This window comes from Bos javanicus, chromosome 4, assembly GCF_032452875.1.
Source record: "Bos javanicus breed banteng chromosome 4, ARS-OSU_banteng_1.0, whole genome shotgun sequence".
Taxonomy (NCBI): Eukaryota; Metazoa; Chordata; class Mammalia; order Artiodactyla; family Bovidae; genus Bos; species Bos javanicus.
This window is the reverse complement of record NC_083871.1, coordinates 49770073-50342122: the sequence shown is the minus strand read 5'-3', so window position 1 is coordinate 50342122 and position 572050 is coordinate 49770073. Positions and strand designations below refer to the sequence as shown.

Here is a 572050-nt window from a genome sequence, read left to right as displayed (position 1 = left end):
TAAATTGAGTTGAGCTAGAATTTATTGGATTGCTATAATCATGATTTTTTTATATTAGACACAAAGATCTAAGCAATGCCTTTAATGTCAAGCTACCAGAATTACTGGGGTCCATCTAAAATCTTTGCCATGCTATTGTTTGCTTTAATATAATGTGAGTTATGGCAATAAGAACACACGTGGTTGCTGATCTGATTAAAACTGTTAAGTGAGAGAAATTTAACTAAAAAGACACGTCATGAAAGTGTTCACCTTTGTTGGGTTTGAAACACCACTTTACTCACTCCTGTGATGCTAATGTGCACCATAGGTCTTAAAATTTCCTAAAGTCTTGCAAGACAGATCAGTTTATGTTTTCACTTTTTTATCCCCAAGCCCTTGGAGCGACCAGAGCTACTAAGGAAAGGCCACTTAATACTTTAGAATCAAAATGTTTTGCAAAAGCAAAGGACCCTGATAATAAGATACTAAATCGCAACTGTTGATCATGCATGCCCATCAACTAATGTGATCACAGAATGTTTCAGAAATAACTTTTAGTCTTTTTCTCACCAAAAGTTTTCAATTTAGCTTTTATACAACTTTGTTTTTCCTGGAATTTAACTGTGTTAAATTTTGCAGTAGAATTTAATGGAAAACTTGACTTTGCTAAGGGTACTTATTCCATAAGATAGGGCAGCTGTACCATGATTCCACAACAAAGATACCACTTCTGCCACAAAAATGAAGCAAAATCAAGAGACCCTAAATAACTATTTTATATAACCCCCCCACCCTATCCCAAGACTATACTGTTAATCAAACAAGTTTGTGTATTTAGCTAACTTGGAATTTTCCAGTAGTTTAGATTGGTGCCTTCTGGTTGGGAAACTAATGCCAATGTTTTCTCAGCCTTTCTCCAGGGTGAGAAAACTAATTAACTAGGCTGAGAGGTTATTAAATAATATACTGTAGATTTGAAAAACCATTTCACAAGAAAACCTGTGACTTATTGTGGCTTTCTTTAGTTTTGTTTATTGATATTATAGAGCTCAAGTGAGGTTATAATGATAGCAGTCATATTTTAATAAGAAGAGTACTTGTTTTATCATCAAAAAGTACCCCAAGGAAGGAAAAGAACACTTAGCTATCCAATTTGAGCAAATGGTATGTTAAAATAAATATACAACATACCACTGGGAATGTTATAGCTGCAACTGAAGCGTAGCACACACAAACACATATACTCAGATTACCCAAATACCAAGAATGCTGTGTGTGTGCATTCAGTTGTGTCCAACTCTTTGTGACCCCATGGACTATAGCCCACCAGGCTCCTCTGTCCATGGGATTTTCCAGGCAAGAATATTGGAGCAGGTTGCCATTCCCTTCTCCAAGGGATCTTCCCAACCCAGGGACTGAACTCACATCTCCTGCATTGTAAGCAGATTCTTTACCATCTTAGCCACCAGGGAAGATGTATCCACTGCCAATTATATCCCACTGCTTGACTGTCGAAAATACATTACATGTCTCATCTTTAAATAGGAAATACGGCAACTATTAATATTTGCCCTAATGAAAGCAATATGAATTTAAGAATAGCGATATAAATGTGTCATTCTCCCTGAATAAAATATACCACAAATTATAGCCCATTGTTTTTTCTGTACATGTTCCTGAACTAATAATTCTGCTTTAAAACAAATAAAAGTTTCAGTTGTTATCATCCTAGCATAGTTCTCAAAAGATTACTGAGGTCATTCCCTGGCAGCCTAGTGGTTAGGACTTTGTGCTTTCACTGCTGCTGTGGCCTGAGTTCAATCCTAGATCAGGGAACTAAGATCCTGCAAACCACGCAGCAACACCACCCCCCCCCCCACCAAAAAAAAAGATTGTTGATACTAGAATATCCATGTATAATGTTAAAGTTAAGTTTATTTTTTTAGAGCTTTCCACTCACAAGGCCTTTAAATCTCACAAATTACTCACAAGACTTTGGCTGGGGAGGCTCATAATCTCCAACTGAAGTCATTTTTCATCAATAAGAAAGGCAAGGATGCCCTTCTTGCATCTAAGGTGCCTTCAGTAGATGGACAAAAACACAATCTACATACTTCAAAAAACTGAAAGATACAATCATGTGACACAGGTGTCTATACCAGCAAAGCGATTTAAAATAACTGAGGGAACATTGAGAGGGTGGAGTTAGTAAAGAAAATCCAGCAAGGAGTGAGTATTGAGTTTTCACATGGTGTGGAATTTAGCTTAATGGGTGTGGAATTTAGCTTAATGGGAAACTCAGTGTGTCACCGGAAATCTCCTCAGAGATCTAAACTTTATGCCCTTTTAAAATATTTAAATAATTTTATATTTTGAATACTGGGTCCCAGTCTTAGGAAATGCAGCATTATCTCAATTTGCAAAGCCTCTGGCAACAAAGTCACCCTGATAATCAGAGCACTTGGGGGCAGAAAGGCCAGGCCCCTTTGATTCCACACAAGCCAGTGGGAGAGGGAGGAATGGCTCTGTCCCCAAGCAGGGCCTTGAGAGTTGAAGGCCAAGGGTAGAGAAGACCCCTGAGCTTGCATGGATCCTGGCAGTTTGCCTTGGGAGGGGTGGAAAGAAGTTGCTGTGATACAATATAAAGGGTCATAGACACAAGGCAGAGGGTCCACAAAGTGAAACCCAACCCTGGGCCTGGTCCATGTCAGTACTGTCTGCAGATTAAGTGAGGCACCGGATGCTCCTCTCTGTTAATAGGAACCAGTCCCTTCCCTATTCGAGAGTCCTCTTATTTTTTTTACTATTTTGGCCACTGGAGAATTTTATACAAGACTGGTGACTGATAAAACCCTCTGCACCCAGAAGTAACCCAAGTTTCATTTCCCAGGCTCTTATGGCCATTTGAAAAGAGAGACCAGTGCCAAGAGCTGAGGCTGGAGAGGGAATCAGGGCCTGATCAAAAGGGCCTTGGACACCAGGCTATGGAGCCTCCACTTTTCCTGGAGGCAGTGGAGAACCACATAAGCAGGGCACCATCAGGTGTGTACTGAGGTCCCACTGGACACAGAATCCTTCTGCAAGGAAGATTTAGCTTAACTGGGAAATGGCTTAACTCCCAAAGTGGACAAACTGAAAAATGAAGGGTGCCAACTTCACATGTTCTGAATAAAATAAGAGGAGTTCCTTTCCTTTCTCGTTCGAGTGGTGGTATAGATTGAGGTGGGTGAATGCAATTTGCAGAGCTAAGGGAAATGGTGCAGCGTTATCTATCCTGTGGGTGGAGAGAAAAGAAGTAGGTCAAACACTGTCACTAAGGCTTTATCAATCTGGACCACCTCGAAGGCAGCTGTGAAAGTCTCCCCCATCTGTGCAGTCCAGAGACTGGCCTTGGTCACGGTGCATTCTTCTCTGTGACTCTAGGAACCAGCATAGGCAATGGAGATAGCAGGGATTCAGGATTGGCTTATGAATGAATGAATGAACAGAGGATGGTTTCTAGAACAAGGAAAAGGACAGAGGGTATAAAGATCTTGCAAAGATCAGCAATGCTAAGAGCTGGGATGTGCATGTGACTGGGGATGGACAAGAGGCTGTACCTTTAAGAACTATTTTGTTGAAACTCAGGACACTGAATGCTTATGAGGATTGAAGGAGAAAATATGGGTCAAGAATGACTCTGAGGCTTCCGACCCAGGAAACTGGGACTTTAAAGAGGAAAAGCAGGCTTTTGAGAAAAGATAATGAATTTGGTGTAGATCTTAGGAAGCACTTTATTCATTAGAGGAGTGTTTTGACTGCCTTATAGCCATATATAAGCCGTATAAGGCTCATGCCTTATAGCCATGAGCACTGAAGAATTGATGCTTTTGAACTGTGGTGTTGGAGAAGACTCTTGAGAGTCCCTTGGACTGCAAGGAGATCCAACCAGTCAATCCTAAAGGAAATCAGTCCTTAATATTCATTGGAAAGACTGATGCTGAAGCTGAAACTCCAATACTTTGGCTACCTGATGCAAAGAACTGACTCATTTGAAAAGATCCTGATGCTGGGAAACATTGAAGGTGGGAGGAGAAGGGGACATAGGATGAGATGGTTGGATAGCATGACTGACTCGATGGACATGAATTTGAGTAAGCTCCAAGAGTTGGTGATGGACCGGGAAGCCTGGTGTGCTGCAGTCCATGGGGTCACAAAGAGTCAGACACGACTGAGTGACTGAACTGAACTGAACTGATAGCCATATTTATTATAAGATAATACATATTTTGAACTGTGGTGTTGGAGAAGACCCTTGAGAGTCCCTTGGACTGCAAGGAGATCCAACCAGTCCATCCTAAAGGAAATCAATCCTGAATATTCATTGGAAGGACTGATACTGAAGCTGAAACTCCAATACTTTGGCCACTTGATGCAAAGAACTGACTCATTTAAAAAGACCCTAATTCTGGGAAAGATTGAAGGTGGAGGAGAAGGGGACGACAAAGGATGAGATGGTTGGATGGCATCACCGGCTCAATGGACATGAGTTTGAGTAAACTCTGGGAGTTGGTGATGGGCAGGGAAGCCTGGTGTGCTGCAGTCCATGGGATCGCAAAGAGTCGGACACGACTAAGTGACTGAACTGAACTGAATACATATTTATTACAAAAACAAATATATCAAAGAACACGGAGAAGTGCAATTACATTAGTTTATTGATACAGTATAGATAAACTGTGAGTACAGATTGTTTTCAGCATAACATAGGTGTCACACATTTCTCCTGGCAATAGATGATGGATAGATAGATAGCCAGATAAAACACAATATTAGAAAGAATCTAGAATGATAAATTTTTTTTCTATCTTTTTTTAAATTTTATTTTATTTTTAAACTTTACAATATTGTATTAGTTTTGCCAAAATGATAAATTTTATTACTAGATGTCTCCCTAGAGATCAGCAAACCCAATCCCATTTAGCAAATGAGGAAATAAGGACCAGAGAGGCTAGCATTCTCCATTCTACAAACTTTAGGGCACTGACCATGTGCCAGGCACTTAGTGCTGGGCATATAAAAGTAAACAGAACATGGTAACCATACTCATGGCACTCATAGTCAGGCTAGTGAGTCAGAGTGTCCAGGAAGCAGGAAATTTTGACACAGCCTAGTAAGCATTATCAGAATAACATGTTCAAGCTACAAGTTGCACCCAGTCCAGGCTTGGGAGCAGCCTCTGAAGGCCATGCATGAGCTGACCTGGGAAGGATGAGCAGTATGAAATGCTGCCCCAGGGATGTAAGAGGAAACATAGTCTATCTAGTGAATCAAAGGAGCTCCAGTACAAGGGAATTCTCATCCTGGATTTCAGAAACAACAGTCTGCTGAATCCCACTGTGCTATTTTTAGAATACTACCTGTCTCTTTTGGTCTCTTGACGAGTTGATTCAGCACACATATCAATACTCTTGCATAGAAAAAAGGAAGAATACATGGCTCATGCTTACACAGAAATAGACATTAAGATTTTCCAAACCCTCCTATGTAAAAATATATCTTTAGAGGAATCATTTCTTTTTACTATAGCCTTTTATTTCCTCCCCAAGTATTTACATCCATTGGGTCATGCCAAAAAGCTCTTAAGGCTAGAAGGGATTTTCAGAGATCATTGTGTCAGAGACCAAGGGAGCACAGGGTGGGGGAAAAGGAGGAGGTGCTGGGGGGATGGAGCAGTGGAAGCAATCCCTACCCTGGCACAGGCAATAAAGGGGCCAGTGTGTATAGAGAGCTTCAAAATTAATACTAACACTGACCACAGTCAATCTGCTCTTTTTATCACCACGTGCCAGCAATCCAGCAAGTCCCAGTAATGTCAGTAATAACACATTCGCCCCTGATGACCCTTCCCTCATCCTGTGTGTGCCGCCACACGACCTATACACCTGCATACACGGAAAGTGCAGGGTCCAGACAGGCTCTGGAAATACCTGAGGTCCCTGTGTTTGCCATCTCTTCATATATTACCACATATTCTCCATTCCATTCCTTTTTTTAAACCTAGCCCAAGTAGTCAAAAACCATACATTAAAGAAAACATATCAAAGAATTATGATATTTATCTCCAACGAAGACGCTCATTTCTCAAGTCTCAAATCTGACTAGAGCTGGGGCCACTGGTATCTGATGTCCAATGCTGTCCCTTCGGTGTTTGCAGGCTTACCAGGAGCATTCCTCGCTCATCCTCTCTGGTTGGGCTGTCTGGCATGTGCTTGGCGGGGTGAACACTGATGGGTCTTTAATGCCCAGCTGTATATCGAAAAACCGTGTGGACAATATCACACTGTAATTTTTGGTGACGGTTTCTTGGACAGGATAACAATCCTTGACGGTATAAATGCCAATCCAAGTTTCATCTATAAGAGGAAGGCAAGTTGAGTCTTTAATGTAGAAGACACGCAAAATACAGTATGTTTTAATGTGGTAAAATGTAGCATTTTAACCACTTTTAAGTACAGTTCTGTGGCACTAAATGCAGTCACATTGTTATGAAAGTATCACCATCATCCATCTTCAGAGATTTTCCATCTCCCCCAGCTCAAACTCTGTGCCCACTAAACACTAACTCCCCATTCCCCCCCTCCCTCAGCCCCTGGCAACCACCATTCTAGTTTCTGTTTCTCTGAGTCTGACTAGTCTACATACCTCATATAAGTGATATTATACAGTATTTGTCCTTTAGTGACTGGTTTATTTCACTTAGCATAATGTCCTCAAGGTTCATCCATGTTGTAGCATGTATCAGAATGTCCTTCCTTTTTAAGTTTCAATAATATTCCACTGTATGTATACACCACCTTTGTCTACTCATTTGTCTGCTGATGGAAACTTGGGTTGTTTCTACCTCTGGCTATTATGAGTAGTGCTGCTGTGGATATGGATGTACAAATATCTCTTTAAGTCCTTGCTTTCAGTTCTTTGGGGTATATGCCAAAAAGTAGAATTACTAAGTCATATGATAATTCTATGTTTAATTTCAGAGGGAGCCATCATACTATTTTCCACAGCAATAAAGGCCTGTGTTTATGAAACACTCTTGGGGGAGGTGTGTGGGCAGCATTGCAGAGAAGAGCTTCACATCTCTGTATAAAAGACACATAATGGCGGTCGATATGGTCACTACAACTTTAGTTAGTGTTTTGGGGGAATGAAAAGGAGGCGCCCAGTTCTAACCTGTGCCTTAGACAAACATGTCACAGACCTTGGGGGCATCCCTTAACAGTCAAAGTGGAAAAAGTTACAGGGGGGTCTTAGAAGGCTGAGGGGTTTCAGATGCGATGCTGAGATCCCTGCATTACACAGCTAATAGAGTACATATGGGCACTTCAATGGAGTTAAACAATTTGATTAAGCTTCTAAATTTCCTTAATGACTACCTTCCTTAATGAGCTTAAACGTTTGTTTCCCTTCCTGCCTCTTGAGATGCAATACTTGAATACTTTGTTGAACCCTTACATGATCTGGCTGACTTTCTGTCCGACCATTCCTGGACAGTGATCTGCTCCTGGGGCCCCCCTATGGAGTATTGGTCCTCAAAGGTGGAGTTCTGAGGAATGTCCAGAGGGTCCCAGGGCTCTGTCAGGGTGATCTTGGAGCACTGCTTGGTGGCTTGTTCGATCTGAAACATCACTCCATCCTTATAGAGCAAAATATATTCAAATAATCTGGAAGATAGATTAAGAGAGAACATTCAGGACTTTATGTTGCAATCACCATGTCTTTTATCAGCATTAAAGTCAAAGGCCTTTGATACAAATTACTGTTAAAATAGAAAAAAAATAGTTTTGCTTGTGAGGCAATTATTTACTTATTTATAAACACTAGGCACCCAAACAACTTGAATAGAAAATAAAGCTCAGAGGTCAAAACTGAATATTCCTGAGACAATTACCTATCAATTACCTATTAACTTATCAAGTACCTATTGTATGACAGACCCTCTGCTTGGGAGACAAACACAAGGAGGTGAGACCTGAAGTTAGCAGCTGGTTTGTGACATTTTAGCCTTAGAGACACAGGAGGATTTGACTCTTGGCCTTAGTTGAGTCCTTACAGCAATGAGTCAGGGACTCCAGGGATATGCTGTAGACAGGATGACAAGAGTTGAGGAGGTACCAGGCAACTGTGCCCCACTGTCTCAACTGTCATCATAGGAATGGGCTTCGGTGAGGTGCAGCTGCACTGGGAATGAGCTGAGACAGGCAAGGACAAAAGCTGAGGGACCCCAATCAAATGGCGTCGCTGGATTGAGTTTGTCTGCATGCTCTCAGCCTCTTCCCTCACGCCCAGTGCACACACTTTGTGCAGAGCAAGCTGGAAGTATCCCAGGCTGTGCTTGAGCTCACAGACTGCCCGCCATCACCTTGCATGCTGTGTGGTCATCAGCCTTGTATCTTTCTTAAAACTAAGCCATCTTGATGTTGGATGAAGCTTGCTGCGTTTCCATGCATTCAACTGTCAGTCTAAAACTCAGGGCACTGTTGCTGACCCAGTGGAGTGAGGTTGCAACCCTGACTTCAAAAGTGAAATTTGAAACATCTGAAGGCAGAAGAGCCCAGAGAAATAGCTTTCCATGAGCAAATAACAATAGTCAGTTGTTCATCTGTGGTACATAAGGCTCACTCCACCCCACAACCCCCCAGAGGATGCCTGTTTTCCATCTCAAGTCAGGGGTTGAAATTTATTTTCTTCAAAAAAATTTTGTAAATGATAAGTTTCTATATGGTCAAATAGTACCATATGAGCTAGGATAAAAATATGAATATAACCTCATTTTATGTATTTAGAAATATTGACTCTGCTTATTCCAGTAAATGTTTGACATGGCTTATGAGAGTAAAACCCAAGCACAGACTTTGAGAAGTGGGAGTGACTGGAGGAAGAAAAGGAAGTGTTCATTTTATGTGCTATTGCTCAAAACTGGAGCAAATCTCTCATATAGAAGCTGGGTTCACATCAAACTATAAGTCCTTTGGAGGAGTTTGGAGTTGGACTGTGGCACATCAGAGTCTAAACATTCATGGAAGGAATACAGAAATATTTGCATCAACTTTAGAGCACAGTCCAGTCATCATAGGGGATTCCTTGTTCATACACAAATCCTGCTCCGTGACCTTTCAGTGAGGGCAGCACCTATACTGTACGCCCCAAGGAGTGGTTGTCTCCATCGTCCTTCTCCTCACCACCAGCTTCATCTTATTGTGCTTCCCCAAGTTTAAGGTGTTTAGGCTACAGTCATTCCTAGCTTTGGCTGATACTCTAGTTGTATGCAACTGAAAGATATGCAGCCAGGTGCAGGAAAAAGGAGCTTCCTTCCTGAAACTCAGCCCGAGAATCCACGTGAGCACAGAAGTGGAAGCCTGGCAGCCATGTTTATGTATGTGAGCTGGTCACCCTCCACAGAGCTTCAGAGAGCACAGGGGGACATCTGACCTGGGGAGGGGTGGGGAGGTGGGGGAAACAACCAGATTGTCTCTCATTCAGACATGTGGAATTGATACCAAACGTCTACTAGTCAGTCACTTCTCGTGGCTGGTCGTGTCATATGTAAGCTCAGAAGTCATGGGAGGCTAATTTGCAATAGGTGAACTAAAAGTAAAGAAGGAACAGAGAAGCAGCAACAAGCTGGGATTCCAACAGCTATTCATTTTCTGAATGTATTTCCTCTCTCAGGCCCAGTGCCTACAGATCCACCTGCAGAATTATGATGTTTCCTTTGTTCTAATAAGTTTCCTTTTTCTGCTTGGAACTTTTTGTGTGACTCATAACCAGGACTCATTTCTAATACAGTTGAGGATTCCACTGTTCCATTGAGAGCCCTGGGAACAGCTGCCAGCACAGCTGTTCTGGGAGAGGCGCCACACAGACCACGGCAGAGCCAAGGGCATGGATGGACGCCTGTCAGTCACCTGTGGGGCAAGGGAGGAGGGCAGCAGAAAAGGAACTCTGCCAACTTCACTGTTTGCCTGAGGCCAGATCTGTCCATACACAGAAGTAAAATTTAATTTAAAAATGAGAATTCTGGACTTGAAACAATCACTGCAAAAGGTTAACATTTGTTAATTCTGGGTGGTCTGAACACAGGTGTTTGTTATGATGTTTTCTGTACTTTTCTAAGTTTTCAAAATATTTAATTTGAAAAAAAAAAGAGGGCATAGTCTGATACTGACATTATGTTGACAGTGCCTTAAGTAAAACAAAATATTAATTGAATGGGAAGCAAAATAGAACCGTATAATCATCTTTTCAAAATTCCATATGGATATTAATGCTAGTACTTCCCCATTCAAAGTTTTGGAAAAGAAGACGTTCATGGCTTGTATGTTTATATGAACATTTTCACAGTCAAGATGTGGGTTCTCTATCATAACCAGGATAAAGGGGCCTGGAGCCCAGTTAAGCCAGAAGGTCACAATGCAGAGATCAGCCAGGGTTGAAATGAATCATCTGTCTGGGATGCTGTGCGGGTAATAACCCATGGATCTGAAAGGGTAACAGACTTCAACAGAAACTGGATCCTGGGAGGTGAGATCAAAGCCTGGCTCTGAAGAGAAGGAAGTTGTGAGGACAGGAGTCACAAACCACACCCCTGGGTTACAGTCAAGCAAGGTGGGGGGCTAGAATGGGTGTGAAGGACGAGGCAGGCAGGCCAGCCCTGGGTCAAAAACAGACTGCAAACGCAGCCTCCTCACTGGCCAGACACCAAGCAAAGCACTGTTCCCAGGAGGGCCCCGACGCCGGGATCTCAAGCTCTCCAGGCCCAGCCAAGGGGTCGGCAGGCCAAGCTTTCCACAGCAACCCGATTGCAGAGGAGTGCCCAGTGCACCATTTGGCCTCCCACCTTGTGGGACAAAGGATTTTTGTGGCTTCTGATAAAATTCTCAGGCTGCATGGACAATTTCTGTTGTTTCCTGAAACATCCATTTTCCTAAAAACTGAAACTCTAATTTACAGAAAGAACAACTGTGTACATGTCAGAAATCTTCTGATTTCTCCATTTTAATTTTAATTGTAACATACACATAACACGAAATCTAACACCTTAACCATTTTTAAGTGTACAGTTCAGTGGTGGTAAGTATTTTCACATTGTTGTGCAACCAATCTCCATAACTCTTTCACCTGGCAAAACTGGAACGCCATACCCATTCAACAACATTTTTCTTCCTTCCTCAGCCCCTGGCAAGCACCATTCTATTTTCTGTCCCTATGAACTCGACTACTCTGAGTACCTCACGTAAGTGGAATCATACCTTTTTGTGACTGGGCTATTTCATTTCACACAATGTCCTTAAGATTCATGAGTAGCATGAGTCAGAATTTCCTTCCTTTATAAACCTAATATTCCACTGAATGTATAGATCACATATTTTTTATTAATTCATTCGAGGATGAACACTTGGGTTGTTTCCATCTTTTGGCATTGTAAATAGTGCTGCTATGAACATAAGTATGCAAATACATTAATTTTTAGTGTATGAACCACATTTTACAAAAATAATTATATATATTTTTTCTAACCTGTGTTTTAAGTTCAACAGTTTGTCCTTGGTAGTGGGCTTCCCTGGAGTCTCAGTGGTAAAGAATCTGCCTACCAATGCAGGTTCCATTCCTGGGTCGGGAAGATCCCCTGAAGAAGGAAATGGCAACCCACTCCAGTATTGTTGCCAGGGAAATCCCATGGACAGAGGAGTCTGGTGGGCTATATAGTCCATGGGGTCACAAAAGTGTTGGACACGACTTAGCAACTAAACAACAACAAAAGCAACATTCTTCCAAGTATTTCCAAAAAATACAGATGTCAAGTCATTTTCCCTAATTTACTATGAAATATTTTAAAAATGCAGGAATTGAAGAACGAGTACAATTGTCACCCTTATATCTGCCATTTTGAATTCAACAATTTTTACATTTCATCGTATTTGCTCTATTTTCCAAGTATCTCTTACAAATAAGACTCTGTACTTCATGTCCCATCACATCAGAAGACAGGTGATGTTTCCACTATTAATGCTACCAACGTTGATCACCAAGTCATGTGATTACTCCAAATGTCTCCATCATAAAGGCATTTCTTTTTGCAACTGCCAAAGTGCCTGCGTGCTCAGTTGCCAAGTTGTGTCTGTCTCTTTGTGACCCCCATGGACTATAGCCTGCCGGGCTCCTCTGTCTATAGAGGAGAATTCCAGGCAAGAATACTGAAGTGGGTTGCTATTTCCTCCTCCAGGGGATCTTCCCGACCCAGGGATATAACCCATGTCTCTTGTGTCTCCTACATTGGTAGGCAGATTCATTACCACTGAGCCTCCTGGGAAGCCCCAGCTGCCAAGTAATTGGTGGGTAATACCTTGTGATGCTGAAAATATCTGTCACCCAATCATTTTAGGTAAAACCATTTCCTGAATCAATTATTTCACTGGTGGCTGATACAATGTTACCAGTGGTGTAGCAAACAGCATCTATCCACCAATCTAGTATCACTTTGCACTCTTGGGTTTTTATTTAACATACAACAAATGATTAAACTCATTATTCCATTTGATGCTCAAATTATCCCAATTTTGTCAGTAGGAGCTCCTTCTATCTGATATTTGTGACTTATAACATGACTCCATTAGTCTTTGAGTGACTCATGGCCTTCTGTGACACAAGTGTCCCAGACTCATCTTAGACTTTTCTTGCACTAAATCTACAATCAGTCATTTCTCTAAGGATCCCTGAATCTAACTGGGAAATAACTTGGAAACCAACATCAGGGCCCTAGATGTGCTCATTGTCATTGGGATGTCTTTGTTTTGAGAATATTTTAGTGGTTGGAGCCTTGTACATTTAAAAAAAAATCGTGAGTTCATACAGATATTTCCAATCTAAACTTAATGTTATAGATTCTTCTCTATCATTTTTTAATGTTTGTATATATTTTCTCTTAAAATAATCTAAAAACATAGAAAATTTATTTGCTTAATCCTACAATAGCTTTGAAATACTTTCAAAAGTGTTATCAAAGAATAAAACTGCCCAGTGAAGTTTAAAATATCATTGTAATTCTTTTCATGCTTAGAATACAACTCAATACTGCAGTAAATATTCACTTGGATTAAGCCTGTTCCCTGAGTGGGTACATTTCCAGGTTGATATGTCATTAGGTTCATTTGTTTGTTGTCAATTCAAGGACTTCACACTTTTCCTCTTTGATTTAATTTTATTATTTAAATATGTAAAAATTGTCATGTTTCAGAACTCTGAAAAATATAAAAAACCACATTCAGAGAAGTCTCCCATCTCAACTCCTGCCCCATCCCTTGATCTCCCGATAAACAGCACTTTTCATTGGCTTCCCTGTTTTTTCCTTTATTTCCTTTCAAAGATATAAGCAAACACATGCATGTACTCTTACTGCTCTCTCTTCTTTATAAAAGGGGTAGAATACTACATACACTTTTGGCACCTTGCTTTTTCCAGTCTCTATTAATACACTGAGGTTATCATTATTCTTTTTTATGGTCATATCAATAGTTTATTGTTGTAAGTAGCATTGATTATTTAGTCAGTCTCCTACTGGTGAGCACTGGCTTGTTTCCATTCTTATGATATTGCCCCAAACACCACAGTGAATAATCTTGTGCCATTTTGGAGGTATACATTTTGAATAAATCACTGATATGAAACTACAAGGACAACAGAATTTTGTTAAATATTATCAAATTTCTTTTTACAGAGTTGTACAATTTTGCACTTCTATCAATAATAAATGAAAGCACCTGTTTCCTTTGTAGTCTTGCCAACAGATCATGCTGTCAAACTTGGATGTGTGCCAATCTGATAAGTAAGAAACGTCAGGATTTTAAAAAAAAAACAACACATTTTCCTTTTGGGGTTAGCATAATAAGCATACACTAGACTGCATAAATCTAAAGTGTAGAGCATGATAAAGTTTACAAACTGAAGAACTGGGATCCCCCATCCATATCCAGTTGTGGCACCTCTGAAGTCTTCTCTGGCCCCTCCCAGTCACTTTCCTTCCACAATGAATAGAAGAGTGCTCAGTTGCTCAGTCGTGTCCGACTCTCGGCAACCCTATGGACTGTAGCCCATCAGGCTCCTCTCTCCATGGGATTCTCCAGGCAAGAATACTGGAGTGGGTTGCCATTTCCTCCTGCAGGGGATCTTCCCGACCAAGGGATGGAATCCTTGTCTGTTCCATCTCCCACATTGGTAGGCAGATTCTTTACCACTGAGCTACCAGGGAAGCCCACTACCAAGGACAAATTGTTGAATTTAAAATAGTGTAGTTTTAATTTGTCTTCATTCATTATTTTCGGCTGAAATATCTTTTCATACGTTTAAGGACCATATGACTGTCTCGGTTTTCTGTAGCTAGTGACTTAGCCTTTTGTGTCTTAGTTGCAGATATTTTTTCTCTGCCATTTGTCTGTTCACATTATTTGCATTTTTTCCTACAATGCATATTTTTGAAGTCAGATTCCTTTTACTGCTTTCAGATTTTGTCAGCTTTAGAAAACCTTTCCCTTCTCCCAGGTTATAAAAGAATTCACCGATGATTTCTCTTATCCGTATATGGTTTTCTTTTGTTAACATTTAGATCTTTAATTCATTTGGTATTTATTCGTGTGTATGATGTGAGATATGGGTACAATGTTATCTTTTCCCAATTGTTCTAACTCTATTGATTTAAAAGTCCATCTTTGCCGCAGTGACTTGAGATGCTGCCGTCCTTATACACCAATTCCAGCTCTACACTGGTCTACCCCAGAACTCTATTCCACTGGGTTGTCTATCTATTCATGCACCTGTATCACACTGCTTTAATTACAGCAACTTACTAGAATGCCATTTCATAATCTCATAGAATTTACTAGACCTCCCATGGTGTCCTCCTTTTCCAGGGCTTTCCTAAATACTTGCTTTTTAAATTTTGTGATATGAAATTTAGAATTAACTTATTGGGCTTCAGAAAAAACCACCTTTTTTGGCATTTGGGAGGACTGAGTTAACTTTCAATATTAATGTAGGAAGATTGGATATGCTCAGTCCTGTCCAACTCTTTGCAATCCCATGAACTGTAGCCCTCCAGGCTCCTCTGTCCATGGAATTTTCCAGGAAGAATACTGGAGTGGGTTGCCATTTCCTACTCCAAGGAAGAATGGATACCTGTATGATTTTGTTATTCTATTTCCCCGCAAACAAAAAAAAAGTCCTTGTTGTTGTTCAGTTGCTAAGTTGTGTCTGACTCTGCAACCCCATGGACTGCAGCACACCCAGGCTCCTCTGTCTTCCACAATCTCCCAGTTTGCTCAAATTCATGTCCATTGAGTCAGTGATGCTATCTGACCATCTAATCATCTGCCACCCCCTTCACATCAGGTGGCATAAGTATTGGAGCTTCAGCTTCAGCAACAGTCCTTCCAATGAATATGCAGGGTTGATTTCTTTTAGGATTGACTGGTTTGATCTCCTTGCAGTCCAAGAGTTTTCTCTAGCACCACAATTCAAAAAATCTTCAGCACTCAGCCTTCTTTATGGTCCAACTCTCATATCCGTACATGACTACTGGAAAAACCATTGCTTTAACTATACAGACCTTTGGCATCAAAGTGATATCTCTGCTTTTTAATATGCTAATAGGTTTGTCACAGTTTTCCTTCCAAGGAGCAAGCATCTTTTAGTTACACAGCTGCAGTCACTGTCCACAGTAGTTCTGGAGCCCAAGAAAATAAAATCTGTCACTGTTTCCACTTTTTTCCCTTCTATTTGCCATGAAGTGATGGGACTGGATGCCATGATCTTAGTTTTTTGAATGTTGAGTTTCAAATCAGATTTTTCGCTTTTCTCTTTCACCCTCATGAGAGGCTCTTTAATTCCTCTTCACTTTCTCCCATTAGAGTGGTATCATCTGCATATCTGAGATTGTTGATATTTCTCCTGGCAATCTTGATTCCAGCTTGTGCTTCATCCAGTCTGGCATTTCACATGATATGCTCTGCATAGAAGTTAAACAGGGTAACAGTATACAACCTTGCCATACTCCCTTCCCAATTTTGAACCAGTGAGTTGTTCCATGTCCAGTTCTAACTGTTACTTCATGACCCACATACAGATTTCTCAGGAGACAGGTAAAATGCTCTGGTACTTTCATCTCTTTAAGAATTTTTCCAGTTTGTTGTGATCCACACAGTCAAAGACTTTAGTCAATAAAGCAGAAGTAGATGTTTTTCTGGAACTTGTAGCTCAATTGGTAAAGAATATACCTGCAATGCAGGAGACCCTGGTTCTCCTGGGCTGGGAAGATATGCTGGAGAAGGGATAGGCTCCCCACTCCAGTGTTCTTGTGCTTCCCTTGTGGCTCAGCTGGTAAAGAATCCACCTGCAATGAAGGAGACCTGAGTTTCATCCCTGCGTTGGGAAGATCAACTGGAGAAGGGAAAGGCAAGCCACTCCAGTATTCTGGCCTGGAGAATTCCATGGACTGTATAGTCCATGGGGTCACAAACAGTTGGACACAACTGAGCGATGTTCACTTTCACTTGCTTTCTCCATGAGCCAATAAATGTTGGCAATTTGGTCTCTGATTCCTCTGCCTCTTCAAAACTTAGCTTGTACACCTGGAAGTTCTCAGTTCTCGTACTGCTGAAACCTAGCTTGAAGGTTTCTGAGCATAACCTTGCTAGCATGTGAAATGAGTGAAGCTGTATGGTAGTTTGAACGCGCTTTGGCATTGCCTTTCTTTGGGACTGGAATGAAAATTGACATTTTCCAGTCTTGTGGCCACTGCTGATTTTCCAAATTTGCCAGCATATTGAGTGCAGCACTTTAACAGCATCATCTTTTAGGATTTGAAATAACTCAGCTGGAATTCCATAACCTCCACTAGCTTTGTTCATAGTAATACTTCCTGAGGCCCACTTAATACTCCAGGATGTCCAGCTATAGGTGAGTGACCACACCATCATGGTTATCTGGGTCATTAAGACCTTTCTTTTATAGTTCTATGTATTCTTACCACCTCTCCTTAATCTCTTCTGGTTCTGTTAGGCCCTTACCATTTCTGTACTTTCAACCTTGCATGTCTTTACATCTTTCAAATCTCGTTTTGTTATTTTGTATGTATCAGCAGTATTTGAAATTTTTCTTATACATATTTTTAACATTTTCTTTAAATTTATTCATAAGTAGTTAGTCTTTTGTTGTTTTTGATGTTGCCGTTTTAAATGAGACCTTCCATTGTTATTTGCTATTTCTAGATTATTGTTTGTATATATTAAGGCTATTGATTTTTCAGGCTAATTTTATATACAGTTACCTTACTGAATTATCTTACTGTTTGAATTAGTTTTATTCTTTAGGCCTTTTGTGTTTTCCAGTATACTACATCCATATCATTCACTCAGTTGGTTCAGTCGCTCAGTCATGTCCAGCTCTTTGCGACCCCATGAATTGCAGCACGCCAGGCCTCACTGTCCATCACCAACTCCTGGAGTTTACCCAAACTCATGTCCATCGAGTCGGTGATGCCATTCAGCCATCTCATCCTCTGTTGTCCCCTTCTCCTCCTGCCCCCAATCCCTCCCCCCAGCAGCAGGGTCTTTTCCAATGAGTCAACTCTTCGCATGAGGTGGCCAAAGTACTGGAGCTTCAGCTTTAGCATCAGTCCTTCCAATGAACACCCAGGACTGATCTCCTTTAGAATGGACTGGTTGGATCTCCTTGCAGTCCAAGGGACTCTCAAGAGTCTTCTCCAACACCACAGTTCAAAAGCATCAATTCTTCGTTGCTCAGCTTTCTTCACAGTCCAACTCTCACATCCGTACATGACCACTGGAAAAACCATAGCCTTGACTAGACGGACCTTTGTTGGCAAAGTAATGTCTCTGCTTTTGAATATGCTATCTAGGTTGGTCGTAACTTTCCTTCCAAGGAGTAAGCGTCTTTTAATTTCATGGCTGCAGTCACCATCTGCAGTGATTTTGGAGCCTCCCAAAATAAAGTCTGACACTGTTTCCACTGTTTCCCCATCTATTTCCCATGAAGTGATGGGACCATATAACATGATCTTCGTTTTCTGAATGTTGAGCTTTAAGCCAACTTTTTCAGTCTCTTCTTTAACTTTCATCAAGAGGCTTTTTAATTCCTCTTCACTTCTGCCATAAGGGTGGTGTCATCTGCATATCTGAGGTTATTGAGATTTCTCCCAGCAATCTTGATTCCAGCTTGTGCTTCCAGCCCAGCATTTCTCATGATGTACTCTGCATGTAAGTTAAATAAGCAGAGTGACAATATACAGTCTTGACGTACTCCTTTTCCTATTTGAACCAGTCTGTTGTTCCATGTCCAGTTCTAACTGTTGCTTCCTGACCTGCATATAGGTTTCCCAAGAGTCAGGTCAGGTGGTCTGGTATTCCCATCTCTTGAAGAATTTTCCACAGTTTATTGTGATCCACACAGTCAAAGACTTTGGCAGAGTCAATAAAGCAGAAATAGATGTTTTTCTGGAACTCTCTTGCTTTTTCCATGATCCAGCAAATATTGGCAATTTGATCTCTGGTTCCTCTGCCTTTTCTAAAACCAGCTTGAACATCTGGAATTTCACAGTTCATGGTTCATGGTTCACATCCATATCATTAGCAGAGATCATTTTTATCTCTTCTTTTCTAATTCTCATGTCTCTAAATATTCTATCTCTAATTACATTGGCCAGTGAATCAAACACAGTATTAAATAAATTGGAGCTAATGGACATTCTTGTTTTCTTCCTGAGTTTAGTGGGAAAGGTGCTATGGTTTCAACATTAAGCACATTAAAAATGATACAGATTTCATCATATTAAGGAAGCATCAATTTGTTCTTATTGAATGTTTTGTATCAAGATTGTTAATTGAGTTTTATCATCCACCTTTCATAGATGTTTATAGATTCCTTAAAACAGGATCATCCGTACATTCCTGGAATAAACCTCGATCATAATATATTCTTTTTTTCATGTGCTATGGGGTTCAGTCTCGGAGAAGGCAATGACACCCCAACTCCAGTACTCTTGCCTGGAAAATCCCATGGATGGAGGAGCCTGGTGGGCTGCAGTCCATGGGGTCGCTAAGAGTAGAACACGACTGAGCGACTTCACTTTCACTTTTCACTTTCATGCATTGGAGAAGGAAATGGCAACCCACTCCAGTGTTCTTGCCTGGAGAATCCCAGGGACGGGGGAGCCTGGTTGGCTCCCATCTATGGGGTCGCACAGAGTCGGACACAACTGAAGCAACTTAGCAGCAGCAGCATTGGGTTCAGTCTACTATTTAGTAATTTGTAATCAATGATTCCATCAATTTTCCTACATGACAATGCTTTACAATACTTATTAGATGCATATTTCTCTTTTATGTATGTATATATACACACACACCATAATTTGCTTCAGTAGTTCCCTACTCATGACCACTTACATTATTTTCACAGTTTGTTAGTATTAACAATACTAAATACAAATTGGAGATAAGCCCTTTTGCTTTCTGTTTTTATATTCCTATTTAACAACATCACTCATTATCAGTGAAATGCAAATCAGAACCACTATGAGGTACCATTTCAGGCCAGTCAGAATGGCTGCGATCCAAAAGTCTACAAGCAATAAATGCTGGAGAGGGTGTGGAGAAAAGGGAACCCTCTTACACTGTTGGTGGGAATGCAAACTAATACAGCCACTATGGAGAACAGTGTGGACATTCCTTAAAAAACTGGAAATAGAACTGCCTTATGACCCAGCAATCCCACTGCTGGGCATACACACTGAAGAAACCAGAATTGAAAGAGACACATATACCCCAATGTTCATCCCAGCTCTGTTCGTAATAGCCAGGACATGGAAGCAACCTAGATGTCCATCAGCAGATGAATAGATGGGAAAGCTGTGGTACATATACATAATGGAGTATTACTCAGCCATTAAAAAGAATACATTTGAATCAGTTCTAATGAAGTGGATGAAACTGGAGCCTATTATACAGAGTGAAGTAAGCCAGAAAGAAAAACACCAATACAGTATACTAACGCATATATATGGAATTTAGAAAGATGGTAACAATAACCCTGTATATGAGACAGCAAAAGAGACACTCATGTATAGACCAGTCTTTTGGACTCTGTGGCAGAGGGAGAGGGTGGGATGATTTGGGAGAATGGCATTGAAACATGTATAATATCATATATGAAATCAGTCGCCAGTCCAGGTTTGATGCACGATACTGGATGCTTGGGGCTGGTGCACTGGGACGACCCAGAGGGATGGTATGGGGAGGGAGGGGGAGGAGGGTTCAGGATGGGGAACACGTGTATATCTGTGGCGGATTCATTTTGATATATGGCAAAACCAATACAATATTGTAAAGTTAAAATTTAAAAAAAATAAATAAAATTTAAGAACTGGGATTGTTGGATCAAAAGGAAATTCCCATTTTATATTATATGAGTTACTCCTGCTGCTGCTGCTAAGTCACTTCAGTCGTGTCCGACTCTATGCGACCCCATAGACGGAAGCCCACCAGGCTCCCCGTCCCTGGGATTCTCCAGGCAAGAACACTGGAGTGGGTTGCCATTTCCTGCTCCAGTGCATGAAAGTGACAAGTGAAAGGGAAGTCGCTCAGTCGTGTCCAGCTCTTAGCGACCCCATGGACTGCAGCCTACCAGGCTCTTCTGTCCATGGGATTTTCCAGGCAAGAGTACTGGAGTGGATTGCCATTGCCTTCTCCGATATGAGGTACTACTATTTCCCAAAAAGGAACAGTGGAATTTTTAACTGGGTGTAGAGTATCATTAATTTCCTCCCATTAGAAAAGGTACTAAAAGTGTATGCTACTGTGAGAAAATGGGAGAAAACCTTTCTGTCTAATTTTTCTACCTCAGGATAATGTTTACAGACATTACAGTGTTAAAAGCACTGTAAAGAAGTTTTGGTCAAGGAATTAAGGATCCCAGTCTACCAATGGTGAACTATATCATCATAATTTTAAACTATATTTTCCATATGTAAAGAGAGATTAAAAATTTAAATCTCACAGCATTATTATGAAGACAATTTTAGATAATGAATGTGAAATTATTGCATAAATGCAAGGATTTATAGCTTTGTAGGAAAGTGTGATTACAGTTGGATTTGCCATAATCAGTTAATGTTTAACAAGTAAACTATTCATTTAACATGTACACATTAAGATGTGATCTACTATGTAGCAAAAGGTTAATTCATTCAGATGAAATGGAGAGATGAAGGAGACAACACTTCTGAGGCACAATGAGGCCTTTTGTGGAAGACACAGCAGGCATTCTCACCCATTCTTCCTGACCTGCCTCTCAATATAGAGGCTGAGAAAGTATACTTATATGCTTATTTTCTTAGTTTTCTTTGAAGCTAGGAGTGTTATCAGTTCTGGTCTTGGAGACCTAAAAATAAGTCTATGGGGAAAGGGAATCCTTTGGAAATTTCTTTGCTCTCAAAAAATAGAAGAGGAGAATCTCTGTTCCACTTCCTTCATTTTCTTTGAACATAGTTGAGTAAGAATATAAGGCTTGGAGTAAAGGCAGCCATCTTGAAGCCACAAGGCAACATGTCAGCGTACCCTCTTGCAACTATGAGTCAGCATACTGAGAGTGGCAAAGTGGATGGATGGAGAAGAACCAGGACCCCTGATGAAACTGCTGAGTCAAACCTACAAACACATATCACCAGAATTCTGAAGTAAACAAACATCTTTCAATTTAAGCCAATGACAGTCAAATTTTCTGCAGCCAAAAGGAGAAATAAGTAAAAACAAATACTTCATAGATATTACCTGTTGGATACCTTATAACAACAAGTCTATGAAAGCCTTCCATTCTAGAATGAGCAGCGTCCAAGGATTTGGTTAATCCTAGAACTCGAAATACCAGAGCCTGGCCTGGGCATAAATGAACTCAAAAGCTACTGCCTTCACAGCCAAAAAGCAACTGTTTTTCTGTCTTGAATTGGGGTAGTCAGAAAAAAAAAAAAAAAAACAATATAGGGCAGAAGTTACAAACCGGCAAATTCAGCTGGATGACATTATTAGCTTTTTTCATTAAAAAAAAAAATGGATGAGAAAATACGAGGCTCGGAGCATAATTTAGTAGTAAATAATGATGCCATGATCAAACCCAAGATGTGATCTCCAATCAGACTCGCTCTAATTCACTAATACCACACTCTTTGCCTCCTTCCACAGGGGAAAGGAACGATTTTTCCCATTCACGTAGAAGTACTTGGCCGTCCAAGATATACTAAATTACAGAAAAGGGAGTGGACAAATATTATATTGTGATTACAAAAGTACTTTGGCTTTTATGGAAGAAATTGGACAAATTTTGGATTTGTTTAATATGCAGTACAATAGATTAGTAATGCATGCCGGCTCTCTGACTCTCAGCAGGAAGAACTGAGCTGCGGCCACTTGACATTCTGGCGTATACCAAGATCGAGTTACACCCTACAGTAATCATGAGACATAAAAGAAAAACACTATTTCAAAATTGTCGTGTTAGACACCAACTCATCATGCAGGCTTATGCCAACCGCATATAACAAAAGGAAAATTCAATTACTTGAGAATGCAGCCCTAGGAAAAGTCAAGTCAAAGACTAATTATGTGTGCAATTTAAGAAGCTGTAAGGTGATGGGCCTCCACTACTTGGATTCTAGTTCAAAAGAAGAAAAGGATGCTCAAGAAACTAAAGAGATTTTTTCCCCCCCCAAAAAATGTATCTGGATGAATATTGGCAATGTGTAGGCATATATTCTTTCATCTGATGAAAGATAATAATAAAAAAATTTCTCATGAGGCAATAATTCAAGGAGGGTTTTTTTCTACCACCATTAAAAGAAAACGCCTCATTAGCACTGAGATACCCGTGTTGCCATGGTACGTGGTGATTTCTAAAACTTCATATCAGGGGTATTAAGGAGGTTGGGAGGATACAAGCATAGTCAGGGTCATATAGTCGGCACTCTGCTTTTCAGCAGAAAATAATAGTTCCCAGGTGGCGCTAGTGGTAAACAACCTGCCTGCCAATGCAGGAGACGTAAGAGAAACGGATTCAGTGTCTGGGTCTGGAAGATCCCCTGGAAGGGGGCAAGGCAACCCACTCCAGTATTCTTGCCTGGAGATCCCATCAACAGAGGAGCCTGGCAGGCTACAGTCCATGGGGTCGCAAACAGTTGAACATGACTGAAGCAACTTAGCACACAGCACACACTATGTTGAAATAAAAACACACACACACAGCCTTCCAGCTAACAGTTAACAAAACAAAAATACAAATCTTATTTTTCACTTTCACCAGGATTTGGGATTTTGCATTTAAGAAAAAAAGGAATAATGTATGACCACAAGAATAGCTTTCCACTGAAAAACATGATTATCAAGATAGAAAGTGCAGTGAAAGTAGTATGAAGCAGACTGGCTATGGGAACCAACAAAAACAAAAAGCAGAGCAGTGAGTTAAAAGGTGCTATTCCAGAACTCAAGTGAAAAAAACATAAAAAGTGATGAAAGGCTAATGAAAAGATAAAAAATGTTGGGGGGAGGCAGGTGTATGAGAATCAGTACATGATAAATAGAGAGATATTCTACAAGGAACAAATAGAGAAGACAAAATATCAAGCCTCCAGAAATTTCTCTAGAACTGCACATTAACCAAGAGATGTTAATAAAGTTCAAAGATTAACATATACATCCAACTATCTATAAAATAGACAAACACCAAGGACCTATTATGTAGCACAGGGAACTATATTCAATATGTTATAATAACTTATAATGGAAAAGAATCTGGAAAATAATATATATATTTATATATTATATATATATATAACTGAACCTCTTTTCTGTATACATAAACCGTTGTAAATCAACTATACTTCAATAAAAATTTTGTTAAAAGTTCAAGGTTAACAAAATACAGTGTACAAAGACTTGGGCAGAAAAAAATTGTTAAAACTAAACAAAAATTACTTTGGTATCAAACTTCTCTTCTAGAATTCTAAATGCCATAAAAAATTTAAGCAAAAATACTATTATTACCCAATGAATTATATGCACCCACAAATTATCATTATGTGAAAAAACAATAAGATATTCTCTGACATTCAAAATCTCTGAAATTACACCATCACAGCAATTCCATATCTGAAAAAAATTAATTGAATATATTCTCTAGCTGACCAAAACATGAATCAAATCTAGGAGTCAGGTGAATGTGAATATAAATATAAAAGAAACTGCATTGAATAATAAAAGTAGTAAAATAATTCATGTTTCTCGTTCAACAGAGGACATTGTGGCAAAGCTACTTAGCAGTTTATACAAACACACACTATAAAAATTCCTCTGTGTTTTAACAAGTGAAGAAGTTGACCTTTTAGAGGCTTGACTCAGTGTGGTGAAAGAAGGAAAGACAAGAAGCCATCCAAACACTTTAAATTCTTTTCCACATACCAAGTGGGACCTAAATAAATACTTGTCTTTTACAAAAGAAACTGTGTTCTGGCACCAGAAAAGCAGATCCCAAAGAAGACCAAGCCTTCAGGAGGGTGGCTCCTCAGGGGTAAGCCAGACAATAACCAACACTGGCTGCAGGGAGAATCACTGTCCAAAATAGAATCTGTTACAAAGAGCTCGACTGAAAGGGAGGACTCCCATATCCAGAGGAAACATGTAAACTATACCAGAACACAGCACGTAACTTGGCATCTCAGCGGGTATTAAATATGAGGTGGATTCTCTCCCCAGCATCCTGTGCTCCCAAGAGCACAGGCTGTAGAATTTCCACTGGTCCACTACCTGTTTCTCCTGAAATGAGAGTTTCTATCCCACTGGGCTTTCTCTGCCTTTACTGCCTCTGCCTCCCCACTTACACCAGGGCCTCTCTGCCAAGAGTGGTCCTGGAGATTCTGAAGCAGATGCTGTTTCCACTTGACTTCAGCCAACTCAGATAGCTCCATGGTGGTCGGGCATCTTCCTCAGAGGAATGTCTGTCTTTTCCAGCTTGGATCCTGGGTTATTGGCTTCTCAGTGAGACTCTGGGCAGCAGGCCTTATGATTCCAAAGGATATAAGAGGTGTCCCATTAAGGGACTTGGGGGCAATGTTTTAGTAGCTTTGGCATCAGTGCAGATGGTCCTGCTAACCACAGTCCTCCCTGCAAGTATTTTCAAGCAACCCTGAAGCCCTTGCATTCATTATGGCTGTTCCTGGATGCCACACCAACTAGTCTGGTGGTTCATGATGCCTCCTATAGTCCTCGTAAGTTATATCTCACCTATAGCTGACAAGATTACATCAGACCCAGGAACCTGTATGCCCCTTGGCCCTGTGCCACTATCTTCCCATTGGCTAGCATCTTCCTTGACAACTTCTGATATGCTCAAGAGCAGGTTCTCTGGGTCATATGACCTGAATTTTTTTCTTCCCCAAAGTTATGTTGAAAACCTAAAGCCCAAGATGAGTGTTTAGGAGTGAGGTCTTTGGAAGGTGATTTGGCCAAGAGCCTTCACAAATGGAATTATCCTCCAATTAAAAAAAAAAAAAAATTCACATAGTAGCACTCAGAAGCAGAGGAAGGCCCTGCTGGGGCTGGGTTCAGGGCCTGCCTGCCATGGATGTTGAATGTTTCCAAATGATCTTTCTATATTTCTTCAGATGACTGTATAACTTTTCTTGTTTATTCTATAAATATAATGAGTTATATTGACTGAATTTTTAATATTAAAACTTGCATAATCACTAGGTCAAGATCCATTTTATATACATATATATAAATATATATATAAATACAAATATATATTTATATATATGTATATAAAATTACATACTGTTGGATTTAAAGATTCCCAGGTGGCTCAGTGGATAAAGAATCTGCCTACAATGCAGAGGGCTTCCCTGGTGGCTCAGAGGGTAAAGCATCTGCCTGCAATGCGGGAGACGTGTGTTCAATCCCTGGGTGGGGAAGATTCCCTTGAAGAAGGAAATGGCAACCCACTCCAGTATTCTTGCCTGGAAAACCCCATGGATGGAGAAGCCTGGTGGGCTACAGTCCATGGAGTCGCAAAGAGTCGGACACAACTGAGCAACTTCACTTTCACTTACAATGCAGAAGATGTAGGAGATGCAGGTTCAATCCCTGGGTCGGAAGATTCCCTGGAAGAGGCATGATAATGAGCTCCACTATTCTTGCCTAGAGACTTCCATGGACAGAGGAGCCAGGCAGGCAATAGTCCACAGGGTCACAAAGAGTCGAATATGACTGAAGCAACTGAGCATGCACGAATACACTGTTGGATTTAATATGCTAATAGTTTATTAAGAATGTTTACATCTATACTCATGAAGAAATTTGTGATTTTCTTACAATGTATTGCTTGATTTTGTTATCAAATAATCCTGGTATGAAAAAATATTTGGAATAAGTTCTGGCCTTCCTTTCTCCCATTCTGTTGTTTTCCTCTATTTCTTTGCATTGATCGCTGAGGAAGGCTTTCTTATCTCTTGCTATTCTTTGGAACTCTGCATTCAGATGCTTATATCTTTCTTTTCTCCTTTGCTTTCCACTTCTCTTCTTTTCACATTCTTTTCACAGCTATTTGTAAGGCCTCCCCAGACAGCCATTTTGCTTTTTTGCATTTCTTTTCCATGGGGATGGTCTTGATCCCTGTCTCCTGTACAATGTCACGAATCTCCATCCATAGTTCATCAGGCACTCTATCAGATCTAGTCCCTTAAATCTATTTCTCACTTCCACTGTATAATCATAAGGGATTTGATTTAGGTCATACCTGAATGGTCTAGTGGTTTTCCCTACTTTCTTCAATTTAAGTCTGAATTTGGCAACAAGGAGCTCATGATCTGAGCCACAGTCAGCTCCCGGTCTTGTTTTTGCTGACTGTTTAGAGATCTAGAGATCTCTTCAAGAAAATTAGAGATACCAAGGGAACATTTCATGCAAAGGACAGAAATGGTATGGACCTAACAGAAGCATAAGATATTAAGAAGAGGTGCCAAGAATACACAGAACTGTACAAAAAAGATCTTCACGACCAAGATAATCACAATGGTATGATCACTGACCTAGAGCCAGACATCCTGGAATGTGAAGTCAAGTGGGCCTTAGAAAGCATCACTACGAACAAAGCTAGTGGAGGAGATGGAATTCCAGTTGAGCTATTTCAAATCCTAGAAGATGATGCTGTGAAAGTGCTGCACTCAATATGCCAGCACATTTGGAAAACTCAGCAGTGGCCACAGGACTAGAAAAGGTCAGTTTTCATACCAATCCCAAAGAAAGGCAATGCCAAAGAATGCTCAAACTACCACACAATTGCACTCATCTCACACGCTAGTAAAGTAATGCTCAAAATTCTCCAAGCCAGGCTTCAGCAATATGTGAACCGTGATCTTCCAGATATTCAAGCTGGTTTTAGAAAAGGCAGAGGAACCAGAGATCAACTTGCCAACATCTGCTGGATCATGGAAAAAGCAAGAGAGTTTCAGAAAAAACATCTATTTCTGCTTTATTGACTATACCAAAGACTTTGACAGTGTGGATCACAATAAACTGTGGAAAATTCTGAAAGAGATGGGAATACCAGACTACCTGACCTGCCTCTTGGGAAACCTATATGCAGGTCAGGAAGCAACAGTTAGAACTGGACATGGAACAACAGACTGATTCCAAATAGGAAAAGGAGTCCATCAAGGCTGTATATTGTCACCCTGCTTATTTAATTTATATGCAGAGTACATCATGAGAAATGCTGGGCTGGAAGAAGCACAAGCTGGAATCAAGATTGCCGGGAGAAATATCAATAACCTCAGATATGCAGATGACACCACCCTTATGGCAGAAAGTGAAGAAGAACTAAAAGCCTCTTGATGAAAGTGAAAGAGGAGAGAGAAAAAGTTGGCTTAAAGCTCAACATTCAGAAAACGAAGATCATGGCATCTGGTTCATGGGAAATAGATGGGGAAACGGTGGAAACAGTGTCAGACTTTATTTTTGGGGGCTCCAAAATCACTGCAGATAGTGACTGCAGCCATGAAATTAAAAGACGCTTACTCCTTAGAAGGAAAGTTGTGACCAACCTAGATAGCATATTCAAAAGCAGAGACATTACTTTGCCAACAAAGGTCTGTCTAGTCAAGGCTATGGTTTTTCCAGTGGTCATGTATGGATGTGAGAGTTGGACTGTGAAGAAATCTGAGTGCCGAAGAATTGATGCTTTTGAACTGTTGTGTTGGAGAAGACTCTTGAGAGTCCCTTGGACTGCAAGGAGATCCAACCAGTCCATTCTAAAGGAGATCAGCCTTGGGTGTTTTTTTGAAGGAATGATGCTAAAGCTGAAACTCCAGTACTTTGGCCACCTCATGCGAAGAGTTGACTCATTGGAAGAGACTCTGCTGCTGGGAGGGATTGGGGGCAGGAGGAGAAGGGGACAACAGAGGATGAGATGGCTGGATGGCATCGCTGACTCAATGGATGTGAGTTTGAGTGAACTCTGGGAGTTGGTGATGGACAGGGAGGCCTGGCGTGCTGCAATTCATGGGGTCACAAAGAGTCAGACGTGACTGAGCGACTGAACTGAACTGAACTGAACTGGCCTTCCTTTTTAATAATAACTTTGGTAGGATTGATATGTCTCCCTCAAATTTTATAACATTTATGAATGGATAAAAAAAAGAGAGAAATGCCAAAGAGCTAGCTGACCATGCCACCATGTGAAGATACAGTGAAAACTCAAACCCAGAAAAGGGTCCTCACTCATTGACAGAATTCACACTCTGTACCTTTCCCAGTAGACCTAACTTTAGCCAACAAAACAGCCTGGTATGAAAGGACAGGGGTCATCCAAGGAACTGCAGCCTTTTTGTCCAGGGGCAGCTACTGCTTCTGTTTGGGAGCCATCTGTCCCAAGAGTTCCTCTTTTCTTTGGAAGGTATGAGGGCAATGCAGTCATCCTGCTAGGGGTCTCATTCTTCAGAGGGCCTCTCGGTTTAAGAGGTACTGTTTCAGAAGGAAACCATTGGTGGTGGGGGAACTTCCTATGCCTATATTAGGAGGAATTCTCCAAACCAGAGGGTGAGGAGCAGGAGAAGCACTGTAAAGAGTGTTTGATGAAAGAAGAGCTGTGAGTAGCTCATGCATGAAAGGAGTCTGGGGGATGTACTGGTCATTGCATGCCCTTCTACCTGTAGTGGAGTGTATGCTCCACTATAACCCTGCTTCAAAACTTTTCAAAATATGGGTAGACACTGAAATTTAATTATTTAAATTATTCTTAAGAAAAAAGATATTGGATGTAAAATATAAATGAATAATAAACCATAAAACCATCACACAAATCCATTAGCTTATTGTTAAAATGTAATTTAGAGGGAAAAAAAGAAAATTTAAATATAGAATATTGGGAAGAAAAGGGGATATTGATAGATAAGGTGAAGTTTTTTTAAGAGTTAAGAGAATACCATGCAAACTTGTTATGATGATAAATACAATGTTTATTAAGTAAAAGATTTTCTAGGAAAATATAAACAACGAAAACTGACTCAGACTTAAGCAGAAAGGTAAGCTGGTCAACAACTAGAGGAAAAACCCTTATAATAGCTTAGTGAGATCTTAGATCTTTGATCTTAAAAAGAGATCAAAGAGTTACTTCTTCAAAAATAGTTGGGTCCACATGATTTCATGAATCATTTTTTTCCAACCTCAAGGCTATAGAGCATACAGAAATACAGAAAGATTGCCAATTCTTTTACAAAATTATGAAACTCTGACATTAAAATATAGAAAACACAAAAATATAAACTATAGATCAAATTAAATTATGGCTATGGATTAAAAACAAATATTAAATATTAGCAAATCAAGCATACTATTAAAAAATAATACATAATAATAGAATTTATTTCAGGAATGCAAAGATGGTTAAATGTTAGGCAATCTATTAGTATAAATCACTAGGCTGGGGAAGTTTAAGACTCATCCTGATTAGAATAAATTCTTTATACAATAGGTCAGAAAAATATTTACTGAACATGATAGTGTGTCTTTGTTAAACCAGCAGCCTGTAGGAGACTTAACTGTGGCAAATTAGAGGCATTCACTTTAGAGTGAGACTCATGACAAAGGAGTGTGACATCACTGCAGTATGTCATTCTGCTTTTCAGTTTCTTGCTTATCATATTTGAGATCGCTAAAAATTAATGAGGCTCCTTATAGGTGTGAGTGGGGTAAATAAGAACATTCATATTTTGCCAGTTGAAATATCAGCTGGAACAACCTTCCTGAAAAGCAAAGTGGTAAAAATTTTATAAATGTGTAATCCCTTTTCAACCATTTTCTTATCCAGGAATCTGTGTAAAATATTTTTAAAGTAAATTGCACACAAATACGAGGTTATACATGTAGTCATTTATAGTAGTGAAACATAAAGGAGAAAGAAATCTAACTGTCCCCTATTTAGAATTGCTTATAGAAACTGTGTTCCATCCATTAGCCAGAATACCATATAGTCATTAAAAATGATTCTGTTAAAGATTGCATAGTGGCATGAAAATATGGAATGTTTTGTTAAATTTTTAAAAATCACATAGCATGTTTCTAATTTAATTTTAGAATTGTATATACAGAAATAGAAATTGAAAAATCTAGAAGCACATATATAAGGGTTGTTAATTCTGGAAAACATGATTCTCTTTACTCTATTTTGCTGTTCTTGGTTACCTAGATTTTCCACCATGAACATGTATGATACTAGTAATCCAAAAGTCATAAAAATGGTATTTATTCATTCCGTAAACATTATTGAGATATACTATGTGCCAAGCACTTCTAGGTGTTGGAGTTTCGGTACTATACCAGACTGATCAATTTCTCCTCTCACTCCTGGGAAGAGAGACTCAAGACAATGTCACTCAGAGATGGTGTCCTGAGTAAAACAGAATGAGATGTGATGGATAGTGGGTAGTGGGGAGGGCTTTATTGGACAATCACATAAGGCCCCTCTGGGCTAAGACCTGAATGGGGAAAAGCCAGGAGTTCAAAGGTGATACAAGCAGACTAGTCAGTATGGATGAGCTTGCACAATATTGTTAAATGAAAAACAGCCTATTACCAAACAGTGTGTGCTACAGTATGTAAATTGTGCATCTAAGAGTACCTCATGAGAAACGCTGGACTGGAAGAAACACAAGCTGGAATCAAGATTGCCGGGAGAAATATCAATAACCTCAGATATGCAGATGACACCACCCTTATGGCAGAAAGTGAAGAGGAACTAAAAAGCCTCTTGATGAAAGTGAAAGAGGAGAGTGAAAAAATTGGCTTAAAGCTCAGCATTCAGAAAATGAAGATCATGGCATTTGGTCCCATCACTTCATGGGAAATAGATGGGGAAACTGGAAACAGTGTCAGACTTTATTTGGGGGGGCTCCAAAATCACTGCAGATGGTGACTGCAGCCATGAAATTAAAAGACGCTTACTCCTTGGAAGGAAAGTTATGACCAACCTAGATAGCATATTCAAAAGCAGAGACATTACTTTACCAACAAAGCCAACAAAGGCTATGGTTTTTCCAGTAGTCATGTATGGATGTGAGAGTTGGACTGTGAAGAAAGCTGAGAGCTGAAGAATTGATGCTTTTGAACTGTGGTGTTGGAGAAGACTCTTGAGAGTCCCTTGGACTGCAAAGAGATCCAACCAGTCCATTCTAAAGGAGATCAGCCTTGGGTGTTTTTTTGAAGGAATGATGCTAAAGCTGAAACTCCAGTACTTTGGCCACCTCATGTGAAGAGTTGACTCACTGGAAAAGACTCGGATGCTGGGAGGGATTGGGGGCAGGAGGAGAAGGGGACGACTGAGGATGAGATGGCTGGATGGCATCACTGACTCAATGGACGTGAGTCTGGGTGAACTCTGGGAGTTGGTGATGGACAGGGAGGCCTGGTGTGCTGCAATTCATGGGGTCGCAAAGAGTCGGACACGACTGAGCGACTGAACTGAACTGAAAAGTCTCCTAGGATATTTAGAAGATGTTACCAGTAGTCATATTGGCTTGGTAGTTATGGATAATTTTTACTCTTTGCATATCTATATTTTAGATATCCTTTTTCAATGAATATATGTTATCATTGTCATTCATTCTCTCATTCAAAAAAATTTAGTCAGGGCTATTCTGTGGTGCTGGAAATACAGCAACAACCAGGGGAAAAATCCTGGACCTAATGGAGCTTTACTTTGGGTGGCAGAGGAAATGAGGGAACAGACTTTAAAATTTAAATTAAATTAAACAGCATATTAATAAAATATTAAGATAGTATGTTAATAAAATATGAAATAGTAGGTAAATATCTTGAAGATAAAAGGTAGTGAGGTAGAGTATATGTCGTGGAGAGAAAGGACAGTCTAATTTGCAAGAGGGTCATACAGCTTTTCAAGGAAAAGGCTTTCCAGGCAGAGGAATCAACCACCTAAGTGCCAAAGGAGTGAGCATGCAGAGGCTGTGGGCTGAGTGAGTGAGCTGGTGATGAGGTGATAATGGATGGATGATAGAGTGAAGAGGTCAAGATAAAATGTGGAGGGGCTGGGGGAGCAGATCCCACAGGATGGTCAAATCCTTGTAAAACCTTTACTCTGAGACATAGAAACACACAGGAGGGTTTTGAGCAGACAAGCAACATGATACAACAATTTTAGCAAATCACTCAAGCTGCAAGGTTGAGAATAGACTAAAGGGAGAAAGGGCAGAAGTAGGGACCTATTAGGTGGCTGTTGCAAAAAACCCAGGCAAGAATGATGAAGGTTTGGACCAGCCTGACAGTAAAGATGTGTGACAGTAAAGAGAAAGAGAAGGTAAGAAAATGAGGTAAAAGGAGGGGAACTAGAAGAGCATGATGTCCTAAAAAGTACAGAAGAAAATACATCAAGATGGAGGAAATGACCAACAGTAAAATGAAAACAGATAAAAGATCACTTGATTAGTAATGTGGAGCATACTTTTGTTGACCAGAGCCATTGCAGTAGAGCTGTGATGGAGAAAGTTTGCTTGGAGAGAGTCCAAGAGAACATGGGAGGACAAAAATGGGAATCAGCATGAGATCTGCTTTAAATAGACGGAGAGAATGCAGTTTCAGTTAGTAAGAAGATCAAGAGAAGATGTTTTTTCTTGAAAGCTGGGTAAAATAAAATAAATTATAAAGGGGGAAAATAGAAGATTTTTACTGGAATTGGGGAAATATAAGCCTATCACATTTATTCCAGGAAAAACAAACCACTAATTGGTGGAATATTTTCAGATCTTTGGGCACTTTGCCCTTGACCACCATCTTTGAGGTCAGAATCAGGAAGAAACAGTTCAAGGTTAATGGAGAGAAATAAAGATATTTCCAAAGCAGTATGGCGACCACCTCTGGCTTCTATTTATAAATTAGCCTCCTATTCCACCAGTGCCTTTAATCTCCTGGGCTTATCTTCCTTGGAATTTATTTTTCCTCATCCCTGCATCCCATTTTTTCCACATCCCAGCATCAATCCTCTGAAATTCAGGGTCAATAGACCCACAGAATTAAGATTCTTAAAGCAAACTTTACATGCTTCCAAGAAAATCTCTTTCGTAAAGAAAAACTCAGTATTACAGATCCAGCATGGTTTATTTTTCGAGGATCAAAATGCCACAAGCAGTTAGACTTCCTGAGCTAATAAAAGAAAATACTGGCTCCAGCCTTCAGAGATCAAGGAAGAGGGAGTAAGGGCAAAAGAGTAATTCTCCTGAAATTCTGAAATGAGTTCCTCAAATGAAAGCCCAACCCGTGCAAAACAGGGTTCAGGATCAAATAAATTTGTTGAATATTTCATACTAATTTACTTCCCCCAGCACACAGACACATTCTGAGAATTTACAACGATGTTAGCCCCAAGAAATCCCAAAGAAAAACATACGAAAAAATGTAACCTGACCTTCCCTTCCCCTCATTAAATAGTTTAGTCTAGAGCCATTAAGCAGGGTCAAGCAAGGTAGGTCTCTGCATGGCCTGGCCTGGAGTGCAGAGCCCAACAGGAAGACATTCAAGTAGGGAGCGGGTAGCATAGTTATGCCTGATACCTACTGCAATTGAATAAAGGGAGCCAGTTTTCTCATGGTCTGAAAAGGGAGTTACAAAAAATGAACAGGAGGAATCTAGAATGATCCATGGTGGTGGATCAGAATTAGAGATACTGGTATAAATATCTCTGTGTATTAAAATCAGAAGCTTAGAAATAAATGTGGATGTAAATATGTGTATATATGTGCGAATGAGTGAGTGTGTGTGTGTATATGTATTCAAACCTATATCTTTTTGCTTTGTCTAGGGAGGGTGCCTGGAAAGTGCCACCCAATAACCATGAGCACAACTAGAGCAGGGACCTTGGCTTCCAAATATTATTCTCTAGTAAAAATAACCAGAGCTTCCTGAGAAATGACTTATTCCAATACTCCAGCAAGGAAAGTACAGATGATCTTGGAATATCTTGGCAGAAATTGAGGATATGTTCAAAGAAGAGAGACATGTCAAAAGAACATAGAAGCCAACTTGAAGGGCTTCCCACTGGCCAAATCTGAAACATCAAATAAATAGTGAAAGCAAATGGAATTCAATGAGCATCCTTACATTCATGCTGATAAAAATAAAAGAATAACTTGAAACTTTAGTGAAGAGCAGAATATGTACATGGTCTTAAAATATCTCCCTATAAAATACTCACAGATTATAAAATATAAAAGTATCATTTCACACTTAAGAAATATTGCAGACATCAGTCATCAAGTTATCAAAGTAAACATCCAGATGTGCTGTTTCTACCCTAGGTGAATAACTTGAATCTAATTATGAGGAAGTATCAGACAAACCCAAATCAAGGAACATTCTACTAAATAACTGGCATGTCATCTTCAAAAGTATTGAAGTACAAGAAAGTCTTAGGAACTGTTAGTGACAAAAGGAGACTAAAAAGACATAGCTAAACGCAATGCTTAAATATAAACTGGGTCCTTCCTGCTACAAGAACATCAAAAGCACAAGTGACAGAATTTGAGTGAGACCTGAATTTCAGATGGTAGCAAGGAACACATGCTAATTTCCTGGTTTCCATGGTTGCGTCCCAAGACAAGGTCCCTATTTGTAGGAAATACACACTGAAATACTGGGGGGCCATGGGGGCATCAAGCTGACAACTCACTCTCAAGAGACTCAGGGGAAAATGGCTACAGACTATAATTGTAACTTTTTCTGTAAGTGTAAAGTAATTTCAAAATAAAATTGTGCATTTGGAGAAAAAAACCCTTATCCTGATTCTCAAACACATATAATTGTCGAAGCTGCCCCATGTGATAACTTCCCCTGGAATGAATCTTCCACAGCAGATCCTTGGAGGGACACTCCTGTAAGCAGTCCCATTCAATCCCACAGTATACAAGGAGACTCCACGGAGAGGACAGCCTTCTGAGTTTGGAGCCAAAGCATAGAAAGGCAGCCCATCTCATCTCTACCCACGAACACAAGCTTTGGTGGAAAGGTGAAAGAAGAAAGAGATGTATCTGAATTTATCTACACAAAGGGACAAGTTGAAAAATAAATTTAGAATTTATGTCAAGTTCATTGCATCTTGCAAGAAAAAAGAATCAGCCTAATGTAATAAAAGTACAAGTAGTGTTCTCATGGTATCGTATAATTTTATTTGTACCTAGCTTTTAAGAAGCCCTAAGTGTTATTTAGTGTAAATACTGTAGATATCATTAAAATCAAATTAAAAGATGAAAAGCACTGATATTCCAAGAAGCAAAGGAACTTGTGGGGGTGAAGCCAGGATTAGAAGCCATGTTTGGCATCCCACGACTGTCTAAATGGATGTCCACATGCTCTCTATTATACTAGGTGGTTTTCTCTAAGAATAGAGAAGAGAAACGATATTCTGTTCTCCAAGAAGTAGAATGCTCTGGAAAAATCTGAGACAGAGATGGAACTAATCAGAATTTGTATAAGATAAAGTGGATACTTGTCATTCCATTTAAGACATACTTTTCTTTTCATCCTTTAGTGAAAAAAAAAAAGAAATCCTCAAACATGTGGGATTGGTAGTTTAATAGTCCTCTAAGATACATTTCTAACTTACCAGTGCATATCCTCTCAACACCACTCTGCTCCCTTTGCATCAATAGCTTCATTAATTCCCATTCCCAATCTACCATTTTGTAAACAGGAACAGTAAGGTACTGGTAGTCTTAACAAAATTCATTCAGTATCTAAACTGCTTCTCCCATGAAGTTCACTGTGTTACTGAAATACAAAATAATCTTGCCTTTCCTTCAGTCTTCCAAATGTAATACTTGTGAGTTTACCGGAAAAAACAGTTGGGAACAGAAAACAAAATAGTATCAATTACTAATATTTCCCATTCTCTGCTAAGGCATGTCTTATCTGAAGCTTGTAAAGTTATTTAATCTTTTCCATCATCTCAGGGAGAAGAAAGCCTGGAAAATCTAGTCATTCCACAGTAACTATCAGTGGGATTTTCCATAACTATCTGGATGCAAAATAAAAATCTTAAGAAGTTGATCCAATTCTAAAACTTACTTCTCAACTTACTAATAAATATGAAGAGACAACCCATCCATATTTTCTTCAAATCGTATCTGGTTTCTTGGCCAGACTGCTAGTACCTGAAAAAGTTTTAGAGTTTGTTCCAACAAATCTACATTTAAAAGCTTAAAAATGCATTTGTGCACTAACCATTCTTTTCTGCATCTGACTTAGGGCCAGAGATGGGACTGTAAGATAAAACCTTGGCAAGAAATTGGGAAAAAAAGGAGTAAAATTGCCTTCTAAAAGCTTAACTGTGAGATTAACACTTGACGGATCAGGGCAAGTGTGAAGAAGTGAGAAATCACCACATGGACACAGGGAACAAAAGTCAATATCTGGTAATAAACCATAATGGGAGAGAATGTGAAAAAGGACATGAACATATATGTAAAACTGAATCACCTTCCTGTACCCAGAAACCCACACATTGTAAATCAACTGTACTTCAATTTAAAAAGTAAAGAAAGAAAGAAATCACCACCTGGGGACAAAAAAGCTTCCAGGCCAGCAAGATTTGGCTGTGACCTCAGTGAGGCTATAATATACACATCTGAAGACTCTATTAATTGATCATGGAGTCACAGAAGAAGAAAGGTTTCTAAGACAACCTGAGCAATACCCACCCAGGCTTTATGCAGAGTGAAGGGGGTCTGGACCAGCAGTGTTGGGATAGCATAGGATCAGGGACTTCTATGCTTCTAACTTCTCTAGTGAAAATGATGCATGCTTAATCTTAGCCTGATTCTGCTGGGCTGGCCTCTTATGTATGATGGAAAGCTCAACGTTGAGCACACAGCCCAGCCTAAAGCAGGCAGTCATTAGACTCCATGAATTTGCTCCAACTCTTTGCTCATAGCCTCCTGATTAGAATTTGGCTCTCTACATAGTTCTGCCTACAGGGAGAGAATGACCTAGTCAGATTTGAGAATTCTGGCCCCCATGCCAGCTACAGCACTCACTGAGATATACAGTGCCACACTTGAGCTTGTTTATTTTCAGTCAGCTCCCAAAGAAAGGGTCCTGGAGGGTGCCACAAGGTCAAGTTTCTGAGCTCATGGGGCTGGCAGCGAGTCTCTGGGCTATGGTAAATTTACTGGGATGGCGAAGATGGTGGTGGCCAGAGGGACGATTGTGGCCACACCTTCTACATTGCACTGTGTGCTGTACATAGTTGAACTCATTTCATCCCCACAGCAAAGCAATACATTAGGCATTAGTAGCATTCCCATCTAGTAACCCAAAGACCTGCATTAGAAATTGGAATTCAGAGGCAGATTTATCTGACTCTAAAGCCTAATCCCTTAAATCATGAAAATCCTACCTCTGGGAGGTGGGGGGATGAACCCTATCCTCCTTTCCTTCTCCTGGCCTTACTCCACTATGTCAGCAGTGTGCTTTGGGCCATCCTGTTACTGATCAGGGTTCTTGGCCTCTTTAATCAATAGAAACTGATCAGAGGCCAGACAAGAAATGCAGGCAAGGCTTTATAGGAGCCGCTGCTGCAGTGGAGGGGGCGAGGGGAACAAGAACAAACAGATCCCCAAGGGGAGCAAGCTTGTTCCTTACACAGGATGAGGGTAGGGGTGTATCCAGGGGTCGGGCTGCAGGGGGATGGCTTAGGTGGTTTGCCCACCCCTTAATCAGTGGTGTTTTGTATAGGGGAATGCACATAGTAGGCTGCTTTTGCTCCAGGCTCTTTCAAATGTGGCGATTGGGTTTTGGCTCTCTTTGTATCCTTTATCCAGAATTCACCCTAATTGTGCATGCACACAGTTATCTTTAGTCCCATATAGTTTCTTTGTATTTTATTGCTGGAGGAGAAGCATGTCCATGTGTGAGCACTGCAGCATAGGGTCCCAGGTCCCAGGTCTGTCTCAATCCTAGTCCGTCTTTGACATGGACTCATCCGAAAGCCACCACTATACAAGGCTTCAGGACAACGCACACAAAGAGCAGTACTTGACCCTTCTTCAGAAGTGCAGAAGCCAAATCCCATCTCAGCAAACAGCATCACCATTTACTCAATGCCGTCAGTACCGTTAGCTTTCACAAGCCAGAACTGACTTCCCCCACCACCACCCTACAGCATACCATCTAATCCTCTGCACCTCCTTCAATAAGCCTCTTCAGTATCCTTAAAATTTCTCAAAAGTGTCCACTTCTCACCGTCACATTGCCACACCCCATCTTCCACCTGGATCTCTCTACAAACATCTCCTAGGTCATGTTTCGGCTTCTTCTTTTGTTCTTCTTTATTCTCAACCATTCATCCAGTGCTCTTTTAAAAACCCAGCCATGGCATTCCACTGTTTAAATATCCTTCCCTGGATCCCCAACCTCCCACCATACTCCATGCTTCAGTCTAACAGTGATTGGCCTGCAGTTATTGGAATATTCTCAGCCTTGCCTGTGGCAGGATGTCCCAAAATACACCTGGATGGATCATCCTGGATCAGTCTTCCCTCCACACCCGCTTCCCCTTAATGGTCAGCCCGTCCAGGGATTTTGGGACTCGCTCCTGTTCCACCTCCTCCAGGAAGCACCTCCAGGTTAGTTGCTTGTCTGGGGTGCTCTCAAGTCCAGCTCATCCCTTACCCCACTATATGGGAATTCTTCCTTATATGATTCCACCCCCACACCGTGACCTCCCTGAAACCCAGGACCCACTCTGATTATACAAAATGACTGGCACACAAAAAATGCAGATTGCATGAATAAGCAAAGGAACAAGAGCCCAGTATATCATGGATGTCAGAATCAACTCAGTTTCCTCCAGTCCTAGCTCTTGATCTGAGAAAGTTATCTAATCTCCCTTGACCCCAGATTTCTCTGCTTGTAAAATGGAGATCATAACACCTGCATTGTCCAGTGGTTGTGATTTTTAAACTAAATAATACGGTATGTGGAACATCTTCAGGACCATGCCTGGTACATACCAAGTACTCAAATGCTGGATTTTGCTATTATTATTACAAAGTTCTTCGAGACTTAACAGAAAACATTCATCTTCTTGAAAGAGAAAAGATACTCCCAATACCCCATGATGACTCAGCTATTCCAGGCCTCCTCAGCACTTGTGGTTTACAATCATGTACTATTTTGCATTCTCAAATATATTGCTTTGAACAATTCTTGCATTTGCATACTGTCTTCAAGATACCTAATACTTCAACACTTTTAGGTGAAATGATATCAAATTTTCTCCACATTTACTGCCCATTGGAGCCTTAAACTGTGGACATTCACATGGCACCTCCTAATTATGCCAACTCCATATGAGAGGCCAGCATAACCCTTGGAGGAACACACACAGAGAAACAGGAATGAGGCAGAAGAAACTGACAGGTGGCGATCCCAAAATAGAAATCAGGTTTTAATAGGGTCAGAACAAACTGCAGTCTCAGGAAAGAGGGTGTCCTTTGTCATAATAGATGCAGAAAGGTGACTAATCATACCAGTAGTTAAAAAGCATTGTAGCATAACCTCTCTGTGGAATATTGTGCAGCCATTAAAAATAGGTAGGGGGCAACTATTAAAATGACAAATAACAGGGAAGAGATCATGTTCTATAAAAAAAGATACAGACGTACAGGCTTATTGATCACCGAATGTAAAACTTGCTTAAAAGAAATTTTAAGGGAGTAGACGAAAATTTCAACGGTTGTGACAGTTCTTTTAACTGATCCCGCACACTTTTGGTTGAGTTGTCATATTCCTTTAAAAAGGAAAAAAAAAAAAAACACCTCGTATAAAATATGTATTCGGCGTGTCTCCTTCACAGATGGCTCCTGAAAGAGCTGAGATAGTGCAGAAGACACGCCCTAGGCTGAAGGGGGCACCAGGAGTCAGGAGGCTGACTCAGCAGCGTTTGAATGTGGGCGAACCAGGGCCTGGGGGCGCCGCCTTTCTTCACCGGCCACCGCCCTGCGAGGTCTCACTGAGTGCCCGCCAGCAGGCCGCCCCCAGTGGTCCAGCCCGACACCCAGCCCCCAACTCTGCTGTCCCCAAGAGATCCTCTCCGCGAAGTTTTTCTTTGATGGGAGGAAGGCGACGCGAGCTGCTGGAAACCCCGCGCTCCGGCGCAGCTCCCTCGACGTCGCCCTCCCCGGGCCGCCCTGGCCTCGCTCCCCCCGCCCCACGTACCTCTTGCAGGGGATCAGCGCCTTCCTCTCGTCCAGCACCCGCACGCGCTGGTTGAGCCCGTCGTAAGAGAGCAGGGCGCGACTGTAGCGCCCGGTGCTCTGCCGGTACAGCACCTGGCGTCCCTCCCATTGCTGCGGCGCCTGGCAAGGGCGCTGAGCCCCCAGGGAGCCCCCAGCCCCTGCCCCGGCCCCCGGCGCCGCCATCCCCACGCCGCAGAGGCAGCCCAGCGCGCAGACCCAGAGGCCGCCCAGCAGCCAAGCGTCCAGGGACCCTCGGGCCACGCGGAGGGGAGCGCGCCTAGGCATCGCCTTCTGCCGCGGCCGCAGCCCCCAGAGAGCCAGCCCGCGCCCAAGGGGGCGCTGAGCAGCCGAGGCACTCAGCGGGGCTTTTTCCAACTGTGCCCGAGGGCGGTCTTGGCCAAGTTGCTGCTGGTCACGGCGGCGGCCTTTCCAGCTGTTGGGATCAGAACGCGCAAGGCCTGGGAGCCGGGATCGGCCACGGGAAAGCTTCCCTGAATCGTGTGAGAGCTGTTTCTGCCTGGGCCGCTGCCCGCTGCCGCTACTGTTTTCACTTGCTCTCTGCTGCCAACAGGAAATGCAGTGGCAGTGGTGCCACTAGCATCCTGAAGGGTATCCGCGTTTTAAGGGGGATGGGGTGGTGGGGTGAGAAGGAAAGTGTTTTTCTGCTGAGTATTCAGCAGATAACCAACACTGGAGGACAAACTCAAACACAAGATCAAGAAAGCTGGATCACTGCACTTGCTGTACCCCACATAACCCTGTCCCTTTATCAAATTGTTTTTGTCGCTGTTCAGTCCCTTACCTCATGTCCAACTCTTTGTGACCCTGTGGACTGCAGCACATCAGGTTTCCCTGTCCTTCACTGGAGTTTGCTCAAATATATGTCCATTGAGTCAGTGATGCCATCCAACCATCTCATCGGAGCATTTAGGATGAGGAGAAGGAGTAGCCCCCTTCTCCTCTTGCCCTCAATCTTTCCCAGACAGGGTCTTTTCTAAAAATCCGGCTCTTCAAATCAGGTGCCCAAAGTATTGGAGCTTCAGCTTCACAGCATCAATTCTTCCAATGAATATTTAGAATTGATTTCCTTTAGGATGGACTGGTTTGATCTCCTTGCAGTCCGAGGGACTCTCAAGAGTCTTCTCCAACACCACAGTTTAAAAGCATCAATTTGTCAGTCCTCAGCTGTCTTTATGGTCTCTCATATCTCACAAACATGACTACTGGAAAAACCATAGCTTTGACTATATGGACCTTTGTTGGCAAAGTGATGTCTCTGCTTTTAAATATGCTAATAGGTCTGTCATAGCTTTTCTTCCAAGTAGCAAGCATCTTTTAATTATGTGGCTGCAGTCACTGTCTGCAGAGATTTTGGAGCCCAAGAAAACAAAATCTGTCACTATTTCCACTTTTTCCTCATCAATTTGCCATGAAGTGATGGGACCAGATGCCATGATCTTAGTTTTTTGAATGTTGAGTTTTAAGCCAGCTTTTTCACTCTCCTCTTTCACCTTCATCAAGAGACTCTTTAGTTCCTCATCTGCATATCTGAGGTTGTTGATATTTCTTCTAGCAATCTTGATTCCAGCTTGTGATTCATCCAGTCCAGCATTTCACAGGATGTACTCTACATATAAGTTAAATAAGCAGGGTGACAATATATAGCCTTGACATACTCCTTTCCCAATTTTGAACCAGTCCATTGTTCCATGTCCAATTCTAACTGTTGCTTCTTGATCTGCATACAGGCTTCTCAGGAGACAGGTACAGTGGTCTGATATTCCCATCTCTTTAAGAATTTTCCAGTTTGTTGTGATCCACACAGATACTTAGTTGTGGATGTGACTGGTGATAGAAGCAAGGTCTGATGCTGTAAAGAGCAATATTGCATAGGAACCTGGAATGTCAGGTCCATGAATCAAGGCAAATTGGAAGTGGTCAAACAAGAGATGGCCAAGAGTGAATGTCGATATTCTAGGAATCAGCGAACTGAAATGGACTGGAATGGGTGAATTTAACTCAGATGACCATTATATCTACTACTGCGGGCAGGAATCCCTCAGAAGAAATGGAGTAGCCATCATGGTCAACGAAAGACTCCAAAATGCAGTACTTGGTTGCAATCTCAAAAGCAACAGAATGATCTCTGTTCGTTTCCAAGGCAAAACATTCAATATCACAGTAATCCAAGTCTATGCCCCAACCAGTAATGCTGAAGAAGCTGAAGTTGAACGGTTCTATGAAGACCTACAAGACCTTTTAGAACTAACACCCAAAAAAGATGTCCTTTTCATGATAGGGGAGTGGAATGCAAAAGTAGGAAGTCAAGAAACACCTGCAGTAACAGGCAAATTTGGCCTTGGAATACAGAATGAAGCAGGGCAAAGACTAATAGAGTTCTGCCAAGAAAATGCACTGGTCATAGCAAACACCCTCTTCCAACAACACAAGAGAAGACTCTACACATGGACATCACCAGATAGTCAACACTGAAATCAGATAGATTATATTCTTTGCAGCCAAAGATGGAGAAGCTCTATACAATCAGCAAAAACAAGACTGGGAGCTGACTATGGCTCAGATCATGATCTCCTTATTGCCAAATTCAGACTGAAATTGAAGAAAGTAGCGAAAACCACTAGACCATTCAGGTATGACCTAAATCAAATCCCTTATGATTATACAGTGGAAGTGAGAAATAGATTTAAGGGACTAGATCTGATAGAGTGCCTGATGAACTATGGATGGAGATTCGTGACATTGTACAGGAGACAGGGATCAAGACCATCCCCATAGAAAACAAATGCAAAAAAGCAAAATGGCTGTCTGGGGAGGCCTTACAAATAGCTGTGAAAAGAAGAGAAGTGAAAAGCAAAGGAGAAAAGGAAAGATATAAACATCTGAATGCAGAGTTCCAAAGAATAGCAAGGAGAGATAAGAAAGCCTTCCTCAGCGATCAATGTAAAGAAATGGAGGAAAACAACAGAATGGGAAAGACTAGAGATCTCTTCAAGAAAATTAGAGATACCAAGGGAACATTTCATGCAAAGATGGGCTCAATAAAGGACAGAAATGGTATGAATATAACAGAAGCATAAGATATTAAGAAGAGGTGCCAAGAATACACAGAACTGTACAAAAAAGATCTTCATGACCAAGATAATCAAAATGGTGTGATCACTGGCCTAGAGCCAGACATCCTGGAATGTGAAGTCAAGTGGGCCTTAGAAAGCATCACTACGAACAAAGCTAGTGGAGGTGATGGAATTCCAGTTGAGCTATTCCAAATCCTGAAAGATGATGCTGTGAAAGTGCTGCACTCAATATGCCAGCACATTTGGAAAACTCAGCAGTGGCCACAAGACTGGAAAAGGTCAGTTTTCATTCCAATACCAAAGAAAGGCAATGCCAAAGAATGCTCAAACTACTGCACAATTGCACTCATCTCACACGCTAGTAAAGTAATGCTCAAAATTCTCCAAGCCAAGCTTCAGCAATACGTGAAACCGTGAACTTCCAGATATTCAAGCTGGTTTTAGAAAAGGCAGAGGAACCAGAGATCAACTTGCCAACATCCGCTGGATCATCAAAAAAGGAAGAGAGTTCCAGAAAAACATCTATTTCTGCTTTATTGACTCTGCCAAAGCCTTTGACTGTGTGGATCACAATAAACTGTGGACATTTCTGAAAGAGATGGGAATACCAGACCACCTGACGTGCCTCTTGAGAAATCTGTATGCAGGTCAGGAAGCAACAGTTAGAACTGGACATGGAACAGCAGACTGGTTCCAAATAGGAAAAGGAGTACGTCAAGGCTGTATATTGTCACCCTGCTTATTTAACTTCTATGCAGAGTACATCATGAGAAACACTGGGCTGGAAGAAGCACAAGCTGGAATCAAGATTGCCAGGAGAAATATCAATAACCTCAGATATGCAGATGACACCACCCTTATGGCAGAAAGTGAAGAGGAACTAAAAAGCCTCTTGATGAAAGTGAAAGAGGAGAGTGAAAAAGTTGGCTTAAAGCTCAACATTCAGAAAAGGAAGATCATGGCATTTGGTCCCATCACTTCATGGGAAATAGGGGAAACAGTGGAAACCGTGTCAGACTTTATTTTGGGGGGCTCCAAAATCACTACAGATGGTGACTGCAGCCATGAAATTAAAAGACGCTTACTCCTTGGAAGGAAAGTTATGACCAACCTAGATAACATATTCAAAAGCAGAGACATTACTTTGCCAGCAAAGGTCCATCTAGTCAAGGCTATGATTTTTCCAGTGGTCATGTATGGATGTGAGAGTTGGACTGTGAAGAAAGCTGAGTGCCGAAGAATTGATGCTTTTGAACTGTGGTGTTGGAGAAGACTCTTGAGAGTCCCTTGGACTGCAAGGAGATCCAACCAGTCCATTCTGAAGGAGATCAGCCCTGGGATTTCTTTGGAAGGAATGATGCTAAAGCTGAAACTCCAATACTTTGGCCACCTCATGCAAAGAGTTGACTCATTGGAAAGGACTCTGATGCTGGGAGGGATTGGGGGCAGGAGGAGAAGGGGATGACAGAGGATGAGATGGCTGGATGGCATCACTGACTCGATGGACATGAGTCTGAGTGAACTCTGGGAGTTGGTGATGGACAGGGAGGCCTGGCTTGCTGCGATTCATGGGGTTGCAAAGAGTCAGACACGACTGAGCAACTGAACTGAACTGAACACTGTCAAAGTTTTAGCATAGTCAATGAAGCAGAAGTAGATGTTTTTCTGGAGTTGTCTTGCTTTTTCTATGATACAGTTTGATCTCTGGTTCCTCTGTCTTTTCTAAATCTAGGATGTACATGTGGAAGTTCTGAGTTCACTTACTACTGAAGACTAGCTTGAAGGATTTTGAGCATAATCTTGCCAACATGTGAAATGAGTGCAATTGTATAGTAAGTAGTTTAAACATTCTTTGACATTACCTTTCTTTGGAATGGGAATGAAAACTGACCTTTTCCAGTCCTGTGGCCATGGCTGAGTTTATCAAAATTACCACCTGCTAACTCCAAATTAAAAGTAGAAAAAAGGGTCTCTTCCTGTAGAAATGACATCAGTCATTCATTATGGCCATTTGGCAGCCAGTAGAGAGCCTGTGGGACTAGACACTATGGGGACTAGTCTAGACCCTAGACACTGTGGGACTAGACACTATGCCTTTGCTCTTGGGCTGAGGACTCAGGAACACGCCGGTGGCCACATCTGCAGTGAGACCCATCTCCTCACCCATCACCTGACAATACCACAGACCTACACGTTGGTGTCTGGAAGTTTAGTGTCGTTAAGAACAACATTAACTGGGTTTATGGTTTATGTCTGTGTAAGGTTAGAATCTGTAGTATGGACTCGATAAAAAGCAACTGTTTAAAAAACAAAAGGTGAGGGTGGGATGATTTGAGAGAATAGCATTGAAACATGTATATTATCATACGTGAAACAGATGACCAGTCCAGGTTCGATGCATGAGACAGGCTGCTCAGGGCTGGTGCACCGGGGTGACCCTGAAGGATGGGATGGGGAGGGAGGTGGTGGGGGGCGTTCAGGATGGGGAACACATGTACACCCATGGCTGACTCATGTCAATGTATGGCAAAAAACCACTACAATATTGTAAAGTAATTAGCCTCCAATTAAACTAATAAATTAATTAAAAACAAAAACCAAAAAAACCACCTTGTTTTCAAAGTTTATATAGTCTTTTCACCTGATATGCTTTTCAAGGATGAAGAGTGAGGCAGGTGAACGTGGGAGAGAGCATTCCTGAATGAGAGACAGATGCGGGGCAAGAGGAAATGAGTACGATTTGGGGGATCAAGTATGAGGCAGATGGTAATCTGAGGCCAGATCACTCAGGGCCTTGAAAATCCTTTTAAGGATTTATTATTAATTCCAAAGTTTTGGAGCCAACCATAAATGTAAAGCTAGGGAGAGTGTCGTCAGGTAGAAGTCTTAGGAAGCTCCCCCAGGTCAGTGTGGAGAATGGCAGGGCAAGGCAGAGGGCAGGGGGAAGAGGAAGATGCTGTCACAATCTAGACAAGAGCTACTGTCTGAGTTAACACCTTGGTAGTAGCAATGCAGAGGATGGAAGAGTTGGGGACTAGACAAAAGGATAGACTTGGAGGAAGACCACTTCCTCTAAGTGGTTTGGATCACTGGAAGTTCAGTCCTGAGTGAGAGAAGATAAATTCAGTTTAGGATTGGCTGATTTTGTGATGACTATGGGATATACAGATGGAAATACCCAGGGGACAATTGGATAAACATTTCCAGAAACCAGCAAGCTTGCATGCGTGCCTGCTAAGTCACTTAAGGCATGTCTGTGTGACCCTATGGACTATAGCCTGCCAGGCTCCTCTGTCCATGGGATTCTCCAGGCAAGAATACTGCAGTGGGTTGCAATTTCCCACTTCAGAAGACCTTCCTGACCCAGGGATCAAACCCACATCTCTTATGTCTCCTTCAGGAAGGCAGGTTCTTTATTACTAGGGCCATCTGGGAAGCCCAGCAGGCCTAGGGGTCTGGATTTGGAAGCCATTGGCATTTAGTTGGTCACTGAACCCAGAAAGGACAGTAGAAGAGTGGTTTCCCACTCATGGTGGTTTTGTCTCCCAGGGGACAGTTGGCAATATCTAGAGACATTTTGACTATTACAATGGGATAGAGGGCAAGCTGGCCCTGGCATCTAGTGGGAGGAGACCAAAGACACTACTAAATTACCCACAGTGTGCAGGACAACCCTCCCCACCCCAGCTCCCATGGCTCACTCAAAAAAGAATTATCCAGCGCTTTTGACACTAGTGCTGCGATTGAGACAACCTGGAGCAGTGGGGAGTGTAGAGAGTGAGAAGAGGGCTGAAGATGGAGCCCTAGAGAACTCCCGACATTGGAAGGATGGGCAGGGAAGCAGGCCCTGGAGGAGACTGAAGAGGAGCCACCAGAGAGAAGCCACTGACCAGGGGAACTTCCCCAGTTACATGAGATTTTGGCAAATCAATGTCAAGTATGGGGTAATGGATTGAGTGCTAAAAGCCAGGCAAGAAGAGGGAGGCTGGTTGTCACACTCTCCAGATGAATTCCTCAATGCTGCCACCCTCTCCTAGGAACACTAAAGCCAAACTACCAACAGACCTAATCGGGTAAGCAAGGAGCTTTATGGAGAAGGGTTCTCAGCTTTTCCCCTCCCTTTCTTAATGGACATTCCATCTGAGAACATCAAGGAAATACCTGAAATGTCATGACTTGGTACTTGCAGAGCTAAACTAATGCAGCAGGTTCAAACTAGCTGTAGAAGTTTGAGTCCTCCCCAAGTTTGCCCTCCTCAGCTGATTCCTAGGAAAAGGCAGGGAGCCCAGTTCATTCTCAAAACTGTATCTTCTTCCCTGGTAGGAACTTGGGCTGAAACTCATTTTCACTAAACCAGAGTTTAGACCTACTAGAATCTAATACTGAAAACAGCTTGAGATCTCATCTGGGCTATCCTGTTTGCTTTCTATTTCACTAGCCTGCACTGGCGTTTGAAGCTTGGTTTTCTACAGAAAAAAAGATACCTCTCTAGATGGGCCCTGCTGTATTTGGTTACCCTGGGCTTCCCATAAATAAAACTGGACTCCTTGGGTGAATCCTGAAATGTGTTTGTCTCATTTACCTTTTCAACTAACCATGTTTGATTCATGTACCCAGAAAAAATAAATAAGGTAATGCATTTACACATCAAGTGCATTGTACATGCTCAGTAAACATCAGCTGTGCTTTTCCTTTATTGGGCTATTTTAATCTTCAGTCCCAATCAGAATCAAAACTAAACTAATTCTGTTATCTAAGCTTTGGAGAGAAAATCAATGTCTGCCTTAAGTTCAGATTTCCAACTAAACCATGAAGATTACCATTCAGATAACATGCTTTCATATTCTAATGCCCTAAGAAAATACCATATACCAGAAATCTTACTGCTTGCAAATCAGTGTATACTTGGAACAATAAAGCCTCCCTTTTCTGGGGATAGCTAAGCCAGCAGTGGATTCTACTACCTGTCCGAATAAAAAAATAAGATAAAAGAAAGAACAAAACATACATCATTGATCTCCATGGTACACAGCTTCTTACTTCATTAAATAACAGTTTCCAAGTAAATCAAGATGTTAGCTGCATTGGAAATCACTTGGCATAAAGGAGGAAAAAAATCTTTCAGATTGTGATATCAAAGTCGTCTTGGCTTTCTGCTTTCGTTCAAGTTGAAAAGAGGAACAAGGAGTAGGAGAAAGAGGGAGAAATGTTAGACGGAAGACATTTCTCAAACTGGAAGATGCTGTGACACCTTCGGTCAGTTCTTTTCCTGGAGCAGGTACAGCTCAAAGGCCATTCTGGAAAAAAAAAGCCTGAGCCCAAAGTAATGTCTACTAGCCACGACAGTAATCACAAAAACAAATTCCATACAACTCAGGGCCGGGAGGGGGCGGTTTGCTTATATAATGTGTCCATCCTGTTCCAATTGCACTCTCCTGGTCCCACACGTCTCACCGCTCGGCGCTTCTCATGCCCCCTACTGGAGAAAGCAAGTACGTTTAAGAGGTAAAGAGCAGCAGAAGTTCCCATTTCTCTCCAACTTCACAGTTGGGGAACCCAAAAGGCAGAGGGCGCAAAGTTCAGCTTTGATTCGAAAGACGGTCCTTCCCTCTCTTGAAATCGTATCTTGCACCTTCTTGGATCCGGTATCCAAAACGACTGCCAGAGGCTCTTTTTCTTGGTTTGAAGAAAAAGGACTGGCCAGACTAAAAAGGAGGGACTTTGGGGGAATGCAGGATTCAAGCCCTGGGTTGCGGCCCGGAGGAGATGATGTCACCGCTTCTGCAAGAGAGGGCTGGGGGGTGGGGCGGCCGACGGGGAGCCCGCGCCGAGCCTGCAGCTGCCAAGGGAGCGTTCCGAGCCCACGTCAGGGGAGGTGTCGGGATAAATAGGTCCGGCAATGGCCGGGGTTGGCTGCGCTCGGAGCTGCCGGGCCGGGGACTGGAATTGCCAGGGCGGGTTCGCGCCTGGGAGGCTGAGGGCTGGAACTACTGGTGCCGCGCGCGCCGGACTGCGGATACCCTCGGCCGGCCCCAGAGGCCGCGCACTGCTGCCCACGGGAGTTTGGGTAGAGCACATCCCCTGTGCCCTAAAGCACCTCTTCCTTCGTGAAGGGAGAGAGAAAGACTAGGGGGCCCATTCTGTCTACTGGGGTGGCGGCGCGGGAGGGCAGTACCATGCTCCTCTCCATCCTGACCGCGCTGTGCCTGTGGCTGCGCCTGGCGCTGGGCGTGCGCGGCGCGCCCTGCGAGGCGGTGCGCATCCCGATGTGCCGGCACATGCCCTGGAACATCACGCGGATGCCCAATCACCTGCACCACAGCACGCAGGAGAACGCCATCCTGGCCATCGAGCAGTACGAGGAGCTGGTGGACGTGAACTGCAGCGCGGTGCTACGCTTCTTCCTCTGTGCCATGTACGCGCCCATCTGCACCCTGGAGTTCCTGCACGACCCCATTAAGCCGTGCAAGTCGGTGTGCCAGCGCGCGCGTGATGACTGCGAGCCCCTCATGAAGATGTACAACCACAGCTGGCCTGAGAGCCTGGCCTGCGATGAGCTGCCTGTCTACGACCGGGGTGTGTGCATCTCGCCTGAGGCCATCGTCACTGACCTCCCTGACGGTGAGACTTGGGGAAGGACAAAGGTGGGGGGGGGGGGGCGGGGGCGGTTGAGGGGGCACTCTGGACTGTCACTGCCACATGAGAACCCGACAGCTGTCAGTGGGTGGTCGGGCAGCCCCCATTCTTCTTAGGTGAATTGGAGGAGGTGGGAAGGGCTGGTGACTTAACTTCTGGAAAAGTCTGCTTTCTCCACAGGAATTTCAGGAGCTAAAAAACACCATGTCCCCATAAAGAGGGATGGGCGATTTTTCTTAGATAGGTGACACTAGAGAATTTTTTCTTTGTAGTAATAAAATAGTAATAGCAGTGACAGTTGGGTCTGAACCCACTTTCAGCACTTTTTAAATATCATTTAATAAATAAAACACTCCTACCAGGATTCTCCACTTAACGTTAGTTCTTGAAAGCTCTTTCTGAAAAAGCAGTACTAGTCACTTCCCACCAGGAGTACAGTTTATAAATTTAGTTGCCCTGGAAAACTGTGATGTCTGTTTCATGGTCTTTGACCCAATGCCAGCGTCTGTGGCATCTTAGTTAACTCGAACTCAACCACCACTTCCTTCTTTTCTCTTTAGTCTTTTTGTTGCTTTTCTAGGAAGAAGAGGCAGGTTTAAATCCACTTCTTGAAATAAAACCTAAGAATATTTTTGCCTCCTTTTATCCCTGACTCAAGTTGCTACACATTTAAAGAAATTATGGTGTTGCTTTAGTGTCGTTTCTGAAGTTATATCTCAGAGCCTTGCCCAAAACGTGGAGGTGGAGAAGTGAAGTGAAGGGGGGGGAATTTAAGCTCCTCTCTAATTCAGTTTAAAAAAAAAATGTATTTCTTTAATTATAGAACTGATACAGGGTTATGCTTCTTTAGGGGGTAGCTCTGGATTGTTTCTGCAAAATGTGAGGTGGGAATTGAGGACTATTTTGGTTATTTTGATTAGTGTAAACTGTCAACTTGGAAAATCAACATTTTAAAATAGATTTAGGAGGGAATGACATAATTTATCCAGGTTGGATAAATGTTGGATAAATCCAGGTTGGCTGTATGTATCAACCAGTTTAAATGGATGTGCCTTCACTTTAGTTTGTTCTGGATAAACAGTCTCAGCCATAAGTCTTCTTTCCTAAGCCCAAAGAGTCTATATGGAAGAAGTAGTTGACAATCACATATAATTTTTGCTGTTTAGGATTTGTGTGTGTTTGTGTGTGCTGCCGTGTTAGTCAGTGTCTCCAGATGATTCCTTACTCCAGCTGGAATCACTGACCACACCCATGTGTCCCTGTGTGTTTTTCAGACGTTAAGTGGATAGACATCACTCCAGACATGATGGTACAGGAAAGGCCTCTTGACATTGACTGTAAACGCCTAAGCCCGGGTAAGTTCATTAGCCTCAAGGCTCCATCTCTTTCTTCTCTCCAGAGTGACTTCTGAACCTTTTTTCAACATTGCCTTTGTTTTGTCTTCTTTAGACCGGTGCAAGTGCAAAAAGGTGAAGCCAACCCTGGCAACGTATCTAAGCAAAAACTACAGTTACGGTAAATCATCTGCTGAATCCATTGGCTTGGGGACTTGGCACATGACACAGCCAGGTCTGCTAGTCATGAAGTGAAAAAGCGGGTTGGTGATTTCTCTCAGTCATGTGGGTCCTAGATGGCACAATAACAACTGTGAATATTTCTTGCTTTTCTGGGTAAATCAAGTAAAAACTAAGTAAAGTAACCTGGGTGAGGGCGGTGCTGTGAATCAGATTACAAGTGTGACATCCTGATCCTAACTGTCCTATTTGTCCAGAAGTTCTGTCAGCCAGGATATCACCTCATTTCTCTCATGGTTTCACCACAGGGCCTTAGGGCAGCGGTGGGAGGGGACGGAAAAAAAAGTTTCACTGCTGTGGAAAGGATGGGTAAGTGATCTGTGGATTTGACCTGAGGCCCAGAGACCAAAGAATTAAGATGTGCACACGTATCTTTTTACTTATAAAAACACTTTTTAAAAAACTGTGGGAATATGTTAATCACAAGACCTATGGCTGTAAGTATTAACATAGTTTAAATGTTCTCTTATTTGAAAGACCCAGTTGGCACTTTCTTCAGAGAATAAGTCAATCATGCTGTCTTGAATGTTTTCAGTGAATTCTAGTGTCATAATTTGAAAGTAAATTTAATTAAAAATGTGTTCCTTTAAAATACTTTTTTGGGCTATTTCATGGGGTTTTTTGTGTGTTTCTTAAATTATTTCTGTTGAAATAGTGGAAACTATTTGGGTAAAAATGTTTGTTTTATTTGGTAACTTAGTTTTCCATATTTCAAACTGAAATTTTATATCATAAGAACCTTTGTATTATACAACCCACATAAAAGCAGGAAGATCATGGCACTATAAAAGTCTGAAAAAATAACCTCTTATTTAGGTTGTCATATTTGAGAACCACACATAGCCAAAATGGGTAATTCAACCCCCCCAAAAAAAAACAAAACAAAGCAAAACACTGTCTTTTCTAGTAGCTTCTTGTTACTGTTTTTTAAACCTGTTATATGTAGATATCATCTTAATCTGATCCACGTAGCCCCTTGTCTGGCACCGTCCAGCCTTAGTTACTTAACTGTCCAGTCTGAGTTTCACTGTCATGCTGTTCTCTGAGGCATCATTGCTTCGTAACCACATTGATGATGAAACTATTTTCTATTTAAATTATTCAACTCCTTCATAAACCAGCTTGCTAGGATGGAATCCAAGACAGATCCATCCTAGGCTGATTACAACTCCATGGCAGGTGGTAATAGCAAGGGACCAAGGAGGTCAAGGAGCTTCCCTGGTGGCTCAGACGGTAAAGCGTCTGCCCGCAATGTGGGAGACCCGGGCTCGATTCCTGGGTCAGGAACATCCCCTGGAGAAGGAAATGGCAATCCACTCCAGCACTCTTGCCTGGAAAATCCCATGGACGGAGGAACCTGATAGGCTACAGTCCATGGGGTCGCAAAGAGTCGGACACGACTGAGCAACTTCACTTTCACTTTCACTTTCAAGGAGGTCAGAACTGCAAGCATGATAAGACGCAGTGACATTACCAGTCATCTGTAATAACAGTTCCACCTCTGCCCACCACAGACCCTGCTTTGGCAGTTTGGGAAATTAAAGAATTGAGAGCAGTCATCTTCAGAGACTCCTGCCTGCATTACAATGTTAGGACTGTAACAACTTTCTCTGGAACAGTTCAAGCAGCAGATGGGTAATTGAACCACACAAACTTTTAGGTGCCTTCTGAATCTGAGAATATATGATTCTCACTTCAAATCATTACAGGACAGAGTAGAAAGACAAAGTAGTATTATTTCTACAAAATTTAGTCAACCTTCTATGTAACTAAATTTCCTGATGTTCCCTTCTGCACCCTCCCAAAAAAAGCCCCTCATCATAGAATTATAGAATTTTAGGGCTGAGAAGAATCCATGGGATTCTGTATTGAAACTCTATCTGTAGCCCCATGTGGAGCAGTCACTGACCCAAAGACAGATCTCAGAGTAAGCCCGCTTGTGAATTTCCTTTTCTATCTTGCAGCATGATTCAGAACTTTTAAGACATTGTTGACAATATGGGAGGCCTTACATTTAGCATATGATTCTGTGGGCATTTTTGCCTGCATTCGGGCAGCTTGGACATGACCATAATTACAGGAGTGATTCTTTAAGAGAGGCTCAGAAGTTGGCAGGAATACACCATCCATATTTCTCTCCAAAGCTTCAGCAACACTTAAATCGATTTTTCAATTGCAGTCATTCATGCAAAAATAAAAGCCGTGCAGAGGAGTGGCTGTAATGAAGTAACAACAGTGGTGGATGTGAAAGAGATCTTCAAGTCCTCATCACCCATCCCTCGGACTCAAGTCCCTCTTATTACGAATTCTTCCTGCCAGTGTCCACACATCCTGCCTCATCAAGATGTTCTCATCATGTGTTACGAGTGGCGCTCACGGTAGGCACAGAGGGGCAGAAAAAAACTGCACACAGCTTAGGAAAACCATGAATCCCACTTAGAAGTCCTAGTTTGTGTGTGTGTGTGTTTTTTTTAAAGCACTAGCTTTTAAAAAAAATCAGTTTTAATAGATGGTTTGATTGGGATATCATATATCCTAAACATCGCTTAATTCTTAATAGAATTAAGGAAAAATGAACATATGAGCATTTCAGTGGACTCTTTAAAAATCAATTTCAGAATTTATTACCGGATTTCAGAAACTTATAAGCAAATAAATTGAGTAAAACCAGTTCTTTTCAAATCAATCTTATTGTAGCAAATATGAACTTTTAAGACCTTTTAAATAAATTGTGAATCAAGAAACGATGGCCATTTGAAACACAGTTCCACACTTAGTTTACATTTGTTTACTTGAGTATTATATAAACACATATATACACTCACACACATGTATTGTATGCATCTCTCCAGCTGGGAGTGTGTCTCCTCACTTATCTTTCCATAACATCTTTTTATATATATCTTTACAACATAAGAAGTCCTTAAAATATAAAAATCAAACACTTCAGCACAGGTTCCAGAAAGAGCCCCATAACTTGCTTCACTTCGTTTCTCCAGCAAAACTATTCATTTTTATTTAAAAAGTCTTCCTTTTGATTCTCTGCCATTAATAATGTTCCTATTCCTTCTGGATATACAGCTCAAGATTCTATTTCTCAAAAAAAAAACCACTTTTTGATACTGTCTTCACTTGAATACTTTCTTATTCTTCAGTCTATCAGTACTTAGTACCTTCTTCACACTTCTTGTGCTTTCGGCTTTAAAGCTGTTTTACTGCTTATATCTTGTCTTTCTAAAGACATTGAATGAATGAACTTTGAATGACTGTTTCTGGGCTCATTCCTCTATGATGCTTATATATGCTCCAGTACTAGAAGCATCTAGCACATCTGAGGATGTGCTGGATTGCTGAACAGGTGAATAGATAATACATGAGTTAAATAACAGCCTTTGTGTCATTTTCCCTGTTAGATTATAGACAGTGTAATTCTGATCAAAATCCTAGTAAACATCTTTTGGATGATTGAGATTTATGTCTTCACAAATAATGCTAATGATCATTTGGAAGAATAAAGTGCTAAGGACATGTAAAGGAGATTTTGAAAATCGAAGGATGAGTGAAAATATGCCTTATATCATAAGCAAAGTTAGTATAAAGCTACACTTGTTCAAGTCATGTGGTGCAACAGTAGACATGTGGATAAATAAAGCAGAGAAGAAAATCTTGCAACAGATTATAATTCATGCAAGAACTTCTACTATGAAAGAGATGTGGCAAATCAATAGAAATCAAACTGTTGTTTAGTAAATGTTGCAAATAGCTTTACTTGGGAAAATAGTATGTATTTTCACTTTGTACTCAATAAATTTTAAATGGGGTAAAAAAGTAAATATTTTAAAAACTTAATCAAAAAGGATAAAGTTCAGTAAATAAATATGTACTACCTGAAAAATAAAGTAGTCTGTAAACATAAAAGTAATGTAAGAAATTATGAGGAAAAATGTCAGTGCACATATCTGATGACAATATTGTGCATATTAAAATCAAAAATAAAAAGAGAAAGACATGGACTTCCCTAGAGGTCCAGTGGTTAAGACTCCAAACTTCCACTGCAGGGGGCATGGGTTCAATCCCTGGTCTGTAAACTAGGATCCTGTGTGTCAGGCAGCCAAAAAAATTTTTTTTAGAAAGAGAAAGACAAAAAAAAAAAAATTATTGCAATGGGTATAACAAAAGATAGTGATTTACTCTATAAAAAGTAAGTATAAATTTACATCTAAATCAATATTTAAAACATTGACTACAATATAGAAATGCATGTATGAAGTCTATACAAAGTTCTAAAAGAAGTACAAATAGTAAATAAACATTAAAATATTTACCTCCTTAATATTCCAACCCAAATAAAAGCAAGATTCCATTCTTACTTAGTCTTAATGTTGGTGAATTAAATGACAGTTCAACCATTTTGAAAATAATTTAGCACTATGCAGTGAAAACCTTAAGAAAAAAATACATACTCTTCTGCTTTCATAAATCTATCTTAAGGAAATAATTAGCCAGTGCACACTAGTGATATTCAGTGCAATGCTGATGATAATAGCTAAGCAAAAGGGAGGTTCAACTGTAGAGAAATAGTTAAATATATTATGGATATCCATAGTTATAATTTATATAGTTAGGAAAGTTATATTTTTTTAATTTTTCAGGTATATAAGAAAATGCATACAATGCTGAAAGGAAATATACAGTATGATCTAAATGTACAGTGTGATCTAATAAAATATGAAATATTAGTTAAATAAATACACCGAAAGAAAATATTAGTAAAATATAAATGGGGACTTGTGGGGCTAATGGTTATTGAAGAATTTTGGTTTTTACAATTTTTTGTATTTTATATTTTTGAACTTCTGTATTTTTGAAATTTTTACTTTCATAATTAGCATTGCTTATTAAGATAAATTACTTTTTTCAGGATGATGCTTCTTGAAAATTGTTTAGTTGAAAAATGGAGAGACCAACTCAGTAAAAGATCCATAGTAAGTATAATTAGGAATTCACAGATATGGATTGAAATGCACGTATTTGGGAATTCTTCACATTCTTTCATCTCTAGGCTATCATGTGCTGTGCTTAGTCACTCAGTCATGTCCAATTCTTTGTGACCCTGTGGACCGTAGCCCGCCAGGCTTCTCTGTTCGTGGGGATTCTCCAGGCAAGAATACTGGAGTGGGTTGCCATACCTAGCTCCAACTAGGCTATGATAGGAGCCAGCAACAGTAGCAGTATTTGTCTTTGAATAGGTAATTAAGAGAATAACTTTTCTCATTTGGAATTTTTATCATAAGTTTCTCTTCAGTTTCAAAGGTGATTTGGTTGCATTCAATATTGATCTACTGGTTTTCAACATTTCCAGATTAAATTTATTTATTGCTTTCTTTATTGTATTATATTTAATTTGTTTAGCAGTCAGTCAGATGCTTGAACAGAATTAATATACAGTGGTATTAATACAGATATATGTGGGTGTGAATATCTGCTTTTGAAATTCACACTGTCACTGTACAGAGAAGATTCTTTCCCTGTATTTAAGATAATTTCAAGACTTTTGTCAAAATAAGTCATATACAAAAAGTAATACTTTTGTGGTCAAATCCATAATTTAATGGTAACATCATAGAAAAATTGGTCACTCAGTTAGAGGAGTTAGAATAATTTTCTGCCCAGAGATGTGAAATCATTCCAGAACTAAAGAAATCAGGTTATTGGTTTGGATTTTAAAAGCATCCTTTTTCCTTAAAATATGTTTAGATGTATGCAGGAGAGTTTGTGTTACCCAGTTCAGAAAAGATACTGCAACTGCCTGTGTTTTCTTAGTTTGCAGGAATGAAAATTCTTGAGCAAGGGGAGAGTGTATATTAATACTGATTTATGGAGAAGGTGGGCTTCCCAGGTAGCTCAGTGGTAGAGAATCTGCCTGTCAGTGCAGGAGCTGCAGGAGACATGGGATCAATCCCTGGGTTGGGAAGATCCCCTGGAAGAGTAAATGGCAACCCACTCCAGTATTCTTGTCTGAAGAATCCCATAGACAGAGGAACCTGGCAGGCTACAGTCCATGGGGTCACGAAAGAGTTGGACATGACTGAGCAACTGAGCGTGCTTGCATGCATGGAGAAGGCAGTTTCAACACAACCTCTTCTACTGAGTCCTTTTCTAAATAACAGGCCCAAACACTGCTGCTGCATCTAAGCTAAACACTCATGAGCTTCTCAGGAGCACACTTTGTCTTACTGAACAGAAAATTCTAGCAGAGTTGCTTATTTGGTTTCCAAGACTACAGTAGCTTAGAAGAATCAATCTAGAAGGTAAGTCCACCTTGAAAACTGAGATTGTTGACAGGAAAGAAAGCTTTCAAGAATCATAACTGGGTCATTCACTTTGGCAGCAAATACTCCAATACAGTATTAAGAATATGAAAATATCACCGTGGTATAACAATGCACAGTAATAAGTTTATTATTTTAGGACTAGAGTTGTGCCCTAGGAGGGTGGGGACTGTATTTTTCATTTCATTGTATTTTTACTGCCTGACCTATGGTTGTGGTCTAATTTTTATACTCTAACATAAAGTAGGGACATATGTGTTATAATGAAAAGCAATGTCTATTCAAATAGACTCTTTTTCATTTTTTTTCTTAGACATTTTCATATTTAAAGAGTAAATTCTTTTTCTATCATGGAATCTTGACTGTCTAGAATGGCATTTCTCATCAGCTCTGGGTAGCTAACACATGAGTGGATTACTAAATGTGGGTGGGGCTTCCATCTTCTTTCAGATGTAAGAGAGTTAGGTGAACCTCTAAGTGTGGTAAGAAATCCCAGCTTCCTAGTGAGGCTGTATCCATTTCCGCTTTTAGCCTTGGCAAAGCCTTTTTGAATGATTGGCTGTATAGGAAAGTTGCATTACAGGGCCTATGGGAAAAATTGCATACATTAGGGCCTTCACAGGAGGAGAAGGGGATGACAGAGGATGAGATGGTTGGATGGTAACACCAACTCAATGGGCATGAGTTTGAGCAAACTCCAGAAAATAGTGAAGGACAGAGAAACCTGGCATGCTGTAGTCCATGGAGTCACAGAGTTGGACATGACTGAGCAACTGAACAACAGCAAAGGGCCTTAGGCTGTGGAGTCAGGCTGGTAAATTTGAATCCCAGCTCTGACTTTGTTGGCTCTGAAAATAACATCAGTATGCTTGTTTCCCGGTCATGACAATGGTGTCTACCTAGAAGGGCTGTTGTTTCAATGAAATAAATGTATGTCAAGACATTACCATATATATCCAGTGCTTTCCAAAGCACCTGTTACAGGATACATGCTCAACATCACGGGGTAGAGTAGCTATGGTAATCATGAGTCTCATGATGAGTATATTACAGTGAAAATACGCATTATTTTGGATATTAGTTTAATAGCATGAAGAGGTGAGACATATTTGATGGTCACATGTACACATTGCCTCCCAGCAGTGGGAAGAGAGGCTGCAGGAACAGCAGAGGACAGCCCAGGACAAGAAGCGAACAGCAGGGCGCACCAGTCGCAGTAACGCCCCGAAGCCCAAGGGGAAGCCACCTGCTCCCAAACCAGCCAGCCCCAAGAAGAACATCAAAGCTAGGAGTGCTCCAAAGAGCACAAACCCAAAACGAGCGTGAGCTAACTGCTTTCTGAAATGGGGACTTCCTCTCAGAGTGAGGCCAGGCATCACCCAGACAGCCTGTTAGAAGGCCGCACACCCCTCGCCTTAACAACCACAGTCCTCTTCATAGACACATCTTGCAGCATTTTTCTTAATGATATGCTTCAATTTTTCTTTTTAAGTCACTACAAACCATAGTGGTAGGTATGCCCTTTGGTATGCAAGGTATAAGAAAGCTGGTCAAATAAGCTTATCGTATTGAGAGTAAACTGTGTGCAGACTCTGTGAGAGCTCCACAAGGGCAAAGATGCTTTTGTTCTTACAATTTGACCTGATATGTGCATTGAAAAATAAATGCCATATTACAAACAAAACACCCAATTTTTTTTTTTTACAATATGTTTTATTTTATTTGGTGGTTAGGATGTGAGCAGTTTTTCAAAATGTGATTGAAAATATAATGCTTCTAAAGAGGAAAGCAAGAGGAGTGAATGTTTCAAAGATCTTTACTGTTTGCAGAAGAATTTTTGTGATCAAAGGGGATTTTTGAACAATCTAGAAAAGTAGGATGTGGAAAATCAGAATCAGTCTGGTTTTATGGTTTTTGTTTTTACAAAGAAGCCTTTCTGCTCTGTTTTCAGCTAGAAACCCTAAAACTAAAACAATAGTATTGCTAAATGAATAAAAGGGAAAGGCAGACAGACAAAGTCTGGACCCTTGTTTTCTGGTTACCATGCCACAGTGGAGATGCTCTGATTTCATATGCATGTTTCTTACAGCCCCTTTAAGCAGCACTGGAAACACTTTGTATCTTCTCTATGATTTGGGTACCAATTAGTCATCCCCAAGCATCTTACACCTGTGGGTGTGATGCTCACCTCACTTCCCAGGACATCCCAGGTATCTTGACGCCCAGCCTCTCTGCTGATTGCTGGTGCCCCCAAGGGTGCCTTGGGCCTGAGGTAGGAGGGTCAGGATCCAGAGCCCCTGGTCTTCAGCCTGCTATGGCACCCTTGCCACACACCAGCTCCGTACTTGGAAAAGACAGTGGCAGTCACTTGTCCATCCACTACTCAAGGATATAGAAGAACAAACTGCAAGCTTAAGAGTAAAATCTCCTTTAGATGTACCATTGTTGCTGCTTCTCAGAGTAGGGGTAAGTTACATGTTGCATTCACACACAATGATTAAACAGATAATTTAATTTCATCTCTGTAGGCTTTGGGACACAGAGGTGAGGTGTGTGGGTAAGCCAGGGCAGAGTGAAGAAACAGCGTTAATGAGAGTGCTGGCATGGGCACCCATCTCCTCCTGAAAGTGTAACTTCATCTGTATCCTGTTACCCCACAGCAATAGAGCTGAAGGAATCCAATATAAACACCCACACAGAGGTATCAATAAAATACTCCATGTGTGTTTCTGTCTAAAAAACAAACCACTCTGGCCCTTAAGGAAAACCAGACAGGTATTTAGGATAGCATCTAAAGAAATCTAGGAAAGTCCATGAAAAGCCATTGATACCCTAGATTACCTCCTTAGCATAGTAGGAATTTGGAGGGTGGGGAGGGGAGTTAGAACTCTCAACGGAAATGAAAAAACTCCCTGCAAAACTTTTTTTTAAGTGCAAAATGACGTAACGAGAGTTTGGAAATGGCTTGACAACTTTAAACACTGTTTCCTTTGAATATTTAACTGAAATCATATACTGCATATCACAACTTAATAAGGTACATTAATTACTTTAATTGATAATCACTGTTTGTTATAAAAAAGTTGAAAATGAACATCAGCCCACACTGAGAGTAATATAACAAGTGTGGAAGTGGGTTTTGTGTGAGAGCCACAAATTTTTCTCCCTTAAAATATTGTTTCCACCTAAATACTTATGAGAGGTAAATCGCTCACCTGGGGGGGATGGGGTTTGATTGTATAACGGTGCACCTTTCCTGCCTCTTGTTGGGTTTTTCTCTTTGGATGTAGAATATCATTTGGGGTAGGGTCCAGTCTTTGTTATTGATGATTGTCTGGTAGTTAGTTGCAGTCTGGGTGTGTTCATGAGAAGAGGCAAACCCAGGGTCCCTCGATTCCACCACCTTGTAGCTACTTCCTTCAGAAAACTTCCAATTCCTTCAGCATCCATCAGTTTGGTTACCAAATCCTTTTCCCTAGCTTCTGCAGGTTGCCAGCAGTCCTGAGCATTCCTTGGCTTGAGGCAGGATAACTCCTATCTGTGCTTTGGTAGTCACACACTGTTCCTATGGGTAGGTCTGTGTCCAAATTTCCACTTCCTGACAGTCACTCCTCTCGCAGTTTGCAGTCTCCCTCTGTGCATTTATATGATAAAAAACAAAACCTATTATACAGGTTATACTGTTTCATAACCTGCCTTCTTCACTCAGCCCTTTATTTGAATTAGCTCTCACATCACTAAAACCCAGGCCGGCTTATTTATAGTGGCCATGAGGTATTCAATGGTGAGCATCACTTAGACCTTCATGTTATTAGAGATTTAACTGTATGTACTGAATAACTCAAACAGCTTGATAGCTAATATCCGTGCACATCCTTAGTTAGTCCTGGAGGATAAGTTCATTTAAGGGACATTGCTGGACTGAGGAGGATGCCCAGCCAGGAAAGTTCTTGATCCTATTGTCAGTCATCCTGCAGAATGTTTGGCCCATAGGTGTATCAAAGTGATTTTCCAGCTCCTCACTAAGATTGTCTTCACCTTCTTATAACATAAATTTGAGCTGCAAACTTGATGTCTCTTTTCATCTATGAGCCCTCAACTGACAACATTCTCCACACTCCAGGCAGCTGGGCAATGAATGACTAGTTTATTTTGTCAATAACTTGTGAGAATGGACTTCTGAATGTGGTTCCCCAGGCATGAGGGGAGGACAGATTTTCATGTCACATATAATTTCCTACTGTTACTGAGTTCTCAGAACCAGGAAAAAAAAATGTGGCACAGAAGAGTACAAGCCATAAATGCTTCCTTGTACTCTGTCTAATGAACATGTGTTGCTTTTATAATTAGAAAATACTGTAAACATATTAGGCCTTCCCAGGTAGCACTAGTAATAAAGAACCTACCTGCCAATGCAGGAGACATACAAGATGCAGGTTTCATCCGTGTGTGGGAAGATCCCCTGGAGGAGAGCTTGGCAACCCCCTCTAGTAGTCTTGTCTGGAGAATCTCATGGACAGAGGAGACTGGGAGGCTACAGTCCATAGGGTCACACAGAGTTGGACATGACTCAAGTGACTTAGCATGCATGCACAAACATATTACCAGAGAGAGAAAGAGGGTGATGAAATATAGTATGGATTTAAGCCAGGTAGCAGGGAAGGCAATGCCAACCTACTCCACTACTCTTGCCTGGAAAATCCCATGGACAGAGAAGCCTGGTAGGCTGCAGTCCACGGGGTCGCTAAGAGTCGGACACGAGTAAGCGACTTCACTTTCACTTTTCACTTTCATGCATTGGAGAAGGAAATGGCAACCCACTTCAGTATCCTTGCCTGGAGAATCCCAGGGACAGCGGAGCCTGGTGGGCTGCCATCTATGGAGTAGCACAGAGTCGGACACAACTGAAGCGACTTAGCAACAGCAGTAGCAGCAAGCCAGGTAGACATGAAAACTTTTATTGATTACATGTGTGTTAGTCTGGGTACTCAGAGAGGCAGGCACCAAAATGGAATTCAATCAAATATGGATCCTTTTAGAGGAAACACCTGTGAAAAAGAGTAAGGAGGGAGTTGAATAAGGCTGGGAGAGCTGAGACAGAAGGAAGATGGACAGAAAGTTGGGGAAGAAACACTCCAGGCTGCTTCAATGTCTAAGGAAGGCTTGTCAAGACTACTGGGAACCTTGACCCAAGTCAGCCATCAGGGACTCCCTTGTCTCCCAGGGACAGTTCTGCCTTCATATCCTACATATCTTACATTATTTACTCTTCTATCTAAGAGAGGTCTGTTTCTACTAGCATGTAAGGAAACCTTTTTTGAAAGGACGTCAATGGCAGTAAGAATCTCTATGGTGTGTAATTTTGCCTTTACAACTTCAGGCAGTATAGGCATAAGTCTAATATATCTAGTTGCAATATTTGTATGAGAGTAGTTTTATAACTAGATAGTTCTAACATGCAGCTGTAATATCTAGATGAGAACCATTTTGTAATGGCAAATTTAAATCACATAAGTGATATATTTTAGAGGGAAAAGGAGCATACTTGATCAGCAACTACATTTAGATAAGAGAGAAGACTCATAGCCAGAGGGCCGATCCCAAATCTCACAAAATTGTAATAACATGAATAACAGTATGAGGTTCAGAACACTGAGGTTAAGCAAAACATGGTATTATGAATAAAGTTTCATCATGGTATCAAGGGATCTCTCAAATGTTGTTGTTGAATCAAACAGAAGGATTTTTAAAATTCATTAACCATTTAGTCATCTAATAATTTCAAGTATTTATTATGTCATTGAAATATTTTAGCAGCTGAAAATCACATAAACCATTGCTTAGTAAACTTTCTTCTTTCTTAAAAGCATTGAAAAAAGAACTGGCTTTGGAGGTCTCCCAGAGTAACTTCCAAGGGGTGAGCAAGTTCGAACACTGTACAGGCAAGCATCATTAGCAACAGATCAACTCTTGGTGTCTCAGGGCCAAGAGACTCCAAGGAGAGGGCCATAGAATAGAGCAGAGCACATTTTAGGGAACTGGTCCATTTTCTGCAAAGCATCTGCTTACAAGGAACAGGATCCAGGGAGGGTATCCTGGAAGGTAGTAGCCTCTAATCAACAATGCTTCAGGTCTCCTATGTTAGAAACAGGCTACAAGGGCTAAGTAGGGCAATGAAGGAAACTCTGGCTTCAAGGTCAAGGTGCATGACTGATCCAGTGCCAGAGGCTGGAGATTATTCTGTACTGCATAGTTCATGAAGATGAGACTCATCCCCGGCTCTGTCAGGTTAGAGGGCAATGAAGGAAACTCTGGCTTCAAGGTCAAGGTGCATGACTGATCCAGTACCAGAGGCTGGAGATTATTCTGTACTGTATAGTTCATGAAGATGAGACTCATCCCCGGCTCTGTCTGGCTGTCAGGTTAGAGGTGCTTCCTTCCCTCACAGACACACCATTGCCTGCCGAGCTAGTTTGGACCCATGGCCCCACCATCATGCGCTTCTCATCTTGTTTACATATCTCAGCCCACTGCTTCAAGGTATATGCACCGATTACCTCAGCCACAGTGGCCAATGACATGCATCTGCTGCCTAAAGTCCAGCTAAGATTCAAGATCCAGTGAGCTGGAGCCCTGACAATTTTCTAGTCTTTTCTAACCTTTCTTCCTCTGGGGAAGAATATACTCCCAGATACCACCAACCCCAGCCCCCAGATGCCTGCCTCATGCTGCTGCATACCACTTTACTAAGTTCAAACCCCTCAAGACCAACACCAACATAAACTAAAATTTAACTGAATATATCTCTTTGGACATTGATTATTATATTTCTGACTACTTAAACTTAATTCTACAACCTGAAAAAAATAGCCTGTCCCTATGTCTTGCTTTTAAAATCTTTGAACAACTATGTACAACTGAGTGAAGCATGCCATCTGCTGGTTATTAAGAGTTTGGCTTTAATGATACTAGAGTCCTGGACCAGTCCTGATAACAGTGTGTCATTTAGGTCTAATTGGACTATAGTATTGCTGAAGTCCTCCATTTCCTTGCTGATCTTCTGTCTTGTTCTATCCATTATTATTATGAAAGAGTTCCATTGAAGTCTCCAACTATTACTGTGGAACTTATTTCTCTCTTCTGTCAAAGTTTGCTTCATGTATTTTGGAATTCTTTTTTGTTATTGTGCATATGTTTATAATTGTAATTTATTGATAAATTGAATCTTTTTCAATATCTAATGTCCTTTACTGTCTTTTGCATAAACTTCTTTGATGTCAAATATAATTTTCTGATTATAATATAGGCACCGTAGCTTTATTTTAGTTACTATTAGCATGGAATATTCTATTCCATCTTCAAGCTTTTTGTGTTTTTGGATTGAAAGTGAGTCTCTTGAAGATAACATATTAATGGATCACATGCTTTAATCCATTCTGTTATTCTCCACGTTTAAATTGGAGAACTTACTCCATGTACATTTAAATTGGGAGAACTTACTCCATGCTTCCCTAGTGGGTCAGCTTGCAAAGAATCCACCCGCCATGCAGGAAACCTGGGTTTGATTCCTGTGTTGGGAAGATCCCCTGGAGAAGGGAAAGGCTACCCACTCCAGTGTTCTGGCCTGGAGAATTCCATGGACTGTATAGTCCATGGGGTCACAAAGAGTCAGACACGACTGAGTGACTTTCACTTTCATTTTACTTCCCTAGTGGCTCAAATGGTAAAGAATCTACTTGCAATGCAGGAGACCCATGTTCAATCCCTGGGTCAGGATGACCCCCTGGAGAAGGAATGGCAACCCAATCCAATATTCTTGCCTGGAGAATCCCATGGACAGAGGAGCCTGGCGGGCTACAGTCCGTGGGGTCACAAAGAGTCGGACACGACGAGCAAGTAATACTTTCACTTTCACCCATGTGCATTTAAGGTAGTTACTGATTAGGAAGGACTTATGTCTGCCATTTAATTATCTGTTTTCTGTATGTCCTGTGTGCTTTTCTTCCTCAGTTCTTCCTTTACTGTCTCTTTTTCAATTGGTTGACTTTTTATGTTTAGCACACCATTTTGCTTCCCTCTTTTTCCTAGTAGTTTATAAAACTTCTCAGTGGTTCCTCAGAAATTGCAATTAACATTCTAAAACTCCTAACAAAAGCAAAACAAAAAACAACTTATAACAACCTACTGTGAAGAATACCAATTTCAATAGTATATAATGGAATATACCACCAGTCTTTATTTTAATAATATATACTTTTCTCCTAAAGTTTTCTGTCTCTCCCCTTTTATATTATTGTTGGCACATACTGCATATTTGTACACTGTGTACCCATTAATATATATTTATAATCATTATTTTATCATCTTTTTTATATGTTGATACCATAGAGGGGCAAAAAGAGTTAGAAACCAAAAGTACAGTAATACTGGCTTTTACATTTTTACCAGTGTTCTTTATTTCTTCATGTGTGAGTCACTGTCTAGTGACCTTTCATTTCAGTTTGAAGTACCCTCTCTAGCATTTCTTGTGGAGCAGATTTAGTAGTAATAAATTCCTTGTTTGTTTTTTTTTTTTTTAACTAGGAATGTCTTAGAAGGATAGTTTTGCTAGGTATAGGCTTCTTGGTTGATTTTTTTTTTTTCTTTCAGTATTTTAAATGTGTTATCCTATTGCCTTCTGGCCTCCATGATTTCTGATGAGAATCAGCTATTATTGTGGATTCCATGTACATAACAAGTGCTTTTCTCTTATTGCTCTCTAATTTCAGTCTTTTTTTTTTTTTTTTGGCTTTTGACAATTCAACTGTAATGCGGTAGAACTATAGCCAGTTATCAAGTCTTGTGGGTACAATGCAGCTTTCTAAAAATTCTCTGATTATTTCACTTGTCACTAACTCACATTTCCACATAATTTTGTGTTGCTGTCAACTTCCACTTTGATTATTGCAGTGCCTTCTCTCTGGATAACTTCAATCTCTTTTTCCCTCTGTGTCACATATATGCATCTGCTCACTCTGTGCTTACCTCTAAGAATCCTAGAACACATATTAATTTTCCATCTCCAGCCTTTAGAGTCTTAAGCTCCTTTAGGACAAGCACTGTGTATATACAGCCCTGCAACAGTGTCCAACAAGAGCCAAACAAATGATTCTTGAATGTCTGAAACATACCCACAATACTAGCCCCCTGAGAGTTATGATATAGTGACAGCATAAGACAGAAACCAGCAAAATGTGAATATATGTGTGTAGTGGCAGTCGTGCTTTAGTCACTAAGCCATGTCCAACTCTTGTGAGTCTATGGACTGCAGCCTACCAGGCTCCTATGTCCATGGGATTTCCCAGGCAAGAATACCAGAGTGGGTTGCCATTTCCTTCTCCAGGGTATCTTCCCAACCCAGGGATTAAACCCAGTCTCCTGCATTGCAGGTGGATTCTTTACCAATTGAGCCACCAAGGAAGCCCGTGTATGTGTGTGTGTGTGTGTGTGTGTGTGTTTTTAAAACTCCTTTCTTGCTTCTTTACCTCTGATTTTGGAAATCCTACCCATTTTTCAAGATCTATTTGATCCATTACCTTCTCCAGTTCCTACCCATCAAACACACACCTATCAATTCAGCACTGAAATATACACTAATTAAAAATCCCCTATATTATTCATAATGTTTCCCTCATCACAAAAGGGGGGGAGGTATGTTGACATTAGATCTACACTATATTTCTAATAGACACTATAAACAGAATGTAATTCTACTCACCACCTGCTCCACAGGCACTCATCACTGACATGCTTAATAATGTATAGATAGTAGTTATAATCAGACATTGTTTCTGTGATTTTGCCTCCTCATCATATTTGTATTTCCCTGAAGGTAACCTTAATTATTATTTATTAACCAAGAACCCATAGTTTTGTATTAACTAAGAACCCACAGTTCAAGCAGATATACAATACCTATTTTTCCAACATAAGTGGTCAAGGGTTGTACCATCATGCTTTGGTCTATAACTGAGCTAGACTAATGAAATGAGCTGCACTATGCCAGAATTTACCTTTATTTCTATGCATAATCTATTAATAAAACATTCTTATATCTAGAGAAATCATAGCTTATCAATAATATTAGGAATCAATGTGCTTGCTCATCTCTCCCTGAGGAACTGGTTGGGTGTGAAGGAATTGCTCCATTTCACATTGCTGCTTCATTATGCTCTGGAGGCTGATTCTCAGTTTGGCTTGTCCAGGTGGGGACTGTACTCCACATTCAAGTCAGCAACCAGAGCCACATGGGTGTACATTTGTGAGCCTTCTCTTTGAAACTAAAGAAAGAAAGTAGGTTTTATGGGGGAAATTATCTGTCTTACACTCTTATCTCCCATATTGTCCAAGATGGAAAAGCTTTCAATCAGCAACTAAGCAAGACTCAATTCACATACATTTTATGTAACTGCCTCTCCCCAATAAGCACCTCTTTGCCAAAGAATAGAACTGATTGCCTTTTATTCTATACTTTCTAATATTCTATTCTATTCCATGGTCATATAGTACCCACAGGTAGTTAATAGGCTCCAAGTTTCCAGACACTTAAAGGATAGAGTTGAGGCTTCTGAATGAGACTTTGACCACTCAGAGTAAAGAAGTGGAGGGGAAGAAAGGAGAGAGACTGATGAGACTGAGTCATAGCAGATGGCACAGACACAGCTGGAGACCAGGGCTTGCTAACCCATAGGTTTAAAACCAAGGCTGGCAAATCCACAGATGTCTCACTTGCCCTACTGTCTCTCAGGTCCCTGGCATCTACAAGGCTTCCAGGCTGCTACAGACCTGCAGAGTGTGTCTGGCAGGAAATAAAGTTGATTCAGGAGTATGGGGAGAACTCTGGTCTCTATGGACCAGCCTTGTCCTAGGTCTAGCCACTGTAATAAGGAGATATAATAATAATTCAAGAGGTACTGTACTTTAGTTTTCCTCAAGGTTCTCAGGAACAAAGTCTTCAAACATTCTACTAATCGTCTCCATTGCCTCCTCCATATTAGATGCTCCATGGACAGCATTTTTCAAAATATTTTTTCCAAATTGGGCTCGAATAGAATCTGGGGACAGTAGTCTTGCTTCCTCTGGGTCTGTGGGACCCATCAATCGTCTCCAGTCTGAAACAGCATTCCACTTGGTCAGAATCATGACCAAAGATGTACCCCTGCAAATAAGAATGCTTTCAGAAGACTTGGACTATTGATAACTGTAGAGACTGAATACACAGCTAAAGACAGAACGCCACAGCTTCATCCAGAGAGCTCATCTTTATTCTTTGTCCTCATCAGTGTGATTTTTCTGCTTTTTTAAAAAAATTTTAACTTCTCCCTCACCCAATAGGTTTACTGGGATTTGTTTTTCTGTTTTTTTTTTTTTTGGCCATGTTGCATGGCTTGCTAGGTCTTTGTTATCTCACCAGGGATTGAACCCATGCCCTCTGCAGTGGAAGCACAGAGTCTTAATCACTGGACCACCAGGGAAGTCCCTTTCAACAGGATTTTTGTTCTAGAAGAATTTTTTTTTTTTTTAATTTTAGGGATACATGTTAGGCACTATTCCAGTTACTTTCAATGTATCAATTATTTAGCCTTCACAACAGTGCCAATGAGGTAGGTCCTATTAACATCCCCATTTTATGGATAAGGAAACTAAGGCAAAGATCAAACATGTTGGCAAAGCAGACATTTAAAAGTAGATAGCCTCTATATTTAATGTGAAGAACTAAAGAAACAAAGAAAGAGAAAACAGAGAAGAAAAAAAGGAATTAGAATAAACATGAACTCCAAATATTACCAGGGTGCTTTTCTCATGAATTAGATTGGATAAAATATTTTAATGAATTTTTTGTATTTTTCAAAGTTTCTATAACAAACAGTTACTATGTTTACAATGCAAAGAACTTTTATATATCAGAAACTTACTCAGCTAAAACATCCAAGACATCTTTATAAAACGCTTTTCTTTTTATTTTAAAATAAATTTTCTCTGCTTCCTCTTCAATTAGGAGTGTTTCTTTCATCTGTGTTATATCAAATCCAGTCTCTTTAATAATTTTCATGATATCCTCTAGGGAAAACAGATATTTGATAGTCTTGCATATTGCCTCCATTTTTGTTCTGTATTTAAGTAGATTGAATAACTGCTGCTGCTACTGCTAAGTCACTTCAGTCGTGTCCGACTCTGTGCGACCCCATAGACGGCAGCCCACCAGGCTCCCCGTCCCTGGGATTCTCCAGGCAAGGGCACTGGAATAGGTTGCCATTTCCTTCTCCAACGCATGAAAGTAAAAAGTGAAAATAAAGTCGCTCAGTTGTGTCTGACTCTTCGAGACCCCATGGACTGCAGCCCACCAGGCTCCTCTGCCCATGGGATTTTCCAGGCAAGAATATTGGAGTGGGGTGCCATTGCCTTCTCCGATTGAATAACTAAGGAAGGTCATAGTATCACTTGCATACAGTGGTTTCAAAAAACCAAAACTGTGCTAAACTAAACTGAAAAGGCACCAGAGGGACATTCAGAAGAACTTCAATATGTTAATGTAGATGTTCGGTTTCTGGGATCCATCTTTCCAGAAACCACCTGAAATGTCTAGTGGTCTATAAATGAGGAAATCTGTTTCTATGCCAAAAGTGAAGACATGTTTTCATCTCCACATTGCAAATGCCAAGGAACTTCTTGGATATAGAACTTCTAGATATAGATTGGAGGAGACAGCCAACCTGAACTCTTCTCACTGAACTGGCAGGGCACCATTAAGGTGATTAAATAAAGGAAGTCTGGTCAAAATCTCTCACAGCCTAAACTTGGAGCACTACCGCCTGATAATGAAGGTGCTCATTGCTTTATTCTTTCAACTTTACTTTGCAAAATTCCACAGAAGTTGAAGAAAAACGTATACATTGGTTCTATCTTTATATATTTACCTCTTTGTTCCTGTGTTACATGAGGTTTAATCAGTGCCACAGTGTGTTGAGGAGGAAAGAAATGTTGTATTTCCCTTTCAGCAGCTTCTAGTGAATCGCTTCCGTACAACTGGTTGATAGGCAAACCTTCTATTGCAAATTGTGCGCATAAACTTTGAAAAATAAGTCAAGTCAAAAACTGTTATAACATATAAAATAACATAACACAATGTAAAACTTCATATTTGCATTCTACAAAAGGAAGTAACTGCAGAATGGCTTGGGGCATGCTATTACCTTTAAGGAGGTAACAGTCATTAGGGAGAAAGGAGTTGAACATTTCAGTAATCATGATAATGGATATTGACAACTGTCAAAGATGGAATGAACACCCTGGTGCAGTGGAAAAGAACAGAATATAGAATTCTGGTGGTATCACTTGCTAGCTACATGATACTGATCAACTATTTTCCTTGTCTGTGCTTCAGTTGTCTCAAATATGAATATGATAATAAACCCTGTTTTGGAAGGAGTCTTTGAAGATGTAATCTGATGATGTGTTTGAAATTTATGGGACATATTAAGCTGTCAGTAAATTCCTTCTCCTTCTTTAATCACTAAATAATATCAAGCACTAGAGATGGCATTTGACCTATTCCAAAGATACCAGATTATAAACGCTGAATCCAGGAGACATGGCAGGGGAACCCTCCAGGGAAGGAAAGCATCAGTGAAAGAGAAGCATACCAAACGGCTTTGTGGAACAAGGCAGGAGTGACACTGATGTTAATGGACAAGCCCTGCCTGGGTAGTTTCTTCCAGTTCTGTTTTTGTATGATAGATGAATACATATCTCCAAAGTCAACCGTTATTCCTCAGTGTTTTCCAGTTGCACCCTTTTCTTTCTGTCCCTCTGCTTATCTATTTATATTTCAGTAGAAGTGATGTTCATTGCTCATTGATTTTCTGCCCTTTAAACATAGCCCTGAGCAAGCAACCCACAAAATCCAGCCACAGCAAATAATCTCCCTTCCTGTTAACAGACTGACATCACTGGAAACTTGGCTTTCTGTCCTAAGTTTTAAGACCCCTTTCTTATCTCTGAGTTTCCCTTGTGGCTCAGCTGGTAAAATCTCTCTAATTTTTTCAGTGACCATTTCAGATTTCCTTATCTAACGTGACCTTCCCATTCAGCCCTTGGCTGCTCTCACATCTCTGATTTTAAGATATTTGTAGACTAAGAGCCTGTGATTGTCAGGGAGATTTGTACAATGAATGATACATCACCAGAACTGAATCCATTCAATGCAGAGAACTACAAGCCTCTATTAGGCTGTTAGACATGGTATTTGGAAAAAGTGTCTGTGTGTGTGTGTGTATTTGCGTGTAAGGATAGCAGAGAAGGATTGCTATGTTTCTCTTGTATGCAAGTGGCCATATTTCAGATTAAGCAATGGAGAGTAAGGAGTCTGATGCCCAAGTTCAGGAGTTATTTCTAAGGCAATTTAGAAAAGGAGGCAATCAAAAATAATGGCTAAGAGTCATTGTGAACTTGTGGCAACATTAGGGATCATAAGGGCTTAGGATTTAAATTCTCACTATAATAATAGGGAGAAGAGGGGCAGTACTGAGTGCCTTCACCTGGAGAAAATGTCTCTGTGCTGGTATGTAGCCTCCACATTTGGAGCCAGAATTTCTAGAAGAGTGTGCCTACATGTATCAGATCAGATCAGATCAGTCGCTCAGTCGTGTCCGACTCTTTGCGACCCCATGAATCGCAGCACGCCAGGCCTCCCTGTCCATCACCAACTCCCAGAGTTCACTCAGACTCATGTCCATTGAGTCAGTGATGCCATCCAGCCATCTCATCCTCTGTCGTCCCCTTCTCCTCCTGCCCCCAATCCCTCCCAGCAGCAGAGTCTTTTCCAGTGAGTCAACTCTTCGCATGAGGTGGCCAAAGTACTGGAGTTTCAGCTTTAGCATTATTCCTTCCAAAGAAATCCCAGGGCTGATCTCCTTTAGAATGGACTGGTTGGATCACCTTGCAGTCCAAGGGACTCTCAAGAGTCTTCTCCAACACCACAGTTCAAAAGCATCAATTCTTCGGTGCTCAGCCTTCTTCACAGTCCAACTCTCACATTCATACATGACCACAGGAAAAACCATAGCCTAGACTAGATGAACCTTTGTTGGCAAAGTAATGTCTCTGCTTTGTATAGGCCAGGTATTGATAAGGATTCTTCTCTCTGATGCCATGTATTGCATTCTGCTACATTTCATTAAGAGGTTCTATGGCACCCTGCTCATACCACATAAAGAGTGTCCAAGCCATGTTATCCTTTACGGTAATTTCCTGGCACAGGAACAAAGACATAAGAAAGGAGGGTCAAAAGAGTATAAAATGCCTCCTTCAGGACAAGTCCAACTCAAGATCTTATACCCCAAAGAAAACACTTCAACTCTATATACATGATGTCTCATAAGTCCTGTTATTTATTGTGGTAGCATGGATGCAAACGTTTCCTGAGTTTGACAAAGCATCTTTATTCTTGCTCACTTGAAGGAGGGCTTTTCTTCCCCTGAATTCAATCCTACTCTGAAATTAGCACAAAGAATTTAGGTGAATTGCAAGTCAGTTTGTTTCCATCAGCTACATGCCAGGAACAGAGATGAATGAGATGCTATCTCCTTCCCTCGGCTGAGACCAAGCCCAGCAGCTAAGATCAAAAAATATTTTTTAAAGTGCCTCTAGGTAACAGGTACTAGACAGCATATTAAAAAGCAGAGACATTACTTTGTCAACAAAGGTCCGTCTAGTCTAGGCTATGGTTTTTCCAGTAGTCATGTATGGATGTGAGAGTTGGACTATAAAGAAAGCTGAGCACCAAAGAATTGATGCTTTTGAACTGTGGTGTTGGAGAAGACTCTTGAGAGTCCCTTGGACTGCAAGGAGATCCAACCAGTTCATCCTAAAGGAGATCAGTCCTGGATGTTCATTGGAAGGACTGATGTTGAAGCTCAAACTCCAATACTTGGCCACATGATGCAAAGAACTGACTCACTGGAAAAGACCCTGATACTGGGAAATATTGAGGGCAGGAGGAGAAGGGGATGACAGAGGATGAGATGGTTGGATGGCATCACCGACTCAATTGGCATGGGTTTGAGTGGACTCCGGGGGTTGTTGATGGACAGGGAGGCCTGGCGTGCTGCAGTTCATGGGATCGCAAAGAGTCAGACACGACTGAGCGACTGAACTGAACTAGGTAACAGGTAACATGCCAGGTTTTGAGCTGATTACAAAATTCTAAGACTCATCAGTAAATTACTTTGTAAATGTTCCCACCATATTGTAGACTATATATTAAGTTAGTCATCATTGTCTTAAAACTCCTATATCAATTAAATAACCTACAGGACTATCATGCCCTTCTCAAAAGAATTTCTCCTAAACAGTGCATGGGGCAGATATTTCTGCCAAGATACGGACTTCTGGCTGGGTAGCTTATTTTCAGCCCCAAATGAAGCAGCTTACAACCTTCTCTTGCAAAGCCTTGGCCATATTCAGGTTGGCACTGGGCTGGGCTTTCAGTCATAAATAGCCCACTCCTTACCCAGCAAAAGGAGCATTCCTGAGAACCTACTTTGGATGAGAGCTGTAGTTTCTGTACCCGATATTCAAAAGGAAATCAAAATGGCTCCCATGAAAAAATCTGAATCATACCACTCTGGAAAATATTCTTTGGCTTCTTCAACATTGCTTGGTCCAATTAACTGTTTCCAGTGTCCTAAGCCATTTTCTCTTACTAAAACAAGGGCTAGTGATGGACCACTGTTAGAAAAGAAAAAAAAAAAAGTTAATGAAACTATGGTTTGTAGCTAATTATAGACATAAATAATGCAAGTGAATTTGTTAGACGAAAATAGTAAAATAGCCCTTTTTACTAAGAGTATGAAATTAATTTCTGTTGGGTACTCTCAGGAGTATATTCATCAAAGAAAGGAAGCAGAGAAAGGAAGGGAAAAGAAGGGCCTTGGTTCTGACCGAGTGGTCTACGGACAATACAGGTATTGTCCCCATGCCCCTGCTGATTTATATTGTACACGCTTGCTGGCTTTCTGGTCTGGCTGCTGTTTCATTTATTCTGCTAGAAACCTGACAGGTTTCTAGCATCCCATTCATCTCCTCGGACTAGTGATCTTTAGGACTACCAAAACCCTTGAGAGTCAGTCATAGCTGTCTACTTGGACTTGATGATGCTGCACAAACTGGCTATTCAACTCAACTAGACTCCAGAGGCTTCACTGGGAACTTGCATTGCTCTGATAACATTCTGGGGGGACCACAGAAGACACACAGTTGAGCAGGCAATCAAAATAGAAGTAATATTGGCAAAGAAGTAGACTCAGCACATCTTTACAGAATTGAGAGGTTTGGCAACTTGAACAGAAAGCAGGGTTAAAAAAAGGCTAAATGATTCAAACATAAATCAACCTGTGCTTTCTCAACCTGAATTCTATTTTACCTGGTCATGTTTTCTATAACATTTCCAAAATAATCTTTATTTTCATATTCTTTGCACAGTGTTTTTGCTTCTTCTTCTGATAATACTATCTGTCTTTGCAGCAGTATTTTGAAGCCTTCATCTTGAATTTTATTCAAAACATCCTCTAAATAAAAAGTCACATAAGTTTTAAAGTGCTAGGTATTGATTATACACACAGTACAGACTATATTATCATAAGGACATAGAATGTATTTCATTCTCATATGAAATTTAAGTTTACAAAAATAGATTATTCGATTTTTAATTTAAGGTGAACAGTATTCTTAACATGTCAAATTTATGATGCCATTTCCAGTTCTTCAGTGAAACAAAATCTATAGATCTGAGAATGGGGGATTTATTTTTTAAAATGTGTACAGTCAGATAAGTTTTATTTCATACATAAAGGTGATATACTGACATTCTCAGATATGTTAGGGTTCTAGAGTTGGGTTTCCCTGATAGCTCAGTTGGTAAAAAAATCCGCCTGCAGAGCAGGAGACCCCAGTTTGATTCCTGAGTTGGGAAGATCCGCTGGAGAAGGGATAGGCTACCCACTCCAGTATTCTTGGGCTTCCCTTGTGGCTCAGCTGGTAAAGAATCCACCTGCAATGCAGGAGACCTGGGTTTGATCCCTGGGTTGGGAAGATCCCCTGGAGAAGAGAAAGGCTCCTCACTCCAGTATTCTGGCCTGGAGAATTCCAAGGACTGTAAAGTCCACGGGGTCACAAAGAGTCAGACATGACTGAGCGATTTTCACTTTCAGAAAACAAAATAACTAGGTACATATCTTTTTTTAATGTGCTTAAATATAGGCTCTAGATAACTGAAAGATGAAATATAGTTGAGTAAAAAGTGGGAAATTAATGGACCTAAGGACTGTGAAAAGCATGAAAACTAGTTTATATAAGAAAAATTCTAAATATATCCACTGTACACCTGTTTATAAACAAAATATAAATTTCAAAATATGCCATCAAAAGACATGTTATTGGATTACATTCAAAATCTTTTTGTGCCATGTGGCAGATAGAAATATTTTAGAGTATAGATATTTTTGCCTAAAAGCTAAAGCAAGCATCATAATTGAAATCACTGGAGGCATTAAAAGCAGTCAGGGGTAGAACAAAGACAAAATGTTATCATACTGGCCTTTAATTATTTAATAGTTATTCTGGAAGTACTAAGCCATACATAAAAATAACAAAATTGAACAAAATGGATAACAGTGTTTGCATATAAGCTGTTTGGAAAATTCAGGAGTATTTTTAAAAGGTTAATAGTATTAAATAACATAATTCAGTAAGGGAGTCAGTAAGTAAACATTTACAGAAGCCACTATCTTTCTTACATAGAAAATAAGTTTTGGGGGGAAGTGTCGTTCACTATGGGCTTAAAAACTAGGAATAATGCTGAAAAGAAAGAGCTGGCACTAAAACAACAACAATGAACAGCTTATCTTTTATTGAGTGAATACTTTAGAGCAAAGAACATTACATATATTCCCATATTTACTTGAAAAATAAGATAACAAGAACTATAATGAAGAAAACTATTATATCTCAATAAAAGATGTAATAGATGAGTTGAAAAGAGGTACATTGTATTTCTTGAAAATTCATAAGAATATGGTGAAGATGTCTGTTTTCTTCAAGTTAAATAATCCACACAAACTTTGCTTTAGAATTTCTTGAGATGACCCAGAACATTAAATATCAATAAAGGTCAACACTTATTTAAAGAGTGATGAATTACCATTTGCTACCAAATGGCAAACATAGTAAACACAAAATAATCAAAAACTGAGGCTAGAGTCAAGCAACAGGGAGAGGGATAGTGATAACAGACTAACAAACTTCAAATTTTGTTTTCCCCCCTTTTCAATTAACACCTTTATGCCATCCTTAAATGTCAGTATGGTTTGCATATCACAATAGCAATATGTTATGACATTAACAGCTATTACCAAAATTCTTTGTAGGAGAAAACTGTATTTGTTTGGGAAAAATTATTTCAACAAATTATTGAGTAGAAGGTGAGATCTTTGCAACTTGGTTGGAGGTAGATTTGCTTTGCTCAGAAAAACTGAAAAAATTGTATTTGTTTCCCAGGAACAAGAGTCAGGATTTTAGGGGCAATCCAAACCAGGTGACCAGTGTGGAAGCAGAAACTGCTAAATACTGCTAAGCACTATGAACAGAATGCAGGCCATTTGAAAGTCAGATTTGGCAATTTGGAGGTCATTGGTGAACTTGACTAGGGTACTTCTGACAGAAGCTCAATTGGAGGGGCTTCAGGAGTGGGTGAGGGTCAAGAAGGCGATTCACTGAGCACAGACAACTCCTTGAGAAGTGTCCATTGCAGAGAAGTAGAGAAATGGGGTGTCAGCTGAGGGGGCGGAGGATCCAAGGCGGTATTTCTGGGTTTGTTTTTATTTCATTGAATTTTGTTTATTATTATGTTGGACCATGTTTTTGAGCTAACAGGGAAAACTCGGTAACAAGGGAGAAAGTGATTTTTTGCCAGAAAATAAGGGACATTTTCGAGTGTGGAACACTCAGGAAAGCAGGTAGAAATGGCATACATAGATCAAGAAAAGGGCTGGCCTTTGATGGATCATGTCCACACCAGGGTTGCCTCTTCTCCTCTCAGCCAATAACATTGCTTCTTATTTACAGAGAAACCAAGTAACGGAAGACAAACCTCTCAACTTCCTGCCACAAACCTATAAACTGGGTCTGTGTCTATCCAGCCCTCTTTCTCTCTTGCTACATAGAAAAAAATCTCTTCTCAGCCCAATCCTATACATCTGCTACAGAAACTATTTCCTCCTGACTCTCAGTGACCTTGGCCTGTCCTAATCTTTTCTCTCTTTCTTGTAACTTCAACTGGTTGGTTCCTTCCCATGAGCATTAATCTACAGTCAGATTTTTCCAATCTCAAAATAACATTTACAAATCTGTCAAATATTACTTCTTTAATTCTGAGTTGTTCTGACTTCTCTGTATATAATCTCTCACCCCAGTTTTGAGACTGACTTTTGTGGCAAGCACTACACTGAAACTACTCAAGATTCTCCTTTTCCTGGCTAATTCAAACTTGACTTTTTAGTCTCTGCATAAACGGTGCTTCTTCCATAAGTATTATGCAACTGTCCCTGGTTAATTAAGCCATACTTATCTTTCCACTTAATTATGGGCTGCATATCCTATTTGATATCCAGTGAGGCATCTCTTATCATAGCGCTTTCCACACTCAGCTGTTATTATCAATTAGATGTATTTTGCTTCAGCAGTACATGTACAGGCTTCAACAGTACATGAACTGGGAACTTCTAGATGTTCAAGATGGATTTAGAAAAGGCAGAGGAACCAGAGATCAAGTTGCCAACATCTGCTGGATCATAGAAAAAGCAAGAGAATTTCAGAAAAACCTCTACTTCTGCTTTATTAATTATGCCAAAGCCTTTGACTGTGTATATCACAGCAAACTGTGGAAAATTCTTCAAGAGATGGGGATAACAGACCACCTTACCTGCCTCCTGAGAAACCTGTTTGCAGGTCAAGAAGCAACAATTAGAACCAGACATGGAACAATGGACTGGTTCCAAATTGGGAAAAGAGTGCATCAAGGCTGTATATTGTCACCTTGCTTATTCAACTTGTATGCAGAGTACATCATGCAAAATGCCGGGCTGGATGAAACACAATCTGGAATCAAGATTCCCAGGAGAAACATTAATAACCTCAGATACGAAGATTATACCATGCTTATGGCAGAAAGTGAAGAGGAACTAAAGAGCCTCTTGATGAAAGTGAAAGAGGAGAGTTAAAAAGTTGGCTTAAAACTCAACATTCAGAAAACTAAGATCATGGCATCCGGTCCCATCACTTCATGGCAAATAGATGGGGACACAATGGAAACAGTGAGAGAGTTTATTTTCTTGGGCTTCAAAATCACTGCACATGGTGACTGCAGCCATGAAATTAAAAGATGCTTGCTCCTAGGAAGAAAAGCTATGACCAACCTAGACAGCATATTAAAAAGCAGAGATATTACTTTACTAAAAAAGTCCAAAAAAGCTATGGTTTTTCCAGTAGTCATGTATGGATGTGAGAGTTGGACTATAAAGAAAGCTGAGTGCTGAAAAATTGATGCTTTTGAACTGTAGTGTTGGATAAGACTTTTAAGGGTCCCTTGGACTGCAAGGAGATGAAACCAGTCCATCGTAAAGGAAATCAATCCTGAATATTCATTGGAAAGACTGATGCTGAAGCTGAAACTCCAATATTTTGACCACCTGATGCGAAGAACTGACTTGCTGGAAAAGACCCTGATGCTGGGAAAGATTTAAGGCAGAAGGAGAAGAGGACAACAGAGGATGAGATGGTTGGACGGCATCACTGACTCAATGGTCATGAGTTTGAGCAAGCTCCGGGAGCTGGTGATGGACAGGGAAGCCTTGTGTGCTGCGGTCCTTGAGATCACAAAGCGTCAGACGTGACTGAGTGACTGAACTGAACTGAGATGCGTTTGGCAGCAGGTTGTTGTGCTGGTAGGATAAAGATTATATTGTGTAGAAAATTAAACCTAAAACCCTAGTGACTCAATACATCAGGGGTATCCTTATCACCAATGTTACATGCTCATAATAAAGCTGCCTATAGCAGCTTTACTCCTAATAGCCAAAAACTGAACGCAACGAAGATGTCCTCTAATAAGTAACTAGACATATGCTGGTATATTCATACAATATAATGTTACTCAGCTATAAAGAAGTAAGCTATTTAAGCCACAAAAAGACACAAAGGAAACTTAAGTGTATATAGTTATATAAGAGAAATTTATCACTATGATTTCAACTCTATGGCATTCTGGAACATGCAAAACTACAGAGACAGTAAAAAGGTCAGATTACAACAGGGGTTGGGAGGGGGAGATGGATAAATAGGAGAAGAACAGGGATTTTTAGGGCAGTGGTTCTACCATGTATGATACTGTACAAGGGACACATGACACTGAATTTATCACAACCCACAGAATGTGCAACACAAAGAGCAAACCTTAACATCAACTATGAAGTTTAGTTAATAACAGTGTGTTGATACTGGTTCACTAGTTATAAGAATGTATTACAATAAAATATTACTAGAAGAAACTATTATGGGGGTAGGCATATGGGAACACTGTACTATCTTTCTTAATTTTTCTGTAAATCAACAACTATTCTAAAATATAAAGTCTATTTATCTAAAAAACATATACATATTGTTCAAGGTTTAAAAAGCCAAATGAAACTTTCCAAAGATGAGAACTCTAGGCCCAGGGAGCTTCACTGGTAAATTCCAGTAAAGATTTTAAAAAGATGCAATATCAATTCTACACCATCTCTTCCATAAAACAGTGACTACCTTTCATCTCATTTTATGAAATCTGCATTTACCCATTACCCTAATACCAAAACCAGATAAAGACATTACAAGAAAGTCCCCAACAAAATATTGAAAATTCAAACCCAGCAATATGTTAAAAAGGACAGTAAAAGACAATAAACAACAACCAAGTATAGTTTATCTGGAGAATGCAAGGCTGGTTAAATATTTAAAAATCAAAATAATTGCCATATTGTTAAACTCAAGGAAAAAATATCAGTAGATACAGGAAAAATTTTTTGGGAAACTGTAACATCCATTCATGATTTAAAAAAAAATACCTCCCCAAACTAGGAGTAGGTGAGAATTTCCTTAATCTAAATAAAGGGCATACAAAGCTAACATGACACTTAATGGTAAAAGACTTAATGCTTTCACTGTAAGATCAGGAGCAAGGTAACTTGTGTACTCTCATCTCGCTTATTATTCAACATCATGCAGGAAGTTCCAGCCAGTCCAATAAGGCAAGCAAAAGAAATAAAAAGTGTACGTATTAAAAAGAAAGAGGCAAAACTGTCTCAATTTTTAGATATTATTGTCTACCTCAGTGGTTCTCAATCCTTCAAAGTGCATTTAACAATGTTTGGAGATGTGTTTTGATTTTCACAACTAGGAGTTGAGGGGATGCTACTGACATGAAATGAGCAAAGGCCAAAGATGTTGCTGAACAGTTTCCAATGCTCGTGACGCAGCACCGTCAACAATTACCTAGCCCAAAAGGTAAGTAGGTCTGATGTTCAGAAACCCTGTGCTGTGCTGTGCTAAGTCACTTCAGTCATGTCCTACTCTTTGTGACCTTATGAACTGTAGCCTGCCAGGCTCCTCTGTCCACGGGATTCTGCAGGCAAGAAGACTGGAGTGGGTTGCCTTGCCCTACTCCATGGGATCTTCCCGACGCTCCTCTCTTATGTGTCCTGCTTTGGCAGGCAGGTTCTTAACCACTCGTGCCACCTGAAAAGCCCTTAGAAACCCTAGTAACAGAAATTCTCAAGGAAATGATGTCAAAAAGCTCCTAGAACTAAGTAGTTTAGCAAGTCAGAGAATATGAGGTCAACATACAAGTATCAATTTATTTCCATACACTGGATATAAAAAAGAATTAACAGTGTTACTTTATAGTTTCTGTTCTGGCTCTGCCAATATTCTATTCACATAATACTCTATTATGTGAGGTTAAAAATAGCTAGCACGTTTTAAGTGTTAGGCACTTTATGTTTTCTCAGAAGAAAGATTTGGTAAAGTACATTTTTTCCAAATCACACTATTAATAAGAGGTTTACCTAAGTGTTGAACTTAGGCATTTCAGACATGAATACTTCTAATCTTTATTATAATAACTATAATAATAATTATATACAATAACAATTCTTGTATGTTAAATCTACCCTAACAAATTCCTAGGTTAGAAAGCACTTTCTGAACTTTTTAACTATAAAATTGTTTTATTCTTTTTATTGAGAAATTAGTAAATTAGTGTCAATTAAATTTCTTACTTCAAGTGTTTTTTCTTGAATGTTAAATTTTAAACTAATATATTTTAATATAATTATTCAAATCATATGCACAATGTAGTTAAACAATTTATACTTTATTTCTTACCTGTTCTTTCATTAGCGAGGGCTGGTCGAAGTAATGCCAATATCTTTTCAAATTTTATGCCTCTAATTTTTTTAAAATCAGGGATTAAGACATCAATAAACTTAGTATTAGTTATATTCTCTTCAACATCACAAAACTGAGATATTTGTTGTATTTCCAGATATTGTTGTAAACTGTTGAAATCCAAAACATAATTATAAACTGAAGTTTAATAATCATGCCTGAAAATTAAAACTGATAATATATCCTCACAAATAAAACAAATGAATATGGAACTTCACATAAAGATAAGTTACATCTCTATTACCTCAAAGAATATGCATTTAATTCCATTTTTATTGACCCAACACAAAATCAATTACATGAAATCACATATGTTTGATTTCATGAGTATATTAAAGACACCAAAATAATGTATGTTTAAAAAATTTTTTTTCTTTCCTCTATGTAAAGCAATCCAGATAGTTTCTAATTTTCCTTATAATCTTGTCTTTGAATCTAGGCTAATTTAGGAGCACATTTCATGTTTTCAAATAGGTAAGATGCTTTCTATTTGAAATTTATTAATTATTTATTTCCAACTTTATTGGATTATAATCAGGAAATGTATGTGGTAAGATTTTAATTTTTAAAAATGTGTTTAGGTTTTCTTTGTAAACAAAGCAAATTTACTTGTGGGATTTAAGGTTATACATGTTCATATTTCATATATTTTAGATCATTTATTATACACAATTATGGAATATATATTTGCCATTCCTATATATCCTTGCTCTTTTGTCTGCTTTGTATTGAGATCTATGACCATAATGTTACTTTTATCCAGTTCTCCTTATTATCTAATACTTATATTTTTATTATGTCATCTGTGTGGTTTCAGGAATAAATTTTTTAACCACTATATCTTCTTCACAAATGTTTTCTTTTACATCATGTCCTTCTTTATCAAGTTTAACACTTTTAATATTCAATTCTAATTATTTTTTCTGGCTATTTTGTTGCCATCTCTTAATTTTTTTATTTTTCTTTGTCTCTTCTAAGCAGAATATAGATTTAGATTACTGCGATACTGAATGGTTTGCCTTGGAAATGAACAGAGATCGTCCTGTCGTTTTTGAGATTGCACCCGACTACTGCATTTCAGGTTCTTTTGTTGATTATGAGGGCTACTCCATTTCTTCTAAGGGATTCTTGCCCACAGTTGTAGATATAACGGTCATTTGAATTAAATTCGCCCATTCCAGTCCATTTTAGTTCACTGATCCCTAAACTGTCAATGTTTACTCTTGCCATCTCCCATTTGACCACTTCCAATTTACCTTGATTCATGGACCTAACATTCCAAGTTCCTATGCAGTCTTGTTCTTTACAGCATCGGACTTTACTTTTATCACCAGACATATCCACAACTGGGCATTGTTTCCACTTTGGCTCAGCCTCTTCAGTCCTTCTGGAGCTATTTCTTCTCCCTTCTCCAGTAGAATATTGGGCACCTAACAACCTGCAGAGTTCATCTTTCAGTGTCATATCTTTCTGCCTTTTCATACTGTTCATGTGGTTCTCAGGCAAGAATGCTGAAATGGTTTGCCATTATGTTCTCCAGTGGACCACGTTTTGTCAGAACTCTCCACCATGATCCATCCATCTTCGGTGGCTCTACATGGCATGGCTCATAGTTTCATCGAGTTAGACAAGGCTGTGACCCATGTGATCAGAAAAACCAAATACACTCAGCAAAAACAAGACCAGGAGCTGACTGTGGCTCAGATCATGAACTCCTTATTGCAAAATTCACACTTAAATTGAAGAAAGTAGGGAAAACCACTAAGCCATTCAGATATGACCTAAATCAAATCCCTTATGATTATACAGTAGAAGTGACAAATATATTCAGGGGATTAGATCTGATAGAGTGCCTGAGGAACTAACGGCAGAGGTTCGTAAATATTGTATATGAGGCAGTGATCAAAACCATCCCCAAGAACAAAAAATGTAAAAAGGCAAAATGGTTGTCTGAGGTGGCCTTACAAATAGCTGAGAAAAAAAGAGAAGTGAAAGGGAAAGGAGAAAAGAAAGGATATACCCATCTGACTGCGGAATTCCAAAGAATAGCAAGGAGAGATAAGAAAGCCTCCTTCAGTGATCAATGCAAAGAAATAGAGGAAAACAATAGAATGGGAAAGACTAGAGATCTTGTGAAGAAAATTAGATACCAAGGGAACATTTTCATGCAAAGATGGGCACAATAAAGGACAGAAACGGTGTGGACCTAACAGAAGCAGAAGATATTAATAAGAGATGGCAAGAATACACACAAGAACTATAGAGAAAAGTTCTTAATGATGCGGATAACCATGATGGTGTGATCACTCACCTAGAGCCAAACATCCTGGAGTATAAAGTCAAGTGGGCCTTTGGAAGCAACACTACAAACAAAGCTAGTGGAGGTGATGGAATTCCAGCTGAGCCATTTCAAATCCTAAAAGAGGATGCTGTGAAAGTGCTGCACTCAATATACCAGCAAATTTGGAAAACTCAGCAGTGGCCACAAGACTGGAAAAGGTCAGTTTTCATTCCAATCCCAAAGAAAGGCAATGCCAAAGAACACTCAAACTACCACACAATTGCACTCATCTCACATGCCAGCAAAGCAATGCTCAAAATTCTCAAAGTCTTCAACAGTACGTGAACTGAGAACTTCCAGATGTTCAAGCGGATTTAGAAAAGGCAGAGGAACCAGAGATCAAATTGCCAGAATCTGTTGGATCATAGAAAAAGCAAGAGAATTCCAGAAGAACATCTACTTCTGCTTCATTGACTACATTAAAGCCTTTTGCTGTGTGGATCACCACAAACTGGAAAATTCTTAAAGAGATGGAAATACCAGACCACTGTACCTGCCTCCCGAGAAACCTGTACGCAGGTCAAGAAGCAACAATTAGAACTGGCCGTGGAACAACAGACTGGTTCAAAATTGGGAAAGGAGTGCATGAAGGCTATATATTGTCACCCTGCTTATTCAACTTATATACAGAGTACATCATGAGAAATGCACAAGCTGGAATCAAGATTCCCAGGAGAAACATCAATAACCTCAGATATGCAGATCACACCACCCTTATGGCAGAAAGCAAAGAGGAACTAAAGAGCCTCTTGATGAAAGTGAAAGAGGAGAGTGAAAAAGTTGGCTTAAAACTCAACATTTAAAAAACTAACATCATGACATCTGGTCCCATCACTTCATGGCAAATAGGTGGAGACACAATGGAAACAGTGAGAGAGTTTATTTTGGGGGGCTCCAAAATCACTGAAGATGGTAACTGCAGCCATGAAATTAAAAGATGCTTGCTCCTTGGAAGAAAAGCTGTGACCAAGCTAGACAGCATATTAAAAAGCAGAGACATTACTTTGCTGACAAAGGTCCATCTAGTCAAAGCTATAGTTTTTCCAGTAGTCATGTATGAATTTGAGAGTTGGACCATAAAGAAGGCTGAGTGCCAAAGAACTGATGCTTTTGAACTGTGGTGTTGGAGAAGACTCTTGAGAGTCCCTTGGACAGCAAGGAGATCAAATCAGTCAATCCTAAGGGAAATCAATCCTGAACATTCATTGGAAGGACTGATGCTGAAGGTGAAGCTCCAATACTTTGGCCACCTGATGCGAAGAGCTGACTCATTAGAAAAGACCCTGATGCTGGGAAAGATTGAAGGTAGAAGGAGAAAGGGATGACATAGGACAAGATGGTTGGGCGGCATCACCGACTCGATGGACATGAGTTTGAGCAAGCTCCTGGAGATGGTGAAGGACACACCCGAGTGACTGAACAACAGCAAAGAAGCAGAATATAAATGAGTACAGTTTTTAAAATTTTTTATTTTGAAAAAATGTATATTGACAGAAAAGTTTTAAGGCCAAGATACTGAACTTTAGATTCATCAACTGTCAACATTTTGTCACATTTGTTCTTTCTCTCTTATCCCTCCACCCCATTCAAGAGTGTGGTGTGTGTGTGTGTTTGTGTGTATTTTGATTTAACCATTTAAGAATTGGCTGCAGATATTTTCACCATTCACCCTCCTAAATACCCGAGGGAAGTTTACACTGTTATAAGAGTATTATCTTATGAACAATCCATATTCAAATTTCAGCAGTTTTATAATCTGTCCTGTCTATAGTGCATACATGCATGCTAAATTGCTTTAGTAATGTCTGACTCTTTGCAACGCCATGGACTATAGCCAGAGAGGCTCCTCTGTCCATGGCATTCTCCAGGCAAGAATGCTGGCTTGAGTTGCCTTGCCTTTCTCCAAGGGATCTCCCCAACCCAGGGATAGTACCTACATCTCCTGCGTTGCAGGCAGATTCTTTGAGCTCAGATTTGCTGAGCCACTGGGGAAACCACTATCTATAGTAATTTTTCCTAATTTTGGATCATATATTGCATGCAGTCGCCCTAAGCCCTAGTTTCCTTCAACCTCTAACAAATGCCTCAGCCCTTCTTGTCTTTCATGATACTGATATTTTGAACACTCCAAGCCAGTCCTCATTTTGGAAGGTTTCAAACTATGGAATGGCCCCCTAGTTTCCTATTACATTCTGGGTATGATACTCTATAGGAATATCACATCAGTGGTGCTGTATCCTTCTTGAAACATCACAGTAGGAGGTACACAATGTCAGTTTTTCCCATCACTGGGAAATTATAATAACATAGTCAAAGTGGAACCCCCAGTTTTCACCACTGAAAAGCAACAATTTTCACTTTGTAAATAATATCCTTATTATTTATTTATCCTTATTATTTGAAAGGGCACTATTGGAAAATCCATATATTATTCATACAATGGATTTAGCACTTCATTGATGATTCCTGTCTGCATTAATTATCATTAGGTAGTTTTTTAATTTTTTATCTTAATCTGGTAATCTCTGTATTTGATGGGATAGTTAACCTTTTCATATTTAGTATAGCAGTCATATACCCAGCTATAAAAATTTATATATACTGTTTATTCTACATGAGAGTTTGTGTCCTTGATCCTTTAGGTTTTGAATCTACTTTAAAAATGGCAGGTGGAAGTTCACAGCACCTGTTAGGCCATGTCTATAGAATAAGATCTGTAAAAACTGAATCCCAGAAAAATATGTTCCCTAACCCACAACTTCATGCTGCCTGCTTAGGTTGATGATCAGTATAAACACAGGCCAATATTAAAAAGAAAATGCTGCAAACTTTGCAAAACAACATTGACACACCTCACTCCACCCCTATCCTGCCAAGTGCTTAAATTATCTTATTATATGTGTATTGAACAACTGCTTCTGAAAGTTGGATGCAATAGACCCTGACCTGTACAACAGCACCAACAGACACTGACTCCTCCTGTGCCAGCTATGTTAATAGTGTTTCACACAACACTTTAAAAAATGGCTCAAAAATTCAGGTATGCAACCTGGTATCTTGAGCCCAGCATTTCCCACCCAAGCCTGCTCCCCAACCGCTAAGTATCATTTTCTCTTTAAACTCTCACAGTAACTCATACTGTTTACAAAGTCCTTTGTCAGCACTTGATTTATCCTACCAGTCCCTCTATCTCACTTAAAACTGGGAATTAATGGTATTAGGGTCTCCCTGCTACCTAAAAATTATGATATGGCTAGGAACCAGGGGATGGACCAACTAAAAAAAAACTGCTATAATTTATTAATAAGATAACAAGGAGAGTTCTGGAGATGCTCAACCAGAACACGCAGTGGAGATGGGCTGCCAGGCAGGAGGAGACACACATTAGGAAGCCTCAGGACCCAGCTACTCGGAACCTGCTCCTGCTTACCCACCTTTCTTTCAGACATGACCCTGACAACTCATGGACTAAACGCTGGATTTTCTGAGTCTTCATAGGAATAAAAGGCACAGATGGCAAGTGCATAAACCCAACATTCTGTAAGTGACTTACATTCACTTTTGAATATTTACAAACTGTTAACAAAAACTGTACAACTATTTAGTTCTTAGCAGTTTATCACTACTAACTGCCTTGAGTAAAAGGACAGAGGACATTTGCTGTCTCTAGGACAAGGGGAGGCAGAAGTGGAATGTAGAGAGACAGGAAAGGGGTCTGGTTTGGAAGGGACCAGCCTTGGTCCCATTCTAACCCTTGAGTCCAGGGCCATGAAGCCAGACAGGTGCACCCAGTGTTAGAGAGACAAACAGGAATTTCTTCCCTTTCAAAACTGCTTGACATAAACTTTCAGGGAAACTCCGGCTTTGTTGATCATATAAAATTTTGGACTGAAAAGAATACCTGTGGCCTTGACATAAAGATGTTTGTCTTTAGACTTGAGATATCTGTATGTTATACTATGTTACCTGCTAAAACATTGTAAACAATAAGCTTCCTGGCCTGGAGCTACCTTTTCCTCTCTTTCATCCTCGAAGGCTTGGCCATCTCCTGTTGTTCATCCCATGGTTCTTTAGATTCCGTCTCAGAATTAACTTCACTTTCATCCCAGGAAGGCTGTTTTGCCTTTGCTTGTGAAACAACTAGAATATAGCTTAGGTTCCTTGTCATAAAAGAAACAAAATCCTCAAAGTCAGGCTACAAAATAAAATAAAAATAATATTATTAGGCTCATGAAATGGATAGACTACAATGGTGACCCCTACCCAAGTCAAGGACCTCTTCCCCTTCATGATTATTGGTCAAGAGAAAGTTACTCACAAGCCTCCTGTTAACTAACACATCTCTGAGGGACAGAAGTTCACAGTTGGCAGGGACTGATCGTCAAGGCAGTCTAATAACAATTGTTAAACTATAGGATGCTTCCAAATCAACTGGAGGGCTTGTTGAACACAGTTTTCTGGAGTCCAGTTCCAGACTTTATGATTCAGTAGGTTTAGGGTGGGGCCCGGGAACTGGATTTTCTCAAAAGTTCCCAGGTGATGCTGATGTTGCTGGTCCAACCCTTTTCCAGGGCCAAGAAAGATGGTCTGTGGGGTGCAGCTGGTTTACAAAGTGCTTTTCAGTAGAACTTTCTCTGATGATGACCAACATGCTCTGTGCTTGTCAGCATATGTAACCACAGGCAGCTGCTGAGCACTTGAAATATGGCTAGTGCCACTGAGACTCTGAATTTTTAACTTTAACTGTAATGAATTTAAGTTCAAATGGCCACATGTGTCTAATGGCTACCATACTGGACAGTGAATTTCTAGAACCTACATCTCCTGACACCCAAGCCATTGCACTTGCGAATACAAAGTCTTTACTGTATTACCCCAGACAAAAGAGAATTTTAAAAATAACTTGATGGAAAGGATTTACATGTAGGTAAAGAAAGGATTAAAGCTTTCCTATGAAGTTTATGATAAGGAGCCTTCAAACTGGGATCAGATCTATAGGAAAGGTCTGGATACTCACTTCCTGGGGGCTGATGAACAGAGTATTAGAGGACACATATCATAAAGAGATCTTTGCTCCAATAAAACACAATCAGAGCATCCATTTTTGCTTGGCTGCCTCTATGTCTACTGGAGCTTTCTCCATAGTCGCTCTCTTTGGATTAACCATGATATGGACACCGCCAAGGAAATCTGGAGCTTAGTTGTTGGTCAGACTTATTTGTTTTTTCTATAATGAGAATACTAAACTTAGAGGAATCCACTGTATTTGACACACAGTGGATTTTTTTAAAAACTTTCTTACCTGGTCTACTATTTGACTATAGAAGTGCTTTACTTGTTCTTCAGTAAGCGGTTTCTTATCCTCTGCTTCTATGACAAATCCTGCCTTGATAATCTTCAATTAGAGAGCAAGGTCAGATCCAAATGGGTAGTGGGACCACAGGTAAAAGTCAAGGACATTTGTTTCTTAGGCTTAACAAATCATCCAGATTTGAATGCATTACATGATTTTGCCTCAGCACAATCCATAAGGCACTAAGTTGCAAGAGGCCCAAAAATATGTAAACAAAGAAGGTTCTTTTCATGCCCCCCCCCAACCTCAGTGTTTAAATTTTCGTGGCTTGAACGAGAGACTCCACACTACTTCTATTATTTAAGTGAATTGTTTCCAGATTTAAAAAAAAAAAAAACTAACTGAATTCTAAGGAAAGATATCACAGCTTTCTAAATCATTCAAAAAGACATACATTTATAAGCACTTTTAACCATTTATTTTCAAAATTATTTTAACTTTCTTAACTTTTTTCAAGGCTTACCTTTGTTAAATCTGTAACTCATAATCTAGTATATCTTACTCTGACAGCAACAAAAATATCCAAATTACAGGGAAGAATAGAATTTAAAATTCAGCCATGCTTTGTCTTAAAATTTTTTAATTTAATGACAAATTGTGCGTATGTCACTCAAGTATAACAATGTATAAAATGGACCATCTACTTTTTTGTAGTTTAATCAATGCTGCTTTGGCTGAAGAAAGAATGCATGATGGGAAATTCATAATGAGATATCCAATCCCTCCTGACATAGCTTCCCATGTGACCTCCTCTATTGCACATGCAGCATTCTTACAAATTTTAATATAACTTTGTTGTTTCAACACAAAATCTCTATTCAGGGGTCAGTAAACCATAGCCCCTTCCACCACACATGTTTAGAAACACAGCTTACTAGAACCACTCCCCTTTGTTTATTTACTGTCTTGTTGCCTCCTCCAGATGATGGCAGAGTTAAACTTCTGTGACAGAGATCATATGCCCCATAAGCCTGAAAATAGTTACTATCTGGCTCTTTACAGGAGAAGTATGCTGACCTTTGGATTAGAATGCAATTTTCCTCCAAAAATTTTTTCTTTGGGCTCTAAAAGCAAAAGCTTAAATGATTCTTTAAGTTATCATGTATCTAAAAGGACCATATATTTGTGACAACATCAGGGAATAATGCAAGCTAAGGTGAGCTTATAGCAAGTTTGCACTGATGACAACTAAATACAAAGAATTTGTCATCATTCTTTAACATAAGAATGGCAATTTTTATCTTTTATATTGGATGCTAGTAGAGCAGAGCTGTTTAAATAAGGATGTTGAGTAGGTTGAGCCTTTGTAAGACAAAATATCCAAAGCCTTTAGAGGTACCTAGTACCAGATGTTCTTTATGTTCTAGTTTACTCTAAATGATAAGCTTGCCTCTACATTGAAAATTAAGGAATTTTTTTTTACAATTAATTTAAGCTATTGTTGGGAAATATTACTTACTTTTTCTTTAATTTCTTGAACTTTTCTAGCAGCCACAGCATCAGGCTTGATAATAACAATAGTGTATATTTGGTCTAGGAAAAAACAATGGATGGATTTCATTTTCTTGGCACAAAGTCTAGATAACGAAGGATTTGACAATTGCAGGCGTAAACTACTAACGTCCAGTGAATTTTGTCCATCAACAGCTTTGTCCTTATGGCGTTGCAACTACCAGAGTTTCTACTTAGAATCAAAGTATATTTCCTGTGTTTGCATACAGCAGAAACATTCACAAGAGTTTACAGTCAGAGGGCCAAAAAAAAGTGTGGGTGGGTACTAGTTACTTTATTTTTTTGGCCACATTTCATGGCTTGTGCGATCTTAGCTCCCCAACTAAGGGTTGAATCCGGGCCCTCGGCAGTGACGATGTGAAGTCCTAACCACTGGACCACCAGGGAATTCCCAGCACTAGTTATTTTAATACAATTCACGTGCATTAGAATCACACCAATGATCCATCCAGCTGATGGCTGGAGTTTCAGTGCAAGAAAACATTATAAACCAATGGCTTAACTGTCTATGAATTTATCCACATTTATCTACACGTTCTTATAACTAGTTTTTAGTGCAGAATAGCTCACCTAGCATGTTGTTTGCCTGTGATCCCTCCAGGGTATGAACACACATTCACTCACTCACTCAAGACAATCCAATGAAGGCAGAAAGTTGTTCATCCATAAAGTAAACTAGAAGTGCAAGTCATCAGGGAAGAAATTTTTACAAGTTTTGGAAAGATGATGAAGGATAAAGTAGGAGGAAACTACTGTCCAGATTACTCACAAGGGACAGAAGCCCCTGGTCAAATGTAATCTCTGAAAGACTCCAGGCATAGAGATTGAAGGCAAGGTAAGGGGAGCAGAAGAGATTGCTTTTTAAGAGCTGAGTCTGGTATTGCACAAATCATCGTTAATCCTACCAGTCCTTATCAATTAACATTGATGTCATTACAAGGTTTTTGCTGCAAGTGATGCTGTAATGAACATTATTCATGTACACCAATCCTTCACTGTTACTTTAAAGTAAATTTACTTGCCAACGCTTTCATAGTTTAGTTCCCCAGCATCCTCTGAATCTGAGTCTACAAACGCAATTTCATGATACTGTAAAAAAGGAAAGCAAACAAAACAGTTACATTTTAATATGATAGTGAGAGAGTTTTTAGAAATTTTGTTTCTAGTAAATATAATCAAAGGGATAGAAATTAAAGTGGAAATGTGCCTGCATTTATCTAACACTACTTTTCCCCAACCTTTCCACTAAAATAAAATAAGGAGTATTTAAACAGTTGGTATGTGGAGACTATCAGGAATAATGCATATATGCTATGTGGAAAATGCTTAAAAACAAAACCTTTAAAACGTAAGAGCACAAGGAATAAAATAAGAAAGAAGAAAAGATTAACAAGAAAGCAATAAGCACACAATCATTATGTTAAAAACTGAAAACATTTGTAAGCTTCAGGATCCATTCTTGACCATTGCTCAGAGTAAATGAGGAGCAGAAAGATACTTCCTTAACTTATAAAAATAAATGTCTTTCTCAAAACAATAGCCAATTTCCTCCTATAGAGTAAAACCCTAGGAAGGATAAGGGATTCTTAGTTTCTGGAGAAGCCCTGAAAATGCTTCTGTGATTCTGTAAACTACCTGAAAAGTTTATATATTTACATATATACATCATTCTGAAGGACGTCAGCCCTGGGATTTCTTTGGAAGGAATGATGCTAAAGCTGAAACTCCAGTACTTTGGCCACCTCATGCGAAGAGCTGACTTATTGGAAAAGACTCTGATGCTGGGAGGGATTGGGGGCAGGAGGAGAAAGGGACGACGGAGGATGAGATGGCTGGATGGCATCACTGACTCAATGGATGTGAGTCTCAGTGAACTCCGGGAGTTGGTGATGGACAGGGAGGCCTGGCGTGCTGCGATTCATGGGGTCACAAAGAGTCGGACGTGACTGAGCGACTGATCTGATCTGATCTGATCTGATGAGTAAAAAATACACAGCACATTCCAAAGACTTAGTTTGAAAAGATTAATGTGGAATACCTTATTTCTTATACTGACTACATCTTTTTCTTATTTTATTGAACTATAGTTGATTTACAATGCTGAGTTTAATTGCTGCCATATAGAAAAGTGGCTTAGTTATATACATATACTTTTTCATAGTCCTTTCCATTATGGTTTATGAGAGGATATTGAATATAGTTCCCTGTGCTATACAGTTTACATCTAATAAATGATAGCTTGCATCTGCTAATCCCAAACTCCCAATCCTCCCCTCCTTGGCCCCCTCTCTCCTTTGGAAGCCGCAAGTCTGTTCTCTATATTTGTGAGTCTGTTTTTGGTTCATAGATATGTCCATTTGTGTCATATTTTAGATTCCAAATATAAGTGATATCATATGATATGTATCTTTCTCTTTCTGACTGACCTCACTTAGTATGATAATCTAGATGCATCCATGTTGCTGCAGTGATTTTGTTCTTTTTAATGGCTGAGTAATATTTCATTGTGTGTGTATGTATGTGTGTATATATATACCACATCTTCCTTATCCATTCATCTGGGGTGCATGTATTATTTTGAATCATAGTTTTGTCTGGGTATATGTTCAGTAGTGGGATTGCTGGGTCATATGGCAACTTTATTTTTAGTTTTTTGAGGAACTACCATACTGTTCTCCATAGTGGCTGTACCAGTTTACATTCCTACCAACAGTGTAAGAAGGTTCCCTTTTCTCCACACCCTCTCCAGCATTTATTATTTGTAGTCTTTTTAATGATGGCCATTCTAGCGGGTGTAAAGTGGTACCCCATTGTAGTTTTGATTTTCATTTCTCTAATAATTAGTAATGAAGATCTTTTCATGTTCCTATTAGATCTCTGTATGTCTTCTTTGGAGACATGTCTATTTAGGTTTCTGTCCATTTTTCAATTAGGTTGTTTTTTGTTGTTGTTGTTGTTATTGAACTGTAAGAGCTCTTTGTATATTTTGGAAACTAAGCCCTTGTTGGTCACATCATTTGCAAATATTTTCTCTCAGTTCATAGATTGTCTTCTCGTTTTGTCTATGGGTTACCTCATTGTGCAAAATCTTGTAAGTTATATTGAATACATCTTTAAATAGGCATGTTTTTAGTATGTCAGATGTAAGAAAAGATGTTTGAAAATTAATTTCACCTTTTTTTGTTTTTAATTGACTAGTAGAATATTAAAATTATCTATGTGGCTCACATTATGGCTTGTATTTTATTACTATTATTGCACTGCTGCTGCTGCTGCTGCTAAGTCACTTCAGTAGTGTCCGACTCTGTGCGACGGCAGCCCACCAGGCTCCCCCGTCCCTGGGAGTCTCCAGGCAAGAACACTGGAGTGGGTTGCCATTTCCTTCGCCAATGCATGAAAGTGAAAAGTGAAAGTGAAGTCACTCAGTCATGTCGGACTCTTCCCGACCCCCTGGACTGCAGCCCACCAGGCTCCTTTGTCCATGGGATTTTCCAGGCAAGAGTACTGGAGTGGGGTGCCATTGCACAAGGCAATTGATGAGAAGCCTAAATAATAGAAGTGTCCAACAAAATGGAATAAAATAAAATAAATATCAGATATTTATAAATGTCCTACATATCCACTATTATTAATTAAAATAAGATGTCATTCTGCAAGGATAATGAGAATAACAACAATAAAACCACAGTACAGAGCACACATAGCGAAAGCCAGATGCAGTATAGTAATTAGGAAAAATGTTTAAAAGTCATTCTGCCTGACTTCAAATTCTGCTTTTACAGCCTACTAGCTACCTGTTTCTAAGGAAAGGACATAATGTTTCTAAGCCTGCCTTATTGAGCACAAATACTTCATAAGATTCCCCTAGGTTCAGATTAAGATGCAACATAGGAGGCTCCTGAACGCACCTCCTCCCTCAGACACACCAGACCTACAGTTTATTTGTGGAACAGTTCCCTCCGAGCGAAATCCAGAAAACAACTGGGCAATTCCTATGCATCAGACAGCTGAGGGAAAAAACGCATGCAAATTGGGTAGGAGAGGCTGAGTCACAGTCTCGCCATAAACTCCTTCCCCGACACAGAGGCATAAAATCGAGAGGGGACTCACAACTCCCAGCATCCCCCCAAGGAGTGAAAGGCTTGACACCAACATTGAGTACCCCCAACTTTAAGACTTCCAACAGAGAGATGGGGCCCCCAGTGCTTGGCTCTAAATGAAGCCCAAGTTAGTGGACGAAGGAAATAAAGATCAGAGCAGAAATAAATAAAATAGAGACTAAAAGACAATAGAAAAAAATCAGTGAAACTAAGAGCTGGATTTTGAAAAAATACACAAAAGAGAACTTTAGCTAGATTGTGAGGAAAAAAAAGAGAAGACTCAAATAAATAAAATTAGAAATGAAAGAGGAGACATTATAACTAATACCACAGAAACACAAGGAACTTAAAAGACTATTATGACCAACTATGAAATGATTGTCTCTTGGACTCTCTGGGAGAGGGAGAGGGTGGGATGATTTGGGACAATGGCATTGAAATACGTATAATATCATATATGGAACGAGTCGCCAGTCCGGGTCCGATGCACGATACTGGATGCTTGGGGCTGGTACACTGGGACGACCCAGAGGGATGGTATGGGGAGGGAGGAGGGAGGAGGGTTCAGGATGGGGAACACATGTATACCTGTGGTGGATTCATTTCAATGTTTGGCAAAACCAATACAATATTGTAAAGTTTAAAAATAAAATTAAATTAAAAAAATAAATTAAAAAAAAATGAAATGATTGTCTCAAAAAGCACTACCATGTTCATTGCAGCCTTATTTACAACAGCCAAGATACGAAAACAACTGACGATGGATAAAGGTATTGTATCTATACACAATGAAATCCTACTTATTCATAAAAAAGGAAGAAATCTTGCTATTTGCGACAACGTGGATGGAGCGTGAGGGCATTATGCTATGTGAAATAAGTCAAAGAAAGATAAATACTGTATGATCTCTCTTACATGTGGAATCTAGACAAAATGAACTCACAGGCACAGAGAACAGAATGGTAGTTGACAGCAGCAGAGCGTGGTGAACTGGGGAATTGGGTGAAGGAGGTCAAAAGGTAAAACCTCCAAATAAGTTTGGAGGGCATAATGTATAGCGTAATGACTATAGGTAATGATATGTATTGTGTATATGAAAGTTGCTAAAAGAGTAGATTTTCAAAACTTTGAGTGACAAATTTTTTCAGAAAAAAATGACATGACAAATGTCAACTAAGTGTAGTAGTTGTTCGGTTGCTATGTCCAATTAAGCGTAGTAATCATTTCCTAATATCCACATACATCAAATCATTAGGGTGTATACCTTAAACTAATAAAATATTAGTTGTCAATTATATCTCAATAAAAGTGAGGAGTAAAATGGTTTCTATAAGGATTAAATGAGGATATCTTTTTTAAAATCTTAGCAAACAGTAAGTCCTCAAAAATTCCTAGTTATTATAACTTCAAAAAGAAGTAGAGGGGGTGGAAAGAGTGAGGGAGGGAGATACAGAGAGAAAGGAAGGGCAAAGTTTCCCTGAAAAACAAGAAACCTGAAAATGTAAAGGAAATTGCGCTTGGATGAGAAAAATCACTATTGTAAATGTAAATCCCCTATGCTTGTCATTGTCAGTTTACCATCAAAATAGTCATTTTTTTCCTTAATGCTTATACTTTGTGCACATAAGGATATTAGCGCATTGAGACACAGTGCAAACATTTCTCCAAGTTTGCTGCTTTACTTTTATATTTTATTCAAACTTTTAAATAAATATATCAATTTTTTTCTTTTTTGATATGTTTTATATTATACTTTCAAGGCCTTTCTCAACCTATGACAAAATAAATGCTTTCCAATATTTTCTTCTAATACTTTTATGTTTTGTTTCTTCATAGCTCTTTCATTCATATGAAATTTGTTTATGTCCATGAGGAAATGATATAACTTTCTTATATAAATAGCCCAGTATTACTGTTTTATGAATTTTTAATCCTTTCCAGATTTAAGCTGATAGTTTTTATAGCAGATACTTATACAGCCTTGAGCCTATACCTTCTCATAGTTTTTATTTTTCATTATTTCTCAGCTAGTCTTTACTTTTTGTTTCTTAAATTTACACTTCTTGTTTTTGTTGTTGTGTATGTATGTGAGTGTGCATGTTTCAGTATGTCACTCCTATTTATCTGTCTGTATCTGTAATCACTTTCCTATGTGGCTTTCTTTCTTATGGTATATTATGCTCATAGCTCTACATGCTATATGATTCATTTCAAAATTTCAAAATATTTTATTTCTTACTACCAAATAGTACACTTTACACACATAGGATCTTATTCTAAGCATCATATTAAAGTATAATACTCTATTGTTCATTTGTCAGTTTATCTTGGCCCTCTTTTCATATCAATAAACAGAGATAGAATGTACTAAATAATATTTTACTGTATGAATTCATATAATTTATGACACATTACAACATTTGTGTCATATATTCACTATTGCTAGGTATTTAGATTGGTTCCAAAATTTTAGTAACATAGACAACACTGAAATAAATAGCCTTTTCTTTCTTTGTCTCATGATCTTAAGGAAACGTAATGGAATGTAATTGTCAGTCAAAAGATACATGTTTTATTTTAAGCCTTTGATTCATATTATCAAAATATTCCCAACAAGGTTGCACCATTTAGATACCTAGATAGTTATAAAACTAGGGGAAACACTTCAGGAAAACAACAAAAAGGATGAAAATACATCATTTTGAAAACAAATTTTTTAAAATAAAATTGTTAGTAATTCAAAGTATTACCTGAGGGCGAACCATTTCACCTGCTGCAATTTTCCTCTCCTCATTGACCAAGGCAATAATTTTTTGATTCACAAGTGGTGCATTTGCACCCTGGATTTTTGCAACAATTGTGCCATTCTATAAGGGGAAATAAAAGCAGGAAGGGAATTCATTTTCAGGATAAGTCAAGAATTAATACTTCAACTGGACTAAGTCACCCCACTCTGACCCACACCCTCCCCAATCCTTTTTTAGCTACTGTAATTAGCCATTTTAAAATAATGTTAGTGGTATGAAGTATGTCCATTTGGTAAATCCACCTCTTGGAGTTCTACTTCTATAATTCATCTGTTAGATGATTAGTTCTACCACTAATTCTCCTACAACCAAAGACAGGCCATCCATGCATTAAATTTTACTGGCTCTGTTCAGGCCTCTCAACATTACTCTCCCTCATTATTTTTGATATTATTTCCCTTTTGTCTGTTTTATAACACATAATTACTGAACACTTGTGTACTATCATTCTTTGGCATTGCCTTTCTTTAGGATCACAATAAACTGTGGAAAATTCTGAAAGAGATGGGAATACCAGACCACCTGACCTGCCTCTTGAGAAACCTATATGCAGGTCAGGAAGCAACAGTTAGAACTGGACATGGAACAACAGACTGGTTCCAAATAGGAAAAGGAGTACGTCAAGGCTGTATATTGTCACCCTGCTTATTTAACTTATATGCAGAGTACATCATGAGAAATGCTGGGCTGGAGGAAGCACAAGCTGGAATTAAGATTGCCGGGAGAAATATCAATAACCTCAGATATGCAGATGACACCACCCTTATGGCAGAAAGTGAAGAAGAACTAAAGAGCCTCTTGATTAAAGTGAAAGAGGAGAGTGAAAAAGTTGGCTTAAAGGTCAACATTCAGAAAACTAAGATCATGGCATCTGGTCCCATCACTTCATGGCAAATAGGTGGGGAAACAGTGGAAACAGTGTCAGACTTTATTTTTCTGGGCTCCAAAATCACTGCAGATGGTGACTGCAGCCATGAAATTAAAAGATGCTTACTCCTTGGAAGGAAAGTTATGACCAACCTAGACAACATATTCAAAAACAGGGACATTACTTTGCCAACAAAGGTCTGTCTAGTCAAGGCTATGGTTTTTCCAGTAGCCATATATGGATGTGAGAGTTGGACTGTGAAGAAAGCTGAGCACCGAAGAACTGATGCTTTTGAACTGTGGTGTTGGAGAAGACTCTTGAGAGTCCCTTGGACTGCAAGGAGATCCAACCAGTCCATCCTAAAGGAGATCAGTCCTGGGTGTTCATTGGAAGGACTGATGTTGAAGCTGAAACTCCAATACTTTGACCACCTGATGCGAAGAGCTGACTCATTTGAAAAGACCCTGATGCTGGGAAAGATTGAGGGCAGGAGGACAAAGAGACAACAGAAGATGAGATGGCTGGATGGCATCACTGACTCAATGGACATGGCTTTGGGTAAACTCTGGGAGTTGGTGATGGACAGGGAGGCCTGGCATGCTGCAATTCATGGGGTCGCAAAGAGTCGGACATGACTGAGCGACTGAACTGAACTGAACTGTGTAATATCATTGTACCAGGCATGGTGGTACAAGATAATAGTCTTGGTTTTTGTTGTTGTTCAGTTGCTCAGTCATGTCCAACTCTTTGCAACCCCAAGGACTGTAGCCCACCAGGCTCCTCTGTTCATGAGACTTACCAGGTAAGAATACTGGGGTGAGTTGCCATTTCCTTCCCCAGGGAATCTTCCCGACCCAGGGAGCAAACCCACATCTCCTGCATTGCAGGCTGATTCTTTACCACTGAGCCACTGGGGAAGGCAGTAGTCCTGGTACCATATAATTATTTAAAAAAAAGAAAAAAACCACAAACACATGTGAGATAAAAAACCATGACAGGAACCACTAAGGGAGGTACAAAGAGCTGGGAGCATCTATAAAAGTTTACTCTGGTTAGGTAGATTAGTAAAAGTACTTATCAATGTCATGAAGTGATTCTTGGTTTAAAATGTGAAGGACAGGTAAGAAATAAAAAGAAGAAAGATCATTCTAGGCAAAAGGAAATAGAGACGTGAGGGTCCTATGGCTGGAAACAAACATGGTAAATAAGAAGGCCAGCAGAGAAACTAAGGGAAGGCCTGATATGAGACAGAGCCCAATAGCTAAGGGGAGCCAGAATGTGCAGGGGCTTGGGCGTCTTGGGAGGATGCAACCTTTATCCTAAGTGCAGTGGAAAGACTTTGAAATATTTAAACAGAGGCAGGGATCACAATTAGAACTGCTGTTTGTAGAAATCATTTTACCTACCATATGGAGAAAAGGTTAGAGATGGACCAAGAGAGGATGTTTGTACACAAATCAGAAGCTACTCTAGAGGTGAAATGGGAGACATGGGAGCTCAGTCTATGGCAGTGCTGTCAGAAATGGAAACAACGAGATGAGTGTGAGGCAAGCTTGGGTGGTGAAATGACAGGACCAAGGTCTGGTGTGGATGCGGTGTAATGTAAGGAGAAGTCACTAAGATGACTTTTCTGTCTCTGGCTTGAGAAACTGGGTATGTTAAGATATTACTCACCAGATGAGGCAACACTAGAAGATAACATTTCCGATGGGGATGTGGAGGGCAGGAGGGGTCTAGTATTGCACCAGTTCATTGTGAGACGTCCTTGAGCTATCAAGAGGAAAGATCAAAGGACCGGTTGGATACACAAGTCTGGTGCTCCAAGTGTAGGATTTAGCTGAAGACGTATATACTTGAGTTATTGATATATAAGAGGTGACAATTTGAACTGTGTTTGGGAGAAGTTTTCTAAGAAGATTTATAGCATAATGAAGTCAATATGTAACGGCTGAATAAAGAAAGGTGAACCTGTAAAGGAGAATGGGTGGGGGGGATGGTGAGTAGCATCTAGGAAGCAAAAGAAAAACCAAGTCACAAAAGTCAAAAGAAGCAACTGTTCCAAAAAGGAGGGCATGACCACCACATTTAATACATTTGAGAGGTACAGAATGATGAAGACCTGAAAGCATTCACTCTGTTTAACAACAGGCTGATAATTGGATACATTAGCAACAGCCAATTTGGTGGAATAATCTGAAAGAAGTTCGATTGAATGGGTTGAAGAATTAATGGGATGAGAAGAGATGGAGTGAAAATATAGAAACTCTTCCAAGAAATTTAGCTCTGAGGTAGAGCAGAGAGGTGAGTGGAGGCTGGAGAGGGACATAGTATCAAAAGAAATTTTTTTTAATTGGAAAGATTTAATTATATTCAAAGGCCAAAGAGAAGAATCCAGTTGAGAAAGATTTGAATGAAACCTGACACTCTAATTACCATTTACCACTAAAATGGACCTCCATGAGCTTTCTAATATCCCTTGAGAAAGCCCTTCCTGCTAACAGGCTGGAATGAATTTGTTGTCAGCTAAGAACACTGCCCAAAACAAAGGTGGTTTTGTAGTCATGGATTGAGATTCTTTTTTTTTTTTTTAAGTTTTAATTTTAATACAATTTTTAAAGGTTGCTTTACATTTGCAGTTATTACAAAATATTGGCTATATTTCCCATGGAGATTCTTGAATTAGGATTTTGAATATGGGAGCAATGGGTGATAATAAAGTGAGGCGTAACTACAGGAAGTGAGTTGGAAGAAAAGTTCATTGGTAGTTAGGAGAGGCTAGGATCCCGCAGTCCCAGGATGATGACAGCATGTGAGCATGGAAGGAAGATTTTGAGCCCTGTCTTCAGGTGGACGTGGGTCTGCTGCTCAGACCTGACTCACTTGGCAGGGGATGGCCACCCCAAAGCTGCAGACTCTATGTGGGCCACCTGCCCAGCCTCTCCTCCTGAGTCCCAGGCTCCCAACTACTGCTGCTACTAAAGCCACCTCATGGGCACATTAACCTGTCAAGCCCATTCCTGCCTCTGGTTGTTATTCATTCTGGTTCCCTGAATTATATCTAGGCCAAGGGTCTGCAAACTATGACCTATACAGAAATGATACTTCTGCAAAACTGAAAATACTTACTGTCTGACCCCATATAAACAACAGCTTGCTACCCCTCAGATAAATCATCAAATCTTTCCTATCCAGTTGACAGCAATATCTATAGTACAATTTTTAAAATTCAGTTAACTGTATCGTTCACTTCCCTAAAAGAGCTGCAAGATTATTGTTTAACAGAAGCAAAAAGTTATATTTGAGACGTGTTTTTAAAATAATTATTTATGATATCAAAAATGGTCTCTTCAACAACAAAGAAACAGTCCAAACCCTCTCAGGGAAGAATTGCCTTTTTGCTCTGTATCACACAAGCAAGCAGTTACCTGACTCTTCTTTTAGAAACCAGAATTTATAATATTTTTTGATTATTAAAGTTGTTTATCTGGGAATATTTGGAAAATATAGAAAACTATAAGACAAAAATTTAAATTATATATACTTCCCCCATACACAGAAAACTTCTTTTAGCATTCTGGTGCTACCTACCTTCTTTCTATGCATTTATAAATAGAGAAAAGCAAACTATATTACAAAATAGTGACTATATAAGTATTTCTTTGTATTGATATATATGAATATTTATAACCAATTCTCTTCTACTGGGTATCTAAGAAATTTCCAATTTTTCACTCCTATAATAATTCATCCTGTAATAAAAATCTCTGATTATTTTCCTTAGGAAAGGTAAATACCATTTTGTTTCTCTTTTTCCTGATCAACTCAGTGTATGGTAGTCTAATCTTCACAATGCATTATGAGCTCCTACAGGTGAAGTTATAAAATATAATAAACAAGCAAATGTAAGGCAAAAAAATTCTACAATTACTATCATCAGAGAAGAGTTCCAGTCACTGTGCAATGTTATTTGCTCTTTAGCTGTGAATTGGAGTCTGATGATACATTTGAGAATAAATATACTTACAACACTGAAGAGAAAAACAGGTTCACATTTATCTCTAAATGGCTGGAGAGTCACAATACTGTCAGCTTCTGCCTAAAAAAAATTATTTCATATAATGATAAAGGACACTATGTTCAAGTCATTTGATGTACTATATTCAAAAAATGCAGAGATACATAATTATGTTTATGTTTACTACATTTCCTGAGTATGTTATAGTTGTATTTAGAATCAAGTTACACATTCTGGCAATTCAGACCCTATCTCATTTGGCTCCAACCTTCCTTCCCACTCTTCATCCTTACAGTTCCCAGCCTGCAGCTAAACTCATCTCACAGACTGCTTCTTATACCTGGGCTTTTCCCCTTGTTACCTGCTCCTTCCCTTCCTTTTCCAACCCGGCTCAAGTGTCCTTCCTCCAAGAACTCTGCTTTGCTCCCCCTTCTGCTGTAAATCATCTTCCCTCCACATAACACTTCATCGCCCTTCTCTCAGGGCACCAATAGTCCCCTTCAATCCTGTACTACTGTGGTACGAACCCAGTTCATGTTCTCTGTTAGAAAGTGAACTACATGCACAGAGAATCATACACACCCTTGCATGTCACCCCCCACCTTATCAGTCAGAGCTTCCTACATGGTTTTTTGAATAAACTGGTTGTCAGATTTAAAAGCCTTTGATTTTGAAGTTTTCTCACAAATTTCAAGTTGTCTTAAATTGATTATCAACAACTATGTATTAAATAATAGTGTTCCTGCAAATTAATGTAACATCCCTTGGGCCAGCTATCAGGATGTATGTTATAGGATCTTCTATATAAGAGTTGCATTTTGGAACATAGAGTGATTGTTTCCAAACTGGGTTTCCAGAGGTTCCTCAACAGTGAGGTGCAAGCCAAGGCGGGGTCCCTTGGCCCTATGTCAGCCAGAGGGGCTATGTTGTAATCTTTTTTTTTTAACACATTGGATTCTACATCACTTTCTTTCTTTCCCTTTCTTTCTTCCTTCTTTCTCTATTTTTCTCTTTTTAAAAAAGTAGGCTTCACTGCTTTCAAAAAAAAAAGAAAAAAAACTTAAAAGGAACTAACCTATAATATTAAAGGACAGTAGTCAAAGATTACTACTTTGACTGTTACCCAAGTGGCTGTTACCCAAGCCAGTGGGGGTTCTTCTGTCCTTTCTCTTCTCTGTGCCAAGGATCAGACCAATGAAACTGTGAACACCGGTCAGATATTTAGCAAATTTTCTAGCAGGCTATGAAGGGGATTCCTTGGCACATTTTTCCCACTGCTTTTTCCTCCTGTCCTTCAGCTCTCTCCCAGGACTCAAGCCTGGCCAAAACTAATGAAACTCAGGCTCCGATGTCTCATTGCAAAAATTCATTGAGACACAAAGCGATAAGAGGTGGATTTGTTAGGATCCAGAGAGAAGCCACTCTTCAGGGTGTGAACCATTGCCGAGGGCAAGGGCTGGGGCCATGGTATTAGGCCTGGCTAGGTTTTGTGACGGAGAAGGCAATGGCACCCCATTCCAGTACTCCTGCCTGGAAAATCTCATGGATAGAGGAGCCTGGAAGGCTGCAGTCCATGGGGTCGCTGAGGGTCGGACACGACTGAGAGACTTCACTTTCACTTTTCACTTTCATGCATTGGAGAAGGAAATGGCAACCCACTCCAGTGTTCTTGCCTGGAGAATCCCAAGGATGGGGGAGCCTGGTGGGCTGCCATCTATGGGGTCGCACAGAGTCGGACACGACTGAAGTGACTTAGCAGTCAAAGATTACATTTAAAAGTAGTCTAGCCATCATTGTTACAATTTAATATTATAGTTAAGTACTAGCAAATAAAGCATATAATTAAAAACTATAATACATAAAAACTATAATACATGACATTTACTGAATTTTTATATGTATAGGCACAATGTTAGTACAAGTGTTCAAGTCTTTTGTTGTTGTTGTTCTTTTTTTTTTGTTGTTCAAGTCTTTTAAAAGACCACATAATAGAAAAAATTTTATACTGACCATGAAATTTAGGGTGATTTCAATAGGTAATTAACTTGATAGGTATTAGTTTTGGATTCAAGTTTACAAGTTCAAAAAGGGTCTTTCTTTAGTTAACGTCAGGAAATAAAATATCCAGCAGAGGTCGCCCCTCCATTGCTCCCAGTGGAGGTTCGGAAGCTATTACACATAATTTTTTTTTTTTTTAATAAGCAGGTCATAGAAGAAAAATAGCATCAGTCTAAGTGAATGTACTTTGTTGGTTGTGCTCAAACAGAAGAGAAGCCATTTAGAGACAATGCATACGTTTTTGTTGTTGTTAAATTAAACAAAAGAACAATATGAACTTTGGGGGGATGTATTTTAGAAAGTTTACTAGCACTCCCTGGTGGAATAGATATAGTGATGAAACTGATTCGTGTGAGGCAGGTTAAGGAAGTCTGGCTGGCTGGGGTACTGCTGGGAGGACACACTCAGAAGGCTCTGGGTGGGAGGAGGCGCTGTGAAGACCGGTGTCCTCCTCACATAGCCCTGTGCTGTGCTGAAATGGTAGCCCAAAAAGCTACATGGGCCAATCCTCCTGGACCCACTCCTCAGCCTCCACCACAGTGCCCAACCCACACACATACCCCAGGTCTGCTCCTACTCAGGCTCTATGAACAAGGAGGGATTTAATGATTCCAGACCACCTGGGAACACAGCATCAAATTATACTTTCCTCTCCCTTGCGTTCTATGCACCAGTTCCCTTCCGGGTAGCCAGACAAGTGAGCAGGGGTTCTGCCTTGCTGTCTGTCCCCATTGACCCCAGTTTCCTTTTCGACCTGGAGTTTCTTCATGATCTCTAGACCATGAACTTGCACTCCTATCACTTCCAGACAGATTGCCATGAGTCACGAGAATTTTCTGACCCTTGATTCTCCAAGATCCATTTCCCAGCTATTAGATCCTTCTGTTATTGTCTTATAATTTCTTACACCAACCCAACGTCTATTGCATATGGCAATTCCCTTTCGGCCTCATTCTCTGTCCTCTGAAATTCCCTGTTGTTGTTTAGTTGCTAAGTCGTGTCTGACTCTTTGCAACATCATGGTTTCCCTGTCCTTCACTATCTCCTGGAGTTTGCTCAAACTCATGTCCACTGAGTCAGTGATGCCATCCAACCATCTCATCCTCTGCTGCCCCCTTCTCTTTTTGCCTTCCATCTTTCCCAGCATCAGGGTCTTTTCCAATGAGTTGGCTCTTCCCATCAGATGGCCAAAGTCAAGTCAAATCTAGAATCACAATTCAGTTCTACTCAGGCGGCCTGACTCTTCAGAGTTAAGGTTGTAATATAATGCTGCCCTTTAAAAACTTATATGGCCCTTATTTTAAAAGACAAAGTCAATCTCTTGACAAAATGAGTTAATGATTGTATATAACCACCTACTCTCTCTTTTTTTAAACTTTTCTTTCTGTTTTCTCTTTGTTGGGTCTTCAGGCTTTTTTTTTTTCCCTTCTTTGCAGCCCACCTTCTTTAAGAGGAAAAAATAATAAAAGATGAGTTTCTAAGCTTTAGACTGTTTATTTGTAACCTTGAACTAAGAAAAAGAAGCCCTGTAAACAATGTGTCTGCAGAAGAGGATGGACAAACGTAAGCTAAGGTCAGTAAGCAAATTCATCACAAGGTTGGGGTTGGGAAGAGTCAGGAAGGCCTGTATACATGAGAACATGCAGTAGATTGAGGCTTCATATTTGTATCAGGGATTATGAGTTTTCGGGATAAGAAGTAAAAATACATGAGTTATCTGCTTTTACATCTTAGGTCTAGCTGGTCTGGACATGTTTCTGTCCAATAGAAAATGAGTCACATACATACTTTTAAATCCTCCAGTGGCCACAGTTAAAAACTAAAAAGAAACAGGTGAAGATAATCTAATGATACATTTCACTTAGTCCAATATATCCCCAAATGGTGATTCTAACATGTAATGGATGTAAAACATTATTAATGAAGTATTTCACAATCTTTTTTTCATTCTTGTATTTTATACTTAGGATGCATCTCAATTTGTGGGCTAAATTTTAATCATAAATAATTGACTTCTAATTAGATTTCATAAATTCAAAGAGGTAGAGTCACATATCTAACATTAACTGGGTAAATGACCAGAGTCCTACCCTAAGCTTTCTAGTAAATGCCATTTGCAATCCTTATTCTGAACACACACCATATGCTCTGGTAAACCATGGTAAATGACCTTAGCTTTATAGGAATGGGACAAAAATCACATTTGTTCTCAGACCTAGTGGAATTAAATATACAGTAAATTACCAAGTAAACACTGTTCATTTTGAAGAATTGACAGAACATTTAAAGTAATAAAATAATAGTTTAGTGGAAATCCTTACTACAGCAAAATGCAGAAGTTCATCTTCATTCAGCTCATTTTTCAATTTTCTGAATAAGGTTTGCATTGCTTTGCAAGGTCCACACCAGGCTTGGTAAACATCGATCACTAGAAGATGATAATATTCGTGAAAGAACAAAGGCAAAGAGTCTTGAATAGCAGCTTCTCCCAATTCTCAGGGCAGAGAAAAGACAGAGCAGGTTTTTACTCTGGGAAGTGGGGAGCGGTGCTCAGTGTTGGGGTGCCACAAGATGCCCTGAGCCTAACTCCAGACGGTAAACACCTGGGAAGCCAGTACCTGTTAGGCCTTTGTTCTGCATCATCTCATCCCACAGGCTTTGATTATTGATGACCGCCTGCAAAAAAGAAGGAGTGTCAAAAGTCTTCAAGGGCCAATGCTCTAAGTAAAGAATTGTTGATGTGTCTGCCTACCTGTAACTGGATTTCTCGCTTTTTGCCTGCCATTTATCCACTGTCACACAAAAGAGGGAAGAAAAATAGAAAACATGTAAAAGGAAATTTAAATAATGTTGTTTATTCATTCAAATAGCATCTTAAGTACTGCAGAAATTTTCCCTCAGCAGTATTGGATTATGTACTTTCGCCTCTTCTGGAGAGAGAAGAGTCGTGGTCTCTGAAGAGCTCTTCAGGCTGGGATCTGTGCTAAATGCTTGCAGCAGCCATACTGTCTTACCCTCCCAATAATTCTGAAGCAAAGTAAGTCATAAAAGAAGCAGACTCACAGATATAGAGATCAAACTACTAGTTACCAGTGGGGAGAGAGAGATGGAGGAACAACATATGGATAGTGAGTAAGAAGTACAAACTATTGGGTATAAGGTAGGTTCAAGGACATATTGTACAACACAGGAAATACAGCTAATATTTTGTAATCATTGTAAATAGAAAGTAACCTTTAAAAATTGTATAAAATTTTGAACTTTTTTTTTTAAAGGTGCTCTATAAGGTGGGCAGCCAGTTGTATGTTTTGCAAAACTATGGCCAGCTCAATAATGAACTCTCTGTCCTTCATTCTATATTTCCTGGCACTGAATTCCCATAAAGCAGTAGCTTCTAAGAAAAAGAAGTCAGAACTGTTAGGAGACACAGGTACTTAAACAGAGTTTGTTTTTCCTGGAGGATTATAGAGTGTCTGTGTGCCACATGTTAATTGTCCATGAACATGAACATGGATCTTCCTTGGGTTCCTTTCCAGGGAGATTTAATTTTTAGAGCAAGGCCACCAGTGTGTTCTGAGGCACAGCATAAACTTTGTGCAGATGTTAAATCAGTGAGGCCTAAACACCTTGCTCCCTGGTGTCAAGGTTGTTTACACATGGCTCCAACGGCGTGTGTCACTGGACACTAGTGTGAACAAAGGAGTGACCAGAAACAAGACTACATCCGGCAAAGGGAATTCTCTCACGAGCGTTGCACAAAACAGACCCTTGTCTAGCTGCTAGATTCTGAAGGATCAAGAACAGGAACTCAAAATCCCCGAGGGCATCAATCCCTTACCAAGGCCTGTGTTTTCGCGGGATAAATTCAGCCAAGCTCAAGTCCCTGGGGTGCGCAGCAGGCCTGGGCGGTGGCCGGACTCCCGTGGCGCCGATGCTGGTGCTGGTGCTGGTCCCGAGGATGAGGAGGAATGCCAGGACGGTTCCGGCAGCGGAAGAACGCCAACGTTTCCCTCCACCCGTCCCCCTGCCCGCGAGCCCCGTCCCAGCCACCCACGGACCGAAATCCCAGCACGCAGACCTGGGCGGCAGTTACAGAGCAGTTGGCTCCCAAGTTCGTCCACTTCCTGCTGCCTCCTTGCGTCTGGGTACCTTCAGCATCTCCCCTCCTCCTCCAAAGTGTGTTGCTCAGTGCTGCTGCTGCTGCTGCTGCTGCTAAGTCGCTTCAGTCGTGTCCGACTCTGTGCGACCCCAGAGACGGCAGCCCACCAGGCTCCCCGTCCTTGGGATTCTCCAGGCAAGAACACTGGAGTGGGTTGCCATTTCCTTCTCCAATGCACGAAAGCGAAAAGTGAAAGTGAAGTCGCTCAGTCGTGTCTGACCCTCAGCGACCCCATGGACTGTAGCCCACCAGGCTTCTCCATCCATGGGATTTTCCAGGCAAGGGTCCTGGAGTGGGGTGCCATTGCCTTCTCCGCAGATTCCGTCATCTCCTGCACTTGACGCCGGACATGGCTGCTCACCAAGGGCAGTGTGAACCCTATGCGCCTCTGGTTGGAAAGAAGGGCTCCCCAAACTCCAGCCCAGCCAATCCTCCAGATTCCCTTGTGCCTACCTCCCTTCTTCATCTTTAAAAAGTAATTTAGAAAGCACTTTAGACTTACATGAAAATTGCAAAATTAATACCCAGAGCTTCTATATATTTTTCCCTTACCTTATCTTTCACAATCATAGTATAATTATTGAAGCCAGGAGGCTAATGTTGATACAATATTAGCTACACTACAGACCTCATCAGGTCCTTTCCATTTTCCCAAGAATGTCCTTTTCCTGGTCTGGGATTGAGTCCCACATTTCATTTACCTCTCCTTGCTCTTCTCTCATCTAAAACCATTCTTCTGGACTATCTTTATCTTGTAAAACCTTGGTGTGGGTGTGAGTGTGTGTGTGTGTGTGTGTGTGTGTGTGTGTGTGTGTGTTATTTCATTATGGCATTTGCAGAATTTATATCAGGAAATTTTTAAAGTAACAAAAAATATATACTCTCCTTTCATGCCATATGAATTTGATCATTAAAGTTACTTTAACTGCCTTTTCAGCTTGCTCTTTTATCTTATTCTTAGGATTCAAATACACCAAATACATTAGATCAGCTCACTATTTGTCATGATTTTTTTGCTGTTGTTGTTTTTTTGATGTCTATGACTTTTTCTGTGAGTTTTTAACAAGGATTGCCTTTTAAAATGGAGAAGGCAATAGCAACCCACTCCAATACTCTTGCCTGGAAAATCCCATGGAAGGAGGAGCCTGGAAGGCTGCAGTCCGTAGGGTCGCTGAGGGTCAGACACGACTGAGCGACTTCACTTTCACTTTTCACTTTCACACATTGAAGAAGGAAATGGCAACCCACTCCAGTGTTCTTGCCTGGAGAATCCCAGGAATGGTGGAGCCTGATGGACTGCCGTCTATGGGATCACACAGAGTTGGACACAACTGAAGTGACTTACTGCTAATGCTGCTGCTGCTGCTGCCAAGTCGATTCAGTCGTGTCTGACTCTGTGCGACCCCAGAGACGGCAGCCCACCAGGGTCCCCCATCCCTAGGATTCTCCAGGCAAGAACACTGGAGTAGGTTGCCATTTCCTTCTCCAATGCGTGAAAGTGAAAAGTGAAAGTGAAGTCGCTCAGTCGTGTTCAACTCCTAGTGACCCCATGGACTGCAGCGTACCAGGCTCCTCCGTCAGGATTTGCCAGGCAAGAGTACTGGAGTGGGTTGCCATTGCCTTCACCATGCTAATGCTAATGCCTTTTAAAAAATATTATTTTATTCAAGTATAGTTGATTTACAATGTTGTGTTAATTTCTGCTGCACAGCTATGTGACATGATGGTTTATCCTAAGATATTGAATATATTTCACTGTACTATACAGTAGTACCTTTCTGTTTATCTATTCTGTATAAAATACTGTGCATCTTGCAGAGATTGCTTTTAGTCTGAGCATTTGTGACATGGCTTCCCTGGTGGCTCAGATGGTAAAGAATCTCTTGCAATGTAGGAGACCTGGGTTCAAACCCTGGGTTGTGAAGATCCTTTGGAGAAGGGAGGAGTGACTACCCACTCCAGTATTCTTGCCTGGAGAATTCCATGATCTTGGAGGGTTACACAGTCCGTGGGGTTACAGAGTCAGACACCACTGAGCAACTGACCCTTTCACTTTTTTTCACTTTCTGTGACAGGACTGCAGAAGCATGGCTACACAATGATGTTCCATGTGCCTTTGCATGGTCCATCATTATTTACAGCACCAGACAGATTGTATGTTAATTTCTCAAATTAGATTTCCTACTTCCCTCAGCAGAAAACCTGAATCTTTTCCCATTGCCCCATGATGTATTCTTTCTTATCACCCCTCCTCAGTGTGAGACTTGTTCTATTTTGATAGGGTGAGTGGCTGGCTTGGCTTGGGAAGTATTCTGTACCCACTTTTATGTGGGGGTGGGGGGCGGTGAATTCTCTGGTAATATCTATACTTAGAGTACAAGTCATGTGTGTAACTTCCAGTTTATTCCCTGTGTTTAGCAAATTTCACATGGGTCACTCCATTCTCTGAGGTGGCATCTTTCTCACTAGCTTTTTAGTTGTCTGATTTTCTGGAGAAGGACAAATACAACTCTAACTGCCAACAATTCCTACTCGAGTTCATCCTGATTCTGATGATCCAACCTAGGAACACACCTCCCACCATGAATTGCTCCATTCACAATTTGTTGGGGTTTTAATTTTTTGTTTGTTTTTTGTTTTGTGGGGGTGGGGCAGGGTTGACTGCACCATAGCAGCATGCAGAACTTCTCAGACCAGGGATCAAACCCATCCCTGCTTCAGGGAAGCACAGAGTCTTAACCACTGGACCACTAGAGACATCCTGTAGTTTGTTTTCATAACATATGTAACTATTTCTTGATTTTAGGCTAGCAGTCAATCTAATTTCTGGAGTCCCTTTCACAAGCTCTAGTGCTTTTATCCCAGTTCTTCTCATAGGTTACCCCAGGAAGCCATCTGGTAAACCTCTGGGGAATCCAAGTTTTCCTTTGGACTCATGTTGACAACAACATAGGTACCAGAACTTTCCTCTTTAGGAACCTCTTCCTCTGTTGACAACTATTGAGATGGATCTGATTCAATTTACTGACAATCTAAACCTGGTAAAGCAGCAGTGATTGAAAATATATGATACCCCTGAAAACACCAGACGGCGAAGTGCAGGGACAATACATCCTCTTGATATATATCCTTGATAGGGTAAGGTCATATTCAGAAATTCTCTTGCAGGTAATTCTGCTCATCTACTTGGTCCACTGTGGGAATAAGGAGCCTGTCTACAAAGGTCCATTGCATCTCTTAACCCTATGGTTGTTTCCTGTACTCCAACCCATATGCAGAATCTGAGAAGCTTTTTTTTTTAATGAAATTTGTCTTGTTAACCTGAAAAGATGTTATTGTGCAGCACCTACAGGAAGCATTTAGCAAGTGCCACAAATGTTCATGCACATGTTTCAATATCTTCACATAATGCTTTTACTATTTAAGGGAAAACATTACTACTACAAAAAAGGTTTCAATCTATTCTCAAATGATCACATTTACCAGAGTTCAAGACATGCAGGGCAATAGGTGAAATTGAGTTTTCAAATATCATTCCTACTAATTGCACAAAGCTTGAATGTTGAGGTTTTGAAACATAAACTTGATAAGCTCTTGATTTGGGTCTTCCTAGTAGAGACTTCAAGGACAAGTACACTCTGAAACTGTTATTTAAAAGAAAATATATTTATATTTGACTAAAGGAGAGTGTAAGTTAGAAATGCCAAAAAGTCTCTGAGAGGTTTTACTCCTGAAGGATCTAGTACTTTGTTTTTCTTCTAGAGTATATTTGACATTATCTTTCAAGTTTCATTCAATTTTAATTTCAATTCAGTAAGAAAGCTGTGGTACATATACACAATGGAGTATTACTCAGCCATTAAAAAGAATACATTTGAATCAGTTCTAATGAGGTGGATGAGATTGGAGCCTATTATACAGAGTGAAGTAAGCCAGAAAGAAAAACACCAATACAGTATACTAATGCATATATATGGAATTTAGAAAAATGGTAACAATACCCCTGTATATGAGACAGCAAAAGAGACACTGATGTATAGAACAGTATTTTGGACTCTGTGGGAGAGGGAGAGGGTGGGATGATTTGGGAGAATGGCATTGAAACATGTATAATATCATATATGGAATGAGTCGCCAGTCCAGGTTCGATGCAGAATACTGGATGCTTGGGGCTGGTGCACTGGGATGACCCAGAGGGATGGTATGGGGAGGGAGGAGGGAGGAAGGTTCAGGATGGGGAACACATGTATACCTGTGGCGGATTCATTTCGATATTTGGCAAAACCAATACAATATTGTAAAGTTTAAAAATAAAATAAAATTAAAAAAAAAAAAGAAAGACAAAATCTTTCAAGTTTCATTCAAAATGCTTTTTCCTACACTGACCTGCCAGGAGATCCAACCAGTCCATTCTGAAGGAGATCAGCCCTGGGATTTCTTTGGAACGAATGATGCTAAAGCTGAAACTCCAGTACTTTGGCCACCTCATGTGAAGAGTTGACTCATTGGAAAAGACTCTGATGCTGGGAGGGATTGGGGGCAGGAGGAGAAGGGGACGACAGAGGATGAGATGGCTGGATGGCATCACTGACTCGATGGACGTGAGTGTGAGTGAACTCCGGGAGTTGGTGATGGACAGGGAGGCCTGGCGTGCTGCGATTCATGGGGTCGCAAAGAGTCGGACACGACTGAGCGACTGAACTGAACTGAACACTGACCTGCCACTTTGTTTGTTTTTTGGTCCTCACACAGCACTATCCATAGCACTCCATTTTTTCTTGGCTCATAGGTTTATTGGTGTCTTACTGATTCACTTCTAGGTTCTCTGGATCTCTAAATATATATGAAGGACGATAGGAGAGGAACTGGCTTGTAAAATTGCCAAATTGTTTTCACTTTGCTCTCTTCTTGTGGTTATCTCTGGCACCTGGCAACATCACTTGCACAAAAACACTCAAAAATTATTTGGCAAATTAGTGCATTTGGAAATAGCAGACATTCTTGACACATTTGAAAACTGCTTGGTGAGGATTCCTATTTTTTGAATTTTAAACAAAATTCCTAGTTTTAAATTTAAGCACTCTGATCCAGGTCATTAGATGATAAAGAAAATAAATACTGTAGGGATTTACTTTAAGTTCATCATTTGAGCTAGACATAGAAACAAACTACTCTATCTAGGAGAAATTTATGTACATTTTTGTTAATTTTCCCTATCTCCTTCAGGTCATACATTCTAGATTCTGAATGCCAATTTAAATGTCATTCAAATAATAATACTCTCTTTTCACACTAAATAAAAAATTAAGGTTCTGAGAATAATTAAAACATGTAATACAATAAACCCTAAAGATAAAGAAATAAATGTCACTTAGTTTCTTCTCTGCTCTCACTGTCTGACACCGAGGCTTATCATGCTAGAGGAAAGTTGCTGCAATAGAGACCTATGTAAAATAACAGGGGGTTGGTTAAATAGGAGTTCATAACTCAGTCTGGAAGTAGGGAAGGGGCACCACGAGATCCGGCCCATGCCTTTGGAAAAGACAAGTAAGAATACAGTAAGTCCCCTACAAGTTCTGTTCCAAGAGCATGTTCTTAAGTCTGATTTGTTCAGAAATCCAACAAAGTTAGCCAACTAATACCATCAGCTATATGGTACTGTACTATAATGAGTTTACAATGCTTTCACACAAATAATACACCAGAAACAAACACAAAACATAAAAAAAATTTTTTCATCTTATATTTAGTACCTTGAAAAGTACAGTTGTGCAGGACAGCAGTTGGCATAAAGGGGCTGGCACCAAGTGAGCAGGCAAGAAGAGTTACTGCCTGGAGCGGGGAAAGGAGGTGGAAGATGTAGAACTGAAGGATCATCAGCAATAGGAGATGGAGGGTAAGTTGCAACATGTGAACACACGTTCGCATCTTTGAAAGTTCCCAACAGGAAGGTTCATATGTAGGGGACTTACCGTAATTACTCCCTCCACTCGCCGTGAGGGACTGGAGGCAAGAGCAGAAGGTATAGCAAAGCTGAGCATGGACCACAGAGTGAGGCCATTGGGATGAAGAGGGTACGAGGAAGGAAGGTGACTACAAGGTGGAGAAAACAGGATGTGCCAAGTCGTAGAGGATGAAAGAGTCAGACACACAGAGAATTGTGATTGTGATGCTTGGCCTGAAATAAAGGATCTGGGTAAGGTCCCTATGAGTTCAGAAAGGACACCTGTGGCTGGAGCACAGAGGTCCCGTAAGAACAAGATTATGTGTGGGCTTCATATGAAAACAGTGTCAATGTTCTCAAGGCTTAAAGTGGGAGGATTTAAAATTGACAGTTGACATAAAAAGGTTTCAATTCTAGGAAAACCACCATGACATCAGCCTGGTAATAGAAGCAAATATGATTGGGGGCGGGGGGTGGGCAATGAAACAGGAGGTAATAGATAGAAGACTATTTTAGCCACCCAGGAGAGCTGGGCTAAAGACCTCAATGAAGGCAGAGACTGGAGGTACAGGGTAAAAGAGACAGGTTTGTGGAATACTTGGGGGCTGTTATCAGTGAGACTTGGAGACCAACTCTTTGTCAAGGTGAGCAAGTGGGAGAAAATATAGAAATAAGTTTCAGGTTTGAGTGAATGAATGATGCTTTTCACATGAATGAGAGATACAAAAGGAGAATCAGACCTGGAGGGGAAAATGTGAGTTCAGGTTTTAGGATGACAAGGTGGAAAAAGAATACTCATTACCACTATTGACAATCAAATCCCCAGAAAACAAGTAATTGTGCAAAAGCCCTTGTGCATGATCACCTTAGGTTTGAGTAATCACACCTTCTGGCTCAGCCTTGCTCTGTGTGACTGGTAGTTTGTGAATAAATAAGGTTATTACGCTAAGGCTTTTTCTAGAGCCTTTCCTGGTGGTCCAGTGGTTGAGACTTTGCCTTCCAATGCAGAGGGCACAGGGTTTGATCTCTGGTTGGGAAGTGAAGATCCCATATGCCTCAGGGCCAAAAAACAAAAACAAAAAACAGAAACACATATTGTAACAAATTCAATAAAGACTTTTAAAAATGGTCCACATCAAAAAAACTTTTTTTTTTTAAAAAAAGGCTTTTCTAGCTAATTTGTGCTCTTCCTTCCACCCAGCACACACATTTTCTGTGAAATCCCCATGAAGCAATATTAGATATGGTAGCTTTTGCAATCTTAGGCAAGTTTCTTAACCTCTCTGTAGTATTTGTTATTGTTTAGCTGCTAAGCCACATCCAACTCTTTGCAACCGAATGGACTATTTCCCACCAGGCTCCTCTGTCCATGGGATGTTCCAGGCAAGAATACTGGTGTGGGTTGCCATTCCCTTCTCCAGGGAACCTTCCTCCCCAGGGATCAAAACCCAGCCTCCTTCATTGGCAGGTGGATACTTTACCACTGAGCCACCAGGGAAGCCACTCTGTAGTCTTTACTGGAGCTAATAATGGAGCCTATTTAATGACTGCTGTGTGGATTCAATGATTTAAAAGATATAAAATGCTTAAAACCATCTCCAGCTAATGGCAAGTATTCAATTATTGTTTTCTATTGTCGTGCAAAGATATAACTCTAAAATATTTTGATTAGTACACCCGTGTGGAAGTCCTGTCTACCGAAAACTTGAAAGACTAACTTTTCACAAAAATTCCTATCTAGTTAAGAATTGAATGGAGATGGTAGAGAAAGAATGCAGGGGAAATGGGAGTGGGCATGGAGAAGGGAGAAGAATTACATGACTGAAATGTTTTCAGATGATCAATGCTGATATCCTTTTACACAAATGACTCAGTGATTAATCAATAAAAGAAAGAAGTAAAATTTTGATTACAACCTCTGTAAGTAGGTCATCCTCATGCATGTGTGCTAAGTCACTTCAATCGTGTCCAACTCTGTGTCACCCTATGGACTGTAGCCCCCCAGGCTTCTCTGTCCATGAGATTCTCCAGGCAAGAATACTGGAGTGGGATCTTCCTGATCCAGGGCTTGAACCCACATCTCAGGCAGACGGGTTCTTTACCACTGCTGCTGCTGCTGCTGCTACTAAGTCGATTCAGTCGTGTCCGACTCTGTGCAACCCCATAGACGGCAGCCCACCAGGCTACCCCAGTCCCTCCAGGCAAGAACCCTGGAGTGGGTTGCCATTTCCTTCTCCAATGCATCTTTACCACTAGCACCATGATAGTATCCGAGACAGATTGCTGAGCCCATAGATAAGAAAAAAGATCATGAATAGTTATGACATGTTGTTACATACTAAATTCCTGTGGTTCTGGCCAAGATGGAGTGATGGAAACCAGATTAAACATACTACCTGGAACAATAACAAACTGACAAGATACGTGTAACAGTGGTTTTCAAGACATTGGATGAACATCAGGTAAAGAAGGGCAGTGATCAATGAGAGACAGGAAATACAGGAGATGATTGCTTTAGATCACTGCCTTGTAAGTTTCTAGGGTGCCGCATAGGGAGGACAACCCAGGTTGAACCAGGCACAGTCCCCGGGTTAAGGAGGCTGAGCTGAGAATGCAGGCAATGAGGATTTTTAGGGAGAGGTAAACAGAAAAGAGAGACCAAAACAGAGAGAGAACTCCAGACACTTATATAACCACCCTCTCCTTGAATGTTCAGCTGAGTACTGATCTGTCTAGGGAAGGAAGAATGAATATTAGAGGATTAGTGGGAATTGTGCCCATTGTTCACATAGAGTTGGGAACAGTACATGTTCCCACCAGGCATATTGAAGAATTTAATAATTTATGGGACACTCTGATGCTGGGAGGGATTGGGGGCAGGAGGAGAAGGGGACGACAGAGGATGAGATGGCTGGATGGCATCACTGACTTGATGGACGTGAGTCTGGGTGAACTCTGGGAGTTGGTGATGGACAGGGAGGCCTGGCATGCTGCAATTCATGGGGTCGCAAAGAGTCGGACACAACTGAGCGACTGAACCGAACCGAACCGAACCGAGGTATAGAACTCAGCAAGTTCTGGCTTGAATAATGTGGAATAAATAGCCCTAGATGTAATATTGCTCTGGACCTGCCTAACAGATCTTAAAAACAACACCTTAATGAGGAACAAACTGCCTCCCAGAAGAAAGTTCAAGAATACTTACAAAAATACAAAAATATCTAACATCCAACCAGGTGAAATTACAATGAATGCTAGTAGAGGGTAGGAAATAATAAAATTTACAGTGGACATAAATAAAAAACAGGGAAAATCAACATAACTGAAAGTTGATTCTTAGAAATCATAATAAAAATTAATGTTTAGCTAGACTGACAAAGAAAATAGGGGAGAAACACAAATACACAAAATCAGATATAAGAGTGAGAAAATTACTACCAAGCTTACAGAAATAACTAAGGATTTTAAGAGAATACTATGAACAACAGTTCACTAATAAATTGGATAACTTAGGTTAAATGTAATGTAAATGCAGGTGTAAATGCCTGCCAACATAATATTACATAAAATGATTCTAGGTGTAGGGAAAATCTCAACAGATCTATAAGTAAAGAAATGAAATCACTAATCAAAGACCCTGCAAAGAAAAAGAATCCAGGATCAGATGACTTCAAAAGTGAGTTCCAGCAAACATATAGAGAAGATTTAATGCCAATATTTCTCCAACTCTTCCAGAAAATAGAAGAGGTATACTTCCAAACTCATTTAATGAGGCTAGAAATACCCTGAAACCAAAGCTCTAAGTAAGAAGACAGTGGAGGAAAAGAACTGTCAGCTTAGAATCCCATGCCCAACAAAAGTATATTTTAAAAGAGAGATGAAATAGAAACTTCTAAAAAGATACCAGTATGTATGTTAGAACTCCCTTTCTGTGGTCCACAACCAATTATTTTCCTGCTAATTGTTTTTAATTTTTGAAAAAATTTTCATGTAATTGTTTGCTTTTACTGATCCTGACTGCCAGATTCTTTATCATGTTCTAAACAAATTCTCTTTTATGAAGTTTTCAGTATGAGCTTCATCTCTGAAATTTTTATGTTGCTTATTCTTTGAAATATGTCAGTCTACATTTTATCATCTTCTGGACATTTTTTTAAAAATCACATCTTACCATCAAGTTTGAGCTCTGCTTTTTTGCTTCTGTTTTAGGAGCAATGACTTCAATAAAGAATATTTTTGAAAGTAGGGGTCTGCCAACATTTTTCTCCATGATTCTCTACCCAGAAAAGCTTAACTTGTATTAACCACTTCAACAGTCTCCCTTGCCTTCTAGTGAACTCAGCAAATAGAGAACATCACCAAAACATTGGAGGGGTGGAGAAGAATAAAATGATGGTATATATTCCACTGGTTTATTTTCTACAGCTTTGCCGTGGGATGATTGATTTATTGGCCCAAGGTCATAGCTTCTTTCAAAGCAGCTCACTCCACAGTTGGGCTTCCCTTGTGGGAAAGATTGAGGGCAGGAGGAGAAGAGGATGACAGAGGATGAGATGGTTGGATGGCATCACTGACTCGATGGACATGGGTTTGGGTGGACTCCAGGAGTTGGTGATGGACAGGGAGGCCTGGAGTCCTGTGGTTCATGGGGTTGCAAGGAGTCGGACATGACTGAGCAACTGAACTGAAGTGTGGCTCAGCTGGTAAAGAATCCGCCTGCAACGCAGGAGACCTGGGTTGGATCCCTGGATTGGGAAGATCCCCTAGAGAAGGAAAAGGCTACCCACTCCAGTATTCTGGCCTGGAGAATTCCATGGACTGTATAGTCCATGGGGTCACAAAGAGCCAGACACAACTGAGCGACTTTCACTTTCACTCCACAATACTCCTGTTTCCACTTTTTGGTCACCAGTACCCCTGTTTGTCATTTTGGGCATAAGGATAGTGACAGCGCTACTATTACTAGCCTTGGAGTGCCATTGTTTTGGTTTTCCCTGCGTTGTATACACTTCTTTATAACTAGTCTCTCATCATTGTGTTATCCTTGAATTAGCCTAATTTGTGTGATTTCCTGGTGGTAACTTGACAGGAAATGAATATCCTAATTTGTGTGATTTCCTGGTGGGAACTTGACAGGAAATGAATATCTGATCAGCTCACAGTACTTTGTCCAACTGATATCCCCTTTGTAAGCCTGAAGCACTAAAGGTTCTGGATTTAGTATAAATAAAGTGGGTAGAGAGTTTATCTTTGTTTTAGCTCCTTATAAATGAAGGAGTTAATAGTAACCTTTTATGCATAGAGTTTTATTGAAGATGTATTTCCTATCAAGTGGCAAAATAACTGCTTGAGAGAAAAAGAAAATTACTGGTAAATCAGCCAATCTGAAGATGTATCCTTGATCTGGTTAATATCTGAGATCTAGAGTACTCTTGATCTTAGTAGTTTTTACTCTGAAATATCAATATTTATTATCATCCAGATTGAGAGATACCAGCACAAACCTCCATCTGACCAGATTTATGAGGTCATTGGTTTATTACCTGTTGGGTAAGCAGCTTCCAGCCTGGGCAGAGGGCTCATAGGACAGATGATTACTACTTGAGGACCGAATTTGCAATTCCCAGATCTCACAATATCCAACCTCCAGTGTCTGATTTCACACTTTTCTAACTTCAAGAGCAGTTTGATTTTCAAGGTAGGATTAAATATACACAATCAAATAAGACACATTCCTTTGGTCTGAAGTGAGGAGTGTATAAGAGATAACTACACACAAACATACTTATAAGCCGAGAAGGCAATGGCACCCCACTCCAGTACTCTTGCCTGAAAAATTCCATGGACGGAGAAGCCTGATAGGCTGCAGTCCATGGGGTCACTACGAGTCGGACACGACTGAGTGACTTCACTTTTACTCCAATGCATCACGTTGATGCATTGGAGAAGGAAATGGCAACCCACTCCAGTGTTCTTGTCTGGAGAATCCCAGGGATGGTGGAGCCTGGTGGGCTGCCATCTATGGGGTCGCACAGAGTCGGACATGACTGAAGCGACTTAGCAGCAGCCGCAGCATACTTATAAGGCAATTTGACAAGGGCAATAATAGATGGTCTGTACAAATACATTTGTTAGGTATCCAATGGTAATATCATATGCTTGTCTATGTTATCTTGATAGTTACATTTCATTACATCTCATCAAGATACTTTCACTAAAGAAAGAATGGTCTTATCTCTAAGAGAAAAACATTTTGACAGGGAATATTATCATTACTTGAATAGTCTTCAGGAACAGTGGATTTCAGATTATTTTATCTTACATCCTTATCAGTAAAAAAAAAATGTATATATCGTCATTAAATAATATTTATACATAGTTTATACCCATACATTGCTGATAAGTTCCTTTATGAATATCAGTACAATAAACTATATTTTAATATAAAATAAATAGAAATAAATTTCTACTACTCTTTTTACATTCCACTAAATTATTATTGTACCCACTCCACTCTGAAGTGGGTATTATTGTACCCACTCCACTCTGAAGACTACTGTTTAAAAGTAAATGCATTAAAAAAAAAAGATTGTTTCCATATAACAGGTTTATGATATTGACCTTACAGTATGGTAAACTTTAGGTACTGCACAATTTCTCTCTGGCACAGGGGGTACAATTTTCCCTCCTTTTCCAGTAATCTACTTGACTTTCTGTCTGATAGACCCAGTAGAAAATCACAAGGAAATGAAAACTCAGAAGCCAGTTTCAAGATGCATGTACATTTATAATTCTTGGTGAACTTTTTTCATTTCTCTCTAAAATCCAGAATGAGTGGGAAGGATATTTGATAAAAGGGTAATGGAGCCAAGTCAGAACTTCCTGCCAGATTCTTCAGCGCCCTGGCATGAAGTTGTCTTGGCCAAGACTAAAGCCTCTGGCCAATTTACTAGAGAGGGAAGAAGTGGTAAGTCCTCTTCATGGAGTATAATTATAAGCAAAGCAAAGCATAAGGATCTATTGATGTCTGTGTTTGATAAGTAGAATCTGAGTTGGTTGTCTTGGTTGTTTTATTGAGTTTAACTGACACTGACTGATTTTGTTTAACACTTCCTGGTTATATATGGTGTCTTAAAGAAGCTTCAGAAGAGTCCCACAGTCTCGGAGGCATGGCTCTAATACAGTCTGCCAGTATGCCTAGACTAAGTCCAGTTGTTTTCCACCTTTTTCTATTTCTTTTCCTGCTTTATGGCTGCATGTCTGGAAAGGGAGCTCTGGGAGGTAATCTCAGCTTCCTGACTGTCTGTTATATCTTAACCACAGAATCAAACCACAACAATGCCCCATCAATTCCAAAAGAATTTCCTCTAGGTCTCTTGACTTTCTGAGCTAATTCTTTCCTCCAAATATGGTAAAATATCAGTAATTTTCAAGATAGAGTCATTGACAAGTTGACCATAAGTTGAATAAGTTAAGGCTTCTGTAAAGTCTTTATCTTTGGGTTCTCTGGACCTTGAAGAACATTCTAGGATCAAAGCTCAGTGAGAATAAATGCAAAGAAGAGAGTACATTGAGAAAGCCAATAGCTGTGCATAGTGGAAGTAAATATTACAAGAAAAAAAGAGATAGGGGTTGAGTCTGGATGGTTGGGATCAACTTGTGTAGAGTTAAGGCAATTGAACATATTCAGTTAGTGAAGAACTAGTAACAGGTCGCTGAGAAGAGGGAAAAAAATCAATCCTCATTACCTTTTTGTGAAAAAATCATTTTGGTGATGATTAAGAACAAGAATTTGAAAACTTTCGAAGTTGTGGAAGCAGCTACTCAATTGAAACTATTTTATTACAATAGTGAGAAACTGATCAACAAAGCAAGTAACACAGGCGTATTTAATGGATAACACCACCTACGAAACACAGCATATCCAGGCAACAGGCTGTAGTTAAAGCAACAAAAATTTCGTTATAACGAACTAACTCAGAATCTTCTGTCTCTGAGTAATGTTGAATGAAGTGTATCCGGAAGGCATGATGGGGTATAAAACAAACCACTATTATGAGGAGGAAGAAGAAGCTCTTGATTTGAGCTCTGTACTCTTGATGGGTCCACATGTCTGGCCAAAGAGCCTTTACCAGTTGAACAATGACCCACATCTGTATCAGAAAGAGGGTCACAACTGTTGTCATCATAATGACAATCATAGAGTAGTTCAAGATAATAAACTCCTTGCGTTTGAGGTCTTTGTAGAACTCAAAACACTGTTGTTCTGAGTAACTTGGATTGGTGCCATATTGTAAAAAAAATATTGGCAAAAAAATTACACTGCCCACCAGCCAAATAATAATGCTTAAAACCACCACATGGTACTTTTGGAACTGAGTTTGGAGTTTCTTAAAATACACGAGCAATCGACTTATGATGATGGCCACATAGAAAACAAAGGTGAAATACATATGACCATATATTATGCCGCTAACCAATCGGCAGGTGAAGGATCCAAACTCCCAGACAACTAAGACATAATAGCTGAGGCGGAAGGGAAGGCTGAACAGGAGGATGGAGTGTAGCACGATGATATTGAGAACAATCGTGGCGACGATTGATTGGCTGTTCCTTTTGAGCATCATATAAGACATCGCAATGGCCCCTGCAGCGCCTCCCAGCAAAACCACACTGTACAGTGATATGAGAATCATTCTGCAGTGCCTGTCACAGCGACTCAGGTCTGTGTTCGAAGCGTTTGACAGGGTGGTCACATTGGTCAGCTCCATCTTTCACCACAAAATGCTTAGGAGGCCATAAGTCCTTAAATTAAAAGTTTTATAAAATTAGAGTAGATATATTAAAACTGCACAGCAACTGCCCATGAACTGAGTACCCAAAAAATATTGTCAGAGACTCATCTTTATTACTCAAAAATACTGAAAAGACAGAGAGTGAAACCAAATAACAAAAATAAGATTAAATATAAAACTTGTCATTGGGCAGTCAGGCATTCTGTTCACGGAAATGCCTAAATTCACGTACCAGCACAGGGTGAGGATAAGACATATTATTCTCTGGCATAAAATTTAAGGAAGGGCTAGAGACTCAGTCATCAAAATAAGTAACAGTCTAATGCAATATTTTTTAGAATCAAAACTAATGCAAAAAAATCATGATGAACAAAATAAAGTTTTAATGATGGTAGGGTCCGTATGTACCCAGCAAACATCCCATATCAGATCCATAATACAAAGGCCATCCTTCCTATTTTCAGGAAATCCAGCTTGAGATACTGTAGAGATCATGTAAGTCACATGAAATTGTTGTAAGAAGATATATCAGACACTTGAAAATATTTTCTGTGAACAGCTTTGAGGAAGAAGTGGCCTATAATATACATATTACCTTCACTCTTTTCTTCTTCCAAACTCTGAAACTTTCCTGGATTGGTGTGCTACATTTGGTAAAAATTTGGGGTTTGAGGGTAGGTTCTGTTTAGTTTTCGTTTAAGTTTTTCAGGTACTGGGGCAGTGATTGTATAGCAGAAAGACAAGAATGCTTGGCAATGTGCTTTGCCATACCTAAGTGCCACTTGGTCATTTGTTCACTGTTAGAGCATGCATAAGTCATCTGGCCTCACAGAACTCTAGCTATGAAATACAGAAGATCATACTGCCTACAATAGCTCAGTTGGTAAAGAATCCGCCTGCAGTGCAGGAGACCCCAGTTCGATTCCTGGGTTGGGAAGATCCGCTGGAGAAGGGGGAGGCTACGCACTCCAGTATTCTCGGGCTTCCCTTGTGGCTCAGCTGGTAAAGAATTCTTCTGCAATGCAGGACACCTGGGTTCTATCCTCAGGTTGGAAAGATCCCCTGGAGAAGGGAGAGGCTACAGAGAATTCCATGGACAGTATAGTCCATGGGGTTGCAAAGAGTCAGACACGACTAAGCGACTTTCACTTCACTTACTGCCTACATCACTGAAAAATTAAATGAGTCAGTGTGTTTGAGACAACTCTATATACATTAAAAAAAAAGAGAGAGAGCTACACAAAGTAATGATCCTTAAGGTGAAACAGCAAAGACAAAAAAGACATTATTTACTTTTTTCTCCTTACTCTACATAGGGGCAGATACACAGTTATGTTACATAAAATTGTTGTTGTGTTATTAAGTATATAATAAATATTTGACAATTAAAAAAAAACTTTTTCAGATCTTTAATTAGATTGTATGAGACCCAGGCTTCAACAAGTCAAACTTTCCCATCTGGAATGATCTGTGTCCATTTTCCTCATGTATCTGCTCTCCATGTGGCCAGAAGAAGTTTGAGCATGTTTCTGAGGGAGAAGTTATTCCACAGTGAATACCTTAGTCTCTTAGAATTTTTCTTCTGCTACCATGGAATCTTCTTAGAATAATTAAATCTTTGTTTATGAAAAAATTTACATTGGCCCTGTCTGGTTGACTACCCTCAAATAAGATTTTATTGTAACTTAGAAATATAATTATATTTTGCATAACAATCTAAATTTTATATGCTGAAATATGCACTCTAGCCAAGTACATATACATAAAATACATAATGCTTATATACTTTTTGTGTGAAACAAAATAGTTTTATGTGACTTATGAAAAACAAATACAAAACTACTAAAATTTTAAAGTGTCAGTAGTCCTGCAGTCTAAGGAGACAAGATGTAAGTTTGAAATGACTTTAAAGCAAGGAAAACTTAAATAATCTATCAAGTCCAACCAGTTTAAGTGGTTTTTATACGCTTATCATTGAAGTTGCCTCTTCAATCGCAAATATGGGAATGAGATCTAGTTTGTAAGAATGTAAGATTCCATGTCTAAAGAGCCAATAAATTCCCTGACATGGACTTGGTCTTAAAAGTCTCCATGCTACTTCTCCTTCTACAGTGTATACAAAGCTATATCATAAAATAAAATTCCACCCTTTTGAAGTTATCTCTCAGAATCACCCTATAAATATTCAAATGCATTGGGATAAATTTTTAGCAAAGAGAGGAGTTGGATCATCCCTTTTCCTTTCTCTCAGGACCTTAGCCTTAGAACCGCCAAGCCCAGGAAATTTCTAAGTATTTCTTTGCTTGTAAAAACCAAGCATTGAGATTTCTAGCTCTGTTTCACATGCAGAAACCATTAAATGACCACCCAAACTACTTACTTGTTCTTTTCCTCTTATGATTTTCTGCTGATGGAAGACTCAAGGCAACCTGGTCATTTGTTGGTGATCTACGTCAGAGCAGGTAATAAGAATCGTTTTCTAGAAACAAGTCTTCACTAACAACAGTCAAGGGAAGTCATGGATAATGACTGGTGGAGAGCTCAAGCTTTAGGCTGAGAACTTCCGAAGTTACACTGTCAAGATGAAGGGTCCAGATAAAGCATCTGGGCCACCAACAGATGTTTATCTCTAAAGGTAGTGGTGAGACAGACTCAAACCATTCTTCCTAAGTTAGGACTTTCATTTTCACTATCCATTATTTCTTTACAGTAATTTTTCTTATTAGCATGAACAATTTAGAGCTTTTTTCACCCCCAGTGCTGTTCCTTATTGCACTTATTATATCCAACATGTTTCATATTCAGTACAAGAATGATGGAGAGGAGTACTTCCTATGAGACTTTCGTATTCTCAGCAGTAAGATCAAATTATTTATCTCTCTGGTGTTCAATTTCCAAAGACTCCCTTCCCTCAATAACTGCCATTTGGAGATACGACTCCTTTGGAGCTTGACCGTCTGGTGATGTAACTTCCACAAGAGGGCTCGTTTTGTTTTTCTCAAAAGTCTTAAATATTCTTCCATCAGTCTTCTTACTTCCAGTCAACTTACTTCTAATTGCATAGTCATCTTTAGCTGTCTTAAGGTCTCAAAGAGTAAGTTTAAGGAAATTGGGTTTAGTACACCTAAAGATGAAAGAAACCAACATGCCTTTGATACTCACAAGCAAATGCAGCCCCCAATCATATTACTGTTCAGCTACAGGTATTTAAAAGGCCCAAAACTCAATAACCTGTAAAGCAAACTCATTATGACCTACATTTCAGTAACAACAGATAAAATTTTCATTTACTTTGGAAAGAATGAATATCATCACCACCTACGCCATCTGCTAGATGATCACCCAACAGTGTTTGTTGCCACAGAGATATAAAACAATAGAATCTAAACATAATAGAGTCATGTGCTTGATTATTTCAAGAAAAACAATAAAAGATGAGATTTCCAACTCTTACAGTCAAAAGCAGATCTGTACCAATTCAACTCAGAAAGATTTCTTATGGAGCCAATTTTTCAATCCATTTTAAACATCTCTTCTTAAATCATATTATTTTGAAAATAGAAAATCTGGATTGTGAGCCTGGATTTTCACATTTTATCTGGCAGGTCTCATTTTTCAGATAAAATGTGTTTCTTGGAATCTTCAAGATAAAGTATGTTCCCATAGAAACTATGCTATATTTAGGGTTTGCTTCTCTGACGAAGGACTAACTAGGAAATGTCAGTTGTGACCAACAGTGGAGCCTAAAAATAAAAGTCAGCTATAATTCAAAACTATGGCCAGCACACAGATTAATTGTTCACACTGACAGCATGAGGAATTCAAAGTATTAAAAAGTGTATATATTGCAGTTAAAACACAGCTAGAAGAATGCATTTATTTAGTATATTTTTCTCACTATACTCAGAATTCAGCTCTTTTCATTCAGGTTTTTAAGAAAAATAACAAAACCTTAGTATGAGAGCTTAGAAATTCCCCAGTTCAAAACAATACAATCCTCTTCTTTTTTTTAGGTTTATAATGTAATCATAAGTATGACTTATTGCAGTATAGTTGTTTTACGGTTTTGTGTTAGTTTCACATGCATAGCCCAGTGATTCAGTTGTACATATACATATATCTATTCTTTTTCAGACTCTTTCCCCAAATAGGTTAATACAGAATATTGAGTAGAGTTCCCTGTGCTATCTAGTAGGTCCTTATTGATTATCTACTTTGTATACACCTGTAGTTGTGTATAAATATTAATCTTAAACTCCTAATTTATCCCTCACCACCCACATTTCCCCTTTGGTAAGCTTAAGATTGCTTTCTGTTTTTGTTTTTTTAAATAACTTCATTTGTATCATCTTTTTTTAGATCCCATGTATATTGATATCGTATGATATTTCTCTCTCTCTGACTTGCTTCACTTAGTATGATAGTCTGTAGGCCCGTGCGTGTTGCTGCGCATGGCATTATCTCTAGGCCCGTGCGTGTTGCTGCGCATGGCATCATTTCATTCTTTTTTGTGGCCGAGTAAAGTTGATTTAGTGTTGTGTTAGTTTCAGGTGCATCTGTGAGTCTCTGCCCAGAGTGCTTTTCTCACTTCCACACGTCAGGCTGCCTCTGGTCATTCAGTTCTCACTGCTAATGTGAACACCGTCTGAGAAGCCCTCTCTAACTGCCACAGTGTTGGGCAACTGCTCAGGGGACACACCACACTGCCCCAATTGAAGTTTTTACATATGATTTTCCACAAGGTGTTTTAATTGCTTAATTGTTCATTGTGGGTCTATCGCCTGCCTTCTGGTCTACTGAGATAAGCTGCCTGGAACGTACCTAAGGATATGCTGTGTCTTTAACTTTTGGACTCTAAATCAAACAGGGCACCCTGCCTGGCATTTCAAAGCCTCAGTCAATGGCTTAGGCATGTAAACAAGGTTTGAGAATTATCAGCTGCTGATTGATTTACCACTTTCCTAAGCTGGATTTCACTGACCCTAACGGTACCGTCATTGTCACTTCCCAGTGCCCAGATCAGTGTGCAGCACATACTTGTTGAATGAGTTCAGTATTTGTTGAATAAATGCATAAATGTATATGATTTTCTAAAAGTGACTGTGAAACGATCCTTCTTTTGCAGATAATGACTTAATCATTTTAACTTCATTCTTACAGGTTTTCAAAGATGAGTGTGAGAGCTAGAACTGACCTAAAAGAGGCTCTAACAAATCCAAATACTTCATTTTACAGAAGGAACTGAGGCAGCCCAAGTAGAGGCCACACAGGCGCCCTGCCTCTGAGACTCCCAGCCCACCCTTCTTTATGACCTTCCCTGTCACCCAAAGTGACCATCTCCCAAGCCACTGCATCTGGAAGCTTCACTATATTCCAAAGAGTCTTGTCTTTTTTTAGGAAATTGAGTCTCTTTAACCTTTGGGAGATCCCAGAGCATGGAGACATTCAACATAAAATGAGAAAACATTTGTTCGACATAAACTTTTTCTCCAATCTTTTTAGCTTCAAATCTTTAAACGCTTTGCGTGAGTCTTCTCATAAGCCTTGGGGAGTGACCTGATTTCACAGTCAAGCTGGTTACCTGTTTCGAGATTATTGAACAATGTGGTTAAATTTTTTTTTCTCTTCTATATTCTACTCCTTTATGAAAGGAAGATAATACTTCCTCAGAACAAAGGAAAGGAAGTAGTGGTTTTAGAACACATGATACCCCCTCAAGAGAAGGATGAGACATAGCTCAGGTCAATAGATTAAACTCAGTTGCTTTCTGAAATAAAAGACTTATCTTAGTATTTTGACATCCAGTGGGACTTCAATCAAGATATGATTAATGAAGTATTTAATTAATGTATTGAGAAGGACTTTGTAAAAATTCACAGAAGGAAACTTCTTCAGATATAATAATAGCCATAGGTGTACTGGGATATAAACAGGTGTCCATCACTATAGTGCTTCGAAATTAAACTTTCTAAGCAATGTTTCTCAAATGTTATTGTGCTTATGAATGACCTGGTGATCTTGTTAAGATGCAAATTCTATTTCAGTGGATCTAGGGTAGGGCCTGAGATTCTGTATTTCTAACTGGTACCTAGGTGATGCACAGCCTGCTGGTCCCACAGACCACACACCATGCACCATCCTTTATGTTGTGAGACTCTACACTATACTGTCCAATATGGTAGCCGTTCTCCACATTGCAGCCATTTCAATTAAGTTAAAACTGTTCACTTCCTCAGTCATAAGTCGAATGCTCAATTACAGAAAGTTCTGTTGAATAGACTTACTAAGGAAAACACAATGCATTAAATAGTTCCTATTCCTTGAGATCTCACCTCCTTTCTTTTCTAATTGTAGGTTGCCAGCTTTTATGTGGAGAATAACAAGCGTTGGTTGGATAAGCAGGTGTGCTTGAAGCTGTGGGAGGTGGGGCAGAGGAGAACCAGGAAGAAGAGTTGTTGAGGAATCCAAAGAATAAAAGGATTTCAAGAAAGGTAAAGGTCAACAGGAACAAGTATTGCCACGAGAACAAATAAGCTAAGGTTTGAGAATTGCCCATTGAATGCAGAGGCATGGGAAGCAGAACAGGCGTAGTTGATGGAATATAAAACTAAACCAGGGCTGTTAATGAGGAAAGCTTTTTGCTTATTTACACTGGAGTTTGGACTCAGATGGGCACCATATCACTTTGGGGAAGGGACAGAGTCTTTGAATCTCTTTATTTTTAAAATAGGCAGTATATTGACTGTACCCACTTGACTCGTAGCTTCTGTGAGGGCAAAGTGGAGATTTAAACCCAGGGCCTCAGGCATCATCTCTAGAGCCTTTTCTACTACTGCCTCTAAGGGGTGGGCAGGAAGGCAGGACTCCTGGTCCTCAGTCTTACTCTCCACTCACTCACCTTTCCCCACTCTCATCTCTTGGAGCAGGAGTCTCTTGGGCTCCTGGGAAGGGAGGGTTTCTTGGGCCCATGGGTTGGAGTGGGTCATTTTGCACTGTCTTCATGACCATGTAGCTCATGTTGAAAATTAAAGGTTTTGGGTTTTCTTGGGACTTCTCTGGCAGTCCAGTGGTTAGGACTCTGGGTTTTCACTGTCAAGGGCCCAGGCCAGTCCCTGGTCAGGGAACTAAGATCCTACAAGCCTTGCGGCATGGTCAAAAAATAGTTTGGGGCTTTTCTAAATAAATACATACATAGGTACATACATAAATACATAAATAAATAAAATAAGCAACATAGAACTTTTTCCCTGCCCTAAGAGTTTTGTTTGTTTTTTTTTTAAGGAACAAAATGCAAAGCTGACAGATACATCAAAAGCATTTTGATTTCGTAATATAGCCATGCAGTGCTGACCTAGCTCTCTTGCGCCAATCATTCTCTAAGTTTATGCCTCAGATTTTTCTTTTAAGGAATTTTTTTGTAAAAAAATCTGAGTTTCTAATAATTAGTGGATTTCAGACACTTGGACATTGGCTGGCTGAGAACTTACAGATGTGATAATTACTAATTTTGGCTTAATAGTGGGCACTGGGGAGAAAGATTGAGCCAGAAAATATTGGACCAAGGAAATGGACTCTACTCAATGGACTGGCTCCTAGAGGCAGGTGGGCAGTCCAATGACATGTCCTGTGGAAGTGACAGACTTTGGCAGGCTCAACATGGTGTGAAGGGCAAGAAACAAGAGGAAATCTAGGGGATGCAACCCAAATCTGGATAGGTAGAGGCAATGAGACTGGTATTGTGCTTTCTCTTGCATGGGCCCAGTGAAAGGACAGTCAGAGGATAAGGCAGAGTTTGCAGCTTTCACCGACATCAGAGTTAACTAGACACTTATTACCACAGCACTTCCTGAGAGCCTGTGGGTGGGGCCAGGCACCCATACTTTGAATAAGCAACCAGGTCATCCTGATTTATCTTGATGCAGTCCTTCAGAGGACCACTTCTGAGAAGGGTAAGAGTGGGTTTCATCCTGCAGGTGAAGGACTGGAGTTTATTTTGGGGCCAAAAGCCTAAAAGGAAACTGAAGTTGCAGAGGAGACACTGAGGCAGAGTCACAGCTCTATGGAGCATGGAACAGACTGCTAGGCAGAAAGTGTCTAACTCAGTAGCCAGGCTCACTGTATACACACTGGCAAGACATCCTGCCCTACCTCCTGCATTGATTGTAGACTGAGAGATATGACCCTAGAGGCGGGGCTTAAAGGCAGATCAGAGTGGGGCCACACCACATCTAAATTAGCCGCACTGTGTGATTTAGAGCCTAGTGATTTCTGCCTTCAAGTAACAATATCAATATGAATGTCTTGAATAAGATGAGAAAGCTCTTCTCTCACGTTGCAAGAGTTCCAGGATGGATGGCTCCAGGGAAGTTTCTCTTGAGCCATCAGGGCTGGCGGAACTCTGGGCTGGTTTCCCGTGTGTCTCCTGACTTTCCCCTCACAGATACGAAATGGTGGCTCTTGTTGCAGTTGTCCTCACACAAGCTTGTGGGGAGGCAGACAGAAAACCACGGTGACTCTTTTTTATAGGAAAGAAGACATTCTGGAAGCCCTCCAGCAGTTTTGTCTTTACACCTTGTTGGCTAGAGGGGTTATTTGTTGACTCCTCGTCCTATCTTAAAACCTCCACGGTTTACATTCTGTGGCTCGGAAGAGGGCTCCCTTTCCTGTCTCACGCTACTGAAAGCATTGTGGTACAGTGCACAGGGAGGGATCGGGTAGATCTTTCAGGAGGCAGTTAACAGCGTCCTTATCTGTCATCTCAGGAACACGATGAAAGGATTCTGAATGCTGAGAACAGGTCCACAATTTACTGCATGAACCCCTTATGGTCCGTCCACTATTAAATGAAGGCAGCTTAAGGAGCTAAGCTTTTGCATGTAACTGAGAGCACTGCCAATCCGTCTTCCATTTATCGTACTCTAGGACACAGCAGACATTCCCAGCACACATCCTCCTGTACAGTGTCCTCCAAGTCTTCTCTTAGGGTCATCTCAACCTTTGTGTTGAGATACTTTTAGTTGCACTTCTTAACGTGCACGTTTTCTCAATTTCTATTTCAAAACCAAAGATTCCATCTTCCAACCTCTTTTTATTCCATATTAATCAAACATCTCAGATATTGAAACACTAATATACTTCCTTCTTCAAGGGAAAGTGAAGAAACATTTCTTCACAAATGTTGTAAGAAGGTAGTCTGGGTTCTGTTTTTGAAATAATATGAAGTCATGTTTTTCTGCATGCCCATGAAAATCTGAATGCTTAATTTCTGAGAGTCATGCAACTTAGAAACCTGTAGACTTCTTGCTTGATTCCAGAATGATTCATTAATTTTATCATCTGCGTGTGTTCATGCTAAATCGCTTCAGTCATGTCTGACGCTGTGTGACCCTATGGATTGTAGCCCAACAGGCTCCTCTGTCCATGGGATTACCATGCCCTCCTCCAGAGGATCTTCCCTACCCAGGGATCAAACCCACATTTCTATGTCTCCAGCATTGGCAGGTGGGTTCTTTACCACTAGCAACACCTGGGAAGCCCCAGTTTTATCATCTAGTTTGTGCTTTAAAGCTATTTCAAGAGAATAAATACATGTGGTAAGAATGGCATCACCGACTCAATGGACATGAAATTGAGCAAGCTCTGGGAGATGGTGAAAGACAGGGAAGCCTGGTGTGTCGTAGTCCATGGGGTCACAAAGAGTCAGAAATGACTGAGCAACTGAACAACAAAAGAATATTTTAGTTGATTTTTGTATTCCTTCTTTCCCTTTCCTTTCCCAATATTAAAATAAATAAATAAAACATGATCTTGACAATATAAACTGTTGAAGGCAGTAACCTTCACAAAGGATGTGCCCACTGGCTGACTCTGAGCAGGACCCAGACAACTGAAGGCTCCTCCCTCCTTCCCTCCCCTGTCTTTGGACTGTGCAGTCCACTTGCCTTCCCTGAGCTGGACAAGTAGAGTAAGTAGATTTTCCAAATGCCACACCCCTATTCCTGTGGTGGCCCCTGCACCCTGTAGAGAGAGAAGAAAGAAAATCCCCACTGATGCCTGATATACAAATGGATCTAAAGGAGACAATTCATCCACTTAGTCTGCAGTAGCCACTCAGTCCAACAGTGACACCATCTGGATAAAAACAGGACAGCAGCCGCCAGTGGGTGAACCTCAGGGCACTGGCTGGCAGTCACTCATACGCCCTGGTCATCAACCCTTTGAACTCACAAATGGGCCCTTCTAAAGAGATTAAACCTATGGCTTGGACAATGAAAAACCAAGGGGCAGGTGATATAAATAAGCCCTTGTGGGGTCAGGATATATGGAAAGACATTTGGGTTCACCTGCAAGAGCCTCAGGCAGTCCTCATTGTCTTCCATGTCCCAGCTCATAAAGCACTGACACCCCCTGGTAATCAGGAAGCTGATGCCTAGCTCTGGTACGAACCCAAAGAACTGATCTTTCAGTATATACAACAGATTGAGTGCAAAGAAAGAGTGACCACCACAGTGCCCTGGTAAGATACCATATTGCTAAGGACGCTGGGTTGCTCTTGAAAGACAGTGACTCGATTAAAGCAGCAATAGCATGTCCTGGATGCTCTAAACAATGCCCAAAGCACTGCCAAAGGAATCTGGGAGCATACACTGGAGATCCCACCTAGTAAGAGGTTGTCAAATTGATTATACTGGGCCCCCTCCCTATAAGTAAGGGTTCTAAATGTGCCTTGGTTTGTGTGGACACCTTGTTAGGCTTAACTAAAACGTTCTCCTGTCATTGTGCAAAAAAGGGTGCCTCCATTGTTGGTTTAGAGAAGCTGAGTACCTTGTGTGGATACCTGAATAAAATCGACAGTTATTAGTGGTCACATTTCAAAGGTCATGATTGATCAAAAGACCATGACATTAAATGGAGGTTCTGTCTCCCCTGTAATCTGTTTGGTAAAAAGAAATAATGTATTAAAGCAACAGATTAAGTCACTAACAGGTAAAACCACTCTGGCCAGGTGACCTGAAGTACTGTCCCAGGCTTATTTTACATTTGAGTGATCAAACACTAGGGCCTATTGTCCTGTATGCCAGAGTGGGGACTTCTGCTGAGGCATCCAACACCATAAAGATATAGAAGTCACCAGAAACAGCCTCTGCCCTGAGTCTCACTCTGCATGAAGAAGCTATGCTGCTGAGAATACCAAGCACCATCATGCCTGGGTGTGGCATTATCTACTGGAATTTAAGGTAGGAAGTTCTGCTGGGATGGGTAAGCTACTTCGCACCCCAGGGTTGGGGGGTAGAGGGGCTAGCCAATCTCCACTGAGATCTCATCGTCCTGCCGTAAGTGGAACACACACCGTTAAAAGAGGGGAGAGAGTGCGGGTACTGCTGTACCTCTGACAGTGCTGCTTCCCCGGCTAACATGTCTGGTAAATACTACCAGGCCAAGTTCCTCAAGCTGCCAACCTTGTCTCCTCGAGGCCAGATGAGTATGTTTTGTTTTCCCCTGGTACACTTGGCCACCATCTAAGTCCCCTCCTGGAGGACATTATAGCACACACAGAAACTGTAACTAAATTCACCCAACAAGTCTTAAAAAATATAAAATTACATTAAAAAAAAAAAAAAACTCAGAGGGACCTCTTGTGTCATAGAAAAGCATGCTATTATTATTTCCAAGTTTTCTGTAATCACTTCTTTCCATCATTTTGCTATGCCAACTGATATTTGCCAGGTACTTTGATTTTTTTCTTTTGCCTCCGGTACTTCAATTTTTAATCTGATAGAGGATATTTTAGATAGCATGTATCAAAAAAAAGCCACATATCCTCTAACGTAAAAAAATATATTGGCATTCTTTTGAATCAAAGAGTAGAATGGTGGTTACTGGGAAGCGGGTGGGGCAGGATGCAGAGATTTGTCAAAGGGTACAAACCTCCAGATGAAGTTCTGGGGATATAGTATTCCACATGGGGATTATAGTTAATAATACTGCATCCTATACTTGAGCATTGCTAAGAGGTTATATCTTAAATGTCCTCACCATTAAAAATAAATGATAATTCAGTGAGGTGACAGAGGTGTTAGGTGTTTTGGTAATCATTTTGCTATATGTAAGTGTCTCCAATCAACATGTTTCACAACTTAAACTTACACAAGGGAGTATTCAATGATATCTCAAATCTGGGACAGGGAGAGAGAACACATGTAATAAAGAATTCTGACTTTCTACACTGTGAAGTGTTTTATCAATGAGTGGGTATGCTGCCCAGTCTATATACACAGATAGAGCTATTAAAGAACAAATGTAATTAAAATGTACTACTTGGAGGGGGGGAACTCTTATGAATCTGATTAGAGTTAATTCACTTTCTAAAAGTCTGATCATACCTGAAGCTATAAAACTGCTTTCTTAAATACACATGTTTGAAGACAGAATATTGCATGCATGGAAAGCCCACTCTGAAACAATTTGCCAGTCTTGTGCAGCACAATACTGTCAGTTGGAAGAGATGTGTAGAGGCAAGGAGGCTTTACATCCAGTTGTACAAATCATTTGGGAATTAGTAGGAACTGGTTGAGTTTATGAAGAATCCCAGCCTCCCCTAAACTTTGTTTTTTAATCAAACATTAGAACTATACCAAGGAGTTCTAATTTGTTGGACCTCTGAGAAATGATTCCATCATCATTTATTTATCAGTAAGAAATATTATTTTTAATTATTATACTTAAGAAATTTTAAGACATCTATATAAGTATTATAAAGCTAACTAAATCACACTAGTCAAAGTATCTTGAGTTCTTTAGATTTAAGATCCATTATATGGAATATATATATATATCTCGATTTTATTCTGGGCATAAAGTAAAGGCAAGAAATTTGGGTGTAAGTTTAAAAAAACTATGAATATAATGACTTAATAATATAGAGTATATAATCACACCTATATAGTGCTACTAGTCATTTCTTTAATCTTTTAGAGAAGCTGTTTTTTTTTTTTTTTCCTTTGAGGTATAGTTGATTTACAATATTGTGTTAATTTCTGCTGTACAGCAAAGTGATTCAGATATATACACACACACACACACATATATACATTCTTTTTCATAGTCTTTTCCAATATGCTTTATCATAGGATATTAAATATAGTTCCCTGTGCTATACATTTGGATCTTCTTTATCCATTCTATATATAATAGCTTGCATCTGATAATCCCAAACTCCCAATCCATCCCTCCCCTACATTGGCAGCCACAAGTCTGTTCTCCATGTCTGTGAATTTGTTTCTGTTTCATAAATAGGCTCATTTGTGCCATATTTTAGATTTCACATACAAGTGATTAAAAATGATATTTGTCTTTCTCTTTCTGACTAACTTCACTTAGTATAATAATCTCTAGGTCTAACCATGTTGCTGTAAATGATATTCTTTTTGTTCTTTTTTATGGCTGAGTAGTGTTCCATTGTCGGAGAAGGCGATGGCACCCCAGTCCAGTACTCTTGCCTGGAAAATCCCATGGACGGAGGAGCCTGGTAGGCTGCAGTCCAGGGGGTCGCTAACAGTTGGACACGACTGAGCGACTTCACTTTCACTTTTCACTTTCATGCATTGGAGAAGGAAATGGAAACCCACTCCAGTGTTCTTGCCTGGAGAATCCCAGGGATGGGGGAGCCTGGTGGGCTGCCGAATATGGGGTCGCACAGAGTCGGACACGACTGAAGCAACTTAGCAGCAGCAGCAGCAGTATTCCATTGTATATATATATACCGCATATTCTTTATCTATTCATCTGTTGATGGACATTTAAGTTGTTTCCATATTTTGAGTATTGTAAATAGTGCCACTATGAACATAGTGGTGCACGTATATTTTTGAATTATAGTTTTGTCTAGATATCTGCCCAGGACTGGTATTGCTGGATCACATGGCAACTCTATTTTTAGTTTTTTTGAGGAACTTCCATACTATTCTTTGCAATGGATGCACCAACTTTCATTCCCACCAACAGTATAGGAGAGTTTTCTTTTTACCACACCCTCTCCAGCATTTGGTACTTGTAGATTTTTTAATGATGACTTTCTGACCAGTGTGAGGTCATTGTAGCTTTGATTTGCCTTTCTCTAATAATTAGCGATGTTGAGCATCCTTTCACAGTGCCTATTGACCATCTATATGTTGACAAGCTATTTTTTTAAAAACACAGAAAATAGTGTAAAATGTGCCTTTTGCAGCTTTCAAAATTGCTTGAGAAGTTTGAAAATATTTGAAATAATATTTTCCAAGGAGGTTGGAGTCAGGATTTGCCTCCTCTTTCCATTTGAATTGCAAATATACTTTAAAGTTAAAATTACTTTGGTAATGTCAAAGGAAGAGGGGGAAGGTAATGCCAATATCCTCAGATGGTGTCCAGCAGGTAGTATTATGGATGTTATTGGGGTAGCATGCTCCCCATCTCTTCCCATTGCCCACACCACATTTGGTGGACTATTTTACCTCAGTTTAGGAAATTCTCCCCCGTACAGTCTAATTAACTCAAACCCATTCATTTGAGTTATAGTACCTGGCACATTGGCTAGCAGGGCACCTCTCCTTCCACCATGCTGCCAAATTTCTGACATTTGTACGTGTTTGGCTGGGGGAAATGGAAAGCTTTTCCATTTGTGCTTTCTTGACATGCTAAGATTCTTGACTCACACAGTGTGACTCCCTTGAATAGTTTCACTTCCTGCTCTTTGGGGATTTGTAAGTACGTCATAGTTTTTGAATATTTCAACTGCATACAGGCTTGCTTTGCCTTTGTCTGTGACTCACGTATCTAAGTAGTAACTAATTTTCCTAGAGAGAACTAACTTCCCATTTCTTTTAAACAGATCTTTTCCTCTTCTCAGGGTGTTCAAGTATTTTTGATTGTTTATTCATTTATTTAATTTAAATTAGCTCATTAATAGCTTCTGCCACTATTATAGCCACATTACATTTGTAATGAATTAAAAAATGGAACAAAAATTTATAATATCTATTTCACCAAAATTACACCCCACTGTAAATCATCATCAAAAAGATTGAATTTCTAAGTCAGCCATCCAAGGCTATTTGTGATTTAGCTCTCTGTAAAATTTTCAGCTTTGTCTCCCAACCCAACATCTAACTTGACTTTTACCCCATTCTCAGGAAAAGCTGTGTACAGCCCTTATTTTCATTTATTTGTTCTGTCATTCTTCTTATACTAAATGTTTTTCTTTACCTATTCTACATTTTACACATCCTTCCATTTGGACATAATTATCAATGGCTTCTCATAAATTCTTCCTAATTAGGTTAGCCAAATAAAACACAAGATGCCCTGTTAAATGTAAGTTTCAGATCAGCAACAACTAACTTCCACAAGCCTCTTATCCTCCTCCATCAGAGGGCAGATAGAATGAAAACCACAATCACAGAACACTAACCAATCTGAGCACATGGACCACAGCCTTGTTTAACTCAATGAAACTATGAGCCATGCCGTGTAGGGCCACCCTAGACAGATGGGTCATGGTGGAGAGTTCTGACAAAATGTGGTCCACTGGAGAAGAGAATGGAAAACCACTTCAGCATTCTTGCCTTGAGAACCCCATGAACAGTATGAAAAAGGCAAAAAGACATGACACTGAAAAATGAACTCCCCAGGTTGTTAGGTGCCCAATATTCTACTGGAGAAAAAAGAAGAAATAGCTCCAGAAGGAGTGAAAAGGCTGAGCCAAAGTGGAAACAACACCCAGTTGTGCATATGGCTGGTGATAAAAGTAAAGTCCGATTTATAAAGAGCAATATTGCATAAGAACCTGGAATGTTATATCCATGAATCAAGGCAAATTAGAAGTTGTCAAACAGGAGATGGCAAGAGGGAACATTGGCATTTTAGGAATCAGGGAACTAAAATGTACTGGAATGGGTGAATTTAACTCAGATGACCATTATATCTACAACTGTGGGCAAGAATCCTTTAGAAGAAATGGAGTAGCCATCACAGTCAACAGGAGTCTGAAATGCAGTACTTGAATGCAATCTCAAAAATGATAGAAGATCTCTGCTCATTTCCAAGGCAAACCATTCTAATACTCCGAGTCTATGCCCCAACCAGTAATGCTGAAGAAGCTGAAGTTGAACGAGTATATGAAGACATACAAGACCTTCTAGAACTAACACCCAAAAAGATTTCCTTTTCATTATAGGGGACTGGAATGCAAAAGTAGGAAGTCAAGAAATACCTGGAGTAACAGGCAAATTTGGCCTTGGAGTACAGAATGAAGCAGGGAAAAGGCTAATAGAGTTTTGCCAAGAGAATGCACTGGTCATAGCAAACACCCTCTTCCAATAACACAAGAGAAGACTCTACAGATGGACATCACCAGATGGTCAATACTGAAATGAGACTGATTATATTCTTTGCAGCCAAAGATGGAGAAGCTCTATACAGTCAGCAAAAACAAGACTTGGAGCTGACTATGGCTCAGATCATGAACTCCTTATTGCCAAATTCAGACTTAAATTGAAGAAAGTAGAGAAAACCTCTAGACCATTCAGGTATGCCATAACTCAGATCCCTTACGGTTATACAGTGGAAGTGATAATTAGATTCAAGGGATTCGATCTGATAGACAGAGTGCCTGAAGAACTATGGACGGAGGTTTGTGACATTGTATAGGAGGCAGTTATCAACACCATCCCCGAGAAAAAGAAATGCAAAAAGGCAAAATGGTTGTCTGAGGAGGCCTTACATATAGCTGTGAAAAGAAGAGAAGTGAAAGGGAAAGGAGAAAAGAAAGATATACATATTTGAATGGAGAGTTCCAAAGAATAACAAGGAGAGATAAAGCCTTCCTCAGTGATCAATGCAAAGAAACAGGAAAACAATAGAATGGGAAAGACTAGAGATCTATTCAAGAAAATTAGAGATACCACGGGAACATTTCATGCAAGATCAGATCAGTCGCTCAGTCATGTCCGACTCTTTGCAACCCCATGAATCGCAGCAGGCCAGGCCTCCCTGTCCATCACCAACTCCCAGAGTTCACTCAGACTCACGCCCATCTAGTCAGTGATGCCATCCAGCCATCTCATCTTCTGTCGTCCCCTTCTCCTCCTGCCCCCAATCCCTCCCAGCATCAGAGTCTTGTCCAATGAGTCAACTCCTCTCATGAGGTGGCCAAAGTACTGGAGTTTCAGCTTCAGCATCATTCCTTCCAAAGAAATCCCAGGGCTGATCTCCTTCAGAATGGACTGGTTGGATCTCCTTGCAGTCCAAGGGACTCTCAAGAGTCTTCTCCAACACCACAGTTCAAAAGCATCAATTCTTCGGTGCTCAGCCTTCTTCACAGTCCAACTCTCACATCCATACATGACCACAGGAAAAACCATAGCCTTGACTAGAAGGACCTTTGTTGGCAAAGTAATGTCTCTGCTTTTGAATATGCTATCTAGGTTGGTCATAACTTTCCTTCCAAGGAGTAAGCGTCTTTTAATTTCATGGCTGCAGTCACCATCTGCAGTGATTTTGGAGCCCAGAAAAATAAAGTCTGACACTGTTTCCACTGTTTCCCCATCTACTTGCCATGAAGTGATGGGACCAGATGCCATGATCTTCGTTTTCTGAATGTTGAGCTTTAAGCCAACTTTTTCACTCTCCTCTTTCACTTTCATCAAGACGGTCTTTAGTTCTTCTTCACTTTCTGCCATAAGGGTGGTGTCATCTGCATATCTGAGGTTATTGATATTTCTCCCGGCAATCTTGATTCAAGCTTGTGTTTCTTCCAGTCCAGCGTTTCTCATGATGTACTCTGCATACAAGTTAAATAAACAGGGTGACAATATACAGCCTTGACGAACTTCTTTTCCTATTTGGAACCAGTCTGTTGTTCCATGTCCAGTTCTAACTGTTGCTTCCTGACCTGCATACAAATTTCCCAAGAGGCAGATCAGGTGGTCTGGTATTCCCATCTCTTGAAGATTTTTCCACAGTATATTGTGATCCACACAGTCAAAGGCTTTGGCATAGTCAATAAAGCAGAAATAGATGTTTTTCTTGAACTCTCTTGCTTTTTCTATGATCCAGTGGATGTTGGCAATTTGATCTCTGGTTCCTCTGCCTTTTCTAAAACCAGCTTGAACATCAGGAAGTTCACGGTTCACATATTGCTGAAGCCTGGCTTGGAGAATTTTGAGCATTACTTTACTAGCGTGTGAGATGAGTGCAATTGTGCAGTAGTTTGAGCATTCTTTGGCATTGCCTTTCTTTGGGATTGGAATGAAAACTGACCTTTTCAGTCCTGTGGCCACTGCTGAGTTTTCCAAATGTGCTGGCATATTGAGTGCAGCACTTTCACAGCATCACCTTTCAGGATTTGGAATAGCTCAACTGGAATTCCATCACCTCCACTAGCTTTGTTCGTAGTGATGCTTTCTAAGGCCCACTTGACTTCACATTCCAGGATGTCTGGCTCTAGGTCAGTGATCACACCATCGTGATTATCTGGGTCGTGAAGATCTTTTTTGTACAGTTCTTCTGTGTATTCTTGCCATCTCTTCTTAATATCTTCTGCTTCTGTTAGGTCCATACCATTTCTGCCCTTTATCGAGCTCATCTTTGCATGAAATGTTCCTTTGGTATCTCTGATTTTCTTGAAGAGATCTCTAGTCTTTCCCATTCTGTTGTTTTCCTCTATTTCTTTGCATTATCACTGAAGAAGGCTTTCTTGTCTCTTCTTGCTATTCTTTGGAACTCTGCATTCAGATGTTTATATCTTTCCTTTTCTCCTTTGCTTTTCGCTTCTCTTCTTTTCACAGCTATTTGTAAGGCCTCCTCAGACATCCATTTTGCTTTTTTGCATTTCTTTTCTATGGGGATGGTCTTGATCCCTGTCTCCTGTACAATGTCACGAACCTCATTCCATAGTTCATCAGGCACTCCATCTATCAGATCTAGGCCCTTAAATCTATTTCTCACTTCCACTGTATAATCATAAGGGATTTGATTTAGGTCATACTTGAATGGTCTAGTGGTTTTCCCTACTTTCTTCAATTTTAGTCTGAATTTGGCAATAAGGAGTTCATGATCTGAGCCACAGTCAGCTCCTGGTCTTGCTTTTGCTGACTGTATACAGCTTCTCCATCTTTGGCTGCAAAGAATATAATCAATCTGATTTCGGTGTTGACCATCTGGTGATGTCCATGTATAGAGTCTTCTCTTGTGTCAGAGGGCAGACACACAGAAACCATACTCACAGAAAACTAGTCAATCTAATCACACTAGGACCACAACCCTGTCTAACTCAATGAAACTAAGCCATGCCCGTGGGGCAACCCAAGACGGGCAGGTTATGGTGGAGAGATCTGACAGAATGTGGTCCACTGGAGAAGGGAATGGCAAACCACTTCAGTATTCTTGCCTTGAGAACCCCATGAACAGTATGAAAAGGCAAAATGATAGGATACTGAAAGAGAAACTCCCCAGGTCAGTAGGTGCCCAATATGCTACTGGAGATCAGTGGAGAAATAACTCCAGAAAGAATGAAGGGATGGAGCCAAAGCAAAGAGAATACCCCGCTGTGGATGTGACTGGTGATAGAAGCAAGATTGGATGTTGTAAAGAGCAATATTGCACAAGATCCTGGAATGTCAGGTCCATGAATCAAGGCAAATTGGAATTGGTTAAATCAGAGATGGCAAGAGTGAATGTCGACATTCTAGGTATCAGCGAACTGAAATGGACTGGAATGAGTGAATTTAACTCGGATGACCATTATATCTACTACTGCGGGCAGGAATCCCTCAGAAGAAATGGAGTAGCCATCATGGTCAACAAAAGAGTCTGAAATGCAGTACTTGGATGCAATCTCAAAAATGACAGAATGATCTCTGTTTGTTTCCAAGGCAAACCATTCAATATCACAGTAATTCAAGTCTATGCCCCAACCAGTAACGCTGAAGAAGCTGAAGTCGAACGGTTCTATGAAGACCTACAAGACCTTTTAGAACTAATACCCAAAAAAGATGTCCTTTTCTTTATAGGGGACTGGAATGCAAAAGTAGGAAGTCAAGAAACACCTGGAGTGACAGGCAAATTTGGCCTTGGAATACGGAATGAAGTAGGGCAAAGACTAATAGAGTTTTGCCAAGAAAATGCACTGGTCATCACAAACACCTTCTTCATGCAAAGATGGGCACAATAAAGGACAGAAATGGTATGAAACCTAACAGAAGCAGAAGATATTAAGAAGAGGTGGCAAGAATACATAGAAACTATACAAAAAAAAAATCTTCATGACCGAGATAATCATGATGGTGTGATCACTCACCTAGAGCCAGACATCCTGGAATGTGAAGTCAAGTGGGCCTTAGGAAGCATCACTACAAAGCTAGTGGATGTGATGGAATTCCAGTTGAGCTATTTCAAATCCTAGAAGATGATGCTGTGAAAGTGCTGCACTCAATAAGCCAGCAAATTTGGAAAACTCAGCAGTGGCCACAGGACTGTGAAAGGTCAGTTTTCATTCCAATCCCAAGGAAAGGAAATGACAAAGAATGCTCAAATTACTGCACAATTGCCCTCATCTCACATGCTAGTAAAGTAATGCTCAAAATTCTCCTAGTCAGGTTTCAACAGTACGGTGAGAGATTTTAGGCAGGAGGAGAAGGGGATGAAAGAGGATGAGATGGTTGGATGGCATCACTCCCAGAGTTTGAGAAAGCTCTGGGAGTTGGTGATGGACAGGGAAGTCCATGGAGTCACAAAAGAATCAGACAGGATTGAGCGACTGAACTGAACTGAACTGAACCGAAGGTTGGAGGGCAGAAGGAGTGACAATTTGACAAGGAACACAGCTGGCGTTAGGAGTGAAGAGCAACTCCTGGGCTGACAGCCAGCAAAAGAGTCAAAAGTTCATCCCTATAGCTGTAAAAACAGAATTATGCCTACAACCTAAGTAACCTTTAAAAGAATGTTCTCAGACAGAGCCATCAGAGATCAGCCTAGGCCAGCTGACACCTTGATTTTGATCTCGGGAGACCTGGAGCAGAGGACCCAGTTCACCCTGCCTGGACTTCTGACCTACAGAATTGTGACATGATAAGTTTGATTTAAGTCATTGACTGTGATATTTTACTTCAGGAGCAAAAGAAAATTGACACAATTACCTTTACACAGTTTATAGACATTTTGTGGGACATACTTATACTAAAAAGTTCAGTTCAGTTCAGTTCAGTCACTCAGTCGTGTCCAACTCTTTGCAACCCCATGGGCTGCAGCATGCCAGGCTTCCTTGTCCATCACCAATTCCCGGAACTTACTGAAACTCATGTCCATTGAGTCGGTGATGTCATCCAACCATCTCATCCTCTGTCATCCCCTTCTTCCCCCGCCTTCAATCTTTCCCAGCATCACGGTCTTTTCCAGTGAGTCAGTTCTTCCCATCAGGTGGTCAGAGTACTGGAGTTTCAGCTTCAGCATCAGTCCTTCCAATGAATATTCAGGACTGATTTCCTTTAGGATGGACTGGTTGGATCTCCTTGCAGTCCAAGGGACTCTCAAGAGTCTTCTCCAACACCACAGTTCAAAAGCATCAATTCTTTGGCACTCAGTTTTCTTTATAGTCCAACTCTCACATCCATACATGACCACTGGAAAAACTATAAATTTGACTAGACAAACCTTTGTTGGCAAAGTAATGTCTCTGCTTCTTAATATGTTATCTAGGTTGGTCATAGCTTTTCTTCCAAGGAGCAAGCGTCTTTTAATTTCATGGCTGCAGTCACCATCTGCAGTGATTTTGGAGCCCAGAAAAAAAGTCTCTCACTGTTTCCATTGTTTCTCCATCTATTTGCCATGAAGTGATGGGACCAGATGCCACGATCCTGGTTTTCTGAATGTTGAGTTATAAGCCAACTTTTTCACTCTCCTCTTTCACTTTCATCAAGCAGCTCTTCAGTTCTTCGCTTTCTGCCGTAAGGGTGGTGTCATCTGCATATCTGAGGTTATTGATATTTCCCCTAGCAATCTTAATTCCAGCTTGTGCTTAATCCAGCTTGGCGTTTTTCATGATGTACTCTGCATGTAAGTTAAATAAGCAGGGTGACAATATACAGCCTTGACGTACTCCTTTCCAAATTTGGAACTAGTCTGTTGTTCCATGTCCAGTTCTAACTATTGCTTCTTGACTTGCATACAGATTTCTCAGGAGGCACGTAAGGTGGTTGGTCTGATATTCCCATCTCTTGAAGAATTTTCCATACTTTGTTGTGATCCACAGTCAAAAATCTTGGTATAGTCAATAAAGCAGAAGTAGATGTTTTTCTGCAACTCTCTTGCTTTTTCTATGATCCAGCCGATATTGGCAATTTGATCTCTGGTTTCTCTGCCTTTCCTAAATCCAGCCTGAACATCTGCAAGTTCTTGGTTCACGTACTATTGAAGCATAGCTTGGAGAACTTCAAGTATTACTTTGCTAGCGTGTGAGATGAGTGCAATTGTGCAGCAGTTTGAACTACCCCTACTACCTGGGATTCTCTCTGTCCATGGGGTTCTCCAGGCAAGAATACTGCAGTGGGTAGCCATCGCCTTCTTGAAGGGGTCTTCCTAATCCAGGGACCGAAGCCGGCTCTCCCCCATTGCAGGCGGATTCTTTACCATCTGAACCATCAGGAAAGCCATTCCCACCAGAGTGATACATATGTGTTTCAATCAATGAATGTACACTGGCACATCATAATAACCCAAGGTCCATAGTTTATCTTAGGGTTTATGTTTGGTAATGTATATTCTATGAGTTTGAGCAAATGTGTAATGACAGGTATCCATCATCAAATATCACAGTGTTTTCACTGCCTTGAACATCCTCTGTGTTCTGCCTAATTCACACTCTGCCCCCATCCCAATCCTTAGTAACCACTGATTTTTTGTTTGTTTTCACTATCTCTATAGTTTGTCTTTTCAGAATTTCATATGGTTGGAATCATATGATATATGGCCTGTGTAGATTGGTATAAACATTTAAGATTTCTCCACATCTTTTCATGGCTGAAAGTTTGTTTTTAGCACTGAATAATCCATTATCTGATGTACCACAGTTTACTTATCTATTCACTTACTGCAGGATATCTTGGCTACTTCCAAGTTTGGGCAATTATGAATAAAGCTGCTATAAACATGTACATGCAGGCTTTTGTGTTCACACAGGTTGCCAACTCCTTCAGGTAAATACCAAGAATAACAATTGTTGGATTGTATAGTAAGAGTATGTTTAGTTTTGTAAGCTTTTCTAGTTTTGAAGGAGGTATGAGCAAAAGTACTGAAGCATAAAAAAGCACAGGGTATTTGAGGAACCATAACTATGGCCAGTCTTTGAGGTCACAAAGAGTCGGACACGATTGGGCGACTGAACAACAAAGTGTGGCCAGAGGGTAAAGAGCAAGGGGAAAGTAGTGAAATTAAGGCTGGAAGCTCGTCAGGCTTGAAGCCTATCATGCCCTGCACTTGATTCCATGAAGATGAAGCATAAACTTTTTAATCAGTGAAATCACGTGATTGGACTTGCACTTTAGAAAGATTACCTTGGCTTCCCAGAAGAGAATAACTCTGGGTTGGAGGTCAGTTACAGGATTTCCCTGGTGGCTCAGACAGTAAAGCATCTGTCTACAATGCAGGAGACCCGGGTTTGATCCCTGGGTCAGAAAGAACCTCTGGAGAAGGAAATGGCAACCTACTCCAGTACTCTTGCCTGGAAAATCCCATGGATGCAGGAGCCTGGTTTGCTACAGTCCATGGGGTCACAAAGAGTCGGACATGACTGAGCGACTTCCACTTCACTTCACTTCACAGGCTGGAAACCCAGTTTAACGAGATTGAGGATGAAAGCTTAAACTAAAGCAATGGAGGCCAAGATATAGAGCAATGGAAAGACTTGAGAGATCCTCCACTAAGATCCTCAGACTTCAGGATGGTTAAAGTTATGGGGAAGAAAGAGTAAAGGAGAAGAATTCAGAGTTTTTAAAAAAATTTGGCAATGGAGGAAAATTTAGATATTTGATAAAGTCTGACTAAATTAGGAAGTGAAGGAAAACAAGTGGGGGGGGATGGATGATTGGATGGTGACAAAGACTTTCTCATTTGTCAAACTTTAATTTGATTTCTCTGAGCCCTCTTCCATCAAGACTTCTGCCCCAGGTCCTGTCTTTGGTCTTCCAAGTCCAATTTTATCAAGAATCCTGCTGAGTCAGTTTAGAGAAAATCTCCCACCCTTGATATCTAGTCACACTGGTCAGTATTTAGCAAGAATCTTGTTAAAATGCTTTAGCAAGAATCACCACTACCCTTGGCGTCCCCTCTTAGTAATTTTCCACCCACCGGCCCCTGCCCCTCTGCTCCTTGGCTACACATCTCCAACTGTCTTTGTTGTATTTGTAATTCAGCCCAATCTCTTTCCCTAATTGCAAAAGTCTTGACACCTATGGCAAAAGTCCTAAAGTCTTTATTGTTTTAACAAGTATAATTTTTTTTAACAACAGGGAGGAACGTCTCTCTGAAACTAAGGTTACTTCCATATGCCTCTAAAGCTTAGCTTGTGCATGTACGTTTTAACTATAGTATGGCTAAATAAGCTGTCTAGATCACGCACTGCAAGGGTTTATCAGGCATTATGATGTACATAATCCAGCCATTTGTGCCCCAAGAGCCTGGCAAACTGGCTTCTTCCTCTTAATTAAAAAGAAAAAACAAGGTGTAAGTCTAACACCCAGTATGTGACAGCTCATACAATTCCTTCCTTAAACATTTCACAATCATCTTATATGGACTAAAGCAGTAACATTCACCCATGCAAGACATGACAAGTCTAGAGAAAAGAGACTCTGTCATGGTAACATTTTGAGGTTAGTAATGACTGCTTTTCTGTTTTCTAATCTCAACTTATTACAAGGAAGCTACAGTAACTATTCCAAGGCCAAATTTGCCTGTTACTCCAGGTGTTTCTTGACTTCCTACTTTTGCATTCCAGTCCCCAAAGGAGATCAGCCCTGGGATTTCTTTGGAAGGAATGATGCTGAAGCTGAAACTCCAGTACTTAGGCCACCTCATGCGAAGAGTTGACTCATTGGAAAACACTCTGATGCTGGGAGGGACTGGGGGCAAGAGGAGAAGGGGACGACAGAGGATGAGATGGCTGGATGGCATCACTGACTCGATGGACATGAGTCTGAGTGAACTCCGGGAGTTGGTGATGGACAGGGAGGCCTGGCGTGCTGCGATTCATGGGGTCGCAAAGAGTCGGACACGACTGAGCGACTGAACTGAACTAAACTGATTGAAAATGAAAAGCCCATTCTTACTTTGCAGACGTACAGAAACAGGCCATAGGCTGTATTTGCCTTATGGGTTGTATAGGCTATTTGTAGATTTGGTAGGCATAAAATGTTAGGATTGAAAAACCACTGTGTTAAGTGTGGGACCTTTTGGAAAGAAGAGTGTAGCGGGGTTTTACTGGCTGACTTCCAACAGGATAACGTATGTGAAAGAGCTTTCCAGCGATTTTTAGTCCAAGTGGCGAAGCTCAGGAATGATGACAGCAGAGTGGTTAGGACCCCGGCCCATGCCGCTCACCATCCTCCAGGCGTTTGGTACGCAGCCTGGGTTCCGAGAACCTGAAGGAGAGCGGACAAAATCTCAATAGACGAGGAGATAGATGCTTAGCTCAGCTGATCGCGTACTGAGCCCCGCACACAAGCCCGCCGAGCCAAAGAAACTCCCATGGCTGGTCCCCAGGCGGCACCTCTCCTGGTGCCCGCAGGCGCGTGCACGCACGCACGTCTCCCGCCAGCGCTCAGCAGTGCTCTATTGCGCATGTCTGGGGAGGGGGCGGAGCGGCGGCTGACGGGCAGGCAGAGGCCTCAGGGAGGCGGAGGAGCTCCTCCCCGGTCGGCGAGTAGACCCGGGTCGCCCTGCGTCACTTCCGCTGGGGCGGGACGGAGCTGGGGGAGGGTTGCACCCCAGCTGCTGCCCGGGTGTTTGTGCTGGAAGCTCAGCTGATGCTGGCGGGCAGAGGGGATGCACGTACGGGGAAAAGGCGCGTCGCCCCTGCCGCCCAAGTAGCTGCGGCCTGCATCCCGGTAGGTGGCCCGTGGGGGGCCGGCGGGACGGTAGGCTAGGGGAGAAGGCTGCGGGTCGCCCCGGGGACTCCTTTGGCCCTCCGCGACTTATCTCTCCTCGGAAGGCGCTTCCACGGCGAGAGGGCGGGGAGACGCCCGGACCCGGGCTCCAGAAGGCGACCGGGCACCGGAAGGGTCCGCAGGTCCCAGGTCTGAGGGGTGCGCGATAGTCTCCTCGTCTTCTGGCCTGGTGGGCTTTGCTGGTCCGCACGGCTCAGACTGTTTAGGTTTTTCTGGTTCAGCCCCGAGCTGTCTGTTCCACCCCCGAGCCTCGCAGCCGAGGTTCCCTGAGTCTGTCTGACTTCCCGTGGGCAGTGGGTGCTCCGACAGTTCCCGGTTGCTTGTCAAAACCGTGTCCCTCCTCTGCCTACGTGATTCACCACTGTCAGTGCACCTGATGAGTCGGCTGCTCCAGGTATTTAATTATCAGCAGTTTCTTTGTAACCCCACCCACACTGAACTTTGTCCCCAGCTCCTGTTGCTTAGTCGGTTTCAGATGTGTGCTGTTTAATAGGTGAAGGTGTGTTGCACTGCTTCCAGTCGCTGTCATGTAAATCATCATGCGGGGAGGAGACTGGTTTCTATACCTAATACTATGATACCTTTAAATAAAAAGTGGTGACACCTAGGAAAAACTTAGATGAGGAGCTATCACATAATCCTATTTAAAGTGGTGCTTTTTACTTCTGGTAACATCCCATTTGAACTGCATCCCAATCTACAGTCCCGATTATTGAGCTTTCAAAAATGACAAAAGTAGGTTTTAGTGTATCAAGGAAATGCTGTTAAGACAGTGAAATACAAAGAATTTTAAATCCGGGAGTTTTAGAAACGTTTAGTGCACTGAGACCCCAGAGTTTAATGCCCATTGTAGCTGTTTATGTCAAATCTCTTGTGCACATTAGTTGTGCTTTGAATGTAAGAATATATTCTTTCTTCATCATTTTTCTTAAACTTTTTTCTCGATGTTGATCTTGTTTTTCTCTGTTCCTGGGTCAGATCGTAATTAAAACCTTGAGAGCAGTGTCCTTTTAACAAGTCAAGTTGGATGAAAAGATCACTTTCACTAGTTTATATGTTTACTTGCTTCAAGTGCAGAGTTAATCAAGGTACATCTTTTGAGTTGTTTTTTTTGCTTAGTAATAATGACGGAGGATTTGTGCGGAAGGGTTCTTACTGCTTGGTGTGTGGAACGTATATTTGTGAAAAGGTCATAGAACTCTTAGCGGGACATCCTCCTGTCATGTCTTAGTTCTGACCTTTATTTCCCACGTCTTATATTTTATTTCATTCACACTGTCCAGTACTTTTTCAGACGTCCTGCCATTGCCCTGAGCTTTTCTGGATGTCTTTTCTCTTGTGTTTTTTTTTTTTTTTTCTGCTTGGCAAACTGCCTCTTCCTAACTCTGAATGGCTGTCAAGGCTCTACCCTTGTTCTCGCTACACCAGAATTTTAAAATTTGAAAGCCAAGGACTACTTTAGTACTTCTGTAAATATATTGAAATGTCTTGGGAAATATAGTGTATATATACAGATAAGCATTTTTACGAGGAAGAGAAACTTTTATCAAATTTTGTGATCCCCAAATTCTGGAGAAGAATTAAGTGTATATCCTTCTTTGGTAAATCCAGTCTTATGATTTCTGCTGTCACTGTGCTAGTAACTCCAAACATAAATCCAACAGCCTATGTTCCTGTAGTCTCCATGTGAATGCCCCACTGTTTCTGTATTCTGTAAAACCAAGAAATTTTTATTAAATTGGCCCCCTTCCAAGCTATCTCATATCCACAAATGGCATTTTCCCTGTTTCTCTGATTAAAACCCTTAAGTTGTCTTTACACCCCCTTCTCCTTAACCTGTTCTTTCCTGTCACCAAGTGCTGTGTTTTGTTGATTGCTCCATTTTCAAAGTGTGGCTCAGAGCAATAGTCATCTCCATTATAGTACTTTTATCTTAATCCAGTCCAAACCTCTGTCACTTCATGTCTGCATAATTGCAGTATAACCAAATGAAGTCCCCCATAAATTAATTCTTTCCGTCTTTAGCGGAGCCTCCACCTAGCAGTTCCTGAATTTCTTCTAGTTATAACTTCATTCCATCCCCAGTGGCTGGTCTAAGCCTCACTCTTCTATTTGTGCCTGCATCTGTATTTGTACTGTCCTATAAATAGAGTACATCATGAGAAACACTGGACTGGAAGAAGCACAAGCTGGAATCAAGATTGCCGAGAGAAATATCGATAACCTCAGATATGCAGATGACACCACCCTTATGGCAAAAAGTGAAGAGGAACTCAAAAGCCTCTTGATGAAAGTGAATGTGGAGAGTGAAAAAGTTGGCTTAAAGCTCAACATTCAGAAAACGAAGATCATGGCATCCGGTCCCATCACTTCATGGCAAATAGATGGGGAAACAGTGGAAACAGTGTCAGACTTTATTTTTCTGGGCTCCAAAATCACTGCAGATGGTGACTGCAGCCATGAAATTAAAAGATGCTTGCTCCTTGGAAGGAAAGTTATGACCAACCTAGATAGCATATTCAAAAGCAGAGACATTACTTTGCCAACAAAGTTTGTCTACTCAAGGCTATGGTTTTTCCAGTGGTCATGTATGGATGTGAGAGTTGGACTGTGAAGAAAGCTGAGCACTGAAGAATTGATGCTTTTGAACTGTGGTGTTGGAGAAGACTCTTGAGAGTCCCTTGGACTGCAAGGAGATCAGCCCTGGGATTTCTTTGGAATGAATGATGCTAAAGCTGAAACTCCGGTACTTTGGTCACTGCATGCAAAGAGTTGACTCACTGGAAAAGACTCTGATGCTGGGAGGGATTGGGGGCAGGAGGAGAAGGGGACGACAGAGGATGAGATGGCTGGATGGCATCACTGACTCGATGGACGTGAGTCTGAGTGAACTCCGGGAGTTGGTGATGGATAGGGAGGCCTGGCGTGGTGCGATTCATGGGGTCGCAAAGAGTCAGACACAACTGAGCGACTGAACTGAACTGAACTGATAAATAGAGTCTGGTCCTCCTGCTCTTTTCTCAGTTGATGATGGCACTTTACAGTTTACCTTCTTTATCTGTTTGCAATCTAACTTTTGTCTCAGCTCAATTTGCTCTCCAAACCCTTATCTGCATTTACTAGTGTTGTGATTTGGGAGCAGTTAAATTCAGCTTGTTGATTTTGTTGACAGCTCTTTTTGGCAGTTTTGGCCTGATAACTGTCTTTCTAGAGGGGTGTTCTAAAATTGTATGATCATGAGATTGTCTAGACTTCCCTTAATTGTTCCCCTTTTCAGATTTGCTTTCTATGCTGTATTTCTTTGCCAGGTTGATAGGTGTATTCTAGTTGGTCTTGAGGATTATCTCTTATTGGAAAGAAACAATGAAGATCCCTTACTGTAATCCTGGCTTTTATAGCTCTGTTCTCTGCTTGACTCTTGGACCCATGTCTACCATTTTTCCTATTTCTTACTTTCCTTTAACTAGCTTATTCTTATTATTCCTGAATAGACAAAGTTCATTCCTGTCTCCAAAGCTTTGGTTGCTTTTTACTCTGTCTTGAGTGCTATTTTCCTGGACACTTTGAAATAATTTGCTTACTTGGTTCATTCAGGTCTCCAGTAACATGTCAACTCAATTCTTCTCCTGACTACATCAGTTGAAATAGCCCTCCCTGGGCCCTTTTCTCCCCAGCCTCCAGCTTTATTTTTCTGCATGGTACTTCTTGATCTGTTGTTAGACATTGTATTAGTTACTTGTTTGTTAATAAGTTGTCTTGTCCTCCAAGACCTAGGAAACTGAGGTTTAATAACTCTCAATAAATGGATTATTCCTTTTACTATGAAATAGTATGCCTTTTTAATCTTATTTAATGCTTTTGCTTTAAAGTGCTTTTTGCTTTCTTTTGATTATATAGGCCTTGGTATATATTTTCCCCTATTCCTTTATTTTCATCCTTTCTTTGTCATCATATTACAGTAACATCTAGTAACTAGCTTGCAGCTGGAATTTTCATTTCTAAAATTTTACTCTTCCTGTACATTTTGTACAGTTTTTTGTTTTTTTTTTGCTTCCTTATTTTTGTTCTATCACTGAATGCCTTAAAGCTACTTACTTTATTTTCTATTATTTCTAATCTCGGTTACACTTTTTCTTGTTGGCTGTACTTGCCAGTAGTCTCTTGCAGTGATGGTTCTTTAACTGTGAGTTCATCTTCAGTGGGGGTTGCTGAATGAGAGTCTCTTGCCTGAGCTTCGGAAGTGTCCTTCCACGGTGGTTTCAGTGGACTCAGCAGAGGCCACATGGAGTTCCCTAGCTCAGACTAGTTTCCATTGCTTAGTCAATGCACCTTAAAGGAAATGTGACTGCAGATCCAGGTATGTGATGCCTCTTCAACCGTGGGTTTTCCACTGTTGGTTTTGTTTTATTGGGGGTTTCTTTTTTAAAAAAACTTTATTGTAAAAAAAATAATAAAATTTAATATGTTAATCATTTTTAAGTGTATAGTTCAGTGGCATCCAGTAGATTCACATTGTCATGAAACAAATTTCCAGTACTTTTTCATCTTGTAGAACTGAAACCCTACCCAGTAAACAATTCCCCTCTGTCCCATTCCTCTAGCCCTGTAACCATCATTCTGCTGTCTGTCTCGGTGAATTTGACTGTTCTAGAGCTCTCATGTAAGTGGAGTCATATAGTACTTGTTCGTTTTATTTTGCCTAATGTCCTCAAGGGTCATCCACGTTAGCGCTTGGGGGGATTTCCTTCCTTCTCCAGTCTGCGTAACAGCCCATTGTGTGCATATACCACATTTTGTTTATTTAACTGGTGCACATTTGGATGGTTCCCACCTCTGCTGTTATGAGTGCTGTGATACACATCGGTGTGCACACTTTTTAAGTCCCTGTTTTCAGTTTCTTTGAATATATACCTAGGATCACTGGATCTTATGGTAGGTCTATATTAATATTGTGAGGAATTGGTATACTGGTTTTTTGTTTTTTAACTTTTATTGAAGTGTAGTTGATTTATAATGTTGTGTTTTACTATTTTCCATAGTGACTACAGCATTTTCCAGTTCCACCAACAGCGCTCCGGTTCAGTGCTCAGCTTCTCCACATCTTTATCAACACTTAATATTTTCTGGCATTTTTGTTTTGTTCTGTTTTTTGGTTTAAACAACAGAATTTATTTCTCAGGTATTTTTTTCTTTTCTTTTCTTTCTTTGGTAATAGCCATCCTGATAAGTGTGGGATAATACCTCAGTTGGTTTTGATTTGTATTTCTCTCATATCAGTCATGTTTTTCATCTTTTCTTGTGCTTAAATTTACTGAATGTCATCTTTGGAGAAAGATGATGTCTTTCATCTCTTCAAGTCCTTTGCCCATTTTTTAATTGATTTTTGTTGTTGAATTACAGGAGTCCATTATTAGTTTTGAGTATAGCTTTTTTATCCACGAGTCCTTTAGATGTATTTTATCATGTATTTCTGTGTTGGGGATGGTGGAACTTGTGTGTTAATTCAGCTTATTACATTGACTGCACATCCTGAGGGGTACAGAAGAGCCAGCAAGGCACATAGGTTTGCTTTTTTTCTTTCCTCCCCTCTACAGATTTTAAAGTAGTATGCTCACGTGCAATTTGGAAAGATGTTAGTTCAGACTATCTTCTGAAGAATCACAATGGGTTCTTGGTTCCTGTCATTCATAGTCTTGTCCCCTTACTCCATCTGTCAGAGATCTGCTGGCAGCATCTTCCTAATGTCATTCCTTTGCTTAACATAGTTCATTGACAGTTTGATCTTTAATCTCTTTGCTAAGATTGTCAGACCCTTCATAATCTGGCTCCTCCTGTCTTTGCAGTATCACCTTTGGCCTGTCCCTCATTAGTGGCTCCAGGTCTTAGAAAGAATTGACTGCTTGCAATTTTTGCTTATATTGTGTGTACTTTCTTAAATGCTTTTTTTTGTTTGTTTGTGTTTGTTTTCCCCATTATTTAGAATTCTCTCCTTCCTCTCTGATCTTTTACCATGTGATGAATTACTTTTTTGCCCAGTTTTCAGCATCGCATCTTTTTTTTTCAGACTGACCTGGATGTCTACTCTTTGTGTCTTCCATTCATACAGTACCATCTGTTAAAGTGCATTGCATTGTTTTCTTAAATTACAAATATGATGCTTTCTCTTTGTAAATAATAGAATCCATCCAAAAGTAAAAGCCCTTCTCCAAAGCCCTTCTCTCGAAAGCCCTTCTTTTTCAATTCCACATCTCAGTTCACAGGAATAAACAAACAGATGCTTACCCTTTCAGAATGTGTGTGTGTGTGTAGCCACAGATTTCAGCTGCATATATAGGTTTTTGTTTTCTTGTATTACATAATACCTTTGTGTCTACATCTGTGTATCCTTGTGTGTATGATATTCCTACATATGTTATTGCAGTTTGCCTTCCTCTCTATACTGTATATAAAGGATATATACATTGGATACATTGGATCATCTAGTTCCTAACTGCTATGTAACATTATATTGTAATTCATTGTATTATATGTTATGTACTGTAATCTATTTAACCATCCTTTTCTAGAAGACACTTAAGAGTTGTTGATCAGTGTTTTGATATTTCAAGCAGTGTGGCAAAGAATGTGTGTATGTACCTGTACTCCTGTGCAGTTATTTCTGTAGGATAGATTCTTTATGGTGGAATTACTGGAATTACTAATCAAAGAACATGTGCCTTTAAAATTTTGATAGATAGCTATTAAAAATTCATTAAATTCCGTCAGGTAGCCCTCTGTGTCCCATTTCCCCAGGTTATTATCAGTACTGGATATTATCAGCTATTTGCATTTTACCAATTGAAAGAACAGAATATCTGTTTTAAATGGCATTTATGTTGTGGTTATGAGCCCCTTGTCTATTAGGTGTTGCACATAGTTTTGGAGAAGGTGTGGCAACCCACTCTAGTACTCTTGCCTAAAAAAATCCCACGGACAGTCCATAGGGTCTCAAGGAGTTAGACTCTACTGAAGCGACTTAGCATGTATGCACGTAGTTTATTCTAGTCTGACTTCTTTGATTAAATGAGCAGTCACTACTAGACCGTGAAATCTTTACAAGCTATCTCAAGCTCTAGACTGAAAGTTTCTTGGTATCCTCTTTGTGGTCTCAGCATTTAGGACTATATCTGGCATCAAGTTGTTGAATGTGTGCCCAACACACAGTGAGGCCAGACAAACTGAAATGTCCACGTTTGGAGTGGGAGAAGGGTTTATTGCAAGAGCCATAAAGCTGGCAGCACCTGCTCAAAAGACCTGAACTCTGATGGGTTTAGGGGAAGAGATTTTATAAGCAAAATTTGTGGGGAGGCCTCTTCTGATAGGTTGAGGTGACAAAATGGTGTCCCAGGAATCTCAGTCATCAGCTTTCTGGTTCCAGCCAGTCTGGGGTCTTAGGGCTTGTGCTCAGCCTGCCATTACTATCGTCTTCCCGGGGAGGGGCCTTAGTTCCTGTAGAAGAACTCAGAGATTTCTGTAAGATTGTTATATACATCCCCCCAGGATGAACCAGGACCCTGTCCCATCTCTGCACTGATGTCTCTTTCTGCATTCCCTCACTCTCTTAATTAACTGTTTGAATCTGCCCTTTGGAACTCAGGGAGGGTCTCAGAGGCTGAAGGCCTTTTTCTTACTAACAAGAAATTGGAGACACAGGCTTTCATGCATGGGAGGGTCCCATAGGGTCCTGGTTGGTTTCAGTCCCCCCTTTTCTTTGATATGCCTCAATCCTGAAGGGAACAGGTGTTGGACAGGAGAATAGCATTTTGGATAGAGGTTAATAAATTCGACAGAGGAACTCGGTTTCAGGGGGACTAAGTTTCAGATTAAATATTCTATAAATGGTTTGCAGTGAATAGGAGTATGAGACTTGACTATTGTCCTCGAAGAACTTAAAGTCTAGTGTCACATAAACTAGATAAGACTTTAATAATAAAGAAGAAAAACAGTAGAATATTTAAATTGTGTCAATGAAAAATTAATCAGCAGGTCTAAGAAAGAATTGGGAGATTTTATTTGAGCCAAATTTGAGGATTATAACCCAGGAAGAGTATCTCAGAAAACTCTGAGAACTGTTCCAGCTGTTAGAAGTTGAGACACAGTGTATATAAGATGTTTTGAAACCGAGGGCTGTACATAAAATAATGTATATCGACAGTTTGCGTAATCCAGACTTAAGTACCAGCACAGCGGGTCATGTGGCCCTTTACAAGGTCAAGAAAAGATGTTCTGTCTTGCTGATGTTGGGAGAATGTTGCTGTGAATGTGGAGCAGGTATTCCTGCTGGTGGGGGAGGTGTGGTAGGCAGAGAGTGCAGGTAGAAAGGAGGCCAAGGGGCAGAGAAGAACTTTTATGTTTAAGTTTTCCTTGTCTTACCATGAATATAGATTTTGTTTCACAGTTGCATGTTCGGTTTTGTGTTGTAGGAGACCTTATTTATCCGGTAGCTTCTCTAAATTAGTTTCCATGAAACATCCTACTATTCACTTCTTTTCTCATTGATTTCTATACTAAAACACTAATTACCTTCTATTTGCTTAAAAATGAAATCTCTATTGCCATCATGAAAATATATTGTCCTATCTTCTTTTGAGACAAGTTCCTGAGTTTAGTTCAAGTAATGTAATATATTTTATCTCTTCCCCAACTTCAGTTTTACCTTGAATCCTAATCTTTTTTTTTTTTTTTTTCTTGCCATTTTAGGTAAGACCATGAATTATGGCATTTCTTAAATGAAGCATTCAGGAATGAAGTGAAAGTCATAACGTATAGAAAATAAGTAATTTTTAAGTTATGTCTATTAATTTGACTATAGATTTATATTATATTTACCTCCTTAGTAATGCGAGAAGTCTTTGTGGGAAGCAGAGGAGCAAGCAGCTGCCTTTCTTGTGCTCACCTGAACATTACTGGAGGATAAGCCACATCAGTCTACAGAGAGGTGTTCATATGAGCAGAATAAGATGTAAATGGACCAAAAGTGAAGCTCATTCTTGCAGTAAGCACTGTTCCCCCCTAAGCCACCATGGTTTACATCTTGGAATCTTGAGACTTAGCACTTCTGCTCCCAAGGGACTTACGAAAGTGAGCCCTCGTATGTCCCGTATTAAAAATACTTTGAACTCTGTTTCAAAGGCTGTTTTTGGCAAACAAAATGAAATGATCTCTCGTTTAGCTCAACTTAAGCCAAGTTCTCGAATATTAAGAAAAGTGACAGATAGCGGTTGGTTAAAACAGAAAAGCGTTAAACAAACCATCAAGTTTCTGAAAAAGTATAGTGACAAGTCAGCAGAAAAGAGTTCTATTCCAGCAAAGGAAAGTCAGGTTATAGAGAAAGACGGTATAGGTAAACCAAGCCTTTTTCATTACACAAGTAATATAACCACAAAATTTGGAGAGTCATTCTACTTTTTGTCAAGTCATATTAATTCATACTTCAAGCGTGAGGAAAAAATGTCTCAACAGAAGGAAGATCAACATTTCCAGGAAAAATCAGAACTTGAACTTAAAAAGGTTGAAGATGAGAAACCCAGTTCTCCAGATCCTGGCATCCTGTCTGATAAGAAGCTAGATTCAGAAGCTTCTTTATATTCTGAGGACAAGCCTGGAAGTCCCAGTGGAACACCTGAGGTTCTTCCCATTTCTACTAAACAGAGTATTGCTAACTTTCTGTCTCGTCCCACGGAAGGTGTACAAGCCTTAGTAGGTGGTTATATTGGTGGACTTGTCCCCAAACTAAAGTATGATTCAAAGAGTCAGTTAGAAGACCAGGAAGAGGCGACAAAAGCTGAGCAGGCTGTCAGCAAAGACAAAAACGCAGAGGAGAAAAGGCGGTTATCTCTTCAGCGAGAAAAGGCAAGTTGTTATTCATTGTGATTTTAAGTTTCATTTCCTACTGTGATTTAAGAACTTTGATCATCTGTTGGTATCACTGGAGCAGTTTTCATACTTGAATCATACATATTTTAATATGTCTTTGCAGATCATTGCCAGAGTGAGTATTGATAACAGAACTCGGGCGTTAGTTCAAGCATTAAGAAGAACAACTGACCCAAGGCTCTGCATTAATAGGGTTGAAGAACTGACTTTCCATCTTCTAGAATTTCCTGAGGGAAAAGGAGTGGCTGTTAAGGTAATTTTGATTACCTTTAATCTGGTTTTTTCTTGGAATAAAAGTACTAGTACGCCTTCTGAAATGGGGAAGGAGACACCTTTCATTTTTCTGTTTAAACATTTTTGTGGTTTTATCATGTGTGTGGTGTTTTACATACTCAGTAATTACCCATTTATTCTGTGATATGCATTGCACTAAATGGTCATTTTTCTTCTGTAATATGTTATGCTCTTAGTATTCATATCTATACTTTTAAGATACTTCCACCATTTTAAAATAGAAGATATATCTCAGTGTATTAGTTGAATTGCCTAATAGCTACCAAGGTTTTCTTAAATGCAATGTTAAGTGTTTATGTTATGCAGCTACTCTTTGGACAGGAGTTTGTAATTCATAAGTAAAACAACTGCATGTTTTTATTTCATGATCTTTCTGTATTTGAAAGTCTAAAAATTTTTATGATCTTATTGGCAGTTGAACTTGTGATTCTATTAATAAAACAAATAGATTTTCTTTGCCTCAGTTTTTTCAAATATAAAACAGTGAAAATAATTTAGATCTACTTAAGTAGACTGTTTTCATGCTAGCATGTGTGCTAAGTTGCTTCAGTTGTGTCTGACTCTTCACGACCCCACGGATGGTAGCCTGCCAGGCTCCTCTGTCTATGGAATTCTCCAGACAAGAGTACTGGAGTGGGTTGTCATTCCCTTCTCCAGGGGATCTTCTTGACCCAGGGATGGAACCTGTCTCATGTCTCCTGCATTGGCAGGCAGGTTCTTTACCACTAGTGCCACCTGGGAAGCCCTGAAATACCATAAAATGTGAATGATGTCTCTTTACCTCTGTACTAAGATTATTAGTAACATATAATTAACAATTTGGACATGTCATATAAAGAATAGACAGCATTAATATTTTGTTAGAGATCCATCAGTGCGTATTTTTTACTTGCCATCCAGAAAACTGTCAGTTAACTTAGTTCATATTTATTCAGCAGTTTGATAACAATCTTGCTAAAGAGTTACACATTTTAAATTAATTTTCCCTCTGAAATTTCATACAATGCATATATTGTAATAGCTAAACTTTAGAATATCATGTTCATAGAATTTGGAATTATCTTTCATATATATGTAATCTCTTATCTAAAAGATAAATTTTTCAAATATGGATATGCTTTTAAGTCATTTTAACATTTAGGTGATACACTGAAAGCAAACCTCTAAGATAAAGATGCATACTTTAATGAACTTTTTAAGAAAAACATTTTATTGAAATATGATACACATGCAATTATAAAGCTCAATGAGTTTCCATACACCTTTACATAGCCAGCACCCAGATGAAAAGCAGAATTTGTCAGCACTGCAGAAGTCTCCCTTGGACCCCATTTCAGTCACAGTCTCCCAAAAAAGGGATCACAAATTAGTTTTGTCTGTTTTTGTACATTATGTAAACTGTTGTTTCTGTCACTCAGCACACTGGTAGGAATCTTTTACATTGTTGTGGGTGGTTGTAGGTCATTCATTCTTATTTCTTTCTTATCCCATTGTGTGAATGTATTGTAGCTTATTTACTCATGGTAGTGTTGATGGATTTCTGGATAGTTTTCAGTTTTAGTCTGTTGTGACCTGTTTTGTTAATAGAAACTTTGAGAACTCATAACTGACCTTAAATCTAGGGACCCTTCAATACCTTGGAGAAATGTGATACATATTTTCTTGTAGAGTGGCTAACCTTCCGAATTTACCTGGCTTCCTTTTTGTTGGTATTGTTGATGTGTTCCTTCTTCCTTTTTGTTTCTTGCACATTGGAATTTAAATATAAAGACTTGATTGCATTGAGCGTTTTCTTGTTGGAGTATACTGTAGATGATATTATGCACCTCATGTTGCATCATGTCAAAACATAATTGGTTGAACAACAATTAGTAATGCTAAGGTTGATCACTGAATTTGGAAGATTACAGTCTTATCTTTTCACTGTACAGTTAGGCTAGAAGTATCAGTCCACCAACTGTTAATCTAATTGTTTCCAAAACTTGTCATTTTATTAGGGTTTCAGAATGATAAATTTCTAATTCTGTCATTCCTTCTGCCTTATAATTGACATTTTCCTGTAAAAGTGGAGATTTCTTCGCCCATCTAAAGCTATTTGGTTACTCTCAGAAATCAATGTTGCAGGAAAAATAAAAGAAATGCGTAATTTCATTCTACTTAGTCACCAGTTTTCAAAGTAAAGAGTTTGCTCTAAAAGCTGCTTCAGTGGTGAGATGAATTCTTGGTGTTTTTTTCTTTTTATTATCATTATTAACTCATAATTTTTCATAAGTTGTGTTTCCATAATCTTTCCCCCATCCTTTTTTTTAATGTGTGATTTATTTTAACTTTGACTAGTAGGGTGCCCTTCAAGCTGTTGCTTGTGTCTTTTTTGAAATTTTTGTAAAAATATTATACAGAGAAAATATACATAAGTATACAGCTCCATACATTTTCAAAAATTGAACACATCTATATAACGACCACCCCAGTTAAGAAACAGAATGTTTCTAAAAGCCTCTTTATGCTCCCTTCCAATCATTCTTTAAAAAGATTGACCAGTTTTCTAGCAGTATAGATGAGTAGTACCTCTTTCTGCTTGTTATATAAATGGAATGATACAGAATGTGCTCTTTTATGTCCCCCCACCCCCATCAGCATTATGTTTGTGAGAACCTTTATACTGATGAGTGTAGCTAAGGAACATTTATTCTCATTGTTATGTATTCTGTTGTATGAATATAGTGCAATGTAGTGGACATTTGGATAGCTTCCTCTTTGGAAATATTTAGGAATAGTACTTCTGGGATGTATCTTTTGGAAAACGTAAGAGTAGTAGTCCTGTTTGGGCTTTTCTGGTGGCCCAGCAATAAAGAATCTGCCTGCAATGCAGCAGACCAAGGTTTCATCCCTAGGTCGTCAAGATACGCTGGAGGGGGTCATGGCAACCCACTCCAGTGTTCTTGCATAGAGAATCCCGTGAACAGAGGTACCTGTCAGGCTGCAGTTGATAGGGTCGCATAGTCAGACACGCCTGAAGCAACTAAGCACAGCAGCAGCAGGAGTCCTGCTTGTAGAGTATGCCTGTTCTCATATTAGTGGACACTGCCCGATGCTTTTGCAAAGTGCTTTTATCAGTTGATACTTTCACCGGGATTGTATGAGCCTTCTGGTTATGCTTCCTCCTCTCCAATGCCTTATGTTATCTTCTTATTTTAGCCATTTTGTTAGATGTTTAGTGATTTAAATTGTGGCTTTAATTTGTACTTCTCTGGTACCTGTGAAGTTCAGCAGCTTTCCAGTGTTTATTGGCCATTTGTTTACTGCTGAAGCTGAAGCTCCAATACTTTGGCCACCTGATGTGAAAAATTGACTCATTGGAAAAGACCTGATGCTGGGAAAGATTGAAGGCAGGAGGAGAAGGGGACGAGAGAGGATGAGATGGTTGGATGGCATCACCGACTTCATTGGACATGAGTCTGAGCAAGCTCTAGGAGTTGGTGATGGACAGGGAGGCCTCGTGTGCTTCAGTCCATGGGGGTCGCAAAGAGTTGGACATGACTGAGCGACTGAGCTGAGCTGTTTGCTGCCCTCATGAAGTGCCTAGTCCAGGTCTTGCTCATTTTTCCATTGGGTTGATCAGCCTTTTCTATTTGACCTGGAAATTTTCTTTATCAATTATGGATATGTCTTTATATATTATAAAATATGTATATGTTATACATGTATGTGTCTTATAAATATGTTCGCCTACTCTGTGGGTTACCTTTCATTCTTTCTAATGGTTTTTGATGAGTAGATGTTCTTAATTTTAATATACTACAGTTTTTAAATATTTTCCTTATGATTAGCACTTTGTGTCCTATTTAAGAAATCTTTGCCTGTTTTAAAATCAGGCAAAGATTTATCCTGTGTTTGCTTCTGAAACTTGATTTCTTTTACTTTTACATATACATATTCATCTAGAATAGGTTTGATTGTATAGTGTGAGGTAGGAGCCTTGATTTTGTGAAATGCCTTTCTAATGGTTTTCTTTCTTTCTAATGGTTTTTGATGAGTAGATGTTCTTAATTCTAATATACTACAGTTTTTAAATATTTTCCTTATGATTAGCACTTTGTGTCCTATTTAAGAAATCTTTGCCTGTTTTAAAATCAGGCAAAGATTTATCCTGTGTTTGCTTCTGAAACTTGATTTCTTTTACTTTTACATATACATATTCATCTAGAATAGGTTTGATTGTATAGTGTGAGGTAGGAGCCTTGATTTTGTGAAATGCCTTTCTAATGGTTTTCTTTCTTTCTAATGGTTTTTGATGAGTAGATGTTCTTAATTCTAATATACTACAGTTTTTAAATATTTTCCTTATGATTAGCACTTTGTGTCCTATTTAAGAAATCTTTGCCTGTTTTAAAATCAGGCAAAGATTTATCCTGTGTTTGCTTCTGAAACCTGATTGCTTTTACTTTTACATATATACTATTCATCTATAGTATACAATCAAACTATTGTATAGTGTTTGATTGTATAGTGTGAGGTAGGAGCCTTGATTTTGTGAAATGCCTATATCCAGTTGACTAGCACCATTTATTGCAAAGTGTCGTTGTATATCTGAATTTGGCAATAAGGAGTTCATGGTCTGAGCCACAGTTAGCTCCTGGTCTTGTTTTTGCTGACTGTATAGAGCTTCTCCATCTTTGGCTGCAAAGAATATAATCAATCTGATTTCGGTGTTGACCATCTTGTAATGTCCATGTATAGAGTCTTCTCTTGTGTTGTTGAAAGACGGTGTTTGTTATGACCAGTGCATTTTCTTGGCAAAACTCTATTAGTCTTTGCCCTGCTTCATTCTGTATTCCAAGGCCAAATTTGCCTGTTACTGCAGGTGTTTCTTGACTTCCTACTTTTGCATTCCAGTCCCCTATCATGAAAAGGACATCTTTTTTGGGTGTTAGTTCTAAAAGGTCTTGTAGGTCTTCATAGAACCGTTCAACTTCAGCTTCTTCAGCGTTACTGGTTGGGGCATAGACTTGGATTACTGTGATATTGAGTGGTTTGCCTTGGAAATGAACAGAGATCATTCTCTCGTTTTTGAGATTGCATCCAAATTACTGCATTTTGGAGTCTTTTGTTGACCATGATGGCTACTCCATTTCTTCTGAGGGATTCCTGCCCGCAGTAGTAGATATAATGGTCATCTGAGTTAAATTCACCCATTCCAGTCCATTTCAGTTCGCTGATTCCTAGAATGTTGACATTCACTCTTGGCCATCTCTTGTTTGACCACTTCCAATTTGCCTTGATTCATGGACCTGACATTCCAGGTTCCTATGCAGTATTGCTCTTTACAGCATCCGACCTTGCTTCTATCACCAGTCACATCCACAGCTGGGTATTCTCTTTGCTTTGGCTCCATCCCTTCATTCTTTCTGGAGTTATTTCTCCACTGATCTCCAGTAGCATATTGGGCACCTACTGACCTGGGGAGTTTCTCTTTCAGTATCCTATCATTTTGCCTTTTCATACTGTTCATGGGGTTCTCAAGGCAAGAATACTGAAGTGGTTTGCCATTCCCTTCTCCAGTGGACCACATCCTGTCAGATCTCTCCACCATGACCCGCCCGTCTTGGGTTCCCCCACGGGCATGGCTTAGTTTCATTGAATTAGACAGGGCTGTGGTCCTAGTGTGATTAGATTGACTAGTTTTCTGTGAGTATGGTTTCAGTGTGTTTGCCCTCTGATGCCCTCTTGCAACACCTACCGTCTTACTTGGGTTTCTCTTACCTTGGGCGTGGGGTATCTCTTCACGGCTGCTCCAGCAAAGCACAGCCATTGCTCCTTACCTTGGACAAGGGGTATCTCCTCACCGCCGCCCTTCCTGACCTTCAATGTGGGATAGCTCCTCTAGGCCCTCCTGCGCCGGAGCAGGAGGTAACTCCGGGTAACTCCTCTCGTCGACGCCCCTGGCTTCAGGCGTGGGTTGCTCCTCCCTGCCGCAGCCCCTGGCCTCGGGCGTGGGGGCGTGGGGTAGCTCCTCCCGGCCACCACCCCTAACCTCGGACGCGGGGTAACTCCTCTCGTCGCCACGGAAAACCACGAGACCATTCAAGTATGACCTAAATCAAATCCCTTATGATTATACAGTGGAAGTGAGAAACAGATTTAAAGGCCTAAATCTGATTGATAGAGTGCCTGATGAACTATGGAATGAGGTTCGTGACATTGTACAGGAGACAGGGATCAAGACCATCCCCATAGAAAAGAAATGCAAAAAAGCAAAATGGCTGTCTGAGGAGGCCTTACAAATAGCTGTGAAAAGAAGAGAAGCGAAAAGCAAAGGAGAAAAGGAAAGATATAAACATCTGAATGCAGAGTTCCAAAGAATAGCAAGAAGAGATAAGAAAGCCTTCTTTAGTGATAATGCAAAGAAATAGAGGAAAACAACAGAATGGGAAAACTAGGGATGTCTTCAAGAAAATCAGAGATACCAAAGGAATATTTCATGCAAAGATGGGCTCAATAAAGAACAGAAATGGTATGGACTTAACAGAAGCAGAAGATATTAAGAAGAGATGGCAAGAATACACAGAAGAACTGTACAAAAAAGATCTTCACGACCCAGATAATCACGATGGTGTGATCACTGACCTAGAGCCAGACATCCTGGAATGTGAAGTCAAGTGGGCCTTAGAAAGCATCACTACGAACAAAGCTAGTGGAGGTGATGGAATTCCAGTTGAGCTATTCCAAATCCTGAAAGGTGATGCTGTGAAAGTGCTGCATTCAATAAGCTAGCAAATTTGGAAAACTCAGCAGTGGCCACAGGACTGAAAAGGTCAGTTTTCATTCCAATCCCAAAGAAAGGCAATGCCAAAGAATGCTCAAACTACCGCACAATTGCACTCATCTCACACGCTAGTGAAGTAATGCTCAAAATTCTCCATGCCAGGCTTCAGTAATATGTGAACCGTGAACTTCCTGATGTTCAAGCTGGTTTTAGAAAAGGCAGAGGAACCAGAGATCAAAATACCAACATCCGCTGGATCATAGAAAAAGCAAGAGAGTTCAAGAAAAACATCTGTTTCTGCTTTATTGACTATGCCAAAGCCTTTGACTGTGTGGATCACAATAAACTGTGGAAAAATCTTCAAGAGATGGGAATACCAGACCACCTGATCTGCCTCTTGAGAAATTTGTATGCAGGTCAGGAAGCAACAGTTAGAACTGGACATGGAACAACAGACTGGTTCCAAATAGGAAAAGGAGTTCATCAAGGCTGTATATTGTCACCCTGTTTATTTAACTTGTATGCAGAGTACATCATGAGAAACGCTGGACTGGAAGAAACACAAGCTTGAATCGAGATTGCCGGGAGAAATATCAATAACCTCAGATATGCAGATGACACCACCCTTATGGCAGAAAGTGAAGAGGAACTAAAAAGCCTCTTGATGAAAGTGAAAGTGAGAGTGAAAAAGTTGGCTTAAAGCTCAACATTCAGAAAACGAAGATCATGGCATCCAGTCCCACCACTTCATGGGAAATAGATGGGGAAACAGTGTCAGACTTTATTTTTCTGGGCTCCAAAATCACTACAGATGGTGACTGCAGCCATGAAATTAAAAGACGCTTACTCCTTGGAAGGAAAGTTATGACCAACCTAGATAGCATATTCAAAAGCAGAGACATTACTTTGCCAACAAAGGTCCTTCTAGTCAAGGCTATGGTTTTTCCTGTCATCATGTATCGATGTGCAAGTTGGACTGTGAAGAAGGCTGAGCACCGAAGAATTGATGCTTTTGAACTGTGGTGTTGGAGAAGACTCTTGAGAGTCCCTTGGACTGCAAGGAGATCCAACCAGTCCATTCTGAAGGAGATCAGCCCTGGGATTTCTTTGGAAGGAATGATGCTAAAGATGAAACTCCAGTACTTTGGCCACCTCATGCGAAGAGTTGACTCATTGGACAAGACTAATGCTGGGAGGGATTGGGGGCAGGAGGAGAAGGGGATGACAGAAGATGAGATGGCTGGATGGCATCACTGACTCAATGAGTGAGTCTGAGTGAACTCCGGGAGTTGGTGATGGACAGGGAGGCCTGGCGTGCTGCAATCCATGGGGTCGCAAAGAGTCGGACACGACTAAGCGACTGATCTGATCTGATTGTAAATCAGGTGATTATTTATGGATATATTTTTGAACACTGTATTCTTTTCTGTTAATACATAGTTTATCCTTGTTTAAATATTGTACTGTCTAATTTATTGTGTGTGCTAGTCTCTCAGTCCTGTCCGACTCTTTGCAACCCCATGGATTGTAGCCCACCAGGCTCCTCTGTCCATGGAATTCTCTAGGCATGAGTTATAAATTGGGTTGCTATTTCATTCTCCAGGGGAACTTCCCAACCCAGGGATCAAACCTGGCTCTCCTGCATTGCAGGTGGATGCTTTACTGTCTGAAATGCTAGGAAAGCCCAGTTTATTGTAGCTTTGTAACAGATTTGATGTCTGTAGTATAAATCTTCCAACATTGTTCTTCCTCTTAATAATTGGCTTAGTTATTCTTGGCACTTGTGCTTCTGTATAAATTTTAGAATCAGCTTTGCTGTTGTTCATTTGCTCAGTTGTGTCCAATGCTTTGTGACCCCATGGATTGCAGCACACCAGGATTCCTTGTCCCTCACCATCTCAACGAGCTTGCTCCGACTCATGTCCATTGAGTTGGTGATGCCATCTAATCATCTCATCCTCTGCCGTCCCTTTCTCCTCCTGCCTTCTATGTTTACCAGCATCAAGGTCTTTTCCAATGAGTTGGCTGTTCACATCAGGTGGCGAAAGGATCAGAGCTCCAGCTTCAGCTTCAGCTTCAGCATCAGTCTTTCCAATTGAGTATTCAGGATTGATTTCCTTTAGGATTGACTGGTTTGATCTCCTTGCAATCCAAGGGACTCTCAAGAGTCTTCTCCAACACCACAGTTCAAAAGCATCAATTCTTTGGTACTCAGCCTTCTTCATGGTCCAACTCTCACATCCGTATATGACTGTTGGAAAAACCCAAGCTTTGACTATATGGATCTTTTTTGGCAAAGTAATGTCTCTGCTTTTTAATATGCTGTCTAGATTTGTCATAGCTTTTCTTTCAAGGAGCAAGCATCTTTTAATTTCATGACTGCAGTCACTGTCCATAGTGATTTTGGACCCCAAGAAAATAAATTATTATTATATTTATTATTTATTATAAATAAATGATTTTTATTTTATTATTTTTATTTTATTTTATTTTTATTTATTTTGTTAATACTGTCACTATTTCCATTGTTTCCCCGTCTATTTGCCATGAAGTGATGGGACTGGATGCCATGATATTTGTTTTTTGAATGTTGAGTTTTAAGTCAGCTTCTTTACTCTCCTCTTTAACCTTTATCAGGAAGCTCTTTAGTTCCTCTTTGCTTTCTGCTGTAAGGGTGTTGTTGTCTACATATCTGAGGTTATTGATATTCCTCCCAGAACTCTTGATTCCAGCTTGTGCTTCATTCAGCCCAGTATTTCACATGATATACTCTGCATATAAGTTAAATAAACAGAATGACAGTATACAGCCTTGACACACTCCTTTCCCAATTTGGAACCAGTCTATTGTCCCATGTTTGGTTCTCATTGTTGCTTCTTGACCTGCATACAGGCTTTTTTAGGAGGCAGGTAAAGTGATCTGGTATTCCCATCTCTTGAAGAATTTTCCACACTTCGTTGTGATTCACACAGTCAAAGGCTTTAGTGTAGTCAATGAAGTAGAAGTAGGTGTTATTCTGGAATTCTCTTGCTTTTTCTATGATCCAGCGGATGTTGGCAATTTGATCTTTGGTTCCTCTGCCTTTTCTAAATCCAGCTTGAACATCTGGAAGTTTTTGGTTCACATACTGTTGAAGCCTAGCTTGGAGGATTTTGAGCATAACTTTACTATCATGTGAAATGAGTGCAATTGTGCGGTAGTTTGAACATTGTTGGCATTGTGGCATTGTCCTTTGGGATTGGAATGAAAACTAACCTTTTCCAGGTCTGTGGCCAGTGCTGAGTTTTCCAAATTTGCTGGCATATTGAGTGCAGCACTTTCACAGCATCATCTGTTAGGATTTGAAATAGCTCACCTGGAATTGCATCACCTCCACTAACTTTGTAGTAATGCTTCCTAAGGCGCATTTGACTTCACAGTCCAGGATGTCTGACTCTAGGTGAGTGATCACACCATCCTGATTATATGGGTCAGGAAGATCTTTTTTGTACAGTTCTTCTGTGTATTCTTACCACCTCTTCTTAGTATCTTCTGCTTCTGTTCGGTCCGTACCATTTCTGTCCTTTTTTGTGCCCATCTTTGCATGAAGTGTCCCCTTGGTATCTCTAATTTTCTTGAAGAGATCCCTAGTCTTTCCCGTTCTATTGTTTTCCTCTGTTTCTTTGCATTGTTCACTTAGGAAGACTTTCCTATCTTTCCTTGCTGTTCTTTGGAACTGCACTCAGATGGGTATATCTTTCCTTTTCTCTTTTACTTCTCTTCTTTCCTCAGATATATGTAAGTCCTCCTCAAACAATCTTTTTTTTTTTTTTTTTACATTTCTTTTTCTTGGGGAATTTGATAAAATAAGAAAACCATACTGAGATTACATTAAATTTATGGAGTAATTGTGGTGAATTAAGTCTTTATTGTCTTCCAAGCCTTGAAAAATCGTATCTTCTTCCATTTATTTGGACTGTTTTTATTTTCCCTCAACATCTTAGTCTATTAGGGATGCTATGTTATAATAAATGCCACCAACTTGGTAGCTTAGAAAGAGCAGACAGTTATTTCTCAGAGTTCTGAAAGCTGGAAGTCCAAAATCAAGGTGCCAACATGATTGCTTTCTGATGATGGCCCTCTTCCTGGTTCAGAGCGGGTGGTTTCTCACTGTGTCTTCACCTGGTGGAGTCTCCAGGGGATCTCTCTGGAGCCTCTTTCATAAGGGCACTAATCCTATTCATAAAGGCTCCACCCTCATAACCAAGCACATCCCAAAGTCTTCACTTCCTAGTACTGTCATTCTGGGAGAGTTAAGATTTCAACAGATGAAATTTTGAGAAGACACAAATATTCAGACCAGGGCACTTAATATTTAAAAACTTTTCAATGTAGGTGTCTTGTATATCTTTTGTTAGATTTTTTTGAAAATTTAATTCCTAGGTATGTGAGAGATTTGGGTGTGATCCCTGGGTAGGGAAGAAGCCCTAGAGGAGGAAATGGCAACCCACTCCAGTATTCTTGTCTGGAGAATTCCACGGACAGAGGAGCCTGGTGCACTACAGTCCATAGGGTTGCAAAAAGTCAGATGGGACTGAGCACGCATATGCACACACACACACACACATATGTTTGTGGATAGTAATGTTATTTTTATTATATTTTAATAATGTCAAGATCACCTTTTGGTGTTTGGTCATTTGGTACCAGATTCACATACCTTATAATTTTCCTGGATGCTGGATGTTGTAAACTTTAAAAATTGCATAGGATCTAGACTGTATCAGATGATTTCTTTTTTCAGAGATAGTCTGTTTGTTCCTTTACATACAGAGTGAGGCACTGATAGCTTCAGTTAAGTTAGGGTCAGAGCTGGGTCATGGCTGGCTTACAATTGGCTTGCACCTGTGGTTTGCCCTATTTTTAGGGTATATTCTTCTTGGACTTTTAGTTGAGAACCTGGTGTGTTCTCTACCATCACCACCCTCTTGACGACTAAAATCTCAAAACTACAGAAAATCCCATTCCATATTCATTCTAGTTTTTGAACTTGTCATTTCACGTAAAGAATCTAGCGAATGTCTTGAGGTGAAACCAGTGATGTGACTAAGGCCCCTCAAGGCTTCAGTACTGTGGCTCCAAACCCTTGAGATTCTAAGTGCTCAGCTGATTTCTCTGGCCTCCATTCATGGCCCGCTGTCTGAACCAAGCCCAGCTTTTCAATCCTTTTTTCCTTCCCCAAATCAGCAAGTTCCTCAAGGGAAGAAAAGTTGTACTTCCCAGCAGTTATCCCCCTTCCAAATCTGATTTATCATAGTAGGCAAAATGACTGCAGCATTGTGAAGTCACTTTATTTATTGAAAGGGAAGTGTGGCATGCTGCAGTCCAGGGGGTCTTAAAGAATTGGACATGACTGAGCAACTGAAGAACAGCAAAACACAAGTATAGCTGTGACTCAGTTGTTCTCTTAAACTTGGGGAGCTGACAAGATGAGATGCTTCTGTGTATAATAGCTAGAGAAGCTCAGGAAAACTCAACATAGAACCCCTTAGTTCAGTTCAGTCGCTCAGTCGTGTCCGACTCTTTGCGACCCCATGAATCGCAGCACGCCAGGCCTCCCTGTCCATCACCAACTCCTGGAGTTCACTCAGACTCACGTCCATCAAGTCAGTGATGCCATCCAGCCATCTCATCCTCTGTCGTCCCCTTCTCCTCCTGCCCCCAATCCCTCCCAGCATCAGAGTCTTTTCCAGTGAGTCAACTCTTCGCATGAGGTGGTCAAAGTACTGGAGTTTCGGCTTGAGCGTCATTCCTTCAAAAGAACACCCAGGGCTGATCTCTTTTAGAATGGACTGGTTGGATCTCCTTGCAGTCCAAGGGACTCTCAAGAGTCTTATCCAATACCACAGTTCAAAAGCATCAATTCTTCGGCGCTCAGCCTTCTTCACAGTCCAACTCTCACATCCATACACGACCACAGGAAAAACCATAGCCTTTGTTGGCAGAGTAATGTCTCTGCTTTTGAATATGCTATCTAGGTTGGTCATAACTTTCCTTCCAAGGAGTAAGCGTCTTTTAATTTCATGGCTGCAGTCACCATCTGCAGTGATTTTGGAGCCCCCAAAATAAAGTCTGACACTGTTTCCACTGTTTCCCCATCTATTTCCCATGAAGTGATGGGACCGGATGCCATGATCTTCGTTTTCTGAATGTTGAGCTTTAAGCCAACCTTTTCACTCTCCACTTTCACTTTCATCAAGAGGCTTTTGAGTTCCTCTTCACTTTCTGCCATAAGGGTGGTGTCATCTGCATATTTGAGTTTGTGGATATTTCTCCCGGCAGTCTTGATTCCAGCTTGTGCTTCTTCCAGCCCAGCATTTCTCATGATGTACTCTGCATATAAGTTAAATAAGCAGGATGACAGTATACAGCCTTGACGTACTCCTTTTCCTATTTGGAACCAGTCTGTTGTTCCATGTCCAGTTCTAACTGTTGCTTCCTGCCTGCATACAGGTTTCTCAAGAGGCAGATCAGGTGGTCTGGTATTCCCATCTCTTTCAGAATTTTCCTAGGATTTATTTAATCTCCTGCCTGATCAACAATATGAAGTTGAATGCTTAGAATCTTGAGGTCCCAAGTTTGTTTAAACTAATTACTTGTTTATAATGATCACCCTTTACCTTCTACCTTAATTTTATTTATTAACAGTTGTTCATATTTCACAGTGAGCTACCCTTGTATTCCATATGCGGTATACATGAGATGGTTTATTTTTTTCTATTAATAACAAGTTTAATTTCCAATAATTACAATGAAGCAATTTCGTCTTCTTTAGGATTTGGACAAAATATTGTATGAACTATATGACATTAATCTTTTGTTGTGACAGTACTTTGTAAATATGTGTTAAGCAAATGGCATTTTCTCCAATTTTTAAGCTCTGAACCTCTTAAAAAATATTTATATTGAAGTTACTTTTTGGCCTGGATATTAGGACAAATACATCCTAGATATTAGTTGACAATAATATGTGAAAAGCTAGTCTATCATTTAAGATTACTGAGAAAGTAATAAACACTGGCATTCTGGTTACATGAGATGATCTACATGTGTTGATTTAAAACAATCATATATTTTCACTCTTGTGACAAAAGCAGCAAAATGTCTTTACTTTCAATATAGGAAAAAATTATTCCTTATTTACTACGACTGAGACAAATTAAGGATGAAACTCTACAGGCTGCAGTTAGAGAAATTTTGGCGTTAATTGGCTATGTGGATCCAGTGAAAGGACGAGGAATCCGGATTCTCTCAATTGATGGTGGAGGAACCAGGTAAAGCTAGAAAAATGATTTTTTAAAAATTCTTTTTAATGAAGTTAGTTGATTTGCAGTATTGTTTTAATTTTTGCTGTATAACAAAGTTGATGCAGTTATACATACATACATTCTTTTTATAATATATTCTTTTCCATTATGGTTTATTGTAGAATATTGAAGAGAGTTCTCTGTGCTGTTCAGTAGGACTTTGTTGTGTATCCATTCTGTATATAATAGCTTATATCTGCTAACCTCAAACTCCCACTCCATCCCTCCCCAACCCTCACCCCCTTGGTGACTATAAGACTCTTGTCTCTGTCCACTAGTGTATTAGCAAAATAGTCTTTTTAAACCTATAGATCCTAAATAATAAAAACAGAACTACCATATTATCCAACAATTTCACTTTCTGAGTATTGATCAGAAGAAAATGAAAACACTAATTTGAAAAGATATATATGTACCTTTGTTTGTTACAACATTATTTACAGTAGCCAAGATGTAGAAACAATCTGTGTCCATTGATGAATGGGTAAAGAATATGTAAGGGATATGTGTATACACACACACAGGAATACTACTTAGCCGTAAAAATGAATGAAATGTCATTTGTGATAGCATAGGTAGAACTTGAGGTTATTTTGCTAAGTGAAATAAGTCAGACAGGGAAAGACAAATACTGTATGATCTTATATATGAAATATAAGAAACAAAAACAAAGCAAGAGAAAACTCAAAGACTCAGAGAAGAGCTTGGTGGTTGCCATATGGAAGGGAGGTTGGAGGGTGGGTGAAATGAGTGAAGAGAAGTGAAAGGTACAAATTTCCAATTATGAAATAGGTAAATCATGGGGATGTAGTGTACAGCATAGGAACTGTAGTTAATAATATTGTATTTGCAAATTTGAAAGTTGCTTTAAAAAGTAAATCTTGAATGTTCTCATCACAAGGAAAAAATGTTATACTTTCTATGGTGACAGATGGGGCGGTCATTTTGCAGTGCATACAGATGTTGAATCATTGCATTGTACATGGGAAACTAGAACAGTGTGGTGTGCAATTATACATCAGTTGAAAAAAAATACCTGTAGATCAGATCAATTGTAAGAATTTTTTAAACTGATTCAGTATAATTATGACATTATAAAACCAAATTCTAAAGTAAAACATGAAGTTGTTTTTCTCGATTTACTGATTTATCAATCTAAGAACTTTAAGAACTTCTTTTAACATATACCTGAATTTCCTGTTATTTTAATGTGACCTAGTCTTATGTTTTAGTTTACCTTCTCAGACATTTTTGGTAGTTTAGGACAGTTTGTCAACAATGATTCTCTTAAAATTTTGGCAATGTTATGTAATGTTACCTTTCTTTTATTGTGTGTATCTTACCTATATATATTAGTCACCTAGTAATAAGGTGATTGTTAGAAAAGGAGCCTATATCAGTAACTTCCTGACTCCCTACATCTTGTAGACACCAGTTCTGGTATACACAAGAAATATTTAATGCATTCTTAGCTCAGAAGGAGGTTTCACCATCTCCTTTCACCAATTGGTAAAATTCACCAGTTTCACCATCTGACTCCTTTCTTACTACTGGCAATCCATCCATGCTTGCTAATTGTGTAGTTCCTTATTATTTGTTGGCTAGACACTTTGGCTTGGTTTTATAAATCTTTTCCCCCTAAAATTTCTAGCTTGTGTTCTACTTCCCTGCCATCTCTACTCTTCCTTTAAGAGATAACAACTAGAAAAACAGAAATGTATAATGTGTGCTATGAAGAAAAATAAGACAGAGTGAAAGGATAGAGTGTAACAGTGCTGTTTGAAAGAGTGATCATGACTGTGAGTTTTTGAAGAAATAACATTTGAGTTGAGTTCTGAAATAAGAACCTTAAAGAGCATTCAAATGTCTGTTTAGAGTGAGGGATCTATAGAGTGAAAAGAGGTTTGTGACCAAAGAGTATTTGATTTCGTTTTATTAGTCAATTTAGAAGAGAACAGTTGGTGCTAAATACCCTGCAATGCCTGGCATAGTTCCTACAGCAGAGGAACATCTTGCCCAAATGTCAGTGATGTGCTGTTGGGAGACCCTGGTTTAGGGGACTATGAGAAAGCAGCGAGGATGGGAAATTTGTACAGAATGAGTAAGATAAGAAGCCTCATGAGAAAAGGAACCCTTCTTACTCGTTCTACCTGGTACAGCATTAAACATAGACTCGACCTAGAAATAATACTGATTTTTAAATTGTCCAGAATTACTTTATGAATACTGCATTTTAAAAACAGTTTTCTTCTGGCTTATACAAGTAAAACTTGGGAGAAAAAAAATACAAAGAGAAACAAGCCAAACATAATATATCTCACGTATCCAAGATTATTTTTACTATTTTGATTTATTTCTTCAAATGTTTTTTCTGTATGAATATATATATATGCGCGCATGTGTGTGTGTGCATGTTTTATTTTCCTTTTCATAAGATAATGGAGGGCACACTTAAATATATTTTATCTGGCATGATCTTTAATTCTTCATGTCTCACATTAAAGGCACATTAAATCTGCAGTGTGTCTCTCATAAATGATCTTGTCTTATCAGCTGTCTTCGAATTTACATTATTTTTACAATTAATAATAGTCTTTCATTTTCTATTTTAATAATACAATATTTTCTAGTGACTTTGTGCTTGCAATATCAAAACACAATTTGACACTAAATTTTATTTTATGGTACCTGATTAATACAGTGTTCTCTGCTCCACACCTTGTATTGAGATGAAAACTTTTCATTGTGTATGTATATCCTCCAATATTAAGGATTGTCCACCTGTTACACACACCCTGAATTGGCCCGCATCTCCTAGGCTGTTCCATCTTTCACATTTGAAGCTACTTGCTACCTTTGGTGAGGATTCAGAAATGAACAAAGTCAGCAGCGTAAATTAATACCTCCTTAGTGCAGAACCTTGTCTTGAGATAGTTGAGAGTTTTAAAAAAATGAATAAAAGAGAGCTTAAAAATATGACTGATGAATTACAGAAAATGAAATGTGTAGAAGCATAGGTTTACCAACCATGTTGGTAAGTGGAGAAACCAATTCATGACATCCCCAAACCAGTGAATACAGAGTTTAAGCAATTTCCAGAGTTGTAGTGTCTGCTAAAATACCTTATATTGCCATGTCTTCATTGTCTTATTTAAAGAGATACTAGTGTAAATGGCACCCCACTCCAGTACTCTTGCCTGGAAAATCTCATGGACGGAGGAGCTTGGTGGGCTGCAGTCCATAGGTCGCTAAGAGTCGGACCCGACTGAGCGACTTCACTTTCACTTTTCACTTTCATGCATTGGAGAAGGAAATGACAACCCACTCCTGTGTTCTTGCCTAGAGAATCCCAGGGATGGCGGAGCCTGGTGGGCTGCTGTCTATGGGGTCGCACAGAGTCGGACACGACTGAAGCAACTTAGCAGCAGCAGCAGTGTAAATTCAAAATCTGCTGCTGTAACCCAGGTTTCAGTACCATTATTTAGATACTGTATTTTCAAAAGCAATCCAGAAACCTTTGGCTAGTTTTCATATTAGCATATAAACTAGAAAACCAGGGATTGTTTTAGTAAATAGATTAGCTTTCCTTAAAACAGGACTTCTCATTTTTGCCTTTTATTTTTCCTACAGGGGTGTGGTTGCTCTTCAGACACTACGAAAATTAGTTGAACTTACTCAGAAGCCAGTTCATCAACTCTTTGATTACATTTGTGGTGTAAGCACAGGTAATTGCTGTTATTATATGGAAGTGGTGCATCCCAGCAGTGCATTAAGCAAAAGAACATTAAACTCTCATGATTAAGATCATGGTCATTTCCTGAAATGATGGATGTTAGTTTCATATTTTGATACTGAATAGTCCTTTAATTTGCTTAACTTTTAAAAATGCTTATTGGAAATAAGTTAACATTCAGAAATAGATTTTAGTGTGCTTTTCTAATATGTTTTAAATAAGCCACAGTGACAGGAACAATTTGTAAATTAATTGCCTTACGAAAAGTAACAAAATGGTGAAAAAGTGAGTGTTAGTTGCTCAGTCATGTCCAATTCTTTGCAACCCCATGGACTGTAGCCCGCCAGGCTCCTCTGTCCATGGGATTCTCCAGGCAGGAATACTAGAGTAGCTTGCCATTGTTTTCTCCAGGGGATCTTCCTGACCCAGGAATCAAACCTGGGTCTCCTGGATTGTAGGTGAATTCTTTATGTCTGAGTTACTGGCGAAGCCCACAAGATGGTGGGTATTCAAAATTGTACTCGAACCAATAGAACATCAAGGATGGATAAGATTTTGCTTTCTTTTGGAAAGTGTCCCTCTGTGAGGAAATCTTTTAAACGGATTCTCACATTTATCTGTTTAAGTTTTGATTTCAGACAACTAGATAAAAAAGGATATAAGAAGCAGTTTCCTCACAGAGGGATACTTTTGCTACTCGCATATTCCTAACTGATGTACATTTAAAATTCCAGTTTCGTATTTATATGGAAGAAATTGGCAAGTTAGAGTATAATTGTTTCTGAATAATTTTCAAGTTTTTCACTGACTCACTATCAGATGAGTGTTTGTTTTGCTTTCCGTTTGTTCTTCTGTTTCCTATATCAGCTCTCTCACCTGTGTATCACCGCCACCCACCCCCACACCTACTCTCCTATGTGCACAAGAAGCTTCTCAGGGTGCCCTGCCTGTTGCTTCAGTTGAGTTCAGTCGCTCAGTCGTGTCTGACTCTTTGCGACCCCATGAATCGCAGCACGCCAGGCCTCCCTGTCCATCACCAACTCCCGGAGTTCACTCAAACTCACGTCCATTGAGTCAGTGAGGCCATCCAGCCATCTCATCCTCTGTCGTCCCCTTCTCCTCCTGCCCCCAATCCCTCCCAGCATCAGAGTCTTTTCCAATGAGTCAGCTCTTGGCATGAGGTGGCCAAAGTACTGGAGTTTCAGCTTTAGCATCATTCCTTCCAAAGAAATCCCAGGGCTGATCTCCTTCAGAATGGACTGGTTGGATCTCCTTGCAGTCCAAGGACTCTCAAGAGTCTTCTCCAACACCACAGTTCAAAAGCATCAATTCTTCGGCGCTCAGCCTTCTTCACAGTCCAACTCTCACATCCATACATGACCACAGGAAAAACCATAGCCTTGACTAGATGAACCTTTGTTGGCAAAGTAATGTCTCTGCTTTTGAATATGCTATCTAGGTTGGTCATAACTTTCCTTCCAAGGAGTAAGCGTCTTTTAATTTCATGGCTGCAGTCACCATCCGCATTGCTTACTGCCCAGGTAACGCTCAAGGACTATTAGCATTACAGATCCCTGCTGTATATTTTACTGCTTTACCTGATAATTCCTTACTTTACATTAGTTTATCATAATAATTTTTTTCTATTTTTTTCTCATTCTTTAGAATTATGATAGTAATCCTAAAGGCTACCAGCATCAAAGCCAAATGATTTCTCTGTATTATCTGGATCAAGTATGACATATTCCCAAAGGGCATGTTAGTTTATGCTCCATTTTGAAAACTCAATAATGGTTGTGGGGATAATTTCAGAAGCATAAGGAGTGGTGATTCCTGTGATGTTCCACTGAACAGTGATTCCTCAGATGATAGCAAATTTTGAAAAACCTGGGTTAAAGAAGGTTAAGGGGTTTCCCTGGTGGCTCAAATGGTAAAGAATGTGCCTGCAGTGTAGGAGACCCAGCTTCAATCCCTGGGTTGGGGAGCTTCCCTGGGGGAGGGCGTGACAACTCACTCCAGTATTCTTGCCTGGAAAATCCCATGGACAGAGGACCCTGGCGGGCTGCAGTCTATGGGGTCTCAAGAGTCAGACATGACTGAACTAACACATAACAAAGAAAGTCAAACAGTTTTCTTTACAGACGTACTTCTTAGATGTTCTAGTATGTTAAAAATGCATTGTGACTCACTCTCAGGATAGAAGAATAATACTTATATACCCAATTGATGTAACTATGGAAACTTTTCTTGAAGAGACCTTTCCCAGGGCAAATGTTCTTGGAATTTTTTTCCTGAAGCTGTTATCCTGGCCATTTCTGTTAATATTTGGAATGGTCCTAGATTCATACCTTTAAATGTATCTACAGGCACCCTGGTTAGTAGGTGGATGCTCAATAAGCGGGATTTAAATCAGAGATTCATCCATGGAGTAGAGTATCTTGTGTGATAGGCGCATTTCTGCACTTAGCAGTGTATCTTTTCCACTGTGTCTTCTTGATTATGTTAACCTTAACTTACAGTACTCATAATTTTCCTTTCTTTTTCATTTTGTATATTCTAATGTGAAACTTTTGTTTGCACATATAGTTTTTATAAAGTTAAAAATACATATTTAATTTAAGGTTAACATCCCTGTTGTTCTTTTTTTCTACCTGTACAATAAAATTCAATTTTTTAAAAAATATCTTTATCTTTATAGTAGCTTTCCTTATAAGCAACTTAATTTTGGGGGCAAGTTATTTCTAGTGTAAACATTTTCTGAAACTTGATAAATAACAATTTGTTACATAGTTATAGCATACAGTGAATTTTAAAACAAGCTGAAGACTTCTTTTACTAGAATAAGACTTAAAAAATACATACAATATTTAAAATGCATTATAATAATGATTTACTGTTTTTGTTTCTTTTTGTAAGCAGCAATGCCATACAGATCTTTGCCCCTCCCACCCTCTCTGTATCCCCCAAAGCATTCTTCGCCCCTTTTCCTCCTTAGTTCAGGGTTATGCCAGTTCGGTACACTAGATGGCAGTGTGTGATATCAGTTGCAGCTAGGGTATTAAATCAGCTGTTTAAAAAGACATCCCAGAGACCTAATTTCTTTGTTATGTGAGTTCCTGGGACCAACGTGAAGGTGTAATTATATTAATGAATTGATAAGTTGTCAAATATACTGTATTCTGTGATTAAAACTAAGGAATTAAGATTAGAAAGGACATTACCTACCACAGTATCTTAATTATATGTTATTTAATGTAAAATAACACTTTTGTATATATTTTAAAATTATCATCAGTGGTTAGTATTTGTTGAATCTTCATTGAGGCCTGGTAATTCCATTTACATGTGTTATCCCAGTGTTACAATAATGTATAAATTTTAGTTATTGTAATTTTCCTTATTTTATAGATGAACAAGATGAGAGCTCTGGGAGGTTAAGAGGTTTGTCTCAAGTGATACAGTCAAAAAGTATGAAAGCTATAATTTTAACCAGGTCTGTGACTCAGAAGGTCTTATAAGTACTATAATGGTCGTGCTGATAAAAACTAAAGATTCTTTCTTTCAGGTGCTATATTAGCCTTCATGTTGGGATTGTTTCATATGCCCCTGGATGAATGTGAGGAACTTTATCGAAAATTAGGATCAGATGTGTTTTCACAAAATGTCATTGTTGGAACAGTCAAAATGAGTTGGAGCCATGCATTTTATGACAGTCAAACATGGGAAAACATTCTGAAGTAAGTTGTATTTATTCTTTTAAAAAATGTCTTGTATTTAAACAAAGCAGAAAAATGTAAATACTCAATTGTTGATCTCCTTCATTAGAAATAACCACTGTTAATATTTTGGTGAAGTGTATTCTATTTACTGCTTTTTTGGGCTCACATGTGTGAGATTGGTATGTAAAAATTGCAGTCACCTTTTTAAAAGTTGCGACAACATTGTGTGTAGGACACGTTTGCCTCCTGTTGTTTCTCCTTCACAAACAGTTTCCCCTAGGCATCTGCAGGATATTGGTTCCAGGAACTCTCAGGGTACCAGAATCCACAGGTGCTCACCAGCCTTATTTAAAAAGGCATAGTAGTATTAGCCTTTCTCAAGTCATTAACAGATATTGTTCTAAAAGATTTAATAATTTTTAAACATTTTCCCCAAAATACTATAAAGCCATTATACTCACTTTAAAAATATAAGCATAAAGTAGAAACTTAAAATCACCCACAGTCTTATATTCAGAGCCAAGGACCTTATATTTTCTAATTTTTTCCCCTAGATGATACATATTTTCATATATATTTTATATGGTGGAAGTTATATTGTAATTACAATTTTCTATCTTTTTCCCTTTTTTCAACTTTATTAAAATCCCTTGACATATTTTTAAAAAGACTCGGCTGCATTCTGCAGGGTGATGCCATATTTTCTTAACCTATTGTTAAGATTTATGATTTTATGTTTTATGTTTCTGATTTTTTTGTAATTATGAATAGTGCTGTTGTAGGAAAGTTTACATTTCTGCCCACACTTCAGAATATATCAGTAGGTCAGTTTATAAGAGGCATAATTATTTGGTCAATACTGATATTTTTCTGAAGTAATTATTAAATATGAAATCAAAAATATATAAAGAAAATAGTGAAAATGTATAGTTCTGCAGAGACTAAAATCACTATTAACATGGTGATGTACATTTTTCTAGAATTTCTTAGAGATAAATAAGTGTATGTGTGTGTGAGGTTGTGAGTATGCATTTGTATTCATACCATTTATAAAATTGGGATGATAATGCATGTGCATTTTCACTTAGTATTTTATTTTTATTGGTTTCCTGTGTCATTAGATATTTTTTGAGACATGTTTTAATGATTGTTCACAGTCCATTTTATGGATGTACTGTTTTTTAACATATTTCCTAGTGAAAAAAAGAGGATATTTCAGATATTTTTGCATCTAAAATAAAGTTTTGGTGGATACCCTGCATCTCTACTTAAATCTCTGGTTATGATTTTAAGATAAACTTCTTCGGTGAAATTTTTTGGGTCAGAGAGTTTACATGTTTTAAGAATCTTTTAAAGATAGATATATGTGTATACCTGAATTGATCTTTAAATCAGTTGTCCCAGCTTAGCCACCAGAATCAATTTGTGTTTGCATTTCATGAAATACTTAACACCAAGCATTCTAATTTTTAAAACTTAGTCAGTTTTAGAGGTTTTTAAACTGCTATTTCCAGTTGGCATCACGTTGGTTATTGATAAATTTGAACATTTTTTCAAAATTTCTTTTTAGTGTGCAGATTTCAAGAGTGTAGTACTTGCTCATTTTCCTACTGGGGCTTTGTGCACTATATTATAAATGTACTAATCATTTGTTGATATGTTGAAAATGTGCTTTTTAATTAACAGTATTTTTTAATGTGAGCTTAAAATTTTCATGTAGTCAGATCTTTTCCTTTAATTTGGAACTTTGATATTTAGAAAATGTTTTCTACCTCGAAATCAGGCAAATCTTTATATTATTTTCTAGTCCTAAAGTTTAAATTTGTTTTTTTAGGTCATGATTAAGTCTGATGATTCTGTGGTTTAAACTCACTCATGGCTGCTGGCAGCCAGTGGGCAGCTCAGCTGAGATGGCCGGGACAGCTGGTCTTCCTCATCCTGGGCTTTATCCCACTGTGGCAGTCTCAGAATTCCATCAGGGCAAGCACAGAGCATGAGGACTCACCAAACCTTAGTTTAATGACATATTTGCTGATGCCCTGTTGACCAAAAGCACTCACACCCAGGATCTGTGTGGAAAGGGACTGCATACAAGTGTATGGAAATGAGAAAGAGAAGATTGGAAAATTCAGTGAAGGCCTTGCTGTTAATGCTCTACCATGTCCATTCCCTGGCCTTTTGAGTCATTTTTTTTTCCCTCTCATTGTTTATTGAGAACATATTTATATTCTTTTTTCCCTGGGATAATGATTTTGTGTTACTTAACGAACACTTTTTAATTACAACATCAGTAGAATCTGGGAATGTTTTATTTTATTTTAACATTTCTCCAAAATAAACAATTAATGTTTCGATTTTCTCTTCAAATTTATATTCATAACAATTCACTAAAACATTTTAGCTCTTTATAAAATTAAGCCTTAAACAAAAAAATAAATGTGACCTTTGCTTAAAGTGTGAAAGTAGCATACTCCCAGGATCTCTGTCCCAATTTTACAGAAGATTTCTATGAGAAGATAAAGTGAAAGACACTTAGGAGAACAAAATTGCCTTGATCTTCATGCAGAAGAAACATGCAGATCTGGTTGGGGAAGACAAAGATCTTGTCCTTTATAGAAAGCATTTTACATTGTGTTTATAAAAGATAATAAGGGTATGCTGCTGCTGCTTCTGAGTCACTTCAGTCGTGTCTGACTCTGTGCGACCCCATAGATGGCAGCCCACCAGGCTCCCCTGTCCCTGGGATTCTCCAGGCAAGAACACTGGAGTGGGTTGCCATTTCCTGCTCCAGTGCATGAATGTGAAAAGTGAAAGTGAAGTCGCTCAGTCATGTCCCACTCTTAGCGACCCCATGGACTGCAGCCTACCAGGCTCCTCCATCCATGGGATTTTCCAGGCAAGAGTACTGGAGTGGGGTGCCATTGCCTTCTCCGAATAAAGGGTATATTGCTACCTAATTTGTAAATATGTGAAATTCACTAATAATCTAGTTGAGAAATGTAAGTACTGTTTGAAAAAAATGTTGTTAGAAAGGCATTTTTCCTTATTGAGGCAAGTTGAAAAAAAAAAAAAATTCTTTATATTTAGTACAGGGGAAAAATACATAATTTTTAAGTCTGGAAAAAAAAATCAGCACTGAATAAAATTTCCTTGTAATGGAGTTGTGAAAATTGCTGCCCAAGGGTAATTCCTATAATGTTGCAGTAATTCAAATGTCAGTTCAGATGGTTTAAAAAGCATTTTTGGGGGGTGGCATAGGCTCTGTATTGCTAAAACAGGTTTGAAATCTGAATGTCTTGATGTGGTTTTTAGACTGTTCTGTATATAGCCTGTCATAGTTCAGCACTCTTATTTCAGCACAGTTCCTTTATCCTATCAGGAGGACCCTGAAAACAACAAATTTGTTCTGCCTCTGTGCCTTTACTCTGTGTATGTTCTGGCTTTTAATGTGTTTTCTTGCCATCAGTGGTGTCCTTGTCAAGCTATACCTCCATCCATCTTTCCTAAATAAGAAAGCCTGTATTGACCCCTCCCCACAGACACACAACCTCCTGCAGAATTGCAGATACTTGTAGTTTGAATTGGAGGTTAATAGGTAGCTATGTATTGTTTTATGTGCATTAGTTGGATTGTAAGCTTCCTAGAGGAGATTTTTCTTTTTGTCCCACATAACAGGAACTGCATAGTGTATGTTCCCTGATATTGGGAAATAAATCATTTTGATATAATTTAATTCTTCTCCTTTAATAAAGGGACAGGATGGGATCTTCACTAATGATTGAAACAGCAAGAAACCCCAAGTGTCCTAAGGTAAGTTTAGAGTCTCTTAAATATAACACCTATGGGCTTCCCTGGTGGCTCAGACGGTAAAGTGTCTGTCTACAATGCGGGAGACCCGGGTTCGATCCCTGGGTTGGGAAGATCCCCTGGAGAAGGAAATGGCAACCCACTCCAGTACTCTTGCCTGGAAAATCCCATGGACAGAGGAGCCTGGTAGGCTACAGTCCATGGGGTCACAAAGAGTTGGACATGACTGAGCAACTTCACTTATATATAACACCTATATGCAATTGAAGGTCAGGTGAATAGAATATTATGAAGGCCCTTCATTAAGGGAAAAGTTTTCTTAGGAACTGCTGTTAATAGATTATATTGATTCCTTATATATTGGGTCATTTTATGAAGATACAGAATGTGAATGATGGAGCTTTTCTGTATCAAGTAAAATAAAACAAAAATTTAAGAACGTGAAAGACTGGGACTAAAGATAAAGAATTATTATAGGGTTAATCTAATCTAGGGATTTAAGGGAAACTGTGGCATTTCCCCCCATAGATTTTTTTAAAGAAACTTCATGTGCCTCGTGAGTATATATTAGGTTAATATACAAATGGAATTCCAACCTTTAAAAATGTCAGTGTTACTAGAATGTGTCTTGGTATGGCTCCTCTTTTTATTTATTTTGTGATCTGAGTATTGCTTGAGTTCTGTGTCCTGTATTAAGACTCATTATTTGATTAAGGAATAAGGGTTTATGTACCTAGGAATCCTGTGCAGCTTGTATTTATTCTTGAATAACAAGCTGTAACCATGAAAAATCAGATACAACTCTCTCTATTGCTCTTTCACTCCCGCTTACACATATTTTCGTTCATTCTTTAGATATTAATTATGTACCCCATGTGTCAGCACTGTGCTGGGGACTTTGGATACATTAGTGAGTAAATGCCAACATGGAGTTTACAGTCCAGTAGGGCAAAGTAAGCATTAGTCAAATGATCACACAAATGAGATGCAGTTTTCCTGAAATAAGTGCTTTGGAACACAAAAACAGTTCTCTGAAATCATGTATTTACCAAGGACATGAGGGAAGACTGCTGTAAGGAAATGTACTTTGAGGTTTCAGTGTAAGGGCTGATGAGCAGTCCTGGCAAAGGGAACAGTCTATACAAGAGGAGCCTTCCAGAAATGCAGGCCCTAGAGATTGGACCCTAGGGATCCAAGGGCAGCGTGTGCAATGAGGTTAGAGGGATAGCTCCTTCAGACCATGTGAGGCCTTGATGATGAGATGCAGTAGCTCGTTGGAAAGGACCCAGGGATGAATGCTACACCCCTTGTTTGTTCTCTTGTGTCTTCAGGGCTTCTTGTTTGTTCTTAAAATGTGAGCCTTGCCAGACTTTAAAAAAGAAAAAAAAGAGTGGGTGTGAGGGAACTGCAGCCACCTCAAAAAGTAATTCACTCCTGATAAATGAGGCAACCACCCACACCTTTCGTAATTGAGCCTGCCTGTATACCAGTTAATGGAAAGACTCTAGATTTTAGTATATGGCCAACTCTTATCCATAGTGGCCTACAGACACACTTAGGTCACTCACAGGAACTTGGAATGTGACTTTTGGTTTATAAAATAGCAAAGCACACAGGCCTCTTGCAGGACTTGGCATAGAACCCTAATAACTTAGGCCTCACCAGTACCATTCAGCTTCTTAAAGTTCATATAGCAGGTCATTAATAGATACATCACATTTTATATAAATTCAACTGATACTGATAAAATCTGAGACCCTAGGTGATAAAGATTAGTGTTTTTAATTAAAAAAAAAAAAAAAAACCCAGCCACCAGTTACTATGATCAAAAAGCCTAGAGAATTAGTTTATTGTGTTAGAGTTTCAGTTACTAAAGTCATAATGCTTTCAAAGAGCACAGGAACAAAGATTGATTTATAAGTGATAGGAAATTAGTGTATTATTCATCTTTAGTTTTTGTTTGTTGCTACTACTGCAGTATCATATAAAGGTCTGCAAATTTATGCCTTCTTGAATCTCTTTTTAAGTAGCTAATCAAATCACGCAGTCAAAGAATATCTTTTATTACTGTTCTCTCATAATGCATTTCTCAAAATTGTCCCAGCCCTTGTTACTGTTTTTCCATTAAAAAAAAACAAAAACAAAACCTGTTTAAAAGGATCTGTTTCTGTTAACATTAGGGTTATGTTATACACTTTACCTTGATAGGTACAGTTGTACAATGTTCATTCATACCACTAAATATTTAATTTTTACAGTCCCAAATATTGCTGCTTACAATGCGTATTGTCCACTTTTTAATCGACTAGGTCGCTGCAGTAAGTACCATAGTGAACAGAGGGATAACGCCAAAAGCCTTTGTGTTCAGAAACTATGGACATTTTCCTGGAATCAACTCTCACTATTTGGGAGGCTGTCAGTATAAAATGTGGCAGGCCATCAGAGCCTCATCCGCTGCTCCGGGCTACTTTGCAGAATATGCGTTAGGAAATGATCTCCATCAAGTAAGTTGACTGTGTGGCTTGTCTTCTAAAACTTGACATGACTGAAGAGTTGGCACTTACAACTGAACTTAGAGGGATGCATCAGGGAAACTCTCCTCATGTCTCCATGTGGCAAAAGATGTGTGTGCAATAAAATAGGATATTTTTAGCTGTTTGTTTTTCTTAAATTAACAATACTCTCTGGTTTGAGAGTGTATTTTAGGAAAGATGCGTTTGTATCTTCTGAAATGAGATTCATGACCATTTACAATAATTTTAATTTGATGGAAAAATGAAGTAGTATGTGTGACTGGCTTTCCAGATGTGATAAAAATTAAAAGTGAAACAGTCCCGAAAAATGCAGAATGCAGTCTGTTAACAGTTTTGGTGGATGTATTTGGAAGGAGATGTAATAAAATAGTAATACTAAACATTCAGTAGGTTAGTTAGGTGCTAGACACCTATAATGTCCTTTGTACGCATTTCCTCATTTAATTATGACTGCTTATGATGCTGGAGAAGGAAATGGCAACCCACTCCAGTGTTCTTGCCTGGAGAATCCCAGGGACAGGGAAGCCTGGTGGGCTCCTGTCTATGGGGTCGCACAGAGTCGGACACGACTGAAGCGACTTACCAGCAGCAGCAGCTTAGGATGCAGATAGAGTGATGTCCATTTTGCAAATGAGAAATTGAAAACTTAAGAAAAATTAAGTGACCAGACTAGGGTTGCAGCTGTTAATTGATGGAGTTAGGGTGCTGTCTATAATTATACTATTTTAAAATTTATGGATAAGTGATCTGTTAAGCTGAACATTGTTCTATAATGTTGAATGATATATTCTTTTTCTTTGACAGAGACTTTTATCATAAATTATTTTCCCTGTCAAGTTTTCCCACTATTTATGAAAATCTTAACTCATAGTTTATACTCAGTGATAAAAAAGTCAACAAAGGTTTTGAGCTGATAACTTCCAAAATATAGGTTTTAATGTATGCTTAAAGAGTCGGACATGACTGAGCCACTTCACTTCAATGTATGCTTAGTTTGTTATATGCTACTACACTTAAAATTCCTTGATGGAATCGATAACCTTAACTTTCCTGCCTGGCTCAGTATTTAGATATAGTTGAGAAGAAAACTTATTTTGATAATAAATTTTAGATATTGTTCAAAAACTCATAGTTTTTATATAAATGCATAGCATCTATATATGTGTTAATGTTATAATATCTAAAACATTGTTATCAAATTCATCTTCTATAACTTTATGTACCAGCTTAGATATATTATAAGTGTTACATTCAGCTATCTCATTTTCTTTCTGTCTTACCAGAAGTAATATTATAATCTTGGTAATTAAGAGATTAAAATCGGTTCCTTTGGTCTCTGGAGTCAGTGCAGACTGTTTCCTACTTGGTCAGCTCAGTCATTGCAGAGTTATGTAAGGCACTTCCCATTCTCGCTTTCCTTCGCTTTATTCCTCCCCCTCAGGGCAGAAAGTGCTAGCTGTAGAGCTTTGTTCTGACATTTTATTTCGAGATTTACTGATCAAAATAAAAATTGGATTTTAATATATATGTTGCCATTTGTAACAATGACTTCTTCATATTCCATAGTGTTTTCACCATGTCATAAATGGAGAAATAACAATTTATTCGGAAATGTAATAGTTAATGTTTATAGCTTACAACTTGAAGACTTGTCATGCTACAAAATTGCAGTTATGCCAAATACTAGTGAAAGTTTCAGGACCCTACATTCCCAGACTCCAAAAGAAGTTCTCTCGTTTGCTCTTTATGCTTTATCTAAGAGGAAGTAGTTCTAAGATTTAATTTAGTCCTATAGAATGCAAATCATAAACTAAAATAATTCAGCAATTCTTTTTCCATTTCAGATTAGTGATATTCCTTTCCATGCAAACCAATTTTTATTTTGATGACCTTAATCTTTGAACTTAGGCTGGTCTACAGATTAAAATAATTTATATAAATTTTATTTAAAGCATGTAACTATGCAGAGAAATATGCTCAATATTTTGTAATGACCTCTGAGGGAAAAGAATCTGAAGAAGAAAATACTTAGTTTCGTAAACATATATATATATATATATAAAAGAATTGCTGTGCAGACACAACGATTACACCACCACCACCTCCATCACACCTGAAACTAACATGATATTGTAAATCAACTGTTCTTCAATTGTAAAAAATTTAAAAATAATGCAGAGAATATACTTTCATGTAAATCAATGACTTGATTCCAGAAAGATTAGCACATCTAACTTAAGAATATTCTGATAGAATCTAGAATCTAAGCAAACCATATTTGAGCAAATATTTTCCTTATTCCATATTTCTTTCTGTATACTTGAAGAAATGGCATATTTTTCTCTTCCAAAGACACCATGTAAGGCTGATTAGAGTATTCTAAGATATGAATGATCTTAAGTGCTTAAACAAAGAAAACATTCAAGCAAAGTTCCCTTCCTACTCTTTAAAAGTTGCCAGAACTATAACTCACTATTTATTACAATCCTCTTCTCCTTAGCTCTTAGAATGATTATATTCAGTATTTCTAGTCTCATTTTTAAAATGAGACTGTCATGTCTTTTTAACTGTCATGTCTGACATATGTTTTAATGTAAGTTCATATCCTTTTTATAATCAGGTAAAGTATAAATTATAAATTATGGGACTTCCGTAGTGGCTCAGACTATAAAGAATCTGCCTGCAATGCAGAAGACATGGGTTCGATCCCTGAGTTGGGAAGATCCCCAGGAAAAAGGTATGGCAACCCATTCCAGTATTCCTGCCTGGAAAATTCTATAGGCAGAGAAGTCTGGCAGGCTTTTCCCATAGTCCATGGGGTTGCAAAGAGTCAGGCACAACTGAGTGACCAACACTGAAGCACAAGTTGGTGGATGGGTAGATTTCATTTGTCTTTGTAAAGAGATGAATGTTATTACAGTATTGCGAGGTTTATTAGATGTCCTGGGAAACTATAAAGTAGGAAGAATTCTTCTTGAATAGCTTCTAATGTATTATTTGTCTCCCCAACCCAAGTAGCATCATATTTATCTTGAAATAATTACTTTTTACAAAATTATCCCTTCTCTCTTTCTAACAGCTACACATATTTTATGTGTACAGTTTAATGAAGTTGATCATATGCATATCGCTTCTCTCTTTCCACCTCCTCCTCCAAAATTAAATCATTTTTTCACTGTCTTTGGGGAAAGATCCTGATAAATTAGTTTGCACTAAAGGTTTTTCTGCAGATTCTAATATATTATTTCTTTTAGTCCTTATTTACATTTTAAAACGTTGGGTTCAGAACTCAGAATACATTAACCTAAAACAAATTATGATATTTCATATAAACCTTCCAAGTAAAGGATGTTTTAAGCAGAAAGAGCCTGCCTAGCATTTTCTGTGCTAAATTATGCCTGTGCAGGGCCCCAGCTAACAGTATTCATTTTAACTAGACAAAATGTTGAGAGTGCTTACTGGGTGCCAGACATTATGTTAATCATAAAGAATATGAAGGTTTTTAATAATTGCTGATATATTGTTTGTGTTTCCTGGATCTTATCATCAAATAACTCAAAACTAGAAGATAAACAGTTATAGCATGAGATGATAAATTCTATAATAAAAATATATACAGAGTTAAGAAGTAGTATAAAAAATGTGATTTATTTTGTCAGGATTGGCTTTACAAAGAAGTCTTTTGAGTTTACATATAAAGAATGAATAGTTGATTAGGATAGAAATAGGATGGAGAGGACGGGGAATCCTTGCTTAATGGTTGCAGATCCTATTTGGTGTAATAAAAATGTTTTGGAAAACATTCTGAGTGTTACTGATGCCACTGAATTGTAACCTTAAAAATGCTTAAAAGGACCAAATTCATGTTATATATTTTTTTTCATAATAAAAGACAAATTTTTAAACACCCTGTTAGGGAGTTTGCTGGTAGTTAAGATTTGGCATTTTACTGCCATCACCCAGGTTCAGTCCCTTGTCAGGGAACTGAGATCCCCTAAGCTTTGCTGCATGGCCAAAATTAAAAAAAAAAACAAAAAAAACTAAACATGAGTTGATTAAGAGACATTCATTTGTATGGTCCATCGGTTATTTTCCAGTATAAATTCTGATTTATGATGTGAAATGATTAAATATACATTAAAAGCAGTAAAAAGTATCCAGATATTAGGCTTTTTAAGAAGCACATGCATGATGTAATACAGTTAAAACACAATCCTGTGTACCTCTAAAAGATAAGTATCAATTTACTTAACAAGTTTATTTTTCAAGTCTGTTTTACCTCAGCGCTTAGAATAAGCAGTGGCTGATAAACATGAAGTACACAATAAATAAGTAAATGTGAGTATATGAATACTGTGGGTGGAAAGGCTTCAGGAGATGCCATAAACATTACATTAGCCTAATGACTTGCCGATAGAAAAGGCATCTAACATGAGTAGGCTCTCATCTAACAAGGGTGGGCTAGTAACTCTGTAAATGGCTTAAGGGGTGGTATGCCTTGCCACTGGGCTGAAGTGAATACCAAAAATATCAGCTTCTGCACTATTTTGGATGGAAATCAGGTAAAGTTTAAGGAACAGAAATTTTAATTTTGAAGCAAGCTATTAAAACCATCTAAAACTTGGCAACTTTTGATGGGGGATTAATTTTATTATTATCTCTTCTTGCTAAACCTTGTTTGCCCTTCTTTTCTCCCCTTTTTCTCTTTTCTTAATCCTTCTTTATCAGTTCAGTCACTCAGTCATGTCTGACTCTTTGTAACCCCTTGGACTGCAGCACACCAGGCTTCCCTGTCCATCACCAACTCCCAGAGCTTGCTCAAACTCACGTCCATTAAGTCAGTGGTGCCATCCAACCATCTCATCCTCTGTCATCCCCTTCTCCTTCTACTTTCAATCTTTCCCAGCATCGGTCTTTTCCAGTGGGTCAGTTCTTCTCATCAGGTGGCCAAAGTATTGGAGTTTCAGCATCAGTCCTTCCAGTGAATATTCAGAACTGATTTCCTTTAGGATTGACTGGTTTGATCTCCCTGCAGTCCAAGGGACTCTCAAGAGTCTTCTCCAACACCACAGTTCAAAAGAATCAGTTTTTTGGCGCTCAGCTTTCTTTATAGTCCCTCTCTCACATCCATACATGACTACTAGAAAGACCATAGTTTTGACTAGATGGACCTTTGTTGGCAAAGTAATGTCTCTGCTTCTTAATATGCAGTCTAGGTTGGTCACGGCTTTTCTTCCAAGAAGCAAGTGTCTTTTAATTTCATGTCTGCAGTCACCATGTGTGGTGATTTTGGAGCCCCAAAAAATAAACTCCCTGTTTCCATTGTTTCCCCATCTGTTTGCCAGGAAATGATGGGATCATGATGCCATGATCTTAGTTTTCTGAATGTTGAGTTTTAAGGCAACTTTTTTACTCTCCTCTTTCATTTTCATCAGGAGGCTCTTTAGTTTTTCTTTGTTTTATTCCATAAGGGTGGTATCATCTGTGTATCTGAGGTTATTGTTTTTTCTCCTGGCAATCTTGATTCTAGCTTGTGCTTCATACAGCCCAGCATTTCACGTGATGTGCTCTGCATATAAGTTAAATAAGCAGGGTAACAATTACAACCTTGACATACTCCTTTCCCAATTTGAAAGCAGTCTGTTGTTTCATGTCCAATGGAACTATCCTTCTTTATAGTTTTTATGATAATGAAATGTTTCATCTAAAATAGCCAAATGATTAGAAGTTGCAGAGTATAAATATAGAATTGAAGATAAAAATAATTTAATGAAAGAAATAGCTTTCTGCTGAATTAGAAGTGGAGTATGGTATGGGCATCATTCGTTTTATCCCATTCCTGGCAAACCTCACATGATATATCTACTCAATTTTGAACAGCTATAAACTTTTAGAAAATTATTTTCTTTCCTTGTGGATTCTTCAAAATAATGTAGATTATTGATAATGCTTAGAAATATAAAGCTTGCCTACTTTGTTTAGGTTATATCTGCAGTAAATGAAATTGATACTTTGAAATTGTATTGTTAATAAAATTTCAACTTAAATTGCTTTAATCAATTTGGTTTTATTGGATTTGTGAAAGATCTGGTCTTTATTTATTTGGTAAAACCACAATTCTTTTGCTAGATTTTATATAGACTCTATTAACCACTAAACAAGAATAAAAACCTTTAAAAGTAATTCTGTTCATTTGAGTAATTTTGAACAAAATATTCAGAGCAATCCAAAGTTCAAAAAGAACCTCCGTAATAGTAAAGGAAAGTTTAATAAAGCCAGTGGAGCCAGTGAATTTTCATATGACTTCTTTTGTAGCTGTAGTTTATAAAATAAATTCACTTTAAAGGAATCTCTTGTTTTTAAATCATTTGTTAAATTTATTACATAGTTCAGTTTTCCTAATTGAGTAAATTTCAAACTGTGGAAAATGTAATTTGTTTTCACGTTTGTAAAAAAGAATTTCACTTCAAATTTACTTCCTATATTTGTTTGACTTACATTTTGCAGGATGGAGGTTTGCTCCTGAATAACCCTTCCGCATTAGCAATGCACGAGTGTAAATGTCTTTGGCCAGACGTCCCCTTAGAGTGTATAGTATCCCTGGGCACTGGGCGTTACGAGAGTGATGTGAGAAACAACGTGACGTACACGAGCCTAAAAACCAAACTGTCCAACGTCATCAACAGCGCTACAGACACAGAAGGTTAGTCTGTTTGTTTGCTGTCTTAATGTACTTTGCCTTTAGAATTCGGTTTTTGGTAGACTGTGCTGATGCTCACTGCAAAAAGTACATTGTTATGTCTGTATTGCAGGCTTAGGAAGCACATGGGAGCAGGTCTTTGTCATTTCTCTTTCTCCTCACTCATTTCTACAGTAGCAGCTTCTGTGTGGGAGCTAGTGGTACCTTTGCCTCCTTACAGTTGGAGAAGTAGCTTGGTTGGAGACTCTTAAGAAAAAGAAAAAAGAGGTTGGTTCAGATAAACACAGGATAACACGGAGAGAATCAGAGTACTTCTGGATTATTTAATAACATGGAGGCAAATCAGAATAAGTCCTTACTTCCACTCTGGCTGCCCCTGTAATCTAGCCTTCGTAATAAAGCCCAAGTGATCCTTTAAAATGTAAATTGCATCATGTCTTTATCTGGTTCCAAACCCTCTAGGCTTCTCATCACACTTAGAACAAAACCCCAAAGCCTCATTAACTGAAATTCACCAGGCCTTGGAAGACCTAGCCTTTGAATGCATCTCTTCCCCTTCTCTCAAGCTGTGTCCCCTCTGTAAAGTGTGTCCAGCTACACTTGAATTCTTGCTGTTCCTCAACTTCCTAAGAAGGCCCTGCCTCAGATATCTGTCTTCTGTTTGTAAGGCCTTACCCACATATCAGTATGTGCTCGAGTCCCTCCCTTAACCTCATTCTGGTCTCTGCTCAGACGTCACTTTCCCTGAGAGCCCTTTTCTGTTCACTTTCTAATCTCTGTATCCCACCAGAATGTAAGCAGAAACTTACCCAGCTAACTGTGTTGACTACAATGCCTGGCACATAGTAGGCAGTCAGTATTTGTTGACTTTCTAATTTTGGCCTTTGAGGTCTAGAGCTTCTTATTTTACTATATTATTTTTAAGTCCTACATGAAATCTGTTATTAAATTTGTAAAAAAGAATTGTTCCCACTTAACAGCCCCTTGCTTCTGAATCTTATTCTCTCTCTGTTATCTTATTCCTGACTGAGTCATCAGCCTATACGAGCATCTTAAACTTCCCACTAAGAACGTTTATTTATTAAATGATAACCCAAGAAACTTCCCTGGTGGCTCAGACGGTAAAGCGTCTGCCTACAATGCGGGAGACCTGGGTTCAATCACTGGGACAGGAAGATCTCCTGGAGAAGGAAGGGGCACCCCACTCCAATATTCTTGCCTGGAAAATCCCATGGATGGAGGAACCTGGTAGGCTACAGCCCATGGGGTCGCAAAGAGTCGGACACAACTGAGCAACTTCACTTTCACTTTGAACCCAAGAAAAAGTGACATTCTGAATTTTTCACTATCTACAATTTTGTTATGAAATCAATAAATATTCTTACCATAAGCAGTCTTCTTAGAAAAAGATAGCTTTGATTACCCAGTCTCATGATACTTTTATGTATACCTTGTGCAAACCACATTATTGGCTCACTTGAAATGTTTAAGAAATATGAAATATACTGCCTTTGTGCACATACACTCTAGTTAATGAAGAATTAGAGTGAAACTTGTAATTGCTGGTATTAGATGGTTATTGATGTATAAAAACAGCAGTTGCCTTTGAAAGTTATATGCAAGACCTGATGGTAAAAAGTACAAAACATTACTGAGAGAAATTAAAGCAGGCCTAAGTAATTGATAACTGTGCTCATGAATTCAAAATGTCAGTATTGTTATGCTGGCAAACCACAGATTGGTTTTAGACTTCATGCAACTGCTAGAGAAGTCAAAACGGACTTTCTGTGGGGTAGAGATTAACACGATGACTGTAAAATTCATATGGGTATGCAAAGGACCTAGAGTAACCAAAACAGTTTTCTAAAAGAACAAAATTAGAGGACTTAGACCCTCTGACTTCGAGGCTGTAAAACTACAGTTAAGCAAGGGTGGTGTTTGCATTAGATCAGTGGTACCTAATAATGCAGAAATTGATCCAGACATGTGTGCTCAAAAGATTTTTGACAAAGGTAACTCAAACGGGAAAGGATAATCTTTTCAACAAATAGTACCAGGACAATTAGATAACTGTATTTAAAAAACTGAACCTTGACCCTTGACACCACATATAAAAACTAACTTGAAATGGATCATAGATCTAAATATAAGAGTTAAAACTGCAAATCTTCTAAAATACCCTGGAGAAAATCTTAATGACGTTGGGTTAGGTAAAGAGTCTTTGATAGTACATAAGAGGAAAAATAGATAAATTAGACTTCATTAAGTTATAAATTTTGTTCTTCAAAAGACACTTTTAATAAGAGACAAGCTATCTGCTGAAGTCAAATATTAGTAAAATATGTCCATCATCAGAACCAAATGTACAATCAGATGCAAAACATATAGAAAATACTTCCAATATTTCATATAAGGAATATATAGAGATGAAAACAAAACAAAAAATCAATGGGAAAAAATGAACAGACGCTTCACTGAAGAAGATATACAGGGGACTGATAAGTACATGAAAGATTTTTCATTAGTAGTCATTGCTGCTAAGTCGCTTCAGTCATGTCTGACTCTGTGCGACCCCATAGACAGCAGCCCACCAGGCTTCTCCATCCCTGGGATTCTCCAGGCAAGAACACTGGAGGGGTTTGCCATTTCCTTCTCCAATGCATGCAAGTGAAAAGTGAAAGTGAAGTCTCTCAGTCGTCTCCGACTCTTAGCAACCCCATGGACCATAGCCTACCAGGCTCCTCCATCCATGGGGTTTTCCAGGCAAGGGTACTGGAGTGGGTTGACATTGCCTTCTCCATTATTAGTCATTAGGGAAATGAATATTAAAACCACAAGATACCAGTACACACCTTCTAAAATGATTAAAAATAAGACCAACAATAACAAGTCTTCGCAAAGATAAAGAACAGTGGGACTCAGATAATCCTAATGGTTGACATGCAGAATGATGCAACCATTTGGAAAAGTGTTGTTGTTCTTAATAAGATAATTAAACTTTTACCATATGAGCAAGCAGTTTCATCCATGAGTATTTATGCAGGAAAAATAGAACCATATATCCACAAAATGATTTAGGATTATTTCTAATAGCTGAAAACTGAAGAGAAGCAGACCCAGACCAGAGAGAACAAATTGTGTAATATCCCTACACTGAATTACTACTTAGCAATAAAAAGGAAGAAATTATTGATCCATACTGCAACATGCATTTCAAAAGCATTTTTCTGAGTAGAAACAATAACCAGACACAGAAGAGCTATATATATATTTGTAAGTGTGTTTATATGAAATTCTAGAAAAGGCAAAAGATACGGGAGGAATCAACCATAAAGAGGCATGAAGAAGCTTTTGGGGTGATGGACAATATTCTGTGTCATGGTGGTTGTGATCAAACAAGTGTATACCATTGTCAAAACCTGGCAGTTTAGACATGTAAAATTTATTAACCTTACTGTATATAAATTATACCTTAATAAAGATGATCTCAGGAAATTAAAAAACAACAAAAGGAAGGTTGAAAAGGCATCTCAGCAGTGGCTAACAGTATGACCGAAAACAGAAGAGTCCTGGAGCTGGGATCCTAATTTAACAGAATTATATGGTATATATCAGGAATTGAATTTCATTTCATAATTATATTCAATATTATGAATTCTTTACTTCTGCCGTTAATTAGCTAGAATGTGAAAAATAAGCAAGGCTTTCTGATTTGCCTAAAATAGGGTAATTTAAATAAAATTAGATCATTGCAGAATAACTTGATTTTTTAATTCGCTCTGTCCTCTCTTTGTTTTAACAGAAGTCCATGTAATGCTTGATGGTCTATTACCTCCTGACACCTATTTTAGATTTAATCCTGTTATGTGTGAAAACATACCTCTAGATGAAAGTCGAAATGAAAAGCTGAATCAGCTGCAGTTGGAAGGGTTGAAGTACATAGAAAGAAATGAAGAAAAAATGAAAAAACTTGCAAAAATATTAAGTCAAGAAAAAACAACTCTGCAGAAAATTAATGATTGGATAAAACTAAAAACTGACATGTATGAAGGCCTTCCATTCTTTTCAAAATTGTGATGAGTGTGTGCGTGTAGTCTCCTAACTGAATGCCTGTTGAGAAGATCCACAGAATTCAATAAGGAATCGTGGGGTTCAGCATGATTTATCATCAAAATGCTCTTGAATTCTGGGGAATCCTGAAAAGACAGTGTTTGGACCAGCTTGCACAGTACAGAGAGAGTGTACTTGGTTACACAATTCATATGGAAATTAGGTTTTTATGATGTTAATAATTAACTGTGCTTTAGGAATCTTACTGTACTAGTTGGTTTTAGTACATATCGATGTTGTATTGTTTGATGTTTGAAAATTTATTAATATATGTGCCAAACAAGAACTGAAAACTATCACATTATACTTGGTATTTTTACTTTAGTCACCATAATCATGTTAAATTTATTTAATCATTGATTTTCTTTCATGTGGAAAAACTAATTTCTTCTTCATTACTTTAAACATTACTTAGGTTTTTGATAGCTACATTCTATGATCCAAATATTGCCTCCCACGATTGTCATGTGATCTAAACAGATGCAGAAAAAAAATGAAATTCTCTCTATCAAAGGACTTTTACATTTGAAATATGAAAGAGCCAGATACCGTTTTCTATTCCAAATATGTTTATTTCAACGTTGTTTGGTTCCGAAAGATAGGTGAAGTTCCAGTCAACGACTTTTCCCCCCTAAAATTTCAAGATAATGCTGTGTGTCAATTTTCTAGCTCTAGCTTATCATTCACTCATATAAAATTAATTATTTGAATTTACTGAGGAAATACCCCATCATTAGCAAAAACTAAACTGTTGAAATAATCTGTTAAAAGGCTGATGTCATTTTTAAATTATTTACTATTTATAATGTAGCCTGTCATCTCTTTGTAGCTCTGTCAACAGTATGCTTTAAAAAAATGTTAGGCTTGTTTTATCTTAACTCCTTTAACCATCTAGACTTCACAGAGATTAATAACATATACAGCAACTTGCATCATTGTTTATGCTAACCAAATTCATCTTTATTGTGTTATCTATGTGCCATGTAAATCCTTTACCATGTTTAGATTTGTCAAGGAAAATGAAAAGAGGTGAGTGTCCTTTGCTTTCTCTACATAAACTGGAGCTAAACCCATTACTGTGTCTTTGCATCAGTGCTGCGTAGAGCCAGTGAGGCATGGTTCACAGATGCCGGGGGAGCTGAGAGTCTGGATGCTAATTTGGGCTGCGATGCACAGTCCTTCTGTTTTGACTTGGAGGAGGGTGGATAACCTCTCTGGGCTTCAGATATTTTATTCTGGGAAAGTGGGAAGAGCTAGCTGTAAAATTTTATTTACTCTTAGGGCAACTGGAAAGAAAATTCTACAATTGTAGAAGCAAAAGATTAGAAGAGATGTGAAAATGAATTTTCAGTCCTACAGAGGTAAAATATCTGCTCTTTTCATAGAAGCAAAGAATTCTCTGTTTCAGAAAAAAAAATGTAACAAATTATCCAACTCATCAATTACTTTAAAAATATAGAAAATAAAAATTGTAGCTCAGTCTTTTTTGGATAATCTGTTCTTATTTGTGTGATCAGTGCTGTGCTGGTAACATTTCACTTCTGTACTTGCTGCTGCTGATGTCCATTATTAAAAATGGTGCCTTGGGCAGAGTTGTGTATAGGCTACGGTGGAGAGAGCCTGGCCGGGGTTATAATTACACTCTGCACCTCTCCCTCTCCCATGCCACACTTTATCCAGGAGAGGGTAGGTGACAAAGGAACCTTCTGAGAGGCAGGGAAGTCAGGAATACTGAGCATGCAGTCTGAGGGGACACAACCCCCGCGTCCTGCCCAGCAGTTTCTGACCACTGCCTTCTCCTTTCACTTGGAGTAAATCTGCTAATGACTGAAGGACTGAGACCACTAGAGTTCCCATGTCCCTGTCTCTGTCCTTGCTGCTTCTGCTTTTCTCACCAACAGAAGGTACACCAGTTGGGTGGTGCACCCATTTTCAGTTGTCCCCATTTGTACTTGAAACTGATTATCTGAAGAATTGTGTCATTCACCCAAGATAACCTTCACTTTACAATGAAGCCAGTGCTTTGCTTTGTCCAAAAGCAGAGTGGATTTCTTTTCAGAAAAGAACAGAAGAAAAGGATACTGTCCTGAAATATGAAGACACACTACCAGGTGGGTTATGGGTTCTTTATTCGACTATTTTTAAAGTACGATCAGTTCTTTATGAGAAGAATGTTTTAAAGATAGTTAATGGCCTAATTAGGTTCCTTCCAATGCAATAATTCTGTGGTAATTTATAAAAGTAAACTGATCAAATGAGTTAGAAGAAATTAGGATATTCCTGCTTATTCATTCATATCACTTATTCTCGTAAGATTTAACTGATGTCTTTGGCACACAGTTTATGCTTCTTGATTAATTTATTTAAATCAACTAGTTTTCATTCATGCTAATAAATATATCTCATTCTTAAAATTATTTTGATTTTTTAAAAATACAGCAATGTGTCCCTTGCAGGTGGCTATATTTTGAAAAATGATTGAAAATCCAAAATGTATCTACTGTCAGTAGTTTTACAGATAAACCAGTAAGGTTCCATTTTTACCATAAGGGAAATTTCATAGCTCTGAAAGTAGAGAAACATAAATGTGTTTAAAGTGTTTTCACATCTATAGAGGAAATGTGAGTATTTTTATGATTATTACTAGCTAATATCTAGCACTTACATGCCAAAGACTATGCTGAAAGCTTTATGTCCACTATCTCATTATATTTATATCCCTGTGGAAGAGGTACTGTTACTATTATTCCTAATAATAGCAAAAAAAAAAAGTAACTTTTTAAGGGGCTTCCCTTGCAGTCCAGTGGTTAAAACTCCATATTTCCAGCACTTTACTACACAGGATTTTAGGAACTAAGGTCACACATGCCAAAAAAAAAAAAAAGTTAAAAGTGAGGTAAAGAGAAAAATCGTAAACGTTTTGAACTTTTTGTTTCTCTCAAGTGAAAGTGAAGTCGCTCAGTTGTGTCCGACTCTTTGCGACCCCATGGGTTGTAGCCTACCAGGCTCCTCCCTCCATGGGATTCTGCAGGCAAGAGTACTGGAGTGGGTTGCCATTTCCTTCTCCAGGGGATCTTCCTGACCCAGGGATCAAACCCAGGTCTCCTGCATTCCAGGCAGACGCTTTAACCTCTGAGCCACCAGGGAAGTAGCCACGTTCAAATTTTATTATTGATTGTGCAAATATTTATTAACTGACATCTTTGTTTCAAGATTGACTCCACCCTTTACATCACCCATATTGGATCATTCCTGCTTTCACGTGAAGTATCTTTTTCTCCTCCATTTTTTATAGCTTGATTGAGGTGTAATTTCCATACCAAAAAAGCTATCCACTGCAAGTGTTCAGCACTTTGTAGTAGATTTATAGAGTTGTGCAACCATCAAATAGTCCAGTTTTAGAGCAGTGCCGTCATCCACAGATCTTGCCTCATGCTAACCATCAAATAGTCCAGTTTTAGAGCAATGCCATCATCCACAGATCTTGCCTCATGCTTGTTTATAGCCATTGCCTACTCCTGTCCCCTGCTCCAGACAACCAGTGATGTGCTTTCTGTCTGTGTAGAGTTACTGTTTCTGGATATTTCCTATAAATGGGATCAAATAGTATATAATCTTTTGCATCTGTTTTCTTTTCACTTAGCATGTTGCTGAGATTTTTCCAGGCTGTAGCATAACAGTAGTTAGCTCTTTCTCATTACAGTCCATGGGGTTGCAAAGATTCAGACACGACTGAGTGACTAACACTTCCAGTAGCGATTGATGTTGAGTATCTTTTGAGGTATTTATTAGTTATTTGTATGTCTTCTTTGATGAAATATCCATTCAACTCTTTTGCCCATTTTTAAATAGTTTATTTTCTTGTTATTGAGTTGTGCAAAAGTTCTTTATATTCTAGATGCAAGTCTCTTGCCAGATAATATGTATCTCCCAGTGAGTGGCTTGCCTTTTCATATTTTCAGTAGTGTCTTTTAAGTATGCATATGAGTTTTTAATTTTGATGGTCAGGTTATCAATTTATTCTTTTGAGTTAATTTTGTATATGATATGTGCATGTGTGTTCAGTCACTCAGTCATGTCCAACTCTTTACAACCCTGTGGAAACTGTAGCCCACCAGGCTCCTCTATCCATGGAATTCTCCAGGTAGGAATACTGGAGTGGGTTGACATTTCCTTCTCCAGGGTATCTTCCTGACCCAGGGATGGAACCCATGTCTCCTGCATTGGCAGGCGGATTCCTTACCACTGAGCCACCTGGGAAACCTATATGGTGTGAATAAGGGTCAAATCTCTCTTTCTCTCTTTTGCATAAAGATAATAGTTGTGCCAGCATCATTTGTTAGTCGCTCAGTCATGTCCGTTTCTGTGACGCCCTAGACTATAGCCCGCCAGGCTCCTCTGTGGAATTTTCCAGGCAAGAATACTGGAGTGGGGTGCCATTCCCTTCTCCAAGGGGATCTTCCATATCCAGGGATCAAACACAGGTCTCCCACATTGCAGGCAGATTCTTTACCTCTGAGCCACCAGGTTGAGAAGATCCCCTGGAGAAGGAAATGGCAACCCACTCCAGTATTCTTGCTTGGAGAATCCCATGGACAGAGGAGCCTGACAGGCTACAGTACATGGGGTTTTAAGAGTCGGACGCAACTTAGTGACTACACCACCACTACCAGCGTCATTTGTTTTAAAAAAATCCTTTAACCACTGATTTGTCTTTGTTCTTTTATCAGAAATCTGCTATCCTTATATTTGTGGGTTGATTTCTAGACTCTCTTTTCTGTCCCATTGACCTATATGTTAATTTTCTACTAGTACCATAGTGTCCTGTTACTATAGCTATATGTAAGTTTTAAAATCAGACGGTAGAATTCTTTCAACTTACGCTTTTTCAAACTTATTTTGTTTTTTCTAGTCCATTTGCATTTTCACATAAATTTTAGAATCATTTTGTTAGAGCACATGTATACACACACGCACACACAGCTGAAATTCTGATAGGGATTGCTTTGAATGTATTAAGCTGAGGGAATGGACATATTAACAGTATTGATCAATTGTGTCTGTCCTTTGAAGTATACAATGAACATGGACTATCTCCATTTTATTTAGATTAAAATTTTTTTTTCTAAGTAATGTTTTGTAGTTGTCACTGTATATATCCTGTACACCTTTTGTAGAATTTATTTCTAAGTATTTTTAAGTGTACAATTCCAATTGTATGGCAATATGTATATATACTAAATATTGCAGTTAATTCTTATACAGAATTAACTGGTGTAAGGGATCTAAATCTCTGGAAATAATATTGATTGAGAAAGATCAGATCTAATTCTGAATTAGATGATATTTTATTGTTGCAGGTGCTCAGTAACTGGTAAGTTACTGAGTTAGATTTTAACATTTTGTCTTTCCTTATTCTTATGTAAAATATTTTGAATTTATTTCTGATTAAATTAGTTGGATTAGTGTTTAGTCTCAATCAGTAAAAACAGGAATTATAAACTACTTTAGAGAAGATCAGTGCAGTAGATGCTTAAGATATTCATTAGATTTAGAGTTAAGGAGTTAGCTTCCTTTCCTTTTCATATTTCTTCTTTGTAGATTTCTGTGTTGATACTAACTAATGAAAGAAAATCCTTTTACATAGGCTAAGCAATTACAAGCTCTCAAGTGTAGAAGTTCCTGAAATGTATTTAGTTAGAACGGGAGCCAGTGATGAATTTAAACAGTGGCTCAAAACAATCAACATGTGCAGGATATAAAATTAATACACAGAAATCCCTTGCATTCCTATACACTGAGAAAACCGAAAGAGAAATTAAGGAAAAAATCTCAGTCAACATTGCAACGAAAAGAATAAAATACTTATGAATAAATCTACCTAAAGAAACAAAAGACCTATATATAGAAAACTATAAAACACTGATGAAAGAAATCAAAGATGACACAAATAGAGATATATACCATGTTCATGGATTGGAAGAATCAATATAGTGAAAATGAGTATACTACCCAAAACAATCTATAGATTCAGTGCAATTCCTATCAAGCTACCAACAGTATTTTTCACAGAACTAGAACAAATAATTTCACAATTTGTATGGAAGTACAAAAATCCTCAAATAGCCAAAGCAGTCTTGAGAAAGAAAAATGGAACTGGAGGAATCAACCTGCCTGACTTAAGACTATACTACAAAGCTACAGTCATCAAGACTTAATGGTACTGGCACAAAGACAGAAGTATAAAACAAAGGAACAAAATAGAAAGCTCAGAGATAAATCCATTCACCTTTGGACACCTTACCTTTGACAAAGGAGGCAAAAATATACAATGGAGAAAAGACAATCTCTTTAACAAGTGATGCTGGGTAAACTGGTCAACCACCTGTAATGAAACTAGAACACTTTATAACACCATACACAAAAATAAACTCAAAATGGATTAAAGATCGAAATGTAAGACCAGAAACTATAAAACTCCTAGAGGAAAACATAAGCAAAACACTCTCTGACATAAATCACAGCAAGATCCCCTATGACCCAACTCCCAGAGTAATGGAAATAAAAGCAAAACTAAATGAGACCTAATTAAACTTAAAAGCTTTTGCACAATGAAGAAAAATACAAGGAAGATGAAAAGACAGCCCTCAGAATGGGAGAAAATAAAAGCAAACAAAGCAACTGTCAATTAATCTCAAAATATACAAACAGCTCATGCATCTCAATACCTGAAAAATAAACCCAATCAAAAAATGGGCCAGAGAACTAAGCAAACATTTCTCCAAAGAAGACATACAGATGGCTAACAAACACATGAAAAGATGCTCAACATCACTCATCAGAGAAATGCAAATCAAAACCACAATGAGGTACCACCTCATGCCAGTCAGACTCAAAAAGTCTATCAAAAAGACTACAAACTATAAATGCTGGAGAGGGTGCGGAGAAAAGGGAACCCTCTCACACTGTTGGTGGGAATGCAAACTAGTACAGCCACTATGGAGAACAGTGGAGATTCCTTAAAAAACAAAACTGCCATACAACCCAGTAATCCCACTGCTGGGCATACACACCGAGGAAACCAGAATTGAAAGAGACATGTGTACCCCAATGTTCATCTCAGCACTGTTTACAATAGCTAGGACATGGAAGCAACCTAGATGTCCATCTACAGACAAATGGATAAGGAAGATGTGGTACATATACACAATGGAATATTACTCAGCTATTAAAAAGAATGCATTTGAGTCAGTTCTGATGAGGTGGATGAAACTGGAGCCTATTATACAGAATGAAGTAAGTCAGAAAGAAAAACATCAATACAGTGTATTAGTGCATATATATGGAATTTAGAAAGATGGTGACGATCTTCTATGCAAGATAGAAGAGACGCAGATATAAAAACGAACTTTAGACTCTGTGGGAGAAGGTGAGGGTGGGGTGATTTGAGAGAATAGCTTTGAAACGTGTATATGTGAAGTAGATCAGTCCAAGTTCGATGCATGAGACAGAGCACTCAAAGCTGGTTGGTGCACTGGGACAACCCAGAGGGATGGGGTGGGGAGGGAGAAGGGAGGGGAGCTTCAGGATGGGGGACACATGTACACCTGTGGCTGATGCATGACAATGTATGGACACCACAGTATTATAATTAGCCTCCAATTAAAATAATTAAAAACAATTAACATGAAAGCTCATCTCAGGCTTTGTGAGTTTATGAAAGTGTACACTTTCTTAGTTTTCTTTTACCAGTTAGCAGGACAACAGATAAGACATTTCTAGTAGCAGAAATTGGCCACTTGATTTATTTTTTAGTTATTTTTAATGCTGCCATAATTTACCTTTGTTCATCCAATGTGTGTTATTCTGACAGATTTGTGCTGCTTGTGAATGACAGCTATTAAATGCATAAATTTCCTCTTTGCTCCGTTTATGTATTACAGCCATGACATTTGAGTGTTTGCTAAGTTCCAGGAGCTGAGCTAAGCAGGCTACATGTATTATTTAACACATTTAATACTCACATGTAAGCCTGTGAAGTGAATAGCGTAATTATCCTTTAGTAAGAAAATGTTTCCGAAGATATCCCGGCTAGGAAGTGGCAGATGAACCCATTTTCTAAACCATGATTCTTCTATACGTCTTCCCTAGAATGTCATTTTGTGAAACGTTGTGAAGAGATTTCAGATCCTGTTTACTAAACTGAATCTGTAAACTCTTAAGTTTAATCAGTGAAGTATAATTCTAACATCTAATTGTGTGAATACTTTCTGAGTCCTTGTATACCACAGTGGTTATCTACTAGGAGTGGTATTACCCTTCTCCCTGGAAGGATTTGAAAATCTGAGACAGTGAGGGGAGATTGTCAGGGGAACTACTGCCCTTTAGTCTCCCAGGAGTCAGAGACGGTAAATGTTACATATACAATGCACAGGTCAACCTCTCAATGAACTCTTCCACCCAAAATACCAATATCGCTCCCTTTCAGAACCATGAGCTGCTTATCTTCAGAATAGAAATGATGTATTTATTCCACAAGAAATTGAGGGTATACTTTGCCCAGAGTTAAGGTGCATATTTGTAAAATTCCATTTGGATTCCATCTCAAGAGGAATTCTTTGTGCATTCATTGCCCCTTGTTCACTTGTTCTTTTTTTTTTTTTTTGCCAAGTTTAAATACAACTGAACTGTTCACTTAATCTTACTTTTTGGACCAAATCTGTGGCAGTTACTCTGTCGTGACAGGAAGGAGGGAGATCACATTAAAAAGCAGTTTGTTCTGTTCCTGGCAGAGCTATCCACCATGCGAAATAGGATTCATAGAGTACAGATGGCCCTGAACGAAAGTGTTTTCATGTACTGGTCCAGGGGTTTGATAAATGTGTGTCTCGCAAGAGTCAGACTGATTGCCTTATTCATTATAACCTTTATTCAACTGATGCAAGTCAATTGACATATTCATTATACTCCACAGATACATATTATTAATTGAGTCTTTTGAAGTATTGACTGTAATGTTGATTCACGTTCATGATGAAAAATTATAATAAGGATTAATTCCTTACCTCTAGACAATATATATGGTGAGTTGTATTTTAAAGATTTCAGTTTGATTGATTGTAAACAGATTACATGGTCCAAAATGGTTGAGACCCAGTAATAGTCGTAGCTAACATTTATTGCCATGTAATCTTCAGACCAAGGTACTGTCATTATCCTTATTTTATATTAGCACTGAGATGATGATGGTGGTGATGAGAAAAGTCTTACATTTCTTGCCTGCTATTAAGTTTGGGCTCTGTATCTTTCCCCAAAGAGAAAACAAATAACCTTTTCATTATAAGTGGGAAGTTATCGATCATAATGTGGACATGGGTGGATAGCTGTCTTTCTTAAATTATTTATCTAAAATAACAAACACCTTACTATCCCTTCATGTATTTTATTCTCATGTACATCACTTTTAATACCTGATTTATATTTTTAGACAATTTTCAAGGATCAGACTAAGATAACTATGCTCATCTTATAGAAGAATAAAATAGTTAACAATTATGACTTGGTAGTACTCTTTCTCGGAGAAGGCAATGGCACCCCACTCCAGTACTCTTGCCTGGAAAATCCCATGGGCGGAGGAGCCTGGTGGGCTGCAGTCCATGGGGTCGCTAAGAGTCGGACACGACTGAGCGACTTCACTTTCACTTTTCACTTTCATGCATTGGAGAAGGAAATGGCAACCCACTTGTGTTGTTTCCTGGAGAATCCCAGGGACAGGGGAGCCTGGTGGGCTTCTGTCTATGGGGTCGCACGGAGTCAGACACGAATGAATGAGGCGACTTAGTAGCAGCAGCAGCAGCAGCACTCTTTCTTGGCTACAGTCCATGGGCTCACAAAGAATCGGACATAACTGAATGACTAAGCACTGCACTCTTGCTTACCGAATGTACTGCTGCTGACAATGTTTGTAAAAAACAAAATGATAACAGCAAGCCAAAAATCAATTATCTGCAAAGAAAGAAAGCTGTGTCATTTTAACATTAATTGTGTGACATTGTATTCCCAACACACCTTGCCCCAGAAAGTATTTATTGTAGTGTTAAATAGCCTATCAAAATAATTTTAAAAGAACTCTGAGTACAATTGAAAGTAAACCATACCTTGGCCAAACAACAGAATATGAAAAAGAAAAAAAAAATCATCCAATGTTTTATGCCAAGATACACAGTCTTTGGAATTCACTGTAGGAGTTTTGCAAAGAAAGGTCTTACCTTTCATTATGTTTTGTACAATTGTACCACCTTTTCGAAAATAGATGTTCTGCAGTAGCAAACATGTCACCCTGCTTCTGTGTTTGTGATACTATATGAACAATCTTGGAGAAGGCAATGGCAGCCCACTCCAGTACTCTTGCCAGGAAAATCCCATGGACAGAGGAGCTTGGTAGGCTGCAGTCTATGGGGTCTCGAAGAGTGGGACATGACTGAGCGACTTCACTTTCACTTTTCACTTTCATGCATTGGAGAAGGAAATGGCAACCCACTCCAGTGTTCTTGCCTGGAGAATCCCAGGGATGGGGGAGCCTGGTGGGCTGCTGTCTATGGGGTCGCACAGAGTCGGACACGACTGAAGCGACTTAGTAGTAGTAGTATTATGAACAATCTAAGGAATTCTTAAAAGTCCCTCAAATTTAAAAAGTTAAATAAAACTAGGGTAACTTGCCCCTCTCCCTGCCTTTCAGATTTGGCCTTAAAAGCATGTTTTTAAAAAATAATACTAGTAGAATTAAGAGCCATTTAAAACCACATTTTTTCTGTGTCTCAAATGTTAAAACTATATCTTGTAAATCATGGGTGCTGTTATTTTGCTAATTTTGAATGAACTTGTTTGCTATCAGGATACGGTTAATCCATGCACATCTAAACATGTTGAATTCCATTTCCTGAATTGAATTATGTGAAAAGTACCAATGCTGACACTCAGAAATTATAGAAGTAATGAAACTCTAGACTATTTGCTTAGTATGTAATGCAGATATACTAACATATGCCTATAGTGTATAACAAAGAAATACACACTTCAGAGGTTTTGATGAAGGTTGGTGGTTAAGAATTTTGTGATACAGGCTTATACTACTCTCATATTTTGAGTATGGGTGAGTGGCTATGTCCTGATCTCCCGATGGAGCATCCCAGGTGTCTGTAATAGTGTGTGGAAAAATACTGCTACCATCCATCCCATCACAAATATAATCATCAGCTCACAGAGTAAGACTTCAACTTTAATCTTTAGAGTAATTTTCACCATCTTATATGCACTGCACTCATTTTGAAACCCCTGAAAAGTCATGACGACAAGTTTAAAAGGTGTAAATAGAACTATCATAGATGCTTCTTTATGAAGCATGAGAGAAAAAGAAAATTCTCATTGGGCAACAAATAATTGCTATAATGTAGCTCTCTTTATTTCTATCTGTATTATGCATTCCCTACCCAGCTGGTCTCATGCTGCTTCCAGCTCTCACAGTTTCTAACACCCTGCTAGATACATTATAGGCCCGAAGTATTTGTAGACAGTGAAAGTGCAAGTCACTCAGTCATGTCTGACTCTTTGTGACCCCATAGACTGTACAGTCCGTGGAATTCTCCAGCCCAGAATACTGGAGTGGGTAGCCTTTCCCTTCTCCAGGGGCTCTTCCTAGCCCAGAGATCAAATCCAGGTCTCCTGCATCGCAGGCAGATTCTTTACCAACTGAGCTATCAGGGAAGCCCAAGTATTTGTAAGTTGGACTTAATTGAATGATCTGTCTTACACAGTTATGAGGAAGTGGGGAAAATGAAGATGCTTTAAAGGTACTTTCTGAATCTGTTTACTTTAAAATCTGAAAATGAGGCTGGTTCCCTGTGCTTGTGCATAGAATCATGGCTGGGATCCTTTTCCTCAGTGTGCGCACAACCCTTTCCCGACTGAGAATCACACAGGTTACAGAGCCTGTCATTCTCTCTCACCTGATGCCCGAGGTAAATACATAATGCATAGTATTTGTATGTCTTACCTCCTGACAAGGACTCAAATACAACAACTCAAATACAAAAAGAAGAAAGGTTTCTTTTGTTTGAAACGTGAGCTTTTTAACCCGTTCTTATTGGACTGCCTTGTTGCCAAGATCCTTAAACATACATCTTATTCTAGTAAATTTGTGGGTGGAGCCCTCAATGGTCAAAATAACTGTAGTCTATATTTGTATACAAAATTTATTTATAGTTGCTTATGGCATTTGTGTACTTTCCAGAACACCTTCAAATCAATTTCTTCATTTTATTATAACAGCTGTCCTGTGTGCTTGGCAAGACCAGTATTGTTATTCCACGAGGAATATATAAAATATAGCACTGAAAACCCAAAGGCTTCTCTGACTTCACCTTGTTTAGTATGATGGCTTGAGCCAATAAATTCCCAGCCAAGAACTCTTTCCTCTGCTTTCCAAATAATCACTGGGGGTGGGGGTATTGGTTGCAATAAATAGGCTCTGATCATAGTGGGGATTTGTATTCTTACCCAGTGTGGCACAAGATTTGCATTTCTGGGAGATATGCTTATATTTTTCTAAAATAGGAATACTTAGTCATCTAAATGACATGTATTACGTGCCATTCGTATCATGAACCTGACTCAGATTTAAGTATATGAAAGAAATGTGTCCTTGAATGATTCTACGATGACCTGGATGTCAGAAAAATAAAATAGTACAGTGAGCAATATCTCGGACACTTTGGGAGCGCAGAGATTACAAGGTCAGTGCAGTGTTGTCCAGTTCTGTAGCTACTTTCTCTCAAGTCGCTGATCATAGCCTAAGGGAGGTAATAGGTCTTGTGTTAAGATGAAGGTCTTTGTCAAAAACTCAGATGGGCTCAAAGTGAGGCCCTAGGCAAGTTCACCTCCCTGAGAGTTTTCATACCTGAAACACAGAGTTGTTTGAATAATGTAGGTTAAAGGACCTGGAATATAGTATGTAGGTGCTCAATAACTACATGTTTGTAATGTGTATTACTAATATGTATTAACATGAGTATATACTAACAGCAGTTATTTTTGTGTTCTGGGAAATTAAGATCCCAAGGGAAAATAAATTAATAATTTTTACTGAGTTATATACTTCTGAAATCACAGTGTTCTTTTTCTCAATGTCACAGATTTACATTGTGCCATACCCCTCCCCTTCAGTCCTTGAAAGGATCAAGTCATCCTTTGATATGACCTCTTTATTTTTCTGCATTATCTTTTATTACTCTGTTCTGTTGTGCCACAGGATGCATTGCTAAAAACACTACTATAAGTATTATGCTTGGGGGTTATAAATTGAGGATATAATGTCCATTTTTGTTCATGTGAAAATAATGATATTGACCTTGGAGGCAAATGATCTCGTTGCACATAAATTACTGTGTCCTGTGTTATTTGCTGCCAAATAATTTTCAACAGTTGTCAATGCCCTTGTTTCTGAAATTGATTTTAAAATAAAACAAGCATGAATTTAGAAACTGTAAACCTTACATGGAGAAGGAAATGGCAACCCACTCCAGTGTTCTTGCCTGGAGAATCCCAGGGACGGGGGAGCCTGGTGGGCTGCCGTCTATGGGGTTGCACAGAGTTGGACACGACTGAAGCGACTTAGCAGCAAACCTTACATGTTTTATTTGTACCTAAAAAGATACTTTGAGATATTCCACAAATTGTATTTCCCTTAGGTTGCAGAAGCTACTAACTGTGCAGGTCACATGATTGAAAATGAAACCAGTCAGATGTGAAGAAATGTATCATGGGCCATCCCACCGTTGCCACCTCACATCCTGACTATGGAGTCTACTCACATCTCCCAGAGACTACTCCATCAAGAAATGAGGAAAGGGAGGTACTTCAGGTTTAATCCAGATTATGTGGCAGGAATTTTGGCAGGCAGGGAAGGAACAGTGTCCAGAGAATACACTGATGTTTGTTGTCCTGGACCTAGGGGTTTAATCTTCCTCTGTAGTGTGGAAAGATATTCCTTGGGCTGTCCCACTGTATGGGCCCTGCCCCTTAATATACACACACCATGGTTCCTGAGACGTATGAGTTCCCTGTTGCTGGCATTTCATTCATTCATTGAGGGAATATTTTTTTAAGTGTAAATAGCATATTTATTAAAAAATGAAGTATATTTTGAACACAACAAAATGCCTAGTTAAAAGAAATCTGTATGAAAGATAAGTACAGTGTTTTCTGCAAAGCAACTTGTTCTATGCATAAAGCAGACTCACTGGAAAAGACCCTGATGCTGGGAAAGATTGAGGGCAGGAGAAAGGGGAGCAGAAGACGAAATGATTAGAAAGCATCACCAACTCAATGGACATGAATTTAACCAAACTCTGGGTGATAGTGAAGGACAGAAGAACCTGGTGAGCTATAGTCCCTGTGGTCATTAAGAGTCAGACAAGACTGAGCAACTGAACAACTTGTTCTATAAACTTGGATTTTATATATTGGATTTTCTGTTATTTTCTCCTCCACTTAAGTTATGGCATCAAAATTGCATTGGAATTTTCCCCTACCTTTGGGGTGATCATTCTGTTGGTATAAATGCAAAGCTATTGGTTTGAAAGGAATAATAAAATTCATTGAATTCAATGCCTTCTTTCCCTGCCTCTAACTCAACCAACCCTAGCCAATGATTGAAATTCTAACATCCCTACCAAGTCTTTGCTTCCTCTTTTAGTAATGAAGACCCCACATCTCCTCCATGAAGCTCCGTCCGTTCTTGGCAGTGAACCTTGGCTTTAGGGAAGTGATTCTCAATACTTTTTCTAAACAACCATGAGGGAATCCCAGGACACCTCCATATGTAACAGTAGTTTTACATATAACCAAACTTTTAATAGAGGCTATCTCTAGAGAGCAAGATGGTGATGGGAGGAAAACTTTCTCTTCTCATTTAATATACTTCTATTGGTAATTTTTTTTTACAGTGAGTATGTATTACTTTAATACATACATGCATACAGTTAGAAAAGTGGTCCAAGGGGGTAAATCTTAAATCACACTAGGGATAGGGTGTTTGATGGGAACAAGGCCCTCTAGAGGAACAACAGAATGAGAGGGTATAGTTTGTGTTATGATTTGACACCTCCACTGGCTGTAATATTCTTGGGTGTAGAGTGGGCACTGAATTGACTGGAGATAGTTGGTAGAGAAGATTGAATGCCCCCTACCTCCTTGAAAATCATGTCTAATCTCTATCTCAATTGAGTAAGCCAGCTCTTCAGGCATTTTGTGGGATTCCCTGGTAGCTCAACTGGTAAAGAATCCACCTGCAATGCAGGAGACCCTGGTTTGATTCCTGGGTCAGGAAGATCTGTTGGAGAAGGGATAGGCTACCCACTATAGTATTCTTGGGCTTCCCTGGTAGCTCAGCTGGTAAAGAATCCACCTGCAATGAAGGAGACCTGGGTTCGATCCCTGGGTTGGGAAGATCCCCCTAGAGAAGGGAAAGGCTCCCCACTCCAGTATTCTGGCCTGGAGAATTCCATGGACTGTATAGTCCATGGAATCAGATTAAGTGAATATGTGCCTAATAAAACACCTAATATGTGCCAGGTGAATTTAAGAAATTATGATAAAACAGTGAGGAACAGTGGTAAAAACACCCAAGTACCAGACCTTATGTGTCCCAAAGAGAGTTGCTTGGCCTTTAAAGCAGTCACTGTGGGAAGCTTTACAGTTTTATCAGTGATTTTCCGATCTCTGTTTTGGAACTTTATTCCTGAGTGCATATACTATATAACTTCAGTTATATATACACATTATAAAATTTCTGTTATGTACATAACCATGTAATTTCTGTTATATACAGAATATATAATTTCTGTTGTACATATGCATATGTTTAATTTTATATAATTTATTTCTTTACTAGTAGTGTGGCAGAAATAACTGAAACTTTGGAACAAAATAACTGAGTGTGAATACATGATCTTTCAGGAAGTTATTTAACCCTTCCAAGGCTTTTTTTTTTTTTTTTAACCTGTAATACTAGATGAACAATGGAAAAATCATACAGTTGTGAAGATTTATTTATCATTATGACATTAACCCAAAATGGTATCACTGACATTGACAAAAATCTCTCTGGACATTTAAAAAAACTGAGTCAATCATACTGCTTTTTAAGCAGAAATACCTTCTATGTTGCACAGACCGTTTATGCATTCATGTAGAAGCATGCAGTGATGAGCAAAAGTCTATCAAAGTGTTTTGGTTTTTACTTCCGCCTTTAGGTTTTTCTATTTCACAACATCATGCACTTCCAAAGAGACTCACCGAAGGGCCAGAGTCCAGGAGTTCCTTAAGCAAGTATGTAGTCTCTGCCTTTTTGACGTGTGCCTCTCTTGCTATAAGGATGAATGACTGGTACGCATGTTTTATTTCTGGACTGTCTACTGAAGATCAGAATTCAGAGGCCTATCCACCCCATGGTGTGCATTCATGGGACACACTATCCCTGGGCTCTGGAATAAAAACATTAGCTGTCTTAGCTCCAAGTTTCAGTGCCAAGTCCAGGCAATATCCTGCAGCCCACCAAAAACCACTGTCTGGCCTAGGGCACAAGAGTAGAGAAGGGGCAGCAAAGAAAAACAGTGAGAAAATAGCCCAAGATTTGATATAAATGCTTTATTGGAATGATCAGTCTACTCAAACTTTAGACAAATAATTTTAAACCCCCCATAATTCTGTCATTTTAAATAATCTTTTTTTTTAAGTTGAAGTATAACTGATTTACAATGTTATTTTCAGGTGTACAGCAAAATGATTCAGTTATACATTTATCTATTCTTTTTCAGATTCTTTTCCCTTATAGGTTATTACAAAATACTGAGTATAGTTCCCTGTGCTGTACAGTAACCCTTGTTTATCTAGTGTGCGTATGTTAATCCCAACCTCCTAATTTATCCGTCTTTCCCAACTTTGGTAACTATAAGTTTTTCTTTTTTTCCAAAGTCTGTGGGTCTATTTCTGTTTTGTACGTAAGTTCCTTTGTATCGTTTTTTGTTTTTGTTTTTTTTTAGATTCCACATATAAGGGATACCATATGGTATTTGTCTTTCTCTTTCTGACTAAACTCAGTGTGATAATCTCTAGGTCTATCCATGTTGCTGCAGATGGCATTATTTCATTCTTTTTTATGGTTAAGTAATGTTCCATGTATATAGGAACAATATCTTCTTTATCCATTCATCTGTTGATATTTAGGTTGCTAAATTTAGGATATTTAGGTTACTTCCAGGTCTCTGTTACTGTAAACAGTGTTGCAGTGAACACTAGGATGAATGAACGTTCATTAGTAGTTATTTAAGAGTTTTCATTTGCATGTGATCTTTCTCTCTCATGTATTTCAGAGTTTCAGTAATAATGCACACACACTATTTTGTGCTGCACTATTTTCACTTTAGTTTATATTTTCCTTATTTCTCAGTCATAATTATCATTTTAAACTCTTGCATGATATTTTCATCTTGTGCTACACCATAAGTTGTTAAACTATTAATATAGAGGTCCTCTAATTTTAGCAAGTTGAATCAAGGAGGAAGTGAAGTGATTTGATTTTTGAAAAAACAGTAGTCCTAGACAATCAAACAACTGGATAATCAAAACATTAAAGGACAGAAACACATTTACCTTTAAATGTAGGCTTTGGATGAAAATCCAGAAAGTTTTTCCAGCTAGGGAAGAATAGTCAGAAGGCACTTTTTCTGTACCTACAGCAACATCAGTCAATTTCAAGAAAATTTTATTATACCAATAATCCTTGCCTCAAAAAATATAAATTGAGATCCAAAATAAACTGTTAGTAAACCAAAATTATTTAAATCTAGAAGTAGCATTATTATTCTAACAATGTTTTAATACATCAGTATATCTATTACAGTATATTAAGAAACAGGTTCATTTTAGGATCTCCCCCAACAAGTGGTGGTGGCAGTGGGAGGCGGGGCAGGGAGGTTAGGGGAAGAATGCAATTGGAGATCAAAATACTAAATGTTTAAAAGTTATAAGCTATGTTCCATCTTCCTACCTTGATGAAGATGCCTTCAAAAAGATCTTGACATCCACATTTGACTTTAAAATTCTTGGAGTTCTGTTCCAGGACATGGTGGCATAGGGAGTGCAGCCCCAGACCCCAGCCCACGGCCCCCTCCCCGGCTTAGCTGTGAATCTTCAAGGGCTCAGGCATGCTTAGGTGAAGCTCCCAACCCACCTGTCCAAGTTCTGTCCACACCCCTGCATTAGCCACTTACCAGAACGCCAGTTGTTTGTTCTGCTGTTTGTTTTCCATCTTTATTAAGATATATTTGACATATAACTGTCTGTAAACTTAAGGTGTCCAATGAAATGATTTGATACATTATAAAATGGTTACCACAACATTAGTTAACATTACCACAACCATTTCCTCACATGTTTTTTTTTTTTAATATTAAGATATAATTGACATCTAACATTAGGTTACTTTCAAGTGTACAACATAATAATGACTTGATGTTTGTGTATCCTGTGAAATAATTACCACAGTAAGTCTATTTAATATCCATCATCACACGTAATTATGGATTTTTTTTTGTTCTTGTGATGAGAACTTTTAAGATATACTGTCTTCAGGCCTCCAGTTACATATACCAGCAGAACAGTTTTCTGTTAGGAGCCTGAGAAGGAAGACTTTGCAGGTCCTGAGGGGGTCCTGGGTACACAGACAAGGTCAGGAAGGAGAACAGGATGGCATGGGCTCTTGGGGGGTGGGCAGAGCAAGGCTTCCTAAAGCACAAGGCCCAGGGCAGGATGGTACTGGACTTGCTCGTGTCCTATGGCTATCTGACATTTAAAAATATTGAACGACCTTACAGTAACATTTAAATTTTCTTTTAGAAAATACAAACGGAAAGACAAAGTCAGTTTTTATTAACCCAACACCTTTTTTCTTCTTTACAAAACCCCATGAAACACCAAATGAGAAAGCCAACCATTCAGGGAGACCCCAGGGTATTGTATCTGAATATTCTATTTCTTTCCTCCACAGTGAATTCATCTTCATTGTACTTGTCATCTGCCCCCTCTTAGACCAGATGAAGGGCACGGATCAAGAGTGCTTCTCAGCATCTCTGTTTCCAGAGCGACAGTTCCCTGTCCCTGATGACCCCATCTGCAACGGCTGATCGCACACAGACCTTGGCTGGTCTCACGTTCATCCGGCAGAACCTGTGTATGTTCTTGCAGACAGAAACCTGAGGAACAGATGGAGGAGTTGGCCATAAAACATGCTTGTTATCACAGAGAATGTTACTCCTCTTTCCGACTTAGTGCCCCAAGCATGGGGGCGGATTGAGCCGAGCAGAGGATCCTAGTGACTCAGAAGCTTCCAGGGAAGAAATCAACATATGGCAACCACTGAGGTCACACTTTCCTCCATTGCTTGTACATGGCATTCTTGACATAGGTATAGGTATGCTGTGTTGCCAAGCACCAGACAAGGAATGGGTTGTGTATTTCTGGATTCTGTCTGACACATACCCAAGCAGCACCACACAGGCACACAGAGTTCTGTGGTTACATGGCAGATGGTGAAGAGAGAGGCACGTCAGACTGATCAGTGTGTCTGCATCCGTGGAAACTTCCCACTGCTTACTGGTCAGGTGATCAATGAAACAGCACATCCTATTATTATTTATAGTATCTATAAATGTACATCCTGTTATTATTCATGGTGGGTAATCACCCACTCTGTAGCTCAGGAGGTGTGGCCCAGCTGAGACTATGGCTGGTGTCTAACAGCAGAACCGAGCAGGGCTGGGTGGGTACCTTGATGGCCAATCCCAGGCTTGGCTGTAGGAGCACAGTGTGACTCTGGGGCATGGAAGTCAGAGATTAGCCTCAGCCAAGTCACACTGATATCTCATCTGTTTTCCACAGTTGCTTCTTTACTCAGCACCACATCGCATCTTATGACAACTGTCGTTTTGTTCATCTGCCTCTTCCCTATCCTGAAAATGTAAATGCTATGGCTCAGACAGTAAAGAATCTGCCTGCAATGCAGGAAACCTGGGTTCTATCCCTGGGTGGGAAAGATCCCCTGGAGTAGGAAACAGCAACCCACTCCAGTGTTCTTGCCTGGAGAATTCCATGGACAGAGGAACCTGGCAGGCTACAGTCCATGGGTGGCAAAGCATCAAACACGACTGAGCGACTAACACTTCCATTATCCTGAAAATAAATGTGATGTCAGATGCAAAGTCAGTGTTCTGAAATGCACTTGGACAACTGTATCAGTGATGCATTTAGCAGTTTAAAGCCAGAAACATTGACTATCTCTTAAGTTGTTGCAGGTTGAGAAGCCATGGGGCTTCCCAGGTGGCGGTTGGTAGTGGTAAAGATCCCACCTGCCAATGCCAGAGACATGAGAGACACTGGTTCAGTCCCTGGGTTGGGAAGATCCCCTGGAGAAGGAAACAGCAACCCACTCCAGTATTCTTGCCTGGAGAATCCCATGGACAGAGGAGCCTGGCGGGCTACAGTCCATGGGGTTGCAAAGAGTCAGACATGACTTGAGCGAAATGAGGAGGAGAAGCCATGGGCTGGTGAACTAACTGGGCTCCTTGAGCTCTGGGTCTCTCTCACTAGGCTGCAGTCACAGGTCAGCCTGAGCTGAGGTCATCTCCAGGCTCTCCTAGGGGGTGATCTGCTCCCACGGCCACTCTGATGGTTAAGGCATGATTCTGCTCTTCATAAGATGTTGGACTGATGCCCACAGTTACAGGGGTCTCCCTCAGTTCCCTGGATGTGGACCTCTTATAGGACAGCCCCCAACATGGCAGCTGACTTCCCTCTGAGCAACAAGGGAAAGAAAAGGCAGCAAGACAGAAGCAGCCAGAGTCTTTTTTGTAACCTAACAACAGAAGTGGGCTTCTCAGGTGGCACGAGCGGTAAAGAACCCATCTGCCAGTGCAGGAGACATGAGATGCAAGTTTGATCCCTGGGTCAGGAAAGATCCCCTGGAAGAGGGTATGGCACTGCACTCCAGTATTCTTGCCTGGAGAATCCCATGGACAGAGGAGCCTAGCAGGCTACAATCCATAGCGTCACAAAGAGTTGGACACAACTGAAATGACGCAGCATGCAGCAGAAATGACATCCCACCACTTTTGCCAAATCATTCGTTCAGTGAGTCACTCGGTGCCTTCTACACTCAAGAAGAGGGCTTTACACCAGGACACACACACACCAGGAGGAGGGGTTAACTGGGAGCCATCTTAGAAGCTGCCCACTGTAACAACTGGTGCTTTCTGAAAATAATGGACTTTAATCCTCTTTCAAATAGAAGGGCTTTTGTTGTTGAGTTCCTGTAAGTCATGTCTAACTTTGTGACCCCATGGACTACAGCACGCCAGGCTTCCCTGTCCTTCACTGTCTCCCAGAGTTTGCTCAAACTCATGTTCATTGAGTTGGTGATGGCATCCAACCATCTCATCCTCTTTCGCCCCCTTCTCCTCCTGTTCTCAATCTTTCCCAGCATCAAGGTCTTTTCCAGTGAGTCAGCCCTTAAGAATCAGGTGGCCAAAGGATTGGAGCTTTATTGGAGAAGGGCTTTAAAAGTTACTAAGTTCACCACATCCCTGTCAGAAACCTAATGTAGCTGCTCAGCCAGAGAAGATGAAAACAACGATGACACTGGTGTAAGCCACTCTTAGGAAACAACCTTGTGACCTACTTGTAACTAAGGATTTGGCAAAAGTAGTGTGATGTTACTTCTGTTGCGTGCTAAGTCGCTTCAGTGGTGTCCAACTCTATGACCCTATGGACTGTAGCCTGCCAGTCTCCTCTGTCCATGGGATTCTCCAGGCAAGAATACTAGAGTGGGTTGTCATGCCCTCCTCCAGGGGATCTTCCTGATCCAGGGATTTAACCCACGTTTCTTATTGCTATGATAAATCTAAACAGTATATTAAAAAGCAGAGACATTACTTTGCTGACAAAGGTCCATATAGTCAAAGCTATGGTTTTTCCATTAGTCATGTACAGATATGAGAGTTGGACCATAAAGAGGCTGAGCACCAAAGAACTGATGCTCTTGAACTGTGGTGCTGGAGAAGACTCTTGAGAGTCCCTTGGACAGCAGAAGTCAAACCAGTCAATCCTAAAGGAAATTAACCCCGCATATTCATTGGAAGGACTGATGCTGAAGCTCCAATACTTTGGTCACCTGATGTGAACAGCTGACTCATTGGGAAAGACCCTGATTCTGGGAAAGATTGAAGGCAAGAAGAGAAGGGGGCGACAGAGGGATGGGATGGTTGGATGGCATCACTAAGTCAATGGACATGAGTTTCAGCAAAACCTGGGAGATAGTGAAGGACAGGAAAGCCTGGTGTGCTACAGTTCATGGGGTCACAAAGAGTTGGAGACAACTTACGGACTGAACAACAACCGTACTACTATGGAACACTTTTTCTTAGAGTTCCACCCTCTTTTAACATAGAGTTCAGCCTACAGGCTGAAGAAATGCTCTTGGTTACCCCCAGAATTATCAAGTGACATCGTTAAAGTTTTTGTTTTTTCTTTCTTACCTAGCCTAGCCCAACATCTTCATTTCAGGTGTGGAAACTGACTGAGAGAGGAAATAACCTGCTGGTGGCCACACAGCTCAGGATGGTGTTGGGTCCCAGTTAGGTTTTGGTGAACTTAATGTTGGGTTTAGGGCAGGGCCGCCTGCAGTCTGAGAGACCTGAAGCATGGCTGGGGATTAAGAAAACAAGGATGAGAAGTAAGGTCAGGGAAGAAAAGAAGTGGAAGAAGAAAAAAAGGAGAGGGAGAATTCCAAGAAAGAGAAACAGGATAGCAAGAGTGGGGAAGGAGAAAGACTAAAAGCTTATTCACCTCAGGTACCACTGGGGGGCTCCATGACCTGCCCATGCAGCTGCTCCAATCCTCTAAGGTTCTGGTGCATCCATGGAAACAACAAACTTTTAGTGCCTTTTAAAAGGCAGCAGAGTGCAGTGGTTTTGGCTGTGGCCTCTGGAGCCAGAATGCCCAGGCTGCAATCCCAGCTCTGCCACTAGCTTTGTGACCTATGCAAGCTCTAATACTTAACCTCTCTTTCCTCATTTTCTAAAATGTGAATGATAACGGGGACACACTGCTTGGGGTGGCCATGGGCTTGGTGAAATTAATAAATGTAAAGTGCTTACTATTCTTACTGTAGTGCAGGGCCCAGGCCAAATTCTCTTATCAGCAAGTGATGGGACAGCCAGGCTTATGTTATTCTCAGCCCTCACCTGGGTTTAAGGATGGAGTAAAGCTTGGGATACAGGATGGGGTGAGGCTTAGGGATGAAATAAGGGGCAGCAGTTAAGGTAAGGAGGTGTATGTATCACTGCAAAAACGGGAGTGATAGTCACTGGGTCGTGCCTGACAGTTTGTCACCCCGTGGACTAGCCCCACAGGCTGCTCTGTCCATGGGTCACTGCGAATATGCAGCCAAATCAGAGTGCCTCATGCATTGCCAGACAAACCAAACGGATAGTCTTTTTGCCCACTCAGGCATCCTTCTAATCCTTTCCCTTCATCCTCCCTTCATTTCAGCTCTTTATGTAACAGCTGTTTGGTTCTCCCTGTAGAACTGCAAAGCAGTTGAATAAGCTGGAAATTAAAACTATTCAATATATAATCATTTTATAGTATTACAAGTATTGTGTGTGTGCTCAGTCGTGTCCAACTCTTTGCAACCACATGGACTGTAGCCCACCAGGCTCCTCTGTCCATGAGATTCTCCAGGCAAGAATACTGGAGTGGGTTGCCATTTCCTGCTCCAGGGGATCTTCCCTGACCCAGGGATTGAACCCACATCTCTTGTGTCTCCTGCATTAGCAGGCAAATTCTTTACCACTGTGCCACCTGGGAAGCGCATTACAAGTATTATGCAGTATCAGAATTACTTAGTGTTGCCGTCACCATGGTTCCCATTTTCTCCAGAACTTTTCACCTCTTCTGTCTTTGTTCTTTTTATTTAAGTATGTATTTAGCTGACAGACGTCTGGTCACACAATTGCTTTTCAAATAGAAAAGTATGTATTATGTCACAGACAATGTGCAGTGCTTTAAACTGACCCTAACAATAACCCCGAGTATTAAGTGTTGCTATTCTGTTGTAAACTATACTTGGAGAAACTGTCACTTGCCCGAGATTCCTTCCTGTCTTCATTCCTTCAGCATCCCCCAAGTATCAAACAGAAGGACATGCAGGACAACCCGGGTCTCAAGGCACTTGCTGAGGTGAGGAGGGAAGTGAAGGGGCTGAAGCCCTTTACATAGGTGGGAATGATGAGACGGTGAGATGAGTTACATGATTGTGGCTCCATTTGTTTGGGTGGGAAATAAGGTCACACAAAAATAAGACAGACAATCCACATTAAGAAGTTCAATTTTGTGGAGTCAGACATGCAAACATGTCACTCAAATGTGACAAGTACTATTACAATGAAACACAGGGATTTGGGAAAGACCTTACAGAGGAGCTAGCAACTGAGCAAGACTCTAAGGGATGAACATGAGTTTTCCAGATGAAAAAAGATGGAAGAATATTCTAGATGGAAGAAATCTCACATCCAGAGACTCAGAGTTATGAAAATTCTTTTCATTGGAGATGGAGAGTGAAGTTAGGGACAGACTGTGAGGAAGTGTGCCGGAAAGACTGGAGTTCACTTTACAGGCAAAAGAGAGCCAGACCAGACTTTTAAGTAAGGGTATCATAGAATCACATTCTTTTTGTTTTTTAAAAAAGAATAATTCAGAGGAGGATTTGGACAATTTGCAGAGAGGTGGGAGGTACCCAAGAGGTGGGGTAAGGACCAGGGCAGGAAGAGTGATGGGACTGAGGGAACAACTCTGAAAAGATCCATTAGCCAGAGATCACAATGTTTCAGGAACAGGAGGTGGCTGGAGGTACGTGGCTGGAGCACCCTTTGGCTGGTGGGAAGAGAGGATGAGTGATGGAGCAGCAGGAGAAAGAAAAGGCTGCTCACTGGCATGCCTGGTGCTGTGGGTTGAAGTGGCAAGTTCACATTGAAGGTAGAGTACAGCAGAGGAGTCATCAGGACCTTGAAGTATGACCCTATGCCTTTTTTATTCCTGAATCCCGCCCCAGCACAGGGCCTGGAGCCTGGGGATGAGGAAAGGGGATGCGGGGTTCCACTAAAGTCTTCTTGAATTAACCGAGAGAAGAAGGCAATAAGGCTCCAGCAGAGGGGAGGGAGGGCTGGCGCCCGCAGTAAATGGTCAAGTGAGGTGACGCCTGGTGGCTGGGAAGAAGCCTAGGGAGGCCAGGCCGCAAACCTGTGAGGAGCTTGAGAGTCAGGCTAGGGATCTTGGACATCAGCTAGCATGCAGCTCAGAGCGGGCTCCGGAGTCTGAACCTTGCAGCCCGCAGTGTGTTGGCTAAAATACTACTCATTTAGAAAATCGTAACTCTCTTTACCTTGCAAATAATTCTCCATAAATACTCTCAAATCTGAAAAATAGGCGAATGTGAACGAACCCTGTTCTCTGGGACCAGAAGATCCAACTCCCGCCGGGAACAGACAGCTAAAGCTTCCCTCTTTGGAAAGAAGAGGTGCAAAACAAAAAGACGTCAGTTTCAACCATCCCAACTGGTGAGTTTCGAAGAAATTAAATGCTTTAAAAGAAGATGTAGCCGGGGCAGACCACAGACCTCGCACAGAAACCTAAACCCAGGAGAGTGGTATTTCAAAACCACTCATTATTTTCTGGAACATCTTTTGTAGCCAAATTCCAGATCCCAGCTATCTTCGTTCCCGGAACGCTCCCCCCGCCCCCGCCCTCCCCAGGCCCCCACCCTCCCCAGGCCCCCATCCCCACCCCGACAGCCACCACCTCACGCGCTGGCAGGATGACGTGGGTTGGTGATGGCGCGGCCGCTCAGGTGAGGGGCCACCCAGTCCCCGGAGGCGCTGGCGGCCAGAGCCCATTGGCCACAGCAGCAGCTGGGGCGGGAGGGGAGAGGCGGGGGAGACCGGGAGGGAGGGGGAGCGCGAGGTGGGGGCGGATCGCGCAGCGGGCCCCGCGGGCGGAGGGAGAGCGGCGCACGGGGAGGGGCCGGGAGGGCGCATTGGCGGGGGCGCGCGGGCGCCGGGCCAGCCCTGCTTCGCCTGGGTCGCCGGCTGACGCGCGCCGCAGTCGGAGCCTGAGCCGCGCGGGCGCAAGGGACGGCGCAGGGCTGCCGGAGGTACAGCTTCGTCGGAGACTGAAGACACCGGCGCTCGGGGCCGAGGGTGGGCGCGGCGTAAGAAAGTGAGTAGCTCCGTGCGTGGCTGACAGTGACACTCGGTCCCGCTCGCGGGCGACGGCTGTAACGGAGGAGGACGCGGGGGTCGGCCGTGTTGTCAGCGGGACACCGGAATACCAGGGTTTCCTAGAGCCGCGCCAGCTCTGCCTGCGGCAGGGCCAACCTGGTCATCAACTCCCCCCTTCTCCTCCGGAGCCGGGTGCGGGCCAGGCTGAGATACAGCGGCGTCGGCGGGCCCCCCATCACCTCCCCAGACTGTGGCCAACTTGTGCATCCGTGCCCCCCACTTTCCGGGAAGCCCTGTCTGGAGGTGGCTTTGGGGGCCATTGGGCCTGGAGAAACTGCTGGAGCCGGCACTGCGGCTTTCTGGGCAGGAGAGCGGAGGGCACGGGCTGTCACGCCGCAGGGCCGGCAGGGCTGGGAGCGCAGGTGCGGAGCCGGCGCGCTCGGGCGTATGCGCGTTCCGGCCCCGGCAGACACAGCTGGGCGTGGGCTTTGTTCGGATGCGCTCACACCTGCGCGGATCGCCGGAGTTCAGGGGCGAGCCGACCTCCACTCTCCCCAGCCTGGAGAGAACTTGGGGAACCAAGGATGGGAGACAGGAGAGACACCCGAAAGCAATAGGGTGGGAGGCTTTCCGAAGGCTTTGTCGGCCCTACAGGTGCAGGTCCCCGGGGCCCCGGCGCCTCGCCTGGCCTCTCGGGGCTGGGACTTGTTGGGGCTGGCTCGCCGGGGCTTGAGGCTGACTCAGAAGAGCCCCTTCCCTGCCCAGGCTCCCACCGGTGGGATCTGGCAACAGCTTCGCTCCGGGATGTTGTGTTGAGCTGGCCGTCACCACCGGCTCGGAGCATCCATCTCCCGGCGAGCGCCATCTGTGCAGCGCACCGCCCCCGGCACTGGGCATGTCGTGCGGGTGGGCGCCGCAGCGCGCGAGTCCCCGGCCATACAGCAACCCAGCCATTCCCTGCCCGCATCTGCCCGTGCGCAGAGGGGGAACCCGGGTGCCGCTGTGCAAAGAGTCATTTCTCCCAGAGCTGGGTACTCTGGGCAGCAAGCACCGCCGGAGGGTTCTCTCTGGACCCGGTGCGAGGGGGTTGGGAGGGGTGGAGAGGGGTCAGGTTGGTAAGCAAGACGCTCCCCTCCCCTCCCGGTCACCTCCCCTCCCGCCCGCCACCCGGACCGCAGCAGCATCTTCTGTCCCCCGCGCTCTCCGGGGGGCCGTCCCTGCGCAGTTGCGAGCGAAGGGGAGGGCGCCTAGCGCTGGCGTGCCTTTCCCACCCAGCCTCTCCTGTCGTTTTCACTCTAGCAGTTCCAGCCAGAGACTGCATCCAGCGCGGAGCAGTCAGTCCTAAGAGCAAAGTGTTCTTTTCCTTCCTGATCCCGCGTGGTTAAGGCGCAGAGGTGCAGCTCTGAGGGATGGGACCTCTCGGGACCTCTCCTTGCCCCAGGCGCTAGCGAGAAGAGATGGAGGAGAGAGTCGTGCGTCGGGGGACAGTTATGCACCAGCAGCTCCCCCTGGGGCTCTCCAGGAAGGAACACAGTAGCCACTGAATACAAACGTATGGAAGGAGGTTGGGCTACTTTGGTTCACACTGTTTTTGCTAACCGTGCCCTGTTATTAAAATATTGTAATAATAGCTTACGAGTAAATGAGACCTGCCAGAAGTACTGAAGTGGATTTAGGCAATTGGATACTTTGATCTTTACGGGTAATGAGAGTCTGAGCGCGCGTCGGAGGTGCGGGGCGCTGTGCATGTTACATGTATCTATCATCTCAATTTTCACAGCAGCCACATGTTAAAAATTAGGAGACTGGAGACAGGTCAAGTAACTTTCCCAAGGCCACATAGCTAGGAAATGAGGAAGCAAGGATTAGCTTTTTGTCCATCCAGGACTGAAAATGTGGCCTTTTGGAAGCTTGTCATCAGTTTAGGGGAAGCCTAAAATCACCCAGTGTTCAAAATCAAGGACATATTGTAAGCCCATTTAATTCTGGCCCCTGCAGACCTCCTAGTAGCAGTCAATATTGTAATTCAGTGAATTGTACTGTGAAATAGCCTGTTTTACTGCACTGTATTGCCCCTCAATTCCTTTACATGTTCCTTTATTTCTGTTAGCTTTTAAGTACTTGGCTGTTAACCCACAGTACAACCAGTTACAGTCACTGGACTGTTCTTAGTGACTATGACCCCTTGCGATTCCAGAGAGGCTGAGAGGTTCCTGGCACATCAGAATTTTTAAGAAAACTTGAAGAAAAGGCAAACGTTTCCATTTGGCATACATACATTTCGATTTCAGGTCCCCAGCCTTGAATCTTTTGACTGTGGCAGTTTTCCTCCTCAAATTGGGTGTTGATTTTGAATAAGACCCTAGTGTAGAATCTTAGGAAAGCGTTAGCTATCCTAAGTGTATGACTGGGGCACATTTATAAAGATGCTCCTTGTTGACTGAAAGAAACAAGAATTTGAAGGAAAGTGAAATCAGTTCTTCCTGGAATAGCTTTTAGGATGATTGTAATTGACTGACCAATTGGAAAAATGAATTCATTTTGCTTTCTTAATCCTACTGACTCATGGTCTTTTTTTCAATTTGCCTTTTACTTTGTTACAGGAAAGTTGCTAAACATTTCAGGCAATTCAGGAATTTCAGAGCTGTAAGGAAACACTGTTCCTTAACCTTTGGGTTTCCAAATGAATACAGTGGGGCTCAGAGAGGTCACCCAGCTGATTAACATAGGGTAGTGGTGAGGTCTTTGGGCTGTAGGCCAGTCTACTTACAACGCAGCAGGGACAGTAAATGAAAAGCAAAGTCATCTTCGGAAATGGTACTTCCGGTGAGGCTGATGTGAGAATGCGTTGGGTGTGAGTGCTTCAGGAGGGTGAGAGGGTGCTAAGAATGTGTACACTTGGACTGTAGAAAATTTCCTTAAGAATATTTCAAATAATTCTTTCATGTAGGATAGTTTTCCTTGTATGATCAGTTAAATAGAAATAGAACCTGTGGATATGATGTAGTGTATGTACAAGGGAGCTATTTAATGGCCCCCCTCATGAAGCTTTTCTGGTAAAGAGATACTTTCATTCATTCATTCATTTATTCACATTTACTGAGTGTGTGGCCTGCTGTCCTAAGCCCTGGGGATGCAGTGTTGAGTAAAGCAGAGCTCCTGCCCTCAGGAAGACTAATACTGGTTTTTATCATTTATGGCTACAGACTTACACAGATTCTTTTCCCATGTATCATAATATACAGTTGATAAACTTGCATAGACTGAATACACGGTGTAACTGTGTTCAAATCAAGCAACAGACCTTTATGAAGGTCCAAGAAAGCCCTCTTGTGGCTCCTACCGGTCATTACGTTCCCCTAAGGGTAACCTCCAAGACACCAGGCTTTTAATTCCTGATTGTCTCACCATGAGATCATAAGGTCTTTGTCTTAGTTAGCTTGGGCTGCTGTACAAAGCACATAGATTGGGCAGCTCATAAACATTCATGCTCTTATAGATGTTCTAGAGTCTAGAAGTCCGAGACCAGAGTGTCAGCCTGGGTTCTGGTCAGAGCTGTTTTCCTGGCTGGCAGATGGCTCCCTGTGTGCGAATATACCCTTTCCTCAGACTGCACCTATGAAGAGTTCCCTCTCTTCCTCTCCTATAAGGCCGTGGAACCTATTGAGTTAGGACCCCACCCATATAATCTCATTTCACCTTGTGGCTTAGTCTCTTAAGTCGTGTCCAACTCTTTGCAACCCCGTGGACTGTAGCCCACCAGGCTCCTCTGTCCATGGGATTTTCCAGGCAAGAATACTGGAGTAGGTTGTCATTTTCTTCTCTAGGAGAACTTCCAGACCCAGGGATTGAACTTGGGTCTCCTGTGCTGTAAGTAATCCCCTGTATCGCAGGAGGATTCTTTACCAACTGAGCCACCAAAGAAGCCCCATTTTACCTTAATGACCTCCTAAAAGTGCCCTATCTCCAAATACAGTCACATTGAGCATCAGGGCTTCAACAGATGGCTTTGGGGGCCACAGTTCAGTCCATAACGTCAATTTGCTGCCTCTGCCAGCCGCCTTTGGAGTCTCATCCTCATTTCCAAAGAACATTTCCCATCTGAGAAGCATGGTAACCCATAGCAGATTCAACTAGAATATGGAGCTCCTTGGGTATTCTTTTATAGGACATTTTGTCTGTTTGTATCCAAAGACTGCTTGAGGTCAGGCTTCAAGTACTAGTGTGTGTTTGTTAGTCGCTCAGTCATGTCAGACTCTGTGCAACCCCATGGACTGTAGCCCGCCAGGCTTCTCTGTCCATGGGGATTCTCCAGGCAAGAATACTGGAGTGGGTTGCCATTCCCTTCTCCAGGAGATCTTCCCAATTCAGGGACTGAACATGGGTCTCCTGCATTGCAGATTCTTTACTCTCTGAATCACCAGGGCTGAGATGGTTTGGAATGATTGGAATTTACAAAATACATTTAGAAGCACCTTTGCTTTTATGTTTCATGTTTCCCCCACCTCAAGGAACCCAGAACTTTCCTTCCAGGTGAGGACCTAGGAGAAGGCAGGTCTCTGCTAGCTTCCAGAGATGCTAGGGGCAAGAATCCAGTGGCACATTTTATTTAACCTTTGTCCACCCAGAAAAATGAAAAGCCCCTTTAGTTTGAAAGAGTCTTTATTGGCATCAAAGGCTAAAGTTTCTAAGAACAAGAAAATGTGCCACAAGGAACTGATGAATGTTGATTTCCCCTCTCAAAATATGAAGGAGAGGGTGGCATGGAGAAAATATGGGAATGGCTCTGCCTCCAGTTTTAGCAACGCTAACATGTTCAATGTCAGGTTGTCTTTAGATGGGGGGAGCAAATGCAAGATATTTGTAGAAAACGTGAATTCATTTGCTGTTACTTTTTTATTGTGGTGTTTATATATATTTAACATAAAATCTACTGTTTTAACCATTTTTAACTGTGGGGGCTTAGTGGCATCAGTTAGTTCACATTGCTGTGCAGCCATCTGTGCTGTGATGTGCTAAGTCACTTCATTCGTGTCCGACTCTTTGCGACCCCATGGACTGTAGCCCGCCAGGCTCCTCTGTCCATGGAATTCTCCAGGCAAGAATACTGGAGGGCTTACCATGCCTTCCTCCAGAGGATCTTCCCGACCCAGGGATCAAACCTGTGTCTCTTACGTCTCCTGCATTGGCAGGCGGGTTCTTTACCACTAGCACCATCACCCCTGTCCATCCCCAGAACTTTTCTCGTCTTCCCAAACTGAAACTCTTTGTCCATTAAAACAGTAACTCCCCGTGCCCCCTGCCAGCTCTTGTTGAATATCATTCTACTATCTGTCTTTGCATTGGACACCCTGATTACCTCATGAGTGGAATCATACAGTATCTGTATTTTTCTACTGGCTTAAGTCACTTAGCATAATGTCTTCAAGGCTCATCCATGTGTCAGAATTTCCTACCTTTTTAAAAACTGAATAATATTCCATTGTATGTACATACGGTGTTTTTTTAAATACATCTGTCAATGCATTAGGCTGCTTGCATGTTTTGGCTATTGTAAATAATACTGCCTTGAACATGGGTGTATAGATCTATCTTTTTGAATCACTGCCTTCATTTCTTTTGGGTATATACCCAGAAGTAAGATTGCTCAGTCGTGTGGTAGTTCTACTTTAATGTTTTGCAGAACCACTGTTTTCCATGGCAGCTGTTTTACATTTTACATTTCCAGGAGCAGTGCATAAGAGTTCAGTATTTCTGCATCTTCACTGACACATACATTCTCTTTTGTTGATATTAGCCAGCCTCATGGGTGTAAAGAACTATAACTGTTACTTTTGAAAGGCATAAGTTAATATGACATGTATTATGAATAAGCTACTCAGTGTTTTATAACTTAATGGTTTATTGTTTACCAATAAGGAAATGTGTGGTTCCTTCCAAGTGTTAATTGAGCCTATACTTTGTGCAGAGCACGAAATGGATGCTGTGGGATTTATGTCTTAGTCCAGGAGAAACCAGCCTTGGAGACACACATTTATGTGATTTTTTAAAAAAACTGTTGAATTAGAGTATTATATGTCCATAGTTCTCTTGTCCTAAGTGATTTTGCTCTGAGGTTAGATTCCATGTTGGGCTTCCCCTGTGGCTCAGCTGGAAAAGAATCCACCTGCAATGCAGGAGACCTGGGTTCGATCCCTGGGTTGGAAAGACCCGCTGGAGAAGGGAAAGACTACCCACTCCAGTGTTCTGGCCTGGAGAATTCCATGGAGTTTCAAAGAGAGCAACTTTCCCTTAGATTCCATATTAGTATGCTTTTATTTTATTAAAAAATTTGACACCATTATTGTAACCCAGATGAAGAGCACATTTGCCTCATATCTGGAAACAGAAAGACAGTATGCTGACTGTTTAGGGATGTGCCTGAGTTGTCAATTACAAGTCTGTATTAGGCATTTCTCCCCACCACAGAATCTTCAAAGGTGACAGTAAACTCACCACCCAATTATAATTGCATAGCTGAACTAATAAGGAAGATGTGGTGTCAGTGTCATTGACCTATTTTATTGGCCTACAAGCTTGAAATTTCAAATGAGAAAAGGTTAATTTTTAAAAGTCTTATACAGGGTTTCCCTCAAGTGACTGAAAATCTAGCGAATATAAGAAGTACCAGGCAAAAACAGAAATATAAATCAGTGGAACAAAATGGAAAGCCCAGAGATGAATCCATGCACCTATGGGCACCTTATCTTTGACAAAGGAGGCAAAAATACACAGTGGAGAAAAGACAATTTCTTGAATGAGTGGTGCTGGGTAAACTGGTCAACCACCTGTAAAAGAATGAAACTAGAACACTTTCTAACACCATACACAAAAATAAACTCAAAATGGATTAAAGATCGAAATGTAAGAACAGAAACTATAAAATTCCTAGAGGAAAAACATAGGCAGAACACTCTCTGACATAAATCACAGCAAGATCCTCTATGACCCAGCTCCCAGAGTAATGGAAATAAAAGCAAAAATAAACAAATGGGACCTAATTAAACTTAAAAGCTTTTGCACAATGAAGGAAACTATAAGCAAAGTGAAAAGACAGCCTTCAGAATGGGAGAAAATAATAACAAATGAAGCAACTGACAATTAATCTCAGAAATATACAGACAGCTCATGCAGCTCAATACCAGAAAAATAAACTACCCAATCAAAAAATGGGCCAAAGACCTAAATAGACATTTCTACAAAAAAGACATACAGATGGCTAACAAACACATGAAAAGATGCTCAACATCACTCGTTATCAGAGAAATGCAAATCAAAACCACAATAAGGTACCATCTCACGCCAGTCAGGATGGCTGCCATCAACAAGTCTACAAACAATAAATGCTGGAGAAGGTGTGGAGAAAAGGGAACCCTCGTACACTGTTGGTGGGTATGCGAACTAGTACAGCCACTGTGGAGAAATTGGAAATAGAACTGCCATATGACCCAGCAATCCCACTGCTGGGCGTACACACCAAGGAAACCAGAATTGAAAGAGACACATGTACCCTGATGTTCATTGCAGCACTGTTTACAATAGCCAGGACCTGGAAGCAACCTAGATGTCCATTGGCTGACTAATGGATAAGGAAGCTGTGATACACATACACCGTGGAATATTACTCAGCTATTAAAAAGAATGCATTTGAGTTGGTTCTAATGAGGTGGATGAAACTGGAGCCTTTTATACAGAGTGAAGTAAGTCAGAAAGAAAAATACCAATACAGTATATTAACATATATATATGGAATTTAGAAAGATGGTAACGATGACCTTATATACAAGACAGCAAAGGAGACACAGATATAAAAAACAGACTTTTGGACTCTGTGGGAGAAGGCGAGGGTGGGATGATTTGAGAGAATAACATTGAAACATGTACATTAACATCTGTGAAATAGATGACCAGTCCAAGTTCGATGCATGAAGCAGGGCACTCAAAGCTGGTGCACTGGGACAACCCAGAGGGATGGGATGGGGAGGGAGGTGGGAGCGGGTTTGGGATGGGGGGACACAGGTATACCCGTGGCTGATTCATGTCAATATATGGCAAAAACCAGTACAAAGCTATAAAATAATTAGCCTCCAATTAAAATAAATTAATTAATTTAAGAAAAGAAGTGCCAGTGATAAAGGGAATAAACCTACAAATTCTTATCTACTCCACATACTGTTCAAATGGCTTATTCTGTTTAAAAACAGGAATGACAAACAAATCTTGCCCTGTCTTAATTGTTTCCTGGTTATCTTCCATATTGTTCCCTGCTAAAGCGTTGTTTAATTCACATGAAAGTGAAAGGACACATTACTATCCAGTGAAAATGATACTTAAAACTTTCTTCTTGGGACTTCCCAGGTGGTCCAGTGATTAAGAATCCGCCTTTTAATGCAGAGGATGCAGGTTTGATCCCTAGTCTGGAAACTAAGATCCCACATACTGTGGGACAGCTAAGCCCATGTGCTTCAACTAAGACCCAATGCCGCCAAATAAATAAATGAAAATAAAAAAATAAAATAAGAATTAAAAAGATTCTTCTTATTAAATGATGATAGGAAGGGCTGGAAAGAATATTTTGAGTATACATCCATATTCATACGTGTATTTGAATTTTCTGATGTGCGTGGCGTATTGGTTTAAAGTCCTCTGGAATCAAGAAAATAGATTCCCAAGGCCATCTGAGGGAATCCTGTAGGAGGTCTTCAACTGTGTAATATGCAGTGAATTTGATTTATCTTTCTCAAGTGGGCTGAGAGCATTCAAAAAATTCAGTAGATGTATTCGACGCGGACTGATCGTTTCTCCAAATTTCAACTTTAAAGCTAATTTCATGCCACTTTTCAGTGCCCCTGGCGTTTGAATGGTGTGATTTACAGCATACATTTTGGACGAACATTCCAAACTCCTGTTAAACACCCTTAACAGATTCTCTCTCAAGGGAAAGGGAAGGGGAAATGTAGTAATCTTCCATTCGTTATGCCTTTAAGGTAAAAATGGACTGTCGAAAGTGTTTCGTCCTGGAGCTTTTGGGTCTTTGAGGAGGGATGGCTGGAGCTGGTGCGCCGCTGCCTTCCAGAGCCCTGTGCGGCTTTTCAGTCCCTCACCTCAATAGGGAGCTGAAAGGACAGAAGTGAACAAAGGAGGTCTGTTTTGCCTGCCCCACTTGCTGGGCTGTTGTCTTGGCCCTTTTCAGCGAAGGAGGGGCGGGGGGAGCTGGGTCAAAGTTGAAGAACACTGAAAAGGAATTCAAGCTTCATGTTGAAGTTTGAATTATAGCTTCAGTTAGAGTGCCGAGTAGATTAGTTTGAATTGAAATTTTTGAATCTGGGGAAGCTTAAGTGACAGATGGTGCTGGAACCACATCCAGAGAGCTAGATGTTGAGTGCTGAAGCTAGGCACTCGGTAAACATCTAGTTAACTGACAAAAGTTTTCAAACTGTAGGAAGTTCAGTTCGATGTTGTGCACCCCATTAACACGCTGGGCCGCGTGAATTAGGGGAGGCCCCTGCGTCTGGCATACACTCAGATGCACTGGTCCTCCACTAATTGCATTGCAAATACTCTGGCTGTCCTGCCCCTTCCCCGCTAGGCTCCAGTGAAATAAACACAGAAATGCCCAATCAGCGTCCCTTGTAAAATCTCATTACAGTGTTTTGGTATTGATTGTTGTGGTATATGACAAGATAAATCGGGCCTAAATATTGACTATTCAGTGCTGTTTCCTATATGAGTGTATTTATGCAGAGTGATTTCAGCTTTCTGCTTCTTGTAGGAGTCCATCACCATTATAGGTTCTATTGAAGTTTTTAACACAGTACGTGGTTTCCTCATTCAGTTTGGTCAGGAGCATCTGATTTAGAATATTTCTGAAGGAGAAGTCAGCTGTGTATATAACTGGAATAATCATATAGCTACTGGAAAGTCAGGGTTATTGAAATAATTTGTGGGTAATTTCTGATTTTTAAAATGTTTTATTTTATATTATAGTTCATTCATAATGTGTTAGTTTCAGGTGTACAGCAAAATAATTCAATTATACATATACATGTATCTATTCTTTTCCAAATTATTTTCCCATTTAGGCTGTTACAGAGTACTGAGCACAGAGTTCCTGTGACCATTTAAATGACTTGATGATATAGTTTTGTTCTGATGGTTAGTAGCATGATAGTGAAAAGCCTTTTTATATACATTTAATACATTCAAATGAAGAGTTCTGCTGTTAGCAGAATAATGATGAAATGATGGTAATATGAACAAAACAGTAAAATAAAAATTTAGAGATAATTAATAGTGTAATATAAACAAAAGTGAATTGACTTCAGATTTTATTATATAACTTAAACCACATGTTGTATTTTACATAAATCATGATATATACTTTGTATGTCTCATATTAATAGATTTTAAGGTAACTTGCATTTTCATAGTTGGGATAGGGTTTAAAAGCTCCATGGCTCTGTATGTGTTTCTAGTAAGAGTTACCGTGGTACAAAATCATACTGGAAGATATAATACATTAAGGGGTTATTGCTGTCCCCAAACTCTGAGGGGACTCATTAAACAGCAGGAAAGGTGGGAATTTGTGGTCAGGTTTATTTGCTTGGACTGGGATTGGAAGAGTCGAGATTAGTGAGTATGAAGGATTCAAATGGAAGGAAGGCTCAGGTGAGAACTGTGACATCCCAGAGAAGTCTCCTCTAGCAGAAGGAGCGAGAGACATTTTAGGTAATGAGGAGAGAATGAAAGAGTGATCGAAAGAGAATAACTTATTCATAAAATCTGAAAAGGAGAAAGGAAAATAAAAATGTTTGTGTCAATTGCTTGGCTAATGGAGACTAATCTCCATAGCATCCAATACCAAATATATTTATAATTTTTTAAATTTAAATATAGTTGATTTACAGTGTTGTGTTAGTTTCAGGTATGTAGCAAAGCGATTTGTATATACATATATATATATATATTTTTTATATTCTTTTCCATTATAGATTATTACAAGATATCGAGTTTGATTCCCGATGCTATACATTAGGTCCTTGCTCTTTGCCTGTTTTATACATAGTGGTATTATATGTTGATCCCAAACTCTTGATTTATCCATCCCCTCCTTTCTAAATATTTTAAAAAGATTTTATTTTGGCACTTTAGGTCACTGAAGTAACTTGACATTAGAAAATAGAAATAACTCATAGGTCACTCTGAAAAACAAAAACTGATAGTACATTATTTATTTTGGGGAAAAAAGACATTGAACAGAATTCACCAGGAGTCAAAAGGTTAGTTCTTTCAGCATAACACAGTTAAATTCTTCGTGAGATCATCTCTTCTCTCCAGCTATTTGTTCCTCTATATACAGATGGCTCCAGCTAGAGAAAATTAGATATATGAAAATGGGAACTTGCCAAGCATATTTGGGGTGATTATTAAGGTTAAAGAAGATTCTTCACTTTGCACAAGGATGATATGATGAGTGTGTGTGTGTGTGTGCGTGTGTGTGCACACACTAGTCACTCAGTCCTGTCCAACTCTGTGTGACCCCATGGACTGTAGCCTGCTAGGCCCCCCTATCCAGAGGATTCTCCAGGCAAGAATACTGGAGTGCATTTGCTCCTATCAAAGTTGAATTCACAAATAGTTTTTCAAGACTATCTAAAAAGTAGATGAATAAAGAACATGATAGATACTAATACCAAGTGGAACTCAAGCAAATAAGGCTAAATAAAAATCAGTGAAGAGGTAGACAGGTGGTAGGTGAGGGGAACTGCCTTGATTGTATGAGAATATTTGATATTTGCTCTTGATAACATTGAGAGGCCCAATTCTTTCATGAAAAAGGAAAGCTGATAACAAAATTGTCATCCAGATAACCCAGGCATTTTTGGCTTTGCTCATAATAGAATTCTGTCAGCCTTACCCAGTCTTCTACGCATGGAAGCCCAGTGTTCTGTTCCATGAGGAACCTCAGCTGCATTTCTCATGCATGGTAATGTGTATGCACAAGTCCCCATGTTTGATGAATGAACGAATGTATGAATAAATAACTGAATCCATGAATGTTGCAAAATGTCAAGTGGATCTTTGGTTGGAGAAAATTCAAGGGATTTTGTCCCCCACCCTGTTTCAGGACATAAACAATGAAGTCTAGACCGTGGAAAATCCTGCATTCATAATTTCATGCCTGGATTCTGTATGATTATAATTTGTTTCCTGGATCTCAATTAAACAGTTGAGCAGGCAGGTGAAATCACTCCATCCAGAAGGGTGCCATTTTTGAAATTGCCACTGTGGAGCCCTAAATGACATCCTTGTGACCCAAAGAGTTCCTCTGTAATTTTCTGCCTTTTCTGGCAGCTGGCAATTCCAGATTTGCACAGGGCTTTCCTTCCCTTCACTGTCTGAAGCTGGTGCTCGCCACTTCTCTCCAGAGGTCTCTGGGTGGCTGCACATTGATTGAGCTGAGGCACTTTTTGAGATTGATTTTCACCCTCTGAACTGGAAGAAATCAGAAGTGAGGCATACAGTACTGAAATGCAAAGTGGAAAAAGGCTAGTGTGGGAAACAGATCAGGAGAGCTCAGGCTGAAGCTTTAAAAATAGAACTTTCTCCTTTGGGGTTGGCTATTGAGTACTCCTATCTGTACTTTCCTTTATATTCCAACTCAATAAGATGTGAGTTGAGTTATAGCATGGTCTTTCCCAACTAGTTAGTGGGTTTTAGTGAGTGTTTATTGCAGAATTATTCGTAATAGCCAAGAAATGGAAACTACCTGTCCATCAACAATTGAATGGATAAAGAAATTGTGGTATCAATATATATACACATGGAATATTGTTCAGCCATAAAGGAAATCCTGCCATTTGTGATAGCATAGATGAATCTGAAGGACATTATGCTAAGTGAAATAATCCAGATGGAGAAAGACAGATACTGCATGATATGACTTATATGTAGAATCTTTTAAAAAAAAGAGTCAGACTCAGAGTAGAAAAGTGGTTTCCAGGGGCTGGGGGTGGGGATATAGGGAGAGATTAATGCAAGGGAACAGCCTTTCAGCTGAAAGACAAATAGAATCTGAGGATCTAATGTATAACATGCTAACTGTAGTTGATAATACTGCATTGTTTCTAAGAGAATAGAAGGTATATACTCTCACACACAAAGGAAATATGTGAGGTGATAGGTATGTTAATTACCTAGATGAGGGAAATCCTTTCATGATATATACATGTATCAAATGACCACAATGCACACTTAAATATTTCACAATTTTATTTGTCAGTTATACCTCAGTAAAGCTGAAAAACAGTAGTCCTCATTGAGCTGAAGTGGGAGCTTTAGAAATGGGAACATGTTCTAGGTCAAGGATGTACCCCAGATTCATGTGCTGAAGGCCTGACTCTTAGTGTCTCAGAATGTGACCTTATTTGAAGATGGGGTCGTTACAGTTAAAATGAGGTCATTAGAGTGAGTCCTAATTCAATGAGTAGTGTCTTTATAAGAAGAGGAAGTTTGGAGGCAGGCACAGTGGGAGAAAGCTTTGTAGAGATGAAGTCAGAGATCCTACAAGCAGAGGAATACCAGAAATTGCAGCAAAGCACCAGAAGCCAGGTGGGTGCATGGAACATACTCTTTTCCACAGCCGTCAGAAAGAGTCAACCTTGCTGCCACCTTGATCTTGAATTTCTAGCCTTCAGAACTGTGAGACCGTAGATATCTGTCATTTAAGCCACCCAGCCTGTGACTCTGTGACACAGCCCTAGGAAACCAGTACAGAATGTGATAATACAGTCACCTGTTTCTAAGTCTATCCCTTACAAATAAGAAAGGGTGAAAATATAGCCCCTTCCCATGTCTATGTCCATATCTATATCTATCAGCGTCTACTTCGTATACCAAAGAGCTGTTGTTCAGTCGCTCAGGTGCGTCCACTCTTTGGGACCCCGTGGACTGCAGCACACCAGGTTTCCCTGTCCATCTCCAACTCCTGGAGCTTGCTCAGACTCATGTCCATTGAGTTGATGATGCCATCCAACCATCTCATCCTCTGTCATCCCCTTCTCCTCCTGCCTTCAATCTTTCCCAGCATCAGGGTCTTTTCCAATGAGTCAGCTCTTTGCATCAGGTGGCCAGAATATTGGATCTTCAGCTTCAGCATCATTCCAATGAATATTCAGGGTTGTTTTCCTTTAGGATTGACTGATTTGACCTCCTTGTGCTGTCCAAGGGACTCTCAAGAATCTTCTCCAACACCACAGTTCGAAAGCATCAGTACCAAGGAGTATGTGTATAGAAAGCACAGGAATACTGGGAATGGTGAGAGTATTCATTTGATTCACTGGACAAATGTGAAGTTGGTGGTTTAATCAGTGGATTACTCTTTTTTGAGTGTAATCAGGTTGACTCCAACTTGGCTGCCTTTCTTGTGTAAATTGTCATCTCTTGAAAACTTCAGGGGGCTTATTTTGTGGAAATCTCTGCAGGTACCCTGGCTGCTCCTTGCCAATTGGGACGAATCTCTTGACTTGAAAAACAGTGTGGTGGCTGACATTTCCTGTTACTGAGGAAAACAAAGGTGTGACTGAGGTGCCAATCTGCCTCAGTGGGCATGCTGCTTCAGCAGGACAGGGTGAGGAGTGGCCCTGTGGAGAAGTCTCCAGCTAACTATCATTAGGCAGCACGTCTGTCTAATTGAGGAAGCAGGATGGCCAAGCACTTTTAATCAACTTGAATATTAGTTGGAATGAATTGGCAATTTGGAAGCCATTTAAGCTGATCCTTAATGATGTCTGTCCACTTGCTGTGAATTCTTCACTTTCACCAGTGCCAGTCTTGTCTGTCTTGGATGGTAAGTGCCTTCATGGCATTCATGCATGCTCGGTCATGTCTGACTCTTTGCAACCCCATGGACTGTAGCTGGCCATGCCCTCTGTCCATGAGATTTCCCAGGCAAAAATACTGGAATGGGTTGCCATTTCCTTCTCCAGGGGACCTTCTGGACCCAGGGATTGAACCCACTTGTCTTGCATCTCTTGCATTGGCTGGTGGATTCTTTACCACTGCACCATCTGGGAAACCCTCCTTCATGGCGGTGATCCTAATTATTAGTGCCATATGTACTGCATTAATGAACTGCCTCATCCATAGAAGGGCCCACTTGTTTCAAATCATATCAGTGAGATGATTTTGGAGGAGGGTTCTTGGGATGAGCACCAAGGACTTTACAACCTCTGAGTTTGTGTGATTCAGGAATTTCGTTTTAATATGTAAATTATTTGCCAATTTGCAGTCTCCTTCTGGAGTCAGGAAAGGTTAATGAAAACTTATGAGTATCCAGCAGGAAATAATTTGGAATCAGGCTGTTATCACTTTTGCAGGTCTTACAGCTTCTCTTTTCCATTCAGGACAATGAGGTACCAATGGATGGAGTGAAATGTCCAGGGCTCTTGAGGGAGCAGAGGGCAGGAGTGGTTTGTTTCTGAAAATCACCCTCTCAGTATAAACTCATTAGGTCTTTTAAATATTTTCCTTGAAACACAATTTTATGATGGTGGTTTGAAAGATTTATGGGAACCATTGTAGCATTCGGTGTCAACCAAAGTGTACTTGCTGCTGCTGCTGCTGCTAAGTCGCTTCAGTCATGTCCGACTCTGTGCGACCCCATTGACGGCAGCCCACCAGGCTCCACCATCCTTGGGATTCTCCAGGCGAGAACACTGGAGTGGGCTGCCATTTCCTTCTCCAATGCATGAAAGTGAAAAGTGAAAAGGAAGTCGCTCAGTCGTGTCCGACTCTTCGCGACCCCATGGACTGCAGCCTTGCAAATGTGTTAATATGGGCCTAGCAGTGCCAATTCTAGTATAAATGAACTACCTTTTAAGTCCACGTTATTATTCTGACTTGTTTTGTCACACTAAACTCACATCTTAAAACTTTATGCTCAGAACTACACTCTCTGATGCAAAGAACTGAGTCATCTGAAAAGACCTTGATGCTGGGAAAGATTGAAGGCAGGAGGAGAAGGGGATGACAGAGGATGAGATGGTTGGAAGGCATGAGTTTGAATAAACTCTGAGAGTTGGTGATGGACAGGAAGACTTGGAGTGCTGCAGTCCATGGGGTCGCAAAGAGTTGGACACGACTGAGTGACTGAACTGAACTGAACTGAACTGAACACTCTCATTTCCAACAACTCTGAATGCACAGAATGCATCATAGGAAAGCAGTTACTGCCAGGGAAAATGGGAAGGGCTCTGCTCATCATCTGAGCATAATTTCAGCCGTCCCCATTTCTTCTCCAGTCCCCTCTCCAGTTAGGAGTGGGACCAGTGATAAATATGCGTGTGTCACACATCTGTGACCAAGAGAGCCTCCATCAAGGAGGGGGCAGGGTATCAGTTACTTGACATGGACGACTCGTAGCAGCTGCTGTCTGTGGCCCATGGGTTCCCTGCCCTGCCTGACAGCTGCATCTCACATCCTGCTATCAAACCACCTCGGCCACCTCCATCAAAAAAGGAGCCGAGCCTGTGATCCTGAGGCATTGCTTCATGGGCAGCCTGCTCCTGTGGTGAGATATATATATGTATATATATATGTGTGTGTGTGTGTATATATATGTGTGTGTGTGTGTATATATATATATAAAGATGTCTCTCTGAATTTGAGGAAATGAAAGCACAATGATTTTACAACATTTTACCATTGATAAATGACAGTCATCCCTGTCATTTATCATCTTACTGGTTGCTTATGTATATAAAGCATCTTACATGAGTGATCTCATTTAGTCTTTATGGTTTTAATCTTATGACAGCCCTTTATGTCAGAGGCCAACAGAATCTTTCTGTAAAGGAACAGAGAGTAAATATTTTGGACTTCGTAGGTCATGCAGCCTTTCTGAGTCATAGACAATATGTAAGTGAGTGGCATTCTTATACCCCATAAATCACCCTTTATGTGATGGGCCAGGTTTGCCCCGTGGGCCATAGTTTGCCATCCCTACTATATGCTGTTTTGCCCATTTTACAGATGAGGGAACAGAGGCTTAGGGGGTTTAAGTGATGGATAAGAATTGCACAACTCTTCAGGTGTAGAACTGGGATTCTAACCCAAGGAGTCTGACTCCATCCCATAATTTTATCTCCTAAGAACTACTATGTTATCCTGCTTTGGGAAATGACAAAGAATGGAATTTTAGTTTCTGCATGTGGTGACTTATAGATTATCACCCAAACTTCTGGGAGAAACCTTCATTTCCCTTAAAAAACTTGTATAGGGAAAAGTGTCATTTCATATCCTGAAGATGTTATTTAGGTAAAGTAGAAAGTCTGACCAAGTTAGTCACTCAGTCGTGTCCGACTCTCTGCAACCCCACAGACTGTAGCCTGTCAGGCTCTTCTGTCCATGGGATTTTCCAGGCAAGAATATTGATGTGGGTAGCCATTCCCTTCTCCAGGAGATCTTCCTGACCAAGGGATCGAACCTGGGTCTCCTACATTGCAGGCAGACTACCTTCTGAGCCACCAGATAGTCTAACCCATAGCATATTCAAATCATGGGACTGTGCCCTCAGATAATTGAATAAAGCTTTTCAGATTCTCCATATGACTTGATGTTGTGATCATTTTCATCAATAGATTTGTGGAAGGCAAATTACCCTAATTTTAAAAAATATGTAAATTGTTACTTTTTAAAATGTGCTTAGACATTGGTGGTTCATATGTTACACAGTCAGATAACTCTGGCACATTCCCAAGAAAGCTTTTTATTTTTACAGAAAGCAAATTATGCAGACGAGTTCTTTCCATGTTCAATAGAAAGCCCTTGAATGAGTTTCTGTTTTCCAAGATGGACAGCTCCTTTTATATTTTATTTCTATAGTAACAGTTAAGTTTCAAACTTGAGAACTACACACCTATAAGATAACCATCCTGTTGATTGTTGTTGGTCATCCCCTTGGGGAATTTGTAATGCTCCATGGTGTCCAGACAGCACCTGAAGTCGGATTTCATAGGCTTGCAGTGTGTGTATAACACATACAGCAAGCTCTTAATTCAGAATAGACTGAAGTTAGGAAACTCAGTTTTAGGCAGCAGTTCAGTGCACACAAAATACCATGAGCAGCCCAACTTCAAAGCCATTCCTGGGACACCAGGAAGAGTCCCAGAACTCACAGTTTCTGACCTCTGGGTGAATGAAACTTCAGGCAGTATGCAGCTGGCAAAGTGGAGGCTTCATGTGACCCAACATTGTTGCTATACTTTGAGGGAAGCTCAAAATGGGACTACTCCCTGGTGGAGAAATCAGAGAGTGGAAACTCTTGTGGGGAAGTAACCCTGTTCTCTTTGGAAATGTGAAGTCTTTGAATTGAGTGAGCCTGCATTCATTACTAAGAAGGCTGACAGGGGAATCACCCAACTAGTGGAAAAGTTGACTGCTGTGTCCCTGTGAAGTGGTTACTGTGAATTAACTGATGTAACAGATTAGAAAAAGCATGATTGATCAATGCAAATTTTTTCCTGTTATTTCCTACAGAAGGTAGTCCTAAGGTTTAGTTTATTTAATAAAAAAAAAAGTAGAAAATTCCAAATAAAAAATGGAATTATGGTACTATTGACAACTTTTTTTTCACAGGATTTTTTTTACAGCTGTATCAAAGTGTCATTTACATATCATAAAATCTATCCATAGTACATATACAATTCAGTGATTTTTAAAATAAAATTGTAACTTGTGCAGCTATGGTAAGCAGATTCTAACTGGCTTTGGAGACTCTTTCCCCTGTAAAATACCCTCCCTGAAAGTGAGGCCTGAGAATAAGATGGGATGGCACGCCCATAATTAGGTTACAGTACATGGCAAAGGTGAAGGGATTTTGCAGATGTAGTTCAGGGTCCCAAGTCAGTCAGTTATGAACTGATGGAGAGGGAGATGATCCTGACTGGCCCTTCAGAGGGGAACCTCTCCCACTGTTTTTGAAGGTGCTTCTATCCATGTTGTGAATTACTTATGGAGAAGAGTGGCTGCAGTCCTTCAACCGCAAGGAGCTGAGTTCTGCAACAACCTGAGTGAGCTTGAAAGGGGACCTGGAACTCCAGGTGAGAAGGTAGCCTGACTCACACCTTGGTAGACTCAGTTTAGCTATACCTGGACTTCTGACCTGTGAAAAACTGTGATATAATAAATGTGTTGTTCTAATAAGTCTCTAAGTTAGTGGTAACTTGTTGTGTAGCATAGGAAACTAGTATAGTAACTGTCACCATAATCCAGCTTTGAATATTTTTAAGCTATTTGCAAAGTCCTCTCTCGCTCCAAGGCAACCACTGATCTGCTTTATCTATCTACAGATTTGCATTTTCTGGACTTTTCATATTAATGGAATCATGCAGTATGAAATCTTGTGCACCTGTCTCCTTTCATTTAGTGTAATGTTTTTGAGGTTCCTCCATGCGGTAGCATGTATCAGTGCAATTCCATTGAGTTTATATATTCAGCAGTGGATGGACATTTGGATTGTTTCCAGTTTGGGGCAATTATGAATAATGCTGCTGTGAACATTAGCATGTAAGCCTTTGTGCTGATGTTTTCATTTCTTTGTGGTACTTAGGCATGGAATTGCTGTGTTGTATGGTATATTTATGTTTAACTATTTAATACACTGCCAAACACTTTTCTGTAATGGCTGTATCATTTTCCTTTCCCATCAGCAATGTATGAGGGTTCCAATTTCTTGACATCCTTGCCTGTCTTTTTAATTATGGCCATTCTAGTAGATGTGTAGCGGCATTTCATTGTATATAGTTTTACTTGCATTTCCCAATGACTGATAATATTGAGCATCTTCTCATGTGCTTGTTAGCATTGATATGCCTTCTTCAGTGAAATGTCCAAGTGGTTTCCCAATTTTTTTCAGCGGAGTCTTTTTATCTTCTTTTTATTGATTTGTAAGAGTTAAAAAAATATATATATACTGGATATAAGTCTGTGATCAGTTATTGGAAGTATTTTCTCCCACTTTGTGAGTTGATTATTCTTTTTGTTGATGGTGTCCTTTGAAGCACAAGTTAGGCCGGTGTATTTTTTTCTTCTGTTTCTTGTTCTCTTGATGTCATATCTAGCTCATTTCTTAATCTAGAAGTCACAAAGGTTTCTTCCTTTGTTTTCTCCTAAGAGTTTTATTATTTTAACTTTTACATTTAGCTTTTATGATCTATTTCCAGTTAATTTTTATATATCAGATCAGATCAGTCGCTCAGTTGTGTCCAACTCTTTGCGACCCCATGAATCGCAGCACACCAGGCCTTCCTGTCCATCACCAACTCCCGGAGTTCACTCAGACTCACCTCCATCAAGTCAGTGATGCCATCCAGCCATCTCATCCTCTGTCATCCCCTTTTCCTCCTGCCCCCAATCCCTCCCAGCATCAGAGTCTTTTCCAATGAGTCAACTCTTTGCATGAGGTGGCCAAAGTACTGGAGTTTCAGCTTCAGCATCATTCCTTCCAAAGAAATCCCAGGGCTGATCTCCTTCAGAATGGACTGGTTGGATCTCCTTGCAGTCCAAGGGACTCTCAAGAGTCTTCTCCAACACCACAGTTCAAAAGCATCAATCCTTCGGCGCTCAGCCTTCTTCACAGTCCAACTCTCACATCCATACATGACCACTGGAAAAACCATAGCCTTGACTAGACGAACCTTTGTTGGCAAAGTAATGTCTCTGCTTTTGAATATGCTATCTAGGTTGGTCATAACTTTCCTTCCAAGGAGTAAGCGTCTTTTAATTTCATGGCTGCAGTCACCATCTGTAGTGATTTTGGAGCCCAGGAAAATAAAGTCTGACACTGTTTCCCCATCTATTTCCCATGAAGTGGTGGGACTGGATGCCATGATCTTCATTTTCTGAATGTTGAGCTTTAAGCCAACTTTTTCACTCTCCACTTTCACTTTCATCAAGAGGCTTTTTAGTTCTTCTTCCCTTTCTGCTATAAGGGTGGTGTCATCTGCATATCTGAGGTTATTGACATTTCTCCCGGCAATCTTGATTCCAGTTTGTGTTTCTTCCAGTCCAGCTTTTCTCATGATGTACTCTGCATATAAGTTAAATAAACAGGGTGATAATATACAGCCTTGACGAATTCCCTTTCCTATTTGGAACCAGTCTGTTGTTCCATGTCCAGTTCTAACTGTTGCTTCCTGACCTGCATACAGATTTCTCAAGAGGCAGATCAGGTGGTTTGGTATTCCCATCCCTTTCAGAATTTTCCACAGTTTATTGTGATCCACACAGTCAAAGGCTTTGGCATAGTCAATAAAGCAGAAATAGATGTTTTTCTGGAACTCTCTTGCTTTTTATATGATCCAGCAGATGTTGGCAATTTGATCTCTGGTTCCTCTGCCCTTTCTAAAACCAGCTTGAACATCAGGAAGTTCACGGTTCACATATTGCTGAAGCCTGGCTTGGAGAATTTTGGGCATTACTTTACTAGCGTGTGAGATGAGTGCAATTGTGCAGTAGTTTGAGCATTCTTTGACATTGCCTTTCTTTGGGATTGGAATGAAAACTGACCTTTTCCAGTCCTGTGGCCACTGCTGAGTTTTCCAAATGTGCTGGCATATTGAGTGCAGCACTTTCACAGCATCATCTTTCAGGATTTGTAAGAGCTCAACTGGAATTCCATCACCTCCACTAGCTTTGTTCGTAGTGATGCTTTCTAAGGCCCACTTGACTTCACGTTCCAGGATGTCTGGCTCTAGGTCAGTGATCACACCATCGTGATTATCTGGGTCGTGAAGATCTTTTTTGTTCAATTCTTCTGTGTATTCTTGCCATCTCTTCTTAATATCTTCTGCTTCTGTTAGGTCCATACCATTTCTGTCCTTTATCGAGCTCATCTTTGCATGAAATGTTCCTTTGGTATCTCTGATTTTCTTGAAGAGATCCCTAGTAGTGCAAGTTAAAAGTCTAAATTCTTTATTTTGCATATGGGTATGCAGTTGGCCTAGTATCATTTGTTGAAAAGACTATTCTTTGCACATTGAAGTGTCTTGGCAAATTTGTTAAAGATAAATTGGTAATAAATGTAAGGAATTACTCCTGGATTCTCAATTATGCACCTTTGATTTGTCTATCCTTATGCCATGCCATTCTGTTTTAATGTTTTTAACTTATAGTAGCATTTGAAATTAGATGGTATAAATCCTCCAGCCTTTTTTCTGCTTTAGTTGCAGTCCATACATTTTACTTTAGTTGCATTCCTTAAATTATGATGTTATTGATTTGGTTGTGCTTATGTATGCTGTTTCTTTTTATTTTCTATTTGTTTTATTTCCTGTTTGTCTCACTGATTTTTCTTTACTGATTTTTTGTGTGTGTTAAGTAATTTTTAAAGCACCATTTTTATCCTCCATTGAAGTTTTTACTTTTTTCTTGAATTATTTCATAATGCATATGATACATGCATCTTATCATGCCCTACTTCAGAATAAAGCTAATTTGCTTCTAATAAAATATATAAACTTTTCTTCAGTATATCTTATTTTCCTCCTCCCTCCTTTGTACTATTTAGATTACCTTTATATATGTTATAAACCCTTCATTCGGTGCTGTAATTATTGCTTCATAACATCTTTGTTTACCTTGAAATATCTTTTTTTGCTTTGGTTTTGAAAAACAGTTTTGTGGGATATTCTTGGTTGACAGTTTTTTTTCTTTCAGCACTTTATGTCGTTCTGCTGCCTTCAGGGCTCTGTTGTTTCTGATAAGAAGCCATAAATTATTTAAATTGCTGTTTCACTGTAGGTGATGAGTCCTTTTTCCCTCTTGCTGCTTTCAAGATCTTTCTTTACTTTTGGTTTTCAAAAATTTGAGCATGATGTTCTGAGATACAGATCTCTTTGTGTTTATCCTACTTATAGTTCATGAACTTCTTAGCTGTGTAGATTATTATATTTCATCAAAGTGGGGAAGTTTTTTGCTATTATTTCTTCTATTTTTTTTTTTTTCCTTTTTCCCCCCTCTCCTGTCCTTTAGGGACTACTGCTGTACTCATGTTGGTATGCTTGTTGTCCCACAGGTCTTTGGGACTCTACTTTTTTTTTTTTTTTTTTTGTCCTCTTTCCATTCTTGAATGATTTTTGTTGACTTTTTTTTTCTGTTGACCAGTTTTAATGTTCATTGATTTTCTCTTCTGCCTTCTCAAATTTGCTGAGTGCCTTTAGTGAAATTTTGTGTTACAGATATTGAACTTTTCGGCTCCAAAATTCCCCTTTGATTCTCTTTTATAATTTCTTTATTTTATCAAGGTTCTGTATTTGTTGATTGTCATCATATCTTCCTTTATTTTTTAAACATGGTTTTATTTACTTTTTGAGCATATGTACAATACCTGCTTTGAAGTCTTTGTCTGCCAAGTCTAACTTTTAGAACTATGCAGGGACATTCTCTATTGATAGTTCCTCCCCTCCCCATGCATAAGGGTTATATTTTCTTTTTCTTTGCATGTTTATTTATAAATTTTTTGTTGAATACTTGCATTTTAGATATATAATAGCCATGGTGGATTCTCCCTTTTTCCCCCTGAGAAATTTGTAGCTGTTTTTTGTTTAGTAACTTATTTGTGTTAAATCTGTGGGATGCCTCCCCTACAATGTACAACGGCTGATATCTCCACTCAGTTTCTTTTTATTTTAAAACATTGTGTTTTAAATTAAAACATTTATTTTAAAACTAGAAGCCTAGCTTCCTAGTGTTTGCTATTGTGCCTGTATAGCTTAATAGTCACCCAGTGGTTGCTCAGAACATGTGATTGCTCATATCAAAGTTGTGCTCAAACATCTCCAGCCAATAAGGCTCCCACTCTCTGCTGATGAATTCATCTGTGCCTGGGGAATGCATTTGAACTTGGTGTCACTCTCACGTCTTCCCCTAGCTTTTACATTCGGCCGAATCCCCTTGTGTCTACCATGTGCAAGGTCCAATGGCCCTGGGTATGTGGGTGGTTTGAACCTCTCTAGTCTTTGCCATCATTTGCACATCCTTCACCAACAGTATATGTGAAAGCTTTTTCTAGCCCCACATGTGGGGTTTACCTACCGAAGTGAAGTCGCTCAGTCGTGTCCGACTCTTTGCGATCCCATGGACTGTAGCCTACCAGGTTCCACCATCCATGGGATTTTCCAGCAAGAATACTGGAGTGGGTTGCCATTTCCTTCTCCAGGAGATCTTCCCGAGCCAGGGATTGAACCCCAGTGTCCCACATGGTAGGCATTGTAGGCAGACACTTTACCATCTGAGCCACCAGGGAAGATCCCCCCTGTTAAATTCCTGATTGGTCCCTCAGTTCTTTGTTTACTGTAAACAAAACTTTAACCTCAGGCTATCCAAACTTCACTTTCTAGTAAGAGCATGTACTTTGACCACGATGTGCTCTGGGAGGTGCAGTGAAGCTGCTGGTTTTCGATCTTTTCTGCCCTGACTGAATGCATTACCTCAATGATAGAGCTGGTTTGGGGATCGGGAGGCCTGGGATGAAAGCAAATCCAGGCAGCCGCACTGCCACAGACTCACGCTTCTGACCCTGAGTTTAGTGAGTTATCACAAGTAAATGCTCTGGTTATTGACTGCCTGGGTCAGTTTCCAGAACGCTGAAATGGTTGTGGTTTATAGTTGCTTTGGAGGAAGAGAATTTGTCAGCCTCCTCACTGTCCTCAGCATAACTGCTTGTCTGTTCTTTGAAGGTTCATTATCAGAATGAATGGACCCAGCAGTAAATTTGAGACACTAATATGTTTACATTGTTTAAAGGATAGATTTGCTTCTAAAATGCACTTTTATAAGCATGGTAAATTGTAGAACAGAGATAAAAGAACTTTAATATGGTTAGACATGGGCTCAAGACCATCTGAGCTTCTTGCTATTCCTTATATAACTTATTTAACGTCTAGGAACCTGTTTCTCTGTTAGTGAAACAGGGATTATAGTACCTGCTTTATAATGTGGTTGTGAGGATTAATTGAGATAAATAAAAATACTGAGGATAGGGCTTAGTATCTAGGTAAAGGCCAGTTTCCCCTGTACAGGGTCGGCAAGTGATTAAGGTTGAATTTTATGGAATATATATATTTCATAATATATATTACATATATGTATTTCTTTTAAAGAATGAGACTCTGGGACTTGTTTTTTAACAATTGGAAAATTAGACTCTGAGAAGAAAGGTTAAAGGTGTTGGAACTGAGTCACCAGAAGAACAGAAAGCAGGGAGAGACGTCAGTGAAAGGATACTGAATAATTAATGTAGAAATGGATAGAAATGCTGATGAGATGGATTGGTTGGGGGTGGAGCAGAGAACCTGCACAAAGAAAAGAGACCAATAAGAGCTCTCTGCCATTAAGTCTTTAGCTCACCTAGAATAGAGGGAAGCTGGTAACAAGGATTACATTCTGTCTTTGTCTCCTTAGAACTGCCTTGCCCAGTGCTCATGGCTGGTGCTCTGATTTGACCACCCTAGGAAGTGGCTCTTGCCCTTCACCTTCCTTCTCATTTCTTAGGCATTTTCTCCCAGTCCAGAATGAGTCTCTGAGTGTACACTGTCAAAAAGTTCTCACTCATATTGACCCTGCATGAGCCCCAAAGATGAAGAGTGATGAAAGAAGGATTCATTGATCAACTCTCAGGGTACCAAGGAAGTACTAATACTTAGATACAGGAAAGATAGCTGGAGAACCACCTCACTTTAGTAATGAGCACTGGGGCCCAGAGAGGGTCTGTTTCTTGCCCGAGCTCACAGAGCAGTTTCGTGGCAAAACCAGCGTGGAGGTAGATCATTTGCCTTAGGATCAGCCTAATTGCTTGTGCTTTCACAGAATTTATCAGCAGGTCTAAACCCTGATGCTAGGCCTGCAGGATAATGGCTTCAAGGCTCAGTAAGATTTTTCTTCTTCAACAAAAAGCACATTCATAGCAGGATGCCTGTTTGTTCAGGAAAGTGGGCTAATGAATTTTAGAGGGATTTTTAACAAAGATTGGAACAAAAAGTATTCAGATAATTAAAACTAAATAGACTGTCTGGGTCCCTGGATATTCTAATTTAGAAGAGAATTATAGCGTCTGTGACACACTGACTAGACAGTCAATAAATGTGACTGACCGAGGTTGCTTGGATGCCAGCGCAATAAAGGGATTCAAATGTGGATTGAATTGAGTGTGGATTAGAACGGCAGGTCAGAGATCAAGCGCTAACATATAACTACCCATCTCCCCTCCCCCAGATAATAAATAACATTGAACTTAGCCATCCTCCCACTTTCTGAGCAGTCTGTTCTATTTCTTCAGCCTAAGAAATGGCACGTATAGGCCATGAGGTTATATCCCAAAGGCCTCTGTGCTTTACCACACAGTCAGTGGGCTCTGCTCTGCTCCTCCTTGAGTCTGGCTGTTCCAAAGGGGTGAGCGACCCAAAGGCCAAGTGGATGTCTATTTTGCTTCCCAGACTTAACTGTGTACTTGAATCGCTTGGAGATCTTATTTAGATCCTCCGATTCAGAAGGTCTAGGGTGGCACCTGAGATTCTGCTTTTCTAATAAGCTCCCAGATAATGAGAATACTAATGGTTCCCTCAGCCACACTTTGGGTACCACAGTTCTAGACCTCACTTCAGTACCAAGGACCCATGGATTTCCTGTCCAAAGAGCTGGAGCCATATCCGAGACCAACCCATAGGAATCTTTGAGGACAGACTGCCTAGGTGTGCATACCCATGGGCCTGAGGGGTCGCTGGGGGGTGTTGTGTCACGGTGTGATGGGGAGGATGGGGTTGGAAGACAAAGCTTGGCGTTTCAAGCTGGGGTGCTGTATAAAGGAGCATAACACTCTACATGCTGTAGGACTGAGATGGGGTGGGAGGAAAAAGGAGCCTCCCCATTCATACTCTTGTTCCGAGTTAGGAATACCTTGTGAGTTAGGAGTGCTTGTGGGTACCTCAGGAAAGATTGAGTTAAAATTATTTTATTGTGATTCTGTTTGACTAGTATAATTTTTATTATTTGATCTCTGCACCTAAACAGATTCTGTTTTCTTTTTTTTCCCATGCCACTGTTGCAGTCTGAGAGAACTCTTTATTTCCCTTTCATGGTGTACACTGGATGGTTAAAAAGTATGTCAACTAATTTTCAGAGGGCTCATTCATTATGTGTTTAACAACTTTGAGAATTCTCCATTTTTCTAGCTGGCTATTCTGTGCTGGTACAAGAAGTGCTGTATTGTATGCTTACTGTTTGGTGGAAATGTCTTGTTATATCAGTTCTTTGAACAAGAAGCAGCACATCATTTGGCATAACTTCATGGATTCATATGTTGTCTGAAAATTCGGTGGAAATAGCCAGCAACTGCCATTAGTTGCATTGACAATAATCCATACTAGAGGGTCTGTGTCACTGACTTTTTCCTCATTCCTCCTTTTTTGTTTTAAGACTATTTTGTAGAGTGGTTTTAGGTTTACAACAAAATTGAGAAGGAGGTACAGAGATTTCCAGTCTAATCTCCTGACCCCATATCTGCATGGCCTTCCCTTTTATCAGTATCACTCACTAGAGTGGTGTGTGTGTGTGTTTTGTTTGTTTTTTAACCAAGGATGGTCCTACTTTGACACATCATAATCATCCAAATCCATTATTTACTTTAGGTTTCACACTGGTATCGTACTTTCTATGGATTTGGATGTGTGTCTAATGACGTGTATTCATCATGATGGTATCATACAGAATATTTTCACTGCCCTAAAAATCCACTGCGCTCTGCCTATATATCCCACCCCTTCCACCGCCAGCAGCCACCGATCTTTGTATTATCTCCATAGTTTGGCCCTTTCCAGAATGTTATATAGGTGGAAACATACAGTATGTAGCCTTTTCAGATTGACTTCTTTCAGTTAGTAATAGGCACTTAAGGTGCTTCCGTGTCTTTTCATGGCTTGATGGCTCCTTTCTTTTTAGCCCTGAATTGTCTGGATGTGCCACAGTTTATTTATCCATTCACCTACTAAAGGACATCTTGGTTACTTTCCAAGTTTCAGCAATTAGGTGTAAAGCTGCCATCTTTGTGTAGGTATTTCTGTGAACTTTTTTCAACTCCTTTGGGTAAATACAAGGAGTGTGATTGCCAGATTGTATGATAATAGTATGTTACTTATTCTTTTCTAAAATTTGTAGAAAAGCTGACTAATTAGACATGAGACAAAGAATAATGTTTGAGACTGTAAACATTCTGTAAAGACTACACATACCAAACAGTGTTCCAAACAGATTTAGCAACCAAGACCAGGGGCATCCACTAAAATTCTAAATATTTTTTCTGAGCAGCTCCTCCTCTTGCATGTCTAGCTTCCCTCCCTTTCTAACCATCTACCAAAACTTACAGCCAGCAGGTAACTTTCAGATTGCCAGCTTATAAACACAGAGTTGCCATATGATCTAGCAGTCCAACTCCTGGGCTTATATCCAGACAAAACTATAATTAAAAAAGATACATGCACCCCTATATTCACAGCAGCACTATTTACAATAGCCAAGACATGGAAGCAACCTAAAGTGAAAGTGAAGTTGCTCAGTCCTGTCCAACTCTTTGCGACCCCGTGGACTGTAGCCTACCAGGCTCTTCTGTCCATGGGATTCTCCAGGCAAGAATACTGGAGTAGGTTACCATTTCCTTCTCCAGGGGATCTTCCTGACCCAGGGATCCAGCCCAGGTCTCCCACATTGGAGGCAGATGCTTTAACCTCTGAGCCACCAGGGAAGCCCAAATATTCCTTTGAGCCCCTTTTTTTGGGTTGTCGGGGGAGGCAAGAATACTGGAATGGGTTGCCATTCCCTTCTCCAGGAGATCTTCCCGACCCAGGGATTGAACCCAGGTCTCCCGCATTGTAGGCAGACGCTTTACTGTCTGAGCCACCAGCCTAAGTATCCATCAAAAAATGAATGGATAAAGAAGATGTGGTACGTATATACTGTGGACTATTACTCAGCCATGAAAAGAATGAAATATACCATTTGCAGTAACATGGATGGACCAGAGATTATCATATGAGGTGAAGTAAGTCAGACAAAGACAAATGCCATATTATATTACTTGTATGTGCAATCTAAAATATGACACAAATGAACTTATCTACAAAAGACAAACAGACTCACAGACATAGAGGATCGACTTGTGGGAGAGGAGGTAAGGGAGGGAACAGTTGGGAGTTTGGGATCAGCAGATGCAAACTACTGTTTAGAGAATGGATAAACAACAAGGTCCTACTACATAGTGCAAGGAACTGTATTCAACATCCTGTGACAAGCTGTACTGGAGAAGAACATGAAAAAGAAGCCATATAACTGAATCACTTTGCTGGACAGCAGAAATTAACACAGCATTGTAAATCAACTGTACTTCAATTTAAAAAAAAACCTTTGGTGAAGCCTTTAAAAAAAAATATCCCGTAAATTTCATGTTTCTCTTGTACACTGTTCTTTTGACAGGAACTGTGAGTCAGGATGAAAACTCGAGACAGTAGCCAATTGTTGAGGAGTAGCTGCAGCCTTTGGCCATCGTGCCACGCAAGGTCTGAGCTTCCCCAACACAATATGGACGTCACAAGGGGGTGCTTATGTTGGCAGCCCAGGCAGACCCCACGGCAGCGGAAGCAGCACGAGCTGACGGAAAAGAGCACTGGGCAAAGAGTCAGGAGGCTTGGCTCGAGTTCAGTCTGCTGTGAATGACATGACTTTGGGCAAGCTGAGCATTTTCTCCATTGACAGAAACAGTGCTGCCCTCTCTTCTCAGAGTTCTTATTGAGATAAAATAAAATAATAAATCTGAGTGGTTTGGGAAAGTAAAAAGCGATGATAAACATTTGTACCGTTTCTTTATTCGTTCAGCAAACATGTACATGCCAGGCGTGGGTTATCCCTGTTAGGACACCTGGATGGCTCCTGAGCTGGACCTTGTGGGTTCTCAGGGCAGTGGAGATGAAGCAGCAGCACATCCATGCAATGCTGTGTGGTTGGGTCTTAGAACTTCAGCAGCTATGAACTGCAATAAAGAATCAGAGGTGGTCATGGACACCTCTGCCAGGGAGACTGGTGAATTTTTCCCAGACCTGGTGGGTTTTGATATAGCTCTTGGAAAATGAGAAATTTACCCAGCTGAAAGGGAGTGAAAGGGTATTTTAGGCAGAAGGACCGGCATTTTCAAGGCACAGCCGTGTGAGTGTACATAGAGAATCATCAAGTTAAAATTAACCCACGGATATTCACTGAGTACCTACCTTCCTCTAGGACTGCTAAGAGCTGGGGAAAGAAAATGAATAAAACGGTCTTAGTTCCTACCTACTGTTGGATGTATTTATTCATTGTGTTAGTTTTCTTTGGCTGCAATAACAAATTGCCACAAACTTAAAACAACACAAATGTATTATCTTGCAGTTCTTAAGGTCAGAAGTCCTAAGACCAGAGGTTGGCAGGGCTGTGTTCCTTCTGGAGGTTCTAGGGGAGAATCATTTTTCTTGCCTTTTCCTGCCTAGAGGTTGCCTACATTCCTTGACCCATGGCCCTTCCTGCATCTTCAAAGCTAGCAGTGTGGCATCTTCAGTCACTCTCCCTCTGACTCTGACCCTTCTGCCTTCTTATGAGGACCCTGATGATTACATTGGGAGCACCTGGATAATCCAAGATAATCTCTGTATTACAAAACCCTTGATTTAATCCCATCTGGGAAGTCCCTTTTGCCATGTAGCCATAGGTTCAGGATTAGGCCGGGGCCATTATTCAGCCTACCGCATTCATTCCACAATTTTTGTTAGTTTCCCACTATTTGGCTCTAGAATAAGGTAGGTGAGCTTCATGCCGTCAACAGATTTACAAACGAATGTTTTGGATGATAGAGTTTTTGTATTCACTTGTGTCCTTGGCACTAGATAGATTTTTTTTAAAAGAAATGATTGATACCCACTACATCCCAAGCTGATATCCTGCCCTTTTCCCTATTCCATACTTGCTTCATCTCCATCAATCCTTCTAGTTGCTTAAACCAAATCCTTAAAGTCTTCAACCAAAAACTTTAGTCCTTTCTTTCTTCCACATGCCTCATCTCATCTGTCAGGAACCCTGTTTGTTCTACCTTCTATATATCCAGAATCCAACCACTTCTTACCACCAGCACCACCAGTTCTACCTGGGATCAAGCCACTGTCTGGGTTATTCTAAGAGTCTCCTCCTGTTCTATTCCCATCCTCCTCTGCTACATTTTATTCTAAACATAGCAAACATAGGATCTTCTTAAAATAGAAGTCATAAAATAAAAGATTGTATTATCTCTAATAGCAGCCCAGTCATCTCAGAGTAGAAGCAAGGTTCTCCAGGCATTTCTCCTGCCTTAGGCTTTTGACCTGGCTATGTCCCAGATCAGGAACCATCTTTTTCCTGGGTTTACTGTCCATCATCTCATCTCTTGAATGACTTTATTCAAGTGTCCTCTTTGAATGAGTCTAACCCGGTTACCCTGTTGAAACTGCAGCTCCCCACCCCTATTTATTTCTCTTTTAAAAAAATATGTATTTATTTGGTTGTGCCAGGTCTTACTTATGGCATGTAGGATCTTTGATCTTTGATGCGATATGCAAACTCATAGTTGGAGCATGTAGGATCTAGTTCCCCAACCAGGGATCAAACCTGGACCCCTGCTTTAAGGGCATGGAGTCTTAGCCCCTGGATCACCAGGGAGGTCCCCCCACTCCTTAGTTCTGATTCTTCTTAACTTGCTGTAGTTTTTTAATTTTCCATACCACTTTTTAAATACGACGTAGTTTGCTGATTTAACCTAATAGGAATGTAAGTTTCAGAAGACCAGAGATTTTACGTCCTAGGCACATAGTACCCAGTACACATTCAGATCAGTCGCTCAGTCATGTCCGACTCTTTGCGACCCCATGAATCGCAGCACGCCAGGCCTCCCTGTCCACCACCAACTCCCGGAGTTCACTCAGACTCACCTCCATCGAGTCAGTGATGCCATCCAGCCATCTCATCCTCTGTCATCCCCTTCTCCTCCTGCCCCCAATCCCTCCCAGCATCAGAGTCTTTTCCAATGAGTCAACTCTTCGCATGAGGTGGCCAAAGTACTGGAGTTTCAGCTTCAGCATCAGTCCTTCCAAAGAAATCCCAGGGCTGATCTCCTTCAGAATGGACTGGTTGGATCTCCTTGCAGTCCAAGGGACTCTTAAGAGTCTTCTCCAACACCACAGTTCAAAAGCATCAATTCTTCGGTGCTCAGCCTTCTTCACAGTCCAACTCTCACATCCATGCATGACCACAGGAAAAACCATAGCCTTAACTAAACCATAGCCTTGACTAGACAAATCTTTGTTGGCAAAGTAATGTCTCTGCTTTTGAATATACTATCTAGGTTGGTCATAACTTTCCTTCCAAAGAGTAAGTGTCTTTTAATTTCATGGCTGCAGTCACCATCTGCAGTGATTTTGGAGCCCCCCAAAATAAAGTCTGACACTGTTGCCACTGTTTCCCCATCTATTTCCCATGAAATGATGGGACTGGATGCCATGATCTTCGTTTTCTGAATGTTAAGCTTTAAGCCAACTTTTTTACTCTCCTCTTTCACCTTCATCAAGAGGCTTTTGAGTTCCTCTTCACTTTCTGCCATAAGGGTGGTGTCATCTGCATATCTGAGGTTATTGAGATTTCTCCCGGCAATCTTGATTCCAGCTTGTGTTTCTTCCAGTCCAGCGTTTCTCATGATGTACTCTGCATATAAGTTAAATAAACAGGGTGACAGTATACAGCCTTGATGAACTCCTTTTCCTATTTGGAACCAGTCTGTTGTTCCATGTCCAGTTCTAACTGTTGCTTCCTGACCTGCATACAAATTTCTCAAGAGGCAGATCAGGTGGTCTGGTATTCCCATCTCTTTCAGAATTTCCCTCAGTTTATTGTGATCCACGCAGTCACATTAGGTTCCTAGTAAATGTTGAATGAATGAATGAAAAAGTTATACCATGGAAGAACCATATCATGTATCTAACCATATCATGAAAAGTTATACCATATCATGTATCTATATGAGGAAACATGATGAGCACCATCTGGGATTATGTGCACAGTTGGAAGAATTATAAAAAGGTCCGCAGTGAGGGGAAGTAAGAATGAGCTCAGGTCTTTCTTCTGGGTGGGGAACATGGGCTACTATTAGAGATAATACAATCTTTTATTTTATGACTTCTATTTTAAGAGGATCCTCTGTTTGCTATGTTTAGAATAAAATGTGGCAGAGGAGGATGGGCATAGAACAGGAGGAGACTCTTAGAATAACCCAGGTCTCTCTTCTGGGTGGTTGAAAAATAAACAGTGGGTGAAAGACATGCCTCCTTCACATTGACTCCCTGGTTTTGTTTGAAATTCAAAATCGAAAAAATTGAACATTGTTAATTGAGCCTGGGTAACATAATGACTATTTCATGAGGCCTTCTGAACAAAACAAGTCTGACATGGAGCCATCAAGTTTCGTCTTTACAGTCTGGAGAAGTTGTTTGATAATCCTTAGAACCACTTTTCAAAAAATGAAATAGAAGATTTTAGGTCAAAACGGCATGTCGGAATTATAATTTTACTTCTTACCTTTGGTCTTTGCCAAGAATAATTGGAAAAGGAAAAAAATGAATAGCATGTATTCTGCCATCCTGTCAAGAAATGCCTACTCTTCTGTTCTGCCAACCAAAAAGGAACTGAACAACAGGCATAAATGGAGTGAGATGGATGAAAAAGGAGATGAAAAATTTCAAAGTCTGAAAGGCATTCTGTTCTATTTTAAACATGCTTATGGAAGACTACACAAAATCATTTACATTGATATCAAGAACAATTTCTGTAAAAGCGATTATTTCTGGTATGTGGCAGATTTGCCCATAGAGGGGGACTCCATCTGGTAAGCCTATTGCAGTGAGTAAGGATCTTGTTACTTGGTTCTGTTTTCTTTTCCATTTCTCTTGCCCTCTCTCCTCTGTCTTCCTGTGGTCCAAGGATCTCAGCATCTTTTGAGCCTCAGTCTTTGTCAGATTTGTTGGCAAGAATATAGCCTTCTCCCAAAAGCCAAGGTCGCAGGCACAAAGCCCTGGTTCTCTACCTGTTAGGACAGCAGGTAGGTCCAGATGCTCTTCCTCTTTGTTAGGATATGTTAGGACAGGTGACAAGGAGTAAAGAAACAGGTCAAATATTTAGGTAGAACTAATGCGGACCATTTCATCAATTAATTTTGCAGTTCTAGTGATACTAGCCAAAATACACTTAAAGCCACTTTTCCTTTTCTCAGGGCTTCCATGGTAGCTCAGCTGGTAAAGAATCTGCCTGCAATGCAGGAGAACCTGGCTTGGGAAGATCCCCTGGAGAAGGGATAGGCTATCCACTCCAGTACTTTTGGGCTTCCCTGGTGGCTCATCTGGTGAAGAATCCGCCTGCAATGTGGAAGACCTGGCTTCAATGAGGGAAGATCCCCTGGAGAAGGGAATGGCTACCCACTCCAGTATTCTGGCCTGGAGAATTCCGTGGACTGTTCAGTCTATGGGCTCACAAAGAGTTGGACATGACTGAACAACTTTAACTTCATTTTTCTCAACTTCCTTTTCTCATCTGTGTCTAGAGAAAGTGGAATGGTTTTGCATGTGTATAATAGCATGGAGTTATTACTGTTTGCAAAATACCTATAGATTTTATATACTTTCTGTTTCTAAAAGTTTTAGAGTGTTTTTCTTTCTGCCTTATCTTGTCCTTTCTCTGGTTATAGCTATCCATCACAAAGCCCATTTGTCATTATTGACCCATGACCCCTTTTTATTAGACATACTTAAGAGGGTCATGAATTTTAACTCAAAGGATAAAGGAGATATATCATTTTCCTAATTTGCAGCTTGGGAGACCACAGGGGAATCTTAAAATTTGATTGATGGTTAATCATTCAAATAATATGAGATATGGCAGTAAAATGGTTAAAAGCAATCAATCCAGAACATGATCAGATTAAGTATGCTTCATAGGAGTTTTCAAGCTTGTTATTTATTTTTAAAATAATGATTTCTTTCTGGGCAGAGAATAGGCTAACTTTCTGTACTAGTGGCCATTTTTTGCTGTTTGAGTAAAGGATCCCATGGTTCTGATCTCTTTTTTGGAAATATATAGATCTACACACATTTACAGAAAATATGGAAGTGCTTAGGTATTTTGAGTGAAGAGCACATGAAAATCTTAAATTTCTCTCTCTCAGAGGTAAAACCCATGGTACTTAATGATGAGTAGTTCTCATAACAGTTTCTCTCCAATCAGTGAAATTATACTGAAGAATAAAGTCAATATATACTTTAGAAACTTCTAATTGAAATCTTGGGCCAAAGAGTAAATAAAGGCATCACATATCTGAAATACCTGTTATATGCTATGGGCATTTGTAAAATAGCTTACTTTACAATTTACTTTCGCATATATTTGCTCATTATTCTCATTTGATCATGTGTGATTCTCATAGCAACTATAATATCCCCACTTTACAGATGAGAGAGTAAAAACCATGAACTTGCCAAAGCCAGACAGTGGCTAGTAAGAGAACAAGCCAAGAAACTAATTCTTCTGGCTTCCAGTCCTGTACCCTTCTGAAGATTTTTTGCTGCATTTCTTTTCCTGCCACTTAGAACCTGCTGCTCCACTGAGTGAACCATAACAGTGGTTCTCAAGGTGTGGTTTGAAGGCGGGAGGAGAAGGGGACGACAGAGGATGAGATGGTTGGATGGCATTACCAACTCAATGGACATGGGTTTAAGTAAACTCCAGGAGTTGGTGATGGACAGGCAGGCCTGGTGTGCTGCAGTCCATGGGGTCGCAAAGAGTCAGACACGACCGAGCAGCTGAATTGAACTGAACTGAACAAGGTGTGGTTTACAGAACCAGCACCATCAGTGTCATCTGGGGACTTGTTAGACATGCAGATTCTCAGGTCCCACAGCAGACTTACTAACTCAGAAACTATGGGGGGTGGGGCCCAGCCATCCATATTCCGTAAACTCTCCAGGTGATTCTGTTATACACTCACAGTTTGACAGTCATTGACCTCAGTAGTATATTTGTCATTAAAAATAGGGCTGAGGCAGCTTATCTATTATTTATCCATTAGAGCTGCCCTGTGGGAGGCACAGGGAGTGTTTGCCTTCTAGGAATTCATCTAGTTGTGTGAGGACCAGCTCACTTGAGACAATTAAAGGTGCCTGTAGTCGCTAATTAAGTGCTGAGTCGTGGGGGCAGAGCTAGAGATGCTGGAGGTCTTCAGGGAAGGGAGAAACTCCTGGAGGTAGCCAAGGTTGGATAAGGCTTTCTGGAAGGAAAAGAAATGTAGATGGGCCTCCGGGTGCCCTAGGATTTGAAGTCTGGAAGCTAGAGAGTGGAAATTCCAGGGGAAAGGTAAGTTTGGGAAGTAGGAAGGAAGGTTGGCTTGAGTAGAGAAGAGCTTTGGTGTTGGGAATGTGGAGTAGATTTGGAGGGGGAAGGCCATATTTTGATGAACTTGGTTAGCCCAAAGTTGGTTTAGTATCGGACAGTGGGGAGCCCTAAGAGATTTTGATTAAATAACTGAGACGATAAAAGTGTGGTTTAAGGAATATTAAACTGTCCTGTGTAAGCAGGACTTGTTTATAATTTGAACATTTCACAGTGTTTTACAATGTCTTCACCCCCTACCAGATCAATATTTATGGGTTTTTAAGTCAAGTCTGATCTTAAACAGATGTTTTTAAAGCAACAACTGATACAAAAGGATTTATTTTGGGTTATGGCAGTAATGAACTGCTTTGATTGCTTAATGAGATAAGCTTGTGTACTTTTGCTTAGATGAAATGACAAGTGGTCTAATCTGCTGATGGAGGGAAAGGTCAGGCCCTCCTTTCATCAATACATAGCTGGTATTGTGCCCCTTTGATAGACTTTCTGGTTGTTTAGGTAGAGAGTTTCAGCTTTACCCTGAGTTAGGCTTCTGCTCAGAGAAATGAACTTCAAACTTCAATGAACTGCAAACTTCATCTGGGCAGAGTAAAATGGCCTTCCCTTATGGGCACCATGTACTTGAAAGCTTTATCAACTGTAAGGGCATTTGGCAAAATATTTCATTCAATTAAAATGAAACAGATAAAGTATCAAATGCTCACTCTGTGTCTAGGGTGTAGCTGTGACTAAAGTGGTGTCTAGAATTTCAGAGACAAGAGCCCAGATATACGAGAATATAAAATGGGAAGTAGTCATGGAGCTTCAGCTCATAAGGGAACATTCAGTTAGAGATGTACAGGGAATTGCCTGGCAGTGCGCTGGTTAGGATTCTCTGCTTCCACTGTAGGGTCCAGGGGTTCCATCACGGGTCAGGGAACTAAGATCACACAAGCCATAGTACAGCCAAAAAAAAACACGTACACATTTTGGTTAATATTTAGTCCTGATGACAGAGATGTGCATATCTTTTTAGCTAGACAGACACAGTCAGCTTCAGAGATACTTGGAATCATCTACCATACCTCTGTGAAGATTTCAATTCACTCTGGAAAATAATTAATGCAGTCATGCCATCTTTGTGCAGTAGTCAATGTAAAATTTTCATCATAAATAAAGAAGATGACAGTTTAAACTACTTGATCTAGATTCTAAAGAACAAGTTGGGGCAAGAATGACATGGGGAGAACTCAGAGCTTGGCTTCCTCAGTTTTACAGGGAAGTTGAGGCAGTCCTTGGTAACTGCATTTCTTCCTTAAGCCTGCTCAGCTCTCCGCTCATTTGTGCCCATGATGGGCCTGGACAAATACAGTGTCAACTGTTTGTGTAACTTGTGATAATGAGAATGACCCATGCTTTGCCAGTAGGGTCCATGGAGCCAGGCAGGCTGATGTGACAGTTCTGTGTCTTTGGATAGCCACTGTTTTCTATTTTATAACCTTGAATTTTGATTTGATTTTTAGGGGAAGGGGGTATGCTCTAAATGTATCTGGGAACTGTAAAATCTGGGACAATGCTTGAGGCAGCAAAGTTGCTGTGATACATTTAAAAATCTTGACAGACTCACTTGATAAGATTGTGAGGATAATAAACACCTTCTAAGTTTCAACCTGAAAGCCTCCTAAGCCACCAAGAATAAACCCCCCTGGTTTTCAAAACACACAGGTATCTCTTTCAGGGTTAGAGTCCCACTTTGTCAAGTTGTAGGAGAGAATTTTAGAGTTGAGCAGGGATCTTAATCCCCATATGTATAGGAAGAAACTAAGCAGAAATGAATCTGGAAAGACACATGAAATAAACATTTTGAAAATAAAACTTTGTCTTTTAATATTTCACATTGCTAAGTTATTTTCTACCATAAACATCACCTTTTATTATATTCTTGCTAATATTCTAGCATAGTGGTTCTTGAACTTGTGGGTCCTGATCATTTTTGTTGTTCTTGTTGTTAAGTCACTAAGTCACATCTGACTCTGTAACCCCATGGACTGCAGCTTGCCAGGCTCCTCTGTCCTTCACTGTCTCCCAGAGTTTGCTCTGATTTATGTCCATTGAGTTGGTGATGTTGTCTAAACCATCTCATCCTCTGCTTCCCCCTTCTCCTTTTGGCTTCAGTCTTCTCCAGAATCAGGATCTTTTCCACCGGCTATTCGCATCAGGTGGCCAAAGTATTAGAGCTTCAGCATCAGTCCTTACAATGATCAGTTTTAGAATCTAGTGATAGCTATGACCTCTGACCTCTCACTCTAGAAAACTGCTGTGATCGTCAGTTTGGGATGCCAGCTGTGTATCTGGTTGACTCCATTCTCTCTGGGACTTCCAGGAAGCCACAGAACATACCTCATCTTCCTCAGTGCGCAGGATGGCTACCATCTTGGTTACTTTGCAGAAAAGCCCCTTGGGTCTGAAGCAGCAATTTCTAGCTCATTCCTTTCTCCCACACTCTCTTTGATGCTCCCTTCCTGCTAAGAAGATGATATGCCCTTAACTGCCGTTAGTCAACACTGGGCTAAATCAGGGTCCTCAGATTTGTGACTGTGAAGGGTCAACCTATTGTCTTTTACATGAGTGCACAGATCCAGGGTTGCTGGGCTTACAAGGCACGTGATTAGTAATCAGAACAACTGTCTCAGGGCACATTTAGGGTATGTGAGGTGACTTCTGTCCTCTTGAAAAGGAGGACAAAGCATATGGAAAGAGGTGATGACAGCAGTAAATTAGATGTGAGACTCGTCACTCAGTATAGTGGAGAAAACTTGAAGATCAACTTCCAGAATGAGGATTTCTACATTCTGATGTCAACGTGTCAGTTATTTGGCTTCCCTGGAGCTAATGTATTTATTTTGTGGTATTTCCCTCCTTGCCTGCTTAGAAATGGGTCCAGGTATTGACAGTAGTAGACCCTGAGTGTATCGGAGAAGGAAATGGCAACCCACTCCAGTATTCTTTGCCCGGAGAATCCTGTGGACAGAGGAGCCTGGTGGGCTGCTGTCCATGGGGTCACACAGAGTCGGACACGACTGACGTGACTTAGCAGCAGCAGTAGCAGACCCTGAGTGTATTACTGACTTACATTCTTGGTGATGACCCTGAAGGCCATGAAGTGTGACACATTTTAGCAAGATCACCACCAAAAATAAAGTTCAGAGCCTAAAATGCTAAATGTGTTTATCTGGAATATTGACTCATGCAATGGCCAAGGTATCCTTAGATTTTATTTTGGAACCTTATGAGTCAAAATAGTTCATGTTTGCGTTCCTGAAGCTCCCTGGTAAAGCAAGCTCAGAGCATGTAGTTACATTTGAAAGTCCTTTTAATTTTAATCCCATCACTCGCTCATCATTTTCTCATTTATATGTCCTTATGTCCTCCTTTCCTATCTGACTCTGGTGATGTTCTCCTATCTGTGTTCTTGCTCGGTTTCCCTCCCTACCCACTCTACCTTGATTTTTTTTTACTCGCTTCCTCTCCCTTTTTACCTTTCATCTTTCTTATGCTATCGCTTACTCCTGTTTCTGACGCACTCTAAATTTTCTTCTATCTGCTACCTCTGCCCTGTGTATTACGTATGTATGAAATTATTTCATACGTATAAAATGATAAAGGTTGATAAAGGGAGCTTCACCATTTTCTCTGCCTGGCTTAAGAAGCAGAGCATCATCAGTTTAGTTGAATTCCTTTTCCCACCTCCATCCTCTGCACTCCTGCCCAGAGCTAACTAACTGCTGTCTTACATACTGTTTCACATCCCATTCTGATTGCCGGGGCAGGAAGACGGATACTGTCCCCAGCACTCAGCCTCTGCAGCTGCATCTTCTCTTGGCTGCTGGAGGCAAAGCCTGGGGGTGGGGCACAAGGGAGAGGAACAGAGGACCATCCTGGGGCGGGGGGTGGGGCTGAATGGTAGCATTTTCACTACAGAGGGTGTTCTGCCCACTCTGAGATCCTGTTTTAATCACTTGATCTTTTGTGACCTCTTAGTCTTTTTTTTTTTTGGAATATAATTGCTCTATACAGTATTGTGTTAGTTTCTGCTATACAACAAAGTGTGTCAGCTATGAAAAGTGAAAGTGTTAGTCGCTCAGTCATGTCTGACTCTTTGTGAAACCTGGACTGTAGCCTGCCAGGTTCCTCTGTCCATGGAATTCTCCAGGCAAGAATACTTGAGTGGATTGTCATTCCCTTCTCCAGGGGGATCTTCCCAACCCAGGAATCAAACACGAATCTCCCACATTGCAGGCAAATTCTTTACCATCTGAGTCATCAGGGAATGAGCTATATATATATATATATATATCCCCTTTCTCTAGAGCCTCCCACCCCCAACCCTCTCATCTCACTCCTCTAGGTCATCATAGAACACCGACCTGAGCTCCCTGTGCTACACAGTATACATTGTAGCGTTTATACCTCAATCCCAATCTCCCAATTCAGCCCACGTTCCCTATTGTCATGTTTTTAATAAGAAAATAATAGCAAATGAAGCAACTGACAAAGAACTAATCTCAAAAATATACAAGCAACTCCTGCAGCTCAATTCCAGAAAAATAAACGACCCAATCAAAAAATGGGCCAAAGAACTAAATAGACATTTCTCCAAAAAAGACATACAGATGGCTAACAAACACATGAAAAGATGCTCAACATCACTCATTATCAGAGAAATGCAAATCAAAACCACTATGAGGTACCATTTCACACCAGTCAGAATGGCTGCGATCCAAAAGTCTACAAATAATAAATGCTGGAGAGGGTGTGGAGAAAAGGGAACCCTCTTACACTGTTGGTGGGAATGCAAACTAGTACAGCCACTATGGAGAACAGTGTGGAGATTCCTTAAAAAACTGGAAATAGAACTGCCTTATGATCCAGCAACCCCACTGCTGGGCATACACACTGAGGAAACCAGAAGGGAAAGAGACACGTGTACCCCAATGTTCATCGCAGCACTGTTTATAATAGCCAAGACATGGAAGCAACCTAGATGTCCATCAGCAGATGAATGGATAAGAAAGCTGTGGTACATATACACAATGGAGTATTACTCAGCCATTAAAAAGAATACATTTGAATCAGTTCTAATGAGGTGGATGAAACTGGAGCCTATTATACAGAGTGAAGTAAGCCAGAAGGAAAAACATAAATACAGTATTCTAACGCATATATATGGAATTTAGAAAGATGGTAACAATAACCCTGTGTACGAGACAGCAAAAGAGACACTGATGTATAGAACAGTCTTATGGACTCTGTGGGAGAGGAAGAGGGTGGGAAGATTTGGGAGAATGACATTGTAACATGTAAAATATCATGTAAGAAACGAGTTGCCAGTCCAGCTTCGATGCACGATACTGGATGCTTGGGGCTAGTGCACTGGGACGACCCAGAGGGATGGTATGGGGAGGGAGGAGGGAGGAGGGTTCAGGATGGGGAACACATGTATACCTGTGGTGGATTCATTTTGATGTTTGGCAAAACTAATACAATTATGTAAAGTTTAAAAGTAAAATAAAATTAAAAAAAAAAAGATGCTCAACATCACTCATTATCAGAGAAATGCAAATCAAAACCACAGTGAGGTACCATTTCACGCCAGTCAGAATGGCTGCAATCCAAAAGTCTACAAGCAATAAATGCTGGAGAGGGTGTGGAGAAAAGAGAACCCTCTTACACTGTTGGTGGGAATGCAAACTAGTACAGCCACTATGGAGAACAGTGTGGAGATTCCTTAAAAAACTGGAAATAGAACTGCCTTATGACCCAGCAATCCCACTGCTGGGCATACACACTGAGGAAACCAGAATTGAAAGAGACACGTGTACCCCAGTGTTCATCGCAGCACTGTTTATAATAGCTAAGATATGGAAGCAACCTAGATGTCCATCAGCAGATGAATGGATAAGAAAGCTGTGGTACATATACACAATGGAGTATTACTCAGCCATTAAAAAGAATACATTTGAATCAGTTCTAACGAGGTGGATGAAACTGGAGCCTATTATACAGAGTGAAGTAAGGCAGAAAGAAAAACACCAATACAGTATACTAACGCATATATATGGAATTTAGAAAGGTGGTAATGATAACCCTGTATGCGAGACAGCAAAAGAGACACAGATGTATAGAACAGTCTTTTGGACTCTGGGAGAGGGTGAGGGTGGGATGATTTGGGAGAATGGCATTGAAACATGTATAATATCATATAAGAAACGAGTCACCAGTCCAGGTCCTATGCAGGATACAGGATGCTCGGGGCTGGTTCACTGGGATGACCCAGAGGGATGGTGTGGGGAGGGATGTGGGAGGGGGGCTCAGGATGGGGAACACGTGTATGCCCGTAGCAGATTCATGTTGATGTCTGGCAAAACCAATACAATATTGTAAAGTAATTAGCCTCCAATTAAAATAAATAAATTTAAATTAAAAGAAAATGTTATGTGTCCAGTGAACTTTTAGGAAGTGCCATCTTAGTGATGGCACTGTGCTTATGGGACTTAGTTTATGGAGTTGTAAATTCCCTTTCATCCTCATCTCCCCGTGGTCCCTTTCTTTTGACTAGAGAAACTCCGTTATAGTTTAAGATGTATTTTTATGGCAAGGATTACCCATATATTTCAAGAATATTTGTGTCAAGCTGGGTAATGTGCGTTACTGGGTTGGCCAAAAAGTTCATTCAGGTTTTCCATATGGTACAGAAAAACCCAGACGAACTTGTTGGCCAACTCATTATACACTGTGCTTCTCAGTTCGTTTGAAATATTTCACGTATACAAACGAGCTTGGGCCAGAGATACACAGACCTGGGTTAGACCCAGCTCAACTTAAATTCTCTCAGCATTGTTTTTTTTCTTTTTGTATTGAAGTATAGTTGATTTACAATGTTGTGTTTAGTTTTGGGTATACATTAAGGTGATTCAGTTATACATAAATATATACATATATCAATTATTTTTCAGATTCTTTTCCCTCGTAGGTTATTACAGAACACTGAGTAGAGTTCCCTGTACCACACAGTAGGTCCTTGTTGATTGTAGTAGCATGTATATGTTAATCCCCAAATCCTAATTTATCCCTCCCCTCCTTTCCCCTTTGGTAATCATAAGTTTGTTTTCTGTGTCTGTGGGTCTGTCTCTGTTTTGTAAATAAGTTCATTTGTTTTGTTTTATTTTGTTTTTTAGATTCCCCATACAAGTAAGATCATGTGATAATTGTCTTCTTCTGCCTGGCTTACTTTACCTAGTATGATAATCTCTAGGTCCATCCATGTTATTGCAAATGACATTATTTCATTCATTTTTATGGCTGAGTAATATTCCACAGTATATATGCCCCACATCTTCTTTATTTGCTCATCTTTTGATGGATACTTGGGTTGCTTCCATGTCTTGGCTATTGTAAATAGTGCTGCTATGAATATAGGGGTACATGTATCTTTTGGAATTAGTGTTTTCTCTGGATATATTCCCAGGAATGGGATTGCAGAGTCATATGTTAGATCTGTTTTTAGTATTTCTTTTTTTAAGGTAACTCCATACTGTTTTCCACAGTGGCTGCATCAATGGGGATAATGATGGTACTGTCTCTCAAAGCTGTCTTTGAAGTGAGATAATGCACATAAAGTGCTGATTGCAGCCCCTTCCATATAAACATATGTTAGCTATAGTACCATAGAACTTAGAACATTTGGTTGAGATACTGTTTATCTGAAGCACTGATTTTACCATGGAACAGAGTGTTTGAAGGCTGTGTTGCTGGTATTGCAGCTCAGCAAAGAGGCACAGGAGAAGGGAGACATGTTCTCTGAACCTGCAGGCAAATGATCTTGTGAAGTGGCCCTGGAGGGGGTATTGTCTAAGAAAGGGCATGTTGAAGTGGAGGAGGTTGGAAGCCCCGCTTCCTGCAGACCCCTTCTTGCTGCAGGTCCACTCTGTGTGATAGAGCATGTCTTAAAAATGCGTCTCCTTTTCTGTGGGGGCTGCTGCCATTTTCCCTCCTGTTGGACCGAACATGATTGACTCAGTGTCAGTAATCTCCGTAGGGCAGGTCAGAGGCTCTGTCATCTGTAAACTCTTAATATCCTAACAGTACCTAAAACCATGGAATTCTCAAAATAAGCTGCAAAGACTGAACAGAAAACAAAGTGATTGAAGAGCAGAGTGATTTACTCTCCCCATTGATTTTCTTTGAGCTGTGAATTTGCTAGTTTCAGGTCCCTATCTACAATACAGAGAGAATGATTCCTAAGCCTTTTATTTAAAAAATAAAGTATTGGGGCCATACTGTATGTTAATTTTGTGTCCTGCTTTTTTTCCTTCAGGTAATTTTATAGCTAAAATGACAATATTAGTGATGATTCTGACACATACTTCGTGGTAATCATTTTCCTTTTATAAAATGCTTTCACATTCTTTCTCAGTTCATCTTCAGAAAACCTATTTATAGGTTTTAATTGCATTTTTATGTTTTAAATGTTATTTTTATGTTTTAATTAAAACTTGTTTTCCAAAACAAGCAAGATTTTATTGAAGCACAGTTGGTTTACCGTGTTGTATAACTACATTTCAGTTTAAGACAGACTTTGTTTTTCTAAGAAATTCCTTGAATATGTTCTTTCTTTCTATACTAATTATGCAGAATCTGTAAAGGATTTAAACTTCATTTAAAGTAATGGTAAATTTTTTTAAACATATTTCCTTGCCTCTCAGTGCTGTTACAGTGATGGAAAGATTCTCAAGCAGAAAATATTGACATGTTTTGTTGTTGATTAATCAGTACTTACCTGTGACTTTGAAAATCATGTCACAAGGTTTAAGAATATTTATTTTTAAGCCCTTTAAAAATTAACATTTGATAAAGAAGATGTGGTGCATATATACAATGGGATTCTACTGACCCATTAAAAAAGAATGAAATAATGCTGTTTGCAGCAACATGGAGGGACCTAGAGATTGTCATATAAGTGAAGTCAGTCAGAGAAAGAAAATAGAAAATGATATTGCTTACATGTAGAATCTGAAATATGACACAAATGAACTTATCCATGAAACAGAAACAGCCTCACAGACACAGAGAACAAGGGGGTTGTCAAGGCGGAGGGTGGGCGGGAGAACGACTGACTGGGAGTTTGGAATTAGCAGATGCAAACTATTGTACATAGAAGGGTTAAAAAAAGGGCGTACTGCATAGTGCAGCAAATTACATTCAATATCTTCTGATAAGCCATGGTGGAAACGAACAGGAACAAGAATGTATACACACACACACACACACATATATATACACACACACATATATATGTTTAACTGAATTACTTTGCTGTATAGCAGAAACTAACACAACATTGTAAAGCAACTATACTTGAATAAAAAACTAACATTTGTGTAATATAAATAAAATTTCAGTGATCCGTGTTATGGAATACTTCCAAAGATTTGAACATATGATTATTAAGCACAAACACTAATGAACTGCATATGACATTGTAGGCAATACCTTAGTATGACACATCAAAAATGAGTTTTAGTAAATAAAACCGTAGCATGCTAATACACAGTTCACACTAGCTTCTCATTGTATTTTCAGCCTGTTTCACTCCATCTCAAACAAGATTATTATTCTTTTATTTCTCTTATGTTGTTTCTTTATGCCTGCTACTGCTAAGTCACTTCACTTGTGTCCGACTCTGTGCGACCCCATAGACGGCAGCCCATCAGGCTCTCCCATCCCTGGGATTCTCCAGGCAAGAACACTGGAGTGGGTTGCCATTTCCTTCTCCAATGCATGAAAGTCAAAAGTGAAAGTGAAGTTGCTCAGTCGTGTCCGACTCTTAGCAACCCCATGGACTACAGCCTACCAGGCTCCTTCGTCCATGGGATTCTCCAGGCAAGAGTACTGGAGTGGGGTGCCATTGCCTTCTCCTTCTTTATGCCTACATAGTCTTTTTTCCTAGCACCTACCGTAATGTTAAAACTCATATTAGAGACATAGTGAGTCCTTCATAGCTGTCTGTGTCAGGCTGCTTTCTGTACCTGCTATTTTAGGCTGTGTGAGGGGGAACAGAGTTAGGTGTTTGTTTTCAAAGAGTTGTGGTTTTTTTCACTAGCCCTTGGTTACAGGCACTTTTCTTTTACCAACATGTTCTTACCATAATAAGGAGATATTTACTATGAACAGTTTCTTCCTGTTCTATTCTCCTATCCCCTACCCCTTTCTCTTCCTCTCTCTCTCTCACACACACACAATTCTGAAAAATGCTTTTTTACAGAGCTCTGAGACAGTGTCATGTAATAGAAAGGATATAATACTGAGGGTCTGGAGACATCCAGGTTATGCAGGGGTTTATTGGGTTTCTACTTTGGACTATGGGAGATTTAGGGCAACCATAGAATGGAAGCCAATGGAAGAATTGGAGAGAGAAACCCTGGCCACCTTAAAAAGTCAAGCTGCAATATTAAAATTCTCACAGAATAAGTGTAACATGAGTAGTCAGGCTGTACGTACTATCAGGGGCTTCCCTGGTGGCTTAGGCAGTAAAGAATCACCTGCAGTGCAGGAGACCCAGGTTCAATTCCTGGGTTGGGAAGATCCCCTGGAGGAGGGGTAGGCTACCCACTCCAGTGTTCTTGGGCTTCTCTGGTAGAATCTGCCTGAAATGCAGGAGACCTGGGTTGGAAAGGGAGCTAATTTTAATCCATTTGCACGAAATAAAATCATTTTTTATCCACCCCTGTTTTAAGCTATATCTGTAGTTTGGGCATAAACATTTTGTCTTATCCAGAGGACTTTTCGGTGTTGACATGACAGTGGAGTATAACTTTCTTGGGAAGAAACGGGTGGCTTTGAAATGAGAGCTCTAACTTTGAATTGAGCTCTCACTTCTTTCTGTCTTAGGCATGTCTTATTCATCAGGATGGTATTTAATATAGACCTTCCAAACTTATAAAAAGACAGATTGCGATAAACAACAAGGTCCTACTGTATAGCACAGGGAGCTATATTCAGTATCCTGTGACAAACCATAATGGAAAGAATATGAAAAAGAATATATACACACACATATATGTAAAACTGAATCCTTGTGCTATACATCAGCAATTAACACGACAGCTTAGATAGGACAACATTTGATAGACATGCGGTTTTATTTTATTTGGATTTTGAAAATTAAAACCTCTAATACAATATTGTAAAGTTTAAAAATAAAATAAAATTTAAAAATAAATAAATAGCAAGATGGAAATTAAAAAAAAAAAAACCTCAGTTCTCATGCAAGTTGGTGAACAAGCAATAGTAGGGTTGAATTATAAGCAATCAAAATCCTGTATCTTCCTTGAAATATATTAGGAGGAAAAGACATATGTTAAGAGGAGGAAGATGTATAAGGAGAAAATTGTGAATGTGAGCTGGGAAGAGTTATGAAACAAGGAAGCTAATTGGGGAGTATCTGGAAATAAAGCATCCATAGTACTCCCCAGGGAGATTAACTGCCAGATAAGAAGCCAGTTGTGAGAACACAATGACTAACGTTATCTTTTAAGAACAGTTATGGGGATGACGGCACTTGTTTTACTTAAAGAAGATAAAAATGAACCAAAGAATAATAGAAATGTGAAAGAAAGATCCATATGATAGCACACTATCCAGGGTAAACATACTGAGATGTTTTGGGCCAAACTCATTAAGCATACATATCCTATTAGTGCCTCTCATTATCAGAAGAGCTGGGAGATATTTTTAGAGCTTATGTTAATAGGTAGAGGAGAATCACTCCTTAAAAACTCTCAGAATAATTTTTAAAATTCAGAACAGAATTTTTAAAATGAGTTCTGCTTGCCCTTAAGTTGCTGGAAAGGGTCTGTGTATCACCATCTAAAGCCACTATACTGATGAGCAAATAAAATTTCAGACAGAAAATTAAGCCCAGAAAAATATTTGTGGTTATATAAAAATGGTGCAATTATATTAAATGTTTTAATCAATCAAATTAAGTACTGACCTTGATAATAACTTAAAAATGAGGATGATGGTGTACTTTCTAAGTACTTGAGTGTTTTTGCAAGGGTAAATGTACATACCAGACATGTATTAGATAAAATTTCACCCCTCAGCTAGTGTAATGAATCAGTGTAGCTTTTATTGCTCAGGGTGCAGTGTGGACCATTTCAAGATGGACTGTCATCTCTCGTTCCGTTTATTACTATACTCTCTTAGTAGACGTCGATTCCTAAGATCATGCCAGCCATTAGTGTTCCCAGAGAGGTCCTTCTGCTCGTTTTCTGTGAGTGGGCTTGTCTTTCTTCTCAAAATACGCTTTGGAAGTGGATGCTTCATAGAAGCACAGAACTCTTTTGTTTGGTGAGAGAAGCTCTAGTTCAGAAATATGTCAGCCAGTCCTATAGCACTGGCCTTGAACTTCGGGGAAGACCAAGGAAGTGCAGAACTGTGCTCCATTCCTTTCAAGGCAGTGGGTGACCACACCTCTCCTGCCTCCTGGGTTTTGTTTCGTGTTCTTTGTGTCCACAGGTGTAGCTTCTATGGATGTGGCTTCCAGAGGGTCATGCTTTTATTTCTCTCCTGAAATCAGCATGAACCCACTTGCCCAGCATTAGTGAGAGCAGCTTTCAGTGTTAAAAAAGCTGTGGATGCAGTTTAGTGCAAGACATTGACGGCTGCTTCCCTCTTTCTGTGCACATTATTATTGACTCCAAGGGCTGCCATAATATCAGAAAGATGAGCAGTGAGTGACTGTTAGGTGACGATGTTTAACCAGAAGCATGTGTTACCTCTGCAGCTTACGAAAGAAGAAGGAAAGAAAAGAAAAGAAAAGTCGCCTGCCCAGTGCCCATAGATTTGGGATTGAGGTCTGAATGTCTGAGTGAAAAGAAAACAAATTCTATAGGTGATTATGCCCTGAACTCTCAATTGAATTGCTGAAATAGTTATCCCATTACCAGGAAATTATTTTTCTCCTTAGCACTTACAGTAGGCTACAGATGGCTGTTATCTTAAAGTATCCTTAGAAATACCAGTGTTGTTTGATCAAATTATGGAAAGCATATTGTGAGGCCAAAGGAGAAAATCATGAGGCATTCAGTCATTACTTAAAAAAAAATTTTTATTGAAGTATAGTTGATTTACCATGTGTTAATTTCTGCTGACAGCAATGTGATTCAGTTATACACATATATATATTCTTTTTCATATTCTTGTCCATGATGGTTTATCACAGAATATTGAATATAGTTCCCTGTACTATATACAGTAAGACCTTTTTGTTTATCCATTCTATATTCTTTGCATCTGCTAAACCCAAACTCCCAATCTATCCCCCCTTACCCCTTGGCAGCTACAGCTCCGTTCTCTATGTCTGTGAGTCTGTTTTGTAGATTAGTTCATTTGTGTCGTATTTTAATAGCTTAACCATAATTTTATTTATTTTTGGCCATGTTGGGTCTTCACTGCTGCATGGGCTTTTCTCTGGTTGTGGCAAGTGGGGCCTACCTCTAGTTGCAGTGCACGAGCTGCAGCACGGGCTCTGGGGCTCTCGGGCTTCAGTACTTGCAGCACGTAGGCTCAGCAGTTGTGGCTCCCAGGCTCTAGAGCTCAGGCTCAATAGTTGTGGCCCGTGGGCTTAGTTGCTGTGCAGCATGTGGGGTCTTCCCAGATCAGGGATTGAACCCATATCTTCTGCATTGGCAGGTGGATTCTTTACCCCTGAACTACAAGGGAAGCCTCGTGTCGTATTTTAGATTCCACATAAAAGTGATATCATATGGTATTTGTCTTTCTCTGTCGGACTTACTTGACTTAGTGTGATCATCTCTAGGTTTATTCGTGTTGCTGCAGATGTCATTATTTCATACTTTTAATGGCTGAGCAGTCAGTTACTGTTTATGGGAAGATGAGAACCTGAAATAAATGGTCAATTCCATTGGTAATGACACCTGAAAAGGGATGGCCCCAAACTAGGAACCATCTTTGGAGGATGTGTATTTGTGATGTTGTCAGCTAATTGAGCAGGGAAATTAACAGCATGGTGCTGAAATGTGAGGAGACTGTCATAACGCACAGCGCCTTTCAAGAGTTCATAAAGGTAGGTGCTGTTTGATAGCAGAGCTAGCAAGGTCCACAAGGAAACTCACTTAATTATGAATGGCGAGAGTAATTAACAGGATGTGTGAACCACTCTGGTGACTGTAATTTCATTCGTTACCTTTCCCTTTGACTGGTTTCCCTCTGCTTTGTGTGAGGAGGTCTCAGCCCTTCAACTGCACAGATATGGATTTCAAATCTTGAAAAGCACATTATATCAACCCAAGATTTTCCTTGGGGTATTGATCTGTCTAGTAAATAAATACTTTTTTTTTCTGTTACTTCTTTGCCAAAGAGGTAGACAATTAATTAGAAAATGAAAGAAAAAAAAAATCCCTACATGACTGACTGCCTTCTGGCCAGAAGTGTGACCTGCTGCCATAGAAACATCTCTCTGATCAGAGACAAGATGACAAAGCATAGTTCTGAGAAAGCAGGTTGCTTTGCGCCATGTCTAAGGTTTAAACCTTTCTTTTTTTCCTCCCGGAGGCAATTTCATGTAGTCTTGTCAACCTTGTCAGTTTTATAGGAATGTCTCCAAACATCCCTTAAAAACTGATTAAAATAGACACAATGATGGTGCTCTCAAAGAAATGTGATGTCTTTTCTTTGTCTCTGTATTACTCCTGGAATCACATCTGCAGTTTTGTTTAAAGCAGATGTAGTGTTTAAATCTCCGGCAATGATCCTTGTGAAATGATGAAGATCTGGGTCATGCTGATCTAAAGGATGTACTCTCCTGTGCTGCTGGCCCCGTTCTGTCCTGGAAGAGTTGTTCTTGTCGGGTGGAGAAAACAATGAAATGTTTTTGAAATGTTTGTGGTGTCTCTCAGAGGAAAAAGAAATTCTATGGCAGATATATAGCCAGAGGAGTCCCCTGCAGAGAACCCTCAAGGGTAAGAAGTACCACGTGGGAGAAACCACACGGAAGCCACAGGGCTCTCTTGTCCCCTTTCTGTGGGCAAAAATTAGGATGTAGGACAACCACTTAATTAAGAAGCATTTATTATCTCTTTTGTCAGGCTTCTGAGTGCGTTATGCTTCTCAGACCTAAGTCTCCTTTGAAGTTATAGGAAGTTGTAATGTTGCTGACTTCTGCTCCCAGCCTACATTTGCACCCATTGAAAAATATAGCACAGAAACCAGATAGGTGGAGACAAAGCGATGCTGGCTTTATTATGGTGAAAGCTGATTGGAGAAATGGTTAGATGTGCGGCCACAGAGGGCTTCCTGGTACTTGCCCCTCCTTTAGACATTCTGACCCTCCTGGTCCCACTGCAGGTGGCGCCTGTGCAGAAAAGGCACCCTTGTTGTCAGTGATCGACCCAGAAAGGCCAGAAGACTCAGGGCCAAGACGATGCAGCTTCTTCTCCCAAACCCGCCATGCTGATGACCAGGTGTGATGGGACAGTGGGCAGAAACTGGAGGGGTTCTACATATGCTTTACCTTCCAGTCAAAGGGAGTGAATAGTGTATTGCTTCTGTGAGGAAAGGCAGAGTAGAAATGCCCGTCACCCTCAAAACCGCTCGGGCCCCGTGCTCCACAGCCCTCCCTCTGAACCTGGGGCTGGTCCTGCTTCTCCCCACCCAGCTCTTGGCTCCTGGGTGACACTTCTGTTCTCTGTACTTTCTCCACAGTACACCCACTGCTGCAGCTGCCCTGTCCTAACTCCCTGGGATGCCTCTTCTCCAAGGATCACGCTCCCTCCTGCCTCTCTCCCCTCTTCCCTAGTAGTCGGCTATAGGTGAGAGCTGATGCTTTTGCTTTTTGTACCTTTTATACTTATCGTATACACTCTCCAATACTGTGTGCTTCCTGGTGACTCATGGTAAAGAATCAGCTGCTAATGCAGGAGATACAGATTTTCTTTTTTCTTCTTTTGGGTTTTCTTTTTTTTTTAAATTAATTTATTATAATTGGAGGCTACTTTACATTATTGTGGTGGTTTTTGCCGTACATTGACATGAATCAGCCATGGTTATACATGTGTCCTCTGTCCAAACCCCCTCCCACCTCCCTCCCCATCCCATCCCTCTGAGTTGTCCCAGTGCACCAGCTGTGAGTGCCCTGTTGCATGCATCGAACTTGGACTGGCGATCTATTTCACGTATGGTAATAATACACATGTTTCAATGCTATTCTCTCAAATCATCCCACCCTCACCTTTCCCCATAGAGTCCAAAAGTCTGTTCTTTATATCTGTGTTTCTTTTGCTGTCTTGCATATAGGGTCATCATTACCATCTTTCTAAATTCCATATATATGCACCTGTTTTTCTTTCTGACTTACTTGACTCTTTATGATAGGCTCCAGTTTCATCTACCTCATTAGAACTGACTCAAATTCGTTCTTTTTAATAGTTGAGTAATATTCCATGGTGTATGTGTACCACAACTTTCTTATCCATTAGTCCGCCGATGGACATCTAGGTTGCTTCTATGTCCTGGCTATTGTAAACAGTGCTGTGATGAATGTTGGGGTACATGTGTCTCTTTCAATTCTGGTTTCCTTGGTGTGTATGCCCAGCAGTGGGATTGCTGGGTTGTATGGCAGTTCTGTTTCCAGTTTTTTAAGGAATCTCCACACTGTTCTCCATAGTGGCTGTACTAGTTTGCATTCCCACCAACAGTGTAAGAGGTTTCCCTTTTAGGACATATGGATTTTATCCCTGGATTGGGAATATCCCCTGGAGAAGGAAATGGCAACCCACTCCAGTATTCTTACTTGAAAAATCCCATGGACAGAGGAGCCTGGTGGGCTACAGTCCATGGGATCAAAAAAGAGCTGTACATGATTTAGTAACTAAGCAACAATAACCCTTGGATAAAAGGGTCAAAAATCAGAATAATTCACCGTGGAGGGAAATTTCCTTAAAATAATCCTGAAACAGAATACAATGTTAATGTTATTGTACAGATTAACAAGTCTTATGTGGACAATATGAAAGACTTTAAAACAAAATTGTTGTCCCAAGGATGACATTGCAAATGAGGCATTTTTCTTTTCTTAAAAAAAAGTGAAAAAGTGAAAGTGTTAGTGGCCCAGTCATGTCTGACTCTTTGGGACCCCATGGATTGAAGCCCGCCAGACTCCTCTGTCCATGGGATTTCCTGGGTAAGAATACTGGAGTGGATTGCCATTTCCTTCTCCAGGGAATCTTCCCAACCCAGGGATTGAACTCAGGTCTCCTACACTGCAGGTGGATTCTACACCATCTTAGCCTCTAGGGAAGCCCCCTTTCTTTTGTTGCTCTCACTTAAATAATGACCCTAGGTCAAACTAGTGTAGAAGGAAAAAAATCAGTCTCAAAGATCTTAGGCCCCCCTTTCTCCACTGTTCCTTATAGGGGCTCAGACACTTCACCCCACCCCTCCATGTCACTTGCTATGACAGGGGACTTGCCCCTGATGAGGTGACCTGTTGTTTCCTTGGACAGCTCTTCTTGTTACAAAGTTCGCAGTTCTCTACTGAAGTAAAATCTACCTCCAGAGGTGTGATTCTAATATACAATGGAATGAGCTTTAAAAAATTATCTAGGGCCAGATCCCACCCTCGACTAATTAAGTCCCTGGAAATGGGTCATTAGCATGTTTTTGCAAATGACCTTGGGAGTGTCCTGGGCAGTGAGGACTGACAACCACTTTCCTCCTGGAAGCACATCAAATGTTTAAAGAATGCTCTCATGTTTCACCTCCATCTCTTCTTCAAAATTATCCTCCAGTCTTCATGTGAAACCGCTTGGAATGATTCTCTGTATAATGAGTATCATTTTATACCAAAATCACTATTACAGGGTTGCTCTTTTGAAGAAATTTGATGAAATACAGGTGTGGTGATAAAAAAAAATCATGCTATAAGGAATCAGACCAAAATTTTATCCTGGGCTATTTAGTTTACACACATGGGCTTATGTTTTTGTATCCATACTTTAATGGTGTTCGCAGACTTGAAATTCAAAGTCTACTCAGTTGCAGCAGTGGGACTAAAATGCCATATAAGAATCTGAATTTGAGAGGCTCCTGAGTCAGAAATCTGTGTGCTGAGCAGGACCTTATGAGTCTACCTCTGTTTTTTCATGTCTCAATGTTCTGCTTTTTGTAATGATTTATTTTTTTAAATTTTCATTGGAGTATAGTTGATTTACACTGTTGAGTTAGTTTTTGCTGTATAGCAGAGTGAATCAGCCATACATATACATATCCCCCTCTTTTGTACACTCTTTTTCCCATGTAGATCATTACAGAGTATTGAGTAGAGTCCCCCGTGCTGTACAGGAGGTCCTTATTAGTTATCTGTTTTATATATAGTAGTGTGTATGTGTCCGTCCCACTCTCCTGTTTATCCCGCCCTCGCCTTTCCCTTCTGGTAACATAAGTTCATTTTCTACATCTGTTACTTGATTTTGTAATGATTTAAAAACCAACCTGGGGTTGTGGCAGGAATAATCCAAAAGTGAGACACATACCTGTCTTGATGAGTGGAAAACCAGTCAATCAAATACAGCTTCTTAAAAGAGAGATATAATAGGCAGGATATAAATTGAGGGGTTTCAGGTTTGGTAGTGAGAACTAGAAATTTTGATATGTGTCATGTTAGAACCTAGGTTTCTTCTGTAAGATTATTTATCTAGGAAGTTGAAATAAACATGGCCTTGTATGCACAGTTTCTATGGAGTATGAGGCTTGTTTTTGCCTGGGGAAATTTTGTTAAAGCTGAATTTCTCATTGAAAGGAGGGTATTTCACAGATCTCTCAGAATATGATGTTCAAACACCCAGAGCATCGCATTGTGTGTAGAGTATGTGTGTGACTAAGGCATCGTGTCAACACCAAAAAAACCCAAAACAAAACAGTTCCTGGACCCCTGAGGTAGGCACTGGGATGAAGGTGGGATGATTTGATCCTCAGGCTAGTGCCTGGAGCCTGGGATGACCTGAGAAATGTTGGAGATGAAAAGAGAATTGAAGAGTGATAGGACATGAATCTAAAAAGACTCTGCAGAGAGGCTAACAGGGGGTGTCAGACAGATGGGACGTTGGGGGAGGACATGTCGAGAGGAGCCCCAGTTTTTCGTATGTCTGTAGCAGGGTGTTAGCAGAAAAGGAGCCATGAAAAGCATTTGGCTGGTTATTGATGGTAATTTACAAGTTGCTGTTATTTTTTTCTTTTTCCTGTAAGGGATAGAAAATCATTCATTCATTTCTACTGAGTAAAAAAAAAGTCAGTATTGTTTCATTTTAGCTGAAGTGGTGATAGTAGTCAGTATCTGGAAATCGTTCCTTTTCCCAGATTACTTTTCTCTTAATGCTATGGTCAGCTCTAACATTGCTCTTGAATTCCTGCATGGCATTCATTCGTTCATTCTCTGATTAAAGGGGCCATGTTCCTTTGAGATTGTCCGCTGTTCCTCATCCAACTTTTTCACCTGCTCAGGTGTTTTTGTCTCATCACCAGCAGCTCCCCAGGCACACCACACCTCTCATCCCTTTTCTAACCCACAGCACTTCATTTATCTGATTTTATTTTGCTGTGTCTTACAGAGGCTGGGGGTGACAGGACTGAGAAGAGCCATGCCTGTGACAGCCACAATCCGTTAACTCAAGGAGATTGTTTCTTTCTGAATGAGGGTTGGTTCCATTCGTTTCTCTTCTAATCCCTTTCTGAGAGCACTCAGCCTTGGTGAGGAATGAAACCCTATGCTCTGTGGCCTCTTTCCAGCTGGGTGCAGTTCCAAACTGCAGTCAAAGCCAACACTAATTATCTTCAAAGTTTCTTATTAATAACAGAGTAAAGACATATGTGAGTGAATATTGAATATTAATTTTCTCTAATAAGAAGGTTTGGCTATTTTATTATGAATGTGAAGCTGTCTTGGGATCTATAGATGGAACGCTGGCATATAGCCTCCAATGTCTGGAGAGGATGATGGTGCCCTCTGGCAGGAAGCTTTGAATTTTCTAGGACAGCTTTTCTCACATTCTTGCTTAAAGGCCTGTGCCCAGCTTCATGACTTGGCAAACAGAGCAAAACCTCCTGGATTTGAACTGGTCCGATAGACAATCTGTGGTCACCCTGCGGGGCCATACCAAGTTCATTGTGACATTTTCTGTGTTTCATTTTTCCTAGATAAATCAGTATCTCAACTAGTTTGTGGATTTAATCTAGTTTTAATCCACCTCAGAGAATGTTGGGCTTTTAACAGTATCAGTTCTACATGATCTAACAACTGCCTGGAATAGTCCCTAGGAGGCAATAGGCTGTTTAAAGTTAGATTTAATTAACTATTACAGATTATTGAAGCAAGACTCAATTTCTTTGCTGGGTAGCACTTTAAAAAGGCAGATATGTGTTCTTTGTACTTGAAAAATGATAGAACCACTTCTTTAAAAATGTTCTCTTGTACTTTCATATCAATTATATCAATTCATCTTCTCATTTAGCTTTGGAATGCTTTGTTTTATGTTAATCAACGATTCTTGGCTTCATGATTCTTGGCTTCACATTAGGAGAACCTCTTCAGTTCAGTTCAATTCAGTCGCTCAGTCGTGTCCGACTCTTTGCAGTCCCATGAACTGCAGCGCACCAGGCCTCCCGATCCATCACCAACTACCAGAGTCTACCCATACCCACGTCCACTGAATCGGTGATGCCATCCAGCCATCTCATCCTCTGTCGTCCCCTTCTCCTCCTGCCCTCAGTCTTTCCCAGCATCATGGTCTTCTCAAATGACTCAGCTCTTCGCATCAGGTGGCCAAAGTATTAGAGTTTCAGCTTCAACATCAGTCTTTCCAATGAACACCCAGGACTGATCTCCTTTAGGATGGACTGGTTGGATCTCCTTGCTGTTCAAGGGACTCTCAAGAGTCTTCTCCAACACCATAGTTCAAAAGCATCAATTCTTCGGTGCTCAGCTTTCTTTATAGTCCTACTCTCACATTCATACATGCCTACTGGAAAAACTATAGCCTTGATTAGCTGGACCTTTGTTGACAAAGTAATGTCTCTGCTTTTTAATATGCTTTTCAGGTTGGTCATAACTTTCCTTCCAAGGAGTAAGCGTCTTTTAATTTCATGGCTGCAATCACCACCTGCAGTGATTTTGAAGTGCCCAAAAATAAAGTCAGCTACTGTTTCCACTGTTTCCTCATGAAGTGATGGGACCGGATGCCATGATCTTAGTTTTCTGAATGTTGAGCTTTAAGGCAACTTTTCTACTCTCCTCTTTCACTTTCATCAAGAGGCTTTTTAGTTCCTCTTCACTTCTGCCATAAAGGTGGTGTCATCTGCATATCTGCTTAAGACCAGTTAAATCAACATCTCAGGTGTGGATTTGGGGCACCTGAGGTCATAATTTTTTAACAGCTTTATTGAAGTCCAATTCACATAACAACAACCTGCACATATTCACGATGAACAGTCTGATCAGTTTTGCCATATGTGGGCATGTGTGACACTATAGCCATGGTCATGGTGGTGAACACATCATCTATGGATTCCTCAGTGCCAGTGGAGGGGGAGGGAGTGGCATATGAGCCTTGGAATCCTGAGCTGTTATAGCTGGTCTCATCTAATATTTAATAATAGTAACATCAATGAGAAGAGTTATTTATCATTTCACAACCCAGCCTTTTTTTTTTTTTTTGAGACATAATATGTTTTTTTTTTTTTGAGGCCTAATCTGACTGCATTAAGAAGAAACATTTTTTCTGTCAGACTATCAGTGTGTTTCTCTTAAACTTTCTTTCTGGCCCGCAAAGGACTGTTTCTGCACAGTCTGGTTTGGGGACTCATGTGTTCATCTTTTCTGCTCTGATATGTTCACTAGAAAAGTCAAGATTTAACAGCAATCTGAGTCAGCCAGTGCCTCTGATGACATGGAAGCGAGCAGACCTCTCATTGCCAAACTGCAGATGTAAGAAAATCTGGCAAAGGCAGGGCCATGATGGGGATGGTGGGAGTCGGGTGGGACCTGATTGGGGACCCAAGTGGAAATGTGGGCTGCCACCGCTCCAAGAGGGCACCCAGCCTGAAACCGTTTCAGTTCTGATCAAAATCCTGATGAGGGAAATGGAATTTTTAACTGAATAATGCTCCGTGTGTCAACTGTGTTAAGAATGTCACTGATTGTTTTTCAGCCAGTACTAGTAAAATAGTATCTCTTTAGAATATGATTTTTAAAAGTCAGCCAAATAGAATAGCTTTAAGGCCAATATTTGGAAGTTGGTTAAATGAAAATGATTTCTTTACATGCTAGAATATTATGCAGACGTTAAATGACCGTAGACTATGGTCATCTTGTATTATTAAGTGAGAACAGTGAGTTACTAAATCAGTGCATCCTATATGATTCCACTCCTATTTTTAAAAATGTATATGCACACACACATTCAGGAAAAATAGAACACTTGGAAGACATACACCAAAACATTGACAGTTTTTAAATTTCTGGGGATAGAAGATAACATTTGGTTTTAATTTTTTAACCTTTACTCTCATATTTTGAAAAATGAAAATACTTTTTTTATCAGAAAAAAAGCAGTGGTATTAAAAATCACCTGCAAAAGTTCTCCCCGGTAAAATAAAACAGTCCAGTCAAAATGAGGACTGAAAATAAAAACCATTAGCATTCCAGCTTGGAAATAGTGTGAATTGCTGGTAGGCGGCCGCTCACTCCCTGTTTGTTACGCAGTTTGCATAAATGACAGGACTTCAGCAAAATAAACAAACCCCTGGTCAAGTTGGAACTAGTTCAGTTGGCTCTCAGACATCCAAGCAGATTTGTTTGATTTATTCTATTAAACTCAAGTTCAAGGTTGCAAAGCATGTGTATTCCTGTTGAAGTGTGTTGGCATTTCATTTCATTTTGACTGACTCCAACTGTTGTTTAGCAAGAAGGTAGGGTGGTATGCACATTAGCAGGTTTCTGCATATGGTTATCACATTGGTTTTGGAAAATTCATTTCCAAGGCCCATCAATCTGAAGAGTGTTCTCTTTAACAAGGGAGGAGACATGAAATCAGTGTATGCACCTCTTGTTGTTCAATCACTGTCATGTCCAACTCTTTGTGACCCCATAGGCTGCAGCACGCCAGGCTTCCCTGTCCTTCACTATCTCCTGGAGTCTGCTCACAGTCATGTCCATTGGATGGATGGACATCTTATCCTCTGTCGCCCCCTTCCCCTCCTGCCCTCCATCTTTCCCAGCATCAGGGTCTTTTCCAATGAATTTGCTCTTTGCATCAGGCAGCCAAAGTGTTGCAGTTTCAGCTTCAGCATCAGTTCTTCCAGTGAATATTCAGGGTCGACTTCCTTTAGGATTGACTGGTTTGATCTCCTTGCAGTCCAAGGGACTCTCAAGAGTCTTCTCCAACACCACAGTTTGAAAGCATCGATTCTTTGGAGCTCAGCCTTCTTTATGGTTCAACTCTCACATCCATATGTGACTACTGGAAAAACCATAGCTTTGACTATATGGGCCTTTGTCAGCAAAGTGATGCCTCTGCTTTTTAATACACTGTCTAGGTTTGTCATAGCTTTTCTTCCAAGGAGCAGTTGTCCCTGACCACCAGCCCACTACTCTTGGTTGACTCTGTCCACTGTTTTTGCCACTTGCAGCTTCGTTCTCTCTCTCTTTGTGTTTATTACATGTCTCCTCAGCCTATAAGTGGGCTCAAATCTCCTCTGGCTAAAATGCACTTCTTATCTCTGCTTCTCCTTAGAGGTTCCATTCTCTTTCTCTCTTCTCTTTTACTGCCAGGTCTCCATAAGATTGTCAGTGTTTACTGTGTGATTCCAGCCAGAAATACCTTCTCCCTCCTCTGGAATCCCCAGACACTTGATATGCTGTTCACGGTATTCATGTCAGCCACAAACATCCCCAGCACTGCACCAGGTATATTCTGGCCTTTGACACATTCCTCCCACTACCTCTGAATTCCTAGGGACATAGCAGGTCATGTTGAAACTGATTCTGAAACTTCTGGACACAAATTCAAGGGTATAGGAGCTCACACAACTCAATAACAGAAACATAAGCAACCCAGTCCAAAAAAATGGCCAGAAGGCCTCAATAGACATTTCTCCAAGTAGAAGACATACAGATGGCCAATAGACATGTGACAAGATGCTCAAGATCGTTAATTATTAGAGAAATGCAAATCAGAACTGCAGTGGGGTTCCATCTCACACTGGTCAGAATGGTCATCATTTAAAAGTCCACAGTTTGCCCATGTAGACAGCTGCTCTGCCAACGGCCGTCTTACAGAATTACTTATAGGGTTAAGAGAAGTATTGTCAGGGAGGCCCTTAGCCTACATCTGTCTCGTGAGAATCACTCATTGAAGGCTGAAGCACTTCTTTTCTGATTGGCTCCTTCCTTTCCTACCTGAACACAGGTTCAGAATAAAGAAACCATGCTGAGGTGTAAGTGTGGAGCTGCCAGCAAATTTGTGTGATGCAAACTGGTATCCCAGCAAACTGCCAGCACGTGAGCCTCCCAGGCAGTCACTGTAAGATCACCAGGCACAAACAGAAGGCCACAAATGCCAAGGGTCTCTTCTCTCTGCTTTGCTCAAGCAGTGTGACCTATCCAAAGCATCTGAAATCACAGAAAATATCCATAGCAAGTATTCAAACAGCAGATGGCATTCCTATGCCAGAAGCTCTCCATGCCAGCAGCTCCCCCTCACAGCCACAGCCACGGCGGGGGAGGGGGAGCATCACGCTTTCTTCTTTCCTGGGATTTGCCATCTTTTTCTCGTCTCCAATGCCAGTGTCTTCTCACAGGATTTACAAGAGAAGAAAAGTCTCACTGTTCTGGAAATGCTCGAAAACGTTCCAAAACTTTCTTAGCATTCTTCCTAGCAACAGATCCAGTGACTTCTCTCCGCATTTCTCCTGGGTGGCACCATTCTCATTGTGTTTATCTCTTTGTGCCACCAACTGGCCATACAGCCTTGAGCCATTAGACCGCTTTCTGTGTCTCAGTTTTGTCCTCTGGGGAGAATAAGACCTCCCTCCTCGTAAAGTTCCCATGAAGATCAAATATCTGCCAGCGACAGATATTACCCAGTGACAGAAGTACCCAGTATGGAGTAAGCACACAATATGTTTTGCTAGGTAGTCATGTTATGCACATGAACCATGATCGCTTCCATGTTGGTGGAACTAACATGACTAGGAATCACATGATTTGCTTTTGGTGTCCTGGCTTTGCCACTTACTGACTGGGATGAATCATTGAGAAGTAACCTGCTCTTAGTTTATTTTTATCTGTAAAATATCAAGTAGAATACTTATTTTCTAAATTAAGTGAGATTACTTCTATGAGAAATATCATAAAAATGCCATACAGCCCAAGATGGTGTTATGATCTCTCATCTCTGTCTTGGAGCAGAAGCTTCCATGTCTTTGTCGCCTTTGTGTTTCTTGTGGCTCCCAGGGCTAGGACCTGGCCACTGGTGGACCTGAACAATGACTGTTGAATGAACAGTTTAACAGTTCAACACAACTGAGAAAAAAAACACGCCAAGAGGACCTCTGTGTAGCGAAGAGACACAGCATGAGATCTATACATGCATTTCAGTTCAGTTCAGTTGCTCAGTCGTGTCCAACTCTTTGCAAGCCCATGGACTGCAGCACACCAGGCTTTCCTGTCCATCACCAGCTCCTGGAGCTTGCTCAAACTCATGTCCATCGAGTTTGTGATGCCATCCAACCATCTCATCCTCTGTCATTCCCTTCTCCTCCTGCCTTCAATCTTTCCCAGCATCAGGGTGTTTTCCAATGAGTCAGTTCTTCGCATCAGGTAGCCAAAGTACTGGAGTTTCAGCTTCAGCATCAGTCCTTCCAATGAATATACAAGGTTGATTTCCTTTAGGATTGACTGTTTTGATCTCCTTACAGTCCAAGGGACTCTCAAGAGTCTTCTCCAACACCACAGTTCAAAAGCATCAATTCTTTGGTGCTCAGCTTTCTTTATGGTCCAACTCTCACATCCATACATGACCACTGGAAAAACCATAGCCTTGACTAGATGGACCTTTGTTGGCAAAGTGATGTCTCTGCTTTTTAATACACTGTCTAGGTTTGTCATAGCTTTTCTTCCAAGGAGCAAGCGTCTTTTAGTTTCATGGCTGCGATCACCATCTGCGGTGATTTTGGAGCCCAAGAAAATAAAATCTGTCACTGTTTGCATTGTTTCCCCATCTATTTGCCATGAAATGATGGGACCAGATGCCATGATCTTTGTTTTCTGAATGTTGACCTTTAAGCCAGCTTTTTCACTCTCCTCTTTCACTTTCATCAAGAGGGTCTTTAGTTCTTCCCTTTCTGCCATAAGGGTGGTATCATCTGCATAATGGAGGTTATTGATATTTCCCCTGGCAATCTTGATTCCAGCTTGTGCTTCATCTAACCCAGCATTTCACATGATGTACTCTGCATATAAGTTAGATAAGCAGGGTGACAATATACAGCCTCTACATTCTTCTGTCTCAATTTGGAACCAGTCCATTGTTCCATGTCCACTTCTAACTGTGGCTTCTTGACCTGCATACAGATTTCTCAGGAGGCAGGTAACATGGTCTGGTATTCCCATTTCTTGAAGAGATATACTTACATATGTTCTTTAAGACCGATCCATCAGCCCCTCTCCCTAGTCTTCTTTTATATGAATTCAACCCTAGGAAGACTGGAAGTATCCAGTTAGAGCCCAGAGGATGGGCTTAGTTGCTCTGGGCAGGCACATCCACCACGATAAGGAATTACAGCTCGACAGCCTGACAGCCAAGGTGGAGACAGAAAAACTAAGGAAAGCAGACACTGGAACTGGAACTTAAAAAGCCCTTTTATGTGGGTTTTTTTTTGTTTTTTTTTTTTTTACTGTAAGGAGAAATCTCATGTGACTTACTGAAAGCAAAGTTAGACAAAGTAGCTGAGCTCTTTGGAGAACAATTTCACTGTCAGGGGTATACCAGATGACCTACAATGACAGCTTCTACTAATTTTCATGATTGCTTCAGGGAAGGATGAGGCGAGCTTGACTGTTTTTGCAATATGTTTCTCAAATATAACTTCTTGGTCTGCTGCACAGGTAATTACTCTAACCATAAAGTTCATGTTGCCAATTATCTCAACTATGGCCTAATTTTCCCTAATGATGCTGAAGCCTAATTCTTCTGGGTTTTGCAGTCTCTACCAAGTAAATGTTAAAACCTTTACTAGCAAAATCAACTGCTTGACCATGTCAGTTTATGTAGCTATTTATATCTTTTGGATGATTTGCAGTCAATTTGGAGAACTGCTAATGATTAAAATTAAAGAATGACCTAGAGGCTAAAATTAATTCATTTTAATTTATTGACAGTTTGGTTTTCACTATATTTTATACCACTATTGGCTCTGTGAAATAGTGTCCCATTCTGTGTTGTATCATCGCATGAACAGCATTCTACGTGGCATGCTTGTCTAATCTGGAGATGACATGGACGTGAAAGGCATAACACATATTTTGAAATGGCAGAATTGAGATGTCAAATGTTTTTGGCAAGTTGTAATGATAAACTCCATTCTCAAAAGGTGAAATATTAAAGGGGTGAAAATAAAACCTCCTCTTGGTTCTAGCAAAAATACCTACAAAAAATAATGGAGCTGCCGTCAACCTGATTTGTAGCTATAAGAACAGCTGGTAATTGAGGTGGCATAACTTAGTTGATATGCATTGGGCATCTGGAGCTGTAGAGAACAGAGACTCATTCAGGACACCCTTAGGAGGATGGACTGATGCCCATCTGGATCTGAAAAGTGGGAGGTTTATTAGGCTTGGATGCTCCTTCAGGGAATGAGTCTTCTCTCTCGTCATCTCTGCTCTTGCTGCTTACCTCTGCATATTCAGTAGGTTCTCATCTGACTCCTAGTGTTTCATCCAGGTCCCACAGAGAGCTGATTTGGTTGACTTGGCTGATTATCATTTTTTTCTCCCAGGTGGCGCTAGTGATAAAGAACCCGCCTGCCAATGCAGGAAACCTAAGAGATGCAGGTTCAATCCCTGGGTGGGGAAGATCCCCTAGAGGAGGTCTTGGCAACCCACCCCAGTATTCTTGTCTGAAGAATTCCATAGACAGAGGAGCCTGGTGGGCTACAGTCCATTGGGTTGCAAAGAGTTGGACACGACTGCAGTGACTTAGCACACACTAGGGCAGAGGCTTTGGCACAAAGCAACCTCATGGGTCATCTTCCAGCCTCTGAGAATGCCCTGGAGTCCGGTGCTTCCCCCCAGTCCTATCAGTGGCCACCTCTACTAAAACAGCAATTGATCTCTGCTTTTCTGAACAGAGGGCTGTGGTTGGGGAGGTTTACACTAGGATCTGAATCTATATCCAAGAGCCAGATCTGGGATCAAGGAGTGAAAGCTACAAGAAGAGAGATTCAACTCTGTACAGAGTACCCTGAAAATGGAATAGGTTGTAGGCAGATGGATGGTTGGATACACCTTCCAGGTCCCTTCCAATTCTCAAAATTATGTTTTCATTTGTACTGTCACTCTTTTATTTCTTCCCAGAAGTGTCTTAATGAAAACCATCTTTTCATATTATTTTTAAAATGAGCTGTGAAGATTATTTCTGCCACAGTATAATTATGAGCTGCCTAAGGTGTCAGAAGCAGTAATGTTTTGCATTAGCCTCTTAAATAAAATATATTTCATATGTGGAATATTTATAACTTAGATTTTATTATAGTCAGTAACTATTTAAAGAAAGGAAATCATTTACATAACGTAAATGTACCGGACCAACAAACTGCAACAAAGATACTTCTCTAAGATTTTGAAGATGAGTGTAAGAGTGTTTCAGACATTTTTTCCTAAGTAATTGTAAATGGCCTTCCAGAGATTTCAGTTAGGCTTTAAAATTCACATGTCATGATGGACTGAATCATTTAGGACAGATTTCAGTGGTGACTCTTCTGACACTTGTCTGAGCTAAAGTCTCCAAAGTAGTGGCTTTAAATCTCACTATTCAAATTCTGCTAATTTGGAAGTGTGTGTGTATGTGTTATGAAGCAAGAAGAAAAAGTATTCCATACAATGTTCATCTTTTCTCAAACAACAAAAGTTAGTTATTTAATTGGAGAAAATCTGAAAGCACTGAGAAGACTCCCGGGTGCTTCTGTTTCCTTTTTCCAACGTGAGAGTGCTTTGTGCCAAAAGGAAAAAAAAAAAGGGCTGGGCAGATACAGGGCAGAGTAGCCTTGCCTCCAGCTGCCTGTTTATTGCATTCCCTCCAGGCAATACATGGTTGGGGAAAAAAACAGCTTTGTTAAAATTCCACTTCCACCATTTTGGAGGCAAGACAAAGCACTCTCAACTTCAGTTTCCTCATTTATAAATCAGGGATAATAATAGTCCTTAGGACAGAGTGTTCTTGTGAGGATTAAAGCACTTAGCACAATGTCGGGCTCTTACAGAGTACTCAGAAATTTAGCTCTTAGGATTATTTTTATCTTCATTACTCTCTAAGGGGTGGGAATTCTGTGGTTATGCTTGCCTCTGCCCAGAAAGTCAGTAGCATCAGGCCCTGTTAATGGTGTGAATCCATGTGGTCCTGTCCCACCCAGCCCAGCCTGAAATAGGGTTATGTCCGGCCCCAGCTCATGATCTGCTTTTATCCTACTTGGAAGACTTGAGTCCATCCTGATCTCACTCCTTTGCTTGGACCTCATATAAGTCTGTGTCCCTCTCAGAGCCCTAGTTTCCTCCTCTTGAAAATTAGGGAACTATTTATTAATTTTTAATCGACATAAAGTCTATTCTTTTTCAGATTCTTTTTCCTTATAGATTATTACAAAATATTGAGTACTGTTCCCTGTGCTACACAGTGGGTCTTTGTTGGTTATCTATTTTATATAGAGTAGCATGTATATATTCTTGCCTGGAGAATCCCAGGGATGGGGGAGTCTGGTGAGCTGCTGTCTATGGGGTCACACAGAGTCGGACACGACTGAGCGACTTAGCAGCAGCAGCATGTATATATTAGTCTCAACCTCCTAATTTATCCCCCTACTTTTCCATTTGGTAACCGTAAGTTTGTTTTCTATATCTGTGAATCAGTTTCTGTTTTGTGACTAAGTTCATTGGTATCATTTTTTAGACTCCACATGTAAGCAATATCATATGTTTGTCTTCCGTGTTCTTCACTTAGTATGATCTCTAGGTCCATCCATGTTGCTGCAGACGACGTTATTTCATTCTTTTTTATGGCTGAGTCTATTCCATAATATGAAGATACCACATCTTCTTTATCTATTAATATGTTGATGGACTTTTAGGTTGTTTGTTTTGGTTATTAATAGGCACATGAAAAAATTCTCGACATCACTAATTATTAGAGAAATGTGAATCAAAACTACAGTGAGGTATCCCCTCAACTGGTTAGAATGGCCACCATTTAAAAGTCTACAAATAATAAATGCTGGAGAGGGTCTGAAGCAAAGGGAACCTTCCTACACTGTTGGTGGGAGTGCAGATTGGTGCAGCCTCTGTAGAGAACAGTATGGAGGTTCCTCAAAAAATGAAAACTCCTGCAATCCCACTCCTGGCCATATATACAGAGAAAACTATGATTCGAAAAGGAGAACTGTTTAATTTTATAGAGTTCGGAAGTTTTGGATATTATTAAACTGTATTTATTTTAGAGATCAGATGCAAATTGTGTAGAGAAGATGGGACTCAGCACTGGACTCTTAGCACTGGAGACATTGAATAATGTCTCCTCTGACTTTCTCTCCATCAAAAAAATGCCTGTGCTTGGGTTCTGTCCCACTTGATCTGATATATTGGTAATTGGTCAGGCATTTATTTGGCCACATGGGGCCTAGCCACTGATATTTTCTAAAACCTCTCCCACTGGTGCAAATGTGCCTGCAAGGTTTATAGACACTTAGCAAGCCCAAGGTCAGACTATTAATGGCAAAGGCAGGTCTAGACTCCTGGCTTCTCTTTTCTCCCTGTACATTGTCCACAAGTTCTGGTTTAAAAGAGGTTTTCTAAACATTTTTGCAGTGTTTTTTTTTTCACACTTTCTAATAAGAATGAGTAATTAAATAAACACATTATTCAAACACTTCTGTTAGTTGGCTTCCTTTTAATTAAGGTTTCATTCTATGGTGTTCTACCTTAACCTTGTGCTTGTTTTCTTACAATGGTGTGTTCTGAAACCTTCATTCCCAGATACCTCCTTTTCTCACCGCCTTCAAAGCCACCTCCAAAATGTAATTGCGTGTCTGGGTTCCTCACGGAGATCATCAACCTTGATCAAATACTCAGTTCATTGTTTGTTCTTTGCAGTTTGTATTAGATTTTCCCAGGTTCTACCTGTGTGCTGATGTGATTGTACAGCACTCTGTATTCCCATGAAGTATTAGAGTAAAATTAGATAAAGTGCCTTTTTTCTCTCTTTGATTTGTGTGAGCAGTTGTTTCCTGCTATTGAGGGCTCATTCAGATTTCTATCATATACCAAAATGTAATTGGAATTGTGTTACCTTTTTTCATTACCTGTTGCCATTAAATTGCTTAAAGTTTCTTAGACATTGATGTCCTTAACTACTGTAATGCTTGGTTAAAATTCATCATGGGATTTAATACGTATTAAGTTCCTCTTGTCAATTTTAGTAGGATAGTTGAATGAAAGCTTAATAGAATTAGCTAACCCAAAACAGTTTACACTGCTCTGTGTTTGTTTTGTTTTCAGGAATCTTTGTGATACTCCACGCTTGTGTGCCGAAGACTTTAACCAAATCTGCTCTCAGGGGTTGGCATCCTGGGAAAAGAACAGCTTCCGGAATCAAAGAAATTTTCAGGAGGTTCCTGGCCTGGTGGATCTTTGAAGGTGAGAATGAAACCATTTTCTCTTTGTCTTTAGAAATCTAATTGAGCTGTTCTATCTTCAAGATCTGCTTTTTGGGATAGTGAATAGGAGTCTACATCATGGAAAATTCTCTGTAAAGAACTGAGAGTATTTTTTTTTTTTCAGGAGATTTTATAATAGTCATGAAGGATATCAGTTGGCTATTTTGACCAAATAGGAATTTATCTGAAGTGTAGATCTGTGAAATGACAATCTATGAAGACTTATTTAAACACACACACACACACCCCTCTTTAAAAAATCAGTAACATTTCTCTTCTCAGAAATTTATTATGCATTTAAGGTCTCTCTCAGCCTTCATTTCTGCTTTACCCTGCCTTCTAGGATTATTTTAAGAATCAAACAATATAACTTATGTGAAAGCACTTTGTAAACCATGAAGTATTATTTGCATAAGTGAGAAAAGCAGTCACTATTTCCAAACACTTATAATCCTCCAGATTACTCTCATACCCTCCAATCTGTTTTCTTCCATAGTGTGATTCATTTTTATTTCAATTCAGTGTACTTTGCTAGGATCTTAAGAAGTCAAGTCCTTCCCTTCAAGGAATATCTGTCAAATGCAGGGCAGTCACATAAATAAATATGACCCACTCCAATATGATGTTAAGTATATTGAGAATGCACTAAGGAGTAAAAAAGGCATCAGATGCAGCCTAGAGCCGGAAGGCTGTGTGTGTGAAAGCAGGCTTCCTGGAGGAGGTAACCCCTGAAATGGCCCTTAAAAGATGAATAGGAGTTAGACTGGTAAAGAGCAGGGTGGGGTGGAGGAGGCCATTGCAGGCAATGGTGGTGAGATAGTTGTGTAAAACTCACATATGGAAGTAATAAGTCATTCAGGATTATTGACCCATAGGTAGAGGGGGTGTGTGTGTGTGTGTGTTTGTAAGCACTGAAGGTTTTTTTTTTTAATTGAAGTATGGTTGGTTTACAGTGTTGTCTTAGTTTCTGGTGTATAGAAAAGTGATATATTCTTTTTCAGATTCTTTTCCATTATAGTTTATTATAAGATATTAAATATAGTTCCCTGTGCTATACAGTAGGACTTTATTATCCCAAACTCCTCATTCATCATTCCCCTAGGCCCGTTCTCCTTTGATAACCATTAGATTGTTTTCTACATGTGTGATTCTATTTCAGTTTTGTAAATAAATTCATTTGTATCATTTTCTTCAGATTCCATAAATAAGTGATATCGTATAATATGTGTCTTCTGTCTGACTTAACTTCATTTAGTATGATAACTTCTATGTTGTGCAAATGGCATTATTTCATTCTTTTTATGGCTGAGTAATATTCCACTGTGTGTGTGTACACACACCACATCTTTATCCATTCTGTTAATATACATTTAAGTTGTTTCCATGTCTTGGCTGTTGTAAATAGTGCTGCTATGAATGCTGCCGTTCATGTATCATGTATCTTTTTGAACTACAGTTTTCTCAGGATATATGCCAGGAGTGGAATTGTAAGATCGTATGGTAATTGTATTTTAGTTTTTTAAGGAACCTCCGTACTGTTCTCCATTGTGGCTGCACCAGTTTAAATTCCAACCAAAAGTGTAAGAGGGTTTCCTTTTCTGCTGAGGGATTTTAAGGTGGCCGTCGTTGGCTTTTTAGATGTGTTAACCTGAAGAAAGTTAGAGGAAGAGTTACAGTGAGCAAGGTTGAAGGAGGAAGATTTGTAATGATCTGGGGAAGAGATGGGAGGACTATAATTGAGGTAGAAGCAGAGAGTGCCAGAGAATTGATGCTTTTGAACTGTGGTGTTGGAGAAGACTCTTGAGAGTCCCTTGGACTGCAAGGAGATCAAACCAGTCAGTCCTAAAGGAAATCAACCTTGAATATTCAGGAAGGACTGATGCCGAAACTGAAGCTCCAATACTTTTGCCATCTGATTATCAGAACTGACTCATTAGAAAAGACCATGAAGTCTGAAAAGATTGAAGGCAAGAGGAGAAGGGGATGACAGAGGATGAGATGGTTGGATGGCATCACCGACTCGATGGACATGAGTTTGAGCAAGCTCCAGGAGTTGGTGATGGACAGGGAAGACTGGTGTGCTGCAGTCCATGGGGTCACATAGAGTCGAACAGGACTGAGCGACTGAACTGAACTGAGTGAGGAATAGAGAAAGAAATTTTGAACAACTAGAATATTCTGAATTTTATGATAGTTTGAACATTGGAAGTGAGAAAACATTAGGACTTGGGATTGTCAGGTTTCTGACTTGAGTGATGGAAAGCATGATGATGTCATCAAGAGAATTAGAAGGGAAGTGGACTTGGTGGTGGGGAGGAGAGGACTTTGAGGTATATTTGGGACATGTAGGTCAAAATGTCTGCCAGCTAGTTGGACCTGTAAGTGTGGTGGTTAGGGGAGGGCTGAGGACTAGCAACATTGATTTGGGAGTTACAGGCAATAGTTAAAAATCTTTTTAAAATATAAATTTGATATTGTACTTAAGCCTCCACTATCATTTATTTGTACACTTAAGGCACAATTCACCCCATTCTCAATTTCCATTTTATTTTTCCATTACCTGTCATTTCATTTGTATTTATTCTTGTTGGTCCTGTTTTCTTGGGATAATAAATTGGATTTTACCTCATGACCATTGTTGTGACCTTTTGAGTTTGATGAAAGAAAATTCCACCTAGTATTTTAAAATTCCATGAAACCCTAAAATATTGTAGAATTGTAAGTGCCAGTCTCCATTTTAATTCACAGTGGCTATAGAAGTTATTTTTAAAAAGTACTTTGCTTTCCAAAGTATAGTATTTTTTTTTTTCCTGTATAAATCGAGTTTTCTTGTCAATTCCTCCCTTTCATTGCTCTGTCCAGGATCTGAGCCTCACATATGGGAGACCAAGAGGCATTTTTTTTTGCATTCTTCTGTGGGGTGGTGCCAGGGTCCCTCCCTTGGGTCTTCCCAGAATCAACCCAGAATGTCATTAAGGAAGACTGTTCCAACAGAGGCTGCACTGTTTGAGGTCAAGCCTACCCAAGTCAGACTTCTGAAAATCATTACGCAGAGCCTTCTTTGAGGGAATGTCATGGGTAAAAATTTTAAATTCAAATAATACTTACAATAGTACTATTTTGAGTGAATTTTATTTGATTACCATGGTCGTAATGAACTTACTGATTTTTTTTTTCTTAAGATCTGTTGGAAAATTGCAAAACGCTCCTTTTTTACTCTTTCTAGTTCACTTCTCTAGCATCCTTCCAGAAACTTTCAAGATCAGTTAATCTGTCACTTGCAGTTTTATACAAAAGAGAATTAATTTGAAGCAGAATTAAGTACATAATGCTAACAGCTGGAGCCAGAGCCCTGGCCAGTTGAAACGCATTCTGTCCTTTCCACTTGAGCTTTTTCCTTCTTATTCCAAATCTTTATTGAACCGTGATGTTATCTATGTGTCTTAAAATAGGAAATTGAATTAAGTAAATCAGTTCACACTGATGGCATATGCTTTGGTTAATCATTCTCTGCTCAGCAAACAGATTTTGCCTCACTGCTTTGGGCTCTGATTAAGGTTTTATTTTTTTTTTATCTTTGCACCTAAAAATTTTTTTAGCATGGAATTTGTTTTTAGCATTCTCTATTGTGGTTCCTGGAGAAGGAAATGGCAGCCCACTCCAGTGTTCTTGCCTGGAGAATCCCAGGGACAGGGGAGCCTGGTGGGCTGCCGTCTATGGGGTCACACAGAGTCGGACATGACTGAAGCAACTTAGCAGCAGCAGCAGCAGCAGCAGCATTGTGGTTCCACTGCTAAAAGGAAGGACTGGAAGAGAATCGAAACCACCTGTGTTTAAATTCCAGTTTAAAAAGACCTGTCATTTCAATCCATTATCAAGCCAGTTTTTTCCAACGGGTGCTTTCAATACCAACATACTAGGCACATTCACTAATAAGGCAAGCACCGGCCATACAACCCAGTTTCCTGAAACATTTGACTTTTTTCCAGCTTTATTTCCCTTTTTAAAATAAAAGGCAACTTCCATACATTAAAAAAAAAAAAAAGACACTCTTCATTTATTTTAAAATCAACACTTTTAAGCAGAAGCTATTTCTGATTGGGTCAAAAACATTGTAAGACTTGGTGAATTTCATGTATAGAAAATGAATTCATGGAAATGCTGAGTTGGTGTAACTTAAAATGACATCACATGCATGCAAGTTGTAGGTGGTCTCAAGGACAATGAATTGTTCTCTGAAATTCACAGAACGGGCAGTCATTTCTGTGAAACCAGTGGGTTGTTTCAGGGTCTGGATACACAACATGATTCAATCATCCCGAGAGTTGCTAGTCGCGAAAGGAGTTTCCACTTGCTTGTGTGCAGGACACAGGAAATATGTCTCCCCGTTTTGGTCTCTTTCTGCCTTCTGTCTCACTCATAGTCTTTGTGATATAGACAAATATGGTATCTCCAAAACAGGAGACCCTTGACAGTTTGCGTTTATGGATCTAGAAGTGGAGACAATTGGTTGTATATTGAAAAGCAGGCAAATCATCCTTCACTGGGCTTCCCCGATAGCTCAGATGGTAAAGAATCAGCCTGCAGTGCAGGAGACCTGGGTTCAGTCTCTGGGTCACAAAGATCCCCTGTAGGAGGACATGGCTACTCACTCCAGTACTCTTGCCTGGAGAATCCCACAGATGAGGAGTCTGGAGGGCTACAGTCCATAGGGTTGCAAAGAGTTGGACGTGACTGAAGCAACTTAGCATGCACACACGCATGCACACACGCACGCACACACGCACGTGCACACACACCTTTCATTTGGTAACAAGTGAGAGCCCTGGGAAGACAGTGTCTTGGCATGTTGCTCTCTGCATAGCATGGCCACATTGGACCAAATGATGATGTGAACAGAGATGGAGAGATGGAGAGACTTCTGCAGACAGTAAACACAGGGTTGTGTGATGTCTGGGAAGGGACAGGCCGGCTTTCACTGCTGTTTGGCTTGGTGGTAGGGTCTTCTGAACAGTCTGACTGTGAACAGTAGTATTGGGTGGGTCTTCCTGCTCCAATTCCAGAATGAGTGTTCCAAGTACCATTATGCCAACAAAGCACAATGGATAGCACTGATAATTAGCTTTGGAGGTGCCACTTTAAAGTATTTAGAGTTTAAAATAATATTCAAGACTTCCCTTCTTCTGCCCTGTGGGTAGAGCACAGAATTTTGTTGGAGGAAGGTTGTTTAGAGAAAACTCTTAGACAGTGAAAGAATCGGTGAGTTGCCAGGGTGACACTTCTGAATGGGCAGTCTTCCAAAAGGCTCAAATCATATTTAGCAGTAAAGTGTGTTACCCTATGCCCTTTTGTAGTGTGGGATTTTGAAAGGAGATGGGACAGGAAATGCTGAGCCACCAGCTTTTGGATCCAAATTCAGTCCCACTGTAGAGGTCACAGACATCAGCAGTTTGTGGGCCATTTTGGTGGAGGACAATAACAGTGGATTTCTAACCAGATAATGTCCTGCTACATTTGAATTTTCACTCTCCACTGCCTTTTGTCATCTGAATCCTTTCAGAATCATTCTTGACTCAGATTTATTATTAACTTTTTGAACTCTGACTTCTGTACTAATATCTTGCTGCTCATGTTAAAATGAGAACGTTGCCGCGAGAATTTCTTTTTGCATTAATTAATAGAATAGCAAGGCAGCATAATATGAATTAATACTCTTCACATTTCCCCACAATATAAGCTGGATTCGTTATCCCCTGGGGATCTATTTCAAATTCATGCCCTAGTAAGCCATTCCAGCTAGTTGTTGGCTTTCTAGCTTTTTAAAAGCTTCTCCATAATGGGCAAATAGAGAACAATACATAATACATAATTTTGATTTTAAACTTTAAAAACATGTTTGATTGTTCTCATTATAAAGTGAGAAATGAGACAGAACTTCCTCTTCAATCCCCGGTAGTATACGTATTTGTAGTTTTCTTTTGGCAAGAACCATCCTGAGGCAATTATGTCTTTTTAATATAGTTCAGACAATAAATTCTATGAGGAAAGATTAAGGATAGAAACATTATTGAGGATGCAGAATCACTAATCGAGTTTATTCATCCTTTTAACATCTTTCCTTCAGAGGACACATGTATTATCATTGATCCAACTGTTTAAAATGGCAGTATCTGCTTGGGTAATAATTATCTGTTACCAATATTTCAGATTATTCTCTCTCCTCTTCTGTTTCACTTCTTTGCTCTCAAAATTTCCAATTTTGTTTCCAGTCATCATATTAGTGTATGTGTGTCACACAGAGAATGTGACACAGCAAAGGGACAGAGGCAGAGAAAGAGAGAAAGAGCTGAAGAAAGTGACAGAAAAACAAGGGATATTTTGTATTTCCTACACAGAAACCAAAGCAGTATTTGGAGTTCCTTTCCTGCCTCCATCTTATTTATTTTTTTAATTTCTTTGACATGAACGCTACGTGATTTTTTATAACTGAACAATCAATAAGCAATTACGCAGAACCATATTCTGAGTTAGAGATCCGAAAATAGTCACTCTAGTAGAGCCGTGCTGTCACCCAGACGCCTTTCCCCTTTCAGGCTTAAGATCCTCTTTCCCCAGCGTCTGGGAGTCTTAACAGCTGGAAGCTCACAGCTGGGTCCCTCCTTGGTGATTGCCCTTAGCTGTCAGCTAAGGAGAGCTGCCTCGCTCAGGATCCTGCCCTTTGCCCCTGGCGCAGCAGCATACATTCAGTGGCTGGTCAACTTGGGGACACAGAGGCCCTTGCCCCACTTCAGGACAACTCTGTAGGGTCTGCAGGGTCAGATGGGGCTTCTGTTGTGACTGCACTGCAGTCCAGCTTCTCCCCCTGCCTCATCTGCTTTGTTCACGCTCCCGTTTGTGCTGAGTCCAGCAGCACTCACCAGTGAAATTTGCACATGTAAATTCTCATCTCAGAGTCTGGTTTGAGGATGGGCAGCCTGCAGCCGCCGCCATACCTGGACCGTGCCTTGCGTCCATGTGTGAGTGCACTGAGGAAAGGCACTGACTCGAGGACCATCATCAAGACCTCTGACAGTCTAGTCCCTGCCGTTCCTGTGAAAAGTGGGGATAATTATACCAGCCTCTTAGAGTTGTCGCCAGGATTCAGTAGCAAAGCATTCAGCGCCTGACACACAAGAAGCACTCCTTAAATTACAGCTTTTGTTGAAATTATCTACAAATGACCCATAAATAGTGTACCTCTGCTGCTGCTAAGTCGCTTCAGTCGTGTCCAACCCTGTGCGACCCCATAGACAGCAGCCCACCAGGCTCCTCTGTCCCTGGGATTCTCCAGGCAAGAACACTGAAGTGGGGTGCCATCGCCTTCTCCGAAATGATGTACTAGTTCCGACCAATTGATTACAATACAGAATGTATTGTAATGTCATTTTATGACATTTATTTCAGTACAGGGTCAGGTTAATGAAAGAGGCATCATCTGCTTATTTAAATAGTTCTTCCTCATTGTCAGTTTCCATTTATTTAGTGTGTAGAGAAATTGGAAAGGTCTCTAAAGGGAACCGTAAGTCATTAAAGAGGGAGAAGGAAAATGTGATGGGAAAGAATGAAAGGATCTGGAAATAAGATTGGAAGACTGAGGAGTAACTTGCTTTCTATCTTTAAGTAAGTGGAAACGTGTTATGAGGGGAATAGTGGACTTGGTTTTCCCATGTTCACAGAAGACAGAACAAGAGAAAATGGACATAAATTGAAGGAGGAATCTAGGTGGCTTTGTATTAAGGGAATTCTTCTGTTCTTGGTAAACATGGGAAGGAGCTTGTAATATATATAAATATATATATATATATATATATGTATTTAAAATCTTCAAAAAAAATAAAATAAAAGACAACATTCAGTCGATCACTGAGATGCTTCCTAGGGAATTTATGGAGGACTCTGAACTCTATGATTCTGAGATTTTAGAAATGATGTTTCCTAGAAACTCAGACACATATGTTCTGTCTTATAAATGGAAACTAACTACTATTTGACCACTTTCATTTTCTTTTTAACTAAATTTCTTATGATTTCTTTGAAAATGTCTATATGCACCTTGTATGTGGTTTTATGATAATGTTAATTTTTTCACTGAATAGGTATCTATTAAAAATCCCTGTGTACGAGACAGCAAAAGAGACACTGATGTATGGAACAGTCTTATGGACTCTGTGGGAGAGGGAGAGGGTGGGAAGATCTGGGAGAATGGCGTTGAAACATGTAAAATATCATGTATGAAACGAGATGCCAGTCCAGGTTTGATACACGATACTTGATGCATGGGGCTAGTGCACTGGGACGACCCAGAGGAATGGTATGGGGAGGGAGGAGGGAGGAGGGTACAGGATGGGGAGCGCATGTATACCTGTGATGGATTCATTTTGATATTTGGCAAAACTAATACAATTATGTAAAGTTTAAAAATAAAATTAAAAAAAATAAAAATAAAAATATGACAAGTATCATTATCGTAATTTCCAATGTGTCATCTCTTTATATTATGTATAAAAATAAATTAAAACCTAGCATCCTATGCCATTTATCTATATGTGCTGTAAGTTATTTGGGGACTCAGATCTTGGGATGACGATGTTTAAATGAGCGCTTGTGAGTAATAAATCACTCCGAAGGGCTTTAGAACACCAGCAAGAGGTCTGGAACTTTGGAGAACACTTTTTCAATCAATTAATGGCTTAGAGATAAGATTAAAGAGTGGATATGGGACTAGGTTTTTAATGTTCTTTAAGACCTCAGTGTCGAAAGATAAGAGGAAGCCACTAGGATGTTTCTCAATTACTGGTAAATGTATTGGATTCTGTATTTTCTCCTTGGCATGGCTTATCAAATGAGTCATAGACAAGAAGCAGAATGAAGTGGGTGAAGGAGCCCTGGACCACAAGCCAAAATGCCTGGCTCTGCTTCCATCACAGCTAAAAATGGTCTGTGCTTCTCTTATAGAACTATGCATGGATTTTCTTTGAATCTCTTAATTTCAGAACCCTGTATTAGATGTTCATCACAGCACAGTACCTTATTTGAGAAGACACCCAGCAGACCTAACCTGAGGGCCCCATCACCCCTTGACCTAAAGCAAGCAGCTCTGCTTCTGCTAATTATTTTTCTTCTTCTTCTTTTTTTTTTTTTTTAGCAAGCACAGGTAGGTAGAGGTTCCATTTAGGTTTTCACTTGACTAAATAGATCCATTGCTAGAAACAAGAGTTCTACAGGCTGATCTCTTGTCGTCAGTTTTCTCCCCAGTATATCTCATTAAAATACTGAATTTCACTGCTTCTCTTACGGCAAACTCTTCCAGTAGCTGTCTGTTTCACGAGGGAAAATGTACGCACTGTTTACCGCAGTATTCCTGGCTGCCCTCACTGCCACAGCAGCGGAGATGACTTAGAATTCTAACATGAGGTCATCTTGATCTGGTTATCAAATGCAGAGTTGGAGACTGGGTGGCCTCTCACAAGCAGCTCGTGCAGTCGGCTTCCTGTATGATTTTGCTCAGCATCATCCTTGCTGTCCTTCTAAGCCGCCCAGGCCATTCTGTTCCTATTCTGAGCATACCTCCTCCATAAGGCCTTCCTTGATTGCTCCAGCCCCTATTAATCTGGCCCATCTCTGAAATTCTCTTACACACATGGGCATTTATGCTAGTCTGCATTCCATTTTATCCAGTTTGACAATAGTATTATGTAGCCTGCCTGTGCACAGCGTTATTTTCGCCCCCTCAGGTGCCAGGGAACACTACAGCAGTCTCTGTGACCACCACTTACCTAGAGAAATACACATTCCAGCATCATCCCCAAATGTAAATTTTCAGTGTTCAGTTCACTTTAGTCGCTCAGTTGTGTCCAACTCTTTGAGACCCCATGGACTGCAGCACACCAGGCCTCCCTGTCCATCACCAACTCCTGGAGTTTACTCAAACTCATGTCCATTGAGTCAGTGATGCCATCCAACCATCTCATCCTCTGTCATCCCCTTCTCCTCCTACCTTCAGTCTTTCCGAGCATCAGGGTCTTTTCCAATGAGTCAGTTCTTTGCATCAGGTGGCCAAAGTATTGGAATTTCAGTTTCAGCATCAGTTCTTCCAATGAATATTCAGGACTGATTTCCTTTAGGATGAAGTGGTTGGATCTCTTTGCAGTCCAAGGGACTCTCAGGAGTCTTCTCTGACACCACAGTTCAAAAGCATCAATTCTGCGCTCAGCTTTCTTTATGCATTAAGATATTCTGGAAGAAGTTTTAGCAACATGAATGGAAATAAAACTTACCTTAAGTTATAACACATTAAAGCTCAAAGCACTTGCCTTGATCTGATGATATAGATTTTAAGCCTAATTCTGCCTCTCACTTTGGGTTCATCAGCAAGTCACTTGTTCTTTAAGATCTTCTTAATAACTGTAATAATAGTGCTATTCTTTGTTCTTTGCACCTCACAGAGTGCTTTTGCATGTTCTGTAATTTGAACTTCACAATGACCCACAAGGTACTGAGGTAAGCTAGTGTCTATCAAACAAGAAAACTGAGCTTGGGGCCATGACCTCAAATCTTTTTTAAAAAAACTATTTATTTTGTACTGGGGTATAGCCGATTAACAAACAATGTTACAATAGTTTCAGGTGAACAACAAAGGGACTCAGCCATATATATACATGTATCCATTCTCCCCCAAACTCCGCTCCCATCCAGGCTGCCATATAACATTGAGCAGAGTCCCGTGTGCTGTATGCTAGGACCTGGTTGATCATCCATTTTAAGTATAGCTGTGTATACATGTCCATTCCAAACTCCCTAAGTATCCCTTCCCCTCCTCCACCCGCTCCACAACCGTGTTTGTTCTCTAAGTCTGTGAGTCTGTTTTGTAAGTAAGTTCATTTGTGTCATTTCTTTTTAAATTCCACACATTAGGAATTCAATAGGCTATTTCTCCTTCTCTGACTTACTTTCCTAGGTATAACAATCTCTAGGTCCATCCATATTGCCCCAAATGCGTGCCCTCAAATTTTTATGTGTTAAGCTGATAGTAGGCACTGAAACTCAAATCTTCTGGCTTCTATTTTATTGTTCTACTAAACTGTTACTAAAAGTGTTATCTGCATGACTTGCCTGATGACCCAGTGGCTAAGACTCTGCACTCTCAAAGCAGGTGTTCCAGATTCGATCCTTGGTCAGGGAACTGGATCCCTTATACCGAAACCAAGAGTTTGTATGCCACAGAGTAAGATCCTGCGTGCTACAACCAAGATCCAGCACAGCCAAATAAATAAGATTATGTCTAAACAAAAGTGTTGTCTACAGACCAGCTGCCAGCTGTGTGGGTGTCACCTGGGAGCTTGTTAAAAATGCAGAAGTTCAGGCCTCACCCCAGACCTGCTTTCTCAGGATCTACATGTTAACAAGATGCCTAGGGATTCATCCATCATTTAAAGGGGAAGAAGTACTGTAATATCAGAACAGTATAAGCCTCTGTGGTACAAACATGAAAAGGTTTTTAAAATTTTTATCCCTCTCCCTGCCATCAAATCTCCTCTGTCATCTCTCCCTTTCCTTTGAAGAGATTTTGAGCAGATTTGATAGACTTTTAGTTACTTTCTGTTCTTTTTTCAAATAAGTTTCATATACTCTAATCCAGTTTTAAAACTTCAAACTCATATGGAAGGAAAAGCTTTCCTTTACCCCAGCCCAGCTTGTACCCTTCAAAAGGTTGTTTTTTCTTTTTTGTTTTTGGCCTGTTCTTAAACCAAATGTACTTACTTCCATGTTCTGACTCTTGATAATGTATCATGATGATGTTCAGTGTTCAGAATAAGAAATTCAGTTGCCCCACTCAGTCTTCAGCGAAACTCAGAAGTAAAAACCAAGCACACACGCCCAACATTAAGTAACCAAGATATTTCAGGCTCTATTCACTGTATTTCACCAACTTATTGGACCAAGGCTGACTTACGGTTGGTTGTCTCTGGCAAAAACTGAAGTTGTTAAAGTATGAGACTGTACTTCATGAAAAAAGAACATTTTCAACCTCTTGTTCTTAATTTTTGTTTTCCTTTTTCAGTCTTCTTTGACTCGGAAGCCAAGAGTTAGATTTATTCACCAGTAGCCAAATGCCTGTCCTTAGATGCTAGATGGAATTCCAGGAGACTTCCCTATGGGTCCAGTGATTAAGACTTTAGACTTTCACTGCAGGGAGTTTGGGTTCAAACCATGGTTAGGAACCAAGATTCTGCATACCGTGTAGCACAGCAAAAAAATAACAAATAAAAAATAGAGAGAGAGATGAATTACCCCAGTCCCAACCGCATACTTTGTTGAACTTCTAACTCTGCCCTCCACCCTGAAATGAAAGTTTCATTTTGACTCTCCTGCCACCTTCTCTGTGTCTAGTTTGTCTTCACTTTCATGTGACAAAAAAAGGCAGCTTTTATCTTTGTTTCTGGGTTGCAGATTTCATACATATTCATTAGCAGTTTCCTTTTCCAGCTACTAGTTTGTAGTTTGTTATTTGTAAATGAAGTCTGAAATGAAGGACAGCTCCCAGTTCTCACTTTAATACACTTGAGTTGTTCGTCTTGATTTTGGAAGTCATGAACCAGATAGGAGTGACTTTTGAAGGCTGTTTTCTTAGGCTGTGTCATTCAGGGAAGGGGTGTATATGTGTCTCTGTGTGTCGTGTGGCTTGGGTAGGTAGACAGGACAAGTGCAGAAGGAGTTTTTCCAGAGTATCTTCAGGGTCATCGTGCTAGGCAGTACACCCACTATCTCACTTTATCTTCACAAGGGCACTCTGAGAGAGGTGTTGTTGTTCTTAGAAGCCTGAAACCAAAGCTAAGGAAAGGTAAGCAATTTGCTCCAATTCTCAAAGCTAGTAACTGAAGGAGTGGTGATGACAGATAATTAAATGTGGATGTTTCACGTGCTTTTCTACTTGATCCGTAGAAATTGATCGTGGGACGTTTTGGAGTAATTACCTTTAGAGTAATTCTCAGGCTTCTCTGATGGCTCAGAGGGTAAAGAATCCACCTGCAAGGCAGGAGACATAAGAGATGTGAGTTCGAACCCTAGGTTGGGAAAATCCCATGGAGGAGGAAAATGGTAATCCACTCCAGTACTCTTGCCTGAAAAATCCTGTGGACAGAGGAACCTGGCAGGCTTTGGCCCAAAGGGTCGCACACAGTCAGACATGACTGAGTGATTAAGCACACACACCTTTAGAGAGTCAATTTGTTTTTATTTCAGTGTATTAAGTTGTTAAGAACAGTGTTACTAGGCCTGGGCTAGTGGGAGTGGAGCCTGCCGGTCCTGCCCTCACTTAAACCTGAGGCTTGGTGCTGGTCCTTAGGTGCCAGGGAAACTGACTCAGTATTTCCATGGATTGCTCTTTTAGTTAGTGCTTTGTTTACTGGAGAATGCTACAAAACCCTACCATTATGTGTCTGTAGAGAGTTGTTCTTCCCACCTTCAAGAAAGCTCTGGTTTGCAGAAAGCTCTTGTTCTTCCCCTCCCTCTCCTCTGGAAAACAAAACAGATGCAACTCTTAGGGCGGACTTAGCACCACACACTTAGCAATTTCAGGCACCACCTTTGCGCCTCCCATAATTTCTGGAGTGTTAGCAGGCAGCACACCTGTCCTTTTAAGGGCTGTTTTTCTAAATTTGCTAGTCAGGCAGGTAATCTCTTTGTATTGTGAGTCTGTTTCTTGATTGTTGCATCAGATTCCCTCTGAGTCTCTCCTTGTTCAGGTTGGTGGCTGTGGACAGAGGACCCCTCCTGGGTACCCTTCTGCCTTGGAGAGGATTGACATTGCCCTATAAATAGAGGCCACAGAAACCTGCACATGTTAAGACCAGCCTGAAGCAACTCTATACTAGCTTCTTAAAATTTTTGCTGAAATTTAAAACACTATTTGCCTTCAGATGTAAAACAGAGGCCCTTTTTTTGGAACTCAGTAGCACTCAGAGTTGTCTATTGTCTACCAAGCAAGTTGTAATTAAGTTTCCTATGCAATTTACCATGTGATTTAGGATATGTGATTTTTGTTTTTTTTAAAGCCAAGGGCAGAAGTATTTTTAAATAATGTTGATTTTCCTCAAATATAAAAGTAATACATATTCATTGCAGATAATTTAGAAAGCGGTGGAAAACATGAAGAAAATAAAATAATACAGGTAAAATGATTATTAACTTTTTGATGTGTGTTTCGTGTTATACTCACATATATATGGATGCACACACAGCATGTTTAGCTTCTTGAAAAACAATTTTAATAGAATTAGCCCTTGGGACATTAATGCCCAGCATTTTTCTCCTTTTCAACTTGTTCTTTTTATTATTAGATTGGAATATTACACATATAAAAAGAGAGGGAGAATGGCTCGGTATTCAGGAATGTTTACTATGAAAACAGGTTGCCTAGATTCTTGTCTTGGTTTTGCTGTGCTAGCTTGGAACCTTGGGAAAGCCACTTAATCTTTCTTTGCTCAGTTTTCCCGTATATAAAGTGGGGACAAAATAGAACATGTATCATTCACAATGTAGACTGTTAGCTATTATTATTTTCTAAAATGAAGATAACATATATGTAATATAAAAAGAAAAACTATACATAATCTATCATTTTTGTTTGTGTTCTATTCCTTGATCATACCCCTTCCCTCCCTCCAGAGGTAACATTGCCCTAACTCATTGTTTAGCTTTATATAATTTGAACTTCATATAATCAACCTCATACACATTTTTACTTAACATTATGTTTGTGAGATTTCTTCAGGTGATTTTTTTTCATTGCAAAGAGTATATGTCACATTTTTTAATCCCTTTGGATTGTCTTTAAATTTCATATTATTACAAGTCATGTTGCTATGAACATTCTCCTACCTGTTTCTTGATGCTCATGTGTAAAATGTGTTGCTCTTGTTCTTCTGGTTTTTATTTTTTCAAGAAGTTTATCTGCTGCATAGTATTGTATGAGCATCTTCGATTTCACTGGGTATTGGAGAATTGTTTTCCAAAATGATTGTGTTGGTATATATATATATTTAAGGGCTTCCCTGGTGGCTCAGTGGTAAAGAATTCGCCTGTTAAAGCCAGAAACACGGATTCGATCCCTGGGTCAGGAATATCCCCTGGAGGAGGAAATGGCAACCCACTCCAGTGTTCTTGCCCAGGAAATCCCATGGACAGAGGAGCCTGGTGGGCTACAGTTCATGGGATTGCAAAAGAGCTGGACATGACTTAGTGACTAAATAGCAGCGATATATACTTAAACCAGAATGTGCACAAGATGAAAAGTCTAGGCAATGTAACTTTTGTTCTGTATAGATAATATGTCTTTTCTCTTTGACTGTTTTAAAGATATTTTCCTGTCCTTGGAGAGATGTTGATGTTGTTTTATTATAATATGTCTAGGTAGTATTTCTTATTATTCATCCTTTTTAGTATTAATATATATTGTGGTTTCTATGTCAGTGAATTTCATGTCTCCCATCATATCTGGAAAAATTGTTGCTACTACTATAAACATTCCCTCACTTTCATTCTTCCCCTTTGAAACTAACTAGACTTACTTAAACCTCATTTATTTTCTATGACTTAAACTCTTTTTTTGTATTTTTCTTCTGCTCATGCTCTAATATGAATCACTTATTGAACTCTATTTTCTTTTTAATAATACTGTCTTTAGCTATATCTACTATGTTTATCATATATTGTGTTAAAATTTTAAATTAATTGATTTTACTGTTAATTTTCAGAATTTTCATGTTACTTTGTAAATCTGCCTGGTCAGTTGTATAACATTTTATCCTTTGTGTTTAAAACAAAATTTTAATTGTGCTAAAATACATGAGTATTTTTATGCCATCTTCACTGTTTCCAAGTGTACGGTTCAGTTAAGTACATTCACGTTGTTATGTAGCTGATCACTGGAACTCTCTTCGTTCTGCAAAACTGAAACTCTTTCCCCGTTAAACAGTGCTGTATCCCTCGCCCCTCCTCCAGCCTCTGGCAAGCGCTGTCCTACTTTCTATCTCTATGAACCTGACTTCTCTAGGGGCCTCAGCTAAATGAAATCCTACAGCATGTTTCTGTGTCTTGTTTATTTCACATGACGTGCCACCAGGGTTCATCCATGTTGTAGCATATGTCAGGATTTCCTTCCTTTTTAAAGCTAAATAATATTCCACTGTGTGTATTCCTTTGTGACGCTTATCACCATTTTTGTTTCTTTAACTATTTCAAGTATGATAATTCTTAATCTCTCATAATTATAACATTTGATGTCTCTGGGCATCTACTTCTATTGTTCTGCTGATTTTCCTTCATGGGGGCTGATTCTCCTCAGTGTTTGGCAGTGTTCTTTATGAGGTTGTAATGGAATGAGCTTCATACCAAGAGATCTTGATAGCTATTATGAGGAGGAATTTTTTTAATTAAATTTTTTTTTTATTTGAGTATAGTTGATTTACCATGTTGTGTTAGTTTCAAGTGTACAGCAAAGTGTATCAGTGATGCATATACATGTATCCACTCTTTTTAGATTCTTTTCCCCTATAATAGGCCATTACTGTGTGTTGAGTAGAGTTCCCTGTGCTTCACAGTAGGCCCTTACTAGTTATCCATTTTTTAGTTATCTATTTTATATATAATAGTATTGGAGAAGGAAATGGCAACCCATTCCAGTGTTCTTGCCTTGAGAATCTCAGGGATGGGGGAGCCTGGTGGGCTGCCGTCTGTGGGGTCTCACAGAGTCGGACACGACTGAAGTGACTTAGCAGTATGTGTATGTCATTCGCAATATCCTAGTTTATCCTTCCTTCCCCCTTAACCCCGGTAACCATAAATTTGTTTTCTACATCTTAACTACATTTCTGTTTTGTGTATAAATTCATTTGTATCATTTTCTTGTAGGTTCCACATATAAACAATATCGTATGGTATTTGTCTTTCTGACTTACTTCACGCAGTATGACAATCTCTAGGTCCATCCCCGTTGCTGCAAATGGCATGATTTCATTCTTCTTTATGGCTGAGTAGTACTCCATAATGTGTATATGTTTGTGTGAGTGTGTGTGTGTGTGTGTGTGTGTGTGTGTGTAATATACCACATCCTTTTTTAGGGTGAACTTTTTTTCTACTTTACCAAGGGCAGAGCCCTTGGGGATCCAAGTTTCATGTAATTGCCTCTGTTCTGACTTTTCTCTCAATATGGATCCAAGACCTGTACTTCTTTTTTTTTTTTATTGAAATATAGTTGATTTACAATGTTGTGTTAGTTTCAGGCGTACAGCAAAGTGACTCAGTTATACACATATATGTGTGTATATATATACATATATTCTTTTTCAGATTCTTTTCCATTATAGGCTATTATAAGATTTTGAATATAATTACCTGTGCTATTCAATAGGTCCTTGTTGTTTATCTGCTAAAGCAGTGTGTATCTGTTAATCCCCAACTCCTAGTTTATCCCTTGCCCCCCCTTGGCAGCCACAAGTGTGCTCCCCAAAAGTTTGCTTGGTGAGTTCATTTTTGTTTTGTATATAAGTTCACTTGAATCATTTTTCAAGATTTCACATATAAGTGATGGCAAAGACGTATGGTATTTGTCTTTCTCTTTCTGACTTACTTCATTTAGTATGATCATCGCTAGGTACATCCATGTTGCTGCAAATGGCATTATTTCATTCGTTTTTTATGGCTGAAGAATATTGCATTGTATTAATATCTATATACCACATCTTCTTTATCCATAAGTGTCAGTGGACACTTCAGTTCCTCCCATGTCTTGGCTGTTGTAAGTAGTGCTGCTATGAACGTTGGGGTGCATGTATCCTTTCTGATTAATTTTCTCCAGGTATATGCCCAGGAGTGGGATTGCAGGGTCATATGGTCGCTCTATTTTTAGTTTTTTAAGGAACCTCCAAACTGTGTTCCATGGTGGCTGCACCAGTGTACATTGTCATCAACAATGTAGGAGGCTTCCCTTTTCTCCACACCCTCTCCAGCATTTATTTTTTGTAGACTTTAAAAAATAAAAAAAGATTTATACAACTTTCACACAGCAGCAAGATACAAATTCTGTTCAAATTCCCATATACTGTAAACCAGCAGACAGTGGAACATATCCAGGGACATAAAACAAAGGTTCAAAAATTTCATGGTCTAAAGTTATTGAAATCATAGAGTCTGTTTTCTTATCACTGTAAAATTATGTTAGAAACCAGTATCAAAAGATATTTGAAAGTAATCCACGTATTTTCAAGTGCAATGTAACATTTACCGAGAAACATACTATTTGTAGACTTTTTGATGATGGCCATCCTGACAGGTATGAAGTAATACCTCATTGTAGTTTTGATTTGCATTTCTCTGATAGTTAGCGATGTTGAACATCTTTTCATGTATCTGTTGGCCATCTGTATAAGACCTGTACTCTTGACACCTCCACCCTCCCTCTCCTTCCCAGAAATTGATGATAGAAAAATACCTTTAACTATTGATTTCAGTTCTGGCTTAACCTTTTATGATTAATGTTTTTACTTTTCTGTTATCCTCTGATATTTCCCTTTTAATTACTTATAGCTCAACTTTTCTTTTACAAGCTGTCTTTTATACTTTATCCATAATATTTTAGTATTTATTTGGATTTCAGAATATGTAGTTTGCTATATTGCCAGAAATGGAAATTCTGAGCGTTAAAAATTTTATCCATTGTCAACAATGTTGGAAACAGGAAGGAAATCTAAAAAAGAGAGGATATATGTATATGTATGTGCTTAATCACTCAGTCATGTCTAACTCTTTGCAGCCTTACAGACTGTAGCCCAGTCCTCTGTCCACGGATTTTTCCAGGCTCCTATGTCCATGGGATTCTCCAGGCAAGAATACTGGAGTGGTTTGCCATTTCCTCCTCCAGAGGATCTTCCCAACCCAGAGATCAAACCTATGTCTCCTGCATTGCAGGCAGATTCTTTACCACTGAGCCATCGAGGAAGCCTCATGTATATGTATAGCTGTTTCACTTTGCTGTACAGCAGAAACTAACACAACATTACAAAGCAATTACATGCCAATAAAAAAAATGAAGAACTGTCAAAACAAACAAAAAAATTATTATTGGAAACAGGATTGCTCTGATGTTGGTAAGTTAGGAGAGAGCATGGCCCTTTTGCTGTGGGGAGGACTGAAGGGCAGCAGTATTGTCATCCATCTGAATGCCTTTCTGACTTACTGAGTCTCTTGGATTTGTGGTGAGGCCATAATAATATTGTGTGAAACTCCTGGGATTGCTTTGGTTTCTGAAATATTATCTCCATTTTTGTAATTTTGATCTCTCCCATTGTTAACTGATACTATCCACTCTCAATTTAGTATTTTCCCAGAGGAAATTCAGCACTCTCAGGGAGGATATTTATAGCCACATTTGTTGACACTCATCTCTGATGTCTTTTAATTATTCTTTTCATATGTCTTACTGTTAACAAGACTGTAAACCAGGTTTCCAAGTGTGAAAGTGCTACAGCTGCTCTGGGATTGGTCTTGGTTGAAAAGTCGTGTTGTATTGTTTTTTTTCACTTGGTCCTGCTAGGAGCTTCCTGATGCTCAGATTTTCTTTTGGAGACTCTTTTATGCAGATGGGTTTACAGTCTGTATGTTCCATTCAGTTCCTATTAATGTTCCCATCACTGTTTTCAGTGCACTGCTCCACTAGTGAGCTAGCCCCAGAGGCTATTGCTGTGAGATTCCCTAGTCACATTATTTTGGAAAGAACTGTTCAACAGTAGTTTAGATGTAACTGTTACTTTTACTAGGATTTAAGACAGGTTATAGAAAGAAGTTAGATGGTCTTCTCACCAGATTTCCAATATGAATCTTGCCTAACATTCATCTTTAACTGGAACAGAGGTAGAAAGTGAAAATCAGAAAGGAGAATGAGTCAGGAGTTCCCCAGTAAGGTTTACATATATTCATTGGTAGATTCAAGCTGCCAGATGATTTTAAAGTAACACAAGTACAGGTATCCTGCCTCTCCAGCAGTCTTATACTCAACCTCTCCCAGGAGGGCAGCAAGTACCAGCCCACATTTGTCTTACTCATAACAAAGTGAAAGTGAAAGTGAAAGTCACTCAATCATGTCCGACTCTTTGCTACCCCATGGACTATACAGTCCATGGAATTCTCCAAGCTAGACTACTGGAGTGGGTAGCCTTTCCCTTCTCCAGGGGATCTTCCCAACCCAGGGATTGAACCCAGGTCTCCCACATTGCAGGCAGATTCTTTACCAGCTGTGCCATAAGGGAAGCCCCATAACAAAACTAAGTGTAAATTGGGAGCTGGGGATTAACAGATACACACTACTGTATATAAAACAGATAAACAAAAAGGATCTACTGTGTAGCACAGGGAACCATTTTCAATACCTTTTGATAATCTATAATGGAGAAAATTCTTAAAAAGATTAGATATATGTGTATATATCTCACTGAATTCCTTTGCTGTACTCCTGCAACTAACACAACATTGTAAATTGCTATATGTCAATAAAAAAGTAAAAAAAAACTTAAATAAGGCTGTCAATAATGTAATGTGAAAATATTAAGAATTTAGAGTAGCAAAAACCCGAAAAACCCAGCTTTGACTGACTTAAAGAAAAAAAATTTATATCATGGCCACTAGGAGAGCACAGAATTTACGGGATGACTCAGTCACCAGACTTCAGCATGGCAGTAACCAGGTCCCCTCCAGAAAGCAGGAAGCCAGATGTTATGTTATAGCCGAAGAATCCAGTCGGGGTACTGTGCTGTGTCGCTCAGTCATGTCGACTCTTGACAACCCCATGGACTGTGGCCCGCCAGGCTCCTCTGTCCATGTGATTCTCCAGGCAAGAATACTGCAGTTGGTTGCTGTGCCCTCCTCCAGGGGATCTTCCTAATCCAGGGATCAAACCCAGGGCTCCTGCATTGCAGGCGGATTCTTTACCATCTGAGCCACCAGGGAGGCCTGGGGAACAATGATTAAATGGATGAACCTCAGTCATTTTAATTTCCTCAGCACTCTGCCCAAGACTTGAATCCCAGGCAGGTATTTGATTGATCTGGTGGGGGTTCCATAGCTGCCCCATGGGTGGGGAAGGTGAGGGAACTGGATGCAAAGCCCCTCCAGATTATATCCAAAGTTGAAATGACCTCTGAAAGAAATATGTGGTGCACTTATAAATAAGGCATCCATGTGAGGCAACCAAACACCAATAGATGTCCATCTCAGGTTCACTGTGAATCCCAGGAATGTTTGAGGCAATGACAACTTAAGATCAAAATCAGATTAACCATCTACAATTTATTTTTTTTTAATTTAGTCACTCAGTTGTGTCCAATTTTTTGTGATCCCATGGACAGTAATCTGTCAGGCTCCTCTGTCCATGGGATTTCCCAGGCAAGAATACTGGCGTGGGTTGCCATTTACCTCTTTAGGGGATTTTCCTGACCCAGGGATTGAACCCATGTCTCCGGTATTGTTGTCAGTCCCTAAGTCGTGTCCAACTCTTTGTGACCCATGGACTGCAGCACACCAGGCTTCCCTGTCCTTCACTATCTTCCGGAGTTTGCTCAAACTCATGTCCACTGAGTCAGTGATGCCACCCAACCCTCTCTTCCTCTTTCACCCCTTTCTGCTCCTGTCCTCAATCTTTCCCAGCATCAAGGTCTTTTCCAGTGAATTAGCTCTTTATATCAGGTGGCCAAAGTTTTGGAGCTTTAGCTTCAGCATTAGTCTTTCCAATGAATATTCAGGGTTGAGTTCCTTTAGGATTGACTGGTTTGATCTCCTTCTTGTCCAAGGGACTCTCAAAAATCTCCAGCATCAAGTTTCAGGTGGATTCTTTATCACTGAGCCACCTGGGAAGCCCCTAACTGTACAATACATTGCATTAATACAGTCAATTATAAATGTTTGGGGAGTTTATTAATAATTTCTCAGATGTTTTCAGATGTATTTTCTCTTCTTATTTGTTTTGCCCTTTAGGCATTTCAGTTCTCATTATTTCTTCTCTAAAAGATGGGATAGATGACATTTTAAAAAACTTTACATGCTTGTGTGCACCAAATGACACAGAAACATTTGTTTGCAGGACAGTGGCATGAAGAATCTGTTAAGCATAATGATATTTATAGGGTTAACTAATTTTATTTTGTTTTAATCGCATATTGGATCAGCATAGGACTCAAGATAGATTGATTTGCTAAGTTTGAAAGGTCTCCAGGGAGACAGATGTCCCTTTATTCCTTATGTCTTGTTTTCCGTAGGAATTGATTATCTTAAGGTAGGGAAAAGTGGTGATGTGGTGTTGGAGAAGACTCTTGAGAGTCCCTTGGACTGCAAGGAGATCCAACCAGTCCATTCTGAAGGAGATCAGCCCTGGGATTTCTTTGGAAGGAATGATGCTAAAGCTGAAACTCCAGTACTTTGGCCACCTCATGTGAAGAGTTGACTCATTGGAAAAGACTCTGATACTGGGAGGGATTGGGGGCAGGAGGAGAAGGGGACGACAGAGGATGAGATGGCTGGATGGCATCACTGACTCGATGGACGTGAGTTTGAGTGAATTTCGGGAGTTGGTGATGGACAGGGAGGCCTGGCGTGCTGTGATTCATGGGGTCGCAGAGAGTCAGACACAACTGAGTGACTGAACTGAACTGAACTGAATGAGTGTCTTCAAGACTATGATTATTTTTTAATTTCTAGGCTTAGTTTGAGTAGTTTTAAGCCTTCAGAGTCATACAACAAAGAAATATTTGAACATTATTCATCATGTGAGAGAACTTCTGAATTCTTAGAAGTGGTGACAGATTCTCCCCTGCAGGACTTTAAAGATTGGGATTAGTTATTTGCGGGGAGAGAATGATGCTCTAGGTATAAATTTATTTTTATTTATCTTTTGGATGCACTGTGCGGCATGCGAGGTCTTAGTTCCCTGACCATGCATCAGACCCTTGACCCTACAGTGGAAGCATGGATTCTTAACCCCTGGACCACGAGGGAAGCCCCAGTGCTTTAGATGTAGAGTCATTCAGATATGGAGCGACTTCTGTGGCTCACGTTCTGTGTCACTGCCCTCACGTATGGCTTGTCGTCTCCCAGGAGAAGACAGGCATGTAAGTAGCTACGTGTGCCACCAGCTTGGGACTCCACAGTCAAAACAAAGGTGTTGTTTTATCAGTACTGAAAATAAGCTAAACCTCCTGAGACAGGCAGTCTGGGCTGTGTGGCCAGGTTCCCTGCTTCTAAACTTTCTGAAAAAAATAAATAAATAAACTTCCTGACAGCTGGTGTTAGAATATGTTTGCTTGTTTATTTATTTATTTATTTGTTACTAATGTATAGTTGATTTACACTGTTTCAGGTGTACAGCAAAGTGATTCAGCTACACACACACACGCACACGCATTTCTTGCATGACCTTTAAGGGTTTAAGACTACTCAAAATAAGGCTAGAAATTTAAACAACAATCATAGTCCTGAAGACATTCATTAGGTCACCACTTTTCTCTACTCCAAGATAACCAATTCTAGCTGTCGCTCTGATGATAAGCCGGCCTTGTGTCAAAGTCAGAGATACATATGTGTTGTCATTATTCAGTAACTGAGCATGTTTGACTCTTTGCGGTCCCATAGATGGTAGCATGCCAGGCTCTTCTGTCCTCCACTGTCTCCTGTAGTTTGCAGATTCATGTCCATTGAGTTGATGATGTTATCTAACCATCTCATCCTCTGCCGCCCCCTTCTCCTTTTGCCTTCAATCTTTCCCAGATCAGGGTCTTTTTCAGTGAGTTGGCTCTTTGCATCAGGTGGCCAGAGTATTGGAGCTTCAGCATCAGGCCTTCCAATGAATATTCAGGCCTGATTTCCTTTAGGACTGACTGGTTTGATCTCCTTGCAGTCCTAGGGACTCTCAAGATTTTTCTCCACGCCACAGTTTGAAAGCATCAGTTCTTTGGAGCTCAGCCTTCTTTATAGTCCAACTCTCACATCCATATATGACTACTTGAAAAACCATAGCTATGACCTTTTTTGGCAAAGTGATGTCTCTGCTTTTTAATATGCTGTCTAGGTTTGTCATAGCTTTCCTTACACGGGTCAAGTGTCTTAATTTCATGACTGCAGTCACTGTCCGCAGTGATTTTGGAGCCCAAGAGAATAAAATCTGCCACTGCATCTGGCTATATATATATATCTACTTCCAGAGATATATATATATGTATATATATATACATACATACATATATATTCTTTTTCAGATTCTTTTCCATTATAGGTTATTAAAAGATATTGAACATAGTTCCCTGTGCTATACAGTAGGCCCTTCTTATTTATTTTATATATAGTAGTGTATATCTGTTAATCCCAAATTCCCAATTTGTTCCTCTCTCCTTTCCCTTTTGGTAATTATAAATTTGTTTTCTATGCCTCTGTTTCTGTTTTGTAATTAAGTTCATTTATATCATTTTTTTTAGATTCCACATGTAAGTGATATTATGTAAAATCTGTCTTTTTCTGTCTGACTTATTTCACTTAGTATATTTATTTCTTCACATCTACACTAGCCCATGTGCTGACTCAGTAAATATTTGATGTCCAGACTGCATAGTTGGCATTCTTGGTTGTCACTAAGGAACAAAATGACAGGAAGATATCACCTGCCTACGCCTTCTGCTGGGAAGAAAACTCATTATGTGTCTCTCTTTGGAGCTCACAGACATAGTCTTTAACCCCTCCTTGGTCACTGACCATGACCTTACCGACGCCCACTATGTTCTGAGTTTTGCTTTTATTAGGGCACCTATTTCATCTCATGGCATCTTTTTCCTGATGGGATAATCCTGCCTTTGGAACAAGGCATTTGTTTGACCTGTGTAACCATGTTGTTTTTCAGAGCATCCTCCACACAGCGCACTCATGGTCTGTTGAACTGAAGTGTCATTTGATAGTTTGGAGACATCATTTTTCTGTGTGCTTAATATCTGCTCTGATGATTAGTATCTGCTGTAATATGGGCAGACTCAGAAACTTACCTCATTAGGAGAGGACTCCATCATAGATTCCAATCCTGAGTATTCATTGGAAGGACTGATGCTGAAGCTGAAGCTCCAATACTTTGGCCACCTGATGTGAAGAGCTGACTTATTGGAAAAGACCCTGATTCTGGGAAAGATTGAAGGCAGGAGGAGAAGGGAGCGACAGAAGACGAGATGGTTGGATGGCATCTCCGACTCAATGGACATGAGTTTGAGCAAGCTCCAGTGCTCTTTTTTTTTTCCTGCAAAACATTATTTATTTTTTTGTTGTTGTTGACTGATTCTCCACTTTATTTTTTTAATATAAATTTATTTATTTTATTGGAGGTTAATTACTTTACAATAGTGTATTGGTTTTGCCATACATCAACATGAATCCGCCACAGGTATACACGTGTTCCCCATCCTGAACCCCCCTCCCTCCTCCTTTCCCGTACCATCCCTCTGGGTCATCCCAGTGCACCAGCCCCAAGCATCCTGTATCCTGCATCGAACCTGGACTGGTGACTCGTTTCATATATGATATTATACATGTTTCAGTGCCATTCTACCAAATCATCCCACCCTCATCCTCTCCCACAGAGTCCAAAAGACTGTTCTATACATCTGAGTCTCTCTTGCTGTCTCGCATACAGGGTTATTGTTACCTTCTTTCTAAATTCCATATATATGCATTAGTATACTCTATTGGTGTTTTTCTTTCTGGCTTATAATAGGCTCCAGTTTCATCCGCCTCATTAGAACTGATTCAAATGCATTCTTTTTAATGGCTGAGTAATACTCCATTGTGTATATGTACCACAGCTTTCTTATCCATTCATCTTCTGATGGACATCTAGGTTGCTTCCATGTCCTGGCTATAATAAACAGTGCTGTGATGAACATTGGGGTACACGTATTTTTTAACATCTATTTATTTATTAATGTCATCATCAACTGAACACAATTTTTTGCTATTTTTACTGTGTAAGATACACAGAAATACAAGTTTACATGAAAATTTGTGTATTTATTAGTTTCATCAAAACAGAATTGTTCTATGTACATTAATTCGGAAGTTGCATTTTTCACTTTACAACGTCTGTAATGGCCATCCACCATTATAAACAAATAGTTCCAAGTCATTCTTAAAAATAATGGTGTGATATTACATGGCATATCATAATTTATTCAACCATTGTCTTATTTATAGAAAATAAGGGATTTCTTCTCCAGTTTTTGCCACCAGAGATGTGTTGAATTAAACATAATTACAATACATGGTATCCTTATATATTAGTGTTTGCATCTCTTTCTTCAGCAAAGCAACCCCAAACCACATTCCTGAATCAAAAGGTATGTATGTTTTTGATGTTAATAAATACTATTATTTTTTTCCAAATGAAATAATTCATTCTCCTATCAGCAACATATGAGAATATCTGTTTCAAGGAAAAATATTTTAGCCCAATTTCTCCCTATCTTTGGGCTTCCCTGGTGGCTCAGATGGTAAAGAATCCACTTGCAGTGCAGGAGATCCAGGTTGGATCTCTTGGTTGGGAAGATCCCTTGGAGGAGGGCATGGCCACCCACTTCAGTATTCTTGCCTGGAGAAATCCATGGACTGAGGAGCCTGGCAGGCTACAGTCTCTGTGGTCGCAAAGAGTTAGACAGGACTGAAGTGACTTAGCACAGACTCCCTTTCTTCTTGGCCTTCTTACCATAACTATTCCACTAAGGTGTTTTTATGACCAATAGGTTTGTATTTGACATCTACTAGGTAAGATTCATTCTCATCTTGTAACTTGTTTGCTTAAGGTCTCAGAATCTCTTATCTTTGGTTTTGCTTTTGTTTTCCATCTGAAAAAACAAATTTTATCATTTTAGGAGGCAGTAGAGAAGGCAGTGGCACCCCACTCCAGTACTTTTGCCTAGAAAATCCCATGGACGGAAGAGCCTGGTAGGCTGCAGTCCATGGGGTCGCTAGAGTCTGACACGACTGAGCAACTTCACTTTCACTTTTCACTTTCACGCATTGGAGAAGGAAATGGCAACCCACGCCAGTGTTCTTGCCTGGATAATCCCAGGTACGGGGGAGCCTGGTGGGCTGCCATCTCTGGGATCGCACAGAGTCTGACACGACTGAAGCGACTTAGCAGCAGCAGCAGGCATTTCTAGAATTCTCTTTCATGTAAGTCTATCGTCTGTGACGGATTACCAAGTGTTTCAAGGAGGAAGTTGGTTCCAGTGGATAACATCAGTACAAAAGAAGCAAGCAAATCTTTGGAAGTTACAGAAACTGGTTGGAGAAATATCATTAGTGTGATGACAAGCTTATATGGATTCTGTAAGGAGTGAAGAAGCAGTTATGAAAGATTTTATATTTTAAGCATGGAAATGTGGGTGGGCTGCCATCTTGACTACATTTAAAATTAACCACAGTTTTGAAGCTTCAACTTGTGTACATAACGTGGAAGAGGTGTTGCAGAAATACATGCAGCAAATGTTGGACTTTTATGCCGTCTATGTTTGCTGTTACTTTGGAGCACTTAGGAAGAGGTATTTATTATAATACCAAGGGAAGAGAAGGGCTAATGGATGAAATATTTGACTATCTAAAAAAGTTAATAAGAATCTCTTAATATTTGTAGAAATTGCATGCCGATTGCTAATTTATTGTCCTATAAAATTTAGATAAAATATCCCTCTTATACTTAATCGCTTTTATCAGAATATTTTTTCTTCACCATTCATGCCTATTATATTTCGAAATGTTACTGTTACAGTGAAACCAGAAAACAATGGAAGTCTTTAAGCCACACATGACGATGTTCTCTGATGCCTGACTCTTTGATTTTATTTCTAAGAGATCTGAGATATTTGACATAGCCAGTGAGATGAAAAAAAAGGAACTCCAACTAAACAATCGTATCCCCCCAGGCCCAGACTGTCTAGCACAGCTTTAACTTGAAACTTTGGAAAACATTGGCTCTAGGCTGGATCTTGCCCGAGATTATAATACTACACTGACTTCCTTTCCAGTAATTATTTATATTAATGATGGATCTTATCTTTGGCGTACCTTCAGATAATTTTGTCAGAAAAATAATGGTAAGGTGTAGAGAAATGTGATTGAATTCCTTACCAAGTCTAGAAAACAAGGTCACCGTCCCATCAGAATGAATGATTCTATTTCTGAATATTTTCAGACAGCTGGAATGAATTTTTAAATCTTAACAGTCTGTTAGGAAATCTTAAAAAAACCCAACTTACTTTTCATTGCTATAAAATTGTCAAGTAAGATTGCTTATTTATCAGATAGCATGTTCTCCAAAAGATGCCATAGGTCAAGTTCAAGACTTTGAAAAGTTATATACCCTCTTTAAAATTTTTTTCCCCTGAACATCTGAAACATTATGGCTTCACAGGGAAAATTTAGTACAAGTCTATATGTTAAAGTGAACCAGCAAACATTTATTTTAAGAAAATAAGTTCATTGGTATGGGAGAAATCAAAGATGGATAATACATCTTAACAGACATTTTAGGTAAGGCACAGTAATGTTTTGCTTTTTAGGACTTCTTAGCCTACTAGGGGAAAGAATACTTGTCCATAAGTAAAATTACCTTCAGGAAAGAAAAAAAAAGCCTATAAATATAGTATGAAAAAATAACTAAGGAACTATTTAGGGACAAAAAAACATCTGAAGAGGAGAAAAATAATACCTATTGATTTCTCTTTAGGAACAGAATTTAAATAAATCAGTTTAAAATTTTGTTAAAAATTTTTTTAAAGGAAAGTGCTTTCAGAGACTTACATGAACTCTGCTTCATAAAATACTTTAAAACTGCTTCAGAATATATTATCAGTAATTCTTTCTATATAATATCTTGATGAATTTATAAATTTGCTAATGGAAATAATCAAGAATTATAAATTGGTGTGGTAAAATTTGTGTATTTGTGGGTAGATAAGTTTTCAGGCTAGTAGTTATAATCCTATGAACATAAAATTATTCAGATAATTAGAATTAATTGGAATAGACTTAATAGCCTTTGAAAATTCTGGGGCTTTTTAACATGATTTACATTATAAATGTGTGATAAGTTAGATAATTAAAATAAAGCTAAAATTATATTGTCTCTTATCACAGTGTTCTATTTTATTGAAGTATCTTTAATTTGGCTTTTCAAAGTGGGAAAATATATGGAATCAATTTAGTATTTTAATACGGTTTATTATCTTTTTGGTATTTTTAAAATACAACCCTAAATTAGGACCAAATTGTCTATTAAATAATGCCCCCCCTTTTTTTAGTTGATCACAGGACAGTTCACCATTTGGATTTATAGCAGATCATATTCATTATATTGTTGAGAAATATATATCATAGGTTGCCTGTGTGAAAGTATATCCCTAAGTAAAGTTCCACCAGTTTTATAAACATTAAGGTGCCTTTTGGAGACTGGGTCTTTCAGAATTACATGGTGTCTCCTGTATTTGCTCTACTGTGTGCTTGTTATTTTTTTCTGGTTTGAGGAATCTGTTCAGTGAGATGTTTGTTAGATCAGCTGGCCCTCTGCACTGCAGTGAATAGTCATGCAAACAGATGGAGAGATTTAATTTTCAGTTAGGAAAGGGTTCCATAGCAACTTCTAAGTAAAATATATGTCTGGCTACATTTACTGGGCTGCTGTTGTTGCAAACCAAACATATACTTAAGTGTGATCTGGAGAGAGACATTTAAAATACCTGCTGCTCATCTAGTCCCTAAAAATCTTCTTTTTCAGTGGAGAATATTTATTTCAGAAACATTGAGCATGTGTATGTGTCTGTCTGTGTACCTGTGTGTGTAAATGTAGCAAGTCAGATGGCTTTTAACAAGCTTTAATTAACTTCGTGTAGTAAGTCAAGTCACATGAAAAAGTGTTTTCCCAATATTTTTGTGAGTAGAAATTAATACTTTGGAAACCAGGTTTCAGGGTTTAGGTTCCCGGCTGCTGTAAGAAGGGCCGGTGCTAAAAATACCACAGTGGGATCCAGGCAGACCATCCAAAACCTGGTGAATATCATGATAAAGATAAGAATCCTGTGAAGCCTTCTCTGTCTGGAGGTGAGTCAGCCTCAAAGCTCAAATAATGGGTGTGTTTCCTTTCAAGCTGTATATAGTGATGATGAAAAGGCCTCATAGTGGCACTGAGCACAGTAAGATCCTGAACAGAAAAATCCTAATCTATATAATATGTTCATACTTGGGTCTTTTTAATATAATTGCTTGACACTAATAGATAATCAATGTGTGGCTTATATGGTAACATTTAAAGATTAAAATATTTGATCTAGCTGGATTTCCTCATTTCCTAACCATTTTTGATGAATGGATGTTTTTATGACACCTTGCATTTGTACAGGGCCTTTTTTTAATCCCTCAAAATATTATCAGCTATAGAATATGGTCCTTCATGTGGTTCTTTGTTGAGAACCCCATTTTTGGTGTATAAGAAAAGAAAATTGAATTTAGAGAAAGGTCATGTTTTGTAAAAACATTAAATATGAAAAATTTCAGCAAATTCTCCAAATCTAGCTTAACTCTGCTTATGAAATATCTGCCTCAAATTCCTGTAAGGTTCCATATAAATAATTCTATTACTGAACAAACAATGGATGTATTTTTTTTAAATCTTTGTAATGATGGAAGAGCCTTATAGATTGAGCTTCAGTTATTAATTTTGGAATCAGTCCATCTTAAAAACTCAGATGTTTTGTAAGATGCCACATAATAAAGTAAAACCTTCTTCACGATTAAGTCAGGTATAAATTTTAAATGAAAATGCTATGTAAACAATTTCATCTAATATGATTATTCAATGTTATGTGTTAAAAATATGAACCTAGAGTTTTGGCAGGATAGTATTTCAAGACAATTGCTTTTGGGGTATAGTAATCAAAATATTTTACTGGAATCAAGCGGACAGCTCTTATTATGAGCAACTCCAATGTTATAATCTATGTGACTTCCCTGACCTTTGAAAGCTGAGAAAGCTACCGCCACTTTCCTATTTCCCATTCTAGTTAAGGTAACTTACTACAGTTGCTGCTGCTGCTAAGTCGCTTCAGTCGTGTCTGACTCTGTGCGATGCCACAGACGGCAGCCCGCCAGGCTCCGCCGTCCCTGGGATCTCCAGGCAAGAACACTGGAGTGGGTTGCCATTTCCCTCTCCAATGCATGAAACTGAAAAATGAAAGCAAAGTCGCTCAGTTGTGTCTGACTCTTCGCGACCCCATGGACTGCTGCCTACCAGGCTCCTCCATCCATGGGATTTTCCAGGCAAGAGTACTGGAGTGGGTTGCCATTGCCTTCTCCAACTTACTACAGTAGAATTAAGTAAATAATATTTTAACATTTGGGATTAAGTTCATGACATCTCTTGCCCAAATTGCTTTATTAGTTTCTTTTCATTTATCCTTGGATATGATTGTTTCAGGTTACAGAAATAATATGGAAGAGAATGCCTTTTGATCTAGGATGGTAAATCTTTAGCATTTTGATCCTGGGTTTACTTAATGATCTCCTAGACTTCATTCTAAGACAATAAAGGATCACTATGGTAAAGCAAGTATGAGTTGAAGTCAGACAGATCTAGGTTTGAATTCCAGCTGTATAAATGTTTAGTCAAATCCAGCTGTTTATTTCTAAGAAATGAAAACTTGGAGAGACGAAATAACTTGACCAAAGAGTCAGAGCAAATATTTTACATTCAGGTTATCTGACTGTGGAATTGGTCTTTCATCTCTGCATTACATTGACCACTTCTGTTTAGTAAGCACATATATTCATATATAACTTTTAAAAATAAGCAAATATTCAGAATGTGTAATTTCACAAGCTTTTTGCATTATGGCTCAATGATAGGATTATACATTTTGTATGTAATTCTCTTTAAATACACTTTTTTTTTTTTTTTTTAAGTAACCAACACAATGTAATGAATGTGATGGGTCCAGTTGTCTCTCAGTACTCAAGGGAGATGGCTTCCAGGATCCCCATGGATCCAAACCTGTGGGTGGCCAAGTCCTTTGCTGTATAAAATGGCTTAGTATTTGCATATAACCTGTGCACATTCTCCTGTATACCTTAACTATCTCTAGATTACTAAAACAGTGTAATTCCTAATACCTTATACCATGTCAATGCTTTGTAAATACTTGTTAATGTGTGGAAAATTCAAGTTTTGCCTTCTGAAACTTTCTGGAATTTTTTTCTCAAATATCTTCAATCTGAGATTGGTTGAATCCATAGATGCCCCACCTGCTGGTACAAAGGGCCAATGTAAATATTATGCCTAAAACTTTTACATGTTACTTAAATTTCTAGCAATTTTAGGCCGGAAAAAAACCCCACAAATAACCAAAGAGAGTGAATTTTCACAAAAAAGAATTAAATCACCTCTGAGTTGGGAAAATAAGATATTTAAACTTGAAGCAATTATGAGTTGTCATAGTACTCTTTTATTCACAGCTTCAGTGTTCACATGTGGGGCGTCTCTTCATGCCTTTATTGCCATTTGTGTAACTTCATTGGAAAAAATGTGTATTTAAATCCTTTGTGTTTTAAAATGACAATTTTCAAACACTTTTAGATTTACAGGAAATTGCTTAGATGGTGCAGAAAATTGTCTTAAACAATCCCCCCCCATTTCCCAGATTAATAACATCTTACATTAGTATAGTACATTTGTTACAATTAATGACCAAAAGTGATATAATTTATTAACTGTACTTAATTACATTTCCTTGGATTTTTACCTAATGTTGCTTTTTTGTTCTGGGATCCTCTTTGGAGTCCACACCTTTTGCTGTTGTATCTCATTAGGCTCCTCTTGACTTTCTCAGACTTCCATTGTTTGTCATGACCTTGACAACTGTGAGCAGTAGTGGGCAGCTATTTTATAAAATGTCATTCTGTTGGTATTTGTTGAATATTTTACTCGAATGGAGTTGTCGGTTTGGGGGAGGAAGTTCACGTTGGTAGGAAACCATTTTCACACATACGCATGCTACCAGCTGGATCCTGGGGATGCTGACAGTGATGACTCTGAGGAGGTGGTGGTTATCAGGCCTGTCTACCGTGAAGTGACCCTGTGCACCCTCTTGCTGTTACATACTATACCCTTTGGAGGGAAATCTCTACAAGTAGTTCATATTTAAGAGTAGGGAGTGAGACTCCACCTCCTTAAGAGTGGAGTATCTACATAAACTACTTAGAATTTATCTGTATGAGGAAATTTGTTTCTTTCTATTCATTGTAAATTTATTCAGTTATTTATTTATATTGATATACACTCATGGATATTTGTTTTACACATTGGATTATAATCCAGTACTGCTTCATTCATCGTATTTCTCAAATTGTTCCCATTTTGGCTATTGGGAGCTCTGCCTTTGTTCCTGTGTCTTTTTGACATAGCTTTATCATGATGGATTTTTTAAAGCACTTACTTTCTGGCACCACCAGATCCTTCAGACTCATGTATGTCTTGCCCTAGTCCTAGATCCATCCATTTTCCCAAGGAGCCCTGGTTTCTTTTATTAGAAAATGGTGCTGGAAACCAAGACTGGTCACTAGGTGTGCTCATGATCACTAGGATGTCATGGCTTTTAGGTCTTCTCAGCTGACACAGCAAGGAAATGTATAGGCCCATAATAACTTGTGCCATAAACTGTCTGTAAATATTCTTATGTAACTATGTATATCTAAATGAAGCTAAACATAAGTTTTTACAATGTCTCCCACTCTAATCCATTACCCCAAGGATCAGTCTAGTCTCTTCCCCTAGCCCATCTGTAAACTCAGTCCAGTGGTGAGAAACCAGGGTCTTGCCATCCACCATCCGTTTACTTAATTGTCCAGTCCCTGTATGCATGTGTTGAAGTGTCAGAATTGATAACCCATATTCCCATAGATACAACTTTGTTTGTGGTACAGTACCTGGGGGCTTCCCACGTAGCTCAGTTGGTAAAGAATCCATCTGCCAATACAGGAGCCATAGGAAATGTGTGTTCAGTGCCTGAGTGGGGAAGATCCCCAGGAGGAGGAAATGGCAACCCACTCTAGCATTCTTGCCTGGAGAAGCCATGGATAGAGGAGCCTGGCAGGCTACAGTCCATGGGGTTGCAGAAGACTAAGGCGCAACTGAGCATGCACGTACAGTTCTTACCTACAGTTTCTTTGGCCTTTAGTTTATAGACTCATTTCCAAAGTTGCTTTAGTTCAGCACGTTTTTTCTCCTCCCAGTTCACTAAGATTGTTTTACACATTTGTAGTACAGTTAGATTGTTTTGTCATATTCTACATTTCGTCCTAGGATTCCCCCAATCTCCTAAATGATTTTTTGAGATTTGCATACATTAAGATTTACTTTTTGTAAATTCTGTTGGGTTTTGACAAATGCATAATATCATGTGTGCTATCCACAATGACAGTACCATTCGGAATTAGTTGCACTACTCTAAAAATGGCCTCTGCTTTACTTATTCAACCCTTTCTCCATTCTAACCAGCCCCTGACATCCAGTGATCTCTGTCCTGTCGCTCTGGTTTTGCCTTTAGAGACGGTCATTTAATTGGAATGTATGTAGCCTTTTCAGACTTGCTTCTTCCACTTAGCTCTATGCGTTTACGTTTTATCCATCACTTTTTGTGACTTGATAGTTCATTTCTTTTTATCGCTGAATAACATTCCGTTGTGTGCTGCTTTTGGCTATTGGGAGCTCTTTATGTTGGTTCAGTAGAACAGATACTGTTCCTATTGAAGGACATTGTGTTTGTTTCTGGTTTCTGCTATAATTGTTTGCATGTAGATTTTTATGTTGACATAGTTTTAAACTCATTAAGTACCTGGGAACATGATGGCTGAATCACATGGTATAAGACTATATTTATGTTTATAAAAACCTGTCAAACTGTCTTCTGATGTGGCTGTACCATTTTTCATTCCCATTAGCAATGAATGAATCTTCACTGCTCTGCATTCTCACAAGCACTTGATATCATCAACTTTTTGGATTTTAGTCATTCTAACTGGTATATATGGCATCTCTTTATATTTCTAATTTGCAGTTGTCTAACAGCAAATGATGTTGAGCATCTTTTTTTATTTTTGGCTCCTGGCTAAAGAGATTTTTAGACCACAACTGCATACTGTTTTGTGGTTGGACCCATTTCAAAAAGGGTGTGTATACACATTTCTAGTATACTGGTGTTTTTTTTCATACTGTTCTTGGGGTTCTCAAGGCAAGAATACTGAAGTGGTTTCCCATTTCCTTCTCCAGTGGACTACATTTTGTCAGAACTCTCCACCATGACCCATCCATCTTGGGTGGCCCTACATGGCATGGCTCATAGTTTCATTGAGTTAGATAAGGCTGTGGTCCATGTGATCAGTTTGATTAGTTTTCTGTGATTGTGGTTTTCATTGTATTTGCCCTCTGCCGGGTAAGGATGAGAGGCTTATAGAAGCTGTTTTTTAAAATTTCATTTATTTATTTATTTTTGTCTGTGCTGGGTCTTCACTGCCATGAGGGCTTTGTCTAGTTGGGGAGGGGGACCACTCTCTAGCTGCAGTGCACGAGCTTCTCATTGCTGAGCACAGGCACGCAGGCTTCAGTAGTTGTAGACCCAGACTCTAGAGCACAGGCTCAGTAGCTGTGGCGCAGAGGCTCAGTTGCTCTAAGGCATGTGGGATCTTCTGGCCTCAGGGATCAAACCTGTGTCTCCTGCATTTGCAGGAAGATTCTTTACCACTGAGTCACCAGGGAAGGCCTTGAGCATCTTTTCGTATGCCTACTTTCCATCCATGTGTTTCCTTTGGTGTGATTTTTAGTCTAATCTTTTGCCCATTTAAAATTTGACTTATTTGTCTTTTTATTATTGATATGTGTTATTTGCATATTCTAGATATAAGATGTTTATCAGATAGAAGATTTACAAATATTTTATATTTTGTGAGTTGTCTTTTCACCTTCTCATGTCCTCTGAAGCACAAACATTTTTATTTTTGATCAACTTTAATTTTTCGGTTTTTTTCTTTTGTACTTGTGCTTTTGGTGTTATATCTAAGAAACAGTTTGCTAATCTTTATTTTCTCCTAATAGTTTTGTAGTTTTAGCTCTTTCATTTAGCTCTACTATTTGTTTTGAGTTAATTTTTGCATATGGTTTGAGGTAGAAGTTCAGCTCCTTTCTTTTGCAAGGCGTGTATCCCCCTACTCCAGCGCTGTTTGTTTAAAAAAGCTGTTCTTCCCTCATTGAATTGATCTGGTACCCTTGTCAAAAGTCATTTGTCCTTGAATGTAAGAGTCTATTTCTGGCCTCTCAATTCTGAGTTTTATTGATCTGTGTCTCTCTTCATGACAGTATCTCACTGTCTTGATTATTGCAGCTTTGATGGTAAGTTTTGAAATCAGGAGCTTTGAGTCCTTCAACTTGATTTAACTTTTTCAAGATTGCTTTGGCTTTTCTAGGTCCCTTGCATTTCTTTATGACTTTTGGCTTGAGAAATATTTCAATCTTCAAAACTTCTCTTTTATTTCTTTTCCTTCCTCTCTATTTTTTCATGTAGTGTTAGTTTGTATTTGCTCCTCCCTCTACTTCTCCAATCACTTACCTGGGCCCTTTTCCCAGGACAAATCAGGCAGTTATTAATTAATCCTATTGGAAATGTCAGCTGATTAAACTTGGACCTTGCAGATGTTTGACTGGGGAAGTGATCTTTGGCTTTTTCCTTCCCCACCTCTCCTTTTCCAATTAATTGATAAGTCTGTAGCCCTCCATCTACTCCAGTATCATTTGGGAATTCAATTCCTTGGTATATGTCTACAGATCCCACTCCCCTGAAATATGCTATTGGAATTATTTTACCATTGTTAGCAACTTCCATACATTAGAGAGAGATTAATTATACAAGGTGAGGTTACAATCGTATTATGTTTCTTGCTTGAAAACATTTTGGAACATGGATGATTCTCAAAACATACTGAGAGAAGCCAGACACAAAAGACTATGTATTTATGGACTTTATTTTTATGAAGTCCAAGAGCAGACAAAAGTAATCAGTAGGAATAAAATTCAGACCATTGGTTGCCACTGGAGGAGGGGGAGGGGAATAGACTTGAATGAGACAAGAGGAACTTATCTAGGGTAATGGAAACATTCTATATCTACATCAGCTCATTTATTATATGAGTGTAGACTTGTGACACAACTTACTGAACTGAACACTGAAGATCTGTGCATTTTCTGTATAGAATTATACTTCAAATTTTTTTAAGTGAAAAACAGAATGAAAACTTTTGGTGATATTTTATTGCCTTCAGCTCAAACTCTTCAAGTTGTCATTTAGAACCTTTGAAAAATCTAAGGTCTCTGTAAGTTTCTCTTGTTATTTCCATCTCACGCCCTGCGATCCAGCAAAATAGAATTTTCATTGTTCTTCACACGCACCATGATTTCCCACTTCTGTGTCTTTACTCTCACCTTTCCCTCAATCAGGAATGTCTTTAAATCCTACTGTATCAAAATGATCTTGTCTCAAATTTCATGTCAAAAGCCAGACCTCTACTCTAAACACCTTATTTGGTAGCGTTTTGTATTTCTTTTATGATAGTCTTGACTTTACCCTGATTTTATTGTAATTATTTAAATCACTGTGTCTGTAGTGTTTGCAATGTGCCTGGCACTGTTTGTCAACATCCTATTCCCACTTCAGCCTGTAAGTTCCATTAAGGCAAGATTACTTATATTTGCCTTCTTTCATCCACAGAATTAGGTAAACATTTATTAAATGGATGTATGTATAGATAGAGATAGATGGATGAATTCATTAATTGGAGTGTATAGGACAATGGGGAATACTGGGGAGGGGAAGCTATCTTGGCTTTAAAAAAAACCCCAAAAACCTCTAACATACCTTGTGTCTTACTTATAAGTTATAATGAATGAGACGAAATATGACAGGTGATAAATAAAATTTGGTGGCCATCAGCCAAGTCCGGAGGTTATAAACATATCTATGCAAAGCTGAAAAACATGACAGCTTCTGTAATGACTTTTAAACAGTTTCATATAGTCTGTCAAGTCGTTTCCCCTATTATATTTTTCCAGCTTCTGGGGGTTTTAGACTGTCCTCATTCTGGCAGTGCCTTCAGACTTTGTCTTCAGGCAATAATTCCCAACCAAGGCATCTGACACATTGATGTTGCCCAGAGGTGGTACTCAGTTGGTTTTGCTAATAGGATAAATAAACCAACTCCCCTTGACAGGAGGGAGTGACTGTGTTCAGGGAGTGAGCTGAAGCTCAGGCAACAGAGGTCTGGACGGCAACAGAGGTTATTGGACGGTTGTATCAAGAGACACAAGCTTTTAGGAGGAGCTGGTACATTGTGGGTCCTGAGAACCTATCTATAAATGCAAATTCAACATCACCTGGCATTGGCAAAACTTCCCTATAAAACCAACCAAAATAAAGCTATCATCTCCCCCTTTAAAAAATTATTTTATGGGGGAATACTAGGAAGGTGGCAGGAAACTACTAAACCCTTAAAAAGAAAGCATGACCAAAGGACATTTGGTGAGGTGAAAGGAATATTTGTGATTTTCATGATTGACCTATTAAGATTTCATTTGTAAGATTCTTACACAGACAAGCCAGTTCTTTTGGATGATAGGCTTCTCCACCATTCCTGCCATACTTGTCGTTTTCAAGGGATGGGAGGCCTTGATAGCCAAGGGAAGATAGATATATCTCTATATATTTTTCATTGCTGTCCCACACATCTTGCAAGATCTGAGTTCCCCAATCAGGGATTGAACCCAGACCCTTGGCAGTGAAAGCACCAAGTCCTAACTAGTGGACAGCCAGGAAATTCCTGCCAACAGAATAATATTTTAGCTTCATTCTTTCCTTTCTCAAATAGGCCACCTTAGCAGGGGGAGGGAAAAACATAACTAGAGAAATCTGAATATTTGTTCAGAATCTCTAATTCATTGTGTTGTATGTGTGACTTATAGATGAATCTAAGTCAGGTTCCTTTGGCTCCTCTTTTGGCCTGTATATTTATGTTTTGCAGGCTGTAATAATAATTTTTTAAACAATCTTTTTTCAATTCCTGATTAAACAGATTTTCAGACCATGGCCATATACTGTTTTCCTGTTGGAGCATTTGTAAAAAAGGGATATATATACATTTCTAGTGTACACTGTTGTTTTTGTTTTTGTTTTTTTTCTTTTAATATACTTATTTCTGTTTGGCTGTGCTGGGTCTTTGTTACTACGTGGGTTTTTGTTTAGTTGCGGCAAGCGGAGGCTACTCTCCACTTGCAGTGTGCAAGCTTCTCGTTGTAGCGGCCTCTCGTTGTGGAGCACGGGCTCTGGGGCACGCAAGCTTCAGCAGCTGGGGCACATGGACTCAAGAGTTGCAGCTCCCAGGCTCTAAAGCACAGACTCAATAGTTGTGTAGCATGGGCCTAGTTGCTCCACCGCATGTGGGGTCTTCCAGGATCAGGGATTGACCATGTCTCCTGCTTTGGCAGGCAGATTCTTTACCGCTGAGCCACCAGGGAAGCTCTACATTTCCAGTACACTGTTAATTAGCAGTGGTGATAAGGGTCATCCTTGTTTTTCCTGATTTTTAAAGATAGTGCTTTTAACATGTCACTGTAAACTGTGATATTTACAGTAAGTTTTGGGTAAATTTCTCTTGTCAGGCTAAAGAAGTTTCCTTTGCATCCTAGTTTTCTCAAAGCTTTCTCTTGAGTGAGCAAAGAATTTTATTGAATATTTTTCTGTAGTTGATGACGAGCATACAACATTTCTCCTTTAATGTTGTGATAGAGTGAATTGTTTAATATATTTTCTAATAATGAAACATTTATATTCCTTGGAAAATCTATTTTATATTCATACATTTTAAAGCACTGCTGTATGTCTCATTCAGCAGTATCTAGTGGAATTGAGAGCTAGGTTTTGAAGGCTGTCTAAAGTAACTTGTGGCTCCATGATTCTGCGATTTGTTTTCAAGGACTCCCTGATTTATATAAACTTAGAGAAGGATGAGTCCATGATATTTTTCCCTCATGGGAGGAAACTGAAACTGGAAAATATTAAACAACCAATCTAACATCACACGTTGGAAACAGAGTTATGTGAAGTGTTGGTACTTCCTGGGTTTGTACAATTCTGTGACTTCCTAGTTTATGAACCCAGCGTTTCCTCTGGACAGTGGAGATCATAACAGCCCTACCTTGTGAAGCAACAGCTCATGTAAAGTACTTTGTCCGGTGCCTGGCACATGGTGAGAAACTCACTCATTCATTCATTCTTTCAACACATACTCATTGCACACCTGCTATGTGTTCTGAAGCTGAGGATACAGTAGAAAGTAAGACAGAAGAGGTGCTTGTTTCCAAGAAGTTTATATTCTAGTAGTGAGAGACATCCTAAATTCACATAAAAGAAAATGGAAAGCAGTTATAAGATTTCCAGAATGGAGGGAGCATGATGCAGTTCAAGGAGATGATTGGTACTTGGCTGGGGGAACAGACCTTAGGAGGCAAATATGGAAACTATTAATGTTCTTTGAGGCAGGTAATGATAGTGGCTTGACAGAAATGGTAATAGCAAAGTTGGTAAGAAATGGATCTAGAATATACTTCTGAAGCATAATCAATGGATTTGCTGATGGGTTAGCCGTGTAAGTGAGTGTTAGAATTTATTTTTAAGCTGACAATTTATAGTTGTGACGACTGTTGATATATGGGTGTGGGAAAAAAGGACAAGCCAGGCTGATTGCTAGTTTTCTTTATTTGAACAGCTAAGCCATGCTCTTTACTGATATCAGAATGTTTAGGGAAACAGAGGATTTTTCCCACAAAGGGAAATAAGAGTTGATTGTCATTAAAAAATTATCCATCATTTTCTCAGCCTTCTGATTATATTCTGACCCACATTGCTTTTTGTCTTTTCTTCTCCAAATATTTATGAATTTATGTTAAGGGGATAAAAAGAACATTTATTTTAGTTAAAAATAAATATAAAATGTAAGGAGAGCTTTATTTTTGACCAATCAACTTTCTCTTTTTATTTTCAATTACTTTTTCATTGTAGAAATATGGAATATTTTTATAATATGGAGGCTGCTGCAAAGTGTGTAAAATATATTTTTTCACTAAAAGAAAATATATGGGGACTTCTTCAGCAGTCTAGTGGTTAGGACTTGGCGCTTCCACGGAGGATTGCCAGCTTTGTTTCCTGGTCAAGGATCTAAGATCTTGTAAGCTGCGTGGCATAGCCAAAAAAGAAAAGAAAACATATGTATGTAAACATGTTCATTTTCTTGATCACCCTCTAGCATTGCTCTCTCTAAGCATTGCTTCCTAGTGTGATTTATGTTTATTGTTAGTACCTGTCAAGTAAAACACTGTCAGAAAAAAATTTGCAACATATAAAAAAAGTTATTTCTAAATGTAGTTATTTTTTATAACAGCTTCCAGAAATGTTACATGAAAAATCTATTTCCTCCAAACTGTAAGGATAAAAACCTATATCACAGGCAGGACAGCCTTTCTGACATCCAAGCAGATCTGATACTTTATTATATTTGCTTTCTTGAGTTGTTCTTCTGATGCTGGCGTATCAAGGAAAGTTCTCTTTGACTTTAAAACAGACCACTTTTCAGTACTTCTTTGATTAGATTATGCGTAAAATGTTTATGTCTGCCACTCACTGGAGATTAAGTAATTAAGATGCTCTTAATATTGCAAGAGAGACATTACAAGTCTCATTATTTTAATGGACTGGTGGGCTCCAGGGGGTTGATAATAGGCTACAACATCTTGCATTCCAAGTTAGCAAAATTTAGTTTTGCCCGTTTGGCACCCTGAACTTGCAAGCTTTTGATGACTCAAGCTTTCAGAAGGAAGTAGTCTTAGATTAGTTCTTAGGGGGATAGGCCGTTCTTACAAATCATTGTCATCAGCAGTATCATCCACATAATGGCGGCCTTATTACTAGCACCACTCAAGAACTAGCAATTCCACAGGCAGACGGTCAGTGGTCTTCTCATCTGTGCTTTGAGAGGGGTCCCTGAGGCCCTGAGGCACTCTCAGAGCGATGGCACAGCTGTCTCTGCTTTTTTATGAGCTTATCTTTTAGAGCCTTCATGATGGATGACTAGTAGGTCTGTACCGTCTACATAACTGCAAGGCAGTGTTTGCATTGGAAGTGCAAAAAGACAACTGTTTTCTTTTGTTAAGTTTATATTATCTGGTTCCAAAAGTACCCATAATTCACTTCTTAAAAAGCCAGAAAATGATGACCAAAGTCTTGAGGTACAACTTCTGTTTCATCTTTGCAAATCTCTAATGAATTGAATTGTTTAAACCTGTCACAGCAGTAAGTCCAGTGTCTCCCTCTCCAGGTTCACCCCTCCTTCTGGGTTGTCAAAAACTAAAGGGAAGCAAATATGAAGTCTCAGGAACTCCAGTCCTAAATCTTTCCAAAATTCTGTGCTCAGTGGAGAGAGCCCTTATCTAGGTGGCCGAAGAGCGCTGCTGTTTCATGCAACTACCAGCGTTGCCTCTGGGTCCCCTGTGGTCCCATGATGAAGCTAGTCTACTCTGTAAGGTACCTCGATGTCCCATCTTCCTGGGGGATGCATTATGGCTTTTATTTTTATTTTTTTTAATCTTTTTGGCTGTGTCTATGCTATATGTGAGGTCTTAGTTCCCTGACCAGGGGTTGAAGCTGCACTCCCTGCATTGGAAGGCATAGTCTTAACCATTGGACTGCCAGGGAAGTCCCACATTGTGGCTTTTAGAAGGAAGTAATGTTATCCCCTCCATGCCACACTTGATCAAGTGTTGTAATAAATCATCTGTTGTATGTCAAGCACTGTTCAGTATGCCAAGAATACCAGTGTACCAGTGGGGAATAAAAACCCAAACAGACAAGCTTCTGCAGGTAGCATGTATTCTACCGGGGGGTCCCAATCAATGAGCAATTGATGAGTAATCTATTTTATATAACACCATGAGAAGAAAGATGTTACTAATTTACATATGGGTGGGGACCCACTAAACAGAGCCTGCCCCAGTGGCCCTTTGTCACAAGTCTAAACCTAAGTCAGCTTATACTTACAGTAAACCCTCTAGGGAATCCGAATGTGTACTGATCACAATCCTCCAATTCAACTTACCTAGCTTACCTTATTCTGGAGAACAAGACCTGCTCCCCCTGTAAGTAAATGCCCCACCTCCTAGCCAGTCATGCCTTATTTCCAGGTTGCCTCTTAACTCCCTATAAAACTCATTCTTGCCCCCAAATCTATTGGGAACAGTGCTCCACTGCTTGGGAGGCACTGTACTTTCCCAATTCATGGGTTGTTTCCCCTTGAATAAAGGACATCTGACCTGTTACTAAATTGTTTTGGTGTTGTCATTTGATACTACCAAGTAAACTGACACACCATCTACTGGAAGACTTGTAATTTCAAAATGTTGAACCATAAAAGAGAGCGAGAGAAGAGAGAAGAAAAAAGAAATAAGCTAGGTTATCCCCAAAGAAGGCTCTGAGATGAGGATTTGAGTGCACCTAATTTATTTGGGAGCTGGCCCCAGGAAGTACCCACAGGGGGGTGGGCCCATGAAATTAGGAAAGAGAGAAAGCCAATTGGGCCATAATGCTGAGCAGGTAACCTTATTACCTGTGGGCAAGTGAAACTCAGTCCCACCATGAGCTTTGGGAGTTGTTTTAGAATATGCCTCAGTGTCGTCACAAGCACAGGGTAAGGAGGCAGGGAGGTTTGTCTACCAACTCCTATTGGTCACTGAATGAGTGTCCACTCAGGTCATGTGTCAGCTTCTAGTTCTTAAGCCTGCCCTGTTCAGAGGCTGAGCACCCCTGGGAAACCCTCCTGGTGGAGAATGGCAGATGCTGACATAGGCAGCCGTCTGTGTACCTGGAAGGATGAGTGCCAAGGGGATGTTGGAGGACCACCACCAGTGTCTGTTACAGTGAGTATCTCAAGATTGTTGTCGTTCAGTCACTAAGTCATGGCCGATGCTTTGCAACCCTATGGACTGCAGCTTGCCAGGGTCCTCTGTCCTCTACTGTCTCCTTGAATTTGCTCAAACTCGTGTCCATTGAGTTGGTGATGCCAAGCAACCATCTCATCCTCTGCTTCCCCCTTCTTCCCCTGCCCTCAATCTTTCCCAGCATCAGGGTCTTTTCCAATGTGTCAGTTCTTCACAGTACCAAAGTATTGGATCTTCAGCTTCAGCATCATTCCTTCCAATGAATATTCAGGATTGATTTCAAGATGGTTGAATGGTAATTTTAGATTATAATAAATATCATGTTGGAGAATAGATTCATGTGTATGTATAACTGAATCATGTTGCTGTACTCCTGAAACTAACACAACATTGTTAATCAGTTATACTCTGATATAAAATAAAAATTTTTTAAATACCTGGCAGAAGTAAAGTGGAAGAAAATTGTGGGGGTGGGAGGAGGGATGCCATTTTAGAGAGTATGGTGAGAAGTGGGCATTTGAGAAAGCGACGTTTGAGTGGAAACCTGAGTGTTGAGGATTGAAGTATGGGTAGATCCCAGGGAAACATCTCCAGTAAAAGCTCTCAACTGCAAGAAGTCTTGTTAAGTCCAGGGAATTAAAGGTGAAGCACAATCAGCAGTGGGGCAAATGATAAAGGATTCATTGGGTCAGGTAGACAAGGGCCTACCTGCACAGAACCTTATAGCTGTGGCAAGGCATTGGGGTCTTATTTTGAATATGAGGAGAAGCTTTTAGAGGGTTTTGGGCAGTATGTATGATCTAGTTTTATTTTAAACCATCTTTGTGATCCTATGTGGGAATAAGAGTAGAAACCAGAGGTGGACTGGGAGACTATTGTAACCATTCATGTGACAGGCTGCTGTGACTTAAAGCATAGGAATAGAAATATTGCAATGAGAGATATTCTTATGGTAAAGGGGTGTGCTTCCTGTTCATGTAGAAGTGATATCCAACCAATAAGAGTCAAAGGATGAACTAGGTAGCAAATAAGATCCAAAAAATATAATCATTGACTGAGAACAAGATTTAAGAGTTAATAACTAAGTACAAACTTACAGAGCAGTAGCAAGTATGTGCTGGGCTTCATCGCTCAGTTGTGTCTGACTCTTTGCGACCCCATGGACTGTAGCCTGCCAGGCACCTCTGTCCATGGGGATTCTCCAGGATACCAGAGTGGGTTGCCATGCCCTCCCCCAGGGGATCTTCCTAACCCAGGGATCAAACCCAAGTTTCCTGCATTGCAGGCAGATTCCTTACCGTTGAGCCACCAGGGAAGCCCAGTAACAAGTATAGTGACATAAATATGCAGAAAGTCAAAGAGCCAAGAGGGACAAAGCAATAACAAAAATAAAATGTAACCGAGCTATAACCTGGGCTGGTGTTCTTGGCCACTCTCTGGGACATAGAGTAACATTCAATTACATAATCCCAAAATTTCTGAAAAATCATGTTGAGTGTAAATGAGCTTTTGTGTATGGGGATTTTTGCCCATCACGTAGCAAAGCTTTCCCTAATGTTCTATGCCAATACATCCATCTCCTCACATGGCTCACCCACTCCTTGCCCTCTCCTAAAAACTTGCCTTCCCAGGTCTAAATTTCTAAAAACTCTACCCACAAAACTTAAGCCCGTGGTGCCCTTCCCTCATTCATTATCCTAATAGCTACTTAATTGCTATTTTTTGCTTTTCATCCCCTCCCCCAGAGCCCACTGTTCCCTAAAACCTCCTTTGATGCTGGCAGTCCCTTAAGTGAAATATTTCTGAGTCTTAGATTCCTTTCTTGAGGTTAATGTCTCTTTAACTCACTCTTCCCTCACAACCCTCAAGCTCAGCTTAACAAAGCTTGTCGTGCTCTGAACATACCTTGTCGCTACCCCCTGAGCCTTTGCTTTTTCTCTTTCCCTCTTCTGGAATTTTCTGTCATGTCTCCTACATACACACACACCATCTCTGCCTACACACACACAAAAATATATTAGGTATCAAGTCTCTTTCTTAAACCTATTCCTTTACTTGGTGCATCCCAGCAGAGATTTAGCAACTCATAAAGTAGCACAGGTGAAAACATTAGCTAAAGATTTGTTCATTTATTGAGTGCCTACTTCATACCAATTTTTGTGCTTGGTGTACAAAGATGAATATGGCATGTAGTTGCTAGCCTTAAGAAGCTCAGTCCAGTAGAAGGTTTGAATGTGTAAATATACCCTCACTGAACATGAGGAGTATGGTGATTGAAATATGTAGAGAGTATGGAGTCTGGGCTGTTCACACAGAGCAAATTAGATGGAGGTATTCAGCTTGCAGGCCCAGAGCCAAGACTAAGCTGAACCAAAGGCAGAGGTCTCAGTACCAAGGAGAGCACCTCAAGCACCCAACCTTGAGGCATTCTTCACATTTTTGGAAGCAGCTCGAAATTTTCTGTTAGGCTCTATCCTGACAAGCAAGCATTTCTGGCTTAAAGGACCCTGGTTGGACATATACTGGATACCTTTGAGTTAGGAAAATACTCCTTCAACTTATGAAGTTGGAGGGTTTTAAGATTGCAGACAGTTGAGGAATTTATATCCTTGGATGGTTCTCTTGGATCATATTCTCAGGGATAATTCTTATTCTAAAAATTAAGATGGAACCCAGGACTTTATTTTGTTCGGATTTTTCCCTCTCAGTCTTTGGGAGATTGTGGTCTAATGCCTGCCTAATTTAGACAGAATGGATCTCTTCAGGCATTTTGTTTGTTTGTTTTAACACCTGTCTGGCAACATTATTTTCTTCCTTGAGATGTTATACATTTCTAGAGTAGCATAGTTCCAAAGAAATATAATAGGAGCCACATATGGAATTTTAGTTTTTTTAGTAGCCACATTAGAAGAATAAAAATGAGGAAGTTTCCTGTGGCCTGGAGGTGAGGATTCTGGATCTTCACTGCTGTGGCCCAGGTTGTCACCACTTGGAGAACTGAGATCCTGAAAGCTGCATGGCATGGCAAAAAAAAAAAAAAGTAAAAACAAACAAGTGAAATTAATTTATCTTTAAACCCAGTGTATCTAAAATGTTATTTCAACATGTAGTGAATGTTAAACAGTGAGATTCAGCACATTCTGGCTTTTCTGTTAATGTTCAAGACCTAGTATATATGCTCTTGCAGCACATTTCAGTGCAGACCAGCCGCGTTTCAAGTGCTGTTTCCACACGTGGTTCATGGCTGCTGCATTGGACAGCACAGCTCTGATGTTAGGGAGCCTGTCTGTACTCACGCTCCAGCCTTTCTGCCACTTCATATTTCCAAATCCTTGTGTATTTTGGCCAGAAAAACACCATCCCTGTAAAAGATGATATCAAACCAAGTACTTTTGGTCCTCTGTTTACAACTGAGTAGGAGGTAGGAGGGAAGAATGTTTAAGTCTTAAAATAAATTTGTGTATGTTTTAATTTTTTTTAATTGTAAAAGTCACACAACATAACACATACTACTTTAACCATATTTAACTGTACAGTTCAGTGGCCCTCAGGACATTGACCTTTTTGTGCAATTCTCACCATCATCCATCTCCCGAATTTTCCACCTTCCTAAACTGAAACTCTGTCCCCACTAAACACTAACTCCCCATCCCCCATCCTTACCCCCCAACCCTGGCTCCTGGCATTTACCAAAGTACTTTCTGACTTTTTAAGTCAACCTAATGGAATTAATCATCTAGTTGAGTGGAGTGAGGAGAAAAATGGATTCATGAAGGAAGACAAAATACTTATTCTGTACAGATCTGTTTCATAATGAGGAAAACTAATACTAAGGAGGATAATATGATTCCTTCCCTTGAAAAACATTTTACAATATTAAACAGTATATTCTGTTGTGGGGTGGGGACAGAGGCAAGAGTGCTGGAAGTCAGACTGACATTTTAGTTTTAGTTCAGTTTAGTTGAGTTTTAGTTAGATTTAGATTCTTTTTTAAAAATTTATTGTTTTGGAGGATAGTTGCTTTATAATGCTGTGTTAGTTTCTACTATATAGCAAAGTGAATCAGCCATACATATATTCCCTCCCTTTTGGGTTTCCTTTCTATTTAGGTCACCATAGAGCTTTAAGTTGGAGAAGGAAATGGTAACCCACTCCAGTATTCTTGCCTGGAGAATCCCATGGACGGAGAAGCCTGGTAGGCTACAGTCCACGGGGTCACAAAGAGTTGGACACGACTGAGCAAGAGCTTTAAGTAGAGTTCCCTGTACAGTAGGTTCTCATGTGTTATCTGTTTTATGTATAGGACTGCATATATGTCACTCCAAATCTCCTCATTCCTTCCATCCTTCCTTCCCTCTTGATACCCTTACATTCATTCTCTATGTCTGTGTCTTTGTTTCTGCTTTGCAAATAACATCATCTGTACCATTCTTTCTAGTGTCTACATTTTTGCATTAATATATTTGTTTTCCTCTTTCTGGCTTAGATTTAGATTCTTGAACAAGTAAATTAACCTGTCCAGCCCTTAGTTTTCTCATCTGTAAAATAAAGGGATTGGGATGGATATCTCTAAATTCCTTTCACCGCTACATTGATGCTGCCTCTTAAATAAATTCCACAACCTATCTCCTCCCTACCTATATAATTTCTTACAGAGCTACCACAGCTAGTCTCCCCAGCAATGTCTCAAATCTATCCTGTTCTCTCTATCACAAAAAACCCTTTCTAAATAAAAGTCTTATCATCTCGTGCTTAATGCCCCTCAGTGGCTTCAGTGGTCCATAGCAGTTAGCATGGCCTGCTTTTATCTGCTCCCCCAGACACACTCCATATTCTGGCTTTATTGGACTACTGCAGCTGCTAGGGCTCTCTTTGTCAGCTCAGGTTGTTTTAACAAAATACCAAAGACTGGAAGGCTTAAACAACAGAAATTTATTACAATTCTGGAAGCTGGTAACTCTAAGAGCGAGATATTGGCCAACTTGGTTTCTGGTAAAAGTCTCTTCCTGGTTTGTAGACTGCTGCTTTCTTGCTATGATGTCACATGGCTGAATCTCTTACGTCTCTTCTTATAAGGGCACTAATCCCATTCATGAAGGCTCCACCCTCATGACCTAATTATCTCCCATCTCCATCACACTGAGGATTAGGGCTTCAGTATATGAATTGGTGGTGGTGTTGGGTGGCGGTGATACCATTCAGTCTATAGCAGGGAAGCAATAGACCAGCTTTCAAGGAGATTTGGGAAATAATTAGCTCAACCCCCAGTTGCTATTATAAAAACTCAAACATATAATAACAGGATTTTATAATGGTGTGCATGTCATTTTTGTACAAGTTCAGTACTTAGGCAGGTTTTCCTTATTTTGAGACAAAATGCTTTCCATGAGATATTGGGAATTTTGTGTTAGATTTAATCTTAATGATTACCTAGTCAGATACCTCACTGGAATGAGGAAACTGGTATCTAGAAAGGTAGAGTAATTTGCAGCATCGCACATCACACAGCTCACCAAGATTCATAGCTGAACCTCAAATCCAGGCTTTTTCATTCTCTCATTCTTGTATTTCCATGTATAACATATACAGTAAAAAATCAGTTCCTTATTTGACTGCACCTCTTTACTCCATTTTTTTCTTTATAAAATATAAAATCTATTCCAAGGGTCCACATTTCTCATCCTCAATTCATCAGGTACTGCTAATTGGTTTCATGACAGCTTCCCTAGATTGGCTCTAATCCTGTTCTCTGGATAGAGTCAAAATCAAGCCTTCCTTCTTGGCTTCTTCCTATTCTTGATCCTTGACTTCATATAACTAAAGGCATTAAGAATGGCCCTGGTGTCTAAAATATATATATATTTTAGAAATAAGACTAAGACTTTATTACTCATAAACAGCTTCTGATCATCTCTGTCTGCTTTGGTTTTTCTCAACTATCAAATGAGAAACATAAACTAAATCATTTCAGTGATTTTTCCTGCTATAAAGTTTCTGTCTATACCCAGATGCCACTAAAATGTTACATTTCACACAGTAGTCATTCTGTAAATATTTAGGGACTTGATATTAATGGAGCAAAATGTGGGTAATGCTAAAACAGGAATTCCTTGAATTTTACTCTTCATTGGCCCGCATCTGCTGCTATAGGAGAGCAGTACATGCTATGACTTTCCATAACTGCAAAAATGAGTAAATAAATTATGGAAACATCAGATGTGTGGATCAGTCTTTCACTATAATACATAATGTTTATTTTTATTTTTAATAATTCACCAGAAAAGCCCCTCTGAGGATTTTATATCTTACCTAGTTAGTTTAAAAGTGTCTCTTAATTTAAAAAGGAATCCATTTCATGGTTTGTAGGTATTTATTTATAATTATTTAAGGGATTTGAAAGCTGTCATTTTATAGGTAAAAATGATTCTACATTTAGCTCTTTACTAGCATTTTCAGTGTGTCTGGAAAATTTTTAAGATATATCAGGATGATGAAAGAGCTTGAGTTTAGTGGGCCTGCATACCATTCAGGTGGGTATTTTCCTTATAGAAAATCTTGTAGAACATTGTTAAGCTTTGAGTGAACCCTAGAAGGATCTGGAGAGCTGTGCAATTGGCTGGCACAATATTGAGGGTGGAGAGAGCAAATCAAGAGAGGCTTGTAACTTTTAATATATTTGTAGTCAACACCGAAGATCTTTTAAAAAATCAATGTATTGTTTAAAAAACAAATACCTTTAGCTGTTAGTTCCTACAGATAATTTTAAATCAGCTAATCTCTCTAGTTTGTACCCTTTCTAAAGCCGTCTTATGCTTTTCATTATTATATTTAGTAAACACTGCATCCAGTCTTCTGGGTGCATACAAATGGATACAAACACACCAAATGACAGACGCTCCACCACAGAGAGCTTCAAATTGGATTAGACAGCGGGAATGGGGCACTTGGAGGGTGGAAGAGGCTTAAAGTCTCCTCATGGACTGCCTGCTTCAGTTATGTAAATGAGTTGGGTGGTATCAGAACACCTTTTAAATATGAGTAATTAGCTACAGAAATTACGCTCAGGGAAACTGAACTAGAGAGAGATCATTTGAATGAAGCTGAGGTCATGGACTGCAAGCAGTTCACGTAGAGAGCAGAACAAAATGGGTCTATGGGGTTCCACTTGGGTGTAGGTCATTTCAAATCAAATAGATACAAGAGAGGCATTTTCAGAATTAGTGTTTTGACTGAAAGGTAGGTCATTGAAAGTATGTTTTTGTTCTTAATATTAATCCCCATACATGGTATCCTCTTCTGCTGGTTGGGGAAAACAGAAAGAGGAAAAAGTCTGACAACAAAGGGAAAGAGTGGCCCATTAACAGAGCGGGGTGGAGTCCTGCATCATCCTCTGTGAGCTGGGAGCTTTCCGAGGAGTGGCGTCTGAGGCCTGGAGGACAGTGCACAGGCAGTTTGTAGCTACACTAAGATTTCTGTGCTTCAGAGGAGGAGACGGTAAATCTGAAAAGCACAAAAGAGCATTTTTTCACTCCACCACTCCAGAATTAACTCTACGGGGACAAAACCTTGCCCATATTTTTGGAGACATCTGGGTGAGGTTAGCAACTAAACACTTTCCACATCCTTTAGGGATGGAAGAGGGATCAAAATAGTTAAATCTGAGATGTCTTGAGCATTCTCAAAATTACTTCCCCTCATTTGGCAGCCAGCCAGCCAGCCCCTTGTCTTTGCAGGGAGGGGGTAAAAAAGGCTGGTGGGACATGAACCAGCCAAATGTGGAATTGAAAAGAGACGTTTCAACTCTCTTGTCTTCTATTTTCTTTATGTTTGGAGGGAAATAAAAAAGAATCTACTATCTGTCCTGTGAAGGAAAGTACCACAGTTGCATATATTTCTTCATAAAGCCAGTTATGAGTTATGATTTGGATAATGTGGTCAATTTGAAGCTGAATGTAAATTCTCCTGTCATGGTACCTGTGGTCTCAAGGAGTGCCTACTAGATTCTACCACTCGGGTGTGTACACTAACCAATCCCAGCTCCACGGTTAGAATCCTAGCTTACACAGTAACATTAGGCGAGTTACTTAACCTCCTTAATCTCCACGTCCCCTTCTATAAAATGATGGTAATAATTAGAAACACATCATTGTATTACTGTGAGGATTAAATTCATTAATAGATGTATGTGTGCCTAACACAGTGATAGAAGGAGTCAAGAAATGACTCTTTTTATTATAACCATATCCTAAGATATAAATAGCAAAAATGGGCCCATTTCCCCATTTTCTAATTTGTCTCTTCATTTCTCATTGCTTGTCTTATCTAAAATATTAAAAACATTGAGGATCTCATTTAATGCTTTCTTGATTACTGGTTATTATTTTGTATTCATTTTGAAATGATTAGAAGAAATCTAGTGGAGTGGGTGGTGTTGCTCCAGCAGAGCCAGTGCCCCGCCCAGGTGTGTGAGAGTCACTGACAGGCACAGGCCTGTTACTGCAGTGGGCTTTAGAAATGCCACTAGAACATACATAGTATTTGGGGATATGGTTATGAATAAAAAAGTCAAGAAGCTGTGTAAGCTTTACAGGCATGGATATACATGTAAACACATACATACATATGAAAGAGAAGATACACAGTGAGCTTGAAAAGAAGAAAACGAATGAGCAGTCCTGGATAAAAGAGATAAAGGCAAATGAAATTGCTTCCAGTTTTGTCTTTCTATTCTGTTCATTATTTCATTTTCTTTACTAAACAATTGTACTTGTTTTCCATTCTCTTTTTCAATTAATCCTGAAGAAGGAAAGATAAGGTGGAGAGAATTTGTATGATAAATAATAAAAAAATGAGAGAGAAATGACATAATTTTTAAATAAAGAATTTATAAAATAGGCAGACATAGTGATTGTTAGATAAATATATGAAGTGATTGAGATATAAAGTGATTGTTAAAGTTAACATCATTAACCATTTACTAATAAATAAGACAATGCTTTCATGTATGTGGTATTTTTCACTATGTGACTCCAGGTTACTACTGTTGGGGCCATGCGCAAATGGAGAAAATGTAGTTTGAAGGGGCAGAAAGACCTCAGGTTATAGACTGGTAAAGGGACAGAGCCAGAGTTTGAATGCAGGACTTTCTGACTCCAGAGTTCTTAACCACCAAACTCCTTTATGAAGAAATAGAAAAAATGAGCTGAAAAGGAAGTGGAGACATGACAGAATAACAGAAGAAAAGGAAAAAGAAAAATAATGGCAGGAGAATTGGAAATGATGGAATGATTGAAAGACTGTTAAAGAAAAGGGAGGAAGAACAAGGAGTGACAACACTGGAAAGAAGGGCACAGAGCCAAGAACTATGATTCATGATCAATATGTGGGGGAGTGAGGATGCTTCTCTTTCAGTTTAATGAGTTTTTTCTTACGTCATTACAAATTCATGCATAGAATCATTAGATAGGAAGGCATAGCTATATTCAGTCACTAAGAGTCTAACAGGTAATAGGTACCTGCAGTGTACAAATACAGTGGTTGGTATTAAAGTTAACAAAATAGTTTATAATTCAAGAAGAGAAGAAGAAACAATTACATTTTTTAGGAGCTAAATCAACTAAAAAATGGTAGCAAATGTAAGATAAGTGCTTGATGATAAGGTCTAAGGGCAGAGAGGCAGTTCTCGGATGGCTGTGTCCCTCAGTTCAGTTATCTGGACGTAAATGAACTTGAACTTGGTATCGCTGCAAGGGGGAGATTTAAAGAAAGGGAGAGTGGTGTCTTTGCACAAAGGTGTGAAGCTGGAGTGGGCCTGGCATGTTCTGAACATTGGGGTAATATATGTTAATTGGTGTTTGGAGAGATTAGTATGTCTTACAGCTATTGAACTGGCCAAAATATTTTAAGATAACTTCCAGAACTGCAAGATACAAAGGTGACCACATACATTTCTGGCTGCCCTAGATATAACTATTATTGTTGTTCAGTTGCGCAGTCATGTCCAACTCTTTGCCTCCCCAAGGACGGCAGCACACCAGGCTTCCTTGTCCTTCACCATCTCCCTGAGTTTGTTCAAAGTCATGTCCATTGAATTGGTGCTGCCATCCAACCATCTCATCCTCTGTCGTCCCTTCTTCCCCTGCCTTCAATCTTTCTTAGCACCAGAGTCTTTTCCAATGAGTCACCTCTTCACATCAGGTGGCCAAAGTATTGGAGCTTCACCTTCAGCATCAGTCCTTCCAATTAATATTCAGGACTGATTTCCTCTAGGATTGACTGGTTTGATCTCCTTGGTCTCCAAGGGACTCTCAAGAGTCTTCTCCAAAACGACTTCGAAAGCATCCATTCTTGGGTGCTCTCACATTCATATGTGACTACTGGAAAAACCATAGCTTTGACTAGACGGACCTTTGTCAGCAAAGTGATGTATCTGCTTTTTAATGGGCTGTCTAGGTTGCTCATAGCTTTTCTCCCAAGGGGCAAGCATCTTTTAATTTCATGGCTGCAGTCATCATCCACCATCCAGTGATTTTGGAGCCCAAGAAAATAAAATCTGTTACTGTTTCCATTTTTTCCCCATCTATTTTCTATGAAGTGATGGGAACAGATGCCATGATCTTAGTTTTCTGAATGTTGACTTTTAGGCCAGCTTTTTCACTCTTCTTTTTCACCTTCATCAAGAGGCTCTTTAGTTCCTCTTCGCTTTCTGCCATTAGGGTGGAGTCATCTGCATATCTGAGGTTATTGATATTTCTCCTGGCAATCCTGATGGAACCACTTAAAACGTAATGTGGAATGGCATTTCCATAAAGATGTTTTCACTTTGATTTATTTTAAGAAAAAATTTCAAAAACTTTCATGACTGGAGATAGAAATTATGGCACAGAAGTTCAACATTTCATATTCTGCATTCACTTGAAATTGCAAGTCTGAATTCTGTTAGCAATATGACAGTGTTTGTGAGATAATGTTAACTTAAAAATTAAAATATCAAGATTGCAGTTCTGTTGAAATTACATACACACAAGCATTCAGATAAGAACTGCAAAGAAATCCTGATACATTGGAGATGGAATTGTGAAGATTTTTGTTTGTTTGTTTCTTCTAGTTTTGTTTAAGAAAAAGAAAGATGAGTAATGAGTAGGGTGAATTGTGGCAGAAAAGGTAAAAATCAGTTAAAACAGTTACCTTGATCTTTTAGGGATGCTTAACTAGGTTCTTGAACTTCTTATTATATGAACAATAGATTTTTGGGGACTTCTGAATTTTCTTGGGTTAGAGTTTCGTAACTTTCAACAGAGTCTTAAAGTTGTTCATGACTCATCTAATATTTGGACTGAGAAAACAGATCTAAGGGAACCTAATTTTTAATGTGTCCAACAAATATTATTGTAATAACAGTAATGAGAGAATTTCTTAAGATTTTTTTTCTTAGAAGAGGTGGTAGATTTTACAGTTCAAACCTCTTTCTATTTTATTTTTATGAATGGATTGCTTCCGTATTATTCAAATAAGCTTTTAGATATCAGAAGTAAAGTCATTTTGAAAAAGGAACTTACGTATATTAGGAGGCACTGAGTCTAGAAAAGGGGTGTATGTGTGTGTGTTTGAATATATAATTAAGAACAGTTATGAAAAATTACTTTGACACTTAAACACACATCAATAATGTGTGGCTCTTTGGGAGGTCATTGCTTCGGCAGCTGCAACTATCAGAAAATAGAAATGTGTTGTTTTACAAATGGTGGAAACAGAAATCATTTGCTCTAGAATCTAGGCTATATTTCTATTAAATAATTTGAACATTACTGGAGCTGGAAAATTCAAGGGAAGTAATGATTGAACCATATGATATTACCTTTTTTTTTTTTTTTTAACCTCTGTTGACCTACAGAAAGACAATTTCATGTGGTTTGATCCCTAACATACTTCTTATTCCTTATAACCTCTTTTTTCTCTATTCATTTCTATCCCTTCTTGTTTTATCTTTCCCAATTTATTTTTTATTAAAGTATAATTGATTTACAATATTGTTAATTTCTACTATACAACACAGTGATTGTTATACATATATATATTCTTTTTCATATTATTTTCCATTATGGTTTATCACAGGATATTGAGTATAATTCCCTTTGCTACACATTGCATGCATGCTAAGTCACTTCAGTCATGTCTGACTCTTAGTGACCTCAGGGACTGTAGCCCGCCAGGTTCCTCTGTCCATAGTATTCTCCAGGCAAGAATACTGAAGTGGGTTGCCATGCCCTCTTCCAGGGGATCTTCCCAACCCAGGGATTGAACCCATGTTCCTGTGGCTCCTGCATTGCAGGCAGTTTCTTTACCACTGGTAGGACCTTGCTGTTTATTCATCCTGTATAATAGTTTGCACTTGCTAATCCCAAATTCCCAATCTGTGCCTCCCCACTCCCTTAATTTCAATTATCTAGTTCCCTGATCAGAGATTCATCTTGGGCTGTCTGCTTTGGAGCATGGAGTCTTAACCACTGGACCACCAGAGGAGTCCCCAGATTCATTCTTCATTGTAACCATGCCAGAGTCAGTGGTTCGGAAAGTCTGTATATATTTTGAACAGGTGAGGCAGGAGGAGAGAGATGAAGATTGAGAGAAAGAGAAAGAGCTGAGAATTAATAAATGTTTTGTTGCTATGGTGGTGCATAGATTCAGAAAGAATCTGTTCTCTTTAAATATTTAAAAGTGTACCAATTTACCTCAAAAACATTTTCTCTTGATCTCTCTCCTTAACTTGGCATTACCATGCCTTCCTAGAATCTTGACATTTTGACTTTCTGTAAATTATGGAAAAGCAATAGGCTGCCAATCTACTGTGCCATCAAGTTATCTGTGGGGTTCCTGGGTCTCTGTACTGTATTTACAGAAACAGATGGCTCTTGTGACACTTTCACCAAATGACATGGCACTTAACTTGTCTCCATCATGTAGATTCACAGCTTTGAGAAACATGCCAGCTGATGCCTGTGAACTTGTGGATCTAGCATAGCATTTCAGGGTGGGAGGAAAAAAAAAAAAACAGTTAATTCATTTTCCCATTTAGTTTCTAGGCCCACTTTAGCAAAATTCTTCATCTCACATTCAGCCAGCTAATTGGCATCCTTTTTATCTCCTGTAAAGAAATTAAAAAGTAAAGCCTCCATCATTTCTGCACTAGGAGAACTTACAAAATGTTGCAGGAAACTGGCAATGAGTTGAACTTCGGCAGAGATAAGCGCCTGTGCAATAAGATGGTGAGGGCAAAGTAATAGTTTAGGGTAGGACTCTTCCATTCTGGATCTTTTGCTCCTTCATAGGTGGTTTTTATCATATTATCGTTTATTTAGTGCAAGCACTCATGTAGCATTTACTGTGTGCCAGGCATTGTTCTAAGTGATTTACAAATATTAACTCTCTTAATACTCAGAGAAACTTTAAGAGAAAGGTTCTATATTACCCTCATTTTACAAATAGAGATACTAAGGCACAGAGGTTGACTGTTCTGCTTGTGCATTATAATATTTCAAACTATAAAATTTGGATAGAAAGTAAAATTTTTAAAAACTGATATTTTCTTGGGAAGAAGGCTTAAATGGACATTTCTCCAGAGAAGACATACAGATGGCCAAAAGGCACATGAAAAAGTGCTCGATATTATTAATTATTAGAGAAATAGAAATCAAAACCACAGTGAGGTACCACTTCACACTAGTCAGAACAGCCATCATTAAAAATCCTACAAATAACAAATGCTGGAGAGGATGTGGAGAAAAGAAAACCCTTTTACACTGTGGGTGAGAATATAAGTTCACGCAGCCACTATGGAAAACAGTAAAGAGGTTCCTTAGAAAACTAGAATTACCATATGATCCAGCAATCCAACTCCTGGGCATATACCAAGATAAAACTCTAATTCAAAGAGATACACGCACTCTGATGTTTATAGCAGCACTATTTACAATAGCCAGGACATGCAAACAAACGTAAGTGTCCATTAACAGATGCATGGATAAAGAATATTTGTTGCATATATACAATGGAATATTACCCAGCCATTAAAAAAGAATGAAATAATGCCACTTGCCTCAACATGTATGGATCCTAGAGATTATCATATTTAATGAAGTAGTTCAGTTCAGTCGCTCAGTCGTGCCCAACTCTTTGCAACCTCATGAATTGCAGCACGCCAGGCCTCCCTGTCCATCACCAACTCCCGGAGCCCACCCAGACCCACGTCCATCGAGTCAGTGATGCCATCCAGCCATCTCATCCTCTGTTGTCCCCTGCTCCTCCTGCCCCCAGTCCCTCCCAGCATCAGTCTTTTCCAATGAGTCAACTCTTCACGTGAGGTGGCCAAAGTACTGGAGTTTCAGCTTCAGCATCATTCCTTCCAAAGAAATCCCAGGGCTGATCTCCTTCAGAATGGACTGGTTGGATCTCCTTGCAGTCCAAGGGACTCTCAAGAGTCTTCTCCAACACCACAGTTCAAAAGCATCAATTCTTCAGCACTCAGCCTTCTTCACAATCCAACTATCACATCCATACATGACCACAGGAAAAACCATAGCCTTGACTAGATGGACCTTTGTTGGCAAAGTAATGTCTCTGCTTTTGAATATGCTATCTAGGTTGGTCATAACTTTCCTTCCAAGGAGTAAGCGTCTTTTAATTTCATGGCTGCAGTCACCATCTGCAGTGATTTTGGAGCCCCCCAAAATAAAGTCTGACACTGTTTCCACTGTTTCCCCATTTATTTCTCGTGAAGTGATGGGACTGGATGCCATGATCTTCGTTTTCTGAATGTTGAGCTTTAAGCCAACTTTTTCACTCTCCATTTTCACTTTCACGTCAAAGGCAAATACCATATGATATCACTTATATGTGGAATCTAAAATATGATGCCAATGAACTTATGAAACAGAAATGACTCACATACATAGAGAACAAACTTATGGTTCCCAAAGAGGAAAGAGGGTAGAATATATTAGGAGTTTGGGATTAGCAGGTACAAACTACTGTATATAGAACAGATAAGCAACAAGATGCTACTGTGTAGCACAAGGAGCTATATTCAATATCCTGTAATATACCATAATGGAAAATAATGGAAAAAGGAATGTATATTTTATACATAGATAAGTGAATCACTTTGCTGTCAGCAGTAACTAACACAATGTAGTGAATCAGCCATACTACAATTTTTAAAAATTAAAACTTCTCATTGTATAGATACGTAATTTGGGGTTTAAATGAAGTATATCTGTGAAAAAGCACATCTAATATTTTTATATTCTACAATTAAAATTATATTCTACAATATATATATATTGTACAATATATATATACAATATATACAATATATATATATACAATATATATATATATACAATATATATATATATATACAATATATACAATAATATATATTCTAAAATAAATTCTAAAATTTATATTCTACAATTAAAATTAAAATGGGTACCACGTCATACGTGTAGAAAATCAGTTATACACCAGGAATGGCCGAGTCTGGACCACCTGCAGGATGTTGTTGTTCAGTCATCCAGTTGTGTCCTATTCTTTGCGACCCCTGGGACTGCAGCACACTGGGATTCCCCATCCCTCACCGTCTCCCGGAGTTTGCTCAAGTTCATGTCCGTTGCATCAGTGATGCCATCCAGCCATCTCATCCTCTGATGCCCTCTTCTCTTTCTGCCCTCAATCTTTCCCAGCATCAGGGACTTTTCCAATAAGTCGGCTTCTCACATCAGGTGACCAAAATACTGGAGCTTCACCTTCAGCATCAATTCTTCCAATGAGTATGAGGATTCAGGTTTGATTCAGGGTTGATTTCCTTTAAGACTGACTGGTTTGATCTCCTGTCTGTCCATGGAGGATAGGATAGGGAAACAGAAAGCAGAGTGTAGATTTTGATGCCCAAAGTTACCAACGCCTGGTCCCCAAATTGGAGCCACCATTTTGAGAATGATGTGGTCCACAGGGTGATAAGAGTTCATCGCCTCATGAGTTTAAAATGAGATATTCCAAAATGACGTTTTCAAAGCCAGAGCAGCTTTTATGGAAAGAGTTGTAGTTGTCAACTTCCACTTTGCTTAATAAAAATATATTGGAAGGTAACAGAATTACTTCCAAGGGCACCCTTCTGTGTAACAGTCCAAATGGTGCTGTTTTAAAGTGGGGACAGTACCCACTCTTGTCATAAAAATGACAGATTTGATGATGACTTTGGAGGAGCCTATTAAACCTGGTACCTCCGTTTACCAAAAAATGTTTTGAGAAGCCCAGTGAGTAACCAGTGTGGAAAAGTAGCGGGTCACAGTGGGAGACAGAGCGGGAAGTGGGCCCGCAGAAGCGTTTAGCGTTTAATGGGTCCACGGCTGTAGGGAAGCAGTGTGCCGAAATAATCCTGATTAGGCTCGGTCAGTCAAGCCGCATAATCACACTTGTCTCTCCTCCTTTCAGCCCTGACTGTTCAGAACACAATTGCCTTTTAAAGCACCGTTTTATAAGTAGTCCTTACGCTGTCCTTTAAAATAACAGCCTTCTTTCACATCAGTGTGTGAGCCTTTTTTCTACCTGTGGGAATAGCCCACTCGGAAAAGAAAAGGTTATGTTAACATATTCATAGAAAGACATAGGCACATTCTCTTTCCAATGGGAAGGTTTAAATTTTGAGAGTTTTTTTTTTTTTTTTTTTTTAGGTTAATTTGGGCTTTTATTTGCTGGTATAATTTAACTACAGTGCCCTGCAAACTTTTTTGATCTAAAAACTTCATTTTTATATCACAATCTAATAAACACACACATATGTTTTATATATATATATATACACGCATATATAAAAGTGAAACAAAAATTTTACCCAAAACATCTACCTTGGGTGTTATTTTTTTTGAGACCCTTTTAAAAGCAGTTTTAGATTTATAGCAAAACTGAAAGGAAGGTATAGAAATTTCCTGTATACTGCTTTCCCTCACATGCATAGCCATTATCAGTACAGTGATACTTTTTTTTTTTTTAAACCAAGGATGAACTGCATTGACGCATCACAGTCACCAAGGTCCCCAGTTCATCTTAGAGTACACTTTAATGAGATGAGTAGTGTTGTACATTCTGTCAGTTTGGACAAAAGTATAATGACATATATCCATCATTGTAATGTCATTCAAATTATTGTCATTGCTCATACAAACTTCTGTACTCTGTGTATTCATCTCCCCAGTCACTCCAAAGAAATGATGGGAAAATACCCAAAGGGAAAGCAAGTAGAAATGCTGCTGTCTAGAGCAGTTTCTGTCCCCAACCGTGTGTGCTGTATATTGACATGTGTAGCTGATTTTTTACTGTTTCCTGTCCGCTGGTACCATTAATAACATGTATACAGAGCAGCAGATATGTCATTAGGAAGAAGTAACTTTAAAGGCTTTCCCCCTCTACTTGTTTTATCTTTTAAAAGACTAAGAAAAAAAGTCTGAAAGTTAGTCTATGTTTTCCAAGTTTTTTGAAAGCATAAGTTTCTCAGTTTTTTCAAAGCTCATTAGGGCGTGTTCAGCAGAGAAACAGCTGCACAGAGGTAGACCCCGTCAGGATGCTCTGATGTCTCGACTTGCTTGGGCTTCCAAGCTCACGTGGCCCTGGTTGTTGTTAATCTCCCTGACACTGTGCTTTGAAGGAGACGGTGTTACATGTTGGTTGTGCTTTTGTGAAGAAAAGCATGATTCTAAGCAAGTCTTAAATGTTGAAAAGAGCTTTAAAGATATATATCCACCCATTGTTCACGACCATCACTGTAATAAATGGGGAACAGATTTTTAGGTTTTTTTTCCTATAGGAAGTAAATCACTGTCATTGAAAATCTAGTAAATGGACACTTTCTAATCTTGAACCATAGCTGGCGAATGACTTTTATTGACTTTTTCTTCTTTTCTTGAAGCTTTTTAAGAGAACCTTGAAGCTTGAAAATAGTCTTTAGAAATTTTACCAGAAACAAGGGGCTTAAGGATCTGTGGCAATGCCAACAATGAGGTCATAGCTATAAAAATACATACGACATTTCAGAACACCCTCCATTACTTTCTTCAGGTCTTCTTAACATAAAATCTAACCCTGAAGTATTTAGCACTCTAATGAAAATTCCTTCTATTTATTATTTTTATTTGTGTACTTATGTGTCAATAATACCTGGCTTATAAGAGTAATAATAGTCAATTTTTTTTAAGTTTTTACAAGTCAGATAGGTGAGTACTGATGACCATGGGAGGACTGAAATTGAGAAATAAGTCAGTAGGGGAAAGGAAACAAAGAAAAACAGTTATAGTATTTGTTTTTACTAAGGTCTCACATTGGATTATTTGAAGCACATAGGCTGCCATGGAAGGAGAAAAAGGCAGAAATGGTCGGTGGGAGTCTGGACCACAGGTTACACATGTTTGTGAAGTAGGTCCTGATGCTGGAAAAAAAACAAGCCCATCTTAAGCAGTTACTGTGTCCTGTAAAGAAAAAGTATTTAAGCAGTGACCAGAAAGGATTTCTAAGAGTTTTCTTAAGTTAACAGTAGATTTTATTATTATAAGATCCAGCAATCCCACTCCTGGGAATATACCAAGACAAAAGTATAATTTAAAAAGGTGCATGCATCCCTGTGCTCATAGCAACACTATTCACAATAGCCAAAACATGGGAACACCCTAAAGGCCCATCGAGAGAGGAATAGATAAAGATGTGGTGCATATATACAATGAAATACTGCTCAGCCATAAAAAGGAATTAAATAGTGCCATTGGCAACAACATGGATGCAACTAGAGATTATCATGCTAAGTAAGTCAGAAAGAAAGACAAAATACCATATGCTGTCACTTACGTGTGGAATCTAAAATATGGCGCAAATGAACCTATCTATGAAACAGAAACAGACATAGAACCGACTTGTGGTTGCCAAGTGGCGGGTAGGAAGAGGGGTGTACTGGAAGTTTGGGGTAGGTAGATGCAAACTACTATATATAGAATGAATAAACAAGGTCCTAATGCATAGCGCCAGAGAGGGCAATGGCACCCCACTCCAGTACTCTTGCCTGGAAAATCCCATGGACAGAGGAGCCTGGTGGGCTGCAGTCCATGGAATCGCGAAGAGTCGGACACGACTAAGCGACTTCACTTTCACTTTTCACTTTCATGCATTGGAGGAGAAAATGGCAACCCACTCCAGAATTCTTGCTTGGAGAATCCCAGGGATGGGGGAGCCTGGTGGGCTGCCATCTATGGGGTCGCACAGAGTCGGACACGACTGAAGCAGCAGCAACAGCAATGCATAGCACAGGGAACTATATTTAGTTCAGTATCCTGTGATAAACCATAATGGAAAAGAATATTTTTTAAATGGATCTATGTATGTACAAACTGAGTCACTTTGCTGTACAGCAGAGATTGGCACAACATTGTAAATCAACTATAGTTCAATAAAAAATTGAAAAAGTAAAGAAAAAATAGTAAGTTTTTAAAAATAACACCTTACTTCTCCCATCAGAGGTGAAAATATGGCAGGTACCTTCTTTTTAAATTTTTTAGAATTGAAGTATAGTTGATTTACAGTGTTGTGTTAGTTTCAGATGCACAGCACATTGATTCATTCATACCTGTATATTTATATCTGTTCTTTTTCAGATTCTTTTCCCTTATAGGTTGTCACAAAATATTGACTAGAGTTCCCTGTGCCGTACAGTAAGTCTTTGCTGGTAATCTTTGTTATGTATAGCAGTGTGTATCTGCTAATCCCAAGGCAGTTACTTCTTAAAACAATAATATTACCAAACCATCACCTATTGTGCACTTTGCTAAATAACTTGGAGCCACTAAACAGATTTCTCTTGCTTCTCAATGGATATGGGGAAATGTTTAACCCCCATTGTATTGCCACAAAGCCAGGCTGCCTGATCACCCTGGGAGGCCCTGGAGGTCTGAGCAGCTTTGGATCGCCGCAGAGAGGGCTTTACCATTTTACTGCACAGGGTCCAGCCACAGCAGGGATCAGAAGCCAGTGTTTTATCTGCAGAAATATGCTGGTAAGAGCTCTCTGAAATTTTCCTTTTGCTGCTGAAAAGAAATAGGAAGCAGTAAGATAACTTTATCTGTAAGGTAATATCTGGGCTTGTTTCTATACAGAGGGAGCGAGGTGTGACTGTTTCCTGGAAGGGATGGATCTTGGTCCCCTCTCCCAGGTAGCATTTTAATGATCTGTTTAAAACCCAAGCCAAAATTAGAATTGTATTCCAACCGTAAAGGCTGGTCTCAAGCTTTCTGATCTCTGTTCATTGATTTGATTTCATTTAGTGTGCTGATCTGGTGTGTGGAGTTTGTATCAAAAATCAGTGTCCTTCACATGGCTTGTTAAACACTGACAAGAAAGACTTGGATGGGCGCATGACAAATTTAGTTCAAGTATTTTTTCACCGCTCAACTGCAAGCATAGTTCAGGGAAAAGTAAGTACTCGTAGCTTATGTTTGCTCTCAGGCTATAGCAACAGAATGTCAGTGTATTTTGTCATCCTGCATATAGCTATTTATTCTTAATGGTCTCATGGACCATTTTTATATTACCTTGAAACAGTTTTCCAGCCAGGCTTTATCTGCTCTATTCCTGTTGTTCTTTACACTGTAATTATAGTACTTTCCATGCAGAAAATGTGGTGTAAACTTTAGCCATTTCCCTTTTTTATTTGAAAGAGAATTCTATTGTCATTCTTTCTGCACTAGCTTGAGAATTTCCTGCAAGTTTTCTGTATTCTCCTGTATTCCACAAAGGTCAACAGAACAAGAAAAGCTGGATTAGAAGCACATTTTTTTTTTAATGCTATAATTGGATTTGTTAGCTTTAGCTCATGAAGTATCTTCAAAGACCACCTGTGAGATTATATTCCACATCTCTCAGTTTTTTGACCCTTATGAGATGAAACATGGTTTAATTACACTAATGCAACAAAGTTTGGCATCCTTTAAAACAGCCCTGGAAATACTTGCTATCTGATTTTATTACAGCAGGACATAGAATAGTGTATTTAAAGACATTCTGCTATTTTCCTGGGGCAGTTTTTTGTTATCGTTGGTACTTTCTATTGACAATAGTAAAATAATGTAAAAATAACCATAAAAGTAACATTCCTCTAGAGTGCTTTTCAGTTTGCAATGTCTAGTTTGATCCTCTTGGGCATATTTTCTGGAGAGGGCATGTCTTATGATCCCTATTTTAAGGATGAGAAATGTGAGATTCAGTGGCAGGCTCCAAGCTCTGCAAGGAGGAACGTGCAGGCGTGGATTCTGACTTGGGCATTCGGACTAGTGTTCTCTCTAAAACATTGTAGCCTCCATGTGCTCAATGTTTGCTGTAATGATCAGGCTCTTTGAACTAAGTCCTTTAATAGGAAGACTCTGGCAACAGCTGGTGTTAGGTAGATTAAAAATATTAAAATCAAAGCCCTTGGTTTGAAAGTAGAGTAATTAAGAGAGTGAGAGAAAAGAGAAGAAAGATGCCAGAATCACTGAGTGATGTTAAAAGAATTGAAGGATAAGGGCAACATGATTCATGAGGTTCATGCCTCCTTCCTTTTCTCTCTGTCAAAAGAAGTCTCCACTGCTTTCGTGCTTTTCTCCCTCATCACTGGATTCTTTTGAGAAATTTGCATTGCTTTGTTAATTTCATATAGGACTCAAAGAAAAGCACCTTTCTCAAACTTGATATTTATATTTCATTTCCAGAAAAGGAAATATTCAATCAATGAAATTTCCCTTTATATTACACATGACCTAAGACTCATGCTTCTGTGAATTGTATCAAGAATAGTGTTTATTTCTGGTGTTAACAAGTTGCATTCATTTCCCATGGCTGCTTTCTTTTCATTCTGAGTTTTCCTACTCTTTAAATAACTGTGCTCTTAGATTTTAATTCTGCTACTTGGTCAACACTTCTCTTTGTCATTCTTGACTGTACTCTGCTTTTCATAGTTCCTTTCATTTTTCTCAGGAAATCTCATTATGGATACTCTATTGCATAATAGCCTGGCCCTGAAATTCAAATGGAATCTGAAATGCTTTCAAGCTTTGGCCCCTATTGAAATACTCACTACCGTGTCATTAATGTAAATAAAATTGTGAGGATGCACTCTTATCTGCCTCTTTCAGTGTTCAGAGTGCCCTGATTATTGGGAAGTCCTTGTTAGCTACACTTCTCTTTGGTACCAACATACCTCTCAAGCCAGATTTGTTAATCTTGTCATGTTTGAGACCTTGGAGCACTCAAAAAGTAGAAGAGTTATTTGATATATCTTTGTGTATTAATTTTGCATATCTCATCAAGCACATTAGATATGTTTATGTGTAGTTCTGTACATATATTTGTGATTAATGTTAAAGAAACATTTATTAGTTTTCTTACTACTAAATGTTACAAAAAGAGCTTTATTTGGTTGTTTATAATTCATTTACAGTGTTAATTTCTGCCATGCAGCAAAAGTGACTCAATTATACACATATATACATTCTTTTTCATATTCTTTCCATTCTGGTTTGTCACATAATAAATGTTGATATATTTATCAGTATATATTGAATATATAAATATATTCAATAAATAGGATACTGAATATAGTTCTCTGTGATATACAGCAGGACCTTGTTATTTATCCATTCTCTATGTAATAGTTTGCATCTGCAAATCCCAAACTCCCAGTCCATCCCTCCCCGACTCCCTCTTCCCTTTGGCAACCTCAGGTTTGTTCTCTGAGTCTGTTTCATTGATAAAGTTGTTTGTGTCAGCTTCCCTGGTGGCTCAGATGGTAAAGCGTCTGCCTACAATGCAGGAGACCCCGGTTCAATCCCTGGGTCAGGAAGATCACCTGGAGAAGGAAGTGGCAATCCACTCCCGGAGCCTGACAGGCTGCAGTCCATGGGGTCACAGAGAGTCGGACACAACTGAGTGACTTTCAGGTCACTTCAGTATTTCCTTGTATACATATACCACATCTTCTTCATCCACTCAGCTGCTGATGAACAGTTGTTTCCATGTCTTGGCTGTTGTAAATAGTGCTGCTATGAATGTTGGGGTGCGTGTATCTTTTTGAAATTACAGTTTTCTTTGGATATGTGCCCAGGAGTGGGATTGCTGGATCACATGATAATTCTGATTTTTAAGGTTTTTAAGGAGGTTCCTTACTGTTCTCCATAGTAGGTGTACAAACTTACATTCCCGCCAACAGTGTAGGAGGGTTCCATTTTCTCCACACCCTCTCCAGCATTTATTTGTAGACTTTCTCATAATGACCATTCTGACCTGTATGAGGTGATACTTCATTGTGTTTTTACTTGCATAGAAATGGAATCTTAAACCAGCCAATCAGGAGTCACCTGATCAGCACTAGTGAGGTCATCTGCCTAATAGACCTCTGCTGCTCGCTAAAGGAGAGTAGCTTTGCAATAACAAACTTGCTTTTTGCCTAGTATAACTCCTTCTTCCTGCTCCGTTCTGCCTATAAAAGTCTTTCATTTCGTAAAGCTTCTCAGAGCCCCTTTCCATCTGCTAGATTGGAGGCTACCTGATTTGAATAGATTTTCCCTTGAATAATAACCTCATTTTTAATACACCTTAGTTTATCTCTTAACTGTAATCTCCTTGTTAATTTGACTACATCCAAATGTGGGATGTTTTGACCCTGTCTAAGATGGTCTAATGAGAGGGAAAGAAAGCATTATTGTCAATAGGGAGGGTATAGAAGAGAATGTTTTGAAGAAAAAATATTCCCTTAGAGAGTGAAGTAATTCAAGCAACCACAGCACAATGAATAAGAAGGATGTGATTACTAATTGAAAACCATGAAGCTGTACTTACGTGCCACCCACCCCCACTGGAACAAGTCACTAATATGTGCTCAGAGGTGTTGGAATAGCCTTTTGCATGGTCTTCCTGTCTCTACTCTACTCCCCTGCAGCCTGTTTTTCAATGCAGCCTGTTTTACACTTTAAAATGGACCTCAGATCATGTCATTGCTCTGCTCAGAACCCCTCTCAAGGGCTTTCCATTTAAGGCAGAGGGAAAGTCAGAGGCCTTGCAATGATAAACCAGCCCAGGCTCATCTGGTGCCCCACTTCACGTCTACCTTCATCTTCTGCTTTTCTCTCCCTTACTCACTCTCTTCAGCTACCCTGATCTTCTTGCTGTTCTCAAATATGCAAACTCCTGGGACTTACTTTAGCAGTCCAGTGGTTAAGACTCCCTGCTTCCAATGCAGGAGCTGTGGGTTTGATCCCTGGTCAGAGAACTAAGATCTCACATGTTGCACTGGATGGCCAAAAAAACCCCCCAAAAACGAACAAACAAAAAACTTGTAAATGCCTACCTCGGAGTCTCTGAATTTTCCTAGAACTCTTGCCTTACCTGCAAAACCCTTTCCCAATGGGTCTCACACTCACCTTCCTCAAATCTTTACTGAGATCACACATTCTCAAGGAGTTTTCCCCTGACCATCATATGTAAAATGTCAACAGCTCCCCATCTCTGCCCTCCCATCCTCTCACCATACGTTGTTTTTTTCATTCTAACATATTCTGTCTATTGAATTATTTATTTTGCTTTCTGCTTGTCTTCACCCACTAGAATATAAGTTATATGAGAGCCAGGATTTCTGTCCTGTTTAGTCACTGTTCTCTCCAGCACCTGGGACATGCCTGGTACTTACTAGGCACTCAGTAACTATTTACCAAATAAACAAATGAATCATGGAAAGTTAACTGGGGAAAGGAAACTGAAAGTCTAGGAATCATACAATATGGGGGAAAAAAAAAACCCTTAAAGAAGACTGGTATCTACTCACCCCATGTGTACTGACAGGCATGTTTCCTGGGTGTGCCAGATAGTTGATTCAGAAAGAAAGGCCTTGGATGCCTTCAGTGTCATGCTTTAATGCAAATGATGCTGGGAATAGCGATGAGAATAATGCAAAAAGCGGGGGAACGGTGGGGAGGTGGAAATTGAAAATGGAATTGCTTGTTTTGCTTCCAAAGTAGTGATTTCAAAGCAGAGAACTTGAATAGGAAATAAAATAACAAAAACTGTGTCTCCGAAAATGCAAACTTCATTTACATTCTGATCTGTGTGATTTTTCAAGTTCAGTGATCCAAGGTCAGAGGGTACTTGTATTAGCATAGACTTTGCTTTGTTTATTCACCTCTGGCCAAACCTCTAAATTCCTTTTCATGATGGTAGTGTTCTGATGACAATAAAGCCAAGCTTTCATAACACCAGTGACATTGATACAGCACTTGGACAGCTCTTAAATGAATTGTCCCTAGAGACCTTAGGAGCTAGGTCAGGATTATTAACCCCATTTTGTACACAGTGAGGTAAGCTGTTTTGTCACCTGGTAAGCTATTGAATTCATAATTTGATTGCTTTATTTAGAAATAATAGCTCATTTATTACAGATCATGTTACATTAAAGATGACCTCTTTAAATGGACAGCTTCATATTTGGTCTTGACTTTGGTCAGTGATCTGGAACTAATAGTATTGTGATTTCTATAAGACCAAGAATTTCAGATTCTCAAGTTGAGAGGCTGATTTAGAGACTTGAGACTCCCAGAGCCATTTTGGTATTGATCAGGATTAGGCCACTCTGCCCAGAGACTGCTAGGGAGAAATCTGTACTGGTGGGCTTAAGTGTGATTAGGGGTTCTCCCAGGCCATAATTGAAATCCTGTTAGATTCCTCTGCTTTTTTGTTTTGTTTTGTTTTTTCTTTTCTTGCTCAGAAAGTTCCCTCTGACTAAAAAAAAATCAATGTAGACACGAAAGTGGAAAATTAGTGCTCGCAGGGACTTCCCCGGTGGTCCAGGGGTCAAGACTCCCTGCTTCTAGTGCAGGAGTGCGGGTTCGGTCCTTGGTCAGCCAGCTAAGATCCCACACGCCACAGGGCCAGTAGATAGACAGATAGTACCTAATGCCAGTTCTGAAGCTCTTTGGGAAATACAGTTTTAAAAAGAAAGAAAAGAAAATTAGCGCTTGTATAGACAACTAAGAAATGGAGGCAAAAATCCTCATTAGGTGGTCTCGGGTGCCAATCAAAATTATGGGAAACAGAGTCAAAGTCTCTAGAGTGACATCAAAGTTGTATTTGGAACGCATTTAGTTTTGTTTCTGTTGTGGTTCATTCCTTTCCAGAGCAGTATTATGAAAAGACCGAAAATTGAGTTCAGTGAGCGTGGCAACTGCTCAGGAAGCTGTGGGGAAAGTGAAAGTGAGGAGACTGCCTGTGAATTCATGTCTGCATCAAGAAGAGACGAGGAAACCAGAGCAAAAAGGAAATTGGAAACCAAAGGGGCTTGCCAGCTTTGAAAACTCATATCTAAGATAAAGAAAATAGAAAGAAATGCCTGGTCTTTATCTGAATGTTTGAAAGTTTTTCAGACCTCTTCTCATTTTATCTGTATAGTGAGATAGGTTTAGTGCCAACAACAACAAAAGATGTGCAAATTATACTCTTAATTGTTTAATGCATTCATTGCTCTTTACTGGCCCTAAATCTGATTTATTGCATTTTCATCCCTTTCTTTACAGTCTGACTTATTATTTGTAACATCTGCTAAGACTGTGAACTAGAGTGTTGATAACAATGGACAGCTTAATTGAACATTTAAAACTTTGCCTTAAAAATTAGAATAATTTTGAACATGCAATTTAAAAGTTATTTTTAAATGTGTAGGGCCAAAGTGTAAATTGAATATAATTTTTTTTTTTAAGTGTTAGTCACTCAGTCGTGTCTGACTCTTTGCAACCCTATGGACTGTAGCTTTCCAGGCTCCTCTGTCCATTCTCCAGGCAAGAATACTGGAGTGGGTAGCCATTCCCTTCTCCAGGGGATCTTCCCAACCCAGGGATCGAACCTGGGTAATTACTAGGCTTTAAATCAAGTCAGATTAAACTTTAAGATATTGTAAGGCTATGTCCCTAAAGGTGATAGATGTAGAGGCCTCTGCAAATAGTCTGTCATTAGTCACTGGGACCTATAAAATCAAGGAGGCTTTGGTAGTTTATAATAAAATGTGGATAAAGCATCCTTGGGAGCATTCTTCTGGCTGTTTACATTGCATTCTTATGGTAATTTAGGCAGAACAATGAATTGACAGATCTGAATTGTATCATGAGTTCTGTGGAAAGATGAATTGTGCATATCATATGGATCAAGTCTATACACCTTTTCTGAACTTTGAGAGATAGTCTGGGATGAACTGTGTTGTTCTAGGGTCAGAGCAGCTCAATGACACAATTATGAGTTTGATGTTTCCTTATTCCTATTTTTTTCCAGAATTTGAAATGCAGAAATTTCTGTCACCTACTTACTGAATGTTTAAATCTGTGCAAATTAAAAGAGGGAGCATATGGCAAACCTGATTATATACAAAAGGTAGCGTTTTTCCTTTCCCTTATAGATGTGCTCTTAGCACACAGCATTATGCCAATCTGAATGTTTTCCCATTCAGCAGCATATATTAGCATTGACAACCATATTTTAAAGGAAGAAACACTGTGCGTTTGATTCTTTGTTCACGTCCATAAATATTAATCAAGCTAGGACAATATTTAGTTAACTGTCCCGTTTTCACTTTACATGTTAATGAAAGATGCCAAGTAATCATATTTTGTGAAGTTTAATACACCTCATTATTTTTCATCAAATAGTTTCACTTGTCCCCCGCTACCCCCCGCCCTGCAAAATATCCACTTGAAACAGTATTAATCAAGTGTGTGCAACTTAATTTGTCAGGCTTGCAAATTCAGGTAACTCACTTTTAATCAAGTTCTACTTCATTAATAGAGTATACAGTAGAAATTTAAGAGACTATGTTTTGATCAACACAAAAGAATTAAAAAACAGAGGGCTGTTTCTAATTTCTCATCTGACCATGATGATCTTTGATATGTTAACTACTGCCTTTCATCTGAAAGCTTCAGAGCTTCACCTATTTTTGTAACTGTACAGGAATTCACTTGCTTTTGCCCTCATTTTCACTTTGCTGTTTTAAAATCGCTAAAGCAGCAAAATAAGTATTATTTCTAATGAAATCATTCCTTTCCTACCCTCAGCCTCATTAAACTGCATCTGGGGCTCCCCATGATGCTTGAGGTAAAGACTGAAGGATCTCCAGGGCTCCGCAGGGCTGGGCCTCTGCCTGCTTCTCCAGCCTCACTGGGGCTACTCACCTTTGCCTCTGCTGGGCTCAGGCCACCCTTCTTCCCAGCTCCATTTCTTACATCCCAGCCCAGTCATTGTTTCCTTCAGGAAGACCAGCCTCCTTGACAAAGGCAGTTCCATCACCACACACTAGGACCCCCATGCAGCTCTGCACTGAAGACTTTAAAGAATTGTTATAACATGGTTAATATGTTGTTCAGTAGAATTCTAGGTGAAAAGGAAAAAAAAGAATTATTATTTTCAATTCATTTCTGTGATTATTTGATCAATATCTGTCTCCTGCAGTTGCCTAGAAGCTTCATGAGGGCAAGAAGGGGTTTGGTTTGTGGATGTTTTCATTGTGTTTTCACCATTGTATCTCTGGTGTCCAGCATAGGACTTGGCAAGTCATAGCCATTTAACTAATATTTATTGAGGGGATGAATAAATAAATGCTCTATGATGGTAGGATTTTATTGTGTGCACTACTCTTATCTTCAGTATCTAGAATAGTGTCTAAGGCATCAGTTCAGTTCAGTTCAGTTGCTCAGTCGTGTCCGACTCTTTGTGACCCCATGAATCACAGCACACCAGGCCTCCCTGTCCATTGCCAACTCCCAGAGTTCACTCAGACTCAACGTCCATCGAGTCAGTGATGCCATCCAGCCATCTCATCCTCTGTCGTCCCCTTCTCCTCCTGCCCCCAATCCCTCCCAGCATCAGAGTCTTTTCCAATGAGTCAACTCTTCACATGAGGTGGCCAAAGTACTGGAGTTTCAGCTTTAGCATCATTCCTTCCAAAGAAATCCCAGGGCTGATCTCCTTCAGAATGGACTGGTTGGATCTCCTTGCAGTCCAAGGGACTCTCAAGAGTCTTCTCCAACACCACAGTTCAAAAGCATCAATTCTTCAGCGCTCAGCCTTCTTCACAGTCCAACTCTCACATCCATACATGACCACAGGAAAAACCATAGCCTTGACTAGATGGACCTTTGTTGGCAAAGTAGTATCTCTGCTTTTCAATATGCTATCTAGGTTGGACATAACTTTCCTTTCAAGGAGTAAGCGTCTTTTAATTTCATGGCTGCAATCACCATCTGCAGTGATTTTGGAGCCCAAAAAAAAAAGTCTGACACTGTTTCCACTGTTTCCCCATCTATTTCCCATGAAGTGATGGGACTGGATCCCATGATCTTCATTTTCTGAATGTCTAAAGCATAGTTGTTGCTTATTAAATATTTGTTGAATAGATTAATATTTGCCTGACTTTTTCAAGGACACAATATATTGGTGAGAGAATATAAGGTGTACTTTGAATTTTTTTTTCTGGCAACTATCCTATATTCATTAATTTAATGGAATTAGAAGGAAGTCTGTTTGTTGTTGTCTAGTCACTTGGTCATGTCCAGTTCTTTGCGACCCCAAGAACTATAGCCTGTCAGGCTCTTCTGTCCATGGGATTCTCCAGGCAAGTATACTAGAATACAAGAATACTTGCCATTTCCTTCTCCAGGGGATCTTCCCTACCCAGGGATCGAACTCATGTCTCCTGCAAGTCTCCTACATTGAGGGATTCTTTACCACTTAGCAACCAGGGAAGCCCATATATAATGTAAAAGTTACTATTTTAAAATGTGTAGTTCAGGGGCAGTAAGCCCATTCCCACTGTATGACCATCAGTATCATCTGTCTCCAGAAGTTTTTCATCATCCCAGACTGAAGCTACCCGTTAAACAAGTGGCTCCCCACACAGCCATGTGGTTTTAGAAAACTTTTTTTAATTTCCCTTGGATCTTTTCTTCTCATCACTTCACATGGAAGTTTGGTATGTAAACTATAGAAAAGTGAACTGCTTTTGCTTCTGGAATAGGGTTGGGTGCCTCTGTTTCATCGTGTCTTGGTGGGTGGTAACGTTATCTGGAGACTGTGTTCCAGGACAAGGATGCCTTGGAGAGACTGGGGAACCAGGGACCATGGCGGGAGACACCTGCCCACCCATAGATAAGCTCTCATCTCCCCTGGTTCAACACGGAATCATCTTGGTTTCCTCTTTTCTCTACACACAACACACACACACACACATACACAAACACAGATATACACTCACTGTCACTGTCCTAAAACTGTAAGCTTCTTAAGGATTGGGATCATATCTTAACTTGTCTGGATTCCTGGAGCTCTGTAATGTTTGTTGGAAGAGTTTGTATTCCACCCTGTGTATAAGAGACCTTCCCAGTTCTGCTTTCTTCTAGGAAGGAAATGTGACACCCTCACAAAGTGGCCTCTTTCCCTGTTGAGCCATCTTTGCCATGTTGCCCGTGGTGTGGCCCAGGGCTGCATCCCCCAGGACTCCCGGGGGTGCCTATTACAAGAGTGGATTTCCATCCTTGCCTACAAAGAGTCAGATTCTCTCAAAAAGTCTGTTTTCTTTTCTTTTTTCAAGAAAGCTTAATTTGCTTTCAATGGATCAGAGAGATGATGAATTTTAAAAGCCGAGGTTTTAACTCAATACTTACTATTCTGCTGTAGCCATTAAAAAAAAAAATGATTGGACTATAGTTGATTTGCAATGTTGTGTTGGTTTCTGCTGTACAACAAAGTTGTACCAGTTACACATATGCATCTATCCACTCTTTCACATTCTTTTCCCATGTAGGTCATTGCGGAGTTTTGAGAACTAGAAGAGCCCCTGTGCTATGCAGCAGGTCCTTATTAGTTATCTGTTTTGTGGATATGTCAGTCTCAGCCTCCCAGTTTATCCCTCCCACCATTCCTCCCTGGTAACCGTAAATTAGAAAAACTCTATTTTCAATCTTACCTGTGTTCTAGGTACAGTGTTATTTTTTATACCATCACGTTAAATCTTCTGTATTTGTTTGGTTTATATTCAGTGAAGTTGAGAAATAGTTTCTCACTATCTGTGATATAAAATTTTTAAGATTTTATGTTCATTGACATATATTGACAGTTCAACCAGCCTCCTTTAAGCTTTTTCTTCCCTCAATGAAGTAAACAGTTATTTTAATTGTCTTTAAGAGGACTTATTTAATATCCTTTAATCACTCTTGCCCTACTGCTCTGAATACACTAATATTATAAAATTAAATCTGTTCCTCTTAGATTATAGACACAGAAAAGGGATCAACGAGGGAATAGATTTAACTTAAAGTTTCTATTGTGTCCATGGCATGCTGACTCTATTAGATAGGGCAGAGCTAGCAGTTGTAACAAACCCTTGAACAGTAGAAACACTTTCTTTCTAAAAAAAGTAGAGTTCCTTTCCAACTCCTGTTCCTTTCCAATTCCTCACAGTCCAGTGCTAGTAATACAGACTATCTGCCAGGTGGGAAGGATCTCTGCTTGTCACCCTTCAGGGACCTCCAGTGACAGGGGCCAGGCCATGTGGCTTCCACAGTCACGTTGGGTATTGATATCCAGCCAACGGTGGGGATATGTGATGTGTGGTAAAGACACACTTGCTTCCGAAACATCTGGGCAAAGAAGTGATACATATTAGCGCTCTTACATCTCAAGGTCTTTCTAGAATTCAAGGGGGTCTGGAAATATAGACCCTGGACAGGAGCCTCTTCCACACAGCCCCTCTACATGACAGAGGGAACAATGGCTCTTTGATGAACAGCTAGCATTACTGCCAACTGGATTTCTAGGTTTCCACTTATAGTTATTCCTCCTGGAAAACCATGAAATGTGGCATGTTCTAGGTACCGTGAAATGTTCCAGTAATGTATGGGTACAACAGCATGATGGCCAGGGAAACTGACAGGCAGTAAGACGGCATTTATCCAACATCAGTGTGATTTGCTTACTCTTGGTTGTTTGCACCAGTCTACAAGGTAGCAGGTGACAATGTCACTTAAAAACAGGCAGAAGCTTCTGGGGAGGGTCTGTCTTCAGTCTGTTTAATTTGATTTATCAGGCTTTATATCTCTGAAAAGCACATTGGTTCACCCGAGAGTTTCCCATCAGAATGGATCTCTACCTCACTCTACCCTGACTTTTAAGAGGTCATGGAGGTGGTCCCAAGTCCAGGTGGCGCAAGTGGTAATGAACGCATCTGCCAATGCAGAAGGCGTAAGAGACGCAGATTCAATCCCTGGGTCAAGAAGATGCCCTGGAGAGGAAATGTCAGCCCACTCCAGTATTCTTGCCTGGAGAATCTCATGGACAGCAGAGCCTGTTGGGCTGTAGTCCATGGGATCACAAAGAACTGTACACGACTAAGTGAATCACACACACACACACACGCAACAAGTTTATTGGTCTTGTAAGGGTAGGCTGAAGTTGACACTAAACTTAAAATTAAAAGTCCGGGCTCTGTGTCCTCATAACCCTTGCCAGCCAGGTTGTGGTGGAGGTGGGCCCCTCTGGGTGCCATCTTGTTGAGGTACTAGTTGGAGAACTTGCTTTATTTCAGACCATACTTTCTGCTTTTGGAATGTATTTTGTTTCATAGGCTGCTGAAATGGGGAGAACTGGGTTTCAAGATGATTTTGGCTTTCTGCCATGCTGAACTGAATTCGGCTGCTGGATGGCAGGCACACCCCAGAGAAACCAAAGATAAATGCCAATTTTAATAGGGTTGTTTATTTATCCTTTTCTCTCTGGTTAATAAGTATGAATGAGCCCCAGATTCAGTCCAAGGATCATGTCAAAGGCAGGAAGTTAAGAAAAGAAAGAAGAGTTTGGGTTTTAGTCCATGACTGATACAACTGAAGTTTCATTAAGACCAAAGATTAAAAATAACTTTGTAAATTACTATCATTTCCTAGTGATAAAAGCACAAAACGATTTTGCATGCGACTTAAATATGTAATAGTGCAGGCATATAAATATATTGTTATGTATAAGGTTTCCAGAATTGGTGTTCAGAAAAGTGTATATTTTTAAGAGTGTAAACAGGAAATAATTGTCACAATTGAAAATATAATTGGACTGAGAAGTCAAATGTTTGATATTTTGATGTAATCTACCCCAAAGGGTAGATTATCATCCCTAAGACCAGTTTTTAGAAATCAACCTCACAGAAACCAGAGTAAGCATTTTTAATGACCTCACAGTTGTGCTGAAGAGTATAAACTAAATGAGATTTCAAGTATTTTTCCTTGCTGATACTATTTCCTAACAGTGTTTGCAAAATAGATTTTTGGTTGTATTGAATGTTGTGAATTCTAATTTTAAAACAAATTATGCCAAAAATACCAATCAATAATTAAATTTATTTTGGAGCTGTTAGGAAGTTTATTTTATTATTTTTCTATGACTGGCCAAGGCAAGTATCCACTTTCTTGAAATACTGAAAATTTTTAATCTTATGCACCATTGAATTCATTTTTTTTTTTTTGTAATTGTTTTACCTTGTGTACCTTGACCTTTGGATTTGTTACATTTTTCACCTAGATGTTATTCATCTTTCGTGAAGGCAACTTTTAAATTACATCAGATTTTATCTTGACCTTTTGAGTTAGAACTGACTTTCTTTAATAGGATAAGTTGATTGTATTTTGGTTAAGAAAAAATTAAATTGTTACTTTGGTATTGGAAAAATAATCCTTCACAATGATGTATTACCCTATGCCATTGACCTAAATATGTGTCAGAGTGATGAAAGCCCATTGATACAGTTGTCAAAGCAAGAGTAATGGATGTAACAAGCATTCGTTCTCTAGAAATGTTTGGCATAATTGCTGACACGGTAATACAGTTAATACATAGTCTTTTGGTGATCTTTGCAAAGGTTTGAGGGTTTACATCATCAGAAGGAGGTTAAAAATGAGGCAGTGCCCCTTTCAGTAGTATAGGTAAGCAAGGATAAAATCATTTTCTCACATGATGCTTACGGGAAACCAAACCTGTGGGAAATTACACAGGTGTGCTTTTTTTAGGGCATTTTACCTTGAATTGAATCATACTGAAAATAATGCAAACTTATCAAAAGAACAGTATTTCTTTGTCTCCTTTTTATTTTTTTATTTTTATTTTTTATGTAACAGACTTTAGGTTTTTATTTATTTTTTTTTTGCTTTTGTTCCATTTTCTTTTTTTTTAATTTTATTTTATTTTTAAACTTTGCAATATTGTATTGGTTTTGCCAAATATTGAAATGAATCCACCACAGGTATACATGTGTTCCCCATCCTGAACCCTCCTCCCTTACACTGTTGGTGGGAATGCAAACTAGTACAGCCACTATGGAGAAGAGTGTGGAGATTCCTTAAAAAACTGGAACTAGAACTGCCTTATGACCCAGCAATCCCACTGTTGGGCATACACACTGAAGAAACCAGAAGGGAAAGAGACACGTGTACCCCAATGTTCATCGCAGCACTGCCTCGTTTTTAAAATCCATGTTCAGAACATCTTCTATGCCATACCCAGTAGTATTTTCATACCTGCCCCTTTTGTGAGACACTAGAGAATCCCAGGGACAGAGGAGCCTGGTGGGCTGCTGTCTGTGGGGTCGCACAGAGTCAGACACGACTGAAGCGACTTAGCAGCAGTAATTAAAAGCATTCCTGGAAGAGAGGCATAGACATGCTAGTGCAGTAGGTGTTGCTGACAGCTGGAAAGCTTAGTCCAGCTGTGTTGAACAGGGAGCAGGGCGGAGGGTAGTACCCAGCTCAGCACCTCGGGGACTTCTGTCTGACAGCAGCTGAGATCTCGCCATTTGTCCTTCCTGTAGGTTTTGACACTATGGACCATCCTTTTCCCTTCCTGACCCTCTTCATTCTCAGCTTCTTTGATGCCATCCTCTCAGTCTGACCACTCTTTCTGAGAATTTCCTGCTCTCTCAGTTCCATCTCAGTAGCATCCCACTGCAAGTTTATCCTACCCTCTCTCAAAAGGAAGAAATAGAAAAAGCAGGAGTTTGGGATTCAGACGGAAGTGGTCTTGTGCTCTGAGTGAAGGATTTGCCAGTTGTGTGACAGGGGTCATTAACTTCACCTCTTTGTGCTTGAGTTTTCCGCCCCTGAGTCCAAGCAGTAATGATGCTTCTAGAATTGGTGTATCACCTGTGCATCTGGGACATAGTACAGCCTGTTCCATGTTAGTTCTCTTAGCTCTTCCAGGTAAAAATTACAGTAAAATCAATTTTATTGACCTGTGTCTTTAATGTACTCACTTCCCAATATTTAACTGTAGCCTCTAGTCATCTGTAATACAGATTTTTCAATAGCAGCTCCCCAGCAACGTGATGTTAGTGTTTCAGACACAATGAGGGTGCCAAATAGGTGGGGCAAAGAGACTTTTAAAGGGCTTAGATCAGCAAACTCAGGCACTCTCTAAGTTTCTGTTGATTTTACCATACAGAGAAATTTGTTTTAGAAGAAATTTTAAGAACAGTCTACCTTAAGAAGAACAGTCTACCTTTTGAGTTGCATATCCACCTTACCAAGATTATTTGGAGATAAAAGATTGTGGTTTATTTTGGTCAGTGGACCTAAGAATGCTTACCTTCTCCTCTGTCTATGAGATTCCCTAATGTTTACCTTCTGCTTGTAGAGGTCATTGCCAAAGCAAGAGGAAATACACTTGCATGAGTAGCTGAAGCCTTGGTCTTGAATCCCAGGGCAGAGCTCTGTTACTCTAGGCTGGAAGAGGTGACAGGCTCCTTTACCCTAGGTGAGTAATGACCTGGAAGCAGTGCCCTCCGTTAGGCAGGGTCTGATTCCCTTAAGCCCAAACCAGTGTCAGATACTAGCACTGCAATGTGAGGATACCAGTAAATCAAGGCTCACATACCATAACAGAAAGAAAGGTCACAGGAGGGGTTTCCCTAGTGTCACACCTGGCACTGGGCTACCCCACCTGCCCCCAGGCAGGACCAGAAGCAGAGCTGAGTTGTCCTAGGGGAGAGCAATGCAGAAAGATGCAGAGAAGGCTGGGTGGAGGGGAGAGAAGTGAGACCCCACATGCATGCTGACCTGATGGAGTTCCCTTTCTAAAGATGCACTCACGTATTAGGACAATGAAGTCACAAAAATCTGTCCATTAATTAAATAAAGATCATTATTTCTTGCAATAATATCAAATGTCATGGCCAAATCAGTGTTCTTACCCCTAAATCAGTGTTCCCTCAGTGTTTCCTGATTCATCTTAGGGTTGGGCTTTGGGAGGATGCACCCAGAAGCCAAAAATCTTCTTTGTTGGTGACTGAAACATTCCCCAGAGTAGCCTCCCTTTCCAGTCTCTACCCTCCTGGACAGTTACCACACTGCTGACAACTGTTCTTTCCTCTTGCCTAAAACCTTCAGCAGGACTGCATTGTGCTCGGGTTCAAGTTTAGACTTGTGAGTTGGTTGGTGCTAAAGGTCCCTTGCTCTCTAGTACCATATGACCTCTGTAGCCTCCCCTCTTGGCCATATTCCCTGCCTCCCACCATCACAGTGCCTGTTGCTCCATTGCTCTACTAGTGGGGACATACCACCCTCTTGGTCATTGCCGTTCCTTCCCTCTACTGAGAATGCCCTCTCTACCCATCTTTAAGTGTTATGTCCTGTGGAAACCTTTCTACCCATCTTTAAGTGTTATGTCCTATGGAAATCTTTCCTTGATGCCCCCTTGTAGAATCAGTTGTTCTTTTGTGGTTTCATTGTTGTTGTTCAGTCGCTTGACTCTTTGTGACCCTTTGGACTGCAGCACACCAGGCTTCCCTGTCCTTCATCATTTCCTGCAGCTTGCTCAGACTCATATCCATTGAGTCGGTGATACCATCCAACTATCTTATCCTCTGTCGTCCCCTTCTCTTCTTGCCTTCAGTCTTTCCCAGAATCAAGGTCCTTTCTAATGAGTCAGTTCTTCACATCAGGTGGCCGAAGTATTGGAGCTTCAGCTTCAACATCAGTCCTTCCAATGAATATTCAGGATTGATTTCCTTTAGGATTGACTGGTTTGATCGCCTTGCAGTTCAAGGGATTCTCAAGAGTCTGTGGTTTCATAGTATGTTCTATAAATATTGCATTTTATGGTGACTGATGGTAGTTCTGGTTTTCCCATCAGTACGTGGACTAAGATCTCTCATGTATGAAACATGTCGTATTTAATTCTTATCTTCTTATTTATATTTATCCAGTCTTTTGACAGATGCATATCAAATATTCAATGTTTGGTTGAATTATTATTATAGACATAGCTTCAAATACTTGTAGACTCTTTCCTACACACTTGTAGAGATTTTATAAGTGGGAACTAAATTACAAAGAAAGAAAACCTCATCTATCCTAAATTGATTTTAATTTCAAGAAAGAATTACTAACCTCTGCACCATTAACATTTTGTCCTGATAAAATACCATTGCATCAGAGCCAATGAAAATCAAATGAATGGTTTTACATGTAATTAAGATAAAGCTTTTTGCAGTTGAACACAGAAGATATTTTATAACACGTGCCTAAACTACAACATCTGAGACGATGACACATCTTTTTATTTTGGTAAGAGAATCATTTTGTGATTCATAGTTGTCTTCATATTCGAGTTAAGCCAGGAATTCCTGAATTGACACTTGTGTCTCTTCTCTGAAAGGTTTTTCAGAGGTTGATAGTATGACTTCTGTTTTCAAAAGTCCAAAGTCCAAAAAGCCACAGATTCTCTTTTAGAAAACCATGGATGTCCCTGAATTGGTTGTCTTAAAAAAAAGAGAGAGAGACCTAATGTACTCAGCTGTGATTGTTTTCCTCCTGTCTGCACTGTCCTTTGCTGGCTACTTCTCAGCTGGAATATTTGCAAAGGGAACATTGGGAACATTCAGGATGAGGAGAGGAGACTTGAAGATGGTCAGGCTCTGGATTGTCCATAGCTGGCCCTTTGTCAAAGCCCAGGTGGGTCTTCTCTGCTCTGGACTGCTCCTATTATCTCTTTATGACCCTCTTTGGTTCTGGCAGCTTAAGAATTTAAAGTGTAGCCAGCTACCCAGATGATTCTGATGCTCATAAAGTTTGAAGCTTGCTGATTAGTAGATGCTCTTATATTCTCTAAAATCCTACTAAAGACAAAAGCGGAGGCCCAGAAAGTGGTACCATATTCAGTCACACAGCTCATATTGTGGCTCACATGGTAAAGAATCTGCCTGCATTGTGGGAGACCCAGGGTCGGGACGATCCCCTAGAGAAGGGAATGGCAACCCACTCCAGTATTCTTGCCTGGAGAATTCCATGGACAGAGAAGCCTGGAGGGCTACTGTCCATGGGGTTGTGAAGAGTCGAACGTGACTGAGTGACTAAAATGACTAACACTTGAGATCTTGAGGCCTTTCAAACATAGAAGATTTCCTGCTCTACTAAATAAAACATTTCAGTCATCGTCATCCCACAACGAGGAAGTATTGTAGCCGCACTGTATGCATGCATTTTCCGTATCCCCTCCATTCCCATAAACTGAAAAGGCACAGACATGATGCTTTGATTGGGATCCATTGAGGGTATGGTCACCAGAGTTTTGGTCACTTCTCTGATGTCACTTTTGATTGAAACCAGCAAAGATGTGTTTTGGCAAATCTATACATAATTTGTCTTTCCATGCAGGGCTTCCCCTGTAATTGTGTTTCCCATCAGAGTCAGTTGGAGTTAATGCATTGACTGTGGTGATGGATGACGAATGTCTTGTTAACAGTCTCCCCACTCTTCAACCCACAGAGGAATGCTAAGAAGACTTTTCGTTTAAAGAAGTCAAAGGAAGAACAATTTCTTCAGATAGGAAGATCTTCTTCAAAGGTAGGAGTTTATCTTCTGAAAGGTTTAAATTAGTTACTGGTTCAAAATGGGAATTATACCATAAAATGATGTGATTGTGTAATATTATTGCCATACTGAATACTGTCCATCCAGAGAGTATGATGAAAAACAGAGAGTAGGGATATGGCTGCAAAAACATGAATCATACTGCATGTCAAGAAAAATGGATCAAATACACAGGGAAGAAAACCAGCCCTTTGCATCTGTTCACAGTAATAAGATTTTTGTGTTACTAAATCATGAATCATATCAAGTTTAGAAAGTAGACAGCAGAATAAAGGCACTGCTGGTAAACTATATGTTTCTGATGGAATTAAAGATTTAAAAGGAATTATTTATAAGAAAAGTTTTCTTTTTGATGCAGTCATCTATCAAAAATCTCCTGAGAACATATTATTCGTACATGATTTTTGTGTGTCTCACCGTGAAGTCCAAATAATACCCAAGTCAAGTCTGCTTATGAAGTTTTAATGTGGGACTTCCTGGGGGTTCAGTGGTTAAGACTTCACCGTCTAGTTCCGGCGGTGTGGGTTCTGTCCCTGGTCAGGGAACTAAGATCCCACGTGCTTCATGGCCAAAATACCAAAGCATAAAACAGAAACAACATTGTTACAAATTCAACAAAGACTTTAAAAAGGGTCCACATCTAAAAAATCTTAAAAAAAAAATGTTTTAATGTTACTCTGATACTCTTTCTGCTTTGTAAATCCCTTTCCCATCCACACTGCTCACTTCAGTCTGATTTATATCATTTAGAATTATCAGTTCTAGAACTGACTCTGCCAGGCCAATGATGCCTTCTTCTCAAAGGCCATTGACTTTGATGAAAAATATCTTATTTAATGATCTGGGACACAGTTCAGAGAACTGTACCTCACCCAATAACAGCTTTCTTAAGGAATTTCTGAGAGTGTGATTGTTCAGCATTTAGTTCTCTACCTTATAGGTTTTATTTAACAAATAAACTCCCATGGAATTTATGGATATTGTATGCAAGATTTTGAGGTTGTAAAATTTTCCAAGATACTGTCCCTTGTCCTTGAGAAGTCTGAAATTGATTCATCCATATATTATTTTGTATTTCAGAGGAAATGATTCGTGCCTCCATTGAATTTGCTTCCGTTGTATTTTCAGACTAAATACATGTGACTAGTTAGTTTTTGTGATGTTTCAGAAGCCCACCAGAAATCCCCAGATCAGTAGCCTGAAAATTAAGCAGGTTACTTTATGAATCAAATAGCACAGGCTTTGTTCTGCTTGGAGAGTTCTCAAAAAGTGAAAATTAGTAAGGACTAGCAACATTGCCAGAGAAGGCGATGGCACCCCACTCCAGTACTCTTGCCTGGAAAATCCCATGGACGGAGGAGCCTGGTGGGCTGCAGTCCATGCGGTCGCTGAGGGTCGGACACGACTAAGTGACTTCACTTTCACTTTTCACTTTCATGCATTGGAGAAGGAAATGGCAACCCACTCCAGTGTTCTTGCCTGGAGAATCCCAGGGACGGGGGAGCCTGGTGGGCTGCCATCTCGGGTCGCACAGAGTCGGATACGACTGAAGTGACTTAGCAGCAGCAGCAGCAACATTGCTGAGTTAGGTAATTATGAACAATATCAAAAAGGCTTAATTTTGTATAAATCACCCTTTTAATGGGAAGCTCCCTCATTAATGTAAACTGACTCATTTTATAAAGTTTTGATATACCCAGACACACCCCCTCCAATGACTGTCCATATATCATAAAATAAAGACACCTGCCAGGTGAGGCGGTGTAAGCTACCTCTCCATTCTGGCAGGGACATGGAAGGAAGTCTGCTTACACTGAATCGCAGTTGTTAAAAACTAGGAATTTGCAGTAATGGTGGTGTTAGTGTGCCCTTTCCACATCCTTAGACAGCAATATCATAGAAATGAGTTTCACTTCCACAGGACTCTTAGGCCAGCAAAGCTTTTTACTAAAAGAGATGGCTTGTGCACGAAGGAGAAGGTGGGGAAAAGTACCAGCCCCCTGAGTAGAAGGGGCGAGTTGCTTTTATAACAGGAGGGGGGGGAGCTTGTCTCATTATCACTGATAATTTCCAGAAATGCTCAGACTTCTTGATCAGCAGCAGGTGGCTCCATGGTGGCTATCAGGTGTAGGGTGTACTTCTGTGAGGAGAAAGGAGTGTGTGAGAATATCCTGCAAGAAAGCACTGGACTAGATAAGGTTTAAGTTTATAGTTGAGTCTTATGGCCATTAGCTATACTTGTGAGTGTAACAGGGGTAAAATTTGCTCCAGCGAGCCTGGTTTATGTCTCTGGGCCTGAAGCCCCACGAGCCTTTCTTCTTTAGCTTCCAAGGCCTGTTTCGCCCAAAGCTGTTATTGGTCCTTTTCCTAAATGGCTGCACTCTTGTCTTCATGTCTCAGTAGTAAGTGGCCTACCAATAAAACCCCAGCACCAGCAGTAAGCTCTGGGCAAGTTCTTCTGTAAATAACATACTGTGTGATACTTAGGAGAGGTAGGAAGACCACAAGGCCAGGAGTTTGTAAATGGTGATTTTTAGTAAAAGGGGGAAATGTGCAGAGATGAGGCAAGCAGAGGGGCTGCCAGGAAGGACCGCCCTGTGCCCTTGTAAGGTGTTACTGGGCTCAGTAAGCTGGTTCCCAGGGAAGTTTTCCTGGCTGGTTACATTATTTTCTCATTCATTCAATGCAGGAGAGTAACTTGACTTCAGAACTCTGTCTTTTAGACAGAGTTTAAAGTTCACATTCTACCTTTTGCAGTACATTCTTCTCAGCGGTCTTCTTGGCTGCTCGTTTGTCTGCTGACAGCAGTGAACTTTTCAGTCATCAGGCACTAGTAGAGCCACAAGAATATCTCGCTTTATCTTTGTGGAGGATTTTATCTGGTGGAAACTAAATGCTGTGTGTCTTCCCATGTCTTTCCCTTGCCTCACAAAGACTCCCTGAAACTTCCCAAAACTCTAAAGCACACTTGTATTCAGAACGTCCCCAGGCTATTCAAGAATTCGGCCTCTGACATTAGAATAGAAAGTGTTTTTGTAGCTACTTACAGTTTTCAGTAGCCTTTCCCACGTTCACCAGTGGGCTGTGGTATCCGAAAGACGTGGGCAGTCAGAGCCATGGTTCTTGAAGCCCCACCCCACATCCCTCTCCCCACTCCCCTCTCTACCCAAGTCTGGTTGCATATAAAAATTGCATTTGCGTTCATCATAACATTAATGAATAAGTTCTCTGCAAGGAAGATCTGCCTTCTGCCTGGCTTGAAAATTTTGAGCTAAAACGCAGAACAGTTAGTGGTGGAATTTCAATAAGCAACCACAGTTGCAAAGGGAATACCCCTCCCAAATCACTCTGAATATTGGTTTTCTGCTCTGGCTGCATTTGTGGACGTTTGGTCCTATCATAACCATAATGAATCTGAAGAAGGATTACTCTCATGCTATGCCTTATGGCATGTTCCCTCTGGGTAAGCAGCAGAAGAGGAAAAATCTGACAGTTATTGGAGTTATTAAATGATTGTTTTGGTTGATGGTTTGGAACTTGTTCTTTCCGTTGGACTCGTGGTACTAACTTTTTAAAATGATGTAGATGTCTTGGGAGAATGGTAGTTATATTCTGAGTAGATAATAATAAAACTGATAACAATAAAAAGACTTTATCTTATAATTAAGTTGACCTGTAAATGTGAATCAATATTTACTTGCAGAGTCCAGCTGGTAGTACTGTTTTTGATACTATTCAACAATAAAGAGATCCATTAGGATTTTGTCCTCCAGAGTTATTTTAAGGCTGATAAGTTTTGTTTCACATTAACTTGATGCCAGACAAACCTAGGAGACAAACATCATCCACAAAAGGAATACTTGCCTATGAAACTAAAGATGAAAAGCTCATTAATAAAAGCAGTTACCCTGGGAAGCCCAGAATTTACCAAAGCCAAGTGCCTGTATGCTAAGTCACTTCAGTCGTGTCCGATTCTTTGTGACCCCATGGACCGTAGCCCTCCAGTTTCCTCTGTCCATGGGATTCTCTAGGCAAGAATACTAGAGTGGGTTCCCATTTCTTCCTCCAGGGGATCTTCCTGACCCAGGGATCGAACCTAAGTCTCTTGCACTGGCAGACTGATTCTTTATCACTGAGCCACCTGGGAAAACCACCAAAGCCAAGTTCAGTTCAGTTTAATCACTCAGTCGTGTCCAGCTCTTTGCAACCCCATGAACTGCAGCACAACAGGACTCCCTGTCCATCACCAACTCCCGGAGTCTGCCCAAACTCATGTCCATTGAGTCAGTGATGCCATCTAACCATCTCATCCTCTGTTGTCCCCTTCTTCTCCTGCCCTCAGTCTTTCCCAGAATCAGGGTCTTTTCAAATCAGTCAGCTTTTGCATCAGGTGGCCAAAGTATTGGAGTTTCAGCTTCAACATCAGTCCTTCCAATGAATACCCAGGACTAATGTCCTTTAGGATGGACTGGTTGGATCTCCTTGCAGTCCAAGGGACTCTCAAGAGTCTTCTCCAACACCACAGTTTAAAAGCATCAATTCTTCGGCACTCAGCTTTTTTTATAGTCCAACTCTCACATCTATACATGACTACTGAAGAAACCAAAGCCTTGACTAGACGGACCTTTGTTGACAAAAGTAATGTCTCTGCTTTTTAATATGCTGTCTAGGTTGGTCATAACTTTGCTTCCAAGGAGTAAGCGTCTTTTAATTTCATGGCTGCAATCACCATTTGCAGTGATTTTGGAGCCCCCCAAAATAAAGTCAACCACTGTTTCCACTATTTCCCCATCTATTTGCCATGAAATGATGGGACCGGAGGCCGTGATCTTAGTTTTCTGAATGTTGATCTTTAAGCCAACTTTTTCACTCTCCTCTTTCACTTTCATAAAGAGGCTCTTTAGTTCTTCTTCACTTTCTGCCGTAAGGGTGGTGTCCTCTGCATATCTGAGGCTATTGATATTTCTCCTGGCAATCTTGATTCCAGCTTGTATCTAAGCAAAGGGTATTCACCTCTTTAGGGTTTTATACCAGTTAAAATTGATTAGGTATTTAATCAGCTAGAAAACTGGAATGATCTTTTCTAGTACTTATTAACTTCCTCCTTCTTCCCTTGACTTATGATGAGGGCAAACTCCAGCTTTCCACTCAGTGACAACATCTCCTAAAACATTGTTGAACATAGACTGACCCTGCCTGGTTGTACTGGCAAACTTCTTTGTGGAATTACTGCTCACTAAGAAATGGCAGCATTCCCAGAAACCAATTGAGATGAGTGGAGGTTCTGTCCTTCCATCCCAGAGTAGTGCTCAGCTGTTCATTTCTATGTGGAGTCTGAGTAACATTCTGTGACCTGGGGTCAGATGAAAACATACTAAATCTCATAGACAGCGTTTCTTTAGGGAGGTTGAGTTATAATACACGTCCTCATATTTTTCTGAGTCATTGCGACATCCATGATTGAGATGCCTTTGATGATTAAGTCCGTTCTGCCCCTTGCAACTCATCCTTATGATTCTTACGAGACACAACCATTTTTCTTTGGAAACCCACCTTATCTGCCTCCCACTGCTCAAGCTGCTCAGTTTGGTAGTTATCTCAGGAAAAACTGTGGAAAGGCATCTGACAAAAGACATCAGCATCCTCTTTTGGAAGATAGTGGGAGGTGGGTGAGCGAGTAATGAGAAAGGTGGAGTCGTCTTCTGGCAGCAGCAGTTAGGGCTAGTGGTCTGTAGAAGGAATTCTGCAACTTGTACATGGTCCTCCCCTCTCCTCCTACTGTGGTCCAGAGGGAGAAAGATCTGCTTTGAAATTGGAGGTAGGAAATCGTCTGTCACTTCAGTACAGGAGGCATGTAGTGACTTAGCATTATACACCAAAGGGCTGTGTGGTGACCTTTATAGATTCTTACTGGCTCAACTTTGTTTTACCTGCTGCACTTTGGGCTTGTAGCTTTTACATGATTTGTAGAGTCACCTGAATTAAAGTTGGTGATGAGAAAAGGCTCCATCAGAGGGACACAGACTTTCATTTGGGGGCTCATTGAATGACTGGAATTGTGCCACCAGGGAGGGGAGCCACTGCCCTGTGACCCTTGCTTCCAACAGTACAACCTCTGCTGAAATAACTCTGCCCCTGGAGGTAAGTTAATTCAAAAAGATCATTGTAAATGGCCTCCCTTACTTATTCCAAATCATGATCTTTATGTTCAGGGTTCTCCTGATCAAAATCAATATTTATTGAACTTAGTGCACCCTAACCTACTGAGCGAGGCCCTCTGAGTGTTGATAGTAGTGGAAAGCCTTCAGTGCTCAGGTGCACAGAACTCTGAACAAAAGTAGGCTTGTGTGCCCAGATTCTGAGGGCGTTTTTATCATATCCCTTCTTCCCAGCATCTGGACATTTCATCCCTGGCTGCTTCTGGAGGGAGTCAGATCCTGACAAAGGGTTATCTAGGGAACCACCCAGGAGGAAAATGAAGCCCAGTGTGGAGCAGGAGGCCAGGCTCACGCCCCTGCTGTGGATGCAGTATGCTGCCGTCACATCTGAGTGCAGACACAAATAGATGCTGGGACTTGTTTTTTTTTTTCGCTTTGCTTTGTTGTGGTTTATTTTGCCTTTCACAACAGTAATTCATTTTTTAAGGCAAGGGAAAAAAGAAAAGCTCTTGGAAGGATTCAAGTTTTCATATCTGCAGAAGGCATTTCTATAGCTTTTGTCAAACTTAGCTGGTCTGTAAAGCGCCTTTGTTTATGGTTGACTGTTGCAGAAAGTGAGTCCATAAACTAGTATGCATCCAGGAGAGAACGATTTCTATTGAACGAATTGAGTAGGATATGGTGCATGGGGCCAGTCCTGAAAAGGGTTTTGTTTCTTGCAGCATGGTGGAAATTCACATTGATATTGCTGCTGTGCGTTCGTTAGCAAGCACGGTTAAACAATGGGGCATGCCAGCCGACGTGGCTCTGTTGATTAATGCATTCCTTGAATGTGTTGATTAATGTGTTCCTGCGATGCCTCCTGAAGCTGAGAATGCACCTGAGGCACATGGGATGTGCCTTGTCACTGGTTCTTCGTTGCCCACATGGGCTCATTTGCACATGGGTCTTCTGGGTATGTGGTTCACACCCGCACCTTTGTAAATAAAACCACAGATCTAGCAGATGTTTTTTGCAGGAATATTCTCTGGCAGATGTGTTGTATGTTAAATCTAGCAGGGATTCTATAAGCCATGAAGCTTATAAAAGACTAGCTGTCCAGCTAAGTGTAAACCCTGGATACCATCCATCTTGTGGGTGATCCTGTCCTGACTTTGAGTTTTGTTCTTCTCAACGTTTGTGTAAAGAAAAAAAAGCAGAAAATACTTAGGGAGTGCAGCTTTCACTTGAATAATACAGGAAGAGCTATGCAGATAGACTGCCCATTAGACATTTGGTGAACTTGGCATCTCAGTTGGAAATCTACTCTTCCCAGAGGCAGGGATTCCCATCAACCCAGCCAGGGTAATTCTGTTTCCAGTTGGCTTCATTCAGGGTTGTGACATTTCTCCCTGTATTATGAATTTCCATTAAACCACATAATTTTTTTCATAGCTTGTTTCCAAAAAGGCTCATCTTGATGGGGTTTTGCTTGGCTGATGGTTTGATAGAGATACATTTTTGAGAGTTTTTATTTGTTTACTATCTTGTACTTGTTACGTGAGTCATAAGAATTCTATTGCCACTTCTAAAACTTCCCTGACTCCAGAATCTTCAGGAAGATGGCAAAAATGATGAGAAAACCATGTTCAAAACTAGTGAGGAAAGGTCTGAACATAAGAGAAGTGATTCAGTGGTGGTGGTTTGATGGTGTTGCTGCTGTGTCTTGAGGCTCCAACTATAACATTTTAACAGGAGACCAACAAGGCTATTCAGAAAAAATAATTATTTTTTCTTAAAAAAGTGAAAAGTTCACTCTAAAGAAGAAGGAACTTTAATATATTAGAGAATTCATGTATGTAACTATTATATAAAGAGATAGTAGAATCACCAAAATCCTATTTAACAACTGGCATGAAATTAAGGGTGAAGAATGACATTCTTATATTTTCAAGAACAGGACTTGAGTGAAGATTCCTTAATTCCATGTAGAAGATTTAGCAGTGACAAGACCATTGAAAGATCTACTTTGGAATGTTCATAGAATACATGACTTCTATTATTTGATGAATTATATCTAAACCCCCAATTTACAAGTACTTAAAAATGCTTAGTGTTATGTGTGCCTCACAAGGAATACTTGTGGGGAAAAAAAGTAAAATATTGAATTATTTTCTTGGCAGGCACACATAAGCTACTCCCTTGGAACTTGAGGTACGCAGAAATATGCATTTAAATCATTGTAATGCATATTTGATATGGAAGACGTATTTGGGAAAACTCATTTGATTTTCAGAGAATCTTTAATGATATGATATGTTTAAAAGAGAAATGCACCAAATAACTGCCTAAGAGAGAGTTCACATTTGTGATTAGACATGCATTTTCCTGGTTAGCTTGAATTCTGCAAGAATTGAAGGGGTAAACAAAGAGAAGTGGCGAACATGATTAATCTGTTTTTCTGCAAAGCTTTTGATACTGTACTGAATAAAAGCCTTGCTGACAGAAGCTGTTAGCCCAGTGAAGAGAAGGCCATAGGAACAGGTTATGAAAGGAGAGGGTGGAAGGCAGAGAACAATCCACATGGGGAGGGGGTCCAGAGAAAACGGGTCCTGCAAATTCTTGTCAGTAAGCATAGAGAACATGGCATTAATGTAGTTTCTTAACTGGTTTTGTTGCCTGGGGCAAAGAAATATGAGAAATAGAATTAGACAAATATAGCTAGACAGAACTACCATATTAAAATTCTTCAAATGACCTGGAAAAGGTATTGGTCTAAGTTCTAAGTGTCCTGTATTTCTTCATTATGTAATATTTCCCTCTTGGAGAGAATTCAACTATAGATATGCTTTCTTTATTATAAAAAAGGTCTTCAAACTGATTTATTGTGCAAAATAATAGGAAGCTTTCTTACCTAGAGGAGTAGGAAAAAAATAAACACATGCTCTGTAAATATTTGTAGAGTTGAATGAATTCTTGTTATATACCCAAACCAGAAGTCCTCCCTAGAGAGAACCTCACCCCAAATTTTCTCTCTGGGTCTCTCCATGTGTTGCTGATAGTTGTTGGCTACCTGGAGCAGCTTTATGGCAAATACATGAAATAAAATTTTCACTTTTCTGAAAAACAAACAAACAAAAAACCTTTGGACACTAGGGTTTTTCATCCGTAGAACAACCCCGAAGTTCAATGAGGAAGTAGATTTCAACTGTCTGTCTTACAGTGGACTTGCTGATTCTGTCCAAATTATTTTTATTATTGAAATGTAAGTGACTTGATTCAAAACACACAGAAGAAACATGGAAAGATATAAAGGGGAAGCAATGGGAAAACTTTTTTATGTAAACAGATTTCCCTCAACTGATAGTCAAACACAACTTTGCACAAGTAGTGTGCAATCACCACAGAATGACTCATGAGACCGCTGCCCATACTTGAACCTAGAATTTCACCAATATTTCACCAATAAATTAAAGTTTATTCTGAAGTTATTTGGGTTTCATTAACAAATGAAATACTAACTTATGAGACCTATGTTTAGTGCCTGTAGGATAACCATCTTTATTATTAAAGATTGTTGATCGTTTCTTATGTATAGGGAGTTGTGAGTTCTGAAAATGTAGTCTGTGTTGTTGCAAAGAGTCAGACATGACTGAGCAACTGAACTGACTGATTGTAAGATATGACTCTGGCCCTTCCATAGCTCATACTCTTTAGTGACATACGTATAAATCAACCACTCACGTACTCATGTATGTACTAGATATGCACATGTAAAGAAAGCATGGAGTAGCATTAAATGTGTTTGAAATGTGTGAAATAGGCTGTTAAATGTGTGAAATAGGCTGAAAGTGTCCTGGGAGTTCAAAGGAGTGGTGACCTTTACATACTGAGAGGCTGACTAAGGTTTATGGCTGCTTTGAACTTGAACTGATCATTGAAGGAAGAATGATTCTGAAACTAGTTCAGACACACTAAATTGAAAATGGTAGACATTACAGTTGGGGAAATGGCAGTCTTGAGGGGGAAGGGAGATAAGCATGGCATTTGCACAGCCAAAGGACAAAATAAGTTAACCAATTTAACGCAAAAAGTAGACCTAAGATGTGGTTGAAAGTGGCTTTGGACAGCTATTTGTGCTTTTCTTTTTTGTGTGAATGGATGAACATTTATTCACTCATCCATGAGCTGCTGTGTTTCAGACATACTCAGAGTAGCAGGCAAGCTATACTATACATGACATGTATACAGCACAATTACTTTAATATAGTGTAATTAGTCCCAAAAGGGTAAAAATAAGATATACATATACATATATATATATATATATGTATATATATATCTTTATGTGAGTGTATATGTATATATAAAGGTATGCTGCTGCTACTGCTGCTAAGTCGCTTCAGTCATGTCCGACTCTGTGCGACCCCATAGACGGCAGCCCATCAGGCTCCCCCGTCCCTGGGATTCTCCAGACAAGAACACTGGAGTGGGTTGCCATTTCCTTCTCCAATGCAGGAAAGTGAAAAGTGAAAGTGAAGTTGCTCAGTCGTGTCCGACTCCTAGTGACCCCATGGACTGTAGCCTACCAGGCTCCTCCGGCCATGGTTTCCAGGCAAGGGTTCTGGAGTGGGGTGCCATTGCCTTCTCCAATATAAAGGTATAGGGTGATGTAAAGGCAAATATGACAACTCTCCATGATGGCATCAGGAAAATCCTAGAAAAGGAACATCAAAGTTGAATAGATGTCTTCTAGGCAGATGTGGAGAAGGACATTCCAAGGAGAGTAGATACCACTAGAAGCCTGGTGGTGGGTACATTTGGAATGCTTGGTTTGGTTGAAGGTGGGGAAGTTGGAGGTGCCATGAAGGCTGGTGGGAGCCAGGAGTTTGGGGTAGGTTGTGGGATTCCACTTAAGGATTTGGAGTAAGGGAGTCACATGTTTAGATCTTAGTTTACAATAAGTGGCTTCCTGGGTGACTCAGACGGTAAAGCGTCTGCCTGCAATGCGGGAGACCTGGGTTCGATTGCTGGGTTGGGAAGAGAAGGAAATGGCAACCCACTCCAGTACTCTTGCCTGGAAAATCCCATGGACAGAGTAGCCTGGTAGGTTACAGTCCATGGGGTCACAAAGAGTTGGACACGACTGAGCAACTTCACTTTACAATAAGTACCCGGTCAACTGTATATGGAATAGACAGGTGATGTTGAAAGCTGGAAACTAGTAAGAAGTGAGAAGAAGCTAGAGAGCCTGACACAGGGTCCTAGCAGAGGAGACAGATTATGGTATATTTGAGTGGACCTGCCCAACAAAGGAGTGAAGAAATGAGGAAAAGCAAGTCCTGACCTCTGGCTTTAGTGACTGGGTGATGGTGGTGCTATTGATCAGAATAGAAAATACAGATGAGATGCTTTTGAAAGGAAGATAGATGATTCCATTGTGATTATATTGCATCTGATATATGTCTGATGGTAAATGTACTGTACTGAGTTTGAATTATGTTCAGTTATGAATCCATTAAGTTCATGAGTAAGAAGTGAAGTGTGACCACCATTGTTTCAAGAAGGTTAATTTGGCGTCGGAACTTTAGGAAAATTTAATGAAAGCAAATTGAAGGTGAGGAAAGCCATTAGGAAAGTCTCTGTGGTAGATGCATTAGAACTGAGATCCCCGAATGAGGAGAGAGGCTATGTGCTGGTGAGTAGAGAACAGTAGATGCTGCAGAATGGCAGCCCCTTGCCTTTCATGGTTTGGATTAAATGTAGTGGAGTTTTTGTCCCAAGATTCCATGAAGACGGTCTTAACTGAGCCATCTCTGCCCTAGGTGAGGCACAGCCTTGGGCCTCAGAGGGCTGGCAGCAGCGATACCTGATCTTCCCAGGCTGTCCTCAGAATGAATACACTGTTTTTTTGAAGAAAGAACATGGGTAGTTGCCCATGGGCCACATGTGAGGAGAATTAACACCATTAATCACTACCAAGAGATGAACTGGCCATAGAAACCAAAAGGTCAAAAACTGTTATTAACCCACAGACCTAGAATGTATACAACTCAGACTGAAATGACTTTCTCAAAGGCTGATCTGGACAAAGGAAATTTTGCCAAGGGCAAAAATGAAGGAAAACTGTGCAAAGCATTCCCCAGGGTCACTGGAAACAGTTCTGAAGCAGTAATATGGGATAATATGTCATTATTACTGAGCGTACAGATTTGAGTCCAGTGTCGGGGAAAGAGTTCCATGGTTTTGTTCCCGTTGTTGTTATGTTCATGATGTTTCTTTGTTTTGTCCTGTAGTCACCGTTTGTAAAGGGTGACCACTTAGACACATGCCAAATGATTGGGGTGGTATTTACATGAAATATTTCCATTTTAATAATTCTTTCTGATTTCTAGATGAAAGGCAACTTAACCCTGGGGCATGTGTTAAGATGAATCACAAGTCTCGGAAATACGGTCCTAATGCGATGCATTGGCTACAGAGGAAATTCACGTGTACTTATGGACACATTCTGGCATAATTAATGCCCTAAAACATAATATTAAATATCAAAATCATAATATATAGTCATACATTTTTCTTTTGAGCTCCTAGGTGTTTTCTTAAGACTCTTCGCACTTTCCATCCATCTTTTATTTAATCAATCAAAAAGAATTGTAGTTTTTAAAAAATGGAAAAATGATCTAGTTTCCCTTCTACTTCTTATGTATAGTTTAAGCAGAAAAAAAATCCCAAACCTGACTTGGTACTCTTTTCATTTATCCCAAAAACATGGGGTGGGCTATTAAGTGGTCATATGTTCATGCCATGGAGTCACCCTTCTTGCTTCCTTCTGTAGCTCAACCACTCCAGTCTTTTGTTGCTAACGACCCCTCAGGTGCCTGTTACCAGTTCTTCTCTTGTTCCTATTGTCTTGTAAGTCATATTGGTCATACATGTGGGCCATAGAATCAATTTTCTGGATAACTATCTAACACTTAATTTAATTTCTCTAAATGTTGTCTGTGGAAAGAAAAAACCCTCTTTTTTTTCCTTATCTTACTTGCATTGTTTTGAATATAGCTGGCATATAATATCGTTTGGCATCTGCAATGAAATTACCTTTATCATCTGTCAGTAATTTTCTTCCTGATAAAAGGAATGGGAAATGTTTGTTAGGATATACAATAGCACTCTTTTTGAATTGTTCAAATTATATAGAATTCTGTGCCAATAATGTTAGATAGTTCATTTACAATTTAAATTAATTTTCTTATCAAAATTATCCTTTCTTTTCTTGGCATTACATAGCTGTGCCTTGTATACTTCTTCGTTGTAATTATGTGTTTACCTTTATTTATAGAATATAGGAAGCATTATGCAATTTTCTTTTTATAAAGATTATGTTTTAAACATTTATTTTATTGAAGTATAATTGATTTACAGTGATGTGTTAACATCTGCTATACAGCAAAGTGATTCAGTTATACATATATATATAATACATTATTTTTTGTATTCTTTTCTATATGGTTTATCACAGTATACCAAATATAGTTCCCTGTGCTGTATTTATAAACTCTATATATGCTATACATAGAAACATATTCATGTATGTTTATATGGATAAACAACAGTAGGAGCTTGTTGTCTATCCATTCTATGTTTAATAGTCTGAATCTGCTAACCCCAAACTCCAAATCTGTCCCTCCTTCTCCCCCTCCCCCTTGGCAGCCACAAGTCTGTTTTCTGTGTCCATGAGTCTGTTTCTGTTTCATAGATAAGTTCATCTGTGTCGTATTTTAGATTCCACATATAAGAGATATCATATAGTGTTTGTCTTTCTCTGTATGACAGACCTCACTTAGCATGAAGATCTCTAGGTCCATTCATGTTGCTTGCAAATGGCATTATTTCATCTCAGTAATTATTTTTAATGAGAATTTATGAGTCTTTGAAACCTCATTCTATAGAAATAGGCATTCAATATAGGTAAAATTTTGTTTCCTGAATACAGTGTAAAGTAAAACACAATTTACTTCTTAAAAAGATTTTCTGTTACTGAGTTAATAGTATTATATTTTGCTCAAAAGTATGTGAATTTAAGAACATTCTTTTTCATAACTGAGCTACTGTTGATTCATAAAACCATTCAGTGCCACGAAATCAGCACCATATCAAAGTTACAATAAATTAGAAAATTAAGAAATTCTAGGTTGTAAAACTAGATCTGATGCAAAAGTTTGCCCGGTCCCTTTATTATCAACTTGGCCTGGCCTGCATGCCTCAACCAGGGAAGCGCGTGTGGTTCTCTGACCTGCTCCTTTCACCACGTCCTGTCTCAGTACTGCTCTGCTCCTTGTTTAGCACAACATGGAACCAAGCCATCCTCTCCAAGGGTCTCGTCTTACCCAAGGCTGTATTTGTTCTTTATTTCTGGGTTTTATTGGCATATATGTATGACATGAGGGCCTTTATGTAAAATAGATGTTTATTATAAAAATAGCATCTGGGATCCTCTATGCTTGTATTCCATAAAGACAAATTAGTTTAATTTCATATAATATATTTTAATGTCTTCCCAATGGTGCTGGCCCTTCTTCAATATTTAATAAGGTAAAATTAACATAGTGTTATAAAAACAACTGAGAAAAATCAAGATATGCCCTCAGCAGAATTTTTTTATATCAAGTTTCTTCCTTCCTTCCCTCCTTCATTTCTTTTCTTCCTATTCATGCTTATAAAAAATGTTTTGGAAAGGATTAAATTTGTATGTAGACAGTAATATCTTAGCAGTGGAATTGAATATTCCCAGTGAGACCTAAGGGCTTCCCTAGTAGCTCAGCTGCCTGCAATGCAGGAGACACTGGTTTGATTCCTGGGTTGGGAAGTTCCCCTGGAGAAGGGATAGGCTACACTCCAGTGTTTGGGGGCTTCCCTGGCAGCTCACATGGTAAAAAATCCACCTGTATTGCAGGAGAGCTGGGTTGGGAATATTCCCTGGAGGAGGGCATGGCAACCCACTCCAGTATTCTTGCCTGGAGAATCCCATGGACAGAGGAGCCTGGTGGGCTATAGTCCATGGGGTTGCAAAGAGTCGGATTCGATTGAGTGACTAGGCACAGCATAGCACATTGATACCTATTGTAAAAACCATTATGTCCTATTATTAATAATAGTCACCTTTTATGAAGCTTACTCAGTGCTAGACATGTTCTAAGCACTTAACACATTTTATCTCTTATCATCCTCTCGGTGACCTGGTATTATCCTCATCATCACCCATGGACACACAGCTGGTTAAACAGTAGAATAGGGATTCAAAAATCAGTTGAGTCTAATTCTAGAGCCTATGTGCTTCACCACCATGCCTCTGCTTAGACAAAAGAGGTACCCACCAGCATGCTTGATTAGTTAAGAAGGGACGCCCTTGGCCTTGGGCATTCTGGTCACTGTGCTTTGTGTATAAGACAAGGCCTCAGAGGGAGGTCAAAGCTATTACCCTGCTGCCCATTCTATCAAATAATAAATCTAAAGGCTATCAAGGTTGTTACATTGTACTGCTGTGCTAAATATGCATCCCATGTTCATGCATGTTGGATGGAATATGTGGGTGCTACATTCTAGGCTAAACAGTCTAATATGTTAGGGGTGCTTGCCTGCTTCAAGGTGGTGTTACTGTCTTTTGTGAGGCTGATTATATCTAAAAAGAAGTTCCTGTAACTTTAGTGTCAGTGTGGTTTCCTCACAGGTATGACATTTGTCAACATTAACAGAAATAGTCATAATGAAGGCTTGTTGTCTGTACCTTGTCATCGCCACCCCCAATCCAGCCTCTTCCCTCCCAGAGCTCTTCCACAGGAACCCCAAAAGCCATGTTTTACTCGCAGAGGATTACGAAGGCACTCAGCTCTACTGCTTCTCAGAGATGACCTTGCCACTGCTTTAGATGTGACTTCCTCTCTTTTCCTTGCTCCTTTCCCATCCTAACCCTGTGTTTGCATTTTAATAGAAGGATTTTGAAAATAGCTTGAAAATCTGAAAGAAGGAACAGTTAAACCTTATCATTAGATTATTGTAGTAGAATTCCTTGCATAAGGAAGTTATCTTTTTTTGGCCATAGGGATCCTGTCTCACTAATCGTGCAATCAATATCCAATAAAACTACCCACTCGTAAACCTCACCCACTTAGATTGTAGTTATCTCGGTGATAACTTTTACAGAATGATCATGATAAATATGCAAACTTTTGTTTAAATAAGACCATTAGTAATAAAGTATGGTGAGTTTAGGACTAATATATACACACTCAGTTCAGTTCAGTCGTGTCCAACTCTTTAAGACCCCATGGACTGCAGCATGCCAGGCATGTTCTTCACCAACTTCCAGAGCTTACTCAAACTCATGTCCATAGAGTCAGTGATGCCATCCATCTGATCTTCTATTGTCCCCTTCTCCTCCTGCCTTCAATCTTTCCCAGCATCAGGGTCTTTTCCAATGAGTCAGTTCTTCCCATCAGGTGGCCAAAGTACTGGAGTTTCATTTTCAGCATCAGTCCTTCCAATGAATATTCAGGACTGATTTCCTTTAGGATTGACTGGTTGGATCTCCTTGCAGTCCAAGGGACTCTCTAGAGTCTTCTCCAATGCCACAGTTCAAAAGCATCAATTCTTCGGTGCTCAGTTTTGTTTATAGTCCAACTCTCACATCCATGCATGACTATTGGAAAAACTATAGTTTTGACTAGATGGACCTTTGTTGGCAAAGTAATGTCTCTGCTTTTTAATATGCTGTCTAGGTTGGTCATAGCTTTTCTTCCAAGGAGCAAGTGTCTTTTAATTTCATGACCGCAGTCCATCTGCAGTGATTTTGAAGCCCAGAAAAATAAAGTCTGTCACTGTTTCCATTGTTTCCCCATCTATTTGCCATGAAGTGGTGGGACCAGAAGCCATGATCTTAGTTTTCTGAATGTTGAGTTTTAAGCCAGCTTTTTCACTCTCATCTTTCACTTTCTCCTCTTTAGTTCTTCTTCACTTTCTGCCATAAGAGTGATGTCATCTGCATATCTGAGGTTATTGATATTTCTCTTGGCAATCTTGATTCCAGCTTGTGCTTCATCCAGCTCAGCATTTCTCATGATGTACTCTGCACATAACTTAAATAAGCTGGGTGACAATATATAGCCTTGACCTACTCCTCTGGATTTGGAACCAGTCTGTTGTTCCATGTCCAGTTCTAACTGTTGCTTCTTGACCTGTATACAGTTTCTCAGGAGGCAGGTCAGATGGTCTGGTATTCCCATCTCTTTAAGAATCTTTCACAGTTTGTTGTGCTCCACACAGTCAAAGGCTTTGGCATAGTCAATAAAGCAGAAGTAAATGTTTTTCTGGAACTCTCTTCCTTTTTTGATGATCCAGTGGGTGTTGGCAATTTGATCTCTGGTTCCTCTGCCTTTTCTAAATCCAGTTTGAACCCCTGGAAGTTCATGGTGCACATCCTGTTGAAACCTGGCTTGGAGAATTTTGAGCATTACTTTGCTAGCGTGTGAGATGAGTTCAATTGTGCGGTTGTTTGCGATTGCCTTTCTTTGGGATTGGAATGAAAACAGAGTTTTTCAGTCCTGTGGATAGTGTGGATATATACACACTGCTGCTGCTGCTGCTAAGTCACTTCAGTCGTGTCCGATTCTGTGTGACCCCATAGATGGCAACCCACCAGACTCCCTCGTCCCTGGGATTCTCCAGGCAAGAACACTGGAGTGGGTTGCCATTTCCTTCTCCAATAAAATAGATAACATTCAAGGACCTAGAATATAGCACAGGAAACTATACTTAATATTTTGTAATAAAAGACAGAGGCTTCCCCGGTGGCTCAGACAGTAAAGAATCTGTCTGCAATGTGGGAGAATCTGTCTGCAATGTGGGAGACCCAGGTTCAAGCCTGAGTCAGGAAGAACCCCTGAAGAAAGGAATGGCAACCTACTCTGGAGTATTTTTGCCTGGAGAATTCCATGGACAGAGAAGCTTGGTAGGCTAAATAAAGGAAAAGAATCTGAAAAAGAATATCTATATATTATATATATAATATATGTGTGTATGTATATTTATATATATCGCTCCACATTGCCCTTCTCTTTGCAACACCCTAGACTGTAGCCTGCCAGGTTCCTCCGTCCATGAGATTCTCCAGACGAGAGTGCTGGCGTGGGTGTCTGTGCCCTCCTCAGGCTCGAACCGGCATCTCCTGTGTCTCCTACATTGACAGGCAGGTTCTTTACCACTAGCGCCACTGCACCAAAATACTGCCAGGCATGTATGTGGTAGGTACTTAATTTTGCTCAGTGAATGGATTCGTGAATGTAGACTTATAAACATTTGAAGATCAGCCCTTTGTCAAAGTATGTCCTTAGCTAAATAAAGCTCACTTCACTTTTCAGTTTCCCAGAATTCCTCTGTGTCATGGTTTAGAACTTGACACACAGGCTCTGCTCACGCGACCTAAGGGTATTGTGGCTTTCCATTGTTAATTGCGGAGGTGGAGTTGGAAAACAATCAAAGGAAATGTTCCTCTCGTTTTTTGGAACACATGAACAAATCTAGCATTTGTTTTTGAGAGAACAAATGTTCTTTGCAAAGAATAGAAGCTGTTCCCCAAATCTTTGAAGTATGTCACTGATCTTTAACCAGTAGCCGGAGAAGGAGGAATCCTAGTGACAAACATGGGCTTTGTTGGGATGAAAGCGAATCATAAGTTTACAAAAACTGATTGGGCATTTATTTGGCTTGTGACTAATGCCTGGCAGGGACACAGAGGAGGCTCTTCACTGGCCCAGCCACATATATTTTAAGTAAAGACCCTTGTGCTCAAAGAAATTCAGTTTTTTTGCCTAGTGTTCTCTTTTGGATTAAAATAAAGCATTGCTTGAGATATAAATAATAAGAAGAATCATGCCAAAGTCACAGCAGTTCCTCTAATGGTAGAGGGAAACAGATTACTTGGGGAGAGGGATTATCATTGTTTATTTTTACAGGGTTTTTTTTTTCAATAATTCATTTAATTTGCTAGTTGTAAAACCACTGTAAGAATCGGAGCAGTGTTCCTAACTGTCTCCCAATTGCTGGTTCTGGGTTTTGTGGTACAAATGTTGAAGCCAGTGTGTTTCCTGTCAATACAATAAAAAAATCTTCATCATCCCGAGGGCCTACCCTAGATGCAGTATTGACGGAGTGGTTTCAGGATGCTACGAATCTCCCATAATCCCCTTCTCTCTTAAAAACAGTTCCCAGCCTACAGGCTAACACCTAAACTTCTCCTGCTAGAGTTTGGTTTCCTTAACTCACTGCTGTATTTACTGAGCTGCTACTGCTTTAATCAAGTATCAGACACATGATGAGTGGGAAAGATACCAGGATACCAAATACCTGAGGGGAGAGGAAAAGTTAGCGCCTTTGTCAGAAAAGGGACACAACTGAAGGTATAAGAGAGAAACTTTCCCAGCCTTAAGGTTTTACAGAGGGCCAGGCTCATCCATTGGTTATAGGGATAAAATATTTTGAGGACCAAGGGTCTTTACTTAAAATGTATGTGGCTGGCCCAGCCTAATCCATTGGTTACAGGGATAAAAGGAGGCCCATTGTTTGAAAGCCCATGGTTCCCTGAGTCGTTGTCTTGTTTTTACCCTCCTTCTAAAGGCCTTGAAGTGTGCCAGGGAGCATCAGGCAGAAGTGCTCATTTCTACCAGTAACTCTGTGAAATGGAAGTAATGTTGCTTCTTGCAAACTACCTCCATGAAGACTGAGCTAGCTCCCTGTACTCCTTCAGCAAGCAGGCTTAGAGGAGCCCCATTCAAGCAAAGTCGTGTGCAGAATTCCAGGGCACAAGGCAGAGAAGAACTGAGCTGCTCTGGAGCCCCACCTGCGAGCCTCTCCTCTGAGCCCTGAAGGGGCTCTGTCCTGTGATGCTGGCCCCTGGCGCATGATGCTGACTACAGAGCACTAGGGTGGTTGTCACAGTGTTGTTCTCCATCCATGGAAACAGACAATTCAAGGTTATCTTCAAGTACGCAGACTCAGGAGTCAGATAACCTAGTCATATACTGAGTCCTGACTTTGTCAGTAACAAGTAAGGAAAATGCAGAAGCAACTTAACTGCGGTAGGCCTCACTTTCCTCATTTGCAAAATGGGAAAACACTCAGTTTAGGAGGCCATCACAGGGCTTCCCTTGTGGCTCAGCTGGTAAAGAATCCGCCTGCAATGTGGGAGACCTGGGTTCGATCCCTGGGTTGGGAAGATCCGCTGGAGACGGGAAAGGCTACCCACTCCAGTATTCCGGGCTGGAGAATTCCATGGACTATATATATAGTCCATGGGGTCACAAAGAGTTGGATATGACTGAGCGACTTTCACTTTCACCAGGTACAGAGTAAGCCCTCAGTAGAGAGTAGTTGTTGTTTTAAAGATAAACTAAACTCAGTCTCAAATTAGGAATTTGGGATCAATGTGTACACACTACTATATAGAAAACAGGTAAACAATAAGGACCTAATGTATACAACAGGGGACTCTGCTAAATATTTTGTAATAATCTATAATGGAAAAGAATCTGAAAAAATATTTATGTATATGTTTTTGTTGTTGTTCAGTCACTAAGTCGTGTCTGACTCTTTGCGATCCCATTGACTGCAGCATGCCAGGCTTCCTGGTCCTTCACTATCTCCCAGAGCTTGCTCAAGTTCATGTCCATTGAGTTCATGATCCCATCCAACCATCTCATCCTCTGCTGCCCTCTTCTCCTTTTGCTTTCAATCTTTTCCAGCATCAGGGTCTCCTCAGTGAGTCCACTCTTTGCATCAGGTGGCCAAAGTATTAGAGCTTCAGCTTCATCATCAGTCCTTCCAATGAATATTCAGGGTTGATTCTCTTTAGAATTGACTGATTTGATCTCCTTGCAGTCCAAGGGATTCTCAAGAGTCTTCTCCAGCACAATTCAAAAGCATCAATTCTTTGGTGCTAAGAATGGTCCAACACTCACATCTGTACATGACTACTGAAAAAAATATGTATATCTATCTATATATATGTATATATGTGTATATATATATATGTAACTGAATCACTTTACTGTATACTTGAAACTAACACAATGTTATAAATTAACTAGACTTCAATTGAAAAAGAGAACACCTTGGTCCCAATTGATATGGAATTCTTCAATTTTAGGGGAGAGAAAAATGAAATCGGTAGATTTAAAAGAGGATGAAAACTGTGAAGGTCTAGCCATCACTGAATCACTTTTCTTCCACTCTCAACCTCTGTTGTAAAGACTAGTTCTGTCCCAAATTATGTATGGGTAGTGATTGTGGCCCTTGTTTGCTATAGACAAAAAGTTGCTTCTGTATGATGATGCAAATGTGGATTTCAGGGATGCTAATGTTCTAATGAGCCAGAAGTTAATGAACAGGAAACTGAACAAGAATGGGGCAAACCACTTGGCACCAGGAATGGTTTCAGGGCATGAAGTACAGAAAGGAGGAAGTGATTCAGAAGAATATTAGGGTGAGCTGGATACGGGGCTGCTTCTGAACTAGCTGAGAGCAGACTTGACTGCCAGCTCAAGGAAAAACACAAGTACACCTTCTGCTCCTTGCCCCAACAAATCAAGTTCGAGATGAAATACCCAAGAGCTTTCCAATTGCACAAAGGGTCTGAATGCCATTTGTGTGAACCCTTGACTGTATCTCTTTTGTCCTGTTTACTCTTGGTTTAAATATATTAGTTCTGTTACCCAGAGAGATGGCAGATTTCTTCATGGTGGGGGCCATGTCTTTTGCATTTTATCCCTCTCCCAAAGTGTCACCACCTAGCAGATACATTTGTATAAGAGGAGCAAAGTACAGGAAGCCACTTTAGATACTGTAAACAAGGGAATGTATTAGAAGGTCTAGAGCTCCAAAAAGAGGGAGCGGGCAGAGAGAGAGAGAGAGAGACAGGGGTGGTGGAGTGGTGTTGGAGGAGCAAAAAGCAAGAAGAGGTGACTCCTAAGGTCAGAAGTAGCTAACCTGCCTGGGCTGGAGCCCATGAACTTGATCTTGCTGCTGCAGGTGGGTTGAGACACTTGACATTGGTTCTACTCAAGAAGTGTTCTCTCTACCAGAGTTGGAACCCATAAGAAAGCCCAGGGCCTTCCGAGGCTGCTGGAGTCCAGAATTGTACCAGTCCTATTGCTACTTCAGCAGCTGCCATCAGCTGCCTCATTCTGAATCAGAAGAAATCATCTTCTGTCTCTGTGATGCTTCAGTGTTGCCCACAAGTACCACCAGTAAGGAAAACCCAATGGGAAGACAGTTGGTCAAGGAGCACGGAAATACAGTTTGCAGAGACCGAGCAGGACAAAGCGTAACGGGACAGGTGTGGGGCTGAAAGACAGCCAATGGATCATTAGCACGCTTGTCATAATGGAAACATCACTCAATTTAATAGCAGAAGACCTGAAATCAAGCCCATCTCTAACACTCAGTGGTCATGTGCTCTTGTGTAAGATACAGGTTCAGTATCTTGCACCTTTCTGTGCCTCAGATTTTCTGCTTGTAAAATGAGAATAGTAATAGTACTGCCTTACCATGTTGCTGGGGGGGCTAAATGAGATAATGCATACAGAAACCATTTAGAAATGGTCAATATCTCTGTGAATATTAGGTACCTTAGACCTGTTATCAAATTCACTGTTTATGAGGTAATCGCTAAGGACGTTTTTATAAACTAGAAAAGATTTCAACCAGTCTGGCAATTTGCTGCCTGCATGTAGATTTCCTTTATGATACTGAACAATTACTAAATTGGGGGAGATGTGAGATCAGTGGTACTTGTCAATTTAGCAGATTAAAAAAATTCAGCAATTCTCTTTTGATGGGTCACATCCAAAGATAAGCAGCTGAGCCCTCTTAGCAGCAGGAAGGAAGGGCAGCAAGCCTTGGGTTACACAAATGAACTTATTAAGGGGATTTATAAAGCCATCTAGTTAATCAGAAAGGAGGGGAGTGAAAAGAGCCTTTCTTAGCCAAGCCAGGATCACCCGCTGGACAATTAGAAGCACAGTTTTCATTAGACTGTTGTAGTCCTCGGTTGGGGTCAGGCCTGTGAGCTAGGATACAGCTGGCGGGTGGAGACAGTCCGGCTGTAATTAATCACAAGGGGGTGGAAACCAAGGATGAGGCGTTCACACCCTTTGATTTCGAATGGCCCCTGTTCCACTGCATTGACCTGCAGTGCCTATATTGACCTCTGTTAGATTTCTGTGAATTGTGGCATGTTAGGGCCTCACTTACAAGTTGCCAGTGGAGTTGTTTAGGTAGTCCATTGATTTTAGCCTTGACGGGATGAAGATTGGGTTAAATTTCTTTAAGATTTTAGAATAAAATGCTAAGTCAACCAGTGTAGGAAGTTAATGGATTTAGCTATTAATGTGTTTTACACCAGTAATATCAACAACAGCTAATTCTTTCTTGTGTCAGATGCTTTCTCTGTGTCAGATACTGTTCTAAGCACTACACTAACTCACTTAAACTTTGTAATAACCCTATGAGGTAGGAACTGTGGTGCCCATTTTTATAGATGAGTGAAAATAGCATATAGACCTAAAGGACCTTGTGTAGGTCACAGTAAGTGGGGGACTCAGCTTTGAGCCCAGATGAGGCTGGTTCCGGTGCATTAATATTTTCTGAACCATTAGAAGGTACTGTCTCTTGAAAAATGGAAACTTCTTTCATGTCCCTAATTGTTTGGTGATTGTTCACTCAAGTGAATGTGTCATATTTAACAACACACATTTCTGTAAATAAATCACTCTTGTGAATTAGTGATCAGTTTCCCAAGACTCAAATTGCATCAGCATTTTAAGATTGTTCTTTCTGATGTTATTATTTTAATATGCTAACTTACTGAGAACTAAAGTTCCTAAACTGTTTCTTCACAAATAAAAAAAATGTATTACATAAAAGGACCAGAATAGGCATCTGGTGCCAAGAAAAACTTGGGCATGTGTTTTTTAGGTAAGGAACCAGTGCCAAGGAGACCCAAAGGTACTTGGTAGCAGCTCAGGGTCTAGACAGCATGTGGCCTTGGATACCATCTTTAGCCCCAGATTCTTGGGACTACGCAGAACTTTTAAATGAGTAAAACAGTTGACGTTTATATAAAAAATTTTATTTCTGCCTTAAAAAATCAGGTGGTCTGGCAACACTGGGTATGTATTTCGCTGACAACAGTCTGCTGGAGTTAACAGGAGACTCTCAGCTGCCCAGAAAGCAGGGCCTGAGTCTCTATTCCTTTGCTGGGCAGATTCACTCTTTAGCTACTTGGCCCCATTGAGCATTTTAGTTTGAGACCATTCATTTGGAACAAAGATGTCCTGATTCCAGTCATCTTCTTTTTACAGGACTACATGGATCTTTCAGAAAATTATAGCCATTTACAATTCAGATACTTATAAAAAATACTTTTAGTTTAAGATTATAATCAGGTTTCAGTTCCTCTTCTGGGGTGAAAAGTTACGTCTCTCCATTTCCTCCCATCCCCTCCTTTCCTCTTTAAAAATGTGTGATGATGCATTAATTTCATGCAAGGTCAAAAGGAACTTTGATTATTGTCCTCATTTATACCAAATAAACAGATACATATATAACAAATACATTTAAAAACTGGTGGTACACTGAAGAAGATATGCTAATGACAAACATATGAAAAGATGCTTCACATCTTGTCATCAGGAAAATGCAAATTAAAACAAAATAATTGCATGGACCATATACCCCAAGTAGACAAAGCAATCTCAAGAAAGATGCACAAAGCTGGAGGCATCACACTTCCTCTTTTCAAACTATATTATGAAGCTCTAGCAATCAGTCAGTATGGTATTGATCAATGGAACAGAATAGAGAGCCCAGAAATAAATCCATGCATGTGTGGTCAATTAATTTACAACAAAGGAGCCAAAAATATACATGGGGAAATGACGGTCTCTTCAACAAATGATGTTGGGGAAACTGGACCACTATGTCACACACACACACTGACACACACACACACACACCCCTACAGAGAGGAATATTATTCAGCCATAACAAAGAATGAAAATTTGCAACAACATAGACAAACCTTGAGTATATTATGCTAAATACCATAATGAGACAGAGAAAGGCAAATGCTGTATGATCACCCATGGAGAATCTTAAAACGTAAATAAAATTTTAGAAGCTCATAAATACAGAGAACAGATTGGTTGCTAGAAGTAGGGGTAGAGGGTGAGTGAAATAGGTGAAGGGAGTTCAAGGTACAAAATTCCAGTTAAAGATGAGTCATGGGAATGTTAGGTAAAACATAGCAACTGTAGTTAATAATACTGTATTGCGTATCTAAAAAATGCTAAGAGACTGTAAAGGTTCTGGTTACAAGAAAAAAACCTGTAACTATTGATGATCACAGATGTTAACTAGACTTATTGTGGCACTGATTTGCAATATATATATATACTTATACTGAATCATTATGTTGCACACCTGAAACTAATATAATGTATTTCACTTATACCTCAGTTGAGAAAAAGAAACCAAAAAAACCCATCAAGAGAAATAACATACCACTACACAACTATCAGAATGGCCAAACTCTGGAAAACTGAGAGCATCAAATGCTCATGAGGTTGTGGAACAACAGGAACTCACACATTGCTGGTGGGAATGCAAAATGGTACAGCAACTTTGGAGGACGGTTTGGTGGTTTCTTACAAAACTAAAGCATACTCTTACTATATGATCCAGCATTTGTGCTCCTTGGTATTTACCCAAAGGAGGTGTAAACTTCTACCCACACGAAAACCTGCACGCAGATGTTTATAGAATCTTTATTCATAATTGCTAAAACTTGTAAGCAACTAAGATATTCTTCAGTAAGTGAATGGATAAATAAACTGTGGTACATCCAGTCAATAGCATGATTCAGGGCAAAAAAGAAATGAGTTATAAAATTATGAAAAGATATGAAGAAAACTTAAATGCATATTACTAAGTGAAAGAAGCCAATCAGAAAAGGGTACATATTATGATTTCAAGGATTCTGGAAAAAGCAGAACTACAGAGACAGTAAAAGGTCTGTGGTTGCTCAGGGTTGGGATTGTAGAGAAGAGATGAATAGACAGAGCACAGAGTTTTTTTTTTAGGGCAGTGAAAATATTTACTCTTTATATTATAATGGATGCATGGCATTATACATTTATCCAAACTTATAGAAGGTACAACACCAGCAATGAGCCCTAAGATAAACTATGGAAGTTAAGTGATTATGATGTATCAATGCAGGTATATCACAGGTAACAAATGTACCATCTTTGGTGGGGAGGGGTGTTGACAACAGGGGAGGCTATACATGTGTGGGGGCAGAGAATACATGGGAAATCTCTGTACGTTCCTGTCAGTTTTGTTTTTAACCTAAAACCGCTCTAAAAAATAAAATCTTAAAAAAATTTTTTTAACCAAAACACTATTGATACTGTCACTAACCAGTCTTTGTGACCCATGTTTAACTATCAAGAAAGGCACATTTGAGAAATAAACTATCTGAAGTCAGCTTGTCTTTCTCTACATTGTTATGCCAATCATTAAATTGTATTAATTTCTGATTTTCTAATTATGTATCATCAGGCTTATGACTTCTGAGCATTTGCTTGCTATCTGGCTATATTTAATTCAAAAATAATTTGTATAATGAAACTAATTCTATTTTCCCTTGAGATAATGCATTTTTAATTACTGAGAAGGGAGTCAAATTAAATAATATTTATCCAAAGTAAATGTAGGAGATAATAAAATATTTCCATGGCAAGTTTAACTCAAAACACTCATGTACACCAATTAATTTGGTGTTAGATTAGAGATATATGGAAGAGGGGGTTGCCCAGAAACACAGCTCTTTTCTTTTGATCTTGTGTATTTCATCTGCCAACAGCTGAGCAACTTGATCCTGAATCTGCCAGTTTTCTCTGTGGATCCATTGGAAATGTGGCTAATCCCAGGCGGTTTTGTTCATGCTCATGTACAGATTGCTTTCAGAAAGTGCCCAGATGTGCACAATAAGTCCAGCTTTGTAATGCCATTTATCTGGCAACAGAAGTGCTATTTGCAGTAGTTAACTATCTTTTTTACATTTGCCATGGTCCAGTAGTATTGCAGAGCTTTGTGGCATCCGGTAGCTAGTGACTGACAATCAGCAGATTCTAAAGCCTTTTCAGAACCCTGAAAGAATAGATAATGATAGCGTACAATGCTGAAATGATGAAAGGAATAATGGATACTCAAATGTTGATGCAATTCAGCTTCCTCGAAACGATTACAGTTCATTTTCTTTGATTAGTGTTGTTCAAGTTTTGACTTTAATTCTTTATTGTTTAACTTCTGGAAGATGCCATTCAGGAAAACATTGCCACACAAAATCCATCAGAAATGTTTAGACAGTTGTCATCACAAAGAGTCGAAATGCCTGCTTTGTTCTCTTTTGTTGACCCTGCTCTGTCCTGCACTGATGGTTGCTGATTCGACTTTTTAAGGACATAATTGATTTCTTTTTAAATGTTTGAGAGAGATGATTTTCGGCTTTGGGATCAGATAGGAAGGGTGCTGTGCTGACAGAAAGCTGCAGAAGAGTGAGTTAAACAAAGTGGTAGTATTTTCATTTAGGACAGAGAAGTTTGGTGGTTTGTGGCTAAGTGACCTTTGAATGTTGACCTTTGAGACTTTGGGATGAAATGGAGTCTTCAAAATTTGACAAGGTTAATGTACAAGCCTACCTGTTACCTGGAACCTTCCAAGTTTATGTTTATTGTACAGTGTGCTCAGTTGTGTCTGACTCTTTGTGACCCCATGAATTGTACCCACCAAGCTTCTTGGTCCATGGGATTTCTCAGACAGGAATACTGGAGTGGGTTGCCTTTTCCTTCTCCAGGGGATCTTCCTGAGCCAGGAATTCAACCCACGTCTCTTGTGTCTCCTTCATTGCAACTGGAGTCTTTACCTGCTGAGCCATCAGGGAAGACCTTATGTTTATTAACACCATAGATTTGCCCCCTATATGGGAAATACATCTCTTCCTCTTCCTGGGCTTCCTTTCAGGAAAGAAGGAGCTCCAAAATACCATTTTTATTTTATTTTAGTTTAGTTTAAATTACATTGGTTCTCAAACTTCAGTTTGCATCAGCATCACCAAGGGTTTATTGCTATACTGATTCTTCCCACCTTTAGAGTTTCTGGCCCAGTGAGGCTGTGGGTTAGTCACGAGAACTTCCTTTTCTAACCAGATCCCAGCTCATGCTGCTGGTCTGGAGACCACACTTAGAGAACCACTGAGTTAAAATAATTTTACTACAATAGGTCAAAATCCCTGCTAGTGAGGAATTCCCAGGTAAGACTCTGAAGTCTTAATTTCTGTGACTTAGCTGTTGATGATGCAGTTTAATTCAGCAGTCATTTCTTGAGTGCCTGCTATGTGCTTGGCCCTGACTGACACTGCTAGTCCTAAGAGGAGAAACAAAGATAAGTCAGACGAAGACTCTACAAATATCTGTCAGGTACCTAAATAACTGCACGGAGAGGTTGAGAATCTGTACTTTTTCTGTTTATTGTTGGCAGTATATGTATAATTTTAAGTGGAAAGCCAAATGTCTTTAATTGTGAAGTGAAGTGACATGAAGTCGCTCAGTTGTGTCCAACTCTTTGCAACCCTGTGCACTGTAGCCCACCAGGCTCCTCTGTACATGGGATTCTCCAGGCAAGAGTACTGGAGTGGGTTGCCATTCCCTTATCCAGGGGATCTTCCCGACCCAGGGATTGAACCCAGGTCTCCCGAATTGCAGGTGGACGCTTTAACCTCTGAGCCACCAGAGAAGCTTTAAGTGTACTATTCCAATACTTCCAGTGGTAATTATGCATTTTTATTTCAAACAGAAGGTTATGTCTTGTAACCACCCTAAGTCCTAGATAACTTTTGTCTCAGGGAAGTCCTGGCCCAATTCACTGCAGGTGCTATTCCTGTTACCAAACTGAACTTGCCAGACACGCAGCAAAGCCAATCTCCCGACACAGCATTATGGTAAAGGAAATATAACAGTTATTGTAAGGCGTCAAACATGGGGCCAAGCAAGGATAACAGGCAGCTTATACTCAAAACCCCAAACTCCTCAGTGTTTTTCAGAGAAGGGGTTTAAAAAGGGAGGTTAGGAGCGGGCATTGCAGGGTGCCTGATCAGCTCAAGTACAATTCTGCTATTGGTGCAGTTTAACAACTGGCTTATGTGGTGTCACAATTGCAGGCATGGTGGGCATGCTGGACACATGCGTAGTTGATTCAGAGATCATGGCAAGTGATTGGACATTTACACATGGGAAATGTATGTGTCTTCATGCATGTGTAAATGTATGCAGTTGGAACCTGGTGCCTGGTATCTGCAGAGACTGTCCAGCCATAAAATGTTATCACCTAACATGGGCAGGTAACAGCGATTCACAGGGGTTAGCATTATCAATCCACGGGCTCCAGCTGTTTATGACCTTCATGTAGTCAGCTTCTCCCACTTGATAGGGGTTTTAAGTGTGTGCAAAACAACCCAAAGATGCAACTCCTCGGAGTGTTATCTATGGCCCTTAAGGAGGAAATAAAGTTCCTTGACTTTATTCATGGCTAAACGGTTATTAATTTGTTTTGCTTGACTACTGTCCTCTGTTTCTCCATTTTCTCACTTCTCTGATTAAATTTACTCTTTGCAACTCAGGGAAGGGACAAGGAGGCCAAAGCTTTTCTGCAAACAAGAGGCAGGGGACACGGAGGTGGGTGTGTCTTCTTCAGGAAGGCCCCTCAGTGTCCTGGGATTTCATTCCAAGCAGGCTGACCTTCACCACCTCTCATATTGTCTCCCTCCACAATAGAAATGGAGAAAAACCATTACAAGCAATAACAGAGACCCAAGGTCTAAATCATAAGCCTTCTCCCAAAGAAGGCAAGTTACATTTTTATCAAAATCAGTAGTGATGGCCCATATGGTGAGTTATATGGTATCTTTATGGTAAGGGGAAACACTTTCCCAACTGTTCTTGGAAAGACTCATAGAGAACTCTCCCTGGCTCCTGCTGATGGCTAGTTGATCCTGACAATCATTTAGAGAGTGGACAGATTCTAATGTAGTTTAAATTGCCTACTAAACTGAGAAAGGATTCATGTCTCCAATAAATCATGCTATTAAAGATAAATAGGGGAATACAATAAATGTGTGTGTTGGTAAAGTAAGCTAAAAATAAATTTTTCTTACTGAATCTATGCAAACTGGCATTAGAGACACGTTTCTATTAGCTTACTTATGGTTCTCATAATACTATACTGATGTATATTTTTCCATGTGCTACTGAGTAACCATTGCTAATTGTTGTTCAATCACTAAGTCCTGTCTGACTCTTTGTGATCCTGTAGACTGTAGCAGGTCAGGCTCTCCTGTCCTCCACTGTCTCCCAGAGTTTGCTCAAATTCTTATCCATTGAGTTGGTGATGCTATCTAACCATCTCATCCTGCGCTGCCCTCTTCTCCTTTTGCCTTCAGTCTTTCCCAGGATCAGAGTCTTTTCAATTAGTCAGCTCTTCATATCAGGTGGCCAAAGTATTGGAGCTTCAGCATCAGTCCTTCCAATGAATATTCAAGGTTGATTTCCTTTAAGGATGACTGATTTGATCTCCTTTCAGTCAAAGAGACTCTCAAGAGTCTTCTCCAGCACCACAATTCTAAAGCATAAATACTTTGGTACTCAGCCTTCATTATGATCCAACTCTCACATCCATACATAACTACTGGAAAAACCATAGCTTTGACTATGTGGACCTTTGTGGGCAAAGTGATGTCTCTGCTTTTTAATATGCTGTCTAGGTTTATCTAATGCACTGTCTAGGTTTGCTAATACATGCATTTAAAATTGAGAAAATGTACTTAGTAAAGAGTTTGAATGAAAAAAAACCTCTTATGTAGCTACAAAAATTTCTTACTTGGGATTTCTGAAGATTTAAAAACAAACAAAAAAACACCTCAATGTACTAGAACCTCACTAAATAAGACATGCCTAAAAGTGATAAAAATGACATATTTGATTCTGTAGATACCACAGTGGAGTGGAATGAGTGTGGGCCATGGAGGGACATAGATCTAATTTTGAATCATGCATGGTCTTGCCACTGAATGGCTATTTGTAAAATGGGAGTAATGTCTACTTCACAGGACTTGGAAGTATTAAATAAGGCACATAAAGTCTTTAGAAGAATGTTTGATACGTTATGCCTTCCTTAGTGGCTCAGATGGTAAAGGATCTGCCTGCAGTGTGGGAGACCCTGTTCATTCCCTGGGTTGGAAAGATTCCCTGAAGAAGGGACTGAGAATCTCATGGACAGAGGAGACTGATGGGCTTGGAAGTCAATAGAATCAGAAAGAGTTGGACACGACTAAGGGACTAACACTCACTTGATACATACTAATCACTCAAGAAATATTTTCTTTTCCACCTCCCATCTTTCCTTTTTTTCTGTTTCCTTCTCCTCATCTTTTTTCTTTCCTTCTTCCTCCACTTCTTCCTCTTCCTCCTTCCCCTCCTCCCCCTTTTACTTTACTCTTCCTGTTTTATCCCTGTTACTTTGTCTCAGTGAGTACTGTCCTGCTCAGAGGAACCACTTCACTGAATCTCTAGCATCATTTTCACCCGTTGAGGTTGAATTTGACCCCTGAAATGGTCTAATGTCATTAAGAACCATCATTCTACCTGTGGGGGTAAGCATGGTGAACATTACTCTAAAGCAGTGATCTGTAACTAATGAAACAGCCCTTTGCGTTTTTGTATATCCTGCAAGTTTAAAGATGTTTTATATTTTAAAATGTTTGGAAAAATAAAAGGATCCAATTTTCATGACATACGTGAATTTTATGAAATTCCAATTTCGGGGTCCATAAGAAATAACATTTTGTTGGAGCTCAGCCTCCCCCGTTCGTTGAGGATCATCTAATAGCTTCTTTTACACAGTTTTACCAGAGTTAAGTTGTTGGAATGGAGTGGGGGGTTGTGGACTGCAAAACCGAAAATATTTATTCATATAATCTGACCTTTTATAGAAAAAGTTGCTGACCTGTATTTTATTTTATTTTTTTTTGAAAATCAAACTCCATCCTGTTTATTAAGCTTAAAATACCTTCCTCAAGCAAGATCCAAAACAATTTCATCCTATCACATAGTTCTGATTCATCTCTACAGTCAAGCACACATCATTTGCCAGCTTGCGCTGACAATAGAATCAATCCCCATTTGGTCAAGGTTGAAGAACAGTAAAGAAATCTGTGCCCATCTAATGCAGTGTCTCTTTCATTGTCCAAGCCATTCACCTCAGGCTTTGAGGTTCAAATCCTGGTCTGGAGAAGAGAAAGGTTCATATCCAAGCTTGTCATCTTTCCTTCGGTAGTATATTCGTGTCAGCACAGTGATCAGAAAACTCTCAAGGATGAGGAGGTGGCAGTTCATCACTTGAGACCTGATTTTAGAAGAAAAGGGAGGTGAACAAGCAATCTGCCCGCCACTGGCCAAGACTGAGAAGATGGATGGCTGCAGGGCAGACAGAATAAGGAATGCCTGGAAAAGGAACAGAACTTGTGTGGGTTTTAGTTTGGTTCTGAAGCCGGTTCTGTAAGGGGAGCTTCATGGGAGTGGCCACTGCAGCAGGATTGGAATGAGTATTGAGCTTCCCAGGGCGGCCGTGTGGAGAGTGCTAGAGGAGCCGGATGGAGTTTTTGGTAGAACTGCCGGCACACACAGACAAAAATCCATCTCTGCTCTTCTCATGATATCGCTAACTCCTGACGGAATTTATGAGTGATGATTATATACAAGGGAGTTTTGTAACCAGCCCCCTAATCTTTTAGACAGTTTTATCTATGAAGCATCCAGGGCACTAGTTTCCCTGAAGCCATCCCTGTGACCACTTTCGACCTGCATGCATTTCAGAAGATATCTAATGACAGGTAAATCCCTCCCTTTCTCTCAATGACTCTGTTATCCCTGGGAAATCCATTGTCTTTTCTGAGCAGGCTGGGAATCTGTTCTCTCTCTCTAGATGAAGAACTGATCAGCTCACATGTCCACCTTGAAACCCACTGTAAAGCCTTTTTTAGAAACAGATTGAAAGTGATCACATGTTCTGTGATAGTCCCCCCGAGGGAGCCAGTGCTGGCATTTGTGAATAAATGCATATTAGTTTTCAATTCATTGCAAACAGCTATTCCTGGGAGGATTGGCGATAGAGTGTGTTGCTCTAAAGGAACGTAATGGGGTGACTACAAAGGGTGGGAGGCGGGTTATTTTTTGCAGCCATGTGGAAGGCACCACGTGACCTGGTCTCCAATGACTGAACTGAGGCAGGAGACAGAGGAACAGAGCCATTAGGTGGACTTAAAGCTCAGATGGTCGAGCCAGACAAGCCGATAAATTTAATAGGTTAATGAACACCATCTGTCAGTTGCATTGACACTCCTGACTCTTCCTAGGAGCATATCTCTCTTCCCTCAAAGTCTCACCCCAGCCTCATGTTCACGTTGCTGCTTCAGCCATTCAGTGAACAGATGAATGAGCCCTTTTACTGCAGGACCTTGATCAGTCACTCACTTATTCAGTGGAGTGCTAATTATGTGCCAGGCGCCACGCTAAGTGCGTGAGACACAAAGCAGAACAAGGGTTTCCTGCCTTCCCCTGGGAGGCGCTGACAGGCTCCCAGCAGAAACAGATTTGGAAACGAATGTTGTAAAGGATGGTGGGCTTCTGATAGATGCCTGTTTGTGTATGTGAAAAGCTCCTGCTGGGGACAGATCACGAAACGAACAGTTGCAGTTCAGTATAAGCTGCAAGTCAGGTGAGCTAGTGTAGGCTCTTAAGGGCTGTCTGTGCTAAGTGGAACATCTGAACATGACCGTGAGATCCCTAGGCAGCTAAGCAGTGCAGTCTCATGACCAGGATTTTGGAATGATGCTCTGTAAGCTGTGTGGAGAATGGATTGGAGGGTCATGATGCTGGAGGCAGGAGGCGTATTTATAACTCTTAGGGTACCCAGGTAGGTGGTACCACCTAGAGAAGGTGAAAATTAGAGAGATTCAGCTGAACCTGATGGCTTCTTAAGGTGGAGCAAGAAGGAGATCGAATAACAGATGGCACACAACATCCAGCTTAGCGTCCAAGCACCAAAAGGTCATTCAAACACTGCACTTTTGGATGACGAGAAAGGAAAACATGGGAGCAGAATTCTGGGACAAGAGATTTTTAAGAAACGTGATAGAGTTCGGGAAATGAGAGACATAGGATGAATGGAGGAAGAGAAGTCTAAAGGGGACTGGGAAAGGTCATCAGAGAGCTAGAAAGTGAAGGACATGGTGACTCCCAAAGGAGGGAAGCTCAGAAAGGGAGGCGGCGAGTGAACAACAGCGCCACACCCTGCGGAAAGGTCAAGTGAGACCATGGTGGAAGCTACCAGTCCATGTCTCAAGAACCTCAGACAGACATGCACGATCCTCCCAGAAGTAGTCCATTCTCCTTTTCCAAATGCATTGCCTTTTTTCTTTTTACTTTTTCCAAATTGAGCTATTCTGTTTCTTATATGTATCCCTCAGTTCCCATCTCCTGGTCCTTTTCCTTCCTGAAAGGAATGCTGTAAAGTTAACAACAAATGACACTTTCCATTTGGCTGAACTGGCATGGATCGCTCCATTCTTTCTGCCATTCCAGTCCTTGATCCGTACATCATTGGGCCACCAGTCACTTTCTTCCTAATATAATGATTTGTGTCATTGTCCCCTCTCTGCTCAGTTGCAAAGCAGACAAATCATATTTGCACAATACCTAGGGATTCAACTATTAGGTCCTTTAAAAGACATATGATCATCTTTTGCTGATGATTTGGAATGTTACAACCAACCCACCTACCATAAAAACTTAGCTCTTATCAGAAACTTAATTGTGATATGAAATCAGTAAAGCCAAATTCCTTATAATATTGTCATGTTCTTTGTTCATTTGTCATAGACAACTTTAAACTTGATCACAAAAAGCCAGTCTTAACTTAGAGAGTCGGTAACAGATGAGCATTTAAAAACACTTATTCTTAAACTTGGCTGCATCAAGCCCTTGCATGGTGAAAGAAAAAAGCTGCCAACTTTATCAAAGCAGTAGCTAGTGTGGGCAGAGCAGCCCACAAGCTGGGCAGCCATTCTAGAATGATCTTTCCTGAATTCTCTAGAGATACCCTCCCTCCTGCCTCACATTTGCCACTGGGGCTCTTTTACATGCATTTTCTGGTGGCAGATAATAACCCCTCCCTCAGCCCCTGGGTGGCCAGCTGGATACCCCAGCATCCTTCCAAATGGGCGGAAGCGCATGGAGACCCTGGTACCAGGTTCTACCCCTAAGCTTCTGCCATAACTGACTGGGAGTGTAGTCTGGGTGTTGAGAGACTTCAGATCATCTCAGGTGGCCCTGAGGAGCAGTGGAGTTCCAGAACCACTGGTTTTCACTCTGGTTCGCATTTGAAGATTGAATCTGTTACTACTGCTGATGACTTTTTGTTCCTACGTTGGAATCTGTATAGTTATAAAAGCAGAAATGTATCCTTACCTGTTAAAATATTTTCTTCTCTTTCTCCTCCACTCTGCAACCAACCCATGAGAGAATGCTCAAGGCTTTTGGCTGACAGAGCTCCTATCTCTACCAGAAGAAAAAAACACCCATTTCTTTCGTAAATGTGCGACTTTGGCCAGTTGACAACAAACCACCAAACCTTTAGTATAGAAAAATTCCCATAGAAATTTTTAGAAATTTTGACCTCCTTTTCTGTCATAGTAACTTAATAGAAAATACATTTGATTTTATACTGAAAATTGAAAGTGCATTCATGTTATTCGTGGCATGAAGTTGCCAGAGTAGCTTTGTTCTTAATAAGTTCCAGCTAAACAGAAATTCCTAGTAAAAATAGGTTGGTTACTAACTCAGTGTTATTTTTTCCTAGTAATCATGTGTCCAGAAGTAAATGCATAAAAAAGATTTATTTGTTTAAAGAGAAAGAAAAGAAAAGAAGAGAGAAGCACACAGGTATCAACCCATTAGCTCAGACATTAGTGAAGTCCTCCATTTTATGTTCCATGGGACAAATGATTTCCTAGTTACCTTCTCTATTAAAAATCTTAATTTTGGTCATTTCCTTAGAAACAGGGTAGTAATATCTTTTCTTCTTGTTATACTACTAGGTTTGTGTATATATCCACTCTTTAGGAAAAGTTCTGTTTTTCTGTGTGGGCAGTCGCTCAGTTGTGTCCAACACTTGGTGACCTCATAGAAGTACTTCAAAGCACTAAATAAATCATCACACAGGGCTACTTGTTATTTAAGATATTTGTGTAACAGATCTGTTGAAGAAGTGCAACTGCAGTGACATCGGAACTTCAGTTTTTCCCACAGGGGCCTAGCATCCCTGCTCTGTGGGGCCAGTTCTCCAGCTCCTATAAGAAATCTCTAGGATAAAATCTAGAAATAGGTTTATCCACTCACTGTGTTCCATCAATAGTCTTCCAGACACTGAATCCTGAAACACTGTCAGATCTGTCATCATCATGTCGAAGTTAGTTTATTCATCGAAACTGCCATCTTTGGGAGTTTGGGGGAAGATGGATACATGTACATGTGTAGCTCGGTCACTTTACTGTACACCTGAAGTCTCACAGCATTGTCTGTTGGCTAAATGCCAACATATAAATAATTTTTATAGTGTTAAAAAAAGAGGTTCAGAAATACTGAGTGAGTTTCCCAAAGATACATAGCTAGTTGAATGAGCATGTGCTCTTTATCAGGTCCAGTTGATTTATATTGAATTATGTTTAATGAGACAAACCTATAAGCATGTTCATCCTAATAAAGAATGGAAAGCTCTTGCACGTTGAGAAAAAAAGCTGTCAACTTTATCAAAACAACAGCTAGGGTGGGCAGAGCAGCTCCCAAGATAGGCAGCCATTCTAGAATGATCTTTCCTGAGTTCTTTAGAGAAACCCTTCCTCCCATCTCACATTTGCCACTGGGGCTCTTTCTGATCTGGGCATCATTTTCTGATGGCAGATAATAACCCTCAGCCCCTGGGTAGCCAGCTAGACACAGCAACATCTTTCCAAATCCCTGCCAAGATCCAATTCAAATATATTCTAGCCCAGAATCCTTTGTATTCACCATCCCAAGGTAACTGGCCTTTCTCTGAACTTTCACAGATGTAGTGCCCTTCCTGGCCCATTGATCTCTTTAGTCCTTGCATTACAGTTATTTATGGTACAATCTCCTGTAACATCTCCCCTGCTCTACTCAAAGCTCCTGGAGAACTCCCGTCATTCTTTGTTTTATTGCCCACAATGTAAAGGATAGAAGAAATGGTGAAAACATTAACGATCAAGGCATTTATCAAATGTACTGTTATGTTATTGTCACATGTAATACATATGTAAACAAGTGTTATCGTTGAAGACATGAGGAAGTTTCTCAAGTGTTTACTTTTGTGGATTTCATTAGGTTAAGGGGGAAAAAGTAGATTTGCATTTTTATAGTTTTTCACATATTTTTAAATGGAAACATGCAATCACTTAAAGCAATTTATCAAGAATAATTTAAGTGGTTCCATGAAGTTATTATCATATTTATTGTATTATGCCAAGGAGCAGGCAGCAAATTACTTGTTTCCTTCAGTAAGGAACCGATTTCTAAAGACTTTTGGGATTTTAGAAGGACAGGTTTTTCATCAATTAATTTTTAAGTATATTTAATTCTTCCATTTTAAGAGCTTTTAGCTTAATAGGCCCATTGCTTCCTTGTCTACCTTCTCTGTGTTCTTGAGGAAGATAATTCATTATTTTATTATCTTTTTGTGACCTAGTGTTAGCAGACACACCAGACTAAAAGACAGCTTATTAAATATTTATGAAATCATATTAAGGTGGCATTTGTGTCCTTTCTATAACAGCTGCTAGCTGTATCGCCAGATTCTTTATTTTATTACACAAAATACAATGACAGTGTTATTGCCATCAATCTAGTTAAAAATGGACAAGGGTCAAACTATTTCCAGGAGCACCAAAGGGACTATACTATATGTAGGAGCTCTGGGTTAGCCTCTTAGTAAGTTTTGAGACAGTTCAGTAAAAAATATTAAGTTGAAAGACAGAGTTGTGTGTGTTCCTTATTGTTCTGAGAGTGCCTCTTTCCAACTCTGACCATTCTGAGATTTCAGTAGTTGTTTTTATTTTTTTATTTTCCATTATGTTTTATCCCACAATATTGAATATATTAATAGTTCCCTGTGCTGTACAGTAGGCCCTTGTTGTTTATCCATTCTCTACATAGAAACCATTCTCTATAGAAAAGGGCTTCCCAGATGGCCCTCGTAGTAAAGAACCCACCTGCCAATGCAGGAGACAAAAGAGACACAGGTTCGATCCCTGGGTTGGGAAGATCCCCTAGAGGAGGGCATGGCAACTCACTCCAGTGTCCCGGCCTGGAGAATCCCATGGCCAGAGGAGCCTGGCAGGCTACAGTCCATAGGGTCGCAAAGAGTTGGACACGACTGACTCGAGTTAGCATGCACACATAGAATAGTTTGTGTCTGCTAATCCCAGACTTCCAGTCCATCGCTCTCCCGCCTGCTCTCCCCCTTGGCAACCACAAGCCTATTCTCCATAGTCTATTCTCTGTGAGTCTGTTTCATAGATAGGTTCATTTGTGTCCTATTTTAGGTTCCACATATAAGTGATATCATACAGCATTTGTCATTCTCTCTGATCTACTTCACTTAGTATGATAATCTCTAAATCCATCCATGTTGCTGCAAATGAAATTATTTCATTCTTTTTTATGACTGAGTAGTATTACATTGTGTATGTGTGTGCGTGTGTGTGTGTGTACCACATCATCTTTGTCCATTCATCTGTTGATGGACATATATGTCCAGGTCTTGGCTATTGTAAATAGTGCTGCTGTCAATACAGGAGTGCTTGTATCTTTTTGAATTAGAGTTTTGTCCAAATATACACCCTGGAGTGGGTTTGCTGGATCATATGGTAACTCTTCAACAGTTCTTTTTATAAGGGAATCTAGGCAAAACTGAATAGGGTGGACTGGCAGGGTGTGTTCAGGTGGTGGCTCATGGACATCCCACTGATTCTTAGCAGAAAAGAGAGGCCTTTACACCACACTTTAAATGTTTCGTTTCTCCCTCACCTCTGAAGTGCTGGTCTCTTCCTGCCTTATGCAAATTGCCCTTCAGCCTGGTGAAAGGAGCCAGACTTTGTTTGGATATAAAAATTTCCTGAAAACACCTAGATTTACGTTTGTGTTAGTAAGTGTTGTTGCTCTCATTACAGAAGCTGGTTGAATGTGCAGCTGTGAGCTGCCTGTGTGCCCCTTCTGCCTCGGGGCTCAGATAACCCCACTTGATTTATTTTTTTGTACATACGAATGATTTATTACAGCCAAAGGATACAAGAACTTAACAAAGAGAAAAGGCACGTGGAATAAAGTCCAGAGGAAACCAGACATAAGTTTCCAAGAGTCTAGTCCCATTGGAGTCACACAAGATGCACTTAATTACTCCAGCAACAGATTATAGCAGCACATGTGAAATATTATCTCCCATGGAAGCTCAGCAGAGACTCAGTAGATGACCCCACTTAAAACCACCCTCTGCCCATACTTATCCTGCTACTGTATTACAAATAAAACTCATCTCCTTTAGGAAGCATAAAAATGGTGGTGTATCAGTCTCCTTATAAGGGAGGTCACAAATCTCTCACTCGCCCAAATTTCCAGAAAAATTTTGTATATTTATATATATATATGTGTGTGTGTGTGTATATACACATCCAAATGTATTTTACATTTTAAGAATATAAGTATTTAGAAGCATATGAAACAAACAGCAATTGTGAAACGTAAGTCGTTTCTATTTGATTTGTGAACGTTGAAAATTTTCACCTTTTTCAAGAACAAAAAACAAAATTGATAAAAACTATGATTGATCATGAGAAAGATCCTATCATTATCACACTCAAGAAATCAGGATCCAGCATTTTTAGCCATGCTACACTTATGCCAAGAAGCACACCCAGATGAACACCAAGTATCTATTCTCTTACCTTACGTTCTTTGTTCAAGTGTTTTTATTGTTGGTATAATGTAAAGCACATAGGCATTATAAGCCCGCAACCCTCTCTCTCTCTCTTTTTTTTTTTTTTTAACCAAGTCAAGCAGCTTATAGGATCTTAGTTCCCTGACCAGGTATCAAACTCAGGCCCTCGACAGTGAGGGCATGGAGTCCTAACCACTGGACCGCCAGGGAATTCCCAAGACAGCCATCTTTCATGGCCTCTGCCTCTTACTCACTGAATGACTTTGACAAGATACTGCCACATTTCTGGTCTCAGTTTCTTCATCTGTGAAATGGAAATGTCAGTTCATAATTCCTTTTCTGGAATCTTATAATCAGATGAGTTTTAGAGTGCAGGATTTTTAAAGAATATTTATTTATTTTTCAAAGATAATACAGTGTATATACAAGGATTAGATTGTATTAGTATAACAGTCCCAGCAGGGTCTGGAGCAGCATTCTGTAATCAATTTAGTAATTCTGCAGTAAACATGCATAGTCACACTTAGTGGGATAAAGTATACAAATGTGTGAGATTTGTCACCAAAACTTTTGTTTTTCAGAACTTTTGGGTAAATGAGCCTGTGCCAACCCCTGCTTTGAGGATTTTTGTTCAGCAAATTATAGTTGCTTCAACAATGGTAGCTGTTGTTTTTATTTGAATTAATGGTAGGTAATGTAGACTTCATCTCTTACACAAATTGATATGTGAATAAAGGAATTCTATTCAACATACCCCTCTGAATCCCACTGGATTTTATAAAAGGTGATCACCATATTTCAGAAAATGGTGGTGAACTTCACTCTTCAGGAAAATATTCACAAGAGGGCATCAGTGCCTTCTCAAGTAATTTTAGATCCTCATATGTTCCTCTGCTCTGAGATGATGGATAAGCTCAGAATTATAGATTCAGAACAGTAAATGAGATTTCCATTACCTATGCTTAAAATTAGTACCAAGAAATTTTTAGCTTTCTCTTTTTTTGCCATAATTCTTACTCAAGGGGGTAAAATCAATCACTTTACTAGTTCAGCTACTGTCTGAATGCTCTAAGGTGATTGATGGGGATGTGTGCTAAATTTTGCCTGCTGACTTATGCCTGATGGGTCCTCAGTCTGGGAGTTTTCAGCTCACTGGTGTGCGAGGGTCCGTGTGAGGTATCTTACTAGTGGTTTACTATAATAAAGTACCAGAGTTTGTAAATTACTTAAAAAATAAATAGGTGAGTATTTCAGGTTACCCTTGGATAATGTCCCTCTCACTTTCTTGGGTTCTAATATTATTTTCTTAAATGGAAGAGAAAAGGAGAGGGTTGTATAAGAGTGTGTCTTGAAATAATGTTATTCATCATGTTCTGGAGGAGAATTTTCTTTTGACCTTTATTCTAGTGTATCTGTCTGTTAATCAAAATATGTGGATTCTGTTTTTTTAATATGTGTGTTTTATGTTATGTTTTCAAAGAGTAATTAAAATTTTTTCTTTTGGTATGGTTGATTTACAACTTGTGTTATTTTCTGCTGTACAGGAAGTGACTCAGTTATACATATAAATTCTTTTTCATTTTCTTTTCGATTATGATTTGTCACAAGATGTTGAATATAGTTCCCCGTGCTACACAATAGAACCCTGTTGTTTATCCATTCTATAGATAATGGTCTGCACCTGCTAATCCCAGGCTCCCGTCCATCCCTCCCCCTGTCACCCCTGGCAACCACAGGTCTGTTCGCTACGTCTGTGAATCTGTTACTGTCCTGTAGATAAGTTCATTTGTGTCATACTTTCGATTCCATATGTAAATGACACATATGGTGTTTGTCTTTCTCCCTCTGGCTTCACATAGTATAATAATCTCTAGGTCCATCCATGTTGCTGCACATGGCATCGTTTTATCTTTTTTACGACTGAATAGTATTCCATTCTTTATATGTACCACTTCTTCTTTATCCATCCATCTGTCAATGGCCTACTTATAATCATGTCATGTCTCAGGTATTACAGATAGTGCTGCTATGAACACTGAGGTGCATGTGTCTTTTTGAATTGGAGTTTTACCTGGATACATGCCCAGCAATGGGATTGCTGAATCATGTGGTAACTCTATGTTTAGTTCTCAGAGGAGCCTCTATACCATTTTCCATAGTGGCTGTGCCAATTTACAGTCCCACCAATAGTGTAGGAGAGTTCTCTTTGAAAGTGTAATTTTTAAAAACACTTACTGGCAGCTTCTTCATCTTTTTGTGGTAAAATGAACATAATGTTAAATTTACCATTTTAACCACTTTTAAGTGTACAGTTTTGTGGTATACGTACATTCACACTGTGGTACAACCATCCTCACCCTCTATTGCCAGAACTTTTGTATCTTCCCCAGCTGAGACTCTGTCCCTATTGAACACTTACCTCCCCATCCACCACTCCCTCCAGCTCTTAGCAACCACCATTCAACTTTGTCTCTCAAAATTTGACTGCTCTAGGCATCTGGTATAAGTGGAGTCATACAGCATGCACGTTGCAGCATCTGTCATAATTTCTTTCCTCTTCAGGACTGAATAATTTTCCATGCTATATAAATATACTCAGGTCCTTTATCCATTCATCCATTGATGGACACTTGCCTTGCTCCCCTTTCTGGCCATTGTGAGTGATGCTGGTTCGAGCATGGATGGAGAGAAAATGATTTTGAATTAGTATGGTTACTACTTGTGTATTTAGAGATGGTCATATCATCTTTTTTTTAATAGGCTATTTTATTTGTTTATTTTTCTTTTTGCGGGGGCCCAACCCCACAGCATGTGGGATCTTAGTTCCCCAACCAGGGATCAGACCTGTACCCTCTGCACTGGAAGCTCAGAGTCTTAACCACTGGACTGTTAGGAAAGTTCCCCACTTACATCATCTTAAAAACATGTCTGTTAAAATGCTAACTTGGCTATTTAAAATCTCAATAACAGAAAGTCAGCATAAATTACAATTTTAAATTTAAGATTTAATTGTGCAACCTGTTGCCTACCTGTGAATTATTAGGATGTCAGCCTCTGTATGAAGAGGGCTCCAGAAAGGGGGTGCTTGGTCTTGTCTGACCAAGGGACTATGCAAGAGCTTCACCAGCTAGTTTTCTTTGGTGTGTACCTGGTGTCGGGTTCTAACCTCAGAATCTAGGATGTACCAGAAAGGAAAGCGATTGGTTTTCCTATTGAATTATTTTTGAGTCTCAAACTGTTGCTTTTCTTATCTTGCTGCATTTTTCCATGTGACAGTCCCTCAAGTACCCACAATATGAGAATAAGGAAAGACTTTCAAAATAAGAAAGACTATTATTTGCAAAGCTCTTGATAGGTTGTGAAAATAAAAGAGGCTGTGTCTGCTAAAACATTTTGAATCCTGACCAGCACAAAGTAAAGAACCAATGTCTCTTTTCAGTTGTAAAATCAGAAAACACATTAAGTAGAGTATGGTTGATTGCTGTGTCGGGAAACCTTGCTAAGATTTCCAGCACATTCCAACCCTTTTATACAGCTACAAAATTTTATTTATTCCTTCTTACTCCTTAAGTGCTGTGGTGTAATAAAGGCTGGATATTGTAGCCATGGGATGAAATTGTATCTGGGTTATATTTTCAATTTTAATACAAATTCAGATTTGCTTTCAGCCCAGTTTCTTTTATTTTCAGCTCAATTTCTCTTATGATTGGGACAGATAGGCCTTCAATTATTTACCTAATGAAGTGTATTATTTACTCATTACAATTTGGTCTAGTTTTGCATTCGTTATCCTTTCAGGTACATAATTGTGTCATGTTTGAGTGTATAACCTGTAAGAGGCATGTCCTTTCCTTCTTATGACAACATCCAGACCACATCCGCCATCGCACACTCCTACCCTCCCCATCAGATTCTTCCCTTCAGCCTATCTGGAATAAAACAGTGATTCAAGACACACAGGCCCCTACTCTCAGAGAGTTTACCATCTTCTGAAGGGCAGAGGGACATTCGCAAAAATAAGCACAGTACATTTGTACAATTACAAACTGAAATCAGAGCTGTGAAAAGAAGAGAGATGTTTACAGAGGAGGTTATAGACCACAGTAATTACACAGACCTGGCCAAGCCATATTGGAGACCGAAGCAAAAAGGAGAAAATTAGTAATACTGATCTTGTCTTTACTTCAGCTTTTGGTATTTGTTTAAGTGGATGTTTTGCATTAATTTGTATTTTCAAATACTACTTCAAGATATGATTCATCTTGATTACTGAGTTTTTTGGCACCCCCTGAAATTTTGCATTGAAAGCCATTGCCTCAACTCACCTCACCCTCATCCCAGCCCTGCTCTGAAACCAAACTACCTGAGTTCAAGTCCTGGTTTTGCCATTTACTGGCTGTGTGACATCAGGCAAGTTGCGTATACTGTGTCCCTCAGTTTCCTTTTCTGTAAAAGGGGAATAATAATAGTACTTCATAAAGTCATTATGAGGATTAAAGTAAGTTAACATTTGTAAAGCAGTAGAGCAGTGCCTGGCATAAAGTGTAATTAAGAAGCGTCATAGGGAATGCTGTGGCAGGGCAGTGCTTGGGACTCTGCTTTCACTGCCGAGGGCCCAGGTTCAGTCCTTGGTCAGGAAATTAAGATTCCACGAGCTGAGTGGCATGGCCAAAAAAATTAAAAGCTAGTAAAGGAAGATGCCTCTAGACTGTTTCAAGTACTAAATCACTGATTATGAGCCGATTCATGTCTGCAGTTCACCAGGCCGCCACCAGCAGGCTCCACCCTGCCACCATTTTTGCTAAATTTACTCACATGCTCAGGACAGTCTGATAGCTAGTGTGGTTAGGTTTTTTAAAATGAAAAACTTACTCATTGTGTTTCCTCTTTCCCCTTCTTATTTTTCACTCTGAAACAAGCAGAGAGATGGTGGGGCATAGTGGCCCACCGTCACCCTCAGGCAGCTGCCTGTTCTAGTCCATTTCATGGACATGGAATACTTCCTGGACTTGTTAAGTGTTTTTTCCTCCCACTGAGGCAATGATTGCCATCTCTGCATGATTGCAGTGTTGCTTTGTGTGCTGTTGACAAGTCCAACTTTAGATTCTTACCCTCACTTATTAACAGATTTCTTGGATAGTCTTTGCAGAGCGCCGCACACAAGTAAACAGGCTGCACACAATAAAAGGGGGAGGGGTGGTGGGGAGGGAAGGACTGGGTGTTGGGGATTGGCAAATGCAGGCTAGTATATATAGGATAGATAAACAACAAGGTCCTTCTGTATAGCACAGGAAACTATATTTAATATCCTATAATAAATCATAGTGGAAATAATATGAAAATATATATATATTTACATATATATGTATAACTGATTCACTGAATGTACAGCAGAAATTAACACAATATTGCAAACCAACTCTACTTCAATAAAATTTAAATAAATAAATAAGCAGACCAGTCCCTTGTCAGGATCCCCTCTTGCAAAATCCACTGCTTCTTTTCCTGTCTTTGGGGAAATTCCTCGTTTTCTGTTAGCATTTATTTTTAGCTCCATTTTACATTCCACTCATGGTGATTCTACAAAGACTAATATGTCACTTTTTTTATTCGTGTAAAAAAACACTTTTTTGAAAACAAAATCATCCTCTTATCTTTTATGGCAAGGCTGCTGTGTTTATACTTCAGAAGTACAAAGGGTAAACAGAAAAAATTCCTAATTTAAAAAGTGGAGAAAGGCAGTGTAAATTAATGTTACTTTTTTAGCATCTTAATGCAAAAGTGGCTAAATGCAATTTCAATTTTCTAAAAATTCTGATGTGCACTACTTTGTTCCATAAGTCTGGGGGTAACTCTATGATATTGGCAGGAATTTAATGATCTGTACATATTTCTGGAAAACCAGGTTAATATTTTTGCTAAAGTAGATTCTATGTATGAATATAATAAGCACCCTAGGGAAAAAATTGTTATACCATGGAAGAAGCTTTATCTCAGAGTGAATAAATGGGTTCTTTCCTATTTTACCCTCAAGCTGTGAATTAACAATTTCTAGCTAGAGGGCTGCCAGGTTGGAATTAGTATTCCACTTTGATGAGCTCTATTCATAGTCTGAGATTATATGTAAATGTTAGGATCTTTCGGTCTCTTACAAAAAACCCAAATAACCTACACTTTAAATGCAATGTTCCAGTTGAAATAATAAAGCATTAAGGAATGAAAATGTATCCCTTTAAGGATATATGTTTAGTGGTCACACATATTAAAATGTGGTTAAACTTAAAGTATTTGTAATGAAATCCTCAATAATTAAAAAAGTTTTTTACTTGAATTGTAGTTGTTTTGTTGTGTTAGTTTCTGGTGTATACAGCAAAGTGATTCTGTTTATATATACGTGTGTATATATATATATAATTTTTCTTTATGGTTTATTGCAAAATACTGAGGGTAGTTTGCTGTGCTATACACTAGATCCTTATTGTTTGTTTGTTTTATATATAGTAGTATGTATATGTTAATCCCAGCCTCCTAATTTATCCTTACCTTCCCCAGCTTTTCCCCTTTGGTAACCATAAGCTTGTTTTCTATGTCCATAGAAATATGTCTGTTTCTATGTGGGTCTATTTCTGTTTTTTGTAAAAAAAAAAAAAAAAAAGCTCATTTGTATCATTCTTTTAGATTCTACAAATAAGCAATAATATGGTATTTGTCTTCCTCTGTCTGGCTTGCACTTCACTTAGTATGATCATGTCTAAGTCCATACATGTTGATGCAAATGGTATTAAGTAAATGTTGATTATTATTAGAGACTTCCCTGGTGGCTCAGGTGGTAAAGAATCTGCCTGCGAAGCAAGAGACCCAGGTTTGATCCTGACCTATACAAAAGGAACAGTTTGAAACCTGAGCATTTGAACATGAGGAATTTCCAGAAGGAAGCTAGGTTCTGCTGTGTAATTTGGAGAATGTAGAACTGAGTTCAGGTGTGAACCTGTTTCCTTGGAGGTGATGAGGGGAGATTAGGGGAACTCTACCTAGTTGCTAAACTGGGTCAAACTAGGATAGATCTCCACTAAGCTGTGCTATGGAATCATCCATGTCTTCAGAGGGACACTGAGATCCGTCTACAAGTGATGGATCACCATCACCACTGTATCAGGGCAAGGGCGCTGGTGAGGCCTTCCGCCTGGGTCAGGGCTCTTCCATTAGTCTGCATCTCAAAGCTCCAGGGTTCCCTGCAAGATCCAAGAGAACTGGGCAAAGGAACAGGATTCTACAGGTGGTGAGGGAAGGGATGATTGTGAGTGTGCCCTGGGTACTGTCACACAGGTTTACTTTCTAAACTCAGCTGAGTCCTCTGGAACCCTGGGCAAGCCTTGGCTGCTGCCTATTCAGCTCTGAGCATCTTTCAGGAGGTGAGGCTGAGATGGAACCAGCGGGAGTTGGAGGTTACACAGGTGCCTCCGTGGCCCCTGGGAGCAGCTGATGGAGCTTCTGGGCTGGAGACTTCAGTGCCTCTTGGGCAAATGTAAGGTCAAATGCATTCCCTGTCTGGTACTGTCCCTAATACCATCTGCTGTTGGAAGGAAAAGAAGTATTGAAATTGCTGCTTTTTCATTATGCCTTGCCTGAAGACAGAGAAAAATGTTTTCTTCCCGCTAAAACCCTGTAGAATTAGAAACCTATAGACTGAATGAGGATTTGGTCCAATGAATCAGACTGGAAACAGACTGATTTCTGATTAAAGAGTTCAACCCATGGAAAGTGAATTATGCATGTTTGTTACAGGAACAGAGAAATGGTCATTGTTTTTAGCCTTAACTCTGGAAATGGTAAGAAGCAGTGAGTTGCCAAGGAGACTGATAAAGCTCCTGTCTAACTGGTGCCAATTACAGTAAGTCGCCTACATACAAACCTTCAACTTGCAGGCTTTCAAAGATGTGAACATGCCTTCATATGCACGGTCACCTAAGTTAGTTCATATGCCTGGCCTGCATTGTCCTGCGCGTGCATCCTCTACAAGTTGCTGTGCTTTTGCGAGCTTTGCTGTATGCGGTACAGAGTACAGAATACAGTATCTTTATTTCAAGCCCAGGGTGTCCGAAGCAAGCGTAAAAGCTGCAGTGACACAGCTGGTACTGCCAAGAAGTGCCAGGAATTGGAGAACCCGAGAAAGGACGAAGAGGGACAAGAGGAAGAAGAAGGAACTGAAGAGCCCAAGAGATCCATGACTCAAGAAATGGCAAAGGGGTTTTCTTTATTTGAGGAGGCACTATTGGTTTTAAGGCATAGGACTCAAACGTAGAATAGTACACAAAGATTGTAGCAGCCATTCAGGATCCAATCCAGTGCTACTGTGTCATCTGTGATGAGAGAACAAGAGCTACTACCCAGACATTCCTGGATTGTCTTTTTGTTGTTGTTGTTCAAGAGGGTAGATAGAACTGAATCTAGCAAGGAGCCAGAAGCTGCACCATCAGTATCAGGCAAGAGTGAAACTGCACTAAAGATCCTTCAGCTCCATCATCTCCCTCCTCCGGTCAGTAAATCTTCTTGCCTTTTCACTCAGTCCCAGCCCCTTGATGCCACTTATTGTACTGTACTACTGTACTTTTCAAAGTACCATACTTTAAATACAATAAATATTTGATTTATAAACCTTTTACAATACAGTACTATATAGCCACTTGTGTTAGTTGGGTACCTAGGGTAACTTTGTTGTACTTGTGAACAAATTGAACTTATGAATGCACTCTCAGAGCAGAGCTTATTCATATGTAGGGCATTTCTATACAGTGAAGCTCTGTATCATTCAGTATGAAGCATGAATATGTCTCTGAAACATCAGTTTGTTGCAGCTGGTGGGCCATTTCAAGTAAGGTAGGATAAACCTGGTTTGGATGAGACCTAATGACCTTAGGTCATTGTGATTTCCCCAAGAGTCTTAGTTGTTTTGATGACCTTTTTAATGAAACAACAACAACAAAATCAAAACTACGTAATTTCATTTGTAGAGAATTTCAGCATAAGTAGAAATGAAATAATGCAGCATCAAATATCTTCCCAGATAAATGAAAAGAGAGCTTTACACAGGAAGTAGAAAAGAAAATGCTAGGCTGTTTTAGATTTTCACGTATGTAACATTCAATGTGGGCTTCTCAGGTGGCTCAGTGGTAGAGAATCTGCCTGCAATGTAGGAGATGCAGGTTCAATCCCTGGGTCAGGAAGATTCCCTAGAGAGGAAATGGCAACCCACTCCAGTATTCTTGCTTGGAAAATCTCATGGACAGAGGAGCCTGGCAGGCTACAGTCCATGGGGTCACAAAGAGTCGGACTCGACTTAGAACAACAAAAACAAGCATTCACTGTAGTAATAATAGGGTGTGTTTTAGAAACAGCAAGTGACACAATGGGGAAAGATGGCCCAGGGGGAGGCCAGAGTGTATTTTCAGGCCGTGATGTTCAGGAGCTCTTCGGGCTGCTACGAGGCCTGGCTCAGGTCACTTTCAGCTGCTGCACATGTGTTCCTGGTGGATGGCACCTGCCCAGCACGAGGATGCGCACTTCTGATTAAGTCATCCCGTAGTCCTGCAAGCCCAGCTCTGTGGAGTGGGTCATTTGCGGAGATGAATGACTTATTTCCTAAGTGGTTTCTGTGTGACAGTTGTGCTCATGGCGGGGGTAAGGGCTTCAGAGAAACACCCCATGATTTGAGGCAATTACCCAGCCCAGTGCAAGGCTGGGAAGTGCCAGCACCTGCCAGATGGTGCTGGCAGGAAGCAGGCACCGGTGGGGCCTGGTGGGGATGCTAAGAGTGAGGGCAACGAGCTGCTGTTGGCTCTTGGCCACTTTGCACCTGTTAGCAGAGGGGCTAGACCACTGTGTCATTCACGGGCAGAGGACTGCTTTCTTTGTCACCTTTGAGGTTAATGATATTCTCATCCTCACACCTGGGGAGGAAAGACAGCCATTCTCATTTCCACCAAAAAAAAATAATAAAAGCAAGGAAATTCAGGAAATTCCCTTCTGTGACAATGTTGAATGAACAGAGTAAAATGAAGCAAATAGATAATATGATTTGGTTTCCTCTCCTGGAGTCTGAGAGGAAATTTGGGAGTTGCTGCCCCAGGGCATCAAGGTGCTCCCTGAGGGGACTATAGAGAAGAAAGAGGTAGTTGCTCTGAGTGCCTCTGAAGAGGAGATGTTTTGGGGGCCCCATGGGCTGGGTGACATTCACCTTCCTTCCAGTGTGTGCCCCCATGTCAAGCTGGGAGCCCAGCTTGCAAAACTAAAGATGTCTGAGAAAGCGGTCCCCAGCTGTGGTTTAGAGAAGGAATTCTCACCAAGGGAGTTTGTAGTTACATTTCCAATGAGACAAAGGAGAATCAAAAACTAAGCCAAGGGGCTTCATGGTGAAAAAATGTGACCCAGAAAAAGAAGAAAAGAGAAAACAGTTCTAGGCAATGAAGCAGAAAGATTTTCTCCCATGGGAGTCAAGATGAGCCTTTGTGAATCGCATGCCCCCTGAGGTGATGGAGAAGAACCAGATGCAGAGTCTCCAGGAGAAATGACCTAGGGAATGAGTGAAGTCGCACATCTAGAGATGCGTGTTGTGTATAACACTTGTCCTGTAGATCTTCAGGGAATAAATGGTGGAATAAAAAGGATTCCCGACACTTGTCATAAGGACTTGTCTACTTTGAGCCGCCATAGGAAGGTTATGAGCCTGGAACCCACTGGAGTGGATTCAGATCCTCGGTTTGAATTCTCACTATGAGATCATGGATGAGTCATCTGGCCTTTCTGAACTTGTGTCCTCAGTGTAGAAGGAGGATAGTGTGAACATTGAAACAAGGCAGGGCACATCAGTGTCCAAGGCAGAGCTGTTCCTGTTTCCCCTATTGGCCTTGGGAAGAAGAGACTCAGAGGAATCCTAGTGTAGGGGTGATGGGGACCCCAGGGAGCCAGTTGTCCTCCTGGAGCAAGAATCCAGAGACTTTGCAAATCAGGTCTAAGACCACCGCCCGCTTGTCTTAGCCTAGGGTTCTCTAGAAGCTGAGCTAGAAATGAAAACTTGTTTGTTTGGAAATGTCATCTTAGGGAAGCAGAAATGCAGAACAAAAAGTATGAAGCAGAGAAAATGGAAAAGCCACCCCCAGGATGCATAATTATATTGACTGTTGGATGCCCCCAGACCTATGAGGGAGTTTACAAGATGCGCCTCAGAACTGTCTGCCAGGAGATGAAAGGAGGCTGGGTTTCCTCACTAGCTGTAGATCCCTATTGACCAAGAGTTCAAAAGTCTCTGGCCCTGCTGGGTTGTGCATCTTGAATGCAGGCGGACTCCTGGGACCATGGAGCCACAGATGCTGAAGGCAGGAAGTGAGGGATCCCTTATGAGAGACAGGATGAGGCTGCTGTCCAGGTGCCCCTGTGCAGAGCTCTCCAGGCCTGAAGAAAAAGAAGACTCAAACAGCTAGGGCTGAAATCCAAGGAGGCATTGAGAGAGTTTCAGAGCCATGCAGAAGAGGGGTGAATACACCAGCTCTCACAAGAATGTCTTTTTTGTCTTTCTGTCTAGAAAGAAGGGGATGAAATAAATCAACAAACAAGCCAGCCTGCCTACCCTTTGACCTTTCAAGTCTATGATTCTCAAAGATAAAAATTACTGAAAATGCCTTGATTAATAAAATGTGAATGGACACAGCAAGTCAGAACAATGGCATTTATTCTCCCGAAGGCAGCTGCCGTATGTAGACAAAATATGAAGCAAAATAGAGCTATAGTCAGACCCAGCTATAGCTTAGAGAACAGAAGACCCAGCGTAGGCCATTGTGATCAACACAGAAAACAGAGCTCTGAGGAAAAGCTGGTGAGAAGCCAGGTTTATTGATCCTTGGTGCCATGACCATTACTTGGGTCTTAAGTGGTTTGTATAGTGATTTAGGAAATCTTATTCAAGGTGAAATGTGAAAAGGGATGCCGGGATGGTTTTATTAGTCCGGGATTTAGAAGCAAAGAAACAACACAGAGAGTCTTTCAAAGGAGACTTGGCACCAGGCAAAATTATAAAAAGGGTCAGGTTAGTTTTCAGCCCTTCTCTGCCCACCAGTCCCCTGAACACTCCCACGCCCACTTCCCCCACATGGCATTCACCCTTTGGGAACCTTATATCCCCATTGGACTCTCAGATGCCTCTCAACTGCTGTCAACTGGTCAGTTTGTAATTGATGCTTACCATGGACCAAGAACCTTGCCAAGAGTCGAGTTTGAGACTCAGTGTTGTAAATCTTCCCCTGCTGTCATCCTCTGCTGCCCAGTTCCCACCCCCGATGGCTAGATCATTTGAAAGATTAACTTATACACACCAGGCCAGACATCTTTCATGCTGCCTTTCACAGTCTCATGGCTTCTCCATCTCCCATTCCAGTTCTGCATGAATTTTGGGCAACTTGGCACCGGCCCACGTCTCATCTCCTATCAAAGGCTCCTGTGTTGACACCACTACAAGGTGTCCATGCCTAGGAATGGGTTGCATTACAGAAACAAATGTAATCCCACAAAAGAACAAGAAAGAGAGGAGGGAAGCCAGGGACAGAGCCTAAGAGCTGGAGATAGCAGCTGATCTGGGAATACACACATGAGAAGAAACGAGAGGTCAGGAGTCAAGCAAGTCAGGAACTGGATTAAGAAGGATTGGGAGAAGATTGCATATTAAAAAGCAGAGACATTACTTTGCCAACAAAGGTCTGTCTAGTCAAAGCTATGGTTTTTCCAGTATTCCACGTATGGACGTGAGAGTTGGACTATAAAGAAAGCTGAGCACCAAAGAATTGATGCTTTTGAACTGTGGTGTTGGAGAGAACTCTTGAGAGTTCTTAGACTGCAAGGAGATCAAGCCAGTCAATCCTAAAGGAAATCAGTCCTGAATATTCATTGGAAGGACTGATGCTGAAGTTGAAGCTCCAATACTTTGGCCACCTGATGCAAAGAACTGACTTACTGGAAAAGACCCTGATGCTGGGAAAGATTGAAGGCAAGAGGAGAAGGGGACGACAGAGGATGAGATGGTTGGATGGCATCACTGACTCGATGGACATGAGTTTGAGCAAGCTCCCAGAGTTGGTGGTGGACAGGGAATCCTGGCATGCTGCAGTCCATGGGGTCGCAAAGAGTTGGACACGACTGAGCGACTGAACTGAACTGACCGAGGAGAGGACTGAGAAATGGAAAAACCAAAACAAGGATATCAGGAGTTCCTTCCTTGTGGGTCTGGGGCCTCCAGGAATTAAATCCATTTAGCAAACTTACTTAACGAGGTGGTACTTCAGAAAGGTCACACCTCATAGAGAAAAACAATCGACAATCAAAACATGAAGCCATGATTTGAAAGAAAGTCTAACTAGAGCCTGTCTTCTTTACACTTTATCATTTTTACCTGGTCACTTGGTTTCTCCCTTGTTGTTTATCTATTTCTTATATAGTAGTTTTTATCTGCTAATGCCTAATTCCTAATTTGTCCCTCCACCTCTGGTGACCATAAATTTGTTTTCTATGTCTGTGAGTCTTATTTCTGTTTTGTTAATAAATTCATTTATACTTTTTTTTAGATTCCATACATATAAGCAATATCATATACATATATCTTCCCCTGTGTAGCTTACTTCATTTAGCATGATAAGTAGTAGTCCATTGTATATATGTGCAGCATCTTTATCCAGTCCTCTGCTGATAGACATTTGGGTTGTTTCCATGTCTTGGTTATTGTAAATGGTGCTGTTGTGAATATTGGGGTGCAAATATCTTTTCAAAGTAGAGTTTTCTCCAGATATATGCCCAGGAGTTACCACTCACTTGTGTGTGCCCCTTGGGGAGTTTGGGCTTTATTCATTTTAGAGAAGATTGTTCTTAATTGATGTTTAAACACAGGGAGAAAAGGTATTGAAAGGACTGGGCAGAAAAATAAAGAGTGGTCCATGGGACCTAGATTGGAAAGAAAGGAAACACAGATAAAAGAATTAGAGAGTGGGAGAAACAGGAGGCAAAAAACAAGGCTGCTGCTGCTGCTAAGTCGCTTCAGTTGTGTCTGGCTCTGTGTGACCCCATAGACGGCAGCCCACCAGGCTCCATGGTCCCCGGGCTTCTCCAGGCAAGAACACTGGAGTGGGTTGCCATTTCCTTCTCCAATGCGTGAAAGTGAAAAGTGAAAGTGAAGTCACTCAGTCATGTCCGACTCTTAGCGACCCCATGGACTTCAGCCTACCAGGCTCCTCCGTCCATGGGATTTTCCAGGCAAGAATACTGGAGTGGGGTGCCATTGCCTTCTCCGAAAACAAGGCTAGTGGGAACAATTAAGAGAAAGAATTGCAAGTGAGGACATTTTGGTCAGAGGGGATTGGTGCCATTTTGGTTGGCTTCCAGCCAAAGAACGACCAGGAGTATTTTCAGCCCTGGGTGGAATTTTTAGCCCAGGGTGTAAACTGGTGGAGAAAGCCTTTGACAGAGTTTCCATCCAGCACCCACACCACCTCCATCTCTAACAGGCAGAGGCCTAGGCTCCTCCTCTATATGAGAACACAGATTTCTCAGAAACTGAGTCAGAAAAGTTTTATTTTCTTACATCATAGGGAGATATGGTATGCTTATGAGGGTTATTGATTTGTAATTTCATTTCTGGTAATATCTTTCTCTGATAGGTATTAGGATAATGCTGTCTGAAATTCAGCTGGAAAGTATTTTTTCCTCTTCTATTTTCTGGAAAAAAGGTTGTATAATATAGGTGCTATATTTTGACTATATAAATAAAGGATGAAGATTGTTGCATTAAAATATTCATTTATAGTTTTGTTTAAAAGCAAAAGTTTTATTTTCTTAATCTCTATTCTGGGTGCCTTATTTCTGCTTTGTCGTTGTTTAGTCATTGAGTTGTGCCCAAATCTTTTGGGGCTACACAGACTGTAGCTCACCAGGCTCCTCTGTCCATGGTATTCTCCAGGCAAGAATATTTGAGGGGGTTGCCATTTCCTCCTCCAGGGGATTTTCCTGCCTGATGGATTGAATCCACATCTCCTGCACTGGCAGGCAGATTCTTTACCACTGAGCCATCCAGGAAGCCCTATTTTTGCTTCAAGAAAGAGAAATGAATAGCACTGATGTTTAAAAAGCCCTCATGAACCTCAACATGCTAAGTGACCTGAGGACAAGGGAACACTGTGGCAGGTACAAAAGAGGACATGTCTCAGCCCTCATCTGAGACTCTGGACCAAACAGATCCTTCCTGTCTGACTCAGGTCTTAAGATCTCATGTACCTTAAGTGACATGGAAGTTAATGTAAAACCAAAAGTAAGTTTGATCTGAAATCAAAGTTATGTAGCAGTGAATCTTAATATATCATAAAAAAATTACTTTGGTAAGTACTGAAAATTTTCCTGAACTCATGTTAACGAAAATGATTTGTAGATGGTGACAAAAATATTTTTTCATGAAAATGACAAGTGTATTTTATTTTCATTGGCATTATCTATTTTAGTTAAAATAGGTTTTTATCTCCACATTTCCCCTCTTAAAATTATTCCTTCAGTAATTCCATTAGACTTTCATAGACTAACATGTTGTTTTCCATTTCTTTCAGTATTGTTTTTTATTCAGAAATAAGTATATTTATATTCCACGTGTAAGTGAGGTCATATAACATTTGCCTTTTTGTCTGACTTAACTTCACTCAGTGTGATAGTCTCTAGGTCCATCCATATTGCTGCAGATGGCATCATTTCATTCTTTTTATGGCTGAATAATACTCGATTGGATATATGTACCATATCTTTATCCATTCTTCTGTCAGTGGACACTCTGTTGTTCCATGTCTTGGCTATTATGAATTGTGCTGCTATGAACATTGGGGTGCATGTATCTTTTCAAATTTGAGTTTTTTCTGGATACATGCCCAGGATTGGGATTGCTGGATCATATGGTAACTCTATTTTCAGTTTGTTGAAGAACCTCTGTACTGTTTTCCATAGTAGCTGCCCCAGTTTATATTCCTACGAACAGTGTAGGAGAATTTTCTTTTCTCCTTCTCCTCTTACCCTCTTCATTATTCATTATTTGTAGACTTTTTGATGATGACCAGTGTGACAAAAGCAACAAGGATTTACTGTATAGCACAGGGAACTATATTCAGCATCTTGTAATAACCTATAATGGAAAAGAATATGAGAAAGAATGTGTGTGTGTGTGTATATATATGTGAATCACTGATGTATTCCTGAAGCTAACACAATATTGTAAATCAACTATAATACAATTAAAATAATAGGATTATATACTCTCTGGTAGTTGTCAAAATAAAACTCTAAGGTGATAATTTAAAAAATATAGATATATTTAACTCTTACTGGGGCAAGAATGAGTATAATGTGAGAGCACCTAGCAGGGAAAGCAAAGGTGTGAGTGTACCCTCTGAAGTGTGTCCAGATTTGCAAAACACAGGATAGTCAGGTTTATTTTTCTTTTCTATGACTTTATTGCAGTGTACTTTACATGCCACAGAATTTACCCATTCTAAGTGTAGTTTTGGAGAAGGCAATGGCACCCCACTCCAGTACTCTTGCCTGGAAAATCCCATGGACAGAGGAGCCTGGTAGGTTGCAGACCATGGGGTCTCGAAGAGTCGGACACGACTGAGCGACTTCACTTTCACTTTTCACTTTCATGCATTGGAGAAGGAAATGGCAACCCACTCCAGTGTTCTTGCCTGGAGAATCCCAGGAACGGGGGAGCCTGGTGGGCTGCCGTCTATGGGGTCGCACAGAGTCGGACACGACTCAAGCGACTTAGCAGCAGCAGCAGCAAGTATAGTTTGATGAGTTTTAGTAACTTTATACCATTGTGCAAGCTTCATCCAAATCTAGTTTTAGATTATCCATCATCCCCTAAAAATCCCTTCCTGCCTCCAGCCCCAGGCAGCCATTAATCTAGTTCTGGTTTTATAGTTTTATCAGATAATTGAAATCTTTTGCATCTGGTTTCTTTCACTTAGTGTAGTCTTGAGGTTTTGTTGCTCATATCAGTGGCTCATCCTCTGTTACTGCCGGGTAGTTTTCCATTAATGAATACACCTTATTTTGTTTATCTTTTCACAATTGATGGGACATTTAGATTGTTTCCGAGTTTTTATTATTATAAAAAATGCTGGTATGTCCCTTTACATTCAAGTTTATATATATATATATGTAATATATATATATATATATATATATATGTTTTTATTACTCTTAAGTAATGAAACTTTGTAAGCAACAGTTAGAACTGGACATGGACCAACAGACTGGTTCCAAATCGGGAAACGAGTATGTCAAGGTTGTATATTGTCACCCTGCTTATTTAACTTATATGCAGAGCATATCATGCAAAATGCCGGGTTGAAGCCAGGAGAAATATCAATAACCTCAGATATGCAGATGATGCCACCCTTATGGCAGAAAGTGAAGAAGAACTAAAGAGCCTCTTGATGAAAGTGAAAGAGGAGAGTGAAAAAGTTGGCTTAAAACTCAACATTCAGAAAACTAAGATTATGGCCTCTGGTCCCATCACTTCATGGCAAACAGATGGGGAAACAATGAAAACAATGAGAAACTTTATTTTCTTGGGCTCCAAAATCACTGCAGATGGTGACTACAGCGATGAAATTAAAAGACACTTGCTCCTTGGAAGAAAAGCTATGACCAACCTAGACAGCATATTAAAAAGCAGAGACATTTCTTTGCCAACAAAGGTCTGTCTAGTCAAAGCTATGGTTTTTCCAGTAGTCATGTATGGATGTGAGACTTGGACTATAAAGAAAGCTGAGTGCCAAAGAATTGATGCTTTTGAACTGTGTGTTGGAGAAGACTTTTGAGAGTTCCTTAGACAGCAAGGAGATCCAACCAGTCCATCCTAAAGGAAATCAGTCCTGAATATTCATTGGAAGGACTGATGCTGAAGCTGAAACCCCAGTACTTTGGCTACCTGATGGGACGAACTGACTCACTGGAAAAGACCCTGATGCTGGGAAAGATTGAAGGCGGGAGGAGAAGGTGATGACAGAGGATGAGATGGTTGGATGGCATCACTGACTCGATGGACATGAGTTTGAGTAAGCTCCAGAAGTTGGTGATGGACAGGGAAGCCTGGCGTGCTGCAGTCCATGGGGTCACAAAGAGTCAGACACGACTGAACTGACTCTTAAGTAAATACCTAATTGCTGGGTTTATAATAAATGTGTTTTAAGTTTTAAGAGTTTGCCAGATTACCGTAAAGCCCGAGACTGTGAACCATGTGGTGAAGCCATCTGGGCACCCTTACCCTCCGCCTGGGTGCCCCTTCCCAATTTAATCTCTTGCTTTGTATGCCAAAAAAAAAAGAGAAAGAAACGAGAGAGAGAGATTGGCAAATTATCTTCCAAAGTGGCTACCTTTTTACCATCTCACAGCAACGAAGTGAGACAGTAAGCATTCTCCCCATGCTTACCAACACTTGATACGATCCATCTTTTTGAAAACAGGTATTCAAATGGGTGTGGTGGTATCTCTTTTGGTTTAATTTATCTAATGATAAGTTATATGAGCATCTTTTCATGTGTTTGTTGGCCGTTTGTATATTTTCTTTGGAAAAGTATCTGTCTAAACCTTTGCCCAATATTTTTTTTTTACTGTTTGTCTTACTTTTGAGTTGAAGAGTTTTCTTTTTATATGTTGTGGATACAAGTTCTCTACTAGCTTTATGATTTATAAATATTCTTCTCATAATCTGTGGCTTAGTTTTGTATTTCCTTATTTATGTGTTTTGGAGCAGAAATGTTTTTCATTTTGATAATGTTCAAGTTATCATTTGTTTCCTTTTATGGTTATGCTTTTAGTATCAGATCTAAAAAATCGAATCCAAGGTCACAAAGCTATTCTCTTACTTGATTAAAATTATTGAATTTCATTCCTTTTAAAATGATCGAGAATGATCTGGATGCCACAACAATGCCTTAGCCATCTGTTTTTTTAGTTTTCTGCTTTAGTGGTTGTGCTAATGATAGGAATCCAGAGACCAGGTATACTGTTGTCTTTTAAGTAATTATAACTTGGCCCCAGAAGCCTTATATTTTCCATTCTGCTGAGCACTGTTCCCAAAAAGTTCCTTCCTGCCTGTTTTCCATCCATTTCCTTTGACCACCCCAGCCCCAAGCAGCCATTGATCTGGACATAATTGAGTCTCAGATTATTGAGTTAAATTTAATTGAATAGTTCAAATTTTCCTGCACATTTTATTCTTTGCATGAGAAGATGGCACTCTTTTTTAAAAAATTTGTTTGCTTGAATTTATTTTCCTGGCAGTGTTGTGCTGGTTTCTGGTATACAGCAGAGTGATTCAGTTATGTATTATTGTGCCACTCATGTCAGGTGTATTCTTAATTTTGTAGCCTCGCAAATTAAAATGTTAAGCATCTGATGTAGAGACTACTACATTTACTTCCTTCTCTTGAGAAAAATATACTCATAAACCTTGGTTTTGTACTCTTGCAAAGGCCTAGAACACTTTTTAAAAAAATTCTTGAAGGAGACAAAAACCTAAGCTTTGAAAGCCTTCCCAAGATAGGCTAATTGGATATACATGAGGTGCTGACCCTGGCCTAGTGAGTTTTGGCAAAGGGGTGCCCCCAGTGCTTATCAACTTAAACCTGAGCCCACTGACCTGGCAGGCAGAGAGAGGACCTTTAACAGTTTCCTCTGCCTGTGACTGGGCAGCCCCAAGACTCACAGCCAGTACCCAGTGAAAGCCGTATCCAGTTGTTCTTTTGTGCTCTGGAATGTCTCTGGGGTCCCTTGGTCTCCAACCTTATTCTCGGTGGACTCCCTTGGTCTCCTCTGTCTTACCTGATTTACCTGATTACTCCCTTGGTCTCCTCTCTCTTACCTGATTTACCCAGGGTTTTCATCCTAGACTCTAACAACTGCTCTGCCAGCCTTTTGAATTGTTCTCCAAAAGATGTTCCTTCTTGTAATGCTCAGCTTGGCTCCACTGGATGCAGAGATCCAGAAACCACTGTCCAGCGTCAGCCGAGAGCCCCAAGCCTTCTCTCTGAGAAAGCACTGGACACTGATGTGCCTTAGCTGCTTCCATCCTTCTGCCCTTTGTGTGAGAGTGCTCTTTTCTCCATTCCCACCTTGCCTACTTTTATCAGAGCCAGTAACCAGCAGCCTTGTGGAATCTGATGCTTTGCTCTCTTTTTCCATTGTCTGATCTTATTTGTTTTTCCCTTCTGGTGTAGCATCTCAGTGGTTTTACTGTGTTGCTGTGTGCTCAGGCCAGAGAAGGCAATGGCACCCCACTCCAGTACTCTTGCCTGGAAAATCCCATGGACCGAGGAGCCTGGTGGGCTACAGTCCATGGGGTCGTTAAGTCAGACACGACTGAGCGACTTCACTTTCACTTTTCACTTTCATGCATTGGAGAAGGAAATGGCAACCCACTCCAGTGTTCTTGCCTGGAGAATCCCAGGGACGGGGGAGCCTGGTGGGCTGCCGTCTATGGGGTTGCACAGAGTCGGACACGACTCAAGCGACTTAGCAGCAGCAGCAGCAGTGTGCTCAGGCACTTCAGTTGTGTCTGATTCTTGGCAACCCTATGAACTGTAACCTGCCAGTCACCTCTGTCCATGGGATTCTCTAGGCAAGAATCCTGGAATGGGTTGCCATGCCCTTCTCCAGGAGATCTTTCTGACCCAGGGATCAAACCCACGTTTTCTGCATTGCAGGCATATTCTTTACCCACTGAGCCACTAGGGAAGCCCAATTTGGTGGGCTTTTTATTAGATTCTGCTTTATATCATAGCAGGTGTAGCTCTCAGAATTCAGAGTAGGGCTAGAAGAGACCTTAGAGGTATTCAAAGCATGAGCCTTTATAGAGGGACTTCTATATAAATGTTTTCCTTGAAATAGTTATGATTCCTTTCATGTGCTTAAGAAATTATTTTTCATAGGTATTTTTTTTTTGCCCAACTGCTTTGTGAATTACCACAATTTCCACATTTAAAAAAGTGATAATAATCATAGTATAACTTGGAAATTTCTGACATCTGCATCATTTCTTCTTTCATTTTTTTTTTTGTCTTCATCCTCCTATTTCACTTTTCCACTTACTTCCCAACTCTCTTTCCAGAAAGATTACAAATATTAATTTCTAGGAACTCAGTTTACTCATAAAATTTTTTTTTCATGATTTACTCACCTGAGGAGATGCAAAGAGGCTGTAATTCTAGGTTTAATGTTCCTACTAACCAACTTTGATGAAAACCAGAGACTTTTCTCTCCTGATTTTTCCAGGAAGCTGGAAACTTAGACCAAGAATGCTTTCCTCTTAATGATGCTTCTGACTTGCTCTTTGAGTTGGTATTTCTTCCACACCATAGCAGTGAAATTCCGTATTCCTTCTGTGGAGTCCATTTAAGTAGTGATAGTAATAGAATATGATCTTTTTATAGAAAAGGTGGTTTCTGAGAAGGCATACACAACAAATTATTCTAGAGCTTTGACTCTTGGCTTGATTGAATCTCACATTGCAGAGAACAATGTTTCTAACACTCATATTTCTGTGTGCTTTGCTTCTATGGACTCCTGAGGAGCCCATAATTTAACTTCCTAGAGACTGAATTCTATTCTAAATGCTCAGAAGGAAGATGCTCTTTGAAGTAAATCTGACAAATTCTCTTGGAAGCCTATGATCATTTGCTGATCATTTTTATAAATGCAGATTTTCACATAGGCTGTTTAAAAGAAAATTAAATGCATCAGGAATTAAATATGAATTACTCCCCTGTTTTGTGGGTAAATTCTTTGTAGTAGAAAATGTATATTAGCAAGTGACTGAAATGTGTTCTTTGTATGAAATAGCCTCTAGCTGGAATGAAGGATTTCCAGCTTATGATAATACACCTTCCCCAGCACCGATAACAAGCGGAAAACACAATTCTTCATGTCATGTCAGACTCCATTTCTCATTTTCACGGTCTCATTGTGATTACACAGAGCTTGGATACCTTGGCAAAATGCATTTGGAAATGTAACTGTGAAGATTATAGTCATCTGTGACAAGGCAGGAGGGACAGCCTTGGATGTGATTACTCTGGGTCTTCTGACTGCTCACCCCCATGCCCAGGCCCATGTTTGGGGAAACCCAATAGACAGGAAAGAATGATTCAGAAATGCAGCTGGACGGAAGGCAGAGGAGGTGGCTGCAGCCAACAAGCACCCACACAGCCCTTGCTCAACACCAAAATCCTGCCCCCTGGCTGATCACTGAGAGCAAACAATAGAACAGTGTAGCATGTCACTTCTGAAACCCTTTCCAGAAAGGGACCTTCAGAATTTACTGTGAACTGAGCATGCTGTCTGTGGCAATGATAGCAGTGCCCTATAGATATTTGTAGGCACTAGACATTTCCCAGAATCCCTTGTGGTTAGTGTCATTGACTTCTTCTGGTCCATGGGTTAGGAGCAAAAACTGTCAGCATCACCTCTGGGTAGGGGCGGTTAAGAGCAGGAGAGCACGGGGAATCTGAAAGTCATATGTGGAGATGGCAGCCTCAGGGAATGGTGGAGCCTCTGTCAGCCTAGAGCCTCTGTGCCACCCACACTGGACACGGGCAGGACTCAGGTCTAAAGGGTACTGTGCTAAGCACTGAGACCTCTGAGTTAATTTCTCACAGTGCTTTAGGCTAATTCTCTCTCCAGCTCTTTCTTCTCCCCAAACCCTGACTCCAGGCTATTAGGAGAAGAAAGCACTGAGATTTTGACCCCTGCTTTGCATCCTCAGTGGCTCATACCATTTAACAACAAGAGCAGTTTGTAAATCCTTCCTTCTTATCTTTGAAATACGACATAAGTTTTTAAAAAGTGGCAAGTCTGCCAGGCCTTCCAAAATGCTATTATCTACTATTAAATGGCTGCCATGTTGCCATATGTTGTTTACTTGACAAACAGATAAGAATACTAATATCCTGCAGGGCCTTTTCTGCTGAAAGTTTTAATAAACTGTTTCTGATCCTTACATCTTTTCAGTGATATTTATAGAAATCTCTGTTTACAAGAAGATAAATAGAGCCAGAACTTGTTTCAGTGACTCGACAAATGTTTCTGAATATATTACTATCAAGGCCCGTATTTCAGATTTAATTTTCCAGTTCTCAGACTTCACCCTTAGAGCTATTCCCTACTTTCCATGTTTAAAAATTGGAACTTTGTTAGCCATCTGTATGTCTTCTTTGGAGAAATGTCTATTTAGATCTTTGCCCATTTTTTGATTGGGTCATTTATTTTCTGGAGTTGAGCTGTAGGAGTTGCTTGTATATTTTTGAGATTAGTTGTTTGTCGGTTGCTTCATTTGCTATTATTTTCTCCCATTCTGAAGGCTGTCTTTTCACCTTGCTAATAGTTTCCTTTGATGTGCAGAAGCTTTTAAGTTTAATTAGGTCCCATTTGTTTATTTTTGCTTTTATTTCCAATATTCTGGGAGGTGGGTCATAGAGGATCCTGCTGTGATGTATGTCAGAGAGTGTTTTGCCTATGTTCTCCTCTAGGAGTTTTATAGTTTCTGGTCTTACGTTGAGATCTTTAATCCATTTTGAGTTTATTTTTGTATATGGTGTTAGAAAGTGTTCTAGTTTCATTCTTTTACAAGTGGTTGACCAGATACATACAGATGGCTAACAAACACATGAAAAGATGCTCAACATCACTCATTATCAGAGAAATGCAAATCAAAACCACTATGAGGTACCATTTCACACCAGTCAGAATGGCTGCGATCCAAAAGTCTACAAATAATAAATGCTGGAGAGGGTGTGGAGAAAAGGGAACCCTCTTACACTGTTGGTGGGAATGCAAACTAGTACAGCCACTATGGAGAACAGTGTGGAGATTCCTTAAAAAACTGGAAATAGAACTGCCTTATGATCCAGCAATCCCACTGCTGGGCATACACACTGAGGAAACCAGAAGGAAAGAGACACGTGTACCCCAATGTTCATCGCAGCACTGTTTATAATAGCCAGGACATGGAAGCAACCTAGATGTCCATCAGCAGATGAATGGATAAGAAAGCAGTGGTACATATACACAATGGAGTATTACTCAGCCATTAAAAAGAATACATTTGAATCAGTTCTAATGAGGTGGATGAAACTGGAGCCTATTATACAGAGTGAAGTAAGCCAGAAGGAAAAACACCAATACAGTATACTAACGCATATATATGGAATTTAGAAAGATGGTAACGATAACCCTGTATACGAGACAGCAAAAGAGACACTGATGTATAGAACAGTCTTATGGACTCTGTGGGAGAGGGAGAGGGTGGGAAGATTTGGGAGAATGGCATTGAAACATGTGAAATGTCATGTATGAAACGAGATGCCAGTCCAGGTTCAATGCACGATGCTGGATGCTTGGGGCTGGTGCACTGGGACGACCCAGAGGGATGGTATGGGGAGGGAGGAGGGAGGAGGGTTCAGGATGGGGAACACATGTATACCTGTGGTGGATTCATTTTGATATTTGGCAAAACTAATACAATTATGTAAGGTTTAAAAATAAAATAAAATTAATTAAAAAAAAATTGGAACTTTGTTTCTGTTTTATAATCTGAAGAAAATCACCTAGGAAGTGGACCGTGCTTTGAAGAAATAGACCTGTCTCTAAGGCCTGCCTTTTTTCTTTTCCTCCCCCTTTTCTTTGATACCCTGTTTAGTAGGAGTATAAGTAGATCCAAGTAGAAGCCAAGATAGAACACTAGCAGATTCTGGTCTGATTCATGAAGATCAGAAGGTAAGAGAGGCAGACCTTCATGGAGCTCCCTCTCATCCTATTGTCTAGATTAATTTTTGCTTTTCTGCATTAGAAATAGATTGATAGAATACCTAAAATACTAAATCAGGCCTTGTTTTTGTTCAGTTGCTCAGTTGTGTCCGACTCTGTGACCCCATGAACTGTAGCGCACCAGACTCCTCTGTCTTTCACCCTCAGTTTGCCCAATTTCATGTCCATTGAGTCGGTGATACTATCCAACCACTTCATCCTCTGTCACTTCCTTCTCCTCTTGCCCTCAATTATTTTAGGGTAAAAAGTTTTCTTTGGAGTCCGTGGTAATTATTTTCTATTTATTGAGTACAAGTTTTGTATGAGAACTATAACAAGTCTGTACTCTTTGGCTGTACATACAAGGAAGTATATAGAGGAATTATATATTTTTCTAGTGTTCTATCTTGGCTTCTACTTGGATCTACTTATTCTCCTACTAAACAGGGAATCAAAGAAAAGAGGGAGGAAAAGAAAAAAGGTAGGCCTTAGAGACAGGTCTATTCCTTCAAAGCAAGGTCTACTTCCTAGGTGATTTTCTTCAGATTATAAAATTGGATAATAAAATTGGATAATTTTGGAGTCATCACCAGACTATTCATTTAGGATGCCTGTAGCTCCAGCCATGATATTGTAAGGAGATATGTGCATCGGAATCATCAAGCCTCTTAAATGGGTATATTAGCACCTTTCTGGTTGCAAGGAACAGTCAGTCTGAGTTTTATTATTTTGGGTATCTGTGGCTATGTAACAAATCACCCCCAAATTTTGTGACTTGAAACAGTTGATGATTTTTTTTTGTAATTCTGAGGCTCTGTTAACCTTCAGGTGATTGGCATCTGATTGTCCTGTCTCAGATGGTTCTTCTGTGGCATGTGGTTTATTCAGCTGCTTTCAGCTGGGAGCTCAGTGGAGCCCAGAAAGTCCAAGATGATCTTTTGTCTACGTAAGGTCTCTTTCCACTCTCTCCTCTCATCATCCATAGTCGAGCTAAGCTTCCCAGAAGGAGCATTACAAGAGGAAAGCCCCAGTGTGCAAGTGCTAATCATACCTCTCAATTTGCATAATCCTTGCTAAAATCTCATTGGCCAAAACATGTCCTGTGACCAAGCCCAGAGTCATTGTGGGAGGGGGCTACACAGAGGGATGGATGCTGGAGGGGTGCTTCCTGGGGGCCAGCGATGTAACAGTCTACCTACCACACTAATGAAGGCTTATTTTAGAATTAGCAGGATGGAAGAAAGATGGGAAGATCTTTCAGCCACAACCACTGTTCTGGCAAACCTCACAGAGAATTGGAACATTGTTCGGGGTGCCAAGAGTTTTAGAGACCCGGTGATCATAGTACAAATGGAGCAGGTCCTTTGTCATCGCCTGAGGTGTTCACCAATGCTACGGGCACTCAGTTGACCATTTCCACTGATTCTGTTACTGCCTACTGGCTTCATTCTGCTCAGGACACCTCATATCCCCTGCTGACTCACGGTTTCTCATGCTGCCTTGCCTCTGTGTCATCTTTGACCTTTGTTCCTTCTCCTAACTGTGACTTATTCTCCCTTTCTGCCTCATATTCACTCTCCCCATGAAAAAGGAATTTGCTGCCAATTGGTTGGTCACTCTCGAGCCCTCTAAAATCGCCAAGTCATCTCACAGGCACTAAGTGGCCTTTGGTCAGACACCCACGCCTGATTCTTCTAGCCTCGGTCAGGGTGGTGGGGTCAGTGCAGAAAGACAGACTGTGAGTAGGGCAGGCATTCAGAGGAAACAGTTTCCCCTCTGGTCTGTTTAGTTGACTGTGATTGGATGTGGAGGTAGGGTGAGGAAGGCTTCCTTTGAGAAACTCCCAGGTGATGCTAGTGGTAAAGAACCCACTTGCCAATGCAGGAGATGTAAGAGATGTGGGTTCGATCCCTGGGTTGGAAAAATCCCCTGAAGGAAGGCTTGGCAACCCACTCCAGTATTCTTGCCTGGAGAATCCCCATGGACAGAGGAGCCTGGCAGGCTACAGTCCATGGGGTCGCAAAGAGTTGGACATGACTGAGCAACTGAGCACACACATGTATACTGTTCCTCTTCCTCTACCCATCCTTCCTTTCTCATCAGCTCTGTCACCCCTGAAGCTAATCCTGACACCTGTCACCAGATAATTGGTGGACACATGTGGGACAGGCGCCACCATTGGTCAGGGTCACCATTAGTCTCACCCTTACGGACTTTTGTGCATTTGTGTATGTTTGATTTTTTAAACTGAAGTATTAGTTGATCTACAATGTTGTGTTAATTTCTTCTGTACAGCAAAGTGTTTCTGTCATACATATGTACGCATGGACTTTTCAGTAACCACGCTTCATCCTTCATCTTAGCTCTCTCAATTAGATCATTCTCTATTTCCTTTCTTGTAATTTCTGTGCTAAATTTAAGGAAGATTGAAAAAGCCTATATCCAAATAATTTTATGTGATGTAAATAACTAGATTTTATTGAAAGACTTGCCTATTTTTGATCTAACTTCAATGGCAAAAAGGATTTAGAGCTGTTTTCTGTATCTAAGAGCCCCTTAAATATTGTTTTATATATTTGTAGACCTCTTTATACATAAAATAGCTCTATAAGAATTCACAAAACCTGGTAATAATAACCTTCCCCAGGGAGAAACTGGGATTGTGTTGCGTACTTTGGATTATATGATCTTTTGTACCTTATGAATGTTGTACCATCTCCTTATATGTTGCATACTTTTTTTGAGCCATTTAGCATCTTTTTATTTTTATTTTTTAATTTTTTAAAAAATGTATGGCCCCTTTTTGTTATAAATTGAAATATAGTTGAGTTACTATGTTTCAGGTGTACACATAGTGATTAGATAGACATGGGTATTAATATACTTTTTTGGATTTTTTTCCACTATAGATTATAAGATATTGAGTATAGTTAGTTCCCTATGCTACACAGTGGGCTTCCCAGGTGACACTGGTAGTAAAGAATCCACCTGCCGATGCAGGAGACATAAGGGACGCAGGTTCGATCCCTGGTTGGGAAGATCCCCTGGAGGAGGGCATGGCAACCCACTCCAGTATTCTTGCCTGGAGAGTCCCCATGGACAGAGAAGCCTGGCGGGCTGCAGTCCATGGTGTCGTGAAGAGTTGGACACGACTGAGCACAGCACAGTACACACATACATACCACATCTTCTTTATCCATTCATATGGCAGTTGACATTTAGGTTGCTTCCGTGTCTTGACTGTTTTGAATAATGCTCCTATGAACATTGAGGTGCATCTGTTTTTTTGAATTGGAATTTTTGTCTTTTCTGGATATTTACCCAGGAATAGGATTACTGGCTCATATGACAACTCTATTTTTAGTCTTTTAAAGAACCTTCATACTGTTCTCCTTAGTTACATTGCCTACTTTTAAAATTAACTTTCTAAAAGTCTGTCTTGTCTCCATTGTACTAACTTGCGGTTCCTTCTAAAGGTCAGGGCAAGTGTGTGATACATGTCTAGTGGTCACTATTCATATGCAATCTACTGTGAAGAGGCCCCTGGAGATGTGCTCTAGGAAAATCTTCCGTAGACATTCAGAAACCATTAACACTTGTTTGTTTGTTTTTTTAACATCGGTGACTAAATTTGGTAATTCTGTTTGCTTATTGGCTGAGTGCAAAATAAGAGGATATGAGAGGAAGGGAAATGCTAGAGGCTTCTCAGGGTATGACAAGCTGGAAGCTCCAGAACTTTTCAGAAGCACTGGAGCTTTGGGTCTGTCACTTTACATATCATGTGTGTCCTTAAGCAAATGACTTTACCATCCTGCATCTCAGATTCCTTATCAGTAAACTGGGAAACGAAATAGAGTTTCTTGTTTGGGGTTATTGGCAAGATGAGATAAGTTAACACATGGAACAAACTCAGTGTGATTCTTGGCACAGAGAAGGTCCCAATGAATAATGGCCCCATGATTTTTTTTTCTCTCATCTGTTAAATGGGTAAAATACCTGCTTTCCTATTTTCTATGGTTTTATGAATACCTAGCAAGATAATCAGTTATAGTGCTCTGAGGAATGGAGATTTGAGCTATTATCAAGATGTATTCTATCATCTGGAGAAGGCAATGGCACCCCACTCCAGTACTCTTGCCTGGAAAATCCCGTGGATGGAGGAGCCTGGTAGGCTGCAGTCCATGGGATCGATAAGAGTCGGACGCAACTGAGCGACTTCACTTTCACTTTTCACTTTCATGCATTGGAGAAGGAAATGGCAACCCACTCCAGTGTTCTTGCCTGGAGAATCCCAGGGACAGGGGAGCCTGGTGGGCTGCCATCTATGGGGTCGCACAGAGTCGGACACGACTGAAGCGACTTAGCAGCAGCAGCAGAGATTATCATGCTAGGTGAAGTAATCCAAAGACATACAATGTGACATCACTATCACTGATATGTGGAATCTAGAATATCACATAAATGAACTTATGTTTAAAACGGAAACAGACTCCCAGACATAGAGAACAGACTTGTGGTTACCAAAGGGGGAAGGGGATGGAGGAGGGATAAATTAGAAGTTTGGAATTAACAGACACAAACTACTATATATAAAATAGAAAAACAACAGGGTCCTACTATATAGCATAGGAACTATGTCCAGCATCCTGTAATAAACCATAATGGAAAATAATATGAAAAAGAATATTTATATACACACAGATACATACATCAATCACTTTGTGTGTATCAGAAACTGATACAACATTGTAAATGAACTGTACTTCAATTAAGAAACAGTAACCATCCTGAGTTGGCTGCTAAAAAATACCTTTCACAGTCAAGATGATGCCACTTCCAGTTAGCTATCCAGTCAGAGAGGCCAGCTGCTGATGGCTCACCAGAGCAATAATTAGTGTGCCAAAGGGCGTGCAGTCACATAAGCATCTTTGTTTATTGGCTTAGAGAGTAGATCATGTTACATTGTGCAGTCAGCACTGAACCACCCATGTTGGGATGCTAAAAAGTACAAATAGGCTAGAATGAAGTGGTAAGTAATGCATGGCCTCCTGGTTCTGGTAGAGAACTGCTATTTTTTTTTCATTCAAATTAATTTCATTTCTCATTTGAGAAAAGCAAAGATTTTCTTTTCTTTCTAATGACAAGACTTCTTAGGTAAGCAACATGAGTATGAAACCTTTGTTAAAACGTGTGCTTGTATGATTTAATATGAATTTTATACAAAAGAAATAAGGGAACCTTAAGTTTTCTTTCTTTCCTAATGGTGAAAAGTTTACTAAAGAAGGGAAAATTTTTTTTTCTCTTCTGTTTCAGAGATTCTAAAGGTAACGTGATAAGTCGCTTTGAATGGAGTTAAATGAAGCAAAATAGTAAAAGGCTTTCCTGTTTATGATTACTCTGGGTCATTTTAACAATATGTAGTTTTAAATATTGGGGTGATTTGTATTCTGAAGATGAACCTATCATCTTTCTCATTCAAGTATGCTTTAAAATGTCTGTGGCAAATATTTTTTTTTAAATTACAAACTATGTTGTGCTAGCATGCCCTATAACTTAACTAAACAAGATGCTATTTCAGATGGGGGTTTCATTCATCTTAATGTAATTGCATAAACCATTTAGTTTTGGTTCATGATTCTCACGTAAAAGAGAGTGACCGTTGTTCCAAGGTAAACTATAAGGCAGTTGGGCTCCTGGCAGAACAGGGCTCTGACGTCAGTACTCAGAGTGCAGAAGCAGTGGTTTTCCTCTGTGAGACATGCAAAGTCCATCCCTCTTACAGAGAGAAAGTTCACTTTTCTGTAGTTGTATTTGATTTTCACTGTGACTTTCAGGGACCTAGTGCTGTCCTTAGAGATTGGGTTATTCACCTGTGATGGCATTCATAGGAGAAGTCAGTGATTTTCCATGGGCAGGATTCAGAGGATGGGCTGGGCCATTGCTTTGTCCTCCCCAAACAGAACCTACACTGGAGATGATTTTGTGGCTATTGGTCTAAATGAGCTTACAGCTTCTGATGAGAGACTGCATCTTCATTTATTATAGTTCATGACTTCCTCTCATTGTGAAGATTTACTCATATCTCTTTAAGTAAGTGCTGTCTCAGTTTTTCTTAAGATTTTTATTTTTTTCTTTATACAACACTGTGATTTAATGTGCAGTATTTTATTCCATATATATTCTGAAAAGATAAGCGGGTTGAATGATCCTTTCTTTTATAGGATGTTGTCTAATAGTTTCTGTGTTTTGAAGGATGAATAGTTAAGGCATTCAGGGAAACAAATAATGAATGAAGAACTTAGAAATTGTATGTAGTTGCTTAAGATCTTATGTGCATTACAATTTATTTGTACATCTTCTAGAAAGTGTTTTAGTTCTCTGGCATCTATTCCAGGCACTTAAATTGAATAAACTCAGTTAGTTTGACACACAATTCAGGCAGGTGTTCCCTTTGTTTTCTCAATGTTTGGTTCTATAGTTTTCTCTCAGTATGTGTAGCATGTATCATTGACTTGTTTTAGGGTCATCTTGCCATTTATGTTTTATTTTCCTTGAAGACTATCTATAAATTCACAACTAGCATTTCAACAGAAAAAATCATGAAAGACCTAAGTAAATCTGATTAAATAATGTAGATCTGCTTTGCATGCACAGAAAGACAGTCTGGTTTATATTTTGGTTAGTAATGGTTGGGTGAGCTTCTCTACCTGCCTCTCAGTGTTTAAATCGTGATGTTTATGTATTGTAATATAGAAAGACAAATTTCCTGGCTCTTAAATGAAAGCACACAGTATGGCTGTTTCATTCATAAAATAATATTTATATATGTATAATGTCTATGTTTAGAATTTTTTGCATTTGTTTAGCATATTTTTATATTTGTTTTGCAAGACATACACAACTACAGTTATAATCATGTTCAAATCAGAACTCAGTTGCTAGCAAAACACATGTTATCAGCATCATTTCATTTCTCTTTTATACATTTAAGCCCTCTTCCACACACAGATGTAATATGACAACTGATTTGACCAGATTGATAAGAGTTTGGTTTTCAAACCAAGTAGTGTAAATATAGGCAATTATGGTTTCACTCTGTTACCTTTGTAAAAATGCCTCCTCTTCAAGAGGATTTATATAAAGGACTTTTAGATAAATAGTTTTCTGACTTTGAGACCATAATGCTGAATTGAGTAAGAAACTGAAGAATTCTGGTAGGAAACCAGGGATTCCCAGGTGCTATGATGGTAAAGAATCTGCCTGTCAATGTAGGAGACTCCAGAGACATGGGTTCAATCCCTGGGTTGGGAAGATCCCCTGGAAGAGGAAATGGCAACCCACTCCAGTATTCTTGCTTGGAATATCCCAAGGACGGAGAAGCCTGGCAGGCTACAGTCCATGGGATCGCAAAGAGTCAGGCATGACTGAGCATGCATACATGCACATAAGTATAAATATAAATATAGCCTTAGATAGACTGTGGTCAGAGTGCCTCTCTGAATACAACCTCATCTTTCCCCTTTCCCTGCCTTTTTTTTTTTTTTTCTGCCTATATTATTTACTCCCTATCATATGCCAGACACTGTGATGAGCTCTGGGGACATGATAGGGAACAGGGAAGATGTGGTCCCTACTCTTTGGAGGTTTTCAGTTGAGTGGGAAAGATAGACATTTTAAAAATACACAATTACACAAATAATTCAGTAATGAAACTGCATAAGTGACCCTAGTTTAAAATAATGGCACCTCTCCTACCTTCTTGAGAGAGAGCCATTGGTCACTCGCATCTCTTAGGGAGAAGATTATACCCATCATTTCACGCAGGAGTCTGCTGTCAGACAGAAGCCTGTCCGACATTCTGTGTTTGTGCTCATGTTTTCTTATGTACGGTAGACACTTTCATGTGCCAGGTACACTATTTTAGGTTACAAAGATGGGAGAGGCACAATCTTTGCCTGAAGTAGTAGGGGAGAGAGCATGCATATCCCCCAAAAGTATATACCTGTATAATAACGTGATGAATAAAACAAGGAATTTCAGGGGTTCTCAGAGGGTGAAATAAATGACTTTATTTGAGTGGTCAGCTTGTGTTTCCATTTTCAATGATCTATAAAGAAATCCTTTGGACACTGATGAGGGAATTTGATGGAGAGGACATTCCAGGTAAAAGGAGTAGGATAAACCAAGGCAAGAAGTTGGAAAAACTCAAAGCATATTGAAGGACTGGCCCAAGAAAGAAAAGCAGAATCAGGCAATCAAACTGACAAACAAACAAAAATAATAATTTATGTTGAAATAGGAGGAAATAAGGTTGGTAGGATAAACTCAGACCAGATCATTGAAGTTTTTTATTACCTGTTTAAGGGTATTTGAACTTTATTGGGTAGGTCCATGAGACTACTCTGATGATTTAACCAAAGACCTTTTGAGAAAATTAGTCAGCATTGTTTCAGAGGGTTGCTGCAGTGAGGAAGACCTGGAACTCAGAGCCCAGGTGTGTCTGTTGCCACAGTCCAGGTAAGAGATGGAAAAGGCCAGTATTCTTGGTGGCTCTGCCAGTAAATCGGTGTTTGAGGTTTGAAACAAATTGACAACCACACCCTGAACTTTCACAGAGAGAATCTCTGGAAAAGAGAAGCCATTAGGCCTCCCCTTCAAAGTCACACCTTTTAACCGATTTAAAGCTAAGTTTTCTTGCTCTATTAGAGACATGGTAGCCTCTGATATAAACACAGATATTTAAACTGGGAAAACCAGAAGGATGGCACTAACAGGTTTTGCTTGACATCATTGCAAATATTTCTGACCTAATTTTAGCTGATTTATGAATAAATGATTCTTACAGTCCTCAGAGTTAAATATTTAAAAGTTAGCTCCCATTTAGAGTTCATGTATAATACAGAACTGATGTTCTGAACTGCAGACTTCCTCTCTTCATTTCCTTCTTTCAAAAAAAAAAGATTACACTCATTCTTCCTCTATCCTTTTTCAGTTTCCTGCATGAGAATTATTGAAACACTGCACACAAATCTTTTGTGAAAGAAGAAAAGGAAATTCAGCTTGTGGGGCTCAGCAGGAGCTCGGCTAATGCAGCTTAAAATAATGCCGAAAAAGAAGCGCTTATCTGCAGGCAGAGCGCCGCTGATGCTCTTCCTGTGCCAGATGATTAGTGCCCTGGAAGTCCCTCTTGATCGTAAGTATTAACATTGCAAAGCTCTGAGCCCCTGGAGCCAGAACCTCCCCGGCATTTACCATCACTCTGAACAGTGTGGATGGAGGACACGTCTGTGTGATCCTGAAAAGCAAATCAAACAGCACCTGGTGTTTATAAAGAATCAGTCCCTAGGAAAAAAAATAATCAGACTCTAGAAAAGGCCATCGAATGGGTCAGACACATGGTCCCCTCCCTGTCAGTCTTTCCCTCCCTTCAGGTCCTTTTTGGTGTACCACTGAGGGGGCTGGCCCAAGAAGGAGTGAAGTGTGAGCTGATCTTCCCAACAGGCATCTTTTTATAGAAGCCATCCTGCAGGAATTGCTTTTGGACACAGGCAGGGAAGGAGAGGGAGGGACGAACTGAGAGAGTAGCGTTGACACGTGTCCACTGCCAGGTGTGAAATAGATAGCTAGAGAGAAGCTGCTGTGTGGCTCAGGGAGCTCGGGGCTCTGTGATGACCTAGAGGGGTGGGATGGGGAAGGAGGCTCAAGAAGGGGGAATATATGTAAACATTTAGCTGACTCACGATGTTGTACGGCAGAGACTAACAGAATTGTAAAGCAACTATACGCCAATAAAAGGAATGATCACGGATTACCGCCCCCCTCCCTGTTTATCCCCTTCCCACCTCTCCATCTTCTCCCTTCATATGCTGAGAGCAAAAGGATCATCTCTCAGCCAACCCCACGCCCCTCCGTATCCCCAGACTACCCACGACTCATTTCTCTTGACTCAGACAAGGCAAAGTTCACTTTTGAGTTTTGAATCTTAAGTATGAGTTTAGAGCTAGAAAATGTTTCTTATCAAAGCCTAGTGAAAGGTCTTTGTTTTAAAAATGGTGATTAAAGACCAAGATGTCAATGTTGAGAATAAAACAAGTCTTCAGCAAAATTGCTATTTATAATGGAGCAAGTAACAGCTACTATAGGAGCTCACCCTTTCCTCAATAAAGCACCATATATGCTGCACTGTCCCCGAGCTGGGTGGCATCTGAAAAATTACAGATAATGCTAAGTGCCAACGGGTTACTTTTCCTGCAATGGAAAGCAGAATTTCAAATCTGGACAATTACTGTACTTCAGAATTGATTTATTCTTTATCCCTAATCTACATGACCTCTTTAAATCCATTAGCTTCTTGAATAGAACATCTGTTTGGCAAGCTTTCCAAGGTGCAAGGAAGATAACACTTTCCTGGGGCAATTCAATTGTTGTGATGTCATTTTTTTTTTTTTTTTAACCAAAGAGATTGCAACTGCCAACGGGAAGAAGAGATGTGATGGGCCCCATGCTTTGTTGACTCCCTTTGCTGTGCATCTTTAAAGTATAAGAAAATGCAACATTCAACTTCTTTTCAAAAGATATTCATTCAGTGACTTTAATTTCAATTAAAAAAAAAAAAAGATATGATTGGTTAAGCCCATTGGAGTTTGAATGCCTAAGTAAGCATTTGCCCTAGCAGATATGTAGAAGTGAGAGAAAAGCATTGAGAGAAATGCTTTTGTTCTCTCTTGTGTTAAATATATTCTCCCTTAATCTGACTGCTCAATCTAACAATCAGAGGGAAACAGTCACCTACGGCTAACTCAATTATCGCTGCTAATGGAGAAGAGGCAGAACCATGATGAAAAGAAAGTCACAGACAACCCAGGCGCTCCTGCATTAACCTTTGCAAGTAGTAATGACAGGCAGCACAGCGGAATCATGTGAATTGCATGCTAATGCAGTTTCTTCCTGCCCCAGTTCCTTACACTTCTTCTGCAGCTTGGGGTAGGTACTAGCAGCCCTGGGTGACTGAGGCATTCTGAAGCAGAAATATGTCAACCGTCTGAAAAGTGCAATTACCAACATGGGGATTAACCATGGAAATAGAAAAACCTCAAATCAGTGCTGGATTTGACTTGGATGGAGCACTCTCCTTGTGGCAGTGTCCCATTGTTAGGTATCATTACCATGTGCATAGTGATGTCTGGAATAATAGGATCAGACACAACACAGTATGTGACAACTCAGATTAATTGTAGATTTAGGCTATTTTTCAAATTGAACATAATGACTTGTCCAGCACAACATGGATGGCATGGAATTACCCATTCCTATTCCTGGAAGAATCATTTTTTTGGGCCTATAGCATCTCTTTTGTTCTTCCCTTATGTTTCTGTAGAAATCACTGCTTCAGGATTAAACAAAACCTTTAATGGGTGTTTCTTTCTCTTGCTACTTCACCAGCTCCACCTTTGCTCTACTGGTTTTTTAGGTTAAGTAAAATAGACAAGACGCCCCTATTATCTTCAGGGTGCTAACGTTCCTATTACTAACATCTGGTTTTCTTTAATCCTGTTCGCCCACTCACCTGCTGATATTGATGGGGAAAAAGCAAAACTTCTTGAAGACTGTAAGTGTCTTTCGGTCATTACCAGGCAGTGTGAAAATTTGACTGTGTCTTTGTTTTTGAATGAATACTGTGAATTAAATGCACGATTTTATTTTCATGGCTAACGTCTTTTTAAGCATGTGTGTTTACTGTGGCTAAGCATTGCAATGAAATTCCAAGAAGCAGGTTGAATATATTCCCTGCATGAATTCTGAACTCAGGTATTACTGTTTTTCTTTTACCAATATTCTGCACTACTAACTTCTGCGCTTCATTCACATCTGATGTAACTCAATGAGAACCACAAAATTGGAAGGGAACTTCTGGTTCTAAATGCTGTTAAAAGCTGGCTGGAATAAAAACATGTCTTTGGATATATATAGGAATTGGGCACTTGCAGGTACTTCAGCAGAGTTCATTCATATACTTGCTCAATCTTCAGGACTGGGTAGACTAGTGTTTCTTAATGTCATCAGTAAAATGGCCCAGAGAGTTTGAATCTTGTTTGGAAGTGTACAAAAGACAAGCAACCCCCACTCACATCCTTTCTGAGTGGCATGCTCTAATCTAAAACTGCTGCCTCTGACAGCTGGGCACCACCTATCATCTACCTAAAAAATAATAATAATTTTCAAGCATTTGAAAAATCCTTTGGTTTGGATTAACCAGGACAATTGTATAAAATCACCTTTTCCCCTTGTCACTCTATAGCCCTTGTTGGTTGCCCAGTGACCTCAGCAGTGTTCAAAGAGTTCCATCTAGATGGTCAGCTCCTGGCCGTGATTTGTGGCAGCTAAACCAGCTCCATTAAGTTCTGGGTCTGAGACCACCACCCTTGCATCTCTGTCACTCGCAGAAAAGCACAAGAAATCAGATTGAATCACTCCTAAAAGTCCCCCTTACCCACAACCTATGCCTGCTGATCCCTTGGTGGGGAATTCTAAGCTTCTTTCCATCATCCCAGACTCTATACTGCCAGAGCCTAAAGGATCTCTGCAAAGTGAAGCTGGTCTAAATAAAAATGACTATGATAATAATCTAAATACAGGTAATATCGCTGAACCATTACAGTTTGGCATGGACTAAGAATTTTGCACAAGTAGTTTTATTTGATTTTCCCAGCAACCCTAGGAGGTAGATACCACTTTCAAACCCTGTTTTCCCTTTACGGAAATGAGGGCTCACAGAAGTTAAGAAACTTGGTTGAATTCTCACAGCTGGTAAATAATAGACAGACTAGTTCTTAATTGTTAGACCAAACTGCTACCCAGCATCGGTAACTGACTGGGCTGGAAAGGATGAGGCTCCCCTGGACAGTGCTAGAGGCCGAAAGGAGCAGCTGGCTTAGGATAAGGAAGGGGATGGATCTTGCTAAAGGGAGTTGAAATTGACACTGTGCAGTATCCTGCAGCTAACAGGTGCACAGTAAATGATGGCAATTATGAGCTCCATTTTTGATCTGTATTTTAGGTGTTCTCTGGATATTTAGTAAGAGCTGTCTGGTCAATAGACACAAGATTGGAGACAAAGAAAACAGAATCATGCCTGCAGATTTATAAGACATTTTTCAGCCATGGAAGCAGTCAGTTTAGTCATGTGCACAGTTCCCGCACAAGAAAGAAAGACAAAGGCAGAGAACAGTTATGAAGCTTTGGGAAATAACTTGATTGGCAGATGGAAGAAGTTTCACAAAGGAAGCCCAGAGCATAGTTGGAGAGGAAAGGGACAGTCTGAAATATGAAAAACTTCAATGAACCAAATACCAAGTCTTCACATTATAAAGATGTCCTGTACCCTGTAAGATGTTTTAGCAGCATCCCTGGCCTCTACCCACCAGATGCCAGGACCACTCCCACCCCAGTGTGACAACCAGAATCATCTGTAGATGTGACCAGATTGAGAACCATTGTGGTCTGTGTGAACAGCTGTCTTTGGAGGTGTGCAAGGTAGTTACCTGGTACCCAGGACACTTTGCTTCTCTCTGCTTGCCTAGGAAGTCAAGCTATTTTGCTGCATTAGGCAACAGAAGAAGTCAAAATAGATTATTTCTCCCTTCCTTTCCTGTTCTACACTCTGTGATTCTGATTTCATAAGAAGGAGGGCATGGTAATCTTAGAGTGACTTGAACATCAAATGTCCAGATACCAGGTTTTTTTCAGATTCAGTTGTTCTGAGTCAGAATAGTTTCTTCCTACAATGCGATAATAAATTATCACATAGCACTTTGAAGACTGAAATGAGAATATTATTTCTTATAACAGAGAGCTTCCCAATTCCTCTTCTAAATAAGCCTGTTTTATCTCTGTTCCTAGTAGCCACCTTCCTCCTGGCTCTAATAAGACATGTCAAGTCTCTAATTTAATCATCTTTTTAACAGTGCTTCTCAAATATATTTGTTACCAGTGTATTCATTTACATGAACCCAGGAATGAACTATAAATCAGTTACTCTTTTTTAATAAAGTTGCAAATTTACCTTGTAACTTAAATTTTATCAAAAAGCATCATTTGAACCAAAGGTCTCAGACAAATTTCTCATTGTTACATCAGAAATGAAAATCTTAATTTTAAGCTTATATTGGTAATGAATTTCCCAAACTTTCAGTGGGGGAAAATGGGCTTTATGAACACATATAAAGTTACCAAAAGGGAGTTATGTCTTGACTCCAAAATTTTAGGAGTCTTTTAGCCAAAAATCTGCTGAGTTGTGTGTTGCCACAAGAGAAATTACTAAAAACGTTTGGAGCATATTTAGTCTAGGGTAAGTGATTTTGATACAGAAAAAAAAAATGATTACTATTACAATATTAAATAATTTATTTCTATCCATTATTCTTCTTTCTACAATTAAGTGGTGCAACCACCAACCATCACTCAACAGTCTCCAAAAGATTACATTATTGACCCTCGAGAGAATATTGTAATCCAGTGTGAGGCAAAGGGGAAACCTTCTCCAAGGTAGGTGTGCTTTCTGTTGTTATAATACTGAAAAGAAGCACTGATAGATCCCTGAGTAAGGACAATCCCCTGGAGAAGGGAATTGCAACCCACTCCAGTATTCTTGCCTGGAGAATCCCATGAACAGAGAAGCCTGGCAGGCTACGGTCCATGGAGTCAAAGAGAGTCAGACACGACTGAGCGACAAACACTTTCACTTTCACACTTTGACCTATTATTAAGGTGTCATTTAATAATGTCTGTAGGTTCATTGTTTTGTCTTTCTGCTTTTAATTAAATTCAGTTGGTTCTTCCTAAAAACCCAGGTGGTTGCATTTCCATACTGATAGCTTTATGTGTGACATGCTAAAAAATTGTGGGGAGATGTCATGAGAGCCTTCTGACAGCCTGTGACACGGGCAAATTCCTTCTGTATGGGCCTTGGTGTCTTTATCTATAAAATAAAGACGCTGAATTACACAACTTCTAAGATCTCTCCTAGCTCTCTCGAAATCTATAAAATAGCCCCAAGTGGTTTTCCAAACATGGCAGAGTTCAGGACGCTTCATATGTATCTTGGCATGAGCACTGCAGAGCATTTTAGACTTGGGAGAAACATTAAACGTTATCTTGTCCAGCCAATATATTTTATAGAGGGAAAACTGATGCCCAATAATGCTAGGTAACCTTATCCAGGTTCCACACCTCCTTAGTGGGTGATCTGTAACTTATCCAGTAATATATGGAAGTTTTCAAGAATTGGATGATTATTATGGACATATAATGTGGAATTTTTAAAGTTATAAAATAGAAAGGAGATTTTCTCAATATTGTATTTCTGAGTTTGTCTATGACCAGCCTTACTAATCTATCACAGACTGGCACAGAGGAAAAAATTAACTGGCAGTAAATACCTAAGGATATCAAAAATTTCCATCAAAGGCTGGCTTAAAACAATCTGTTCTGCTGTATTATTAGAAACTTTTGAGTGCTTAAGCCCCAATGCAATGTCCTTTGATGGACAGTGTCCCCTTCACTTTAACACTCACTTAATACTTCCTATAACTCCCTGTTAGGCAGGATTTCTCCACCTTAGCTCTGTTGATATTTTGGGCTGGATAATTTTTTGTTATGGAGGCAGAGCTCTCCTGTGCATTGTAGGATATTTTACAGCATCCTTAATCTCTATTTACCATAAGCCAGTAGCATCTGCTACCACTGCCTCCTGCCCTAGGAGGTGTGACAACTGCCACTAAATGGATAAACAGTGGGAAGGGAAATCCAAGAGGGCTTGGAAAAGTTTAGAAATTAATACTTGTGTAAGAGCATGGCCATTGTTCATTTGTAACCAGTTACCAAGTCTTTGATTACATGACCTCTGTGGCTTTTATATAAGGCAGTCATTTATTTTATATAAACAAAGCTGAAAAAGAAGGCTTTTAGTTGCCAATTTGAAATACTTTCCCAGAAATTTACAAAATCATCTCTAGATTAAAAATTCTCAAATATATTTTATAAAGAATGGGCACTTTTTTAATGAAACCTGACATTTAAAATACCATTGAATTCAAGTGTCTTCCTCTCCTCCCAACTCACACTTTGCCTCGTGGTAACTTGACACTAGTCTGATCACTTATAATATACACATATATTAGTACTTGTAAAGGCCTTTCATGTTACACTTCACCCTGGAGCAAATTTTCATAGACAGGTTATCAATTCTATGAACAATGGAGTTTACAATAAAAATGCTAATAAAGCTCTAAGAAGATGTGCCTTGGTGACCTACTTACAATATTTTCTTTGAAAAATGACAGGCAATTTGTATGCATGGTTTCTTTATTGAGTCAGATTTTGGTACTTCTGATGAAGACATGTACCTTAGTATATATGGTCAGCACTTTTTTCTAAGTCACGATTCAATGAAATTGCTTTTATTGAATATTAAAGTATAATTATTCAGAAACTCATAAAACTACAAGGAATTTGTTAAAGAGCAAGTAATCCTGTTTTTCTGGACTGTTAACAAGCTTAATCCTCTGTGTGCCTGGCAGCTTTTCCTGGACCCGTAATGGGACTCATTTTGACATAGATAAAGACCCTCTCGTCACCATGAAGCCTGGCTCAGGAACCCTCACAATCAACATCATGAGCGAGGGGAAAGCAGAGACCTATGAAGGAGTCTATCAGTGTACAGCCAGGAACGAACGCGGGGCTGCGATTTCTAATAACATTGTCATCCGTCCATCCAGTAAGTCAGACCTGTTCGCTGAACAGGACCCTTTGTAAAGTCTGGCTCCAACACCAGCATCTGTTACATCATCCAAATAACCCTTACAAGAAGGCAGCAGCACCGATGCCAATACTCTGACTTTATTTTGCATGAAAATCGTCACCCTTTTCCACTTTGCCCAATTCGTCAGCCTAATGTTTTGCCAAACCAGTGTGTCTTTTGTAGAAGTCCGGAATAAATCACCAGGGGTAAGAAAAATGCTTCTTCCTCAGATTGATCTAATCATTGATTTCTCCTGAATCTTATGTACAAGCATAGTCCATATAGTCAGATGGAGATAAATTCAATATAAAATGGGTAATTGAGGTATAAGTGTTACTTCTTTAAACATTTTTTAATTGAAGTATGGTTGATGTACTTTATTATATAGGTTATATGTATATAATATAATGATTCACAATTTTAAAGGTTATACTCCATTTTTTGGGGTGGGGAGTTTACTTCTTTTTTTATTTTTTATTATTATTATTTTTTTACTTTACAATATTGTATTGGTTTTGCCATACATCAACATGCATCCGCCATGGGTGTACACATGTTCCCCATCCTGAACCCGCCTCCCACCTCCCTCCCCACACCATCCCTCCGAGTCATCCCAATGCACCAGCCCCAAGCTTCCTGTATCCTGCATCGAACCCGGACTGGCAATTCATTTCTTATATGATATTGTACATGTTTTAATGCCATTCTCCCAAATCATCCCCCCGCCCGCCTCTCCCACAGAGTCCAAAAGACTGTTCTATACATCTGTGTCTCTTTTGCTGTCTCGCATACAGGGTTGTTGTTACCATCTTTCTAAATTCCATATATATGCGTTAGTATACTGTATTGGTGTTTTTCTTTCTGGCTTACTTCACTCTGTATAATAGGCTCCAGTTTCATCCACCTCATTAGAACTGATTCAAATGTATTCTTTTTAATGGCTGAGTAATACTCCATTGTGTATATGTACCACAGCTCTCTTATCCATTCATCTGCCGATGGACATCTAGGTTGCTTCCATGTCCTGGCTATTATAAACAGTGCTGCGATGAACATTGGGGTACACGTGTCTCTTTCCCTTGTGGTTTCCTCAGTGTGTATGCCCAGCAGTGGGATTGCTGGGTCGTATGGCAGTTCTTTTTCCAGTTTTTTAAGGCATCTCCACACTGTTCTCCATAGTGGCTGTACTAATTTGCATTCCCACCAACAGTGTAAGAGGGTTCCCTTTTCTCCACATCCTATCCAGCATTTATTGCTTATAGACTTTTGGATCGCAGCCATTCTGACTGGCGTGAAATGATACCTCATTGTGGTTTTGATTTGCATTTCTCTGATAATGAGTGATGTTGAGCATCTTTTCATGTGTTTGTTAGCCATCTGTATGTCTTCTTTGGAGAAATGTCTATTTAGTTCTTTGGCCCATTTTTTGATTGGGTCGTTTATTTTTCTGGAATTGAGCTGCAGGAGTTGCTTGTATATTTTTGAGATTAGTTGTTTGTCAGTTGCTTCATTTGCTATTATTTTCTCCCATTTCCATTTAAAAATATTATAAAAATTGGTTATATTTCCTGTGTTATGTAATATATCCTTGTAACTTATTTTATGCACAGTAGTTTGTAGTTCTTAACTCCTTCCCCTACATTGCCTCTCTCCTCTTCCCTCTTCCCACTGGGAGCCACTCGTTTGTGAGTGAGTATATGTCTGTGAGTCCACTGCCGTTTTGTTATATTCACTAATTTGTTATATTTTTTAGATTCCACATATAAATGATATCATCTGTTTGTCTCGCTCTGTACAAAGAGACCCATTTCACTTATCACAGTGCCCTACAAGTCCATCTATGTTGCTGCAGGTGGCAAATTTTCACTCTGTTTTATGGCTGAGTAATATTCCACTGTGTGAAAGGGAAAGTGTTAGTTGTTCAGTCATGTCTGACTCTTGCGACCCCATGGACTATAGCCTACCAGGCTCCTCAGTCCAAGGAATTCTCCAGGCAATAGTACTGGAGTGGGTAGCCATTCCCTTCTCCAGGGAATCTTTCTGACCCAGGGTTGAACCCAGGTCTCCTGCATTGCAGGCAGGTTCTTTACCATCTGAGCCCCAGGGAAGCCCAATATTTCATTATATGTCACACACACACACACACGACTTCTTTATCCAGTCATCTGTTGATGGACACTTAGGTTGCTTCCGTATCTTAGCTATTGTAAATAATGTTGCTATGAACATGAACATTAGAGTGCATATATTTCTTTAAACATTTTTATATCAAAAGTTCACTGGAAACAGAGTGGCCTCATCATCTTCATATTATTGTAACTCTTTTTGCAATAGTCAGTACATCCTCTCAACAGCCCAGGAACATGTATTTAAAGAACAGTGGCCATTTGAAAGTCTGATCATTTTTAAAGCTTTTTTCAATTATGTGTATAATATTTGTTCTTTACAGAACAAATCAACTACAAATGAACAAAAAAGAAATGTAAAAATTGTTCACGAATCCTTTCATTCAAGGAAATTACTGTTTTTTATATTTTTACCTAGGCAGATAAGTGTGTACATATTGAAAACAAACTCATTCTGAATTTGTAACCTTTATGGCTTATCTACATATCATGTTTATTATATTAATCTTATACTTATTGTTTAACTGTCTTTATACAACATCTAACACTATTTTATTCAAAAGTATAGCTTTACCATTATTTCTTTCACAAATCTTTTTACATATATAAATGTTTTTTGTTCTTTTGTGAAAAGTATGCTTTTAACAAAATCATTGTGTATCTTCAAGGATTTATTTAATGTAAATTCTTAGAAATGGACTTGCTGACTTAGAACTTATCCTATGAATATCATTTTTTGAAAAATTTATCTTAATTTCCAAAAATTCCAAGTTACTATTTCTCTACAAGTTTGGTTTATCTTTCTTTATAGTGCTTTTTTTGTTTTCCAGTGCAGAAATAACTTAGAAGTTATTATTTTATTTTATTAGGGTCACCGTTGTGGACCAAAGAAAAGCTTGAACCAATAATACTTCGAAATGGCCAGTCTTTGGTCCTTCCCTGCAGACCACCAATTGGGTTACCACCACCCATAATATTCTGGATGGATAATTGTAAGTTTTAAAAATATGAACTTTCTTCATGAGTCTTATGATTATTGGCAATCCAAGTCAATGATTACCTCCTGTGATTCATAAGATGTTTGTACTTTTTTTAGAGATGCTCAGAAAACAAATCACATATCATTTCATTCATTTGCTCTGTTTTATTTAATACCTACTATGTACCTATTTACCTTGATTCATAGACCTAACATTCCAGGTTCCTATGCAAAATTGTCCTTTACAGCATCGAACTTTACTTCCATCACCAGTCACATCCACAGCTGGGCATTGTTTCACTTTAGCTCAGCCTCTTCACTCATTCTAGAGCTATTTCTCCACTCTTCTGCAGTAGCATATTGGGCACCTGCCGACCTGAGGAATTCATCTTTCAGTGTCATATCTTTTTGCCTTTTCATACTGTTCATGGGGTTCTCAAGGCAAGAATACTAAAGCAGTTTGCCATTCCCTTCTCCAGTAGACCACATTTTGTCAGAACTCTCCACCGTGACATGTTGGTCTTGGGTGGCCCTATACAGCATGGCTCATAGTTTCATTGAATTAGACAAGGCTGTGATCCAAGTGATCAGTTTGGTTAGTTTTCTGTAATTGTGGTTTCCATTCTGTCTGCCCTCTGATGGATAAGGATAAGAGGCGTGTGGAAGCTTTCTGATGGGAGGGACTGGCTGTGGGGGAATCTGGGTCTTGTTCTAAAGGGTGGGACCAAAGAAGAATCCCTTAGAGGAAGTGGAGTAGCCCTCATAGTCAACAGAAGCATCCAAATGCAGTACTTGGGTGCCATCTCAAAAACAACAGAATGATCTCTGTTTGTTTCCAAGGCAAACCATTCAGTATCACAGCAATCCAAGTCTATGCCCCAACCAGTAATGCTAAAGAAGCTGAAGTTGAACAGTCCTATGAAGACCTACAAAACTAACACCCAAAAAAGATGTCCTTTTCATCATAGGGGACTGGAATGCAAAAGTAGGAAGTTGAGAGCTACCTGGAATAACAGGCAAGTTTAGCCTTGGAGTACAAAATGAAGCAGTACAAAGGCTAACAGGCTTTTGCCAACAGAACACACTGATCATCACAAACACCCTCCTCCAATAAAACAAGAGACCATTCTACACATGGACATCACCAGATGATCAATACCGAAATCAGATTGATTATATTCTTTGCAGCCAAAGACGGAGAAGCTCTATACAGTCAGCAAAAACAAGACTGGGAGCTGACTGTGGCTCAGATTATGAACTCCTTATTGCCAAATTCAGACTTAAATTGAAGAAAATAGAGGAAAACACTAGAACTTTCAGGTATGACCTAAATCAAATCCCTTATGATTATACATTGGAAGTGACAAATAGATTGAAGGGATTAGATCTGGTAGATAGAGTGCCTCAAGAACTATGGAAGGAGGTTCATAACATTGTATGAGAAGCAGTGATCAGAACCATCCCCAAGAAGAAGAAATACAAAAAGGCAAAATGGTTGTCTGAGAAGTCCTTACAAAGAGCTGAGAAAATAAGAGAAGCTAAAGACAAAGGAGAAAAGGAAAGATATATCCATCTGAATGCAGAGTTCCAAAGAATAGCAAGGAGAGATAATAAATCCTTCCTAAGTAATCAATACAAAGAAATAGAGGAAAACAATAGAATGGGAAAGACTAGAGAACTCTTCAAGAAAATTAGAGATACCAAAGGAACATGTCATGCAAAGATGGGCACAATAAAGGACAGAAACAGTATGGACCTAACAGAAGTAGAAGATATTAAGAAGAGGTGGCAGGAATACACAGAAGAACTATACAAAAAAGATCTTATTGACCCGGATAACCACAATGGTGTGATCACTCACCTAGAGCCAGACATCCTGGAGTGTGAAGTCAAGTGAGCCTTAAGAAGCATCACTATGAATAAAGTTAGTAGAGGTGATGGAATTCCAGTTGAGCTATTTCAAGTCCTAAAAGATGATGCTGTGGAAGTGCTGCACTCAATATGCCAGCAAAATTGGAAAACTCAGCAGTGGCCACAGGACTAGAAAAGGTCAGTTTTCATTCCAATCCCAAAGAAAAGCAATGCCAAAGAATGCTCAAACTACTGCACAATTGCACTCATCTTATACGCCAGCAAAGTAATGCTCAAAATTCTCCAAGCTGGGCTTCAACAGCACATGAACTGAGAACATCCAGATGTTCAAGCAGATTTAGAAAAGGCAGAGGAACCAGAGATCAAATTGCAACATCCATTGGATCATAGAAAAAGCTAGAGAATTCCAGAAAAAAACATACTTCTGCTTCATTGACTACCCTAAAGCCTTTGACTGTGTGGATCACAACAAATGGGAAAATTTTTAAAGAGATGGGAATACCAGACCACCTTACCTGCCTCCTGAGAAATCTGTTTGCAGGTCAAGAAGGAACAGTTGGAGTTGTCCAGTCCCCAATTTGGACTGGATCCGAATTAGGAAAGGAGTATGTCAAGGCTATATATTATCACCCTGCTTATTTACCTTATATGCAGAGTACATCATGAGAAATGCTGGGCTGGATGAAGCACAAGCTGGAATCAAGATTGCCAGGAGAAATATCAATAACCTCAGATATACAGATGACACCACCTTAATGGCAGAAAGCAAAGAGGAACTAAAGAGCCTCTTGATGAAAGTGAAAGAGGAGAGCGAAAAAGCTGGCTTAAAACTCAGTATTCAAAAAATGAAGATCATGGTATTCAGTCCCATCACTTCATCACAAATGTATAGGGAAACAATGGAAACAGTGACAGACTTTATTTTCTTGGGCTCCGAAATCACTGCAGATGGTGACTGCAGCCATGAAATTAAAAGATGCCTGCTGCTTGGAGAAAAAGCTATGGCCAACCTAGACAGTATATTAAAAAGTAGAGACATTACTTTACTGACAAAGGTCCATATAGTCAAAGCTGTGGTTTTTCCAATAGTCGTGTATGGATGTGAGAGTTGGACCATAAAGAAAGCTGAGTGCCAAAAAATTGATGCTTTTGAACTATGGTGTTGGAGAAGACTCTTGAGAGTCCCTTGAACTACAAGGAAATCAAAACAGTCCATCCTAAAGGAAATCAGTCCCAAATATTCATTGAAAGGACTGATGCTGAAGCTGAAACTCCAATACCTTGGCCACCTGATACAAAGAACTAACTCATTGGAAAAGACCCTGATGCTGGGAAAGATTGAAGGCAGGAGGAAAAGGGGATCACAGAGGATGAGATGGTTAGATGGCATCATGGACTCAATGGACATGAGTTTGAGCAAACTTTGGGAGTTGGTGATGGACAGGGAAGCCTGGCGTGCTGCAATCCATGGGGTCGCAAAGAGTTGGACACAACTGAGCCGCTGGACTGAACTACCATGTACCAGGTGCCTCTCTAAATAAACCAAAGATCCTGCTCTCACTGAATTTATGTTCATTGCAGTGGGAATAAAAGGAAGGAGAGAAAGAAGCAGACTGTAAGTGTATTTGGAAAATATGCATCAGTTGACAGTAAGTGCTATGGACAAAAATAGGCAGAGTTTTGAGCAGAAACTTACAGGAATTAAAGAGTAGGCAGACCTTCACTATCTGGGTGGAAAGAGAAAACCAGTGTAAGCCCCAAGGACAGGTGCATCCCTGGTGTGTGTGAAAGCAGCAGGGAGGCCAGTGTGGCCAGGCTGACCAATCCAAGGGTGACAGGCAGAGAAGAGGTCGGGAAGTCCAGGGACTCAGTGCGTAAGACTTTGGCTTTTGCTTTCAATGAAGTAGAGAGCCATTGAAGGAGCTGCTTCACCTGACACAGAACGGATAGTAAGAACATCACTTCGGTTCATGCCTGGAGAATAGAGAGGACAGAAAGAAGAAAAGAGCAGCCTGTTAGGAGGCCAGTGCTGTGATCTGGACAACAGTTGATGGGAATTCTGACTTGGGTAGTAGTAGTCGAGTGGGTAAGAAATAGTCAGATTCCAAATATAATTTCAAAGTCTCTTCCAGGATTTTTTGGGATCAGGATGGAGGCATGAGAGAGCAGAATCAAAGGTAACCCCAAAGACTAAGACTGAACAATTGGTAAAATGCAGTTGCCCTTTCCTAAAACAGCAGAAGCCCATGGAGGAAAGGAAATAAAACTGTTCCAAATGTTTTGTGTCTTTTTATTGTTTTTGTTATTTTATCCCCAGTAACAGCTAATATTTTTTAGTTAATTTTTTATCTTATATTGGAATATAGTTGATTTGCAGTGTTGTGTTAGTTTCAGGTATACAGCCCAGTGACTCAGTTACACATATACAAATTCTTTTCCCATTTAGGTTATTACAGAGGATGAGCACAGGTCCCTGTGCTATATACAGTAGATGCTTGCTTATCATCTATTTTATATACAGTAGTAACAATAGCTACTTAGGCATTTAGTGCCTAAGTGCCTGTCGCTTAGCTAAGGACTACATGAGTTATCTTATCCATTCTTTACAGCAGCCCCAGGAGGCAACTCAGATGACTTCACTTTTTAGGTGAGGGAACTGAGGCACAGGGAAATGAAGTCATTCATTAGTCATTATAACGTCTGTCCACCCCTTCTCTAAACTTAGGGGATTGTTTGTTGCTCTGCTCTCCTACCCTTCCAAGCCTCCCGTTAGCATGTTACTTTGGAGGTAGCATGTGTTTCTGCTTGGAGACTAGGAACCAGGGTTTTGAATGCAAGAAGCCTGGGAGGCATCCTTGTGAAGGTGTCCAGCGAGTTAGAGCTTCATGAATCAGAAGAAAGATTCAGGGCTCTTTCCAGCCATTCGTGGATGTTAGTGCAGAGATGCTTCTTAGAGTCAGAGTCTGGAGAAGAGAATTGAGGGAAGAAATGCAGGTGATGAAGAGCACAGCCTGGGGGCTGAGACCAGGGCCCTCCTGGGGCCAGACATTTAGGGAGCAAAGAAAAGCAGATGAGAAAGAGCAGTGGCTTCAGTAAAAAGAAAACAGAGAAGAGGAGCTATCCCCAGAACAAGGGGAAGAAAAAGGGCCAAGAAGACAGAATATCAGTCGTTTCAAACACTGCTGAGAGATGAGACAGCTTCCAATCTGATCGAGAAATGACTATTGAATTTGGCAACATGGGGGTTGCCATTGTCCTTGACAGGAATCCTTTGGGTGGAATGGTGGGAAGGGTTGAAAATACTTGTGGGGAATACATTCTATTCTCAGTGACTTGATTTCCTCTGAAATCACAAGCTGTTCACATTACAGAAGATAAAATTTAGCTTTCACATTTCATTTCCATTTTCGACTCCTATATGAAATCACTCAGAGAAGGTATCACAGAGAAGTGGAAAATATATATATAAATGGATAAATGGACAAAAATATTTTTCATACGATTATGTAATAACTTTTACAGATTTTGAAAGCATAAGTAACCAATCAAGTAGAACTGAGTGATATCTACGGTTTAGAATAACAGTATCCAACTCTCACTGCCAAAGTGAAGCCCAGTAATTGGCTTTTGCTTCTTATTCAGAAATGATGACTTTTCTGCTTCATAAAGAGATGTTTACATGTGAAGTCTCAGAATCACCTGAATACGAAACTAACTTATTTTCATATCGCACTGCTGGTTATGTCATTTCCATACATTTTAGGCCGTTGACAATGCCTCTGGATTTTTCAAGTGAAATTGCATCTAGGTATGAGAAAAAAATTCAGATATGTGTAGCATTCTCCTGGCAAGATGACCTTACCAAATTATTCCTATCTGCATACATTTTTTCCCCAATGCAGTGCAAAGGAATTCAATGGGTAAAGTGTTCCCACCCTCATAAAATCCCATTCCCTTTCATTTGATCTCCCAACACTAATCCACAATAAAATACAGCAGGAGAAATGAAAGAAGATAAATATATCCCTATCTTTACCTCTTTGCAGTCATAAAATAAACATACATTATTTTTCTGAGTTATTTTTTAAAACAATTCTTTCCCAGGTTAGTGACTTCAAACCATGAATTTACAACCGCCAACCAAACCCCTATCCTGACCACAAACTTGGCTCACATGGTTAACCGGCATCCTTTCAAAGTCTGTCTCCAGATTTCCCTGCCTTCTCCCACCCAAGGGAGCTGCAGGCTTCTACCCATCATTTTGCATTTCATGATGATTGGGTAGGGTACCTGCTGCTGGAGGAACATAGCTGTTTGACTCAGACTGAGAAATCCTCCTCCCAGGAGATGTTAACACTTGGCCGGAGGCAACTGAGAGGTGCGATTTTTCCTAGTTCTCTCACTTCAGAGCTGAAGCACTCTCCCAGTGAACTGAGTCAGAAGCCTCAGGAAGCATGCTAGCCAGCCAAGTGTAAGTTCACACACAGATCAGTGGTCCCACTTCCCTGAATCCTTCATCTCCTTAGAAAATCTCCCCTCCTTTCTTAAGGCTAGACATTTCCTTGGACCTGAGGGGAAGTCTGTTGTTAAATGTGAAACTGGGAAGTCACAGTGCTGCTTGTACTCATTTAATTACAGAGATTCTATGAAGGACCAGGTGCATTTTCAGGGCTACAATAGTAGCCCAAGCAGATGACGGTCTCTGCCCTTCTGGAACTTAAATTCTAGTTCAGGGAGATGGGCTATGAGCCATACACACGACAGGTAAAACACACTGTATGTGAGAAGGTAATTGGTAACACAGAAAAGAAAAGATAGAGGAGGTGAGGCACGCTGGGTGTGGGGGGGCCTCTGAGGCACACATCTGCATCGTTAAATCAATGTTGCACCCTGCTGTTAATTGCCTATTTGCTGCCTGATTCTCCAGTTAGATCCCTATCCTGGACTCAGACAAGGCAGGGACCTTGGTCCGTCTGACACTTTGTCCAGGGCCTAGGTCATCACCATCAGATGCTCTCACAGTATTGCGTGTCTGACTGTGTATGTAGATGCAACCCAAGTTAACATCCTTATAAGCTTCCATAATGCATTTTCCGAGATATGTGTGTATCTGTGATTAATACTCGTTCAGTTCAGTTCAGTCACTCAGTCATGTCCGACTCTTCGTGACCCCATGGACTGTAGCACGCCAGGCCTCCCTGTCCATCACCAACTCCTGGAGTTTACCCAAATTCATGTCCATTGAGTTGGTGATGCCATCCAACCATCTCATCCTCTGTCATCCCCTTCTCCTCCCACCTTCAGTCTTTCCCAGCATCAGGGTCTTTTCCAGTGAGTCAGTTCTTCACATCAGGTGGCCAGAGTACCGGAGTTTCAGCTTCAACATTAGTCCTTCCAATGAACACCCAGGACTGATCTCCTTTAGGATGGACTGGTTGGATCTCCTTGCAGTCCAAGGGACTCTCAAAAGTCTTCTCCAACACCACAGTTCAAAAGCATCAATTCTTTGACACTCAGCTTTCTTTATAGTCCAACTCTCACATCCATACATGACCACAGGAAAAACCATAGCCTTGACTAAATGGACCTTTGTTGGCAAAGTAACGTCTCTGATTTTAACATGCTGTCTAGGTTGGTCATAACTTCCCTTTCAAAGAGTAAGTGTCTTTTAGTTTCATGGCTTCAGTCACCATCTGCAGTGACTTTGGAGCCCAAGAAAATAAAGTCTGCCACTGTTTCCACTGTTTCCCCATCTATTTCCCATGAAGTGATGGGACCAGATGCCATGATCTTAGTTTTCTGAATGTTGATCTTTAAGCCAACTTTTTCACTCTCCTCTTTCACTTTCATCAAGAAGCTCTTTAGTTCTTCACTTTTTGCCATAAGGGTGGTGTCATCTGCATATCTGAGGTTATTGATGTTTCTTCCAGCAATCTTGAGTCCAGCTTGTGCTTCCTCCAGCCCAGCATTTCTCATGATGTACTCTGCATATAAGTTAAATAAGCAGGGTGACAATATAACAGCCTTGACATACTCCTTTTCCTATTTGGAACCAGTCTGTTGTTCCATGTCTAGTTCTAACTGTTGTTGCTTCCTAACCTGCATACAGATTTCTCAAGAGGCAGGTCAGGTGATCTGGTACTTAGGGATTAACGTAAATGTTAGGAAAAGTCACACAAACTCGTTCCATAAAACATTTTTTGGTTTACACTTGTTTTCTAAAACCCTTCACTGGGCAACTTTAGTCTCACCTCTGCCCCCATGCTAGAGAAGTTAGGGTCTGGCGGATACAGTTGGGATTTTAATTCATATGTCTTTTCTTTTGTGATTATTTGCTTTTACTCAAAAGAGCTTTATAGAGGAAAAAAATACATGCAAGTGAAGTTCACAGGACTGTTTATTAGTAGATACAGTTATCTTGCTAATTTGGAAAGTGGCCACTTTGTGATGGAATGATCTAGATACCTCTCTGCCATTCTCCAGCCTTTCAAAGACTTCCACAGAGTGAGAGAGTTTCCCAAGGTCTGAATGGAGACCTGTACTTTTCCAATGTGCTCCCAGAGGACACCCGGGAAGACTACATCTGTTACGCCAGATTTAATCACACTCAAACCATACAGCAGAAGCAACCAATTTCTGTTAAGGTGATTTCAGGTAAGAGTTCAGTTTCCAAAAAGTCTCTTGCAATGATGTTTACAAATGTGTGCAAGTATGTTAACTATTAAATCCCACTAACTTTGAAGTAAACAGATTCATTGATCAGGGAAGTACCTGTGAATAGTCATGAAGGTGTTGGCATGTGTATTATAGGAAGCTTGCCTACTTTACTGTATTTTACAGTTTTTACTGTTATTACCATTCTTGTTTCTATGACAACTTCCTGAATCTATTGGTTTGGCCAGAACATTGGTAAGATGTTACAGAAAAAGCTGAATGAACTTTTTGGCCAACCCAGTTCTTAGTGTTCTGAGCATTTGCTTGTGGTTTATGCTCCACAATGTCATTAACTGGGAGTCCTGCAGCTTCAGTTATATGTCTGCATCTTACTGGTTGGGGGTGGCTCAGTGAATTAATGAAATAGTCATGTACAAGGCAGAGCACTGTTTTTACTAGGTTGGGAGGGCACTTGGTCAGCATAGTGGTTTATGTTTTGTTGCCCAGTATTTTTTTTCTTTTTTTACAATTCTCTCTCCCCTTCTTTTTGCATTCTTCATAATATTCTGTTTATTTCAGTGGATGAATTGAATGACACTATAGCTGCTAATTTGAGTGACACTGAGTTTTATGGTGGTGAGTTTTGGTGATTGATTGTAACTGGTATTTCTTCTTCATTGTAGAATTTAGTTCACTAACTTCACCTCCATGGCTGTTTAACCTTATTTCTTTACGAAATTCCTAGTTACATGTTTAATACCACTAGAATCAATGTATGTTTCATATAAATTTAGCTTTGAGCTCTCAAACATGTCATTAAAACATGTTCCATGTTGTATGTATAATAACAAAAGTTACTATAACTGTTTTCATGTAAAGAATCATCCCACAAAATTTGGAAAAAAAAATCTTTCATATATGTTTAGAATTACATTTTTCATTTTTTGTCTGGCTCATAAACTTTTCTCATAGATTAATAAGAGTTGGCAAGGTACCTTAACCTGCTAAAATACTAACATCAAAGTCTTAATAACCTTTAGCAACTAACGTTAACCAGATTTTGACAGAAAAGCATTATATTTTTCATCTGTTTTCACATGACCTTATCAATGTCATATAATTAGAAATAGTATTTCTCTTAATTTAGTTTAAAATCAAGACACTATCTTCAGTGGAAATAATCTTTTAAAAATAGATTTAACATCATTCTTTTAAAAGGAAAAGAATTTTATTTCCTTAAGGGAAACATGGATCTTAAATATAGAGTCTATGAATGAAAATTATGGGTTCTGAATATGGGGTCCTCTTAAATTATCCATAAGCTCAAATTTCTGCTGTACTAATTTTTTACCCTTGAGATATGAAGTAAAAAGCACTAAGGTACTATCAATGGCCAGAGTAACATACCATAACTCCTGCCTTACTTTTATTTTATTTTTACCTTATTTCATATTATTTTATTTTATATTAAAATTCTCCTGAAAAATATGGACCTCGAAATCACTTTCAAAGGGATTTTTTAAAGGGATATGATTTCCTCCACCATCTCTAAAATCTAAGGAAAACTCTAATTTGTCTTCAGTAATACCTTTTCTGGTGTTTAGCTTTTTCTTTTGAAAAGTGAGGATAATTTATATATTACCTTTTCAGTTTTTATGAGCATCAAGTAGATAACACATTAAAGTGTTGCACACTCTTAAAGGGCTCTAAGAACATCAAGATGGTAGGATTTCTACTTTAAGTTCTTCTGAGATGCCACCAGAGGATAAAGACACATTTAGGCCAGGTCTCCATATGATTTTTCTTCATGAAACATGAAGGTAGTCTCTCTCTCTATATCTATCTATCTATCTATCTCTCTCTATATATACATATACCTCCCTGAGATCTCTGACTTAAGCCCTTTTTATTTTTCCATTGAGGAAACCAACTTTAATTTCTTTAACTTCACCCATAATCTGTGGCACACATTTGCCAGACCTCTGCCAGTCAATTTCTAGTTTTGTTTTGTTTTCTGTAAACCTTGCAATTTTGGGTATCTTGATATATTAGATGTCCACCATGATTTATCTTCATGATTAATTATTGGAATTGACTATAATATTGTCCCTAGGGTAAACCAAAAGACCTTGTCCATTGTCATATCTTTCAGAAAAATCTAACATCTTCCAGAAAATAGATAGCTCATTTTCCCTTTGACCTGAGTACTCATCTTGAGAGGTGGATAATTTGATAACATAATTTTCCTCTCTATGTCTACATTTTGAAACTTTACCAACCCACCAAAAATACATAGAACCCTAAACCCAAATTAGGAAAATATACAATGGAAAATAGTCCTCAATATTAGTTCTTATGCAACCACAGTAGTTTCTACTTCTGGCCAACTGAGTATGGCTATTTATAAGGCAAGGAGTATGTATATATTTGTTTAACAAATTTCACAATCAATAGTAAATTGATTTGAAAAGGGATTAGATTTTTAGACAGTGATTTGTTCTTCTAGAAATCCATATTCTTACTTTGAATGCATATTGATCTTCTTGTTTGCAGCTAAATCACATAGACAGAGACCACCAACATTTTTAACTCCAGATGGCAATACAAGTCGCAAAGAAGAGTTAAGAGGAAATGTCCTTTCCCTTGAGTGCATCGCAGAAGGGCTGTGAGTTAACACTGTCTGTCTTGATGTCCATTTCTTATATAAACATGGTGTATTGGTAGAGAGACATTAATATTGTTTCATAGCAGGAATCATTGATAAAGACTCCATTAAGCAATCAAGAAAAATGTTATGATTACTTCCAAAACAGGCCATGTGTTATTTCATATTATGAAAATATTTTGTTAAAGTAAATGTTCCTTTAGAAATGTGTCAGTAATCACCTTATGATTGTTGTAATTGTAATTAAGCTTATTATTTTGCTACTGTTGTCTAACAGATCATCTCAAAACTTAGAGGCTTAAAACCAAGAGCTGTTTGTCATTGATGATTTGTCTACAAGTATGCAGTTGTGCCGTAACAGGGCTGGATCTGACTGATTTCATTTGAGCCTGCTTACGCATCTTCTGAGCAGCTCAGCCTTGGGTTCACAGCTCTGGGTCTCCTGCTGTTAGCAGGGCAGTGGAGCTCCTGGTCATGAATTTTTCACATCCTTCTAGGCAATCGAGCTCTGGCTTATTCTCCTGACAGCGGAGGCTCATTCAGCCTCTTAGTACCTAACTTTGACACTGGCATGCTGTCCCATCCTCTACCTCCTAGCGCTGGTCACCAGACCAGCTTCTTTGCAGCTGTCTCATCTATGTGTATACTTAGTTACTCAGTCGTGTCCAACTCTTTGTGACCCCATGGACTGTAGCCAGCCAGGCTCTGTCCATGGGAATTCTCTAGGCAAGAATACTGGAGTGGGTTGCCATGCCCTTCTCTAGGAGGTCTTCCCAACCCAGGGCTCGAACCCAGGTCTCCCACATTGTAGGTGGATTCTTTACCATCTGAGCCACCAGGGAAGCCCTGTCTCATCTATGCACACCTCAAAACTGATACCACCCCCAGAACCCATGTGCCCTTGAGAGGAGTCCCAGGGAAGCCTCAGCTCAGCTGCAGGAACAGCTGTTATGTGAGGCAAACGCTGGAGGCAAGCTTCTGAATACTTTCCTCTCATGCCTGGCATAGAGTAAGTACCATTGATAAGGCACATTTGCTGGAACATTGACTGGACTCTCAGAAACATGTTGTGTTGTGTTGTTATCTGTGCTGTCCTTGACCTGGTGATTCAGAGTATCACATTCCTTCCTAGAAGCCCAGAATCGGCCTCCAGGAAAAATTTTATTAATACCTCTGGAGACACATGGAGGCCCCTGCTGGCCATGTCAAGAAATAACACTACTCATGACCCAGTTCATCAAGTATATCTGTTCGGTTATTTTTATTCAAGTAAACAAACAAAAACAATTCTACAACCCATTAATCCCACTAGTATTTCTAATGATAAATATTGTGTTCTTCCTGAGGGCCTGGACCATTCTTTTTTTTTTTTTATCTTCCCAACACACACCTTAATACTTGACCTATAGTTTGTGTTTGTGTGTATGTGCTCAGTCGCATCCAACTCTGTGACCCCAGGAACTGCATCCCACCAGGCTCCTCTGTCCATGGGATATTCTAGGCAACAATACTGGAGTGAGTTGCCATTTCCTTCTCCACGGGATCTTCCCAACCCAGAGACTGAACCCCTGTCTCGGGTTTCCTGCTTTGGCAGGCAGATTCTTTACTGCTAGCACCACCTGGGGAGCCCTGGTCTGTGTGGTTTGTGCCGAGGCGTGCGTAGTCACTCAGGCACGTCTGACTCTGGGAACTCATGGACTGTAGCCCACCAGGCTCCTCTATCCATGGTGAGTCTCCAGGCAAGAATACTGGAGTGGGTTGCCATGCCCCCCTCCAGGGGATCTATAGTTTAGTGCTTAGTAAATATACTGAATGGATTTTTATTTTACCCTCATGAAAACCTTCTCAGGTCACCAGATCAAAACAAGCATTATTGTCTCCATTAAGGCAATGGAAGAAACTGAGGCCCCCAAAGCCCAGAGATCCAAAATCAGAGAGCATTTTAGGAGTAGGGCAGGGATTTTGAAGCAGATCTTTTTAACTCTAAGCCTAAGCCTGACTTTTCATCTGTCTTTATAGTTCATGATTTAATAAGAAACATAGGTGAGAAATGGTATAAGTAACATGTGAGTTGGGCCTACCTCTATCAATTGATATAATGTTTTAAAAATATCACTAATAATGAAATTAAAATAACTGCATGATTCCTCTAATCACTTCCTTCATCTCATCAGATAGCCTGTTATAAGATAGGGAGATTCTTCCATTTGGTATGGAAATATGTATGGAAGTTTATGGGCTTCCTAACTAACCTAAGGTTAGTTAACACTGTTAAAGTGTTAGTTAAAACTAACCTTAGGTTAGTTTTTCTCTAACCTTTCTTTCTCTAACCTTTATAAGTCTGGCTGATTAAGAAATTGTAACTTGAAGGACTGCCCTGGCAGTCTAGTGGCTAAGAGTGCAGGGGGTATGGGTTCAGTCCCTGGTCAGGGAACTAAGATCCCATGTGGCTCATGGCCAAAAAAAAAGACAAAAAATAAAAAGAGAAGAAATATTAGAACAAAAATTCGATGAAGATTTTTTAAATGGCCCACATTAAAAAAAAAGTTTTTTAAAAAATTGTGACTCTGTATCGTTAATTTCATGGTCATTCTTTTGATCGATATAGCCCAGTCATGCAAAATTTTCTGAAAGTGGCTCTTTCCTCAGAACTTTGAAGATAATAGTTAGGTCCCTTCAGTCAAGTAAGTCTCACTGCCATTCTCAACAGATCCCTGAAGTCATCACAGTGTGCCATCAGTTAGCTCGTGTGAAAATGGTAACTTACAGACTGAAATGTAAGGTTTTGAGCATTACTTAATAAAAGTGTGGTACTACTTAAAATATTTATCTGTTCCTCATGATCTTTATCACGAATGTTTTTTTGTGATGTTATTTTTTGTTTACCTTATCAGGCCTACCCCAATTATTTACTGGATAAAAGAAGATGGAACACTCCCCATCAATCGGACATTTTATAGGAACTTTAAGAAAACTCTGCAAATCGTTCAGGTTACAGAAGCAGACTCTGGAAATTACCAGTGTATAGCCAAAAATGCATTAGGAGCCATCCATCATACCATTTCCGTCACAGTTAAAGGTATATCATTGTCTAAAATACATGGTTCTTGCCTCCATGAGAATCTTTCATTAAATGCCTTTAATTATATTCTTCAGAATAATAATGTAAATTTATATCAGTACTCATGGTACCTTGAATCTCTTCTCATTGCCATTTATAGTGCTTTTAAATCAGGTTAAAAATTTGCTCCCTCAGATCTTCCTTGCAGAGGATTCCAATTAATAAATGTTGAAAGAATGAAGGAAATAGAAAATCACCATTAGAATTCCACAGTTGTAACTGCTGTAGGCAAGAGCCAGTGATGAGTGCTCAAATTACTGGATGCCCCCTTGCCTCTTCAGAGCAGTCCCTCAAAGTGATCTGAGAGTCCTGTCTCCTGGGCGTACATTTTAATAAAATATAACTCTCAAAAGTAAATAAATAAAATGATGAAATTACTTGGTCAAACTTTCAAGAGAAACAGGTTGTTTGCATAGCCTCAGTGTTTTTTCTCCCCTTACCCACCCACATCCAGATTAATTACTGAGGTAGGTTTAATATATGTCCACGGATTCTTCACTCCTCATCCTTTAAGGAGATGGAGCTTAATCGCCCTCCCCTTGCGTAAGGGCTGAAGTTGCCTGCTTCTAGTGAACAGAATGTGGAAAGCAGGAAAACAGTAACTTTACAGTGGAGAGAGCTGGCAGGCATCACTCTAACCAAGTGATCGAGGTTCATAAACCAGAATAAGCCATGTCGATGTTGTGTGCTCCCAGATTTAATGCAGTTAGAAGGTTCCATCACTCAGAACCTCAGTTGAATCGTGGAAAATCATCAGGAAAAACTCTAGTGAAAACAGGTGTACCACAGTGGTTACCAGTGGGAGAGGGAAGGAGAGAGGGCAATAAAGAAGTAGGAGGTTAAGAGGTACAAACTATGATTTTCAAAATAAGCTATAAGGATCTATTGTATAACACAGTATTTGATAATAATAACTGTATTTGATAATAACTGTAAATGGAATATAATCTTTTTTTAAAAAGAAGTAATTATGATGATACTAATGATGGTGGTTGAATGGTGATTATAATCTAGCAATTCAGGAATTCTTCACTCAGAAATCACTAAATTTGACCTTAGGTGGAAAAGCTTTTGTTTCACTTAAAACCTTCCTATTGATCTGTATGAGAATTCAATAGTCGCTGGTATAAACTTTCTCTAGGAATGAGGGCGTGTTGGAATGTTTCACAAAATATTTTGGTCACAGATAAGAAATGGAGAATGTGCCTTAGGAAAAATGTGAAGATTAATCAATTTAGTAAGCTTGATTTATCCCTGAAAGAATTCAATTGACTAGTACTCCTTTCTAAGTCTAGAAAGAAGTTCAAAGAAAAACTGCTTTATGAAAAAAAAAAAGAGATGATAGAGAACTTATTTATAGAGTTGGGGAAGTAATTAACATTGATACATTTACACAGCTAACACACATATAATTACTTTTCTCCATTTCTGTCCTGATAATAATAAAACTAGGATATTGTTCCTTGTTATAAAAAATTAAAAGCTCTTGATTAAGAAAAAAAATGTTCTACAAAATAACTTACTAGTAGTCTTTAAAAGTCTCAGGTTCATGAAAAACAAAGAAAGACCAAGAAACTTTCAGATCAGAGGAAACGAAGTAGGAAGATGTGACAATTAAATGCAGTGTGATATCCAGGACAGGGTCCTGGAACAGAAATAAGAGAGTGGAAAAACGGGAAAGCCTAGTACAGTGTGTAGTTGGGTTGATGGTATTGTAGTAATGTTAATTTCTTGTTCTGGTATCTGTACCATGGTTTTGTAAGATGTTAACATTAGAGAAAGCCGGTGAAGGACTTACAGGAACACTATACTCACTTGGCAGCGCTTCAAAAACTGCAAAGCTTTAAAAATTGCTTACTAATTTTATAACTGTATATATTCTACAGGGCTTAGAATTTAAATTCCTCTTTCGTATCCCTATCTGTACCTCTAAATTGCTGTACAACTTTAGAGAAATCTGTTACCTTTTTGATATCCGATCCATACAGTATAGAACAAGATGATGATATTTGAATCAAAAGGCTCTTGAAATGATACATAGATGTCAGTGAGTCTCTTTAAACATTCTTTTGAAAATCTGAAGTGTTCTTTGAAGTATAACTTAGAAGTCTGTTCACTCTAAAAAAAACATGAAATTAACAAATGGTTTGCAATATACTTACTTTTATCATTAAGATGGTTCAGTGTACTAAATTTCCTAGAATAATTTACTTGATTAAATTTTGTGGTGTTTTTCTCCTTTTCTTGTAAAGCGGCTCCATACTGGATCATAGCACCTCAAAATCTTGTGCTGTCCCCTGAAGAGGATGGAACCCTCATCTGCAGAGCAAATGGCAACCCAAAACCCAGAATTAGCTGGTTATCAAATGGAGTCCCGATAGAAAGTAAGTTTCCTTGATTGGCTCCAGTCGCAGTGTGTTTTTGGAGCATAGTGATTTCGCCACAGGAGACAAATGATGATAAAATAGCTTGACTTAAGGAAGGAAGTCATATATAAGTTACACAGAAGGACCAGATTACCTTTAGATTTTAATTTTGTTATCTTTAGGTATAATTTATTATGACTCAATTGTTTATGCCATTAACAGAACAGCATGCACTGATTCGAACCTTGCAGTTGTTCTTGTGTTTTGTGTGAGTCATAGGAACAGTGACAGGGTGAGAAATAAACACCCACTGGAAAGTTCACATTATCTTCTTTGTTCAAAATGTCAAGTGATGTGTGGAAACATCACAGGAGTTGGAGGAGGTGTTAGGGAGGCTAGGAATAGAGACAGTGGATATGGCAATAAGAAATACGGCTGTCTTAATTTAAAGAGGTTTTAAATTATTAGGCCCATTCCTAATAGAGCTCAGATGTTCCCAAGTTCTCCAGTCTTGAGAGGTCAGTGTTCCATTTAATGCCCAAAGAAGAACACATCTTCTGACCTCAGTCGTATGCTGGATGTTCTGTCTTTGACCCATCTTCCCTCCCCAAGTATTACTGAGATAATTCTTGACCAATGTTTACATGATCTTAACTGCCAAGTATCACCTCTTCTGCCACCTTCCCTGGACCACTCCAGCTCTCAGCCAGCTTCTCCAGGCTGCCTAGAACAGTCCCCCAGAGTGTAGCCACAGGCTGTCCCTCAATCTTCTAAATCATAGCAAAGACCAGTTTTACAAAACTTGATTAGATGCTTGAGTCTCATAGGAGGGCATTATAGCAAAGAAAAAAAGAAAATTAAAATGGATATTGCGTCTCCCTCCTCTTGGATTCATAAGCATGGCCATCCACAGAGAGCCCACTGCCTCTCCGTTTTCTTGATTCCACCTACCACCAGCTGCTATTGACAGGAGAATCTTTGGATATTTTCCCCTTTTTAGGAGAGAGAGAGAAAAATTGGTTTCTGTTTAAAACCCCGCATCATGTTCACCCTCCCCATCAGTAGCATAATAATCTGTAAAGACATTCATTAAAGACAACCTTCAGAATTAAGATACGATATAGAGCAGCTTGACTCCTCATTCCTTCCAAAGTGAAAATCACTCAGTCGTGTCCAACTCTTTGCAACCCCATGGACTATACAGTCCATACATATATTATGCAGTCCATGGAATTCTCTAGGCCAGAATACTGGAGTGGGTAGCCTTTCCCTTCTCCAGGGGATCTTCCCAACCCAGGGATCAAACCCAGGTCTCCTGCTTTGCAGGCGAATTCTTTACCAGCTGAGCCACAAGAGAAGCCCAAGAATACTGGAGTGGGTAGCCTATCCCTTCTCCAGCAGATCTTCCTGACCTGGGAATCCAACTGGGGTCTCATGCATTGCAGGCAGATTCCTTACCAACTGAGCTATCAGGGAAGCCCTTCATTGCCTCCAAGCCAGAATCAAAAATTGGTTCTACTCTCCCATACCCAAAAGATCCATTAAACTGGCTTTCATGAAGTAGTCTTCACCCTAAGATGAATTTGAAAAATACTGGCAGATTTTAAACAGCCCAAGTTCCTGATAATTCTCACCATCAAGGTCTTACTGCTCCAAGTCTAGGTAGAGTGAGAGACCCGCTTCTGTGAGTGTTTATTAGTAGTTTGTCACACAACACAATCTTTATCAGATGCGCAGAATCAGACAGCCTGTGTTTATTGTAAAAGGAAATATGTTCCTGGAAGAGCACAGATACTAAAGGGTCCAGCCAAATGGGTTTGGATATTTCTACTCCTAATTTTAACTAGGGTCAGAATCAGGAAAAACTGCAGAATATTTTGTGGTTGTGCATTGGGAAGCTGTTGCCACTCTCAGGGACATATGAGTGAAAACTGAGAAGTGGAAGGAAGCCCTGAACTAAAAAGTAAGTTTTCTGGTAGGAATGTATTCAGAATGGCAATAAGGGATGGAGCGTGCTCAGCGCTTTCGGTAGCTGAAGTTTCGTAGCTCAGAGATTCTGTGCCGATTTATGGAAGGTTAAACGTACCCCTGAGATCTGGCCTCCGTGAAACTGACAAGTGGGAGGGGACATCCATCATTTCTCAGTGGGGAAACTAGGGAGCCAGGAAGCCTTAAGCTCAGCAGCCAGAATGCAATCAGAAGCAGAGGGAAATTGAGATGTAGGTGGGTCAGTGACACAGGGATTAGGGGAGATAAAATAAAGAAGCTGATCTTTCCTTCTGGTTCTCTCAGCTTGTGATCCTTCCAAACGAGGCACAGGTGGTGCCTCTCAGGGAATCTGTAACTCCAGCTGTATTGAGAGTTTTGCACTCTTTGGGTATAACATAAGTAAGACTGAAGGGTGTAATGTCCAGCACAGGGAATATAGCCAGTATTTCGTAAATTTATTTGGAGTATAATCTATTATAAAGTATTGAATCACTGTGTTGTACACCTGAAATTAATATAATATTGTAAGTCAACTAGACTTCAGTTTTTAAAATGAGCTTTGAAGTTTCACTCATAGACATTCCCCTTTAAATGAAATATTTGGGGGAAGGATCAACTATGAAAGGCTGGCATTTGGGGGATGGGGTGTAGGTCCCTGGAGACAAGTGGAACCTGTCTGCTATAACCCCAGATCATCTGATTGGGTCCAGAGCAAAAGGAGTTAGAACAAAATCTCTCAAATCAGGTTCAAAACCAGTTGATTTCTTCCATCCCCGAAGTATGTCTTAAGAGACTGAGCAGAGCTGGGATCAGAGTTGACGATGCCTGCAGATCAAGGGCCCCTCTGCCTCTGGTGTGCCTCAGAGTGGGCACTCTGGTGGACAGGTAGGAAGAGAAAATGCCATGCAGCCTGGCAGCAGAGCCAGGGACCCAGTGCCGGGAGCAGATGCTGTCTGTTTATACCGAGGTGATGAGAAGTGTATAAAGAAGGCTGAGCACCAAAGAATTGATGCTTTTGAAATGTGGTTTTGGAGAAGACTCTTGAGGGTCCCTTGGACTGCAAGGAGATCCGACCAGTCCACCCTAAAGGAAATCAGTCCTGAATATTCATTGGAAGGACTGATGCTGAAGCTGAAACTCCAATACTTTGGTCACCTGATGCAAAGAGCTGACTCATTGGAAAAGACCCTGATGCTGGGAAAGATTGAGGGTGGGAGGAGAAGGGGATGACAGAGGATGAGATGGTTGGATGGCATCACCGACTTGATGGACATGAGTTTGAGTAAGTTCCAGGAGTTGGTGATGGACAGGGAGGTCTGGCATGCTGCAGTCCATGGGGTCGCAAAGAGTCGGTCATGACTGAGTGACTGAATTGAACTGAACTGATGAGAAGTGTCCCTGGGTTGTCTTCCTTCACATCTGGAGGCCAAACTAAAAATGCATGGATTACTGTTTGTAATCTCAGAATTGAAAGCTGATGGGTTTGAGGCACCTGGTGGGGACTCACAGCTCTCTGCAGGAGGGCACGGCAGGGGCAGTACAGTTCCCCACCCCCACTCTCAGCCACTCGTCCATCTACGGCTTCTGGTGAATGACTTCTTGGCTAGACCCTAAGTCTGTTCTTTAAATTTTTAAATAATTTTTTAAAATTTTCAGTGTTCAATTTTTTAAAAAATTTTAATTGTATTCATGAATAGTTGATTTGTAATGTGTGAATTTCTGCTGTACAACAGAACGATTCAGTTATACATGTATATACATTCTTTTTCATTTTCTTTTCTGTTACGATTTATCCCAGAATATTGAATATAGTTTCCTGTGCTCAACAGTTGGACCTTATTGCGTATCTAATCTAAATATAATAGTTTACATCTGCTAATCCCAAATTCCCAATCCATATCCCCAGTGCTCCCCACCTATAAGTCTGTTACCTATGTCTGTGAGTCTTTCTGTAAATAATTTCATTTGAGACACTGAGTCTTAAACAGCTAGTTAAAGTGAACTCTATATGCCCCCTCCTTGCACTGACCTCCCTGATCCAAGATAGGGAGTAAATGAAGAAGAAAACTGTCCAAATATCTGTAGAAGTTTGAGGAGCCTCCTGCCTCTCCCCTGTCCGCCCTGCTTGATAATTTACCTGTTAATTCAGAGGCCTCTGAATAGAACCGAGGTTTGGGGACATTCTGGAAACAAGAGACTGTGGCTTGTCATCTATAGTGTGCTGAGTTTGCAACCCACAGATACATTCATCAGTGAAGGATGGCAGAGAGACAGGAGAAGGCAGGAGAGAGCAAGATCTGCTACAGTATATAACACAGAATCCGCATGGTAAGGATTAAAAGGGGAGCCAGAGTAGACCTCAAAAGTTAGCTGGGAGCACAGGCTGGCTTGCTGACACCTTCTCCCTAGGAGGTTGCAGAAACCTTGGCTGGACCAGTTGCTGAGCGACAGGGGCAGGAACAGCTGTGCTTCTGCAGCATCATAGTGCGGCATCCCGCCAGGAGCCTGACCTCCCCACCAGGCACCATGCAACAGAGAACATTATCAGAGGACCACAGTACCAGATACCTCCCCACTCCTGATGTGTAGACAGTCACCTGATGTGTCACTCTCTTCCCCCCCACCTCGCCCCCACCTCTGTAGGTTCTGGCTGCCAACAAAAGGAGAAAGTGGGTCAGAACAGGAAAGGGTCAGACTTGGGTTTTGTTAGCAAAATATAGTGTTGCTGGTTTGTGACTGTGCATTTAAGACCTGGCACCTACTGTTTTACAAAACTGGAAGAATTCATTCAGAAAGAGTCAGGGCCCTAATCTCAATGTCTTTCAAAGCTCTATCCCCCTAGGACTGGCCAGGTTACTTTAAACTTTCCTTGAAGCAAAAAAAAAAAAAAAAGTATTAAATATGGAATTTGCATAAAATATGTTTGAAACCACCTGCAGAAAGCTGCAGAGATGCTGATGCCAAAAAAGAACTCCTAATTTTTATTGTGTGACCCACAGTGTCTGGGAAAGTGTGAAAATAGAATCCAGGACCAGAAAGAAAATGTCCAAGGTCAAGGCTGTGGACACCAAGATTCCTGACCTTGTCCTGGGAGACAGTGGGAGAGCCTAGCGCTTGTAGATCTTTAATCATCCCCCTTGTGAGTTGAGGTAGATCTCTCGGATTCTTCCAAGTGGAGCATCTGTAAGATCATACTATTATTATGTTAAAAGTCCCCTTTTCTCTAAAAGATGAGAAGGGGATGGAATGAAGAGAAAAAGAGTAGACAGAAGGCCTCCTCCTGCCACAGTTACGTATTTTGCTGATATTGGAGGGAGGAATTGAAAGACAGTGATACATAATAAGCAGTCAGAGGAAAGGAGATGTGGTCTAGGACTCCCCAAGATTCCACCAAGTCATCTTTTTTCCAAAGGGCTCAGTGGCCATCCCTTCACAGGGGATGTAATCCCTACATGAAGAAAATTCATCTCTTCATTCAGAGATTTGTTCTACATTATGCACAGCTGTTCAGATTTCGGGAGATGTTTATAGAGGAGACTAACTCAGGAAATCTGAGCAGTAAGTATACATTAAACAAACCACTAAGTCTCTAGTTTCTCATCTTAGAGATACATATACTTCTCTCTCCTTAGTCTGTTTCATGAAGCTCTTTTTAAAATAAAACTATGCATTAGAAACAAAAATATTTAAAAATTTGATAGTAATTTTTATTTGTATAGTGGCACTTATTGTTTTTCTTATTTTCTAAATGTTGGAAACATTCGTGGTTTTGGCCAGCCATGTCAGGGAGGGTAGAATAAAAGAAAGTATGATTGGAAGACTGTCAGCCCAGTTCTGAACCTCACCTCTGGGGCTTTGTACGGTGGTCATGTCTGTGCTCTTAAGTGTCTTCACCCAGTGTGCATGTATAGCAACCGAACTTGGTATTCCTGGAATTAATTATTATTTCTTTGGGAAATTTGGGTTTAGATACTGGAGAGTTGCTCCCACTCAGTAGCCAGGGCACAGAATTCAAAGGCTTCAAATCTCTCTGCACCAGTGGTTTCATTTTTTGTCCAGTACCTGCTGAGCTCGCGTATGTCACTGTGACGGTCCCGGGTTTGCTGGTGTTTCTTTAGTAAGTACTCAAGGAAAACCAAACCAGCATTTGGCTGGTAGACCAAACCCCCATGGAGAAATATGTGCTTATTTACTCTTATTACTCTTACCTAGAGGGGTTATTTGATTCCTAAATACATCACCAAAAATAAATATTGGGAGGCTGCTCCATTTAGCAGAAATAAGGCAGATACACTCAGAGGCCTCTCAAGTTAAAGAAAAAAAAAAATTGTAAAGGGTTGAGAGCAGGGAAAAAAACAAGCCGTGGGCTACATAAAAGCTGTTCTAAATGGTGTGCGTTCTGCTTGATGAACCTCCACCAGGGGAAGGTGGTCCTACTGGCTTTGTGAGTTGAGCTGGTCTTCCATGTTCGTGGCGATGTAACTTTTTACTGTGGTTGAAAAAACACATAACAGGTCCTACTGTCAGCACAGGGAACTCTATCCAATCTCCTGGATAAAGCAGTATAGAAAAATTATTTTAAAAAGAATGTATATACGTGTAAAACTGAGTCACTTGCTGTATATCGAGGTTGGCACAACATTGTAAATCAACTATACTTCAGTTAAAAACACACACACATAACAGAAAATTTGCCGTCTTCATCATTTTTAAGAGTACAGTTCCCTGATGGCTCAGAGGGTAAAGCATCTGCCTGCAATGCAGGAGACCTGGGTTCGATCCCTGGGCTGGGAAGAGCCCCCAGAGAAGGAAATGGCACCCCACTCCAGTACTCTTGCTTGGAAAATCCCATGGATGGAGGAGCCTGGTAGGCTACAGTCCACGGGGTCGCAAAGAGTCGCACACGACGGAGCGACTTCACTTAGTACTTAGTACAGTACTTTCACACTATTGTGAAATAGATCTCCAGAACTTTCTCACCATGAAAAACTGGAACTCTATCCCCATTAAATACACAGTGATGTAGGTTTTAAGAGCTCGATATGTTCAAGGACCTGGGAGGGACTCCCAGCCCTCCACTGCCTGGTGGATCCATGTGCAGTCAGAATGCACAGGGAGCCCAACTTCTGGGTCCAAAACACTGAGAATAATTGATAGGGGAGACTCCAGAGATGCCGCTCTGTCCTAACACGCTGTGCCGAGGCAGTGGAAGGACATTGCTGAGAATGTGTGAGTCGGCAAGGCCGAGATGATCCTAGACTTGGAATGCAGGACAGGGAACACAGGCCTCCCTGAGGGATGCTGCATTCTCAGAGTACCTGACAGCTGGCCACAGGTCTCATCCACTTCCTAGGCCAGTGTAGCATGTCATTCCTCTGCTGAGGAAATCTATACTGTGTCCAAGGAATTGAAACTTGTTTTTTTTTTTTTTTTTTTTTTGGTTGGAAGAACATGCTCCTTAAGGCCATTTTGAAATCATTAGAACCATAAACAGTGGATGTGAGCTAAGGTGCCAACTCAAATTGTTTCTTTTTTTTTTTTTTCGGCCACAACACAGCATTCAGGATCTTAGTTCCCCAACCAGGGATCGAACCCATGCCCAGGCAATAGGAGCAGGGAGTTGTAACCACTGGACCCAGGGAAGTCCACCAACTCAAAGCACCATGGCTCACTCCATCACTAGTTGAAGTAACTGGACTGTCTAAGAGAATAGTCTTTCTTCCTTTTTTTTTTTCTTTTGATTTGATTTTTTTATTTAAAAAAATTTTTATTTTGTATTAGGGTATAGGGCTTCCCTTGTAGCTCAGTCAGTAAAGAATCTGCCTGCAGTGCAGGAGACCCGGGTTCAATCCCTGGGTTGGGAAGATCCCCTGGAGAAGGAAATGGCAACCTACTCCAGTATCCTTGCCTGGAAAATCTCATGGACAGAGGAGCCTGGTAGGCCGCAGTCCATGGGATCGCAAAGAGCCTGGCACAACTGAGCAACTAACACTTACTTACTTACTTTATTGGGGCATAGCCAATTAGCAAACAATGTTGTGATAGTTTCAGGTCAGCTGCAAAGGGAACCAGTCATACATACACATGTATTCATTCTCCGTCCAACACCCCTTGCATCCAGGCTGCCTCATAACGTTGAGCAGCATTCCATGTGCTATACTAAGATGATTTTCTAAGTTAGCTATCAATTGTGATTGGAATGTCAGACATACAACTACATACAGAATGGTGTGATAGTAAATGTGTGTAGTTTTAAGCCACTAAGTTTAGAGTAACTTGCTCAGCCTCAGTAATGCAACCTCAACTAATTAGTCATTAGCCTCAACTAATGCAGAACGAGAATGAGTGGGCATGATGCTTTGAATACGTGTGATTAAACAAGGATGAATAACACTAACGTGATGTCTTTTGTTATTTATCTTCATTAATAATCCACAGATGAAACTTTTTAAAGTGATAAAGGAGTCTAAAGGCAGTAATAAATATGTCTTAGGTGCCCACCCTTTTCCTGTCATCAAAGAGGAGAAATGGTGTTTAGAATGTCAGTACAGGCTAGTAAGTGGCTCAGGTTCCAAGAGCAGTTTAAGAGGAAGGGTGCTATTATTTATTGTTTTAATTTATTTTATTGAAGTATAGTTGATTTACCATGCCACGTTAACTTCTGCTGTACAGCAAAGTGATTCAGTTATACATAGATAGACTTTTTTTTCTTATTCCTTTCCATTATGGTTTATCTGGGATATTGCATATATGGGTGCTGTTATTGAGAGTTGTTTTTGATCAGCATGCTGAGACAGATACCTCATACCCCTTTTAGTGCACTTTTAAAGCCATGTAAGGTTACACCCTAAGATTTAGTGTTCACAAAAATAAATATATGCATAATAGCATGGCATTTCCAAATTGTTGGTCATGCATTGGACTGAATTCTCATATATTGCCAACTTGTTCCATTCCGCTTTAGATACGATCAACTGTGGTCTTAACATTTTTTTAGATACTTGAGAGATTTAGCTGAAACTCCTACCTTTAAGAGAAATTTCACACAGTTTATTTCTACTTTAGCTTCCCGAATTGCCAAAGCAGGAAAATACATATTTGCACATTTGATAATTAACCCTATACTTATTTACATATCTGTTTCAGTAAGAGGCTTTTAAAATATACAAGTTCAGATGATGTAGAGGGTTTTATATTTTTGGACTACCTTTTTGCTATCTCCTCCTGGTGGCTCAGACAGTAAAGAATCTGCCTGCACTGCAAGAGACCCAAGTTTGATCCCTGGGTCGGGAAGATCCTCTGGAGGAAGAAATGGCAACCCACTCCAGTATTCTTGCCTGGAGAATTCCATGGACAGAAGAGCCTGGTGGGCTATAGTCCATGGGGTCATAAAGAGTTGAATACAACTGAGTGATTAACACTGGATAATTAACTTTCCTTCTCATAAATTACAGTAATTTTTTGTGAACAAGGTAATGTTTTCCTGAATTTGTATTGCAATTTACACCTAACTTGTGGTTTTTTTCTCCTACCTCTGTCAAAATAATATTGAAAAGAATCAATCCATTTAAAACTGAATGGATATCAAGTGGATACCCATGCTGATAAGTGATAACTAAATTCTGAGAAAGGAAATTGATGGTTGCTGCCTGGTTGTTGGTTTTCTTTCTTACTGCATATATACCTAGATCAGTCTTCTGCTTACTCTAAATTAGACCTCAAGTTGTACATCTTTTAAGTAAATAGGAATGAAAGTATACTTTTTGTTTTTATATCCAAACAGTTGCCCCTGATGACCCCAGCAGAAAAATAGATGGTGACACCATTATTTTTTCCAAAGTTCAAGAAAGATCAAGTGCAGTGTATCAGTGCAATGCCTCTAACGAATATGGATATTTACTGGCAAATGCATTTGTAAATGTGCTGGGTAAGCTCTCCCTTTATTAAAGACATGGCAAATTCAATTAATGACCATTGTTGTTTTTCATTCTTTCAGCAGAAATACATTATGCATCTGCTGTGCAGTGGCATAGAACTTGGAGCTGGAAGGGATATAGGAAGATAGATAAGATACAATCTGATGGTTACATTGTGTCAAACCTCTCAAAAGGAAAAGAGCATTGGTTTGCTCTTAATAACTGAATGTAACTATTGTACCATCCTTAGAAACTGACAAGTCAAATGAAAATTTCATGATTCTGATTTTTGAAAATCAGGCGTTAATCATAATGTTTAGCATTGATCTAAGTCACAGATGTACATTTATTTAGCAATTCATATTAATATGTTTAGAAAACTGTGACATAAATGTTCTAAAGTGGTTGGTTTTTGTGAACATTATATTTCCCTTATGAAACAAAAATGACTAAAATACCAGATTTGTTAGATGTAAAATTTATATGAGAATGGTTTTTATGATACCAAGGAATTATATTTCAACTCTTTAAGTGGAGTAGGCTCCCTTTCAAATAGAATTAAGATCAGGAAGCCAACCAATATATGGTATTTTTTCCTTCATGCTTGAAACGAAGGTCAGTAAAATCACGTGAAGAGCTGAGCCATCACGATGTTGATGGATGTACAGGAAGCAGTTCAGATTCTGGTTGTGTTTTGGGTCATTCAGCATTCTGCTTTTTTCTGCCAACTTGTGTGTTCTGATGGGCCATTCAACAAAAATGTATTTAGTCATTATTTTGTGCCAGATACTGTGCTGATTTATGGAAAGAAGACAGTAAAAAGTTCCATTCCTTGCCTATAAGGAACTCACAGTATAGTAGGAGATATAAAGAAATCAGTTATCACAAACTATGCCTGAGTAAGATGCAAACGTGAGACAGAGGGAGAAAACTTGTGTTTTTCCACCTTGAGTGACCAGCAGGGTCATACCTGCCTGAGAACGTAAGGGGGGAGATACATTGGCTGTGCCTTACTATGAACTCTAATGACCTTAAAAAGATGCAGAAATGCACAGTGGGCCTAAATGTTTATTTTATCTTAATATTTACTTTACCTTTTCACGACATTTTTAGCTGAGCCACCACGAATCCTTACATCTGCAAACACACTCTATCAGGTCATCGCAAACAGACCTGCCTTACTGGACTGTGCCTTCTTTGGGTCTCCTCTGCCTACCATTGAGTGGTAAGTAGTGGTCCTCTCTGTTTTTCATATTTACATTTGCTAGAGCTTTCAAATTTCTCAGTATGTAGGGTTTTAGTCAGAGCACAGATAGGAGAAAAAGCAGGGAAGAATCCATCATCTTATTAATTATTAAATGTATTCACAAATATTTATTAATGACTTGCTCTGTGCTAAATACTGTCACATGGATAATCTTCTTGGCAGTATGCTTTGTCCACCCTACAGGGATATATAAATGTTTTTGAAAAAAAAATTAAAATTACAGTACCACGATGTCACCTGGGATGTCATGAATGATGGCTGGAGAGATAGGTTGAGGGACATTCCTTGATCATAAAAGTATCATCTGAGGTGAGAGCAGGGTCCATAAGCTTAAAAACAGAATTTGCTATTAGCAGTGTTCCCCTCCCACTGAGCATGCTGGCTTGCGTCCAGCCAAGCTCCCCCCGTGTCTTTCACTCCCTCTTTAGACCATTCCATTTCACGTATCCCTCTTGGTACTAGTCCTGTTCATCCTCCCAGCTTGCTTTAGCCTGAGCTGAAAGAGACAAGGCCAAGAGAGGCAACCGGTCAGAAAGAATGAGTGAAAGAAAATTGGAACATTCATTTAAGGATCCTCTGTCAGCTGGCAGACACTGTGGGGCTCTACTTCTTACTGTGAGATTAAAGCCAGGTATTGGATTAAAACACAAACATGGATGCTTATGCAGAAAATTTCCTAGCAAAGGAGAAGAGTTAATGCTTAGTCTTACACTTCTTTTCATCCCTCCTCACTTCTTCTTCTGAACTTTTTATTTTGTGCAGGGGGTATGGTCAATTAACAATGTTGTGATAGTTTCCGGTGGACAGCAAAGGGACTCAGCCATACATATACATGTATCCATTCTCCCCCAGACCCCTCTCCCATCCAGGCTGCCATAGAACATTGAGCAGAGTTCCATGTGCTATACAGTAGGTTCTTGTTGGTTATCCATTTTAAATATAGCAGTGTGTACGTGTCCATCCCAAGTCTTGTTCGACTCTTTGCAACCCCTGGACCTGTCAGGCTCCTCTGTTCATGAGATTCTCCAGGCAAATATCCTGGAGTGGGTAGCCGTTCCCTCCTCCAGGGGATCTTCCAAATCTAGGGATTAAACCCAGGTCTCCCACATTGCAGGCAGATCCTTCACGGTCTGAGCCCCTAGGGAAGCCCATCCCAAGCTCCCTAACTATCCCTTCCGCCTGCAACCATAAGTTCATTCTCTAAGTCTGTGAGTCCATCTTCACTTCTCTTGATGCTAGCCCAGAAGCTGAATGTAGATGTACTTTACATGTATGCTTGTTTCTTTTTCCTCTCTGAATATTTTTCTATTTATACTCTCAAAAGTACAACCCTTGTAACCTTGATGTTGAAATCTCTGCAGATGGAGTTACAGACACATCACTGTAGGAGGAAAAGGTCAAAGGAGCAGTCTTCATTTTGTCTGTTTTTTCATTTATTAGAGATAAAATAATAATGTGATTATTAAATTATGAATCTCTCATAATGAAAATTATCACTTAAGTATTTAGTATTATCACCCTCATTCTTTAAGCACCATTTATCACTGAGTTCTCCAGTTTGACATCCTCTCTTTGCATTGACCCCCTCACCCCAACCCCCCTGACTGACACGCATGCAGTATGCTTACACAGACTTGAAGTCTGTGAGCATCATCTGGTAATGCAGATCATGATGTGTTGACCTTGAACAGGGCATTTTATGTCTGACTTCAAACTATGATGTGTTTTTCTCATTATGACGGTTTTCATAATGAAGGTTTAAGGGCGCTAAAGGGAGTGCTCTTCGTGAAGATATTTATGTTTTACATGAAAATGGAACTTTGGAAATTCCTGTGGCCCAGAAGGACAGTACAGGAACCTATACATGTGTCGCACGGAATAAGTTAGGAATGGCAAAGAATGATGTTCACCTGGAAATCAAAGGTGAGGCAAGGTGGCAAACATTTTTTATGTATTATGTGTCTTTGAGCAAATTCTCCAGGTTTTTAAAAAAAATTATTTTATTGATGTATAGTTGATTTATAATGTTGTGCTAATTTCTGCTGTACAGCAAAGTGATTCAGTTATATATATATATATATATATGTACATATGTGTATATATACATACTTTTTTTTCATATTCTTTTCCATTGTGGTTTACCACAACATATTGGATATAATTCCCTGTGCTACACAGTAGAACCTTGTTGTTTATCCATCCTATATGTAATATTTTGCATCTGCTAATCCCAAACTTCCAATCTATCCCTCCCCCACCCTCCTCTGCCTTGGCAACCACAAGTCTGTTCTCTGTATTTTGATTTTGTTAAGTTCTCCAGCTTTGGCAATGGATAACAGTAACTTTCCATTTCAGATCCAACAAGGATCATTAAACAGCCTGAATATGCAGTTGTGCAAAGAGGGAACACTGTGTCCTTTGAATGCAAAGTGAAACACGATCACACCTTAATCCCCACTGTCATGTGGCTCAAAGACCACGGGGAGCTGCCCAATGATGGAAGGTATTTGAAGACAATGCCTTTCCTTTCTCATCCTTCTCTCTTTAAGCTACTCTTGAACTAGAGGTTTACTGTATAGTGACTTTTTTGGAAGATTTGTTGACATGGACCATTTTTAAAGCCTTTATTGAATTTGTTACAATATCATTTCTATTCCATGTTTTTTGCTTGAGGCATGTGGGATCTTAGCTCCCCGAGCAGGGATTGAACCCTCACCCCCCGGCCATGAAAGGCAAAGTCTTAAGCAGTGGACTGCCAGGGAAGTCCCTGTATAGTGACTTAATGATTACGCTTTTAAAGTTTCTGCTCTCTCTTCAAAGTAGATATACATTTTCCTTTCCTTGCTGTATATTGTTCAGACCTAGAAAGGTATCAAGTTATGGAAATAAGACCCTGAGAATGTTGTCTATTTTTGTATGTTGGTGTACTATGTAATTCAGGATGCAAAAATTCCTTTCAGATCTTGGACAATGTCCATTGTTTTCTGCCATGTACAGTGCAGTCTCAACAGATGTTTTCATTCCCTTTTACAAATAAGCAGAAATGTGATCTCTTTAATCATCAGAGTGTGCCTGAATCCTCATCAGTATTTTACAGGACTCTAGTTTTTATTTGGAAGGGGAGTTTTCTTTTCATTTTACCTAAAGCCAATAGAAGGAGGAGGAGAAAAATAAAACAAGTATAGAATTTGAAAGAGCCTGAGCATGCTGCATTCCTCTAGCTTGGAATGGAGGAAAGGTCATGCCCATTTTCAGGTGGGTTTGATGGGGTACACAGTTGAACGGGAGAATTTGAGCAGATACAGGGGGGCTACAGTCACCCCAGTGGGAAGGAATGCTATCTGCTGGTAGAAATGGTTTCTGTGGCTTTTTTTCAACTGTGCCTTAATCGTGCCCTCTTGCCTGTAAATGTTCCTTAGAAGAACTATGTGGCCTTTTCTGTGCCCAGGGTTTCCATCTAGTTCTGTGCTTCAACTGGTCAGTTTTATCTCTGGGATCTGAATTGATAAAGATGAGAAGGAAGTATGAAGAAATGACCATTGGACTAAGTTAGCTAAAGGTTTAGCTTGGAAATCCCCTGTGAATACAGTTAATGATTTATGTGGCTTCATTAAAACCATGCATGAATCCTATTTGCATAGATTTTTGACCTACTGGGTAAACTGTCATGCTTACAAGAAACTTACAAGAAACTTCTAGAAAGCTCTTCTTAGTGACTGGTGATCTAAATCTTCCTGTTTCTAGTGATAAACCTGATTGGTATTGTTTGCATTTATTTTCTTCTATTGCAAATCATTTCTCCTATTGTAAATTATGCATATAGAAAAACGATACAAAGTTTCTGCAGTAAATGATGAATTCTTTAGCCATAAAAAAGAATGAAATAATGCCATTTGCAGCAACATGGATGGATCTAGACATTATCATACTAAGTGAAGTAAGTCAAAGAAAAATACCATATGATATCACTTATATATGGAATCTAGAAAAATGATACAAATGAACTTATTTATAAAACAGAAATAGAATCACAGACTTAGAAAACAAACTTACAGTTACCAAAGGTGAAAGGGATGGGAGTGGAGTAAATCGGGAATTTGAGATTAACAGATGCACACTACTGTATGTAAAATAGATGAACAGCAAGAACCTACTGTGTAGTACAGGGAATTATATTCAGCATCTTAGAATAACCTATAACAGAAAAGAATCTGAAAAAGAGAATATGTATGTGTATATATGTATATGGATGTACATGTATACTCTGATTATTTACATTCTTATTCATTTATATATATATGAGTGAGTGAATGAAGTCGCTCAGTCATGTCCAACTCTTTGTGACCCCATGGACTGTAGCCTACAAGGCTCCTCTGTCCATGGAATTTTCCAGGAAAGAGTACTGGAGTGGGTTGCCATTTCCTTCTCCAGGGGATCTTCCCGACCCAGGGATTGAACCCAGGTCTCCCGCATTGCAGGTAGATGCTTTACCGTCTGAGCCACCAGGGAAGTCCCAAAAATATTTCTTTGAGCTCCTTTTTTTTGAGGGGAGGGCAAGAATACTGGAGTGGGTTGCCATTCCCTTCTCCAGGAGATCTTCCCAACCTAGGGATTGAAGCCGGGTCTCCCACATTGTAGGCAGACACTTTCCCGTCTGAGCTACCAGAGAAGACTATATATATTTAAGTAAATATATTTAGTAAGACTAAATATATTTAAGACTATATATATATTTTAAATATATATATTTAAAAAATAAAACTGAATCACTTTGCTGTATACATGAAACATCAAGTATATATACTCCAATGAAAAATAAACAACAATAATAACTTTTTAAAAAATATACACTTTGTTAAAAATTGAGCTGGATGAGTGGTAGTCGCAGAAGCCATAGGAAAGCCCTTTAGTCAGGATAACTGGAACTGCCCCCACCTCAGCCCCTGGTCTTGAGGAAGTGCCTAAAACTCCAGAGGCATGGTTAAAACCCACTGGACCAGAGGACTTGTCATCATTTCAAAACAAGCTTCTCATTCATTCAAAATATTTTCCAACTATAATCATTATCAAAGTGACATGTATTGTACACGATTTTCGCTCTGGTGTGCTGCTAGTCTTTATCGTCTTTCCCTTCTATCAAATTCACTGTTGTTTTCGTGCCAGTAAAATGGTTATGGGGTGTGGCTGGGTGTCCATTTCAGCCGCTCTGAACGTGTGATATTGCAGGTTCACCGTTGACAAGGACCGTTTGGTGGTCGCTGATGTCAACGATGATGATGGTGGGACCTACACATGTGTGGCCAACACAACTCTGGACAACGTTTCGGCCAGCGCTGTGCTTAGCGTTGTCGGTAAGAACTAAAACACGTATAGCACAACTGGCTGCCCTGTTTTAGGATTGAAAGGAAAAATTGTCAATTGTAACTATTTTCTTGTTACAGTTTTACCGTTTTATAGGTGAGTGAAATACCCAGATCTTTTTTGAAAGAGTCCTTTGAGGAAATAATTCCAGCATAAATATACCCTGTAGCAGCACTGGAATTAAAATGGTGGTTATGCATATTAGTGATATTTTTATAAGACAGAGCAGTTAATCTACTTTTATTTAAAACTGAAGAGGTTTTACCCCCAAATTGTTCCTGTATGTTTATCAATGCCATGCCTTGCAGCTAAACATAAGGCTCAGTTTTATAATCGTAATCATGTTCAGTCTCTGTCTTTTTGTGCTATCGTATATCTTTCCATTACTAATTTTGATTAAAATCGTTTATATTACTGTCCTTTCTAGCTCCTACTCCAACTCCAGCTCCCATTTACGGTAAACTAATATGAGTCCTTTTTCTCTGTTTTCTTTTGAACAATTTCACACGTGCAGAAAAATTCCTTTACTTTCTTATCTCCATCACGTCCTTGTGTTTCTTTAAGGAAAGGGGCTCTGTCAGATGTTCAGCTGTGTTGTCCATTTACTGCTGTGAATCATTTTTCCATTGTAACCCTGGAACTTCTCACTGCATATATTGCCACTCAATTCCAAGTGTTTCATGTGTTATTACAAAGTCGTTGAATTTAATGAAAGTCCCTCTTTGATATCACTTCTTTGTAAAGTAGCATAGTGCTTTTCAAAAGCTATTGTCCACCTTTTACAGACAGGAAAAGCAATTTCATATATCATTCCAAAAATTAGATTTTCAATCTATTAAAAGTTGTTTTGGAAAGCTAAATGTTGTTTGGGGGTTCCCTTTTCAAGAAATTTACGTAGGAAAACAATGGATGTCTAGAACAACATTTGACCTTTGTGTCGGAGAAAACCACCAATTCACTGTGTTCACAGGAGATAGATCACTAAAGATAGACAAAAAAGAGGACACTTCCATATCATGTTGATTTTTCTGAGTTGGAAAAATAAATCAGAACTTTTTTCCAGAAATCTTTTTGACTGAAGAACCCTCATCTTTTTTCAGTGTTGAATACAAAAATTAATTTTGTGGCAAAAACTCAGCTGGATTTTACAGATACCATGAATTATACTATAGAATAGCTGTCCTTTATAGACATTTACTGCTTCTTTACTAATATCAAAGAAGTGCTTACATTTTTATATGGCTTCTGGTTTGTCCAAGAGCCAGAGGTACTGCCAAGAGTAAGGTCAGGAAAAGACCCAAGGGGAACATTAACTCTCTGGATTTCAAGTGCACCATTAGAAGAGGCAGACATGCTTCTGGGACACCTTCATCCCAACAGGTGTCTATACCCCGGTGTCCTCTGAGAATAAACACACCTCCCCATATGCCTGACAAGTACTGAGCATCCACATAAAGTATGCATGCTGAGGGCTAGCTGCATAGCATCAATTTTATAATTCCCTTAAAAATATGAATATTCTTCAAGTGCCCCCAAATCTGTAGTTTAGCATGTTTCAGAAAGAGTATTTGCAGCTTCTTTTAACAGTATATGCATTTACCTGTATTTTGTTTTTCAGCGTTTGCCATTCTCTGTTTCCCATTTGTTAGAAATTCAGCTTCCATATTACTGTTTCTGTTTGTGCTCGTCTATGTTTATGAAAAGACACACACTGAGAGTGCTGGAGAACCATACTTGTCCATTCCACTGGCTTTGGTGACAAGGGACTTGTTTCATTTGAAAAAGATACAAGCAGAGCTCAACGAGGGGTTCTCCTGGATGGTGTGTGCGTTCCCAGCAGCCTCAGCTGTTTTCATTTCCTTTCGGTTGCATGCTCATTGGCCATTACGTGCTCTGTGTCTTTAAGAGTCCACTCTGAATAGTAGCACAAGTAACGGAGACCCTCAAGGTCGGATGGTTAACTATGATGTATGTGTTTGATCTACAGATGTCCCAAATCCTCCCTTTGATTTAGAATTGACAGATCAACTGGACAGGAGTGTTCAGCTGTCATGGACCCCAGGCGATGACAACAATAGTCCTATTACAAGTATGTGATGTCATTTGCTTTTTCACTGGTCAACTTTATGATTATTTTCAAAGCATTCTGTCACATGCAATTGAAATTTCCCACAGGGATATTTCCTGGCATCCTCTGCTTCATTTCTCACAGAACCAAAACATTTATTTATGGCTCACCTCTCCTCAGAGCTGGAGTCATTCTTGGTTACAGTTTCTGGTTTGGGACACTGATGGATAAAGATGGTAATTAAGTGAATAGACTGTGCTTTTGTGTTAAAGATCCATAAGAATCACCCTCAGTTTCTACCAAAGTAGGAAGATATATTGCAAGATATTTTGCCCATTAATATGGGAGAAAATAACAGAAAGACCAGTCTAAATCTTAGAATATTGAGGTAAGTAAAGTGGCTTTTCAAACCCTCAACTGGTAACAGAACTCAATGTAGACATCTGAGATGTCTTTCTTTCCATTAAAGTGAAGTCGCTCAGTCGTGTCCGACTCCTAGCGACCCCATGGACTGCAGCCCACCAGGCCCCTCCGTCCATGGGATTTTCCAGGCAAGAGTACTGGAGTGGGGTGCCATTGCCTTCTCTGGGTATTAGTATTAGGAGACAGGAATTTGGGGGAGGTGATTAGGCTTGGGTGTGTGCATGCTCAGTCATGTCAGACTCTTTGCAACCCCATGGACTGTAACCCAACAGGCTCCTCTGTTCATGGGATTTTCCAGGCAAGAATTCTGGAGTGGGTTGCCATTTCCTTCTTTCCATTAGCCCTTGCTATAAAGTGACACATTCACCAGTGTTAACTCCTCAAACTCCTCACTTTGATGACATCAGCCTAAAGAGATTATTTGGGAAAGAGCCCATGGAAGATAAAAGGGAGAGAAAGCAGCAGTAGGCAGGAAAGATCTTCAGATTGTAATACAGGTCTGATGTCTGTGAAAGGAGAGAGGAAGGAGGGTTGTTTGGGAGAACTCTCAGACTCCAGTACAGATCGTCTCAGCCAGGTCAGCAAGGACCCCAGGGGGACGTTCTGCAGAGGGTGGGGCTGAGTCTAGGGCCCTCGCTGTGCTCAGTCACTGGACTAGCTCAGGTGGAGAGTGGCCTCACGGGAACACCACAGCTGATCCTTGGGAAAAGGGCAGCAGATAGAGCCTGCTGTTGACATTCCTGGTAGTGGGTTCTCTCTCAAAAAGAGATCTGAGTAGTGCGTGTATATGTATGTGTACATATGCATGTGTACATATATGCACATATATACATATATATATGCATAGACACTGTACACAGTAATACAGTAATATTTTTTTATCTTATTTGTGTCCTTAACTAAAATATACACTCCATATGGGCAGAGATTTTTGACTAACTTGTTTCAGAAGAATGCCTGATATATAATAGGTACTTAATAGATATTTGTTGAATAAATGAATGAAGAGTAGAAATGCCTTGAAATCTGATGGGGTCATTTTAACCTGGGTAAAAAAAAGTCTCTAAGCATCCTCACCAGCTAAGTCTGGTTAATATACTGGATGAACAGGAAGACTTGGCACGAATGAAATGAATGCTCTGATCAAGGACTGAAAATCCATTGAGAAAGGAACATCACTAAAGGACAGAAGATAGAGGAGAGGTTTTTGCTTAATTTAATTGGAACTATTCTGCTTTACAGCAGGTATAATAAATCAACATGCACATCGTTTCAGAATTATCTTAGTCACTGTAAAGCAATTTAGTCTTCGTGCAGCATAAACATATTACAGACTTGTGTCTACTCTCTTAAGTATCTGTTTGATTTTAAAACTTCTAAGCTTATCCATAGTCTAATTTTACTAAGATCTTCCAGTATCCTTATGGCATGGTCCCTCACCTGATTTTATTCTCTAGGCTGATGTCATCAGGGTGAGGAGTTAACACTGGTGAATGTGTCACTTTATAGCAAGGGCTAATGGAAAGAAAGACCCCTCAGATGTCTGCACTGAGCTCTGTTACCAGTTGCGGGTTTGAAAAGTCACTTTACTTACCTCACCCTAACCCCAACACTAACCCTAACCCTCTATATACATGTAAAAATTGACACTGTACACATTTAGTTCTGTCTCTGCATCTGCTTTCTAGAGGAGTCAAATATAAGCATATATACACACACGGCTGTGTGTGTGTGTGTCCATGTTTAAGCCACACAAAGAACAAAGCAGGAGAAGGAGATTAAAGAATACAGGGGTAAGGGATATAATTACAAACAAGGTTGTTAGGAAAAGCTACATTAATAAGGTAGCATTTCTCTGGAAAATAGTATGGAGTTTCCTTAAAAAAAAACTGAAAATAGAGTTACCATGTGATCCAGCAATCCCATCCCTGTGCACATATCCAGAAAAGATGAAAGCCCTAATTCAAAAAGACACATGTACCCCAGTATTCATTGCAGCATTGTTTACAATAATCTGCCAAGACATAGAAGTAACGTAAGTGTCCATCAACACGTGAATGAGTGAAGAAAATGGACTACTACTCAGCCATCAAAAATGAAGTAATGCCATTTGCAGCAACATGGATGGGCCTAGAAATTAGCATACTAAGTGAAGTAAGACAGAGAAGACAAATCTTACATGATATCACTTATATATGGTTCTAAAAAATGGTGCAAATGAACATACCTACAAAACAGAAGCAGACTCATAGACATAGAAAACAAATGTATGGTTAGCAAAGGGAAAGGCAGAAGGAATAAATTAGGAATTTTGGATTAACAGGTTTACACTACTATATATGAAATAGATGAACAAGGATTTACTGTTTAGCACAGGGAACTGTATTCAATATATTGTAATAAACTGTAATGGGAAATTATTATAGTTAGATTCTTCTATATATGTATTACCAAATCACTTTGCTATATACCTGAAACTAGCACAATATTGTAAATCAACTATGCTTCAATTACAAAATAATCAATTTTAAAAAAAAGAAGGTAATGTTTGTGTATGTCAATTAAGACCTGAAGAAGGAGGTACTCAACACGCCATGTAGTTACCTGGAGAAAGAATTTCCCAAGGAGAGCAAGAGAAAGAGCAAAGACCCTGAGATAGGAGCGTGTCTGCTCAGAAGCCACTGTAGCTGGAGTGAAATGAACAAGAGGAAGTGAAGTAGGAGAAAAGGTCAAAGAGGCAGAGAGTTGGTGGGGGAGTGGGATATGCATGTGTAGGACCCTGCATTCCATTGTAGAGTTTGGGAAGGAATTGGAGGGACTTAAATAGAGGAATGGATCACGCTAGGATTCCCCAGTGGCTCAGCAGCAAAGAATCCCCTGCAATGCAGGAGAAACAGGATCAAGCCCTAGGTGGGGAAGGTCCCCTGGAGAAGGAAATGGCAATCCACTCCAGTGTTCTTGCCTGGGAAATCCCATGGACAGAGGAGCCTGGCAGGCTACAGACCATGGGGTTGCAAAAGAGTCAGACATGACTTTGTGACTAAACAACAGTGGATCGCACTGGCTATTCTACTGAAAATAGTCTATAGAGAAACATGAGGGTAGCAGGGTGGCGAGACCAGGCAGGACCGTGATTCTCAAATCATGCATTGAAATACCATGCAGAACCTCAGCAAACTCACAGGCGTGCCTCCAGATGTTAAGTTTGTGATTTTTAAATTTTGGTTTTTTTTTAAATACAGTGACATCTGTCAGACACCCCATGAAATGCTAGCTGGAGGTAGTTCACAGCTTCAGTATTAATAGTGCTATGTCACATTGTGACAATGTCATATCTCTGCAAAGCCTTCGCTGTGATAAAAAAGCAAATACTGTGTGAAAATCAGTGTGAAACAGGAAAGGAAGGTGGTATCTAATTTGTTGACAAGGTTAGAGAAGTTATGTGGTTTCCTGTTCATTTTAAGTTAAGACATAAACACTTATTAGTTTATATGGACCTAACTCCTTACTACTTGGAAATGTTAGGTATTTCTTTTGACCTAACGGAGCCATGAAAAAAAGTACTGGAACATAAGCCTACTATGACTGAGAAGTTTGGGAACTTGTGAGTTAGGAGGTTATGCAGTAATTCACACAAGAAATCTTCATGTCTTATATTAGCTCATGGGGATGGAGAAGCTGAGAAATGTTAAGCTGAAATTTTGCATATATTTAAAAAATACAGCTAACAGAACTGTTGAGCATTTGAGAGAAAGAGAGGAATCAAAAAGGACTTCAAGATTCTGGCCTGAATTGTCACTACTAGTTGGGCTGAAGATTGGGATCAGTCTTGGTCACATCCAATTTGAGATGCCATACTCAACAAACAAGTGGAATTCTTGAGTAGGTGATTAAGTATCCAAGACTGCAGTTCAGGGAAGAGATAGGGGCTAAAGATATAAATGTGAAGGTCATCAGTTTAAGCTGGAGATCACTAGCAAGTTAACGCAGATTAGAAGGAGAACTCTAAGTGATGAGCTTAGCGCATCACTAAGTGATGTGCAGTGCAACACATATTTCTAGTTCATTTTTGTATCTATAATTTGTGTCATGGTACATGGCAAGTAGTAGATAATTAATATCTAAATAACCTTTTTTCCATTTATTTTTTAATTGAAGTATACTTGATTCGCAATATTGTTAGTTTCACGTGTACAGCAGAATGATTCACTTATACCTATTTTTTCACATTCTAGGTTATTACAAAATATTGAGTATAGTTTCCTGTGCTGTACCATATGTCTTTGTAGGTTATCTCTTTTATATAGAGTACTGTGTTTATGTCAGTCCCAAACTCCTCGTTTATCCCTCCCCCTACATTTCCCCTTTGATAACCATAAATTTGTTTTCTATGTCTATGGGTCTATTTCTGCTTTGTATATAAGTTCATTTGCATCATTTTCTTTTGAATTAAACATATAAGCAATATTGTATGATATTTGTCTTTCTCTGCCTGGGTTATTTCACTTAATATCGTAATGTCTAGATCCACCCATGTTGCCACATGTGGCATTACGTCATTCTTTTTATGGCTGATTAATATTCCATTGTATTTATATGCTGTATCTTCTTTATGCATTCATCTGTCAATGGACATCTAGACTGCTTCTATATTTTGGCTATTGTAAATAGTACTGCATTGAACTATTGTAAATAGTCCTGCATTGTGGCGCATTCATCTTTTCAAATAAATACCTGTTTTTACAAGGATAAAATACACATACCACAAAATTTTAATAGAGACAAGAGAGAAGGTATCCATTAAAAAGTAAGTCTTCCTCCCACCCCTGATTCTCAGTTGCTGCAATGACACCAGTATTGCAGTTTCTGTCCTCTGAGAAGTAACACATGTACATTCAAGCACATGTGTGTGTGTGTACGTCGTAGTAAATCTTTTTACGTTTACACAGCTGTAGTATCCAGCACACACTGGATCATGTTCTGAACCCTTCTTGGTGTCACTTAACAAAATATTTTAGAAATCATTCTGTTTCAGTACATGTGGCGCAGCCCTATTCATTTTTTACAGCTGCAGAATATTCCATTGTGGGGATGCATCATAATTTATTTAATCAGTGTTCTATTGATGAACATTTAGTTTGTTTGCAATTAGGTTGTTTCACTTGCAAACAATGCTGCCATGTGGATTCCTTTTCATGTATTTTTGAACATATGCATAAGCACATTTATTCAAAATAAATTGCTGGAAGCACAGTTTCTCAATCAAAGGGTATCTGAGTTAAATATTGTTAGATCTTCTAAATTGTGCTCCATTGAAGTTGTACCAATTCATGCTTCCCGCAAAGTATAAGAACGCTCATTTCCCTATGTCCAAGTCTACAAAGTATGTTAAATGCTTGATTGTTGCCAGTCTATGTAGTGGGAAATGGTATCTTCTTGTATTTAATTTAACTTCTCCTGTTGTGGAAAACAAAAATCAGTCATTTTTTCATTGTTTAAACTTTCCTAGAAATATGTGGGTCACTTCTAAATAATTTTAACTCAACAAGCTAAAGAAAGAATACCAAACATTATTGGATCTGCTTGAGTGTTGAGGACAATAATAGGACTCTGAAGTCAAAATATCCCAATGATTTTTTCTTGAAAGTGAGATAACTCATGTTTGGCTGCTCTTGTTAGATTATCTGGTTCATTATCCTAGTAACCTACCATTGGGTGAATGAGTTCATGTCTTGGGTTTGTTGCATGTATGTGGTATGGCCAGAATTCATCATTGAGTATGAAGATGCAATGCATGAGCCAGGGCTGTGGCACCACCAAACTGAAGTTCCTGGAACACAGACCACAGCCCAGCTGAAGCTGTCGCCCTATGTCAACTATTCCTTCCGAGTGATGGCGGAAAACAACCTGGGGAGGAGTCTGCCCAGCGAGGCATCTGAGCAGTATTTGACTAAAGCTGCAGGTAAAGCAGGACCTCTGTGATATGAAATAAAATAGAAAAGTTTTCCACTGTTTGCAAAAGATCAAAGCTTACGCGTGTATGGCTGCTTGACTTCTAGAACCTGATAAAAATCCCACAGCTGTGGAAGGGCTGGGATCAGAGCCAGATAATTTGGTGATTACATGGAAGGTGAGCTATGTCTGAAATCTTCAATTTTCCTTGGTATATTTACAGTGGAAAGAAAAGTCGTTTTTTAATTTTTTTTAATTGGAGGAAAATTTCTTTACAATATTGTGTTGGTTTCTGTCATATAACAACTCGAATCAGCCATATTAACACATATATCCCCTGCCTCATGATCCTCCTTCCCCTCCCCTATCCCAGAAAGTTGTTTTTAAATAATATCCATATTAAAAATCCTGTTTCATCCATTTGGGGGACTCTTTATTTATTTATAGTGTAGTAGTTAAAAGCTTGATCCTTGGAGCCAGAATGAATGGATGCAAATCCCAGCTTTGCCACTTACTAACTGTGTAACACTTAACATCTCCATCATGTATCTGTGTGATGGGAATAGCAATGAACCCACCTCATAAGATTAAAGGAGTTAATGCATAGCAAGCACGTAGGATGGTGCCTAACACATATACATGCTCAATAAATGCTGACTCGAATTATCATCATCATAAAGAACCATCTAGAAGACACGTACCAGTAGTCAACTTCTACTATTTTCTTTTTGGCCTGTGTGTATTTTCTGGACTTGAAAAATTAATATATATTTACTTGTGGTTTTTTAAAACTTACTTTAAATAGACCCATACAGGGCCATACTTAGATGCTTACACCTTTGTGTATATTTATATACATGCATGGAGAAACAGGACAGAATACGCCAGTATCTTTTTTTTTTAAATAAAGAAGTAGTTCACAAGTTTCAGTCTCCAAGTAAACTAGAGACTGATGTACTGTCACATAAGCAGAAATACATAAAGGAAATTATATAACTGAAAAGTTTTATGTCACCCACCCATAACTGTGAAGCCAGAATTTGAAAGGCTTGGGTGGTTTTTACTACTTCAAGATAGAAATTAACTACCTTTGAAGTGTTGATCCCAAACAAGCTATGAATCTCATCACATGTGAAAAAAAGACAGAAAGTTTCCTGGAGAAAACTGTTCATAGCTTATATTTTACTGTCTCAGTGCTCACTGTCCTTAAGTCTGGGAATCAAACTTGCCATTCCAGTATGAGATGGTGCAATCTGTTTTATAAGCTCTGATTATCTGGCTTTTCTTGTAGCCCTTGAATGGTTTTGAATCTAATGGGCCAGGCCTTCAGTACAAAGTTAGCTGGCGCCAGAAGGATGGCGATGATGAATGGACGTCTGTGGTTGTGGCAAATGTATCCAAATACATTGTCTCGGGCACCCCAACCTTTGTTCCATACCTGATCAAAGTTCAGGCCCTGAACGATGCAGGGTTTGCCCCAGAGCCAGCTGCAGTCATGGGACATTCTGGAGAAGACCGTAAGTGTCTGATGCTATTTTGTGTATATTGTCCCCCAGCAAACAGATTACCAAGGTGCAAGTCAAGGCCATGCCCAGAGGTACTTAGATTGGGAAGTAGAGAGGCAGCAGTTATTTTGCTCAACATTTCTGCATTTAAACAGCCTGCTTATGTAGAAAATCGGTTCAGAATGTTAAAAGTTATTACTGTTTAAAAAGATGTGTTATTATCACAAAGTCAAATGAACAGATACCAAAAATGAAAAATTACTCTCCTCCTTGATAATTCATAGAATAGGGTTGGGGCATGTGTCAAGTCAAAATTATGAGACAGTGACATTTTTGCATGAAATTCAAAATGACATTGATACTTCTTACCCCTCTTTCTCATCTTCCCCAGTCCCAATGGTGGCTCCAGGGAATGTGCGTGTCAACGTGGTAAACAGCACCTTAGCTGAGGTGCACTGGGACCCTGTACCTCTGAAAAGTATCCGAGGACACTTGCAGGGCTATCGGGCAAGTGAAAGACACTTTTCTTGTTCTTTTCTTAGAACCTGCCCATCTAAGTGAAAGGCATGCCAGATTCACTTTTCTTGGCTGAAGGAAGCCTTGAGAGTTCATCTGGCAAGCCACCTCTGCAGCATCCCAGCTAGAGTCAGATCAAAATCTCACTGTTCACAAAGTGAGAGAAAAGTACTTTCTCCACTTATCCCACATGTAATCTAACAGTCTGCCAACTCAACAGTTAACGAATGCATTAAATGGGAAAAACTATTGTTCAGAAAGCTACAGTGTAATGAAATGCACCTAGCTTTAAAGCAATAGTGACATGTGTCGAACAAACAAAATTATCCTGAGAACAATGTAGACTTTTGTTGTTAATAATTTAGATTGTAGAATGGCACCCCACTCCAGTACTCTTGCCTGGAAAATCCCATGGACGGAGGACCCTGGTAGGCTGCAGTCCATGGGGTTGCTAAGAGTCGGATACAACTGAGCGTCTTCACTTTCACTTTTCACTTTTCTGCATTGGAGAAGGAAATGGCAACCCACTCCAGTGTTCTTGCCTGGAGAATCCCAGGGACGGGGGAGCCTGGTGGGCTGCCGTCTATGGGGTCGCACAGAGTCGGACACGACTGAAGTGACTAAGCAGCAGCAAGATCATGTAGTCCCAACTAGGTCATTCTTATAAACATCAATTTTCTTTGTTCTAGGGAAGGGTAGAAAGATGGATTCATATTTTTGATTGACAGATGGTCAAAGAACTTTCCTAGCGACCAAGAAGTCACTGCTTTGATTTGTTAAACCCTGACATCTAGAGGCCAGTTTTTGCACTGCATCATGTTCAATTTGGCCAGATTCTGTAGATACATTGATTTCTTTTGAAAGTGCTTTTAAACTCCTAAGAGAATTTAAGAGGACTTAATAAATAGCAATTCTGCATTTTTATCCAAAGTTAATCGATACTTTATCTCTTCAAAATCTGTGTCTGCAATTTAATGCCAAAAAATAAGTGCTTTTAATTAAGCAATGCAGTTTGGTTTAGTGAGAAAGCCCTAGACTTTGTAGAGGGTCTTCTTGCCTCTTGATAGCCCAGGGGCTCATCTGTACTATAGGAATAGTCATAATAAAAGTTGTGACACCTTTTCTGTGGGTTTAGGATTAAACTAAATGATATATTGTACTTGAAGTTGTATTAAGTCTGGAAAAGTTTGTAAATATTGGACAGTAATCTTTAATTTTTTTCACGGGGTTGTAAGAGTCAGACACAACTTAGCAACTAAACAACAACAATGATTTTTACTTTTAGACTATTTTATGTAAGTAAAGGACACTTAAATCCTTCTCTATGGGTCTCATGCTGTTTCATTTCTTTAGTTTCACTTAGACTCCTCTAACAAAATAGTAGAGTCCAGCTTCATCAAATATTCTTAATTTCTCTCACTACCTGTGGGGTCCTACTCGCTTGCCTCCAAATCAATATCTGTCCATTGTTCCTCTAGTCTAAAATTTACCCAGGGAACTTTCTGGGGGAAAACACAAAGCTTTAATTTTGTGTTCATGAAGATTCCGTTGATTCCCTTGTCCATCCCTGACTTTTCTTCTTGCTGTTTCAGATTTACTACTGGAAGGCGCAGAGTTCATTGACAAGAAACAGACGCCATATTGAAAAGAAGATCCTTACTTTCCAGGGCAGCAAGACTCACGGCATGTTGCCTGGGCTGGAGCCCTTTAGCCACTACACACTGAATGTCCGCGTGGTCAATGGGAAAGGGGAGGGCCCAGCCAGCCCTGACAAGGTCTTCAATACTCCGGAAGGAGGTAGGGTGGATGTATTTCTGAGCTCCTAGGAGAATATGGCATATCTCGAGAGGCTTTGGATAACAGAAGGGCCCCAAAGTAAGGTATATTCTGGAAGCCAAATGTGATTTGTCCCATAGATGAACATAGCACACACAGAGCTGGCAAAGTGTCAGCTCATCTATGGCCTGAGGCTGTGGATAAGGCTTCACAGGCTTCCCCAAAACCACCTTTCTCTCAACATTTTTCTCCACACTTAGTCATACTGCCAAAAATCTTTCTCTGTCTTAGCATAGTACCCTGCAAGTCCATCCATGTTGCTGCAAATGGCAAAATTCCATTCTTTTTATGGCTAACTAGTATTCCATTGTATATAGGTACCACAGCTTCTTTATCCACTTATCCGTTGATGGACACTTACACAAGGTTCTACAAGGCATTGTAATGAGATGGGAGTTGGGACACTCAGCTGAGTCTGAGAGGCTGCTGGGCAGCTGCCAACACCATGAGCCCTACAACCAGAAGTCAGGACAGGGTTTGTCTGTAAACTCCTTTTATCCATGTCTGGGTTTATGTTTGAAAAAAAATACGAATTAAAAAGATACATGCACCCAATATTCACAGCAGCATTATTTACAATTGCTAAGATATGGAAGTATCTCATTACAGTGAGATGTACAATGCTCCCATCTTATTACAATGCCTTGTAGAACCTTGCTAATTTGATGCTGACCTGGATCATTAACTTTCTGACCTAAAGCAAGTTATGTAACTTCTTTAAACCTCAATTACCTTAGCCAAAAAGCACGAGAACAAAAGGTGATTGCCTGAGAAAAACATCTAGAAAGGAAAGAATCCTCTAGGTTGTAGTTTACTTTTTTCTCAGCGTAGCTTCAGAGTTCATGCTAACACAGCATGTGGGATCTTAATTCCCTGAGCAGAGGTGAAGCTGTACTCCCTGCATTGGAAGCATGGAGTCTTAACCACTGGACCACCAGGGAAGTCCCCGAAGGTTGGAGGTCTTGACAGAATGTGTTGGGAAGAGTCTCTCCAAGTGCAGGCCATGGCAGCGGGGGCAGGGAGTGGGGCGGTGCGGAGAACCAAACACACTGATGCAGGAGTTGGGGCTGGAGGAGTCTGGGCACAGTCACCTGGGAGCCTGGTGAAGTATAGTTGCAATACAAATATTATGTAAGTTATAGGTATACAGTATAGCGATTCACAATTTTAAAGGTACTACTCCATTTATAGTTGTAAAATATTGGCCGTATTCCCCATGTTGTAAGTATACTCCTGAAGCCTGTTTTTATACCTAATAATTTATACCTCTTACTCCCCTACCTCTGGATTCCTCCTCCCCCTGCCACTCCAAACTGATAACCACTAGTCCGCTCTCTATATATGTGAGTCTGCTTCTTTTTTATTAAATTCACTAGTTTGCTGTATTTTTTAGATTCCACATATAAGTGGTATCATATAGTATCTGTCTTTCTCTGTCTCACTTACTTCGTTTAGCATAATACCCTCCAAGTTCCTCCATGTTGCTGCAAATGGCATTATTTCATTCTTTTTATAGCTGAGTAGTATTCCCTTGTATATATGGACCATGTCTTCTTTATCCGTTTATCTGTTGATGGACACTTAGGTTGCTTCCATATCTTAGCAATTGTAAATAATGCTGCTGTGAACATTGGGGTGCATGTATCTTTTTTAATTAGTATTTTTTTTTCAAGCATATACCTAGACACGGATAAAAGCAGTCTATAGACAAACCCTGTCCTGACTTCTGGTTGAAGGGCTCATGGTGTTGGCAGCTGCCCAGCAGCCTCTGAACGTCACTTGTGTCGTAACTCCCATCTCATTACAATGCCTGGTCCTCAACCTCATTGCTCCTTGGAGGTCAGGACTTCTTACACTAGAGGCTTTCACTGGTGAGACCTTACACAGGTTCTTTAGATAGCTCAGGGGCTGGTGCCATAGAAAAGAGGGCCAGGAAATTGAAGGACAGACAAAAGAGGAAGTAGTATGTCCAAGACACAAAGGTAGGAAGCAGCATGGCTCCTTCAGAGAACCGTAAGTTAGGCCGCCAAGAATGGTGAGAAAAGAGAGGAAGGTCAGTCTGGGAGAACCAGTATGATGGCTGATCTGGTCATAATCCATAAATGCTATGGATATTAACCCTCAAACCAGGAGCTCTTAACCTGGAACTGTAGTCTCTTAAGAGGTTGATGGACGGGTTTAAGGAGCTCCATGAACCCCCTAGTGTTATATACAAGGGATATGTGTTTTTCAGGGGAGAGTTTATGGGTGTCAGATTCTCAAAGGGGTGATGTGAGGAAACCTGGAATTATATGCCAGGACTCTGCTAGGCTCAGTCAAAGGCCAGTGAGGGCCAGCAGCTGAGAGGCGAGGAGGGAAGGGATATAGTTGAGGTTACCACGGTGGATGTTGCAGAATTTCATGTTCCTGAGATGGTAAAAATGAGGCAGAGGGAGAAATTCCAGTTGACTACCTGGTTTCTGGCTGTAATGACAGGAGGGTCTAGGGAGCGTGCTAGGTTGGGTAGAGAAGCTAACGATCATGAGGAGGACTGCCATCATCCCTCATCCTCAGGAGAAAGGGGATAAAAGAAGACCAGGCATGTTTCCTCTGGTAATCTGCCAGCCTCTGCCACAGAGATCCTGACTCCCTGCAGGCCTTCCCCAGAGCCAGGGGTTTGCCAGCAACCGGGCTGTTGTCCATCACCATAAGATGCTGGACATCTGTCAGCTCTTGGGATAAGAGCCCCTCTGCACCTGGACAGGCTGGCTCAGGCCCAGAGCCTAGCACGCAGCATGTTCTGACTGTTTGCAGACTCCTGGTTTGTTGGGGAAAACAGTCCTTCATGGCCCAGAATGTAACTGCTTCTACTTGCAGGTCTGGTTATATTACTAGTTCTGCTCAGTTACTAGTTTGCTTTTATTAAGACCCCATTCAAGAAACAAACAAGTACTGTCTCTTTAAAAGAACAACAACAATATTAGTTTGAACGTTAGTTTGGGTCCGTATCAAGGCAAAGTCCTTATGTATTTGGAGAGAATGGTTTTAATGACTTTAGATGGAAATGGTGAGGCAGAACAGGTTTCTATTAACATATTTTCAGCTGAATTATGAATAAGAATTAGTTATAAAAATTTTGATGTGTGGTATAGATCTGATGAAATATGTCACTTCAATGCAATTTGAAACATTCAAAAACCTTTGTGTTGACTCTACTTCTCATTTAAAGTCCCCAGCGCTCCGTCCTCTTTGAAGATTGTTAATCCAACGCTAGATTCTCTCACTTTGGAATGGGAGCCACCAAGCCACCCGAATGGCATTTTGACAGAGTATACCTTAAAATATCAGCCAAGTAAGTTATGGGGAGAAAGAAATTGGGGAATATGGCTTAAGAAGGAAAAGATCTTAACAGTTATCTTAAAATACAAACGAGTTGTTTCCTTACAGCTGTAGAATATATATGTATATATGTATTATACATATATATATACACTTTCAACTGTTATTCTAGAAGGAACTTCAAATCATACTTTTTAAATAAAAATGACATATATGCTTTTGAATATAAATGATGTGTAGAATAATACAAACCTTGAGCATGGGGTTTAGGTGGGTACTATCGTTACATATGTGGGCATTATGTAGAACCAGAAAATGGGAAGAAAAGGGGTACATTTGGCACAAAGCCCCTGAAGACAAGTTTAGGGGTTATTTAAGAACACATGACTCCATCTGCAAAAACAGAGATAAGAAATGCTATTGAGATTCAGCTATAAAATTCTCCCATCTTAGAAGCCAATGGAGACTTTATTTCCCCTTGTTGCACCATGTTATAGAAATTTTTTAAATGGTTAATCCCATAGTTTATTTTTTATATTTAAAAGACTTGCAAAAGCGAAATTAAATACCTGTCTATGTATGTACATATATACGTATATAGATGTATTTGTATTATAATCACAGGGTAAATCTTGAGATCATTCTCTTTTTGTAATCTTTATTGGAGTATGTTGATTTACAGTGTTGTGTTAATTTCAGGTTTACAGCTAAGAATGATTCAGTTATATATATATATTCACATATATATATACACACACATATCCACTCATTTTTTAGATTCTTTTCCCACATAGGCCAGTATAAAGATATTGAGAAGAGTTCCCTGTGCTATACAGTAGGTCTTTATTAGTTATCTATTTTATATATAGTAGTTTGTGTATGTCAATCCCAATCTCCCATTTATAGGACTAGGTAAGGTTATCAATTATGTTGGACAAAGAGTGAGTAAGGTTACACAAATCAGTGTAATCCGGGTTTAACATTTTGGGTTGATGCATTTATTTATGATAGTGTTCCTACAGCAGTGAATGGGGAATGACTTGGTTTTTTTAATGGGGGAAACATTGGTTTCCAACATTATGTAAGTTTCATGTGTGCAGTACTGTTTTGATTTCTGTATACACTACAACTTCTGTATATACTCTTCCGTATGCACCACTGGAAGTTCAGCTTCTGTCCATCACCACACAGTTGACTCTTTTACCCATTTCCCCTTCTCCTGACACGCCTTCCCTTCTGGTAACCATTGCTTTGTTCTCTGTCAGTGTGTTTGTTTTTGTTTGGTTTGTTCATTTACTTTATTACTTTATTTTGTTTATGTTCTTGTTGACAGTTAATAGCACACATGAATTAGGCCCTCTGGTAGATCTGAAAATTCCTGCCAACAAGACCCGCTGGATTTTAAAAAATTTAAATTTCAGCACTCGGTATAAGTTTTATTTCTATGCGCAAACAGCAGCAGGATCAGGAATTCAAATAACAGAAGAAGCAATAACAACTGTGGATGAAGGTAAGCTGGGTATGTATAAAATCCATGTAATTAGAAGTATCATGAGACAGAAATCATGTTTTTTCTTTCCTTCTTACCGTGGAAGTATCCATGCTACCCAACTAATACAAACATGTATTAGAAACTTCTCTTTCTGAAATATATATAAAAAATGATTTAATTCATACTGAAATAATGATTTGCTGTTTGTTTTTTAAGTCCCTTTTAAACGTGTATTAAAATATTAAGGTGAGAGTAGGAAATTACAACATTTTGCCACACTTGAATTCACAGTTCAAGACAATGTGTTTTTCCAGTCTACAACTTTGCATATAGATATACACACACACATATACGTACATATATGTGTCACACACATTCGTGCACACACAGACATGCAGACCTATACACAAATAAATACACGTGATTCTGGTGGTGGTCTAGATTCATCAGAAAAAATTTGCTAGTCTACATACTGATTTAGATTTTCTGGCAAGGAAATCAAAACAGTTATTAAATAATACATTTACTTTTATGTTTGAACATGGGGCTTCATAGTTTGCTATGCCATCTGGTACAGAGAAAGCATTAAAGTATTTAGGAAAGGAAGGAACTCTTCCTTTCATACTTTTAAAAATGATTTTGAAAAACTTTAGATTCAGTGAAAATGATTTTAAAAAAAAGTAAAAGATTTTGCATGCCTCTAAATTATAGAACTGCTTAAGGGTTATTTATTTGATTATCTTCCATAGCATTAGAAATTGAAATTTGGTTTGAAATCTCCTAAGCATCTTACATAATAGGCAAGCATGAATAATGCACTTTGAGTAATGTGGGGATTTGATTCCTGGTAAGTTTGGGAACACCAGCCTACCTTGCGGTGGTACACTGATATGATACACTCCATTCTTCTTGCATGCTTTAGCATTTTAAGAAGTGTTTTATGTAGCTTTACATGCTAACTATATAGTGTCCTGTTTCTGTTTCCCTTCATGGAAAGCTGGTATTCTCCCACCTGATGTAGGTGCAGGCAAAGGTAAAATAATTCATCTGCATGACTTTCTACATGTGTGAAATTTGCCATGTTAACCATGGGGAAGTGCAGCATGGGTTCAAAGTGAAAATAAAATAAGCTCTGAAACACCAACAGAAAGATAATATCCTGCAAGATCCTGACTTTAAAATTCATGTCTAACCTTTTTTTACAAAGAGAAAGCCGCACATTGAATTCACCTTTTCTCAAGACTTATCCCAGGTCCAAATCCTATTGGCTTTTAATGCTAAGGATTGTGGCTGGATCAGACATGACCCAAACTGTGACTTTGTCACAGCCCCTCATGATGACCATGCTGTCTATGAAGGGCTCAGAAATACTAGCCCTGTGATGAAAACAGCCAGTAAGAAATCAGATCAACTGAGCTTCCCGTTCTAATCCGATTTAGCTGTCCTCCTAAACTCAGTGTACACGTTGCTGGCATCACACTGCACTGTCCACTTGGAATTTTGACTTCGCTGTATACTCCAAATGGCCCAGGACTGAAAGTCTCCCCAGCGGGGTCCCCTCGGAGCAAGGTTAGGCAGCCCACATGCTCTACTCAGCTGTGTTATTCCATTTCTGTCTTCACCGAACTACACCAAGTCTCTCTTCTCTGGGGAAGCACCAGCAGTCACAGGGAATTACTTTTGTTCTCCTTAATTGCTCACAGATCTCTGTGTGAGGAAGATTGTTTGGGAGAATGATGCTTGAATGAGCTGTAGTTATTTCTTCCACCCAGAGATTCCCTCAGTCTTTGACTCTTGGCAGATCCGTCAGCTTTTTAGTGAGCGGTAGAGACCTCCCTGCCTCACTGGGCACTGTACCCATAGAGAAGACCCCTGGCCAGGGATGTTCTTGAACTTCGACAGACCAAATAAGTACAAATGGGAATGAAGAACAAGTCAACCAAAATAAATAAGCACTTTGCCCTAGATTGTTCAAATATTAGGAGCTTAGACCTAATCTTATCTTCTCTTTTCTTACACATCTTATACTCAGAGTCTTGGTAAATTATAAAATGTAGATCAACTAGATTTCAGAATGATAGAATAAGAACTGTGGCTATTTTCAATCAACTTAACAATGTTTTATAGGTGTTTTTAGACTCCAAAGAACAAAGTTGTAAAAATTCAAAATTTTCACAAGAGCATATAAGGATGTGAGCCTCTCTTTTTTATGCGTGCTTTTTTCCAGGGATGGTTACATGTCCATTAAAATCCTTGGTTGTTTTACAATAATTTGCTGCTGGGCTCCCCTTAGACCCTTTCATGGGACCATTCCAGAGAAAGCCTGGCCTCTTTCCCTCTGCAGCAGCCTGTCACTGGGCTCTGCCTAGAGGCAGTAGCTGAGTAATTGAGCTGTGGCAGGGTTGTCTGTGTTTTCCACTGACTTGTCATATTGGAAAAGGACATGCATGCCAGTGGAAAAAATATCACCCGCTGATTTTAATGAATTAAGATGAACTAAAAGAAATCTTAATTAAAATAGTTGCGGTTTTACCGTTTGATGTTACTAAATTGAATTCTAAATTACTTCTTATTATAGAGATGAGCAAAAACAGAGTCTCAGAAGGTTCCTGAAGCCCCCAGTGTTGAAATCTGGTGGAACCTCAGATAAGATTATGGTGTTTAAAATTTTTTTAAAAAAGCTAAATCCAACCTTCTTTTCTATATTGTTTCATTTAATAGTATACCAGTAATTAAACATTGGTTACATAAAGTGATGATATTTAACCATGATGAGACTTTAAAGTGCTGAAGAATAATTTGTATCCCTGGGTTTTCCTTCCTTAAAATATTTCTTTTTTCATTCTAGGAATGAATTCTATTCTCTTCTCTGTTTTCCTTCTTCATTAAGATAGATTTGAAATTTACATTTAAAAATTTTCTTACAGATTTTAAGAGATGTCCATGAAACCCAAGCTTTCAAATATAGAATTACAAAATGATTATCAAAATCATGAATTAGAAACCAAGAGAATTCAGTTAGGTGTATTATTCTAGGCTAACCCTTTTTCTTACCACTCTTCTGAGTTTGAGCATGGAAATAGGTACTCTTGTACTCTTGAGGTCTTCAGGAGTCACTTCTTTTGGTCTTTGGTCAGAACTCTCAATACTGGTGTAAGAAATTGTAGTCATTTGGCTGCCTTTGTTCAGTTTCGATGTCCCTTTCAATAGTTTCAGGGTCTCTGGGGAAACAGACCTGTGAAGGCATCTGTAGAAATGAACTGAAAACACATGGAGAATGGATTTGACTTATGGTCCCAGTACTGCTGATGGATAGACACTGCTTTATCTATGGATTATTACCTACTTTCTCACCTTGGGAGCAGGCATTCAGAGCATTTGTGTGAGGTGACCAGTTCGGGCAAAGGAATAGGGAAAAACTAACTGGCAAGTCAAGAACTGAATCTAGTTCTTGACTGAATTAGCAGCTGACTGTGGTCAAACAGGACAGAGCAGAGGAGAGCTCTGCCTAAGGGACTGGTGACGAATCCTCTCTGTGGTCAGACTCTCGCTTTATCCGTATACCAGAATCAGTCCCACAGCTACTGATCAGGTCAAGAAACAAGGCCAGTGAGTCAAAAGCAAGTTTAAAGTGCACAACTTTATTTGGCCTGGACCAAACAAAACCAAAAACAAACAAAGGAACAACCCCTCTCCCGGCTCCAAATCCCCAACTATAGAGAAGGTTCAACAGCTTATGTCTACCTGGCCCAGAAAAAGCACCAGCCCTTTTTAAGGCTCTGTGTGTTGGACACTAAGGCAATTTCTGCCTTTGGTGTGCTTATAATCTAGCAGGTAAGACAACACATTAAAAAGGAGTGAAAATAGATGGAACTGGAACAAAACATTATCTGATCTTAGAGCAGTGAACCATTTATTTTGCCAAACAGGATCAGGAAAAACTTCCCAAGGAAAGTAATGTTGAACTGGGCGTTGAAGGACAGATGGAATTTGGGCAGATGAATCAGGAAGGTGGGTTGTATAAATTCTTGGGAGGTGGCATAAACAAAGTCACGGGGTTTCAAAACCCACAGGATATTTGGGTTAAACACAGCAGTCCACCTGTGGGCAGAGTAAGCCATCCACATCTGAAACAGGGAAGTGAAGGAATCAGAGATGCAGTTTTGGAAGTTAAAGCTTAGTTAACTCTGCTGGTGGTCTCTGCAGAGAATGACTTACAGTAGGAAGAGGGATTAGATGCAGACTAGATAAAGCCCAGCGGAGAAATGACACCAGCACATGATAGGTCCTCAAGAGTGTTGGTTCAGTAAGTGCATGACTGGGGATTAAAAGCAAAGAGGGTTAGAATTCTCTGTGATAAGAAGGGCCCAACAGGATAACCTTAGGAAATTGTACTGTCTTCTCTGGGTATCTTTAATAATCAGCAAAAAAAGAAGCAGCAGCAAATTGCTCTTCTGTTGGAAGGTATGGTTCTGCCTTGAACATCTTCCATAATTACACCAAGACTACATTCCTCAGTTCCGTGATTCCAAAGTTTTTTGAGGAAAATTAGTGTTTTGCCTGGATTCTTTGCCACTGATGCTTTAGATACAGGAAATGTTTTAACTGTGTCTCTGTTGATTGATCATATTTTTATTACAATTCCTTTAAAAGGAATACCTCGGACAACTAAAATCAGTTAGGTCCACAGAAGGACCCTGTGTAATTCCATAATCAGTTTTGCTTTCTGCTGCCCCCCATCTTTAGCACAGAGGGGTATGTAATATATATGTGATGGTGAATTAGATCTCAGAGGTCAAATGCATTATTGAATTTGTTTAATATACTTCTCTTTTTGATTCTAAGAAATGCTATTTCATTGAATTTATTTCAGTAGAGGCTTTGGCTTCTAAATTATATAACATAATTTGGAATTTAATTTCAGAGCCTTAATAAACCCATTCCTGCTTTTTTATTTACTATCTTAGGATATTTCCCCTGGGATAATAATCTGATTTATCACTGTTTAACTACTCAAGTTAATATAGCTATAACTATGTCATTTTTCGGAGAAGGCAATGGCACCCCACTCTAGTACTCTTGCCTGGAAAATCCCATGGGTGGAGGAGCCTGGTAGGCTGCAGTCCATGGGGTCATGAAGAGTCGGACATGACTGAGTGACTTCACTTTCACTTTTCACTTTCATGCATTGGAGAAGGAAATGGCAACCCACTCCAGTGTTCTTGCCTGAAGAATCCCAGGGACGGGGGAGCCTGGTGGGCTGCCGTCTATGGGGTCGCACAGAGTTGGACACGACTGAAGCGGCTTAGCAGCAGCAGCAGCCTGTCATTTTTACTGTAGGCCATTGTGGTACGGCTGATAGAATTGTCAGGCTCAGGTAGCCAAATAACATCTTTTAATGACTGTAAATGTCATCTTAACTAGGTGGCAAGCATGTAGCATCATGTAGGTTCCATAATCTGATGTTTCAGGAAGCTGTTTAGATTCAGTTCAGTTTAGTTCAGTCACTCAGTTGTGTCCGACTCTTTGGAACCCCATGGACTGCAGCACGCCAGGCTTCCCTGTCCATCACCAACTCCCGGAGCTTACTCAAACTCATGTCCATTGATTCAGTGATGCCATCCAACCATCTCATCCTCTGTCGTCCCCTTCTCCTCCCACCTTCAATCTTTCCCAGCAACAGAGTCTTTTCCAAGAAGTCAGTTCTTCGCATCAGGTGGCCTTAGTTTAGATTACACTATGATTTTCTCAGAACGTGGTATGTAATGAACAGTCGTCAAGGAAGATTGTCTTGCTGTCTGGACTGTGTCAAGTGAAATAGTTCTTATTCATTTTATTTCTTGTTTCTTCACTTCTGCTAACTAGTATTGAGCATTTTCTTTGCAGCTTCTTTTTCAGTGTACCCTAACTATCCAACCTTCTCCAGGGCAGATGCTTCTCACCTGGGGTCCCTGAATTTCCCAGAGGCAGATTCTTAAAGAAATTTGTGACTCAAAACACATCAGAAGCCACTACTCTTTTTCTTATCTAAACAGCAATTCATTAAAGACCTACACTGAGATGATAAGTAGCATGGAAAAGCAGCCACTAGTGTTGGGTTTGACCTTGCAGTCTCATACCCTGTGACCTCTGCCCCTAGCATTGTCAGCTCCCCATCCCCACTGTACATCAGTACATGGAGACTCTGATGTTCTCAGACTGTCCCTCGTGGACAACAGTTTATAGTGTTTAGGACCCACATCATAGAACTCATACATTTTAATACGTGTGTGTCATTATTTCTGATTTCTCATTTATTTCCTAATGCTGTAACTTAAGAAACGAAAACCTTTCTAAAGTGAAGGAGAAATGAACTCTGTTAACAATCAATTTCATTTGACTTGAACAATTTCAGAGTACTTAAACTTATTTTACATTGTGTGTGTGTTTGATTTTGCAATTTGACTTGTCTGTCTCTGTTTTATTTTTTCTATTGTATATTTATTTTAAGCAGTATACCCCGGGATCAGCAAACTTACTACTGCCGCTGCTGAGACCTCAGCCAATATCAGTTGGGAATATGAGGGACCAGAGCTTGTGAACTTTTATGTTGAATATGGTGTAGCTGGCAGTAAGAAATGATTTCATTACCTGGGTTTTAATTGGGGGGCTATATTTGAAGAGATTGAGAACATCTTCAGGATGTACTATGGATCGTCTGGAAAAATAACTTGATCTAAATGAATCCAATGTATGTGAAAAAATTAGAGTGAACCATCAACCTATATATTTTATATATAACTAGGAGTCTCGTTGGTTCATGTTATGAAATACAAGGGACATAATAAGTTCCATTGCATTTGTTATTTTTAGATTGTGGTACTTAAAACTCCTTATCCATGACTTGTAAGTTAGAATAATAAAAAATAATTTTATTTCTATGTTTAATATATTCCCAAGTCAGGTACTCTACTTATATCCTGGCCACATCTACTAGGAGATGGGGCAACTTTAATTTTCAGAGTGTATGAGAACCCAGTCCTCCTCCTTAATACAGTGCTCTGCACTTAATGAGCTGGGTGGCCAGTGAATGTTTGTGACAAAATGTTGAATATAGTTCAACTTTCTGTTTAGGCCCTTATTGTGCAAGTAAATATTAAAAAAAAAAAAAACTATGAGTTTAGAAACACCAGTACTTGAGAAAGGTTGAATCTATAACTTGGGTAAATTTTAAGGCATTTAAGTTTACTGAAAGATTTGTCTTGTGAATAAAAAAAAAAAAAAAAAAACAGTTCTTTCCATAGTTGGATCAAGCTGTTTAATGTATTACAGTTCTTTTCATAAATATCGTTAGAGAAATTCAGTAGTTTCACAAGGCAAGGTAAAGATCAAGAAGTTTCCTTTGTGTTAAAAAGATTTAATCCAGTGGGTATATATGCAGTTAAAATGTCATCTGATATCCAGTTGATTTTTCTTTGAGGACGTTGTCATGTAGCTGTTCATTTTCATTGATTTATTTGACACAACTCAACTTATATCACCTAAAATGATAAACTGAAGCACCTTACATTTTGTCTTTTGCCTATAACGTGTATTTTCCTTTCTCAAAGCACTAAATGACTTCCGTTCCCTTAAAACATTCCAATGTGTTGTTTTTGCAAAATTTCCATAGGCAAAGAAGAATGGAGGAGAGAAATTGTAAATGGTTCTCGGAGCTTCTTTGGGTTAAAGGGTCTAATGCCAGGAACAGCATACAAAGTTCGAGTTGGTGCTGAGGGGGACTCTGGTTTTGTGAGTTCAGAGGATGTGTTTGAGACAGGCCCAGGTGAGGTGCACACCACACCAGTTCTGGCTCCCAGTCAGAAGTGAAGCCACCCAGTGCTCCAGTTGGAGATGGGAGGCTGATGGAGCCGTATTGTGGGTAGGGCTGAGAATGTCTGTGGGGCCCAGTTGGGTGGCGAGTTGGGTTTTTAATTGTCTTTGGCCCTTTATATCAAATTAATTACAGAATTGAGGAAATCACCTTCTAATCACATTTTTGCCAAAACCATTACAAAACCAGAGGTAAATATGATTCTTAACCTACATGATTTAGGTGACTCAATTTTTCACATCATTTATATGTCTCAACTTTCCCTCAGAGTTAGAACAGAATTTTTGAAATGCTTTAGAGCTGAAACAGCTCATTGATAAAGTCACAATTTTTAATGTCAAAATGGACTGTAATCCATCCGAACTCTGCAGTTTGTGTGACAACTGATTTGAAGAATATTAAACTGCTGTAGAACAAAAAATTATTATATTCGTGTACTTCATTATCATACCATATTTGACTGCTTGTATATATTTTAGTTAGGTGAATATTATCAAAATACACAAGAACATTAAAGTCTCTAAAATAAAGAAAAATGTTCTTGTAAGATGTAAAAATATCCATATTTCCTCATAAGATGGAAAATAATCCCCATTTGCTTCAATTTAAAGGGTTGTGTGGTATGTGTTCATTTTATGATTCATAAAATCATGTTATATTCACTCATTTCATGCATTCTTGGGGAAATGTGGCATTTCCTGTAGAACCCATAGGAAAATATGTATTTTTTTGTGTGTCTTTCCTTACCCAAGCCTCATGATTTTTAAACTCATTTCTTCTAATTTAGAAAAGAACATGAGTGGTTTGAAAAAAAGAAAAACTATAGGTAATATTTAAGAACATATTAAATAAATGTAGTATTAAAATACCTTATGAAAATATTCATATGCTAAAATCATAATGCTTAAGGAAAAATATTTTTCTGTTATTCTCTTCTTTGTACTTTCATATCCATAAGTGTACAGAGTTCTAGGAAAATTCCGTATTAAAAGAGGAATTGCCATTCACAGCCAGCAGGACAAGGTGTTTTTTATTACTGAGAACTTTTAATTTCAAAATACTAAAAGCTCAATTATCTAATCTGTCCATATAGAGTTAGGAGGCTAATAATAGTAACAGCCCTAGTATTAGCATTCATTCAGTGCTAATCTCAACTAGGTGAATGGTTTTCTTGGCTTTTCTCATTCAGTCCTTACAACAATCTTGTGAAGGAGACTGTTATTACCCACTTCCACCCCATGTCAACAACCAGTAATGAGAGGTGAAGGGCCTGCCCTATCACCCAGCTAGAGTGCAGGAGAGCTCATATTTTCAACACCAAGAATAAGCTCTCTCTACACGCACGTGCTGCGATTCATGGGGTCACAAAGAGTCGGACACGACTGAGCGACTGAACTGAACTGAACTGACAAACACCCACCATTCAAGGCCACAGAGGCCCACATCCCAAGGGGAACAGGTTGTCTGCAAAGTGACCACTTCAGGAACTTCCCTGGCAGTCCAGTGGTTAAGAATTTTGCCTTCCAGTGCAGGGGGCACTGGTTTGATCCCTGGTCAAGGAACTAAGATCCCACACGGCCAACAAATAAGCAAAAACAACAGCAGCAAAAATGACCATTCTGTTCAGCTCTTGGAACGTCTTTCCATCTATTCTGGACCCTTCATGGTCCCAGTGTACTCCTACTTTGCAGATCTAGCTAGAATTAGATTCCATCCACAAAATCAAGTTACGGCATTTTCTAGGACAGAGAGCAAACAAAACCCATTAGAAAACAGTTTGTCTTTGATGTGGTTATACCTACAATAATAGCAGCAGCTGGCAAGTAAGTTTCAAGATGAGCACTCAGGGGTGGGCCATTCTTGTGTGTCAGCAATGGAGAATAGGATAAGGCCACAACCAGCTATTGTCACCTTTGACATGTAAATGTAACTGTTAAGAGAATCAGTTCAGTTCAGTTCAGTCACTCAGTCCTGTCCCACTCTGCATGGCAACCCCGTGGACTGCAGCACACCAGGCCTCCCTGTTAAGGGGATAAACATCCATTAAACCGCAGTGACCTTACTTAACATGTTAGCTCTAGGATGCCAGATGCTGTTAATCCAGCTTGCTGGTCCTCCTAGTTTCTCTGTCTATCCTGTAGGGCTGTGGGATGAACTGTAGAGTTCATGATCTGCTACTCTTGATTCTCACTCCTCCAGCTAGATTTCAAGGTGCGAATGCTAGTGCCTGGCACGGAAACATAGCACCCTGGCTGAATTCTTAATTCTTCATATGAATGAGTTGCTTCTCTCTCTGAGTTCTGTTCATTTTAGAAGCCTAGACTCAACTTTCACCTGTGCTTGTTTCGTGACTCTTCTTAGCGTGACACCGTCTCTTTCTTTGATACTGGTTTTTTAAGATCTATTTCTTTGATTATTTGTCTGATATGAACCGTTTTTATTAAGTCTTTATTGATTTTTGTTACCATATTACTTCGTTTTATGTTTTGGTTTTTTGGCCATAAGGCATGTGGGATCTTAGCTCCCCCACCAGGGATCGAACCTGAACTCTCCTGCATTGGAAAGTGAAGTATTAATCACTGGACCACTAGCGAAGTCCCTAAGGTCTATTTCATAATTTCCTCCTATGGCACACACTGAAAAACAAGGCTAGAGATGATATCCTGCTGTTGTGCTTCTTACCTGCATGTTTGTTAAGACTCCTACCTCTTTTTTTTGCTTTCTCACCTTTTTCCCCCAATCACTGAGTCTCTTCTCTTCTTTCACAAAAGATTTAAAACAGATTGAAATTTACTGGGCCCAACAGTTTGGTTTTTTTTTCCCCCAGTGGGTTCTGGTTTTTTGTTTGTTTGTTTGTTTGGTCAACTGCCTCCAAACTTTGACCAAAGTAATTTTTTTTCCCTTTTTAAACATTTCTAACTATTTTAACTCTTAAGCAGGTCACTTTTATACATAATGGATTCTTCAAAAATAGCCATTTATCTCACTCTTTTTCTTTCATGTTTTAAAAAAAAATTTTTTAATTTTATTTTATATTGGAGTATAGTTGAATTAACAATATTGTTTTAGTTTCAGATGTACAACAAAGTGATTCAGTTGTACATATACATGTATCTATTCTTTTTCCAGTTAGGTTATTACAGAATGTTGAGCAGAGTTCCCTGGGCTATACAGTAGGTCCTTATTGGTTATTTGTTTTAAATATAGTAGTGTATATATGTGAATTCCAAACTCCCAATCTATCCCTCCTCCCATCTTTCCCCTTTGGTATCCATACGTTTGTTTCCTAAGTCTGTGAGTCTGTTGTCTTCCATGCTTATTTTATGATCCTAAGTACTCAAGGACATTTTCCTCAAAGACCTGCTCCCAAAGAACACAGGTTAAACATGAGACAACAAGCAAGGTGATAGAGAAGACTGTTGTTAAGACTAACTTCTAGGAAACAAAGTCAATTTCATGTATCTGGTTTCTTTTCTGTTTTCATATTCTTTAGGTCTATTTGTTTAATGTATTGCTATATGGTTTATTCAACTAATACATGAATAGATTTTTACTGTAAATTTTTTGAATAAAAGGACAATCCTTTTGCTCTCCTATAATCCTTAACTTTATTCAAGAAGAAAAAACCTTCCATTGTTATATTTGTGTGTGCGAAGAGAGAATGGACAGTGGTTTCCATGACTTGGATTTGTAGTAATATGTGCATTTTAGAGACAACAATGATTAGAGAAGACTGTTGTTAAGATCTTCTAGGAAACAAAGTCATTCATGTATCTGGTTTCTTTTCTGTTTTCATATTCTTTAGGTCTATTTGTTTAATGTATTGCTATATGGTTTATTCAACTAATACATGAATAGATTTTTACTGTAAATTTTTTGAATAAAAGGACAATCCTCTGTTGCTCTCCTACCCAATCCTACTAACTCTTATTCAAGAAGAAAAAAACCTCACAGCCTTCATTGTGTATATGTGTGTGTGCGAGAGAGAGAGATGCACAGTGGTGGCCATGACTTGGATTTGTAGTAATATGTGCATTTTAGTTAAGATGATTTTGGAATGTCCTGTAACATTTAAAGTCTCTTATAGTCATTCTGGACTTCATATTCCTTTTCATGTGGATGGGAAATCAGTAGAAGCTCTTTTCACTTACATAATTTTTATTTTATGTCAACTTCTGGTACACTTGAATGTGTGTGTGAGCATACACACATATGCACCTCTTAACATCCTGTATCTGCCCAGTCTTAAATAAATGGGGCAGAGAGACATACTTTTTTTCTTTAGACACAGGGGCAAAACACAAAGTCAACTTGGAGGTTCCTTTATCAGCTGTCAAGAAACATTTCCACTTTGTGCATAGCTGCGTAGCCACAAACCACCAATTGGCAGTTCAGTTTTGACAGTCAGTATCTTCCTAAGACAATGTCTGTGCTGATACTTCAGTATCTTCTTGCATTTTGCCCTCATCAGTTGCACATAATTAGATGAAAAATGTAAATGTAGATAGTATTTATTACAGGACTGTAAAGCATTAAGCATATTACAAACAAAGACTCTGTAACTTCAAGCAAAGGCTCCATAGACTTACATCAGTTAATTTTTGGTTCAGCTTTGAAGAAAATGTACTCAATCGGAGACCATGTGTAAACTGACAGAACTATGTTGCCAGAGTATGTGTAATGATAGACTTTTAAAATATTTAAAAGATGCAAGTCCCTACAGCGTTTTATTCTTTGTAAAGACTTCTGCAGAGTTAATGCCCGGACACCAGTGCATTATAGCAGTAGCAAGCAATGGCTGGTACCATATTCTTTGGAATCCACAGTCTTGGGTGAAGCTCTGACTCTCAGACAAGGTCTTTACCCTTCCGAGCCTGAGTTTATTCCTCATGCCTGCCTCAGAGGATTTTTGTGAAGACTGAATGAGATTTTGCCCTCAGTCCAGTGCCTAGTAGAGTAAGTTTCAAAATGTCAGTTCTCGTTATCATCATCCTCATCTTCACCCTCCCCGTGGTGGTTATGGTATGTGTATGGAAGGGGAGCCCTGCCCACACTCCTGCTTCAGTTGTATCTAGTGATGATACAACTCAAAAGCCCTCCACCCAGTGAGGCCCAAGAGGCTACTGGGACCGGCTACCTGCAATTTGATTCATATTCCAAAGAATGTATTTCACTTCTCATTTTATTTCTTCAACACACATCCACATAATTTTTCACATTCCTCTTCACACTTGGTTTTAAGCATTTCATTTTTCTCCCTATCCTTTGAGTGGAGAAAAACGGCAATAAGGTGCTGTTTTTGCAATATACAGTAGCCTGGGATACTTGTCACCATGCTTCTTTCTGCATCCAGCAATCACATTCACCTAACCCAACCATGTTAATGGATTCAGAAGAAATCCAGTCAAATTAAAAGAATGATATACAGGCATTCTTACCAATAAAAAGAAAACCCTTTACCTTGATTAAGGTAAAAAGAGGGGGAAAAAATCAAGGTTTTAAAAAATTTTATACCAGTGTCTTGAAACAAATTCTCAAGGGCTTTTCTGATTAGCCATTGATGCTGCACTTTGTCCCATTTGATTGACACTTTTGAACAGTACTGGAAATGCTAATTATTCTGTGTTTTTCTTAGGAGATTTGCATACTGTGATTGGTTGAATAAAGGGCTTCACATTATTTGACTCAGAGTAGATGAAAACTTAATCTGTATACATGTGATTGAGTATTATTCTCTTTAAACCGGCCACTTACTCCAGTAATACCACTGATAAAGATAGACCTAATAGTTTTTGGATTGGATCCTGAGTGATATTGAATATTACATGTTGATCCTTTTATGGTAAATAAGATTTTTCAGAAATTTCCCTAGAGCCTTCAGAACTCTGGCAAATGAGATGAAAAATAAATCTAAGAAATATTTTGTGTACAAATCAAGATGTTATATAAAGTAATAAGGTTGGTTATCTTATGTGGACAGGTTTCATGTGTGAAAAGTTTTCTTTTTAACAGTTTCTAAAACATTTGGGGGAAATGGCAACATTATTGTAATGGTATTTTAGCCTCTGAAAGTGGTTCCTTTGAAAGAAAAATACTCCATTAGATGTATACATTCTGTTCTGTTTAAAATGATCTTCTATTCTCATCATCGTAAATACAACTTATCCTGTAAACAATAAATGTTTTAATTGGTTTGGGACTATGTTTCTGTTGAAAATATATAGTGAAAATAACTGAATGCAATGCTCAGCAGGGTTTGTTAGCATTGAATGTGTTAGCAGTCAGATTTCTCTATTTGAATTTTCTTAATTGTTGAAGATTTTTCACCAGTTGAATATTTATGTAACCCCTGATTGGTAGTTGGCAGATTCCAATGTGGGGCCACATGTAAAATATAGAAAAGCTCATGTACATGGCAGTTTTTTGCTGCAAGAAGCTACAACACTTCTCACCTCCTCCTTAACCCATTGGCACTGACACCATTGACTTGTTTTCCAGCGATGGCAAGCCGGCAAGTGGATATAGCAACTCAGGGCTGGTTCATTGGTCTAATGTGTGCTGTCGCTCTCCTGATCTTAATTTTGCTGATTGTTTGCTTCATCAGAAGAAACAAAGGTGGTAAATATCCAGGTAAGAAACAGAGATTGAAATTGTCCTCTAATGCTGTATGATAATCCGTGAAACTAAAAAGAGATCAAGAGAGTCATCACGGAGACTACAATAAGTGTATCTTCCCAGAGCCATACATTCGGACTTTCTGTTCAGACACTTGCTGATCCCTTTGTATGTAATAGAAGCCTAAAAATTGCCAAGGATCAAAAGACAATTTTGGAGGAGCAAATGAATCTGTCCTCTGAAGATATTAGTGACTCTGCTTCCTTAGGCTTCACAGGAGTCACAGGTACTGAAATAGCATCTAAAACCAACAAGCAGTAGCAGAAGGAAAACGTGAAGTTTTCTAAAGGAGGTAATGCATGAACTGGATCCTGATATGATGTGTAATAGTGCTTTCCCTATACGGTTAATGTTTTTTTCAATTTAATAGATCCAGTGAATTTCTATTTTCTTTTTACCTGGCCATTTCCCTTTCAGTGACAGGGGGGAAAATCTACAAAAGAATAGATTTCCAAAGCAACTTGTACCCATGAATATAGTTAACAGATAGATTGGTAAAATAGGGGGAAATCTTAGAATCTTAAGACTTATTCTTCTATCAAGTGAGTAAGAAACTTGTGCCAAAATGCTTTCATGAGGTTAACTTTATCTGTTAACAAAATATTCTAGGTTATTCTAACCTGTTCTGTTTTTCTAGGTTACCTCCAAGAGACTAATACATCAAAATATATGCATAGGGAGTTCCCTAGTGGCCTAGTGGTTAAGATTCTGGGCTTTCACTACCGTGGCTTACATTCGATCCCTGACTGGGGAGGTGGGGCCAATAAATAAATGGATGGCCACATGATACATCTGGTTGAGTATCATCTATGGCATATAGAATAATTTCCCCACTGCTATATGTCTCATAGAGTGTGCTCTTAAAGACTTTGAATAAGGAAACACAGGATCAGTAGATAATAATGTTTTTTGGTAATTTTTTAGTTAAAGAAAAGGAAGATGCCCACGCAGATCCTGAAATCCAGCCTATGAAGGAAGATGATGGCACTTTTGGAGAATACAGGTGAGCCCCCTGCTTCTTAGTCGCCCTTCATTCTCCCTGCCCTGCGCAGAGACCATACTCAGTCATGCCTAGAATGGGATTCAGCCAGGAACATGCTCTGCCTGGAATTGCTTATTTATCTCAAAAATTAGTTAAGAAACACTTCCGGGTATAAATGTTTACACATCCCTCACAGTTAAAGTAATCTCACTTTTGGTTAGGACTTGGCACTTTCACTGCCAGGACCTGGGTTTTATCCCTGGTCAGGGAACCATGTTCTCACCAGCTGCATGGCATAGACCAAAAAAAAAAAAAATCCTACTTTTTCATTATAAATTGCCTTTGTATTAATAGGTTTGGAGATGGAGCGTCTCCCACTCTGGCCTATTTTCCAGAAACCCTTGCTATAATTGATCAACATAGAAAAGCTCAAGTGTTACAATAAGAGTTAAAACAATAGTACTCTACAAACCTGCATTATAAAGCAAACTATCCCTGTCATCCTCCAAGCAGTGCTTTTGTAAAACTGATGTTACTCTTTTCATCCTGGATTAGAAGGGTTTTTTTTTTTTTTTTTACCAAAACAGGTTCCTGTACACCTTCCTATTAATCATAAAATGATGGCTAGGAGGGCGTCCCTGGTAACTCAGCTGGTAAAGAATCCTCCTGGAATGCAGGAGACCCCGGTTTGATTCCTGGGTTGGGAAGATTCCCTGGAGAAGGGATAGGCTACCCACTCCAGTATTCATGGGCTTCTCTGGTGACTCAGATGGTACAGAATCTGCCTGCAATGTGGGAGACCTGGGTTTGATCCCTGGGTTGGAACGATCCCCTGGAGAAGGGAATGGCTGCCCAAACCAGTATTCTTGCCTGGAGAATTCCATGGACAGAGAAGCCTGGCAGGCTACAGTCCATGGGGTCACAAAGAGTCGGACACAACTGAGCAACTTTGACTTCACTTCACTTCAATGACCACTTCAATGGTGATTTTAGAAGCTCTTAATTATTAAGAAATATCACAGCCCTGGAGGCAGTGTGTTAATTCACAGGGTTTTGGTAAATAAAATGTTCTTAGCTTGGCTCCATCATTAAGGACAAATGTAATGTAACCTATGTGCTAAATAGTTTTTTTAAAAAACAAAAAGATTTCTTTAAACAAAGATTTTCTTGCCTAGGGGTATAGGTATTTAAGAGAGATAAATTATTGTTTTAGATATGTTTAAAAGCAGAAACAAAAGATATATTTATTCAGTTAAAACATTGGGATTTTGGTATTCCAAAAAGAATGTATCTATTAATCAAAAATGCTTTTACACCTTGTTCTTTCTTTCTGTAAGCCTCTTGATTATATAATCTTTTAAATATGCACGGGGCCAGTATTGAGGTTCTCTCTTGCCAGAAGAAAAGGCTTTTAGGTAAAATAAAATGTGTCACTATTTGTGACTGCCAGATGATATTTATAAATAAGATATGTGTATTCATTTTTGCTTATCTCTAGAGCTCATTTTTGGTATGACCATGTCAACATCACGAGGGGCAAAATAAAGCCAAGGGTAAGAAATATGAGAACTGACTGAGAAAAACTATGTTTTGTTTTTTTTTTTTTTACAAAGTTGGATTCACACCAGTCTCCACACAGATATAAGTGCTTTGCCTGTGTGTCTCAGCACCTCATCTTTCATCGTAATCTCCTTTCCAGAAGAGGTGACTATGATTTTTAAAACTTCAGAATTCTGCATCTTAGGATACAGAAAAACGTCTAGTGAGGGTTGTCTTGATGTCAGATGTTGACTACAAGGCTGAAAGGGTATGAAAACCTCATTCAGCATCCCCACTGGTCCATCCACAAAGTAATATTAATGCATTAAAGCAACCTGCAAAGGGTCGCAGCCAAGGGCAGCCAGGCCTTAACACTGAATGAGTTGAAATCTTTGCTGATTTCATTCACTCTCCTGCATATTTCTCCTGTAAAGTAAGAGAGTCCAGAATTACTAAACAACTTGTTATTTTTAGTGTTCCTATGACCTAGAATTCTACCCAAGATATGTGTTGCTGCTGCTACTGCTAAGTCGCTTCAGTCATGTCCAACTCTGTGTGACCCCATAGACGGCAGCCTACCAGACTCCCCCGTCCCTGGGATTCTCTAGGCAAGAACACTGGAGTGGGTTGCCATTTCCTTCTCCAATGCATGAAAGCGAAAAGTGAAAGTGAAATCACTCAGTCATGTCTGACTCTTAGCAACCCCATGGACTGCAGCCTACCAGGCTCCTCCGTCCATGGGATTTTCCAGGCAAGAGTACTGGAGGGGGGTGCCATTGCCTTCTCCACCACTGTTTATTGTAATAAAGCCAAATTTCTGATATAGTCTGAAAAAGTTATGTATCTGCACAAACCAAAAACAAACTATTGCTCTCCATATATTCTTCACATGGTAATGGATTTCTGTTCTACATTATCATGCCCAAATGAATCTGGCAACATACTGCTCACTCTGTGCATCTCAAATGTCAGCTTTCTCTTATAGTTATGTGAAACCATGATCGATTGTAGTAAGGCTTTCTCAGAGTCCCTCTTCTGCCTACTCCATTAAAACATGATTGAAATCTAGGTTGAATGTGAACTCATCTGGAATCAAGAGACTTAGTTTTGCTGTCAACTTAGCCCTTACCTTTGATTTCTTTAGATATGGCATTTAATCCAAGTGTCAGTTTGTTCCATCTCTAAAATAACAGAGTTGTTCAAGTATGAGAGAATCTCTGAAGGTTTCTAGTTCTTTGATTTCTGTGCTCCTTTATAAACCATCTACCAATGAGTTTTAATGTGATTTGGGGTTTCAGAGCAGAACATAGTGAGTATTTAGTTACTGGCCTCATTATCACTGTGTTTATATTTCTTTGGTCATGTTTCTTTGTCTTGGTGTTAATTCATATGTGGTATGTTTGTGAAGCATTTTCAAATAGCTGTTTTTAGCTAATGCCTTGAGTTTCTCAGAAGACAAAGACTTTCCCTTGGGTTTATTAAAAACAAACTCATTGGTTCATGTGTGAAGAAAAAAACCTTGAAATTCTATAGATCTGCGAATTGCCAAAGGAGATAAGGTTTTGACAGGTGTCTTAAACCTGAAACACAACTCAGTGATTTTTTTTCATTGAAGCTGAAAGTTCATAAGGACAATCCCACAAGTGAAATCACTTCCCAAAACACCCAGCCACCCTTTGCTACCGATGTGGCTTTGTCTTATAACTTCCTGGCATGACCTGAGAATTTTTTTCCTTTGGTTTCTTTTCTACTAGGAGAAACTAAAAAACCTTTCATTCCTTAGATGTCACATGAATGAAAATGGATTCAACTGTTTATTATAGAATTTTAAATAATACACTTAAATGTCACAAGAGTGAAAATTACAAGTCCCTTGTCTACTTTGCACCTTCTAGAAGTTTTTGAGCTCTGTATTATTTATTGATTCTTATTCTTTTTCATTCTGAAAATAAATTAATATTCTATCACACACAGACACACACAAAATCAGGACTATTGCCTAAATGTTAATGAATTCTGTTGATGGTTTGCTTATTCTCATGCTTGAGGATGAAGCCATTTCTATGTGATTGGCTCTGAGCCAGGGAGTATTTCATAGTGCAAAAAGGATGGAACTTCAATGGCCAAATTTGATGGGGTTTTTTTTTTTTTTGCATATGCTGTAACCTTGTACTCTCACTCCAACACTCACCCCCAAACAGTCACCCTCTGGTGGAAGCCTGCAGCTTTCTTTGTTTGTTTCTTTAATTATACAGATAGTAGGATCTGCATCCTTACTAACATATAGAAAAATCAGAGAAACAATGCAACCAACTGTGTAAGTGTTTTTTTGTTCTTTAGATCCATCCCTTTAAAAACCAGAATGAACATAGGTCATAAGCCATGTGACCATGGTATTTGATGGAGGCTCTTGGCAGGGAAGTCTTGTCATGTCAACATGACCCTGTTGCACACATGCTAACCCATGTTCGTGAGGCACAGATGATGTGCACATATATTGCATTTGATATATACTTTAGATTTATTCTGCTCAGAGACGTAAACTGATCATGAGCAGTATAAACAGTGACAGACTTTTAGAGGGAGTGTTTGGTTTGTGAACGTCAAAAATTATTGCAGTGTGATTTGACCATGGTAGGGTGGTGACCACAGGAGAATCAGACCTAGTGATCACAGATGTATTCATCATTGCTGCATTTTTACTTTGCAGGCATTCAATGGATACTTTCTGTGTGCACAGCTATTTTTAAAAAGTGAACTCTCTAAAATTGATTCTTTAGGGTAAGAGAAGGAAAGAATTGGTTCCAGTGCTTTGTCTGACATCATAAAATTGATGAAGAAAAAAAATGAAAAAAAAAGTTAAAGTTGGAATTTTAAAGAATTTCTAAAATGCACACTCTTTTATTGTTATTTTACAATGAATTCATTCAGCCAGTATTTATTGAGTGCCTACTGTATTCTAAGCTGTGGAGATTTTTAAAACCAATAGACTCTTATCTCACTAGTTAATGGTCGAGGGAGGGATGCAGGGAAGTAAAAGGACAATCTGGGCATAGTGTAAAGAGTGCACTGGAAGGGAAGGGATACAGCCAAGGTGCCAAGGGAGCAGGGACAGGAAGCCAAAGCCAAGTTCATGGCCTTGAAGGAGGTGGCACAAGAAGTTGTCCCAGAGGGAGTAATGCAGGAGCTGAGTTTTAAAGGTTCCATTCCATTGCACAACTTATAAAGATAATCATTATCCATGACTGATATGATTATATGTATCAAAAACATATTTTGTGGCTATATGTACTATTTTAGGATGATTTTATTACTTTTTGGGGAACTTGTTCATCTTTGCCATTCCAGGCTAAGAATTAACATCTGATACCTCCTGTCCTTAAAAAATTCTCATAAAAACATGGATGGATTTTTTTAAGCTTTAAATACCACATAGCTAAATAAGGATATGATTTTTCAATGATCTTCTGTAGCTTCTAAATTCCTCTTGTTTGGGAAACTACCCTTTCATACTGAAACTTGACCAAGCAGCTTCCCTTGGCACAATGTCAAAAGCAGTTGACTTACTCTGTCATTAGAGAATTCATCTTTGAGTTGAAAAGAGGCAGGCATTCATTCAGAGCTTCATCACAGACTTGTCACCACCCATCTCATCTGGAAAGTTCTAAGTGTATGTGTTATACAAGGTATTTCATAGGAAAAAGTCTCTCTGAGGCAGGGAGTCTGGAGTGGAGCCAAGAGGTGTGATGGCAGGTGGATGGGCACTCTCATTTGTTAGGTACTGTTCACAAGCCAGGCGCTGTGCTGGTGCCTCATAAATAGTTTTCTCATTTAACCAGATTCTAATTCCTGAAGTAGGACATTATATCACATGTCTTTAAAAGATCTTGAGCTGCCTCTGAACAGCTTTTCCTGGAAAGACTCTGTGAGTAGAATATCCCGTTTCCTTACTTCATGTCTTTTGAGCACAGCCCATGTTGCTATAGATTCTCGCCCACTACAGCAGCCCACTCCAGTATTCTTGCCTGGAGATTCCCATGGATGGAGGAGCTAGTCCATGGGGTCACAAAGAGTCAGTCACGACTGAGCGACTAAGCACACACGTGTGGCCTTTAAACTGCAAAGGATGTTTCTGGGGAGCCCCTTACTGGCTGGCCATTATTCATAACTGATGCGATTATGTGTGTAAAAATCCAAATAAATCTGTAGGAAGATATTAGAGTTCATAAGAGAGTTCAGTAATGCTACCTAAAAAAAAATAATGTAAAAGTCAATTATATTTCTTGCTACCAGGAAATAGTTGGAAAATAGGAGTTTAAAAGTTGTCCCAGTTATGATAGCATGATTCATGTTGATATATGTCAGAAACCAACATAACATTGTAAAGCAATTATCCTCCAATTAAAAATAAATAAATTTTTTTAATGAAAAAAAATGTTGCTACAAAAAAAAATTGTCCAATGTGTGTGTGTGTTAGCAACTCAGTCCTGTCTGACTCTTTGTGACCCCATGGACTGTAGCCTGCCAGGCTCCTCTGTCCGTAGAATTCTCCAGGTAAGAGTACTGCAGTGAGTAGCCATTCCCTTCTCCAGGGAATCTTCCCAACCCAGAGATCAAACCAGAGTCTTCTGCATTGCAGGTGGATTCTTTACCATCTGAGCCAGCAGTGAAGCCCAGATTTTCCAATAGGATAATGTCAAAAATTTTTTGATGTAGGAATAAAACCAACAAAAAGATCTTCCTGTATTTCCATTTCAGGGTCTGATATTCTATTCCACTCAGAAGTTTGTCTATCTCTGCACCAAAACTAAACTGTCTTAATATAGTAGCTTGGGGTGAGTCTTGATAGCTAGTGGGTCAAGTCCTCCAACTTTGTGATTCTTCCTCAAGAAATTTTAAATATTCTTGACTCTTTTCATGTTCTTATATATCTTAGAATCAGCTTGCCAAGATCCATATAAAAGCCTGCTGTGTTTTTACTGGAAATAAACTGAATCTAAAAAGCAACGTAAAGAAAGTTAACACAGTTACCAGAGGTCTTCCTATTCATGGTTATGATATATCTCTCCATTTATTTACCTCTTATTCAATAGCTTTGAATGCAGGTTTCATTTTCTTCATGGGACTCTTACACATATTTTTATTGGATTTGTTCTTATCTACTTTATATTTTTGTGGTATCCTAAATGGAATTATTTTTAAATTTTCATTTTCCAATTGTTTGTAAGTACTTAGATCAAACTTACTTTTATGCTAATATGATACTAAGCAATGTTACTAAGCTCTCTTTTTATTCTAATGTTTGCCTATAGGTTCTTTCCAATTTTTTATGTATGTAATCATACTATTTATGAATAATGATGGTTCTCTTCTTCTTAATATATATGACTTCTATTTCTTTTTCTCATCATGTCACTTAGTATTTTCCAATTCAGTTTTTATTAGAATTGTTATTTCTGATGTTAAACAAGAAACTTTCAACATTCACCATCAAGGATGACATTAACTCAGGGTTTCTTATAGAGACATTTAAGAAAGACACTTCTGTCCCTAGTATATTAAAGTTTATTGTGAATGAAACTTTTTTCCTAAATCTTTTCTTCAGATTTTACCTTTATGGTAAAGTTTTACCATAAAACTTTTTTTTCTAAATCTACTGGGATAATCATAAATTTTTTTCTTTTGCAAAAATGGTGAATTACATGAATTGGTGTTTTTTTTTATTTTTTTGTTTTTTATTGTTCTTTTTATTAAATTTAACTTTACAATATTGTATTGGTTTTGCCATATATCAAAATGAATCTGCCACAGGTATACATGTGTTCCCCATCCTGAACCCTCCTCCCTCCTCCCTCCCCATACCATCCCTCTGGGTCATCCCAGTGCACCAGCCCCAAGCATCCAGTATCATGCATCGAACCTGGACTGGTGACTCATTTCATATATGATATTATACATATTTCAATGCCATTCTCCCAAATCATCCCACCCTCTCCCTCTCCCACAGAGTCCAAAAGACTGTTCTATACATCATGTTTTAATACTACAATAAGCTTGCATTCTTGGGATAAACCCAACCTGGTCATGCTATATTCTCTTTTTAGCCAATTGCTAAATTCTATTTGCTCATGATTTCTTTGAGATTTTTCTCATCTGTGTTCCTAAGTGAAATTAGCCTGTAATGTTACTTTTACTTTCTCAAATTGTTCTTGTTGGTTTTAGATATCAGTGTTATATAGTGTTATACTATCTCACAAAATGAATGGTTCCTCTGACATGTCAAATTTGAACATGTCCAAAACCGGACCACCAGTCTTCTAGCCCAAACATGCTGCATTCCAGAGTAAGGGTAATTCCATCCTTCATGCTACTCAAACCAGAAATGTTGGTGTTGTCTTTTTCTCTGTTTCTTCCATATCTAACCCATCAGGAAGTCCTATTGGTGCAGTCTTCAGAATACGTCTGTAATACCACTTTGTACCAGCCCAGTGTTCCACTCTGTCCCGAGTCACAGTCCTCTCACTCTTGAATTATCACAGTAATCTCCCTGGCCCCCTGGAGCAGGAGTCGGCTAACTTTCTGTAAAAGGTCCAACGATAAGTATTTTAGACTTAACAAGTTGCATGGTTCCTGTTGCAACTCTACAATTCTGTTGTAGTACTGAAGCAGCTATAAACAATACGTAATAAATGAGCACAGCCCAATTTTGGTGTAGTTCACCAACCCCTCCCTCTACGGTAGGCTATTTGCAATACTGATGACAGTAATCCTTTAAAAATGTAAATCATATCAGGTCACTCATCCATTGAATTCCCTCCATTGACTTCCTGTCTCAGTGAGACAGATCCTTACATGACCTGATCTATCACCTCTTTAATCTCAGTCTCTCTCTTCCCTCTCTTCCCCTCTCCCCCTCTCCCACCCCAAGCTGCTTTTCCATTCCTAGAACAGGCTTGCCCTCCTACAGGGCATCTGAACTATTTACCCGTCATAATGGCTCTCCCTCCAGCTGTCTACCTGACTAACTCAACTCTTTTTAAGTCTTTGATCAGATATCACTTCTTAACAAGGCCGTCTCTGGAAATCCTACTTGAATGTCAACTTTCCATCCCCTCCCCTGACACCCTCCATTCTCTTTACTCACCTCTGTATTTTCCATAGAACTAATCACCTTCTGACACACTCTGTGACTAATTTTTGAAATATGTTGATTGTCTGTATTTTCCCCTTCAAAAAGTAAACTTAGTGAAGGTTTTAGTCTGTTTTGTTTATTGCTATATCTCCAGTGACTCAAACCTGTCGTAGAGTAGGCACTAAATGAACATTTATTAGATGTATGGTGGGTGGGTGGATAGATAGATGGGTGAATGGATGAATCAAAGAAATGTCATAGACTAGAATTTCCTGGAGTGTACACCTTGGAACATTAGTTCTCTAAAGCAGAATAATATTAATAGTTGGGATCAAGGTAACAAAATTCTGCTCATCATTAAATTCTTCAGTGGAATTTTCTCACCAAGTTATGGGCAATAACTCACAGGAAGTATTCAAGCACAGCTTAGAAGCTAATGATTAAATTCCAAAAATGTGCAAGTCATTCTTGTACCAGGTTGGAGACTGGCTGCTATGTCCCCTGACATTTCCCAGACACAGGCCATTACAAAATTCTGTGATTCCTCCCTGGTTATTTACTAACAACAGTGATAATATCATTTATTCAGTTTGTGACAAGCACTTGTGTGTTGCTAACACAGATAATTTTCAATAGCATATATCAATGTCATGTAAAGCCAATACTATTTTCCAGTCTTGAAATTTTCTTCTTGGCGAAAAACTGGAGACCCTAGTAGGAATTATTGGCCAGAATATCCATATACCATGAAATATTTGTATCTTGGCTAGAAAGAAGTTATTTTTCAAAGGAAAGGGAATAGTAAAGTCCTAGCACAAGTTGCTAGGTGAAATATTACAGCTCAGGGGCCTCTCTTTTACATGAAATCTTTCAAATTTTTTTAAACTAATGTTTATGTTTCCCATTTTTGTTCTTTGAAAGAATACAAAATATGTCATTGCTTTTTTTTCCTTTTTATTTTTAAACCAAATATTACCTGTTAAGGACTAGGTCAGCGTGCATACCTAGTTATATGACCATTTGAGTGAATGCTCTTAAATATAGTAATTACTCTTCTACTTCCAGATGTTATACTTAGGGGTTTAACAGAGACATAAGCAGATATATAGAGAGTCCTACACATGTGTATTAAGTTGCACTCCTCAGATTACCATCTGATATGGATCAGCTGCATAACACACTGGGGAGAAGGGAATAGTAGGGTAAAGAAGAGGGCAGGAGATACTGGCTTTTACATTTGGGCATCACTCACACTTGTCAGAATATATTAACACACTACTAATAGTACAGATGTAATGCCCTGAAGTTAAATTATGTTTCTTTCCAAATTAATAAATCTTTACCCATTAACTAATCAAAAATAATACTGTATGCAATCAGTATAAGGATTTTGCTTTTTTTCTTAGGCTATTTTCATTTGTTTCTTCTGCATCCCTTTAATGGAATGTGTAGGTCTCTTGAAAGGTAAGGTTCAAGTTTACAAGTCTGGCCTGCACTCAATAACACAATGATTTGAGATGCAGGATTTTGCTTCTTGCTCAGAAAAACAAAAATCCATATTTCACACTTAACCAAAATCATTCTCCATTCATATCCAAAGAATCAGAGATATTATGCAGTTTAACGTACTAACTTCTCTACCATAAACTTTTACACCCTTTTGAATTCTAGTAAAATAGTGATGATTTTCAACTTTTTTCAATTATTCTTTTGGTAATGCTTGTGACAATTTCTGAGTTGCTTCCAAATCAGGGGCCAGAATCTGTCATTGATATTGACATCACCCTGTGAAGCCATCCACCTGTCGAAGACTTCATGATTAAACCATTTCTGCACTCTACTTTCATTCCAACCACATTCCGGTCATTGAAGGCCACCTGGCGATTAGATTGGGCTAGAGAAGCTCAGGGCGCCAAATGCTTCCTCATAATTTGCATGCCTGATCTTTGAGAACCAAGCATTTTACCTAAGGGCCCATCTCGACGAACATGTTTTATCTTTCTTTTTCCAGTGATGCGGAAGACCACAAGCCTTTAAAAAAAGGCAGTCGAACACCTTCAGACAGGACTGTGAAAAAGGAAGATAGCGATGATAGCCTAGTTGACTATGGAGAGGGAGTGAATGGCCAGTTCAATGAGGACGGCTCCTTTATCGGACAGTACAGTGGTAAGAAAGAGAAAGAACCAGCTGAAGGAAACGAAAGCTCAGAGGCACCATCTCCTGTCAACGCCATGAATTCATTTGTCTGATTTGTGAGCTCTTTGCCAGTATCCAACTTTTCTCAAATGTTTATCTTAATAAGCACTTGTCTGTCCACCTTCTCATACTATGAACATAGAGGCAGAAAGTCTATGTGCTGCTGGGTGTTCATATGATGAGAACTGTCAAAGCAAGAACGTAACTCAGTCAAATGATATCTTAATGTGAACTGCAGTGCAAAGTGCATACTTTTTCATTCAACATAGGTCATCTTGATTTCCTAAGAACTGATAAAAAAAAAAAATGATACAACGTCATCAACAGATCACCTTCTACCCACTTTGGGATACAGTTCAATAGGTTGCATGAAAAATGCTACACCTTTAAAGGATATACCTGTGTATGCTAATCAAACATGGGTTGATACTTTGTTTGATACTCTCCTCCACTGAACCCCTAAGTAGGAATTCCGTTTTCATTGTCAAGAGTGTTACTGTAGTATTCTCTAGAACTTCAATGTCTTTGTGGACATTGTCGTGAAATTGGTGACTCTATGTCTAGCTGTCGTTAGTCTTTTTGGGAGACTGTAAGGAACCATATGTACAATATATACTTGCTAAATGAGTTAATTATGACAGGTACATTTGCTGATGCTTACTGAGACTCTCTTACCTGCTCTTTGCTCCTCTTACTCCATTGACCTCTTAATCATCAAGGTATTATATTGGTACAGTGTTCTACTTTTTACATCCTCTCTCCATTCTGGTCTGTGATTTTTAGGCATAAACGATGTGTATCGCAATGCATTTTGGCACTTGTGCCAGACCAAGAGAATCTCAAACAGATCACTCCAATTAAATTTCCAAAATTATTCCAGAAAGCACAGGGCAAGACATATGCAGTGCCTTCAGATGATAAGCATTCCACAACATACTGCCTTCTATATCATTTGGTACAGTCAACTCCTAGATTATTGTCATTGTCTAAAAGTCACTTGGAAAAGGCAGAGTTCATGAAGATGGCAATGTTGGGGTATAAAAAGGAACTGTGACAGTAAAATGAAGACAATTTATTTTAAGGAGCATTTTCCCCCATATGTCTAAAAAGAAAAGTTTTATCACCAACTGGAGCATATGATGATTTTATGGTCTCTTATGGTTTCTATTAAAACAAGTCACATTCAGTAAGAAAGATGGGAACTTGGTAGAAAATTTTTTTTAAGTTATTTCAAAAAAAAAGCACATAAAGCAAAGCAACAGGAATATATTTTTCTCTAAGTCATTACCTATGTGGCAGCTTTTGAAACTCTGCAGCATTAAACAGTGTGTATGCAAATTACATGGATGCCTTGCAGAATCTAAGAAAACTGATAAGTGCTAACAAGGCCAACAGTCAAAGGGATTACATCTGTGGTTTTGAAAATAAGCATATATATTCTACCAGCTTCATAAATAATATCTATCAAATGGTTTCCTTCCACATATGAAATTCTATAACAACCTATGGTTGAAGGAATGCTCAGTTTCATTTGCCAATAAATTGGTTTCTCATAACTTGCATCAAGTTTAATTTTAAGTAAAGCTTTTTATATGTAGATATTTTGTTGAATTTGTACATACGCTTAGAGTGTAGATGCTATATGCTTAGGGGTGTTACATACAAATAAACATGCCAACAATGTTTATGTTGTACTGTATAAAATGTTAGCTAATTAATACAGTGTGTGGGATTGGAAAGCATTTACTTAAATGCCTTCTGGGGTTTTATTTTCTCTTTTTGCTGTGAAACTGAAAGAGTGAACTATTTTCCATACAGACAGCAGGTTTCTAGAAGAAATTTTCAGAGCTTTGCCGAAGCACAGTTTGAAGTAATCCCAGGTAAAGATGGCTCTACATAGTTTAATGTCTCTAGTCTTCACTTTTCACAGATCAGCCTTTCTTGTGGAAATCCAGAAAGACCAGACAGGCTTGCCTTGGCATCAGAGAGCACAGAGATAAGTTACTTCAAATTTACCAATGTATGGGGGTGGGGTAGGGGAGACAAGAACAGTATAGTTTTTCCTCTTCCACAATGGCAGATGCTAAATTTATCTGTGCATGAAGGGGTTATTTCTGTACTAGTGCAACAGAGTTTGTATTAAAAGTTAAATGTGGTTTTAAAAGTCCTTCTGTCTCTTGTAATATATCATGTTCCTAGTGGAATATGAATGTCCGAGTAATGGTATATTTAACAGTACAGGCAGATGTGACTGGATTTCCATCAAAAAAGTAACTGTTAAAAAGTCATGATCTCTTTGTGATTCTTCTTCAAACCTAGAGTTCCTAATGTTTTGTTTTATTTTATTTATTGGCTGCATCACATTGCTTGAAGGACCTTAGTTCCCTGACCAGGGATGAAACCTTGGCCCCCGGCAGTGGAAACTCGGAGTCCTAACCACTGGACAAACAGGGAATTCCCCCTAATGTGTTTTTTTCCCCCCTAATGTTTTAAAATATAATACAGAGTTTGATTTTTGCTTTTAAAAGGCAGAGAAAAAGTTAAATGAAAAGCTAAACAATATGAAAAAGAGCTAATAAAAGAGGGGCATATCAAACATTGTAATGCAAAGCAGGAATAGATATTAACCAGCCTTTGGAGAAACAGTCTGAGAAGTTAGATGCTGCTTCCTTTCCTGAAGCCCGATCACCACGAGCTGTTCCCTGTTGTCATCCTTTCTTCTACCTGCCTGGACATCCGCCATCTCCAGCTATGGCAACTGGATTGCTTAACTTTTCCTGTTTGATGAAACAGCTTGAGTGTGAACAAGTAGCACTGACGGATGTGTCATCCACCCCCTTCTCAGCAGCCCAGTTCTTCTTGAGTCTCATAACTGTCCAGCTCTGCAAATAGCCAAGACCTGGCTTGTTCCTCCATTTGCCCTTGGTCCCAGCTTTCTACCCGTAAGACCTTGTGCTGGCACAGAGCTCCCCCTCCCTACACAGTTACTTGATACCAATGTGATACATGCGTCAACTGAATGATGCTAATAGACCCTATGTAGACCTTAGTCCTTCTACCATGGAGAGCATTCACTTTTGAGCAGCAAGTCAGGGTCTCCAGTCTATACCATGGGCCAGATTCAGTCGACGTCCTCGGACCAGATCATCAGTCACAGGTCAGTTTAGCAACACAGCCTGGCCAGCTGTAAGCCTGACCACAAAAAGCACTGGTTTGCTGATGCCTTCTTGTTCAGATGGTTTATAATGGCCCTGCTTTACTTTTTTGTCCTCTCTCTTTTTTTTTTTTTTTGTAAATTTAAATTTTATTGAAGACCTAAGATGTGAAAATTTAAAAAAAAATGTAATTGGTATTTCTGTAATTTAAAGTATAATGATTAATTTTACTTTTGTAATTTAAGTAATTTCAGCAAGCCTTTTTTTAATTGTTCAGTTCTTTAAGATCTATGTTTATAAATTGACTTCACAAGTTGGAGAAGACATTAGATAATTGATATAACCCTGTGTAACCTGGTTTACTTTTAATGTCTGATAAAATAATTGGAAATAGCTTGTGGAGGCAAAGGAAAGAAATGTGAAGAACTGAGACTTCTCACCCCAACTAAGCATCTCTCTCCTGCTCATGAGATTTTTCTACAAATTGCCACCAGAGGGCTCCCGTACCTTATTCAATGGAAAACAGAACAAAAAACTGGGAAAACAAAGCCTCTGGAGAAATAGTGCCAAGGACCTTTGATAATCAGACTGGATCTGATCGTGCAGAAAATGATTGCCTGCTGAAACTGGAAGAAGCGGAGTTGGCAGCTTTCTCTGAGGAGTTCACAACCTCCAGGGCGTGCATCTGTGTCACCATGAGCCTCATCAGTATCTGCTTCCTTGTATGGTGGCCGGGTGGCTGGTGGCCCATCAGCAGAGCGAAAGGAGGAGGAGTCAGCCTCCTGGCTCCCTCCAGACAACCTCACCTGCAAGCTGGTGGTTGTGAAGGAGGGGCAGGATCCTAAAATGGTCCCTCCCCTTTCTCCCCATCATGCCATCTTGTCTGCCACAAGTGGTTTGATATTCTGTGGCTGGTTAACACAGTAAGCACAGTTTAAGCAGAGACAGCTTTTCTTGTTCACTTTAGAAAAAGCAGGAGAGGGAAAGAATACTCCCAGGGTATTTATATTAAAGAAGCAAACTGAGGTATAAATGCTGCAAGGGGAAGGCACGGGGTCCATGAGAGCAAGTGATGGAGGAGACTGAGCTGTGCAGCGTGGTCAGGAGGCTTCCCTGAGAAGCTGGGAGCTGGGGGACAGTGGGACCCAGGAGGAGAAGGCAGGATAAAGCCACTGCCCAGGAGGGGCCCTGCGTCAGGAGCAGATGCCCAGGCCAGAGCATACTGGGCCCTGAGCACCAAAGGGTAGGTTTTTGAATTTAGTCAAGGTGCAGTGGAAAGTGAGGAGTAATTAAAAAGGTTAAAGAAAAGGGTTATATGACCAGATCTGTTTGTGAATGAGGTGGAATTCTTAGGATTTAGTGTCGAGAATGGGCTGGAAAGGAGCCAGGAAGGTTGATAAGAAGCCACTTGGAAGCTTCGCAGTTGTTTAGATAAGAGATGATAGAGGTTGAATCCAGATCATATCACTGGAGATGGATAGAAGTGGGTGGATTCTAAAGATATTTAGGAAGGAAGTTAATGGGAGTGATAGATCAGATATGGGAGGATGATGGAAAGGGAGAGATCCAAGATGGTGCTTAGATTCCTGACTTGTCTAACCAGACGGTATATTCCTTTTTATTTCTATAGCCTTCAAACCTCTCCAGTCTCACTCAGTGTGTTCTGGAGACACTGTCTTGCTTCAGCTGTAGCTATTGAGCTATTATCTCAGAGAGTGACTCAACAAACTGTTTTTTTATCAACATACTTTGTGCCTGTCTTTGTGCGCTTGAGTAGGAGCAGACTCAGCCTGCACGCTGGACTCACTTGGGGAGCACTGAAAGTCCTCATGCCTGCCCACTCACTCCACTGTGTCTCTGTTCTAATTGTCTGAGACATAGCCTGGCATCAGAATTTTTCAAAGCTCCCCAGATGATTCTAATGTACAGACAAGACCGAAACCGGCCTCAAGAAACATGTTTCTACACTCTTGTATGTGCATTTAAAGTATTTAATGAACAGTGTTTTGAATACATTTCTTCGTACAGGTTGATCTCAAATTATCTTGTATTTGTCCCAGTAAAAAACAACGATAACATATCTAGGGAAAATGGACTCTGCATCATTGGTGGGATTATAAAATGGTACTTTGAAAAACAGTTTGGCCGTTTCTTAAAATGTTAAATATAAATTTACCTTATGACCCAGACATTCCACTCCTGGTATGTACTGAAAAAGAAATGGAAAAATATGTCTATGCAAAGACTTGTATACAGATATTCAAAGGAGCATTCATCATAATAGCCAAACAACAACCCAGATGTCCGGGAACTAAGGAATGCGTAAAGACAATGTGGTCTATCCATGCGATTAAACAATGAATCCATACAATTAAATAAGACACTATTTAGTAGTGTTTTTAAAGTACTAATACCTACTGCAACATAGAGGACCAAGGGTAGCATTATGTTAAATTAAAAAGCCAGACACAAAAGACCACATACTGCATGATTCCATTTATTTGAAATGTCCAAAAAAGCAAGTCTATAAAGACAAAATAGGTTGTCTGGGAATGGGAACAGGGATGACTGTAAATTGGCCGGAGGGATTTTTCTAGAGTGATGTAAATGTTCTAAATCTAGACCAGTGCTGACAATGGCACAACTGATAAATTTACTAAAAATCACTGAATTGTATACCTAAGTGAATCTGTGGAATGTAAGTTATACCTCAATAAAGCTGTAAGACAAACCATCCTAAGCTTATGTGTGTCTGAGAGTGATCAGGGCTGTGTGTAAATGAGCCTTGTGATGAGTACAGCACCACAGGATGGGTCACTCCCCCTCCCCGTCCTCCTGATTTTTTCAGGAGACCCCACAAGATCAGTGGTTCTCCAAGTACGGTCCCTGGAACAACAGCATCAGCAGTCCTGGAGAGCAGTGCAAATTCTGGACCCACCCCAGATCTACTGAATCAGTTCTGGGAGTGGAGACCAGCATCTGTGTTTTCACAGCACTCTAGGTGATTCTGGTACATCCTAACATGTGGGCAGCGCTGGAGTCAACCTCCACTCCAGTCTCTCCTCTCTCCTGCCTGTAAGCATAGAAAGGATTTACCTTCTGAGATGAAAAGAAGAAACTTGGCTCTTTTCATAACAGCAAAAAAAAGTTGAAATAACTGAAGTGTTCATCATCGGGTAATAGAGGAAACAATTCTGTTGTATCAGACCAACATTTATAGTAATGAAATACTAACCACAGTAAAGAGGAATAAACTACTGATACAGGTCATTCATTCATTCAACTTGCAAACAAGTTTCATTTATGTGAAACACTGGAACAAGCAAAACTAATCTACAATGATGGAAAGCATATCTGTGGTTGCTTGGGGCTGAGCTGTGGGGAGGGATTTACTACAAAAGGGCTGAGGGAGCTTTTAGGGGCAATGGAAATGGTCTATATTTTCATTATGGTGTTGTTTACAGGGGTGTGTTCATTTGTCAGGACTATATACTTAAAATGGGTATACTGTTAAAAAAAAAAAATCAACAAATTTGAGAAATCTCAAATTGAGTTGGAAGAGCAGAAGGGGACGCTCTCACATCCTATGCTGATAGCAGAGCCCAACAGGAAAAAAACTCCTTTCCCGGCAAGGACTCAGCCAATGAGAAGCCAAGGGCTCTTTGTTTGCTCCTGCCCTCCCAGCTCCCCCTGTAAGAAGCCTATTTCTTCCCATGCTGTGGGCAGGATTTGCTCATGGCTCACCATGGTTGTAAGTCAGGGATTGCAGTTCTGGTCTGATCCAGAAGAAACCCACCTTTGCTGGATAAGTAATTGACAGTCGGTTCGTTTTAAGTCCACCATTATATCAATAATGCTGTTTTTTTCTTCTTTTTAAATTATCTTATTTTTCAAAAGTTTTATTGAGCTTTGATACTGCTGTTTTTTAAAGGGAAAAAAGAAAAAAGAGTTGGGCCTAAGTGACTTGTCTCTTGGTTCTTTCTCATTCTCTGGTCAGCTGGCCCAAGGAGATTAGGGCGCAGGGGTGGGGAGGTGGGGAACCTTTGGCCCTGCTCTGGTCTCCATGTGGTAAATGCAAGGGGTTAGGATTCAACCTGACTTCTAGAGGAAGGTCGGCTGGAAGCCATCTCTCCCTCACTCCAGCAGGCCGTGAGGTCAACGCCTGACTTGTCAGGCATCTGAGGATGCATGTCAGCTCTGGTATCCACCCAGACCTCCCAAGCCTTGGGAGGCAGTCTCCCCTAACTTGCATCTCGGTGTGGCTTTTTTGAAACCCCGGCTTGTTGGCGTCTCCAGCTCAGTGCTTCAAGGTATCCTTCTCTTTCTTATTTTTCTCCCCCAAACTTCTCATGACCTTCCTTTTTCCTTTCTGCTGTCCCTCATGTTTGCTCTCCTGGGCTAAACAGCATGTTTCCTAGCTCTCAATTCTCCATCCTGATGAGGTCACATTGACATCTCAGAATTAACTTGTTGAAATGTAAATCTTGAGTTGTTTTATATGCTAACTATTCTCTGCCCAGTGCACCCAGTCTCAGTAAATGGTCCCACGTTGGCTCAATCAAGGCAGAGTCGGCATTTTCTCCTCTCCTACCCAACAGCTGGTTCTATTTTTTCCAAACTTTGTGTTGAATACATGCAGCATCTCTTTATTTCTAGCCTCCCAACTGTACTGCCTGCCCCTCTTCCCCTCCTGCAACCCAAATGCCACACAGTGGAGCAGGGTTGTCAAACCTTTTCTGTAAAGGCCTGGATAGCAAATAATTGAGGCTTCTCAGGCCAGGTGCTCTGCATTACAGCTACTCAGCTCTGCAAGGACATCAACCACAGGTGTGTCAGACACTTAACAAAACGGGTGTGGCCACGTCCCAATAAAACTGTGTTTATAGATGTGTTTTGTGCTGGCCTCAGCCTATCAATAGTGATGCTATTGGTTAGAAATACCGGGACAAGAGTTTGATCCCTTTTGGGGACACGTGCCTGAAAGTAATTTGAGTGTCTCTTTTTTTTAATGTGTATTTTTGTTGTGTTGTTGCTTAGTCACTCAGTCATGTCCAACTCTGCAAATCCACGTGTAGCTCACCAGGCTCCTCTGGCCATGGGATTCTCCAGGCAAGAATACTGGAGTGGGTTGCCACTTCCTTCTCCAGGAGATCTTCCCACCCAGGGAGCAAACCCTTGTCTCTTGCATCTCCTGCATTGGCAGGCAGATTCTTTGCATATATCTATATATAATTGCATTTATTTAATTTATTTTATATTTGGCTGTGCTGGGTCTTCGTGGCTGCGCACAGGCTGTGTCTAGTTTTGGCGGGTCGGAGCTGCTGCTTGTTGCAGTATGGGGCTTCTCATAGTGGAGCACAGGCTCTCAGGTGTTCAAGCTTAAGTAGTTGTGGTTCACAGGCTCTGGAGCATGGGGTCAGTAGTTGTGGCCCACGGGCTTAGTTTCTCCATGGCATGTGGAATCCTCCTGGTCCAAGGATCAAACCTGTGTCCCCTGCATTGGCAGGCAGATTCTTATCCATTGTACCACCAGGGAAGACCCTGAGTGTTTCTTTAAGAAGGTCATTAAAATGCTCCGTGAGACCAGCTGCCTGCAGGCCTAACGTGAATGGAAGATCCAAAGAGTGTTAGATTGCAGAGGCCACTGTGGAATCTCCTGAGAGGTCTCCTGGTCAGAGTCTGTGATGTCTGTCCATCCAAAGCGAACAGGCATAAAGAAGAAAGAGAGAACCTATTTAGAAGAGGAGTTCTGGTTGGGGGTTGCCAAAAGGAGGCTCTGGTAAGCATTGGTGATTGGAACACCCTTTCTGGAAGCCCCAGCAGAAAAGGGCAGTGGGCCAAGGAAGCCATTCTGCCCGCAGGCTTGTGGTGGTTTCTCTAGGAATGTGTCCCAGATCTGGATGATCTCTGGTGTTCGGTTTGGGAGCAGAGAAGGCACTTTGTTGCAACCTTGGCTGCTCCTGGAGGGGAGAGTCCTGCCCCCTTGTAGTCAAGTTGATAGGTGCAACTCCCTGGTGACCTGAGGTTGTGCAGCCTATTTGTTGAGTTGATGGAATGATAGGTACCCTGAGCCCTGTACCGGGCTGAGTATGGAGGGCTTATGAGAGGGTCTCCTGGATTGTTGACAATGGCTTCTGATGAGGTGAAGTTAGTGTAAGCAGAAATGTGGGTAGAAATGATAGGACCTGGGGACTCAACTAATTCCTTTTATATTTGGGTCTCCTGGGTGGGCTTGCCTCCTGTGAGAAAATTGCCCCTCAGCCCATGGTCAGACCAAACCATAGGTCATTAGTGACAACCCAAGAGTCTGACTATGTGGCTCTGCAAAAGGTTGTGGTATGGCCTCCTTGAGGGCTGGGTGTACAGTCACGAGTTCCATCACCTGGGCTGAGCGGGAGAGCCCCTCCCCTCCTCCAGGGAGGTTCCCGAGGAGAGGTGGGTGGAGCCGCATCTTCCAGCTGCACTGGAATGGTGCCATCTGTGAAGACCACAGACTCCCCATCCATCCCAGACATTTGTTCCCAAGGGGCTCCCCAAGTAGCCACAGTGGGGGAGAGGAGGCACCGTTACCTCCTCAAGTCTCCCAGGCAAGGGGCTGAGCACGGGGAAGCCACAGCTTCCTGTAATCCAGAAAGGGCTTTGACATCAGGTGTGGCCCTATCCTAAAGGTACATTTCCATTTTACCAAAGGGGCACTGGGAGCCATGCTGGACTTCCATTGGGAGGCATCTCTAACCCAGGCCTTTATCGGGACTTGGATTTGGAGTAGTGGGGTGGAGGCTACTTAGGGCCTCAGTTTCTGTAAGAGCCTAAGAGGATGCCCGCAAACTGCACTCCAGGTGGGTATTTTGGGGCTGCTACTGTGGGTAGGTGCTTCTCCAGGGAATCTTCCCAACCGGGGGATCAAACCCATGACTCCCACATTTCAGACAGATTCTTTACTGTCTAAGCCACCAGGGAAGCACACTGTGGGTAGGTGCTTAGTCTAAAAGTCTGTAAGAAGCCAGGTTAACTCCTGTTTGGTCCAGACACTAACAGGAGGCATAGTCAGATGTGGCCAGGCTCTTGACTTGGAAAGTAGGGTCAGAGGGCATTAAAGGTAAGGTTTGTTGGACTGTCTGCTGAACTGCTTCTGAAGCCCACTGTTGGGCTTCATCTCAACAGAAGGTGGCAGAATCATGCATGTGATTGCACATATGGGCAAACACGGAGATGAGGGGTGTGTTCCTCCAGAACATGAAAAGACCTAGTTTGTGTTTTGCCTAAGTATGGGGGTGATGTAATGTGAGTAACTGATGTTTTGACTGTTGGGGAGGTTTCTCGGCCCTTAGAGGACCACGTGATGCCCTGAAACTTGTCAGGTGAGGAGGGCCTTAGGTCTCAGAAAGGGTAATTGCCCAGCCACATTGCTGTAACTGGTGCGGGAGGACATACAAGGCTTCCTGCTGCTTCCTCAAAGGGACTGTCAGTCTAAGGTCATCAATATGATGCCAAGAACTGCACTTTGCAATTGTATGGTATTTAAGTCCTGGCAGCAGAGGTTATGTAACCTTGCAGAATTGTTCACATATCCCATTGGGAGCCTCAAAATGTATGTGGAACCCCTTCCAAAGTAAAAGCAAGTTACCCCTGGGATTCCTGTGTAATAAGAACAGAATAGAACGTATGAGCTAGGTCAGCGACTTCAAAGGACTCTCCTTGGGCCCATTTATGACCTCACTCAATCCTGTATTAGGAACTGCCTGAGCATTGTGGTTCCAATGGTCAGTGGTGAGGTTCCATTAGTCAGTAGGGGCTTAAGTACCAGCCACGTGGATATTAAATATAAGGGCCTGCTGACTCCCATCTCAAGCATGTGAGTAATGCGGGGCATAAGCCTTCAGTGCTCTGTTAACGGTGGTGCTGGGGGCTGTTTACCATCCTGACTGGAGAAAGAGGAGTCCCTGGCATCCATTTGGCATGTTCCACCAGTAAGTCAAGAACCTAGGCTTGTTGCAGGTGGCGTGGTGTCATTCAGGGCATCCATGCCCACAGGAGGGAAACAGGAGTGGGAGAGGGCGCCCCCAGAGGAAGCCCTTTGAGGTGAATGGCCAAATCATGGCATTGAATACATTTATGCCCCTGTGATGGTTTAACAGCAGAGCCCTGTAAGAGAAGGGCTCCTGTTTGGGGAATTCAGAGGGATTTCCTGGAGTGACTTGAACTCTGGTGTCTAATAGGGCCAAAAAGGATGCATAGTTACTGTCCCAGTGGACTCAGAGTGGTACAGGGGCGATTGTCCCGGGACGTGAGACAAAGCCTGGGTAGGTACCTAGGGTAGGGAAGGGGCCTCTGCCAGCCCTAGAGGTTAGGGAAGGGGCCAGGAGGATGGAGGGCAGCTGGACGCTAGAGGATGGCTGGCAGGAGGGGGCTGTAGCAGGGAGAAGGCCAGTTTCAGGGCCTGGAGTCAGAGGCTGGCTATCCAGAGAGTAAGTGCCCAGAAATCTGAGGTGTCATGACTCCCAGGGCAGTTTTGTCCATGATCACCTTCCCACTCAGCTCGGGAAACCCGGGAAGCCTCAGGAGCAAGTTGAATTCCAACCACCCAAAGATTGGAAAGTCTCTGGATGTGTGAGGCTGGTGCTCAGCTAACTGGGTAATCCTTGACCTTTCAAATGAAAAGTCATATTCTCCTTTCTCCTTTTCCCAGACAATAGGGCTCCCAGAAAATAGGTAGCATTAGAAGCCCTATTTCTCTGTAATGAGCCATAGGAACGCTTTCCAAAACTGTTTCTTTAAACTTTTTATTTTGTATTGCGGGATAGACGATGAACAATGTTGTGATGGTTTCAGGTGAACAGTGAAGGGACTCAGCCATACATTTACATGTATCCATTCTCCCCCAAACTCCCCTGCCATCCAGGCTGCCACATAACCTTTAGCAGAGTTCCCTGTGCTAAATAGTCAGTCCTTGTTCATTATCCATTTTAAATACAGGTGTCTACGTGTCCATCCCAGACTCCCTAACTATCCCTTCCCCCATCCTTCCCTCTGGCAACCATAAGTTCATTCTCTACATCTGTGAGTCTGTTTCTGTTTTGTAAGTTCATTTGTATCATTTCCTTTTAGATTCCACATATGAGGGATGTCATGGGATATTTCTCCTTCTCTGTGTGACTTACTTCATTCAGTATGACAATCTCTAGATCCATCCATGTTGCTGCAAATGGTATTATTTCATTCTTTTGATGGCTGCATAATATTTCACCATATATATGTACCACGTCATCTTTATCCATTCCTCTGTCAATGGACATTTAGGCTGCTTACATGTCTTGGCTGTTGTAAACAGTGTTTTCTCCAGATATATGCCCAAGAGTGGAATTGCAGGGTCATATGGTAACTATTTTTAGTTTTTTAAAGAACATCCATAATGTTCTCCATAGTGGCTGTACCAATTTACATTTTACCAACAGTTTAGGAGGGTTCCCTTCTCTCCACACCCTCTCTAGCATTTATTATTTGTGGATTTTTTTATGCTAGCTATTTTGACTGATATGAGGTGATATCTCATTATAGTTTTGATTTGCATTTAACAATTAGTGATGTTGGACATCTTTTCATATGCCTCTTGGCCATCTGTATATCTTCTTTGGAGAAATATCTATTTAGGCCTTCTGTTGTTTTTTCAATTAGGTTGTTTTGATGCTGTTAAGCATCATGAGCTATTCATAAATTTTGGAGTTTAATCCCTCATCAGTCATAGCATTTACAAATATTTTCTCCCAATCTGTGGGTTGTCCTTTTTTTGTTTATTGTTCTCTTTGCTGTGCAAAACCTTTCACATTTAGGCTCCATTTATTTATTTTTCATTTCCATATTCTGGAAAACAGATCAAAAAAGATATTGCTGCGATTTATGTCAGAGAGTGGTCTGCCTGTGTTTTCCTGTAGGAGTTTTATAGTGTGTGGTCTTACATTTAGGTCTTTAATCCATTTTGAGCTTATTTTTGTGAATGGTGTTACAGAATGATCTAATTTCACTTTTTTATGTGTACTGTACAATTTTCCCAGCACCATTTGTTGAAGAGACTCTTTCCAACATTGTGTAGTCTTGCTTCCTTGCTTCCTCACAGATTAATTGACCATGGGTGCATGGGTTTATTTCTTTTTTTAATGTATTAATTTTCTTGTCTTTATTTTATTAGTTTTTTGGCTCTGCTGGGTCTTCATTGTTGCATAGGCTATTTCTCTAGTTGTGACAAGTGAGGACTACTCTATTTGCAGTGCCCAGGCTTCTCACTGTGGTGTCGTCTCTTGTTGTAGAGCATGGGCTTCAGTAGTTGCAGCACGTGGGCTCAATAGTTGTGGCACATAGGCTTTACTGCTCCATGGCATGTGGGATCTTCCCAGATCAGGGGGTGAACCTGTGTCTCCAGCATTGGTAGGCAGATTAGTACAGGTCTTTTGTCTCCTTTGGTAGGTTTATTCTGAGGTATTCTTTTTGGTGTGATGGTAAATGGAATTGTTTCTTGAATTTCTCTTTCTGATCTTTTGCTGTTCAGTCAGTTCAGTTTAGTAGCTCAATCATGTCCTGCTCTTTGCGACCCCATGAAGTGCAGCACGCCAGGCCTCCCTGTCCATCACCAACTCTCAGAGTTTACCCAAACTCATGTCCATCGAGTCGGTGATGCCATCCAGCCATCTCATCCTCTGTCGTCCCCTTCTCCTCCTGCCCCCAATCCCTCCAAGCATCAGGGTCTTTTCCAATGAGTCAACTCTTTGCATGAGGTGGCCCAAGAACTGGAGTTTCAGCTTCAGCATCAGTTCTTCCAATGAACACCCAGGGCTGATCTCCTTCAGAATGGACTGGTTGGATCTCCTTGCAGTCCAAGGGACTCTCAAGAGTCTTCTCCAACACCACAGTTCAAAAGCATCAATTCTTCAGTGCTCAGCTTTCTTCACAGTCCAACTCTCATATCCATACATAACCACTGGAAAATCTTTTGCTGTTAGTGTATAGAAATGAAACCGATTTCTGTGTTTTGATTTTGTAACCTGCAGCTTTACCAAATTCATTGATGAGTTCTAATAGTTTTCTTTTATCATCTTTAGGATCTTCTCTGTACAGTATCGTGTTATCTGCAAACAGTGACAGTTTAACTTCTTTTCCAATTTTTATTCCCTTTACTCTTTTTTCTCTGCCATAGATAGGCTTCCCAAACTATGTTGAATAAAAGTGATGAGAGTGGCTATCCTTGTCTTGTCCCTGATCTTAGAGAAAATGCTTTCAGTTTTTCACCATTGAGTATGATGTTAGCTGTAGATTTGTCATATACATTGGTCTTTATTGTGTTGAAGTATGTTCCCTCTGTGCCCACTGTCTGGAGAGTTTTTAATCATAAATGGGAGCTGAATTTTGTCAAAAGCTTTTTCTGCATCTATTGAGATGATCGTATGGTTTTTATTCTTCAGTTTGTTGATGTGGTGTATCACGTTGATTTGCAGATATTGAAAAGTCCTTGCATCTCTGGGATGAATCCACTTGATCATGGTGTATGATCTTTTTAAGGTATGGTTGGATTCAGATTGCTAGTATTTTGTTGAAGATTTTTTGTCTGTGTTCATCAGTAATATAGGCCTGTAATGTGTGTGTATGTGGTATCTTTGTCTAGTTTTGATATCAGATGGTGGCCTCACAGAATGAGCTTGGAAGTTTTCCTTCCTCTGCAATTTTGGGGAACAGTTTCAAAAGGGTAGGTGTTAACTCTTCTTTAAATGTTTGATAGAATTCACCTGTGAAGCCATCAGGTCTTTTTTTTTTTTTTTTTTTTTAAGGTTTATTTATTTATGGCTGCACTGGGCCATTGCTGCGATTGGGTTCTCTCTACTTGGGGCCATCCGGGCTTCTCTTGTTTCGATGTGTGGGCTTCTCATTGCAGCGGTTTGTCTTGTTTTGGAGAACGAGCTCTAGGGCACTCAGGCTTAGTAGCTGAGGTTCCCAGGCTCTAGAGCTCAGGCTCAGTAGTTGTGGCGCACTGGCTTTAATGTCCCTCAGCAGGTGGAATCATCCCAGACCAGGGACTCAACCCGTGTCCCCTGCATTGGCAGGCAGATTCTTTACCACTGAGCTACCAGGGAAGTCCTGTTGGGAGTTTTTAAATCACAGTTTCAATTTCAGTGCTGTTTCCCCAAAACTATTATGTTAAGCCCCAACCCCCATGTGAGAATATGGAGAGAAGGCAGCCATCTACATAGAAGGCAGGAAGTAGCATCTCACCAGGAACTGTGTTGTCTGGCACCTTGACCTGGAACTTCCAGCCTCCAGAAACTGAGAAAATCAGTTTCTGTCATTTAAGCCACACATTCTAGGGTATTTTGTTATGGCAGCCCAAACAGACTGAGACATAATCTTTTGCAAATTATTTTTTCACATTCCATCCCCCAGAGGCAAACAATCTTTGTGGTGTTTTTCTACTTTACAGATGTTTTCAGCAGTTAATCCTCTTTAGTTAGCTAGAATTTGTTGTATTAAAATAAGGAAAGAGAATAAAAGAACTAACCTGCCTTTAGTGTCTATGAAATGCCAGTTACTCTAGGAAGCAGTGTCCATCCCCACTTAATATTCTCATCGGTCCTGTGAGGTGGCACAGCTTTTCTTGCCAGAGATCACACAGCCATATAAGAGATCTAACACGTAAATTCAAGTGTATCTGATGCCAAAATACTAGCCCCATCCCCCTTTAAATTATTTCTCCTTAAACCTAAGCTACATTCAATAAAACCCTGATATTCAAAATGGAGAGAGGGAGAGTTGGCCAAGGACAAAGGTCTCTTCAGTTATGGAAAACTATTGAAAAATATAAGCAAAGCTTTGCTCTTTGTAAAGGTCAGTAGGTTCTCAGTCCAAACGCTAGGAAAGGGAAAGACATGGTATCTTTCCTAAATACTTAGGGTTCAATTCAGTCCAGTTGCTCAGTCATGTTCAACTCTTTGTGATCCCATGGACTGCAGCATGCCAGGCTTCCCTGCCCATCACCAACTCCCAGAACTTGCTCAAACTCATGTCCAGCGAGTTGGTGATGCCATCCAACCATCCCCTTCTTCTCCTGCCTTCAGGGTCTTTTCCAGTAAGTCAGCTCTTCGTATCAGGTGGCCAAAGTATTGGAGTTTCAGCTTCAACATCAGTCCTTCCGATGGACACTCAGGACTAATCTCCTTTAGGATGGACTGGTTGGATCTCCTTGCTGTTCAAGGGACTCTCAAGAGTCTTCTCCAACACCACAGTTCAAAAGCATCAATTCTTTGGTGCTCAGCTTTGTTTATAGTCCAACTCTCACATCCACACATGACTACTGGAAAAACCATAGCCTTGACTAGATGGACCTTTTTTGGTAAAGTAATGTCTCTGCTTTTTAATGTGCTGTCTAGGTTGGTCATAACTTTTCTTCCAAGGAGCAAGCATCTTTTAATTTTATGGCTGAAGTCACCATCTACAGTCATTTTTAAGCCCAAAAAAATAAAGTCTGTCACTGTTTCCACTGTTTCCCATCTATCTCCCATGAAGTAATAGGACCGGATGCCATAATCTTAGTTTTCTGAATGTTGAGGTTTAAGCCAACTTTTTCACTCTCCTCTTTCACTTTCATGAAGAGGCTCTTTAGTTCTTCTTTGCTTTCTGCCATAAGGGTGGTGTCATCTACGTATCTGAGGTTATTGATATTTCTCCCAGCAATCTTGATTCCAGCTTGTGCTTCATGCAGCCTGGCTTTTCACATGGTATACTCTGCATATAAGTTAAACAAGCCAGCTGGCAATATACATCCTTGACGTACTCCTTTCCCAATTTGGAACCAATCTGTTGTTCATGTCTGGTTCTAACTGTTGCTTCTTAACCTGCATACAGATTTCTCAGGAGGCAGGTAAGGTGGTCTGGTATTCCCATCTCTTTAAGAATTTCCCACAGTTTGTTGAAATCCATACAGTCAATGGCTTTGGGGTAGACAATAAATCAGAAGTAGATGTTTTTCTGGAACTCTCGTGCTTTTTCAATGATCCAAAGCATGTTGGCAATTTGATCTCTGGTTCCTCTGCCTTTTCTAAATCCAGCTTAAACATCTGGATGTTCACAGTTCATGTACTATTGAAGCCTGGCTTGGAGAATTCTGAGCATTACTTTGCTAGCATGTGAGATGAGTGCAATTGTGCGATAGTTTGAACATTCTTTGGCATTGCTGCAGGTCTGTCTAACCAGGCTTGGAACCACATTTATGTAAGAACAGAGATCCATGTGTTACTGTTTTCTGATATTAGAACATAGGACAGCCAGTTTTTAAGCACTGTCCAGCTCTGCTTGTTGTGAGGCTGCCAGATGCTCCAAGGCAGAACCAAAGCCTCCTCAACTTTCCCCACATTTATAAGAGCTTCATAAAGTTCTTTAAACATTGTTGGTACTTACTTGAGATTGTTAGCTGTGTCATGATTATTATTTTCTACAGAGAAGGAAAGGACACAAAATATGAAGGCCATGCTAACTGCTTACCAGATCTACTCTGGAGTAAAGTTCACAGATAGGTGATGATTTGGGGGTCTCAGCTCCGCTCAGCCAAGCTCAGTCCTACCTCTGTCTTAAGTGAGCAAAATGAGAAAAAAGAGGGGAAACTTGGAGACCTGGATTTGCTGCTCTACCTCTTGTTGCTCCAAAGAACAGTGGATCAAGGACTTCCCTGGCAGTCCAGTAGGGCGCAGATTCACCAGCGGAACCAAGATCCCACATGTGGCACAGTATGGCTTTAAAAAAAGAGAATGGATCCTTCCGCCAAGCAGTTTTTACATCTTTAGGTACATGGCCAGTATCCAGTGTTGAAGGAGAGCCAGAGGAGTGTATACAACAGTCTGTACTCAAGGCATCTTCAGAGCAATTTAGAGAAACCAAGTGACTTCATGTCCAACAATTAGGGATCTAGGACCAGGCCCTGTGGTGGTATATAAGCTATCATTACAAAGACCGATGTCACTGTGGACTGAGGAAGTGAAGTCCCAGGAGAGGACCTTGAAAGATGAGTGGAATTCGGAAAGGATGAGGATGGAAAGAGGCATGATGATCAAAATAATGGATCCCTGAAGAGATCCACGTCCTAATCTCTGAACCTGGTGAATATGTTACCTTACATGATGAAAATTACTTTGCAAATGTGATTCATTCAAGAATCTTAAGATGGGGAGATAATTCTGGATCATCTGAGTGGGCCCAGTATAATCACAAGGTTCTTATAGAGGGAGGCAGAAGTGTCAGAGTGAGGAGTAGGAGATGTGACATTGGGAACAAGAGATTCTAGTACCAGGGGCTGCAGGAAGCAGGCAGCTTCTAGAAGATGAGCAAGTCAAGGAATGGAATCTTCCCACAGAACCTCAGGAAGGAACTAGACAGGCTGACACCTTGACTTGAGCCCAATGAGACTAATTCTGAATTTCCAACCTCAGAACTGTAAGATAAGAAAGTGTTTTCTTTTTTCTTTTAAGCCACTAAGTTTATGGTGGTTTTGTTACTGCAGCAACTGGAAACTAATACAGGGGGTGAAGTAGAGGGCCTTCAATTTTGAAAAGTAGCAAGGTCAACAAACCCCAAAGGCAGTGATTTCTAGGTGGTAATAAATCCCCAGCCCCAATACTGGGGGTCAGGGGAAAAAAAGGATGCAGAGTGTGCTGCCAGGATGTATTCATTTGCTGGGGTTGCCATAAAATGGACCACACACAGGGCAGCTTCAACGTCAGGAGTGTATTGACTCACAGTTCTGAGAGGTCAAGATCTAAGACCAAGGTGTTGGCAGGGCCATGCTCCCTCCCAAGTCTCTAGAGAAGGATCTGCTCCAGGCCCCTCTCCCAGCTTCCTTGACTTGTTGGCAACATAACTCCAGTTTTCATGTTGTGTATTCCTTTGTGCTTGCTTCTGCATGTCCAAATTTTTCCTTTTTTGTAAGAACATCAATCGTGTTGGATTGGCGGCCCACCCTACTCCAGCATGACCTCATCTTAGCTAACTATGCAGTTCCCAGATAAGGCCACATTCTGAAGTAAAGGGAGCTGCTGCTGCTAAGTCACTTCAGTCGTGTCCGACTCTGTGCGACCCCATAGACGGCAGCCCACCAGGCTCCCCGTCCCTGGGATTCTCCAGGCAAGAACACTGGAGTGGGTTGCCATTTCCTTCTCCAATGCAGGAAAGTGAAAGTGAAGTCACTCAGTCGTGTCCAACTCTTCCCGACCCCATGGACTGCAGCCCACCAGGCTCTTCTGCCCATGGGATTTTCCGGGCAAGAGTACTGGAGTGGGTTGCCATTGCCTTCTCTGAAAGGGAACTAAAACTTAAAAAAATGGATTTGGGAAAAGGGAGGGCAAATTCAACTCATAGCACAATAAATAGGAATTGTATCCTGCCAATGCCTCCTATAGCTTCCACAATACACTATATAGATGAGAGTTGCAAAGGGAACAAAAAGTCAGTGCTTTCAAGGAATTGACAATTGTGCCTTGGCTTGTAGTAGACTGAGATGGCATTAAACTCCTCATGGTCTCAGAATTTTTAGGTCATCTGAGACAATAAATCCTGTAACAAGACAAGGTGAGAAATCCATGCCAGAAGCTGAGAAAGCAAATCAGCAGATTGAGGAAAGAATTTATGCCAGTGTGGGGATGGCACTTGAAACGCACCGTGCTTAGCTCCTTGAAAGTATGTAGAATTTCCTGCAAATCTTGCTCCTAATCATATTTTCATGGACCCCTTGGCTCTTATCACTAACAGTGCCTTCTGAAAGTGAAAATTCAGAGCAGTAGAAAGAGCTGCCAAAAAACAGGATTGGGCTCTGTAGAGTATTTAAGCAAACTGAGTGATACAGGATGCCTCAGGTGTTCCGAAAAAGCTCCTTGACAGGGCAAGGGCAAGGTGGAAAAACCAAAGAATGAATGGAGATGGAAAAATGAGCAGGAGAGGCTTCGAAACTCACGGGTAAGGATAAGATAGTCAAAGACTTAACTGTCTAATCACAGTGTCAAAGTATAGTGTAAGAAATATTATTGAGGTATTGTTGAGTATTGTTACTACTACAGTTGCTACCATTGTCACTACAGACACAACTAGCTGGCTCTGATTTATGGAGCCACTAATGTGCACTGGAACTGTGATTAGCATTTATACAACATATCATTTAATACTCCGAACACTGATGAAAGAAGGTGACACGGTTAATTTAGTTTTACATATAAAGTACTCAGGCATGGGTATGTGTGTGCTCACTCGGTTGTGACTGATTCTCTGCAGCCCCATGGACTGTAGCCTGTCGGGCTCCTCTGTCCATGGGCTTTCCCAGGCAAATACTGGAGTCAGTTGCCATTTCTTACTCCAGGGGATCTTCCTGACCCAGGGATTGAACCTGTGTCTCTTGCATCTCCTGCATTGGCAGGTGGGTTCTTTACCACTAGCACCACATAAAGCCACTGATGTGTACTGGAATTGTAACTAGCATTTATACATCATTTCATTTAGTATTCAGAACATTAATGAAAGAAGGTGACATAGTTAATTCAGTTTTACATATAAAGTACTCAGGCATAGAAGCATGAAATAATTTATACAATGTCACACAATAACTAGTACATTTTAGATTTAAAACTGAGACCAAGACCTTTTAGATGGCATTCTCATAGCTAGCAAACTGGATTGAACAGGATTTTTTTTCAGTGAGAAATGGTGTACCCATTAATGAATTTGGTTAATATATGTAAATATACTTTTTTTTAGTTTCTTTTTCATTATAGGTTATTACAAGTACTAACTAGAGTTTCCTGTGCTATATAGTAGATCCTTGTTGGTTATCTATTTTAATACAATAGTGTGTATATTTTAATCCCAAACTCCTAATGTATCCCTTCCCACCCCCATCATTTTATCTTTAAAAAGTAGATTGGTCCTTATTGTTAATTCAGCCCCCTCAAAATAAAAATAGGTTGATAACTAATTATTAAGTATTCAGATGCTGTGATATTCAAACACACTTGTTATCCAATCCGTGTCCTCAAGGGGTTAGCAGAGGAGGAATGACAGCGTAGAGAGAGTCAATTATCGTAACACAGATGACAGTAGCTACAGGAGATACACCCATACGGGTGTTACGTGTACCCAGTGGGGGAACCAGAGAGCTCAGACTGAAGAGTTAGGAAGTGGTTTAGCTGTAATGGAAGTTGAATATAGTTCCCTGTGCTTTACTGTAGGACCTTGTTATTTATCCATTCTGAATGTGATAGCATATGCCTAGCCTGACCTCCTAGTTCATCCCTCTTCCCCGCGGCACCCACAAGTCTTTTCTCTTTGTTGTGTAGGTAGGTTCATTTGCACATTTTAGATTTCACATATAAATGATATCACATGGTATTTGTCTTTCTCTTTCTGACTTACTTCACTTATATCTCTAGGTCCATCCATGTTGCTACAAATGGCATTATTTCCTTCTTTTTTATGGCAGAGGAGTAGTCCATTATATATACGTACCGTATCTTTATCCATTCATCTGTTGATGGACATTTAGGTTGTTTCTGTGTCTTGGCTGTTGTGAATAGCGCTGCCATGAACATAGGGATATATGTATCTTTTTGAATTGTGGTTTTGTCTGAATATGTACCCAGAAATGGGATTGCAGGGTCATATGGTAGCTCTAATTTTTAGATTTTTTAAGGAGCTTCCATACTGTTTTCCAGAGAGGATGCACCAACTTACATTTCCACCCATAGTGCAGGAGAGTTCCCTTTTCTCCACACATTCTCTAGCATTTGTTATTTGTAGACTTTTTATTGATGGCCGTTCTAACTGGTGTGAGATGGTACCTCATTGTAGTGTTGATTTGCATTTCTCTGATAATTAGTGATGTTGAGCATCTTTTCACATGCCTGTTGGTCATCTATTCCTCCTTTGAGAAAAAGTCTATTTGGAGTTTCTACCCACTTTTTGATTGGGTTGCTTGCTTTTTGCTGTTGTTGAGTTTTATAAGCTATTTGTATATTTTGGAGATTAAGCCCTGGTGGGTCATATTGTTTGCAAATATTTTCTCCCATTTTGTAGGTTGTCTTTTCATTTTTTTTTTAGTGATTTCTTTGTTGTGCAAAAACTTGTAGTTTGATTAGGTCCCATCTATTTTTTAATTTTATTTCTGCTACCTTGGGAGACTGACCTAAGAAAACATTGGTACAGTTTGTCAGAGAATGCTTTGCATATGCTCTCTTCTAAAAGTTTTATGGTGTCATGTCATCAGATCACTCGCTTAGTCGTGTCCGACTCTTTGCGACCCCATGAATCGCAGCACGCCAGGCCTCCCTGTCCATCACCAACTCCCGGAGTTCACTGAGACTCACGTTCATCAAGTCAGTGATGCCATCTGACACTGAATATGCCATCTAGCCATCTCATCCTCTGTCATCCCCTTCTCCTCCTGCCCCCAATCCCTCCTAGCATCAGAGTCTTTTCCAGTGAGTCAACTCTTCGCATGAGGTGGCCAAAGTACTGGAGTTTCAGCTTCAGCATCATTCCCTCCAAAGAAATCCCAGGGCTGATCTCCTTCAGAATGGACTGGTTGGATCTCCTTGCAGTCCAAGGGACTCTCAAGAGTCTTATCCAACACCACAGTTTAAAAGCATCAATTCTTCGGTGCTTAGCCTTCTTCACAGTCCAACTCTCACATCCATACATGACCACAGGAAAAACCATAGCCTTGACTAGATGAACCTTTGTTGGCCAAGTAATGTCTCAATGCTTTTGATTATGCTATCTAGGTTGGTCATAACTTTCCTTCCAAGGAGTAAGCGTCTTTTAATTTCATGGCTGCAGTCACCATCTATAGTGATTTTGGAGCCCAGAAAAATAAAGTCTGACACCATTTCCACTGTTTCCCCATCTATTTGCCATGAAGTGGTGGGACCGGATGCCATGATCTTCGTTTTCTGAATGTTGAGCTTTAAGCCAACTTTTTCACTCTCCACTTTCACTTTCATCAAGAGGCTTTTGAGTTCCTCTTCACTTTCTGCCATAAGGGTGGTGTCATCTGCATATCTGAGGTTATTGAGATTTCTCCCGGCAATCTTGATTCCAGCTTGTGTTTCTTCCAGTCCAGCGTTTCTCATGATGTACTCTGCATGTAAGTTAAATAAACAGGGTGACAATATACAGCCTTGACGAACTCCTTTCCCTATTTGGAACCAGTCTGTTGTTCCATGTCCAGTTCTAACTGTTGCTTCCTGACCTGCATACAGATTTCTCAAGAGGCAGGTCAGGTGGTCTGATATTCCCATCTCTTGAAGAATTTTCCACAGTTTATTGTGATGCACACGGTCAAAGGCTTTGGCATAGTCAATAAAGCAGAAATAGATGTTTTCTGGAACTCTCCAGCGGATGTTGGCAATTTGATCTCTGGTTTCTCTGCCTTTTCTAAGACCAGCTTGAACATCAGGAAGTTCACGGTTCACATATTGCTGAAGCCTGGCTTGGAGAATTTTGAGCATTACTTTACTAGCGTGTGAGATGAGTGCAATTGTGCGGTAGTTATATGTTTAAGTCTTTAAGCCATTATGAGTATTTTTGTGCCTGGTGTCAGGGTGTGTTCCAACTTCATTGACTTACATGCAGCTGTCCAAGTTCCCCAGCACCTTGCTGAGGAGACTGTCTTTTTCCTTTCATATATTCTTGCTTCTCTTGTGGAAGATTAATTGACCATAGGGGTGTGGGTTGTCTCTGGGCTCTCCATTCTGTTCCATTGATCTGTGTCTGTTTTTGTACCAGTACCACACTGTTTTCATTACTGTGGCTTTGTGGTATTGTCTGAAGTCTGAGAAGGTTTTGCCTCCTGCTTTTTTTGCTTCAGGGTTGCTTTGGTAATTCTGGGTCTTGTATGGTTCTATATAAATTCTTGGATTATTTGTTCTAGTTCTGAGAGAAATATCATAGGTAATTTGACAGATATCACATTAAATCTATAAATTCCTTTGGGTAATATTGCCATTTACCATTATTCTTTCTTTGAATCCTCTTTAGTTTCTTTTATTAATGTTTTATAGTTTTCAACTTAGAAGTTTTTCACCTCCTTGGTCAGGATTATTCCTAGGGGTTTTTTGGGGGTTTTTTGGTGTGATTTTAAAAGGCACTGTTTTCTAAACATTCTCTTTCTGATATTTCATTGTTAATGTAAAGAAATGCAACTTATTTATGTATGTTAATCTTACATCCTGCTACTTTGCTGAATTTATTTATCTACTAGCTTTTGTTTATAGTCCATACAGTTTTCTGTATTTAGTATCATGTCAGCACGTACATCTTCCATTCCAGTTTGGATACCTTTTGCTTCTTGTCTGATTTCTGTGGCTAGGACTTCCAATACTATGTTGAATAGATGAGGTGAGAGTGGGCATCCTTGTTCCGGGTTTCATTGGGAAGGCTTTCAGCTTTTCACCTTTGAGTATTATATTGGCTGTGGGTTTATCATAAATAGCTTTTATTATGTTGAGATATGTTCTGTCTAAACCCACTTTGGTAAGAGCTTCATCATGAATGGATATTGAATTGTTTTCAACTTTTAATTTTGTCCTGGAGTGTAGCCAGTTAGCAATGTTGTGATAGTTTCAGGTGGACAGCAAAGGGACTCAGTCATACATACACATGGATCCATTTTCTCCCAAGTCCCCTCCTATCCAGGCTGCCAGCTAACATTGAGCAGAGTTGAATGCTTTTTCCTGCATCACTGAGATGATCGTGCGGTTTTTGTCTCTCCTTTTGTTAATGTGTATTACTTTAATTTGGGTTGTTATTGCTGCACACAGGGGTTACTCTCCAGTTGCAGTGCACGGGCTCCCATCGTGGTGGCTTCTCTTGTTGCAGAGCATAGGCTCTAGAGCATTCAGGCTTCCGTGGTTGCAGCACATGGGTTTAGTTGCCCCGCTGCATGTGAAATCATCCTGGACCAAGGATTGAACCTACATCCCCTGTTTTGGCAGGCGGATTCTTAACAACTGGACCACCAGGAAAGTCCGTGTAATATTCTTTTTCAGTGGTTTCTTTGTTTGGTTTATGTATCAGACTTCATAAAATGTCTTTGGGAGTATTCCCTCCTCTTCAGTCTTTCGGAAGAGTTGGAGAAGGGTTGGTATAAATTCTTTGTATGTTTGGTAGAATTCATCTGTGAAGTCATGTAGTCCTGGGCTTTGTAGGTTTTCTTCTTTATTACAGATTGTATTTCACTTCTAGTGATCAGTCTGTTCAAATTATCTGTTTCTTCTTGATTCACTTTTGGAGGGCTGTATGTTTCTAGAATGGAGAAGGAAATGGCAACCCACTCAGGTATTCTTGCCTGGAGAATCCCATGGACAGAAGAGCCTGGCAGGCTACAGTCCATGGCGCTGCGAGAGTCAGACACGACTGAGCGACTAAACCAGCACCATCACCGTGTTTCTAGAACATTGTCCATTTTTTCTAGGTCGTCAAGTTTGTTGGCGTATAATTGTTCATAGTACTCTTTTGTAATTTTTTTGTGTTTCTATGGTATCAGTTGAGATTTCTCCTTTTTCATTTCTTATGTTATGTCTTTCCTCTTTTCTTGGTGAGCCTGATTTGAGGTTTGCCAACTTTGTTTACACTTTCAAAAACCAGCTGTTGGCTTTATTGCTTTTTAACCTCTATTTATTTCCTCTCTAATCTTTGTTATTTACTTCCTTCTGCTGACTAGGTTTTGTGTGTTCTTATTTTTCTAGTTCTTTTAAGTGATAGGTTGTTACTTGATGTTTTTCTTGTTTTTGGAGAAGGCCTGTATCACTTTGAATTTCCTCGAAGAACTGGGAGTATCTGTTTTGCTTTTGCTGTATCTCATAGATTTCATATGGTTGTGTTTTCAGTGTTCATCTCAAAGTATTTTTTAATTTCTTTTTTGATTTCCTCATTTATCCATTGACTTTTTAGTAGCCTGTTGTTTGGTCTCTGTGTAATCTTGTTTCCCCTCTCTTTTCCTGTGGTTCATTTCTAGTTTCATGCCATTGTGGTCAGAGAAGATGATTAAAATATACTCTTAAATTTGTTGAGGTTAGTTTTGTGCCCTAGTATGTGGACAGTCCTAGAGAATGTTCCAGGTGCACTTGAAAAGAATGTACATTCTGGGTTCTTTGGATGTAATGTCCTGAAAATATCAATGAAATCTAACTTGTATATTTAGGATCTCTGTTGCCTTATTTATTTTCTCTCTAGAATATCTGTCCATTGATAAGAATGTGGTGTTAAAACGTCCTATTATTGTGGTCCCATCAATTTCTCCCTTTATGCCTGCTAGTATTTGTTTTATGTGTTTGAGTGCTCCTACTATATTAGGTGCATATACATTGACGAATGTAAAATCCTCTTCTTGTACTGATCCTTTTTTCATTATATAATGTCTGTCTTTATCTCTCTGTATGGCTTTTCATTTTAAAGTCTATTTTGTCTGATAGGAGTATCGCAACTTCCACTTATTTCTATTTGTATGTAACATCTTTTTCCAACTCCTCATTTTCAGTCTATGTGTGTCCTTTGCAGTAAGGTACATCTCTTGTAGACAACATATTGTAGGCTCTTGTTCTTTATCCAGTCTGCCACTTTGTCTTTTGATTGGAGCATTCAGTTCATTGACATTTACGGGCAATTATTGATACATATGTATTTGTTGCCACTTTAAACCTTGTTTCCAGTTGATTCTATGTTTCCTCCTTTTTCCTTTCTTTTTCTTTTTGTGGTTTGATGATTTCCAGTTCTGTTTCTGGTTTTTGTGAATCTAGTGTATATTTTTGATTTGTGGTTACCCTGTTTTTCAGATGTTAACCTCTTCCTATATCTGCTTTAGACTGATAGTCATATAGGCTCAAACACATTCTAAAAATAATCTACATTTTTACTCTCCTTGAAGCATTACTTCTTACTCTTGTTGAAACATTAAACATATGCTAAAGATTTTATCTAACTTGTTAATTAATGAGGAAACCAGCAAAATGTTACTACCAGTTACAACCAGTCCAAAGGGGAAATTTCAAAAGCACATGTATATCAGCCATCAGAAATGCTGAATTCAATTAGTCAGTATTTATAAGGCATCTTACAATTGCATCTCCTCAGGATACATTTTTTAAAGGAGTTACTTGTTATTTGGCTGTGCTGGGTCTTCATTCCTGCGTGCAGGCTTTCTCTCGTTGCAGAGAGGAGGGGCTCTCTTCATTGCAGTGCCCAGGTTACTCACTGTGGCGGCTTCTCTTACTGTGAAGCATGGGCTCTAGAGTGCAGGCTCAGCAGCTGTGGTGCATGGGCTTGGCTATTCCGCAGCATGTGGGATCCTCCTGGACCAAGGATTGTGCCCATGTCCCCCTGCATTGGCAGGTGGATTCTTAACCACTAGACCATCAAGGAAGCCCTCTCAGAATACGTTTTGCACCTCTATGGACAAGCGTTATTTGCATTGCTCTCGGTAGTACTCTAAGACTTAACAGAGTTATAAAGTAACTCAAAGACTATGGAAGACATTAATAATTAGGAAGAACGCAGTACACATGAACACTAGTAATTTTATTCTCATTTCTACGATTTTCACAATTTCTCCTGGCACAGTTAAGTGTGATTGGAGGGAAGGGCTCTAAGAGGATTGGTTCTGTCTCTTGTTACCCAACATCCTGGTCTTTATTACTTCTTCCTCTGCCTTCCTGTTATGTCAGTTTATTTCAGGAGAATCAGAGGAAATGTTGATATCTGTGTAACCATGGGCAAGTTGCTTCTTTGTGCTTCAGTTTCCTCATCTGTAAAATGATAACTTAGTACCTAGTGAAGGCAATGGCACCCCACTTCTTGCCTGGAAAATCCCATTGACGGAGGAGCCTGGTAGGCTGTAGTTCATGGGGTCGCTAAGAGTCGGACACGACTGAGCAACTTCACTTTCACTTTTCACTTTCCTGCATTGGAGAAGGAAATGGCAACCCACTCCCGTGTTCTTGCCTGGAGAATCCCAGGGATGGGGGAGCCTGGTGGGCTGCCGTCTATGGGATCACACAGAGTCGGACACGACTGAAGTGACTTAGCAGTAGCAGCAGCAGTGCACAAGGTGAATATGTGAATTCAATAACTGAGTATGCCTCATTCTCCTTCAAAACACTTCCGCGTCTTTGCACTCACTGAAACCCTAAAGTATGCTAGTGTGACACCTTGCCACACAGGCACCCACCAAGGAGTGAAGTAAAAGAAGCATGAGCATCAAGCAGAGCTGATAGAGTAAGGATGGAGGACGGCTGTGGACCAGTATATGCTTTAGCCGAGTCATTTTATGCTCTGGATTTTAGTTTCCTCATCTTGAGGGCAAAGACTTAGGACTGTAATTATCCATGACTCTGTGTTAACCACTTGTGCATAGGAATGACACAGCTGTACACATTTATCAACAACTTAACACTTGGTCCTTTTTAACACTTTCCCATAAGTACTGAAATACATTTTAGAAATTCCGATAGGACTTATAAAGGTACATGGATGAACTTGAGTCCCCTGGCTTGCTCTAAAATGCCCTGTGAGCTCCATCTGCCATAGTCTGGTAACTAGCACATTCCAAGGCAGGTTCTGAGGTAAGAGGTGCCAGGATTACCTCAGGCCCAGGTCACTGTAGACTATATGAATTTTCCCTTCTTCCTCTATGAAGACAAGAACGGGAAAGTTGGTTTTAAAACAGACCAAAGAGTAAATTTACTCTTTGTAAAGAGTGAGGGTTCTCTCCAGGTGCCAATGGGCTCTGCCTTTGATGACTCTGAGGTAACCCAGGGCAATCGACATCAGTCCTCTCGGGGAGCTTTGGCCGCTTCCTTTCTGCCTGAACACTTTGCAGGCATGCCCACACCCATCTGTCCTTCCACAGTTTTGGCAGCATGTGTCATTTCCAAGGAGCATTGTGATCTTAGCCTCCTTTAGGTTCACAGAATCTTCTGAAAGGCCATTTAGCTGTTCCAATATCTCCTGAGACTTTGTAGCCCTCCACACATCCCGTCAGGACTTGCAAGCCTCCTTGTACCCAGGGAAGACTCCTGAGCCCTCACAAAATCCCCTTGAGTCTGGGAAGGATAGTGAGGTGAGTCACCAAGGAGCAAAAGGCCAGCCAGGCCACCAGCAGGACAACGATCGCCTGGCTGAGATAAGGCTGCACCAGGGAATTTCTCTCCAGGCTGCCTTCAAAGGAAATATCTTATCCCAGAGGTGTGAAACATTACATTCTCCCGTATTTGAGTTCAACCTAATGTATTTAACTATACACTTAGGTGGATTTTATGGTATGTAAATTATACCTAATGGAATTTACCTGCTTCAAAGGTCTTATGAATAGAGAAGTAGAGCTAGGACCCCACACTGCTAAGTCTGGGAGCTGTTTCTGCCCTGCAGCCTGCCCACCCTCTGTTTCTGGAAGATGACAGAGCAGGAACGAGACGGGGAGACATCTGGAAAGATCCCCACCAAAAGACTGTGGGCTTTGAGGTGATTTTTATTTTCAGCTTCTTTATGTTATCTGATGTCAGGTCAATGAGCATATATTGTATTTCAGGGAAAGCACTAAAGCTGTTTTCTCTTTGGAAAAGAAAATGAGAGAAGCCAAGCCCTCGATTAAGAAGAGCTATACTGGGGGACTTCCCTGGAGGCCCAGGGGTTAGGACTCCACACCTTCAGTGCAAGTGGCACAGGATCAGCCCCTGGTCAGGGAACATGCTGTGTGACATAGGCAAATATATACACACATATATACTGTACTGAGAGTGGCGTTTCTAAGTGGCTTTCTAAGTGGTGTAGTAACCCATGCATGGTTATTTGAAAGTAAATTTATGAAACGTAAATGATGCTGTCTCTTCAATTTTCATTATAAAACTCTAGATACATATATCAGGCAAAAACCCCTCGAGATATGATAAAATCACCCAAGAATGCAACAAGCCTTTTAAGTTTACTTATTTCAAAAGGAAAACACTTTTTTGTGAAATCCTTGATGTTTGAAACAACTTTTAAATATACACCAATATTTAGTGTTTAGGGTTTCACATTTTGCACAATAATTTAAAAGACCAAAAGGGGAAATAGCATTTGATTAATAAAACAGATCACCAACCAATCAAATGAACAAACAGAAAAATCCTTTTATTTCAGTTAACCCCTGTGGATATTTCTACCTAAAAATCAAATGCTGCTCTCTGGTCTCTTACTCCATGGTGCTTTGTGGGAGCTGTTGGGTTTTAAAAAGAAATAAAACACGTTAGTTCAGCAGATACTGTCCACAAGCTTCCTCTCAGTCCCAAAGGGAAAAAGATGTGATTCCAGTCTTTGGAGTTTGCTTTTCAGTCTGTCAGAAGTGAACAGATTCATCTGGCCTGTAGGGAACAAAATTGAAAACTACCATGGCATCAACTTAAAATATAGCAATAAATAAAAACACAAGTAACAAGAACCACTGAAAAACTATTCTGAAAGAGCCTAAAGGCCTACAGAAGTAGTGTCAGAGGAACATTTATGGAATCTATAATCTGTCAATGTTGTATAAAAAATGAACAGTTTTGGCTTAATTCATAACTATCATTCTCCATGAGCTTGTAGGGATCCCAAATATGTCCTTTCAAGCAGCTAACAAACTTATCCATGGAAACTGCATAAGAGATTTTAAATGGGGAGTTTAATATACACGTGAGTTTAATGACGCGTGAGTGAAATTTAAGATCTGCCTTAGTTTTATTCCTATTATATAAGCCATCTTTGGAGGAGAATGCAGTTCCAAACCACATGGAGTCCTGAACCACTTAAACCTGCAGTTTCTGCACTGGTTCTACTTGGTGAACCACAAGGCAAGGGAAGCAATCATTTAGGACGAACCCGAGTCAACTGGGACTTGACCAAGTGTTGAGAACCAAAAAGGAAGGATTCTGCTTGGTCCCCCTGGAAGTAGATTGGAGTGGGGTTAGGGTCTTTTCTGTCTAATTCAGCATGTTTTATAGCTGATAAGTGTCAAGCTGCCTGAAAATGATTACTGAAGCATGAACTAGAAAAAATGAATCAATAAAGAAAGGGAACAAAATATCCCTGCATTTTCCCTGGCAATTAAAATTGGCTTTAGAGAAAATGATAAGAGAAGAAAACAAAGAAGGTCTAAAAGATGGGGGGAGAAGAAAGGAAGTTACATTTTGTGAAGAAAGGCAGACGGTGATTGATTAGAGAAATAATAGTTGACTTAAATTACCACAGGACCTTATTAGGGCATGTAGGAGAATGTTCTAGCTGTTCTAAATTACTAGGCACTAGAGAAAATTGTCCCTCTCTTGTCTTGAATGCTCTACTCCCTGAAAATTTCATTTGATTACTTTCTGGGTCCATCCACTCTGACAACTTAGGCTGAATGAAAGCTGACACAGAGAAGTTCAAATCACATGCCCCATAGTTTAGAATCTAATTCCATATTAAGAGATTGAGACTTTTCTCATCTATAGATTTCTCCATATGTTATTTTAGATAATTTATGTATTCATTTTTATTTTTGGCTGTGCTGAGTCTTCGTTGCTGTGCTGGCTTTTTCTGCAGTTGCTGTTAGCAGCGGCTACTCTCTAGTTGCGGTGTGCGGTCTTCTCATTGAAGTAGCTTCTCTTGCACAGCACGAACTCTAGGACGCACATGGGCTCAGTAGTTGTGCTACGTGGGCTCA

At 39.9% G+C, this 572050-nt stretch overlaps 6 protein-coding genes and 1 long non-coding RNA gene across 15 annotated transcripts; 3 read left to right on the top strand and 4 right to left on the bottom strand.

Moving 5' to 3' along the window:
- Window positions 1-4661: 4661 nt before the first annotated feature.
- EPDR1 (ependymin related 1) lies at window positions 4662-41469 on the bottom strand. The gene is made up of 3 exons (XM_061414017.1): window positions 40854-41469; window positions 7477-7685; window positions 4662-6377 (listed from the first exon to the last, which is right to left on the bottom strand). Exons 1-3 carry the CDS (start codon window positions 41156-41158, stop codon window positions 6181-6183), a joined length of 711 nt encoding a protein of 236 aa, XP_061270001.1. The 5' UTR covers window positions 41159-41469; the 3' UTR covers window positions 4662-6180.
- An 8368-nt stretch (window positions 41470-49837) lies between these two features.
- Window positions 49838-60194, top strand: SFRP4 (secreted frizzled related protein 4). The gene is made up of 6 exons (XM_061414016.1): window positions 49838-50589; window positions 51879-51959; window positions 52054-52119; window positions 54358-54556; window positions 57100-57163; window positions 59651-60194. The coding sequence occupies exons 1-6, from the start codon at window positions 50145-50147 to the stop codon at window positions 59834-59836; spliced, it is 1041 nt and encodes a 346-aa protein (XP_061270000.1). The 5' UTR covers window positions 49838-50144; the 3' UTR covers window positions 59837-60194.
- Window positions 60195-61539: 1345 nt separating this feature from the next.
- NME8 (NME/NM23 family member 8) lies at window positions 61540-110394 on the bottom strand. Of its 4 annotated transcripts, XR_009735890.1 has the most exons (18): window positions 109979-110394; window positions 108893-108932; window positions 108759-108816; window positions 108462-108568; window positions 104092-104163; window positions 99143-99259; window positions 93315-93381; window positions 92240-92313; window positions 90730-90822; window positions 89438-89622; window positions 83024-83196; window positions 75972-76116; window positions 75170-75277; window positions 71467-71618; window positions 70465-70609; window positions 69469-69707; window positions 62917-63558; window positions 61540-62144 (listed from the first exon to the last, which is right to left on the bottom strand). XR_009735890.1 is itself a non-coding variant. In XM_061414013.1 (17 exons), exons 2-16 carry the CDS (start codon window positions 108923-108925, stop codon window positions 69470-69472), a joined length of 1767 nt encoding a protein of 588 aa, XP_061269997.1. In that variant the 5' UTR covers window positions 108926-108932; window positions 109979-110393; the 3' UTR covers window positions 61540-62144; window position 69469. The 4 variants fall into 4 exon arrangements, 3 of the variants coding, with proteins under 3 accessions (XP_061269997.1, XP_061269999.1, XP_061269998.1); XM_061414013.1 differs by lacking the exon at window positions 62917-63558 and having other exon boundaries at window positions 109979-110393; XM_061414014.1 differs by lacking the exons at window positions 61540-62144; window positions 62917-63558 and adding an exon at window positions 68204-68829.
- Window positions 110395-124067: 13673 nt separating this feature from the next.
- Window positions 124068-127777, bottom strand: LOC133246067 (probable G-protein coupled receptor 141). Its single transcript, XM_061414012.1, has 2 exons — window positions 127419-127777; window positions 124068-125048 (listed from the first exon to the last, which is right to left on the bottom strand). Exon 2 carries the CDS (start codon window positions 125012-125014, stop codon window positions 124133-124135), a length of 882 nt encoding a protein of 293 aa, XP_061269996.1. The 5' UTR covers window positions 125015-125048; window positions 127419-127777; the 3' UTR covers window positions 124068-124132.
- Window positions 127778-149519: 21742 nt separating this feature from the next.
- Window positions 149520-150913, bottom strand: LOC133246066 (uncharacterized). The gene is made up of 2 exons (XR_009735889.1): window positions 150665-150913; window positions 149520-149761 (listed from the first exon to the last, which is right to left on the bottom strand). It is a non-coding gene; the product is annotated as an uncharacterized LOC133246066 (long non-coding RNA).
- A 164-nt stretch (window positions 150914-151077) lies between these two features.
- Window positions 151078-201636, top strand: PNPLA8 (patatin like phospholipase domain containing 8). Of its 5 annotated transcripts, none has more exons than XM_061414010.1 (11): window positions 151082-151170; window positions 156270-156409; window positions 160107-161121; window positions 161249-161398; window positions 175367-175518; window positions 179182-179276; window positions 182850-183021; window positions 186756-186813; window positions 189120-189314; window positions 195852-196047; window positions 199847-201636. In XM_061414010.1, exons 3-11 carry the CDS (start codon window positions 160216-160218, stop codon window positions 200119-200121), a joined length of 2199 nt encoding a protein of 732 aa, XP_061269994.1. In that variant the 5' UTR covers window positions 151082-151170; window positions 156270-156409; window positions 160107-160215; the 3' UTR covers window positions 200122-201636. The 5 variants fall into 5 exon arrangements, with proteins under 5 accessions (XP_061269991.1, XP_061269994.1, XP_061269990.1 ...); XM_061414011.1 differs by lacking the exon at window positions 151082-151170 and adding an exon at window positions 155314-155890; XM_061414007.1 differs by lacking the exon at window positions 156270-156409 and having other exon boundaries at window positions 151078-151170.
- A 24642-nt stretch (window positions 201637-226278) lies between these two features.
- On the top strand, window positions 226279-546058 carry NRCAM (neuronal cell adhesion molecule). 2 transcript variants are annotated; one of them, XM_061414005.1, is made up of 32 exons: window positions 226279-226539; window positions 294988-295125; window positions 378219-378296; window positions 452562-452762; window positions 455160-455177; window positions 458008-458113; window positions 460147-460343; window positions 463363-463485; window positions 471828-471998; window positions 472578-472634; window positions 474552-474663; window positions 477558-477742; window positions 480037-480168; window positions 489923-490066; window positions 491169-491280; window positions 493079-493245; window positions 493678-493825; window positions 496549-496673; window positions 497111-497140; window positions 498671-498772; window positions 504939-505136; window positions 505234-505304; window positions 506418-506643; window positions 507023-507138; window positions 508740-508944; window positions 512192-512314; window positions 513635-513820; window positions 520287-520403; window positions 521445-521597; window positions 528144-528275; window positions 529245-529323; window positions 539985-546058. In XM_061414005.1, the coding sequence occupies exons 4-32, from the start codon at window positions 452657-452659 to the stop codon at window positions 540220-540222; spliced, it is 3879 nt and encodes a 1292-aa protein (XP_061269989.1). In that variant the 5' UTR covers window positions 226279-226539; window positions 294988-295125; window positions 378219-378296; window positions 452562-452656; the 3' UTR covers window positions 540223-546058. The 2 variants fall into 2 exon arrangements, with proteins under 2 accessions (XP_061269989.1, XP_061269988.1); XM_061414004.1 differs by lacking the exons at window positions 455160-455177; window positions 497111-497140; window positions 520287-520403; window positions 521445-521597 and having other exon boundaries at window positions 226283-226539; window positions 513635-513811.
- The last annotated feature ends 25992 nt before the right edge of the window (window positions 546059-572050 follow it).

Coding starts and splice junctions, on each gene's coding strand:
- PNPLA8 (XM_061414006.1), top strand. CDS start 160,060: ATGTCTATTAATTTGACTATAGATTTATATTATATTTACCTCCTTAGT. Junction 161,122..161,248: donor TATCTCTTCAGCGAGAAAAG/GCAAGTTGTTAT, acceptor ATGTCTTTGCAG/ATCATTGCCAGAGTGAGTAT. Junction 175,519..179,181: donor ATTGATGGTGGAGGAACCAG/GTAAAGCTAGAA, acceptor TTTTTCCTACAG/GGGTGTGGTTGCTCTTCAGA.
- NME8 (XM_061414014.1), bottom strand. CDS start 108,925: ATGGCAGGCAAAAAGCGAGAAATCCAGTTACAG. Junction 93,382..99,142: donor GTGAAATGGTTCGCCCTCAG/GTAATACTTTGA, acceptor CCTTTTTTACAG/TATCATGAAATTGCGTTTGT. Junction 70,610..71,466: donor TGTAACACAGGAACAAAGAG/GTAAATATATAA, acceptor TGTTTTCCCTAG/AGGATATCATGAAAATTATT.
- SFRP4 (XM_061414016.1), top strand. CDS start 50,145: ATGCTCCTCTCCATCCTGACCGCGCTGTGCCTGTGGCTGCGCCTGGCG. Junction 51,960..52,053: donor CTGTAAACGCCTAAGCCCGG/GTAAGTTCATTA, acceptor TGTCTTCTTTAG/ACCGGTGCAAGTGCAAAAAG. Junction 54,557..57,099: donor TGTTACGAGTGGCGCTCACG/GTAGGCACAGAG, acceptor TACTTTTTTCAG/GATGATGCTTCTTGAAAATT.
- LOC133246067 (XM_061414012.1), bottom strand. CDS start 125,014: ATGGAGCTGACCAATGTGACCACCCTGTCAAACGCTTCGAACACAGAC.
- NRCAM (XM_061414005.1), top strand. CDS start 452,657: ATGCAGCTTAAAATAATGCCGAAAAAGAAGCGCTTATCTGCAGGCAGA. Junction 491,281..493,078: donor CCTCTGCCTACCATTGAGTG/GTAAGTAGTGGT, acceptor TTCATAATGAAG/GTTTAAGGGCGCTAAAGGGA. Junction 506,644..507,022: donor GGGACATTCTGGAGAAGACC/GTAAGTGTCTGA, acceptor CATCTTCCCCAG/TCCCAATGGTGGCTCCAGGG.
- EPDR1 (XM_061414017.1), bottom strand. CDS start 41,158: ATGCCTAGGCGCGCTCCCCTCCGCGTGGCCCGAGGGTCCCTGGACGCT. Junction 7,686..40,853: donor GCGCTGATCCCCTGCAAGAG/GTACGTGGGGCG, acceptor TCTATCTTCCAG/ATTATTTGAATATATTTTGC. Junction 6,378..7,476: donor CAGAAAGTCAGCCAGATCAT/GTAAGGGTTCAA, acceptor TTCCTCTTATAG/ATGAAACTTGGATTGGCATT.